The sequence below is a fragment of the Cydia strobilella genome, chromosome 13 (genome assembly GCF_947568885.1).
Source record: "Cydia strobilella chromosome 13, ilCydStro3.1, whole genome shotgun sequence".
Classification (NCBI taxonomy): Eukaryota; Metazoa; Arthropoda; class Insecta; order Lepidoptera; family Tortricidae; genus Cydia; species Cydia strobilella.
Window position 1 is genome coordinate 7,298,469 of NC_086053.1, and position 576,716 is coordinate 7,875,184.

Consider the following 576,716-nt stretch of genomic DNA (forward strand, 5'->3'; position numbering starts at 1 on the left):
CTTTTGCCTACTCTCGTATAGAGGGCGTTAACGGTTTTGTTAGTTATTATTTAACAATTTTAACGCATATCAGTGAAAGAACATTGGTCAAAATAATAAAAATAATTAATGCAAATAAAAAAAAACATTTATCCATATTTAAATACATTTTATCGTATTTTTATAAATCTTCATGTTTAGTTTTAAAGTGTGTCGATAGATGGCAGTGAATTTACTGTGGTTACAAAATTTACTATGACAGTACCGCTCTATAATATTATATCCTCTTTGCTACCACTAAATAAAATTACACTCCAAAATGTTTTTTTTTTGCCCTTATTCAAATATTTGACGTGATTTAAACGGCATAGAGTAGTAGGTGTATATCGAACGATACAGTACCATTTTTGTATTTTTACGTCCTTGACTGTACCTACCTATCCAAATTGGGTACACTACATATTTCCGAAAGATTTTATTCCGAATTTTAGAATGTCGAATTTTATCATTCCGATTTTTAAATGCTCGATCCATCAAAATTCCGACTGTCATAATTACGAATGATGAAAATCACGAAGATTTATATTTCCGAAAACCCAAAAAGCCGAATTTTGTAAATTCCGAACTACATAATTCCGACTATAACAATTCCGATGGTGGCAAACACCGAATTTAACATTTACGATTTTCAAAATCACGAATTCGGAATTGCCCTTATTCTGAATTAACGTGATTCCTATTTTAAATATCCCAATTTTTAAATTTCCACTTTTTTGGCAACAGTTCGTTTTCTTGGGGGTCGCAGTTCTAACCTAACCAAACCCACTTTTGGCAACAGTTCATTTTCTTGGGGGTCGCAGTTCTAACCTAACCTAACCCACTTCTAGCAACAGTTCGGGTTCGCAGTTCTGTCTAATTTATTTATGCCGAATTTTTATGCCAAAAATATTTTATGCCGAATTTAACATGACGCGGCACGACAGGTACCCGTAATAATTACTAAAACGTGAGTCTTCATTTGAATATCACGGACTTCATTTTTCCGATCTTGTAAAAAACCGAATTTCTCAATACCGAATTATTTTATTTCCGATCGGACAATGATTTTTCGGAATTTAGGAATTCGGAAAAAAAATATTTTCGGAAAAGTGTAAAATCGGAACTTTAAGCTTTCTGTCAAGTGATAATTGGATTTAAAGTTTTCGGAAATAGCACATTCGCGAAAGATTCGATTTTTTTCGGGAAGGCATGCTAACGCGTATAAGTCCCAAATCGTTTGACATTTACTGAAAAATGTTTTTTTTTTTAAAGTACCCACCTTCGTGACCATTATTAAGAGGAAAGGGCACGGCCGCTTCTACATGCAAACGCAGTCTCCATTTTTTGGATAAAAACTACCCTATGTTCTTCCACGGGACTCAAACTATCTCTATACCAAATTTTATCTAAATCGGTTTAGCGGTATAAGCGTAAAGAGAAATTAAAAAAAGTTTTTTTCATATATTTTGTGTTTTCACTCGGGAATGGTGTCATTTTGATATCATAAATGAATTCGGCATACCCGATTTATACAAAAACGATACCTAACTTGGCCTAGTAGCTTGAATGATATAGTTATCAAGATAAAGTTTTTAACCCCTTTTTCACCACCATGGGGGATGAATTTTTAAAAACGCTGAATAAAATTTTCGTGCTTTTTAATATAATTAACGTTTTGAGAAGTTTTAAGTTCCTGGCTTAAAATAAAATTTGCACCCCAAGACAAACTTTCATCCCCTTTTCAACCCCCTGAGGGGTTAAATTTCCAAAAACGTCAAAATTAGTTTTTTTGTAATCGTCTATCATACCTTTCTAAGAAGTTTCAAAGCATTTGTAATGGATATAAACTTACAACCTCCTTTTAACCCTGTTAGGGGACGAATTCTTGACGCTAAAATCACTTTTCCTGTATTATAAAGTTTCAAGTAACGCACCCAAAAAAAAATTGAACTCCATACAAATTTTCAACCTCTATTTCACCTCCTTAGGGGATGAATTTTCAAAAACGCTGAAATTAGTGTTCTTGTATTTCAATAATATATCTTCTTACGAAGTTTCAAATTGCTAGCTTAAAATAAATCTTGAACTCCATACAAACTTTCACCCCCTTTTTAACCCCCTTAGGCGTAAAATTTCTCAAATTTTTATAGCCTATAACCTGGCCGTGGATTTTTTCGACAGATTAGTAAAGTTTGCATCAAAATCCGTTCAGCCGTTTTCATTTGTAGCGCGGTCAAATAAACAGACAAACAGATAAACAGACAAAAATTCTAAAAACTGTTGGAATGTGTTCTGTTATCGATTCTAAGTATCCCCAGCCAATTTTTTTTCGAATATCTTCCATGTACAGACTTTCGACCCTCTTCCGCTTTATTATATGTATAGATTATACCTACTCTTGCGTCGCACGGCACGAGTCACAAAGTGTCCTGCTTCACTATTCTGACTCATATAGGACAGCACAGAGACCATTGAGGAAAACATGATACAATATGTACCTTGATTTTTTTTAAACCGAAGTAACGTTATCTTGCGGTCTGGCTGTCGCGCTGTCCTCGTAGATGGCGTTTTAAGCAGAATATTTCGCCTAATTTGAACAAAGTGTTATAACTACAGGGTTCAAGAGAGAAAAACGAAATGTTAGCCAAGTTTTATTAAATAAAACTTAAAAATATTTGAAAAGCGTAATAAATATCCACATAAAAAGTTAGCTCTGCTATTTTATTTTTCTTACATCCATGACAACAAGTCTCACTTAGTCTATAAATTCAACAGTCATCAGTTTGTGCTGGTATTCAGTCACTCTACCTTTAATACACGAATTGATATAGGTACATAATACATGCCACAATTTAGATAAGAATAAAAAATAAGTGCCGCTGCCGATTATTATCACTTAAACATGAATACATAATTTATAATTTTATACCCTTGTTGAGATAGATAGCTGTGATCCTAGTGAAAAGGGGTAGGTACAAATCTCGCGCAGCTCAGGTATAAAAGGGGACAAGTGCTATATGGTACTTACACTCTTTTTACCTGCACTGCCCGAGACTTGTACCCCTTTTCACTAGAGTCATATGATTAGATAATATTGGTAATACAGTATTTTTTATGAACGGCAACACTTAACTGGCAATCAGTGGACCCTATGTCAGGGGGGCTACCGCGAAAACCGAAATTCGCAAATTGCGGGGATCTTTCTCTTTTACTCCAATGAATGATGCGTAATTAGAGTGACAGAGAAAGATGCCCGCAATTTGCGAACTTCGATTTTCACGGTTATAGCCCTGAACTCATGTTTACAAATTGTCAGTTAACTGTGTGGACGGTGAAGCTGATCTTATGGACATAAGAATAAAAACACTCATATTGTAATTATTTTTGATAAAATTGTCAGCAGTGATAGGATATTTGTTCTACCAAGCCAAGGGCATAATTCAGATCAATACAAACAAAGAAGTTAAGATCTACTTTTCCGTGCTTGCAAGTTCACTGCAAAGCCAATCAAAACCCTCAGATACTCCAGTTCCCTGATTTGCAACGGCAGATTGTACATGGATCTGAAAATGAAATGCGATAGTGAGCGAAGCCGGCAACACGTTTTCTTATTAGCTCTTTGAAGTAGAAGAATTGTTAAGTCTAAAAAAGTTTAAACTGCAATTAGGCATTAATTATTATAAAGACTTTATGACTCTTCTATATTCTAGGAATTATTATTCTTTTGTTTTTATACTACTTAAGTTTGATTAATGTGTTTGAAACAACTATAGCAAAATATCTTACTATAGCAGTAGAATTAGTCAAAATAAACCATATCTTATCCTAAAGAAAGGTCAAATTGATTTTGACGAGCATACTACTCGAGCATAGTACTTTATTAGTTTATTTAGTTATTAGTACCATTTTTTGGCTTTGGCTTCTAAAATGATCATCAAAAGTCTAGAATTTATAAATTTTACAATCATCATCATATCAGCCAGAGGATGTCCACTGCTGGACATAGACAAATTTTACAATACAATGTTCATTTTCATTAAGTGGTTGTTAATTATCTGAAGCTGAAGTGTTACCCCTTTATTCATCTAAGAGGCACTGGGGTTACTGGCACCATTCACTAACCCGGGGTTAAACAGTTCAATCTGGAGTTTACCATGGTTACCAGTACGACTTGACACTGGGTTAACGGTTTAACCAGTTAACCCTGGGTTAGTGGGATGGTGCAAGTGGCGCTAAGAAAATTTGGTTAAATTATATTTAAGAAATGTAAACCTGTAATTATTTAAGTGTTGTAGAATAATGGCATGAGTTACTATAAGACTTACAGTCCGGTTTTTCCATTGGTCCAACTTCAATGCCTGCTTCAGCTTTTCTACACTAATGGCATCTGGCAAGTCTTGCTTGTTGGCCAGTACCAAAATTGGACAATGTTCAAGCTCTTTTTCAGTCAGCTGAAAGAAAATAAAAAAGTAAATTTAAAGCCATACAAGATGAAAATGTACCTATAGCGTAGGAAATAAGAGTTCATTTTGCTTTGTTTGAAAACAGAATGTAACAAAACAAAGGCAGCTCTATTTCAATTTAAAATTATTTAAATTTCATCGAACTTAATACCAGTAGTACAGGTTTATTCACACGAGCTGGTTGGAATGAATGAGTGAATGATACAATATCTAAATGTGTATCACATTAACCAATAAAATGGTGGCTCTGACTGTAGTATGATGACACAGGTGTCAGCTTTTGTGAATCAACCTGTACCATGAGACTTACAAGGTTAAAGGTACGGTGCGGTGCGGTACGGTAAGGTTAAAGTACCTTTAAAATAATCACAGCATAAGTTTGGGAACAAATCAAATTATTTTATTAAATATTTTGATTTGTGTTTTTTTTAAGTAGCCACACTACTATACATAAATTAAAAACTGTAATAGATGTCATATATTAAAGAAAAAGTGACGAAGCCCTCGAGTGGTGAAGGCCGGGTTCTTTAATATATGACATCTATTACAGTTTTTAATCACAGCATAGTTTATGCAAAATGGTGAAATACAATTACCAGTCTGTGCAGTTCCTTCTCCACGACGTCCAAACGCTCCTTATCCGTTGAGTCAACTACAAATATTATTGCCTTGGTATTCTGGAAGTACTGATTCCACAAAGGTGTTATTTTGTCACCACCACCAATGTCCCACATTTCATAACTGATGTTGTTATGTTCCACAGTTTCCAAGTTAAATCCAACTGTGTGAACACTGTCAATGGCGGTGCCATCTTTCAGCCTATATAAAACAGTTGTTTTGCCCACACCTGCATTCAGACCCACTGAAAAATAATAGTTTAGTAAATTTTAATTGTATACAATCAGAAGATATGGACAGAGATTTAAATATCACACACTATCGCAACTAGATTGCATTTTGATTATATTTCATTTCAGTGTTACACCTTTTGATATTGTGTTGCAACATGTCCATAACACTACGGCAAACACACGTTTGTCTTGTAGAATAATGTACAAATCTTAATTAAGAGTTTTTAATGATTCACGGTTAGTTTCACTAGAATTATGTTGACCCCCCCATCACCCGTGAACAAGATTCATGTAACTGCGCCGAAATATCGGGAACTCAAAAACAATACAAACGGTAACCACAGTCTATATCTCGGTCAATATAATAACAAACATCTCGGATCCCCGAGAGACCTCCCCAAGGTCCTACTCAACATCAAAGGTTTGATAGGTTTCCTCGAGGAGCTGGGCTGGCAGGACTAGCCCACCCCCATGTCACGCAAAATAGGCGCCAGTCGTCGAGTTGCGGAAAATCGCCCGAACTACAATACAAGTCTAGTAAAATCTTAATTAATTATCTTCAATCACTTTCATCTACTATTTTTTAAATAATAATTTCTCTGTAACCTGCTATTAAATTTGGCCTATCTTTCAAAACTTAACAAGCGTACATGTGTTAGGTATTTATTCACATTCTAAAAAAAGACCCACACAAAAGTTGTTTGTAGACATGCTTTTACAGAGGTCACAGTCGCAGAGACAAAGAAGACAGAATACACAAAAGCAATAACACAATATGGACTTCAGTTCAGGAGTATATGACGTATTAAATATAAGGCTCATTAAAATTGTGTACAGACATTGCGAGAGCAAATTTGTTAGAAGGAAATCCGTTAATATTTACTACTTACAAATTAAAATTCTAATCGGTGATTTGCCGAAACACTTGGCATAAAGATTTGAAAAGAAATTTGCCATCTTTTGTCGTAAACTCAAGCGACCGACACAGATTACTTTGTATTTAAAACTGAGCACTGTCTGAGCCGTACTAGTACGCCACCCACTGAAACTTATTTGTTTTGTTTTCCTGTAACTGCGTTACACCGGCTGACTCATTCAATCCGGTGACATCACCACACGAATGTCACTGTCACTGTAAATAGGGTACGTTCATAATACATAAAACATGAAACCATGCAAAAACTTGCTTTTGAACGTAACGTGCTATAGACTGTTCGCATCTCTTTCCTCACCATGTCATGTCATGATGTCAGACTAAAGTGACACAGCAACGCATTACACAACGCAATAGCAAATCACAACGAAGTGAGTTGGAAGATTCAAGATTCTATGCATGCGTATGCGTGTCCCGCTTGTTTCCATGAAAAAAAAAAAGAAAAACATGGAAATATGGGACACTTGGCAACACTGGCGCACGTGTGCGGCAATCTGTAAGGTAGGATCGCACAGTTTTGACGGTTCGATGCGATAATGTGGAAGCCCACGCCAGTACTACAAAGAGTAGTATAATATATAGGAGTACTACCTATTCCTAGAACTGCTCCAAGGTCGCGGTGCGGTGCGATGGTGTGTTACGCCCTAAGCGACTCACCTGAGGGCCTACCGCGAACCACGTTCGACGTTTTGCCTCCCTCTCACACTTACGTACGAATATACAAGTGCGACAGAGAGGCAACACGACAAACGTGGTTCGCGGTAGGCCCTCAGGTGAGTCTCTTAACTTCAAACTTGGGTAAATCTATCTGTCACATTATGCGATGTTGGTATTAAGAAAAGGTAATACGGTAGATATTTGCTGACAGTCGAATGGATTTACCAGTTTGAAGTTAAGCGACACAGGTGTTCACCCTGTAAGCATAAATTTTAGGTCTGTGATCATACCATACCTAAATCAGTGTCTGATGAAAAATAAAGGCATAGTTGTGGTAGCAGTAGCAAAAGGCACAGTTTTATTTACAGCTATATTTTATTTGCCACTATTATTATAAACTTTAAAATATCTTTAGCATATATTAGCAAACTTCCAATCTTAGGGCTTAAGATACAGCTTTCTCAAACAGTGTAGAAATATTTTTTGCCAATCGAAAGATTACATTATACACATTTCATTACATTGGACATTGGAATTGAAAGCTGGATATCTATTGTGCCATTGGATTACATTGGATAGTGTTAACCTTTTCGACACCATGTCCAACACAAAAGCTGTCATCCAGACGCCACGTCACCGAAGTGTCAAAACTGAAATTGAACTTTATGCATATGCATGTAGGTCTATGTTGCTCTGTGGTCTATGATCGATTAACTGGTCTTTGGCGTTGAACCTACGGTGCGTATATATCGGTCATTCGCGTCCAAAAGGTTAAGGAAATGCCCAGGACTTCACAGTACAAAAGCAGTTATAAATTTTATATAATAATAACTTACACACAATAAATAATAATGTCTAATCAAATTAACCATAGGAATAATAGTTTCCGGACCATTCTAAAACAGTTATTGTCTCTATTTATTATGTATACTTGTTTCATTTTAAACATGTGTATGTTAACACTCCAATTGTACAACCTATAGCTATAGATAAGTATAAATGCATGATCCAATTACGATATACAATACATAATCTTCTGAAATTTCTATTCAAACTGAATAGGATGAACTTCTGGTTGAAACGAAGAATATGATAGTTTAAATATAATATGAAAATCTTAATGATGATTAACAAAATGATAAATATTCACCAACAAATCAAAGTTTTAGCCTTAAAAATATTAAAACGACCTTGTATAATTAGTTACATACAAATTTAAGTCTTTTGGATTCAATATAAATTGAACAACATTCACAATATGGGAAAATTTCAGCCATTTTGGAAATGTACTCGCTGACTCCCGGAGACTGCAAGGAGTGTCGAATCTCACTTTTTCGCCAGTTCATTGGACAGCCAGTCAAGGCCTTCATATAGGCCCTGTCCTTGCGTTGCGCAGGTAGCTTGGATGTACCACTGGAAATCAAACAGTTTCATTTTTATTGTAATATTCACCCTCAACAAAAACACAAGTTGTAAACGTCTATCAATCTTTAAAACATAAGAATCAACTTCACCAGGAAATCTGAATATACAACTCAAGTTTTGTAAGATTTGTGTGTGTTAGGGAATTATAGTATTTTAAAAATATTACTTCATACGTTACATTATTAACTGTCTTATTTTTTACCAAATCAATCATTATTATATACTATGCTTTTTAGATAGCCACTTATTATAAAGCAAATATAAACTTACACGGCGGTTTCTCAGGTTGTTCAAGTTTAGTGCATTGGTTAACTCTGCTGCAGTCATTGCATTAGGCATGTCCTGTTTGTTAGCAAATACTAGGATAACTGCCTCTCTCAATTCATCTTCTTTTAACTGAAACAAAACAATGAAATGGTAAATGTTTCAATAAAATTTAAATTAGCTACTTTATTCTTATCATATTATAACACAGATAGACATGCTTTAATAAACTATAGGTATGTATAAATTATCATAGCGTAATTACCATATTAGCGAGCTCATTCTCGGCTTCAGCTATTCTCTTGGTATCGCTAGAGTCTACTACAAAAATAAGACCCTGAGTGTTCTGGTAGTAATGACGCCACAGGGGCCTGATCTTGTCCTGACCGCCGACGTCCCACACCGTAAAGCTAATGTTTTTGTACTCCACTGTTTCTACATTGAATCCAATAGTCGGTATAGTTGTTACTATTTCACCCAATTTTAGTTTGTAAAGTATAGTGGTCTTCCCGGCGGCGTCGAGGCCCACTGTAAAACAAGGTTAATGTAAGAATTATAAAATCCGTAACATATTGTTACAGTCTTTAATTACAAGGTAATGAATCATATAAGAAACACAATTCAACGCTATCGTCTGCCGATGAGCTGTCAATTCTAACTTACCCATAAGGATACGCATTTGTTTCTTGCCGAAAAGCTTTGTAAAGACACTTGATATCGTCAAACCCATGGTTAAAGTTATTTATTTCTTATTTCCCTTGCTTATTTAACTTTTGTCTGAGTATACAACGACTTCTTACAACACAACAGATCACTTCGAATAAAATGATACACGTCGTTTCTTTATTTCCAATTTTCTTAATTTTTATACTAGTACTAGTGTTGTACAAGTCGATTCTTTAATTTACGGTTATTGACGTTATCCTTATCCGTCATTTTAGACACGTCATCTTTTTTATGTTGGCTAACCTGATTAAGTTTGTGATTTCTATAGCAATTTCAGTGCTTATGTAAAAAATATCAAGTCTTTTTCAATGATAAATTTTGTATAACCAAAAAAATATTCATAATAATCGATAGAATCGGACGAGACAAATTCTTTAAAAAACCTTTTTTTTTTAATGGAACAAAACCTAGTCTTCCAAAACGTATCCATGGTCTAGGCATGAACAATACAAATAATAGACACAATATTTTGCCGTCAAAAATAAACCAATGAGAATCCATAAGTTTTGAAGTTTTGAAGAAAGAAATAGTTTGATTGCTGTCATGCGTCGTCATAGAAACGCTTTATTATTTCACTAGCTTTTCCTTTTTTTTTGGTCGGGAGCGACATGGAGACTAATGAAGGTGAGTGTTTTGAAAAATATTTTCTTTATTGGTGAATTTTGTCGCTTATTAGTGTGTTTTTGAACTTGACCGTTAATATATAAAATAACATTTCTAAGAACAGATTCACCTGACGACTAAATTTCGTTAACGTCAGGTAGGAACATTAGGAATCAAGGATTAGCAATAATTATTATCGTCTTTTTTTGGCAGCATTTAATTGATAGTTATTATAATAATTTAGTTCGTGAATTAACAGCACGGATCTGGATTTTATATGCAATCCTCCCAATTTCTAAATCGCAATGCAGAAGGAAAAATATATATATTTTTGACTCTACAATATTATACTGAGTATATTTTAAAAACACCCAATATACTTAACCCTTAAGTTGTATCCTTGTCTTGGATTTTCCTTATCTTAAGTCCTGTTGATTAGTGATATATCTGCTTGGTTACGTATATTTTTATTATGCCATGGCTACGACACACCTAAGCTCTACCAACTTACACTGAGCAAGTTCAAACTTTTCTGTTGGCAAATATTAATTTATTAGGCATAGGGAGGTGTCCAAGGTCACCAACCAAAACATTGCATAAGTTATTCGAGATGCTTGACATTGCGCCTACTCAATTAAAGTTAGGCGTATGTCCCTCTACTGTACTTACTTCGCGATTTTCCATGGCCATACCTCGTCTACTAGACTAGAGGCTATAATTTCATACTGTAATTGCAAACACATGTACCTAGGTACAATAATGGCAACTAGACATACCAATCAAGATACCTATTCCTAAAGCAGCAGTGAGCAAATACGGCGCACGGCAATGCTTTATCGCGCTTAGTTTCTATGGGCAGTAAAATAAATATGCAATGGTGCGCAATAGGTAACATTACGTCATTGACGCGAAGGCGGCACGCTCGTTGATTTAAGGACTAAATTAAATTGTACAGAAGAAAACTTAGGTCGTTTCGTGTGCGAGGATCTTAGTAAACAATGGCGGTTTAGTCCTAATTGCTTTCATCTGTTCTACCGGCCACTCCTGATTTTGTAGCTTTGGCATTCTGTCAGCGCATGTTCATAACACTTACTGACAACTTGCTGCAGCCGAAACCAAAGCAAATCTGAGCCCCGATTACACTGGTTCAAGTTGGAACCCGACCGCAGACGACAGCAGCAGACGACGTGTCCAGTTGGTTCCGAGTGAGAGTGAGAGAAGCGAAGCACAGCACTACACTACTGATCTTCGGTCGGGCGGGGCGTCAGTGTCGTCTGCCGCTCGCCGACGCGTCGCTATTGTCGCTAACTACTTACGAAAGTTACGAATGGTATTTCATAGAAATATATAGACCAGGTAGTGCTGCAGCGACACGTAGTCTGCTGCTGTCGTCTGCGATTGGTTCCAACTTCAACTTGTACCTCTAGGTTTAATAGTTTCCGAGTAGAGTTATCCTATCTTCGTGAACGATCCTATCTGTTCAGATGTTGACCCCTCGATTGTTTTGTCTTATCTCTTCAGTTTCTTGACGTAACTATTTTAATACATTGTTATGATTGTCTTCTCTGGGGTCGTGCGCTAAGTGATGATATATCTCATGTATCCCCCAACATTGCAATACAAAATACAACCGATGGGAGACCGCAGCCCTTTCCTGCGCGGGATACACGGATGACTAATTATTGAGTTCTAAGCAGAGAAATAAGTACAATCGATAGGTGTTTTAGTGACAAAACGATATTTTAGGTATTGGTCGATAATGCATTGTGATTATTAATTGTGAAGGCAAGTAGGAAAGCAGACCCTGGCAAAGACCGGGATAACGCTAGGTAGAAATAAGAATGCATTTTGATTCTAATTAGGCACAGTCCTCAAATAAAGAACGAATTGGCAGATATCACAATCTTCAGTCACTTTTTTTTTTCAAAAAGACGGATTTGTATAGGCTGTACAGTCACCTGCAATTTGTCTCTATCTTTAACAACAAAGCGCGCAAAAATATATGACACGCTGTTATGGATCTACTATTAAGAATGTGATGTGTCAGATATTTTTGCACGCTCCGTTGTGCAAGATATTATTGCAGGTAACTGAACAAAGCGCATGTACTCGTATCTGTTATCGTGAGTGAGCTTTGCAATTTTGCCGAAACCTTACGAAATTGTAATACCTATTCGTACATGTACGGACTATAAAGCTTGTCATCACGGTCGACAGTCTTATCAATCTTATTCGAAGCCGCGATCATGCGTCTTCTGGTCACGATTGTTTGTTTTCCCTGACACGCTTTGAGTTTAATGTTTGCCTAGGTTGTCGTTAACTGACTAACCTGGAGACTTTATCATTTATCACCGTTATGTTATAACTAGATATCACGCAACCTCGTAATATTTCTATGGAAACTTATTTGAGTTAAATCTGTACAATTTTACAGGCAATTGCAAGGGCGATTTCCACTTTTCCAGGGTTTACAGTTAAAATTCATTATTTTTATCTTATTTAATTTGTTTTGCATTAATTTAAGCAAGATTAACAAATCCTACATTTCTCGGTAAAGCCGGTAACTCACCTGAAGTAAAATAATGGTTATGGCTATGGGTAACCTATGCTTTACAATCCAATTTTTATTCAAATTTGATGTTGTAAAAATTCTTTTTTAGGGTTCCGTACCCAAAGGGTAAAAATGGGACCCTATTACTAAGACTCCGCTGTCCGTCTGTCTGTCTGTCACCAGGCGGTATCTCATGAACCGTGATAGCTAGACAGTTGAAATTTTCACAGATGATGTATTTCTGTTGCCTGCCTCGAAAATCAAGAAATGAATTTACTGTGGCTACAAAATTTACTATGACAGACTGACAGTACCGCTCTATCCTATTATATCCTCTTTAGTACGAGTAAACAAACGCAGAAATTTAGATGTTATCCACCAAATGGTTGTAACTTGTAGTCATTTCACTACAAGATTTCGTCTTAAATGGCTTTTGATCGCCGGTGTAATGCACAGTGCACATTCTCATTTGTCAATTAAACATTACTTGCAGCTTTCTATCGAATAATTAGCATGTTTGAACATTATTTGGACTTTTTACCTCTTAGATTGAAATCGATTGAGACCACTTCGCTTTTCAAACTTTCTTTTTAAGTAAAACATGTTTATCATTGTATCTGACACAATTTTGCTTTAATAAAGTGTAATCAGATATCGTTTTGTGGGTGTTCATTAGATACTATCGCTACCAGCACGTCGGTATACAAAGCTCTGTCTGTCGCTCACGACAGAGATACTAATGACCCGCGAACAACGTTCGTAATCAGCACTTTTGACCAGTCATTGTCAGGTTCGGACTTCGGTAACTAGTTTTATACAACTGTTAATCTTAGGTTCATTAAAACGTCAAAACCCCTTTGCATCTTTTCACTTTTTTTATATGCATTCTAAAGGAACCACTGCTGATCCGCTTGAGAAACTTAAGGACGATTTATTTATTTGGCAATTTTAATAAAACAAACTGTCCTGTTGCCTAATATTTCAAGCTTTGCACTCATTAAACTTTTCTTCATAGAAATTAGTTAAAAAAAACCGGCCAAGTGCGAGTCGGACTCTCGCACGAAGGGTTCCGTACCATTACGCAAAAAACGGTTTTTAGTATTTGTTGTTATAGCGGCAACAGAAATACATCATCTGTGAAAATTTCAGCTGTCTAGCTATCACGGTTCATAAGATACATCCTGGTGACAGATGGACAGACAGCAACGGAGCCTTAGTAATAGGGTCCCGTTTTCACCCTTTGGGTACGGAACCCTAATTACGGTCGGTTTTCATCATAGAAAATCACAAATTCTATCATAAATCAAAATCCATTAAGAATCCGTCGTTGTAAATAATAATGAGTAAAAATCGTGAAAGTTTAAATCAGTGTTCCATTAAGAATTAGTCATTAAACTAATTGATAGTGCATTTTCATAAATCTTTTTAGTTTTTAAAACATCTTTCAAGGGAGGAATAGCATCAAAAACAAGTTAATAGTTAACAGCAGAAATTTAAGTTTTCTTTGATGAAGTTATCGACAAATTCGTGTTTGACTAATATTTTATGTAATTTGCTTCGTCACGGCCCCCCATAATGTTCCGGTAATCTCTCTCCAATCTACATTGCAGCCTATTTGCTTCACTTAACTACGTAATTGCTTTAGAACGTCCGACACAAAACACTATCGCTACGTTAATATTCTTCGCGTCTAATCGTTTATCGGGATTTGTTTGGAAACTTATATTCGGTAATTTTATATTTTCGCCAGTCACGACGCGAATAGACGTTAACTTTCAATTTGAATTGTTTGATACGGTGCCGGAATTTAATATTATGTATATTAAAGCCTACTCTTACAATAAAGTCAATTGCGTCACGATAAGGATCTGCCTTTTGATCTTTTACCGCTTTGTTCAGTGCATATATGTAAAATTACGAGCCTGAGGCCTGAGACTTCATACCACCCGCATACTACTTCCATAACAAATTCCACCCCCCGTTTCACCCGCTTAAGTGATGGTTACTGGGATACAAAATATCCTATGTCCTTTCTCCGGGACTCAAAATATCTGCATTCGAAATGTCCTGTAATGTCGATTCAGCGCTTCAAGCGTGAAGAGGTAACAGAAAGACAGACGGACGGAGTTACTTTCGCATTTATAATATTGTAAGTTTTACTGTATACGATTGACTCGAGCTATGGCTATTAGATACATTGTCTTCGTCTTCGTTCATTTTCTTTTTTTATGGAATTCTGGAAAAGTATTTGGCCAGTTCAAGGTTTTAAAATAGATTTCACGAGTCCGCAGGGAAATGTATTGTTACTAAATTAAAGATAATCTGTGTAAGTATAGAGATCAATTGCAGAATGGATATCACATTAGTAAAGTGAAAGCCAAATCGTGCTACCGATACCGTGAGCCATCCTAATCCGTCATGGAGACGATCATGGACAAATTAATGACTCGTTCGAAGTTCAATAAGCAATTGCGGAGTATTATGTTTGCCGACCGTGGGACCATCCTCCTACTCGACATCGCGTAAGCGTAAATATATTCGATGTCGTTTATACGGTCAACTATTAGAATAAACAGTTTATAACTTCTTGGTAAATATGAGCTAATGGAAATATCTTGTTTATAATTGGAGATATTATTTAGAATACAACAAATGTCCAGAAAACAGAGACATATATGGAGATAATTCATATAAAGTCAGATGATTTTACTCTAATAGTCAACACAACACAAGAACATAGTCACCAAGAACCCTTGAAGTTTGTTAAAACTACCAGTGTGCCCCTTTACGCGATGTATAAACCCCCCTTACAAAAGTGCCAATACGCTATCTTATGAAACCTAGGTACATCTATATTACAAAGAAACAATAACTAGACAATCTAGGGGTCAATGAAAAGCTTAATACGTAGTATTAAAAAACGCGTTAATAGAGTCGTGTCCAGTAAGTAATGTAAGAGACTAAGAGCTGTACTCAGTAACCTGACAATACTTAAAAACAAAATGCCATATAATACACTCCGTCTAATATACATGGCCATGGCTGACTCGGTGATAAACTATGGAATATCTAGCTATGGCAGAACCCACAAAAGTCACCTACAGCGAATATATAGTTTACAGTTAAGAATCTTAAAATCCATTGTACCACTAAAAATCAAATATAAACATAAACATAATTATGATAACTTATTCCAACATTGTAGAATAATGAATGTGTATGATAAAGTGAAACTAGCGATAGTATTAGAATATAGACATAAATTGGAAAGTCTGAATAGGTATGACAGGCCAACTAACCTTAGAGTACTGTTAAACAAAAAATATTTCAATATACCAAGTAGCAACAACTATTATGGGCAAAGAGTCTGGTCGAGTTATTTGCCACACATCTTAAATAGTCTTCCTAGAGATATAATAGATAATTTAGAAGAGGGTAAGCCCCATAAAATTAAAATCATGATAAAAAAGCACTGCCTGAATATTTAAGTTAACCTCATAATTGTTATATATAGCATATTATACCATAGACCATACTTAGCATACAATCTATTAGAATGTAGATTAGGCTAAGTCTGTAAATAGTCTTTGTAATCTTTCTTGAAATAAACAGTTTAAATTTTTTTTTTTTTTTAAGTACAGCGTACACGTACACAGCGTCTCATTAACTACAACATTCTGTCACGTCTTAACTCTTAACACCTGTAATCAGTTTAATCACATCTGTGATTTACACTGATTACACATGGTGTGTCGTTGTAATGTAACAGATCCACGGCCAATTATAGTCATCTGTGAGTCTCCTATTTGATTCAGCAAATAATAACCAGATGTTAGCTTTATTTTGTCACTATTTGCAAGTTAATAGCGTGCGAAGGGGAAACTTTGAAATCGAATGTGGTTGTGGTGGTATTGTATACATCGTGTTTAGGCTCAGTACAGTACAGCTATATTATTCTAACCTCGGGCTTATTCCAAATAAAAAATAACAACATTTCAATGTTTTTCACCGCACTTGATCTTGACTTGTTATTACTTCAGTGGTCTTATACTCAAGGACAAATTTAGAGGAACGCCAAAAAAAGGTTTAATGACTGGATTACAGCTCAATCAATCAATCATTTTTATTTCGTCTAAGTAATTTCAAAATTAGTAATTAAACTTTTTTTTTGCGTTCCTCTAAATTTGTCCATAATTGTATATTATATTCAAACAAATATTTGACAATTATGTAATATTTGGCTAAACATAAAATCGATACCAGTACATAGTGGACATTTGCGGCTTTATCAGATTATAATTAACATCATATGATTCTTGATTCTCTTCAAGTAATGCGGTGTAAAATTTTGAATATTTTATAAAAAGTAACTATCAGTCCTGATTAATTATTTCTACGATGTTGTACAGATTCCCAACAAAAACATCCTGTGTATAAAAATTACTATGTCCTATTATTTTCTATTTGTCTATGCTTTCATTTTATAAAACAGTATGACGACATAAACAAGTCACTTGGTTCTGTTACAGTTGATTAGATCAACGGCCCCTTGTCCAATGAGACGTCAATGATCATTTCGCATATTGTACGCGTAATGTGCCCTCGATTCATAATAGAAAGTGCAATGACTCTACTCGAAATGCTTCTCGTGAGACGTACGATAGCATCTCTGTAGAGTAAATATTGAGTAATCCAGGAACTTTTTATAGACTAGACAACATTTTGTCTATTTAATCTAAATAATTTGTCTTAAATGTTGCGCATAAAATATATCTGTTTTTTTATTGCCAAACAAAATGCTAGTTTAATCAAATGTTACGCAAATAAAAAGCTACGCATGAATGTATATCGGTACCTACTCCTCCAATCAATAGGAAATTGGCATCATCAATCATGTAGCGTAGTCGCTTCCTTTGGCCTATATCGGGCTCCCATTCACTGTATATTTATATCTGTAACCGTATTGGATTACTTTGCAAAATGGTTTTAGTGCTTGTGTTTGACCGTATTTTAAGTTTTATGAAAACATGTCTAAATATTTACGCATATACATGTCTGACCTTTGCCAGTCAATAATATATCTACATCCTCATCGGCTCGTAGCAATGATTTCATGAAATTTAAGTGTTAAATATTTCCATATTTTATGGCTACTTTTACTTCTCGGTACTGCCAAAAAACAGGCATATCGTATTTGACTTAGCGTGGAGACTGATAATAGCACAAACTCTTTTAACAATGAGAGGAGGCCTCTCCTGTGAGTGTGACATGATGATAATGTTGACTGTATACTGATTTTATAGCCTGGACTGGAAAGCCGTTTTTTGTGTTGTTGACGCTTGACGCAAGGTATGTAAATTGCCGCGGCATAACAATTTTCTAGCGCATCGTATGTAAATATGATAGCACTTGGATTTACTGTTTATTTGTACACTGCCTTTGCATCGAGTACTTATTACTTAAGTATGAACAAAAACAGAATTCACATACATATGTGGATATCGCTTTGGTATGAAGAGATGAATACACGCTAAGTCATAATAATATAATAGTAGTAGACATGTAGTAGTAAAACACTTTAGTGTACAAATAATTAATATAAAATAGGAACGCATATCATTAGTACAAAGGTATAGGAGGTACATGTATTTAAAATCCATCTCATAGCTATTTGTAAATCAAATTGAAAATATACTAACCAGACTATAGTTGGAGAAATATTATTTCTGATAGCTTGCCGAAAAGCAAGCTGTAAACCGCCTGGTGTTTTTTGTTTAGGTATCTCAAATAATATCAATGCTCTATTCCGATGAAAAAATGTCGGATATCTCTTACTCTTAAACAATGGATATTTCACCCTTGACCTCCACGACTTCTGATTTCGTGAGTTACAAACTTGTTTGACTTTATCAATGTGTCCCCCTTTAAGTGCATACATTCAGGTACTCTGTTGTATATATGTATACTGTGTACATCTAGAGGCGTGAGTCTGTCACATTACCGTTAATGGTCTATTCACAAGACATAGTTGTCCTTAAGAGCGCGGCTGCTTAGATTGAAGTCACGTCTCGTCCATTATCTGCATCAGAGATTGGCGAAACGCGTTCTGGGGTCCTAATGCACCCCTATCTATCTATGTCTAGGCCAACTGTTTAAAAACTTTAAAATACCGTTAACCAATGTTACGTGGCCTCAATGGGATGAAAGGCACCTATTTCCCATTTCTACATAATTCTTACGAAATATTTGTGCCATTTTCAACCAAAAGGGTACTTATTGTCGCTTGTCAGTAAGGCACTATTTCCATATAGCTTCAATTAGAAATCAATCTTATCGACAAGCGACAATGTGGTACCTTTTGGTTGAAAACGTCACATTTTGGCGCATAAACAATGAAATGGCTAACTTTCCATTACTTTCCTATAAGTGCTCTAATATAAATTCAGATTCGTTAACTTTACACAAAGCTTGTGTTTGATTAAAGTAATATCAACAATTAGTTATAGGTAGTAGACGCTAGATTAACGCTAGTTAGTTTTCAGACGTTACTAATCTATTTATTTTTAAAGCAGTCAGCGCCACCTCTTGCAAACCAATTTGTATTTTTTTTATATACCAGCGAGCAATAGGTTAATATCGGAATTCGTCACATCGGCCAAGGGCCGATATTGGCGATAACTGCCATCAGCCGTGGGCGGCCGCCCCCACACGTCCGAATCGCGTCGGACACCTGTTGATATGACGACACCTATGAAGTTATTTTGATTGAAGGATGTAACTTAGAATAACATTTGAAAAAATTGCCAATGTTTTGTTTCTCTATGACTGGGGATCATCACGGCTCATGGTCGGGGAGCCCAAGAGGGGATTTTTAGAGTCACTCGAGCGCGTCAGATTAAGATATGGGGAATACCTTGCATACTGTTGATTATTATTATTTTATTTAGAAGGGAATAATGCAAGAATAACTAAATAAATAAAAAATGCCGATTTGAGAAAGCAAGTGTCAAAAATCGTTTATGAAGTTTAGTGCACCCAGCTCTTTTTTGTAAATTAAGCTCTTTTATAGATTTTATCTAGGTTAATTATAACTTACGGGTGTACAATTTTATTGTTATTTATATTTTTAGTTGTTGCAATATTTTTTTTGTTTCTTTCTCTCTCACACTGTCCCCATATAGCCCTCCGTTGTCATTATTTTAATAATACGCTTTTAACGAAATAATTAAACAATGTTAATAACAGGGGAGCCCAAGATGTTAAATTTGAAGTAACTCGAGCTTAAAAAAATTCGTTGTTAACCAACATAGAATCTTTAAAATGTGATATCTCTTCAACCCCTTGGTCGATTTTGATCCACTTAGCGGCATTCGGCTCAGTTTTTTAGGCACAAGAAAGTTTATAAATAAAATAAATACATACAAGATTTTTTTAAATTATCTTGAAAAATGTTTTTTTTTTTAAATTGTCAGAATAAGGATACTGCTCCACACTATCGTCAGATTAAGGTTTTACATAACTGGGACATCAATTTGAAACTGTCTGTATAATAATCTGACACGTTCGAGTATTTCAAGATGGCGGTTTTTTTTTGCAACTGTGACTGCCATTTGCTTACGGATCGCTGAAATCGTCAGATTATTGAAGTAGACACTTTTGTGGGATCCATTTAACAACCCCTTTGAATATCTGACGCGCTCGAGTAAATTATTTTTTTTTCAAATTTTCTACCCTTCTGTATGACCACCCTGCCTATATAAACCGGCAGATTAACATTGTTATCAGAGACATGTTGCGCGACTGACATTTTCTTCCTATCATCTAATCTTTCGATTCCAATAGGTCTCTACGACGCTCGAGTAACTACACATTTAGCTTCGTCGCTTCCCCAGCTATTACTGACATATACTTAAAGCTATTTAACGGCGATGTATTCTTTCTCGGTTATCCATTGTAAAGGATGGTCCATTGAAAAGGCGTTTGCCTAGGAAAAATTGGTGTCTGCACCAATAACATTGACAACAAAATACGTGTAAATTAGTGAAATGGCTTGAAGAAAATAATTAGTAAGATTTACTCCAGTCTACTTTGTACCGTCGTTATTTATTACGATCGTTTGTCAAACTCTCTACTTGTTTATCCCCGTCCCGTAAGTTTACAAGATAACGCATAAATTGATTGCTGGGAGTTAAATCAAGTCTTACACCGAGCTAGTTTCACGGCCGTGGGATTACTCTGTATTATATAGTTATTTCATTTAACTGTGTCAAGTCCGTTAATTTTTTAAATTATTAAAAAAATTATGATAGTAAACGTAGTCGTGCATGTGCGCGTGCGCTAAAATGTTGGAGCCGCGCACGCACACGTCACGCAAGCGGTGTGTCGTCTCTCATAAGGATCTGTATATTACAATACAACGCGCACGCATATCGCCCAACAATATTGTCGCACACTGATACAATTTCATAAAAATAATGAGTTGAATGAAATTTTTCGTACGGGTTTCTCTAAGATAATATTGTACGTGTTTTAAGGTCAGTAACGCGCAAGTGACTACTCTGGTGATGCTAGCGTCCATAGGTTACGTTAGCTTAGTATCAACCAGATACATTTTTCTCATTCCCTCCTCCCTCATTCTCATCATTGATGCGAGTTATCAAATGCGTTTATATGAGTATTGATTTCCATTTCTCCTCTATCGAATCTTTATTTTGGTCAGGCGTGTGTCACTCCGCGTCGTCGTGCGGCCGTCACCAGGTCTGGTGTTCCATACAAATATGTATGTCTAAAGCAAGTAACAGTGCATCGCAGCTGGTTGCAGGAACAATGACAAAAATGTTGACTACACAAGTATATATAAAATGTCCAATCGGCAACGTTTAAGCCCGTTTGCTATACCTAAACAGGGGTTTTGTTATACAGTGAGCCTTCTTTACGTAGTACTATTATTTATTGTGTTTTGGTCTCCGTTGCTTAATATTCGATTTTATACGCCACGTGAGCTTGTTTTGGCTGCGACTGGTCCATTGTGAAACCAGAATCCATTGTCCTATTCTGCGGGAATTTTCAGCTTTCGACTTACTCGTTACGTTACGTCAATCTCGTCGGGTTATTCCCACTAGTTACCACCAAGTTGTTACCAGTGGTAACTACGGGGAATTTTTTCCCACCTTTTACCACTCACCCCTTTTAGTGTTTTGGAAAAATAAAAACCCAATAGTTACCACTGGTAAAAGGTGGGATTTTTTCCCCCAGTAATTACCACCAAAATTTGGTAAGAGTTCAATACGAATAAAACAGTTTATATAGTACCTATACTATAAATATAGAGGCTTTAATAAATTACAAAATAACTATAAGTCGAAATAAATGTCATATACGAAGGAAAAAATGACCAAAGCCTCCAGTGTCCAGAGCTGGAATCGAACCAGCGTACCCCAGCGTAGCGTGCGTTAGAAGGTCGAACCATACTGTTCTACCTTAGAGATGGCCAGGGGGCGCCACAAGCCTTCGGGAATTGTCATATACTTGGAAATTTCGACCCATGCCACCGTGGCCGGATAGCCGAGCGGTTCAGGCACCTGTCCGGTAAACGGGGTACGCTGGTTCGATTCCAGCTCTGGACACTGGAGGCTTTGGTCATTTTTTCCTTCGTATATGACATTTATTTCAGTTTATAGTTTAAATAGTAGTGTGTCTACTTGAAAAACCACAAATTAAAATATTTTCATAGAAAATAATTTAATTTGTTCTTAGAGAACTATAAGTCGATTAATGATTCAGTAAACTGCCTTAAAAGTGAACAAAAATGGCTAAACAAAAACTGTTTTGTCTTCGGTTACCGCGATAGTTACTCATGAACTTCAAAAACTGTTTTATTAATAAAATCACTTGAAGGCATTGAAAAAAATCTAAATGGATGATTTTTAAAATTTTAGTTTTTGCACTTGTACCGGTTAAACTGATCTTAGTTATTTGTACAACAAGAGAGCAAGGTTTGATATTTCTTCGAGTGCTTATTTTGAGCCCCGTGCAAGCCAAAGATTCTATAATAAATTCACGAGCGTAGCGAGTGGTTCTAATTTAGAATCTTTAGCGTAGTAAGGGACTCAAAAGTGCACGAGATGTAAATAGCTTTGATCTCGTGTAGTACACAGAACTTTTCACCTCAGCAGTGAGAACATATTAGACAACCTGAAAAATGTAATCCTTCTTCATCACTTATTCACTCATGTTTTCTTAAGATATTCTAACAATTAAGTTTGATTACCGCAATCAAACACAAAACAAACCGGACAAGTGCGAGTCGGACTCGCCCACCGACGGTTCCGTACTTTTTAGTAATAGGGTCCCTTTGGGTTCGGAACCCTAACAAAACGAAATAAATTTTAGTAAAATAATATGGAAATAACGAACATCAACTGACACTTCAATCGACAACTTTTTTTGTAAAAAAAAAAAACTGCAACCACCAACTAAAGTAGATTATTAAAAGTAGAATTATTTATTCTGCGTGATAATCTGTGTATTTTTTTAAGTTCCTTATTTTAATTGTACAATAAAATACGTAAAATATAGTTTTTTTATCAAATTTTCAACATTATGGTACGTGTTTTTGAAACGATGCGTTCTGACGTTTTTCGGGGGTCTATTATAAAACGTCAATATACCGTGGAATGTCGTTTTAACTTTTTTTGTATCTTACTTTTTGCTAACGACGTGAAAGGGACAGAGAGAATATAATAGAATCCAAGTACTTCGAACTTATATTAGGACGCGCATGTTGAAATGGCATTTGAATATAAGGGTCACTTGAATGTCATTTTGTCTCACTCAGTGAGTCTGTTTTTAAGTATATATATTTAGCAAAGTACTCTTGTTCGAGTTGCTGAGGTGAAACATACTTTTGTTCACTTTTAAGGTAGTGTACCCATCAGAATAACCCATCTCGTCTGGTGAATGACAGCATGACATCTGGACCGGTTTTTGGATCTTGTTCTTGCTAACTCGTATAGGTATGTGCGAAATCTATGTTACTTGCCTTATCAGTGTCACATATCAGTAGTATAGTATCCGGTATGCCACTACCTAATGCATATGTACAACAATTAAATTAATAAATGAAATCGATTATCGATGACATTTTGCTTCATGTTGGATTGGAGTTTGAGGGTCGATTAAGATATTGGGATGTTGCATCGTAAAAAAACCGGCCAAGTGCGAGTCACTCGCGCACGAAGGGTTCCGTACCATTACCCAAAAATCGGCAAAAAACACGTTTGTTGTATGGGAGCCTCCCTTAAATATTTATTTTATTCTGTTTTTAGTATTTGTTGTTATAGCGGCAACAGAAATACATCATCTGTGAAAATTTCAACTGTCTAGCTATCACGGTTTATGATATACAGCCTGGTGACAAACGGACAGACAGACAGACAGCGAAGTCTTAGTAATAGGGCCCCGTTTTTACCCTTTGTGTACGGAACCCTAAAAACATAGACTAATAAAAAAAACTCATTTAAAAATAGAAGCATGATCTAGGACTTGCATTCTAGGTGAATCGTGCTAGGTACAGCACAGTTGAACTGGTAACCAACTTTTTTATCTATCTATAGCATAGCACCGTGGCTTGCAGTGCCGTTATAACTAACCGCCGCGACACTCGATTTACCGATCCTCGAGGATGTTAAATCCAGCACACATTGTTAACGTTCTATAAATTTTAATACGTCTGCTTTCCTCTGCGGTGATTTTAGCGGCTTTCTGTCATTGTCTTCCATGTTAACGTCAATCATAACACATCTATCTCTGGTTAGGATAGTGGATAACAACAGTTCTCATAAAAGAGACGTTATTATTAGGCGGGACGGGAATAGATGTGCCAAATGTGGTTGATCATATTACGATCTCGCTGCGTACATACGTATCTCCGCTGCGCCGGGGGATATCGTCGATTAACTTTAACCAACACGTAATTAAACACATGTCATGGATTCCATAAACACCCTCATTCCAAGTGTTGTAAACATCATATTTCCGCAAAATGGGTATTCCGATAAGAGTTTCTGAAAGTAAACAGATGTGCACCCGAGTGTGAGGCAGCGGTACTTCACGCACTATTGCATTCTGCACAAATCACTGATCAAATTTATTAATAACGCCTCCTTTCTCTTTGCAAGATGTGAACTTTAATAATGTTTTAAAGTTGGCTTAAATGTAGTGGAAGCATGGCGGTAGATCTAGCGGTGTGGGCGCAAGTGTTGAATTAACTGAAGTGAACATAAAGTTCTTGACGTTTCGCGACCGTACTTTGCATATGCAATATGTATACTGCGAGTGGGTAGTCGTGACAAAGTTGATGCAATATTTAAAAAAAATAAAAATATGGTACTGTTTACTAACTAAACCTAGCCAACCATCCAACCATTAAACAAAGTAACTGTAAAGCTTGTTTTGCTGTTTCTATGCAAGAGGCCGTGTAAAATTATTTGGTTTTGCATAGGTTACGGACTTACAAGTGTTGGCCAAATTGTCCTTCACACATATAAGTGCCACCATGTCACGACTGTCTACATACACGTTTCGACACCAACCAGAACCAGCAAATTATTTGAAAATCCAAACAATCTAATGGTAAGACTAAACAATAACCAACTACTTAACACTTTGTCTTACACCTCTCACAATATGCCGGTCGTTCACGCTTTTAGGGCATTTTCTTTGTGCTTTTGGTTGCATTGTTCGGTTTATTTGTTATTCTGTCTAGGTTTTCTGATGTATTTAGTAATTGTAAGTCTGGAATCGTGTATATTCAATTGTTAAGTAACTCAACTCAACATCAGTATGCTCCTTAAATTTTCTCTCTATATTTACCTTCAGCTTTCAGCATATAGCTTTTCTTCCTTAGTTACGTACCTATTTCAGAAACAAATCAACTTGTCGCCATGTCCTAATGTAACGTCAAATATTGCGGCCCTTTAGTGCGGATTTAACTATAATTTTTGTGGCCCTAGTGAAAAACGGTACAAGTCTCGGGCAGCGCACAGGTGTAATAGGGTGCAAGTCCACAGATTTGTACCTTCCTTAGCGCACTTTAATACACGTTGGTCCCATTTAAACAATTGTTAAAAAGAGGGTATATCGAGACCATACAACCTGAGTAACGTGACACAAGCCTGGAGCACATATTTAATACACCCCAGGCCAAAAGTATGGAAACAAGCTTGTATTTCAATAGAAAAGTGTGATCTTTTAAGCAATGGATTTTATACTACTCATTGACAATTTGGTAAAAATAATAATAGAACATTTAAAAAGTAAATTACTCTGGCTGTGATAGTTGCCAATTCAACATTTTGTCATGTAATTAAAGGGTAGGTATAATTATGTATCTTTTTCCTACTTTATTTTTTTAGCTTTTTGACAATATTTTAGGATGTTTGGATATTAAGCGTGTATTTTTAATCTTTTGGGTTTGCCTAATGTAAGACTTAGTTTACAAATATATACAACAAAGATATAAACATAACATATTAAAGAAAACAACGTTGTTTTCATACTTTTGGCCTGGGGTGTAAGTAGGTTCTCATTAAGGTGGTTCGATTTTCATACAAAATTCAATCTGCTTTAATTAAGGCACTACACACTATTACTACAGAAATATTTGCTCATTTATCTACTTTCGAATATTCGTTTGCGCTAAATTAATAGAAAAACTTTGTTTCATACAGAAATCATACATAAATCAACGTAATTTTTTCATCAATTTTACGTATGTGTGTGTCACAAATGTCGTGTACAAATACGTTGCGTGCGGCGTTGCCACTCTATGACGTTGGCGACGTTGCCTGGCCGACCTAGCAGGATTTGCAGTGCCGTCATGTTTAGTGCATTTTTTGTTGACAGTGTTGACACTGACACATAGGGTCATGTTTATTGTGAGTTATCAATTTGTTTGTATAAATTCAAAATGATAGCAACGTCTAAATCAAGTTACAAAAATCATCGGTGTTCTGGTCCGCGAAAATCCAGGAAAATTTAGACTCAATTGAAGCGGAATTCATGATGGTGAAGTTTCGTAAGGTAGTTTCACTCCTTCATTGTACATTGTAATTTTCTCGTGCCGATCTTTTTAGAAAATAATTCTCACTTCTTCCGTAATGGTAGGATAATAAGCAGTGAACAATACCTATATAATGTAATTATTACTGTTTTGGTTGCCAAATAGTCAATGTGTCACTAACTCTAGGTTTTTTTTTAGGTATTGTGCAAAATGAAGAGGCATTCTTGGAAATAAAATGTTTTCCTTCATTAGCCAGAAAAAATCAGGACATCCCCACTGCAATAAAGTAAAATAAAACATTTCCTGGGGATGAAAATTATGGAATTTTGTCTATGAATGAAAAACACAATTATTACTAGGTAAGTAAATGATAACTTTATTAGAATCCATATTGTTGCATCATCTTTCTTCCTATAACATTAGAGATTTTGTGCTATCATGATATTATTTTTCTTTCAGGTACAGGGACAACTACGGATAACAAATATGAAAAAATGTTATTTCATTTGTTGTGTGAATCCATCTACACCAACAAGACATCCACTGCTGGACATAGGCCTCCCCAGGGATCTCCACAACGACTGGTGTTGCAAGACCGGCCAAAATATCGAGAAATAAATAATATAAATAAACATGATAAATATCCCGTTTTCTATAATAGTTATAATTAGAAGGCCATGCAATGTTGTTACTCACTGTACCTACTTGAATCCAAAAAAAAAATATAAAAAAAGTTTTAATTTTATTTTACAATTACTACTTTATTATTAGTACATTACGATACAAGTGCGAAAAGTAGGAAATTGGCAACGAGTGGCGATAAATTGAAACACGACCGAAGGAAGTGTTCTAATCGACACGAGTTGCGAATTACCTTTTCGCACGTGTATTGTACAACGTTTTACAGTACATAATTATGGCCCTTTACATTTTCGACATATGCATGTATTGTACCAATTACCGCACTAGGGCGGTAACGTATATGTAGCACCATATGTACTAAAAAGTATTTTACAGTACATATGGTGCAACTTTCTCGCCCTAGTGCGTAAAGAGCACTTTTCATGCATATGTCGAAAGTTTAAAGGGCCACATGTACTGTAAAACGTTGTACGATACACGTGCGAATAGGTAATTCGCAACTCGTGTCGATTTAAAACACTCTCTGCGGTCGTATTTTAATCTGTCACCACTCGTTTCGAATTTTCTCTTTTCCGCACTTGTATCGTAAATAACTATTTCAAACTGCAAGGGTACGATGATAGATCTCAATTCAATATAATTTTGCAACATTTGGCATTATTAGGTTATAAATTGTATGGAGATGAAATCTATCATCGTACCCTTCTAGTTTGAAAAATACTATAGAGGCTGGGTAGTAAGGGATTGCTTTACTTGTAGAACTATATTTAGCGCTTTAAAAAAAAACTGATACCTGACACTTACAAACCTGGACTTCCGGGCTAGTGCTACTAAGAATCGTCAGTATTCTCCATCCTTTCTGAGTTGGAAGAACCCAAAAAGGTGAGATTTGTGAAAGTCAGGTTTTCAATATATGTGGCGTTTTCAACCAAACGGGTACCTACTTATTGTTGTCATATTTCCATAAAGCTTCAAAATGAAACCAACCTAATCGACAACCGACAATGTGGTACCATTTAGTTCAAAACGTCACATATTTTTATAAAACGTTATAAACTAATTTATTAATAATACTGAATATCTGGGAGAAAAAGAAAACATAAGTAAAAACTCAAAAATGCTCGTTTTCCCAGAGATAAGACCTAGCTAGATCGAACCCCTTACAGCAAATTTCATCGAAATCGTTAGAGCCGTTTCCGATATCACTGAAATATATTTCGGTTATATCGGAATCGGACAAGAATTCGAAGAATAAAAGGTTTAAGAAACATAAGATAACACAAAAAGGACAAAAAAAAGTACCCCTGACGTACTAGTCTCGAACCCGAATCCTCTTGCACGTATTTCCACGAACATACCGCAACGCCATTGCAGCATACTTACACTGCATGAAATTGTCTACTACAAGCATCACGGAAACACTGTTTGCATGTGTGAGTAATAGTAGGAAATATCATGACAGAAACACTCTGTCGACTTTAAAAGTGTTTTTTGCACTAATGAAGTATTCAATGTTTATTATAATAGTTCAATATTTATGTAAAGAGTGCGCTAAACATACTTTTAAGTATACAGATACCAACACTATTCCACAAAAAAATAAAACCTGAAAATTTGCGAAAGTGACGCCATCTAGCGGGGTTTAAGCTTTGGGTAACCTAGTCGAACCACCTTAATAAAGTACGTAAGATAACTAACTATATAACAACTGCCCATATGCCAAAATAGTGTTTTAGTTTTTAAGTTTATGAAATTTATATGTATGTTAGTCTATAAGGTATATGTAATGGGTAATGGGCCTTGATCTCTGAATTAAATTTTAAAATAAATAAATAAAATATTTTTATGTTATTGGTTTAGAAGACAGTTAGACAGAGACACCAACAGAATAACAGCCGTCATAAGTCACATCCGAGGAAGCAATTTTCGTCAGGACTAAATTAGAGCTGAACTATAGAGGATGCGTAATATTTCCGTTTGAAGCCCGACGGCTAAAGTGGACATAAATTAGGCGCTGTCTCTAATGAGTTTCTTACGTCCCGTTGTGTGATTTGTTACTATAATAGAAACCGTTTATAATGGTTAGGATAACGACAGCTTAATAGGAAGATGTCTAGAAATTACTTTCAGCAACTCCACTATTATCATAGTAAAAGGTAGTAGAAATTATAATACTTAAAAAAATATATAAGACCTGAGTTGATGAATGATGACTATTGATTATATCTACATATTAAACAACCCAGCTGAAACGCCGGATTTAAAGTAAAAACAATATAATTATATCGCGTAGACCCATTCATATCATTAAATATGTGTTCAAAACGCAAGAGTTTTAAGTGTTTTATCACGTGTATCTATTTCGCTGTACACTGTGCTAGTTGTGCTACAGATTGCACCATTATTATTTTCGGGTGATCGGAATGCCACTTCAGATTTTTTGCTATACGCCGTCCCTTTTCTCCTTGCTTAAACTTTTATATTCTTCTCGCAAGCAACACATCGCATCGCACCCCTGTCATTGTGATTGTGATTTACGTATGGTCCAAACCCGCAGTCTTGATCGAGCCGGCTGCAAGTTCCCCGAAAGTGTCGTTCGTTAAATTCCAATTTTAAAATTTCGGCGGATGTCGCCTCCGGTGTTGACAACGCAGCGCCATTGAAACGGTCCTTATGGAATGCTCCCATTTCACCGCTTGATTGGATTTGGACGGAAGCTGAACTTTGTTAGGAAGGGGTTCGTTCTGTGACCATTTTTGTGTCACACCGTATACCGGTCAGCTCTCTATTATGCTCGCGTGCTGCGCCCGCGCCGCTGCGTGTTTAGTTGCGTTCGCTGCTCGCCCAAGAATAGCCGCTGCGATGGATCCCTTTCCTACTGGACTACTGTCGGATTAATTCGTTGGTCGTAAACGGCCACCGGGTTATGAAACCTTCGCCACACCGACCTTTTGATTTGTGACGTGCGCGTGTATCGGCTTGTTTACTATTCTAATATACCTCAGTATTGAACATAACAGTCCGTCGTAAACTTGTGCGTATTACCGTTTGCTCGGATTTTACATCGTTATCAGTCCGTGCTTACAAATGAAGATAACATGGTGTCTTGATAACATTAAAGCCGCAAATTGAGGCGCCTATGTTAATAAAAAATTTGCAAGCGTAGAGATACAACGTGTTTGTGAATCCCTGGATTTATGGGGCGCGGACAAGTAGTGGATTTTGTTTGCTCGAGTTATTTTAATGTACATTGAGTGGGGTTCCCGTTTGATCAGCGCGCATATGACTGATGCCTGTAGCGTCTGCGCCGGTGCAAGTGTAGCGGCGGGCCTATTTTAGTACCACGGAAATAAGAGCGGCAAAAGGAGCAAAAAGCACCGTCTGACTGAAAAACTTGAGGTCGTGGTGTGGAGAGTATTTCAGTCTGTTGTGATCCGATGTCTATAACAGTTGCTTGTGTAATTAGTGCAGTGTTATAACAACAAATGGGGAAAATGAAGAAAAGGACGATATCGACACTCAAAGCGATATTTGGCTCGAAGAAAGGTAAATTAATACAAAGTTTCTACTCTCTTTAACGTTAAGTAAGTTTATGAAGTTTATTTCGCGTGTGGATTGTTCTGTAAACTCGTGTTGCCGAATTGTCACGTTTTCACCATACAGCTTGTTGATTTAAGTGCAATATTTGTTTCCTGGGGCATTATGCGGATTGGTGAGTTACACCATAATCTTATTTATTCAACAATGTAATCACTAATCACAATAACATGTTAATTTTGAAAAGGTGCGAATTCAATTGTTAGAAGTTAAAAAGTACGCTGAATCCATTAATTCAAATTTTAAAACCTTTTTGGTTAGCTACTTTTTACGTCGATGTATGAAAAGAACGAATAAATCCTTGGTATTTGATGAAACTACAAAGTATCTGTTCTGCGTCGATAATTGCTAGATCGGTGAACATTTCTAGTGTAAAATTGTAATATAGAATTTTAATTCGCGTTGTTAATGCGTTGCTTCACGCGATCAGCCGGCTGGGGCAGCTGTTACACTTACAGGGTTCCTCGCAAGGTTTGAAAAGAAATCTCGACCCTAATGAAAAGAGATCCTAAACCGAACTCTGTACTATTGAAAATCGGCGAACGAGGTTGCTTTTTAAAGTGACGAATGCGGATCTGTTGATGAACAGCTGCTAGTAAATTAACAATAACATGCCGGTCTAGGGGCGCCTTAAAAAGGTGCATTAAATCACTTGGATGGGTGAGATACGCGAGCGTTTCTTGTGTTCGGATACTTAAAAAAACTTATTGTGATCTATCAACTAGGTTTTCTGTTCTGTTCTCAGATATACCTACTTATTTATGTTATTATCTTACTATGGATAAGGACATCATTATAACATTTAAACTTTCGTTTTGAACACATATTATATCACATTTTAACGTCGGTAAATAAAGGTAACAAAATAAATTCGCGATAGACCCGATTTTAAATGTGATTTAATAAGGACATCATTGATGGTATTCATTGGTGGTTTTGCATACACCGTGTCCAATAAGTCCGAATACAGTACAAATATTGAATAAAATAAATGTAGGTACGAATAGTTACTACAATTGAAATTATATTTTATTAATTTCACACTTATATAATATTGTATTTCCAACAAATGTTTCGGAATAACTCCACCTTCACTTCACCGCTTTTACCAGCCTCAAACGCTTCTCGAATAAATCACACGCAGCATGTACCATTTCCAGTAGCATTTCGTCCCAAATACGCTCGATAACCTTTTTGAAATGATCCAGGTTTATGATTTCATAAATTTCATTATCATGTAGTTTTGAAAGCATATACGACCATACAAAATAATCTAATACGTTCAAGTCTGGAGAACTGGGTGGCCACCATTCATGTTTCGGCAAAAAATCTGTCAAATTAGCCTGACACCAAGCTTGAACAGCATTTGCCGTGTGTGAAGGAGCTCCGTCTTGTTGGAACACATAATATTCATTCCCAAACATACATTTTAAATTTGGGGCAACAATCTTTTCCAAAACCTTACGGTTTTATAATAAAGTGCGTTAATTTTAACACGTTTATCTATAAATACTAAAGGTAGTTTACCCCTCTTACATACTGCACCCCACACTATGACCGATGGTGAGCTCTGAAACCTAGGAAATTTTTTCTGGTTTTCCGGAATGTCTTCTATCCGTGGTGCCCACAATCGATCATTTTGGGCATTATGAAGCTGTTCGAACACAGTTTCTCGTCAGAAAAAACAAACTCGTCACTTGCGTGCCAAGATAGTATTATGTTAGATCTTTGCACTCTCTTTTTCTTAGTCGCTTTGGAAATGCCATGTTCTTTGCGTTTTTTTATAAGCATGGGATCCAAGAAAATATTGTGCACCAATATTAAAATAAGAATTTGATGGCCTGTACTGTAATCCGTATGTCTTTAGAGCCAAGGTAAATGAATGAATGAATATATTTATTTCAGACACCAGGTATCCATAATCCATATGTTTGTTTACAATATTATGTTAGTAAACAATAAGATATAAATATATACCTGTTAGTAAAAAGTATAGTGCTCATTGGATCGTACATGCATAATAGACATCCAATGAGTGATAAGAGCATTATTAATAAGTGATTAGGTAAAAAGATGTGTATTCGGACTTATTGGACACTGTGTAGTTACGCATAAATTTAATTTAAATGAGATTTATATTTATGATCGTAATACACGGATGTTATAATATTTTTTTGAAGAAGATCCTGTTTATAACGTAATTAATTATTTATCATCAATCATGTTTTACATCAAAGTCGTACCAGTTTTTTTCTAAAAGCAACAACAACTCAATGCCATCTTTTAGCCCGACAATTGATTCGATTTGGTCGTGTCACACTGTCCGAATTTTAGTGGATTTAGAGTAAAACTCAATTTACTCAAGTACCATTAACTTTAAATTAATCGTTGCTACTTTGTTGTTTAATTGAACTTTGTAAAAAACCCGCTCTAAATAGTAGATTGTGTTACAAGGGAGCAAAATGACATATTTACGGCGAGGGCGTACATTGAATCCTAAACGAAGCGAAGGATTCTATAATAGAATCCCGAGAGTAACGAGGGATTCTAAAGTAGAATCCTGAGCGTAGTCAATCAATCAATCAATCAATATATTTTATTTCAGACTAATGTCCATAGTGAGGGATTCAAGTGTGTTACGCCCAAGATGGAAATAATTTTACTACCATGTGACACATACTGCTTTTCACATCACCTATGAGGTAATTATGATGTTTAAAAATATTATTTAAGCTAAAAAAATAGTATGCAAAAATTGTTTAAAATAGTGTCCTAGAACAGAAAAGTGTTACTTTGATCCCTCCTAGCAGGGAAGAAAAGTGCCACTTTGATCCCTCCTAGCAGGGAAGAAAAACCCCTTTTTCGAATTGGTGATGTGAATGAATATGTTGTGTTTTATCAGATAATTGAACTCATTTCTTATATGACTGATGTTTAGTTTAGTTCGGTACACGCGTTACCTTATTCTTTGCACTTAGTAATATTTGCTTAGGTTACAGTTGAGTTTTACGAACTGATAAGCACGTGGTGTATCGCATGTATATACTTCGCCATATGTATACATATATGACTCGCTAGGTACTAACTCTGCTTACGACAATTGTTTTGTTCAGTGCTAAAGATACTGTAAAGAAGGTTACATGTTCTCGTGAGTTTGTGTTTGTGAAAATGCCGTGTGGACTGAAATTTCGCTGGAGAAAAGGTAATAAATGAAATACAATCTATTTTGATATGCTCAACCATTCATTAAATTATCGCTAAAGATGTTAGTGGCTTTTCTAGGTCAACAGTTACAAATTGAAGCATCAGTAAACATTTAAGAATAGACATTTAACTTGATGATTGTAAATTTAACATAGTCATTCAAACAAATCTGTTATATTATTACTACATTATACATTATAAAAATCGTCGTATACAAATATAATAAAAAGTGGGTGTTCATTTTGATTTAAATAGTACCTACCGATTTCTTACGTAGGTCCTGCCGGTAGATTATAGCATGCCGGTTTGTACAATATGCAAACATAATTTATCTCAATTTACAACATCATATTTTTTCCTACGATAAACCGCGTTAGGGTCACAATAATTGCCTCCTTATCTATTAAGTTTGACCCTGTTTGCTTTCGCCGTAATCACAATGTCAACATAAGTCAAAAACTTCACATGGTTAGAGCGATCATGAAATTTCATTAACTTTAATGATGTTAAATTTCGCGAGGTTCGTGATTGATTCGAGCGAGTATGGCTTAATTAACTTTTGTTTCTGATATTCCTCAGAAACTTACAACATCGATCATTTTGACTCTGACACCTGCCAGTCGGGACGTCTCATTTTGCACAATTTCGACATCTCGCCTTTATCTTTCATTTCCGTGTGTGGTCGTGGGAACATTCTGAGTCGTGTGCTTACACTGCACTGTAGTAAGATTATATCGAGCTCGTGTCTGTTTGTTTGTATTATGGTAGCTGCAATTAGCCAATTGTTAAAGCTTGTTGAACTTTCGACCCTATAAAAACAGCTCTTCGTAACGCCGTTTGGTGATCTTAGACGGCTTTAAAGATAATTATTATCCCCAAATCTGCTTCTTACTCTACGTGATTTTATTGTAGCACAAGAGGGTCACCTACAGTTTTGTCTAAACTGCATGACCCGCAGCTGCATAGATTTAATTTTCATCTTCCATTCCATTAAACCTAGTTTTTTTTCTTTATTAGAATTGTCAGCTGGGCGGTGTAGTGGTGTAGCCAGGGATACCCATTTTCCTTAATTCGAAAAATTTATAACAAATTTAAAATCGGGGGGGTCGCGGGACGATTTGTTCGGCTGAGAATGCTGAGATGTGACTTATTTTTATTATTCGTTTCTATGGTTGCTGTAGTATAGTTTAGCGTAAGAGTAATTTGTGTAACGTTTCATTGTTGTGTTGTATAATAATGTACTGTAATTTTAATAAATAAATAAATTTTGTATTTAAAATGTAGGAGACCAATCTCAATAATGTATACATAAAAAGTAATAATAATATATTGTTTAATGTTGCTCTGTTTGCGAGTTTATTTTATCGTCTGTTTGTTACTTATTTAACTTGAACATTTATTTAATTTAACTTAATCTTAAACCCCATTATCTAGGATCATCGTGCAGACAGTGCAGTTAACCTGTTTATGATCACCTTGCCGTGACTCGTCTGTCATTATCCTTTTTTTGTCTTTGTGAGACGCATGCGGGTCAAATGTCAGTTATGACGTCAATCTATTGTTTTTCATACTTCCGCGAATGTACGAGTATATCAAAATACAGTTAACATTCTAAGTCTAAAAGGTATTACTTGTATACAAACTCTAAATTTGTCGTTAACCGGCCTAACCTGATTATATTGAACTTTGAATGGAGTTCATCAGTTTTATCATTACTCACAAATTTAAATGAGTGCCGTATTGTTAAAAATTGCGCTGCCCACATGTAGTGACACTTGCGCAAAGAATTAACATTCAATGAATAATGATTACTGAAAATGATTTCTCCAAACGGAATGTACACATATACATACACACATATCTTGTGCCCTCGACTTTTATATGTATGTATCGTTAAACGATTTTAAGGATAACTGTGTAGTCTTATCTACGTGCCCTCTTTCCCTTCTAACTGTCATGAACGGGGTAAACATGTTTTAAGTTACAATACTTTTAACTGTGATAAGGTAGGTATTTAAACCTTGAATATCATAACCATTTGTACCGACAGTCAGTATCAATATTGGATGAAACAACGGGCCAAAAGTAAAAGGAAGGTCCCTTTATGAGCAAGTGTGAATTGTGTGATTGAAAAAAAAACTATTCCGTACAGTTTAATTAAACCAAAAATTGAGAAATCGACATACTGTCTATACAATGTATATATAATGTCTATTAATTGATATGATTGTTAACGGTACGGCGGTACAGTAGAAGGTATCATATTACCTAGGCATAAAGATTTCGAACTCTCCACGATACCCGAGCTGCCGATAATATTGGTTTTCACAGGCATCAGAATACGGAAACCGGCGAACGTCGGTGAGCGTGAAGATGTATGAGATTACTATTGATTTAGTGGCGGAACGCTTTGAAATATGACTCAAAATACATTTAAAAACGTGCCTGACTCCATGTCTAAGAAAATGCAGGTTTTATTTAAAAAATATTCGTATCTTCTAATCTGTAACACCAACGATTCAACGAGGTAAGGTGACTAAGGTGAGAGAACGTTGACATTGACGATTGAACGAGTTATTTAAAAATAAGTTTTTGGCAAAAATTTCATTTTTGATACAAGCTTTTATTGCTGGCTGTACTTTTCTGGCAACAGGCAACTAGTACCCATCGAGACAATTCTAAAAACCCCAAACATAATAAGGTTGCTTTGTTTTATTACAGAGTTCCTATGGCCACCTCCTGTCTCCATCATCAGATCAGCTCGATGGTACCATAATATTGCATTGTCACCCGACTTACATATGTATGCAAATTTTCAGCTTCATTGGAAGTCGGGAAGAGGGTCTAATTTAACTTGCAAGAGTTGACCCGAACAAACATATTTACATACATATTACATTGCAATTTATTAAAAAGCTAGTAACAAGGGAGTATCGGTTCGTATCAAAAGTCAAATGATTGAACATTTTAATTGCTGTTAATCAAACCAACAACTCCTTTACTTTTATTTTATTTTTCAAGCGCACGATATCGGTTGCTACACTTGCTACTAGCTACAAAACAATTTTCGAATTTAAAAAAATATTTGAAGTAATTTTGAACATATCACACCAGTGTGTTCTTGTGACACGTCCTTCTCTTTTATTTAGGTACTACATTTTAGGTCTAGTCTGTGCGGAAAGAGAGGAGTCGTGAAATATAAGGGAACCAATACATTCCATGACTTCTCTTTCCGCACAGACTACGTTATTTGTTTGGCTCCATGATATTATTAATGTTGCACTTATTTTAATGCCTTTAGAAATTACACATTATATACCTATAATTTGTAACTTAAATAATTGTCAGTCTAGCGTAAAGTGCAACAGAAAAGTTGAAATGTTGCTCGCTAAGTTGACCTTTATTTACGTAAGAGGCGTGAACGAGCGGGGCAAACTCGCATATCTCGGCACAACATGTTTGCATATGTTAGACTCTAGTTCTCACGTCCAAAAATCACAATAACCATCAAGAACAGTATCCTAACTTCACAGCCAATCAATATCGCTATTATTGACCGAAGCGTCAGCGAAGGTCCCCGTTTTAGCTCTGGCATTTTGCTTTCGTATGTCCAAATATTCTCCTCTACAGGTCGCAATTAATTCTTAACCGATTCTCGTGAAATTTTGTGACCAGGATCTATGATTAAATAGTTTCTTTTTATCGTTCCAGTTTTTGAATTTTTATTAAATGCGGAAATTGGCTTAAAGGACTTAAGCGCCAATAGCGTCAGATGGCGCTTAAGACCATTGTGAGTTCACTGTGATAACGACTCAACGAACTAAGTATTTTTCACTTTTACATTTTATAAGCTTAACGCGAGGTCTACAGCTCACAGAGCCACTAGTCTACTTCAGTAAATTCTTAAAGCATGATGACAACTGTCATATCGGTACAATGATCGCTGTCACTCACACCCAACTCTATAAAGACTTGCTTCAGAGTTTATTAGTCCTATGGCATAGATACGCCCTCAAATCTCCTATTCAGCCAAATTTACTCTTCCTGTAGTTTCGCAGAGCTTGTTCCAGACTGGGCTTGTGATCTCCGAGTCCTATCTTGTCATTACTGGAAGCCGCGGTTGTAGCTTAAGGTAACAGTGCTGCTGGTGTTGTCTTAAATGTTGGCTTGCAGGCCAATACGAACGTATTTATGTGTACATTCTAATTGGCCTCTTAGCGGGATATCGCTCTATACTAAACTAAATATGTATACAAATTATAAATAAGGACGTGGTTCCGCGAATGCGGCTCTTACCACTTGCCACGCAAGTACCTACGTCTAAAGTTGAGATACTGATTACGATAATTCTGCTACGGTCGCGATTCACTTGCAGACGCTAACACCAACCTCCTCGGAAAGTGTTTGACGCTGTTGAATTGTTCAAGAGTTCTAACTTTCCTCGAACACTTTACACGTCCTCGTGTTGCGTCCGGCGTGAGACAAACAGATATCTAGAACAATGAGAGCGAATAGAAACTTAGAATATCAGTACTGTAGATCAAACGAGTTTGTTACAAACATAATCACGTTTTAGAAGATGAGTTGTTTACTAGGTTATTTATATTTATTATTCAAGTTTTTATCCGCGACAATTTTTTTACAGTAGGTAATACTCCTACCCTACACGCCTATACAATGAACCATTCCCATGTTCCATAAGAAATAAAAAAATAATCAATATCATTCAGTGATACAGATTACTTTGCATTCTGTAATACATGGGTTAGTAATTAAATAAAATCATGAGCTGGACTCGGTACCCATATTAATAAATTATGGAAAATATTATATGCAATGCTAGGGCATTTAGCGGGTACTTTAACCCATTAAATGCCTTAGTTTCACAGCTACTAGTGTTTAACTTATAGTATGGTTTCTTATACCTATGTAGTTAGTTAAGATTTGCAAAGATTGATTAGACTCGTGTGTGATCTTTTTTCTGTTCGCGTTTCACACGAACGGCGGCGACCACAAAACACCTCGATACGTCTGACGCGAGCTAAAAAAATGACTCCACCATGCAATCTTCATCGGAAACAACTCAAAGGAAGTAATTATGTGCTTTATTGAGCTCTTCACGCAATAATACATAATTAGTAACTACTTCGCAAATTTGTAGGTAATTATACTTCATCTTGATACGCTTTCTTCGTCGTTCGTCGGCACTGCGTCGGTCAGCACAATCCGTCATCAAATTCGTTACATTATACACTTATTGTTTATGATTATGTAGCGTTATTTCGTATATTTTTCTTAGAAATGCCTTGGAAATATTATGTAATATTAGAATCGCGTTAACCGTTTAAACAAGCTGAGTTTAACTTTTATTATTGCTTTGTATATCGTTGATATACGACTTCCGTTTTTCCTAACCACCAGAATATTAATTTTATTAGAACTCTTTTAATATGCTTTAAAGCGTACCAAAACGGTATGATCCCTTATTGTACAGTCTATTGAATAAGCTTAATTCAATCAATCGGTATTTGTAACTGGTCAATGAACGTAAAAGTGTTTTTACTCCTTGTACCACATAGCCATTTCTGATAGTTGTCTTTCCATTTGCGTCAGTGATATGTGCTTTATAATCTTATGAACAATATTAAATAATATGTTTTCCTCATAGTCGTAGTTATACAAGTCACATAACCTTGAAGTCATCTAGACATGGAATCTATATTTTCCATGGCTGGCGCAAATTGCCTTAAGGAGTTACATTGTTGTCACTATTCCCTTTGCGGATACTAATTTCCATGTTCCTTGTCGGTGCCGGCTGGTACTAGGCACTATCATCCTACGGGTACGGTGTCAGTGTCACCCCTCGACACATTTTACATTGATACCTGTAGGTACTATTCCCCTAATCTTTAATAACGGCAGGTTTCTATCACGAACTTTCAAAATTTGTAAACTTGATCTCGTCATGTTTTTAAACTCAAGCGATTTATCAGCTTAAATATCTGGTTCAATTAACAAACCTTGTTCCTCTTCTGATAGCATCAAAGTGGAAGATATTCAGGGCAGGCTTGGGTGCAATTATAAAAACGCCTTGCGTACCAAGATAACTTAGGCAAGCGGAATCAGTTTTTTTTGCCTTGAAGAGGTCTAGACTCCACCACCTACAACTTAAAAAGTAGTTGTGTTAATGTTTTATTAGCATTTGCATACATATGCGACATGCGAATGATACAATTGTTAGTGCTCAATGTCACTTGTAAGTTAATCTAATATCGGAGATTAGACGAACTCTCTTTCTCTCTAACTCTTCATTCTTGATAATCAGAAACATTAACATAGTACAATTAGACACAGAATATTAGATACATGATAGATAGATGTAGAGAATAGTACAGTTGCATTGATAACATAAAATTTAATAATTCTGAACGCGTCTATTTTATTTTAGTCACTTTTTGCGTCATTTAATAAATCTTATCATATCATCAATACAACTTCCAACTTCGAATTAATGAAAAAATGAACGTCACCCACTTTGGATAAAGAGTTGCAATTTTATATTACTCGTATGTCCGGTACAGCGGGCCCTTTATAAAGTGATAATGATAATTGTTGATCTCCAACTGATTTCGAGACCGGTATCTTACAAAGCGGGTTGAAAAGGTGAAGGAGTTTGTCTCGAAGTAAAAGGACACTGTAAACAGAGCCCGATGAAAATCTCAAGTCAATAAAGTCAAGTCGTGGAGAAGGATCCACGATCACTTGTCACAATTCAAGAGGGATCGATCAAAGAAACAAGACCAGAAAACCGCCAGCGAAGGAATCAAAGATGTATCCGCTTGTAACTTGCGTCGTGCATTTCGATGCGCAGTGATGTCCGAGGCAGACAGCGCCTCGTTTGTTAGCAGCCGGGGTCTTGGATAAAACCTGTAGCAATTTGTGTTCGCGGCACGCGTCTCTCTTGTAACGTCGGACGCATATCAAATCGTGTCTAACACGAATTCGTTCGAAAAGACGAAAAAAAAAGATTCAATGCTTTTGATCATGCACTTGGTTTGCATTTAAGTGAAGGTAAAAAAACAGCAGTCTAAAACTTCGTATATCTACGAAAATAAGTCATAATATATAATGTATATAGAAGTACGTTTCCCGACATTTTATATTTATGCAGATACTCAATTTCTTATTTATTTCACAGAAAAGATTTATGCACATGTTCACTTAGGTCTGGTAAAGTAAAATAATCCTTTATATTCATTGTTATGATGTCCAGGCTAGTGCAACGAACTTTTTTCTTCGAGAAACAACTCGGGCCACAGGCCACGGCCGATTATGGATATTTTTTTCTACCTGCTAATTTCCACAGAACAGTTAACAGAACACACCTTATCGTGCATCTAGAATCTTAATAGAAACCATTCTTCTTAGTATATGAAGGGGACCGTGTTACCGACAAAAATCAATTAGCAACCCGGTCGTGTGCGACCACTCGACCGACATGTGTGTTGCTTCTTACCGTGCCTATGCGCCTGCGTCTGCATACAAGAGTTCACCCACCCGCTTCAGGAGTGGTATTTTACCCAAAAGCAAGCCAGTCGTACGCTGAAGGCAACCAGGTAGTCTACCGCGAAATTGATAAATATACATTGTATAATATCATTATCTCTGTCACTCAAATAGAGGAGAAGCCATAGGGAATTTTGATGTCTTGCGGTAGCCCCCCAGTGCGCACTTTGATTACGATTCGGTCCAAAATAAACACAATAAGAATCCGTAGGGTCTCAGTAACTTGCGTTCGACTTGCCTGCGCTAAGTATAAATTAGTTTAAAACCACGGCCATCTCAGTTTATTGATACCACGTAATCTTACGTCTGGATTCTGTTTAGCATCGAACAAACGATAAATATCATTAAACTGTCAAATTGTTCATAATTTATGCGAATTCAAGGACGCATTTCTGGTTCTACTGCCTTGTGAAGAATTCGCGTTTAAATATTACATAAGCATAAACCAGATGTAGCTGTGTGAGTACCGGAATGAGGTGTCATTTACGAATGCGAGCATGAAAAATAAGCGGTCTCAGCGACACTGGCCACTTAGAATTAATTAACCAAGAGCCCCCGTGGGCCGCGGCGATTCTAATAAGTACTCTGTGCTATTGGCTCAGTCATCGCCTCTCATATTTTAAATAAGAAGAAGTCTTAGACACTGAACTTTCTTGGTAAGTAATTTCGTGGTATGTCCGCCGCTATTTTCCGACTACACCCAGCTTTTGACCACAATCTGAATTGCATCACTCTATAAAAACTTGCTATTACTGCGGCTATATTAGTCTGGTGTTATTATTACAGTAGCTAAGATCGCGTGACCTAGGCTATAATTCACCTAATCAATATGGAGGTTGTGGTTGGCTTGCGTCATGGCATGGTCGCATGTGTTTGCCGTGACAACTTTTTTCGACTAGGCCTTTCGGATAGTGGAATTCAGCATTCATCCATCGCATCGCACCTGTTGGTATTTTGACTGCGGGAACACGAAGGTCACGAAGAAATTAAATGTTAACTTTGCTAGTGATTCAAGATGTTGGTTAGTGTTTGTTACAATCGTCCAGTTTTTTGTACTTGACCTTCGCAGACATACGCTAAAAGTCAATAATGATGTGTGCCGTGTTTAGTATGATTTAGTTTCCGTATTTATCGTGAAACGTTACAAATCGTTATATTAATAAGCATTATAAGCATAACGAGAATTTTTTAACTGCAAGCGAGCGGGGAGAATCGCATGATTGGGAATTGATGTCAAAACGGCAAAACAATAACCAAGAGGATGAAATGCTACCTAGGACATCCTAAGACGCCCAAAACCTCATCTCTTCGAAGCCGCATAAGATATAGCTACGGAGCTCCATCCCGGCATCCCTCTGAGTGGCTAAACATGGCAGACGACAAAGGCGAATTCATCAAAGCAGCAAGAGAAATATATCAACCGGACGAAACCGACAGCGAATCAGACGAAGAAGAACCAACACCTCGAATCGACGAGCAAACGGCATCTCAAAATGATATTGGCCTCGCTTGGCACAAGATGTTACGAAGACCGAAACGAAAACGACGAGAAGCATATCACCAACGCTCTCCCTCGACGACATAACCTACCCCACCTACCTTCCAATATTGGCTTAAGGCTGCATAGCCGGCTGATTATAACTATCCCTTTCCCATCCCAGAGCGTGTCACTCCCCATAAAATTACGTCCCCTGGTATGCCGGCTAGTCCGGAGCAGGCATGTTCCTGGCTGGGTGTGGCGTCTCTTGTCTTGTCTTGTCTTGAATAGGTAGGTTCCTATCAATGAAGACACACACACGTCACACACACACACACACACACACACACACACACACACACACACACACACACACACACACACACACACACACGTGACTCAAATATTTCAAAACTTCGTGCAAATGTGAAAATGGTCTACTAATTGTTCGTATGTTACTCTGTTACTTACTAATTGTTGATTTGACTTCAGATTAAGATATAACTTATAATAAGATAACGTCAAAAGCACAATGGTAATGATAGGTTAATATTCTGCAGTAAAGTTTAAAGATATTGCTTGTTCACAGGCAAGCGGCACCATTCTTCTAAGTCTTCACGTTCGGTGACGCCGGACCCGCCCACGCCAAACACGCCAAGCAGCGTCGAGTCCTTCCGGCCGATCCCGCGCACGCCGCCGCCGCCGACCCGCGTGGGGCCCCCGCCGTCCCCCCCGGTCCCCACTCACCCCATAGCCCCCGTGGCCCCTGAGCCCTCGGGGCCCGTCAGGCTAATCCCCTGCGCGGTATGCGGGAGGACCTTCTTACCGGAGTCGCTCGCCAAACATGTCAAAATATGCGAGAAGACGACTGTCAAGAAACGGAAGACATTCGACTCTTCCCGACAGAGACGAGAAGGTATATAGGCTTTTGTTGTTCATGAAAGTCGAGGTGGAAGGGTTACTAATAACAATATTACTGCTGTATATTATTTGCATCTTTTGGATTCAATTTTCCACTTGGTTTTTAAAATTTTATGTTTTTATATGGATTTTTTTCCATTTAGGCCCTTTAGGAAAATTCCGAAAATCTATTTGTGTAATTTTCTGTAACTTATTCTATTGTTTATCAAAAGTTAAAAGGCGATTCTAATGCGACCAATTGTATATGACAAGGTAGCAAACCTTCCCTTTCGTACCGTCCATCCTGCTTATCCAACCAGCCGGCCTAGCCAAGGTGACAATCGCTATCGCTTCGCCATAGAATCGCTTTGTGTCTCTATCACTCTTCCATATTAGTGTGACAGTGACAGTAGCGTTTCGTTCGCTACGTAGCGTTAGCGATTGGCATGTTGTCTACGGGGCCAGATCGTTGGTATCATAAGTATCATGACATTAACATTGTCATGACATCTGATCGTTAATGGTACATTAAGCTTACAAAATCTGTATTGGTTCCAAATTAAGAACAGACATGTTTTACGAAAGTAATTAGAAACAAAATTGAGAACAACGGGCGCAGCACGGTTCCATTTTTATCGCCTGTCCATGGAGACTATATAAAGGAGCCAGATCTCTATGTATGAAAAGTGACCATCAAAAAACAGTAATTAGGCGGCGCCACCATACACCGAAATACTACCAAATACAACCTACGTAATTTGGTCGGGTTATTTGTTGCCTTATATGGCTTATGTCCCAGAGCCTAACTAGCGCCACCGGAGAGATCAGGAACTATTATTTAAAGCTGAAAGCGGTCACTTTTGCAACAATTCTGCCATAAGAGATGTGCATCCTTTCTATACCATCTATACGCCTGTCACTATGCCCGTCGCTTTCGCACTTACCTACTTGTTAAAACGTGACAGGCATGGTGACAAGCGGGAAAAATGCTACCGTGCTACCGCCGCAGACATGTTTTACGAAACTACTAAGAAACAAAATTTGGAATACGAAAATCAAGGAGTTGCTGTTTAGTTGCGGCGATCATTTTTTTGATTAGCAGATTTTTCGGCATTATTCCCAAGGCACCACTGTCTTATTTATATTTTAAGTAAATACATATACGGGCACGTATATTGACTTATGCCTTATTGTTGTGGGTAAAAGGGCTGCCAGCGGCGAATGGTGTTAATACCGGTGAGTGGGTGGTGCGTTAACCATAAACTGTCAACTGTCATTATCTGTCACATCTAATTTAACTGCAACCTCAATCCTGTGAACATTGTGTATGTCTTACTAACTCACGGGTCCCATTCTAAACCTTATCTTGGCTTTTTTCTCTATTCTTATTTGCATATGTATTACTATTTATTGATCATTTAATTTGGAAATGTATTTGGTAACTGACGCCTACGATCGAGCGTTTTACTAAAACCTACTCGATTATGATATTTAAAATCAAAACTCGTTTGTTTATTGGTGTTTCGTACAGTTCTATATTTAGGTACATCGATTAAATACGACTTTGATAACATCAGTTGAAAGTTTCCACTGAGACCGCACCAATTCGACATGTTTAATATAACCGCCTACTATCGACTCGTGATGACAATAAGGCCGGGTAAAATAAAAAAGTGCCCATGTCCACGGGTCGTTGAATTCTGACAATTAGAAAAAGTTTGTAGTAGGTAGTTTTAAAGGGTGTTATTGTGAATGACGTCGATATGTTATCCTTACCACAAAATCGGTAATGTCAGATGCGTTATTTAATATACGCGACGAATTAAGCTCTTTATACTTTAGAAATTGATATTTGATAAGTATAGATCTCGCTTGAGCAGACCTAGAGGGGTTTATTCTTAGAGTAGGTTTCATCACATCTTGGTTCGGAAGCCAGTTGTAATCTCAGTATAAATTTGACTGTGATAATAGCTGACACTCCCACCGAGCTAAAATGTAAGCAAAATATGTATGTAGTTACAAACCTCGCATTTCGTCATCTCATTTTAGCATAACATAAAATGTTTGTTGCACAAATATGTGAGTTTCAGTAGAACAGCATGCTTTTGTCGAATGTTTACTTGAGACTGATTTGTACCTACGAATGCGAATTAATCTATGTCTAGAGCTTTATATAGGAATGCGTCATCTCTTCTATTAATAAACTGAATGGAACAATAGAATATGAACTGTATTTTCAAAGCAACAAAGCTCTTATTTATCTTGTAATGGTAATTCCAGGTACGGATTTGGAGCAGTACTTGCCAAAGAACTTTGGGTTGCCTGAGAACAGTCCGTTTTTGGAAAAGAGTCCGCCGAACACTGCCAAAGCGACGCCGAAGCCGAAACCGCAGTCCACCAGGACTACTATCATGAAGGTTGATGTTAATTTAATAGTCCGAATTTTAGTTTTGACATTTATGTCATTGTAACCCTTTGAGTCACTAGCGTCGTAATCGTAAGTTAGTAGCGACAAAACAAGGGGACATAATTAACTTATCAGTAGATATGTCAAATCTACTGATACCAGGCGTGTCTCACTCCGCGATTTCGTCGCGTCGCTACAAGTACCTGCGGCCGCTCCAATTTTGGGGTTTTGGCATAGTAATTGCCGCGCACCTTGGTTTCTATTTACAATTTTTTTAATTTCAATGAATGCAATTTTAATGCGATAGTAACAAAAGAGATACTTAAGGAGGTATTCTTGAAAATTTGTAATTTAATAAGTCAAAAATATAATATTTTCCCTCGTATTCTTGGCTAAATCTAAATTTAATAGTAGTTCGTTACGCTGAAACAAATAACACAATATCATATTTTAATGTCAATCTTAAAACAAATAATTCACAAAAAACTGACAGACTAACGGACAGATCAGATGTCAGATTGAATGACGAGCCGAAGTCTAGATTGATTGTCGAGCAAAAAAAAAACACTAAGTATTTCAATAGATATTTCGGCGACGCTACACAAAAAAACTTAGGTACTGTTATACTGACCAAATGTACAGTCACCTATTGCACAATAGACGCATGTTCACTTCACTGAAATTGCGCTTTTTTTTCTGTATCATCAATGAGTCATCGATGATCGATCTTGTAAAGTTCTTAATTGTGGGTCTAAGGAAACCATTAACAATAACTTTCGTACAATATACAGTTTTAGAAATCAATATCTTCATATCGTTTAGTTTCTAAAACTATTTGTCGTTGATTGAAAATACAGGCATAGAGTAACTTATACTAGAGCGGTACTGTCATAGTAAATTTTGTAACCCCAGTAAATTCACTGCCATCTGTCGACACACTTTAAAACTAAAAATGAAGATTTATAAAAATACGATAAAATGTATTTAAATATGGATAAATGATTTTTTTTATTTGCATTAATTATTTTTATGATTTTGACCCATGTTCTTTCACTGATATGCGTTAAAATTGTTAAATAACAAACGAAACCGTCAACGCCATCTATACGACTGTAGGCCAAAGCTAGTAGCGCCCTCTGAACGAGAATCAAATTTTCTTGATTTTCGAGGTACGTTTTTTCCTTAGACTGTATCCATCTATTACGGAGTTATATATCTATCTTTGATACAGGTAAAGCGTAAAAGACGATTTTTGCACGAGATACCCAGAGCTCTCAGATATATTAGAGAGCTACATGTCACATATTGCAGTATTGTTTTAAGCATATGTTGCAAGCAAGTCTTGTAACTTGACACAATGAACTGCGTGCCGACGGTCATATGCTGCTGCCATAGTATGTATCACAGTATGGCAGCCATACTGTGATGTTAATTATAACTCATTACCATTTCTAATGTAGGTAGGTATTGTGTACCAAGTAAAATAAGCTAGTAAAAACAACCTCGAACGAAATTAATATTCCACATAGTGTAACTGCCAGAATTTACATATTTGAATGAACGGCTGCGGCTATTAAAGAGAATCGCTCTTAAATTGTTATGAATAACATTTAAATTTAAAATAACGCGCATTATTATTGAAATTTGCTTAGTAATGTCTGCGTATAGTCGTCAACGTAGTTTATTTATTTTTGGAATCCTATATATCCTAGTTCTATTTTGTTTACGTCTTTTTGACCTTTGCTCAAGATCATATAAACTAAACCACTTAACTCGGGCGCCTCGTGAGATAGTTATGCTGTGGCCTTGTAAAGCATTTATTTTAGGTAACACAAACCTTTAAGCAGACCATGACCGTACTCAACTTAAATAACCTCTCACTAACCGTCTGGGTTAAGTGACAACTTTATTTTTTATTAGTAAGTAAGACAATTTTAGAGAACCTTTTAAGGACTAGGAAATTTAAAATTCCTTTTTCAAAATCTATCGTTATTATTATTTATTAATTTGAATATAAAAAAAACATTTATTTCAGGTCTTAAAAACCCATATTTATTTGAATAGCATTGATATACATTCCTTATACACAATCGGTTAAGAACTCATTAAAAAAACATGTCTGATCTAAGCTAAGTTTCGAGACGTATGAAAAAAACCGGCCAAGTGCTAGTCGGACTCGCGCACGAAGGGTTCCGTACCATTACGGAAAAAAACAGCAAAAAAATCACGTTTGTTGTATGGGAGCCCCATTTAAATATTTATATTAGTCTGTTTTTAGTATTTGTTGTTATAGCGGCAACAGAAATACATCATCTGTGAAAATTTCAACTGTCTAGCTATAACGGTTCATGAGATACAGCCTGGTGACAGACAGACAGACGGACAGACGGACGGACAGCGGAGTCTTAGTAATAGGGTCCCGTTTTTACCCTTTGGGTACGGAACCCTAAAAATAGGCATAACAGTGGCGGGGCGTCCATGGAAATCTATTCCCATCGGCTTGCCTATTTCAGTGCTTTCGAAGAAAAAGCAAGCCACTGGTGATAAGTTGGTTTTTGTTATGCTTAACCTTCTGACTGTAAAAGACGTCAACTGACGCTCGCAGCTACACCCCAATATCAACCTTTGTGCATTTCGTTAAGGTTCACGATTCACGATGACGCGCCGCACACTACAGTGTTTTGTTGGTGATCAACGTAATGTTTTAACGGACCCCGTGATCGTTTCAGCCGGCAGCCGACCTCCAGAAGTGCCCGCACTGCAGCCGCGCGTTCGGCATGCGCGCCTTCGAGCGGCACGTAGAGTGGTGCGCCGACAAAGCTAAGATCCTCCCCGCCGCGCCCGTACAACCGCCGCACGTCACCGACGCGAAGCAGAGGCTTAATGCTCGCACCCAGTACAAAGCGCCGCTTGCGAGAGGCAGACGGTTCGTTGTTTAAGCTTTTGTGCTTTCCTTAACATTTATTACGTGAACTTTGATAACCCTAAGCGTAATAACGCTTGCACTTTACATACCATAAGGCTGCTGTGAACCGCTGCATTTTTTTTTTACAAAAAGCTACAATAGCTAACATCGGTTAATGTTATTTAGTATCTGACATTGTACAGAACATTGGCTGCTTGACAATAGCAATATTTTCTATAGTTGCAAAATGAAAGACTCAAAACAATGTAATCGTATTCCCAGATCGTCTCAAAGCCGCGACAAGTCGTCTCAGAGCCGCTCGGCGTCCGTGGAGTCGTCGCGCGGCGTGTCGCCGCCGCCGCCGAGAGACTGCGGCGACCGGCGACGCCGCGCCAGGGCTTCAGGTCCACATCTTTTACTAACACGATTATTGATTGACCGATTCATCGAATTTCTACAATATAAGCTAATTTATATTCGGTCAAGCAAATCCTGTCAGTAGAAAAAGGCGGCAAATTAAAAAATGTAGGCGCGAAGGGATATCGTCGCATAGAAAATTTTAATTTCGCGCCCTTTTCTACAGACAAGATTTGCTACCAATACCCTTATGAATCATCAAGTAAAGTATCACAACTAGCACTCAGTTTTTTTCCGAGATGTCTATTCAAATAACACCACTTATATTTCAAATCGTATCAAACGACGGATAACTTAGGTATGTTATTATATATTTGTTAATTGCAGAATCCATGTCGAGCAATGATTGTAATGATGAACCGTCCCCGCACGTGCCAGTTATTAGAAACCCTAGAAACTCTCAAAATAAGTCTTCAGGCGATGCCAACGTTAAAGCGCGGCAAGCTAGATTAGCAAGAGATCTTAGCAGCTCCAGGTGAGTCCTATAATTTTAAGGGGCATTTGTTTGTTTTAGTTAGCAAATAAAGGGAAAGGAAGCGGTGGTTATTTTTCTTTCGATTTTTTTTTGCACATTTTCATTCCTGTCTCCTTGTTTGTTCGCTAAGTTAAATCACAATCTATACTACCTTCCTTTCCCCTTCCGTAGAAACTCCAAAGAACCCAATCTTCCTAATATCCAACAAGAAATCGCCGATCCTAATCCAAAAAAGCCACAAGATAAAATTAAACAACCTCGAAATATTAAAAAAGAGCAGCAATTAAAAAAGCTGGAAGAAATTGCAAATAAATATAATGAACGACAAGCAAAAGTTGCCGAGGAAAAAGAAGAAGAGAAGAAGAAACGGAAAGAGAAGAGACAAATACCAGTCCTGAAGAGGGTCGTTAACAAGAATGTAAAACCTAAAGATGAAATAGCTGAACCTATTGAAAAATTAGAGTCTTCCAAAGTAGCGCAAAAAACTGTAAGAAAACCTAACGCTAAAGCTAAACCCACTGTTTTCAAGTCCACGGAAATAACGCAGCAAGACAGAAATAAAGAAAAAAATACTAAAAATAAAACAAGGCGGGATACAGTATCACTACCTAAAGAGAATAGCATGAGCGTTGATAGTTTAGATGACTGTGTTACTATCAATTCTGCGGGAAAAACTAAATTTTGTCAAACAGTCGGTATCAACACAGAACTTTTTTGTGTTCCATGTGTTATCCACGAAAATGTAGATGTAAAACCTCAAAGCTGTCATAATAAAAATAGAATATCGCTTGTTGAAAGTGCGCGGAAAGCAAAAGATAATATAACCGATAACACAGTAGAACTCCTGTATAAAAATTCAACAATTGATAGCTCGTACAACACTCAAGCTACAACAAGTTCTACAACAACAACAATTAATCAATCTGATAATTATACGCCAGAAATTTCAAACGATACATATGAAGTGGAAAAAGATAAGGTTGATGAAAGTGACAATCAGTTCTCAACTAACTTTCTCTCTAAATCAGAACCGATTGATTCATTTAAAGTTTTAGAGGATGATGACAACGGAAAAGGAATGCTTGATCTGTCTGGTGATCATTTTGAAGATAGCTTTGAACATGATACGAGTAGGGATAATTTAGACAATTCTGATGAAACTAAATATGAAGAAGAGAATAGTGCTGAAAATAATCAATCTGGACGCAGGCATGGGAGTGGCGATACTTACACAAAATTCACAGAAAATCCAGAAGATTTAGATGAGTTTATGCATTTAACCGATGAAATGATAAATTCTCAAAATCAGATGGAGCTCGATTTGGCAAAACATGTTGACAATTTACATACGCCAAGAACTGTTTCACTGGAAACACTAAACGATAAAAATTTGGACAATGCTGATGATACAGCCAAAAAGAAACAATTTTCTGACACTTTTGAAGACTTAAAACTTGATTTGAAACAATTGTTACAAAGAGCCGGCGATACCGTTAGAAATTCCGCAAAACAAACTGACCGACAATTTGATAAAACAGAGAACCAAGATGTTTCTGACATGGAACATATCACAGTTTATGGTTTAAAGCACTATGAACAGCAGCAAAATAAAAGAATTAGTAGCGACGATGAGGATTCCACAATAATATTGCCTTCCATAACGGTGACAAATAAACCTGAACCCAAAATAACTTGCACAAGGAAAAGAATGCAAAAGATCTTTAAATCCAATAGAAAACATATCCTACTACGTGAGCAAAGTCGAGGCAACGCAGACAACAGAACCTTCATAGTTGCAGAGAATGTTCGTGATAGCGACGATCAATCTATATCGACTGAGGCGCCACCATTAAAGTTGCCAAGGATAGAAAGCGCAAGGTTAAGTTTTAAATTCCAATTCATATCCTTCCCCATAACGATTCATTATTTATATTTCAGGTTGGCTACAGTTCAAGAGGTACCTGTATTATAAACAATATTTCTAAATTATATTTAATAGTAATTTGCAAATACTTTTTACTAGGAGTGTAATAATTTTATTTCAGACTGGACGATGGTTACGACCCATTTGTATCAGCCGCTAGGCAAATGAAAGAGCTCCTGTCTTCAGATACCGATACTCCTAAAAAGATGCTTAACTCTTCCAAAGACCTCACCCGCACTCTTCCCATCCTCCGTCCTGCCAGGGACAAAGCTCCATTATCACAACTTCGCACTGAAAATTCCAAAATGATAAAAGACACTCTTAACAAAACATACCAAAAAACTCCTACCCTGCAGAGAATGAAATCTTTTGGAAGCACGAACAACGATAATAACACTAACACTAGCAGTTTCGGGGGTAGATGTAGCTCTTTTAGACTTAACAGAAATAATATAAAGCCTAGTCAAAAACTGAACACAACCTTTACTAAATCGAGTAAAGAAAATATTAGCATGACAGACAAAACAAACTTCAACCGCAACAGCAGCCTTAATAGATCATTCTCAAGCTACACCACATCTAATTATAGTACTCCAAAACCAAAAGATAAAATCCCGAAGATTGCAACATCTATGTACCATAGCTTCACGCGAACTACTATAAAACAGCCTGTAAAACTTGACAAAATAAAGAGAGATGAAGAAGAAAAGAAAAATTTCGTAAACCTAGATGCAATCCTTGCAGACGATAATTCGTCCATGACCGACAGTAATTACATCGATCCTAGACTTATTAATGAAAATGATAACTTGCCCATTAATGTAAACACAATTCTAAACAATCCCGACATTATCAGTAGTATGGAGTCCCTTCTTACCACAGAAAACTTGCCTTCTAAATTTGATTCTTTCAGCAAAACACATATTCCTAATTATGAACTAAACGGTAATATTGATTCACAAATCAAAGCGGAAAAAGACAAAGTCAACAACAACACTGATACTAATAAGCTGGTTGCTGCCCCGGTAGACAATTTAAGTGCCCAATACGACAAAATTATGTCTTCTTTGGAAGAAAGCATTGCGTCTAAAACGTTAGCTAGGGATGAGGAGTCTGTCTTCGAGGAATTTGACCTCGAAGAATTCATGACTACTTTTGACGAAGAAATTCATAAAAGGAAATCTGAAAACAAAAGAACTTGTAGTTCTACCACTAGGGTTGTGAAGCAGTCAGAGCTAAACGGTAGCAATAGGACTTCAACTTTTAGTAGTGTTAGCTCCACTCCTAGACACGTAAACCCCAATAGTAACGGTCTCAGTCTTACCCCAGTTACCAACAAGCCTTTTAATTTTAGCAGTAACAATATCGTGAGCGAAAACCTCTTCCCATCCTCCGTCAAACGTTCCACTTCCCTCCTCGACTCCATCCACAAGAAGGTCTCGAAAACGGAAAGCGGGAACACGCGGCATAAATCCGACCAACTCGAACAAGACATTATGCAATCCTTGAAAGAGTTCGACAAGTTATACGAATCCGAGAAGAACCAAATTAACCAATCTAATAGAGGTATCATCAATTACAATGCGCAAGTACACAACGGAACGGAAAAGGAATCGCGGAGTAAAACGCAGCGGAAAAGTGGGAAATCTGATAGCAATTCCAACGGGAACTACACGCCAAATGGGAAATCCAGCAACGACTCAGCTTATAGCAGGTTAGTCAGGTACTGTAGTTTTTTGTGACCAAAAACATCCGCCTGTCGAAGCGAAATTTATCTTTAATTATCTAATAACATGCATTTCCAATTTAAAGAAACAGCTTGAAATACACAGATTTCACCTTATGCTATTTCATTTACGCAGTTTGTCTGTTTTCAGCTTAAATAGAATATCTCCTTCGAAACTAACGGTATGTCAAAAGGAGTTAAACGGTCCTTCGTCGTTGGAGCGAATACCGGCGGGCTCGGACTCCAGCGGGAGTGCTAAAGACGAAATACGGTCCGTCTCCAGCGAGGAGTTCCTAGCGATGGAGCGGTCGGCGGAGCTGGACGAGCCCATACCGCAGCCGGAACACGCGCCGTTCAAACAAGTCGAAAACCAAGTCCATGGTAAGGCATTCATATTGAAAAACCTGAACTTCATATTAGATTAATTGTTAGAGAATTTACAAAGTTCATCAAAGTACAAAATAGATTCAAGAACCTGTAAAAATTGTAAATTGTGGCACTTACAACGCGTTCATGTTGCAGTGTGTCCGTGTGTTCGAAGCAATAGTAAATTCTCAAACAGTTGCATTTCGCAAACCTTCATGAGAAATATATTATGTACCCATAACTAAGTTAGTAAACACTACATGAAGGAAGGAATACTAAATTGAAGTTCCTGCGTGTATTTCAGAGAAGCGTGTAAGCTCCCTGGGGTCGTCGCGGCGCGGGTCGTGGCGGCCGCGCGCCGACCTGAGCTCGAGCAGCTCGGAGGCGTCGCTGCACAAGGCGCCGCAGCGGCTGTCACGCTTCTGCCACGAGTGCGGCAGCCGCTTCCCCGTCGACACCGCCAAGTTCTGCATCGAGTGCGGCGTCAAGCGGCTCGCCGTCTAGGGTGCGGAACATGCGGACTTACGGAGCCGCACGGCACATCGTCGTTCGGTTATGTGAAGTGAAACGCGCGAGCGTTGTCATGTGTTCCGCGCCGGGTGATCTAGTCTTTAGTAGTAGCCGGGTGTGATAAGCTTTGTGTTTTGAGTAGTCTGCCCTGCAAGCGGCTTTTTCGTTTTTAAGACTCTGGTTGTGCTCGTTCTGCTCGGGCTATTGTGTAGCTGACGAAATACTGCCGGTATTGATGTGAAACTGTGCCTCGATGAGCAGAATTTGCTTTATACTGTATGTTTTATTTTGTCGTTTCGCAGACATGTTTTGATGTCTGACGAAATAGATCCTCTATAGACTGCACGTATTGCAATCGTGCAATGCACGAAATCAGCTGTCGATGTTTAGTAAATAAGAACGAACGCATTTTAATTTTTTGTTTGAAGATAAAGAAATAAGCAAAATTTCAGTACACCGCTGTACTTTGATTTAAAATACATAATTCTGCCACTAGTACGTGTTACGCTAGATTCTCGTATTGGCATTCGTTGTAAAACAGGTTGTGAACTCCTTTACTTTATTAATTTCATGCATGTTCAACCTTTATTGACCTTTCTGAGAGCTCTTTGGTTTTTTAAGTATGTTCACGTCTGCTAAAGTCATGTCAGTGTGTAACACAAAATTTTGAGGTAATGATCAAGATGCTAAACAAAGCTGGATCAAGGTAGCAATGAAATCAAATAAGAAGATCTATGAGTGGAAAAACTATACGTTTAAGTAATGAGGTACATAATGTTCATAAAAGCAGTAAAATATGGAAAATAATTTATTATAGAGAACTCAATACAAGATGTTTCAAATGAGAGGAATCTCGGTGGTGAGGTTTATTTAGAAGCTAGTTTTTATCTTTATGGTGATATTATTTTCACGCTGTTCGGATGGATGCATTTAAAGTCTCATAATGAATTGTTCGAAATGTATTTCTACCCCATACCCTATTTCCGTTGAAATATGGCCTGATTGAATATGGTGATACTACCGATGCTGAACTGGTTCATTCACAGCAATGATCTTGTGAGTGTTATTGCAAGAGTTAAATTCATGGCCTTAATTGTTTGCCTGTCAGTATTGACAGTATTCAAAAGTTATAGAAGAACTTACTTTGGTCAGGTAGGCCGAGCAATGAGCTTAGATACCTCAGATTGTTGTATTCTGTACGCAGATGTATGCAGTTATGCATACAATGTCAGGATGCCGTGGTGATGCAGATGAACTGCGTGCTACAGTCTCTTTTGGAAGAAGACGGAATCTGATCTTCGCTCCAGTCTATACCAGTGAAAATACCACCGAGATACTTCTCAAACTGCTTACTTAGCTAGCAATATGCAATATTACATTAACCCATTGAATGATAAGTACGTCAATAAATAAGTGTCCGTTACACATCTATAGTCAGTAGTATCAAATCTAACTGGAATGGATGGACTCATATTTTACATAATTTATCATTATTCTTACGAATCTGGTAGTATTGGAATATCATGAGATCTGAAATAATGTACTATTATGGTCTAATACAATAATTATGTAATACAATGAAATAGAGAAAATATACTTAATTTTTACAATGTAATCCGTTGTTTACAGGACTAAACTGTAAAATGTTTAGCCTTTAATATTTTTTATGAAGGATAACAATTTTGTATTCAGTAGGACATAAAAACTACTAGGTACTACTAAATTTATCTTTTTAAATGTTTGTTACCGAATTCCTAAACTAATTTGTGCCTTCCCATGTAGCTAGATTAAAAATAAATTAATATATTGTTCGATACTGTTACGAAGTTCTGTTGATATTTCCGTTATTTTAGTTGAAGTTTTTTCTATTCCAACAAATGCCAAAACGACCAGTGGAAGCTTTGGAATGCAATATGTCTGTGATATGCGAAATCAAATTGGTAAATCGGTTCTCTTCCTCGCATGGAATAAATCTTAATTTTAAGTACCAATTTCATCCTTGGATTTTGAATGAATTTTTTTGTGTGCATTTTTATGTTTTGCGATTGTTAGCCAACACTATTTTATTTTTTATCATTATTTGTGAATGCCCTTCTAAGGATTTCCACTAATGTCTACAGACTACAGTTGGCCATTTTAACAAGACTGATTTTATTTTCAAAGTTTTCGAACTATGAATAATCCTTAGTTACTGTTGTATATTATGTTTTAATAAAATAACAATTTATCATGTAATAAATTAACATTTCAATAAATCATTTTGTGTTTTATTGCGTCCTCTAACTTAGATCCAGGAGTTATGCTTATTACCAAAGACCTGTGTAACTCCGTATAAGATGAATACAGTCTAAGGAAAAAACGTGCGTCTGAAATCAAGAAAATTAGATTCTCGCACAGATGGCGCTACCACCAATACCAACCTTTGACCTATTCTCGGCTAGATGGCGTTGACGGTTTCGTTTATTATTTAACAATTTTAACACATATCAGTGAAAGAACATGGGTCAAAATAATATAAAAATAATAAATACAAATATAAAAAAAAAAATATCCATATATTTTAATATTTTTAGTTTTAATCGAGTGTCGATAGATGGCAGTAAATTTACTGTGACTACAAAATTTACTATTACAGTACCCCTCTATCCTATATATTCTCTTTGTTATTACTAATATAATATCTCTCAGCTAAACATCAAAGTAAACAATAATTATACTTTTTATCATCTCATTTATTACCAAATTTAAGCACTACTACCTATTTTATATTGTTTTTACTTAGGTACACTTAAAGAATTTAATTTCCGACCCATTTCGTACCTTGTCACAGTGACAATAGTATGAGGTCTCTAGCGACTTTCATATTGATTGTCACTGTGACAAGGTACAGTCACCATCAGATATATCGGAACGGCCAAGGTGTTCACAATATCTGAACACGCACTCTAACGCCTTGACAATAGAGGCGTGTTCAGATATTTGTGAGCGCCTTCGCCGCTCCGATATATCTGATGGCGACTGTACGAAACGGGTCAGAAATTAAATTATTTGACTGTTCTTATATATAGGTAGTATGTACAAAATGTTTATTGCTTTTTTCACATAAGAAAATTGTTAGTATAGCTTTGCTGCAGAAATATACGAATAGGTTACAAAGAATTACTTGTGTATTAAATTAAATTTCAAAATCAATGAAATTAGATTTTTCTTGAGAGGTTAAATTGTATATTTTTTTCTTTTCTCTAACACATGAAACTTACATAAAATTGTACTTGAATAAGTTATAGGGCGTACCCTAGGGTAGGGATCAGTGGCTTGGAAAAAATAGCCGGGTACAGTGACTCACTCAACCTAACCAATATGAGAGAGGCTATTTGCTTGCTAATACAGCGAAACATTCAGTAATCGAACAAATTCAATTGGACGAGCAATGGATATTCTAATAGGTAAGGGTACAGTGTATAGCGATATTTGGGCGACTGAGCCACTGTTTGCGTTGAGCCACTGTTCCCGCCTTGGCCCTACTCGTATCCCTAATGTGCACCACTTAATTAAGTGCCAGTTTCACCATCCGCACTTGACAGACTAATCAACGTACGCCACCCGGCGCGCCGCGGCGGTTTACTATGAAACTTTCCATACAATAAAATTTAGCGAACTCTTTAACGATGACAAACAGTTTGGTGCAACTAGTGATGGGCAGCGGTAACATTCCCGCTACCAGTAAGTTTCCATTTGGGAATGTTACTAGTAAGTTACCAATGTTACCAGTAACATTCCCAAAAGCCGGTAACATACGAAACTGATGATAGTGATGACTTATATGAGATAAAATAAGGTTCAAAACTTATTTTTTTAGTACAACTTACTCAAAAATATGTCCCATAGTTCTTAATTCGCTGACATAAGCTATGGGATCAATTTTATAAATTTGGTATACAGATAGTGAGCACCGGGGAAGGACATAGGATACTTTTTTATCCCAGAACTCACCCCTTAAGGGGATGGAAAGGGGGGTTGACACTTGTATGGGGAATCAATAACCGCTGGACCGATTTAGATGAAGTTTGGTATGGAGATAATTTGGGTCCTGGGGAAGGACATAGGATAGATATTCGCGGGCTTGGTTTCCGCAACTCGACGTCTTACTATTGCGCCTATTTTGCGTGAGGGACACAGGATAGGTTTTACCCTAGAAATCAACCCTAAAGGGGGTGAAAAGGGGAGTGGAAATTTGTATGGAATCCAATAAAACCGATTTAGATGAAATTTGATATGGAGATAGTCTTAATTGTTGGGGAGGGTGTAGAGTAGTTTTTATTCCCGAAGTCATCCTGTTCTCTTCTCCACTCTTCTAACACTCACTCAAAGTGCTGCTGGTAATGTATGGTGGAGGCAGCTCAAGACCTGGAACACCTGGAGTGCTCCTGGGTGCAACGGGTCAGGGGTAACAATCGCTCAACGTGCTGCTGGTAGTATACGATGGATAAAGCTCAAGACAATGTGGAGTGCTACTGGGAGCAAAGGGTCAGGGGTAACACTCGCTCAACGTGACGCTGGTTGTATATGATGAGGAAAGCTCAAGACCTGGAACACCTGGAGTGCTGCTGGGTGCAACGGATCAGGGGTAACACTCGCTCAACGTACCGCTGGTAGTGTATTATGGGAAAAGCTCAAGATCTGGAACACCTGGAGTGCTGCTGGGTACAAAAGGTCAGGGGTAACACTCGCTCAACGTGTCGTTGGTAGTGTATGATGGAGATAGCTCAAGACCTGGAACACCTGCAAGACTTTGGTGACCAAGTTTCTGCTGGAGACGCTGCTGATCTCCCACCAGGAGGCTACCACAAGCTATTCAGCGGGTAAAATTTAGGTAGTAAAAAGGGGTGGAAGTTTGTATGGGGAAACAATAAATCTAGCTGATTGTTTAAAAATAAGCTACCCAAATTACTAATTCCACGCAGACAAAGTCGCGGGCAAAAGCTAGTATTTTGTATAAAACTGTGATCATTATTTATTATCCCTTTACTACTACTAGTTTAATTTCAAATTTGATTAATTAATATAAAATCGAAATTCCAACAACTCAAAAATGACGTTTGTCACTTGAAACGTTATACGAAACTAGCTTTTGCCCGCGGCTTGTTGTCTAATGTACAGGGTGCGGGGGAGGCAGGGGAAGGAGAAAATATGGTTTTATTACTACTTACAAAAGATGGTTTATATGGTATATGGTTCGTAGGTAGAATACATATATATGTACTTACGATGTTTTGCATTTTACTTAGAATGGAAACCTAAACTTATAAGAAGCAAACAGACAACCACCTTCTTGTAGCACCTTGAATGTACTCATTACGGATGCAGGAAGTTTCCCGATGACTTACTCCTTCCGCCCCGTCCGCCCCGCCGCGCCGCCCGCACTCGCCTAGGTACCGATTGACGACGATCGAGATGGCACCAATACAAATTAAAAAATCTATTAGGATAACGCGGGTCTCCATACCTCAAAAGCAAAATTAGAACCCTTATAGGATCACGTGTGGCTGTCTGTCGGTCCGTCTATTACAACCGATTTGCTCCGAAACTACTGGACCGTTTGAATTGCAATTTGTCACAAATACGAGTACTTTCAAGAATTTTCATGAGCACATTATTCAATTTCAAAATCGATGCGATTTTCGTAATTAACGTCCCAAAAAACCATAAAAACGACACCCATATTGATATTTAGACATTTCAACCCCACTGCACCCCAACAGGGGAGATGGTTTTTCACGTCCGTCACGTTGGATTTTAAAATCGTTCTTATTTTCCTAATTAGCAACCCGATAAACCATATAAACAATACCCATGTTGATTTTCAGACTTTGTCACCACATTTCCCCTATTAGGGGGGAATTTGCAAAAAAAACCTGTAACACGTGTTTATTCATTTATCGTTAGGAATACTCCTGTGAAGTTTCGAATATAATAGTCTAACTAATCTTGTTTCCCCATACAAACTTTGAACCCCCATTTAACCCCCTTGGGGGGTGAATTTTGAAAAAATCATTTCTTAGTGCACCCCTAGACCTTATAAGACACCTACGTGCCAAATTTGGAATCTCTAGAACCAGCGGTTTGGGTTGTGTGTTGATATGTCAGTCAGGCAGTCAGTCAGTCAGTTTCTTCTTTTATATATTTAGATGTTGATTGGTTTATTCTAATAATTAAACTGATTTATACACATATTTTCTTTTACTTTATTTCCAGTCTTCACTTTTAATCCTTATTTCCAGATAGTAATGTTCCCAGTAACTTTGGAAAAATACCTGGTAATATTGGGAATGTTACCGGTAACATTGGGAATTTACTCTTTCAGAGATTCCTTGACTGTTTTATGACTGTAAATAGTAGCATTATTATCTTCTTAAGTATTTAACACGAAAAAAGCATATACAATTCTAATATTTTTTTCAAAGTTACTCAATGTTACCGATCTGGGTAATGTTACTGGTAGCATTACCGGGAATATTCCCACTTTTGAGTAAGTTACTGGTAACGACCCATCACTAGGTGCAACCGACCTTACTCCAAATAACTAGAGCTAATTTAATACCTGACAGATCTTGCATTAGATACAACTTGAACTATCTATTATTTTTCTAATTTTGATTTGGAGTATTTGCCATTTTTCTCTAGATATTGTTTAGGAGTGAATATACAAGAATATTACGTTAGGACCTGAACATACTCCGGTGTACCTTCCGTGAGGGAATGGCTCCCCTCATTCGCAGTCGGCGCAGCGCCTCCCGCAGGTGCTTGGGCTGCAGTGGGCCCGCTTCTCCAGACTTCTCCAATACTTCCAGGGCTAAAGAATTAATAAGCTTTATTAATATTAATTAAGTTTGCTCAAATTCGTTTACTTAGCTATATCATGTTAGTAAAACGCCTGAGACTAGAATTCTTAACCTTATTTGAGTTAATTTCAGCTGTAGAGAGAGGTCATTCATTTACGGACTTAATTTAGGCTAGTGCCTGTGTTTGTGAGCCGAGTGACAACCCTAGCACAAAAGTGAATAATCAAGATTGAATGACGGTAGTTTAAAAAAAACCGGCCAAATATAAGTCGGACTCGCGCACGAAGGGTTCCGTACCATTACGCAAAAAAATTACATTTGTTGTATGGGAGCCCTATTTAAATATTTAGTTTGTTTTTAGTATTTGTTGTTATAGCGGCAACAGAAATACATTATCTGTGAAAATTTCAACTGTCTACCTATCACGGTTCATGAGATACAGCTTGGTGACGGACAACGGAGTCTTAGTAATAAGGTCCCGTTTTTACCCTTTGGGTACGGAATCCTAAAAATTGCCAGTACGATTGAAGGGGGCGCTGACAAAGGTAGGTAACCGGAAAAAACATACTTAGCATTAGTTTATTACTGGGTGCGTAGCCAACATGCCAATCGTCCATGATGAACAAAATGCAACTGTCTGCAGAAGAGTGATAGAGACACAAACGTTTTGTTATTGTATTGCAAATGATTCTCACCTTGGCTAGGCACGCAGTACTTGCAAAGATCTGGATCATACCAACCTTCTTCAACCACCTCCCCTACAAATACTTTTGCTATACCAGACATAGCAATGACAACATTCTGGCCAACGGAGCAACCCGTCATGGTCTGCATCAGGCGCTTCACTGCAGCTTTAGGAAAGGCAGCTCTTCTGTACATCTCATATCGGTCCAGTTGCTCTTCAGTAAAGTTTGAGACTAGTACCCTGAAAATAAACATATAGTCAAGGAATTTAACCTTTTGGACGCCAATGACGGATATATTGGCACCGCAGGTCCAACGCCAAAGACTGATTAATCCGTCACAGACCACAGAGCAACATAGACCTATGTGCATGTGCATAAAGTTCAATTTCAGTTTTGTGACGTGGCGTCAGAGTGACAGCCTTTGTGTTTGACACGGCGGTGAAAAGGTTCATTTCAGTAACATTTTATACCTCGTCACAGTGACAATAGTATGAGGTCCCTAGCGACTTTCATATTGATTGTCACTATGACAAGGTATGAAATGGTACTGAAATAATTCTTTGACAGTATCTGTATTTGTAACTCCTTAAAGTTGAAGTAAAGCAGACCGCATCCCATTATTATGTTGCAGTTTATTTTGTTGGACAGTGGAAACTCTGGAAGAGATTGTTCTTTAGCGATAAGACCGCCTCTTGTCTACCATAGTTATTTTACATATTATATTAGTGAGTAATAAAGAATATTTGTATTGTATTGCATGCACGTCTTACTGCATCTTTTCTCTTTCTTCTTCCTCTAACTCCTTCTTACTTTTCTTCTCCCTTTCTCGCTCACTCATAAGCATATCTTCAGCCGTTTGCGAGTCATAATTGCCTTCACTTTGCTGGAAATCATTCATATCTGGCAACACCATGCTATCTTTTAACTCATCTGGTTCACTTGTTTCATTCCTCGCTTCACTTGTTTCCAATGTGGTGTTATCATTTGTTTGATTTTCATTATCAAATCTGTATTCTGACATGTAAGTATCATAGTTTTCAGTGGTATCTGTTATACTATCATCAACCTGTGGGTTTATGAACGTTTCCGAGCTGTCAAGGTAGATGTTACCCAGTTCATCAGCTCTGTGGATTGTTTCCACACTTTGTGAGTTGTCAGAATATGTCTCAACGATTTCATTGTCTGGTTTATGTGTATTTTGTATGCTCTCTTCATAATTCACTAATGTTGTATCTGTAATAGAAATGTTTTGTATAAAAAAAAATTTACTAAATTTTTTTTTAACTACTTTTTTTTATACCACATCGGTGGCAAACAAGCATACGGCCCGCCTGATGGTAAGCAGTCACTGTAGGCTATACACGCCTGCAACTCCAGAGGTGTTGCCGACCTTTATTTTAAGTCAAAATTTCTCAAAAAAATTTAAGGAGTTGCTAGTAATTGTATAGGGTGCACATCAAGACAGCATATAAATATAACAGGTGCCAAATGATTAAGCAAGAGGTTTACACTGTATACAGCAGTCGGGGAAATATTCATTCTAGGAGAGTACTTCTGTGGTATATAAGTATAATTGTGCATAATTCTTAGTCTTACATTCAGGTTCATCTTTAAGTAGCTTCTCCTCTATTTCTAGAGATATTTCTTGAGAATTTTCTTCATCGGTGTCACTGTGCTCCAGCTCTCGAGCTAGCTCGTCCTCTATAACAATAAATACTGATGTTCAGTTTTTTATTATTATTCAGTAAGCAGGCTGGCTTATTAAACATATTAATAACAGGGTCACTCATGGTTGGTATTAACCGGGGGGTTGTTATTAAAAAGCAGGCAGGCAGTTGTGACAACTGATATTGCCTGTATCCAATAATCATTGACAGGTAGATGTAGAGGTATGCTTGTCTAATTTATTTTTAAATTAAACCACATCTTCGGGGAGCTTGTACCAAGCCCTCACTACTCGGTTGCTCAAAAAGTGTTTGTATGGGTTACTGTAGGACCTATGCCTTTCTAACTTTAAGTGATGACCTCAGACGGGTTTTGTTGTTGCGCTTGAACATTTCTTGAAAATCCTTGAGATCATAGTACCCAGACAGTATTTTATTGGTTTCTATTAAGTCTACGTTCTCTGCGGTGTTAAAGAGTAGTGAGCGTGAGAGTTTTATCAACAAAAATAAACCTTGTTAAATAATAAGTGATACATGTGACGAGAATTTTCAAAGATTTACCTTTCAACCTATCAACATCCGACAGTGTATCACTACTAGGATTGTCTGCCATGACAAATGTTCGATTTGAACCAATATACTGCAAGCAGAATCTAGATTTTTGATAAATTTCTCAATTAAAATTGCGAGCTTCGAAAAACTTATTTCCTTTGCTTTGCACTGCAGTTTGCTTGCTTTTGCTAGTTTTGCTTCACTCGATCACTCGCTGACAGAACTCGTAGTTTGACGGATGACATAACTGCGGTGTATTTTACTTTCAAAAATTCAGAACCAACTCAGCACGTCTAGCACATCTTGCCGCAACTTGCGCGACTTCATATATCAAATGTGACAGAATGTGACAACATATGAAGTCACACGAGGTGCGGCAACATGTGCTAGACGTGTAGAACTACTGAAAATATTTTAGTGAATGGCAACTTTTTAAGTTGCTAAATACACTATAGGTACAGGAATCTGCATCAAAATGTAAAAAAAAATGTCAAGGATCGGTAGCTGCGTTTGACACTTTTTTTTGACAGTACAATCTCCACGAAAACTTCGATCGCTAGTGTATTTTTATTAAATTTGATCTCAGGGTGCGAACAGAGAGTTCCATCATGAGTTCAATTATGAAAGCCGCCGTTTCCCGAAGCCCTGCGTCATTGGTAAGTCGCCATAAAAGTATCTTATAAAAGAAAACAAGTTATGTAATACATTCTCAGATGTTTTGATCGGCCACATTAAGTATTTTCTACTTAAAAATTGCGAAACGTATTTAAAATTGCTTTATATTAATATTTGACATCTATTTAAACATCTTATAGGTTTGGTTCGACATCAATATTTTTTCCAGGTTGTCCCATTGTTTCCCGGATTTTTCTGGAATTCTGAATGTTTTAGGAAGACATATTTGTAAACAAACATATAATTGTTTAAATTTCCAGCAGCGGCATTGCTTTTTAATTAAGTAGTCATTATATTCATGAAGATAACTGACTCACTATGTCACATTTGGGTTACATAGCTATAATTTGTGTTGCAGGCATCATATTTATACCGAAGACTCCACTTAACAGTGGGAGGTGCTGCTAAAGATGGTGGCTCATCAAACACAAACATGACCAAGGCCTATACTGTGGTTGACCACAAGCACGATGCCTTGGTCATCGGAGCCGGAGGCGCTGGGTTGCGTGCGGCTTTCGGTCTGGTGCAGGAGGGGTTCAAAACTGCCGTAGTTACCAAGCTGTTCCCTACCAGGTCTCATACTGTTGCAGCTCAGGGTGGGATCAATGCTGCTTTAGGTATGTGTTATTTACCTGTAGTTTAAATCTTTAAAATAATAATTAAAATTAAAAACTACTTTAGAATATCCCTAATAAATTTCCAAAAAAGTGCGATTAACTCAGCTTATAAAATGTTTACTATAGAACCTTAAAATTTTCCCCCCTTTTTGTTCAAGTAATTCTAGAAAGTATCTGGTTAAATGTTTTAGAGTTAGAGGAAGTCTTAATTGCTTATTTTGAAGGTACTAATGATAACTCATTAAATGAAATATAAGTATTGTTTGGAGATTATTGACTCAATATTAAAATCAAAGGTGAGTCTAACTAAATTGCTAAAAATAGCAATTTAGAACTCCCATTTAAAAAGTATATTAAATTGTTGGATCTCTTCACTTTAAATAGGTGTTTTATCATACATTTATTTTTATTTATATGTTTTGGAGGGCTTAGGGTCTTTTGAGACATTTGCATTAAGAAATCTTCTTCTTTTGATAATAATTTTTAAGAATGTTTTTTATTATAATTCAGTAAAGATTGGCCATTTTAAAAATATGCTAAACAGTGTTTTAATAATGATTTAATTTTATTATTTTCAAGGTAATATGGAGGAAGATAACTGGCTATGGCATATGTATGACACAGTGAAAGGCTCTGATTGGCTGGGAGATCAGGTAAATTATATTTAAAGTACCTAATTTAATTAACATTTTATTTTTGACAATGCATTACAGCCTAGTGACAGACAGACAGACGGACAGTGGAGTCTTAGTAATAGGGTCCCGTTTTTACCCTTTGGGTACGGAACCCTAAAAAATACAAAAAAATGTGTATATACAGGGTGGCTAAAGAATGGGAACACCCAATAATTCCGAAATATGGTTTTCCGAATTTCATAAGCACGACATTCATAATCCCGATTTTTATAAGTCCGAAATATCAAAATTAAGATTTTTAAAAACACGATGGAAGAAAATCACGAATGTGCTATTTCCGAAAATTTGAAATCAGATTGTCATTTTACCGAAAGCTTAAAGTTCCGATTTAACACTTCCGAAAAAATGTTTTTTCGAATTCTTAAATTCCGAAAGACCATTGTCCGATCGGAAATAAGATAATTCGGAATTCAGAAATTCGGTCTTTTGTAAGGTCGGAAATATGAAATTCGTGATATTCAAATGAAGACACGTTTCGTTTGAGTAATTCGGTATTCAGAAATTCGGTCTTTTGTAAGGTCGGAAAAATGAAATTCCTGATATTCAAATGAAGACTCACGTTTTAGTAATTATTACGGGTGCCTGTCGTGCCGCATCATGTTAAATTCGGCATTCTTAAATTCGGCATAAAATATTTTTGGCATAAAAATTCGGCATGAATAAATTCGGATTCGGAGATTCGACCTCCAAGAAAACGAACTGTTGCCAGATAAGTGGGTTAGGTTAGGTTATTACTGCGACTCCGGCATTTTTTGGCAATAGGAATGCACTTATTTTTTAGTCTCCATATAGATAAAAGATTTTTTTCTTTGTATTTATTATTTTTATATGATTTTAACCCATGTTCTTTTACTGATATGTGTTAAAAATTGTTAAATAACAAACGAAACCGTCAACGCCATCTAGCCGAGAAAGGTGTGGGCGCAATCTGTCCGAGAATCAATTTTTCTTGATTTGCAAGGCACGTTTTTTCCTTAGATTATATTCATCTTATACGGAGTTATATAGGTCTTTGGCAAAAGGTACCACATGTGTCAGGATAATTTCAAGCTGATCAAGTTCATGTTGCTAACCCCAATTGGTAGCTCATTATTTTTGCTATGAATGACTGTCGTTCGTACTCTAGTAATTTGTTTAGTTTACATGTGTTTCCTTCTATTCTCGCAAACTACGAGTATTGTCATGCAAATAGCTCTCAATTATGAGGGCCCTTGCATACTAAATGCGGTAAACCTACTTTAGTCAATGGCGCAAATATTATACAACTTAAGGCTTTACGTCAATAGCATAAGGAAAAAAAAAATATAGCGGTTCATCACTTATTACCTACGTGACATTCTAGGACAAATACATTGAAATCAAAAAACTGTAAAAAGTTCTAATCCACGTTTCACGTGTATGATTGATTATACTCACAGCTACATATTTTATTGAATTTCACCAATGAGATGGGCCGGTCGAAGTATTCAGCAGATGGCGCCAGCATAGCTTGCCCTGTCAATCCCTAGAATTGCGTTAAATTTTTGATTTTCTAATGCCCTGGATGCCAGCCCTTTAAGCCAAATCTCATAGAAAAAGGGGCAAGCTATGATGGCGCCATCTCTGCAAACCTTTGACAGTTGCCAACCCCATTGTGCCGCACCATGCTTAACGATTTTACGACACATTTAAAAAATATATATTTTCACTGTACGACAGGAGCTAACACGAATTTCTTAATCTACAGTCATTCACGCTTTAAATCGCTTTCATGCATGCACGATTCGTTGTTTTTCATTGGACGATCGTGATGCACATGTAAAGTGGTGTAATTTGCGGAACTAACTAGATATAAGTAGTTTTAGGTTACCAGCCACGGCAACGACATACTGACTTGCTTTTGTATGTTTAGAGCCAAGGTCGTGTTTATACAGCTTTAGTTGTTTAATGTACCTATATCGAGATGCGGTACCTTCTGGGATCATACATGCTTTTAGATTGTGGTTTGTCTTTCCGGTCCATGACAGTTGACTAATCAAGGCCAAGAAGTTGCTTTCTATATGAGTTTCTTTACGAAATAGCGTAGTTTTAGTTTTTATTGGTACATGCGACGTTCACACGTAACAAACTATGGCAAAAGTTTCGATGAAAGTCCTTTTTCTCTTTTGGATTATTTTTAAAATACGTCGCATTGCCTATATCAACAATAAGAGATTAGATATATTTTGTAAACAATGCAGATAGTGACTTAAAGACATCGAAAACAAAACGTGATGTAAATATGGCCGGAGTTACCTACTGTATGTATTTTTAGCTTATACACGAGGACTATTTCAGGGCGTCTCGTCGACTAAGGACCCGTAGTGGAGGGCCGTTAGAAGTAAAATGCAAAAACCTCGGAGCTAGAGTACTTCAAACAGATTTTTGTGAAACTGTTTGGATTGCATTGCTTAATTCAAAGAAATATACGACCCCAAAACCTTATTCCCGAGCCCAGTGTTGGCCGAACGTTACGTAACGGACGGTTACAGTTTAAGGTTCAATTTGTACTAGTTAATGGCCCGAGCCGATCTGTTGAACCATTTTCATTTATCAGGACGCCATCCATTACATGACTCGCGAAGCGCCGCACGCCGTTATCGAGCTGGACAACTATGGCATGCCATTCTCCCGCACACCAGAGGGCCGCATCTACCAGCGCGCGTTCGGCGGCCAGTCGCTCAAGTTCGGCAAGGGCGGCCAGGCGCATCGATGCTGCGCCGTGGCGGACAGGTAATCTATACCTGACCAGGGCTGCTTTGTTGCAATTAGGCGCTACAAGTACTGAGCTGGCAAACTAAAGGATGCCGTTGTCTCAAATACCCTCAAATACATGAGGACCGCATTTACCAGCGCGGGTTCGGTGGCCATTCGCTCATATAAAATTTCACATTTTGTTGTTATAAATTACCTATGCTGATGCTGTAATGATAGCTGTTACAGAACCTTTTAGAAATGAAAACATCTACACAAGTCTGATTACTAAATTATACCTCAAATTTAAAAAAATTCTGACTACAGAACTGGACATTCCCTGCTACATACTCTCTACGGCCAATCCCTCCGCTACGACTGCGAGTACTTCATCGAGTACTTCGCGTTGGACCTTCTGATGGAGGATGGCGTTTGCAAGGGCTGCATTGCCATCAACCTCGAGGACGGCACACTGCACAGGTACAATTCTTCAGAACTGGCCACTCCCTGCTACATACACTACGGCCAATACATCCGCTACTGCGAGTATTTCGCGTTGGCGCCCTGCTGATGGATGGCGTCTGCCAGGGCTGCATTGCCATCAACCTCAAGGACGGGACGGCACAATGCTCAGGTAAAACGCGTCTTCAATTTCGGTGGCTTTTCATTGCGTCAACCAATCACTATCGCACCTTTAGCATAACAGGTGTTTTATGCAAGCAATTAAAAGCAAGTATTGACATAATTCTTAAAATACTTATCAACACTTGCCGACAAGTTAACGGACAAAACATTGGTTGATTGATCCAATATTCGTTTTGATCAGTCAGTGCCATAATTAGGCTGCCGTTGGCATCTGCCTGTCCAACGGGTTTAACTATAATTTTCTTTAAAACTCTTTTTCGGTGTTAGTAAGTAGTAACTTTGAAGCTGTCATAACATGAATTGCCTGGCCAAAGTAGCCAACTATTTCCGTCCCTAAAAAAATAAAGGGCACATTTTGATAAATATTGCTTATAATTTCTAGAATTTACATTTAAAGGTACGAGTTTGAACCCGGTGACGCGTCACGTGGCCGCGTCATGTCGCTGTGTTATAATTTCGACTCCGACTGCAGAACGATAGCTAACGCCATATGCAGGTGGTTCCGAGTGAGAATGAGAGGCAATACTGATCTGCGGTCCGACGACACGTCGCTGACTTCGAATGGTATTTCATAGAAATACCGACGATATACGCGAGGACACGTCGCGACATGTGGCCGGGTTCCAACTGATCATTATTCAAATAGGCCTAAAGCCCAACAAGCACTTGCTAATCGTTAGTTTACTAGTGAGAAAAATGATCTGCCATTCTATAACTGTGTTTGATGAAGGATGTTTTTACTGTGCTTATCAGGTTCCAAGCCAAGAACACGATCCTGGCGACGGGTGGAACTGGCCGCTCATACTTCAGCTGCACGTCCGCGCACACGTGCACCGGCGACGGCACGGCCATGGCCGCTCGCGCCGGCCTGCAGAACGAGGACATGGAGTTCGTGCAGTTCCACCCCACAGGTACCTTCTATTCTAATTCTATCAGAGGGCCTACCGCGAACCACGTTCCACGTGTTGCCTCCCTGTCACAATTACCTACCAATTTACAAAGTGCGACAGAGAGGCAACACGTGCACGTCCTCTGGTGGTTCGCGGTAGGCCCTCAGGACCTCCAATAATTGTTCCATACGTATGGGAATCTTATTATTAGGGTTTTCATTTGTGGCTTTTCTTATACCTTTAACTTGATTACTGATTAGTGTCTGAAAGGTTTTTAGCTGTTGAAAAACACGGACAGACAGACAGACGGACAGTGGAGTCTTAATAATAGGGTCCCGTTTTTACCCTTTAGGTACGGAAACCTAAAAAAAAACAAAAACGTTACATTTTTCAAGACTTCCAAATATTGGTAAATGTACTTATATTTCTTTTCAAAAATAGTAGAATGTTTTATGAGTAAATTAACGAATAAAATTCGCAGGCATCTATGGAGCTGGCTGCTTGATCACTGAGGGCTGCCGCGGTGAAGGTGGTTTCCTCGTGAACGCGAAGGGCGAACGATTCATGGAGCGTTACGCGCCCGTCGCCAAGGACCTGGCCAGCCGTGACGTCGTGTCTCGCGCCATGACTGTTGAGATAATGGAAGGTAAGAGACTGTTCATTTGTGAGGATTGGTGACTGCTGCGGCGAGGATTACTCTTGAACGCAAAGGGCTAGTGCTTTAAGAGCTTAGAATCTTTTACTTATCACTCGGTAGCTCCTTATTGGCGCTAAGTGATGTCTTCAGGAATGTCTTTACTAAGCGTCGCATAACTGCGTGATACCTTGCGCGGTAAATGGTCTGCTATCTTCAACCTGAATCGGTATACTTGACATTATCATTCTCCGCCAGACAGGCGGCACCAGCAGCAGGTGCTGCTGCACGGCAGCATTGGCGTGAAGGGTCCTTAAGTATTCGGTTTACATCACAGCGGCCCATTAAATCTGATGGATGAGCCTGGTGAGAAGGGCACCATTATCTAGAGATGCGTAGGGCATCAAAATGTGTCAATGGTTGCACTGAATGGCGTCCTGAATATTATAGTTATACCATGTGGACATACATACTTGTATTACTTGTCTCCAGGGCGCGGCTGCGGGCCCGAGAAGGACCACGTGCACCTGCAGCTGCACCACCTGCCGCCCGACCAGCTGAAGCAGCGCCTGCCCGGCATCTCCGAGACCGCCATGATCTTCGCCGGCGTCGACGTCACCAAGGAGCCCATCCCCGTGCTCCCCACAGTTCACTACAACATGGGAGGCACGCCCACCAACTACCGCGGAGAGGTCTGTAGTGTGTCTTACACCTCCTGCCCCCGACGCACGCAGTAACTTGTGACAGTAAAATTAAACTTTCCAAACTTCCAACTACTTTCACTCTTTAGTTGCCATTTTATGTGTTTCTTTGTTTCTTAATTGCTTTCGTGCGGCATTTATCGTATTTTATTTTGCTTAGAGACGAGTCAGAACTGAAAATTACCTATAATCTCAGTAATTCATATGGTCCTTTTTCATATCAAATTTTAGGCTATTCATCTTCCGTCTATACTGTATAAAATAATTGTAGTTAGTACGCATACATATTGAGCGACTACGCAAACTAAACAACTGGAGAAGGTAGAACCTTGAATTTCTATATGGACGTAGTCGCAAGCGGAGGCTAGCATTGTCCATAGAGCACGATTCCCACCGACCGGCTGGAGTCGGACCGCGTCGAAGTGCATTTCACTATGTACTATTCATTATGTAATTTATGTATGACAGACGCGATGGAGTCCGTCCGGAGCCGTCCGCGTCCGGGAGGCGCCGACCGGCTTGCGGCCGTACAAATGTGAAATGCGCTCCGACGCCGCCCGGTCGGTGGGAATCGTTCATAAATCCCACGTGTACTTGCTCAGTCAGTGATTTCGGTTCTTGATATTCATTCTACAACATTATTTTTGTTGATCAGGTGATCACCCATTACAACGGGCAGGACAAGGTGGTCCCCGGACTGTTCGCGGCCGGCGAGGCGTCGTGTGCGTCGGTGCACGGCGCCAACCGGCTCGGCGCCAACTCGCTGCTCGACATCGTGGTGTTCGGCCGCGCCTGCGCCATCACCGTCGCCGACACCTCCCGCCCCGGCGACGCCCAGGCGCCGCTCAAGGACGTGAGTTACTACGAGTACAGCCATACACATCGGACAAGACAAACCAGTTCCCGGACTATACGCTCGGCGCCAACTCGCTGCTCGACATCGTGGTGTTCGGCCGCGCCTGCGCCATCACCGTCGCCGACACCTCCCGCCCCGGCGACGCCCAGGCGCCGCTCAAGGACGTGAGTTACTACGAGTACAGCCATACACATCGGACAAGACAAACCAGTTCCCGGACTATACGCTCGGCGCCAACTCGCTGCTCGACATCGTGGTGTTCGGCCGCGCCTGCGCCATCACCGTCGCCGACACCTCCCGCCCCGGCGACGCCCAGGCGCCGCTCAAGGACGTGAGTTACTACGAGTACAGCCATACACATCGGACAAGACAAACCAGTTCCCGGACTATACGCTCGGCGCCAACTCGCTGCTCGACATCGTGGTGTTCGGCCGCGCCTGCGCCATCACCGTCGCCGACACCTCCCGCCCCGGCGACGCCCAGGCGCCGCTCAAGGACGTGAGTTACTACGAGTACAGCCATACACATCGGACAAGACAAACCAGTTCCCGGACTATACGCTCGGCGCCAACTCGCTGCTCGACATCGTGGTGTTCGGCCGCGCCTGCGCCATCACCGTCGCCGACACCTCCCGCCCCGGCGACGCCCAGGCGCCGCTCAAGGACGTGAGTTACTACGAGTACAGCCATACACATCGGACAAGACAAACCAGTTCCCGGACTATACGCTCGGCGCCAACTCGCTGCTCGACATCGTGGTGTTCGGCCGCGCCTGCGCCATCACCGTCGCCGACACCTCCCGCCCCGGCGACGCCCAGGCGCCGCTCAAGGACGTGAGTTACTACGAGTACAGCCATACACATCGGACAAGACAAACCAGTTCCCGGACTATACGCTCGGCGCCAACTCGCTGCTCGACATCGTGGTGTTCGGCCGCGCCTGCGCCATCACCGTCGCCGACACCTCCCGCCCCGGCGACGCCCAGGCGCCGCTCAAGGACGTGAGTTACTACGAGTACAGCCATACACATCGGACAAGACAAACCAGTTCCCGGACTATACGCTCGGCGCCAACTCGCTGCTCGACATCGTGGTGTTCGGCCGCGCCTGCGCCATCACCGTCGCCGACACCTCCCGCCCCGGCGACGCCCAGGCGCCGCTCAAGGACGTGAGTTACTACGAGTACAGCCATACACATCGGACAAGACAAACCAGTTCCCGGACTATACGCTCGGCGCCAACTCGCTGCTCGACATCGTGGTGTTCGGCCGCGCCTGCGCCATCACCGTCGCCGACACCTCCCGCCCCGGCGACGCCCAGGCGCCGCTCAAGGACGTGAGTTACTACGAGTACAGCCATACACATCGGACAAGACAAACCAGTTCCCGGACTATACGCTCGGCGCCAACTCGCTGCTCGACATCGTGGTGTTCGGCCGCGCCTGTGCCATCACCGTGAATCTCACAACAATGTAAGTGTTGTTGTGAGAAACCACAGCCGGCGTGAAACTATTAAGTACAGCATAGCTTCACATTATAAGCACCGAGAACCGACTGGCTACACCGTTACCGCTCCTTGTCGCGTGCGCAAGACAGAGAATGCTGTCGAATCGTGAAACGAGAGGAAGACGCAAGATCTATGCGCGCAGCTTCGTGGTGATGCTGAATTTTAACGATTCGATGAGTAGTTTACGTTTGTTTTGCATATTTTGTTAGTTAATGAAAATACCGGGATCCCGGTATTTCAAAATTAAATACCGGTATTGAAATCTACCATAAAAAAGGTGGGATCCCGAAATACCGGGATCCCGGTATTGGAAGCCCTACACACCACTACGATTTTATCTTAGTTTGAATTAATAATGTACTGTTTAATCGCAGCGACAAAACAATTTGCTATTTTTTCTCTTACACATGTTCGATAAATCGTTGTAATGTGATTTACTACGCGTCACGTGTGTTTTTCCATTTCTGGGAAAATGCCAGTCATCAGTGGTGAATCTGATGGCATAGTTGCCTTTTTGTTAGAGGTTCTCTTTCATTGATGTTATTATTCCTTCATGACATTCATTCATTTATTTTTAATTGACTCGAACCATTCCTTTCATATTAAGGCTCACACAAATGGAATAGATTCAATATATGGATGGCGGTTCATCTTAAAAATATACTTTCAAGTGATTTTCTATAGAAACTCATACATCAACTAAATAATAACAGTGTCTCGAAAGACATGTCCTTGGTTGTCCTTGATACTTAACCCTTTATAAGGCATAGGGGTGTCAGGAATTATGCAAAATTGAACCCTTTTGAAATAAAGTTCATAGTAAGGTGGGAAATATTTTCCCTTTGCCATATAAAGGGTTTAACCTAAAGCGCAAAAATAAAACATCTCACACGTTAAAATATATATTATAAGACACAAATTTTACAGACAACTGGTGAAGCCAGCGTTGCGAACTTGGACAAGATCCGCTACGCAGACGGCGGCATCTCCACCGCGGACCTGCGCCTACGGATGCAGAAGTGCATGCAGAAAAACGCGGCCGTGTTCCGGCAGAAGAGCACGCTCGAGGAGGGTGAGTACACTAACGAGTGCGACAGGGACGGATGCTCTGTCCACAACTGTGACTGTGACATAGCATCTCCACCGCAGACCTGCGCCTCAGAATGCAGAATTTTGTAATAATTACGTGGTATATATAGAATGAAAACAGTTCTAAAAAATTGTGAACATCCCTATTTCAAAAATGGATTTAACAGGTTTACACTCTTAATCTTAACCAACGATAAGTATTAGTTACCCAAGGATAGATATAACTCCGTAATAGATGGATACAGATTACAGTCTAAGGAAAAAACGTGTCTCGAAAATTAAGAAAATTTGATTCTCGATCAGAGGGCGCTACTAGCTTTGGCCTACTGTCGTATAGATGGCGTTGACGGTTTCGTTTGTTATTTAACAATTTTAACGCATATCAGTGAAAGAACATGGGTCAAAATCATAAAAATAATTAATGCAAATAAAAAAAATCATTTATCCATATTTAAATACATTTTATCGTATTTTTATAAATCTTCATTTTTAGTTTAAAAAAAATTAAAAATAAAATAAATAATCATTTATTTTCAGGCATGGCCCATAGAAGTGTTAGTAACAAAAAACTTAAATACTAATGTTAAACAGTGCAATTAATTAAAACCTACCATTGAAATCAATATACTTAGAGCTAGGACTAGGACAATACAATACCGGGTGAGCCGTACACATTTACATTAGGTACATAAAACATTTACTATTACATTAAAATTTAAAATTTGACTAGTATTACAATCATAAATAATCAGTCAATAATCATAATAAAGTGTGTCGATAGATGGCAGTGAACTTACAGTGGTTACAAAATCTACTATGACAGTACCGCTCTATCTTATTATATCCTCTTTGTAGTTAACTAATAAAAGAGTACCGTGCTAAGGTACCAGAGGTAAATCGAAAACTTTTTTTTTTTTTGTGTTTAAACTATTGCACAAGCAAAGAAAAATGTACAAATGGCGGACTTAATGCCAAAAGGCATTCTCTACCAGTCAACCATTAGGTCAAACAGAGACATAAATGTTGGTGCAGGATAGATTCATAAATTATAACGAGAAATAGAACCAAAAAAATTCAAATTTTATGTATATATATATAAACATAATAACGTAAACTAACAAAATTATGATTAAATACTAATACTTATATGATATACCTATACAAAAGATAAACTAATACATATTAGTACATACAAGATGGAGAACATTATTTAAATTCTTCTGACAGAAGATGCTTGCGGAGTAGACGCTTAAAAACAGGCTTGCTTGGGGCTTGTCGAATCGAGAGAGGAAGGGAATTCCAGAGACGGATTGCCTCAATGGAGAAAGAGTTGGACATAAAACCAGTACGGTGAGAAGGGATGGAGAGTTTGAGTGAGCGGGAGGAACGCAGTTCACAGCCTGGACGGGGGGCGACAAAAGTGAATTTACATTTAAGATATCCTGGTGTAGAAGGCTCGAACAAGATGGAAAATAATATACTCAGGATTCTAAGGGACCTACGCCGCTTATTCTACAAAAATCAATTTTTAATTTTATTAATAACGATAACGACCCATGTCCATTGGGGTTTTGTGACCAATGAAGACGGACTAATAATGAACAATTGTCATAAATCAAGAGCACGCACATGTGGAATTGTGAATACACCGAACTGCGTCGCCCAGGACGCCCAGGGATCTTCCTTGTATAGAAATAGAAATACCGCGTGCGCCAAAGATTTATCAAAAATAGACTCTCTGTCCAAAACCTTACAGTCACAAGTTGTATCGCAATAGTCAATGCATTATTCGAACTCGCACTAAATAGAAAGGTTATACCTAAACCATGTGCGTAATAATTAGACGGTCCGTTGGTACCCTTCAAAATTTTTTTGCTACAAAATCTGGTAGTTGTCGACAAAAAAGCTTAGAGAAAAAACGAGTTTTTTGATCGGCAGCGTGTGGCCGGCAAAGACGAACTTAAATGTTTCAATTGTTTCTGACATAAATGGTTTAACCTTTTTTTTATGATGATCCCTCGAATACAATGAGTCCTATTGTGCTAAAGTAAAGCTTTAGAATGCTCTGTTACATGCTTGAACCTGTTGTACAAATACGTGTAAAGATTTTTTGAGACTTGCAACTTACTCATTGGCGGTTCCTGATAAATGTTCTACACGTGTGTATTTTTAATAGGCTTTAATTATTTTAAGACTGACTATTATGCAAATATGCAGTACGTATTTCTTCACTTAATATAGTGGCTATATGGGGTCCCAGCGCGCACAAATTGTTTGCAGAAATCGCGAAGCGTCTGGTTGACGTAACTGGTGACCGAAGAGCTGGCGGCTTCCTCGCACAACGTATCAGCATCGCGAATCACGATACAGCGAGGAAATGCCAACATCCTTGGTACAATGCCTCAAGAGCCTATTTTAGATTAAAGCTAGTTATTAATTTCGTTTACGTAGTACCACTGTATATATCTTGTATGTAAATAAAGAGTTTACACTATTTATATAATGAAATAAAATAAATGTATGTACATAGTTTATGCATGTATGCACTTATTGCACTTACAAAGTACGGTATAGGAATAGGACCATTTTTAAGTCTAAAAAAATAAAAGATTTTTTCCCTCGGTCTTTAGACAAATTCACAATTGCAACATGTGGAAAAATATGAATTCTGTTATCAAATATCGTTCATATCAAAATGCGTATATCAAAGGTCGTGTCCTAAATTAAGGGCATCATTGCTCCGTCTACGTTGTTTAAAAGTTACGAGTAAATATAGCGTTTCACGGTTAAACTAGCTAGCGTTTGTTTTAACAATAATGTTCGTATCGGTGTACAGAGTACAGACTTTCTAAACTGCATATGATGTCGACGCGTCACTGATTTTTAGGGTTCCGTACCCAAAGGGTAAAAACGGGACCCTATTACTAAGACTCCACTGTCCGTCTGTCACCAGGCTGTATCTCATGAACCGTGATAGCTAGACAGTTGAAATTTTCATAGATGATGTATTTCTGTTGCCGCTATAGCAACAAATACTAAAAAGTACGGAACCCTCGGTGGGCGAGTCCCACTCGCACTTGTCCGGTTTTTTTATCACTCGTTGCAGATTACAATGTATCTATTTGATTATGATTGTAGCCATTGTTTGTATTTTTACTTACCCCTTATTCATTTAGTTAAATTATGTTCTATCCCTTTCTTACAAATACATAAGTCTAAATGACAGATAAAGACAAACTATTCATAGCCGTTTATTAATAACGCCATTATACACGGTGTTTTTTTTTAACTCCGTTAACTTCGGGGTGTGGCTAAAGTACACATTTAAGGAAACTGAATGGCATAGTTTTTTTTTCGTTAAAAGTAATTAATAGCTTTGCTGGAACACGGACATTAAATTTAAACCCCTAAACAATTGAAAACTATGATATCAATGTCACATTTCGAATATCGATCTTCCCAAATAGTACTTGCCTTTAGTAGCAAATGTATAAACTCATACTAAACACTAATCAATATGTAAACAGACCCTAAGGCAAGTGTACACGCTCGGAGGGGCCTTATCAGTTAAAAAAAAATCATTGATTATCTCCAAAATGGAGTTAATTAGAATACCGGTTTGAGAAAGTTACTTAATTTAAGCTCAGGAATGCACCCTGAAATAAACGGACTTTTAAACATACACCGTGTATACTTGATTATTTTATCGTAAGTAATTAACTGAATGAAGGGATAAGAACATACACAAATAAACTATGATATGTCTATATTTTCAAAGCACATACATATAGAAAATGTTTTGTGTCCAGTGTGGCTACCACCAGTTAGGCACTGACATAAACGCTATCCAGAACGTAACTTACATTCTATGCATCTCGCTCGTACTCGCATATTAGTGCGAACGAGATGTATAGAAAGTAAATTATGTAGACGTTAACGTATATGTCAGTTTTGACACTGTCAGTGACTCTTGGTACTGATTATGTACTGATACTACTGATAATAAATATAAAACGACAATCGTCATAGATGGAAACGTGTCGCAAGTACCATATTTATGTGAGATTTGTATGTTTTTAACAGGCATTCCAATGTCGGCCGTAAAATATTGCATAAGCTCTGATAGCATTGATTTATGTATGCACGCTATTCAATAAAATTGGTACTTTAACAAAATTAAAATATTTATTATATTAACGTAATATGGGGTTTCGGACAATGTGTTAAGATTTGCCTTTCATTCGCTCTTTAGTTATTCTAATATAATCCTAATATGGTCACGAAAACTCGCAATAATCACAAGACCACTATTTATATTAAATTTAAATACCTAGCATAGTAAAAGACTTCAGACCCTTTTTACTTTGACGGCGGATTTACTTAATGTAACATAGAGAGTTTTAAAACCTCCCATAATAATTGTAGCAAGCGTAATACGATAACCAACTGTTGGAGTAACCGGCCACACCACAGACATTCCACTCAAACCGCACATTGTTTCAGGCCACAAACAAATCCACGAGATCTACAAGCAGATCAAGGACGTAAAAATATCCGACCGCTCGCTGATATGGAACAGCGACCTGATCGAGACCCTGGAGCTTCAGAACCTGCTCCTCAACTCCGTGCAGATCGTGGAAGGCGCGCTGGTGAGGGAGGAGTCGCGCGGGGCGCACGCGCGCGAGGACTTCAAGACCAGGCGCGACGAATACGACTACTCCAAGCCTTTGGAGGGACAGGTCGGTACCGTCGTCCATTCCTAAACCTTATTCTATTGTCCATTCTGATAACCTGTCTGGCCTAGTGGCTAGTGACCTTGCCTATGAAGCCGATTAAGGTTATATTTGTGTGATGGGTGATGGGCATGGATATTTATTCCCGAGTCATGAGTGTTATCTAAGTATTCATATGAATAGTTGGTCAAGCAAATTTTGTCAGTAGAAAAAGGGGCGAAATTCAAATTTTCTATGGGACGATATGTTCGCGCCTACATTTTTCAAATTTGCCGCCTTTTTCTACTGACAGGATTTGCTTGATTCTAATTTTAATCGTAATTTCTTCTTTTCTTTTTGTTAATCTGATTACCATTACTCTATTGATTCCTTATTAAATTAATTACGTACTATTATAAATATTTGCGCAAAATTGTACTTAATCTTGTAATTGTATATAATTCTAACTTTACTAGACTGAGCAATGTATAAATTAAGATCATATGTTACCATATGTTCATTGTGAATAAACGATTTCATTCATTCATTCATTTGACCAACTATAAATATTTTCATCAGCACTAATTTACCTGTAATCTCTTCCGTAACAGACGAAGCTACCATTCGAGCAGCACTGGCGCAAGCACACACTAGCGGAAACAGACGCCGCAACCGGCGCGACCAAACTGTCGTACCGGCCTGTGATAGACCACACGCTCGACCAGGGCGAGTGCAAGACCGTGCCGCCGGTCATTAGGACCTACTAGGTTAAATTTAGGTGAGTTTGAGTGATGTCCCACAGCGATCCAGCAAGTTTGAGTGATGTCCCACAGCGATCCAGCAAGCTTCGAGAACTCTACTAGGTCGCCTCTTAATAGCTGCTGGTCCGATTGTTACGTTGCAACAGGGAAGGAATAGGCCATGCAGTCTGCAAGGCATTTGCAATGACTACAAGTGGAAAAGTTATCATAAATGTCAAACTCCGCAATCTCGTCGATCGATATTTTTTAATAGAAGAATATAAGGTGCGGCTTAACATGTATCAGTTTTATGAATATATATGGTTATATTTATTCGCGTATTTATTTTTGCGGTTAGAGGGTGGGAACATTAATTGCATGTTAAAAAATACGCAAGTAAGTATAACGGGTTAGCACATCAGTGCTAAATCAATCAATCAAATCAATCATGACTAGCACGTTATCTTTTCGCGGATTAGCAAAGTAATATTTTGGTATTAATGTATCAGATTATAGCAGCAATTTTGACTCAATAGTGAAACATATAAAAATGACAATAGAATAATACAATACAAGTTTTCAATGCATTACCGAAACTTAAATTATTCTGATTTTATATGTATTTATTTTAATTCTGTTTTCTCCCAAACCTACCCTATCAAGTTGACAGCGCGACGAGATTGCAGGGTCTAAGTATGACGTTTATACACTCCACACTGTTCTGTCAGAGTGGCTACATAGTTAGATTAGACGGATCTTAGGATGGTATTCCACCTGTGCAATGTTTTTGCGTCTCACTCTCATTAAGCAAAATGTGAGACGCAAATACACATTGGATAGGTGATAGGTGAAATACCATCTTTAGTATTAGTACCAAATCGTTTTAATCATAAAGAGTAAGTAGCTGATTTGATTGATTAGTATTAGTATGTACCTATATTATTTATGACGCTAAATACTCGTATGTTTATTTCCAAATGAACAATGTTTTAATGAAAAACATAAATTCCAAGCAGGGACCGGACAACCCTTTCCGCGATAAAACCTTTTCAATGGGCAACACTTAAACACGGCTAACACATTGAAAGACTTTCCCTTTTGAACTGCAAGCCCATTTATACGCTTACCTTTGACTAACGCTACAACGCTGTCTTAAAATTAATGCCTGAACTCCTAGTGGGAATTGTATTAGGATGCATGCTAAACCTATCATTTTATAATCTTATCTGTGTATTGTCACTGGCCTGTATCTGTTTTTTTCCCCAATAAAGAAAATAAAATAACCCTTACCGAAAAGCTAACCAAAAATAAGGCTAGCCCTTAATAAGGGTTACCCTTATCTTTAAGCGCTTTTATAAAGGTTTCCCTTTGCGTGAAAGAGACAGGATTAGTATATATCTACGGTAGTGTATGAAAAGGAAAGAAAATACGTGCCTAGTCAAAGAACGCCGCCGTCGCCGCCGACGATCGCTCGGATTCGAAGTAATGTGTGCTTTATGAACAAGGTAGACGACTTAAATTAGCACGCTTATATGCTAAAAGGGAAGCCCTTTATAAGGCTAACCCTTATAAGCAATATGCAAGGTGTTGGTGAGCGGATGATAAGGGTTTTGTAAGGGTATTTGGGCTACCGATTACTCAAATGTGGTAGCTTTATATAAGGGTTTTTAAAAGCAAAACAAAGGGTTTTGTCTGGCAAAGGGTATGGTGAGTTAAGCCTTATGCAATACCCTTATAAAACCCCGATAAGGGATAGCGGGCCGGTCCCTGATTCCAAGGAATGTTATGTGTGTCAATTGTACACATGTTTACGAGTTGCATAGACGTTTGTGCCAACAATTCCTACTATTGATATGCGGTAACAAAGATTGTATTATTATCGTATAAAATGAAAATGTTTACATATTTATTAGCAGTAATCTATCTACCCAGACAACGGTAATTGTTGTTATAACAACCAAATTAGCTACTGTAGAGATATTTGATAATAAATTTATTTTAATTGCTGTATTAAAATAATTTTCCTTAACTTTGGTTAGACTGACAATTAACCCTTCTTAAGGCAGAGGGAACACACATAGAGAACATTGATTTATAACTTTATTTCAAAGTGATAGGGTTCCATTTTTTTTTATACTACGTCGGTGGCAAACAAGCATACGGCCCGCCTGATGTTAAGCAGCCAATTCGCCTGTTGTCAATTTTGTGTAATTTCTCATAGCCGATTAAGGAAGTGCAGTTTACAATGCAAACATAGCTTATTCTTATTCTTTAGGCTACTATAGTTACTATATACCTATAGTTAGTTAGGTACTAGTTTCTTATCATTTATTGCTATAGGACCTTGATACTTGAATGTGTATACATTTGTCTTATTTCAATGGAATGTGTAGCAAAAGATCAAAGTTTTTTCTGTTCCCTAAAGTTAAGATTGAAGAAGATGCGCATAATTTCTAGTTTTGACTATCACCTAAAATCGATCCCGGTGTTGTTTTATTATTTTTGGCTGTAAAATTTGTTAGTTTTGGCTTTAAAAAAGAAAATGAGAACCTAAATCTATGTATCACCCTCGTATTTTCATTGTATACTTCCACTAAAAAACGTTTTTTCTAGCAGCGCATTGTGTGTTCGCGACCTAATTTGAATGTTTACGTATTAGGCAAGCCGGGGGATTTATATACGCTTTGCTGTTGTAACGATGCTAATTTGCACTCATTTATTAAAGTTTTTTGTTTGTGTTGCAGGTTATCTCTCCTCACGGGTGCTGACTGCTGACTGAGAAAAACAGTATTCATCGGCCGCCGCGCGTTTAGGCGTTTATTTCAACCATTATTTATGTCGTTATTTTATTTTAGTGTAGACTGTTTAAGTAATAACGTTTCAACAAGAATACTCCGTAAAATAGTACTAACTTCAGCTAATCTTAATGCAGTGTACAAATTCAGTGCCAGATAGTTTGTTACCAAATACGTATTTGCCTCTCTCACGCCAGCAACTTATTGTATATTTTTAATAGTTCAGCATTTATTTTTTCGATGTTTTGATGGACTCAGCAGCACCAGGTACTTAATAATTATGATAAATGTGATAAGCAATATTTTAGTGTTGCTTTTAAGTACCAACGAACGATACTTTTACCCATACCATTTATCAATACCTCATGAAATTCATTATATTGTAATTATTGAAGGTGATGACAATGACACCCAATCAAATGATGATTTTTTTTAGAAGTTAAGTGTACAAATGAAAATATACGTTTATTAATTGATACACCTTGTGGTACTGGTTTCATTTTACTCTATTATTCAATAATTAACCCACTCCTCAAAACCCAAAAACGGTCAACGACGGCCAAAGCCCAAAGGTAACGTGCCTTCTGTGATCCGTTACCAATTATATGATACGATAAGGTCATTAGATGTATACTTATGTTGAAACAATATGGAATTTGCAACATATGCAAAAAGTGCCGATAACGACCACCCGCCGCAAACTGTTATTCTTATTTATATGACTAGTCAAATTGATAGATGTACTAGTTAGACCAAGATACACGCAGTGCAAGTGTTATTTTAACCTTTTCGACGCCGTGTCAAACACAAAAGCTGTCATCCAGACGCCACGTCACCGAGGTGTCGAAACTGAAATTAAACTTTACTTTATGCATATGCATGTAGGTCTATGTGGCTCTGTGGTGTATGACCGATTAATCGGTCTTTGGCGTTGAACCTACGGTGCGTATATATCGGTCATTGGCGTCTAAAAGTATAACGTCAAACTTCTATGAAATTATGACGTATAAATAACACTTGCACGTGGTCTAATTATAACCTTTTCGCCGCCACGTCAATGAAGTAAAAAAATTGCACGTGAACAAACCTGACCAAAACAACGACTTGATATGAAGTCATGGCGTGTGGGGCACGAAATGTACGTAGGTACTGACCTTATATCAAGTCAATAGCGGCGAAAAGGTTAATTCAAATGACGAAGACAACTAAATATTGGCATAGAGTAACTTATACTAGAGCGGTACTGTCATAGTAAATTTTGTAACCCCAGTAAATTCACTGCCATCTGTCGACACACTTTAAAACTAAAAATAAATATTTATAAAAATACGATAAAATGTATTTAAATATGGATAAATGATTTTTTTTTATTTGCATTAATTATTTTTATGATTTTGACCCATGTTCTTACACTGATATGCGTTAAAATTATAAATAACAAACGAAACCGTCAACGCCCTCTATACGAGTGTAGGCCAAAACTAGTGGCGCCCTCTGATCGAGAATCAAATTTTCGTGATTTTCGAGGCACGTTTTTTCCTTAGACTGTATCCATCTATTACGGAGTTATATCTATCTTTGATATTGGAAAACTAGGTACGAAAGTAAAACCAAAGACTACGCGTAACTCCGTAAGTATTAGATGGATACAGTCTAAGGAAAAAACGTGCCTCGAAAATCGAGAAAATTTGATTCTCGAACAGATGGCGCTACCACGTTTTACCACCTTTGGCCTATTCTCGACTAGATGGCGTTGACGGTTTCGTTTGTTATTTAACAATTTTAACACGTATCAGTGAAAGAACATGGGTCAAAATCATATAAAAATAATATATAGGTATACAAATAAAAAAATCATTTATCCATATATACATATACATATTTTTTGATATTTTTAGTTTTAATCGTGTGTCGATAGATGGCATTGAATTTACTGTGGCTACAGAATTTAGTATGACAGCAAGTACTCCTCTAATATCCTATTATATCCTCTAGTAAAACGAAAAGACATAAAACGTTCACGAATAATGTTTATTGCGAACTCGTGATTTTATGTTACGACTATAGATAAAATCCAAGAGGAAAACGAGCACCCGATACAGCTAGGGGCCCCAACACAATACCTATTCTTACTTTCCAAGTATCTACGAATCTGGGGTTAGACGAGTAGTCACCTTAAACTTATCGATCCAGTGAAGCGTTCAGGCCGGCCTTTGCCCTGTGATACTATTATACTCTTTTGAGAAAGACGAACGAGCATGACATTATTATTCGAATGTGTATATTTTACATGCGCGAATACCTCTGTAGTTACTTTGTAATCCGTAACTTACTTTTGAGCGCTAAACTGTTGAACCAATAAAGGTAGACCGAGGATCAAGATAAAAAATTCCGTTAGGAGGTATTTGAAATAATTACCTACATTGGTATGTGCGCACTTAATTTGCACTTTACGTATCTCCTCTAACCCTGCAATGCCAGTGACAATATTTTAAATATCAACAGATTTTTTACTTCGACCCAATAGGCCGATTCGCCTGGGTCTACCCAACGATGATATTAGATATAGCAGACATAACCTACATTATTTTTGGAAATTCACCCCTTCGGAGGAGAAATGAGACAGGCTGATTCCATTCCGAGCGGAACCGCGGGCGCAGTGGTTACTTAGGTAGGTATACATATATTACAACATTATACCTACACGAAAAACTAATTTTGTTGCGCTTCCAAATGAACATGAGCGAGGGCTATCCAATAACTTACTGACGCAAGTAGATAGAAATATAAGATCAGCGTAATTTCTAAAGTAGGTCAAATTGTGACGCTTATTTTGCTCAATTTCACATCATTGACGTCAGGCGATGCAGCCTTACCGTGGAAGAAAACCGAGGTTAATACTAAAGGTTTATTGACGTATCAAATACCTATCGAGTAACCAGACTAATAGGCGAACTTTTGTCTGACTCGTTATCGCACTTTGATTTGAATATACCTGCCTACAAATGCATAATAAAATTTGGACATAGTTACCTACCTACCTATAAATAAATATGGAATTTACTAAAATCTTTATCAATGATTGTGTTTATATATTCATCTTTTGCTAATAAAATATCTACTTATTCATGTAAGAATAGATCCGCAGATGTGGCAGAATCACTTACTAGTTACCTACCTTCCTACTTTCTTCATATCCGCTGAATAGGTATGTCAATATCGGAATTTTAATCTAGGTACAGTCGCCATCAGATATATCGGAGCAGCCGAGGTGTTCACAATATCTGAACACGCACTCTAACGCCCTGACAATAAAGGCGTGTTCAGATATTTGTGAGCGCCTTAGCCGCTCCGATATATCTGATGGCAACTGTACTTTAAGAAATAATAAGTTTTAAAGAGATTATTTGAATTCACTACAAAGGCTTACCTTACCATATCTTAGTCTAAGTCAAGACATTGTCGTGTTGCTAACTCACTTATTATCACTCTTATGAGTCACTTCATGCATTAAAATTTAAACACTTCTTAATTATATTTGGGTTCTATTTTCGAGAACAGGGATCGAATCAGCCAAAGTTCCTTAACCACTGGCCGCGTTATCTGTCTTATTTATTCTTGTCGTGTGTTCCTATTGCATACCAAAACTTCGCGAGCATTCGACTCAGACTAACCAGGAAGAAGCTTCTAGGCTTCTAATAAATCTTGGCCAAACAATAGGCGCCAATAGAGTTCAAGAAGCACTCGATCACTTTTCAGAGACAATGTTTAAAAAAATCATAAAGAAATAATTATTCATTAGACATAGACAAGAATGAAGATAAACGATTGAAGAACCGATAGCCGTCAGTCTTATAATTCTATCTGTAGTGTAAATGTAGGAAATAGGCAGTGGCGTAACTAGGGGGGGGGGGCAAGTGCCCCGGGCGCCATCCAAGGGGGGGCGCCAAAATGGGCAAAAGGCAGCAGCAGGGAAACTTTTGTCAGTCGGGCTACCCGCGGTTTTCATCGATTTTTGACAAGTTTTGAGTCCTATCTCCAGGGGCGTAGCTAGAGGATATGGCGCCCGGGGCAGTCAGGGCGCAAATTTGGTGACTGCCCCGGGCGCCATATCTTCTAGCTACGCCCCTGGAGATAGGACTCAAAACTTGTCAAAAATCGATGAAAACCGCGGGTAGCCCCTTAAAAAGGCTATAGATAAATTATGACGAGTTTTTCTACCGGTCGGAAAACCGGTAGAACAAACCAACTTCGACATTTTACTGGTTTGGTTTAGGCGAGTGATCAACTGATCATTTATTTGCACAAAAACTGCAATTTTCGACATCTGACAGTCAACAATCGACAATATCAACATATCTCCAGCATGGCAATGTATTATTTATTTATCTAACTGAAGTGACGTCACTATGCATGACTACTTACCCCTTTTACAAGCAAGCTATCCTGTAGGTACATACGAGGCGAGGTACAAATATTCGCGGAATGAAGTATTTGCAAATTAAATAAAACAGAAGTGTTTTGTATTTTTTTTTTTTTTCATTATTTTTACCCTCGAGTTTAATGCATTTATCAGATCGACTAATTAATTTATGTAGACCCTTAAAATAATATTTTTTATCTTTGCCTTCAAAATGAGCCGAAATAGGCTCCTTCACTTCTTCATCGTCACAAAAAAAATAATCTCGTAGCTCTTTTTTTAAATTTGGGAACAAATAATAATCGCTGGGGGCCGGATCCGCGGGCTGTAGGGTGGGTGAACCAGCGATTCGAAGCCACACCTGTAGAGCAGCAGTCGCAATTCATGGCTCTTGTGAACCGGTGCATTGTCGTGCAACAGCAACACACCCTTTGACAGTTTTCCCCGCCTTTTTTCTTTAATGGCATGACGTAGTCTTTCTAATAGCATTGCATAATATGTCCCAGTTATGGTAACACCCTTGTTCTTGTAGTCGATCATGAGAATTCCTTTTGAATCCCAAAAAATCGCAGCCATCACCTTTTCGGCCTACTCTGATACCCTGAACTTCCTCGGAGGTGGTGCACCCTTCTTATGCCACTGTCTTATCTCCATCAGCCACAATTCGTTCCACTATCCACATAGTGGCAAGAATTGTAACTGGATACGAGACTTAACCCCACCCACGTAGGATACTATCCTACCCACGTAGGAAAGGATTGTCACCGCACAGAATCAAAAATTGCTTTTATGCTTCAACTCTTTTTTGCATCTGCTGCGGTTTTAGCATTCTCGCGGGTGTAGTAGGTACAATAAGTACAATAACATGTCTGTTCTTGATCGCGGTTAACCTAACACTCCTCCTCGCTTCGCTCGTCGTCGCACCTTTAGTAAGTTCCTAACGCCTTTAAAAATTATCGATTACTATCCCGTCTATCTTCATAATGGTTGATCTTAGAGAAAAACGATACATAACAAAATATACTTATTTTAACATTTCTTCCATAATGAAGTAATAAAAAGTTGTGTTACGTTCGAAAAAAAATGACACTGACATTTTCTAAGGGCCGTTCTTGGGACTTAGAAAATTTGCTATACCCCAACCAAATTGAAAGCTCATTCAAAATTTTCATCTGATTTTGGAAATAAAGATGATCGAAAACTTGCATTCAATAAAAGTAATCGTAATTGAGTAAAGTAATTAATTATAAATTTTAATTTCGAAATGTAATTAACCATTACATTTTGCAATTGCAATTGTTAATTGAATGCGTAATTACTTTTTACATGTAATAAAAAAAAAACATTACTAATTGTAATTGCAATTAGTAATGGAAATTAAATTACTTTTTGCCCAACACTGCTCGGTACCCACCTAGCACTCACTTTCGTCATGCCAAGATGGTCCCCCCCAAACGGCATATTGTGGGAAACGCCGGTGTGGGTTTAGTGGGTAGGCCCCTCCCCCTCTTTTCTCAATGGAAAGAGCCGGGAGGTGGGAGTCCCACATACCCCCCCATAATGGGCCCACCTCAGGTCAGGGGGACGATGCGTGCATTCCCACACCGACAAAAAAGGCTCCTCAAAATTGTAATTATCTGATACACCAACTAATGCAGCTAATTGTTTCTTTTTAAGTCGAGCATCTTCTATTACGAGTTTTTCAACTTTTTGAACAATATCCGACGATATGACTTCAATCGGGCGTCCTGGGCGAGGGTCGTCTTCAATTGACTCTGCCATGTTTGAAAGAGGCCATGCCACTTGTAAATCATGGTTTTAGCAGGGCACTGGTCACCTTAGACGGCTTTCATTTCATTAATTATAAGTTGCGGAGGGTTTCCTTGCTTCGATAGAAATTTTATCACGGTACGATATTCTATTTGCTCCATAGTCGCACGTTTATTACGAAATAATTTGTTTGAATGGCGATATCTTCAAAACAAATGACGGTTTTGAACTGACATTTATATTTATTGTTTCTAAGAGTTCTCATGCCAGATAAGCAAAGAGGTTTTGTACCATTTTACCTCCTTCTACTTCATTCCGCGAATATTTGTACCTCCCCTCGTATTTACAAACACGTTTAAAGGTTAGGAAATGTTCAAGCAGTACTTACATACACGCCACTTTGTTTAGTAAAGCCAGGTAAAGTAAAGTATGCTTTGTTTAGTAGTACTGCCAACCGTTTGTGTCGTGTCGTGTTGAAGATTTTTAACTAAACATTTAGGCTAAATATCAACAACTTTGAACTGTTTGTCAGGAAATGATTACACTAATACCTACCCATACCGATCACGTACAGCCGAAGTCAGATATGTTTACACTTTTATACCTTACTCCTTTGTAATAAGGCGAAAAATATAAACATATCTTTGACGTCGTGTACATATACACTTATTAATAGCTACAGACAGATTGATGAGAATATACCGACATGTTCACGATCTAGTTGAATTCAACTGAAGTCGTTTGGTTTTGAGGATCTTACAAATACAAGATACTTATTTTGCCCATCCGAAACACAAGTACAACGTTGAAACATCGGTCATGTATGTACCTACGCCTTATCGCGGCACTCATACGTTCATTTCATATAAACATTAATGTTGTCCAAAACCTATACCTTGCAGCTACCAGCTTGATCTTTAATTACACAAAATTGCTACTGATCACTAGGTCAAGTTACACTAGACACAAGCCTACAGTTCCGTTAAAATGTTTTGTGAATGATGTAGCTGGTCACTGATAACTCTTGGGGTCAGGCATGTTCGTGCCTTTGTGATCAGTGGCATCTCAGCAGCGACTCTCGGCACATTCTTGTGCATCGTCTATCTTCGAAGCATTTACCCCATTTTACTGTGATTTAATGGTGCATTTATTCAGCACGTTGAGGATCAACGGCGACTGCAGGAGCCTGGACGGGACAGGCTTTAAGATTGAAGCGCTCAACAACTTCGCTTTGCTGTCCAGCGTATTGTTCAATCTGTGTAAAGGTAATTTTATGGTACAAGTTATTTAGGTTTTTCTCTCTCTCATCCAAGTGTTCATGTTTTATCCTTGTCTACGAAGCAGTAGCGAATCCGAATCAGTAAGCATCAGTTAGGCACCTAGTGGTTAGGTAAATGTAAGAATGACACCAATGTTTGGTCCGTTTATATTTCATAAGAAGATATGCTACATTTCACAGATAGCGCAGTAGGTACGTACGCATTGTTATCAAATTAGTGGTCACGTTTATTACCAGTGCTATACAATCTTAAGCTTTTTAGCTACTTATACGTAGGTAAATATTTTGACATTCAAACTGTTGGGTCATGTTATAAGAAGTTATAGTTATAAGAAGTAGTATATATCTGCGATTTCCTTAATCCCTATTCCCTACTGTCTACAGTACCTATCTATAGGTATTAATATTATAAATGCGAAAGTATTAATCCGTGTACCTATTCACGAATTCACAGTTAAACCACCGAACCATTTAAGGTAAAATAGATAGGGTAGGTATGGAGACTGAGTTACGGGGATAGATATACAATTTTTATCACGGAAATCAACATTCTAAACAGAGGAAGTCAAGAACAGAAGCTAGTAGATAGGTACTTAGCTTAATACAAAAGTGTCCATAGTTCATTCTCACACAGGTAAATAGGAAAGCCCCAACCCAACCCTACCCCTTTACCCTTTATTTCTGGAATAAAACAATTTCAATTTCATTTATGCGGATAAGGGTTCAATCAGAAAATTTGGTTTAAAGCCCTTAGCTTGGGTATGGTAAACTATGGGTAAACTAAACACAATGTAATATTGTTATTGAAATGATATTTCCACACTGGGTATTGGGTATCTATAAGTTTTTACTTAATGGATTCTCAACTCGCTAAGTCTTAGAGAATTTAACAACCGGAGTCGCCTTTAAGAGCTTACCCCTCTGTTGAAAACCTCGACCAATGGATCTCGCCAACTCATTGTATGGACTGGCGTTAATCTGACGGTACGCAAATATCCATCCATTTGACGTGCCCCTCCCGCGCAAAAATCGGCAGACTGTTTTGTAACGAAAATTACAGACAAGGTGACTCCGGTTGTTAAATTCTGTAAGCTCTAGGCACTTCGTTAAAATTGAAAGAAATAGCAACTCCCAGAAGTCTACAATAACAAATAAATTCTGTATCTTATATTATGTATTGTATACTCCATTCCAGCCGGGCTAGCATCTGATTGGCGCGCCAAAATCTCGCCTGCCAGATAGACTACCCGTCCCTCTTTAATTAATACAGTTAGAAAAAGACGAACAGGTAGTCTATCTCGAGGGCGAGATACTGTCGCGCCCCTCCTGTGGACAGAAGGAAAAATGGTTCTCTATGGTGCAAATTTTAGGATATTATTCAAAAAGTATCATTTCCCAATTACCTATACGCTCCAAACCTAGTTTTAAATAAAATATCGAGGAAGGCAATAATTATTAGGTATATAATACTTCTACACACTTTATCCACCAATCATTTTAGCGGTTTTTAAATCATGACTAGTAAATAATACAATATTCTAATTATTGTTTATAATAAATAAATAGTTTCCGTGTAAAACACCAAAAGATTAGGTTTCAACTAAAAAAATATGTTGTTCATAAAAACAATTAAAATAATTAGCAAACAACTATATACCTACGTAACTACGATTCCATCCAATCAAACAAAACAAAGAGAACACAAAATCGTGAGCCTGTGATGCGCTGACTAGACCCATAGATTAGTATGTTATTACTACTAGACCGATATTGGCAGCTAGTATAGTCGGGTCTCTGATTACAAATAGTTGATATGGATCTCGAGGTCTCACTTATACTGGTAGACTAATGGGCTCTGTTCGACTGGTGCGGTTAACATTAACATAGCGGTGGGACAAACACGAGCAATTAAGTAATTGTCTGGTGACCTTTCCGACAGGTGATGCGCACCTGCCTAAATATTACGAAGACAAGAATAGCAAAAAATATAAGGTCACATCACCTTTAAACTCACAAGCACAAAAGTGTTAAAGAAAAACAAGAATTTGCTGGATCGACCGGTCCCATTGTTGAAAATGCAACCTTAACTAAAGGCAGTAAGGTTAATGTTTGGTGAATAAGTAAATAAGTTTTACAACTTTACGACCGCTATTTGGAGAACGGCTATTAAAGTACAGTTGTGGCTGTTAAAATACTCATGACGTTCTAAAATCTAAGCCTAAGCTGTGGCTTTCCTAGTGTCATTGAGTGCCATCATCTGCTTTTCCGCCACATATCTTTGTAAGTAATAAAAATAATAATAATAATAAAAATATTTATTTCCAGTTAATGTTACAACAATAGGATAATCTTTTACAGCAAAGGTTTAAAATCTAGATGTTAAAGCCTAAGATTAACGATGGTCTCCACACTAGGCAAAGCCTGTATCGTGGTTACCAGTTTAAAGATATGTACTTAAATACCTATATCAATTTTGACATAAAACTTTTTTTTTTACATATATTGCCAATTACACTATGTAGATATGTAAGTATACTTATGTAGTTAATCTTTAACGAAACTATTTCCGTACGAAACACACGTCAATCAATGCGATCTCACGATCTGTAAAGCTAAAACTATCAACATACTTACCCAATTGTTGGATATTTTCCAGATTGGTAGGTGTAGGTACCTAACAACCTACTTTGTTGTGACGCAGCTTAGGGGAGAGTGATGGGGGAATTGGGAACGGCGGGTAATTAAAAACAGTGAGATATATACTTCTAACTGCACAAGAGCCGGCGAGATGAAGAGATGGCGGGATGACCTCGTCGCTTTTCGCAGCGACTGGCGGGAGCATGCACCAAACCGTGATGAGTGGCGGAAGAAAAGGGAGGGCTTTGACTAGGAGTGAGACACAAGATCGGCTTTTTTTTATTGGCCTAATTTAGTGTCCCACTGCTGGGCAAAGGCCTCCCCTCGTTTCCTCCACTCGACCCTGTCGTTTGTAGTTTCCCGCCAATCCGGATAAAATGCGTCAAAGTCGTCCCGCCACCTCCTTTTCGGCCAGCCTGCACCCCAGCCAGCACCATCTATGGTGATCCGTGATCCCACTCGGTAACCATTTTGGCCCACCTTTTCAAACCTTGAGTTTGGACTTTAACGCCTCAGATAATGACCATGTTTGAGCACCATAGGTTAGGATTTAGGATAGGCAGGGGCAGGATACACATGTCGATGAGTTTGCGCTGGAGACACGGGAAGGTCACCCTTCAATAGCGCCTTCATGGACCAGAAGCTCTTCCAGGCGTTGTCAATACGTCTATTGACCTCTATGGTTTGCCTGTTTTCGAAGGAGGCTATCTGACCTAAGTAAATGTACTCATCAACATACTGTATATCCTGCCCATCTACCGTGACCCTGTGTTTTGCTCCATTGATCAGCGTTTCCATTTCCCCCGCGGACTGTTTCCAATTACCCCATAGGTTTAGAGTAATAAAAAGGAACGGCAAGGTTTTTCTCTTCGCCCAAATTTAGTAGGATAACATTAACTTAAAATTATTATTTTGTTAAAATTAGATAGACAGATAACCAAACTAACGGTTAGCAAGAAAATTAATTTGGCTTATGACATTCTTATATCTTTTTAGAGCGTTCCCGATTCCCGCACTCTCCCCTATTTCGACACGCTTTCTACATGTGAAATTCTATAAACAGCATTATACTGTTTAGTTTTATTTCTTACTACAGAAAATGCAATTACAAATTAATAACTCTATATACAGTACAAAATCACAAATATACTGTTTAAATTCCAGCCTGTCAAGTAAAGGCCATGGCATCGATCCCGCCGTCCGCGTTCTCGGCTGGGCGCATACGGGAGACTCAGCGCGACATGAAGCTGTCCAACGTCAAGTCTGCCAAGGATCCCAATGCCAAGATATTCAACACTAACTGTGAGTCTATATCTCCTATATTCTAAAGTAGGTTCACGTCACCAGCTTCATGCATCTGGTTTTTAGTTTTACTGAAGCGACTGCCATCTGACCTATAGGTACAACACAACACATATCTACGAGAAAAAATGTTATTAGTCTGGTTCCTTTTCTCTCCATCTAAGGGGTCGGCTTATCGACTTTTTAGAAGGCTTAACAAAAACATACTTTACCTTGAAAATATTTGAATAAGGCAAAATTTTAATCTGCTTTTTAACAACAATTTTTATAAATATTGTTCATATATTTTTTTCCATTATCCGACATTTCTTGCGTATCACGCGACAAAGGAATATAAACTTTTTTAAATTTATCTTTAGTCTTATTTATAACCAAAACCAAATTATACTGGTCCCGCGTTTAAGTACCAAGTCTATTCTAAAATGAACGGAGCCTAGCCGGTTGGGCCAGAATCCAGAACCAAACCCTACTCATGCTTACCCTATAATAGCTCATGTCATAGTGATAGTGTCCGCTTCCCACAGATATAGGAATTCACAAATATTATAATCGAATTGATTGTTATATAGTTGAATTCATATCCAGGTGCTAGTCCTAGGTCCTAGAGCTATCATTAACGCAACACGAGCAATATACACAGAAGAGTTTCCGAATTTTTGTACCTTTAACTACGAGTTCACATGCAAAAAAAAAAACTCTAACATATTATTTACCTTTCCAGTCATGGAGCTATCGCCACTGAAGTACAACAGCAAGCTGATGATGAGCATCTGGGGTTTCTACAACCGGTATTCGCCGCACAACGTGAAGAACGTCAACGATGGCAGTGTCTTCAAGGGGGAGTTGCAGCAGTAAGTTCTTCAGCAATACCTACATCCCTGCAGACTTTTTTTTAGTGATTTTTAGGATTCCGTACCCAAAGGGTAAAAACGGGACCCTATTACTAAGACTTATCTGTCCGTCTGTCTGTCCGTCTGTCTGTCACCAGGCCCGTGTATCTCATCAACCGTGATAGCTAGAAAGTTGAAATTTTCACAGATGATGTATTTCTGTTGCCGCTATAACAGCAAATACTAAAAAGTACGGAACCCTCGGTGGGCGAGTCCGACTCGCACTTGTCCGGTTTTTCTTCAGTATTTTATGTCTGATTGCTATACTCAGTGTTTTCAGTTTGAAAATAATGAATATTGTTTATACTTCAGATCGGCTGCAAACTCCTCTAACAAGACCGAGCCCATCATCACGATGCCATCTGCCAAACTGGACAACGTGTGGGCCGCCATCAACGTCTCTCAATCTCACTAGGCGTAATAATGTGTAATGTGCTAATGTGTATAGGTAATATATAAATACATTCTCAACATTATGTGTATCCATTATACAAATGAGATAAACGCACAGAGGCTAACAAACTAGGTACGCATTAACGACAGACAACAGTGTATAATCAACGTCGCACACAAAAAAAAATAACGCACACCTCGTTACGTGTGGTGCGTAAGCGCTGATGCAGCGTGCAAAATCAAGCGGCAAAATCTTTAAATCAATGACGAAGAAAACGTCTGCTAAAATTGTCACAAGAAATTTTACATGGTAAGAACTAAAGTGCAAAATCTTTAAAATTTATTTACAGCCTGTGCTAGATACATCTTTAAATATACGCATTAAAATAAAATTATTCATTTCATTGTATGTCCTGTAACGAATACACTACATATCAATTCAGTAGTTTTCAATCATAATGTATTTTTTTTTTAATAAATAAAGTTTCATATTTAAAGCAGAGTTCTTATTTGATGTTTGATCAACTTTTTAACCCTGTAAACTGCAATCTAACTATCTACAGTACCGGCCAATAATATATCACCTTTGAGTGTTTTTGTATGAGCTTGTATTGTATAGAGTAAACAATATAGGTTGTTTTGTAGGTTGCATATTTTACTAGTCATTTTATACAAATATATGATGAATATTGCAATAAAATACTGTAAATTACAATAGGATACTCAGCATATTACTAAAAAACCTCTAGTATAAAAATTAAGTTAACAATACATTTAAAAAAACCTCTATGAAAAAACCATTACATGTGTCCAATTTTTCTCATCGTCCTTACAAAGGACTACTACGAGTACTAGACTACCTAAAGCACTGAGGTGGAAGTCACTCACAAATATTTAAAAAAAGTTGCAAATAGAGGCAGTGAACGTATAGAGGTGATATATTATTGCCCGGTACTGTATTATTATGATTATTGTGGCAGCCACTATTTAAGAAATATTGAGATGACTTAAAAGGTATTAAGTCTGAAATTTGAATTTTCATCAATTTTTCATTTCAAACATTTTTTTCATACATATATCTATGATAGGTAATATAATCTTCTATGCCTAGAAAGACCTACAATTCCGTTTACAAATTTTCCATTTTTTAAATTGATTAAAATAAATAGGTCACGGTCAGGGGCGTATTTACCCTAGGGCCAAGGAGGCCATGGCCCTGGGTGGCAAAACAGGGTTTTTTTTCCTTATATGAGATACATTATCATCACTTAATGGGGCGGCGAATGTAACTGGCCCAGCCCAGGGCGCCAAATCTTTAAAATATGTCTCTGGCCACGGTGATAATTTCTGAACCTGTTGGTTATAGTGGAGTAATGAATTATAAATTTGCATGCCTAGCCTCTTATTACACGATATAGGAAATTTAGTAACATAGAAAATAATAACTTAAAATTAAAAGTAGACTTGCTTATACTGCTGTAAATTCTTTATTGTTATATCACAGAAGATGTAAATAAATTAAACTAAATGTCTACATATTTTTGAATCAATATAAACTACATATTTACATTTATGTTTCTCTATTTTTTTATTAGCACACATAAAATTTCAGATAATTTTGGATTCATGCTGATTGCATTATTCCTGTTAAAACAGTTGTGTGTGTCCTTTTGTAAAGCAAGACCATTTATTTGAGAGGATTATGTCTTAAGACGATTCTCGCTGATTTGGCCTTGAGCGTCTCAGCGTCTCTGTACCCGCACCCCGCTCACTGCGATCGTACGTGAATTTCGTCTCGGTGCGGCGACTGCGGCGGAATGAGGTTCAAAGAATAACCTACAGCCCAGAGGCGCGCGGCATTTGGCGCTATACCTCGTATTTGTGTATCTTTTGCAGATATTTTGTTGTTTGAGTATGAGTAGATCATGCGTGTAGTGGGAGGTCGTAAATTATAATAAAAATATATTCCCTTATGCATTATACTTTACAAGCCTCAGTTAGTTAATTTGTGTTTTATCTGTTTCTTACAAATAAATACCTAAGTCAAATCGACGGATTAAGATTTATAGCTAAAGCTTGATATGTACTAAATTGAGGCGTACAGTGCGTTTATTTTATACAGTTTTTTTTTATCCGTAATAAATAAATATAAATAATGCCATTAATAGTTAACTTATAAAATTAAAGTACCTACTAGCTTCATATACTACTACAAATTTGTTATTTTTCGAAGTTCGAAGTTTTCTCAATCATTACGTGGGAATATCATCATTATTAGGGTTCCGTACCTCAAAAGGAAAAAACGGAACCCTTATAGGATCACTCGTGCGTCTGTCTGTCTGTCCGTCTGTCACAGCCTATTTTCTCGGAAACGACTGAACCAATTAAGTTGAAATTTGGTGTATATATGTAAGTTTGTGACCCAAAGACGGACATGTAACGTAAACAAATTAATTTTAAACACGGGGGCCACTTTTGGGGGGTAAAAGAGAAAATAAAAAAAAAAGTTTTTCAAACTATATCGTGTTACATATCAAATGAAAGAGCTCATTGTGAGAATCTCAAATGTATATTTTTTATAATTTTAGGATAAACAGTCAATTCAATTCAATTAAATATATTCTTTATTCAAATAGGCCTAGCAACAAGCACTTTTAAATTGTTTAGAAGTTATTCACGAAAATAGGCAAAAAATGAGCATTTTATCTCCCTTTATCTCCGAAACTACTGGGTATAAAATTTTGAAAAAAATCCACATAATAGATCTTTACCTATAGATCACAGGAAAACTTATTAGAAATGAGCAGTCAAGCGTGAGTCGGACTTAATAATTTACTTTTTGGTCCAACCCCTACGGGTTTATTAAAGACATTTCACGCAAGTTTCACATAAAAAATTAATTGTTTAATTTGAGTAATGTACGGAACCCTTGGAACGCGACTCCGACTCGCACTTGGCCGGTTTTTATTACAAGCGCGCCACAACCAAATCAGCGCTTTGCAGTCATTTATTTTTTTAGTGGTTAACATTATAATATGTCGGTTAGAAAACATTTATTTATTTATTTCAAATGAAGTTTTCTCAAACATACGTATATTATAGTATAATATATACGGATATTATCATTACATTCATTGTAATAGACCGCAAAATACCGTGTTGCGCTCGCTAATGCGCGTCGCAACCAAATCAGCGCTCTGCAGTTATTTATTCTTTGGCCACAATAACTCCGATATTATAGCACTTTGCTTGTGCATAAGCGAACATAGTGCAAGGAAGGCACGGAGCGACACAGCCTCCTCGTCTCAAAGCTGGCACACGACTGCCGGCCACGCCATTTTCAGGCTGCATACGCATGAAATGTGGAAAAACGTTCGATTTCTTAAGAAAATATTTTTTGATTAAGAAAAGCTATGTTGCATTTGTAGAACCTGTTAAAACATTTTTGTTAGTTTAAAAATAATTTTAATCGATTAAGCCGTTTAGAAGTTATAAGCAAAGTTAGCCGCAAAACGGCCTGTCGTGTTATTTTTTTTTCGGTGAAACTACAAATTTCAGGAAAAAAGTCAAATGTTGCGATTGTTGTCCATAGAGTGAAGATGCATATATATTTTTTTGATAATTTTTGGTTGACTCATTTAGAAGTTATAAGCTCTAAAAAGTAACAGTTTTTGGCCAAAAACTGCGCGAAGCGCCTTAAATAGAAGAGTGCATGAATTGCATTGCTTCAACAGACTGGAGACAAACAGAGAATAAGAGACATATTGAAGATTCTTTTTGGCATAATTATCCAGGAAAATAACATAGAAAAATACTAGTAAACCAAATTGGGACAATCTTTGAAGACGAATTAAATGTACCAAGTACAAGTAAGGTCAGCCAATGCAGCCAAATCCGTCATAGGGGCATTACATCCACAAAGGAGCGATTGCTTTTATTTTCAGCAATCAAAAGCAGACGGGCTTTTTATCCAGTGGTAAAAAATATATATAAGTATATTTGCTTGTGTACAGAACCTTATGGACATTTGTTGGTTTGAGGACTTGATTCATAGCTTTATTTTTAAGTGTTATTTTCCCCAGTATAGTGGGGTCTTTCAATACAAGGTTCAAGAGCTGTTGACAAGTTTTTTTCTTTCAATGCTTGTTTGATTAATAACAAATTAACATGCTCTTCCATTCATTTTTTTTAGGTTTGCCTGCAAAGATAATTTTGAGTTTAACTATAGGTAAAGAACTGACAATTTGTAAAGTTTATTGTAATTATATAAAGTCTTGTTGGTTATATATGTTGCCCTTTATTTTATACACTACTTTAATAACTTCATTTAAAAACTTAAATTTTATGCCCTGGCCATGGTTAACAAAATGTTAAATGATTTGCCTGCTAATGATGATACCGAAAATAGGTGGCAGGTGGTAATCAAATATTATCAGCAATGGTTAGTGTGATATATCTTTATATACAATAATGGCGCAAAATGAAGGAGGCCTACACCCAAAGGGTAGAAAAAGGCTAAAGAGAGAGAGAGAGAGAGAGAATAGGCTTTTCTAATGGGGCCTGTAGACGGGCCATATTTTCACTGCAATATGTGGCCGGCAACTATTGGTGTCTTTCTTTAACATATGAGTAAAAGAGGGACACCAATAGTTGCCGGCCACATATTGCAGTGAAAATGTGGCCCATCCACAGGCCCCTTAAGCCACTACCACTGTTTATGGTCTATAACAGAATAACAATATCTCTTTGTTATTGTATATGGTGTTTGTTTGTATTGAGCACCTGTATAAAATATTAAATTTACAAATGTCACCTACTTATTCTATCTTTACCACCTTAATTTTTTTATATATTCTAGTTACCTTTAGTCGATTTTGATTGAAAAACTTGCCCCGCATGAGCAGCCCAAATCAGCATTAGGATTCTGAACCACTCTAAATGCTGCTCGAATTAGTTCAGTGTGATAGTCAATTGTGGATCCCTTGATGTATTCAAGTGAAGTATCATCTATTACTACCTTAACTCCATCTTTCTCGAAAACTCTGCAACAATAAAATATATTTTTCATGGTAAAAAAAAAACAAGTAACTTAATATGCTGTAATAAAAATTATCCCCATCCCTTACAAACCCACTTCCAACAATCAAAATAGCCTAACTGCAAGTGGCTGGTCCCGGTCACCCGCTCAAGGCCTTTATTACATATTTTAATTTAATACACGGTGTTTCCTGTAACAGGAGCAATCAATTAAACTGGAGGCTGTACGAATCAAACTGACCAACATTTGTTCACAACTTTTTAAAATTATTAAAGTTTTAGATTATACCTTTTTCATACTAATTAAACATTATTTTCAATGTACGTTGCCATCTGTGTGCTTGACGTTGCTTGTCACCCTTTAAACATAAGAAATTTTGCAATACATTGCATCTTAGAATAAACTTTAAAGTGTAATGAAAATCAAAACACGTTATTTTTAAAAGTTGCTGAACAAATGTTGGTCAGTTTGAGGAGTACAGCCTACAGCTTAATTTAATGCTCCTGTTACAGGAAACACCCCGTATAAGCTTATGTCTAGAAGTCTACCCTCCTAAGGCCCAGCCATACAAATGAAAAATCCAACATTGCCACTGAAATTTTAACCTATAGTGTAGGAAATAGAGTTGATTTTGCGTAGTTTGAAAATTGAACGAAACAAAGAAAAGCTACTGTTCCAATTGAATATGATTTAAATTTATCAAACTGAAGAAGTACTATAGGTAGGACCTTGGGCCTTAGGAGGCTACAATATATGTCAGTGTGTAATATAATGTGTTTGTTTAGCTGACAAACCGGAGAACACAAAATATAGTAACTGCACTAGGTATAGTGCTCGTAATTCGTAAAATTAAACAAACCTGTCATCATCTTGAAGTTTAGTGTCGACCTCAAATTTGTACTGGAATCCCGAGCAACCTCCGCTTTCTACGCACACCCTTAAGAAGCTCTTCTCATCATCACAAAGCTGTTTTAATTTTTGGACGCAGCTCTCACTGATCACAATCCCCTCTTGTGGCGCAGGTGATGTCTGGATATTGCGTAAACAATACACATTATTACGTTGAGCGCGGATCGCACACAGCAATGGCCTCGCTCTCCGAAGCATTTTCCTTATTATTATTTGATATTTATTTGCATAAAAAATTGAATTTTCAGTGGCATAAACAATTTAGTGAATCTTGAGTTACACAGCAAAGGAAAACGGAAATCCAAAATATTCACTTCACCTGAATGTCAAACGTCAAAGTTGTTAGTTGACAGTGACATTGACAACTTTTAACAGGGATCTGTTTTACCTACAGAAAAAAACGCTGTCATAAGTTACCAAAAAAGCTTAATTACAAAAGAAGTCTATTTTTTCCTGAATGACAACATTTAGAAAGGGATAGAGCCGAAAGAGGTCTCCCCCGTTTAGGCCGTTTAGCTTGACACGATTTAAAAACAAGAATCCTCCTCTCCTCCTTCTTAGGGTTCGGTACCCAAAGGATAAAAACGGGACCCTGTTACTAAGACTCCGATGTCCGTCTGTCTGTCTGTCACCAGGCTGTATCTCATGAACCGTGATAGATACTTGAAATTTTCACAGATGATGTATTTCTGTTGTCGCTATAACAACAAATACTAAAAAGTACGGAACCCTCGGTGGTCGAGTCCGACTCGCACTTGTCTGGTTTTTTTTGTTCTTATTTACTGACAATTTAGTTTGACCAACTATATCACAATTAATTGAAAAATTAATAAATATATCGGTAATATTCGTATAATAAAAAAATGCAAGCCCTAAAGTTTCAAAATGTAAGTTTTTTTAAACATCAAAAACGAAAAAAATAATGGCTCCCATTCGATTCCTTACATTTGATTGTGCTAATATTGATACCCGAGCAAGCGAAAAATTTCAAAATTGAAATCTTGAGCGTTGCGAGGGTTTCAAGGCACGAGTGTTAAACAAATTTAGCCACCGAGTGAAACACAAAAATTTTCACGACCCCAACACTTACAAGGAAAATACTACCTAACTGTAAAATATCAAACAAAATCAAAGCAAATCGGTTCAAAATTAATGTTGTTAAATAGGTATTTATCATTCAAAATCATAATTTAAAAGTCAATTCTACCAGCAAACATAAGAAAATACTCAAAATTTGCATTTGATTACTTTGCCTTACATGTGAATAAAATGCAACTTTCTTATCAGTTTAACTAACTTAGCGGTTTCTCACGTATTTTAGTCACTCGCGCGACATATGAGTAGCGCGAGACGGACAGACGGACAGTACAGACACAGACTTACAGACTTAGTAATAGGGTCCCGTTTTTACCCTTTGGGTACGGAAGCCTAAAAAGCAAAAGGTATAGTTTGTCAAGGGACTGTCTCATTTCGGGCGTAGACGGAAAGAGTCATACTGTCTTTGTCTTGCACTTTTGCTGGCGCCCAGAAGAAGGGGATGAGTGTAGTTTTTTTGTTTCCATTTACTGACAAGATTTGCTTGACCTATATATGTTGGAAATTTGGAATATTGTGTAGCCACCAAATGTTGCTTAGGTATCGCGGCAATTTTGGGGACCCCATATTATTTACAAGTCCCAACAACATACAAAAAATGTTGGTGACGGTTACCGCAACTCAACTAGGTATCTCTATGACCGTTTCCGGTAAGACTTAGCGGGCTCAGTCATTAATAATGACTCATATTGGCACAAACTTGTAATACCACCATCAGTTCCCGCGTTTGATATAGCAGGAGCACAATTGATTCTGATGTGTTTTGGTGGGTACTTATTGGGGAAATCGCATTGCGAACAGTATACTACTTATATTTGGTCTAAAAACAGGCCAAGTGCGAGTAGGACTCGCGCACGAAGGTTTCCGTACCATTACGCAAAAAACTGCAAAAAAATCACGTTTGTTGTATGGGAGCCCCACTTAAATATTTGTATTATTCTGTTTTTAGTATATGATGTTATAGCGGCAAAAGAAATATATCATCTGTGAAAATTTCAACTGTCTAGCTATCACGGTTCATGAGATACAGCCTGGTGACAGACGCATAGACAGAGCGGAGTCTTAGTAATAGGGTCCCGTTTTTACCCTTTGGGTACTAGGAATCCTAAAAAAATATAAAAACATGCGATTTTCAATCCCGAGGTCGTGTCGTGGGTTCAAAACCCGGCTTGTACGAATGAGTTTTTCGGAACTTATGTAGGAAACATCATTTGATTTGATATAGTTTGTCAAAGGACTGTCTCATTTCAAACATAGACAGAGAGAATCATACTATCTTTGTCTTACACTAGTACTAGAGCCCTAAGAAAAGGATGAATATAGTTTTTTTTGTTCTTATTTACTGCCAATTTGGTTTGACCAACTATATAAGGAAAACGTCGTGAGGAAACCGAACTAACCTAATAAGGCCTAGTTTCCCCTTTGAGTAGGAAAGTCAGATGGCAGTCGCTTTCGTAAAAACTATGGTGTCTACGTAAATTTTTGGGATTAGTTGCTAAGCCGGCTCGTCGGGGGCGGGCCGCCCGTGGCAAAAACACAGGCAAAAAGCCGGGATGGCGCAAGGAAGATGCTTAATAATAATAGTTATCTGCCTCTTTATAAGCAAGTAAACGAAATTAAAGCATGTTTGTTAAAATGGTATCTTTAAATGGCAAGTGAATAAAATATGGTAGGTATTTGTAAACAAACGATTAAAGATGATATCTATTCTTAAAACACGACATTGTCACTACCCGTGAATTTCCTATTATTTTGGTAAACATTTCTTGAATAGCAACACTCACATAGCTGTTCAACGAGTTAGAGCGAGTCAAAGCGACGTAATGTAGAAAGAGAAAGGAGACACGCTGGGTTAGCTGGCCAGCGATCCTTTGTATTGATACTTTTGATATAGAACATTTTTGAAAGCTCCCCATGAAAGATCCCTAGAATACCATTTTAGTATGTTTCAAAGTATGTTTTACACCCAGGTACGTAAATTTGCTTAAAAACATTCTGTAAAATTTCCAATTTTAGCACTGTACGTTCAATACCATGGAAAATGCATTCAAATACACTTAAATGTGGATATTCTAAAGAAAAAATACCATTTTATCCAAAATAGTGCTAAGATGCTTCAAAATTTTCGTAATTTGTGTAGACTATTTTCAAAAGAATGTGGCGAATTTTGTTGTTTTGTAGTTGGTCACCCCACTCTACTTTGCGCGGCAGCGGTCAGAAGGCGGAGCTTATCGGCAAACTCGCGTCGAGGCTCAGCTCGCTGTCAATTCGAGAGCTGCGACGAGTACGCTCGCGTCTATTACGTGGTGTGTTTACGTGAAGTGGATTCTGTGGTGAGATTATCGAATGTCGTAAAGTGAAAGATAGTGTTGTTTGGTCAAGTGCAACTTATGTGTTCGAAAGATTTTATATGGTGTAGTTAAAGTGAATCAAAATGTGTGAGGCACCGTGGTGTGCGAAATTGATTTTTGCCACGTAGTGACGCGAACGGGTGAATGATTCCTAATGTGGAGTTCGAAGCAAGATGGTTAGAGAGACTCGGCACCTGTGGGTTGGAAATTTACCCGATAACATTCGCGAGGATCGAATAAGGGAGCACTTCAAACGGTAATTAATGTCTTTTTTTATAAATACTGCTGTAATTTGTTTACAGTTGGGTATTTTCTGAATCATACTCGCTTGGTTTTAAGCCTGTATTTCATTATGTGAAGGGTTTAATGGTTAAATGGATTGACAGCATTATTTGTTTACATCTGAACATCTGCCTGAAGGTCTACACATTAACACTCATCTCGTGCAGACGAATCTAAAGAAAAATGTGTGATCAATTTATTGGTTCCATTTTGTGATCTAACGAATTCACTTGGTTGAGCTAAACGTCTGCCGCTGCCCTCATAATAGATTCTCGGGGCCCCTGTTTATACGAACAAAAGGTCAGCGTTAACTAAAGTTTAAATGCATTAACAGGGGGGAAATAGGTACCCATGCCTGCATCCTGCAATTGTAATGATCATGGGTAATTATAATTTTTTGAATAGCTTTTTTTGGAGTTAAATAGGTACAACTGGTACAAGCGAGTGATTTTACGAATCTTTTTAAACGAACCATTGGTGCACAGCAGTGCATTAGCTCGATATTTCAGTCTCAACTCCTGTAATTATTTTTATATTGCTGCTAATTTGCTATTTACAAACAGGTGCTTACCTATTTATCACGTGATATTATTTCAGCTTTACATTCATTTACATCTGTTATTGTTATTGAATATTGTGTTCAACTTCTTATGCTGGCACGACACTTCGTTATGTGTTATTCGTTAAGCGCGTTATTCGTCCGAATACGACGAAGTCCCCTATTTGTTGTTCGTTTCACATAAACATATATTTAGGCAAATACAGCGAAGCCGCATAACGAATAACACATAACGAAGTGTGGTGCCAGCATTATAAAAATATGTGTCATTCTCAATCAAAAGGTACCACTTTGTCGCTTATGGATTCCGAGATATTAACGATTTTGTAAATCAAGTCGAAATTGACGAAATTTTGTTTTGTTCAGAAACAGTCTACTCGTAGACACTTAAAATAATCATGTGTCATCGTCAATTAAAAGGGTATTTATTGTCGGTATTGAGTTATTGCTACCAGCATATAGTCCAAAACATGCTGTTTTAAATGCAAAAAGAATCAGAACTCTAAGTTCCGTACTTATTTTTCTATGATTTTTTGATAATTCATCATGTAGGTAAATGTACAGATTTGAGATATTCGATGTTCAAGTTTGAAAGTTTAAAAGACCAAGTTCTAGTGCGAAGTTATGGAGATTTTTTAAAATATTCCTTAATCATTATACTCCTAAACAAATGACATTTGATCTCTAATTATATACATATAATTGAGGTATTATAAAAAAAAAGCAAGTAGGGTATAGAGACGTAACATAAAAATATAAATAGACGTGTGCGCCGATTAAAAAATGATCGGCGGCGGCGTGATATCGGCGTGACCTTGACTTTCGGGTTTCTTGAGAAAAATCATTAATTTGTTGTTTTTCTTCAAAATTTGATCTTTCCAGGTTGCTGGCCAGTGAACTAAGTATAGTTTTGAATAGGCTGTGAGCAAAATAGGATTTGTAAATGAATAATATAGGATAGGTATAATAACTTGATTTCCCTAGTAACCTGCAGTAAGGGGTTACCGATCCGATCTGTAACTCTCATGATTTCCATGGCTTATCGTATTAAAAATGACGGACATTAACGAAACAGAACTCCAAAATTCTTGAAATTTGCTATACTTAGTGGACTGCTATGGCTTCCATTTAACGGTTTTCTTACTGAGACGTATCTTTTTTCTTGTTTTCTCATTGCTGAGGATCGCGACCACATGCACTTTAGTTGCATGTCGAATACCTCTGTTCTTCTAGATCTTGTCGAGGTTAGACATAGCACTCTTAGCCATGCGAGCTCTGCGGCGTATCTCGGTGGTGCAACCACCGGCACTAGTTATCAACGCAAGATATACAAATTAGCTCGCTTTTTCGTAATCGCCGAGTGCGTCGGTAACTGGGTGAATATTTGCCCTTTCTACTACCATTACTTTTTTCTTAGAATGCTTGATCTGAAGACTTCTCTAGAACTTTTATCTTCAATTTTCTTTAGAAGAGCCATTTCTTGTTGTTTTTCCCGTCAGGCAGTTACAAGAACTATGTACCAAGTCATATTACTCAAATTTTCATTCATTCTTGTTAGATGGGCCATTATGGAAAGGGCTTATATTATAAGTTTATAACTACTACAAAAATGTTTGGCTAATTGAAAGCCCCAGTGACCTAGGTGACAATAACCATAGCAACGAGTGACAAGAAAATGTTGCTTCACCCATTTACAGCATACACATTTCCGTAGGGCAAGCGTTTGCGCGGTTCGCCAGATTGACAGTGAATTTAGTGTTGTCACTCTGTCTCTTTCTTTCTTTCTTTTTCTCGAGAGTATTCGCACATCAATATTTTCAGTTTCAGATTTTTCTGAACTTAAATACAGTTTAAGACGCAAGCAAATAAGCAAGGATGATGATGATGGTCGCAACATTAGCCAGTTAGTTTTCCTTTTCTATTCCACTTTGAGGTCCCATGTTACATGAGCCCTGTGTTTTCGTTGCTCGTAAGTCTTGGCATGACTGAGAATTCTGCCTTCGTATGTGATGCAATGTGAATTCACAATTAACAAGAAAAAATCCTTCTTCATATACCTATCTCTCTCTCATATTTCTTGACGCCGAATACTGAGGATTACCCAGTTACTTAAATCGGTGTGTCAAACAGTTTGTGCAACTGCCTATTCTGTTTCATTTAATTAATAATTGATGCATATTTGACAACTGTAACATATATAATACAAAAAATCCATATTGTAATACAAATACCAACTTGGAATAGCTAATTAACAACACACAAGGTCACGCCGATATCACGCCGATCATTTATCGGCGGCGGCGGCATGGCGAAAAAGCCCGGCGGCGGCGGCGCGCCGGCGCGGCGCACACGTCTTAATCAATAGGTTCTCGGCTATCTTATATTGTTTTTGTACGACTATAGGTAGGGCTAGGGATAATAGTAAAAGTCATGAAACAGCTATAATGTCAAAAGCTTTTTTTTAAATCAAAAATCAACATTAGTTGTTGAAATCTTACATATTAATCAAAATAATTAGTAGTTAACAAGCATTGTATGTTAAATTATGCATAAATTTAACCAAAAAATGTAAAAACAATACAAAAGAACTTAGTTTTCTATAAAAAAGTGGCTTCGAAGTTTAGTACTTTGGATATAATTCTTGTATGAAAAGTGATTAAGGGTACCACATTGTCGCTTTTCATAACTTTAGAGAAAATAAAATTCTGCATGCATTTTTTACTTAAAATTGAAGCTATAATTGGTTATATATAATAAAAATATTGTCATATAACTGAACCATTACAAATTGGATAAAAAAACTATTCTCTTAGTCAGTTTTTAACTAATAATTTTGGTAGAAGTTTAACTACATCTTAGGCACAGAATAGCTAATAGTACTACCGTACAGAAAATTCACTCCTTTACAATAGCCAGATTTAGGTACAAAATTATACCTACATTCGCCGCCTGCAAGCAAAATTGAAACTTATAACCGCGCACGAACCGTGAATCTTCTTTGCGCGCCGCAGTTTTATGACCGAGCTGCGAGTGTCGGCACGGGGTTGTCACTTGACAAGTTTTTGTACCTCTATACCTACTGATTTATTATTTTTAAGATAAATATGTAGGAATTACAAACGTAAACATAAAATTTTTAGCCGGAGATAGTATGTCTGATTCTCACGGAAGTAGGTATGCCACAGAAGTACTTATTCCTTTGAAAATATGTCGGTCAATGTAGTCCGGAATTTAAAAAAAATGTTTTTTCTGCTTCCTTGTTCTTCCGTTTATTCAGACATCCGTAAATCAGAACATTATTTCTTATACATATTAGATCGCAATTTAGGTTTCGAAGCCATTGCGTATTTTCAATTTTGCGCGAGCGGTAGCCCACTGCCATACACCTGCCCGGGCGGTGCGCCGGCCAAATATACCTAAACTGCGCAGTGACACCCCCCTGATAATAGGTGGTTTTTAGAGCGGTGTAGGTATCTGCTTGTTATTATTATGAATAAGAATAAGAATGATTTATTGCAGTACTGTGTACATTTGTAGGTGGTAATCATGATACAATTACAATTTGTTTCAACAGTTACCCATTTCGGGTATGCAATACTTAAGTAACTTATGAACTAAACTTAAAATAACATGCAAAGATATTTACAAATTAATTACATTCCAATTAATATTCAAAATATTCTTTCAAACTATAAAATGTTTTTTCTAGTAGCCAGTTTTTCAACCTTACCCTAAATCGGTTACCTTCAAGTGCCTTGATATCAGCTGGAAGGTTATTGAATACTCGAATAGCTGTTACAAAAGTGGTCTTTTTGTATATGGATGTGTTTGTTTTTGGTAGTACAATGTTATATTTATATTGAGTCCTAGCATTGCACTTTGTTGAAGAGTGAGCTGTAAAGTAATAAGGCTGCTTTTTTACAAATAAGCTTACTTCTAAAATGTAGATTCCTGTCAATGTAAGGAAGCGTTTCTCTCGGAAAACGTCCCGAAGTGAGTCTCTAAAATTCATGCGATAAATTATTTTTAAGCATCTTTTTTGTAGTATGAATGTTTTATTCACATCCACAGAATTACCCCAGAAAATGTACAGTAGAGTTAATAAATATGTATGTATATACATTTCTTCACCTTAATCCATTGCAATAAGGTGACAAAATGTATTCATATTTATGAACTGGACTGTAATTAGTGCTAATATCGACCTACGCGGTGACTGGGCGAAGTCAGTGAGTCGATATTGGAGCGAAGGTCGAACGTAAGAGAAATGAAGGGAGTTCAAGTAATCTTGAATTGTGGTGTCGACCGAAAATCAAAGTTCGTCAATTGCGGGCATTTTTCTGTCACTAATTACGTCTTAATGAGAGTAAAAGAGAAAGATCCGCGAAAATGGACCTTACAGACTACGTAGGGCCCGCCGCCGAGTATTCACACTGCGATGCGGAACCGCACGCACGTGCGTTCCCGCCGTGTGTGTGCATTGAGCTTGAAAGTACGAGTTGGAACCCGGCGACGTGTCGCCGTGACACGTCGCCTCTTCATGTCGCTGTGTTATACATAATTTCGACCCCGACTGCAAAACGGTGGCGCCATATGCAGTTGGTTCCGAGAGAGAGTGAGAGAGGCAATACTGATCTGCGGTCGGGCAACACGTCTCTCGGCGACGCGTCGCTGGCTTCGTGTTGCCGACTTCGAATGGTATGTCTTCACTCTTCACGCTAACCACCCCATCCTTAGGGGTGGGTGATTGACTATTTTAGCTTCAACGAAACGATGTTTAGTTTATATTATAAATTATAATATATATTTTGTAATTTTCTCTTTCGTACCATGACATAAAATGTATATGGAAACGAATCGATCAATGCGATATGTGATTCCATACTGATACATTACTACCGGCATGTGCACGGCGTATTTATCTTCGTTTTGAACACGAAAACTGGAGGGTGTTCGCTATGGCAGGATAACTGGTTACATGGAACTGTGGGGTAAGCGGGGGTTTAATCGCGGCTACTGCATTCGTGTGCGATGTAGGTAATACCTACGCAGGAAGCTGAAACATTCCTTTGTATGTATCTTGTGTATTAGGCCTTTAAACTTTGTTCTTAGTAAAACGTGTATAATGAAATACTAAACATTTTAGTGTTGTGTTCGTAACTACTTGGTAAGTATAACAATTCTTATATCTTCTCTTATCCTTATCTTTCTATGCTCAAGATATGTATTTACTAAACTAGATAATGGTACCCTTCGAAAGTGTTGCAAAATAAGAATCTTTGTTAACTTTCAGTAGGTACCTTCATAAGCGATTGCTATTTTTTTTTGTAAAAAACACGTTCTTCTCAGAACTAACTTCTTGTCGTTTTCTTAACTAACCCAACAACAACATCAAAAACTGAACCAAGGTCAAACCACACCGAATGCATAATGATGAATACACAGTGGCGTGCACAGAGTTTTGAGACTGGGTAGACAAAAAGTAAATAAGAGCTACTAACTAAACAAATATATTGCTTCCTGATAATCATGATTTTATTTTCGCTGTCAAGTCTGTTAGTAATGACATAATGACATGTTTATACTAAAAGAAGTAAAATAAAACTTAACACACACACACCCACCGTACAACTTTCACAGTATAAATATCAATTTTTCACTAATTATAACTTGTTTCTATTTGCCGGTAGTCGTTATCAACTTATCACACCAAAACAAACAAACAATGGCGGCCGAATATTTTTTTTAGTTAATTTGCCCAAATACAGTAAATAAACGAATAAAAAAAATGGTCTCGTTTTTGCATTTATTCCCATAAATAAAGCTACTATTAAATAATTTCACGGTTTAGACTCACTTGTTTTAGTCACTCGCGCGACATGTTTTTAATGTTAGTATGTCTCACAGCAGTTTAAATTCGAATAAAGCTACTTTTTAAAATATTCACGTAATCTTCGGAAACTTTCGGCCGTCATTTTAGCATCGGCAGGGATTAGACAGTGCCTATAATCTCTGTTTGTGCGCGTGACGTGTATCATTGTGTGCACGTATTTATAGGAAGCCTCACTTCGATGCTTCCGTGTAATTACGACGCACGGAGGCGCACACATAGAAAAGGTTTAGACTGAAATGTTTTCTGTCTTTGCCGTAAAGCCACGCAGCGGCGCTAGTGCCGCGTGGTGCGAACGTCGTCGCTATTTTACAGATAACGACAATCATTAACCGATAGATGGAGCGGTTTTACGTTTTTAGATTTTTTTGTTTAAGTTTATGGAAAGTACGAGTATGATCAAGTATAATTTTGAAAGGATGGATATCGGAATTATAGTAGGGTAGGCAGTGTCTTTTTGTCTTTATGAAGTGCACGCCCCTGTGAATACAGCATGACTCCGGCTCCCTGCGTAGACACACTGGTTGAAATGTATGGCGAACACGCTATACATCAAAAATCACTTGCGTTTTTATGTGTGAATGTGAACGGCACGTCTGTACACGCGTCAATGCGTCATAGTGTGAGTAAGTTGCTTAAAAATAGTACTGAGCGGCCGGCAAACGGTCGTCAATCTGCTGTCTTGGGGCGAGGTAATTCCAGTCGGGGCGGGGCGGTGCGTGGCCGTTCTGTATGATAATACTATTACTTATTCTGTGGTATGGCGTTAGCAGATGTCACATCCGTTGCATTGGGTGCGTTGCGTGCCCTGCTCGCAAAACAAGCAATAAACGATGAGATATCTGCCATATAATTTCATAGAATACAACATGCAAAACATAACTGATACACGACAACATGAATTTGGTCTTGGCCTTTATTATAAACATGTTATTTAATATTAATCCTACATTACATCAATTATAACGGTATATAACATCAATAATACCAGTGAGGCTGTGGATATAATGCAATGTTCCGTTTGAATGGCGGAGTTTGCTAGTGCCTTCTAATGGCAAGCTGGCAACTCAAGCAAACGCCCCACCACTGTTTTGCAATGTCGCGCTCCAAAAGCAGAATGGGCGCGCGGGCGGGGAAAGGTCGACGAACTCGCCACGAGCGAAAATATACTGACGCGAGCTATCGCTTAATTCTGATCTAAACATTCTAAACTCTTTCTCGTCTACGCGAAGCTACGGTTGTGGCGGCCACGTTGAATAACTCTGATTTCACGGTCATCAAAATCTTCAACGATAAAGAGGTAGCTTTTATATTTGAACCTCTTTTACGCTACTTGTTGTAAACAAAGGTACTTGTTACTATAGCTAGACAAGTTGCTACCAACAGCTTACATTAATTGTTTGTCAGTATATTAAAAGCCACCAAAAACATTTTCATGTAAAATGTTGCCAAGACGAAACCATAAGGCTCGCACTGTCAAAAAGTTATCAGATCTCTTGTAGAGCCAAGCTTCTAACTACAAGCGCTAACTTCACAAACTCTACACCTTAGTCAAATTATGTGGCTTGGCCGTTTCGCTACCGTCACATGGACGTAAGGTGAAAAATTGACTATTCATTATTTTTTATTATACAATAGTTCTTGTAGTAACGAAACGGCCAAGCTACATAATTTGACTAGGTGTAGAGTTTGTGAAGTTAGGGCTTGTAGAGTTCAAAGCGCTCTACAAGAGATCTGATAACTTTTGACAGTGGGAGCCTTAAGGTTTCGTCTTGGCAACATTTTACATAAAAATGTTTTTGGTGGGATTTCACTCCTTTTTGTAAGTTGCTTCTGACAATCTTCCATCCCCTAATTTAAAGGGTTGGGGGTAATTTGCTATTAAAATCCTGAAATACATATCTTTAGGCATTTTTTACACAATCTGCTTTTTACTGATTCCCCATACAAACTTCAACCCCCTTCTACGGGGTGGTTTTGGTGTTGAAAACGATTCTATATCCTTCCCTATAACAAAAACTATCTACATACCAAATTTAAACTAAATCGGTTCAGCGGTTATTAATTAATAATGTGTAATTCTATGGATGTAATATGTAATACGAAATAAAAGCTTTTTAAATTTTTTTTTAATTCCCCATACAAAATTCCACCCCCCTTTTCACCCCTTAGGGGCAATTTTTTTTTAAGTTTTTGAATTTTTCTGTTGTTTGTGTACTAAGACGATCTTACATACCAAATTTCAGCTTCCTAGGATTTCAGGAAGTACCCTAACGGTTTTGATGATCATCAGTGAGTGAGTGTGACGAAATCGGGGTTTTTTTTTCGATATACATAAACATGTACATAAAATCTAAAGTCTAAGAGGTATGTCATTGAAAATTTGTATGTTAATAATAATAAGTCCACTGATGACATCATATCCCTAGAATTTTGTTTATCTGGTATAATCCAAACCTAAGTTATTATGAGGGTTCGAAAAAACGACGAAGCGCTTCGAGAAAAGGTAGGTAATGCCCTTGCGCTTCGCTTCGCTTTAACCGAATCCCACAAGATTTTTTTAAATTTCGAAATCCAGTAAACGATATCCATATTCCATAATCACTTTTATCAGAAAATTCATGTCCGCCTTAAGTACTTGGTACGAGAGATCACGACATTATTAAATAAATTTTGTATCAAGCAGAAACGCCTGCTAACGATGATATTAAGCTTAGAAATAAATTAAAAGTGGAAAAATTCACTGTCTTGGGTGGCACTTCAACCCACGACCACTGGATCACTAGTACAGTGCTCTACCATCTGAGCCACCAAGACATTATTAGCGGTTAAAGTCAGAAAAACGCTTAGGTGGCTGATATTAGGGCACCATACCCTATATATTACAGCTTCGTGTGTGGACTCTGTCAAATAGTACGTAAAAGATATCATAAGATGCCGTATCTTTCGGTATCTGCCGATATATTATCGCTCCGTCTGTGACGGGCATTATGATGGTAAAAATATCTATATATTTTGGTATCTTTATCGTGTGTGGTGCTTAACTACAATATAATACTTAAATATTATATTAATATGTACCTAATGTGGACTCTGTCAAATAGTATTTAAAAGATATCGTAAGATGCCGTATCTTACGATACAGATACCGACAGGTATCTTAGAGTATCGCTAAGCACCACATACGCCAACGATACCAAAATATATATCGCTCTCTGTCTACCACCTACATTGTGAGAGAGACGAAATATACCAAAATATATCGTAATATACCGAGCTATTACATCTGAAGGTATCTTAAGAGGCCGGTGTCGATTTTAGTCGCAAAAATGTAAAATTTATAGATTTAGTCTGTGAAATTGTACACCTTTTTTACCTAATTGAAATACCAAGTACTGGTTTCTATTAGCACGTCCTGTCTTGCCTTTTATCAGATCAATTTTTTGAAAACAGACTAAATTAGTAATGATTTTTTTCTGATGGACGTTTAGGTAAACGCGCACGCACTGATTTTAGCTATAGCGGTTAGCAAAATGAAACTGCACTTTATGCAGAAAGCAAGCCGCTTTGCCCAGTGATACTAGGGACCAATCTGAATGATTTCATCCGAGGAAACACAAATTTTATCCACTAGAATTCAAGATGGCGGACCTTTTCCAAAATGGCGGCTGCAAAATTTCAAAAAATTGTAGACACAAAACGGGTGCACCGATTTTAGTGACTGATATATCAATTAATTCGTATTGACACCTGTAATCGGAAAAAATATATACTATTTAAGAAATTGAAGATGGCGGCCGAATATTAAGAAAATTGGTTTTTTTTCTTCAGTTTTTTCCTTTCACTGAAAATAACAACTTAATGTTAGAACATTAAGTTGTTATTGTTGCTATAGATAGTATGGTCACCTATTCTTTCATTTTAATGAAACCTGATAATATTAGCTTCAAAATAAAATAAAAAACTTGACAATCCGTTGAGTAGTTTTGTAACTATACGCATTACAAAAAGCGCGTAACTCCCGTCCGAAACGGCCCCCTCGCGTCAAAACTGACAACTTTGATGATATTTCTTTATATTTAAAGGTAAAAAAAGAAAATAATACATATTTACTTTACTTATTGAGCTATAAAAAAACCGCCGAATACTATCGCGGTGCTATGCGACGTAAGCGCCAGCCTCCATAAGGTTCCTTTTTCCGTGGAACGTCACAAATAATAAGCGGCAATACAATTTTTTTATAGCTCAATAAATAAAGTAAATATGTATTATTTTCTTTTTTTACCTTTAAATATAAAGAAATATCATCAAAGTTGTCAGTTTTGATGCGAGGGGGCCCTTTCGGACGAGTGTTACGCGCTTTTTGTAATGCGTATAGTTAAAAAACTACTCAACGGATTGTCAAGTTTTTTATTTTATTTTGTAGCTAATATTATCAGGTTTCATTTAAATGATTTCCCGCGACCTTCACCAGGTCGTCGCTCCATCTCGTTGGAGGCCTACCTAGGCATCTGGTGGGTTCTCGTTGGTGGTTCGTCTTCCGGTACGCGGACGCCACTCCAGAACCTTCCGGCCCCACCGGCCATCAGTTCTGCGAGCAATGTGCCCCGCCCACTGCCACTTAAGGTTTGCAATTCTGCGAGCTATGTCGGTGACCCTAGTTCTATTGCGGACATCATCATTTCTGACTCTATCACGCAGAGAAACCCCGAGCATAGCCCTCTCCATTGCCCTTTGCGTGACCTTGAGCCTTCTTATGAGGCCCATCGTTAGCGCCAACGCCTCAGATCCGTATGTCATCACTGGCAACACACACTGGTCAAAGACTTTTGACTTAAGACACTGCGGCAATTTGGACGAAAAGATACTGTGGAGCTTCCCGAACGCTGCCCAACCGAGTCGGATTCGACGAGTGACCTTTTTCTCGAAGTTGAACCTACCTAACTGGACTGTTTGTCCTAGGTATACATAATCGTCAACAACTTCGAGGTGAAGGTCGCGGGAATTCGGTGGTTGCGAGCGGCACAGGATCGGTCGGAGTGGCGAGCCTTGGGGGAGGCCTATGTCCAGCAGTGGCCGTCTATCGGCTGGCATGATGATGATGATGATTTAAATGAAAGAATATGTGACCATACCACAGAATGACTAATAGTACTACCGTACAGAAAATTCACTCCTTCACAAAAGCCAGATTTAGGTATAAAATTGTACCTACACTCGCCGCCTGCAAGCAAAATTGAAACTTATAACCGCGCACGAACCGTGAATCTTCTTTGCGCGCCGCAGTTTTATGACCGAGCTGCGAGTGTCGGCACGGGGTTGTCACTTGACAAGTTTTTGTACCTATACCTACTGATTTATTATTTTTAAGATAAATATGTAGGAATTACAAACGTTGATTCTGTAAACATAAAATTTTTAGCCGGAAATAGTATGTCTGATTCTCACGGAAGTAGGTATGCCACAGAAGTATGTATGTATGTAAACACTTTATTGTACATATTAAGACAGATTACAAACACAATAAAAGAACAAAAATATATACAATGTACAATGTACTTATTCCTTGTTCTTCCGTTTATTCAGACATCCGTAAACAGAACATTATCTTTTATACAGATTAGATCGCGATTTAGGTTTCGAAGCCATTGCGTATTTACAATTTTGCGCGAGCGCCACGTGACACGACTATCGTGCGAGCCGAGCGGCAGCCCACTGCCATACACCGTCCCGGGCGGTGCGCCGGCCAAATATACCTAACCTGCGCAGTGACACCCCCCTGACCATACACACACATTTAGTTGTTATTTTCAGTAGAAGGAAAAAAATAAAAAACATAATTTTCTTAATATTCGGCCGCCATCTTTAATTTCTTAAATGGTATATTTTTTTCCGATTACAGATGTCAATACGAATTGATTGATATATCAATCACTAAAATCGGTGCACCCGTTTTGTGTCTACAATTTTTTTAAATTTTGCAGCCGCCATTTTGGAAAAGGTCCGCTATCTTGAATTCTAGTGGATGAAATTTGTTTTTCCTCGGATGAAATCATTCAGATTGGTCCCTAGTATCACTGGGCAAAGCGGCTTGCTTTCTGCATCAAGTGCAGCTTTCGATGCGAATATCGCCGTAACCGCTAGTACTATTTTGTCGCTCTTATTTGTAAAAGTTTGGACTGCTAAAAATGGTGAATTTGTATTACACATATTCTGTACTTGAACTTTATCAGATTACATTTTTGTTATATGACTTAGAGTTCGAGGAAATAAAAGTTAAACGAATTCAATTTTCACCAGAAATTGCTCCAAAACAGGTGACAATTTCTCTGAAAATCGACTTAATTTCAACGTAATGTTGATACTTAAATAATCTACAACATTTGCTTAAACTATTCTTTTATTTTTTTATTTTCTTTATTGGGGAAAAAAACAGATACAGGCCAATAAGATTTACAGGCAAAGTTAAAGCAGTACATATAGCCTACATCCTAAGACAATTCCCACTAGGAGATCAGACAGTAGTTTTAGGATAGCATTGTGATCGGAACTAAATACACAGACATACACTATATACTTAAACTTAACAATAACGACATTTAACACTCTAAAGTACATAAGCACAAGCATAGGTTTATCATAAAAATAAATTATGGCTAATGAACACTACAAGATATACAAAAGAAACAAAATTACACAATATATATAGGCTTAAAATTAAAGTTGTAATATCGAGCTGACTTTGCGCTTAAATTCAACTCGAGTATTATTAAATATGTCAACCTGTTCTTAGGCCAGGATTACACTTGTAAGTTTTACTTACGTAAGTAGGGACAAAGCTATATGCTAGAATGAGATAACGATATTCATATCTCATTCTGTAGTATAGCTGTGTCCGTACTTACGTAAGTAAAACTTACAAGTGTAATCCTGGCCTTATACATCAATTTGTATAATTTACCACCATAATTTTTTGATGAATTTTTAAAAACTGCCCCTTCTCTTCATATATTACCGGTGACGCACGCTCTCGACCTCATTATTAAAAGGCAAGAAGAGAAGACGTGCTAATAGAAACCAATACTTATTTAGATATTACGTAACAAAACGTGTATAATTTCAACGACTAAATCTATCAATTTTACCTTTTTGCTCCAAAATCGACACCGGCCTCTTAAGATGCCTTGCGATAACATATCGTAAGATACCAAAATATAATTATAATACAGCTTCGTGTGTGGACTCTGTGAAATAGTACGTAAAAGAACGAAATTCAACCTCTGAGAAAAGGATATATCACAGCTGAGGAAAAATTATTCCTTACCCCGTGAGTTTATTGAGTCAAGTCATTTTTAATGTGTTTTGTGTTTCAATAGACGTGAAGAATAATATTTCTTTACTTTTTTTTTGTGAAAGTACATAGTTTTTGAAATAAACGCATAACCATAGTTTGGCGTAACCACTGTTTCATACATTTGGTGGTTGAGCAGCGCTGCCATACTGCTATGGGAGCGGCTCAGCCGCCTGCGTCGGACGGTGTGTCATACAAATCCCTATAAAGCAGTGCGGCCAGTGTAATCCTGGCCTTACGGTATCCGCCGATATAATATTATCCCTCCGTCTACTACGTCGGACTGGCTTTAGAGCAAGATCTAAAAGGCCATCTGTCTCGAAATACTTGGCGTCAAAGTGTTATTTTAAGCATATCAGGTAGGTATGGCTATTTCAACAAGCGAAACCTTGGTTGGTTGAGTGCCGGCCGTCCGTGCGCCCGTCCCGTTCAACTGCCTTCTATGCCAGGCCAACCAGTCAACCGATAATCAACTCGCTCACAAACAAACTCGCATCAGCTATAACGTGTTGGCTGCCGTTGGGTAAATGTAGTTGTGTGGCGCCCGGCGCGAGCTGGCAACGTTGCATTGCTCATGGCTCTACGTCTGTAGGTACTTGTTTTTGTTCGAGGAATCCGTACGTAATCTTGATATTATTATTGAGGAGACGCTGTTTAAACGAGCCGTTGTTAAAATGAAACAATAGTGTTGTTAAAACAGAACGTTTTTGGTGTTGTACTTTTATCATTAAATATTTAACTAGCGTCCGATCGCGACTTCATTCGCTTAGACTTTAGAGGTCTTTTTAAAGTTTTACCCCCATTTTGAAAAAAATATACGCATATTTTAAATATCAAGGTCCTGAAATATGTTAACAAGCCGTTATTGAAAGTTAGGACTTGTAGCGCCGCTACTACTGCCGGTATGTCATACTCATACCTGTCACCACTACCATCCCAACGTTTCAAGGACAAATAAAAATCTAATTGTGGCGTGCCATACAGCTATTACAATGTACATATTACATACCTAACCATAGCTAATTTTGTCATTTTAAGTATAAGAAATATAAAATTACATAACTTGCTTTATGTTGTCATAAGTAGGTATTTTCTTTGTCTTTCTATATTCTTAGTATTGTTACCTTAAGACGATAGTCGCTGAGGTTCAAAGAATAAGCTACAGCCCAGAGGCGCGCGGTTGGCGCTATACTCGTATTTGTGTATCTTTCGCAGATATTTTATCGTTTGAGTATGAGTAGATCATGATGCGTTTAGTGGAGGTCGTAAATTATAATGAAAATATATTCCCTTATGCATTATACTTTACAAGCCTCAATTAGTTAATTTGTGTTTTATCTGATTCTTACAAATAAATACCTAAGTCAATTCAACAGATTAAGATATATAGCTAGAGCTTGGTATGTACTAAATTGAGGCGTACAGTGTGTTTATTTTAGTCATTTTTTTATCCGTAATAAATAAATATAAATAATGCCATTTAATAGTTAACTTATAAAATTAAGTACCTACTACCTAGTCTACCTACATATAAAATTTTGGGAATTGACCTACCTATTAGTGTTAAACTAGTATTGTTTTTCGAAGTTCGAAGTTTTCTCAAACATTATGTGGGAATATATATCATCATTATATTACAAGCGCGCCACAACCAAATCAGCGCTCTGCAGTTTTTTTAATTTTTTGGCCACAATAACTCCGATATAGTGGTTAACGGCTATGTATGATGAACCCCCGTGGACGACAGCTGCCGCTCCGTTGGTGGGTTGAGGAATGGCAGCCAGCGAAACACGCAAAAAAAAATATTGTCATCGCCTCCCGCTTGATACTTTGTCGGATGATAGTTTAGATGCTAAATGTGAATTTAAAAAATGGTCAGCCGGTTGTATGATGTTGTATCTCGGTAGACCGTCAGCTGGTCACATGAACATCTAAAAAATCTTTTCAGTCATCGCATCCCATTTCATTATACTTTGTCAGATGGTAGTTTAGAATTTAGATGATATTGATAATAAAACAAATCGTCGCTCGGTTGTAGCGCGGTGGAAAGACCGTCAGCTGTTAAAACATTATCGTTAGTTTAAAAATAATATTAATTTATTTGGCCGTTAATTTTACCCATTTAGAAGAAATACGCTCTAGACCGTAACAGTAAGTAAGTATATAGTTTCTGAATTAAAGAGGTATTATTTACCATTAAATATAATAATTTACCACCCCCACGAAATGCAAGGTCTATTCGTATCTGAACAAGAAAACATTTGTAAAATACGAACTAACTATTGCGTTATAGCATAGGTACTCGTATTCTCGTTGCGGTGGTAAGTAGTACGTTTGATTTTTTCCTTTCGCCTTAATTTATAGTTTCGCCAAAAAAAAATACGACAGGCCGTTTTGGTCTTTTTACTAAACGGCTTAATTTAATTGTAAGGGTCATTATTTATAAATAGTTTATATTTGGATTATGCCTACTTTCATTTATGAATTTTATATTTCAAATCAAGCTTTCTCAAACATAAGTGGAAATATTGTCATTATTTTCGTAATAATAGGCTGCGAAACACCGTGTAAGCGCGCTAAAGTGCGTCAGAACCAAATAAACTTTCTGCAGTTATTTAGTCTTTGGCCACAATAACTCCAATTTTATTGCACTTGGGCTCGGCACAAGCATACAGACTACAAGGAAGGCACGGAGCGACGAGCGACACAGCCTCCTCGTCTCAAAGCTAGCACACGACTGCCGGCCACGCTTTTTTCGAGCTACATACGCACGAAATGTTGAATAATTTTCGATTTATTTAAAAAAAATATTATTTTTTAACATTATGAAACGGTACATTTGTAGTGCCTGTTAAAACATTTATTTTAGTTTAAAAATAACTTTAATCGAATAAACCGTTTAAGAGATATAATATAAGCAAAGTTAGTCTCAAAACGGCCTGTCGTAATGTTCCTTTTATGGAGAAACTATAAGTCATAGGGAAAAAGTCAAACGTTAGGAATGTTATACATAAAATGTAGATTAATATATATTTTTTCCATAATTTTTTGTTGAACCGTTAAGCAGATATATACTTTAGAAAGTAAGAGTACGGCCAACAATAGCGACTAGCGCCTAATAATAACAAGTGCTTAATTCATGTTATTGTATGGTCTATGGTATTAAGACGAAAGGGGACGACTGCCCCGAAGCAGCTTTTTTATGCAAACGTAGTCCCCATTTTCCTCTTTGGATGTTAACATTATTTGAAATATTTTTACACAATTTGATGTATTTTAATCATATGCCAGACCGTTTGATTTTTATGGATTTTTTCATTATTATAAGTATTAGGAGCATTTAAGAATTTGTATGAAACCTGTTTTTTGCTCCTAGTTTTTATAATAATTAAAAAAAAACTAATAAAAAAACAAACGGTCGGGCATAGCTATGACTAAAATACATAAAATTCTATAAAAATATTTTCCATAATGTCAATATCCAGGGAGGAAAATGAGGACTACGGTTGTATTATAGTTCCACTAGGTATTGCCAGGGTTCAGCATCAGCTCTATCATGGGTACTGCTCTCCTAAGTGCTCATCAAGACGAGTCGGATGACTAAAACAGCGTGTGCCTATGTTGCACCAAACCTTAGATCCACTAGGTACTGCCAGGGTACAGCATCAGCTCTATCATGGGTACTGCTCTCCTAAGTGCTCATTAAGACGAGTCGGATGACTAAAACAGCGTGTGCCTATGTTGCACCAATCCTAAGTTCCACTAGGTACTGCCAGGGTTCAACATCAGCTCTATCATGAGTACTGCTCTCCCAAGTTGCTCATCAAGACGAGTCGAATGACCAAAACAGTGTGCGCCTATGTTGCACCAAACCTAAGTTCCACTAGGTACTGCCAGGGTTCATAAAGAGGATGAGTAATACATAATTAAAAACTTATACAAGTTCAGTCTTAGTTATATCGGAGCATCGTTTATAATGGCGTAAGCGCCATCGACAAAAAGGGACCTTTTTATAGGAAATGCCACATTTTATTCTGTTTTTAGTATTTGTTGTTATAGCGGCAACAGAAATACATTATCTGTGAAAATTTCAACTAGCTATCACGGTTCATGAGATACAGCCTGGTGACAGACGGACAGACAGACAGACAGCGGAGTCCTAGTAATAGGGTCCCGTTTTTACCCTTTGGGTACGGAACCCTAAAAACAGAATAAAATAAATATTTAAGTGGGGCTCCCATACAACAAACGTGATTTATTTACCGTTTTGTGCGTAATAGTACGGAACCCTTTGTGCGCGAGTTCAACTCGCACTTGGCTGTTTTTTTTTTTAAATTTACTACCTATAAAATGTCAGGTCATTTCAAATATTTTTAATGTTGTTTGGAAGTTTGTTATGTTACTATACTATATTATAATACTATAAAAACAAATACAGTACTCGGATCAAAGTTTCTCAGTCGCAATTTACACGCACACAGTATAGCGTTTTACACGGCGCCTGCCGCACACAACGATAAAAAACCTCGTTGTCGCCGTCGAAAACGTGCGGAGCCGACCGACACAGGTCCGACCTCTTCAAGCTCTGCTGCGGTACTGAGATCGCCAGCGCGCGTCATCGGCAATATAGAGTAGTTTTCAAAAAATTGCCAAAAAATTAAAGTAGAATTTGATAAACACAAATGTATACCAACAGTATAAGCAAACGTTGTAGATTGCTCGTGTATAAAAATGACTTCGATACTAAGTAGATTTTCGTAGGAATTTACACTTGTTTCGAAGAGAAAATTCAATTCGTTTAACATTGATTTTCTCTTTCTTAAAAGCATGTAGGAAGAATATCATTCGATATTCCTAAAGTACAGGATATTAGTAATACAAAATATCCAACATTAGCAGAGTAAACTTCTCAAAATTTACAAATAAGGGCTCACAATTCAGTGCTTGACGCGGTTTTTCGTAAACGACCATCAGAAAAACAATCATTACTAATTTAATTAGTCCTTTTTCTAAAATGTACAACGATATTCCTAAGGATAAGAAGACGCTCTTACTGGAACAAGTACTCTTTATTTCTAATAATGAGCGTAAAATCTTAAATGTTTTCGGGAATATCATCAATTTTACATTATTTCGACTTTTCTTGTAAGAACGCTCTTAAGTGTCCCGCGTTTTGTGAGGTTAATCATTTTGTAGTAACTTAATTACAGATGCTTGAAAAAAAATTGAAAAAAAAAACAAGGTGATGTACATAATAAAACGTTTGCAATTGTAACCAACTACATAATATTGTACGGACTGCGACAACATACATACTTTTTAGATACTTCGACAATACTTGGGTTTAATACATTGTTCATTTATTTATTAATATTTTTCTTTTAAATTTTTACTTTATAAATTGTTGGTTTTGCTGTTTTATTTAATGAAAGCATTTTGTTTTATCCTTTTGTGTAAAGTACTACTCGTATGTCTGTTTCTTTGAAACAAATTAATCTATCTATCTACTCCCTACAGACAAATTTAATATAACAATATGAACAAAAATATTCGTATGCATAATATAAAGTATAATTTTATTAATTTGAATAAACTGGGTATTAAACATTTGATCAATATTTGCTGTTTATTTCATTTATGTGCTATTTTTCTGTACTGTAAGTGGCCGACTAATCGGCCATTTTTGCCGACTAATCGCCGACTACAAATGTGGCCGGATAGTCGGCTTTTCCGACTAGTCGGTACATACCTACTTATAACTAATGAGTAATTACAGTTATTAACTACATAATAATGTAATGTTTGACGATCATGATAAGAAGATAAGCATAATTTTGACATTGATGCAAATTTATAGTGAAATTTTTATCCTGAATTAAATAAATCTAAATCTAATCATATGTACCTACATGTTTTTTGCAATTAATCGATAATTTAGGCATCACTAATCTTCATTATATCTACAATCATCTTGTACATTATAATATTAATTTGACACCCTAACGACGAATAATATAAAAAAATAGAATAATAGTACATTTTACAACTAGTGTGAAAAGACATTTCACACGTGTTGTAAACGACGTTTTTTAATACAATTGCGAAAAAATAATAAATTAATATATCATTAGTAGAATCATACCACCAAACCAAACCAAAACCAAAAGTACCTATACAGCTAAGATACGCGAGCTGCCGCAGCCCGCGATACCTTCATACTCGTGCGCGCCCCGGCCGCGGCCGCCGCGGGCCCGGCGCGGGTTGGTCAACGACACCTCCTCATAACTCATGAGGCCCTGGTACCTGCTCCGCGCTAAATTCAATTTTAACTGCGTTTCGAAAGTATAGTTTGGAACTAAAAAGTAAAAAGCACTAGTTCAAGAAATTGAGCTTCTCGCACGCTACGCAGCCACAAAAAGTACCACTTTTTGAGCAACTGTATTAAAAAATCTTTTTTAATACAGTTGCTCAAAAAGTGCTACTATACGTAGCTGTTTAGCGTGCGGAAAGTTGGTATTCGCGAACTAGTGCTCTTTACTTTTCCATTTTTTTTAAATTTATACTTGTTCCAATTCATGACTACTTATTGATGTTGATGAGGGTTAATATTAGTTTCCTTTAAACGCCGTAATCAACATAAAAACCTATTGTTAATGTAAGAATACGAAAAATATACATATTTCATATTTTATTACTTATCTCTTCATCATTATAACACGTTTATTGTTTAATATTGAAGATTGAAAAACCGTTCTTCATAAGTTGTCTGAATGGAACGGAATAGCTATGGAAGGTAGAGGTAGGAATAGCTGCCGAAACGCCTGTCAAAGAAAAGGCGTTTTTAGGGTTCCGTAGCCAAATGGCAAAAAACGGAACCCTTATAGATTCGTCATGTCTGTCTGTCTGTTCGTCCGTATGTCACAGCCACTTTTCTCTGAAACGATAAGAACTATACTGTTGAAACTTGGTAATTAGATGTATTCCGTGAACCGCATTAAGATTTTCATACAAAAATTAAAAAAAAAAACAATAAATTTTGGGGCTCCCCATACTTGGAACTGAAACTCAAAAAATTTTTTTTCATCAAACCCATACATGTGGGGTATATAGATACCCCACACGTCTGGGTTTGATGAAAAAAAAATTGGTCTTCAAAAATGATATTGAGGTTTCTAAAATGTATGCTTCTAAACTAACTTCTAAAATAAGAGAATGATAAAACTGAAAAAAATATATGATGTACATTACCATGCAAACTTCCACCGAAAATTGGTTTGAACGAGATCTGGTAAGTAGTTTTTTTTTAAAGGCTTGGCCAAACACAAAGCACGACGCAGCTAACAGGTTAGCGACGTCAAACAGACTGCGCCCCGCTTCTGTCGCGCCCCGTCGCGCGCGTCCACGGCACGGCACGGGGCCGCGTTGGGTCACATCAGTCTGACGTTAGGCAGCGTGCGGTGCGTGCTGCGAGCGTAGCAATATATTAGTTATTTTGTGATTGTAATTATGGATTATCTATGGCGTCGGAAGGAATGAGAAACCCTCCGCGCGCGCATGCTGTATCGGGCGCGGGTCACTCTCGCATCGCGCCGCGTTCGCGCGCGTGATGAGGGCGTGTTGAGAGCGCGAGGCCGGCGCGATCCGCGCGCGACCTGTTTGAACAGGCATCACGCGGCGCGGACGCGGCGCTGCGTTCGGCCGTGTGTTTGGCCAAGCCTTAATACGTCATAAATCGTAAACCGCAATTTACCTTTATTTGTTTATTAGGATCACCAACAGAAGATACAATTTACATACTAGTACCTTTCACGTTTCGCATAAAAAAATACATTGTTAAAATTATGTAATGTACGCGAGTCTGACTCGCACTTGGCCGGTTTTTTTCTTACTGCAAGCTAAGTTTCCAAAGGCAACATTCGATATTGTTTTTATTCCTTACTTGTTGTTTTTCTTGTTTTTTCGCAACTGTATTAAAAAACGTCGTTCGATACACGTGCGGAAATGTCATTCTTCACTCGTCCCATACTCGGTACATACTTTCCGCACTAGCATCGAAATGTACTATTTTAATAGGGTTTTTTACCCTTTGGGTACGGAACCCTATTACTTAGACTCCACTGTCCGTCTGTCTGTCACCAGGCTGTATCTCATGAACCGTGATAGCTGGACAGTTGAAATTTTTACAGATGATGTATTTCTGTTGCCGCTAGAGGCCGGTGTCGATTTTAGTCGCAAAAATGTAACATTCATAGGTTTAGTCGGTGAAATTGTACACCTTTTGTTACCTAATTGAAATAAAAAGTACTGGTTTCTATTAGCACGTCTTCTTATCTTGCCTTTTATCAGATCAATTTTTTGAAAACAGACTCACTAAATTAGTAATGATTTTTTTTCTGATGGACGTTTAGGTAAACGCGCGTAAAGCACTGATTTTGTCGCTCTTATTTGTAAATTTCGTAAAGTTTGGACTGCTAAAAGTGGTAAATTTGTATTACACATATTCTTTACTTGACCTTTATCAGATTACATTTTTGTTATATGACTTAGATTTCGAGGAAATGAAAGTTAAACAAATTCAATTTTCTCCAGACATTACTTCAAAACAAGTGACAATTTCTGTGAAAATCGACTTCATTCCAACGTAATTTTGATACTTAAACAATCTACAACATTTGCTGAAACTATTCTTATACATCAATTTGTATAATTTACCAACATAATTTTTTGATGAATTTTAAAAACTGCCCCTTTTCGTATATTTTACCGGTGACGCACGCTCGCGACCTCATTATTAAAAGGCAAGATGAGAAGACGTGCTAATAGAAACAAACACTTGTTATTTAGATATTACGTAACAAAACGTGTATTATTTCAACGACTAAATCTATCAATTTTACATTTTTGTTCCAAAATCGACCACGGCCTCTTAACAACAAATACTGAAAAACTCGCACTTGTCCGGTTTTTCTGAGACTTACTGAAAATAAAGTATTTATTTATTTTATGACTACCAATTGCTCCGTTTTCGAGTTATATTTTGTTACGTTGAATGATATCTAAATTAGAACCAATAATTATAATTAGATTATGCAATTCGCTGCTGCCAGTTTATAACTATCCTGTTGAGTGGCAACTACTGATAATTACTAAGGCACCTACGCCTGCCTACGCGTCATAAGTTGATGTCAAAAATGTAGTTTTAAACTACCTAGCGTGTTGTTTCAGTGTTGTATGACAACATCACTATTTTATGATTTCGAGTACACAGTTCCACCTTCAATATATTACGCAACATTTGCCCGATATTGTTTAACTTTACTACATACGGTATAGACACTTACAGTGAGTTGTTGATTCTCATTACCATTACCAACGCAAAGTCCAGCAAGCGCGGAGTGACGCTCGGCTCGGTCCTTGCCAGTCGCCACCGATCGATGCCAGCCGGTCGCCGCGGGGTGCGGGGTGATGCGCACAACTCCACTGCGCCTTACTTTGATATTGTATGATTCCGCATTTTATTTGCGTGCTGCTCAAAGCATGTACGGCTTACACGTTGCAACAGCTATTCTATCGAATCACATCGGTTCTAAGTACATATATTTATACGTAGGTACTAGTTGCTACTACTACTCAGATGATTTTAATGTAATGTCTTTTTTAATCGCCATTTGAACTTGGTACCTATTCGTTACAACAGTGGACGAATATATCCCATGCGTTTGCATTCGATTTTAGGGCGGTTGCTTATAATTGAAATTTGTGTCGTGGTGTGACGAAAGTATTTCGTTACAATATTTCATCACAGCATAACAATCCAATCACAGCATCCATATGCTGGTTTTATGCACTTCAGAAAATGTATGCGTTGGTCTTTTAATCCAGTGTGGGTTTTAAACTTTTATCTTACAAACTATTTATCCGTCGTTGGATATCGTACTTTTGCATTACATTCAGATATTAATTCAACTTCGAAACAAATCGCACAATTTTAGTTTATGAAGATTAGGTACTTAGGGGCTTTTATTTACCTATCTATTTACAATTTACCATCATTGAATGGGAACATTTTGACATTTTGCGGATTGAACTTTAAAATGCCGCTATATTGTAGAGTTTGATATTTCGAAAGCAGGTTTCGTGCACGTTTCGAACATTTAAATGCGAACTTAAGTGTGTTTGTTAGTTATACATTTATCGGTTTAACTTTGCCTTATCTTGTATATATAACGACACGACCGACCCCTCGACATTGACTGGTTAAAAAGATCGACATATTATGACTATTTATTACGCTAATAATCATAGTGTCAAATTATTTTCTTAGAATTATTAATTAATTAAGCTCCACAACCACAAGTCCACAGTTACCCAACAGTCAACACGAAATACCGCGGAACATTTGTTTTTGCACATATAATATAAAACCCATATCAATTGAGAACATTTTAAATTTTGTAGTGGGCTAAATCTAAAACCATTTCGGTATGATTTCCTGACCTGACCTTCCTGTATCTATGTAAAAAGTGTTTTTTTTTTCCATTAATTTCTTAGAAAATCGCGGAAAAGTGTAAACTGGAAATGTGTCGTCATTAGGTACTATGACTGTATTAGATAAAATATTTTATAAACTGAAATAAATCGATACTAATATTATAAATGCGAAAGTCTGTCTGTCTGTCTGTCTGTCTGTGTGTTCCCTCTTCACGCTTAAACCGCTGAATCGATTTAGATGAAATTTGGCATACAGATAGGTTGAGTCCCTGAGAAGGACATAGGATAGTTTTTATCCCGAAAATCATCCCTTAAGAAAGTAAAATGCGGGGTGGAATTGAGATAATTAATGAAGTGTCTGCTAATTTGTGTGCATAATATGCTCAAATTGAATAATTGCTATAAGACTTTCTCCCGGCGCTATTCTTACTCTAGCTGGGGTTACTAAGTCCACGCAGACGAAGTCGCGGGCAAAAGCTAGTATAAATATATAAATGAAATTTATATAGTAGTGTTTCTACTTAAAATAAAAACAAATTAAAGTATTTTCTGTAAATAATTTAATTTGTTCTAATACTTCTTACAGTATAAATTATTTCCTTGTGAAGCGAAATAAGATCAACTGTATCAAAGACAGTAAAATAATACCAGGAGAACACCTTACTTCACAGCATAGGCTGCTTGTAATCGATGTAAACATTAAAATCCAGTTTTGTATCAGAACCGAACGGCCCCCTGCAAAGATAAGATGGCATATGCTAGAGAAGAATGAATGTGCTATAAAGTTTAAAGAACGTGTGATAGATAAAATGATAGAAATGAATGGAATGGAAGGATTGAATGCAAACGAATGTTGGAACGAGATGGCAAATTATATACGAAGAGTAGCAAAAGATGTCTTGGGAGAGTCGAAAGGGAAAGGTGTGATAGATAAGGAAACGTGGTGGTGGAATGAGGAGGTACAGGGAGTATTAAAGAAAAAGAAGCAGGCATTTAAAGAATGGCAAAGTGTTGAAACTGGGCAGGAAGTTGAGAAGGAAATAAAGAGGACAGAGTATATAGAATGTAAGAAGAAAGCAAAGCGTGCAGTTGCTATAGCCAGAACCGCAGCACAGGACAATTTGTACGAGTCTTTAAATAGCCCTAAAGGCGAAAAGCAGCTGTACCGCCTAGCGAAAGCGAGAGAAAGAAGTTCTCGGGATATGGCTCATATAAAATGTGTGAAAGATGATGCAGGTAAGGTGATTACGAAAGATGAAGCGATAAAAGAACGTTGGAAAGTCTACTTCGAAAGGTTGATGAATGAAGAAAATGAATGGGGCAGGGTGCTAGAGCACAGGCTGATAAATATGGGTGCAGTGAAAGAAATATGTATGGATGAAGTAAGAACGGCTGTGAGAAGTATGAAAAATGGAAAATCTGTAGGACCAGATGATATACCAGGAGAGGTATGGAAGTTATTGCGTGAGGATGGATGTATGTGGCTGACTTTATTCTTCAATAAGTTGTTGCATGAAGAAACAATCCCCGACGAATGGTGTGACAGTTTGCTGGTGCCCATTTTTAAAAACAAAGGGGATGTACAGGAATGCAACAACTATAGAGGAATAAAGCTCATGTCACATAGCATGAAAATATGGGAAAAAGTGATAGAGAGACGCCTGAGAGATGAGAGTGATATAACACAAAACCAGTTCGGGTTTATGCCGGGGAGAGGTACAACAGACGCCATTTTTGCACTTCGCCAAATGTGCGAAAAATACAGACATGCTAAAAAGAACCTGCATATGGTGTTTGTTGACCTCGAAAAAGCATACGATCGAGTACCCCGAGAGGTTTTGTGGTGGGCTCTGAAAGAGAAATGCGTGCCTGGGAAGTATGTGGAGCTAATCCGGTCAATGTACAACCGATGTTGTACACGCGTCCGGTCAGCAGCTGGCACCACCGACAGGTTCAGTGTCACAGTAGGCTTGCACCAGGGATCGGCTTTAAGCCCTTACCTCTTCCTGCTAGTTATGGACGCACTGTCATCGGACATACAGGAGGAGGCACCTTGGTGTATGCTGTTTGCTGATGACATTGTGCTTGTAGGTGAAAACGAACTAGAGGTGCAGAGCAGACTTGAGAAATGGCGGCAAAAATTGGAGAATGTTGGCCTAAAGATCAGCAGATCTAAAACAGAACACATGTTCTGCGATTTTGGCGGTCTCTCCAGTTTTGCTGCCATAGAACTCGATAGCGTTACATTGCCGGTCTGCTCCGACTTCAAGTACCTCGGTTCGCTCGTACAGTGCGATGGCGATATTGACCGCGACGTGAAAAACCGGATTAGCACAGGATGGATGAAATGGCGACAGGTTACGGGAACCATTTGTGACGCCCGTATGCCCCTTCGGTTGAAGGGTAAAATTTATAAAACGATCATAAGACCTGTCGTCATGTATGGATCAGAGTGTTGGGCCCTAAAGGTGAAGGATGAAAAGAGATTGCATGTAGCGGAGATGAGAATGTTAAGGTGGATGTGTGGCGTGACGAGAATGGATAGGATAAGGAATGAGTATATAAGAGGAAGCCTGAAAGTTGCACCCATAACAGAAAAAGTAAGGGCAAATCGCCTAGCATGGTACGGGCATGTGATGCGGAGGGATGAAAGTCATGTGACGAGAAAGGTATTAAGAATGAATGTGGAGGGAAGTACGAGGAGAGGAAAACCGAGGAAAAGGTGGATGGACTGTGTGAAAGATGATATGAAACTAACGCAAGTGAATGATGAGATGACGGGTGACAGAGATGTATGGAAGAAAAAGACATGCTGCGCCGACCCCAAGTGAATGGGACAAGGGCAAGCGAATGATGACTTCTTACAGTATAAAATATTTTATGTTTGAATTGTGTCCAATTGTCATAGACTGTCATAAATTTCTTATGTCATTGTCAATTGTCACGTTTCTGTGTGTTCTTCGCGGGCTCTTACTTTCAGTAAAATATAATTTTAGCTTTTCATCCGTAGTAATGACGACGTCATACTACACTTACGACCCCTTGGAATTCGCAACATTTAGATTTGATATTTTTAAATGCAAAGTTGGTTTTCAGGTGAAATAAAAAAAAACATTTATACCTTAGAATTGTCTATTACTTAAAATAGCCCATAATTTTAAAACAAAATCGGGACTTAATCGCGTACATTTACTTTTATTATTTAAAATAGAATTTTTTTTTTATTGTCGATAAAATGTGACGTTTTCAATCAAAAGGTACCACATTGTCGGTTGTCGATGAGGTTGATTTCTAATTGAAGCTGTATGGAAATAGCGCCTTACTAACAAGCGACAATAAGTACCCTTTGGTTGAAAATGGCACAAATATTTTACTACGTCACTTTAGTATAAGTGCCCCGAGTTATCCCAGGTTTGTTTATAACTTACCAGCCGAAATTGCCCCGCTGCACCTAAACTGCATTACACATGAACTCTTTATGTTTAATAGGGCAGAAATTAAAAAAAAAAACATAATGATTGGGTGAAATTCTATTATTATTCCTTTATTTATTTTTAGTCTTAAAAATATATAAATATTATTATTATTATTAAGTAGAAGATTGGTATGGTACATTTCCGCACGTGTATCGAACGACGTTTTTTAATACAGTTGCGAAAAAATAACAAAAGCAACAAGTAAGGAACGGAATTCGAAACATTTATATTATTAATTCTGTGACGACATTGACATTATGAAGAAGTGTTTTTCTAGCTTTTATTCGACTAGAATTGATTTTATTAGTATTATTGAACCCACTTCAATGAAAGTTTTTTTTTTTTCAAATGCATGTTCTATAAGACAGAAACAATTGTAAATATTAAAAAATTGTACTATTATTACCTAAATATCGTTTTTTATGATTATTTGTGTATCGTATATTTATAAAAACAATATTGAATGTTGCCTTTGGAAACTTAAAACATTCTTGCAGTAAGAAAATACGCCTCTTCTTTGACAGGCGTTCCGTTCCATTCAGACAACTTATGAAGAACGGTTTTTCAACATTAAAAAATAAACGTGTTATAATACTTATAATGATGAAGGGGTAAGTAATAAAATATGAAATATGTATATTTTTCGTATTCTTACATTAACAGTAGGTTTTTATGTTGATTACGACGTTTAAAGGAAACTAATATTAACACTCATCAATAAGTAGTCATGAATTGGAATTGGAACAAGTAAAAATTTAAAAAAATTGGAAAAGTACAAAGCACTAGTTCGCTAAAACCAACTTTCCGCACGCTAAACAGCCACGAAAAGTAGCACTTTTTGAGCAACTGTATTAAAAAATCTATTTTAGTATTATCGGATAAGTTGTAATCAATTTATTTTTCTATTTGGTAGGTAGGACTCTTATAGTATAGCTAAGCACCATACACGCCAACAATACGAAAATATATATCGCTCTCTGTCTAGCACCTACATTGTGAGAGAGACGAAATATACCAAAATATATTGTAATATACCGAGCTATAACATCTTAAGGGACTTAAGATATAGTTTGAACGTGGCCGTTGTGTCTCAGCGCGTGGCACGCGCTCAGGCACAATGGCCACGCGCTCGTAGAAAAGAAACAATGGCTTTTGTTAAACAGGGCATAAAAATCATTGGAGAAGATACAAACTATATCTTAAGATGCCTTGCGATAGTTGCGATAAGATATCGTAAGATACTAAAATATATATTACAGCTTCGTGTGTGCTGACTCTGCCGTATATTACGGTATCTGCCGATATATTATCGCTCCGTCTGTGATGGCTTTTATAACCAGATAAGATGGATCTGGCACCTCAAATCGAGCAGGAGACGTTCAGCCTTAAAGGGGTGGGGGTGGGTCGGGTAACGTGGACACAGGGTGTTTGTAACATTATTATGCAACGTGAAAGTTGCCGCTTGGGACCTCGGGGTGAGAGCGAGGGCACCACCCTGTGCAGTATCGCGCGGCCCCACCCACGCCGCCTCGCTCTATCGACCGCCACTGGCAATCCGGGCCGCCACGGGCTCTCCGAACTCAGTTGTTGTTACCATCGCTTATCAAGCGCATCGATTCAGCCTAGCGTTGGCCTTTTACGCATAGTTACCACTTACCTAAAGCTCAACTCTATACTGATTTAACTAAAGCCGCATTCACATTTGACTGTCGTGTTGTGTCGTCTCGTGTCGTGTCGACACAACAGACAAATGTGAATGCGGCTTAAGACGAAACGCTCAGCAAGCGATGATAATAGCCTTGTACCGACCGAATTGAACTACCTAGTCCCTCCTCCCAAATGCCGCGGCGACCCGTTGTGTCCTATTCTACTCTAGGCGCACCACACCACCCTCGAGCCGGAAATAAAAATCCGCCCCACACGATTTACGTTCTTTAACGTATCTTTAAAGAATCATTTGCGTCTTAGATAAAAAACTTGTTCTTTGTATTGAAATTATTGAAAAACGGTTGGAACCCGGCGACGTATCGTCACTGCAGACGACACGACTGGTTTCTATGTATTTCTATGAAATATACCACTCAAAGGCAGCTCCACGAAGCCAGCGACGTGTCGCCTGACCGCAGATCAGTATTGCCTCTGTTACTCTCACTCGGAACCAACTGCATATGGCACTACCGTTTTGCAGTCGGGGTCAAAATTATAACACAGCGGCATGATTAGGTCCTCAACGCGGACGCCTGCGTTTTGCGTACTCACCATAGATCTAGTATATTTCTATAGATGCGGCCTACCGCGTGCGCCCGTAAGGGATAGACATAGATGACGTCATAAACGTGGGGATACCATATTGGTAAAAATTACCCCAATATTTGATATCACGTTGGGGCGATTACCCTGGAGGCAAAGTTAGCTTGTTTGACGGTATTAAAAAATTGTTAAATAAAATGTCAATGGGCCGTTCTCTCAAGCAAATCGATAGTAACCAATTTAGCAATAAGATTACAAAATGGCTGTCTGAAAATTGCTTTTATAGTGTGAGGGAATTTTTAGAGCACAATAATAATTTAAAGCAGTTAGAATGATAATTTAAGTTGCATAAATTATGTATATATTTTGACATCTTATTATTAAATTATTTTCCCAATGACTTTTAAATAAATTATACACGACATCCATTTTGTAATTTGACTTTTTATATAAAAATTTTAACTTATCGATATTAGTTTTATTTATTCATGGACATTTTATTATTTAATATTCAAATTGTTACCAACTTATTATTAGTTTTTTAACAGGAAAAATTACCCACTGTTTTCATTTCTGTCGTAATATTTTCTATATTGTACTTTATTTTATGTTAAAATTATTAAATTGTCAATTATTTGCATGTCGTGTCCTCGACTGAATACTGATACATGTAAACCTTTTCTGTTGTCATCTTATACACGTATTCTGGCAAATAAAGAAATTCTATTCTATTCTATTCTATTCTTTTTAGGCGTATGAACAATCCTATAATTCGCGCAGGTGGTACAAAACTAAACATGTTTAGTAAATTAAACGTAAAATAAAATGTATTATGGGTTTTAATTTAAAGAAATCACAAATCGCAATCACACCAATTAATGTACACCACATTTACATCTTCACACCATTTTTTTTTTTAATTAGGTGTACGAAAAAACTTCCGAGGTCAAAATTACCCATAAAATTATGATATTTTCATCTGGTATCCTTAACATGATTGTTATGCAGCTAAATTAAGAAGTTTAACCTTTTGAACGCCAAGCATTGACGTAACTCGACGTGACACCGCAATGAAGCAAAATAAAACCTTAGAGAACAATAGTGATTACAAAACAGGATATCGATATTTTCACTGATTTCGTTTTTGACATACTTAGATTAGAAGAACCACTACACAGGTGTTTTACAATATAATATTAGATAATTCTGGCTTTTAGCTCTACTAAAAACCTTTAAATAACGTATTTAAATATCAAAATGTACTTGTAACTTCCACTCAAATCTCTCAATAATGCCACATCACTACTTGGTGGTGACGTCAGGCATCGGACGTGAAGTGCCGTCATGGGCGCACGGAACACTGATAAGCGCGCGTTACTCAGAGATGTGCAAACCCGTTGTCGATTATTATTACCTACTAATTAGCAAACTGCAGTATCGTTACAATAAAATAAATGCATAAGGGGTTACATTATCACAAAAGGTCAGTACCGTCTTTCAAACCAAGTTGTTTAAATTAAGCACGAAAACAAGTACCGTAACAGCACAAATAGCAGTTATTTTAGCAAAAACAACTCCTATTACAAAATGTATGGGATTAAGCCATATCTATTATTGATGGCGCTAGCGTGTTTGTCGGAACTGCGCGAAACGTTTCTATTAGATGATTGTTACTTTCATATAATAATATTATTCCTCCATGACTCGGTCACATCACTAGGCGACGTCAAGTGCCGTTTTTGGCGTGGCTAGCTATGCTATTTACTGGGTAAGTCGTATTATAACATAATGTTGTTTTTTTTTAACCTTCTATTCATAGTTGAATTGTAATAAAGTTATACAATAAAGTAGAAGGGCAAAATAAAATAATGCAAATACAAACAAAGAAATATAGTTATTTATTAAAGAGTCTTTGATAAATTAAGTTTGGACGGCAAATGACGTCGGCGGCGTGAGTGGCACAAAATGTCGACGACGTGATTTACCGTCTTTGGCGGTCAAAAGGTTAAAAATGGCTAACCTCAGACTCCTACCTACCTACGTAATTTGTGCGGATAATTTTACAAATAATGTTTTGTTAATTTGCGTAAATAATTGTGATATTTTTATTAAAATCGTTTGATTCTATATTGCTTTGAGTGTAACATAATTTTACGATGTTATTCTCACATATTGCGTTAAGAGGAAGGTGTAAAATACCGTACTTGCGTGTGAAAGGTTATGATCTCATATTTTTGCTCAGAGCGGCTATTACAGCCGATTACAGAACAATTCATCATTATTTTATCAAAGTTCAAGCATTCAAAACGCTAACCATCACTGTATTTCATAAGAGAAAGCACAATTTCATACGAAACAACAATAATTAAACAAGCAACGAACAACCATGACATGTCACGGACTTATTTGTTTGCCACAACCTCGGTTGTGGCAGCGGTGGAAAAGTGAAACTATGACAACGACAAACAATAACAGCGCTTTCTCTGCTACTCCTACTGAAAGATACATAAGACTATCCCGTTCGGTCATTTTCCCCCACCCCTCATGACCGATCCAGTTATACTAGATTCATGGTACTCACTGATTGTGACTTCTGTGGAGCATGATAGACGCGATGCTGACGGCGCGTCGGTGTGGCGTCGCTAACCTGTTACCACAGATATTCCTTCTCGCGACTTTCATCCCGGATGCCTCTTATTTTTCGCCGTGATCCAATGAATTGTGTGTTAGGTTAGGGTAGGCATTTCTCAGTCAAGTTTCATAGTGTTCATAAATGAATGATACGTAGCGCTGTTGTGTTGGCTCACGGCCACGTGGATCATACGTAATTGCACCAGTCGGCATTAGCTATTTATTAGCGTTCGCTTTATCAAATCGCCGAGTTCTTGCACGCATGCATTGGTTCGTATTATGACTGTTAATTTACCCGAAGCAGACGACATAAGGCGACATGAGTTCAGGTTCTCTCTCTCACTGAGCGTGAGCGAGACCGCTGTGCGGTCCGGGATCGCAGATATCATTGTTTTTGAATTGTTATTCATTTTACAAAAATCAAAAAAAAATATCAAGTTCGATCAAAAATAAACTTGTGCATTTTTAGAAGCCATTTTTGCATATTTTTAGCTTTTGTGCAAAAGTTTTACTCAAAACTGTTACTCAAACCTTTACCGTTACGCAAAAGGCACTATCCCATAAAAAGGTATAGTTTTATGGGATAGTGGCCCATTTTATTTAAAATTGTACACGTTCACTTTGTAGGTACGTCTGAATGCTGGTCACCGTCCGCGGCGGGGTGACCTTGGTCCACCACAAGTACTTAAACATCGCGGGAGACGGGTCAACAAGACGACGCACATAATATTTACGGACATAGCATTCGTCCGTCACGTCATCGGTCACGGGCGGCAGTCGTCCGCCCCCGCCGCGGACAGCGGTGGTCAAGCAGACCGTATCTACCCGGTGTACCCCGTCTTGTGTCCCCTACCTGACTTCAAAATTAATTCATACCCCGTAGCTATTGTTATTGAGAGAAAATGTTTATCCACTTCTTAATATTTTCCATTCCTTATGATTTTTTAGTATGTTATTGACACAATGAAAAACTGGGTTTATCTTTATAGGTTTTCCTTTTTTTTATTATATATTATGCTGAAGCGATCGACATCAAAATCAAATAGTGGAAGCCGCTCGATCCCAATTACAAAGAAAAACCGCAAATCGATGCAAAAAAAAATCCTGGCCGAAATGTAATGATGTGATATATTTTTAGAATCGTCTCAAAAAGCCCTTTCGTATGATACCACACACGATAGGTTTTGGAATTATTATTTTTTCCATATAAAAAAAAGTTTTACCACTCCCCCCTCAGGGAATTGTTTTTAGGAACTGCGGGTCAAAAAATTTGTTTTGACCTCTAGTATGCGTGTGCCAAACGGCCAACCTGTACATCGATTTGCGTTTTTTTTTATGCGAAGTGCTTACACTAAAAGTGATTTGTGGAGATATGGTTAGTGGAAACCGTTTTCTCCCGAAATGGAAATTGTATGAAAAAGTGCCAATTGTCAGTAGCTATTCTTCCGTCTTAACCTCGAAAGCAGCGCTTCGTCTTTTCCAAACTCAACAATACTCGAACGGTAAGACTTTCTGTTCACAAAGCGTGTCGTTTCTCGAGAAGCGAACAATACATAACGACGCGGTACGAATCGTTCGAGGGAAGAAACAGCCTCTCTTGCATGAATAAAATGCAGCGGCGCGTAGGCGGTTTCAGGTTTCTAGCGAGGTTGTCATAACCAAAGATAGATATAACTCCGTAATAGATGGATACAGTCTAAGGAAAAAACGTGCCTCGAAAGTCACGAAAATTTGATTCTCGATCAGATGGCGCCACTACCTTTGGCCTACTCTCGTATAGAGGGTGTTGACGGTTTCGTTTGTTATTTAACAATTTAACGCATATCAGTGCAAGAACATGGGCCAAAATCATATAAAAATAATTAATGCAAATAAAAAAAATCATTGATCCATATTTAAATTAAATACATTTTATCGTATTTTTAAAATCTTCATTTTTTAGTTTTAAAGTGTGTCGATTAGATATGAGCGCCGCGCCGGCGCGCCGCCGCCGCCGACGAAATTTCCACGCCGCCGCCGCCGATGCGGCGCCATCGGCGTGGCATCGGCGTGACCTTGTTAGATACTACTACTTTCAGAATCGCAAATTAGATATTTTGTGGAGTCAAGGAAGTTAACAGTCCACTCCAATTAACTTATGTAAATTAAAAAAGTGTTTTACGCCCGTATAATTTAAAAATATCAATGATAAATGACAAGTATTATTTTAAGATAATAATTGCTAACAATAATATAATAATAATAGATAATAGTTGCCTAAGCACTACGTTCCCTCTGCTTCAAGCATCAAGGCAACGTGGTGTAGCCAATGATATGGGAGCACCTAGAGAGTAATATTCTCAGAGCGACCAACAAAGTACTGGGAAGAACATCAGGGGGGAAGAGAATACCTAAAGAAACGTGGTGGTGGACTCGGCCAGTGCAAACTGCTCTAGAAGAGAAGAATATAGCTTTTAAGAAATAGCAAGTCACTAAAACGGATGAAGATAGGGAAGAATATATAAATCTCAAGAAAGCAGCCAGGAAAGTAGTCGCTCAAGAAAGCCTAAAGCCCTGAAAGGTATTTATGAGAGCTTGGAGAGTAAAGAAGGCCAGAAAAACATATATAAACTTGGAAGGAGACGTAATCAGGCAGCTAAAGACATCACAAAAACGAAACTGCTAAAAGGCTCGAGTGGACAGATACTGTAAAGCGATCGGGATATTATACAGCGTTGGTACGAGTACTAAGACGCACTTCTTGGCTTGGAGCTTGGAACTTGGAACCAATGTGATCTCTCGACCTTTGGCGTTCGCTTAAAAGCGAAGGCCCGACTTGCTGGAAATGCTGGAGTGCTTCGGGTCTTCTGGAAGGCGCGACTATTAAGCTTTTCAGGGCTCGCAACCTGACCTATTTATGGATGGATGTACATCCACAATGTCGACATGCGGGGTGGCTTCCCGTCGGCGGGGGAGGGCTGCAGCGGTCACGCAATCTAGTATTTTACTTGATATAACAAAAATCGTCTAATTCCTTAAGAGTTTGAGGCAAAAAACACGTTTTTTCGGCAAATTTTGAGTTTGAGTTTTGTTCCCATGAAAAACCGTTTTTCAAGGCCACGCCGCCGATACGCCGCCGCCGCCTAAATGTCTATCGGCGCTCATATCTAGTGTCGATATCGATAGATGCCAGTGAATTTACTGTTGTTACAAAATTTACTATGACAGTACCGCTCTATCTTATTATATCCTCTTTGTCATAACTGTCCGTCTCGGTGCTCTCGGTGAAGCCTGCTAATAGGATTGATTGTACCCTGTGTACCTATGATATCAAAAACCATAGAAAATAAAAATGTTTAATTAAACATTCTATTTTACGTGGTGCCTAGGGCTTCCAAATACCGGATCGTTAGCAATACCGGTATTGGCAACTCCAATACCGGGATCCCGGGATTTTTGGAAAAAATAAGAACTAAGTAACCTTGAAATAAAAATACAAATTTTTAATCAAATTCTTTTTTATTTTGCATGCGTTACAATATATAGTATTTTTAACAATGATATCACTTAATAATAAGACTTTTTTTCTCTCTATTGACTAGTTTCTGCACTTGCAGCTCAATCGAACATTTTTAGTATAAAAGGTACAATGATTTTCTAACATAAATAAAGTAGCACTTACAGTTAGGGTTTGCAATATCCGTCAATTTTTCAGATCCGGATATTTCGGATATTAAAATTTGTCGGATCCGGATATTTCGGATAATACGAATATGTATAAAAAAAGTTACGTTCTACAAGGATTCGGTATAAAAAGGCTATTTTCATGGATAGTAGGATTTATTTGAAATTAACGTACTGAAATCGGTGTAGAAAAGTATGACAAAAATTAAACATTTATTCGCAAATTAACAATTAAATAATAACAATCAGTCTTTATAGAAAAAATAATTTTACAATGCTATTATGTAGCACATCAAGCACGTGTTATTTATTTTAACAGAAGATGGGGAACCGACACGATAACACAAAAAAGTCAATGATAACAACACGACACGCACAAGCACTAATGACGTTCCAGGTAGACGACCCACCATATGCGACTGGGCGAAAGCCTGATAACAATAGGGTATTTTACTACCTAGTCAAATCAGTTTCTTTTTTAGAACTGTCAAAACGATTTGCTAATATGGAATTTATATGAAAAATTACATCGTGACGTCATGGTCAACTAACCTACTTTTTATACTTCAATCCAATTGATTAAATAGATATTGTGTTTACAAAATAACTGCTATCTATGTTTTTCTAATAATTATCTGGTGCTTTATTTCATGCATGGTGTTACAGTGCATTGTATAAAAGACAACATCTTAACTTCTAAACATTGGCTAAACTTTAAAAGTCACTGCGCCTACTTAATCTTTCTGGTTTAATCCATTGGTTGACTGGTAGTGAATTTGTACCTTCATGTATTGTGCAATAAAGTTTAAATAAATAAATCGTTGTACTTAAAATATAATATTTTTTAAGGTAATTGTACAATTGAAATGCAAAATAAAATTAAAAATTAATAAATATTCAGCAATTTCCCCACTTGTAATGTAATAAAAATCGGTCTACAACACGAAACACGCGCACATTTAAACAAAAATTCTAGTTCCAAGACCCATAACGGTTATAAGTGTTTCTTTTATATACCTATTCAAACATTAAACAGTCTTACAATACAATTTAAAATCACTTTTACAGTATATATGGTGCTACTTTCTCGCACTAGTGCGTCAAATAGCACTTTTCGTGCATATGTCGAAAGTTTAAAGGGCCATATGTACTGTAAAACGTTGTACGATACACGTGCGAATAGGTAATTCGCAACTCGTGTCGATTTAAAACACCCTGCGGCCGTGTTTTAATTTATCGCCACTCGTTTCGAATTTCCTCTTTTCCGCACTTGTATCGTAAATAACTATTTTATGCGTCAATGTCAATGAATATTAATTTTGTTTAAATAAAATTATCTATTGTACTTCAGTATTTATTATTTAAATAAATAAACCCACGTGGTAGTCTGGCTAATGAAAGTTGAACCTGAAAAAAGCGGCAATTTCAAAATAGCTATTTATGCAACAAGTGCGGAAATCATCTTTACGCACCTTTATTATGATAATGTTTTAGTATGCATTGTGCGAGTAAATAAAAAAACATATCATGGCAAATAAGTTTAATTATTAAAAGGAGTGTTTTAAATCGACACGAGTTGCGAATTACCTATTCGCACGTGTATCGTACAACGTTTTTACAGTACATATGGCCCTTTAAACTTTCGACATATGCACGAAAAGTGCTCTTTATGCACTAGTGCGAGAAAGAAGCACCATATGTACTATAAAAAAAATGAAACCAAAAAGCACTAGTGCGGAAAAGTAGTACTTTCCGCATGATATGGCTCCGTAGGAAACGCACTTTTCGAGCACATGCATTGTAAAATCTGTCGCAGGTGGCTCTTTGATTACAATGATTGCAAAACTACTTGATTCTTATCGAGTATATCTAATAAATAAATAATATATGCATACTTATATTGTTGTGAGATTCACATAAACCACATTCGGCGCGAAACTATAACTACAGCAGCATAGCTAGCATAACGTACACATCACTTCATGTTATAAGCACCAAAAAACGACTGGCTACCTGTCTACACCGTTACCGCTCCATGTCGCGTAAGCAAGATAGAGAATGCTGTCGAATCCTAAAACGAGAGGAAGACGCAAGATCTATGCGCGCAAAGCTTCTTGGTGATGCCGAATTTTAACGTTTCGATGGGTAGTTTACGTTTGTTTTGCATATTTTGTTAGTTAATATAAATACCGGGATCCCGGTATTTGAAAATTAAATACCGGTTTTGAAATCTACCATAAAAAAGGCGGGATCCCGGTATTGGAAGCCCTAGTGGTGCCTGTGTGTTTGACGCATTTGCACAAATACTTAAGACTTTTTTAAACATAATTGTACTGTTTTGCCACAGCCAGTTACAATATGCCGGGTGAGGGGTGAGCCAAGTAGAAGGAAGGAAAAGGAGCACATTTTTTGGCCCTAATAAGCATAGCACCGCACTCAAGGAGGCATTTTGCGGGCACGTCACCGTCAGTTAGTAACGTAACGTATACAAAATCAATAAATAAATTTTCGAGCTGTCAGTAAGGTATTTGTACTTAGTATTTGTGGTTCGTATTTGTACCTATAACCTGGTATTTAATCATAATGACGCATGATTTTATTTTATTATATCTCTCGCGTCGAATGATGGTCCCTATGACAGTTAATAATAAGTAAATACGGAGTAGCTGTTACGTAAACGTATGTATTCGTTTGTGGATTCGTCTTCTTTGTCGGACGACGCGAAGCGGAGTCCGCAAACTCATCCTCGAATTAATGTACTATTAGGGAAAATTCGTGAATACTAAATTATCCAGTTCGTAGGGTAAACTCGCATTATTTGGTAACACGCCTAATTCGGTGCTACAAGTTTTGAAGCATGACACCCAGGAAAGCTAGTGAATTAGGGCCTTTTAAATGGCACCTCGTTATTAGGCGTGTCACCAAATAATGCAAGTTTACCCTAGGAACTGGATAATTTAGTATTCACGAATTTCACGATTTACTCGAAGAGTTGAGTTTAGTGACTAATCCAAGCGCTGGAGCCGGAACAGGCCAAACAATAACTTCCATCCTCTTTTGTCCGTCAGCAACAGCATGACTACTTGATTATTTATTTCTGCGAAGTCGTAATAACAAACTAGTGTAGGTATGTTTAGGCAACAACGCGACTACTGATGCGGTTAATTCAAGTCACGCTTATTGGTACGACTCATTCGACAAACTATCGATTTACGAAAGAAATTATGATAACATTGGTGAAAGTTGAAATACTTCATACTCGATATGCCCGAGTTTACGATCTGCCGCCGACATGTACATGTTCAAGGGTTTCAAGTGGAAAGATAAATATCAATTATAAATTAGAATTATATTGTATTAAGCGGCTATATTTTACGGTTTTACAACAAAACAAAATGGAAAAAATAGCTAAATCACGTATGATGCCGTAGATAACTAACAGTTAAACTCGATCAGCTGATGCTTTTCCGCCATCTTGCCGCAAACGAAATTGCGAAATCGCCGCGAAGGGGTGATATCGCTGGCCCAGAAGTGCCGTGCAGCGATAGGCTTGTATAGCCATTAGCGAAAATGCATTGGCCGTCTCAACCGCTCTTGACACGGCGTTGCAACAATCATCCGTCAGGGATGCAGTGGCCATTGATGATGATGATGAATACGTAGCCGGCTTCAAACTTGGAATCTTGATTCCCATTCTGTAGCTGGTTACGCAATTTTGGTTACCAAACGATACTATAGGAAAAAACGCCCCATTCATTATTTTTAACTATGAAAAAATTCAAAGAAAAAAATATAGCACCAAGCACCATCCATGCCTGGGATAATTATCCGATATTTATATAATTATGAAAGACTATCTGGTAATTTTGAACACTGGGAAATCATCCCTTATAGCAAAGATAGATATAACTCCGTAATAGATGGATACAGTCTAAGGAAAAAACGTGCCTCGAAAATCACGAAAATTTGATTCTCGATCAGATGGCGCCACTAGTTTTAGCCTACTCTCGTATAGAGGGCGTTGACGGTTTCATTTGTTATTTATAATTTTATCGCATATCAGTGAAAGAACATGGATCAAAATCATATAAAAATAATTAATGCAAATAAAAAAATCATTTATCCATATTTAAATACATTTTATCGTATTTTTATAAATCTTTATTTTTAGTTTTAAAGTGTGTCGACAGATGGCAGTGAATTTACTGGGGTTACAAAATTTACTATGACAGTACCGCTCTAGTATAAGTTACTCTATGCTTATAGAAATGGAATTTACTATTGTAAGTACTAATGTAGACGAGGTCCCAGCCAGGCAGAAGTTAGTACTATAATAATATATTTACTATATAGGTAATTAACACTGGTTCTAAAATGGCTTAAAAATGTGAGTCTGTATGATTAATCATACAATCAATCATAATGTAGCGAATATAGCGCACGTTAAATAAAATGGCTGATCTTGAGACTCGTATTTACAAATCGTCAGTTACGAGTAAAATGTAAATTTAAAATGAACAGCGCAGCGCCAAAGAGTGATTAAATCGGTCGATGTCTGGTGGTGCGCGTAGTGCGGCGTTGCCATACTTACTCTTACAACATGGCCGCGCGCTAGTCGTACCCGTTTCCGTGTGAAACTCGATTCAACTGCGTTGACTGTGTTGCGTTGCGAGCTTGCAAGGTGGCACCGAGCAGAAGTGCGGGGAGCGGGAGCGAGGGTAGCTAGGCGCACGGCCGGCGGCAGCGGCGTGCGGTGCGACGAAGCGAGGCCAATCAGGCAGGATGTGAGGAAGGGGGAGGGAGATACCGGCTTGTTGGGTGACGTCAGTCTGCTTTCTGAATAGCAAACTTGCCATCATTGCAACTTGCTTGATATAAAACGTAGCCATCTTCAAGATACATAGATAAATAAATAGGTACGTTGATGTCAAGTGTATTATTTTTACTGACGATGATTACCGGGTCCGCTATTTATATTGGGTACGAATCAAGCGGCATGAACTTTACCCATTAATATTCACTTAATTTGATTTGAAACAAATGCATACTTCTACATTTTGTGTTGTATCTAGTCTTATTTAATTATGGGTAGGTAGATATTTACCGTTAAAGGTCAATGACACGTAATTGAAATGAACAAAAGAATAAGTATATGTATATTTGTTATACTCGGAAAAATATATACTTCATTTTATCAGAAGTGATTTTATGAGCAGGGACCGGCCCGCTATCCCTTATCGGGGTTTTATAAGGGTATTGCATAAGGCTTAACTCACCATACCCTTTGCCAGACGAAACCCTTTGTTTTGCTTTTAAAAACCCTTATATAAAGCTACCACATTTGAGTAATCGGTAGCCCAAATACCCTTACAAAACCCTTATCATCCGCTCACCAACACCTTGCATATTGCTTATAAGGGTTAGCCTTATAAAGGGCTTCCCTTTTAGCATATAAGCGTGCTAATTTAAGTCGTCTACCTTGTTCATAAAGCACACATTACTTCGAATCCGAGCGATCGTCGGCGGCGACGGCGGCGTTCTTTGACTAGACACGTATTTTCTTTCCTTTTCATACACTACCGTAGATATATACTAATCCTGTCTCTTTCACGCAAAGGGAAACCTTTATAAAAAGCGCTTAAAGATAAGGGTAACCCTTATTAAGAGCTAGCCTTATTTTTGGTTAGCTTTTCGGTAAGGGTTAGTCAAAGGTAAGGGTATGAATGGGCTTGCAGTTCAATAGGGAAAGTCTTTCAATGTGTTAGCCGTGTTTAAGTGTCGCCCATTGAAAGGGTTTTATCGCGGAAAGGGTTGTCCGGTCCCTGTTTATGAGTCATACGTGTGCTGTGTTACTGGTTAATGGTAGGCGTGAAAGCATTGGTGACGTGTTTGAACTAGGTAGATATGTCATTGTTGTCATACAGTAAACAGGAAACAAGAATTACCCGGCGGTTAAACGGTTAAACCGTTAACCCACTGTCAAATTGTACTGGTAACCATGCTAACTCCAGGTTTAACCGGTTAACTCCGAGTTAGTGGCGCTTAGTGGTTCTGGTTACCACTTGTAAAAGGTGATCAATACTATTAAAACACCTAAATAAGTAAGGAGAAAATCGACTTTGTTTTTATGTGTGGAACATATATTTATGAAGATTTTTTAAAATCTACATACTTTTCATACAGTAAACACCCTATATGAGCGTAAGATAAACTGTTTTGAAATAAATCTATGAAAACGGATTATATCGCGTATATTGAATTTATAATACATCCCGACGTTTCGAACTCTTTACAGCGTTCGTGGTCAACGGGTGACACGAACGCTGTAAAGAGTTCGAAACGTCGGGATGTATTATAAATTCAATATACGCGATATAATCCGTTTTCATAGTTTTATTTCATGAGTAACTATCGCGGTAACCGAAGACAATATTATAAACTGTTTTGTTAAAACCAATTTCTTATCTGTGAAAATGTTATTACCTAGTCTAGCCATAAATTCCGTTATAACGTAAATTACACATAACTAAATTAAAAGTTATCAAATAGACAAACTAATGACGAAATTAAAAAACATACTATTTACGTGCTTTTTAGGGTTCCGTACCCAAAGGGTAAAAACGGGAACCTATTACTAAGACTCCGCTGTCCGTCTGTCTGTCTGTCTGTCACCAGGCTGTATCTCATGAACCGTGATAGCTAGACAGTTGAAATTTTCACAGATGATGTAATGTATCTCTGTTGCCGCTATAACAACAAATACTAAAAACATAATATAAATATTTAAATGGGGCTCCCATACAACAAACGTGATTTTTTTGCTATTTTTTTTTTCCTAATGGTACGGAACCCTTCGTGCGCGAGTCCGACTAGCACTTGGCCGGTTTTTAATGCAACAGCGAAGAGCCTCAAAAATACGCACGTCTTTTTCAGCACCTCCGTCGGGAATTTCGACCCCATAGCTTGAAATTTTTTCTGTAACAAACTATTTTTTATGTATCGCGTAGAGCAGGCAGAAATTTTCCAGTGGATCAAACATTGACTTGCCGAGAGTCAGTAAGTTGCCTCAATAACCTTAGTAAATGAATCCATATTTAGGTTTGGGAAGTAGGAGTTACGTCTTTTAGGCATGAGCTTTAACAAAATGTCAATCTTTTATCATGGAATACAGTGTTGCAAATTACGGTATTTTGTTACACTCGTATTCACTAAAATGGATAAATTTTTCGCAAAAATTGGGCTTAGTGACCCTTTTATGTGTGCCTGCTCATAAAACCATATAATACACGAGATCATAGTCTCCCAGCACTGTTAACTACATGTGCCGCTTCCTTAGATCTGTATTCAGACAAGGAAGCCATTGAAAATTGTAAAAAATTTGGTCACCTAAATATTTTTTCAGAACAAGAATGTCATATTTCCGCAAAAAATTGTGCGTACATTAGGTCTTCTTCGTTCGCTCCTTAAAAGGCATGGCAACATGGAATAATTATTAGGCATTTTTTATTCGTTATTAGTCATTAGGTATAATTTATAAAGTTTTATACAGGCTGACCTTAGCCATTGGACAAACCCTGAAATCCCACTTAGGGTTACTCCTCAGAAATGCTCTAACGTTAATATTTTTTTAATAAGAGCTAAGATAAAATAAGATAAGATAAAAATAATCGACAACAAAAAGAAATATACTGTATTAATCATTGGCAGTGCTTTTGACAATCTGTTCGAAAATATGCGGCAATGATGACATTTGTCAAAAGTCAGAATCTTATTAGTATCATAAATAAATAAATATAATCAAAAAGGTCGAATAAGGTTTCATACAATTTATTACCTCAGAAGCTACTAACACATACAGGCTGCTCCAAAGTAAAAAAAATCGTAAATTGGTAATTTCTTCGTAACCGCTACACCGGTTGTTATGATACTTTGTATACTGGTTCTAAATACCCTAAAGGCTTGGCCAAACACAAGGGGCGACGCAGCGCCGCGGTCGCGCGGCGCGATCGCCGCCCATACTAACAGGTTAGCGACGTCAAACAGACTGCGTCCCGCCGGCCCCTTGCGTCCACGCGGCGCTGCGTCCTGCGTCACGCCGTGTGATGCCTGTTCAAACAGGTCGCGCGCGGATCGCGCCGGCCTCTCGCTCTCAACCAGGGGTCGGAAACCGGTATTTGCTCCATACAAAAATACCGGTATTATTACGTTCTTTTTCGTTCTTTTGTTTATAATTTCATTTTTAATGGGACGTTTTAATAATGCAAAATTGTTTCCTAAATACATGATTCAGTCCTACGTAATGAGCATAAAAAATTCAAAATATTGGGCTATTTCGGGGTTTTTAAAAAATACCGGTTCCGAGCCCTGCTCTCAACACGCCCTCATCGCGCGCGCGAACGCGGTGCGGACGCGGCGCGATGTGGGCGTGACTCGCGCCCGATACAGCATGCGCGCGCGGAGGGTTTCTCATTACTTCCGACGCCATAGATAATCTATAATCACAATCACAAAATAACTAATATATTGCTACGCTCGCACCACGCACCGCGCGCTGCCTAACGTCCGACTGATGTGACCCAGCGCGGCGCCGCGTGCCGCCGCGTCCGCGCCGCGTGGACGCAAGGGGCCGCGCGACGCGGAGCGCGACAGAAGCGGGGCGCGATGCCGGCGGGACGCAGTCTGTTTGACGTCGCTAACCTGTTAGCATGGACCGCGGCGCTGCGTCGTGCCTTGTATTTTGCCAAGCCTTAATGCATATGTACATTTCAGCTTTGTCCAATGGCTGTATAAAACTTTATAAATTATATGTACTTAGTCTCTAGAGACAATTAACTTTGTAACAGAATGTATGGCTGGACTAGGTATTGATAATAATAATGACATCAAATTCGATCCTAAAATTAGAAATATTCAGACATAGAAGTTTTTGTGGCAAAATAAAGTGATCGACAAAATAAAATATCAACATCTGTCTGTTATCGATGTTATCTTAAGAGCCCGTTATCGATTTTAGTCGCAAAAATGTAAAATTGATAGATTTAGTCGCTAAAATTGTACACCTTTTGATACGTAATAGAAATAACAAGTACTGGTTTCTATTAGCACGTCTTCTCATCTTGCCGTTTTACATATAATTTTTTTGAAAACAGACTCACTAAATCAGTAATGGATTTTTTTTCTGATGGACGTTTGGGTAAACGCGCGTAAAGCACTGATTTTGTGTCCTATTAGTAAATTTCTTATTTGGACGGCTAAAAATGGTAATTTTGTATTTCACATATCCTGTAACCTTTTACAGACTACATTTTTATTATTATGACTGAAGTAGTGTAAATGAAAGTAAGACGAAATCAATTTTCTCCAGAAATTACTTCAAAACAAGTGACAATTTCTCTGAAAATCGACTTAATTTCAGCGTAATTTTGATACTTACACAATCTACAACATTTGCTGAAACTGTTCTTATACATCAATTTGTATAACTTACTACCATATTTTTTTGATCATTTAAAAAAAATGCCCCTTCATATATTACCGGTGAGCCGGTGACGCACGCTCACGACCTCATTATTAAAAGGCAAGATGAGAAGACGTGCATAAAGAGTTGGTGTAGACTTAAATATATCTTCAGATGTTAAAAGAGTCTAACTTAAAGGCTAAAGCTATAGCGCCATTTTTTGGTGTCTAAGTGCAGAATAGAAATTAAAAATTAGGACGAAACCATTACCTAAAATTCATATTTTAATCACTTTTGTTTTTACACTATTAGTACTGTACTAAAATCATGGAATAACCTAAATTGTATTTTTTTTTTCATAAAATAAATACGACGAAACACATATTATAGAATAATTGACTTAGGTAAATACGCATCGGATAACAGGCAATTCAATTATTTGTTAATAATATATATAGTAATTCACAGTGTAATTATTTTCGCAAACATATATCCACGCATGTACAAGTTATATCAATAGTCCCAAATTCACTTATGGGCTTAGATATTTCATTCTATGTTGTTGTTCAGACAGTTTGTAGTCATATGCAACCCATTTAGCTCCTAAAGAATTAATTATCACTATTGTAGCTCCACTATACCGCTCATATGTCTCTTTTTTTATCTGCTAACCCTACTGTAGCACTGTTATAAATCTTTAGGTGATAAAATTTGTGCCCAATCCGGGGTTAAAACGAGGTTATAGCCGGCTATTAACTCCTATTTTTAGAGCACTAAAAACACCTAAAGAGTAAAAAGGCGCTTATATAAATCTCTTCTATCCCTTAAAATTTGCTCTTAATGTTACTTGGGATATGGTCGACCTTCACCGATACGTCTGACGGATGAAACTTATATTTTATGAAAGAAAATATGTTCCTGAACATAAATAAATAGAGTTGCCTAAAGAAATATGGTCAAGGCTATTTTTAATAAATTTTTGAAAATATTTTTTTCCTTCAAATTTCACCGATTTGTCTGACGAACGAAATAAGTTCCAATGGAAAGTATACAACTTGTACAACATGAATAAATTAGGTTGCCTATGTTTTTCCGGTCACTATTTTTTTTTATATATTTTTTTTTTTTATTCATTAAATATATACAACAAACTTTTTACTATTTCTAATTATACATTTTAATTTAAGCCAGCATTTAAAGACATAGTGTGCATTATGAGGTTACTGTGTTTAAACAGGTGTTAAAATCGATAATTGCACCCATCTGTCTAACGCTTGAATTATATATCAAAATAATGATAATTTTATTGCGAATACAATGGTATAGGGTTGCCTACAAAAATCCGGTCACAAATAAGGGTTGCCAGGCTTTTAAAGAGAATAAGAAGGAAAGACTTTTATCGATAATTTTAAAACGGCTTAACTGATCATGATTGTTTTAACTATTTTCGAATGTGCTTAATTAAGCACTATTTTTTTTTATAATTTTTGGATGGATGGTTCAAAAGTTAGAAGGAAAAACATTTTTTTTTCTTTTTAAATAATTATTTCCAAAATGATTCACTTTATCAAAAAATATTGTTTATAGACCCCTATTTATTTTGAAACACCTATCCATCGTTTCAACCCTATAGTGTGGGGTGTACACTATAGGGTTGAAACGATAACAAAATTGTTACACGCATTTTGTTTCTTTCGAAGCGATTATTTCCTAAAATATTCACTTTATCCCTATGGCGCCGGATATTGTTGGATAGGTCTTTTAAAACGAATAGGGGTCTTCAATAATCAATTTTAGATAAAGTGAATATTTTCGAAAGAAACAAAATGTATGTGAGGATTTTTTTTTTTTCATTTCAAACCTATAGTACCGGATATTGTTGGATAGGTCTTTTAAAATGAATAGGGGTTTTCAAAAATCTGTTGTTGATAAAGTGAATATTTTCTGAAATAATCGCCTCGAAAGAAACAAAATGTATGTAAGGATTTTTTGTTTCGTTTCAACCCTATGATGTGTGATGTCGTTGGATTGGTCTTTTAAAATAAATCGGGATTTTAGAAAAACATTTTTTGATAAAGTGAATATTTTCGGAAATAATCGCTTTGAAAGAAACAAAATGTGTGTTACAATTTTTTTATCGTTTCAACCCTATAGTGTGGGGTGTCGTTGGATAGGTATTTTAAAATAAATTGGGGTCTTTAAACAATTTTTTTTGATAAAGTGAATCATTTCGGAAATAATTATTTAGAAAGAAAAAAAAAAAGGGCTTTTCCTTTTAACTTTTGAACCTTCCATCCAAAAATTATGAAAAAAAATCACAAAAATAGTGATTAATAAACACATTCGAAAATAGTTAAAACGATCGTGATTAGTTAAGCCGTTTTTGAGTTATCGCTTAAAGTCTTTCCTTCTTATTTTCTTTAAAAGCCTGGCAACCCTATATCATTGTATTCGCAATAAAATTACCATTATTTTGATATATAATTCAAGCGTCAGACAGATGGGTGCAATTATCGATTTTAACTCACCTGTTTAAACACGGCAACCTCATAATAGTGACCGGAAAAACATAGGCAATATAATTTATTCATGTTGTAGAAGTTGTATACTTTCCATTGGAACTTATTTCGTTCGTCAGACAAATCGGTGAAATTTGAAAAAAAAAAAATTCTATTTATTTATGTTCAGGAACATATTTTCTTTCATAAAAATAAGTTTCATCCGTCAGACGTAACGGTGAAGGTCGACCATATATAACGTATCTCACATCTAACAGCCTTTTCGGGTTGTCCCATACTTTTGATATATTATAACATTTAAAACTTTCGCGGTTTGAACACATATTAAATCACATGTATTATGATATATTGTTTTGCATATTTATATAGAGCTTAATTTAATGTAGTTTTTTTTAAATCAAATACAAATTTCTTTTCCGCAGCTATGGCCGAGTCCAAAATGTCAAGTTGCTGGGTCGAACGGAGAACGCAAGCGCGCTGGCGGGCGGGAGCGCGATTACTGGGTGCGGTATTTGTGCCACAGTGGCCTTTATGGACATTAAGTCCGCATCGAAGGCCCACAACGCGGAGCACGTGCTCGACGACCGCACCCTTACCACCGAGTACTACGAGCCGGCCGCGATACCGACGGCGGCCGGAGCGCCCTCGGCCGGCTCGTCACCCGCCGGCTCCGGATACTCAGGTTCTTCGTCCTCCGTGAATTCAGCGCCCAACCCACCCTCCACTTCGCGGTACCATCTATCGTAAGTGCAATCGTCATTATTAAACGTTTTATAGCCTGATTTAAGGTCGAACCACATCAGAAGTGTTCTGCTGCACGTCATTGGCTTCCTGCACATAGACGTGCTTGCAAACGCCAGTTGTAATGTATAAAAATATTATGATATGACAGATATCTTTGCACACACTGCGGTGGTTCGGTCTTTAGTTAGACGATGCTAGTCTCTCTGAAATGCCAACACACTATAACAGTACAGTCAACATTAAACTTAACTAGCATCGTCAAAATCAGCGTTATTGGTCTCTCCGTTCATGCCGTACTTTACATACAACGTTCCTATAGATATGTTGTTCTATTACCATACAATGGGACATATGCAACGTACGGCTTCAACTGTAGGTTGAGATCAAAGCCCAGTTTTATAAAGCTCCGTGATTTCTTATTTCTCATAAATAAAGTCAAAAATAATTGGAATGACATCTCGGATCAACGGATCTTTGTAAAACCGAACTTGAGCGTCAAATGCACGTATGTATTTAGATGAAAAGGTCATCTGTTTTATCTTTATCAAAGCGAAACATTTTATTTTGTGGTTTTGTTCCATTTTAAACCTGGGGCTCTATTGGACTATTTATGTAATTTTAGTGACACCTCGTTACATGGCAACAGGCCAAATATTATTTTTCGAATTAAAATGATAGATACATAAACAGACATCATTATCGCGGTTGAAATAGTATTTTGTGCAACAGGAGGTACGTAATAAGGGTATTTAAAATTCAAAGGCCGAAGAAACGACACGAAGTTGAGTTTTGTAAAGACAGGCCCGAGAATTATAAGCTAATTATGTACTAAAATGTACTGTGTCGAAACGTCGGTAAATAAAGGTAACAAAATAAATTCGCGATAGACCCGATTGAAAATGTGATTTAATAAATGTACTAATCCAGTAACTTTATACATTTTTGCAAATTTGTTTCGAGCGCTGAACGCAACTTTGTCAAAAATCGAATGTAGCGCGAACATTTCGGTTTTTTTTAGGTTTGGGCGATTATAACCCTAAAGGACTAGTTTTTGATAGTACCTCCTCAGGACGTTTTTAAAGTAGACTAAATTTGCTACAATACAAGACTTGGGCCAACATCATAAACAAGTCTGCAAAAAATCAAAACTACCGGATTTGACGTAAGCGAACCCCGTATTATTTTCAGGCGATTACTGTATTATACCTTTGCAGACAATATTTTTTCTAAGACAACAGCAAACGCCTAAAATTATACATAAAATCAAAGTAATTTATTATTGCTTAGTTTACGAATCTTTGAGTACTGTTTAGTCATTTTTGCAACCGAGATAATGATGTGTTCACGTGTGAAGTCTACCTGTTTTCTACGAAGTAGACATACTTCGTGATATTATCACCATGTTGCTAGAAAACTGGTGCTGTCAAAAAAACTATCATCGTATTCCTTCCTGAACAGGCGAAATTGACCGGGGTCACTAACCTTCCAAAAACAAAAATGTCACGATAGTAAAAGTCAATACACACCAGATGCGTATGCAGCACGGCTCTGATTCCCTGTGATTTTCCGATTCGTGTCGTGTGGCCTACACCACAACACCACGAGCTGTACGAATACATATCCGGTGTGAACGTTCTTATTTAAAAACATGGGAAACATGATGTAAATAAATTAGTATACATGGAAGCTTTACGTAATTTAATTACATACGTGCAGATGACCTAAAATCTTCTTAGTGACCTGCCTTTTGACGGTGTCGGTCACCTGTTTTTCGTGTTCTGAACCCTGGCATCATAGTATCCACAATGGGCCTCACTCAAGACGCTTATATTGCAATGTTGTGGTAATTTGAGCTTAAACAGTGGCATGTTCTTTATGTCCTCGCACAATCGGTGCCGCCGCCGTTTAGACAGTGAGCGCAACGTCGGAGCTCAAGGATTTGCAAGGATTGCAGTGATTACCTTGGATTGCAGTGCGTGAATTTCCAAATGAAAGTGACTCAGTGAAGTGATAATAAAAATGTGACAGTGTGCGTGTCTACATTATCGGATTTGTGGATTGCAGTGAAACATGGATTATTTCATTGTCACTGTCCCTGGCGGCGGCCCCAAATGGTTTTATTATGCACCTTGTTATTAACTGTGTGTCATTATGATATAAGATCTGGGCTTCGTAATATTAATCATGTGTTTTGTTTTAACATACTAAGTTTGCCAAGCGGATTTTAGTCACGTATTCTATACAATTCGCCTACTCACCCGGCTTTGGCCACTATCTTAATCGCAAATTGTTAATATTGCATTTACATTGCAATATAAGATATCTAATTTATATCAATTTTCGTAAAACACTCAAAACAGAACTACATGTATCCGTTTTCGGTCGGACGAAGATATTGATATTTTAACTAAGGCGGTTGGTAAGCAGTTAACGCAATGGTCAACTACTGACAGGAAGTAGAAATGTAATAATAAAAAAATAGTTTTAGTCCCAAAAGTATAATTACTTTCTACTAGAAAATTATCGCGCAACTACTTTATCAACCGCCTGAGATAAATGGTAGAACTGGTAGGCCTATAGTAGTTCCTATAATCTACACTACCACTGTGTTTTGCTGAATACGGAAGATGCAATCATGATACTTATGTATATTTTGTTGCTTAAAAATACTAAACAAAAAGTATTATTTTTGTATTTATTAAACTATACAAAGAATAATTTATTACCCTAATAAAAAAATAAAAAATCTTGAGTGAAGTTAAAAAAATTCTATGAAATTCATATTCAGAGGGCTTACAGCGAAAAACAATCTAAATTTCATTGTCTGCCTCTATACGATCGCTCTCAAGCGATAGAGAGGCAGATAAAGAAATTTTGATTTTCGTTTTTCACGGTACACAGTGTGTTAAAACCCTCATTTTGTCTCATTCAGTTTTTATTTGAAAAATGCATAGTTCTAATCGCTTTAAGAAGCTCACAAGAACTCCGGCTTGCCAAAACGTTCTAGTTTTTATGTTATCAGATGTCAAAGTTGACCCGGGTGTAGGTGAAGAAAACTGAAATAGAATTAATTGTCATACAACTAAGCGGCCTATTTTATTTTTGTTAATACACAAGTATTGTAAATGATATGCTTAATTTTTATACAAATTTTCGTTACTATACTGTGAATAGTTTAGAAGGTAAGGTGCAGAGAGACAATTTCGACTGCGAGAAATTTTAACTAAACGAAATATCCTCCATGTTTTACATTATTAACTAGAGTGCCATTGATGTCCAGATAGCGAAAAATATTGTTCATAATTTCACCACAGACGGTGTTAATACACCGAATGCTTTCTGAATTACGTGGCCATTTTGTTTTCGACGAAATTCGTTGTGGGCACGTGCGATTTGGCTCTTCAAATATTCTATAAAAAAATAGTGGTTTTTAACGGGTCTACAGGTTTTTAAAGGTGAGTCCCATATTTATATCCGATTCTATGTTTGCATGTCACTGAATCTAATGTAGTTTATGAAATAAAACTATGAAAACGGATTATATCGCGTATACTGAATTAATAATACATCCCGACGTTTCGAACCCTTTACAGCGTTCGTGGTCAACGGATACGGAGGGATATGGATAGCGTTGGTGGTACTTACTTAATAGCTGAATCCAGATTTAGCGCTTATACCCTTTCAGGGGATATTCTCTTAATAGGAAACTTGTAGGAATATGAATTCCACTTTTGTCTATACATTTGTACACGTTATACCCCAATATCAAAATTTTACTCGACTGCGACCTAAATAGAAAGTAGGGTTATGGTGTTATGGGTTTAAATGCTGATAATCAGTACACCCTGTAGCTCAGGATACAGGACGGATTTTTTAAAATGAGGTATCGGTAGATTCCTCTTGCCTTTCACAACCTGTTTACACTTGTTTTATTAAAGAACAATCCGCCGCCTTGAGAGGATGCCGAATATTAAATCATATTTTTACTTCTAGCGCCTAAACTATCGAGTGGATTTCAATGAAATATACATCAGTAGATCCATAATTGGTACACGATTGCTATGCAATACAAATTTACTAAAATAAATGTAGGAAAAATATTAAGGACTTAAAAATGTGACTGCAAAAACAGATTTTAAGTCTTAAATGGGTTTAAACAATAGTGACAGTAATGAAATTTGACACCTACAATTTCAGGGATCCCTGTTTGCGTGTCATAAAATTAGAGCTTCGGGGACCACGGGGATCAAACGCCATCTTGAAAAGTATGTCTTTTTTTGGGTTTTCTGTTTTTCTCGGAAAATCTGTGTTTAATGTGAATACTGTGTATAGCGAAACAAAGGCTTAAGTTCTACACAAAAAAGGTATAAAACACCATGTCCCAAAAACGGAGCTTTCTTCTAAAATATTCTAAATGAATTCAGCACCCCTGATTTATACGAAAACGATAACAAACCCGGCCTAGCAGCTTCACTAATGTAGATAATCAAGGTAAAAGTAAGAGCCCTAAATAAACCTTCAAGAGCGGATATCTCAAAAACTATACAAGATATCGAAAAACTTGACTGAAAACTTGTAACAAATTAAATCACTTTTCATTTTGTATAAGTGGCCATGTCGCTCAGACACATAGTGTCCGAGATATAATCGAAAAACCGAAAAATGGAACCTTCAAACCCCCCTCTCCTCCCGGGCACCAGGGTTATGGGCGGGGACTTTTGATATGTTCACCTCCTAACTAGTCCAAACGAAGCTATGAAGTCAAAAATTGTGTTCCAAGCATTTCCCTCTATAACTTTTTTAGAGCATTCGTTTCCTGGCATACTCCTAACAGTTTTTTGACAAGTTTTCAGACATAATAAAATATGACATTGATGCATCAAGGCGGTTTGTTTACAGAGTACCTACCGGGAAACGCGAATCCGAAATTTCGCTATCTGCCTCTTTATCGCTCAAATATGCAAGAGTGACAGAGATGTTAGATAATGAAATTTCGATTTTCTTGTTTCGCGATAGACCCTCAGATTGTGGTAGTGGCGCCGGTTTACTAATGTATTGCCAAAAATCGTTTCCCAAAGTATTACTTCCCAAACTATTTTACGCAAATTATCATTTGGCAAAATTTCATTGCGCAAATTTTCATAATCCAACCTAACCTAACCCAACCTAGTACGTCATTTTCATTTCGCAATATGGGGTTGGGAAATGAAATGGTTGCGAAGTAAAAAACTTGCTAAAATTTCATTTGGGAAATGAAACTGATGCCATAAGTTTGTTGGGAAGTGAAATTTGGCGAAAAATATTTTGGCTAAACGGCGGTATCCCAGTGGCGCCCTCTGCGCAGAGTTTCGCGTAATATTCCCTATTGCTCAAAAAGTGCTACTTAAAGCAGTTTAGCGTGCGGAAAGTTGGTTTTCGCGAACTAGTGCTTTTCACTTTCCAATTTTTTTTTAATTTATACTTGTTCCAATTCATGACTAACTTATTGATGAGTGTTAATATTAGTTTCCTTTAAACGTCGTAATCAATAAAAACCTACTGTTAATGTAAGAATAGAAAAAATATACATCTATATTACATATATAAACGTACAAGTCCTGACTGACTAACTCACTTAAATCAACGCCCAGCCCAAACCGTTGGACCTAGAGAGCTGAATTTTTCACTATAGGTAGTTTTCATAACGTTAGTATCCACTAAGAAGGGATTTTTCAAAATTCATCCCCTAAGGGGATGACATGAGGGTCCAACGTTTGTATGGGGTTCAAGTTTTATTTTAAGCTAGCAACTTCTTTAAAATATATATTATTAAAATACAAGAACACTTATTTCAGCGTTTTTAAAAATTCATCCCCCAAGGTGGTAAAAAAGAGGTTGAAAGTTTGTATGGAGATCAAACCTTTTTTTGAGTACAGGACTTCAGTCTTTGTATAAAGGCATGTTATTAGAATACAAGAAAAGTAATTTAAGCGTTTTTAAATATTATTTAAAATCCGATTGTCATTTTACCGAAAGCTTAAAGTTCCGATTTAACACTTTTCCGAAAAAATGTTTTTCCGAATTCTTAAATTCCGAAAAACCATTGTCCGATCGGAAACAAAATAATTCGGAATTCAGAAATTCGGTCTTTTGTAAGGTCGGAAATATGAAATTCGTGTTATTCAAACGAAGACACGTTTCGTTTGTGTAATTCGGTATTCAGAAATTCGGTCTTTTGTAAGGTCGGAAAAATGAAATTCGTGATATTCAAATGAAGACACGTTTCGTTTGAGTAATTCGGTATTCAGAAACGAACTCTTGCCAGAAGTGGGTTAGGTTAGGTTGGAACTGCGACCCTCAAGAAAACGAACTTTAACAATATATTCGGAATATCGTTATTCGGAAATTTAAAAATTGGGATATTTAAAATAGGAATAACGTCAATTCGGAATGGATGAATTTTTAAAAACGATGAAATTACTTTTCCTGTGTTCTAATAATATGCCTGTTACCGACGCGCGGTAACAATACTTATTTTCAGCGTATTTTATTTATTTATAATATACTAGCTGTTACCCGCGACTTCGTACGCGTGGATTTGTATGTTGGTGGTTATATATTTTAAATTAACATAGAACATTATGCAGCAAAAGATATCAGTAGGGACGGTAAATCATTTGTTAATAATGGGTACACTACATAATTCCGAAATTTTAAATTCCGAACCACATAATTCCGATTATAACAATTCCGACAGTGAAAAACGCCGAATTTTACATTTACGCAAGTAGCAGAAGCCCTCCTAAACTGTGACCTCGTCATTACATTAATACTTTCATTCATTTCCTTTAATTCATCGCTATTTATACAAATACGAGACAATGCATCGGCCGGTGCGTTATCTGATCCTTTTACATACTCGATTTTGAAATCGTACTCCTCTAGCGCTAGCCTGAACTTCAGTAATCGACTTGAGGGATCGCGCATGCTAAATAAATAAACTAATGGTTTATGATCCGTTCTAATTATGAACTTACGCCCATATAAATAAGGCCTAAAATGGTTTATGCTCCATACTATGGCAAGTAGCTCTTTATCTACGGTCGGATCGTGTTTTTCGGCTTTATTTACTGTTCTACTGGCAAATGCTACTGGCATATTATCAAAATTACTTAAAGTAGATCCAAGTGCGTATGCTGACGCATCAGTTTGTAAAATAAATGTGTTGTTTTCTGATAAATCTGGGTATTGCATAGACCTAGGATTACATAGATCAGCTATACGTGTGCGCCCGTGAGGGACAGAAACAGAACATACGCAATGCGACAATATGATTGGTCGAGTAGATTTGTAGCCCACCATAAACCATACAAATTTACGGTGGGGAATAAAAAAAAAGTGAGACTGCGACAAGGACAAACAAGTAAAGCGAGGTTTAGACTAGCAAGAACTTGCATGCAATTTACGTGACATTGCTGACTACTAAGGTAAACTGCATTCAAAAGTTTGATCAGATACCGCAATGTAATGAGAATTGCATGCAAGTTCTTGCTAGTCTAAACTCTAAACCTCGCTAAACAATAACAGCTGTTTAAGAGGCCGGTGTCGATTTTAGTCGCAAAAATGTAAAATTGATAGATTTAGTCCGTGAAATTTTACACCTTTTGTTACCTAATTGAAATAACAAGTACTGGTTTCTATTAGCACGTCTTCTTATCTTACCTTTTATCAGATCAGTTTTTTGAAAACAGACTCACTAAATTAGTAATGTTTGCTTTTCTGATGGACGTTTAGGTAAACGCGCGTAAAGCACTGATTTTGTCGCTCTTATTTGTAAATTTCGTAAAGTTTGGACTGCTAAACATGGTAATTTTGTATTACACATATCCTGTACTTGACGTTTATCAGACTACGAGTACATTTTTATTATTATGACTTTGAAGTAGTGTAAATGAAAGTTAGACGAAATCAATTTTCTCCAGAAATTACTTCAAAACAAGTGACAATTTCTCTGAAAATCGACTTAATTTCAACGTAATTTTGATACTTAAGCAATCTACAACATTTGCTGAAATTATACTTATACATCAATTTGTATAATTTACCACCATGATTTTTTGATGAATTTTTAAAAACTGCCCCTTCTCTTCATGCATTACCGGTGACGCACGCTCGCGACCTCATTATTAAAAGGCAAGATGAGAAGACGTGCTAATAGAAATCAATACTTGTTATTTAGATATTACGTAACGAAACGTGTATAATTTCAACGACTAAATCTATCAATTTTACATTTTTGCTCCAAAATCGACTACGGCCTCTTAAGTTTTTCAAGAGAATTCTGACAGTTATTATCCCAATTAAATGTTGCTTTTTTAACCGACTTCAAGCTTTCAAAAGGAGGTTCTCAATTCGGTTGTTTTTTTTTATGTTTGTTACTCCATAACTCCGTCATTTCTGGACCCATTTCATAATTCATAATTTATTTATTGCATCCATGGTTTACATTTGGTGGTACATACATAGTGGGTTTCACATGGACCCTGGTAGGGCACAGCAATAGTCTTAAATCTAAAGTATGCTAGGTATTAGTATTAATGTAATCATTACATAGACTAGGTCTTATGACAATGGTTAAGAGATTGTAATTTAAAATTATATTGCAACAAATTTATTAATGTCTTGGAGATATTATTAACAATTAAATTTAACATTGAAAATGTAGGGTACTACATATACCCTACATTTATATATATTATTTTGGGTATATTAGTTTATTTAATAGTTATGTCAAGAATGTCAAGATTAAGAATTTGTATGTCACGCAATGTTTAATAAGAATTGGTAAAAAATAAATGGAATAAAAATAATAATGTGAGTAATAATTAAAACTAATCATTAACATTAAATTCGATTAAAAATAATACCATTCGTGATCATTAACCTTAACATTAAAATCAATTAAAACTAATAACATACGTGATAATAACATACGTAACGTACGTGATCATTTTTATCTTCCAAGAAATCATTCAATTTATAGTAGCATTTATTAACTAATAAGTTCTTCAACAGTTTGTTAAAATGTTTATCTGATGTCTGAAGTTTAATATCGTCGCTGAGTTTGTTATATATTTTAATGGCCATCATTTTTGGGCTTGTTTTGTGTAGGTGTAGTTCTAAACGTTCGGGTGGTGCCAGGTTGTGCTTGTATCTACTTTCGTATCGTCGAGGACGGTCGGCAAATTTTGGAAAAAAATGAGGATATTTCCTAACGAACTTAAAATCTCGAATATGTAGATTGATGTTAATGTCAGGATTTTATATTGAACAAAATAGGGTCTACAACTGTCTGGTACCGTAATATTAGCTAGTGTTCGTATGCATTTTTTTGTAATATGAATATTTCTTCTATATCTGTACTGTTTCCCCAAAGGATTATCCCGTAATTAAGCCACGAAAAGGCGTATGCGTAGTAAGCCGCTAGAGCGCATTCGAAGTTCGTTGATCGTTTTAATTCTCTTAGAGCATATAAGAATGTCGAAAGTTTACTGGCAAATTTTTGGATATGTGATTTCCAATGAATGTGCGTATCAATATTTAAACCAAGGAGGGTGAATGTATCTACACATTCTATTGTTTGTCCGTTAAATGAGTAATTTATATCCAACGCGTCTTTTTGGTATGGTCTAAATTGCATAATTTTGGTTTTTGAAAAATTTATATCCAAATTATGGTCAGTCAACCAGTATGTCAGTTTTGTCAGTGTATTAGTTATGTTATTTTGTAAATTTTCGTCGTTCTGACAAGACGATCGAAATATCGTCCGCGAAGAGTACACATAGGTCATTCAGATTACTAGGAAGATTGTTTATATATATTAAAAATAATAAGCATCCGATACACGATCCTTGGGGAATGGAATGCTTGACTGATTGGAAGTCCGATTTAATATTGTCGATCATTCCAGTTTTGTGGTCTAGGTATTGTATCTCGACGTATTAGTCTAACCCGTTCGTATAAAAATACCGCAAATCGATGTACAGGTTAACCGTTTGGCACACACATACTAGAGGCCAAAACAAAATTTTGACCCGCAGTTCCTAAAAAATATGGATATGTGATTTCCAATGAATGTGCGTATCAATATTTAAACCAAGGAGGGTGAATGTATCTACACATTCTATTGTTTGTCCGTTAAATGAGTAATTTATATCCAACGCGTCTTTTTGGTATGGTCTAAATTGCATAATTTTGGTTTTTGAAAAATTTATATCCAAATTATGGTCAGTCAACCAGTATGTCAGTTTTGTCAGTGTATTAGTTATGTTATTTTGTAAATTTTCGTCGTTCTGACAAGACGATCGAAATATCGTCCGCGAAGAGTACACATAGGTCATTCAGATTACTAGGAAGATTGTTTATATATATTAAAAATAATAAGCATCCGATACACGATCCTTGGGGAATGGAATGCTTGACTGATTGGAAGTCCGATTTAATATTGTCGATCATTCCAGTTTTGTGGTCTAGGTATTGTATCTCGACGTATTAGTCTAACCCGTTCGTATAAAAATACCGCAAATCGATGTACAGGTTAACCGTTTGGCACACACATACTAGAGGCCAAAACAAAATTTTGACCCGCAGTTCCTAAAAAAATTTCGCTGCGGTGGTAAAACATTTTTTTGTATGGAAAAAAAACATTTTTTTCCAAAACCTATGGTATGTGGTATCATACGGAAGGGTTTTTTGAGGCGATTCTAAAAATATATCACATCATTGCATTTCGGGCATTTTTTTTAAATTAAAACAAAAAGAATTTTCGAAACATACCAAGTTTGGGCTCCTCCAGACACGATATGGCTGTTTTTTTTTGTACAATATACCACAAATGATACGTGATATCCTCATGTCTAACTCCAAGAAAGCAATTTTGAAAATAATATCATTAACAATTTTTTTTTTTTCAATTTTACAAAGTGACACAGTCCTACTTCAATAGGGTTAGATATCAAGATATTACGTATTATTTATGGTATATTGTACAAAAAAAAATCAGCAAGGTACATATATCGTATCTGCAGGATACAATCTTGATATTTTGTGTCAAAAACAAAACAAACTATACTAACCGATGAAAAGGCGCAGTTAAAGGGTTAAAGAGGTATTTCCCGTTCGATATATGGATATTACTTATCATTTTATGATTAATATGTACCGTATCTGCAGTACAGTTCCATAAGTCTAGTGAAATAGGTATTGAAGTAGAACTGTGTCACATGTAAAATTGAAAAATTAAAAAAAAGTTGTTAATCTCTCAGATAACCGCGAGCATTCCTAATGTCTAGTTATTATTTTTATTAAAATGTCATGTTGTTTCCTTATGTTATAAGTTTCCATTTTGTAATTTAACTTGTTATTATTATCTTCAATTGTTTCTATTTTAATGACCATAGCGTCAATTGTACTTAATAACGAGCACAGATGTTATCATTGTAATTGATATAGTTAATAATTATGCTACCCTCCGGCCGTCCTAGTCTAGGACCGGTCCGAAAACCAGCGCCGGGCATCTCGGCCCGGCACACGCTGAGACTGGAAACCCTTTGCCCAATTGATTGTACTTACTTATAAATTAATAATTGTTTTTTCTTATTCTTGTTTTATTTAATTTTATTTTATTTTCTTTTGTACTTTTATTTCATTTTCTTTTGTACTTGATAATGTGGCAATAAACAATTCTTATTGATATCATTTTCAAAATTGCTTTCTTGGGGTTCGATATCAAGATATTACGTATCATTTGTGGTATATTGTACAAAAAAAATCAGTAAGGTATATCGTAGCTGGAGGATACAACCTTTTGATATTTTGTGTCAATAACTAAACAAATTATACCAACTGATGAAAAGGCGCAGTTAAAGGGTTAAAGAGGTATTTCCCGTTGGATATATATATATATTACGTATCATTTTATGATTAATATGTACCGTATCTGCAGTATAGTTCCATAAGTCTCGTGAAATAGGTATTGAAGTAAAACTGTGTCACTTTGTAAAATTGAAAAATTAAAAAAAAGTTGCTAATGATATTATTTTCAAAATTGCTTTCTTGGGGTTCGATATCAAGATATTACGTATCATTTGTGGTATATTGTACAAAAAAAATCATTAAGGTATATCGTAGCTGGAGGATACAACCTTGATATTTTGTGTCAATAACTAAACAAATTATACCAACTGATGAAAAGGCGCAGTTAAAGGATTAAAGAGGTATTTCCCGTTGAATATATGGATATTACGTATCATTTTATGATTAATATGTTACCGTATCTGCAGTATAGTTCCATAAGTCTCGTGAAATAGGTATTGAAGTAAAACTGTCACTTTGTAAAATTGAAAAATTAAAAAAAAATTGCTAATGATATTATTTTCAAAATTGCTTTCTTGGGGTTAGACATGAGGATATCACGTATCATTTGTGGTATATTGTACAAAAAAAATAATCAGCCATATCGTGTCTGGAGGAGCCCAAACTTGGTATGTTTCGAAAATTATTTTTGTTTTAATTTAAAAAAAATGGCCGAAATGTAATGATGTGATATATTTTTAGAATCGCCTCAAAAAGCCCTTTCGGTTGATACCACACTCGATAGGTTTAAAAAAAAAAATTTCCATACAAAAAAAAATGTTTTACCACTCCTCCCGCAGCGAAATTTTTTTAGGAACTGCGGGTCAAAAATTTTGTTTTGGCCTCTAGTATGTGTGTGCCAAACGGCTAACCTGTACATCGATTTGCGGTATTCCTTTGAAATTGGGGTCGAGCGGCTTCCGCTATATTGTTTACGGTTCTCTAAGTACGAAGTGAACCATTTATGCGCTGTACCTCTTATACCTATTTCGTGTAGCTTGTCTAGGAGAATTTTATATTGTACTCGATCGTAGTCTTTCGTCATATCAAATAAAATACCGACCGCGTATTTTCTATCATTTATAATATTCAGCGCTTCTTGTATATATTTATAGGTGAGCAGTACAGTTGAGCGGTTTTGTCGGAAACCGTTCTGGCTTTCATTAAAAATGGAGTATTTTTCGCAGAATGAGTTCAGGCGTGTGCACATAGCTAGTTCGAAGATCTTTGACGAAGTCGGTAGTAGGGCAATAGGCCTGTAATTGTTGGGATCTGACTTAGCACTTTTTTATGAATCGGCTTAATAATAGAAGTTTTTAGTTGATCTGGGAATATTCCATCAGAAAACGACTGATTTACAAGCAAATAATACGGTAAGGTTAATTCATCAGCACAGCTTTTAATTAATTTAGGCGGTAATTCGTCAATGCCGTAACTACCTTTATTTTTCAAGTTTCGTATGATCGCCTTTATTTCGTGCGGCTCGACCGGTCGCAAGTACTGGTACATGGTGTTGAGTCAGGGGGGTGTCACTGCGCAGTTTAGGTATATTTGGCCGGCGCACCGCCCGGGCAGGTGTATGGCAGTGGGCTGCCGCTCGCGCAAAATTGAAAATACGCAATGGCTTCGAAACCTAAATTGCGATCTAATATGTATAAGAAATAATGTTCTGATTTACGGATGTCTGAATAAACGGAAGAACAAGGAAGCAGAAAAAACATTTTTTTTAAATTCCGGACTACATTGACCGACATATTTTCAAAGGAATAAGTACTTCTGTGGCATACCTACTTCCGTGAGAATCAGACATACTATCTCCGGCTAAAAATTTTATGTTTACGTTTGTAATTTCTACATATTTATCTTAAAAATAATAAATCAGTAGGTATAGAGGTACAAAAACTTGTCAAGTGACAACCCCGTGCCGACACTCGCAGCTCGGTCATAAAACTGCGGCGCGCAAAGAAGATTCACGGTTCGTGCGCGGTTATAAGTTTCAATTTTGCTTGCAGGCGGCGAATGTAGGTATAATTTTGTACCTAAATCTGGCTATTGTAAAGGAGTGAATTTTCTGTACGGTAGTACTATTAGTTATTCTGTGGTTGAGTGTGCGTGGACCCGGCCGCCCGCGCGGCTCCTCCCCTCCGGTGACTCGCTCGACGGATGCAAAAAATGCATTGAACGCGTGCATTGCATTTGCATTGAATTTTGAAAAAAATTTTTTTGATTGTAAGTATATACATACAGATTGGTCCCGTTTTTGTTAAAACGCTGTTCTGATGATGGGATCCATGAGGAATCGAGGGAACTCCTCAAATGTTAAAGCCATATATATAGTGATTTTAGTATTTTCATCAACAAATCAAGCATTTACATTTAAAAAAGTGACATTTGATGAAGTGGAACTGCTGATGATGATCAGAACGGAACTCTTCAATAACGCATAGTTCACCAAAAAAACCGCAAATCGATGTACAGATTAGCCGTTTGGCTCAAGAGGTCAAAACAAAATGTTTGTCCCGCAGTTCCTAAAAAAAATTCCCTTCCAAAACCTATCGTGTGTGGTATCATACGAAAGGGCTTTTTGAGGCGATTCTAAAAATATATCACATCATTACATTTCGGCCCTTTTTTTTAAATTAAAACAAAAATAATTTTCGAAACATACAAAGTTTGGGCTCTTCCAGATACGATATGGCTGATTTTTTTGCAATTTTGAAAATAATATCATTAACACTTTTTTTTTCAATTTTACAAACTGACACAGTTCTACTTCAATACCTATTTTACGAGACTTATGGAACTGTACTGCAGATACGGTACATATTAATCATAAAAATATATTAATATTAAAAATAAACTAAATTAAAAACTAAAATTGTTCCAGTGAGTGCCCGGAGCAAAGGTCCCTAGTATACTGGCGGAGTTACCACGTTGTATGGCTAGGGAAATTCTTTGCGTCAGGTACTCACCAGAACGGGGATCGGCTCCGCGGTCCCTTAGGCGTCGGGCTAGGGCTGCAACGAACACTTTGGCCTCGGCACACCAGGTCCCACCCGTCTCTACGGCTATCGGGACGAACTCATACACTAACTCCAAGTTGCTATACTTGGCGTGCTTGAGTTTGGCGGCGGCTTCAGCAGCGCCGCCTGCTGCACGCGTCGTGTTGGTTAAGTGAGAGGGAGCAAAAGTGCTAACGCAAGTTGCGTCCCAGAGTAGGCTGCGACCTCTCACCCATGGAACTAGTGTAAGTCCGTCTGGCCTCCATAAGTGCGGCTTAGGCCCTGGGGTTCCAATATACAAGGTATATTGGCCGAGACTAAGGCGTGCCGTATGAGGTCATTGATGGCGTGATGTCGCGGGAATCTTCCCGCGGCGCGTTGGCAGCTCAAGCCATGGTGGCCGTTGGCCTCTACTGATGCTTCGCAAATACACGGGTGAGGCTCACAGACTTGGCACCCGAGTCTAAGGGAGTCATTGTCAAGAAGGGTGCCAAGATGTGGAAAGGGGAGGGCATGCAGCCAGGCAGCTGACTCAGGGGTCATAACGGCTTTGAGGCGGGCTATGTCTGCACCTGATGCGTTATTAATTAAGATTTCCTTTTTTTTTTACAAAGAATTTCGTCCCATTGGCGTTGGCTTTTCGGGTTTTTCGGCAAACCGCCGCTTAGGCATCGGACTGACCACTCTGTGAGGGCCTCGTCTAGGGATGGAATAACAGCATTGTCACCATTAAATTGGAGGATCTGAGTGACAAGTTGCTTGGTAGCGTGAGCAGAGGCGATGAAAGCGATCAGTCCGATGTCTTCAGCTCGCCGGATGCCATGGCGGACGGGGAGGGTAGCCTGGGTCCACTGAGTGTCATTGCAGCTTATGTTTAGGATATTCTCTAGCCCCTTTTTAAGTCCAATCGAAGTTGTGGATTTCTTGTTGGAAGATCCATGTGGGGGATGTTCTTAGGGTGTAGGTTAGACGGGGCATAGAAAAACAGTTTCGCAGCAACAAAAGGGATGTGTGTGCTGACAGTTGCTCGGTGATCGGGAAGTGATGCTGCTAATTTAGAAGTTTTTCCACTCAAGGCTGTGCTAATTTAAAAAAATGAAAAATGAAAAATGAAAAATTATTTATTATTAATTATTATTAATTTATTTATTAATTATTATTATTTGTATCTCCTTGGATATCACGGGCCTATGCATCCCGGTCTTTTGATAGGCTTGCGTGGGGATATAGATCCAACACGTAGAGGCCCCTTGGAGAGCTTTAATGTCATGTAGAATTGTCATGTTATTATTATTATTATTATTTATTATTAATTTCTACCTTCATGAAAAATTGGAGCGCCTAAGAGAGTGAAGGATGTTTTGTCTATTATTTTTAAATTTGGAAGAAGGTATGTGAAATTGGGGATGGATTCCCGAGCGAACGGGTCCGCATGTAAAAAGTTCGCATTTGCCGGTGTTAAGTTCTATACCGATGAACGATAGAGTTGAAATGAGTTTTTGCAGGTCACTTAATACGACGTTAGGTTTCCTCCTAGGGTGCCGTCGTCCAGATACCATATGTTTAATGAAGAGTCTAGAGTATTGATAACATTCTGGATGGCTAAGGAGAAGATCAGCGGTCCGAGCGGGTCATCCTGTTGGGCACCGACTTGTGACGATATCGTAGAGTCGTTGTAGAGTAAATGGCTGGGTGATGAGTAACACTGGAAAAGGAATGGATACAGAGACGGAATTTGATTCTTAATGTTCTTCAGCATCGTGTCTCTCTCGACGCTGTTGAACGCGTTCTTTAAATCCACTTTTACGATGACGGTATCCGTGTCTTCGTGCGCTTTCGTATAGGATCGGCATGCATGGGTAGCTGCCTCGCAGCCTAAGGGGAGTGCCAACTCCTACTTGATGAGGTTGGAGGAAGCCTGCCGTTTCTTCTTTTACTGCTCGGCACCCGATTTTCGCAACGAGTCGGCGAAAGGTATTCCCTATTGCGATGGGTCGCACACCCCCGTCTTTTTTGGTTAAAGCGCATAAGGAGGCCCCATAAAATGATACGTAATATCCATATATCCAACGGGAAATACCTCTTAAACCCTTTAACTGCGCTTTTTCATCAGTTACCAACTACTAGTTTGTTTAGTTTTTGACACAAAATATCAAGGTTGTATCCTTCTTTGGGGGGGCCCCTGGAATTTTTTTTTAGGAACTGCGGGTCAAAAATTTTGTTTTCGCATCACCTATTCCAAAAGGGAACTTTTCTTCCCTGCTAGGAGGGACCAAAGTGGCACTTTTCTGTTCAGGGACATTTTGTTGCCAGTATGAAATATTGACACAAAGACATATGAAATTAGTATGCAGATAATCGATTACAATTTCTTTATAATCGATTACGTGCATACAATTTTTCTAACTTAAATAATATTTTGTTGTAATTGTAAACAATAAATGTAATTAACGTATTTTAAATTAATTAATATCATATTTAAATTAAGTAAATTAATTAATTAGCGTAATATTTACAAAGAAACGTAAAAAAACTTTAGTTTAATAATTTAACTTTTATTTTGACATTTTAGGTCTCCGTAAACGCAGCCATACTTGTCTATGCAATTTAAAAAGTTTATATTTAAAAAAATGTACAAATATTTCACAAAGCATTATGCGGTTCTGTATTCTGTATAAATTTGTAAATACTTAGTTTAAATCAACAATAATAGGCCTTTTCATCTGTGTCAGATGTTTTAAGCAGCATCCCGGTAACGACACTAACAATAATAAATATAAGTGATATCAGTCTTCATAGTGTTCTTCCGAAAATTTGGTTCAAAGGGGTAAGAGCTAATTTGTTATCAGAAAAATCTACAAAAATAATGTACTTGATTTTCATTGTATCATTTTAGTTGTTTGCTGCTGTTTTTGAAAAGATATTAGGTACATAATTATGAGCTGTAGGTACTTTTAATTTGTCACTACAGTCACGTCTGAAAATATCGATACTCGATTACAATTTCTTTATAATCGATTACGTGCATACAATTTTTCTAACTTAAATAATATTTTGTTGTAATTGTAAACAATAAATGTTATTAACGTATTTTAAATTAATTAATATCATATTTAAATTAAGTAAATTAATTAATTAGCGTAATATTTACAAAGAAACGTAAAAAAACTTTAGTTTAATAATTTAACTTTTATTTTGACATTTTAGGTCTCCTTAAACGCAGCCATACTTGTCTTTGCAATTTAAAAAGTTTATATTTAAAAAAAATTGTACAAATATTTCACAAAGCATTATGCGGTTCTGTATTCTGTATAAATTTGTAAATACTTAGTTTAAATCAATAATAATAGGCCTTTTCATCTGTGTCAGATGTTTTAAGCAGCATCCCGGTAACGACACTAATAATAATAAATATAAGTAAGTGATATCAGTCTTCATAGTGTTCTTCCGAAAATTTGGTTCAAAGGGGTAAGAGCTAATTTGTTATCAGAAAAATCTACAAAAATAATGTACTTGATTTTCATTGTATCATTTTGATTGTTTGCTGCTGTTTTTGAAAAGATATTAGGTACATAATTATGAGCTGTAGGTACTTTAAATTTGTCACTACAGTCACGTCTGAAAATATCGATACGGACAAAGTGCCAGAAGTATGTACCTATACTAAGGTCGTGTACACATATTTTTGGCACTTTGTCCGTATCGATCTTTGCTTAAAATGATAATGTTTTAAAACCTAATATATGTTAGTATGTAATTTCCTCATAGGTGATGTGAAAAGCAGTATGTGTCACATGGTAGCAAAATTATTTTCACCTTGGGCGTTAACACTTGAATCCCTCACTACGCTCAGGATTCTATGTTAGAATCCCTCGCTACGCTCAGGATTCTATTATAGAATCCTTCGCTTCGTTTAGGATTCAATTGTACGCCCTCGCCGTAAATATGTCATTTTCCTCCCTTGTGACACAATCTACAATTTGACCTCTAGTATGCGTGTGCCAAACGGCTAACCCGTACATCGATTTGCGGTTTTTCTTTGTAATTGGGGTCGAGCGGCTTCCACTATTTATGTTTGTTAAGCAAGTTAAGTTTTAAAGACACATTTTTGTCAAGCTCGAGTTCTGATGATCGGGCTCCATGAGGAACCGTGGGAACTCCTCAAATGTGAAAGGCATACGTATAGTGATTTTGTATTTTCGTCAGCAAATCCAGCATCTACATTAAAGTGACATTTGATGCAGTGGAACTGCTGATGATGATCAGAATGGAACTCTTTAACGACTAACGACACACAGTTTACGTTTGGCGATTTGTTCTCTTCGTTATGGACCCAGACCCAAACTTGGACCCGGGCTCGGATCTGGACTTGGACCCCGACTCGGACCCGGACCCGGACCCGGACCGAACTCGGACCCGTACTTGAACCCGGACCCCGACTGACCCGGAACCAGACCGAACTCGGACCCAAACTTGGACCCGGACACCCGAACACAGACTCGGACCCGGAAATGCTACTAGAAAAGTGAGTTAGGTTAGGTTTGAACTGCGATCCTCACAGAACCGAACTGCTATCAGAAAAGTGGGTTAGGTTAGGTTAGAACTGCGACCCTTACAGAAAAGAAATGCTACTAGAAAAGTGGGTGGTTTTACCTTCTTTTCTACATAATTGGCAAAAAATGCTTTTTCATTTCATTGTCTGGAATCTAAGAGTCATTTCAGATTAAATCAACAATAATCTTTCAACGGCATCCCCCATTGAAGTCGGTTTTTTTTCTTAAATTTTTATACGTGATAAGTGATTCAAAAGCTATTTCTGCGAAATTTCAAATAATTTTTCGGTAATAATAAGAGAATGCAACGAACCTTTTTACTTGGTCTGAACTAGTCGGTGTTGGATAATTTTTTAATGCACTTATTTTTTCTGGATCACTACGTGGCCTAAATCCAATATTTCTTTTTTTTAAGAGCTCGCACTTGGATGTCACTACGTTGACTTTCCGCAATCTTTTAAAAACGTCCAATGAATTAGAATTGTGATTATCTACATTTTTCCGAAAACGATCAAATCGTCCAAATAAATTAGACGCTTGTCATATGTTAAACCAGACATAGCTAAATTAATCATAGTACTATGCCTTATGGGGTTATGGGAAACGGTCGAAGAGATAGTTCAGATCCGGAAACCGCTACCAAATTTTAGTATGCTGTTGGGCATGGCACTGGGTCTCCAAAACTGCCGGGAGACAGCGGCGCCGGCCATCTACTTCAGCGGAATGACGTCATCAAAATGACTCCCGCCTCGTTGCGAATATTGCATTTTGCACCCAAACTATGCATTGCACATACACGTGTGGGGTATTAAACGAAAGCCAATAAAATATTATATATTTTACTAATACACTATGTACCAAAATATACAATAGTTTAAGAGAAATTTATAAATAAATCAAAATGATGAAAAAAAAAAATTCTATTATTTGGGTTTTTCAACCAAACCAAAAGTCGGACGTTAAAGCAATGTACTACAAAATTAAAGATGATGTCTCAAGCCATATACTGATATCAAAATAATCAAAATCAGAGCAAAAATGTGAAAATTATGCATCAAAATGTAGGTATTTGCTAGAACAAATGCATGAAAGTTAAAAAAATCGAAATTGGTCATTTTCAGGATAATCCGTATAAGCTTCTAGTATGTTATTACCAATATAAAAAGGATCATAAAACTGCTGGGCGACAATCTCTATAGTGCCTGAGTGACAAATAATGGCGTCCACCAGAAAAGGCGGGAAACGTAAAAACAAGCGAGTAATGTCTATGGTTATGTTTTTTTTAAGGGCGCTCCAGACTACGCGGCGCGAAGCCGCGAACGCGAGTGTGGAGTCGATTTCGCTGATTAGCGAACTAGCCTCCACACTCACGTTCGCGGCTTCGCGCCGTAATTCGCGCATGAGTGTGGAGGGCCCTTAATACGTCCACCTTCCATTCCAATAGCGATGATACCAAAAAACGGTATTTTTTATTATGTTGGTAGCAATGAACTTGGTACAAATTTGTTTTTTAAATAAAAACCGTACTTATGCATTCAATCGTTTGTCAAGTTGGTAGCAATGTATCGGCATGTGGCACCTGCTGCTCTGCACAATCGTACCGTGTCATAATGTCTCTAAAACGACACAAGTGCTTTTTTGGGCAATAGACTATAGACTTTTATAAGGAGTAAATAATGTATGTCCTTATGTACGTTCGCGACTATGTAAATGACAGATAAAAGTACACGAGTAGAAAAACGTTATAACAATGTTGCGTCTAGTATAAAAGAAACCAGTATTTCACTATAATAATAATAATAAATAAAATTCGTTTATTTTCAGACAACTCATAGGTCCATAGCATTGTTAGTAAGTTCTTAACTAAAAATTAAAACTAAAATTATTAATACTAAATACTAAAAAACTAAGATACTACAACTAAAATGAGTTAGTATTACTTAATAACATTTTAATTTGGACAATTCTAAAATTCAAACTTAAAATTAGCATTGCAAAATTAGGTACGTCAGACATAGGTAAAAATAAAATCAATTAATAGGATCATGGATTAAACTAATAAAAATAGAAGTAAAAAACGATAATAATAAAACATGTCAATCCCAAATTAAATTTAAAGTTTACCAATTAAAATTAAAATTTACAAACGTCGAGTGAAGACCGATCCATCGTTTTTGCATGGGTGAATCCCACCTATCGGCAAACACCTTTAGAAGGCCGCTAGGGCTCCCGCGCATCCTTTCTAACAATGAGGCGCAGCGCTTCCTCATGATCGCATGAAAGCCATCAATTCCCGCCTCCGTAAACATGCCCGAAGCACTGCACCTCGGATGCAGCCCCAGCAACGCTCTAAACGCGTTATTATATTGCACACGGAGTGCGCTGTACGTCCTCTGGGCATAATTGACCCAGAGATTGCAGGTGTAAAAGCACTGGCAGTATGCCCTAAATAGCGTTAGCTTTACTTCTCTAGTACACTTTGCAAATCTCCGAGCCAACATGTTGCAGCGAACGGACAACGCCCTCCTCTCCCTCTCTATGTCCATATTGTCCGAGAGGTCCTCAGTGACCCAGTGGCCCAGATACTTAAAATGCTTCACTCGGTTCAAATGAGTGCCACATAGAGCAATTGGTGGCACAACCTCGTACGTCTTAGCACCTGCCTTAAAGATTAGGAATTCACTCTTCTTAGCATTGTATCTGAGCCCATGGTCCACTGCATACCTCTCACAGACACCGAGCAAGTTTTGCAATGCGCCGAGAGATGGCGTGAGCAGCACCATGTCGTCTGCATAGCTGATGTTGTTAAAACAAACTCCATCAACCGAACAGCCGACATTGGTGCCGCCCAACTCCTCTATCAGACCATTGATGTACAGGTTGAAAAGCCGGGGAGACGTAAGCCCCCCCTGTCTCACCCCGCATTCCAACCTATACTCTCCCAAAAGAACACCCGCCCATCTCACACAGTTTCTCTGGTTATGGTACCAATATTTAAGAAGAGAAGTTACCTCTGTCGGTAGCCCTGCTACTTCCTCAACCTTGCGCCATAGGACCTTATACGAGACGAGGTCGAAGGCTTTAGATAAGTCTAGGAAACATGCAAAGACTGGCGTTTTTCTAGACGTATAATACTGGACGGTCCGCTTGAGACAGAGGATAGCACTCTCAGTTGAGAGGCCAGGCCTGAAGCCGAATTGTGCATCATGTATACTTAAGTGCTTTTCCAACTGCTGATCAAGCAGAGCGTCCAGTATTTTAGCAATAATGTTAGCCAGGGAGATGGGTCTGTAATTATTAATGTCAGATGGATCTCCGGTTTTGTTTTTGACTATCGGGACAACTATTGTGTACATTAACTCATCCGGCAGGTAACTATGGCTAATACACAGACTATAGAACATAGCCAACACCCTCGGCAGATGACTTCCCGCATGCTTAAGGTGCTCTACACTTAAGCCGTCACAACCAGGGGACTTGCCTCTTACCATATTTCTAATCACAGAGGACACTTCATTGGCAGAGAAATTTATGGAACTCCCCTCGTTTTGACTCCCAGCTAAGAACACGGGCGTTGTAGGCCCAAGAGGCGACTCCACTCTAAAATTACGTTTGAAGGCGTTGGCTATGTCACACGGGTCATGTAGGCCCCCGACACTCACAGGTTGGCCGGATTTCGGATTTAAATTATTTGTTGCTTTCCAAAATTTACTAAAATCTTTTTTTGTATGATGTTCCGCAATTATGTCTAATTTAATTTGTTGTGCATTATCTTGACAGAATTTTAATTTGGATTTAAGAGGCCGGTGTCGATTTTAGTCGCAAAAATGTAAAATTGATAGATATAGTCGATGAAATTGTACACCTTTTGTTACCAAATTGAAATAACAAGTACTGGTTTCTATTAGCACGTCTTCTTATCTTGCCTTTTATCAGATGAATTTTTTGAAAACGGACTCACTAAATTAGTAATGTTTTTTTTTTCTGAAGGACGTTTAGGCAAACGCGCGTAAAGCACTGATTTTGTCGCTCTTATTTGTAAATTTCGTAAAGTTTGGACTGCTAAAAGTGGTAAATTTGTACTATGCATATTCTGTACTTGACCTTTATCAGATTACATTTTTGTTATATGACAGAGTTCGAGGAAATGAAAGTTAAACGAATTCAATTTTCTCCAGAAATTACTTCAAAACAAGTGACAATTTCTCTGAAAATCGACTTAATTTCAACGTAATTTTGATACTTAAACAATCTACAACATTTGCTGAAACTATTCTTATACATCAATTTGTATAATATACCACCATAATTTTTTGATGAATTTTTAAAAACTAACCCTTCTCTTCATATATTACTGGTGACGCACGCTCGCGACCTTATTATTAAAAGCCAAGATGAGAAAACGTGCTAATAGCAACCAATACTTGTTATTTAGATATTACGTAACAAAACGTGTATAATTTTAACGACTAAATCTATCAATTTAAAATTTTGGCTCCAAAATCGACTACGGCCTCTTAAAGAGTCGGCGAGATGAACACATACCTAGTCGGCTCATAAGTTCTGTCACTGGCCTTTAAAATTTAAATTTGGAACTCCTAAAACAAAAACCGTTCTGCATTTGAATTTCGAATCTTTATTAAATATTTGAGTAGTATAATTTTGCAATTTTCTGTTTTCTTCAACATGGAGTGGACGCTTAAAGATAGCCGTACCGCAATAATTGCACTATATCGTTGTGGTCACTCGCCGACTAAAATTTTTAAGCTACTTGAAAATTTAAAATTCTCTCTAAGATTTGTGTATCGTACCATAGAAAGATACAGTGAGGTCTCTAGTTTAAATGACAAGAAAAGAAGCGGTCGTCCGCGTACAGCTAGGACTCCAGCGGTTGTACAAGCAATTAGGGCACGCATTGCCAGAAATCCCGCTAGGAAACAAAAAGTTATGGCCCTCCAGATGGGTTTGAGCAAAAACACGGTGAAAAGAGTGCTTAATCAAGACCTGAGACTTCGTGCTTATAAACGAAAAACGCCATCTTCTCAATGGTCGGCTTAAAGCTTTAAGGCTTAAAAGATCTAAAGCTTTATTGAAGAAGTACGCTAAAAATAAGCACCGTTGTATACTGTTTTCGGACGAGAAAATTTTTGACATAGAAGAAAACTGTAATAAACAAAATGATAGAGTGTACGCTCGCAATAGTAAAGAAGCGTCTAATAGCATTCCCCGTATTCAAAGAGGTCATCACCCTTCATCTGTGATGGTTTGGCTGGGAGTTTCTTATGCATTTTTGTGAGAAAGGAGTAAAAACTAGTGCCAAAGTGTACCAAGACACGGTGTTGACTAATATTGTGAAACCACTACGATGTTTCTAAACCAGCATTAGGTTTTCCAGCAGGACTCTGCTCCAGCCCATAAGGCAAAGTCTACACAAGCCTGGCTCGCCTCCAATAAAATCGACTTTATACGGCATGAAGATTGGCCCTCCTCTAGCCCAGATCTTAATCCTTTAGACTATAAAATATGGCAGTATTTAGAGGAAAAGGTGTGCTCAAAACCTCATGCAAATCTAGACTCGCTGAAAAAATCTCTTGCTACGGCAGTGGCCAATATCGACATGAAAGTGGTGCGTGAATCCATTGACGACTGGCCACGAAGACTTCAAGCCTGTGTAGATAATTATGGCGGTCATTTTGAATAAATGTTATACATTTAGATCCTCTAGTTTATAAGCTTTCAAACGCTGTACAAATTATACGGAATAAACTTAAACTTTTGATTTTATTTGATACTATGTATATGACAGAACTTATGAGCCGACTAGGTACTGTTATAAATAGGTCCCCCAGTAGGTTTCCCGCAAGCGATCCAGTACAAAAAACAATCCCTAGCCTTCCTGTGAGCCTCCCCCACATGCCTGTTCCAACCCGTTACATAATTGCGTTTCCTACGTTTGGGTTCAACATAGCTAATCCTGGCACCCGTGCTCAATACGTTTACAATATCATTATACATCTTACTATACGTCACAGCTTTAATTTTTAATTTCCGATAAAAACTGTGGAAGTTGTACCAAAAAAACTAAAGCGCGCCAACAATTCTACCTTAATGCGCTCATATTATGCAAAGAATAGTCCTAACTATGGGGTATTAAATGAAAAAACATTACATAAAATACATGAAAACGACATTTTGGAGTGGAATCATAATTTATAAAATGAATTTGAAAAAATAAATAAATATATATATATTGACAGAAGCAAGTACAAAATAGGTGTTGAAGTCCCTGACTTCTAAGCTAGGTAAAAAAGCCTGTTACAGAAGTCAGTGTCGTCTCCCAGACAATCTATTGTCCTATTTCTAAATAGGCAGAATTTGCTGTCTACGTGTGATGTATTGTTTACATGGAACTACTGAACTGATTTTGATAAATGAGGCGTCAAATTCATAGCCCAGGTTCACAAAACTTAAATTTTAACCGACTTTCAAAGGAGGAGATTAGGTACGAAAAGAAACCGTTGTTTTGCTTATTTATCAAACAAATTCAATTTATAAATTATAATTCCACTCCAAAGTATACTTTTCATGTGTTTTATGGGGCATTTCACGTCAAGCGGGCAGCAAAAAAATTGCCAGGTTCTGGATTTTGTTCATAGTTGGATTAATTGGACCTATATTTTAACTAAAAAATTTGGTATCATTACTTTTGTAATATATTGCTTCGCTAAAAATTTATACGCATTTGAAAAAACTACAAAATTTGAGTAACGGATTTAAAAAAAAATATTATTTCAATTCTTTCAATAGATTTAATAATGGCCAATTACGGGTTTTTTTACTTTTGCGTAACGGAATTAAAGCAATAAACAATATTTCATCGGTTAAGATGTATAAAAGCAAATCATGTATTATTCAATCCTGCCTTGTAGCTCTATCTCTGATCAACCATATCTTGGAACTGAAAACAAAACGTTTATGTTTTAACAAAACGCTAGAGGTAACTTAATAACTAACCATAGCTAGGTTTAGGCGGAGTATGTCACATGCTTAAGAGGTCACTTTCGAGTTAGGTCACGTTCTGAGAACGTCACTTTTTGTACGTCACATTCTGATTTTGTCCCATTCTGAGTTCGTCACATTCTGAGTACGCCACTTTCTGAGGACGTCATTTTCTGAGAACGCCACTTTCTGAGGCCCTCGCTTTCTGTGTTCGTCACTGTCTGAATACGTCACTTTTATAGCATAGTGAGATTTAAGCGTATACCTGCACGAACAATGGATACCAGCAATCATAACAGCTGTACGGCATACGGCCGTTTTTATGTATGACATACAGGTTATTTTTTTAGTGGCCATTGAAGGGGAATACGAATCTATATACAATAACGGGAAACTGTCTTAAGGTACCGTTCGGATCCAGACTGCACCAGCATTACTGCAGCAGTATTGCAGCGCGACATAAGGGCAGACTGCATTGCTGCCGCACATATCCGAACGTCACCTTAAGACGGTTTTCCGTTATCGTCTATATAATAGATTAGTATTACCCTTCAATGGCCACTAAAAAAACAACCTGTATGTCATACATAAAAGCGGCCGTATGCCGTACAGCTGTTATGATTGCTGGTATCCATTGTTCATGCAGGTATACGCTTAAATCTCACTATGCTATAAAAGTGACGTACTCAGACAGTGACGAACTCAGAAAGCGAGGGCCTCAGAAAGTGGCGTTCTCAGAAAATGACGTCCTCAGAAAGTGGCGTTCTCAGAAAGTGACGTACTCAGAATGTGACGAACTCAGAATGGGACAAAATCAGAATGTGACGTACAGAAAGTGTCGTCCTTAGAACGTGACCTAACTCGAAAGTGACCTCTTAAGCATGTGACATACCCCGCCTAAACCTAGCTATAGTTATTAAGTTACCTCTAGCGTTTTATTAAAACATAAACGTTTTGTTTTCAGTTCCAAGATATGGTTGATCAGTGATAGCGCTACAAGGCACGATTGAATAATACATGATTTGCTTTTATACATCTTAAGCGATGAAATATTGTTTATTGCTTTAATTCCGTTACGCAAAAGTAAAAAAACCCGTAATTGGCCATTAAAGACTGCCACATAGAACTACCGCTCAGTACGGAGCGTCGCGCAGTACTTTCGAATGACTTCATGAATCTTCAAAACCAATTGAGAAGCCATTATAAAAAAAATTATAGGACATTAGTACACCATAAGCTACATTATTGTGTAAAAATAAAAAATATAAAAAAATGCGATGTTGGAAAAAAAAAGATATTTAATACTAACTTCCGGTTTGTTATATGAAAAAAGATAAAAAAACTTTTTTTATAAAATTTCAAGGAAATCAACTAATATTCTTAAATAATCACTATTTAGTTATTATTAAATCCATTGAAAGAATTGCAATAATAATTTTTAAAAAATCCGTTCCTCAAATTTTGTAGTTTTTTCAAATGCGTATAAATTTTTAACGAAGCAATATATTAAAAAAGTAATGATGCCAAATTTTTTTGTTCACATATAGGTCCAATTAATCCAACTATGAACAGAATCCAGAACCTGACAATTTTTTTGCTGCCCGCTTGACGTGAAATGCCCCTTATGTAATGTTCTCTTTCATTTAATACCCGATAATTAAGACTATTCTTTGCATAATATGAGCGCATTAAGGTAGAATTGTTGGCGCGCTTAAGTTTTGTTTTGTACAACTTCCACAGTTTTTGTCGGAAATTAAAAATTTAAGCTGTGACGTATAGTTGAATAATTGGTTTCTTTTATATTAGACGCAACATTGTTATAACATTTTTAGTTGAGCTATAAAATATATATACACGAACTTTTCTCAAAAAAAAAAAAATTGGTTTTTCTTTGTTTGTAGCTCCTAAAATATACATTGTTTTTATAAATAATGTATTAACGAATCATAATGTATTTAATAACCCTTCGTTTGATATAGCACACGTGTATGTATGACTCATGGTATAGTTATAATTTAGATTTTGCAAATTTCGGCAGCGGTCACATGTATGACGCCATTATTTGTCACTCAGGCACTATAGAGATTGTCGCCCAGCAGTTTTATGTTCCTTTTTATATTGCTAATAACATACTAGAAGCTTATGCGGATTATCCTGAAAATTACCAATTTCGGTTTTTTTTTACTTTCATGCATTTGTTCTAGCAAATACCTACATTTTGATGCATAATTTTCACATTTTTGGTCTGATTTTGATTATTTTTGGTCTGATTTCCCTTCCTTCATTCCTGCTTATTTTAATTTTATCTAAACATTTGGTCCTTTTCAGTCGCACATCATGCTTTTCCATCAAAGTTTTTCGATTATCCCTTGTTTTACAGTACCGAAATCCCATTTTTCGTAGAATTTTTCGTAGCGTGACTGTAGAACCCTTGAAATTAATAGCTTCTATTAGCTTCAACCGCATTTTTTTCAAATTGGGGAGTTCTTTGAATCTATTGTGGGAATCATATACCATCCTCCTTGATTACATCGTAATCAAAACTATCCAGATTTAACACAAAGTCCTTTCTCGGTCTCTTTTTCTTTGGCGTTTCAAAGGGCATGGATGGAGGTTTTTGGTCGGCTTCGCTTAATATTTTTCTTAATGTATGTTTTGAAATTCCTGTTGCTTCTATCACCCGGTCTTGAAATTTATTAAAATATTTACAAGTATCACTATTCTTAAAAGTTTCCGCTTCTTTTGAAAAATATTTGTATACATTATATATGATTTCCCGTGATTGACCATTTACAGAAATACCCTTTTTGAGACGAGTCCCCAATCCCCATTTAGTTGCCAAAAAATATGAAATTAAATACCTACTAGTTATGGTGGTTTTAACTACTCTATATATTTTAAGGCTGAAAAGACGACTGCACTCTTTGGGTGTTGGATTGCAACTAAATCAGTTAGAAACTGTCACTTTCTATTACGCGATTACGTCCGATTTTACCCGAAAAACGAATGTCATTTTAACGGACTGTATTATAATTGTTTCTAAATAACCGTAGTCATCACTTTAGTCGTTTACAAAATATTTGAACAAATATCGTTTTTTTTTTACCGTAGACGTTTGCATAAGTACTGATAAAACATGCTTATAACTCAATAGGTTTTCCCGAGGGGCTACAGTATGGGGTTCTTCAAAAAAGGAGTGTACAGGTTTTTAAAGGGTCGGCAACGCGCGTGTAATATCTCCGGTGTTGCAGGCGTCCATAAGCTACGGTAACTGCTTACCATCAGGCGGGCCGTATGCTTGATTGCCACCGACGTGGTATAAAAAATAAATAACTACTGCAATGAATGTTATTACAAAATATACGGTAAATTTTATGAGCCTTCCAAAAACATAAGTTTTATTTGTATATAATACATATAATACGTTCTCTATATAACCAAGTAATGATGAATTTTGTTCAGCATGGGTCACTGCGCATAGTCATATGAATGGCGGCTGACCGTCGTCGTATTTTTATTATTTCTCGGATTCTATTTTACGGATGAAATCGTGATAGGTATGATTTGAAAGCATTTTAAATGTACTGTAATCGGTTCTTTGAAGTCTGAGATGAAAAATTAAGTTTGATTTTTTTTAAAGAAAATTTAACATTTTACCCAAAAGGTTCCGTAACCAAAATAATTTGAGAAACAGATTATTTAACGTGAATAATACCTAATAAAAATCAGTTTTTTTTATTAGCTTTCTAAAAATATATATTTAGTTACCAAATAACTAATAATATATATATATATCAATGCCCATTTTGTCAAGCAAGTACAAACGGCGCGGCGGCGGTAGACCAGCAGCATACTATTGTTAGGTATTGTTTGAAAGTACATTTATTTATAATGTTCCTAAATGAGAGGCTATCGTTTTTATCATCTCGAATAATAAATCTTAGGTAAGTTATGTTTCCACAGATAGTCAAGTCAAGCGACATAGATATTCACTACTTCATGTGCAGTCGTCATGCAATCATGAAGCTACGAACTTAACGAAGTTATGTACTTAGAACTCTACACTACACTACACTACACTACACTAGTATGCTGCTGGTCTACCGCCGCCGCGCCGTTTGTACTTGCTTGACAAAATGGGCATTGACATATATATTATTAGTTATATGGTAACTCAATCTATACTTTTAGAAAGATAATAAAAATTTTGCTGATTTTTATTAGGTATTAATATTATTCACGTTAAATAATCTCTTTCTCAAATTATTTTATTCATTAAGTTTTTTTATTTACCTTTTGGGTAAAAATGTGAAATTTTCTTTAAAAAAATCAAACTGTTAATTTTGCATCTCAGACTTCAAAGAACCGATTATAGTACATTTAAAATGCTTTCAAATCATACCTATTATATTTGATCCGTAAATAGACCTGTACCGCTGGCTATATTTTGACCCCTAGGTTATAAAAATATCAAAGTAAATTCTGTTTTCGCTTATGAATACTTTGTTAAGATGTAAATCTTACATTTTGTTTTGTGTTATATATATAATTTGCTTTTCTAGTAATTTGTTAATTTGTGGTAATTATTTTTTATTTTGAATTATTTTGGAGAAAAAAATATTCGAGAGAAAACATGTAACTGTGTTGCATTTAGGATAGTGTTTTTAGTGTGAAAACATAGTAATCTGATACTATGTCATAATATTCTAAATGACACAAAAAATAATTAGAGTTAAAAAAAATACTTAGGTCGAATTTAATCGTTTAAATAGGTCCATTAAATGATTTTCTGTCTTATTAAGGCATAGCTTCATAAGATATTTGATGATTTTGTTGTAACAGGCTGTCACCGTTACAAAAGAATATTAAAGATATTAGAGTTTACATCTTATTAATTTGAAATGCGGGATAAATAAAATATATGAATTTGTGTCACTTGCATCCACTGCATAAACAAATATTACAAAAATATTTTTGCGTTCAAACTAAGCTAGCGGGCGGTCTGAATGGGCAACGGAGGCCGTGCAGGTGAGGCCGCGGCGTGACCTTGCCGTACGCAACGCATGTTTACTTCGCCTGTGCGCCAAATTAACGCAACTTATTCAAAGAAGTTATACTACTACAAGCAAAGAATGCGTCGAATTATCTTTTACCTGTTTAAAACTTATGGGATATTGTACAATGTCACCATTTTGCAAAAGAACTGTAAGTACATGTTTGATTTGCGAGCGAGCTGGCAACATTGCGCAGGGAAAGCTTAAAAATATCGCGTTTACGTGAACGCCACATACATTTGTGACAGTGATAGGGAAAAGGTACCACTAAAGTAAAATTTGGTTATTAATACCGTGACTTTCTTTCATTCTTTGATAAAATTCTACTTTGATAAAAAAATAGCTATTTATGCAACAAGTGCGGAAATCATCTTTACGCACGTCTATCTACAATGTTTTACTATGCATTGTGAGAGTAAATAAAAAAACATATCATGGCAAATAAGTTTAATTATTAAGAGGAGTGTTTTAAATGACGTGGCGTGGTGGAGTGGCGTGTATGAGGCATGTTATGAAAGTGAAGGAAGCGAAAGAGGTATGTCAGGATCGTAGCAAGTGGAAATCCGTGGTCTCTGCCGACCCCTCCGGGAAATAGGCGTGATTATATGTATGTGTATGTATGTATGTGTTTTAAATCGACACGAGTTGCGAATTACCTATTCGCACGTGTATCGTACGTTTTACAGTACATATGGCCCTTTAAACTTTCGACATATGCACGAAAAGTGCTCTTTTCAGCACTAGTGCGAGAAAGTAGCACCATATGTACTGTAAAAAAAAATTTAAAACAAAAAGCACTAGTGCGGAAAAGTAGTTCTTTCCGCATAATATGGCTCCGTAGGAAACGCACTTTTCGAGCACATGCATTGTAAAAAAAAAATTATATAACCATTAATTTATATTTAAAAAAAAAACGCAAAAAAAAATCTTTATAGGGCTGCATCTCCTAAACCGTGCATCGTAGCGCAAAAATAATAAATTTTTCGTTCCCCTTTAAAAAACCCTTAATTAATACTTAAGACATTAACAAAAAAAAAAACAGGAAAAAAATCTTTATCTAAATAATAAAATTTCCGTTCCCCTCTTTGAAGCCCCTAAGTAATATACAAAAAACACAATGGAAAAAAAAAGAAAAAAAAAATAACAAAAAAACTTTGTAGGGCTGTATCTCCTAAACCGTGCATCGTAGCGCAAAAATAATCAATATCCGTTCCCCTTAAGAAGCCCTTAACTAAGATTTAAAAACGCAAAAAAGAAAAAGAACAAAATCTATATAGGGCTGTATCTCCTAAACCGTGCGTCGTAGCGCAATAATAATCTACTTTTCGGTCCCCTTTATGTAACTATAAATTTATACAAAAAAAAACGCAAAAAAAACAAAACAAAACAGTTTTTTTTATAGGGCTGGATCTCCTTTTTTTTTACCCAGGGAAAATCCGTTAGGGATCCCACCCGGCCCGGGAGAGGCCGAGTGGGTATGTCCGACTCGCACGGACTAAAACCCCTGGGGTGTTCCGACGTTCGCTTTTGGGCGGGGTTACGGGAACAACTTTGCAGACCTCCGAGACAGGGCTGGATCTCCTAAACCAGGGGTCGGCAACCTTTTAGCAGCCAAGGGCCACATAGCGGTTAGTAAAATTGCAGCGGGCCGCGCACTGTTAATATTTCGTGAATTTATTAGACAAAAGGTACTACATTGTCGTTTGTTACGTGTCAAGTGCCGAAATTCAGAGCGCGCTTCGCTCGCTCTTACATGCATGCCTTCACACTTAAAGGTCGGGCTAAGCCCGACATTCAGCGTGCTTCGCGCGCTCTTACATACAGGGCGCCCCTCACAGTTATCCATCTTACATGCAGGGCTCCTGCGGCGTCCCTCACAGTTATTTAGCGCGCTTGGAGCGCTCTTACATGCAGGGCGCCTGCGGCGTCCCTCACAGTTATTCAGCGAATCAGCGCCCTTCGCGCGCTCTTACATACAGGGCGCCTGCGGCGCCCCTCACACTTATAGGTCGGGCGGAGCCCGACATTCAGCGCCCTTCGCGCACTCTTACATGCAGGGTGCCTGCGGCGTCTCTCACAGTTATTCAGCGCGCAAAAGCGCGCTCTTACATGCAGGGTTCCTGCGGCGCCCCTTACAGTTATTCAGCGCCCTTCGCGCTCTTACATGCAGGGCGCCTGCGGCGTCCCTCACAGTTATTCAGCGCGCGAAAGCGCGCTCTTACATGCAGTGTTCCTGCGGCGCCCCTTACAGTTATTCAACGCCCTTCGCGCGCTTTGTACATGCAGGGCGCCTGCGGCGCCCCTCACACTTAAAGGTCGGGCAAAACCCGACATTCAGCGCGAAGCGCGCTCTTACATTGCGATAGGCAGACACTCATATTGGCACACGTCTGTGCATATTGAGTGATCAGTACATTTAATGTAGATCTTGTGATAATGGGTCCCAACGTCCCAACTCCAAAAAAAATTAATTGAAATGAAAGACTTTTCTTTTTCACTTGATCACTCTAGTGACATAGGACTGATGTAACCCGGAGGCTCGCGGGCCGCCGGTTGCCGACCCCTGTCCTAAACCATGCGTCGTAGCGCAAAAATAATAAAATTTTCGTTCCCCTTTACGAAACCCCAAAGTAATATACAAAAAACACAATGATAAAAAAGAAAAAAAAACAATAAAAAAGCTTTATAGGGCTGTATCTCCTAAACCGTGCATCGTAGTGCAAAAATAATCAACTTTTCGGTCCCCTTTATGTAACAACCATTAATAAAATAAAAAAATAAAAATAAAATAAAATCTTTATAGGGCTATATCTCCTAAACCGTGCGTCGTAGCGCAAAAATAATCAAATTTTCTTTCCTCTGTATTCAACCCTTAATTTATAATCTATAAATTGTATATACAGATGTCAATCCTTAATTGATCCTTTGGTGTCCTTAATTTATATTAAAAAAAAAAACGCAAAAAAACATTACATATAAATTATTACAAGGGGCAATTCCTGTTGTTTAATGAGAATTAACAATACTAGGTGTACCGTTTACCTGAGGTGGTTGAAAGGTGATTAATGCGTTTGCGTAAGTGTCATTTTGTATGGGATTTTGAGTTTCCAATTGAAATTTTCACTAGGTTTCCTGTTTTAAATTAATACTAAATGTTGTATCAGTTTTTGTCCAAAATGGATTTTAGGTAAATTTTGCGAGCTTTCACTAAACTGCTGTAACTCGGAAACTTAGAATCCACAAAGGGGACTACTAAATTTTGACACATATTACTTAGATTTTTTTATATTGATAAAAATACTCCTCAGTCTTCTGTATAACCTGCCGCAACGCATGTATGTGGTCTACGGTACTATAGCCTTTACTTTACGGAAACCTGCTTGTTCGGGAGGCTGGAAGTCGTCAAACCTGCGTGCGAGACGGTTCGTGATGACTCTCGAAAACAGCTTGTAAACATGGCTCAGAAGTGAGATGGGTCTATAATTCTTCAGCAAGGTGTTATCACCTTTTTTGCAGAAGAGCACCACCACACTTCTGTTCCACGCTTGCGGCGTTTTTCCTTCGCGCATGACGGAACTAAACAGCGTCTGAAGGGCCTTAAGGACTGGTTTACCACCCGCCTTCAGGAGTTCGGCCGTAATTCCGTCATCACCTGGGGCTTTGCCATTCTTAAGCTGTTTGAGAGCCATACTAATCTCGTACAGGCTGATGTCCGGGATATCTTCGGTATAGTGTCGAGTTAGTCTAGCTCTAGGGTCTCTAGCTAGATCCATGACGGGTGCTCGGGTTGTTGTGTATAACTGTCCATAGAACTTCTCGACTACTCCCAAGAGCTCAGGTTTGGATGAAATGAAACCTGACGCACCTTTGGAGAGACTGCAGCACAGCCCAAGTCTCGACCGAATCGAAGGCTTTGGCCTACTGTCCACGACGCGTAGCTGCATAGACGCTGCATGAATACGCAGTGCAGCTGCCATGCAGCCCGGCGTACAGACGTTGTCCACGAATCGTAGCGTAAACGTATCGTAGCCTACATTTCCTTTCAAACGTCCCTGAAAACTCAAAACTCAACGTGCTATTCCTTGCGATGTAGCCCGGCGTATGACATGCAGTACGCCCAGCGGCGTGAAGCTTGCATGCAGCGTCGCTGACGCGACGTTGCCGCTCCGTCGACAGAGTTGTGCGGTTTTGTATGTAGGCTGCAAGCAAGCGTACAGCAAGCGTACAATGACGAGTACGTGTCTATGCAGCTACGCTTCCGTGGACAGTAGGCCTTTCTCGTAGTCCACAAATGCAAGGCAAAGGCACAGGATCGGTCGGAGTGGCGAGCCTTGGGGGAGGCCTATGTCCAGCAGTGGACGTCTATCGGCTGACATGATGATGATGATAATGATAAAAATAATGTTATCCGTTGGAGACGTCCTAAAACGAAAGCGTTCAATTCATGTTATGTTGTGGGGGCTTGGCTAACGATAATCGCAAGCCATAATTTTGTAACATACTAATATACCAGGTGGGGCCTGTAACACGACCAAAATAATTAAAACATAATATTCTACTCATCAAACGATGGCACTTTTTTTAAATAACTGAAATATGTAGGTATTATAAAGTCTTGTATTTAATGTACATCATCATCATTGTAATTTATGTTGCTTGCCACGTTTAAACATACCAAAAATCACAATAAATTGCGTCTTAAAATAAACTTTAAAAGTCTACTAAAAATCGAAACAAAAGTAATTTTTTAAAGTCGCTGATGTGACATTCTCAACACAACATTCTCAAGGTAGGTACCACTTTGTCGTTTACCATAAAGACGAAATTTGATTATATCTTTACAGAAATCCTGTCAGAGTCCTCGACAAAGTGGTACCTTTTGATTAGGAACGTCACAAATGTTGGTCAGTATGAGGAGTGCAGCCTACAGTTTATTTTTAATTATATTTACATACCTACTCCCACACTAAAGGTTGATAAGACAATGTAATTATGCTTCCGAATGAAATAAATACACTGTATCGCAAAACTAAGTGGCGAGACAGCTCATAATGCCATCTCTTTCACTCTTGGTTGGTCTTAACAAGGGTAAAGGAGATAGTATTAAGATCTCAGTCGCCAGCTGATATTGCGGCAAGTATAATAAGCACCTCTTCTTGCTCAATTGAGTTTTATTTTGCCAGATAGTAAAAAACCGTGGATCAAAATGACCCAAATTATGAAGGATGTCTCAATGTGGTATTATAATATTGTAGACGTAAACTTAATAATATGAATTTTTTTGTGGCAGATACAGGTTGTTATTAGAAAAATTTTTTTTTTAAATAAAAGCGGTGGATGAATTTGACACAGATTTGTTTGAATAACATATAACAATGTTCTGTAAAGTACAACACTTCACTTACCGACCATAACCCGTGGATGAAAATGACACAAAATGCGTGTGTACGTCGGAAGCCACTTTGCCTTTACAGGGAAACAAAGAATTTCGTCTCTAATATTTTTTTTACAGAATGCTGATTGAAAAAAGAAATACCTAAATTTCTACCTAAGCAAATACCTAGGAGGACACAAAATATTATTTTTAGGTTTAGTATATGGTCTGGAAACTATATATAAAAAATAAGCAACATGAATATTCTTATAACCTCAGAAGTTATTGGTACAGTACAGGTCTAAAAATAGAATGCGAGAAATAATGAAAATACGAAGACGGTCAGCCGCCATTCATATGACGATGCGCAGTGACCCATGCTGAACAAAATTTATCATTACTTGGTTATATAGTATTATATACAAATAAAACTTATGCTTTTGGAAAGCTCTTAATATTTCCCGTATATTTTGTAATAACATTCATTGCGGTAAAGTTATAATTTATTGAGTTATAAGCATGCTTTATCAGTACTTATGCAAACGTCCACGGTAAAAAAACCATATTTTTTTCAAATATTTTGTAAACGACTAAAGTGATGACAACGGTTATTTACAAACAATTATAATACGTTTAATTGTCTTTCAAATGACATCTCACACGACCCGATCGGTCTCATAGGGCTCGAGATGTGAACAAATTTCGATGACAGTCGGCCGCCATCTTTGCCCCCCTTTTGTAGCACCCGTCCCCCCCTATGCTTGTTTGCCACCGACGTAGTATAAAATAAAAAATTATGAAAAAAAAATATATGCATCTTCACTCTATGCACAACAATTGTAACATTTGACTTTCTTCCTGAAATTTGTAGTTTCAAAAAAATATAACACGACAGGCCGTTTTGCGGCTAACATTGCTTATAGCTACTAAACGGCTTAATCGATTAAAATTATTTTTAAACTAACAAAAATGTTTTAACAGGTTCTACAAATGCAACATAGCTTTTGTTAATCAAAAAATATTTTCTTAAGAAATCGAACGTTTTTCCACATTTCATGCGTATTCAGCCTGAAAATGGCGTGGCCGGCAGTCGTGTGCCAGCTTTGAGACGAGGAGGCTGTGTCGCTCGTCGGTCCGTGCCTTCCTTGCACTATGTTCGCTTATGCACAAGCAAAGTGCTATAATATCGGAGTTATTGTGGCCAAAGAATAAATAACTGCAGAGCGCTGATTTGGTTGCGACGCGCATTAGCGAGCGCAACACGGTATTTTGCGGTCTATTACAATGAATGTAATGATAATATCCGTATATATTATACTATAATATACGTATGTTTGAGAAAACTTCATTTGAAATAAATAAATAAATGTTTTCTAAACCAACATATTATAATGTCATTCAAGTTTTACGTTTTGAATAATGTTCCATTCCATCTCGAAACAATAAATAATTGATTTAACATGAGCTACCTATTACCTATTACGTTGTATGTATGTATAGTACCTGTTAAAAAAATGTTTTTGTAGTTTAAAAATAATTTTAATCGATTAAGAACTAGCAAAACGGCCTATCGTATTTTTATTTACGGAAAAACTTACTACACAGACGTCACAGACGGAGCGATAATCTGTCGCGCGTGTAAAGCGTCGCCAAGTCGAGCTAAAACAAAGAGGCACGGCCGTACCACCCTTTTCTCAAAGCCACTCAGGCCATTTTCAACGTCCTGTAATTTTGTGTTGGCTAAAGCTAGAACCCTAAATTTAGTGACACATATGGCATAATATGGCTTAGATATATCCCCAAGAACATTCAATTCAAACTTGTAGTATAAGAATTATTGCACGTCAAAGTTGCTTACTTTGGTCACTGACATACTCACTCACCAATCATCATAATTCTAAGGTACTTCTAGCAGACCCACAAGCTGTAAATTTTAATCATAGTAAGTAGTTTTTAGCTTCTCAAGCCATAAAAAACCTAAAAATATTGCAAGATCAGTCACGTTTTAAAGATTTGAGAAATGCATAAGTTACTTTGTAATCCCATATAAATATATGCTACTACAAAGTTACTTTTGCAGTTCCTACAAATAGTAGGTGAAGGTCTACGATGTACGATGTGAGTTTTGAGAATGAAGATGTGTATAGTTATAAAATGTGTATAGTATGAGTAATATCGTATGGCTATGAGTATGGTAAGGATATGAATATGGTATAGGTATGAGGTGCGGGTATGGTGTGGGATGGGTAAGGGTATGAGTATTGTACGAGTTATAGTTTGGTATGGCCATGAGTATTGTATAGGTATGAGTACGAGTACCTCTATAGTGTGGGATGGGTATGAGCTTTGAGAAAAGTCGTAGCTGGCGTACAAGAAGTAGTACCCGAAAACAAGGACTGCCTACAAAAAGAGATGAGATCCCATCAAAAACATTACATGTAAAAGATGCAAGTCTCGCAACGCAATTCTTCAACTACAAAAAAGTTTTGATGTAATGTGAAACCAAGTCGGTATTTTAGTCAGAGCCAGGGGGTGTTAAAACTGTATCAATATTAGATATTTGTAGTAGAAGAATTGCGTTGCGAGACTTGCATCTTTTTACATTTAATGTTTTTGATGGGATATACTCGTATATTAATATACTGTAAGATATCTAGTATAGCTAAGCACCACACACGTCAACGATACCAAAATATATATATCGCTCTGTCTAGCACCTACATTGTAAGAGGACTGAGAGGGACGAAATTATTTTATTAAAAAATATTTTATTAAAGAGATAAAAATACTATAAACGCACTATTAATTAATATATTTTTCTTATAATTTTCGACCTCCACTAAATGCCATAATCTACTCATACTCAAAGGACAAAATAGCTGCAAAGCAGTCTTTGCAGTCAAAAGATACACAAATACGAGTATAGCGCCATCGGCGCCTCTGACCCGTCTTATTATATTCTTTGAACCTCGTTGCCGTGCCGCGAGTCAAAATTCACGTACGATCGCAGTGAGCAGAGTGCGGGGTGAAGCGAGTACATTTTGCCCAGACGCTCAAGGCCAAATCGGGAATGAAGGATTATTATATATTTCCTCCCACATTCTTGTTTTTATTATTCTATCTGCGTATTCACGGCAACTTTTGTCCTAAATCGGCGGTCTATTCTGAACTTCATTAATTACTTGTTCAATATTTAAGGCGCTAGTCGCTATTGTTGGCCGTAAACTCTTACTTTCTAGAGTATATATCTGCTTAACGGTTCGACAAAAAATTATGAAAAAAATATATATTAATCTACATTTTATGTACAACATTCCTAACGTTTGACTTTTACCCTGTGACTTATAGTTTCTCCATAAAAGGAACATTACGACAGGCCGTTTTGCGACTAACTGCTTATATCTCCTAAACGGTTTATTCGATTAAAGTTATTTTTAAACTAGATTAAATGTTTGAACAGGCACTACAAATTCAACGTTTCATAATGTTAAAAAATAATATTTTTTTAAAGTAATCGAATATTATTCAACATTTCGTGCGACGTAGCTCGAAAAAAGCGTGGCCGGCAGTCGTGTGCTAGCTTTAAGACGAGGAGGCTGTGTCGCTCGTCGCTCCGTGCCATCCTTGTACTCTGTATGCTTGTGCTGAGCCCAAGTGCAACAAAATTGGAGTTATTGTGGCCAAAGACTAAATAACTGCAGAAAGTTGATTTGGTTCTGACGCTGGTGTTTCGCGCCTAATATTATGAAAATAATGACAATATTTCCACTTATGTTTGAGAAAGCTTCATTTGAAATATAAAAATAAAAGTTTTCTAACATTTCATTTCATTTATTTATTGCAATCATGTTCATTTCATACAGGTGGTAAATAAAAAATAGTCGGTACATGATACCCTGTTAGGGCACAGCAAAATTGTCTTAAAAACTAAATTAACAAAACAATTTTATTTTATTTTATAAGTTACATATTACATTCTGATAGAAAATGACATAATTAGTAAGATATTAATTATTCATTCTATATTATTTCGTTATTCGTTTATATTATTATCATTTAAATATTCGTTCAATGTGTAATAACATTTTTTTAATAAAAGAGATTTAATTAATTTAAACATTTTTTTATCATTTCCTACATTTTTTATAGCCTCTGGCAGTTTGTTAAATATTTTTATTGCCATTACATAGGTACTATTAGAGTGCTTTTTAATTTTAGAGGCCGGTAGTAGTAATTTGTTTTTCACATCACCTATTCGAAAAGGGAACTTTTCTTCCCTGCTAGGAGAGATCAGTGGCACTTTTCTGTTCAAGGACATTTTGTTGCCAGTATGAAATATTGACACAAAGACATATGAAATTAGTATGCAGATAATCGATTACAATTTCTTTATAATCGATTACGTGCATACAATTTTTCTAACTTAAATAATATTTTGTTATAATTGTAAACAAAAAATGTAATTATGTAATTAACGTATTAATTAATATCATATTTAAATTAAGTAAATTAATTAATTAGCGTAATATTTACAAAGAAACGTTAGAAAGAAATTTTGACATTTTAGGTCTCCTTAAACGCAGCCATACTTGTCTATGCAATTTAAAAAGTTTATATTTAAAAAAAAAATTGTACAAATATTTCACAAAGCATTATGCGGTTCTGTATTCTGTATAAATTTGTAAATACTTAGTTTAAATCAATAATAATAGGCCTTTTCATCTGTGTCAGATGTTTTAAGCAGCATCCCGGTAACGACACTAATAATAATAAATATAAGTGATATCAGTCTTCATAGTGTTCTTCCGAAGATTTGGTTCAAAGGGGTAAGAGCTAATTTGTTATCAGAAAAATCTACAAAAATAATGTACTTGATTTTCATTGTATCATTTCAGTTGTTTGCTGCTGTTTTTGAAAAGATATTAGGTACATAATTATGAGCTGTAGGTACTTTTAATTTGTCACTACAGTCACGTCTGAAAATATCGATACGGACAAAGTGCCAGAAGTATGTACCTATACTAAGGTCGTGTACACATAATTTTGGCACTTTGTACGTATCGATCTTTGCTTAAAATAATAATGTTTTGAAACCTAATGTTAGTATGTAATTTCCTCATAGGTGATGTGAAAAGCAGTATGTGTCACATGGTAGCAAAATTATTTTCACCTTGGGCGTTAACACTTGAATCCCTCACTACGCTCAGGATTCTATGTTAGAATCCCTCGCTACGCTCAAGATTCTATTATAGAATCCTTCGCTTCGTTTAGGATTCAATTGTACGCCCTCGCCGTAAATATGTCATTTTGCTCCCTTGTGACACAATCTACTATTGATGTCTCAGTAGGTGGGTTGTGGGTAATTCGTATCTTACATGCGTGGACATATTGCCATTTTTACGTTTTTAATAAAGTTCGATTCCTAACAAAACAATAATTAATTGATTTATATAGGCTATCAATTTACTTATTTATTTATTTTTATGTTTAAATTTTTTTAATTGTGTTGGGAGATTGGGTAATCTCCCATTGATTGGTGGTGGTTGATGATGAAAACGAACAGTGACAAGTAAGAGTCAATTGATATTCTTTTATAAGCTAATCATAAATGAAGTAGGTATAATCCAAATATAAACTACTTATTTATAAATAATGACCCTTACAATTGATTAAGCCGTTTAGTAAAAAAACCAAAACAGCCTGTCGTATTTTTTTTAGGCGAAACTATAAATTAATGCGAAAGGAAAAAATCAAACGTACTACTTACCACCGCAACGATAATATGAGTACCTATGCTATAACTATAACGCAATAATTAGTTCGTATTTTACAAATGTTTTCTTGTTCAGATACGAATAGACCTTGCATTTCGTGGAGGTGATAAATAATTATAATGGTAAATAACACCTCTTTAACTCAGAAACTATATACTTACTTACTGTTACGGTCTAGTCTAGAGCGTATTCCTTCTAAATGGGTAAACAAAAAAGTAGAAAAAAATCTATATGAATCTTTATTTATTGTTCAACAATTATAACATTTAATTTTTTTCTTGAAATTTATAGTTTCACCGTAATAAAAATAGTAGAACGGGCCATTTTGCGGCTAACTTTGGTTATTTCTACTTAACGGCTAGTTAAATTAAGTAAATCAATTAATATTATTTTTAAATTAACAATAATGTTTTAACAGCTGACGGTCTTTCTATCGCGATACAACCGGGCGACGATTTGATTTATTAACAATTTTATCTAAATTCCAAACTACCATCTGACAACGTATAATGAAATGGGATGCGATGACTTATAAGATTTCTTTTTACATGTTCATGTGACCAGCTGACGGTCCACCGAGATACAACGGGCTGACCATTTTTTTATTCACATTAGCATCTAAACTATCATCTGACAAAGTATCAAGCGGGAGGCGATGACAATATTTTTTTTTGCGTGTTTCGCTGGCTGCCATTCCTCAACCCACAAACGGAGCGGCAGCTGACGTCCACGGGGGTTCATCATACATAGCCGTTAACCACTATATCGGAGTTATTGTGGCCAAAAAATAACAAAACTGCAGAGCGCTGATTTGGTTGTGACTTGTGGCGCGCTTGTAATATAATAATGATATTCCCACGTAATGTTTGAGAAAACTTCGAACTTCGAAAAATAATACTAGTTTAACACTAATAGGTAGGTCAATTCCCAAAATTTTATATGTAGGTAGACTAGGTAGTAGGTACTTAATTTTATAAGTTAACTATTAAATGGCACTATTTATATTTATTCATCACGGATTTAAAAAAAAAACTATAAAATAAACACACTGTACGCCTAGATTTAGTACATACCAAGCTCTAGCTATAAATCTTAATCTGTCGAATTGACTTAGGTATTTATTTGTAAGAAACAGATAAAACACAAATTAACTAATTGAGGCTTGTAAAGTATAATGCATATGGGAATATATTTTTATTATAATTTACGACCTACACTAAATGCATGATCCACTCATATTCAAACGACAAAATATCTGCAAAAGATACACAAATACGAGTATAGCGCCAACCGCGCGCCTCTGGGCTGTAGGTTATTCTTTGAACCTCGTTGTGGTAAATTCACGTACGATCGCAGTGAGCGGGGTGCGGGTACAGAGACGCTGAGACGCTCAAGGACACATCAGCGACTATCGTCTTAAAGTTGCGATCGCCGCTTGCGCCGCGTTCGGAGACGTGCTAGTGCTAGGCGACGACATGACCGCGCAGCACCGTGTCGCGAGAACAACTGCGTCTCTGGATAGTGGATGGCTGCCGGCCGGTGTCCGCACGGATTTTATTCCGCAGTGCGCGGATTTATTCAATGGTCCATAGGATGCAGAAAATTCGTGCGGCGCCGCACCGCAACCAATCTGCAGCAAACCACAGATTTTAATCCGCATACAGTTTATTTTCCGCAGTGCGCGCACTTCAAGGAGGTTGCATACTTCACAAATTTTGCGGGAAAAAAACGCACGGCAGAAATCCGCAGTGCGCGCGTAGCCTAAATTGCACTGATAATATCAGTTTGCCAACTCTAAAGGCTTGGCCAAACACAGCGCGACCGCCGCCCATGCTAACAGGTTAGCGACGTCAAACAGACTGCGTCCCGCCGGCATCGCGCCTCGCTTCTGTCGCGCCCCGTCGCGCGCGTCCACGCGGCGGCCCGCGGCGGCACGCTGGGTCACATCAGTCGGACGTGAATAAGAAACCTTCCGCGCGCGCATGCAGCTGTATCGGGCGCGAGTCACGCCCGCATCGCGCCGCGTCCGCGCGCGCGATGAGGGCGTGACTTGCGCCCGATACAGCAGCATGCGCGCGCGACCTGTTTGAACAGGCATCACGCGGCGCGAACCACCACAGTAAATCATACTATGTAATGTATTTCCAACGGCTCGCCAACCCAAACATCACGTGACACGACTGCACTGCTCGCGGTCTGTCATCGACTGACTCCTAACTGTCAGTGGCGTCACTATGACGTAAGCGCTCGAGACGCCAATACACTACATCCTTTCCTTTGTTTATTTTTTGAGAACTAAGTTAATCATAACAATAAATACCCAACTTCCTATAACGCTTGTACCATTGCCTTGGACGAGCATTTCCAAGATTCCGAGATCTATGACTCTCCACTTGGAACTCTTGTAATCTTCAACTTCTCTACTGTAATGTCGATAGCTCCTGTAAGTCTGATACCTGAATCCCTTTTCCTTTTGCTCCTTTTTCCGTATAGTCTATGCGCGTATACTTATTCCCTCTTTTTTAGGGTTCCGTAGCCAAATGGCAAAAAACGCAACCCTTATAGATTCGTCATGTCTGTCTGTCTGTCTGTCCGTCCGTATGTCACAGCCACTTTTCTCTGAAACTATAAGAACTATACTGTTTCAACAGCTTGGTAAGTAGATTCTGAAAACCGCATTAAGATTTTCACACAAAAATATATAAAAAAAAACAATAAATTTTGGGGTTTCCCCATACTTGGAACTGAAACTCAAAAAAATTTTTTCGTCAAACCCAGCAATAAGAAGGTATAGAGGAAAATGCAAGGAACACAATTTTTAACTTCGTAGCTTTGTTTGGACTAGTTAGGAGATGAACATATCAAAAGTCCCCGGCCGTAACCCTGGTGGGGGGAGGGGGGTTTGAAGGTTCCATTTTCCGGTTTTTCGAATATATCGGAAACTATGCGTCTGAGCGACTTGGCCACTTATACAAAATGAAAAGAGATTTAATTTGTTACAAGTTTTATTCAGTAAAGTTTTTCGATATCTTGTATAGTTTTTGAGATATCCGCTCAATATATATCTAGGTTTATTTAGGGCTCTCATTTTTATCTTGATTATCTACACCAGTAAAGCTGCTAGGCCGGGTTTGGTAACGTTTTCGTATAAATCGGGGGTGCTGAATTCATTTATGGTATCAAAAATACACCTTTCCGAAGTAAAAACATATAAACTTTAAATAAATAACTTTTTTTAAACTCCTCTTCACGCTTAAACCGCTGAACCGATTTAGTTGGAATTTGTTAAATAGGTGTTTTAAGTCCCGAGACAGGATATAATATAGTTTTTATCTCAAAAATCATAGTTTGAAGGTGTGAAATTTGGTGTGAGGGGAATTCAGCTTCTTCGCCGAAGTTGAATTCCTGAGGTTAATACTGTTTAAATTTAGGTTTGAAGTCATGTGTGTTATCATTATCAACTAAATCAAACATGTAGACCATCCCAAATATTATTTAAATAGGTTCAGCGGTTATTGATTCCCCATAAAAATTTCCACCCCACTTTTCACACCCTTAAAAGATGATTTTGGTTATAAAAACTATCCTATGTACTGACCCGGGACTCAAACCATCTCTATACCAAATTTCAACGAAATCGGGTCGGCGGTTTAAGCGTAATGAGTTTTATAAAAAATATTTTTTTTAAAATTTTGTTTTTACTTAGGAATGGTGTCAATGTTGATACCATACATGAATTCAGCACCCCCGATTTATACGAAAACGATCCCAAACCCAGCCTAGCAGCTTCACCGATGTAGATAGTAGGAGATACGTTATATATGGTCGACCTTCACCCATACGTCTGACGGATGAAACTTATATTTTATGAAATGTTTGCCTAGCAACGGTCAAACACGGTCCGAAAGATTTCTCCGAGAAATTTTTATTTTTATAGCAATTTTTCTGTAATACCCTGCTTAGCTAAAGCTACATATTTAGCAGAAGAAAACGAGCATCAAAACCTCCGTGCTGAAACCAGTGAGTCCGCAGACCGAGCACTCATGATACGGCCTTGCGAAATTTAGCTGTTGTGACTGTCAAATGGTTGTTTCTGTTTGTACAAATATAAAACATACCATTCATATAAGTTACTCTATGATACCATTGTTCGAGCTATTGAGGTGATATTTTCGCTGTCATTTCGAGATATTTTCGCTGTCAAAGGAAAAGATAATTTAAACGATTCGATATGAACATACCTACAAAGCAGAGATGGGCATTAATCGATTAATCTTTTAGTTAACTAATCAATCGATTAAAAATATCAATCGTCATTTTTTAATCGCGATTAATTTAGTTGCGATTAAATTAGTTGTGAGAATGTTCGACTAACAACTAAATTAGTTTTAGTTTCAATCGACTAAATTTCACGATTAAATCTATATTAAAACTACGTAGTCGCCCGTTTTGGCGTTTTTTATCTTGCAATATGTAACTACAAGTACGTATGTATGTAACATACGGAGGTACTCGTATGTTGTAACTATGTTAGTTTGGGTAGAATTTTGCGACTTATTTTGAAGCAGATATCTTCATCCGATTGAGCTAAAATTATGTATACACGTTTAATTTGATATGCTTGAACGACAATGCAAATAATGCCATAATATTATTATAACGATATATTGGTAATAACGACAAATAGCGAAAAACTGCATTGTTTACAAATCGCAAACAATAAAGTAGGTTGGTGCATTATTAATACTTTGAATTATACGATACTATTATTAAACTATCAATATTTTGCTGTCTCTGACAATAGTAAAACTCTTTTTAGTGTCACGCGGTGAACAAAACAATGGGATAATCCTACTTACCTGGAACTGGAAGTTGTTTCTTGCATTTTGGTGCAAGTGCCGACGCATCTTCTAAAAATAGCACGTTCTATTGAATGACACATCTGCATGTTGTTTATTATCTACGCGGTCTATTTTGTTTTCAACGTGTGGTCATTAAACTTACTTACTTTAGTAGCAAAATAATAGTGAGAACAAATCTCACTCCTTAGAAACGGTCAAAATATCGTAAGTAATACATGACTATTTTATTTTTAAACATCCGTTAAGATGTCCTAATCAGTCTGTCAACATAGCCATACCGAGGTATTTTATTCAATTTGCTTCTAACATTAGTCGCGAGAAAATAGTCTAACTAATTAGTCGATTACAAAATTTAGTTGTCCGAAATCAATCGGCAACTAATTTAGTTGCAACTAAATTAGTTGCACTCTATACAACTAAGATTGATCAATCGTCGTTTTCAATCGTCAGTCGCAATTAATTCTTGCAATCTTAATCGTTAATCGTTAGTCGATTACATTTTGCCCATCTCTGCTACAAAGTACGTAAACCGATCATCATGAACGTGCAAACAAAGAGCATATTATCTTTACGTTCTACGTGCAAATAACACAGCGTCGAGAAAGAAGGTCTACATGCGCGCAGGGGCTGTGCCCCCCAACTGACAACGGCTGTTATTGTGACAAGTTTTGACTTTGTGTGTTTATTTTCTCTGTACTTATATTTTTAAATAGTATTTAAATAGTGATCTAAAGCTCACGTAAGTTATTATTTTGTAGTACATATTTAATGGATTGCTGTGTTTGTAATAGGAGTTTCCAAACTACAAAGGGTCTACATATACATCAGTCCCGCATCCATCATGTTCGCGTGTGCCCGGCCCCTTCCGTTCCCAGTCCCCTGAACACCCACTGTCCGTCAACATCATTCTCTCACCCGGATATCCCACTACAGACTCATCTCGGCCAGCTTAAACATTCTACGCCCTTAATAAAGCGCATACCGCGCGGCGCCAGGGCTGCAGTGGCTGAAGCTCTAACTTCCACAATAAACAATTGTCTAATAGAAAACAATATAACTTCCTGGCGTGACTTTTTAACTTTTTCTTTTTACACTTTCCATGTTTCCGACAGTGACGATAGAACTAGCCTCACTCAAAAAATTAAAAATAATATACGGACACCTAACTTGTCTTCAGTCACTAAGCCCACCCGAAGTCGGGGCATAATATATAATTTATGTAAAAAGGTCGAGGAAAAAGTGCACGACCGGGACCTTAAAGGGGCTGCGCGGCTCCTGTTTTCTAATGACTCTCTCGCACCCGATACTCCAGAAACAGCAGCTGCGTTACAATCCAAGCACCCCCCAGGCCCTTCCAGTCCTATCTTTGTTGACCCTCCGTCGGATCCTCTAGCTTACCTTCACGCCACAGGAGAGGACATAGTATCAGCCCTCGCATCCTTCCCAAAAGGGTCGGCGTCCGGCCTGGATGGCATCTCCGCCCAGCACCTTATAGATCTCACGAGTCACGGTACTGGATTAGCCGGTGAGCAGCTGCTTAAAAGTATTACAAAACTAATCAATCTTATGCTTCAAGGAGATGTCTGCCAGGACGTGACGCCCATAATATATGGAGCTAACCTAATTGCTCTAACGAAGAAGGATGCTGGCGTGCGCCCCATTGCTGTCGGCTCCACTCTCCGGCGGGTAGCAGCCAAAGTGTGCGTGCGACATACCCGTGCTAAGCTGCAAAAACTCTTTGAGCCCGTGCAGGTCGGTTTCGGATCCATGCCGTACGCACCTTTGTCCAAACCGACTCATGTCAAGTTCTTTTGAAAATAGATGTCAAAAACGCTTTTAACTCCGTTAACCGAGATACCTTGCTTAATGAAATCAAAATTAATGTGCCTGAAATTTACAACTTCCTACTCCAGTGTTATCATTCTCCGTCAAAACTAGTATACAAGGATAACGAAATTCTCTCTGCCGTTGGTTGCCAGCAGGGCGATCCTCTGGGCCCCGCCATTTTTAGTCTTGCTATTAACTCTATTATTCACTGTCTTACGTCCAAGCTTAACGTGTGGTACCTGGACGACGGCACTATAGGCGGAGACTCACAATCGGTTCTGGCAGATCTATCCCTAGTAATACAGAAATTTAGCGACATTGGCCTAAAACTCAACTTTGATAAATGTGAATTATACATTTCCGAAAATTTAGAACCCTCTTTAGCATCCCAGACACTTCAAAGTTTTTCGAATTTAGCCCCCAATATTAAAATCCTATCAAAGGACAATCTTCACCTTCTCGGCTCCCCTATTTTCGAAGAAGCCGTTCCGTCCATTTTGGCTAAATCTATTTCTAAATTCCGTGTTAATTCAGATCGCTTAATTAAAATTAGTAGCCATTCGGCCTTATTTATTTTAAAATTTTGATTGATGGTTCCCAAATTTACCTACTTGCTCCGCTGCTATAGGGATCTGGAAATTCGCAGATTTAATCCAATCTATTGATAGTCTCCTAAAGTCGCAGCTTGAATCAATTCTGAATGTCCATTTCTGTGAACAGGCATGGACCCAAGCTTCTTTGCCTATTAGGTTTGGTGGTTTAGGAACCCGCAAAATTTCGAGTGTTGCTCTGCCGGCATTCTTGTCCTCAATCCATAGCACGTCTGATCTCGCAGGTAAAATCCTTAAAGCCCTACCGGCATCAAACTGCGAGATCGCGTGCATGGAGGAGGCCAGGAGTGCCTGGATAGCTGGGCTCAACCTACCTATACCACCTAGACCTACGGGGCAGAGAGCTTGGGACAACATAGCTTCCGACGCCGTCCTGAAGGCTCTAATACACACGTCCTCGAGTAAGGACCGCGCAAGGCTCCTTGCTGTCTCCCGATCTGAGTCTGGACACTGGCTTCATGCATACCCATCACCAAACACGGGTACATTCATCGATCCAGGGACCCTCCGTATAGCCATCGGTCTCCGAGTTGGGGCTGATGTTTGTGTGGACCACAGCTGCGTCTCTTGTGGGGCTAACGTTGATCGCCTAGGCCACCATGGACTTGCCTGCTCTTCGGGCGCCGGCCATCTCGTCATGCGGCACTCAACGACATCATAAGAAGGGCGCTCGTCAGCGCCGGCGTCCCCGCTGCTCTGGAGCCCCAGATCGCGCGGGACGATGGCAAGCGCCCCGACGGGATGTCGTTGATCCCATGGAGGATGGGCCGTGCACTGGTGTGGGACGCTACCTGCGCCGATACGCTGGCAGCGTCCTACATTTCATCAACCAGCAGAAATGCCGCGGCGGCGGCCGACGCCCGAGAGCGCTTTAAAGCAAATAAATATGGCTGTCTCGGCGCCAACTACGAATTCGTAGCTTTTGGTGTCGAGACACTCGGTCCATGGGGCAGGGGTGCACGCGGGCTCCACAAGGAGCTCGGAAAGCGGTTGAGGGAGGCAACGGGGGACCCTCGCGCGGGCAGCTTTCTCGCGCAAAGGCTTGCTATCGCGATACAGCGCGGGAATGCTGCCTGCGTGATGGGCACTTTGCCAAGAGGTCAGGGTTTGTTATAGCGATTTTTATTTTTTTTAGGTAGGTTTAGTTTTAATCGTTTTATTTTATAAGTAGTCTTAATTTTGTTTTATACAATTAATGTAAATTTTATTTATCATCTTTTCACATGTTAATGTACCATCTTATGTAAATATACAATTTATCATTATGGTAGTTCACCTAACCAAAAGTCGATTTTATGAAAGAAAATATGTTCCTGAACATAAATAAATAGGGTTGCCTAAAGAAATATGGTCAAGGCTATTTTATATAAATTTTTGAAAATATTTTTTTTTCTTCAAATTTCACTGATTTGTCTGACGAACGAAATAAGTTCCAATGGAAAGTATAGAACTTGTACAACATGAATAAATTAGGTTGCCTATGTTTTTCCGGTCACTATTATGAGGTTGCCGTGTTTAAACGGTGTGAGTTAAAATCGATAATTGCACCCATCTGTCTGATCTGACGCTTGAATTATATATCAAAATAATGGTAATTATATATCAAAATAATGGTAATCCAACGACATCCCACATTATAGGGTTGAAACGAAACAAAAAACCCTTACATACATTTTGTTTCTTTCGAGGCGATTATTTCCGAAAATATTCACTTTATCAACAATTGATTTTTGAAAACCCCTATTCATTTTAAAATACCTATCCAACGACATCCCACGCCATAGGGATAAAGTGAATATTCTAGGAGACAATCGCTTCGAAAGAAACAAAATGTGTGTAACAATTTTTTTTATCGTTTCAACCCTACAGTGCTGGATATTATTGAATAGGTCTTTTAAAATGAATAGGGATTTTAGAAAAACATTTTGTGATAAAGTGAATAATTTCGGAAGTAATCGCTTTGAAAGAAACAAATGTGTGTGACAATTTTTTTTATTGTTTCAACCCTATAGTGTGGGATGTCGTTAGATATGTATTTCAAAATAAATAGGGGTCTTTAAACAACATTTTTTGATAAAGTGAATCATTTCGGAAATAATTATTTAGAAAGGAAAAAAAGGGTTTTTCCTTCTAACTTTTGAACCATGCATCCAAAAATTATGAAAAAAATCACAAAAATAGTAATTAATAAACACATTCGAAAAAAGTTAAAACAATCGTGATCAGTTAAGCAGTTTTTGAGTTATCGCTAAAAGTCTTTCCTTCTTATTTTCTTTTAAAGCCTGGCAACCCTTATTTGTGACCGAAATTTTGCAGGCAACCCTATACCATTGTATTCGTAATAAAATTACCATTATTTTGATATATAATTCAAGCGTCAGACAGATGGGTGCAATTATCGATTTTAACTCACCCGTTTGAACACGGCAACCTCATAATAGTGACCGGAAAAACATAGGCAACCTAATTTATTCATGTTGTACAAGTTGTATACTTTCCATTGGAACTTATTTCGTTCGTCAGACAAATCGGTGAAATTTAAAGAAAAAAAATATTTTCATTTTTTTTTAAAATAGCCGACCATATTTCTTTAGGCAACCTTATTTATGTTCAGGAACATATTTTCTTTCATAAAATGTAAGTTTCATCCGTCAGACGTACGGAAGGTCGACTATATATGCCGTATCTTAGACTAAGATAATCAAGATAAAAATGAGAGCCCTAAATAAACTTTGAAGAGCGGATATCTCAAAACTATACAAGATATCAAAAAACTTGACTGAATAAAACTTGTAGCAAATTAAATCTCTTTTCATTTTGTATAAGTGGCCAAGTCGCTCAGACGCATAGTTTCCGAGATATAAATGAATGGAATAAAATGGAACCTTCAAACCCCCCTCTCCCCCCCAGCACCAGGGTTATGGCCGGGGACTTTTGATATGTTCATCTCCTAACTAGTCCAAACAAAGCTGCGAAGTTAAAAATTGTGTTCCGTGCATTTCAGGGCTATACCTTTTTTGGGCATTTATTTCCTGGCCTAATACGTGTGTGGTATCTATTGGATAGGTCTTCAAAAATTATATTGAGGTTTATAATATCATTTTATTCTAAACTGAATAGTTTGCGCGAGAGACACTTCCAAAGTGGTAAAATGTGTGTGTGACCCCCCCCCCCCCCCCTGTAACTTCTAAAATAAGAGAATGATAAAACTGAAAAAAATATATATGATGCAAACTTCCACCGAAAATTGGTTTGGTAAGTAGTTTTTTTTAATACGTCATAAATTTTAAACCGTAAATTGCGGTTTTACTCACGTTTCACATAAAAAGGCGCTAGTCGCTATTTTTGGCCGTAAACTCTTACTTTCTAGAGTATATATCTGCGTAACGGTTAAACAAAAAATTATGAAAAAATATATATATTAATCTCCATTTAATGTACAACATTCCTAACGTTTGACTTCTTCCCTGTGACTTATAGTTTCTCCATAAAAGGAACATTACGACAGGTCGTTTTGCGACTAACTTTGCTTATATCTCCTAAACGGTTTATTCGATTAAAGTTATTTTTAACCTAAAATAAATGTTTTAACAGGCACTACAAATGCAACGTTTCATAATGTTAAAAAATAATATATTTTTTAAAGTTATCGAATATTATTCAACATTTCGTGCGTATGCAGCTCGAAAAAGCGTGGCCGGCAGTCGTGTGCTAGCTTTGAGACGAGGAGGCTGTGTCGCTCGTCGCTCCGTGCCTTCCTTGTACTCTGTATGCTTGTTCTGAGCCCAAGTGCAATAAAATTGGAGTTATTGTGGCCAAAGACTAAATAACTGCAGAAAGTTGATTTGGTTCTGACGCGCTTTAGCGCGCCTAACGCGGTGTTTCGCAGCCTATTCTAACGAAAAAAAATGACAATATTTCCCCTTATGTTTGAGAAAGCTTCATTTAAAATATAAAAATAAAAGTTTTCTAACATGCGCGGACATATTATTGCCATTTTTACGTTTTGAATAAAGTTCGATTCCTGAAAATGAAAAAATGTTTATTGGTTCCTTACAAGTAGTTTACAGCATGGGATGGGATCTTCTTTTAAGCATTAGATATGCTTGTGACAGAAAACCCCGCTCTTCCGAAATCGCTAGGGTATAAACCATTATGTTTGTGTCTAAATCTAAAAACTTATTTTATACTAAAAAGTAGTACTAGCATGATGGTTACAATTTTTTTTTTTTTTAACTATTTAATACTTATTGTGCGTGCGTGCGTGCGTGCGTGCGTGTGTGTGTGTGTGTGTGTGCGTGCGTGCGTGCGTGTGTGTGTGTAAGTAAAAGTCTAAATGCAATTTGTTAATTAAATAGGTTGTCATAATTATTATTTAGTTGTGGACAACTATGTAATATAGGTAAGTAACGCCTCAGTATTTTCATAGGTTTGTGTTTTTAGCCAGTCCATGGTTGCAGATTTGCAGTCAAATAGTTGTAACGGATATATATCGATGATTTTATTAATTTTGTTGCAGCGAATTGTCTCTGAGCAAATTTGGATTTAGTTGGAGGTCTGGGGGCCACACTGCTTCGTCTCCTACGTCTCGCAATGGCTTGGTTATAATTTAGAATCTTATGCACTTTTACAATAGCGCTGACTATATACAGTTGGCGCATTGAAAGAAGACCGCATTCTTTGTATAATACAGTAATAGGATGCCAGTACGGCTTAGAAAGCATGACTTTAATGAGACATTTTTGTGCTCTTTCGACTTCTATAAATTTAGTTTTAATGCTGCCCCCCAGACTGGGATACAATAGCTCATTATGGATTGGGCCAATGCAGTGTAAATTTGCTTTAAAAGAGTAGTTGAGGCTATGTGCTTTAAGGTTTTAAAAATCCAGATGAGCTTCCGTATTCTACCATTTAGATACTCTATGTGAGAGTTCCAAGAGAGCCTTTGGTCCAGGATTATACCAAGGTATTTAACAGTGGGTACCTTTTCAATTGTGGTGCAATTACAATTTGTAGTTGTAGCTAGGTCACACTTGCACTTGTGTATAATCAATTTGAGGTGAGATGGGGCTGTGTGTTCTCATACTTCGAAAAACACATGTAATTGGTCTTGGTAGTATTTAGAGTAAGGAGGTTAAGTTGTAGCCATTGGTTAACCTTGATTAGACCCTGTTGTGCCTTCTGGTATACAGCCTCCCATGAGCGAACTTTAAAGACAATTGCAGTATCGTCCGCATATGAGAACACACTGCCTCCCTCGATGGGGAGATTAGTTAGGTCGTTGATATAGGTTAGGAATAGTGTGGGCCCCAGAACGCTTCCATGGGGGACCCCATATGATATGGATCTTAAGGGGCCCACTGACTATCAGTCCGCCGGACGATATCGGCCTGTCAGTTAGAACAAAAATTTGACAGTTCCGAACAACTGACAGGCCGATATCGTCCGGCGGACTGATAGTCAGTGGGCCCCTTTACACTGCTTATTTCGTTACCTATCCTAACGGATTGAGTGCGACCAGTGAGGTAGCTTGTCATTAACTCAAGAGGTTTTCCCCGGATGCCCATGTGCTCAACATTCCTAACAAAACAATAATTAATTGATTAATATAGGCTATCAATTTAAGTTGTATATAGATATTTATTTATTCATTTTTAAGTTATTTTTTTAATTGTGTTGGGAGATTGGGTAATCTCCAATTGATTGGTGGGTGGTTGATGATGAAAACGAACAGTGACAAGTAAGAGTCAATTGATATTCTTTTATAAGCTAATCATAAATGAAAGTAGGCATAACCCAAATATAAACTATTTATAAATCATGACCCTTACAATTGATTAAGCCGTTTAGTAAAAAGACCAAAACGGCCTGTCGTATTTTTTTTTGGCGAAACTATAAATTAAGGCGAAAGGAAAAAATCAAACGTACTACTTACCACCGCAACGATAATACGAGTACCTATGCTATAATGTAATAGTTAGTTCGTATTTTACAAATGTTTTCTTGTTCAGATACGAATAGACCTTGCGTTTCGTGGAGGTGGTAAATTATTATAATGGTAAATAATACCTCTTTAATTCAGAAACTATATACTTACTTACTGTTACGGTCTAGAGCGTATTTCTTCTAAATGGGTAAAAAAAAATATGAAAAAAATATATAGGTATGAATCTTTATTTATTGTTCAACAATTGTAACATTTAATATTTTTCTTGAAATTTATAGTTTGACCGTAATATAAATAATACAACGGGCCATTTTGCGGCTAACTTTGGTTATTTCTACTTAACGGCTAAATCAATTAAAATTATTATTCTCTTTATTTATTCTTCTTCTTATGTTAAGTTTTTTTATAATATGTATATAAAAGTAAAATATAAAAACACTTACAAAACAATTAAAATTATTTTTAAACTAACAATAATGTTTTAAGAGCTGACGGTCTTTCCACCGCGATAGAACCGGCCGACGATTTGTTTTATTAACAATATAATCTAAATTCTAAACTACCATCTGACAAAGTATAATGGAATGGGATGCGATGACTGAAAAGATTTTTTTTACATGTTCATGTGACCAGCTGACCTTCCACCGAGATACAACCGGCTGACGATTTTTTAATTCACATTAGCATCTAAACTATCATCTGACAAAGTATCATGCGGGAGGCGATGACAATTTTATTATTTATTTCTACTTAACTTAATTATACTATTACTTAATTATATTATTTCTACTTAACGGCTAGTTAAATTAAGTAAATCAATTAATATTATTTTTAAATTAACAATAATGTTTTAACAGCTGACGGTCTTTCTATCGCGATACAACCGGGCGACGATTTGATTTATTAACAATTTTATCTAAATTCCAAACTACCATCTGACAACGTATAATGAAATGGGATGCGATGACTGATAAGATTTCTTTTTACATGTTCATGTGACCAGCTGACGGTCCACCGAGATACAACGGGCTGACCATTTTTTTATTCACATTAGCATCTAAACTATCATCTGACAAAGTATCAAGCGGGAGGCGATGACAATATTTTTTTTGCGTGTTTCGCTGGCTGCCATTCCTCAACCCACCAACGGAGCGGCAGCTGACGTCTACGGGGGTTCATCATACATAGCCGTTAACCACTATATCGAAGTTATTGTGTCCAAAAAATAAAAAACTGCAGAGCGCTGATTTGGTTGTGGCGCGCTTGTAATATAAATTTCCCACGAATAATATTCCCACGTAATGTTTGAGAAAACTACGAACTTCGAAAAATAATACTAGTTTAAGACTAGTTCCCAAAATTTTATATGTAGGTAGACTAGGTAGTAGGTACTTAATTTTATAAGTTAACTATTAATGGCATTATTTATATTTATTTATTACGGATAAAAAATGACTATAAAATAAACACACTGTACGCTTGAGTACATACCAAGCTCTAGCTATAAATTCTAATCAGTCGAATTGACTTAGGTATTTATTTGTAAGAAACAGATAAAACACAAATTAACTAATTGAGGCTTGCAAAGTATAATGCATAAGGGAATATATTTTCATTATAATTTACGACCTCCACTAAACGAATGATCTACTCATACTCAAACGACAAAATATCTGCAAAAGATACACAAATACGAGTATAGCGCCAACCGCGCGCCTCTGGGCTGTAGCTTATTCTTTGAACCTCGTGGTAAATTCACGTACGATCGCAGTGAGCGGGGTGCGGGTACAGAGACGCTGAGACGCTCAAGGACACATCAGCGACTATCGTCTTAAAATTATGTAATGTACGGAACCCTCGGTGCGCGAGTCCGACTCGCACTTGGGCGGTTTTTTTATAATAGTCAAATCAGTTCCTAAACACTACTAAAATGTTCGTGATCATCGCCTAACAAAACAATCCGTAGCCAAATCACTCGTGATAATTAACCTATTTAGATACGGAATTAGTTATGAAATGATTTCAAGAAGCTTCGAGAGTTAGTAGTTCATCTAACCTATGAAATTATTTAGATATTGTGCCACGCACTGACATTGTACATATTTACAATAAGATTGAACTAATAAGTTTTTTGTAAGTTCCTACATAATAAATTTTTGATATTTGTCATTGCGCACGTTTCCTCGTTAGCTTTATTACTCCAACTTTATTTTTATTGTGTAAAGACAAAAAAGAAGTATTGAAACACCTATGAAACCTCTCATCTAAGTCGCTGCATGAGTTTATCATTTGGGGGTTCTTTATGGGGAAATACTGTGATGAAAGGCCTTTAATTTTTCTTGGCCTAGCTGTCCGCAACAGTTCTAATAAATAACAACTGTGATCTGTGTTTACATCATTTTAATCGTCAATGACCCATGTAATATGTAATATAATAGTATTAGTTAGTATTCGTATTAATATATATTATGTTATGTATTTTATTCAGCGCATGTTTTTCATCCCTTATAAGTATTCAAAATACTTTAGAGGATACCCTAAACATGTATGTAATTAATGTAATAACTATAGAGAGCAGTCGCCACGATATAGGCCTGGCCTAGTGTGGGACCACTGAGCTAGTTATGTAATTCTATCTTCATTCTTTTAATAAACGATGTTTTTATGATGATCATATTTTGGTTTAAGTCTCTCTGATTCGTTTGTTAATTTTATTACATTTCCTATTGTTACATGAACTTTTTCTACCCCTTTTGTACTACGATCTACACTACCGCTCATAACTATTTAGGCACTCGGTAATTTTTCCATACAATTGTATAGAAAATCGACTTTCAGTATACCGCTAAGTCGCAGTTGGGTAACAGTTTTTCGTGCAGTTTACTTTTTAAATTTAACAGACATATCGAGCTTCGAAATGATGTGCAGAATATTCGTGTGTGTACATTGCTTATTTACCAAATGGCAAGCGTAAAAAATCCATATATCGTTTTCCAGTACAAAATCGTTTTATTTTGTATGAACTAGTACATAAGGGTTTTTTAAATCGTTGCATAAAGTAAACTCGACATTTTAAAGGATGTCTGGCGACAATTTGAGGCTCAATATATTTACCTAAATAAAAATTCAATCCAACATGTAAGAGAGTCATTTGCCTGCGATCGAACAGTATGATTTTGAAAATAATTTTTGTATACAATTGTATGGTGAAAATTGCGGGTGCCTAAATACTTTTGAACGGTAGTGTAAGTGATCTAACGAATTCTATTTGAGTAAATGACTCATTAATATCTTATTCTTTTGTTTATTTTCAAATTTCAATCCTGTGAGTGTATGTACATGTTACAATTTACAATGCCACCTAAGCCATAAGCTATACTGCCAACCAATACCAAGTTATTCTCATAAATAATGCATACAGAACTCCAACCAACTTTGACAGGGTAGGGTTGTGATCTAAACAGTATAATTCCAAAACTTCTAGTTTATTTTTACAAGTAGGCCTCGAGACGAGACTTGCAAGTTTTTATAAGAAAGGCAAGCAGGCAAGGTCACTCTTTTTACATCTGTGTGAGTAGGAAAAGGTCTCACAGGAGTTCATGAACGCTCACGCTATTCACTTCTAGTTGTTAAATTCACTATAAAGTATTTCTGACGGCTCGCCAACCCAAACATCAAGTGACACGACTGCACTGCTCGCGGTCTGTCATCGACTGACTCCTAACTGTCAGTGGCGTCACTATGACGTAAGCGCTCGAGACGCCAATACACTACAAGGTGTATTTTTTAAAACCTGGAAACTATGATGCCACTGATAAAACCTTAAGGCTCAGGGTTAGCGACGCCGACGTCAAACAGACTGCGTCCCGCCGGCATTATTATTATTATTATTTATTCTATATTAAAATCTTACATTACATCAGACAGAAAAGTGCCGTGAAACCCTATCGGATTTGTATCGACACTGCATTCGTGGATACATTTTACATTTAAACATTGTTGTGATACATAGGAAAAATAAAAATTATATAAAGTTAAAAGTGAGATTACCTAATTACAATAAGAGTTATCGGCGGGTAAAACAAAATATCTCCCACTCAAGTACACAACCGGCCGTGCCGTGAATTCCTTATCGCTGGGCGATTTACGTGTCCAGAAAGTCGTAAGCGGCTCAGGTTTTCCTAAGCGTATGACATAGACATCGCGCCCCGCTTCTGTCGCGCCCCGTCGCGCGCGTCCACGCGGCGCGGACGCAGCGGCCCGCGGCGGCACGCTGGGTCACATCAGTCGGACGTGAATGAGAAACCCTCCGCGCGCGCATGCTGCTGTATCGGGCGCGAGTCACGCCCGCATCGCGCCGCGTCCACGCCGCGTTCGTGCGCGCGATGAGGGCGTGTTGAGAGCGCGAGGCCGGCGCGATCCGCGCGCGACCTGTTTGAACAGGCATCGTGCGGCGCGAACGCGGCGCGGACGCGGCGCTGCGTCGTGCCTTGTGTTTGGCCAAGCCTTTAATGCACAGCCACGGTAGGAGCGGGTGTGCGCGGGCGTGAGCGTGACCAACGGGCCCGCGGCGCAGTGTGAATGCTCGGAGGCGGGTCCTACGTAGTCTGTATTAAGGTTCATTTTAGGGCGCAGGACCGGTCGTGCACGGGCCTGAACGGGCGTGCGCGGGTCGGGCGAGTTGTATTTTATTACAACTAAAAATTGGACCTTATACAGACTACGTAGGACCCGCCGCCGAGCATGACTCAACTGCGCCGCGGGCCCGCTTGGTCATGCTCACGCCCGCGCACGCCGACTCCCGCCGTGTGTGCATTAAGCTAAAATGAAGTTTTCTCAATATAATATACTGCCGTATTTGAGTACTTATACCATTAATGCCATCGCATTCTGTATCGTTAGACAATCACTAGAATGTGTTACTGTTTCTATTCCAGGGGTGGCGAAGATAGCACTAGCAACCCGTGTGCGATTGTGGCGACGGCGGCTGCCCCGGCGAACTGGCGGGGCACCAACGACAGCGCCACCGACTATTGCCGGCGCGGCAACACGCCAGTCACATACGGCAGGTACCAGCGGAAAAATTCTACCGCGCCCTACAACACGCCTCCTTCTAACGTTGAAAGGTAACGTCGGTTCTTTAAGAAACACACTATACTATCATGGCTGAGCCATAAACTATTCGATGCTTATCGGTAGCTCGGCGCATTTACAAATTTTATATTTAGCATTTCCCATCAGCTCGACGCGCGGGTAGTTAGTTTACCGTGCATGCACGTGTAGTTTTCTTATAAGCTTATTTCTATAACGATATTAACGATATGCTGGAATGGAATGATTTTACCTGAATACAAGTACGATTTCGTATCTACACGAGATACGATTCAAAGGAGAGTTACTCCCATTAAAAATTGAAGTCTTCATTCACGCAGTCATATTCAGAAAAAATTAAAATGCTCTTTCTAAAGCCTGACCAGGAATATATGATCATTGTCAAGAGGGCGCTGTTATTTTCATGTATAGGGTGACAGTTCAGTATAGTCTGAAAATATTAGTTCCAGTGAAATTCCGCAACATGGCGCGTGATCATAAATTCCTGGTCAGGCTTTACAATACTGCCTTGTACAATTCTAACTAAAGTCAAAGAAACAGTAAAAACAATAGTTATTTGTTTTACAAGGGGAAAAAGTTGTTGTTTAACCTCTCTTGCTAATATTGATTCGAAAAATGGAATCTTGAGCGTTGTGAGGGTTTCAAGGCACGAGGGTTAAACATTTTGCTACCGAGTGAAACACGAAATTTTTCACCATACCAACACAAGGGAAATACTAACTGTAAAATATGAAACAAATTTAACGCAAATAGATTCAAAATGAATGTTATTAAATATTTATTACCTATTCAAAATCATCATTTAAAAGTCAATTTACCAGCAAACATAAGAAAACAACTCAAAAATTGCATTAGATTACTTTGCCTCACATTTAAATAAAATGAAACTTTCTTATCAGTTTTTGAACAAAAACAAAGACAGCCTTTACCAGCTGGTGTGGTGTGGTGACAGTCAATGCCCGTAATTAGCAAAAACGCATCACATTTTCAATAGAATCTCATCAGCTCATGAAAACTAGCTAGAGAAAATTATAACTTACCGTCTGTTTCACTAGAATCTGAAGAATATAGAATTCTTGATCGGCCACGTGTCTGTCGTAGCAATTTGGTTTCTAGCTTCTTAATTTTTCTCCTAATCTCATCCTCTTCATTCTTCCGTTTCCCCATGTTTAAAGTGGAAGGTACGCGTGCGAAGGCTTGAGCACGGGAATGAATGAATGAAGTAAAAATGGCGGTTCCAACCGTCGCCAGGTGGGAGTAGTGGAAGGGGTAACTTTTTTCTTTTTAAATGTTGCCAGTACAAAACTTTAAAAAACCGTGCAAGGCTGATGCTTGGGGGTGCTACTACACTATGTTAACTTTAAATCGCGTCGAATGAAGCTGTTCACATAATTTCGATCGAACTTCACTTGGTAAGTTCGTTTGATCTTCAAAAATACATTTTAACCCTTAACCACCCACCAGACTGAGAAGTCAAGTATCAATCATCATGCCAAAAACAAAAATTTCACCAATGAAAAAACACACTTTGCCCCGTCTTGACCTGAGTGCAGCACTGCTACTGAGCCAACTACTGAAACACGTCGCTACAGCTATGAGAATCGAGCACAAACATACGTACGCTTATTCAGATTCAAAGGGGGACAACATTTGTGAAAAACCGAGTCATTGCAATCAACAACAACATAAATACATTGGGCGTACGTGAACACTAAAGAAAACTCCGCAGATCCAGCATCGAGAGGAGTCACACCCGAGAAATTAAAACAACATACACTATGATTTCAAGGCCCAACATTTTTACATCAAAGAGAATGGAGAAGAGAACCCTGTAGTGCACTGCCTTATGGGAATATAGTTCAGATCCGGAAACCGCTACCAAATTTTAGTATGTTGTTGGACATGGTACTAGGTCTCCAAAACTGCCGGGAAACAGCGATGCCGGCCATCTACTTCAGCGAAATGACGTCATCAAAATGACTCCCGCCTCGTTGCGAATATTGCATTTTGCACCCAAACTATGCATTGCACATACCTAGTCGGCTCATAAGTTCTGTCATATACATAGTATCAAATAAAATCAAAAGTTTAAGTTTATTCCGTATAATTTGTACAGCGTTTGAAAGCTTATAAACTAGAGAATCTAAATGTATAACATTTATTCAAAATGACCGCCATAATTATCTACACAGGCTTGAAGTCTTCGTGGCCAGTCGTCAATGGATTCACGCACCACTTTCATGTCGATATTGGCCACTGCCGTAGCAAGAGATTTTTTCAGCGAGTCTAGATTTGCATGAGGTTTTGAGCACACCTTTTCCTCTAAATACTGCCATATTTTATAGTCTAAAGGATTAAGATCTGGGCTAGAGGAGGGCCAATATGGGATATGGTATGGGATAGTGGTTTCACAATATTAGTCAACACCGTGTCTTGGTACACTTTGGCACTAGTTTTTACTCCTTTCTCACAAAAATGCATACTAGTGACGCCCGCATAAGAAACTCCCAGCCAAACCATCACAGATGAAGGGTGATGACCTCTTTGAATACGGGGAATGCTATTAGACGCTTCTTTACTATTGCGAGCGTACACTATCATTTTGTTTATTACAGTTTTCTTCTATGTCAAAAATGTTCTCGTCCGAAAACAGTATACAACGGTGCTTATTTTTAGCGTACTTCTTCAATAAAGCTTTAGATCTTTTAAGCCTTAAAGCTTTAAGCCGACCATTGAGAAGATGGCCAGTTTTTCGTTTATAAGCACGAAGTCTCAGGTCTTGATTAAGCACTCTTTTCACCGTGTTTTTGCTCAAACCCATCTGGAGGGCCATAACTTTTTGTTTCCTAGCGGGATTTCTGGCAATGCGTGCCCTAATTGCTTGTACAACCGCTGGAGTCCTAGTTGTACGCGGACGACCGCTTCTTTTCTTGTCATTTAAACTAGAGACCTCACTGTATCTTTCTATGGTACGATACACAAATCTTAGAGAGAATTTTAAATTTTCAAGTAGCTTAAAAATTTTAGTCGGCGAGTGACCACAACGATATAGTGCAATTATTGCGGTACGGCTATCTTTAAGCGTCCACTCCATGTTGAAGAAAACAGAAAATTGCAAAATTATACTACTCAAATATTTAATAAAGATTCGAAATTCAAATGCAGAACGGTTTTTGTTTTAGGAGTTCCAAATTTAAATTTTAAAGGCCAGTGACAGAACTTATGAGCCGACTAGGTACACGTGTGGGGTGTTAAACGAAAGCCAATTAAATATTATATATTTCACTAATACACTATGGACCAAAATATACAATAGTTTAAGAGTAATTTACAAAGAAATCAAAATGATGTAAAAAAATATTTCATTATTTGGGTTTTTCAACCAAACCAAAAGTCGGACGTTAAAGCAATGTACTACAAAATGAAAGCTGATGCTCTCAAGCCATACAATGATATCAAAATAATCAAAATCAGACCAAAAGTGTGAAAATTATGCATCAAAATGTAGGTATTTGCTAGAACAAATGCATTAAAGTTAAAAAAATCGAAATTGGTCATTTTCAGGATAATCCGCATAAGCTTCTAATATGTTATTAGCAACATAAAAAGGATAATAAAACTGCTGGGAGACAATCTCTATACTGCCTGAGTGACAAATAATGGCGTCATGCATTTGACCGCCTCCGAAATTTGCAAAATCTAAATTATAACTGTATAGTTATAATTACTCGGGTTTCACGACCACTACTTTCTACCCTACGCGGTTGGCAGGGCCAAGCGTTTTGGGTAGTATTACACAATGTTCCTACTTCCTCACCTGGTCGCGTGGTCTCAAGCCCAACCTGAGGCTGTCGGCAGCTGAGAGCGGACTTGGGGGAAGCAGATCCGGGCTTTTCCCTGGTGCTGGTTCAAGGTCTGGCGTCGGCGCAGGAGTGCGGTCTTGCAGTTGAGGTTGGAGTGTTCCCTTTTATTTTTATTAAGGCGCCCAATAGTTCATCTTTAATTATTATTCTTTTACCTGAAGTTTAACGGTCTTCCAGTTCCTTGAAACACCAACTCACCCCCTGTGCTCTATGGTTCATACGTACATAGTTTATTTAAGACTGAGCTAGCTACTAAATATATTATTACCCCAAGATTTCTTGTAGATGAATTCAATATACTGTTTAATTTAGTATCTCTTTATTTTATTTCAAAACCACTTTAGGGCTCCCCATAGAACGGAAAAAAAGGGTTACAGTGGCCCATGAGTCATATATACACGTGTGCTACATCAGATGAAAGGTTATTAAATATATTATAATTCGTTAATACATTATTTATAAATACAATGTATATTTTAAGAGTTACAAACAAATAAAAACACTTTTTATGAAAAAAGTTCATGTATATATATTTTATAACTCAACTAAAAACGTTTTAACAATGTTGCGTATAATATAAAAGAAACCAGTTATTCAACTATACGTCACAGATTAAATTTTAAATTTCCGATAAAAACTGTGGAAGTTGTACTGTACAACAAAAACTAAAGCGCGCCAAAAATTCTACCTTAATGCGCTCATATTATGTAAAGAATAGTCCTAATTATGGGGTATTAAATGAAAGAACATTACATAAAATACGTGAAAACGACATTTTGGAGTGAAATCATAATTTATAAAATAAATTTGAAAAAAAATATTTAAAAAAAATTAACAGAAACAAGTACAAAGTCAGTGTCCTCTCCCAGACAATAGAAATAGGCAGAATTTGTTGTCTACGTGTGATGTATTGTTTATATGGAACTACTGAACTGATTTTGATAAATAAGGCATCAATTCATTCGCCTTTGTAGCCCAGGTGCACAAAACTTAAATTTTAACCGACTTTCAAAGGAGAAGATAAGGTACAAAAAGAAAACGTTGTTTTGCTTATTTATCAAACAAAATCAATTTATAAATTATAATTCCACTCCAAAATATCGTTTTCATGTGTTTTATGTAATGTTCTTTCATTTAATACCCGATAATTAGGACTATTCTTTGCATAATATGAGCATGAGCGCATTAAGGTAGAATTGTTGGCGCGCTTTAGTTTTGTTTGTACAACTTTGACAGTTTTTATCGGAAATTAAAAATTTAAGCTGAGACGTATAGTTGAATAACTGGTTTCTTTTATATTAGACGCAACATTATTATAACGTTTTTAGTTGAGCTATAAAATATATACACGAACTTTTCTCATAAAAAGTGGTTTTTCTTCGTTTGTTTCTCCTAACATATACATTGTTTTTATAAATAATGTATCAACGAATCATAACATATTTAATAACCTTTCGTTTAATATAGCACACGTGTATGTATGACTCATGGTATAGTTATAATTTAGATTTTGCAAATTTCGGCAGTGGTCACATGTATGACGCCATTATTTGTCACTCAGGCACTATAGAGATTGTCTCCCAGCAGTTTTATGATACTTTTTATATTGCTAATAACATACTAGAAGCTTATACAGATTATCCTGAAAATGACCAATTACGATTTTTTTAACTTTAATGCATTTGTTCTAGCAAATACGTAGGTATTTTGATGCATAATTTTCACATTTGATTTTGTTGGTATCAGTGTCTGGCTTGAGCATCATCTTTAATGTTGTAGTACATTGCTTTAACGTCCGACTTTTGGTTTGGTTATAAAACCCAAATAATGAAATATTATTTTACATCATTTTGATTTCTTTGTAAATTACTCTTAAGCTATTGTATATTTTGGTCCATAGTGTATTAGTGAAATATATAATATATAATTGGCTTTTATTTAATACCCCACACGTGTATTTGCAATGCACAGTTTCGGTGCAATATGCAATATTCGCACCGAGGCGGGAGTCATTTTGATGACGTCATTCCGCTGAAGTAGGTGAACGGCGCCGCTGTCTCCCGGCAGTTTTGGAGACCCAGTACCATGCCCAACAACATACTAAAAATTGAAAGCGGTTTCCGGATCTGAACTATATTCCCATAAGGCAGTGCACTGAAACAGAAATAAACAGTTTTTTTTTATCTAATTATCCTGTCCAAGAACAACGTACCATTGTACCACTTTTACTTAAAGACGCACACAAGAAGACGTTGCATGGAGGCCCTCAACTGAGGAAGATACTGGCTGATTGACGCAGGAAACACTATAAAAACATACGCGAGAAATTGCTTTCCTTGCGCTAAACAAATAGCGAAGACAGTAACTCAACTGATGGGCGACTTACCTGAGACACGAGTAAAGCCGTCAAGAGCGTTCCTTACAACTGGTGTAGATTTCGCAGTAAACGTGCGCATGAGGACGAGGAACAAAGACTTTCAAAGCATATATAAGCATTTTCATCTGCATGCTAACTAAAGCAATATATATTGAATGTGGGAGCAACATGTCTATGGAAGCGTTCATGGCTGCATTTCGCACGCGAAACACCACGAAGAAACGTTTTACATCACAAGAGGATTCTTACATTCACAAAGAGGAACTTCATTTCCTCGAGCAGAGAGATGCTATAAGTCAATTTTTTAAGTCCGTAGACTAAAATGACAACCACAAATGTCAAACGTAGAAACAATGATACCAGATTAAATCAAACAGTGCTGATCTTTGATTTCGGTTTGTAAATAACCGATAAATATTAAATTAATTTTAGATTCAAAATCCATACTATCCATACTAATATTATAAATGCGAAAGTCTGTCTGTCTGTCTGTCTTTCTGTCTGTGTGTTCCCTCTTCACGCTTAAACCGCTGAATCGATTTAGATGAAATTTGGTATATAGATAGGTTGAGTCCCTGAGAAGGACATAGGATAGTTTTTATCCCGAAAATCATCCCTTAAGAAAGTAAAAATCGGGGTGGAATTGAGATAATTAATGAAGTGCCTGCTAATTTGTGTGCATAATATGCTCAAATTGAATTGCTATGAGAATTTTTCCAGGCGCTATACTTACTTTAGCTGCTGTTACTAAGTCCACGCAGACGAAGTCGCGGGCAAAAGCTAGTAAACAATAAATGAAATCTACTCGCTACATGATAGGAAATCCATACTTAATATTATAAATGCGAAAGTGTGTCCGTCTGTTTGTTACCTCTTTACGCTTAAACAGCTGAACTGATTTAGTTGAAATTTGGTATAGGGGTAGTTTCAGTCCCGGGGAAGGACATAGGATACTTTTCATTCCAGAACTCACCCCTTAAGGGGGTGAAAAGGGGGGTGGAAATTTGTATGGGGAATTAATAACCGCTGAACCGATTAAGACGAAATAAGGTATGGACACTATGGACATAGTTTGAGTCCTAGGGAAGGACACAGAAGGTTTTATCCCCGAAATCAATCATAAAGGGGATGAAAAGGGGGGTGAAATTTGTATGGGACAATATAACCGATTTAAATGAAATTTAATAAAGAGATAGTCGTAATTGTTGGGAAGGGTGTAGAATAGTTTTTATTCCCGAAGTCATTACTCTTCTCTTCTTTACAAATTAAGGTTCTCATTTAATAATGAAACTTAGTAAACGTAAGAGAAATAGGATAAGTAACTTGGTGCATTATGAGCTGTATGATATGTAGCTTCGTGGTGACTTATCTTACAATAAAATCGCTTTTAAATATTAGAAATATTGTGTAGAGACCTGGATACAAAATTTCTTGATGCCTCAAAATGATGGCATTTTTACCTTCACTATTTCACCCTTTTTACTACCTCTCTCTTTTTCCCTTTTTAGCACGTCACGGATTATCTATTCATTGTGTTACGTTACAGACACTTCATCAACAAATATAAGCAACAAATATGGGTTTATTTTCGGTTAGTACCGGTTGTAGTACATGACTATTTATAAGACGTAAAAAACTAGCAACACATGAAATGTCATTTTAGTCTACGGTATGTCTACGGAATTAAAAATTACTTTATATTTTTCGTATTCTTACATTAACAGTAGGTTTTTATGTTGATTACGACGTTTAAAGGAAACTAATATTAACACTCATCAACAAGTAGTCATGAAATGGAACAAGTATAAATTAAAGAAAGATGGAAAAGTAAAAAGCACTAGTTCGCGAAAACCAACTTTCCGCACGCTAAACAGCTAGCACTTTTTGAGCAACTGTATTAAAAATATTGTTGTATGTCGAGAATAAAAAAGACAGAAATATGTTATCTGGCTAGCGACCTGAATTGCATTGGATGCAAAGTAGTTTCTCTCTGCATTATTTTATGGTCCTGAATTTTATAGCTTTCTTGTAATATCTTAGAAACGTTAGTTATATTAATTTAGAGCCCAAAATATAACAAATTCAGCTATAAAGGTAAGCAGAAAATAATAATTCGTTTCGCAGCTTGTACTTTTCTCATATGTAGAAAGAATAAAACTACGATATAGGCCTTAGTGCACTCTTATTGAGACACCCTTTACAAATGGGGGACCTCAGAACATGCCCTCTGACTAGACGTGAAAACTGAACAGATGCATCGGGGCTAGATACATTCAATTTTAACGTTTCTAACCTTCCTTTATAATGAAATGTTTAATAAATCGATCTAGCATATCGTTACATTATTTTTAAACTGATGTTTTATTGAAACTGGGAACTTGTGCTTACTGGTGATTTTTTTATTTAGTTAGAATACAAAGATTCATTGATTGTATGCAATGTGTAAAGTCTAAAAGATAGTCTGACTTCGAATGTGACATCTAATCTAGATGGTAATTGGTAATTATACTTTATTTAGAAATATTAACATAAGTACAAAAACACAACTCCAATAGATAGAACTATAAAACTTAAGAGCCAACAGGAGCTCAGCGAATTCTCAATTTTGAGATTTCAAAGTGATTATCTCCGTCGCGCTGACGGGGGCGGCGCCGCCATATCCCCGTGTGTGTGGTGCACGCACACAGACGCGCACGTCATTTGCGCTCGCGGACCTTATGCTTGCAAGTCGCGTCGCGGCCCGCTATATAGGCATATCATAGGCTATAGGTACCTAGTTCTTACAAACTTTTTCTTCGGTTAATAACTCGTTAGCTTAGCTCGCTACCACCACTGAGCGTTTACTTGTTTCCTGTTATTGTGATTTAACTCCTTGATTTTAGGTAGCTGAATTCAATATCCTTCTACAACCTGCAATCCAAATAACATTTTCACTTTTACAGGAGAGTAAAAAAACAATCATTTCTTTTCTGATTTCCGTGCGGAAAGTATCAACTTTCGGCACGCTGTGCTATTAGTACCTACATTGTGCAACGAGGGGGGTAAGTGAGATTTTGTAAAGGAGGAGTTTACAATATTCTTACCCCCGGAGTTACACACAATGGTTTTCGTTACACTTGTGATAAAAAACTAAATTTTCAGGGAAATAATTATAAAATACGGTGACATTTCAAATATTCGTCCGCCATATTGTCATTTCTTGACAGGTTAGGCATCTAAGGCACAGACCTTCGGCATTCAGCCGCGATTGAAAATTTTGTGTAAAAATATTTTAAACGGCTATTAAATTAATCCAATTAAATATTATAAACAAAAATACTAAATTATAATTGTCAGTATTTTAGAAGTAAAACTCCCTTACACACCCTTATACTTTAAACAAAGTATTATACTTATAACTTACTTGGTTCGTACTTCGTATGAATTAGTGACATATCTAATTAAAAAAAGAAAGCTATAACTCCCGCGGGAACAATATAGGCCTTTTCCCTTCAGTACACCTGCATGAAATAAGATCTTTTCGAGCAAGTGTGATGAAATAGTTATTTGTGCAATAGGAGAGGAAAGTTGGTTTTTCTTGCGAGGGACTCAAAAACACGAGATGTAAAATAACTTTGCTCTGTTGCACACATAATTTTTCACCTCAGTAGTAAGAACATATTAAAGGTTAAAATGTATTTCGAATTACACAGAATAAACAGAAAAAAAAGTATTATAATATGTACGATACGATAAGATACGATACGATACGATACGATACGAGACGAGACCGGACCGGACCGGACCGGACCGGACCGGACCGGACCGGACCGGACCGGACCGTACCGTACCGTACCGTACCGTACCGTACCGTACCGTACCGTAACCGTACCTGGCTAAAATGTAATGATTTGGTATACTTTTAGAATCGCCTCAAAAACACACGATAGGTTTTTGAAAAAAAAAAATGTTTTTTTTTTCATACAAAAAAAAATGTTGTAGCACATCCCTCCTAAGGGATTTTTTAAGGAACTGCGGGTCAAAAATTTTGTTTTGACCTCTTAGTATGCGTGTGCCAAGTGATTTGCGGTTTTTCTTTGAAATTGGGCTTGTACGGCTGCCACTAATAGAGATACTAACTCCTAAAAATACGTATAATACCTCATTATAGGTAGATTCGGAATGATGTCTAGAAAAATGTATTCGAAGCGTTTATTCCCACACAAAAAAAGCTATTAACAAAAAAACGGCCTAGCGCGAGTCGGACTCGCGCACGAAGGGTCCCGTACCATTAGGCAAAAAACGGCAAAAAAATCACGTTTGTTGTTTGGGAGCCCCACTTAAATATTTATTTTATTCTGTTCTTAGTATTTGTTGTTATAGCGGCAACAAAAATACATCGTCTGTAAAAAATGTAAAAATAAACATCGTCTAGCTATCACGGTTCATGAGATACAGCCTGGTGACAGATAGATTGACAGACAGACAGACAGACAGATATTATTTTAAAGGTATTAAATATTCTTTTAAAAATTAGAGAAAAATATGGTGTATTTAAAACATATCATGGAATATACTACGGTTATAAGTTGATATTATGTAAAGTTATTTTTTCAACAAGTTAGGCAATTATTAAGTACCTAACCACATTTTTCTCGAACTTTCGTCTTTGTTGTAAATAATAAAAAAAAAGAAAATAATTAGCGTAAAAAGTATTTCGCCTCGTGGAGCCCTTTTCATATACATACTTAATAAGATCACGTCATAAACGTTTTAATAAAATTAATACTTTGTTTAAAATAAATTTTAGAATAATAGTGAAAATTGTAAAATATAAAAGAATATTTTAACCAAAGTATTACTAATTTTTTTTACAATCAAATGTATGAATACGTACTTAGAACTGATACTTTTCTAAATAAAGAATAACTGGACTAAATTGTGTAATTAATTTTTAGTGCAAATCACCACAATTTGCTTCTAAAGAGCAAATCAGTGACCAAAAATTATGTATAATTTTAATGTTTCGTTCATATATTCAGATTTTTGTGTATGAAAATGTGAAACTATTATTTCTAAAATAAATTATTCGTCCCTAATTTACACAAAAATTATACCAAATTTGATCTCATAGCAACAGATATGTAGAAATAGAGGCAAACTGGACCGCAGAAGCCGACTTTTCCCCTCCCTTTTTGGGGGGTAGCCAGGACTTAATCTCGTAGCTAGTGCGTCAGCTCAGCTTTGTATGAACCAAGGAATAATAAATAGTGTTAAACGATATCCCCTGAGGCCAAAGTCACTCACTTTACTTACTTCGCCTACTAAGAGGCAAATCGCGACTTTGTTATGGTTTATCGATCATATCACATCACTAGATTATTGACATTCAATGTCGACTATTGCCCATCACTTTTCTGTCTGTGTACGTATTTAGAAACTTGACCCCGCCCCTAAAATTAGTGCGATAAGGACAACTGCAGCTTAGGCGAAAAATCCTGCGTAAAAATCTCAAAAATCGAGGTTTTGTACTCGACTGTTTCCTCCTCCAAAACTTAACCAATCGTAACCAAATTTGGAAATCTAAATGATTATGAAATTGTCTGTGTCGGACTGTTTTGATTTTTTGGCTAATTGATATCAGTTTTGAATACCACGCCTCTCATTGCGGCATAGTCAGTGAGGCCATTTTTGGCCATGTTTGAAGGGCTCTAGCGCCTTAAAAAACAAAAATATCAAAAAAAGCAAAACACACCGACACAGATATTGACAATATTAATCTGTGTTGAAAAAATCATTGCTCTAGCTTCAAAAACCACGGAGGAAACAGTCGAGTACGTTTGTATGGAGAAATGACCACTCCTGTTGGCTCTTAAAACCTAAATCTAAAAATAAATAATACCAAAGACCTATGTAACTCCGTATAAGGTGAATACAGTCTAAGGAAAAAACGTGCCTCGGAAATCAAGAAAATTTGATTCTCGCACAGATGGCGCTACCACCAATACCAACCTTTGCCCTATTTGCGGCTAGATGGCGTTGACGGTTTCGTTTGTTATGTAACAATTTTAACGCATATCAGTGAAAGAACATGGGTTAAAATCATATATAAAAATAAAAAATAATAATAATAAAAACATAAAAAAAAAAAAAACAATATCTACCTATGGAAAGGGATGCAATCGACTTTACCATACCCTAACACGCTTGATCCCAAATATGTGACTAACCTGATCGCTCCAGTTACCGCTTTTAGTGTCGGCTATCAATAGGCCATCCGAGCGGATAATTATAGACGCAGGGTTGGGTCTGTTGCAGGACGACACCTCACCACCGATGGTACGCGAGCGGGGAGCGCACCAGCGGCGGCGGCGGCGGCGGCGGCGAGAGCACGCCCAGCACGCCCGGCGGCGCCGACAGCGGGCGGCGGCGGCGCGCGTCCGGCTCCGGCTCGTCGCGCTCCGAATCCAGCTCGCCCGAGCCCTCCGACACCTCGCGCGCCTCCACGCCCGCGCAGCCGCCGCCGCACACGCAGCACCATAACGCGCACCGCACGCCGCCCGGCTTACAACACCAGGTCTCTATCTCACTCTACTGAACTACCTCAAGCCGAAAGTAGAACCTCGATTATCCGAACTAATCGACATGTGGGTTTTATTCTGACGAGGTCAAACAAAAACGACCTTTTTACATGAAAACAGTACAGTATATAAGTCAGGATACATCCAAAATGCACTAATTAGTTACTACTACAACTTCAGAGCCACAGTGAACCGTAGTGGTATCAAAACAGGGTTGATTTTTGTTGACTTTTTTTGTAATTTCTGATTTTGGCTGTCATCTGACCTACCATATTAAAATATGATGTATATATTAACGTTGAATTGAAAACTAAAACACCTGAAAAAAGTCTAATGCTTTTTTATTATGCATATTTTTTTTTATAATATGCTAAATTTTTATCTGACAAACTGCTGCAGCGTTTGGGTTATTGAGCGTTCGGATATTCGAGGCTCTACTCTACAGTCGACGTCAAAGATATGTTATATGCTTACATTTTTCGCCTTATTACAACGAAAAGTGCAAAAGTGTAAACATATCTTTGACGTCTGTACTTCGAACGGTTGGAGAACATACTTCACTACGTGATTCATTTTTTTTACATGTTTTCCCCCTCCCTCTGGGTTTCACGTAGTTATTCATAATTATGATTTTTTTAAACAGAAAGTTAAAAAATAATTTGCTAGCGTAAATGTTGCCACCTGTGAGTCCTGTGACTTTAAAAAGCGCTCAACATTGCGCGCCTTATCTGAATATAGCTCGAAAAAGCGCGAGATTATCCTAGACTCCCTTGAGGATATTGACTACGCGACGAAAACCAACTTAGATAACATATTTATTAAATCCTACGAACGCGACCTCCTGACGCGACGACCTGCGCAATTACGGAAACGGCTTATACTTTTTTTGGGATTGCTTATTAATTTTTGTTGTTTTATTTTTCTTCAGTGGGCGTCGACTGCAAGCGGGAGACCTCTGGCCATTTGTGTCCGAAATCTTCCGACAAGGTCGACGGATAGTTCCCTTAAAGATGGTCTCTACCACGAGTACAAGAAACACGGGAAGGTTGTGTGGGTGAAGGTGGTCGGTCAGAACGCCGACCGATACGCAGTGGTCCGTTTTAAGAAACCGTCCGACGTAGAGAAGGCACTCGAAGTGTCTCAAGATAAGCTTTTTTTTGGGTGTAAGATCTCAGTGGCACCTCACCAAAGTTGCGATGAAGATGCGGATTCGGCCAAACCTTACGAGACTGATATTGATGAATACCATCCGAAGGTCAGTATTTTTTATCGTTTTGACAAACTGTAGTATAAACTGGGTTCACGATACCTTTTAATTAGTAGGATCATGATTGTTAAAAAGTTCTATTACTTGTTTCAGGCGACTAGGACGTTATTTATTGGTAATTTAGAAAAAGATGTAACGCAACAACAATTGAGAGACAAATTCAAACACTTCGGACGAATAATAGAAATCGATATAAAGAAAGGGAGCGGCGGAGGCGCGGGTTACGCGTTCTGTCAATACGCATCAATATCGAGCGTGGTGGAGGCCATCCGTGCCATGGACGGCGAGTATGTGGGCGGCTCGCGGGTCAAGCTGGGCTTCGGCAAGCCCGTCGCCACCACGTGCGTGTGGGTCGACGGGCTCACCGAGCACACGGAGAAACAGGTGCGTTACACATACATACACATACTACCTACTCATTAGCATTGTGTAGGCCTCTCAAACAGAAAAGATATCACCTTTTTATACAATATGTACTGTATAATAATAAATACAAACAGATTAACACCCGGTTTTTAATTCTATTGACTGGTTATAAAAAAAACATATTAAATCATATTAAAATGTAAAGGCTTCGTCACACGGGCGCGTTTTGAGGGCGGGGCGTAGGGTTTCTGATTACTCGACCCATTTTAATTCTCGAGTTTCGAGAGATCTCGAGCTCAAATTCTCGAGTCTAGTCTTTTTGTATTAACCGTAAAATTTTGGAAAAATAGGTAGAGAACACAAAAAATATTGCACCATTATGAATAGAAATACGTACTCGTAATTAAAATTAATATCTTTCAAACACCAAAAATTAAAAAATTTCAATCAAACAACAATTAAAATGGGAAGGACAAATTGGGGCTCCAAGTAAACAAAAAGAGTCAGTGCTAAGTTCCGAAAGGCCGGGAAGTAAAGCCAAGAAGAACTAGAAAAGAGAGCTTGACTAGGGTCCACAGTGGAAAATCTCACACTAGAAGGTATTAAATTCCAGTCCCAAATTTTTAAGGCCTTATTTATAGTTGACTTATGAAAACAAACAATATTTAAAACGTTACATTAAGAATCAAAACGTTAAAAACTTACTAAAATCATGTATTTTCATTAATAATTAGATTTGTATTTTTCATTTAGATCATTCCTCACAAGTTCCTTATTTCTAATCAGTTACAGGTATCGCTAGCCTTGACTTAATGTCTTAAAACAATTTAAATGGGTTAAATTTAAATACGACTAGGAACTAGGATTAAATTACAATAAACGAAATTAAACGAAAAAACGTTTTGATGACAAAGGCACTAAAAAGCATTGCAATATTATAGTAATAGTTATTGGAAATTGGAAAGAGGCAGAGCGCGGCGGAGTGGTTGATTGAGAGAAAGACAGATGAGACAGACATGGAGCACACATTTTTATTATATTATAATTAAGCTACATACACGTGTTAACCGGTGGACGGCAAGAGACGGAGAGCGAGTCAGAAAAGAACGGTATAGTTTGACAGTGACAGATAATGTATCATCGAGTTCATAGATTAACAGACTAAACAACTGTATTTTAGAAAAAGGGTGTACATACATTCCAACAATAGTATCAATGATTTAATTTCCCCATATTTAATCGTGCATAAAGAGGTGTTTACTAACATCGATTGTTATTTTTTTTTAGAAATCGAAACCAGTAAAAGATATTATCAGAAGCAAGACATTTTAAAAAGTTATATTTGTACTTAAAATAGGCCTTTACGGCGTAAATTATACTCAAGCGAGCATAAGGGGCGGCGAAGGCGGCACGGACGCGATTTAAAACTTACACAAGAGGCGAAGAGACGGTACGGCGCGCCATTATACAGGCTGACTGACTTTGTTGCGATAGAACTGGCTTTGCCTGATGCTTGGTACAGTCAACGTCGAAGTACTTTAAATAAACTGACGCAGGTGTGATGAATTTCCATACATATTTTACCCTATATGTTTCTATTAGGTACTGTATTCCGGCTTTGTAAAGTCTTGAAGAAATGGATATTGATCAACTATCTCGCTAAACTGTATATTATATGTATTTAATATCGTCGCGCATTTTTAATGCTGATAAATATTGTTTATACTGTACTAGCGACCCGCCCCGGCTTCGCACGCATATTATACATATAAACCTACCTCTTGAATCACTCCTATTAAAAAAACCGCATCAAAATCCGTTGCGTAGTTATAAAGATCTAAGCATGCATAGGGACAGACAGACAGCAGGAAGCGACTTTGTTTTATACTATGCATTATACATGCTTTTCAACGTCCATGATGATGCTTTCCGACGTCCAACGTTCACTAATCGAGTGACCGCTCGCAACGCGCGCTGTGTTGTGTGACTGCTCGGGCGCGATCAAAGCGGCTCAAGCGCGCGGCGCGCCGGCGAGGGCTGCGTCCAAGCGCAGATCGCGCTTGCGAAGTGCGCCCCGCCCGCAAAACGCGCCTGTGTGACGGAGCCTTAATAGTTATCCTCTCTGGGTATTCAGGTTATTTGGGAAATATTTTTACAAATATTCGTTTGACTTTTCTTCGATGTTTATGATTTTTATAAGAATCAGGAGCCTAAAATGGGGACTACGTTTGTATGCAAAAGCGGTCATCCACTATCCTCTTAACTTCTTTCCTTTACTCCTTATACAAAGTAACAATCGCGTGATGTTCATTTAAATACATTCCTTTCTAAAAGCCGGTAATCAATAATTCATGGTCCGTTTGAGTGGTCTCATGCACCTGAGCTTTGTTACATTATTTTATTTTATTTATTTAATACAATTCTGGTTAAACGGCATTACAGCAAACACCAATGCGCCGAGAAACTTAACCTAACAGAAAATTACATTTCCAGAAAAATATAGTACAAAAGTAGGTACAAGATACAAAATACACAGGAAGAAACAGAAATAACACCTCACATAACATAGTAAAAATATATTATATTATACGCCAACGGGATTTATTGAATTTTGACTACAAGGCCGGACCGTTTGTCCCTCGACGAGGTGATTTCAAGGTTAAAACTTAGTATGCCGGATCTGGTTATCTAGACTTAATTAATAGTTGGTTAGTTAAACGGTTTGATAAGGAAAACCAATCATTATTTACTTAGGTACAATACACAGTGTCCAATAAGTCCGAATACAGTACAAATATTGAATAAAATAAATGTATGAATAGTTACTACAATTAAAATTTTATTTTATTAATGGCACACTTAAATAATATATTTGCAACAAATGTTTCGGAACAACTCTACCTTTAACTCTTTTTACCAGCCTCAAACGCTTCTCGAATGAATCACACGCAGCACGCACCATTTCCATTGGCATTTCGACCCAAATACGCTCGATAACCTTTTTGAAATGATTCAGGTTTATGATTTTATAATCATGTAGTTTCGAAAGCATGTACGACCATACAAAATAATCTAATACTTTCAAGTCTGGAGAACTGGGTGGCCATTCATGTTTCGGCAAAAAATAAAACAAATTAGCCTGACACCAAGCTTGAATATCATTTGCCGTATGTGAAGGAGCTCTGTCGAGCGTTAGAACATAATATTCATTCCCAAACATACATTTTTAAATTTGGGGCAACAATCTTCTCCAAAAACCTCGGTATTATAAAGTAAAGTGCGTTAATTTTAACGCCTTTATCTATAAATACTAAAGGTAGTTTACCCCTCTTACATACTGCACCCCACACTATGATCGATGGTGAGCTCTGGAACCTAGGAACCTTTTTCTGGTTGTCCGGAATGTCTTCTATCCGTGGTGCCCACGATCGATAATTTTGGGCATTATGAGGCTGTTCTAACACAAACATTTTCTCGTTAGAATAAACAAACTCGTCACCTGCGTGCCAAGAAAGTATTATGTTAGATCTATGCACTCTCTTTTTCTTGGTCGCTTCGGAAATGCCATGTACTTTGCGTTTTTTAGTTTCAAGTTTCAAGTAGTTTATTTGCTTTCATGTTGTTGTACATAGGTTCTTATAAGGTAAAAGTATCAAACATGAGCCCCGTTAGGGCACGGCAATAAGCATGGCATCCAAGATCCACCCTCAACGTCAACATACTTTTTTACTTAAAATAAGAATTTGATGGCCTGTAATCCGTATGTCTTTAGAGCCAACGTACTTATTGGACACGGTTTTTTTTTAAATACCACGACGGTGTCAAACAAGCATACGGCCCGCCTGATGGTAAGCAGTCACCGTAGCCTATGGACGCCTGCAACACCAGAGATATTACATGCGCGTTGCCGACCCTTTAATAACATGTACACTCCTTTTTTGAAGAACCCCTTACTGTGGCCCCTCGGGAAAACCTCGACAGGGAGCAGAGTGGGGTTTGAAGGTTAAATTTTTCGGTTTTTCGATTATATCTCGGAAACTATGCGACTGAGCGACATGGCCACTTATAGAAAATGAATAGTGATTTAATTTGTTACAAGTTTTATTAAGTCAAGTTTTTCAATATCTTGTATAGTTTTTGAGATATCCGCTCTTGAAGGTTTATTTAGGGCTCACATTTTTATCTTAATTGTCTACATCAGTGAAGCTGCTATAGGCTGGGTTTGGTATCGTTTTCGTATAAATCGGGGGTGGTGAATTATTTTATGGTATCAACATTGACACCATTCCTAAGTAAAAACATATAAAATTTAAACAAATAACTTTTTTTTAACTCCTCTTCACGCTTAAACCAGGGACCGGACAACCCTTTCCGCGATAAAACCCTTTCAATGGGCAACACTTAAACACGGCTAACACATTGAAAGACTTTCCCTTTTGAACTGCAAGCCCATTCATACCCCTACCTTTGACTAACCCTTACCGAAAAGCTAACCAAAAATAAGGCTAGCCCTTAATAAGGGTTACCCTTATCTTTAAGCGCTTTTTATAAAGGTTTCCCTTTGCGTGAAAGAGACAGGATTAGTATATATCTACGGTAGTGTATGAAAAGGAAAGAAAATACGTGCCTAGTCAAAGAACGCCGCCGTCGCCGCCGACGATCGCTCGGATTCGAAGTAATGTGTGCTTTATGAACAAGGTAGACGACTTAAATTAGCACGCTTATATGCTAAAAGTGAAGCCCTTTATAAGGCTAACCCTTATAAGCAATATGCAAGGTGTTGGTGAGAGGATGATAAGGGTTTTGTAAGGGTATTTGGGCTACCGATTACTCAAATGTGGTAAATAAGGGTTTTTAAAAGCAAAACAAAGTGTTTCGTCTGGCAAAGGGTATGGTGAGTTAAGCCTTATGCAATACCCTTATAAAACCCCGATAAGGGATAGCGGGCCGGTCCCTGGCTTAAACCGCTGAACAGATTTAGTTGAAATTTGGTAAATAGATGTTTTAAGTCCTGAGACAGGATATAAGATAGTTTTTATCTCAAAAATCATACTTTGAAGGGGTGAAATTTGGTGTGAGGGGAATTCAGCTTCTATTTACCAAATTTCAACTAAATCTGTTCAGCGGTTTAAGCGTGAAGAGGAGTTAAAAAAAAAGTTATTTGTTTAAATTTTATATGTTTTTACTTCGGAAAGATGTCAACGTTGATACCATAAATGAATTCAGCACCCCCGATTTATACGAAAACGTTACCAAACCCGGCCTAGCAGCTTCTCTGATGTAGATAATCAAGATAAAAATGAGAGCCCTAAATAAACCTTCAAGAGCGGATATCTCAAAAACTATACAAGATATCGAAAATCTTGACTTAATAAACCTTATAACAAATTAAATCACTTTTCATTTTGTATAAGTGGCCATGTCGTTCAGACGCATAGTTTCCGAGATATAAACGAAAAACCGATAAATGGAACCTTCAAACCCCACTCTCCCCCCCAGCACCAGGGTTACGGCCGGGGACTTATGTTCACCTCCTAACTAGTCCAAACAAAGCCACGAAGTCAAAAGTTGTGTTCCTAGCATTTCCCTCTATCCCTTTTTATTGCTTGGCCTAATTACGAACTTGACCGTTTAGACAGCGCACGGTATGAATTATTTCAACTATTTTACATTTTACGAGCGCCTTTCACTCGGCTTAACATTATCTTAACGTGTTATAATTTGTCTAATCATCAAACCTCACAAATTTTCAGTTGTTATTAAAATTTACGGTAAAAGCTTCTCTCGATCCTATAACGTCAACCAAAGCCGAAACGTTAACCGAATCCAAAGGTTCGCCGAGAGCGACCGTCGTTACGCACACGCACTCGCGCTGCGTTAGGCCCTCATCACACGGAGCGTTAGGCCCTCAGCACACGTGGCGTAGGCGTTAGCGTAAGTGTCGCGTAAGCATGGTTTAAACTGTTTAAAGGCTCGGCCAAACACAAGGCGCGACGCAGCGCCGCGGTCGCGCGGCGCGACCGCCGCCCATGCTAACGGGTTAGCGACGTCAAACAGACTGCGTCCCGCCGGCATCGCGCCCCGCTTCTGTCGCGGCCGCGGCGGCACGCTGGGTCACATCAGTCGGACGTGAATGAGAAACCCTCCGCGCGCGCACGCTGCTGTATCGGGCGCGTTGAGGGCGTGTTGAGAGCGCGAGGCCGGCGCGATCCGCGCGCGACCTGTTTGAACAGCGCGGAACGGCGCGGACGCGGCGCTGCGTCACGCCTTGTGTTTGGCCGAGCCTTAAGCGTATCGTAAAAACGATACGAGTACGAGAGGCGTAGACTTCTGGGCACCAAGCGTCGCGTAAGCGTGATCGTTCTGTTTGCATACAATACAAGTACTTCACGTTTACGCCTGTCGTAATGACGACAGAGATCTAATACGCTACGCTACGACTACGCTTTGTGTGCGGACTTGTTTGAGATTGTACGGGTTATTCCCACTATTTACCACCAAGTAGTTACCACTATTACTTTTATATGCTGACGATGCAAAGATATTTAGAGTCATTCGTAATGTGGATGATTGTAAAGCCTTACAAGATGACTTGGATCTTTTTGAGACTTATTGCATTGATAATAAGTTGTCCATAAATCCGGACAAATGTTTCGTTGTAAGTTTTAGCAGAAAAAGGAGTAGTATTAATTTTGACTATAATCTTTGTAATAAAAATTTAAGTCGTTTTCACCAGATTCGAGACCTCGGTGTCATAATGGACTCAAAACTCACTTTTGTCCCTCACATTGATGACATGTTAAGTAAAGCATTTAAGCAGTTACAATTTATATTACGCGTAGGTAAATCATTTAAGAGACTTTTAACTTATAAGGTACTGTTCAAGTGTGGAGCCCACAGTATAAAATACATAGTGATAGGATAGAGAGAGTTCAAAAAAAGTTTGCTAAGACAATAGAATACAGGATTAGGAAAAAAAACTCAGATTACGTCACCGCAATGAGAGCACACAATATAACATCCCTTAGTTATCGCCGAGAACGTACCGATATCTTAACCCTTTATAAAATTATTAATAATATTATTGATTCTCCGTTTTTAATAACATTCACTTTCCTTCAGAGTTCCTCGACGTTGTGAACGCGCTTGCAGGAAAAAACCCCTCTTTTACATCCCCCGTAGTCGGACTGCTTACGCGAAAATAGTTATTTGTTATACAAGGGTGCAAAGTTGTATTTTACCCGCGAGTGTGGAATTGAAACACGAGGAAGCGAAAGGATTCTATACTTGAACCACGAGCGAAGCGAGTGGTTCTAAAAGAGAATCCTGAGCGTAGCGAGTGTTTTAACACACGAGAAGTAAAATACATTTGCACCCGTGTGTAACACAAAACTTTTCCCCTCACTATAGCGAGGAAAGTGCAACATCCACAGGCGTTAGATCATCTTCATCAACGGGAATCACTAATTTTTTTACGATATTATAACAAAAAACTCTCGAAATTCTGTACTTTTACGTGAGAAGTTTTAAAGCAAAATTTTTGTTGTCAATGTTGACATTTCTGACGTATGAAATGTCAATGATGCGTTTTGAAATTACATCGACTTAACTTGTGCGTTCAGAATTATATTTAACATAATTATTAAAAAACAAACATTTATTATGGAATTTTAAGGTTTATGACTAAATAAGATCATTAAATAAAGCTAAATCTGGTATTTTTTATTAAATTTTCAAATCATTTATCTAATGATAATTAATATCGAACGAACCATTATTATGAGCGTTTTACGTTTTGTTATCTGTCAAGCTACTTAAACACGCTCTATCCAAGGTCAAATTACTTTCCCCACTAGTGGATAAAATGCGTTTTTCCCCGCTTGTTTTAAAGGATAAAAGACGGCTTTCCGAGCTAGTGAGGGGAAAATAGTTTTTCCCCTCACTAGCTCGGAAAGTTGTCGTTTATTCTTCAATACAAGCGGGGAAAAACGCGTTTTATCCACTAGTGGGGAAAGTAATTTGACCTTGGATGGAGCGTGTTTAAGTAGCTTGACAGATAACAAAACGTAAAACGCTCATGATAATGGTTCGTTCGATATTAATTATCATTAAATAAATGGTTTGAGAAGCTAATAAAAAATACCAAATTTAGCTTTATTTAATGATTTTAAGTCATAAACCTTAAAATTCCTTAAGAAACGTTTGTTTTTTTATAATGATTTTGAACGCACAAGTTGAGTCGATGCAATTTCAAAACGCATCGTTGACATTTCATACATCAGAAATGTCAACAAATTATTTACTTAAAACCTTTTCTCACCGACTCGCGTAAAAATACACAACTTCCAGAGTTTTCTGTTATAATATTGTAAAGAAATGAGTGATTCCAGTGATGAAGATGATCTAACGCTTGTGGATGTTGCACTTTCCTCGCTATAGTGAGGTGAAAAGTTTTGTGTTACACACGGGCGCAAATGTATTTTACTTCTCGTGTGTTGAAACACTCGCTACGCTCAGGATTCTATTTTAGAACCACTCGCTTCGCTCGTGGTTCACCTATAGAATCCTTTCGCTTGCTCGTGTTTCAATTCTACACTCGCGGGTAAAATACAACTTTGCACCCTTGTATAACAAATAACTATTGTTAGAAGGGCATGCAGGTTGTATAACGAAAAATTTCTGAATCTCGATATTTTCTGCGAGAAACTTAATAGATTTAAAACACTATCTATGCAGTGTAATAACCCAAATCATTAGTTTGGCGCTATTATGAAAAAAACTCAGTATTGAACGTTAATAAGTGAACAAGGTCCAAAAATGAGCACCACACTGTATAAAACCACCACTTTATTTACTACTATTTACACTACTACACTGTATATAATAACACTCACTGCTTGATTTGATTTTGAACTGACGACCTAATTGTTCCTCGGACCCTATATGAAACCCAGAAAAATCTTAACACCGCGTTGTAGAAAATACACGTTGGGAACAAAGTGCCATCTTTTGACTTATTTGGTAATTAATTTTATTTAACAACAAATTGCAAAATTATGACTTTAGATGCAAAATAATACATAACCGTTATTCAAAATAATTTTACAAATATTTTAGTGTTAATTGCTAACAAAAATAACCATATTAAATTTCCAAAATCGCTACTACTAACGCCATCTATCGGTGAATTAAGTCAAACTGTGAAGTACTAGAGAAAATCAAAGGTTAAAATATACGGCTTCAACATTCCGCCCACCAAGAACAAAAAGCAGTTTGTTCTTAACTCCGCCCACCATGGCATAACATAACAAATAAAAGCAAAGGCAAGTGATAACTTGAACCCAAAAATAACGTGCCCTTTGCATTTACATAAAACAATAAGATTGAGATTAAATAACAAAAGAAAACAATTTCAATAACAATACTTAATAAGAAGGAAACAGCTATTTTTTATGTGTTTATTCAAACTGACTACCCGTGTGATATTGTTTTCGCACCTGAATCTTTTTAAAATTGAATGAATGCCGCACAACCATCTAGATGCAAGAAGACCGTATTTTTTAAACCAAGTCCACGTCACCAACAGCTGGCCCAAGAGTGTCATGTCATGAAACTTGTATCGACGACATTCGACATACGTCACTAATAATCTTGCACTTGTTTCTGAGTCAACCGCTACCTTCTGAGATTATTGACATTTCAAGTTTAGTCCAGCACTGTGGTGTTAGAGGCACTAGATGTACTGTTTACAGATAGTCTTCGAATTCATGCAGCTAGAATGGTTGACATCACATGGAGTTTATTTTTATTTTATGGAATTAATATCTTGGCCAGATAATAACTTGCGCTAGCCAACCAAACGGGTTGACAAACCAGGATATTTCCATCATCCGTCTTTTCATTACACAAAACTTGAGATGTGATAATTGAACCGCAAGAGAATATTCGAACATGTCTTCTTTTTGATGCCAAATTCGATCCAAATTCTTCATAGTTGTCTTCAGCTTGGTCTCCGCATTTTCATTTCTAGAATCATGATTCATTGTCTTCAACAGTTGTTTGTTATAAGTGTTCCATTTTGCTAGTTCGAATCCTGCTTTGCCCAGTAATCCGTTGAAATTCTTGCACAGTTGTTCTTTGTCAGCCACTGTCTCACAAACAGATAAGAGGTCGTTCACATAAAAGTTCCAGCCCTTGTCTGCTGCCAAAGAGTAGGCTTCTGCGTAGACACGTGCAACTTGCTGCTGTGCTTTGACAGCCAGATAAGGTGCCGCTGCTATTCCGAGTTCGTCTTGACCATCTCGCCATAAGCTTTGTTGGAAGTCAGCATCTTCTTCGATTACCTGTGCCTGACTATTAATTCCTGAACATAATACATCTAAGACTATCGGTACCTTTTTGTCTTCTGGAGTAACAGCATTTTGGGGAAAGCACACAACTTCTGGTTTGGTTTGCACTTCATTCGAAACCATTCTCACGTTGCTAAGCTCTTCGTACTCCTTGACGTTATTCACGTACCTCTCCTTCAACTGGGGTTCTTGCTCGATTTTTGTCTCGAGTAAACTGAATCGTTCACCTGCGAGATAAAGTTGCCCTTCAGTGCACCGTGTATTTTCTTCGCGGAAGGGTGACTTGAGTGAATACCTACCACTACAACCCCGGTTAGTAGTGGCAGCAAAAGATTCTTCTTGCTTCTCTTCTTCCTTAGTGTGTTTTTGCTTCGGATCTGGCGCAATAGGATCAGCCTCAAGCTCTGAAGACTTCTTCAGAAGCTCGTTGTCAATGACATGAATGTAGTTAACTCTGATCTTATTGTGTAATTCCGACTCACCTGAGTGAACCGGCCCGGAAATGATCCAGCCTAAGGAAGTTTGCTGAGCGATGGGTCCTCCCTGTGGAGTCTTGAGAACACCGCCCATGAGTATTTGACTATAGACTTCTCCACCAAGTAGCAAGTCGATTTGTCCCGGTTCATTGAATGTTGCATCCGCTAAATCTAAACTAGACAGCTCGGACCAAGACTCAACATTGACTCGTTTTTCTGGAAGATTCAATGTGAGTTTGCTTAACACAAAAGCATTTACATTTACCTTGAAATCAGGATCTACGCGAGATGTAATTGTTATCTTCACCGACGAGTTAGAGTTCAGGGAACTCTCCTCTTCATCTTCACATAGTCTCGTGATTGTGCTTTTGTGAGGAATCCTAGAAAGCCCGAGCAAATGAACCGCAGACTCTTTAATAAACGACTCTTCTGATCCTTGGTCGATAAAGCACCTGAGTGTTATGAGTTGACCAGATTTCGACATGGCATTGACCAATGCTGTTGGTAATAAAACCAACCTATGAGCTGTCGAAAAGTGGTTTTTAATGTTGGTAGTGGTGGACTCATCATCAGATGACGAGTGAGATGCAGTTGCAGGTGCAACCACATTTGATACAACTGAGTGATTTGTTTCTTGAGACTCCTGAGACTCAGTTGTTGGTGTGCTATTTTTGGAATGCAATAAGGAATGATGTTTTCTTTGGCAAATTCGGCATCTAGACGATTGACGGCATGCATAGACTGAGTGATGAGGTCCTAGACAGTTAAAACAAAGGCTATGTGACTGGACAAAACCACGACGAGCATCAGTATCAAGTTTAGCAAACTCTTTACAATTACTTATTTTATGGGCTTCAGAACAGAATGCACAAGATGGGGTTGTTACAACTGACACATGATGGACCTTTACAGAATTATTGGAACTCTTGTAAGTGTTAGTGCTGGGTCGAGAAAGCTTCGGTTCAATGAACTCCAATGCGCGAAACCGTGTCTCCAAAAATGTTTCAAATTGTTCGTAAGTTGGTAGCTCACTGTTGTATTCAGTTGACTTGATTTCCCATTGCTTTCGCGACTCAGCATCTAGCTTTAAACACATTAGATGCACAATAATAACGTCCCAATTCTTAACATCTATGCCTAAGTTCTTCAGCGCATGTAGACACTCGTTGGTTGTATCTAACAACTCCTTGAGGGCACTTGCAGATTCAGTAGCCAAATTACGCTGACTCAACAATCGTTTCAGGATGCAATTTGACAAATATTTCTTATTGTTATATCGCTTCTCAAGTTGCTCCCAACTGGTACCGTAGTTATCTTTGGTGATTGGAATGTGTCTCAACAATTGTTCAGCTTCGCCAGTTAACTGCCCTTTTAAATAATGCATCTTCTGGACATCATCTAGATCTTTGTTGCTATGGATCAATGAAACAAACATGTCACGGAAACTCACCCATTCAATATACTGACCAGAGAAGGTTGGTATTGACATCTTGGGCAGTTTGAAGCGTTCCTCAGCCTTGTTGGTTGACTTACTGGGCTCGGTGACATTCATGCTTGACGTCTCAGATGTAGAAGCTGGCTTGAGACTGCTAAGCATAGATTTAACAAGGCATTTATAAGTTACATATGCTTCTTCAGTATCATCATACACATTGTTTACAACATATGCGCTTTGGGTCAAGGCTTCTGACTCGTTGTTCTGAATAATATGCGTATGCGTGCGTGCAAATTGAGTCCATAATTCCTCTAACAATTCCAATCTAGTGTTGAGATAATCAACAGAATTACGACATTCTTTGGGAGATTTTTTGAAGTTTTCAAAACCGCGACCAATTCTAGACTGCAAATCATCCTGTACGTTCAGAAGTTTCTCCATCGTGATTTATTTCTAAGTGTTTGACAGCTAACTTAAATCGGGCATAGGTTCCCCGTGATAAAATATTCTAACTTAGAATCACTTTACTTAGAATTTCTAAGTCCTGGCTACTGATCTGAATTTTCTAAGTCCCAACTCAATCGGATTGAATTTTTTCAAAGTCCCAGATTATCCAATTGAATTCTCCTAAGTCCAGTTACACGTGAAATTTTCTAAGTCCTCACTCAGTAATGAATAATAAAGTACTCACAATTCACCACCGGCACTCACACTTGACCACTACTGACGTCACACTGTACTCGCCGCTGCCGTGACGTCACGCGATGTCGCCGCTGCCGACGACGTCAGGCCGTGGTTGACGTCGGCAGTGCACTCGGCTGCACCCGTACCGTGCCGGACGGCGCCCTCTGCCGTCGAATCCTAGAACCGAATAGCCACCTATCCGGCTCGAAGGACCATGAACAAGGTCCAAAAATGAGCACCACACTGTATAAAACCACCACTTTATTTACTACTATTTACACTACTACACTGTATATAATAACACTCACTGCTTGATTTGATTTTGAACTGACGACCTAATTGTTCCTCGGACCCTATATGAAACCCAGAAAAATCTTAACACCGCGTTGTAGAAAATACACGTTGGGAACAAAGTGCCATCTTTTGACTTATTTGGTAATTAATTTTATTTAACAACAAATTGCAAAATTATGACTTTAGATGCAAAATAATACATAACCGTTATTCAAAATAATTTTACAAATATTTTAGTGTTAATTGCTAACAAAAATAACCATATTAAATTTCCAAAATCGCTACTACTAACGCCATCTATCGGTGAATTAAGTCAAACTGTGAAGTACTAGAGAAAATCAAAGGTTAAAATATACGGCTTCAACAATAAGTAAGTAATAAGAATAACAAAACCTTCTTAGTATTCAGTTTATATACAATTTAATTGTTAACACCCTGATACTCTTGCATTTTTTTTTTCATTATTGTTGTTATTGTTTTTGTTCTTGTTTGCACAAATAGCTCTGTTTTACTCTGTAGAAATTTTATTAAACATGATGTTAAAAATGAAATAAAACTATGAAAACGGATTATATCGCGTATATTGAATTTATAATACATCCCGACGTTTCGAACGCTGTAAAGAGTTCGAAACGTCGGGATGTATTATAAATTCAATATACGCGATATAATCCGTTTTCATAGTTTTATTTCATGAGTAACTATCGCGGTAACCGAAGACAATATTATGATGTTAAAATATTTTCATTAAGGAAACTGTAAGTCTAGCTTTAAGAAAATTTCCAGTGTTATGTATAACTATAAAAGACTGTTTGTTTCTTAAATAAATAAATAAATAAGTATAAGTATTGAATTCCGAACAGGTAGAAATTACAAAAGTTACGCCACCTCCTTAGCCAAATACAATCTTGAATCTCTTTCCTTAAGACGCTCCTGTACCGATATAATTTACTTATTCAAAATTTTCAATAATTTAGTAGATGCCCCTGAACTTTTGCAAAATATACATTTACGCGTACCCGTACAGAACGTAGTTGTCGCAATAGAATGTTGTTTAGCATCAAAAGCAGCAGAACTAAACATGCGCAGCACTCATACATTAAACGCACATGTAGGTTGTACAATGAAAAGTGCCAAAACATGGACATATTTAGCAGCTCATTGAGATTGTTTAAGAAATTAGCTTATTAGTTAGTTAGTTTTGCTGGGCATTTTCCGCAACTCGACATCCAATGTGCCTATTTTGCGTGAAACGAGGTAGCGCTACTCTAACCACCCCAGCTCCTCCATGAAGCCTAGCAAAGTCTTCAGGTTGCTAGTTGCCTCCTTTAGTGTGCATGGATTCCCTAGGTATTTGCTCCTATATAGCTTAATTAGCTTATTCTTCTTTGAGATAAAAATACCCGATTCTACAGTTAAGATTTCGTCATACATGTGGTGCGGCATGAAATAGTAGAAATTAAATAAAATCGAACTAAAAAAATATATACAAAAAAAAAAAAAAAAAAACCGTACTAAATTGTTGCCATCTTCTTCTTAATAATTTTCTACAATTTCTTGTCGGACTATATGTACAATATGCATGTCATTTGTACTTAGTAATAAGTTTTTAATAATATTCGTTTACATATCGGGTTAAAGATATTTTTATTTGTCTCAAAAGAAATATTACATTTCACTTAATGAGATAGGTCAATACATGCAAAAATTATGTTGGCTACTGAGCGTTAACAGCAATGCAAAATACATATTATGTTTTTTAGAGGGACAGTAAACATGAGACAGATAACAAAATGAGCAAAACAATAAAAACTGACATAAGCTAATTAACAGATAATAACTTCTTGTGGTGTTTTTATATTCCCAAGTGTGCGATTCTAAAACATGTGGCGGGTAGGCATAGATTCCTTTGTTACCGGCTTAAGGCGATAACGTGTTGCCGTTTGTCAGGGCCAGATTTAGATGGCTGAAATATTATCTAAAATATATGTTTTAAGTTTGTTTTTGAAAATGTTGAAAGTCGGTGCATTCTTAATATTTGATGGTAAATCATTGTACATGCGCGCTCCCTAATATGTTACGTTTTTTGTGCCAAAATTTTTTGTTCGTATAAATGGTAGGGATAACTTATTTGCGCTACGCAGGTTTCTCTTGCCGCTCTCCTCATTTGTTTTGAAAGCAGTTTGACAGTGCATAGTTTTATTAAGGATTTTTTTAATTAGTAATATAGTATTATAAGTGTATAGTTGTTTCAGGCTCATTAGTTTAGATTTGAAATAAACTGTATTAGTCGGGGTTAAGTAGTCGTAATTCAACAATAGTTTTATTATTTTGTTTTGGGCAATTTGGAGAGAATGAAGATTTGTTTTCGCGGCACTGCCCTATATCTCAATCAGGTAATTAAGGTGCGATTTGACTAGTGAGTTATATTTATTAAATTTAACAGTAGGGGGAATGAATTTGACTATGTTTCTTATTGAACCCATGATGCTAGACAATTTTGATTTTATTTTATCTATATGTGCCTTCCACGTTAGACCGCTATAGGAAACTATAGGCCTATTACTAGAAAAATTTTACCTTATAAACTCATAAGTCTGTTTGTTTCTTAATAAATAATAAAAAGAATAAAAAAATAAAGTATAAATATCAATATCAGACCAGTCAAACTGTATGACGCTGGTATTTTTTTTAAATAAATGTTTCATTTCAGTAAACTGCCTTGAAAATGATAAAAAATACTAAAACGAACTGTTTAATTACCTATAAATCACTTTAAAATCTTTTCACTGGTAACAACTTGGTGGTAACTAGTGAGAATAACGCGCGAATTACGATACGCTTACGCTTCTCTTACGCTTAGGCCCTCAGCACACGAGGCGCAGGCGTAAACGTGGCGTAATACGCGCTTATAACAAGAGCGCTACGAGCACGTACAAGTTCAAACAACTCCGCGCACGAAACTTAATCGTAGCGTAGCGTATGAGATTTCTGTCGTAATTACGACAGTCGTAGCGTAATGCTGGCGTAAAAAACAATTAAAGCGTAAAGAACTTTTTATGCATACAGTTTCTTCGTAAGTAATTAACATGGGTGATAAAATGTAAAAGTAAGATCGTCGATACATCCGCCGAAGACATCTGACGCCAGTGACGATGACGCCATGATTTCAACTAATGAGATTTCACTTATACAACTACGCCTACGCGACGATTACGCGTGCAGAACTCTACGCGCCTCGTACTCGTAACGTTTTTACGATACGCTTACGCGTCTCTTACGTTACGATGCCGTGTGCTGTGACCGGGCGTTACTCCCCCCCAGGTGCTAGGCGCGGTGTCGCGGTGCGGCGCGGCGACGTCGGTGTGCGTGGACCGTGCGGCGGGCGCGGCGCTGGTGCACTTCGAGCAGGCCGCGGCCGCCGGCGCCGCCGTGCGCGAGCTGCGCCGCGTCGCCGCGCAGGCCTCCGCTGCCGAGCCTGATCACCCGCGTCTTTGCGTCGACTACGCGTCCCGAGAGTGCCAGGTCAGACTTACGTACAGAACAGATCGCAGATAGCGCTGTACGGCTTCGCACATTATGTGGTAACTCTTGGTGGTTAAAAGTTGACGTTGCACCGCAATACATATTAGGGTGGTCCTTATTTCGTCGAAGTTATATTTTTCTACGCGGCACCCGCTTAATGTAAAATCTACCACTAAAAAACCAATGTAATTTTTTTTCAGAAATGTATACATTGGCGCCCCGTAGGAAACATAACTTCGACAAATAAGGAACATCCTAACACATATGTTGTATGTAATATTTTAGGTGGCACGATTTTTATCTTAGACTACACATGTTATACGTACCTGTTTCTTATCTGGCCGATGTATGAACATACATTTTTGTCAGTATACAATCTACTTGTTAATGCTAATTTCATTTTAATTTTGTATTTTCCTTATCAGGATGCGTTTTACGAGCAGTTAGAGAAACATGGCGGTTCAGCGGCGCTGTCTGGCACAGAGAGACTGAGTGGCGATGTAACCACGCGATACACGTCGACACGTCACGATCCGCTACGGTTGGTTTCTACTACCTACCACCATGGAACTTATATCACCACAAAGAACGTACCTTAACGTTTAAACTTGACATATAACGTAGGTTTGCGGAGTAAAATTTGGAATAAATTCAATGTTCAAACAAAAAAATCACGGTTGTCGTAAAAACTATTTTATTAAACTCCAATTATATCTTCTGAATAACTTGGTATATTGTTTTGGGCGAAAATTATTGCTTTGCCCAGCAGTGGGACACAATATAGGCTATTAAAAAAAAAGTCAATATCCAGAATTTATACAGTCTGTAGTAACCGGGCGCAACGGAAACGCGCTTTTAACTCAAATATGCTGGCGGCGTCTAATATGTCACAGAGTTCTCGCATCCGACATCCGACCTTCTATGTGACGCGCGCTGTCTGCGTTTGCATCTTAACACGACCCTAAGAAACAATAACTAACGTGGATGACTACGTGGACCCATGGATTACCACTAGACCACAAATTCTTTATTTCTTGGACTAATGTCAAGTGACTATTGATAAAGTTCCTAGTAAAACTTAAAGAGAACGAACCACTAACTGAACGGCTGGGAATAACCTTTATAATAAATTTAAACTACGCTGATACGTAACTATGACTATCTGTCAATGCATTCCATAATCTGTGTGGAAGGTGGGCTTCCCATCAGGCGGCTCGTCTGCTCGTTTGCTATCACATAAAAAAAAAGTGTATGTTAACCTCGTAAGTCCCATGTCAATATTCGCGCTTTTGAATTTGGAACTCTTTTATTTCTATACAGGGACCGGACAACCCTTTCCGCGATAAAACCCTTTCAATGGGCGACACTTAAACACGGCTAACACATTGAAAGACTTTCCCTTTTGAACTGCAAGCCCATTCATACCCTTACCTTTGACTAACCCTTACCGAAAAGCTAACCAAAAATAAGGCTAACTCTTAATAAGGGTTACCCTTATCTTTAAGCGCTTTTTATAAAGGTTTCCCTTTGCGTGAAAGAGACAGGATTAGTATAGTACTACGGTAGTGTATGAAAAGGAAAGAAAATACGTGCCTAGTCAAAGAACGCTGCCGCCGCCGCCGACGATCGCTCGGATTTGAAGTAATGTGTGCTTTATGAACAAGGTAGACGACTTAAATTAGCACGCTTATATGCTAAAAGGGAAGCCCTTTATAAGGCTAACCCTTATAAGCAATATGCAAGGTGTTGGTGAGCGGATGATAAGGGTTTTGTAAGGGTATTTGGGCTACCGATTACTCAAATGTGGTAGCTTTATATAAGGGTTTTTAAAACCAAAACAAAGGGTTTCGTCTGGCAAAGGGTATGGTGAGTTAAGCCTTATGCAATACCCTTATAAAACCCCGATAAGGGATAGCGGGCCGGTCCCTGTTTCTATATGAGTTCAAAACTCGAATTTAATTTGTACTTGTACAAGTACACGGGGACTTACGAGGTTAAAGGCTCGTGACTATTTTATTTCCAGTATGCATGTTAATGACCCACGTTTACCATAGATACGAGAGCTGCGGCTCGCGGTCGCGGGCATCGAGTTACGGGCGCGGCTCGTCGCGGACGCCGCGCTACTCCACGCTGGAGCACTATGATTCGTCGGAGTACGCGACGGATCGACGATACAGGTTAGCTATTCATGTTGACTACTATATATCAACTCATATCTTCTTGTCCCTTTCTAATCTAGGCGACGCCAATTAAAGAATAGTTTGCACCCCATTCCGAACAGTATTAATTTTGTTACACGCAGTGACTGCCTTCTGCTCATGTTGCTTAGCCTGTGTTGTTTACGCGAATCTGCATTCACCGGAAGACTGTCAGTTTTCTTGTACGACAATGACTAATCGATCTTCATGTTATATATCGTCTGACATATCTCTTGTGTCGTTGCAGGGTATATGATGAAGTCGGTTCCAGTCCTCAGACGGAAGATGCACCTTACGAAGACAGACTACAGTCGGTAGTCGTCTCGCCGCATCGAGCGCGGAAACACCGCCGGGACTCGAGCCCAGAGGATCGAAAACATTCTAAGGTAAATTGTTCAACATTTCAATCGTCCCCCCGAGGCGATCTTATTTTGTATGGTTTATTTGTCTGAAGTGATCATTTAATACCGTCGACAACCATATCACTCGCCTCTCAATTTTAGGAACGGCATCGAAGCGCAAGCGGAACGACACGGCGGTCAAGATCGGGGTCACGCAGCGGGGTCGGGCTCCCGGGCACCGAGCGACACTTGACGCGGCGGCGCCACCGGCGGCGGCACGATGGCTCCTCGTCGCGCGGCTCCCGCGCCGGTACGCCGCTGCGCGACGAGCTCGACGCCGCGCCCGCCGAGCCGCGCCGGCCGCCGCGCGAGCGCCCGCCGCTGCCCATGTCCCTGCCGCTTCCCAAGTTCGCCGCGCAGCTGCTGCGCTCCGCCGCGCCCGCGCCGCGGCCCTCGCCCTTACCCGCGCCCCAGCCCGCCTCGCCGCCGCGCCCTCCCTCCGCCTCCTCCTCCAGCGGCGGCGAGGCGCCGTTGGAGCCCTCGCTCGAGGAGCGCATCCGCAGCCTCGACGAGAAGTACGAGAAGTGGAGCGGCTCCCGCGCGGGAGCCGACGCGCCCGACCGCTCCCGGCTGCGACACCGCCTGCTCGACGTCGACATTAACGAAGTGAAACCGTCGGACGTGGTGCGCTCGCTGCTGGCCAAGCGCTCCGTGTTCGACGAGGACTCCGAGAGGCTCGAGGGCGCAGTGCGCGCGCCCAGCCCCGCCTCCAGCCCGCGAGCGCGAGCGCCGCCGGTGGTGCCGCGCGCGCTACGCTATCCGTTTCCGGTGCACCCGCCGCCGGCGCCCACCACTCCGCCCACCCCCGGGCCGACGGCGGCGCCCGAGCCCGACTTGGACACGTCCGACCGCCCCGCGGACCCCCGGCTGAACAGGCCCGAGAGGACCTATCAGCCGGAAAGGTTAGGAAAGTTCAACGAGAGTGATTACAAGCTCGAGTCGAGGATCCGACTCAGGACACCCTCGACAGATAAGCCTCAATCCGATCCAAACGATAAGAAACCTTCACCGAAGGCGGACCCGGACCGAACCGATCTCGATGGAGAATCCTGGAAAGACGTTGACCGAAGAAAACGAGATTTCCTCTTCTCTACGAGGGAAATAGAAAGAAAACTATCCATTGATCTAGATCAAGATGTCAAAAAAGGCTTAGAAAAAATAGTACACGACTATGAAAGTAAAACGGAGAAGAGTGTAATATCTGATACACAAATAACTGAAAACTCAGAAATGAGCGGGGACAAACCGTTGATCAATAGGAAACTCGACCATGTTGATGATATCAAGGCCAAACGATCTGATAGTTCCAATCTTGGCGAGGTTTCTAATTCATCAAACGCATCAGATAAAAATACTGTTTCATTAGATGAGCTATCTGACAAGAAACCAAAGCTAGTTGATATAATCACAGAGAAATTGGAATTTAAAATAAAGACGGAATCAACGATAGAAAAAGAAATTCGAACAAGTTTAGAAAACGAAAGTAAAGTTGCTGATATACTTTTCCCACTTAAGACAGAGAGTGAAGTTAAAAAGGAAACGCCTGTATCTAATCATATTAAAATAGAAGTTTTAGAAGTTGAAGTTCCACAAAGTAACCATTTAAACAATTTAAATCATTCTATGAAATCCTCAAAGGACTTCTCAGATCTAAGTCAAGAACTGATCAAAGCAACTGAAAAGAATGGAAAAGAAAGATATAATCAAAACATCATCTTTGAAGCTATGCAAAATAACAAAAAATTTGAAAAAGAAAATATTGAATTTGACAAAAGCTTTGAAAAGGAAAAATACGGCGTTAATTCGTTTTTTTCTGAAGTAACTAAAGTTGCGGATATTGAAAAAACTATTGAAGATCGCGTAAAAACTGAACGTGACAAAACACGTCATAAAGATCGGTCAGAAAAAGAAAAACACGAACACGTCCGAGATAAAATAAAAAATAATAGAAATGAGAGAGGATTGGAGAAACATGATAAGGATAAAAAAACAAAAGATGACAGTTGCATCGATAAACAACATGCTGATAAAGTGAAAGTAGAGAAAGACGGAGAAAAAATTGCCAGAGATAAAAATGATAAAGAATCGGATAAATTAAAGCATCATGAAGAAAAATCCTCTCGGCATGACCATCATAAAAAAGATAAACATGAAAGGGAAAGGAAAAAAGAGTGCGTGGAGATAGATGTTTTTGCTAAATCAAAAAAAGACGACAAGAGTAAATACGATAGACCCAAGAAAGACGGTGATTTAAAACGAGACATTAAAAAAGAAACTGACACTAAAACGCGAAAGTCGTCCAGGGATGAGTCTTCCCGAGATTTATGTCGCAAGGATTCAACTGACTCGTCAACGTCAAGAGCTTCACAAGAGTCAACGAAACTCAAAGAGTCTGATAGCAATGATAATAAAGATGAAACAAAAACCAAATCAAAACTTCATAATGATTTGACATCAAAACATAAGTCTGACAAAGAGATGACACTAAAGTTTATTGATCCTTTAAAGCTTAATCCAACTGTTAAACTAAAAGCTACTGATATAAAGGAAGAAAAAATTACTATTTTAGAGCAATCGGTAAAAACTGAAAATTCCATGGAAACCACGTTTAAGAGCAAGCCAGAAATAACTGAAAAGCAGCGACATTATTCTCTCGATTCACCTGGTTTTGATGCAAAACGAAAGGAGCGTCTGAATTCCTGTTCTAGTTTACCCTCTCAACTTGGACATAAACGCCGGATGTCATCACAAGATACATTTGATTTTCTTAACGAAGATAATAAAAAAAGTAAAAACGAGAATAAAGGTCCCGAACGAAGGGACTCTAAGGATTCATCTCGAAGTACGGATCGACATAAAACGACTAAATTTAACAAAGGCTATTTTGCCAAGATTATTGAAAGTAAAACAAAAGATGACAAGAAAACTCAAGTAAAACCGCCTGATGAAGAATGGAAAGACAACAGTGATATAAGAGATCAAAAACCACAAGAGAAACCAAAACCACAACGAAAGAGTCCGAAGCGAGATAGTGAAGAAACACTCAATAACAACTCCGATACTCAACCTGAAGGTTTACACAATGACCTGGATTTTCTTGCTACATTAGAACTTAGATCAAGTGAAGAAGATGAGAAACAAAAAGCTCTTCGAAAAGAAATGAAAGAAAAAAAACGCATACAACAATTACAACAAATACAGGAACTCGAAAAGATGAAACAACAAGATGGATTACAACTTGGGGATAAAAACAAAGATGACAAAAAGCAAAAATATGACGAAAAGAAAAAGGAAGCTGCTCGTGAAAAACGAATGTCTACTGATCGTAAAAGCAGAGACGACAAAACTGATAATCAAAAGCGGAAAAATCGTAAACTAACACAGAGCACAGATACTTCGGATTCTGATGAACCCAAGAAACATTCAATTTTTGACATTGTTGACGAAGGACCGACCTACATATCGATGTACGATAAAGTCAAAGCACGCTCGTGCAAAAATATGCAAAAACAAGAAGAAGAAAAGCGACAAGAAAAGATCAAAGCCAAGTTTAGCCAATTAAAGCAAAGTCGCGCTAAACGAGAGGAGAAGAAGAGATCAAGTTGGGATGAAGACAGTGACTCTGAACACGATGGTGGTAGGAGAAGACAAAAACTTTCTATGGAAAGTTCCTCTGAAGAAGAACAGGTCGCTTTTCAATGTAAGAAGCGCGAGAAATCACGATCTTTTGATTATGATCGTAAACAAGTTAGTGAATTTTTAAATATCCCTAGTACTGAAGAAGACACACAAAACAAACTGTCCCGTAAAAACTCGAGATCACGTATTATGTCAGATACATCAGATGACGAAATGTCTAAGAGGAGAAGTGTTAGTAAAAGTCCAAATTTCCACAACGAAGTTAAAAAAGAGCGCCTATCTGACTCAGAGTTACTTAATAGTCGGAAAGACGATAGTGTAACTGTAGTCGAATCGAACTATGATAAAATAAAGAAAACCTCATTAGTTCAACTATTTGGCAAGAGTGATAGTGACGACAGCAAATTGAAATCTAGTTTAGGGACTGAAAACGAGTATAAACCGTTTTTTGCTCCCAATTGTAATGATCTCTCTTCGGAAAGCGAGTCGATGGCATTGCACAGGCATTCTGGAGAAGTCCGAAAAAAACATAAAAAACGTCAAAAGAAGCACAAATTCTCTTTTTCCGACGATGAAACAAAAGATGAAAATAATGACGGTAGTTCTAAACACAGATATTCGGATAAAGTTCGACGTCATAGCAATAAAAAGGAGAAAAGGAAAGACAAAATTCGCGACAGCATTGAAGGTGATGAAAGTCGCGACGACAAAAATAAATCTAAAAAGAATAAAACTTCGCTCAATAACTTCTCCGATATAATCTCGGATGGTACATCCAATAATACTAAGAAAGAAGGCAAAATGGAAGATATTTTTGGTCCATTGTCTGATGAATCGGATAAAGAGTCTCAAGGAAATATACATAAACAGAACTCTTTACTACATGACTATGACACCACCATGTCCGTGTCCAATGACAATATGAACAAGCTAACATCTGATGAGACAAGACAAAGAGAAAAGGATGAACTGAAACGCAAGCGAGACAAAAAACGAAAGGAAAAACGATATTTTTCGAAAGATGATGAGAACAGTTTGGATGTGGATGCTGTCAGTAAAGCTATTGAAGCGAGGCTGTTTGCAGATGCAGTGAATGATGAAGATACTTGCATCCGAGCAGCGTCGCCCTTGGAAAGCGTATCTAAGAATGAACGAAATGACGTAAACTACATGGATGAAGACTTAGTAATGGAAACGGGCATTAGTGAAGGTACTGATAATATGAAACGAGATTGTAGAGAAAAGAAAAAGAAAAAGAAGAGAAGCAAAGAAGAACGTCAAATTAGAAAAGAACATCATTTGTTTCACAATCATAACAAAATTGACAAGTCAGATCAAATTATGTGCGTTAATTCAACCATAACATTATCACCGAAAACGTTATCTGAGATTCCTATGCCAAGCGACCCAGAATCAACATCAGCTACCAACAAATCTGATGACTGTATTCTGTCTGAAACACATAGTTTGCCGAGGTTGTCAGACAGTCCAGTAATTGTAATTCAACCAGATGATAATGCTGATACAAAAAGCAGTAGCTCTACTTGCGACGAAATAAAACTAATGTCTAATGATTTCCCCACCATAGAAATTGATAAAATTCCAATGCCAGCGTCTATTGAACCAATGGTTCAAGATATTGGCGAAATACCTTTACCTGAAGATCCGGAACCCGTTAAAAATACAAATAAATCCGATAACGTAAGCCCTTCCTTAACACCCATAGAAACCAACGTCAGTGAAGATGCTGTGCGAAGTATTTCCAATTTAGAAAAAGAACCTGATAAGAACAACGACAAGACGGATGCGCTTGCTTGTCCAGTTGAAGAGAAAGTTACGGAGAAGCCCAGGGCTATTATTTCTCAAGAAGAAACTGCCGATGCTGTTGCAGCACTATTAGGGGAGAGCTTTGGAGAAAAAGAAAATTCATTTACTTATGAAGAAAACGAAAATAACTCTACACATCAAATTGAAATTGAAAGTTCTAATATGGAAAGTGAAAATATACCCGAAGAAGATGCAGAAGAAATGAGACAAGCTGTCCAAAACTTAAATGCCAGCGAAATGGAGAAACCTGGCACACCTGTTTCTGACAATGATCTTAACGACCTTTTAATCGACACTGACACGGAGGAAGCCGAGGAAACTGCACAAGACGCTATCGAGAGGTTACCAGTGAATATAATTGCAACTAATCAATCCCTAAATGCCAAAACCGCTCAGGCAACAGTTTCTACTGGTGTTACTTCCGCGACTTCTAATGTCATAATTTCTAAACCAATGCAGACTATGCCTGTTTCGGAAGCAAACGAAACTAAGGCCAAAGCTAGCGAAGCAGATAATAAATTTCCACAAGTAAAAAAAGAACCTACCCATCAAATGACGTCTACGGCCACTCCTGTGATAACATCTTGGACACTGGCAAATAATAAGCTGATTGAACCACATCTTTTAAATATACAGCCAAATAAAATCGTGGGAAGAGATGTTAATGAAAACAAACCTCGCCATATAACAGCTAACATAGTGCAAATAAAAGCTCCACATAGCCAGAATTTACAAATCAACAACACCAGACCAATCATTTCTACTAACAGAATGAGTGCTCCATATCAAGTAATTAATCATGTGATTCGTCCTCAGACAAATATGCAACCACCTACAATAAAAATACCAGAACCTCACATATTATATCAAAAGCCGCAAGGGATAGTCATATCACCTCGACTATCAAATGATCCTCGTCTGCAAAGTCCGAAGGCGAGTCCACAAGGCCGAGATGGCATGACATCGCCACGACTCGCAAATATGACAATTTTGAGTACTTCTCCCCAGAACTTAAATGTTGGAATGGCATCTCCTAATACAATACAGCAAAGATCTCCAGGTCAAGTCACTGTAGTACGAATGCAACAACCACCTTTAAGTCCCATTCAGGGAGTGCACATACAACATGGTGCTCGCACAATGGTCTCGCCTAACCGACCTAACTCTGTGTTAGTACAAGCTCAAGGAGCCCCAATACATTTCAATCGATTACCTGTCACGCCAGTGTTAGCACCAATTTCCAAACAAATAAATGTAAACAACATTATTGGCCATAACAAAGCAATTGGAGTTAACACATCTACGTTGCTTCATCAACATAAAATTATTGCAGAAGATGGAAAAGGCGATCAAAGAACTGGACCCGATCATAGCAATACGAAAATTATTTTATCTCCTACAAGTTTACCACCGAGCACTAATCCTACAGTAATGGCCCAGAATCGTCTTATATCGATGCAAAATATGCATGGTGCAACTATGAATTCCCCTTTAAATATTTCTAACAATAAAGGAATTATCAGCAATGTGAATCATATGTCTGAAAAGCGAGAAAATTCAACGCAGAAAGCCGATCAACATAATCATGTGTCATTTGGAACAACTCCGATTTTACATGTCAGTGGAATAAATTATACATCAGCGTCTATAATTCAGAATCCGTCAAAGTCAGTTATGTGTACAATTCAAGAAACCACTGTAAGTAGAGGGCTCGGCTCAAATGTAATTCACACGATTAACACGCCCAGAGTGTCAACGTCAGCACCCATTACAAATGTTATTCAAATAGACGCAAACAAACCACCTGCTTCAGTATTATCAATGGCCACTATTCGACCACCGACTGTGCTTACAAAATTAGAATCTGCCAATACCGGTATTACAACTAGCACCCTTACTAATGTCGTGATGACGCCATTGTTACTAAAAACAAGTAATGCTCCTAGTATTCCCCGAATAAACATAAAAAGCGATATGAGTACCGATGTTAATTCCTCAATGATAATGCAAAATCATTTGACTCGTGACAAAGCAGAAAAATTAAACGATAAAGAAATAAACCGCAAACTTGTAACGACCACAAGCGATGTGCAGGAGAAACAAAAAGATATAATATCAGCTAAACCACCAAGCACGCCTATAGAACTCAACGCTAAATGCGAAACTGATTTTGAAGAGTTATTAAAAGACACTACTAATGAGATTAAAGTAACCAATGACCCAGAAAACAAGTTAGAAATCAATGTAGGGAAAACTGTTACTTTATTCACTCAAACTCGCGAGAGACGTGACAGTATTGATTGTATCAAGGACATGCAAAGACCTGACGTCCTTACTCCTGAATCAACTGCTTCTGAGGGTTCTGTGACCTCCCAAAAAGAGACAAAGCTCTTCAATGATATTATTGACAAAGAACAGACAAAAATTGGTATCCAGGAATCGCCCAACGATAAGAGTTTAAATGAAATAAAGAAAGAACCATGTGAAGACACAAGTGAGATGACCAAAAAAGTCAATCCAATAAATGACATCTTTAGAGCATCGGATAATTTATCTACATTTACTAATACTAATAAAATACCAGAAGTAAATAAACTTTCATCCCTCCTTTTGCAAGAACCTATCGATAACCAGATAAAAAGTATTGATGAGAATGATTCATGGAGTGCCAAAGACGTGAATATTGAATCGGTTATCAAGAAAGTTGATTCTTTGTGCAACGAACTATTTGAAGAAAAGAAAGATGAAGTTAAATCTGAGACAGACATGCAATCAAAAACTGGTCCAAATACTTCCAATTCTTCAATTGAATCTATGCTTCTGCCGATTCTAGAAACCGTTAAACCTATGGATACTGAAATAGTGACAGATATGACAGATGGCTTAATAAATACAGAAAAAACTACTCCCAGTAAAAGAGGCGGCCGTAATATCAGGGGCAAACGATACGAAAAGAACTTGGACAGAGTGCAGACTCGGCAGATCTCTAAGCCGGCTCGGGGAGGAGCGGCAGCCAAGCGAGGAGGTAGAGGTAGAACGAAGGTCGACAAGAAAATCAAAAATGCACTCAACACTATATCTAATAATATGCCCGGAGATGTATATGACTTTCATGAGGACTCTGGAGATGAATCTGCAACATCGCCTAATAAAGCCGAAGCTCGTCCAAGACTAATATTAACAATCAAAAGTCCTTTGGGGCATTCAAATGCAATAGCTACGTCAACTCTTAGTATTGGACAAAAAGACGCGTTGAAAAATACCGAAAAGACCGCTAATAAAGATGAAAAACAGGAAGACTTTGTTTCACCATCTCCGAATACACGGAAATCTAGACGGTTACAGGAGAAAGACGTTCAACGCAGTACAGTCGACGACGTGATAGACGACGTCATAAAGGGTGGAACTACATCGACAAAAGCTGCCAAAGAGCCTAACAAAAAGAGAGCCACAAGGCAAACGGGTGCCAAAACGAATCAGCAGGATAAAACAACCACAGCTGAAACCAGAAAATCTCCTCGAGGTACGAAACGATCTCGAGATAGAAGTCTTTCTTTCTCTGATGCGTCTATGGATAGCAGTGATGAAAAGGTGACCAAGAAAGAAGACAACGTGAAAGATCCCAAAATACCGAAACTGGCCGAAACTTCGGCTACAACAAAGCCTGAAGTGGAGACTGAGGTCTCTAAACCTGCTATCTTGCCGGTTCACAACCCACCGGCCACCTCGATTTCGCCCGGCGCATGTCACCCTGTCGTCGCCAGCGCGTCAGTCCCGAACCACCTTCCGGTCGTCAACAACGCTCCCATTGTCCAGGGGTCATCGACCGCTAGCAAAGCTCCAAGCAACCCACCCGTCATCAACACTCCAGCGGCTAGTGGCTCGCTCGTCATAAACCCGGCCACGGTCAAGCCGAACCCTCATCCCGCGCCCATCCCCATCATGAAGCCACCGAAGAAGATGATATCGGAAAAGCTGGCCATCGAATCCGCCGCCACGGCTACCGCAGCCTCCAGCATGGAGATCCAAGCGGACAAGGCGCCCGCGGGGGCGGACAAGCACGTCCTGCCGCTGCGCGAGGTCCGCCAGGAAGCGGAGATGGCGGCCGCCACGGGCGAGGGCGACGCGTTCGGCCGCCGGCCGGACGGCGTGCCCGGCGTGCCCGGCGTGCCGGCCGCGCAGATGATGCCTGTGGGCGCAACCGAGGCTACGGACGACCGCGTGCAGTCGCCCGCGCTGCCGCACCGCCTGCCCGGCTCGCACCGCCCGGCCGACCGAGCCACACCTGTACTCATGAGGTGAGCATTTCATATTTACTCATATAATCAGCTCATATTGTCAGACAACACACAGAATTATTTCCATTAAAAGTCGATACGTGTAAAACTAGAAGTCAATATAGAAATAAGCTGCTACTACCTAGACCTAACTTAGCAATGTATAAGAATGGACCACAGTATAAATGTATCCAAATTTTTAATAAAATCCGTAATGCTATCAAATACGAACTAAATGAGAAAACTTTTAACTCTAAACTGAAAAGCCTATTAATAGAAAATTGTTATTACACAGTCGAATCATTCCTGGAAGATAATACGTTAGATAAATATGACACCGAATTAGTGTAAGACTGTTAACTTGACATATTGCTGCCATCACTTTAATATTAATTGACATTCATTAAATAAATAATAATTATAATAATTTGACAAGTTAATTCAATCAGAAATTATTGTATCGGTGCATTGTTGACGTTGCTATTGTTGAAATTACTAAATTAATTTATGAGACTAACTAATAGGTTACTAAACCACTGATGTTATATGTTAATTTTATTATGTTACCTTAATTACAATGTGTAAATTAGAATTAATAGAGTAGAAAAACTGTACTATTGTGTGCCCTTACAGGGTGTCATGAACTGGCTATATAAAATGTAACACCTTATTATGTACATGACAATGCAATATGGAATAAATGACTAAATGACTAATCCGTTTAAGATAACATAAACCGGATACCCGGTAATGGGGTGGACATGTTGATTTTGAAAGATTAATAGTGATGCAGTTTGTGTAACATATGCGCTAAATTGCAGGGCCGGCGAGGGCGAGGGCGCGGGGCTGCGGGCCCGCTACGGCAACGTGGCGAGCCTGCCGCGCGGCGCGCACCTGCCGCAGGCGGCGCCGCACCTGCCCGCCAAGCCGCCGCAGGCCGCGCCGCCTTTACACCACCCTGGTAAGTGGTCAACTGTTAACCGTAGTGGTAGCACCAGCTACTTCCTTCATGCTTCCTCGTGGGGAAGTATGAGATGCCTTCCCATCCCTTTGGGGATTTTTGGCGGTCTCTAATCGCCACCTGTGACTACAGGTGGGTCTCTTCTGTGCCCTTTACATTGGGCTGTGACTTCTTGAAATGTCAGGCTGGCCATGGGTACTGGCCTTCCATGGCATTTTTTTCTTCTTGTTCGTTGGCCTGTCTGCTGCTGCGTGGTATATGGGGCCTTCAGCTGCAGTCGGGCTTAGGTTCTCGCACCAGTGCCCTGGGGAGCTGGCGCGGACGGCAGTTGTCCGGTGGGCGTGCATGCAGCGGCGCAATGCCCTGTAGGTGGGGGTGTCGAAAATGGTCGGCGCGTTCGAACATTCTGGTCGTTAGGTGGCTGATGAAGTCGTCCAGGTGCTGCCATTTCAGGCCTCTTTGTAAGTCGTCGTTTCTCACGGGCTAGAGACGGCTCAGCAAGAGCCGTTCGAACACTTTGGAGAGGGTGCTGCGCAGGGTGATCGGACGATAACTCTCCGGTCTCCCTCTGTCTTTTCCTGGTTTTGACAGCATTATCACCCGACCAAGTTTCCACGTTGACCGAGCGCATGATCCCGTTAAACAGGCGGGTCACCTCCAGGGTCCGGACAACCCTTTCCGCGATAAAACCCTTTCAATGGGCGACACTTAAACACGGCTAACACATTGAAAGACTTTCCCTTTTGAACTGCAAGCCCATTCATACCCTTACCTTTGACTAACCCTTACCGAAAAGCTAACCAAAAATAAGGCTAGCCCTTAATAAGGGTTACCCTTATCTTTAAGCGCTTTTTATAAAGGTTTCCCTTTGCGTGAAAGAGACAGGATTGGTATATATCTACTGTAGTGTAAGAAAAGGAAATAAAATACGTGCCTAGTCAAAGAACGCCGCCGTCGCCGCCGACGATCGCTCGGATTCGAAGTAATGTGTGCTTTATGAACAAGGTAGACGACTTAAATTAGGACGCTTATACGCTAAAAGGGAAGCCCTTTACAAGGCTAACCCTTATAAGCAATATAAATATGCAAGGTGTTGGTGAGCGGATGATAAGGGGTTTGTAAGGGTATTTGGGATGGGCTACCGATTACTCAAATGTGGTAGCTTTATATAAGGGTTTTTAAAAGCAAAACAAAGGGTTTCGTCTGGCAAAGGGTATGGTGAGTTAAGCCTTATGCAATACCCTTATAAAACCGATAAGGGATAGCAGGCCGGTCCCTGGTCACCTCCACGATGGAGCGCTGTGGCAGGTGACTTAGTGCCGTGTTCGGGATCTGGTCGGGGCCCGGGGCTTTCCTGGGTTTGCAGCGACGGAGAGTTCGATGCACTTGGCCGGGTGAAAAGAAGACCGGGTCCTCCTCCGTTCCCAGCGGCTGCTCGAGGAACCTCTCCAGATGAAGTGTGACTTCGAGGTGGTGTGCGTGGTCCTGGACTGGATTCGGCTGGAACTGCCTGCTCAGACACTCGGCGAAGATCTCCGCCCTGTCTTCCGCCTTGTATCTGGGTTAGCCGTTGGAGTCCTTGAGCGGGCGAGTCGAGTCCCGCGTCGTGCCGAGTTGCCGGTGAATTGAGGGGACGTCACCGTCTAAGGACGCGATGTGACTCTCCCAACTCGTTGCTGCGTGGTCGCTGAGCTCTTTCTGGACCTTCTTCACGAGTGCGTTGAGCTGGTGGTAGCACATTCGTCTAATAAATACCCTCCCCCTCTTTTTGGGGGGTAGCCACGGCACTAACTAACACATTATCAAGTCAAGGTCAAGATAATTCGAACGAGTCCGAACTCTATGGGGTAGCGTTAATTTTTTTTACAGTTCCGATCATCTCTATGGTTAAAAATATTGCATTGTCATCAGACTTACATAATTATGCCAAATTTTAGCACAACCGGATACCAAAAAGTCATTGAGAAATAAATAGATAGTAGTGCTAGTAGTAGTAGTAGCAGATCTTGAAGACTACTTACATAGTTAAAACTTTGCAAGTTAATTAATAGCATATACTCGTAAAACCATCTGTCAATCACAAACATATGATTAATCAGCGATTAATAGTAATCAGACATCTGTTCAGAAGTTTTAAAGTTTCTTAACCATTTCATGAAAATTTGTAATAATTTGTTAATTTTTTGAAGGAGCCGCTTCCCGAGGCACCATCACCTGCGTGCCGACCATCAGTCCACAGGGACAAATAGCTTTGGTGAGTTCCCCTACCTATAGGAATGTCCCGCCTTATTAGTTGTTAGTTAGGTATTATATGATATATGATAATTATTGGTTTTTCATTATATGTGACGTTTTCAACCAAAAGGAAATAGCGCCTTACTGACAAGCGACAATAAGTACCCTTTTGGTTGAAAATGGCACATATTTGTAACTCTTATCCAGAAAGTACAATCATAGTAAATCAATTTATTTACATACGAGATATTTACAGTGGAACTACTAAACGAAATTAATAACTAGCTTAAATCTAAAATAGGCCGTTGAGGCATTGTATGTACCAAGGATGCTGGCGGCATTTCCTCGCGGTATCGCAATGCTGATACGTTGCGCGAGGAAGCCGCCAGCTCTTCGGTCACCAGTTACGTCAACCAGACGCTTCGCGATTTCTGCAAACAACCTGTGCGCGCTGGTATGTAGTAACTACACATCTAACCTGATTAAAAAACAACCCAAATTTCGAAATCTAAACAATCGAAATTTCGTTACCGGCCTCTATCGCTATTGCATATTCGAGCGATAGAGGCAAAAGAACGAATTGAAATGGTTCGCCCTCTGGTTTCGTATGGCCGGTAGCGGTGAATTCCTGGTCGTTGCCGTTCCTTATTGTATTTCTGGTTAAGTTTTATGAATATTGTTTTATGATGATGATGATCACTTTAGAGCAATTATGTATAATAATTAGGTGGCTTATAACTGTAATTTTGTTCATGCTGCTCGGGATAGTCCGCCGATTTAGTTAGAAGCCCTCCGCCTGCTCACCAACATACTTCTCCAGTTACCCCGGTATACCCTAATGTAACTAATTTATGCGCTTTTACACCTACTTACACTTGTTGATAAACATAATATATTTGTTTGACTATATTTATCATTATTTATACTAAACACAGACACGTTTCTAAGTAAAACTCATAAAGTAGGTGCCAAAGACATAATGGAGCACATATATTTGTAGTAGTTTAATATTGAACTTTTACGAAGTTGGATGTTGACTAAACTTGTTTTAGCTTTTAATTCAAATGTTTGTTCTTATTTTCGTTTGAATCCTTAGATTGAAATTATAATCGATATCTGGAAAATAAATAAAATTAAATATTGTTTTATCAAAGCATACTTGCTAGTTTGTTCTGTATCTTTAAATACGTGAGTGACGTTATATGTCACTCGGGTAGTATTAATTGTTGTTTTTTTTTATATTGTTCGATGTACATGCGATGGTTATTTGCATTAATGTCTGCGTAATAACGTGTGGTTCTAAAGTTATGGTTGGTTATTTGCAGAGCGACGGAATGTATCCGCACTTCTCGCCCCAACATTACCAGATGTACCAACAACACTTCAGAGTTGCGCAGGCACAAGACACTCGGCCCACGCCCTCTCAGTATCCAAGGTAACGCTTACTCGAATTACTGTGTATTTTTATAGGCTTGAATTTTGGAACACGAAACTCCAAATTATATGGTACAAATAAAACTAGAAAATTGAAATAATAAATTAATGCTAATCCTAAGATTAGATTTTAATCCTAAGATTACGTTTTTACTGTACAGCTTAGTAGGCTTAAGTTCAGAGTGTAGACATCCGTTCAATACGGGCGTGGCGTGTGGGCGGTGTGGGGTGTGGGGTTGCACTCGAGCGCGCTGTAATCTGTGTGTGGGTGCAGGGTGCTGGAGGCGGACGTGTCGGAGGCGCCGACGCCGCCGCTGGAGCTGCGGCGACCGCCATCCGCGCGCGTGCCGCGCCCCGCGCACTCGCCGTCGCCCGCCGACCGACATATCAGTGAGTATTTTACGTCTATTGTGCACTGTTTCACTGGGCTTTTAATATACAACCAATGTAGGTTTGTATTGATGTGATCCATCTGCTCGTTTGCCTCCTATGAAAAAAAAATGTTTCTTCACGAAATGAAGTAGGTAGAACATTTTTGGAAAGTCATATGTGACAGTAATTATATGATATAATTTATATTAAATTAAACGGCAAAACCTAAAATAATAGTATAGCCACTATAGCCTATGTCATATGATCGAGTCAAGTGGTTTGTTGTGTACATTATGTAGAACAATCTTATAGGTCCTCCATATGTATAGATCACAAAACTATATCAAGATAGAAGGAAAGAGCTCGGCAATTTGTAGGGAGACCGAGCGTGTAACATTTTGCGTAGGTACTTTGACGTCAGGAGCGTAATTTAGTGATGAGAAACATAAGCCGCGCGAAACGATTCAAAAGCATCGATTCACAGATCGATTAGAACACGGCATCGATTCTAAAATATCGATAAGAACCGACAGAAGAAATGATAATTATTTTCAACAGAGGAAATGATAATTCACGTTGACGATTCAACGGAGCCACGACGTTCTATTGCTAAAATAGTAATATTAATAAGACAAGATATACCACACACACGCACGCACGCACATTTTTTAAAATAATAAATGTAAATGTGTACCTTTTCATCATTTGACATCATCACTACATCAATAGTCCGTATACATTAGTAGTATATCTCCGGTGTTGCAGGCGTTCATAGGCTACGGTAACTGCTTACCATCAGGCGGGCCGTATGCTTCATTGCCACCGACGTGGTATAAAATAAAAAAAAATAGTCGGATAAGCTGTACTGATTACTCGTCGGTACTTTGATGGGCCAGTAAAGGTGTATTCGTGGAAATGTATAGAACACATCCGGCTGCTCTTTGTAGGAAACAAACAAAATTGCAATATAGAAGTAACCATAACCTGTTTGTCAATAATATTTACTTTGCACTACGTACATTATATAGCTGCATAATAATATAAGAACGTAATTATCATTTCGTCTGTTTTCAAAATCGATTTTAATAATCGAGTAAGAAAATCGCAGTGTACAGCACTAGTCTTACTTTTGACAGAAAAAATGAGAAATCGGCCATGAGCGTGTACGCGACAGTTTGAATAGCTTATTTTTACATCGCTGGTTTTGAACGCACGCCAAGTCTGGCTCGTCAAATTAAAGCCGCAATGGAAAGCTAGCGTAGGCACACAATCGCCCGCTACTGTTTTGATGAAAATAATGAAATAAATAGTTTTTTAATTAATAACAGATATTTAAGGACAAATTGTACTCACCTATGAAAGGAAATACCTCCATTAACCCTAGAGTGCTCGCGCTATGAGCATTTTGCCGTCCGCGGCGAAAAAACTGTGATTACTTGAAAACTGTTCGTTTGTCAAGGCCATGCGTCCTAGTAGCTGCCCTCCCGTTCTCTGCCTCACTATTTTCCAAATTTGGAGAAATTTCGTGCATGGGTCACTGCAGGAAGCAAATGTTGTTGCCGCTGTGTCGCGTTTGGCGGCAAATTGCTCACGGCGCGACTACCTACTCACGTAAGTAAAATTGGGGTCGGTTTTTTTTTCTTAAGTCTAAATATTTAGTTATTATTAAGTTTAGGTAATATTGTTTCGATATAAACAAAGTAAAAATAATAGATAACGATGTTTAATTTATTCTCATTTATATTTTTTTCTTGAAAATACTAAGCACATATTATTGCGAATTTGTGACGAACCTTTTTGAAAGAAATTCCTCTAGCTATGTTCAATAATGTGCATACCATTATATGGCATATATATAATCAAACGATCTAACGTGAATACATTACAGTAACAATTGAGAAACCAAATCCCCTGTTTTGTGTCATTATGTGCACTATGCCTCTCCCAAGAAAAGTAGGAAATCCGAAAAGAGCAAAATATATGTGCAAAGTTACTGTGCAACGTAAATTGTATCCCCATGTACCAGGACTGTTTTGCTAAAATGTACATAGAAGATAATCAAAACGTTTAATTTTGTTAAAAATAACAATTTTTCTTTTTTTTATGTAAGTAAAATCAAAGGCCGTGTTAAAATTCGAAAATTTTGATATAAGATTTCCAAAAATTTTTTTATGTACTATTAAGCATTAAACTATACCAAAAGTTACTTTTTCTAACAGTATTTGATTTATTTTATCCCATAAAAATAATTACAAAGCAATTTGTTTATTATATTAAACAAAAAATCATGTAATTTATGGGCGGAAAAATGCTCCCTACGCGAGCACTCGCGTTACACGGAGACGCGACTGCTCCAACTTTATTGGTAGTGTTTGAACAATTAATTATTGCACAACAAACAATTTTGTTTTTAAAACCTGACGTCGCAAGCAGACATCGATCGGAAGCAGACTGAAGTTCGCGGCGAGCAACTGAGACACCGTGTCTTAGTTTCGCCACGCGAGGTACATACACTCTGTCCTTCTATCTTGATATAGTTCTGTGGTATAGATAGACTGTAAATAATTGGGCATCACAGACGATTTCCATAGTGGCCACCTTTTTGAAAGATGTAAATTAGAAGTCAACTCGTCTTATCGATCAAAACCCCTATCACCGGTTACAGTAATATCCTATAACGAAAACATTCTCGGTGCCAGTAACTAGGACCAATCTCGGTCTGCAGTCTCCCATGGTACGAGTTTGCGCCGCTTACAATGCCTTTATAATGGAAAGGGATTACATCGACATTTTTCATGACCGCTTACCAGCATTCAAAAATAAAATAATAGGTAGAAAATAATATTAAATCATTTTACGGTTTAGACTCACTTGTTTTAGTCACTCGCGCGACATGTTTCGGAGAGCCTAGGTCTCCTTTCTCAAGCACTAATAGTGCGAGCAGCGTTCACGACGACCGTGTGTTGCGCGAGTGACTAAAACAAGTGAGTCTAAACCGTAAAATGATTTAATATTAGTATGTCTCACAACAGTTTAAATTCGATTAGAAAATAATAATAAAATTAAATATAATAAAATTAAATATAATTAATTAGTATAATTTTAGATTTTCGATTTAATTGTAAAGTTATAGGTTAAGTTTGATCTCACTGCGATGCTTTTAGTCAATGTTATGTACTCCATAATTGTCATATATATCAGTATTTATTACCTTTTAAAATGTTGTTAGTGTATGTTATAATATGTATGATGTGGATGTTTTTTAATAAATAAAAATAAAATAAAATACAGTAAAACGGCTCAGCGTCGGTTGCACCACATCGTCTGAAATCGTTAAACGGTCGTTTTTTATCGCATCAGCCGGGCTAGCACATAATTGGCGCGAGAGTATCTCGCTGCGACATAGACTACCCGTCCCCCTTTAATTCATACAGTTAGTAAAAGACCGGTAGTCTATCTCGCGGCGAGATACCTACTGTCGCGCCAATCATGTGCTCGGCCTACTGGAGTTTCGTAGTTCACCGAGTGCCGCTCATCTTTATACATGGATTAGTAAAACAGTAGTAGTTCTTTGACATGTAAAACTATGTTTTATAAAGGAATGAATGAGTGATTAGCGCGAGTTCATACATTTGCTACTAAACACAAGTAGCAAAAGAAAGAATGAATGTGTCGCACAGGCGGTCAGGAAAGTGTCGTGCTGTGCTCGTTTGTGTACAATGTGTCTGTGGCTATGTTTGCAGTGTACGCCGTGGGCTGCGGGCGCTCGCCGCCGCCGGCGCACGGCGGGGGCGGCGGGGGAGTCGGCGGGGGCGCGGCGCGACGCGCTGGCGCGCTGCCGCCGCCGCCCGGCCCGCCCATCGCCAGCCAGGTGCCGCGCGAGGCCGACTCGCTGCAGATGCTGCTCAGGGTATGTACGCTGGACTACACCCCGCAACACACGTCCCTGCCTCTACCTACACTACACACCCTACACTACACGCTGCATCCGATTGTATACCTCTGAAGCGTAATCTATGGTCGAGTCCGCGGCGGAGCGGGACTGGATCGTATAAAAGTGAATTGTTGAAATTTGGTATAGAGATCGAGTCCCGGGGAAGGACAGGAGAGCTTTTATCCCGAAACTCATCCCTTAAGAGGGTCAAAAGCGGGGTGGAATTGAAATAATTAACACTCTCAGCGCCACGTGGGCCGCCGGCGGCCCACAAATTTTCGAGTACAGTTGGCCACTATGATTTTTGAGTAACTTTATCAGCGGGTCACGTCGTCCGCCGGCGGCCCACAAGCATACGAGTGCAGCACGCCACTATATTTTTTTAAAGATTTTATGGGCAGGCCACATGGTACGCCGGCGGCCCACAAAAGTTCCAGTGCCACAGGCCACTATGATTTTTCATCAGTTTTAATTGGCTTTATCAGCAGGCCATGTGGGCGGCCAGCGGGCCAAAGTGTAAACTTTACCGGCAGGCCACGTGGTACGCAATGATCCCACAAAAATTGAATTACCATATTTTCATCTTGCGACTCCTCATCTCATATAATGCAGATGCAGAATAGGCTTACGCGTACGGCGTTAAAAATAGGTAACTTTCCTTCTGTTTTGAAATAATGTAATTTTGTGTGCTTTAAAGCTCAACCAGACATTTCTTTTGTTTTCGACGGTCTCTTATGGCGTTGCCCTAAGTTATGTGTTATCGCGGTGCCAATATATTACCAATTTACAATACCCAGATTAGACGTGAAGGTAAACTTACCTACTAGAAACAACTTTGAGTTCATAGAAATAAAACTAAGAAACTGCTAAGACAACATTTGTATTTTTTCTAAAAAATTAAATTATTGACAACTAATCAATTAATGAATAGATAAATTCTGAAGGTCTTAAAAGTTTTTCAATACTGAAAATAATTAAGAAAATTTAGTTTAAAAACAAAAGGGGGTGATCAACCCTCCCCAGTTTCCTCTATGTGTGTGTGTGTGTGTTTTTGTTTCTGCGCACTGGCTTTATATGCTACGAGCCAGTGTTGGCCGAAACGTTAATGCAATTGACAATTAAATACTGCGGATATACTGCGGATTTAGTAGAAGGATCCCTTCCATTCGTTACTCCCACACTGACTTGTTGTTTATTCCCGGCAGCGCTACCCGGTGATGTGGCAGGGCCTGCTGGCGCTGAAGAACGACTCTGCGGCGGTGCAGATGCACTTCGTGGGCGGCTGCATGGACGTGGCGGGCGACACGCTGCCGCGCCACACGGACGGCTCCACGCCGCCGCTGCGCATCGCCCAGCGCATGCGCCTCGAGCCCGCGCAGCTCGACCAGGTGCATCGCAAGATGAAGGTGCGTCACTAACCTAACCTAACCTCACTACACTACCACAGTATTACAATTATTATTCCCTACAGTAGCGCCACGTTGATGTCGCGCGATGCCGCCGCCAGTGTGGCGTGTGCGTGTGTGCGTGAGATTTGACAGTCGTGTTTATCACCAGTGTATTCAATTTAATTATAAAATAATGTTTAAGCTCCTAATAATTGTTCTATTTTATGTGCAAAACTTACGAGAATATACGAGCATCATAATGAAGAAACCTCAGGCGTTATGGTGAGCTGTATTTGTGAATTTGGATCAAAACACAATTTAGTATAATAACGGCACTTTTGAAAACCGCACTCACACATTGAAACATTTTTAAAACAACAGAAATTGTCCATTAACATAAAATAGAAACAGCGGTAATCGCCAGCTGAGTTTGACATTGAGAGTTGAGACTGACATCTGAAGTGACATTGACACATGATCAGGGTACGTTCCCAAACGACTATAAAATACTATTAAGAACGGAATCACACGCTCTCGACAAATTGAGTGTTTTAAAACGCCTCACAAAATTTAAACTACAGATGAATTGTTGTAATTATTTTAGTTGATAACAATAATAAAAATGACGACTAGAAGGATGTATCTCCAACAAAATCTATGTAAGACCCAAGAGGAGTTGAAAAGTAAACAAGCTCAATATGATAGACTATTAGCTGAACAAGAGGAAAATGAGGCAGAAATTAAGTCTGTTGTGTCACGAAACTCTTTATTAAAGCGCCAACTAAACGAGCTGTCTGATCACCTAGTATAATGTGATGAGATCGGTAAAAACATTGGCATACTTCTACACAGATATTCTGGGGAACAAAGTGTTACTAGTAATTGCTTTCCTGGAAATAGCTGCGAGAATATTTTAAATTTTATGACGAAAGACAAAAACATTCACAGTAATACAACATTACTTATTTTTATAGGTAATATAGGGACACTGAATTAACTTGACTTGTTAAAAATATTATCTGGTTTTCATTTCCTTACTGCCACCAGTTGTCACCGACCGAGAATAAATCAAGGTATAAGTTAAATTTACAAATGTATAATCTATGTGCGTATAATAAAAACATACATATTATTGACACTAGCAAATATGTTAGCATTTTTTGCACCCTGAACAGAGGTAAATTTTACCTCAATGATTTTTGTAGGAGACAAATAGCTATGACGCTATCATATTATTTTGATGTATCAAGAAAAAACTCGGCTGGCAATTCTATTAATTTCCAGCAGAGAAGCACAAACCTGGTAATGGTTCCAATTACTTTAAATTGAAACACGTGACAACAGTGGACTCCAGTGCTGGCATCATACATAATAATAATAATAAGTTAAATGATACTAATATTGTAGGGATTAATAACAAAAAAAAAGGGTTCCAATCATGTAAGTCGCATCAACTTGGTCCATCAAAATATACAAAGCATTAGAGGTAAAGATTTACAAATTGAGTTATTTTTAAATTGTAATAATGTAGATATATTGTGCATTACCGAACACTGGCTAAGTTCTAATGAAATAATGTTGAATTTCAGCAACCATCAACTTGGTAGTATATTTAGTAGAGTTAAATCCATACATGGCGGGTCTATAATTATTATAAACAATCAGTTAAAATACAAAGAACGTAAAGATATTGTGTCCTTGTCTGTCGAAAGAATTGTCGAAATAGCCGCTGTAGAATTGGAGCAGTTTGTTGTCGTTTGTGTTTATAGGCCACCTTTGGGCAGTTTTGAAATATTCCAAAAGAAAATGGAAATAGCTTTGGAAAAACTATCACACGTTAAAAAGCAAATAATTGTATGTGGAGACTTCAACATCAATGTTTTGGAAACCTCTTCCTTAAGTGTTGGCTTGATAAATCTCTTCAAATCTTTCAGATTAAATCATACCTTTATGGAGCCTACAAGGGTCTTTTTTTTTGAAATAGGAGGCAAACGAGCAGACGGATCACCTGATGGTAAGCGATTACCGCCGCCCATGGACACCCGCAACACCAGAGGGGTTGTAAGTGCGTTGCCGGCCTTTAAGATGGGAATACGCTCTTTTCTTGAAGGTTTGAAGGTCATATCGGTCCGGAAATACCGCAGGCGACAGTTCATTCCACAGTTTAGCTGTGCGAGGCAGGAAGTTTCTAGAGAAACGCACAGTTGAGGACTGCCAACCATCTAAGTGGTGAGGATGGTAATGTTGTCGCGTAGGGCGATGGCGGAAAGAAGCGGCAGGGATTAATCCGAACAATTCCTCGGAGCACTCCCCGTTATACACGCGATAGAAAATGCAGAGCGAGGCCACATCTCTACGCAGCGCCAAGGAGTCAAGCCTTTCCGAAATACGCTGGCAGTCGACAATTCGAGTCGCTCTTCGCTAGATGCGGTCCAGAGGGAGAAGCTGGTATTGGGGTGCCCCTGCCCATAGATGAGAACAGTATTCCATGACTCCTACCAGCGCAACCTGTATTGATAATATTTTTACTGATATTGTTCCCATTAGTAAGAATGTGATCAGTGCACTGGAATCAGATCACTTGGGTCAATTAATTACATTTGATTGAACGCGGGGGTTAAGTATTTTAAGTGAGAGAATTACCTTTGTACCAGTAACTTCGGAACGTTTGGAGAGAATGAGGAAAAGCCTTGCTCTTCAGTTACCATTTTTGCCTGCTGAATTAGGTCCCAATGACATGTACAATACATTTTTCAAGATGTTCATAAAAGAGTACGAGGGTTGTTTGATAAGTACCCGTTTATGAAAAAAAAGTCAGTCGTTTTTGTAAATATGCATTTATTTTTCTACGTAGTCACCTTTTAGGTCTTTACATTTGTTCCACCTATATTCAAGCTTCAATAAACCATCCAAAAAGTATGATTTCGGAAAGTCATTAAATCTCTTACCACCGAGCCATTTTTTCAGGTTGGGAAACAAAAAGAAATCGCATGGGGCCAAATCTGGAGAATACGGGGGGTGAGGCAATAGTTCGTAGCGTAATTGTGTAATTTTAGCCATCACGACTGGATGAATGAGCTGGGGCGTTATCGTGATGAAACAGTACTTTTTTCTTCTTTAAATGGGGTCGTTTTTCCTTTAACACAGCGTCAAATTCATCCAATAAATTGGCATAGTACTGCCCTGTTATCGTTCTCCCCTTTTCTAAGTAGTCGATATGTATAATACCCTGCGAATCCCAGAAAACGGTGGCCATGACCTTTCCAGCCGACGGGATGGTTTTTGCCTTCTTTGGGGCAGGTTCACCCGGTAAAATCCACTGCTTTGACTACTCCTTCATTTCCGGGGTATAGTGGTGAACCCACGTTTCGTCTACGGTCACAAAACGACGCAGAAACTCCTTCGGGTTACGTTGGAACACTGCTAAACACTGCTCCGAAGTAGTCACTCGGTTCCGTTTTTGCTCCTCCGTGAGTAAACGCGGCACCCACCTCGCCGATACTTTCTTCATGCCCAATTTACCTTCTAATATGTTTTGTACTCGCTCGATTGAAACGTTTACAGCATCAACGATTTCTCGAAGTTTAATTCGGCGGTCGGCTAATACGATATTTTCAATTTTTTTAACCATATCGTCTGTAGTCACCTCAATTGGGCGGCCTGGGCGATCCTCGTCAAAGACGGTTGTTCTCCCCCGCTTAAACCCATTATTGTACCAATATCTAACGGTTGTCATAGAAGGAGCACATTCATGGTAAACCGCCTTCATTCTTACTTTTATCTCATCACGGGTTTTCCCTTCCAAAAACAGAAACCTTATTACAGACCGATACTGTTATTTCTCCATTTTAACAATTTCACGTTCACGCTTCCACTATAGCTGTCAAATGAAAAAAAAAAAACAAAAGTGCTGTTTTTTTTTTAATTTTCCCGCCTCTGAAGAATGGCTTAAAACGGTGGTATACATATTTTTGGCCAGTGATATTAGTACATTTAGAAAACGGCTACTTATCAAACAGCCCTTGTATAATCAAATATTCACTTGTAAATCTGTTGTGGTTGGCGCCGTTGGCGGTGCTAACCGTTTCAGTGAGTAGGCTACTGCAGACTTGCATAATCAAAGAAAAAAATTGTACCTATATGAACTTTACGAGGAACGGCGCTATAGAACGGGTGATGAATTTAAAGAATATGTAAAGCAGTTTTCTAAAAGGTTCAAATTAAATTGTCGTACAGCTAAATGTAATTATTTGAGCAATAAGATAAAATCAGTTCCGACGTTATTAAAACGACAATGGAAAATAATAAATGAGGAGACTGGTCCTAAAAAAAGGACAAATACCAAATATCGGTTAAATGTCAACAGGAAACTGATATAATCTACCTAGTCGGCTCATAAGTTCTGTCACTGGCCTTTAAAATTTAAATTTGGAACTCCTAAAACAAAAACCGTTCTGCATTTGAATTTCGAATCTTTATTAAATATTTGAGTAGTATAATTTTGCAATTTTCTGTTTTCTTCAACATGGAGTGGACGCTTAAAGATAGCCGTACCGCAATAATTGCACTATATCGTTGTGGTCACTCGCCGACTAAAATTTTTAAGCTACTTGAAAATTTAAAATTCTCTCTAAGATTTGTGTATCGTACCATAGAAAGATACAGTGAGGTCTCTAGTTTAAATGACAAGAAAAGAAGCGGTCGTCCGCGTACAGCTAGGACTCCAGCGGTTGTACAAGCAATTAGGGCACGCATTGCCAGAAATCCCGCTAGGAAACAAAAAGTTATGGCCCTCCAGATGGGTTTAAGCAAAAACACGGTGAAAAGAGTGCTTAATCAAGACCTGAGACTTCGTGCTTATAAACGAAAAACTGGCCATCTTCTCAATGGTCGGCTTAAAGCTTTAAGGCTTAAAAGATCTAAAGCTTTATTGAAGAAGTACGCTAAAAATAAGCACCGTTGTATACTGTTTTCGGACGAGAAAATTTTTGACATAGAAGAAAACTGTAATAAACAAAATGATAGAGTGTACGCTCGCAATAGTAAAGAAGCGTCTAATAGCATTCCCCGTATTCAAAGAGGGCATCACCCTTCATCTGTGATGGTTTGGCTGGGAGTTTCTTATGCGGGCGTCACTAGTATGCATTTTTGTGAGAAAGGAGTAAAAACTAGTGCCAAAGTGTACCAAGACACGGTGTTGACTAATATTGTGAAACCACTATCCCATACGATGTTTCTAAACCAGCATTGGGTTTTCCAGCAGGACTCTGCTCCAGCCCATAAGGCAAAGTCTACACAAGCCTGGCTCGCCTCCAATAAAATCGACTTTATACGGCATGAAGATTGGCCCTCCTCTAGCCCAGATCTTAATCCTTTAGACTATAAAATATGGCAGAATTTAGAGGAAAAGGTGTGCTCAAAACCTCATGCAAATCTAGACTCGCTGAAAAAATCTCTTGCTACGGCAGTGGCCAATATCGACATGAAAGTGGTGCGTGAATCCATTGACGACTAGCCACGAAGACTTCAAGCCTGTGTAGATAATTATGGCGGTCATTTTGAATAAATGTTATACATTTAGATTCTCTAGTTTATAAGCTTTCAAACGCTGTACAAATTATACGGAATAAACTTAAACTTTTGATTTTATTTGATACTATGTATATGACAGAACTTATGAGCCGACTAGGTAGTACAGATGTCGCAACTGAATTTGAAACTTTCTTTCTTTCACCTTAACTCATCAAGTTTGTCTGCCGCTGAATAGTTAGAAAAAAAATTGCCGAAATGTTTAATAGAATTTAAATTTGAACATGTTACTAACTACTTAAGGCATTTCGATCTATTAATGTCAAAAAAGCTGGTGATCTTTGGGGGGTTTCTGTTCACGTTGTTAAGTCCCTAATTGAATCGTTAGTGCCTCACTTAGCAGTCATATTCAACAATTGCGTCGACTGTGGCGAGTTTCCAGACCTGATGAAGCAGAGTAAAATCACTTCTATATTTAAGACGGGTATTACCACTGATCCCACTAACTACAGACCCATTTCAGTTCTGCCTACACTAAGCAAAATTTTTGAGAAATTAATATTGTCACAGTTACTAAGTCATTTTAACCATAACAATTTGATGCACAATAAGCAATTTGGGTTCACTCGCGGTCGATCGACGATTGACGCCGGGATAGAATTAGTTAAAAATATTTTCGCCTGGGAAGAGTCACATGATGCCATTGGCATTTTTTGTGACTTATCTAAGGCGTTCGACTGCGTTAGTCACGAAACACTCGTTAGATAACTTTATTTCTATGGCGTAAGAGGACAAGCGCTGAATTTGTTAAAATCTTATTTGGATGGGAGAATCCAAAGAGTGGACGTGAATGGAAAATGGTCCCCTGGGTCACTGGTTTCGATGGCCGTACCTCAGGGTTCCATATTAGGGCCCTTCCTGTTTCTCATTTATATAAATGATTTACCGTATTTAGTTAAGGATCATCATGATATAGTACTGTTTGCTGACGATACTTCTCTCATCTTTAAGGTCAAACGACACGAAGATGCCACCGTTCATGTAAACAGTGCTATATCAAATATAGTTCAATGGTTCAGTGTCAATAACCTATTGTTGAATGGGAAGAAAACTAAATATATAAGGTTCGTAACTACCAATGTCAAAACTACACAAACGACTGTCACCATCAAAGATGAGGAATTAGAACCAACCAGCAGTACAGTATTCCTAGGTTTAACATTGGATGCCAAGCTGCAATGGGGTTCCCACATAAATGTTCTCGCAAACAAGCTCAGTTCTGCAGCGTTTGCAGTATGTAAAATACGTCACCTAACAGATGAAAAGACAGCTAGATTGGTATACTTTGCCTACTTTCATAGCATCATGTCATACGGCATCTTGCTTTGGGGTAGTGCTGCTGATGTCAATGCCATTTTTGTACTGCAAAAGCGCGCCATACGTTTTATTTATAAAATGAGTGCTAGAGAGTCGCTTAGAAATAAGTTCATGGAGATTAATATATTGACTGTATACTCCCAATATATTTATGAAAATATAATTAATCATTTATTATATACAACACATAGTTCATGATTAGCAACGCAGGCTTCGTCAAGTGCTTACAACAATAAATCAGCTACAGGCTTCGTCACCTACTAACAAATGATATAATCCGCAACAGGCTTTGTCAATCTTAAACACTAAATTAAACTAGGCCAAGTCCCCACTTCGGACCGTAGCCGGTCCAAAAGTCCCCATGACACTGGCAGCGTTGCCCCGTTGAATTGCCAAGGAGATCTGTTGGACCAGATACGATCCGGAGCGAGGATCGCCACCCCTTTCTCTTAGTCGCCGACCCAATTGCCACACAAACTCCTTAGCCTCCGCACCCCAAGATCCTGCAGTCTCCACCGCCACCGGTATGAACTCATACGTCGGTTCCAAGGCAGAGTACTTTATATGCTTCTGTTTGGCCGCATACTCCGCAGCCGAACCAGCAGTACTGATGGTGTGATTCAGATGGGACGGGGTAAAGGTGCTAACACACGTTGCGTCCCATAAGAGGCACCGGCCCTTCTGCCAAGGAACCAACGTAAGACCATCTGGCCTTTTGCCGTCCGAACGGACAAACCCGGAGGCTCCAGGACGCAGGGAACGTTGGCTGAGACCAAAGCCCTGCGAACTATCTCATTTATCGCGTGGTGACGCGAAAAACGACCAGCGCACCTCTGGCAACTAAGCCCATGGTGTCCGTCCTCCTGAACTATGGCTCCACGTATACATCTATGCACCTCGCAAACCTTCGAACCCAACCGTAAGGCAGCAGCAATCCTTAAAGAATCATTATCCAGCAGCGTGCCTAACTGGGGGGAAGGTAATACATGATGCCATGCTCCTGACTCACACCTAGATGCGGTCTTGAGGCGCGCTAAATCAGAGCCGACTGCCTCGCTCAGCAAATCCGTAACCACCTTCTTACACAATATGTCATCCCAACCTCTTTGAGTGGCAGGATTGCTTGGCGGCTCAGTACCATGACAAATAGAGGACCACTTGAGATATGCTTCAGCAGCAGAAGGTATTTGGGGATTGCCACCATTGCAAGACAATATACGAGTGACTAGCCCCAAAGTCCCATGCGCTGAGGCAAGGAAAGCCACCACGCCTACCTCACGACACCGACGGATCCCAAGCCCACCATGACGCACCGGAACAGCAGCCTGCGTCCACTGCGTCCCATTCAGATGCACATTTAAAATAGACTCTAACGCTAACTTCAGTGTGTCATCCAACTTCGCAACATCATCCTCAAACATCCAGGTGGGAGACGTTCTCAAAATGTACGTAATCCTAGGCATCGCGAAACAGTTCCGCAGAAGAACTAGCGAGACGTGCGCCGATAGATTGCTGAGGTGCGCCTGGGCTTTAAAGCCAACCTCTTCTCCTCCAGAGCAGAACCGACTCCTTCCGGAAATATAGGCGCGCCCAATAGAGAAAATTCTGACCTCTGTAGGCAACGCACCCCTGGCAATATTGCCTCAAATCCTGACAGGGTATCAAAATTGGCGGAATCGCAACAGTAGAGCTCGCATTTGCCCGGATTTATCTCCAAACCGATCCTTTTCAACGCTGGCACAAGCTGGTTTACATCATCTAGAACTGTTTTTGGATCACCCCCAATCGTCCCATCATCCAAATACCACACGTTCAGGGGTGAGTCCAAAGATGTGATTACTTTTAGCATGGCCAAGCAAAATATCAATGGACCTAAAGGGTCCCCCTGCTGGGCCCCAACACGCGAAGATATCAGGCTGTTGTTATATAGTAAATGGCTGTCAGAATGGTAGCACTGATAAAGGAACGGGTAAATTGACGGTACTTTGCTCATGACTTCATCAAGAATAGAAAATATTGTATATGTTCATAAACATATAGATAACTTTAAAAGAAATTGTGACATTCATAACATTAATTCCAGGAACAAGGACAAACTAGCAGTGCCAACTACACGGCTGCAAAAGATCAAAAACTCTTTTAAGGGTAACTCTGTACGGTTCTACAATAAACTGCCAAGTAGTGTAACTGAACTTCCATTGCATAGATTCAAAAAATATATTAAGAGTAGATTAATTAGTAAAGCTTCAAGGATTATATTAATGACAAAAATGCCTGGGACTGAGTTGACTTATGTCCAACTTTGCACTTTTAATATTTATATTTTATTATACTCTGCTGACTCCTATTCCTTTTATGTATGTTTGACATTATCTTTTAATTTGTTGTTAATTGTTGCCAATTGTTTTGTTTTTTATTATTTTTCTTTTTTTATTATTATTAATGATTGTAATATTTACTTATATTTTGTCATGTCAAAAGTGCTTATTAATTTACTATTAAGCCTACTTGAATAAACGATTTTTGAAGTTTGAAGTGTAGGTACTTACGCTGTCACATGCAAATATGCTAGGGTTGTCACAAAATGGGAAATAAAACAATTGTACAGTTGTAATTGTATTTGTAGGGAACAATCCCCCCCCTCCCATTTTTCATTAGCGGGCACCATTTTCGAAATTTATATGGGGTTGTTTTTTTTTCTTACTATAGCAATATGGGTACCAAATGAGTTAGTGAAAATACCATTTCAAAAATATATGTAAACAGTCTGGTTTTTTGTTTGTTTTAATAATAGTTGCAGTTTAATGTAACAGAAAATTATACTTTTTTTCAACTTGTACTTTGTACTTTTCTTATTTTTGGTTATCTGGTTAATTATTTTTTAATGGTATATAGAGGATATTCACAGTCACTTGGTATGTATTTTGGAATGATCCATTCAGTCATTTTCAACTTAGAGCAGTTCAAAGTCAACTGTGGATTGTGAAATTTTTGAACGTTTTCTAATAATTTGTTATACGAAGTAGTGAAAATGTTACAGTATGTTATAGGTATATTTGTAATCATGCGACATGATTTAAAAAAAAGTAAAAAACTATACTGCCGACTTTTTGACGTCACAGCAACTACCCCTACCACTTTCGCCCGGCAAAATTCCCCGGCGCCCGGCGACAGATCAGGTCGCTAAACCACAACTGGGCTGCAGAGGACAGGGAACGGCACATCGTAACACCGACACTCCTCTTCCTCTGCAGCCCCACCAACGCCCCTACAGCGAAACGGCTCCGCCAAGGTCGCAGGGGATAGGGAGAGTGGTGCACCGTAATACCATCACGCCTCTTCCCCTGCGATCCCACCTCGGCCGCCGAAGATAGGGAGAACGGCTCACCGCAATACCGACACCTCTTCCTCGACGGTCCACCTCCAACGCGTCATAAGCGGGCTTGACAAGCCCACTTGGAGCGTCCTCCTCGGGCCAGCCCGTACCTCAAACAGGCCGGCCCTGGTTGCATTACCGTGGGTGACCAAGCCACGGCTACTAAGCCCCTCCACCACGACAAGGTGGGCAACCCGCTGGGGGGCCGTGTGTACCTAGCCTAACCTAATCTAATCTTTACCGACCGTCTGATTTTTCTGCTGACCAAAATATACTGCTTTGGCTGACCATTTAATTACTTTCCTAATTACAATGTTTACAACGATAACCTAATTTTATCGTATAGATTTTCCTTCTGTGACAAAAGTATGTATTACCTACAGATGGAAAACGAGCATTGCATTCTACTTGCGCTACCGTGCGGGCGCGACCACATGGACGTGCTGCAGCAGTCCACCAACCTCAGCGCCGGCTTCATCACCTACCTGCAGCGCAAGCAAGCCGCCGGCATCGTCAACGTCGCGCCGCCCGGACACCATCAGGTACAGGCGCACCCACGGGCACAGGCCCATACTACACTGTACGGCCTGCACTTGACGCAAATATTGTAATCAATAAAATACACTCGTGGACAAATTTAGAGGAACGCAAAACAAAAAGTTTAATTACTAATTTTGAAATTACTTTAGATGCTAGTCCAGCAATTAAACTTTTTTTTTGCGTTCCCCTAAATTTGTCCATGAGTATATAATATTATCTCACCTTAGTGTAATCTCGTAACACGCAAACATTTATCGGTGCATTTTTTTACGCGTAGCTATTAAAACTTGCGTTAAAATAGCGTTAAATAGTTATCTGTTTTACTAGGGGGCAAAGTAGTTAACCCCTCGTACTAATACTGATATCCGAGTAAGAGAAAAATTCGCGAGCGTTGCGAGGGTTTCAAGGCACGAGCGCTAAAGAAACTTTGCTAACGAGTAATACACAACTTTTTTCAGCGGTTAAACCATTAACTCAGTGTCAAATTGTACTGGTAACCATGGCAACTCCAGGTTTAACCGGTTATCCCCGGGTTAGTGGAATGGTGCAAGTGGGCCTAATAGTATTAGCTTGTATTTTATTAGCGTCAATATTTCATTGCATGTTTGAGAAAAATAATTTTCGAATCGCCGTTTGATGGGTCTTCTGAGGCAATATAGTCGGTTCGTGCACGATAAACCAAAACGTCTTTCTACGGAGGGGAAATAAATAATGCATCGTTTGTGACAGGCTATGTACACGGTGCACATCTTCCCGTCGTGCGACTTCGCCAACGAGAACCTTAACCGCATCGCGCCCGACCTCATGCACCGCGTGGCCGACATCGCGCACCTGCTCATCGTCATCGCCACGGCGCCGTGAGTGTCCCGTGCCGCGCCCGCACTGCCCGTGCCCATGCCCGTGAGCACAGCCGAGCCGCGAGCCGCCCGAGCAGGCTAGCGAGCGGCTCGACGCCCCGACGCCCCGACGCCCCGACCACAGTGACCGAGGTCGCGGTCGCGGACTGGCCGCAGCCGCACCTTCCGGTCGACGAGTGCCTTCTCCCTCCGCCTCCGCGTCTAAGGCCAGGGCGATCCCCGGATTGACGTAGCACCCCGAATATGATGATTGCCGTTTACGAAAACGGAATCCTATAATCAGAAATGAGACTCTAACGCGCCGATTAGATGATTAATAATAACGCATTGTAAATACGGCCAGGTTGTGAAACTTTCTTAACTTTATTTTTTATCTTAGTTAGCGACTGACCTGGTAGAGACCGTTAAGAGACCGACGTGGAAGTTTTTTAATAGTGGACGGAATGATAAATGTTCGTAGGAATTGACTCTTAATACCTCTATGAAGCTGAACTCTCGTTGTAGTGATGTAACGTTAGTTTATTTATTGTTACGGCGGGGCCGCTGCGATGGCTTCGCCCTGTATAAACGAACTCTCACATAAATAGGTAAGCCGCCGTCACTTATTTAAGTGCTAGATTTAAGAATTAGCTTATTTGTAAAATACTTTTGTTATGGTCGACTGGGTTCGACGTTATTCGGAGTTTAAATTTATATAAAAAATAAGATAAATAAATGGCAAAAGTCGGTTGATAAAAATATATTTTAGTTTTGGGTTCTGTTAGATGAGTGGCAATCTATCGAGCATTTTTTTATTGTTAGTGTATATTGTTATTTTGTTTTAAGCGACTAGGTCTAACGTAACTTAAATTCTGTAAATACCGAATCTATTCGTACTAAAATTCGATTTATTCGCTTAGATAACGGTAGGTAAAGGAAAACTCATCATTCGAGTGAATACTGTTTATTTGTAAAAATATTAGTCGAAAAGTATATTAAAAAGTAAGGGATATAAAATACACATGGAAAATAAACTGTGATTCTGACTTTTTAATGTAGACTTTAGGTAGTCTTATGGAAAATGAAGAGCAGTGAAACATCACGGCGTGCGTGTCGTGCGGTCACATGGCACGCCCTCACCGTGTCCATCCTCACCCGTGTCCCTACACCCCCACGTGTGCGTTACGAGGGGCGCCTGACAAAAGACCGGTTACTACTTAACCCAAAACCCGAATGCCACGCCAGCCACTGCGAGCGGGGTGAGGGTGATCCGCGGTGACAGTGACAGGAGAGTGGAAGGCGGAGCGTCTTCACTCCCTTTGCCGCTCTGTGGATTATGTTGTTGAGGCGGCGGCGTGACGAGGATTATTTCCGCTGGTTGTGGTCGCCTGAAGCGCACGCCGCCGCTGGCCGCTCTAGCAAGCGCCCCCATTCCCCGTTCTCGGAGGCGCAAGTGTGGCATTCGCCGAACGGTTTGGTAATCTGATTGTAATTATATGTTTAGTCCGTTTTGATGTGACAAATGATATATTAAATCAAGAATATATTATTTCTTACATCGAAGTATAACATGATTTAAATTAAATTAAATTTCTGATGTTTATTTTTATTTTTGGATATGTATTTTTCTATGTGAACTGTTATTGAGACTAGATGTTTTAGTACGTGACTTTATAGTGATCTTGTTGACTATCATGTATTTGTACTATTAACTGCTCTTTTGTCGGTGCCCCTCTACCCTCTAACCTCTACCCTCTACCCTCTACCCTCTGCCCTCTACATTACGGTCGTCGTCTTGCTGCCACTGTAACATGTGTCGCGCTCGCGAGCCATTCCCATCACATCACCGCAATTCCAAAGCATCACGTTCATAACCGCCGCGCCGCGGTTACTGTAGTGCTTCTTAGCCGATTCTTTTCTGTTTCCCTTGTAACGTGCTGACTGCTAAAACTAACAATATTGTACTTCTCATACGTTTCGTCTGCATTGTGTATGTATACTAGCGAATTGAATTGCACGCATTAAGTACGCCTCCTGCCCCCTTGGTTCATGGTAACAAACTCATCGGCATCTCGCATAAATTGTATAGTTAGATAATGGTTCGACTGAGCAGTCGTACGTCAAAAGTACAAAATATTTTATGTATGGTAATTTTGTATGTGTAATAAAAATAGAAAGTAATAGCACAGGTAATACTATTATGTATATTATTTTTAAGATATGAAACTGTAGAATGTATGAACGACATTTGTTTGTCATGTTTCCGTCGCAAACAGTTCTCGAATTAGCTAGGAGGAACACTAACGAACTCATCACTTCGTCCATTAATTTTAAAAATATAATTTTATTAGCATACAGACACCCAATGATGTACACTCTATATTTATTCCAACTTGAAGTCCTTATAAAGGAAATCAATGTAAATAAGTCTTCATAAAACTTAGATATCTACAGTATTTAGACTTCATATTGAAAATTATGATATAGGTAACAAATGAGAATTATAAAAGAAATATTTATTGATTATCGTAAAATTGGTATTTACTCATTTTCCTTGTTTAACAAGGATGTAGTTATCCTAATATCGGTCGCAGATGATGAGTATAATATATATATATATCCACACACAACCCTAGATTTCAGTTTGCCCAATATATAACTGCATCCTTAATTTATGCTACTGAAAAATGTCAATTATTAATATTTAATACTTTCTTAAATTCAGTACGCTCCACTGATCGACCGTTTTCATATTTCGGTTTAACAGTGTCATTCAGTAAGCTAATGCAGACTTAAATAATGTATGTGTATATTATGTATGGTAATGTGAGAAGTATAATATGGTTTCGTTAGTCGGCGATTCCCTCGTTGCCCGAGCCGAGCGGCCGGCGCAGCCGACGGCGGCGGCGGCGCTGGCGGCGGCCGCTCGCGCGGGCGTCGGTGGACCTGTGGCCTGTGGCGGCGGCTGCCGCCCTTGTGTGAGATATATAGAGTTTAAATATTTGTAAAATTAACATTTGATCTCAAGCGTGCAGCAAAAGTGAAAGTGAGAGAGTAAGATTGTTGTATCGCAGCAGCCGCATCCAGACGCCTCCGCTCCCGCCCCGTATCGGTTTTCATTATAGCAGAGCTAAGGATATAAAAATATTGTGATCATAATTATATTATAGTTTTAAAATGCTAGGAATTAGGAGTAATTGTATATTTTGTACATATTGAAAATAGTATTGTATCTTACTTCCCTTTATCCAAACAACCCAGACTCCTGCGTGTTATGTACCTCCTACCTACCAATACTATTAAAAAAATATTACATAAATGAAGTGTTTTTATTTTATAAACGAAGTTATGTTGGACTTTTTTAAGGAACACCTTAATCATAGATTAGTATATGTTATTACTGTAATAGATAAGAAACTCTCAGACATTTCACGTTCACGTCTCTATTAGTGCTGCCTCTAGCGGTCCTGCTCTCAACTAACCTAAAACTAGACTGTATATGCAGTAAACACGCACACATGTACACACACACACACACACACATACTTATGGGTTATTTACCTACAAGTAACAATTTTAATATTGGAAACTGATTTATGTAGTTTTCTTTGTCGTACCAAATTCCATTTGTATATGCTTAGAAAACTACATAAATCAGTTTTCCAGAATAAATAAATGAAAACTTATGTTGAATCAAGTACAATATATTATTTATAAGTACCTACTTATTTACATACGTTCCATTCCAAGTAACTAAGACAAATGCAAATACAGCGTGAAAATATCTTAACAGCTAGTAGGTATATAAATATAGTATGTAACAATTTATTTCCTGACTATGTTTTAAATAATAATCAGAGACAACCTATTTCATTTCTTCTTCTTGAAGTTCTTGATCCCAAAATAACTTGGAAAGCTTCATTGATCCAACATTTTATTGATTTAATTTAGATCCATTTTTGGTCGGATATTTCATAGTTTTTAGAACATTCCAGCTTTTTATCCACAATTTGTGGTGCGGTCATCTGGGTGTTACAGCGCATAGGTAGATTTTTCCTTTTTTAGGTTCACTGAAATTGCCATTGACAAAATCGAAAAACTTATCTAAGAAAAGCACGATACCTGCCGTGTCGCAACTTTATTCTGGAAGCTTTTTAATACCTGAAAATATATTTACGGTTAAGATGTTATCAAAATTATAAAAAGATTATTTTATAGCGAGTGTTGAGCATGCATTTTAAGGGTGTGCTATTGTCACATTTAATGTTAGGTAACAAGAAATCAGTGAATCAGGATATAATTCATGTAAAATGTCGACAAAGGTAAACATATTGTGGATGGATTTTGTCATTAGATGTAGGTCTTTCCAATTTTGGCAGGTTGTAGTTGATTTATCAGATTAAGACCTAGCCACGGAAAACAGTATCTTAGTTATGATAATCAGAGCAACGGGTACCTAAAGACAGGCCTTACGGGCACTAAGAATGGTGCTAGTTCAACGGTTGTTATTTGAAATGTTACAATGTTCCATGTTCCATCGCCAACATTTCATAAATATGCTTTGCCCGAAGCCTCTATCAAAGCTTTTGATAAAGATGAAATAATAAATAAATGTTCCGGGGCACTATATATATATATATATATATTTATATATAAAATTTACTTACCTTGTCCTTGTACCGATGTACATACAAGAAGGTACACATATTCGGTGCGGCCCGGCCGCCATTGCTTTTCTTCTTGCCTGCGTTGGTTTGGTTGAATGAGTAAGAGCACAACTCAACACAACTCACAAGGTTGGTTGTGATATAAAGAAACGCTGTTAGTTAATATCTTAACATAAATCTGATCAAAAATATGTTTAAACGGAATTTATATTAAAAACCAACTTAGAAATAATTTTAAAATTTCCCGTCAAACCAAACGTCATTTGGTTTTTTTATTCGTCATAATACGTCAATCTGTCATTGTACGGTGTTTGCGCTAGATATTAAAAAAACTACTTTTAAGTTTCAAATTTAATTTGTTTCCTAGTTCATTTGCAACGTAAGGTTAGTAACACTATCAAAACATTTTTTATTAAAATAATATTCTTCTAGATTTAATTAAATACGATTAAATTACCTGCTTAGATATTTGTTTGGTATATTTAGTTTTCTACCATACACACACAAGAATGACATCTAGCCACACTCAGCCCTCCTTATGCTAAAAGGCGGTATCTCAAAAACGAGTGAACTGGAAATGGAACGTTATGATTAAAATTTAAGGTACTTATTTGCATTCAATCTTCAATTGAGATACCGCTTCTAGCTCAGCAGGGCACCACGGCTGAGGAATAGATGTCCAGCATAACCCAGAGATGGCATTATTATCAGCATTACATTACTCCTCTTCAGAGATACTATACCATGACCTTAATGTCATTAATCTTCTATTTGGTCATCTTAAACAGTTCAACCAATCTTAAACAGGTACAGTTAAAGCCTGACCAGGAATATATGATCACGCGCAGTGTTGGGCAAAATGTAACCTAACTACTGATTACTAACTACGACTACATTTTGTAATTAGTAATCGTGATTACAAGAAGTAATCGTAAAAATAGTTAAAAAATTTGATTACTACAAAATTACAAATTGTAGTTGCAATCACGGTTACGTGATTACTTTTTCTAACTAATTATCTATCAGAGGGGCATTTCGTAATTGATTCCTGATAGGTTTAAGGGAACGCAAATTTCGAAACTGATGACTATTTTGGAAACCAAGATGGCGGCCATACTCTTTTTCATAAAAGTCATCATGCATAATATTATTTTATAGTTATATTATTTTTGCTTTAATATAATATTTGGATTATTTTATAGGTTTTAGAGAAAGCAGATTTCAAAAATGAAGACGAAACTGATGACTATTTTGGAAACCAAGATGGCGGCCATACTCTTTTTCATAAAAGTCATCATGCATAATATTATTTTATAGTTATATTATTTTTCCTTTTTTTTATAGTTATATTTGGATTATTTTATAGGTTTTAGAGAAAGCAGATTTCAAAAATGAAGACTATTTTGGAATCCAAGATGGCGGCCGCGCGCTTAGTCATAAAATTCGTCATGGATGTCGTTATATGGGTTTTAGGGTTTTAGGGAGAGCCTATGTCGAAAATGATGACGATTTTGGAATCCAAGATGGTGGCTACGCATTTTGTCATAAAAGTCGTCATGTATGTCGTTTTATAGGTTTTACGGAGTACCGGTTTCGAAAACGTTCACCATTTTGGAATCAAGGATGGCGGCTACGCATTTTGTCATAAAAGTCGTCATGGATGTCGTTGGAGAAAGTGGTTTTATGTCAAGGACAAGAAAGATCAAAGTATTTTTTCATGCAGTAATGTAATTTAGGAATATTAGCACTGTTACATATTTAGCCACAAAACAAAATATTCTTAGAACTAAAGTAGTCAGTAACTACTCGATTACAGTAATCAGATTAACGACTACTTTATGTAACCTGATTATTGTAGGTTACAACTACTGTAGTTATGACTACATGTAGTTATGATCACTTGTAGTTAGCTACTTTTAGTCGTAATCAGTAGTTAGATTACAAAATGTAGTTAACTGCGCCCAACATTGATCACGCGCCATGTTGCGGAATTTCACTGGAACTAATATTTTCATACTATACTGAACTGTCACCCTATACATGAAAATAACAGCGCCCTCTTGACAATGGTCATATATTCCTTTTGTTTAATCTGCCTCTAGACTATACCTAGTGATATTTTCATACAACCAAAGCTCGAAAACAGGCGAAATAATCCTGTTTTAACCGTGATCCTACTACTTTGACCCACAGTGGGTCCACGGGTTACATACTTACGTAAACATTTTCCGTCACAGTTGAAAATAGTAAATAACAATAATCGCGATTCTTTAGAATGCGTTTGTAGGCAGAATATGAACAGTTGTGATAACAGTTTCGCCTCTGGGTAGCTGCGCTTATTCTATAGCTTAGTGACAGACTCAAACGCAGAAAGTGGCGGACAAAATTCGTTAGTACGTAGGTAGTACATACAGGGTGACCTTAGCCATTGGACAAACCCTGAAATCCCACGTAGGGTTACTTCTCAGGAATGCTCTAACGTTAATATTTTTTTAATTAGAACAAAATATATAACATTTTTTTTCAAACAAAACTTATTTCCAATCAGGGACCGGCCCGCTATCCCTTATCGGGGTTTTATAAGGGTATTGCATAAGGCTTAACTCACCATACCCTTTGCTAGACGAAACCCTTTGTTTTGCTTTTAAAAACCCTTATATAAAGCTACCACACTTGAGTAATCGGTAGCCCAAATACCCTTACAAAACCCTTATCATCCGCTCACCAACACCTTGCATATTGCTTATAAGGGTTAGCCTTATAAAGGGCTTCCCTTTTAGCATATAAGCGTGCTAATTTAAGTCGTCTACCTTGTTCATAAAGCACACATTACTTCGAATCGGAGCGCTCGTTGGCGGCGACGGCGGCGTTCTTTGACTAGGCACGTATTTTCTTTTCTTTTCATACACTACCGTAGATATATACTAATCCTGTCTCTTTCACGCAAAGGGAAACCTTTATAAAAAGCGCTTAAAGATAAGGGTAACCCTTATTAAGAGCTAGCCTTATTTTTGGTTAGCTTTTCGGTAAGGGTTAGTCAAAGGTAAGGGTATGAATGGGCTTGCAGTTTAAAAGGGAAAGTCTTTCAATGTGTTAGCCGTGTTTAAGTGTCGCCCATTGAAAGGGTTTTATCGCGGAAAGGGTTGTCCGGTCCCTGTTTCCAATAATCGACAACAAAAATAAACACACTGTATTAATCATTAGCAGTGCTTTTGACAATTTGTTAGAAAATGTGTGCGGCTTGCGGCAATGATGACATTTGTCAAAAGTCAGAATTTTATTAGTATCATCATAGTATCATGAATAAAAAAAATAATCAAAAAGGTCGAAGAAGGTTTCATACTATTTATGACCTCAGGAGCTACTAACACATGCAGGCTGCTCCAAAGTAAAAAATTGTAATTTGTTCATATGCATATGTACATTTTGGCTTTGTCCAATGGCTAGGGGCTAATGCCTTTATACAGGCGACGGTTTTTGGTCTAGAAATTTCTTGAAATCGATTTTCGCTCATGTCGTCGCAGACTTGGATATAATTGGTATCAGTGCATTCAGTGTTGTGTCCTGAACACAAATATATGAGATGACAAGCGCGTAAGTGGTTGGGGTAATTGCTGTGACGTCAAAAAGTCGGCAGTACAAAGTTTTTTACTTTTTTTAAATCATTCCATGTGGGATACCAAATGAAAGCACTTTGTGAGTTGATCACAAATATATAACATACTGTAACATTTTCACTACTTTGTCTAACAAATTATTAGAAAACGTTCAAAAATTTCACAATCCACAGTTGACTTTGAACTGCTCTAAATTGAAAATGACCGAATAGATAATTCCAAAATACATACAAAGTGACTGAATATTCTCTATATAATGTTAAAAAATAATCAACTAGATATAACCAAAATAAAAAAATGTACATCAAGTTAAAAAAAAGAATTATTTTCTGTTACATTAAACTGCAACGATTATTAAAACAAACAAAAAACCACTTATACTTTTGAAATGGTCTTTTCCCCTCACTAGCTCGGAAAGCCGTCTTTTACCTTTAAAACAAGCGGGGAAAAACGCATTTTATCCACTAGTGGGGAAAGTAATTTGACCTTAGATGGAGCGTGTTTAAGTAGCTTGACAGATAACAAAACGTAAAACGCTCATAATAATGGTTCGTTCGATATTAATTATCATTAAATAAATGGTTTGAGAATTTAATAAAAAATACCAGATTTAGCTTTATTTAATGATTTTAAGTCATAAACCTTAAAATTCCATAACAAACGTTTGTTTTTTTAATAATTATGTTATTTTATATAATTCTGAACGCACAAGTTAAGTCGATGCAATTTCAAAACGCATCATTGACATTTCATACGTCAGAAATGTCAACATTGTCAACAAAAATTTTACTTAAAAACTTCTCACGTAAAAGTACAGAATTTCCAGTTTTTTTTGTTATAATATCGTAAAAAAATGAGTGATTCCAGTTGATGAAGATGATCTAACGCCTGTGGATGTTGCACTTTCCTCGCTATAGTGAGGGGAAAAGTTTTGTGTTACACACGGGTGCAAATGTATTTTACTTCTCGTGTTTCAATTCCACACTCGCGGGTAAAATACAACTTTGCACCCTTGTATAACAAATAACTATTTCACTAGCTTTCAGTTGGTACGCATATTGCTATAGTAAAAAAAAAACAACCCCCCCCCACCCTTTTTTCATTAGTATTTTTGTATTTTTCGCGCCTTAGGGACGGCTGTTATCTGTTATCTACATAGGTAGGTGGCATGGTGGGACGTGGGAGAGAGTGGAAGAAAGAACAAGCAACTTTGAGTAATTTATTTAGAACAATCTTTAACGATTCTAATGTAAACAATTGATTTCGTAACATGTTTCAGTGGTATAATAATGACAGTATAAATAAATGTATAAATATTAATTTAATTAACAAACACAGGGACTTACTGCTAGTCAGTCCAAGCTAACTCTGCACTGGTTTGGCAAGCGACAGATGTGGAAGCGCCACAACAGACATCAAATTCCTATGAAAATATGACGTTCATAATGGCATTTTTACTTCCACAGTTTTGTCACTTAAGTCTGTGCAGAGGTAGCTTAAACAGACTCTTTAATCCTTTCTTTCTATTAGGTACACTAATATAATGTCTATAATACATACATATAAATGAATAGTAATTAAGTATGAACAACAGAAACACAATCAAAAGTTAAAAACCAAAGAGTAGGTATGTTATTAATTTTGATGTGCCATATGTACCTATACCCACGAGGTTAAAATTAGCGTCTAACATAAAAGCTAACATTAATAGGTAAGTAATTCGAGAATTTTGAAAGAATAAGTTTCACATTCTTAAAAACTATTATTCCGTTTACGCTACATAATTGCGCGATGAACCTATATATCTAAAAGGACTAGCCACATCATATGAAACAAAAAAGTCCTTGTATTTAAAACACATCCATTAATGTACCTAGGTATAATTATAATTGCGTGCGGTCTGCGTACCTACCCAAGGAAGTAACGATACCTATTTAATTATTCATTAACAAAGATGCTGAAATTATTATGGAAGCTGAGAAACCTCTTCGTGCTAATGATATACCTACTTCCTACATTTATTGCTATTTAATTGATAGGTAGTTAGGTGATATACTGACCTGGTAGCCTAATCCCGAATCCGTAGGTAGGTACTATTTTGATACACTGGAATGAATTGATGCATCATATTGAATTATTCTCCCCGATGATAAGTTAGAAAGGAAAGAAACTACAGTAAAGTATTGTCTAGCAGCCCTGTTTCATCATAAGGTCTGCCAGTTTAAAGATTCGCAGCCAGCTGAAGGGCTCGGCCGGTGGTGGCGCGGCGGAGGTGGAAGCCGACTCGGCGCGCGACGCCGGCCGCTCGGCGGCAGCGGCCCCCGCGGAGTGCGTCGGGGATTTGGTTCCCTTCTGGTTGTCAGGCGACTTTGTGATGGCCGGCGACGTCATTCTGGAAAGTAAAATGTAATTTTTAACAAGTTACAGTTACAGAAACTTTCAAAATAACTTACACTCACGTTAACGTAATAAGTTACTACTCATACTTACATGAATGCGTCAAATTATATAATATTAATAAACTTTTCAACGTAGATATAGATATATTTCTACATAGGTATTACCGTAAAATGGGGTGAGTAGGTTTCGCGGGAGGTTTGAAAGGGGGGTGAGATGGGGTTTTAGGGCTACTGCTACAAAAATAATGTATTCCAATTTAAAATGGAGCTATAGTAATACTCATAATAAATAAAAAAACGATCGAACAATCTTCATAATTCATAATTTATTTATTGCATCCATGGTTTACATTTGGTGGTACATACATAGTGGGTTTCACATGGACCCTGGTAGGGCACAGCAATAGTCTTAAATCTAAAGTATGCTAGGTATTAGTATTAATGTAATCATTATATAAACTAGGTCTTATGACAATGGTTAAGACATTGTAACTTCCAAAATCACCTTTGTATGAAAACCCATCTCACCCCAATTACGAGGGACTACGGGGTAAGGTGGTTTTTCCTGTTTATGGTCAAAGTTATGAAATGGAACTACCCAAAATAAAATAAAAACTAAAATACAAACGTCCGGAACACTTGTTACATACACCATTCAGTTTGCATATGTAAAAATAAAATGTTATCGAGTTTGGAAGTCAGTTTTGCTCCTACTCACCCCATTTTACGGTACTGCAATGTCCCCTTCTCTCAGTACACTTAGTTATACCTCATTTTTTTAGCGTATCTTGTCATGTCTTTTTGTTAAAAAACGCTTTAAATAATTTTTAAGAAACAAAAAACGATTTCAATGGGGGATGCCGCTGAAAGTTTACTTATTGTTGATGGTGCACTCTTCGATTCCAGACAAAGAAATGAAAAAGACAGCATCTTTTGCCTAATTATGTCGAAAAGGAGGTAAAACCACCCACTTTTCTAGTAGCATTTCGTTTTTGTAAGGGTCGCAGTTCTAACCTAACCTAACCCACTTTTCTGATAGCAGTTCTGTTCTGTGAGAATCGCAGTTCAAAATGACCCACCCACCTAACCCACTTTTCTAGTAGCATTTCCGGGTCCGGGTCCAAGTTTGGGTCAGAGTTCGGTCTGGGTCCGGGTCCGAATCGGGGTCGGGGTTCAAGTCCGGGTCCGAGTTCGGTCCGGGTCCGATTTGGTGTCCATGTCCAGACCCGGGTCCGGGTCCCAGTCCGGGTCCAAGTTTGGGTCTGAGTCCATATGGAAGAGAACAAATCGCCAAACGTGAACTATGTGTCATTGAGGAGTTCGATTCTGATCATCATCAGCAGTTCCACTTCATCAAATGTCACTTTTTTAAATGGAAATGCTGGATTTGTTGATAAAAATACAAAAAATCACTATATGGATGCCTTTCACATTTGAGGAGTTCCCTCGATTCCTCATGGATCCCATCATCAGAACTCGAGCTTGACAAAAATGTTTCTTGAAAACCTAACATGCTTAACAAACATAACGAAGAGGACAAATCGCCAAACGTGAACTATGCGTCATTGAAGAGTTCCGTTCTGATCATCATCAGCAGTTCCACTTCATCAAATGTCACTTTTTTAAATGTAAGTACTTGATTTGTTGATGAAAATACTTAAATCACTATATGTATGCCTTTAACATTTGAGGAGTTCCCTCGATTCCTCATGGATCCCATCATCAGAACTGCTTTTTGCCAAAAACGGGACCAATCTGTATGTATATACTTACAATCAAAAAAAGAATTTTCAAAATCGGTCCAGAAATGACGGAGTTATGGAGTAACAAACATAAAAAAAAAACAACCGAATTGAGAACCTCCTCCTTTGAAAAAAACATTTACTCATACCCTATAACCCCCAGGTCTTATCTGGCATAAGCGACGTGCTTACATCGTTTGCACCATAGAGTAACTTATACTAGAGCGGTACTGTCATAGTAAATTTTGTAACCCCAGTAAATTCACTGCCATCTGTCGACACACTTTAAAACTAAAAATAAATATTTATAAAAATACGATAAAATGTATTTAAATATGGATAAATGATTTTTTTTATTTGCATTAATTATTTTTATGATTTTGACCCATGTTCTTTCACTGATATGCGTTAAAATTATAAATAACAAACGAAACCGTCAACGCCCTCTATACGAGTGTAGGCCAAAACTAGTGGCGCCCTCTGATCGAGAATCAAATTTTCGTGATTTTCGAGGCACGTTTTTTCCTTAGACTGTATCCATCTATTACGGAGTTATATTATATCTATCTTTGGTTTGCACCAAAGATTCATTCCGCTCCGCAAACACACGTAAGTTTATGTTTCCTTTACAATAAATTCAATCTGTTTTTAGGGTTCCGTATCCAAAGGGTAAAAACGGGACCCTATTACTAAGACTCCGCTGTCCGTCTGTCCGTCTGTCCGTCCGTCTGTCTGTCTGTCACCAGACTGTATCTCGTGAACCTTGATACCTAGGCAGTTGAAATTTTCACAGATGATGTATTTCTGTTGCCGCTATAACAACAAATACTAAAAACAGAATAATATAAATATTTAAATGGGGCTCCCATACAACAAACGTGATTTTTTTGCTGTTTTTTTCCGTAATGGTACGGAACCCTTCGTGCGCGAGACCGACTCGCACTTGACCGGTTTTTTTTTAAATTAAATATCTGTTATTGAATATTTACCCAATGCCCAGTAAAGTCTGCACAAAAGCTGTACAAACATTGCTCATCGGCAAGACGTACGAGGACACAGAAATGTTACTAGAAGTACATAGTTACATAGAAGTTATGAAAAGTAGGAGATTTATATACTGTGCAAACAAATTGTTTAGTTATGTCACCAAATAACGTTCTAGAGAGTAGAAGATATAGTCATAGTCATTTAATTTATTGTTATTATTAATAATCATTTTGTCCGGTAAGCATTTTTATTTACCCACTGATACATTGACCTACAAAAAGTGCATACCTAAGATACATGTAAATGTTTACTTAGTTTAGGTATTGTTATCAAATTTCCTTTAGCGACTGAAAATATACGTATAGTATTCACACATCGAGCAGTTAATGGTAACACTACGTGGTTGTGGCAATGCCATACAAAAGTCGAAATTGGATCGATGGGTCAATCGATTCGTCTTTATTTATGGCACCATGGGACAAGGCTTACATTACAAATATTATGGGGCACTCATGGTAGTACAGTTAGCATCAAAAGTAGCGGATAAAACAACGCTCAATGTATAACAGCTCATTCTGTAACAGCTTAACAAAAAGTGATTTCTACAATCAACTGTAAAATATTATATTTTTGAATTTTAGAGATTTATCTATATTTGGAAAAGTTATTCGGGATAGCATACACTTTTGGCGCGTTGTGTCATCCACTGTTATTGTTGCTGTTGCTGGCTGTACCTGCACTGTACAAACAATATTGCATTGAACGTAACGCTTTTTCGCTAAATGCCACGTTCTATACCATACAACATAGTTATGTTGTATGGTCACTGACCAGTGTTGTGTTGTGATGTGACCAACAGACGGTTTCCAGTTTCGTTTCCGCGGCGAGCGTGACTTGAACAATGGAGTCGTCGCGTAGGTTTGTACAAACACAGATTGTTTTAATATTTCATTTATGAAATAATTAAAACACTACACTAAGGTACCTACAGTAAACTACAGAGTTAAGTGACCCCCCCCTGAAGGTGGAAACGAAACATGTCGGTAGGTGTCAGTACTGTCAGCCAATCGTGAACCGGCTCGTCACTGACAAACTGCATCGCTCTCTCTCAAATATTAAAATATAGGCTTCAAATAACGGTACAGAAGCTTAATGTGTCGTTTTTTTGGGTACGTAATTTTTAGTACAGATAATTTGGCTAATATGTACCTGTTGGAAAGTTTTTCGCTAGGTAAAAACGAAATCCGCTGAAACAATTATCAGAATTTCACCATCTTAGTTAAATGGACTTCTACTTACCGGCTAACTTTTAAAAATAGGTACCCATACGAAGCGGGCCATTTGCTGACCATAATATAATTACCTTCATTGAATACCTGTATTGTATACCTACCTTCTTATAATTTTGCCACCCCCGTTAACTTAATACCTAATAGCATAGAGTAACTTATACTAGAGCGGTACTGTCATAGTAAATTTTGTAACCCCAGTAAATTCACTGCCATCTGTCGACACACTTTATAACTAAAAATGAAGATTTATAAAAATGCAATAGAATGTATTTAAATATAGATAAATGATTTTTTTTATTTGCATTAATTATTTTTATGATTTTGACCCATGTTCTTTCACTGATATGGGTTAAAATTGTTAAATAACAAACGACACCGTCAACGCCATCTATACGACTGTAGGCCAAAACTAGTAGCGCCCTCTGAACGAGAATCAAATTTTCTTGATTTTCGAGGCACATTTTTTCCTTAGACTGTATCCATCTATTACGGAGTTATATATATCTTTGCTAATAGGCATGATGACAAATTTTGAAATCCCTTTTAATATTGTCAGTACACTTGTATTGTATTGGTTCCGAAAAACACGATATTTCAGCCATACTCATAATAGGTATATTACACAACTCTCACGTCTCACATATCCTGTGCTGTCTGCAATCAAAGCAGCGTCGCGTCGGGTGACCCAAATCCAAACAAGGGCGATGCCGCAGTTTGCTATAACTACGTTTAGCTCCATTTTTATGTTTTGAAATTATTTTAATTTTACTTTGCGTCTTTCTTTACCGTGTGTCAGCTTGTATTGACAATGACATGCAATATCAAGTTTGTCTAATACGCATACAGATTATTGATATATATGTATAGTTGTTTATCTAGAACAACATCGTTGGGGCTTAGCCACATAAAAACTAGCAATTAGCCTCATGCATGAAGTTTATATTTGAACGTAATATTTTTTATTCGGATGTTTGTTAAGAGGTTATATCATGTTACAAATTGCAGTAAAGCAGCTGATGGAGAAGAGTCACGAGTACAACCGGCCCCTGTGCATGGCCTTCGTAGATTACGAGAAGGCCTTCGACAGTGTCGAACATTAGGCCGTGTTTGACTCTCTCCATCGCTGTTCAGTTGATACTCGCTATGTGGATGTGCTCCGGGAACTATATAGCTCGGCAACAATGCAAGTTCGGCTTCACAAACTAAGTAACCCAATATCCATTCAAAGGGGAGTGCGTCAAGGGGATACCATTTCACCCAAGCTTTTTACGGCGGTACTTGAAGACGTCATAAAAACGCTTGCATGGGACAAAACTGGTATAAATATCCATGGTGTCTTCTTGTCGCACCTGAGATTTGCCGACGACATTGTTTTGTTTGCCGAGACCCTGGAAGATCTTCAAAGCATGATTGAAAGCCTATACCATGCCAGGGACCGGACAACCCTTTCCGCGATAAAACCCTTTCAATGGGCGACACTTAAACACGGCTAACACACTGAAAGACTTTCCCTTTTGAACTGCAAGCCCATTCATACCCTTACCTTTGACTAACCCTTACCGAAAAGCTAATCAAAAATAAGGCTAGCCCTTAATAAGGGTTACCCTTATCTTTAAGCGCTTTTTATAAAGGTTTCCCTTTGCGTGAAAGAGACAGGATTAGTATATATCTACGGTAGTGTATGAAAAGGAAAGAAAATACGTGCCTAGTCAAAGAACGCCGCCGTCGCCGCCGACGATCGCTCGGATTCGAAGTAATGTGTGCTTTATGAACAAGGTAGACGACTTAAATTAGCACGCTTATATACTAAAATGGAAGCCCTTTATAAGGCTAACCCTTATAAGCAATATGCAAGGTGTTGGTGAGCGGATGATAAGGGTTTTGTAAGGGTATTGGGCTACCGATTACTCAAATGTGGTAGTGTTATATAAGGGTTTTTAAAAGCAAAACAAAGGGTTTCGTCTGGAAAAGGGTATGGTGAGTTAAGCCTTATGCAATACCCTTATAAAACCCCGATAAGGGATAGCGGGCCGGTCCCTGTACCATGCTTCTTTGAAGGTCTTAAGATGAATATGTCCAAGACTAAGGTTATGACGAACATCCCCGGTAATTTGATTCCAATCATTAAGGTTGGGAACGAAATGCTAGAGATGGTCGAGCAATACTTGTATCTTGGACATATTCTATCATTTGACAAAGCACAGCAGCAGAAGGAGATCTCCAGGAGAATCCAGCTGGGTTGGGCGGCATTTAATAAATTAGCGGACATCCTGAAACCTGTTAACATTCCACAATGCCTGAAAACTCGCCTCTTTAACCAATGTGTCCTGCCCACCATGACATACGGTGCCGAGACATGGACGCTCACTAAGGAGGCTGTGCATAAAATCCGCGTAGCACAGAGAGCCATGGAGCGCGCCATGCTCGGTATCAAGCTTCAAGATCGAGTAAGGAATGTCGAGATCCGTCGACGCACCAAGGTGCAAGACGTTGGTTTCTCCATTACCAAACTAAAATGGAGTTGGGCGGGACATGTTGCTAGGCAGAGTGATGGCAGGTGGACTAAAATGTTAACGGAATGGTGGCCGCTTTCGAATGAAAGAAGCCCCTGGCGTCCATCGGCTCGTTGGGTGGACGACATCCGGAAGGTTGCGGGTCACTTCTGGATGAGATTAGCTCAGGACCGGGACAAGTGGCGTACTGGAAGAGAGGCCTATGCTCAGCAGTGGGCGATAAAGGGCTGATATGATGATGATCATGTTACAAATGCATTTCCGTTATTAAATTATCATTTAATTGCTTAAAATAATAAATAAAAAGTACAAAAATTAACGCGCGAAACGTCATGTGACGTCACGCGTTCGGCATAATAGTTCACATGTGTCTTTAGTAGCAAACGTCAGTTGAACCGTCCAACGTGTGACGTCATCACGCTCTGTCGAATTCACGCCAAAAAAATATGAGCGTGTCAACAGCTCAAAATTATACATTTTATATATTTTTTAATAAAATAATTTTATTTGAAGGTTTACAAAAGTATTTTTATTTTTTACTGTGTTCAAACGATATAAATTATAATTACAAAAAAAAACGCATGGAACTAATTACGTTTTGATCCAACCTCAATAACGTCTTTTTTATCGTCATGACGAAAGGAGACAAAGTGACGTGACTGCTTCTCCATAAAAACAGTCCCCATTTTCCTTTTTAGGGTTCCGTACCTCAGAAGGAAAAAACGGAACCCTTATAGGATCACTCGTGCGTCTGTCTGTCTGTCTGTCCGTCTGTCTGTCTGTCCGTCTGTCACAGCCTATTTTCTCCGAAACTACTGGACCAATTAAGTTGAAATTTGGTACACATATGTAAGTTTGTGACCCAAAGATGGACATGTAACGTAAACATATTAATTTTAAACACGGGGGCCACTTGGGGGGTAAATGAGAAAATTAAAAAATAAAGTTTGTCAAACTATATCGTGTTGCATATTAAATGAAAGAGCTCTTTGTGAGAATCTCAAATATATATTTTTTATTATTTTAAAGTAAATAGTTTAGAAGTTATTCAAGAAAATAGGCAAAAAATGACCATTCCCCCCTTTATCTCCGAAACTACTGGGTCAAAAAATTTGAAAAAAATACACAAAATAGATCTTTACCTATAGATCACCGGAAAACCTATTAGAAATGTGAAGTCAAGCGTGAGTCGGACTTAATTACTTAGTTTTTGATCCGACCCTTACGGGATTTTTAAAGACATTTCACATAAAAGATACATTGTTTAAATTGTGTAATGTACGAAACCCTCGGAACGCGAGTCCGACTCGCACTTGGCCGGTTTTTTTATATGAACCACAGTCAAAGGTTATTTTAATTGACAATAAAGTCAAACGAAGTGTTAAAGAGAAGGTTAATGTACAATCCATTGTGTAAAAATATTTTCCTTATTGTCAATATCTAGGGACGAAAATGGAGACGTTCGCTATCCTAGATATCTTTAGGATGGAGTGGCCATCATCCATCCGTCACCATCTGGATGGGAGTGGAAAAATTCGGTATAGCTAAACGTTACCGATGCGTAGCTTGCTTTAAAGGCCCAGCAGAGCGAGTGAGCACTGAGCAGGGCGCGCCGGCGCGGTAATTTCATACAGTTGACACGCACGTCAACTCACCGCGTCGGCATTATTGTCTTAGATATACAGGGTGTCCCTACCCATTGAACACATCCGAAATGTACATATGCATTAGGGTATTTAGAACCAGTATACAAAGTATCATAACAACCGGTGTAGCGGTTACGAAGAAATTAACAAATTACGATTTTTTACTCTGGAGCATATGTTAGTATATACTTAGCTGCTGAGGTGCTAAATAGTATGAAACCTTCTTCGACCTTTTTGATTATCCTTTTTTTTTTTTATTTTTTTTTTTTATCCTATCTGGTTTTTACTCCCCGCAATTTTGCACGGGGTGAATTTGCTAATGTCGGTTTTTGACTCACACGTGAGGAGAATGTTCGGTAGTCTGGGAGGTGTGGTTGGGAAAACCTTTTTTATTTATGACACTAATAAGATTCTGACTTTTGACAAATGTCATCATTGCCGCACATTTTCGAACAAATTGTCAAAAGCACTGCCAATGATTAATACAGAATGTTTCTTTTTGTTGTCGATTATTGGAAATAACTTTTGTTTCAAAAAATATTTTTTTATCTTTGTTGTAATAAAAAAAAACATTATTAACGTTAGAGCATTGCTGAAAAGTAACCCTACGTGGGATTTCAGGGTTTGTCCAATGGCTAAAGAAACCCTGTATATGTATAATAGACCAATAAGCTAACGACAACTTTAAAAATAGAACATCAAATGTACTTTCAATCCGGAGGTCGCGGGTTCAAACCCCGGCTCGTACCAATGAGTTTTTCGGAACTTATGTACGAAATATCATTTGATATTTACCAGTCGCTTTTCGATGAAGGAAAACATCGTGAGGAAACCGGACTGATCCTAACAAGGCCTAGTTCCCCCTCTGGGTTGTAAGGTCAGATGGCAGTCGCTTTCGTAAAAACTAGTGCCTACGTCAATTCTTAGGATTAGTTGTCAAGCGGACCCCAGGCTCCCAGGAGCCGTGGCAAAATACCGGGATAACGCGAGGAAGAAGGAAGGATGTTTTATTAAATTAATCTGATTCTGCAATTTTTGGACCGAAATAGGATGAAGTTGTAATACGGCTCTTTGGTCCTAAGGTTTGACTAGTCCTCTAGATTGGAAGAAATTAAAAGAATATATAAGTAGGTATATAGGTATGTATGGACTAGCTATGTAAGTCCGATCAAACATGGATAAAACTCTTCTTGTTTGGTCTGGTTGGGTTTTATGTTAAATTAAGGATCTACGAAATATCGGAAAGATTTTGGAGATTAAATTAAAATGCATAATACTTGTGTTGACTTCAATTTCTTTGATATAAATAAGTTTTAATTCTCAATAATCATATTTTATACGCTTTTAATTTATTGTGCCACACATGTAATTATTGCAGTAGTTTGCGTTAAATACGGCTAATAGAAGGGAAAACTAGATTTTTTGCAAGTAAGTTTTGAAGATTGTATGTAAATATGTAGGTATTTATTGTAGGTGGTTAGTACCTATACCAGGACAAAAAGAGTTAATATATTTACTTTAAATAAACGCAGTTTATGTTCATGACCTGTAATCAGCAGTGCACTTAGATCCAGCTCGGCCTTTACGCCATCTAACCACTAGTTTCCTGTCAGCTGATTCGCTCCCCGTGACGAGATAAGCAACTATGCCGATAACAAACATTTAATAACATTTTTGTTCAACTACATTCCAATAACCTAAGGACCTACGTACATGAAATAAGTAACATTTAGCATAACATGCAATAAGTTAAGTAGCATAGCAAGTAGAATAATTTAGTTAACTATCTTACATGCAGGCAAACTGTGAAAACAGTTTTGCAGGAAATTGTATAAATTGTATGTATAATTTTTTGAATAATAAATCTCTATCTATTTATCTATGCGAATTAACAACTCCTTCAGCTGTTAGCCGTTAGGAGTAAACCCTAGAGTTTTACATTTTTATGTACAGTAAGCTGGAGAGTTAATTGACCCCCCCCCCCTGAAAATTAAGTTTATTTAAATCATAGTCACCTATTGAATAGAATAGGTACCAGCTGAGATCGAGATTGGATCGCCGCCAAGATTTCTCCGGCAATTTAATCAGAAGACGGGTCTTTGTCGCTGCAGCGCGCTGGCGACGTAATCTATGATCGAATACGGAAAGGCCAAGGAAATCAAGAGCCAAGCATTGTCGGCCGTGACCTAATCTAAGCTCCAACGTGAAAACAAACTCTAATATTTTGTGCTTGTAGTTTAATTATTTAATCAAACTCAACAACTGTGTAATATCGATTATAAATAAGCAATATGAATTAATTGCACCGGTTAGTAAATTCCGTGAAATTAGCAGTAAATTGATGAAACTGCGAAATACTAGTTGCAATGTTTGTCTTCCGTTGATTTTCGTCACCACTCAGCAGTTACCTTGTCACGCTAGTACCCATATCTGCGTACCTATGCACGTACTTACTTGCTTCTTTCTGATGGACTACAAATAAATTGCATCTATATAAATTGTTATGTATAGGTAATCGTATGTATAGGTAGGTACCACTTATGTATTAAATTATTTTAAACCGGGTCACACGTATTATTAGGTCGAATAGTGGTTTTATAGTTAAAACCACTTATGTAGTTTCCTCTTTATTGGAATTTTTTTTATGGTTATAATTTCTAAATTTAATCCAGCACGATGCTTTAGAGGTAGGTACCCATATGATCGCCTCAACGGTTACGAAGACTCGTTTAAATAATTTATTTTTATTACAGTTTGAGAGCGTCATTCGTAATGCCCGTGCATTGTGGAAGGTGTGAGATAAAGTGATGTAATGTTGTATTCGTAAACAGTTTAGGCTTGCTCGAAATCTGCTATTCGATTTTAAGCTTTATTAAGATTATGCAAAGTAGTTATCGATGTGCAATTAGGTTAGGTATAATAACATGATATTATTGGTCTCTGTGATGTATATGTACCTATATTATATCTATATGTTACTCGGATATACGTCTAGCGAGATATTGTGCAACGATGTTTGTTACAGTACTTAGGCAGTGAGGCAATCGAAGATGCATAATACATTAGATCGGAAGGTAAAGGGCTGTTTGAACAGCGGGTGGGAAAGGGTAAAAAGAGAATTGAATAGCGGATATTGCGACTAAATCAACTCGTAGACCACAACATAGGTTACCCGAGCTCATAAAAGGCTCATAGGTTTATATGTTAATATGAATAGTTTGTACTGGTACATATTCGTCACTAAATCTGTAAAAAGCGTGAGACATACATAATCATTTTAGACTTAACTTTTAGATGGGTAGGAGACAAGATCATTGTATTCATCATTAATTGGAAAGATCTTCAACGTATTCCATAAAAATCCGGTTTCATGCGTTAGGAAACATTTATATAGTATGATTTAGGAAACATTTGATAAGAAAGTAGGTCTTGTTTGACAACGAAGTAAGGTTTGGAGGGCCGATGTTATCGGCGGTGTGGCGTGGCGCGTGGGGCAACTCGCCTGAACCGTGGGAGCTCCGTAGTTAGTGACACTGTTAATATCTAGTCTTAATTAAAATAAAACACCTGATCTTTGTGTTTTTGAGCAAAGAAATATTTTAAATGCTGGTTTATTATGATTACTGTAGAAATTCTGTCTGACCTACCTACCTTTAAAAATCATAAGTGCCGCAAATAATTGTTTGTTTCTTTTGTCGTATCTTTATGATAGTTAGATTGATTAATAAAAAAAAACATATACATATGCGAAAAAAATAATTAATTAATTACTTAGAAATATTTCTTATCTACTTCTGTTACAGTATCGGATAAGTATATTTCAGAAGTGAATTAATTACCAATATCAAATACCTATTATTATATGGCCATTACTCCTCACATTTAAATTTTCAAAGAGAGCTAATGTAAAACAATTTGGCTAGCTGCCTATTTCGAAAACGTAACAAATCAGTGGCCTTATTTCCAATCATGTCTAATTTGTGGTATCAGTACAAGGCCGACCAGCCGGTGCGGTGGTACCTAATCAGTTGGGTCGGTGACACACTTGTTATGGACGTTATGGTGGACACATTGTTTCTAACAGTATTGTATCTATTTTTTATTTTATTTAATAAGGTCGCTTTTTAACAACAAAGGTCATTGGCGACCACAGAGGAATTACAATTTTTTATATATATCAATCAATTTTATAAATCTAAGTACATGTAAATATCTCATTTAAACAATCATTTAAGGTGTTAGGCAACTTACAGATTTCTTTTCCTTTCTTATATGCTTAACACTCAATTAAAATATGGCTCACAGCTAACTCCAAACCGCATTCATCACATTTATTTTTCAGTCTTAGTGATAAGATATAGCCCCCCCCCCTTGTTTCCGAAGTTTACCAACGAAAAATTATAAAATGTTTACATAATAATAGCAGCAATTATCATAAATATTACAGGAAGAATATAATCACACTTCTACCTAGAAAACTTTTTTTATTATCATAAAACATTTATTAATTTAATTTGCAATTTAAGCCCCTTTGCGGGTACTTATTAATATTGAAATTGCCGCACATTTTCCAATAAATTGTCAAAAGCACTGCCAATGATTAATACAGCATGTTTCTTTTTGTTGTCGATTATTAGAAATAACTAGTTTGTTTTTTTTATTTTATTATCTTTTGTTCTAATCAAAAAAATATTAACGTTAGAGCATTCCTGAGAAGTAACCCTACGTGGGATTTCAGGGTTTGTCCAATGGCTAAGGACACCCTGTATACTATTTACAGATCTATGTACGTTCTTTCTAAGTATGTTTTCCTGTTGGCAAAAAGTCGAATTTTAAGTTAATATTATTAGGACACATCATAATAACTATGAAACGGTAAAAATAAATAAGCAATATTAAATATTCCGAGAAACATATTGACATCTACGAAAAATCAAATTTTGACTCAAGGTTGATGCTGATATTATTCAAAACAAAATGTTATAAGTACCACAAGTTTGATGACCGGTCTGGCTTAGTGGGTAGTGACCCTGCCTATGACGCCAATGGTCCTACGTTCGAATCCCAGTAGGGCATTTATTTGTGTGGAGAGTATAGATATATATCGTTGTCTGAGTACCCACAACACAAGCCTTCTTGAGCTTACTGAACTTTCTTAGCTTATGAGACTTAGTCAATCTGCGTAAGAATGTCGTATATATTTATTTATTATTTAATTTGAACGTAATTAAAATAATTGTAAACTAAGCTATTTATTACTTACGTGATTTTATATACACAGCAAAACAAAAAAATGTCAAACACTAATCAATTTTTTTAAATCACGGCGACTAAAATCGTGCACTATGGTTAGTTGGGGAATGTTTCAGCGCGTCCGTATCGAACGACTGTGCGACTGTGCGTCTCTCCTAGCGACCACCAACTGCAGTATCCATCTCTATGAAGCGTGGTCGGAATCCTATTTGGAGTGACATTTATTCGAGCGCTGAGCAGTTGAGCACGTATTACGTGGTGCATTTGCGGGGCAGATAACGACACTAGGTACTTTTTATAGCTTTTTTCGGTAGGTAATTATTGTAATTAAGAACAAAAAAAAACAAAGAAATAGGTTGGATATTCTTTGGACCAGATTGAATGTCAACGTAACGTCAACGTCATTATTCTACTAGTGATAAATTACTATTAGTGTTTGTGTAAAAATATTATTATAATAACAAGAAAACTAGTCTCGAATATAAACCAAGCTCATGAAAAACAAGAATAAGCAATTGTAATAAAGGTAAAAACCTATTGTTTATAAATGGTTGTGTATGTGTATTCTTAAGGGATCTAACAATTACCTATCACGTAGGCTCATAGTAGGCACCTATCTATTTATGGCAAAAAAATTACAACGTTAAAATTCGATATCCTCACGGATATCTCTAAATCAAAACTTCTGATCTGTATAATCTGGAAATTCCTAAAATAAACACGGAGCTCCTAAAAAGTGATGGACGCCAAACTGAAAAGCCTTTCAAGGATATCGCGAAGTTCGTGCTGTATTGTATTGGCTAAGCGCGGCCATTGACCCCGTTACGATCCTCCGAAACGGGTCTCATTCATCCTGCAGCGAACCTATCGACTTTTCAAAATTATGTAACCGGGCGTTTTCCCGAGCAATCTTTTGAACCTTTTCACCTTTAACCTTCAGAGACTCGAAACAATGTTTAACCCTTAACAGATACCTTTAAATTCACTGTTACCTGTTATGCTGGTGAAAAATAAACACATTATGTGTTCAAAACGCGAGAATTTAAAATGTTATAAAACTAAAAAAAACATGAACAATACATGTCATTAGTCATTATGTAGGTACAATAAACACAGACCCACTCCAGCCACTTCATATCAATAGGTAGATAGGGTACTGGGTATTTAGGTAGGATACCGACGTATGACCTACATAACGCTAATAAAACTTTGATACATTTTATGTTATGGTAGTAGTTAAAACACTTTATTGTACAAAAAGAAACAAAACAGGAAAAAACACACATCATTTGTACACCTACAAAGGCGAACTTACGTTGCACCTACTTACTTGTTACTTGCATTGCCTTACATTGGAAATAAAGTAATATTTAAAAGCATATGCCTATTATATGTTGTGGTTATTAATGAAATTATTATCCAAAATATATTGTTTATAAAAATAAACCATCGACATGGGTAATAAATTTACTAGCTACTCTTAAACTTTTGACCCAAAAACAAATTTAAGTGACTCAATTTTATATTAAATAAAATAACATACAAATAAATAATGTAGACATTTCCAAGGAATCGGTAATGATTACCTATTAGGGTTCCGTAGCCAAATGGCAAAAACGGAACCCTTATGGATTCGTCATGTCTGTCTGTCCGTCCGTATGTCAGAGCCACTTTTTTCGAAACTATAAGAACTATACTGTTGAAACTTGGAAAGTAGATGTATTCTGTGAACCACATTAAGATTTTCACACAAACAGAAAAAAAACAATACATTTTGGGGGTTCCCCATACTTAGAACAAAAACTAAAAAATGTTTTTCATCAAACCCATATTACGTGTGGGGTATTATGGATAGGTCTTCAAAAATGATATTGAGGTTTCTAACATCATTTTTAGTGTTCCGTGCAAAACTTTGTTTTGACAAACGGAACACTTATGGGATCACTTCGGTCTTGCAAATCAGTTATTTCTAAACTGAGTAGTTTGCGCGAGAGACACTTCCAAAGTGGTAAAATGTGTCCCCCCCCACTGTAACTTCTAAAATAGGAGAATGATAAATCTAAAAAAAAAATATGATGTACATAACCATGCAAACTTCCAACGAAAATTGGTTTGAACGAGATCTAGTAAGTAGTTTTTTTTAATACGTCATTAATCGTAAACCGCAATTTACCTTTCACTCACGTTTCACATAAAAATACATTGTTTAAATTGTGTAATGTACGGAACCCTCGGTGCGCGAGTCCGACTCGCACTTGGCCGGTTTTTTTATAGTTATTTTATCACCCAACAATTTGTACATAACACGAAACAAAAAAAAAACATCTCTGAATGTTACTTTAAAATAGTTAAGTAAAAGCTACATAAAGATAAAGATAAAAAACAATATGTAAACAATCAATGATAGTTATTGCGGATATAAACGATATAGATTAATCTTTATATCAACTGTTAATCGCAGCACTTGCTCGATGGCAGTTAGTCGGTTAATGCCACTTTATGATGGAGTTTTGATCGATAGTTAATAATACTAGACTCACTTGGTGTGTTTGGGTTTTGGGTGAACACGGGCGCGCGGCGAGGCTTGGGCGGCGGAGTGTTGGCGGCGGCGGCGCCCGCCCGCCCTACTGCGCAGCCTCGACGCTTGTATTAACGTAACGAGTCACAATATACAGTCACGCTATACATAAAAGTGTATACCTACGTAACCCTGTAGGTTTATTTACGAAACCTTTTGTTTCGACTGTAAGCTTGTATCTAGATTTTAAGACTATATCTATTCGGAGGAACGAGTTATACTGTTTTCATATGGTAATTTGTATAAGCGTTGTGAATAGCTATGAAGTCGCTAAACGACTAAACGTCTTATTCAGTGGTGCTAATATGTAAACGTGATACTATGTTATAATATAACGTTTGATAGAACGTATCTTCGTAAACCTTTTCGATTTAGGTACATTAGTGTCGAGAAAAATCACGGATTTGATTTATTTTAATTATAGGACAGTAATAATGACACGCACACGGCGTTTATTTCATAAAACCGTTGCGATAATTGTTATTTTTAATTATTACTCTAAAATAATTTCCTAATCCGAGGGGTTGTTCTTGAGATTACCTGAAATAAGTATTTATTATTCACGGTTTCATTTGTAAGGGAAGCTGTGCACGCGGGCCCTAACTCTATATTCCCATAACCAAGTCTTGAGTCGTTATGGAATGGCAGGAGACAATCTCTTTTATCTTTATGTGCCGCTGCGGAAGCCGACGAGAAGATTTCTTTCCTCCCTGAACGTTAATAGTGCTTGAGGGTGGCTTGAGTCTTAGTTATATTATTGAATATAAATGAAAAAATGTGTAAGACAATTTTTTTTAATATACCTATCTGTATTTTATCTACTATATCTAAAAGAAACTAAGCTACAATTAAATCTAATAAATAATAAAATAAAATTTAAACAATAGTCGGCAGATATATTAAACGGATACGTATTTGGCCAAATATACGTGTAGTTAATTAGAATTAAATTCCTAATTAATAAAGTCTTAAGTATTATTAAGAGGAAAACCCAGACGCAGCTTTTTATATCAAGTGAAAGAAAAAGTAGGGGTCGTGTCGTATTAAAAAGCCAAAGAGCTGGCGCGGGATAGGGAAAGCTGGAAGATACTCCACCGACAAGAGAATAACTCTTAAGTTAATGATGATGAAGTATTATCTAAGTTTTTCAATTTAGGCATCATTACACAGTATAAAACAAAGTCGCTTCCTGCTGTCTGTCTCTGTCCCTATGTATGCTTAGATCTTTAAAACTACGCCACGGATTTTCATGCGGTTTTTATTAATAGATAGTGATTCAAGAGGAAGGTTAATGTTTATAATACATCAGCATTGCACCCGTGCGAAGCCGGGGCGGGATGCTAGTAAGTTATAAATGATTTCGTAAATGCAGCAATTTCCTACTACTATTACATTTTTTTCTTCTACACTTAGAACTTACTTACTTGACTTATTTAGATAGATAGATAATAGTTTATTCATCAACACATGGTAATAGATACATTTAAAATATACATCATGTACACAATATCTGCACTACTAACAAGTGCGACTAGTCAGGAAATTATTGGACTAAGGTGCATGCATGACATAATTTGTAACATTTACATTTAATTGAATACACTTATCTTATACAAAGTCTTTTTTAATAATAGGTCTTTCACTTGAGCACGAAACACTGTCAATCTTGATTCCTTTTTGAGATGTTCAGGTAATTTATTATATAGTTTACGACCAATAGCTCCGGGCATTTTCTTCGACATTCCGAGTTTGTGGGGGCTTAAACAAAGGTCATTTGGATAACGATTCGGGCGCTCAGATTCTCCTTTCCTTCGGAACGTGTGTATATTCTCCCGAACAAGCATAATAGTTTCATATATGTATTGAGCCACTGACGTCATGATTTTCAGGGTTTTGAAAAATTCTCGGCATGTGTCTTTGTATCCAGCATTCATGATCACTCTTAAAGCCTGCTTTTGCATTTTCAGTACTCTCTCATGGTCCGATGAGTTTCCCCACAGTATTATACCATATGACATAATAGAGTGTACATACGCGTAATATGATTGAATAAGACACTCACGTGAAATAATTGCACGTAGTTGTTTAAGGGCGTAAACGCCAGTTGCCATTTTAGCACATACATTGTCTACATGAGTCTTCCATGTCATAGCAGGATCAATGGTAAAGCCTAACATTTTAACCATAGTAGAACTTTTAAGCAGGACCCATTTGAGAGATCTATTTTTACTTCATCAGTGATAGCAGTCTTTCCATTAAGGAACATAACATGAGTTGTCTGCGTTTAAAGTAAGGCCATTATCGTTAAACCACGTATGCACGGTTTCTATTATGGATTTTATTTTTTCTAAAATTATTTCATTGGAATTTCCTTTTACGACTATAGTAGACTATAGTTTACAATGGCCCATTTTATTATACAAAGGGGTCCAAACTTTCTCATGTGTACCCTGATATAATAAAAAAACTTACCTTCACTGATCTGAGCCCTTAATAATCTGGACAAAGACTCATTTTCTAAAGCTCAGGTTTTTAGGGAGATTTCTTATGTTCGCAGAGATAAGAGAATAATGTGCGTATTTTAGGGCGCGTGCGCGATTTTACAAGGCCATGGGTACTTTGTTTTCGTTTAAACCCAATTTTTATGCACATTGCCTTTAAGGTTGCTATATACTAGTAGATACAACGAGGTTACACAATACAATCGTTTTTTTTTTGTTAATGTTTCCTACGTTAGTTATTAAAAAAATCGGCCAAGAGCATGTCGGTCCATGCTCAGTGTAGTTACCATTCTGTCAGAATAGGCTAAACGGGGGCTATTACTTATACATTACAACCATAAGGGAGTACCTTCGCACCGCTTTGTACGTCTTTATACTAAGAAGAGGACTTTTTGCATTAACTCAAACACAGTTGGACCGATCACGTTCGCTATTGCTTTCATTGAAAGTATTTATTAAGCTTTTCTTTTACGATTTTGTCATATTTTTTGGACCCATCTTTAAAAAGTAAGAGGGGGGGGGACACATTTTATTTTCTTTCAGTGATTATTTCAAAAAAATTCACTGTCATTATTCGTTTTGATACCCCACATTGGGTTAAGAGGCCTTATTCCTACAAACGAGCGTATTTTGCAAAATGCTTCCTTTTTCATTCAACATTACGACGTAACTATTAGTATTTATTCAAAAACTGTTAACGTTCTTAAATAATCATTTCCTAAACTAGCGGCTGAAATAGTTAAAGTTTTCATTTTCTCTTTTTAAACCTAAAATAAATGAGTTTTCCTTTGAGTATTTTTCAAAATTTGCAGTGAGAAGTGTCGTTTCGGTTGCCAATTTTGCAGTAAACAAGAATCATTTGGTACATGAATGATTACAATTCAATTCACCATATCTTGTACGAGGGGCTGAAATGATTGAAAATCAAAGATTCATTTAAAAAAATTGATAAAATACCTTCCGAGTTTTCTTCATTTTTTCGGTGAAAACAGAGTCGCATTATATTTTTTTATCGCAAATTGTACTTATATTTTGCCCTCAAAATAATATTAAAGCAAACTAACTTTATGTGAATCCATAAAAAAAAATCATAACTATAGGACCTATTTTCCCGTGAATTTAAATATTTTTAAAAGACGTATAAATCACGCTGCACCGACACTGCGCGCTCAGTCTCCGCCGAGCGCGCTTAGGGGACGGACCTGTGCTCGATCGTCAGGCGTTTGTTTCGTTCGTAACCAACGAGCTAGTTCCGAGAAGTGGTGTATACTGCGATTAGAAAATCTTGATCCTTACGTGATCAATGTGTTCGTAGGTACATTTTATAGCACAAATATTAATTTTTTTCGCCTAGGTGATCGGGTCTGTTCAGGGTGCCTAGCCAAGATGCCAACCGTTTAGGTACCTATAGTTTACATTAAAGCCACATCTGTAGTTGGCCTCTGAATGGGTAGTAGAAACGGGTTCCGTATGTCTTTCCCTTTCCAGATGACCAAGGTGCCTAGCGAAGATGCCAACCGTTTAGGTACCTAGAATATAATTTACATTAAAACCAAATCTGTAGCTGGCCTCTAAAATGGGTCGTAGAAACGCGTTCCTTGTGTCTTTCGCTTTCTAGATGACCAGGGTGCCTAGCCAAGATGCCAACCGTTTAAGTACCTATAGTTTACATTAAAACCAAATCTGTAGCTGGCCTCTGGATGAGTAGTAGAAACGGGTTCCGTATGTCTTTCCCTTTCCAGATGACCAAGGTGCCTAGCGAAGATGCCAACCGTTTAGGTATCTATAATATAATTTACATTAAAACCAAATCTGTAGCTGGCCTCTAAAATGGGTAGAAGAAACGCGTTCCTTATGTCTTACGCTTTCCAGATGACCAGGGTGCCTAGCCAAAATGCCAACCGTTTAGGTACCTATAGTCTTCATTAAAACCAAATCTGTAGCTGGCCTCTGAATGGGTAGTAGAAACGCGTTCCGTATGTCTTTCCCTTTCCAGATGGCCAGGGTGTCCAGCCAAGATGCCAACCGTTTACGCTCCGTAGCGAACGAAACGCAACTGTCTCTGTCGCATTAATATGAAAGAGTGATAGAGAGAGACCCTAAAAGTTCTTTTTATAACAACAATGAGTAAATTTACTTAAATATTATCGCGTATCTCGTGTGACGAACACAGCCGACTTTTTTTGTGTTATGTCTTATCAAAAGCTACTGAGATATTATTTATTTAAGCACTTATCCGTCAGATGAGACGAGGGAGCCCGCATCATTAACCTTACCTCACCTCACTTTAGGTATTTTACCTACTATGTTTCGTATCTCGGGGATTAAAATAGACGACTTTATAAATTATGTAATTAATTATAAAGGTTTTATTATTTTAACGGTTATTATTTTAACGACTCAGTGTTAATAATTGCTTTTGCAAAAGCCTTAAACAAAGTATTAGTATATTCATTTAATGGAGATCCATTTTGTTATAATAATTAATATGAAGCAGTCTCAGTTGTAGAGGTTTTTGTGATTTAAATGCTTGAACAAAAATATGAGAGAGTAGCGCACCTAAACCAATCATAACAAACATACGATGTCTGAAATACCTAAAATATAAATAAAACAGGTTACGTAACTTTATCTTTTCTACGCTATAGTCAAGCACGAAATCAATTTTCATTACTGAAATTTCCGTTGAAAACCGCAAATGAAAATAGCTGTGTCGAGCGCGGCGGCGTGACGACGGTTGTCAACTTGTCAGTCCGTTCGTCCGCTATATAGTCATTAAACTCTCCTAAATTTATCACACGTCATTAGAAGAAAGCCAACTGAATAAATAAAGAAAAACAGATTAAAATAAACATTGCCATACTTAAATAAAATAAATAGGAAATGTAGGTCATAGTGTCAGTTACCTTTTGTAGGCGGCGGAATGGTAGGTGAAGGTGAATAGAAAACTTTTTTATTTTTATTTTAACTACAACCCTTTATATAAAGTGCGAATACAGTAAATCTCAGAATTTAATCTCAGTACCATTTCGTACCTTGTGATATTAAGGTCAAAACCCGTGCGATCGCCAAGCATAAATATTTTCAATCTGAGTCAAGTCAATTGGCGATGCAGTGGATGAAACTGTGCAACATCGACATTCAACTATGTATGTACTTAAGCAGTAATTGCAATCTATTAAATTACGAGCATGTTAATAAGTAAAAGTATGTCACAAAGTTCTGGATCATAAACTAGAGTTAAACAGCCATTTAGCCTAATCATTGGGACAGAACATCGTTGATTCAATCGGATCTTTTATTTTCTAAACGGCCTATGTCTCTGCATTACCTATTATACGCCACGGTCTTAAGATCGTTTTGAGGTTGTTGCCGCTTCAATTGAAAACACAATCTTTGCACTATATGAGACATAAATAATAAATTGCACTGGTTATTGTCATTGTAGGTTACATAACGGCTGACATTTAGGCACGTATCGCAGTGACAAAGATAGACTGCAATACAACAATAGTACCTATATTAATGTCACTACCCACAGCTCGTCATACGGAGACCAAATGTTGTCACTTGTTATAAGAGGGTCGAAGCCGTCGAACTCACTCAGGCCAATTCGTATGTACAGTCGAAGGCAAAAATATCGATCCAGACAAATGGCTGAAAAATATGTGAACACGACTTTATTGTCGAAGGTGTAAGAGCGTAGACATATTTTTGAAACTTTGGGAATGTATATATATTTATGCCCTTAACTGTACACTGATATCAAAATGACATCTAACTAATGTCATTCAGATTGGTGCGACCGAGACGCACGATAACTAAATAAAATGATTCAAATATCACTCTGATGTCAGTGTACGTTTGAATTGGCTTGACTGTCTAATTCACAAAAATACTTAGGCAAAATGGATAATTAAGAAAAGATAAATGAGGGGCGTGTAATTCTGATCTGATCATAATTATCACACTAGCTACTATGATGACGCACTAAAAAAGGATAATCATATCATAACTGTCCCATTTTAGTGACTTTCCGTAGGTACATCCTTGTTTAGTTATATTCCTATGAAATTATCACAAATATATGAGCTGTACGCATGCTGTACGTAACACGGCAGTAATGTTATAATGTGCTACTACGCATAACCACAGTAAGTGCTATTAGAAAACTACAGATGTAGTGCATAATTATTTTTTACATCACCAATTCGAAAAAGGGCTTTTTCTTCCCTGCTATTATGGATCAAAGTGGCACTTTTCTTCCCTGCTAACACTTTTCTGACGCGAATATATTGTGTTACCTTTATTTACCGACGTTTCGACACAGGTTTCACTTGTCGTGGTCGCGGCTAACTGACGTCTCAGCTAATTGTCAAAACAGAGATTTCTGTGACTACCCGACGAAAAAAAATAAAGGTAACAAAATAAATAATTCGCGTTAGATCCGATTGTAAATGTGATTTAATATGTGTTCAAAACGCGAAAGTTTTAAATGTTATAACACTTTTCTGTTCTAGGGCAGTTTTTACATTTTTTTAGCTTAAATAACATTTTTAAACATTATAACTACATCATGGGTATGTGAAAAGCAGTATGTGTCACATGGTAGCAAAAATATTTCTATCTTGGGCGTAACACACTTGAATCCCTCTCTACGCTCTGGATTCTACTTTAGAATCCCTCGTTCCTCTCGGGATTCTATTATAGAATCATTCGCTTCGTTTAGGATTCAAAGTACGCCCTCGCCGTAAATATGTCATTTTGCTCCCTTGTGACACAATCTAATATTTCACATCACCAATTCGAAAGGGCTTTTTCTTCGCTGGTAGGAGGGATCAAAGTGGCACTTTTCTTCCCTGCTAAGAGGAATCAAAGTAACACTTTTCTGTTGTAGGACACTATTTTAAAATTTTATGCACATTATTTTTTTAGCTTAAATAATATTTTTAAACATCATAATTAAATCATAAGTAAAAAGCAGTATGTGTCACATGGTAGCAAAATTATTTCCATCTTGGGCGTAGCACACTTGAATCGCTCACTACGCTCAGTATTCTACTTTAGAATCCCTCGTTCCTCTCGGGATTCTATTATATAATCCTGCGCTTCGTTTAGGATTCAATGTACGCCCTCGCCGTAAATATGTCATTTTGCTCCCTTGTGACACAATATACTATTCCATCGTATTTTCACGGAAACTTACGAACGTGTCTTGCTATTTTAGTCAGTCTCGGTCCAAAAAATACTGACATTGACTGAACTAGCAAGACAAAAACGAACGTTTCCGAGAAAATACAATGGAAAACAATTATGCACTACTACATCTGTAGTTTCAGTTTGTTTACAATGTCGGTGAACAATTGAACAAGTTTTCCAATGCCACTTACGTTTGTTATGCGATTCTTATATAAATGTAATTTATATTTCCAATGTCATACACTGTAGACAAGTTAGATTAAACATAAAAACGGAATATAAGGTTAACCTTAACCATGATTTGAATAACCTGAAAAATATTTCTCAGAAAAGGTGCCCTCTGGCGATTAACACAAACTCTACCACGTATACTTTCTTGTACATTGTGTGGGTCGTAGCCGACTCAGCGCAGCTCCGTAGTTAGTGTGTCGTGTGCCTGATTTCGTATTTACTCACTAGATGACGCCCTCGACTCTTTTGGGTAAATTTTGAACACATGTTAGAGAAAAACTAAATAACTAAAAATGAACATCCCTCCAATGTGCTTTTTCTCACATCTCACATGTATGTAAATAGTAAATGTCGAATAATGAGAAGCGTTCATTTTAAATAAGATTGGTTTCACTACGTTTACTCTACTCTTTGTTGCCTATAGATTATGATAATGGTTCTGATCTGAATCCATAAGTTTTAGTTTAGTGTCACCTTGCTCCTCTCAATTAACGGTGTTCTACTTGGAAATTTACTACGTTTTAATGCTACATGAATTGGCCTTTATTCCGACATTGTAGGATATTTTGTAGGTTTTATAAGAGAAACTAGAAACCGCCCTTTGAGAATGGATAAATTAACGTTGAGATGAAAATGAACTTTTATGGTGTACTTTGTGCATCTTGCTTGGTTTTAGAAATGTATTGCAGTAAAATGTAGGATAGGTATTTTGAATGATCCAAGTTAGTTTTGATGATACATCGATTGCTACGACAATACTTAGTTATTTGTTTTACAATGGGGCAAAGTTGTTGTTTCAGAATCCAAAATTGATTGGCGTTGCGAGGGTTAAACAAACTTTGCTACTGAGTGAAACACAATATATTTCACCACACCGACCGAGTAAATGTTTTTTTTAATATTCATCATTCATAACCATGATTTTCAACTCAATACATTCACAGTATTGGCTAGTAAGCAACATGTGGAAACAACTTAAAATTAACATTAACTTTGCCGCTCTTGAGGAAAAATAGTAAATTGTTAACCAAGGAATGAAATGGTGCCTTTCATCCGAGTTAAGCACTCTCCTTTTCATTTCGAATACGAGGAAAGTAAATTACAGGTGCATTTAAAAAAACACGGCTAAGTATAAACTTAGTAGTATTTCTTGAGGGTACTTGCAATTGACAATTTAGGTAAAAATATCGTTTTTTATGGAATGGGGAGATAATTATCAGAATGGAAATTGTACAACAAATCCATTTAAAACCAAAATTTTAATTGCTCATCGTAAAAAACAGAATAAAACGTATGTACCTACTGAGAAAGTACAATGCTCTAGAGCAGAAACGTATCATTTTCTGCACAATTTTTAGAAAAACAACGGCACACTTTCAGCGCATGAGATGAAATAGTTATTTGTTATGCAAGGCTGCAAAGTGGTTATTTGGCGTAAGTGTTGAAATTGAAAGCTGAGCGAGCGAAGGAATATAAGATTGAACCATGAGCGAAGCGAATGAAAATGAATCAATGAATGAAAGAATGAATGATGAATGAGTCGGCGTAAAAATGTAATTTTCACCTCACTCGCTCGGAAGAATAAAGAGGGCCTTTATGTACTGGTGTTGTGTAAAACTCTAAAAACCATAAATTGTACAATGTTCATTTTCATTACCTTAATGTGATTTGCGCTAAAAGCATATGAATTTCGGTAGCTAAAGATACCTTGTAAATGGAATTTTATCGTAATAACCTACATGTTGGTTAAATACCGGTTAAATAACACTTGTAAGGAAAAACGAACGTAGATAGGAGAACAAACACCCCACAAATTGTACAAAGAGGTAATTTGCGTAAGTAAGTACGCGGAATTACGATACTTATATCTTCTCGAACACAGTCGCCCGTCTAATGATCATGCCGTGAAGGGCATAGGTACATCTACATATCTAGCGCCGGAATTGTAATTTAAATTTTAAAGTGTTAGGAACGCGATCTGGGAGAGCTTAGGGCGACTTTACACTTGATTTATAGGCGCAGGTAACGGTGGAAAAATTTAAATTTCGCGGCGCGCCGCCTGTCCGCCGCCATAACGCGGGTTACTTCGGAACTTACTGCACCACGCCGCAATTATGACCACTTCTGCATAAAGAGTCAGGTAATTAAATAAATTATTTTATTTTATTTCAGATCTTGAAGTCCAGTTTGCCGAATAGGAGCTTATATGAGTTTTGAGTTAGACCAATCTAAGTTGTAAGCGATTTTCTTAGCCCACACTGTGCAAGTGTTATTTTAAACGTCATACTTGTAAGAGGTATGTCAGGATCGTAGCAAGTGGAAATCCGTGGTCTCTGTCTACCCCTCCGGGAAATAGGCGTGATTATATGTATGTATTTATGTATACTTGTATAAAACTATGACGTTTAAATAACACTTGCACAGTCTGGGCTATCAATTTCGCTGCCAACTTAGCTTGGTCTAACTCTAGCTGTGAGCATGTACCTGCTACTGTTAATGTTTCTATTGATAGTTGCTCCATATTATCTGATCGTACTTCTTTCTCATTTTTAGGGTTCCGTACCTCAAAAGGAAAAAAACGGAACCCTTACAGGATCACTCGTGCGTCTGTCTGTCTGTCCGTCTGTCACAGCCTATTTTCTCCGAAACTACTGGACTAATTAAGTTAAAATTTGGTACACATATGTAAGTTTGTGACCCAAAGATAGACATGTAACGTAAACAAATTAATTTTAAACACGGGGGCCACTTTTGGGGGGTAAATGAGAAAATTAAAAAATAAAGTTTGGCAAACTATATCGTGTTACATATCAAATGAAAGAGCTCATTGTGAGAATCTCAAGTATATTTTTTTTATAATTTTAAGATAAATAGTTTAGAAGTTATTCAAGAAAATAGGCAAGAAATGACCATTCCCCCCCCTTTATCTCCGAAAATCGATCTTTACTTATACATCACCGGAAAACCTATTAGAAATGTGCAGTTAAGCGTGAGTCGGACTTAATTACTTAGTTTTTGTTCCGACCCCTACGGGTTTTTTTAAAGACATTTCACATAAGAATTACATTGTTTAAATTGTGTAATACAAAACGGAACCCTTGGAACGCGAGTCCGACTCGCACTTGGCCGGTTTTTTGTAATTTACTCATTCCTTTTTAGTGTATGGATGTTTATCCTATAAATTATGTACCTATGTTTATATATTCTTTGTCATTCTGGTACAGTCACCTTTAATAATATGTTACACGATGAACGCCGCAAAAATATGTGACACGCTCTTAAAATGGCTCTACTAATAAGATCGTGTCAGATATTTTTGCGGCCTTCGTCGTGTAACATATTATTGCAGGTGACTGTACCTTGTTGTACATGTTGCTGCATTTGTCACCATGTCACCCTTTTCTCGCTTTCATCTCTCATATAGTGTCTAAGGTTAACTTCAAAGGTTCTAACTCAAAGGTTAACTTCAAGAGATCCCTCAAAGGGATAAATTCGCCTCTGTACCTAGCTTTCCCTAATTGTACCTATAAGTTACCTACTTTTATTATTGGTATTTGATCCCTGGTTGATAACGAACTTCAAAAAAATTAAGTTTCATTATTAGTACAGCTCCAACTCTCGTATTTAAAAAATGGTGAGATTCACCTTTAGAAATAAATTACAATTGATAGTTTATTTACTCACGACAACAGATTATAGCAGTATCAAAATCTCAATTATTTGACGTAATATGAAGGTCAGTTACACTTGCCTCGTAGCTACACTTATCCGTACTGACCTTATCCTTTTATCCCAATTTATTAATTTTAATGTTCTTTATTTTCAGGACATCACGACAAATGTAACATCGCGTTTGGTAAGTGGGATTGTTTACGCTCTTTTTATATACTGATGTCATGAAATAAATTCAAACATTATTTCAAAATCAAGTAGACTAACAAAATCACACAAGTATGTTATATCGAGAAGTTTGAGATGTAATGCGATGATTAAATATAAGATGATAGTTTAGGTAGGCGCAGATTGTGGGCATGTAGGTATTTAATTTATGTGCGGCTAACATCTGCTGTCTGCATATTCAAGCAGAGCTTGTATCCGAACTTTGCTGAAGACATGCGCTGCCACTGATGTAGAAGCCTCGGAAAGCGCCCCAGTTTAGTCAACATCAACATGGAATTAGATTCAATTGTTCTTTGGTTGTTATGTTTATTGATATTTCATAAAATCTAACATTCTTTCCCAATTATTTATAAAGCTGATGGAAGAAGATATTACACTTCTGTTTTTATGCTCCTTGATGGTTAGGTACCTATATAATGTAAGGGAAATAGGAAATCTCAAGCTTTCGAAATCGAGTATTACTTATGAATTATTACTCGACCCAGTAGTTTCTCTACAGACATTAATAAAATTACCACCTCTTAAAAAACTTAATGTCTGCAAACTTTAAAGTATAAATTCCTATAGGTTATCATCAACATCTCACAGGCGTCCTACTTATCGAGAGGGAATGAGGCTTGTAAGTAGTTTAAAAACGCACGCTCGCACCACACGACAACCATGGATTTTTATAACTTTACTAGCTGTTGCCCGCGACTTCGTACGCGTGGATTTGTATGTTGGTGGGTATATATTCTACATGAGCATAATATAGAACATTATGCAGCAAAAGATATCAGTAGGGACGGTTAATCATTTGTTAATAATTATACAACACATGAAATTTGTCTTTCACAAACTTTCAAGACACTAACTGAAAAAAATTGTTCCCGATATAATCCCTCTCGACCCTCTTAGAAGATTTACACGTACACTATTTAAAAAAAAAATTCGCTCCCGAAACTATTAATACAAACTTTTCAACAACGGTGTCAAGTTCCTAGCTTAAAAGAAAATTTGTACCACATATAAACTTACATCCTCTTTTTAACCCCTTTAGGGGTTAAATTTTTAAGAACGTTGAAATAACTTTTTTGGAATCCTATACAATGCCTTTCTAAAAAGTTTCAAAGCATTTATAATAGATTCACTTTCAACCCCTTTTTAACCCTTTTAGGGGATGAATATTTAAAAACGCTTAAATTTCTTTTCTTGTATTCTAATATTATGCCTTTATACAAAGATTCAAGTACCGCACTCAAATAATTTTTGATCTCCATACAAACTTTCAACCCCATTTTTACCACCTTGGGGGATGAATTTTCAATAATGCTGAAATAAGTTTTTTTCTCTTTTAATTATATATCTCTCTATGAAGTTACAAGTACCTAGCTTAAAATAAAATTAGGACCACGACAAACTTTCAACCCCTTTTTAACCACTTTAGGGGATGCATTTTTAAAAACGCTGAAATCACTTTTCTTGTATTCTAATAATATGCCTTTATACAAAGATTCAAGTCCCACACTCACAAAAATATTTGATCTCCATACAAACTTTCAACCCCTTTTTCACCACCTTGGGGGATGAATTTTTAAAAACGCTGTAATGTGTTTTCTTGTTTTTTATTATTATTAATAAACATATATATTATAAAATTTGAACCCCAAGACAAATTTTCATCCCATTTTTAACACCCTTAGGGGTGGAATTTCCAAAAAAGTCATTACTTTTTTTTGTAATCGGCTTTTATGCCTTTCTAGGAAGTTTCAAAGTATTTGTAATGGATTCAAACTTTCAACCCTTTTTTAACCCATTTAGGGGATGAATTTTTAAAAACGCTGAAATCACTTTACTTGTATTCTAATAACATGCCTTTATGCAAAGATTCAAGTCGCGCACTTAAAAAAATGTTTGACCTCCATACAAACTTTCTACCACTTTTTCACCACCTTAAGGGATGAATTTTCAAAAACGCTGAAATTACTTTTATAGTATTTTAATAATATGCCTTTATACGAAGTTTCAAGTTCCGCACTCAAACAAAATTATGATCTGCATACAAACTTTCAACCCCTTTTTCACCACCTTAGGGGATGAATTTTGAAAAACCCCTTCTTAGTGGATACTAACGTCATAAAAGTTATCTATTGTGAAAAATTCAGCTCTCTAGGTCCAACGGTTTGGGCTGGGCGTTGATTTAAGTGAGTCAGTCAGTCAGTTAGTCAGGACTTTTACGTTTATATATATAGATTTCGAATTAAAACAAATGCTTTTCTAAATCCGGAATTTTCTAAATGCTTTTTTGCCAATGTAGCCAGCATTATGGGCACCCTTCCGCAGGGTTCAGATCGGGGGGACTATTTTAGTTAGTTTTAATTTAGTTTTAATTTATTCTATGAGGTTATAGTTTTAGGTTGTCGCGTAATTAATGTAATGTTTTTATGTAATTAATCTAATAATTCTCACTCGTAATAATAATATTATCATAATCCGGAAATACTTATAATAACGAGCTACCCAATCAGTGCTAACCCGTTACTTACTTGCATATTTTATTGCATGCAATTAATAATAATACCCTCCCACCGCGACAACAAATAGGTTCGCAAGTGCCTATATAAGTATAACGGGTTAGCTTAGCACTGATTGACTAGCACGTTATTATTTCGCAGATTTAGCATAGCAATATTTTTGTTTTAATTAATATGGATTTTCGCTAAGTAACGCCTGTGTTTACTTCGTTCACTATATCTTTGTACCTTCTACGGGTCGAAGGTTACCGTGGAACGACGCGCGGGCTCCTTTTAGAGTTATTACCTAACATAGCCAAGGTATAACGTACAGGTGTCCGGAAACTGTTTAAGCACTTTCTTAAAAATGTTGCATCAGAAGTTTTTCAACCTTGTATGCAGCAACATGAGTAGCATGAGGCAATTAGCTATTTAGACAAAATTGTTAATAATACATTGTGCAGCGAGGGGGGTAAGTAAAATTTTGCAAAAGAGGTCTATAGATTATATTATGATGATATTAGAATTAAAGACTCGAGTTTGCAATTTTTTAACCCTCGGAATTAGACACAATGTTTTTCACATCACCAATTCGAAAACGGGCTTTTTCTTCCCTGCTAGGAGGGATCAAAGTGGTTCTTTTCTTCCCTGCTAGGAGGAATCAAAGTAACACTTTTCTGTTCTAGGACACTATTTTTATATTTTTTTGCATATTATTTTTTTAAATTAAATAATATTTAGGTATCCTTGCCTCCCGCTTGAACCACATATGAGATAACACCCTTGTAACTCAGCCCTAATTAAGGAAATTTATCAACTTGCAAAAACTTGCGCCAAAGTTCACATAAAATTGCGACTTCGATTATTGGAAGTCCGAAAATGTTTGTTATATAATTTTATATCATAATGATCATTACTTATAACTTGTCTTTGCGCATAACTATCGTAACACCAAATCATTCATGTTAATAATGTCAATCGTAATAAATATCTGTAATACTAATGTTAATTTTCATATATTCTTTGAATATAACGATTTTAAATAATAAAATTTTATATCATATTTATTTTTTAACATAACGATTTTAAGTAATAAAATTTTATATAATATTTATTTTAAACTTTACCTGGTTTTATTTATAAACTGTCAGGTATCTTGCATCCACACCACATTCAACTTGCTATCAAAAAAGAAATACAGTCCCAGAGTCGGGATAGGTACGACGACGAGCGAAGCGAGGAGGAGTGTTAGGTTTCTTGTGTTCCTCAGAGCGGAAAAAGGAGCCCCGCAAAGCGGGGCTTCGTCGACTCCTTGGCGGGCCGAAATAGCTTAATAGGCTAGGTACATGAAAAATAAAAAAGTTGCGGGGACATGACTAATAAAAATTAATAAAAATGTACGTTCCAATACACCCATACTTTATATGTTATGCTTTCAAATACTTATACAATTTAAGTTTATAATTAATAAGTTTATTATAAAAACCATTATGAGTCGTGACGAATAGTTGGAATTGACATTATGTTGTTAAAAAAATCTGCCTATAGATAATTATGAGCAATGATTTTGGTAATACAAATTAATATACAACAAATTTGTACGCAAAAAAATTATGAGAAATGATTATTATGATCAAAAAGCGTTATTATGAAAAATAATATGACAAGTAATGTTATGTGAGCGAATATGGACCCGTCACAAGGTAGCAAAATTATTTCCATCATGGGCGTAACACACTTGAATCCCTCACTATGCTCAGGATTCTACTTTAGAATCCCTCGGTACTCTCGGGATTCTATTATAGAATCCTTCGCTTCGTTTATGATTCAATGTACGCCCTCGCCGTAAATATGTCATTTTGCTCCCTTGTGAGACATCTACTATTTCATCACACTTGCAAAGAAATTGCAAAGATTTTTTTTAATAAGGTGACATTTCAGACCACTTTCATATATTCGTCCGCCTTTGTCATTTTTTGACTGGTTAGGTATCGAAGGCACGGTTCCGTCCGAATAGCCACGATTGAAAATTGTGTAAAAATATATAAACGGCTATTAAATTAAACAAATATTTTTAAACATGAACAAAACAATTAAATTATGAGCGTTACTAGTTTGAAAGTAGAACTCATTTTATACCTTGAATTTAACAAGTATTTTACTTAGAACCTACTTGGTTCGTATGAGTTCATGAAATAATAAAAAAAAACCCGTGGGAGTAAACTGGACTTTAGCTCCCGCTGCACTTGCATGAAATATCACGCTTACTGCGCAATTGTGATGAAAACATACTAAAGTTGGTTACCAAAAATACCCCTACTTAATACTCGTAATCCTAAGGGGGCGTCTATTAATGCTTGAGTGGTTTCTGAGGATTTTTTGACCCCCCTTCCCTGTTTGGAGAGATATTGTAAGATTTATATCAACCCCCCCCCCACCCCCCCTCCCTAATCTCACGTGAGATCTTTTTTAAATTTAGTATTTTGAGTATAAAAGAGTTGGATTTAATAAACAGAACACAATTTTCGATTTATTATTTTTGTTAAAAATAAAAATACTGTTAAAAAGTCCCTAGTAAAGACTAGTTTTGAGATCGTAATCTAAAACCACAGTAATAATATAAATCAATACTCAAATTACTAAAATTAGGTAATAGAGAACATTTATTCTAATTCAGTCCATGGAGACTGCACGGTCTGATTATTGGTACCAACAAATCCATGTGATTTTCAGTAAAATCATATGATCCTTCAACTTCGCTATAAATATTACTAGAAATTTAAACAGCTTGCCATAAATTTTTAACTGCTAAAGAATCGGGGGCCGAATTTTTAATATATCTTTACTAAATAAATTTACATCTATTCATGGTAATATAGTGTCTGATATTGGCACATTTTAGTCTCGACACATGTTTTACTTTTCGGCTTGGCCAAAGCTCTCGCGTAATTAATAGACGCCCCCTAAGATTGTAACAATTGAAAAAATTGTCTGCTTTGCAAGTAATAGAAGATATTTTAGAATATGTTTACTGTTTATTTTAAAATTATTATTATTATAAAAGTTCCTTAACAATAAAAATATGTAAGACGTCGCCCCCCGGACCTGCCCCAAAGGGATCGCTTCGCAAACAAGACAGTCACCACGAGCCCTATAAGAAAATGTCTTCATCTGTCATTCTTCATTTTGATTTACATAAACTTTCGTCGCCTACGACACGAAATCTCTTAATAATGCATGTACCTCTGTGTAATTCGCTCGGTAAATTCCATTCACAAAATAATGTTTATGCATACTGGTCTACTGGCCCTTACTTACAAACAGCGGGCCTGAATATGTTCTTTCAGGCCGATTCGGATAACAAAGCTTCGCTAAAACTGGTACTTAAGCGAGACAATCTGTGCTCACCCTCCGAATTACGGAAAAAATGCAAGAAGTTAAAGTTTCGTTGCAATATTACTCTCTGAATCAGTGCAAGGGCCTTAATTGAGGTTCGTCCAATCCCGCCCGAGGCCTATCCTATCCGCCTTACAGCTCGGCACAGTAATAAAATAAGCAGTTTTTCCGATTCGACGTTTTATCTTGTCGCTTCGTATTCTTCAGGCAACTTCGTTCGGAGGGTCTGCGTAGGTCTCTAGCGGGTTTCCGAGGAATTAGCTTACGAAGCAAATCGAACATTACCCACGAGTACATAAAAAAATATTTTCACTGGTGCAAAGACTAGATTTCATTTGGATGAATAGATCAACTCTGAGATTAACAATACACTAAGTGCAAACACTAAAAATACCAATGAACATTTTATAGCTCAAGAAGCACTTCCTTCCTAAGACAAATAATGACTAATTAAGTTAGATCCCAGACGTTTCATTAGAACCTAAAAATCAAACATAAGTCATCGATAATTGTTTGATGTTTATTTGTTGCCGTCGGCATTTCTCATTTTGAATTATGAAAGACGAAGTTGTAAGTACCTACTACCTACAATGTAAATACAAAACTTCTTGCAAATCAAATAAGTCGCCGCGGTTTTCATTTTACATTTAAATTAGTTAGTACCTAAGTTTTCATTCCGGAGCATTTCGTCGATCTTACATTGTTTGCTGAAAACACACAAACAAATACTGTTTCGCAAGTAAGCAGCTACTATTTTTATGCTTTTATGTGATATCTACACCTACAGATTTGTTTCTCTAGAGACGCGTGTAGCGGTCGCGCGCCGCTTGTTCCACTGCCTATTGCATCAATATTATATCTGATTGGATAGCTACATTGACTATTTATTTTTCTCTATTGGCAATTTTTCGTTAGATTAAGATAAGATTAGATTAGATAGATTAGATATTTATTCTCATAATATGAAATTACATTATAAATCCAGAAAAATTCCAATACTAGTCTGGAAGTAAAAGTTTGCCAAAAGACACCTTTCAAAAGTGAAAGGTGAGAAGATTTTCCGGTTGCTAAGACCGACAAATGGAATGTCCGTTGCAGCGCCGCGCGCCGCGTTTCGCCGCCGACGAAATGGATTTTATGAAAATTCACCTTCAGCTATCCGCGCGTATCAACTAAGTGGCAAATTTCATTACCCGAGTACCTCAATAATAAATATTGGAGCGACTGTTACTGTATTTCCGGCACACGTACGAAATTGGGTTTAATTAAGTGCGCTCTACCTGGATAATTAAAAAGGGAAATTGAGTTTTCGATTGGAATGGTATTTGCCGTTTTTACCTTAAAAACACAGAGTACCCTCATCTAATCCTAATTTGTTGACGGATTCCGCCCAGCGTGAATTCATTAAGGGCGCGAAAGGCGAGCCTGAGAGCCTCTCCACTGAACTCTATGCAAATTATAAGCTATTCAATAAACCCACTATTTTCCCAAAATTTTGGGCAAACCACTTAAAATTCGGGTTGAATGGTAGGCTGACTGCGATAAGCTGCTGCTGAAGGGGTGAGCGATCCTGCTTAACTGTTTCCAACTTCAATGATGCACAACAAAGGGATAATAAAATTAATAAGGCGATATTTTTTTTAATAGAACTATAAAATAAGTCTCCACGAACGCCACCAGCGTAACACCCACATATTATGTGTTTATTAAAACGTTAATGTAATTTTCTCAAAATATATAAGTTTTCAGGACGTATTAGTACTTTTGATACCCAGATTAGTCGGATTTGTAGAGGCTACCCCCACCGCTAGCATAATTTAACAAATGACCTCTCAAACTCGTTGCATTATTTTAGGCAAGTTAACAACTTCTCCAGAATTTCTTTCCGTTTGTTATTGTTGAGGTAATTTGGTACAGTTTGCAAGCTCAGTATATCGACAATACGAAGAATATGGAACAGTATGCTTTAAACGAGTAAAAAAAAGGAAAATACTTAATTCTCAAACTGAAATAAATGTCATATACGAAGGAAAAAATCACCAAAGCCTCCAGTGTCCAGAGCTGGAATCGAACCAGCGTCCCCCGTTTACCGGACAGGTGCCTGAACCGCTCGGCTATCCGGTCACGGTGGCATAAGTCGAAATTTCCAAGTGTATGACAATTTCCCGAAGGCTTGTGGCGCCCCCTGACTCCCTGACCATCTCTAAGGTAGAACAGTATGGTTCGACCTTCTAACTGAATCAACTCGGGTGATAACGGACTAGCGAAGAGAGATGGCGCTGCCATTAATACTCTAAGAACAAATTAAAATATTTTCATAGAAAATAATTTAATTTGTTCTTAGAGCATTTTATTAATGTTTATTACTTTTACGCTGTGTTTCATATTGAATATTTATTATTTGAGAAAATTTAAATATTTCTATGAACGTTTCCATCCAACCCTTTTTCAATGCTCTTGATTTTAGTTGACCGTAGTAATTTTTATCTAACTATCGCGCTTTTGTTAAGCATAATACGCTCACACAGTCTTCGTTTGAAAAGCGTAAGCAGTACCTATACCTAATATTATCTAAGATGCTGTTTCATATCCACAACACTGCCACGCCACACAATCTGTGTGCTGCGCCGAAGGTAGAGAGGCTAGGTGTCGTAAACACGCCTCTGGGAAATTCTTGACGTTCACAACCGATCCCTGCGGCGCGCGCGCTGTGCCAGCGACTCTGCCTGTTCCACCCACACACCTTCGCAACCTAGTGTTACCTTAAACCTTATCTGTATAAAACCTGCCTAAATGCGCTTGAAGTAAAGACGATTTTACAAATTACGAAAACGTGAAATACGCGGTTCGCAAATTAACCAGCCGATTTGCCGTTTTAGCTTTTTAAGTAGTAAGTATTCTTTCGTTCCATGCATACAAAAGTAAATAAACGCACGGCTGTGATAATAAGAATGGGAGTTGGGTCTTTTGTCAGTTGAGTAAAGGTTGTTGTGTTGCTCGAGAGGATTGCTCGTTTTGCTTTTCACTTAATTCTTTTGCTTTGTTACCTATGTGTTATCTAAAGCCAAAACTGGAGCACGGAAACGAAGAATCTGTTTACTTGGAATGCTCTCCATGTTACTTATCTTTACACTTTTTGTAAACATCTGTTCTACATACAATCAACCAAAATTATATGATTTTATTCCATGCATGTAGGTATTAACCGACTTAAATATTTTCAGTTAAATATATTGTATTAATCGATCGACGATATACCTATATTATGAAAGACGATAAAGGGGTGTTTCTGAGTTAATCGCCTATTTCGATCAAGTATTTAGTTGTTCCGATTCTAAAGCTTGAGGGGTGTCTCCGTACCTGGGTTAGTATATATTACTTTATATTTTACATAACCTAATTAAATATTTATTTCTAGCATTTGAGATGTTTATAATTCAGCCACCTATTGCAGGTTGTCTTTGAAAATTATAAAAATTTCAAATATCGGAATCTACATTACAAACGGTAATGTAAATAGATTCCGATATTTGAATTACAAACAGTATTTTACAAAATGACGACTTTTTACAATTTGCCTTCGGCATTTTACAAACGACGGATTCTTGCAATTTGTCTGCCACATATCTCGTTACAAACTCGATTCGTTACCGTACAAAGTTTTAGAAAGGAACTATAAAAAAATATGTATAAAACGGTGTAACAGTGGCCAAAAACTTAGAGGATATAACCAAACGGAGACGCCTTGTCTGTAATTTTCTGTACAAAAAGTATTCGATTTTTGCGGGGGAGGGGAACGTCAAATGTACATATACGTAACGTAAAAATAGCCATGTCAGATAAACGTCAGTCCATACATTGTGTATGACCATTGGCCGACTATTTTCGACACAGGGACGACGACACCTGTTAATGGCTACTCCGTTTGGTTATGTTATGTCCTCTAAGGCCAAAAACGGTACTTCTGCCTTACGTAATGTAAAGTAGGTAAAATAGCCTGTCTTTGCAATAATGCCAGTAAAAGATAAAGTTTGCATCATAAAGGGGCCCACTGTCTATCAGTCCGCCGGACGATATCGGCCTGTCAGTTAGAACAAAAATTTGACAGTTCCGAACAACTGACAGGCCGATATCGTGCGGCGGACTGATAGTCAGTGGGCCCCTTAAGAGTGCACGTCCGTATAAATATCATGTTGAGATTTAGTGGCCCCTTCACTGGGCGGCCCACCGTGGGAAATATGAAAATTGGAAACGCTCCGCCGCAACGAATAAATTCAACCCTATTTGTACGCCAACCTCAATATTCCGATGTAAGTAGGTACCTTATAAGCATCATTGCGCTATCTACCGCGCCTGGAATGGGATAATTGTATTGCACGTGTAAATGTACTGGAGCGCACTCACCAAAGCGGCTTGATTAGGATTTAGAATTAAATGGGCATTCGAGTGTCACTCGTGTCAAATAGGTACATGTAGTATCCGTACTCAGTCGTAGATGTTGCTTACTTAGCTATATCTAATTGTATATCTACATACATGTGAGTAAAATGTGATCTTTGTTACAAAAATAAGTTTGTTCGTTGGTTGTAACTGTTTTTTTAGGGTTCCGTACCCAAAGGGTAAAAACGGGACCCTATTACTAAGACTCCGCTATCCGTTTGTCCGTCTGTCCGTCTGTCTGTCTGTCACCAGGCTACATCTCATGAACCGTGATAGCTAGACAGTTGAAATTTTCACAGATGATGTATTTCTGTTGCCGCTATAACAACAAATACTAAACAGTACGGAACCCTCGGTGCGCGAGTCCGACTCGCACTTGGCCGGTATTTTTGTATTACCAAAGATAGATATAACTCCGTAATAGATGGATACAGTCTAAGGAAAAAACGTGCCTCGAAAATCAAGAAAATTTGATTCTCGTTCAGAGGGTGCTACTAGCTTTGGCCTACTGTCGTATAGATGGCGTTGACGGTTTCGTTTGTTATTTAACAATTTTAACGCATGTAAAATGGTCCTGCTTTGCTCTCTGGTGGGTAACTATGCTCCAGCTCAACAAAAGAACTTAACGTCTAATATTTTTAATTATAATATTTCTATGTTATTATTTATATACTCAGATAAACTAAATTGTATTTATATTTTCAATTGCTATATTAGTCATAAAATTAATCTATCTGTTTTGGTGGGGCCTATTAATTTGGCGCGCAATGGGGTAACTTTGCACCCCTAAGTAAACTATTGGTAGGAGCAAAAACACCCCAAACATAGTTTCGTTTTATATAAAACAACATTTCATAAGTTGATTTACCGATAAAATATGTTACATAAGATAAAAATAATAATATTCAATTCGTCTAAATATTTAATAATGAACAGTTTAAAAAGTTATTTAAAATTTCCTTAAAATGGAGCAAAAATTGGTTCAAAAGTAGGACCGTTTTACTCAGTGAAAGAACATGGGTCAAAATCATAAAAATAATTAATGAAAATAAAAAAAATCATTTATCCATATTTAAATACATTTTATGGTATTTTTATAAATCTTCATTTTTAGTTTTAAAGTGTGTCGATAGATGGCAGTGAATTTACTGGGGTTACAAAATTTACTATGACAGTACCGCTCTAGTATAAGTTACTCTATGGTATTACTTAAGCATCTACTGGTAGCTTAAAACGGTATAGGTACCTATTTTAGTCTGTAGCATGGTTTTCAGTTATGTAAGAAAAATGCTTCGTAAAAACGTAACGACGTGTCATTTTTAGCGCTGAATGTGTTGATAATTTTATGTTACAGAATGCACACAGTCCAATTGGTAATTTAGGTACAGGTTGCACTATTTAAGGACAGGCTATAACTAATGACAGCCTCCCGTGCTATATAGTTTTTAGTTTTATTATTTTATAATTTTTAAAAACAGAAGTGAAAATATGCTAAAGTAACCCGTGTTTCTTCATTATTATGTAAATAGACGGGTCCTTGTCCTAGCAATTAGAACAAAAACTTGAATTGTATATTTAAAAGGCCAGGGTTCTGCTTAGAGAGCTCTTGTGTGGTAAACCGGTTAGGGTCGAGTGGGGTACAGAGGCCTCAACCCGTCAAGTTTAATGTGTTTCCAACTCACCCCGCCTTCCTCGTGCCCAACTAATTAGTGGAAGGGTAATAAGTTAATCTTTCATTATTTTAACGTTGTTTACTATTTCAATAGCAATAACGCCAATAACTATTGAGTGCACTTATTAGTGGAGGAAGTCTAAGCAATCTTAACAACTGCCAATATTGTAAGTATGTATTTTATTATCGAATTTGTTTCAGATATAGGTATAGTATAGGTAGTGTGAGCTGTTAGCAGTATCATGCTCATTGTGTACACACACTACACACAGTAAGTTCTTATTATTTGTATTAGCTCGTGCGACAACTATAACGAGACATTATCGTGATTACTTGATCGAGCATTTTTTCTACATCATGGAAATTATTTGCTACAAGCTACGGCGCACGGCGTAGCGCTACGGGATGAGCTTAGGAGGGAATGCTTTAAAGCCGAGAAAATATGGAATACTTTGTATGGTGAACGAATTGGTATGTAGTTACCCAAATATTTAATATATATTAACAGCTCAAATAATCGCAAACTTTGCTTTGACATAGTTATGATAAGTCCAGTACACATTTCAAATAGTACCTAGTAAAAATTCACTGGAGGAGAGTTTACATTTTAAGAATCTATGAACATCAATATCGTGGTGTTATTATAATCTGTGCGTTAAGGAGTTCGAATTAGCCCCTTGCTGACTTTGCAACAGATGTAGAGTAGGTATAGCGTGAGCGTCGTGACAGGCGCTGTTGAAGCTCATGAGCTAATACTGAACAAAAAAACTTAGTGATATTTGTGATGTCAGCAGCCGAACTTTTAGTATTTCTGGGAATAATGCTGTGTTCCAACATGGCTGAAGGCTGCTTAGTATTCCGGCGGCTCTACCCGATTTAGAACAGACGGCCTGGCCCCGGCCCGTCTTCATACGTCACTCCAACGTGATTTTTATTGCTTCACCGTGTGATTGGAAATATTTTATGCCTCGTGGCGTTTTCTGACGTAACTTAAAGCCAGGGCACACGGCAATTTTTTACACGGAAATAGGGTAAATTCTAGTGACGTCGGCCGCTATCCAATGATTTTAAGGCGGAAGTTCCTGTATTTTAAACGGTCAGTCATTGGGCAGTTATATAGCAGGCACAATAAAGTACGTTTTTTTCAATCGGCCGGCATAGAGAAATAGACACTTGCAGCTTTTACAACTGCATTGAAACATTCTGTACATATTTGTGACGTTTTCAACCTAAAGTTACCACATTGTCGGTGGTGGATAAGGTTGATTCCTAAATTGAAGCTATATGGAAATAGCATCTTATTGACAACCGACAATAAGTACCCTTTTGGTTGAGAATGGCACATTTATTGTTGAACGCACAGGATAGTGAATGCTCGTAATGTTCATGTTACCTGTATAATTACCTTTAACGTTCTGCAATATGTGCTTTACCTATCTGAATAAACCATTCCATATCTATCTTGAACCTATATATGTACATAAGATCCTCAAAACTTTTCAATTGAAACTGCAATGTAAATTCAAAATGAATTATAGTTTCATTCCTTTGTGAAAAACTAAATCATCTTGTTTTTAACATTTTTTTCCTATAAGAATCCGCTTTCTGTTCCCTGGTAATGAAGTCTCTTCCACTAGGAGGTTCCTAAGTAAACTTCTAGTAATGGAGTACGTATACTTAATCTAACTACATTTTGATAGGTACTGGTAATTTAATACTGCAGTAGAGTATTCAGTAGGGTAGGAATTTAACCAGTGAGCGCGCCCCCGAGGAAGTTTGACATGAATACTTTAGTCAAACTTGTAAAAAAATTGCATAAGTGTTTTAAGGCACTATGGGCTGTCCCTGTCAGAAGTACCTACTTATTTGTCGTTTAGCCTCTTAAAATTTTACTTTATTACCAAAGACGTTGGATGTAACACGACATATTTCGATAAATTAAAAAGTATCTATGCAGTAATTTTTTAGGATTCCGTACCTCAACATCGGCAAAAACGAATACTTATAGAATCACTTTGTTGTCCATCTGTTTCAATCGCTAAGCGAACACGGGTGACTCGAAAAGTGTATACATTAGGCGCACTCATAGTTGCTACATTTCGAACTCAATTCGCTGTTTGCCAGATACACCGACTTGGCGTCGTGAGAGCAATGGGAATATAATGCTACGACACGCCACGAGTACGAGTATGACTTACACCGTTCGTGGCACGACATCGCACGCCAGTTCTTGAATCGTCTAAATGGGGCTTTATTTTAGATCATCCAGTGGCTAATGTTTTAGCATAGGAACTTGAGTGACAAAACAATATTAGGTATTAAAAAAGAAGAAGTGCGTTTACAAAATGAAAACAAGTAGAATCAAAAATATTACGTGGCAAAATGGATGAGAATCGCGACGACAGCGAGACCGCTGGTTTTTAATTTCCAACGCAAAAACTTAAGCTAATTTTTAACTCAGTTATTAAATAACCAAACTAACTAGCCAAATAGTTAATATTTACGTTACACGGATGATGGAAGGAATCTGTAACAATACAGCGCATCCGTCTTGAGGCGAAGGGTTACAATTTTAGCACCATTTAAGACTATCATGAAAACGTCTTTTCATGACTAAACTTCCGTGACTTCATATGAAATCGTAAGTTGTAAAAGGGTTTTCCAAACATTCGCTTCGTTCAATGTTTAAGGGAATCAAATAAAGCAGACAGAAATTGTCAGTCAGCTGCCTGCAGAATAAGAATACGAGTCCTACGATAAACCGAATCGAACGATTGATTGCTTTCATTCCGTGAAACATGTTTTTTTTACCAAAACACGAACTGTGCGAACATGGCATTCTTTGTGCGTTGTGTAAGTCTTGGTTTGTTTATGTCATAGACCTAGCATTACATAGACCAGCTATACGCGTGCGCCCGTAAGGGATAGACATAGATGACGTCATAAACGTGGGGATACCATATTGGTAAAAATTACCCCAATATTTGATATCACGTTGGGGCGATTACCCTGGAGGCAAAGTTAGCTTGTTTGACGGTATTAAAGAATTGTTAAATAAAATGTCAATAGGCCGTTCTTTTTAGGCGTATAAAAAATGAAATACCTCCTATAATTCGCGCAGGTGGTACAAAACTAAACATGTTTAGTAAATAAAACGTAAAATAAAATGTATTATGGGTTTTAATTTAAAGAAATCACAAATCGCAATGACACCAATTAATGTACACCACATTTAATCTTCACAACATTTGTTTATTTATTTTTTGGAATTAGAAGTACGAAAAAACTTCGAGGTCAAAATTACCCATAAAATTATGATATTTTCATCTGGTATCCCTAACATGATTGTTATGCAGCTAAATTAAGAAGAAGTTTAAAAATGGCTGACCTCAGACTCCTACCTACCTACGTAATTTGGGCGGATAATTTTACAAATAATGTTTTGTTAATTTGCGTAAATAATTGTGATATTTTTATTGAAATCGTTTGATTCTACATTGCTTTGAGTGTAACGTAATTTTACGATGTTATTCTCACATATTGTGTTAAGAGGAAGGTGTAAAATACCGTACTTACGTGTGAAAGGTTATGATCTCATATTTTTGCTCAGAGCGGCTATTACAGCCGATTACAGAACAATTCACCAGTATTTTATCAAAGTTCAAGCATTCAAAACGCTAACCATCACTATATTTCATAAGAGAAAGCACAATTTCATACAAAACAACGATAATTAAACAAGCAACGAACAAACATGACATGTCACGTACTTATTTGTTTGCCACAACCTCGGTTGTGGCAGCGGTGGAAAAGTGAAACTATGACAAGGACAAACAATAACAGCGCTTTCTCTGCTACTCCTACTGAAAGATACATAAGACTATCCCGTTCGGTCATTTTCCCCCACTCCTCATGACCGATCCAGTTATACTAGATTCATGGTTTATGTGCATGGATTTGATTTTGAAATCCAAGAACATTTACTTTGTATTGTCTAGTTATTTATAGGTAGACAAGTATTTAGCTTTAATTTTGCACGGGGTCTCAATATTCTCTAAATATACTTAGTTTTGGAAGGGTTTTCTGATTTTATGAATTGTTAAGGTTTTGTTTTTGTTATGTTACGATCTTGACACGAGTTCCAGCATTTGCACCAATCAGCGTGCGTGAGCGATCGTCAAGGTCGTATCTTAACAATATCAAAATAATTACTGATTGTACAATCTAAATTACGCTCCTGGTTTGAATCAAATCGTTATTCGTCATTTGGTATAAAATGAATATTATTTATAATTTTTTTGCACCTTTTGTTTAAGCCTAATTTTTGATATTTAACATGCCAGTTGTAGCAAAATGTGGTTTCGTTTGTTTTATGACGTTTAGTTTATTTATCTCATTTATGTATGCAATTTTCAGAAGAAATGTCAATACAAAAAATTCAATGGCTGCTAATGACTGTCTCCATTAATTGTTAACGTAGCCGTAGCGTAGCGTAGCGTAGTAGCACAAGTGAGTGCGCGCAGCCTCCGTCGATACAAGTGTCCAATTAACTGCGACTGCCGACACGTGTGTTGCTCATTTGTCCGCTAAATTACTTGATAATGATGTCGTATATGCCGGATACTATTCCTTATCGGCATGTTTCCCTGAGGCGCAAATTATATAAGACATAATTATGTAGGTATCTACTATAGGAAATAGGTACATAACTATGCTACTAGCAAATAAAAATGACATAATCATGGTTATCGTTAATTATAAGTTATAACCCCACCAAAAACATTTTCATGTAAAATGTTGCCAAGACGAAACCATAAGGCTCGCACTGTCAAAAAGTTATCAGATCTCTTGTAGAGCCAAGCTTCTAACTCTACAAGCCCTAACTTAAAATATGTTGCTTGGCCGTTTCGCTACCCTCACATGGGCGTAAGGTAAAAAATTGATTCACTATTTATTATTTTTTATTATACAATAGTTCTTGTAGGGTAGGGGTAGAGTTGTAGGGTTCAAGAAGGCACTTAAGTCATTTCACTGCGGTATTATAAATGTACGTGGGTTGGTATCATAAACAGAAATTATATTATTCAAATCTTTATTTACATTCCCAACCCAACACAAACCCAACCTAACTAAATTGGTCGATGCGACCTGCATGTAACTGTTATTGCGACAATTTATACAGCTTTAGTTCGGCGCTATTCGATATGCTTACATCGGTCGACAATTATAATAATCGGCTCACAACTTGCGACTTAAATGGAAATGTTAGAAGCGAGTTCAAAATATGGAAATCCCGTATCGAGGAGATTAAGTTGGCTATAATGGAAGTGGGAATACTAGCAGCAGTGCAAGCGGCGTGATCGCGTCCCTTGCGCTCGAATTCACAACTTGCTGATGGTACATAAGCTAAGCGAGATGCAGCCGCTGCGCCGCGCCGCCGGCATCGCCGCGATGCGGCCCTGTACGTCGCGCGTTATGAAATGGGAATTAAATTGTCTGTGAAGAATACAACAGGATTACCGTTTATTCCTACTTTCACGCGAAACGATATCGAATACTGCGCTGCGTACATTGCCCCTTTACACACTGAGCGTTGCAACAATCTCCTGATGTTTGCAGCAATAGTCAGGATGCAGTTTATGAAAACTGGCAAGCTCGGTTGCAGGACGGAGCGTACTGCGCGGGTATCCACCGCACTGCAGCCGGACTTGGCATGCTGCTCCTAGTTTGTTTATAGTAAACACTCGCTGGATTACTACAGCGAGCACACTCTGTTTGAGAATTGGTTTTATTATTGGAAGTAAATACTTAGAAAGTTCTATTGTTTTTTGTTTTCTAAAAACATTTTTTCTACGTGCTAATCCATAGCCCAATTTTCGAACTGATAATCGGTGTTGGTGCCACTGTCAAAGAAATATTTCTTCGACCTTACAAAAGTGGATGCCTGAAACACATGAGGTTTATTATTAATCTCATTGAAATAATCAATTTTATCGTTGTCGTGATCCTTTTTTACTTGTACCACTGCGTCTTTAGTACTTTTTTTACGTGAAGTTAAAAACATTGGTTTTAGCGTGGAAACAACACTACGCAGAACATGAATGTTTGTGTTAAGGTGAATGGATCCGGGTACTTTATTTACTAAAGTGATGTTTCTTCCATTTTTAGATTGTTTCTCAAGTTCTTCTGCTTTATCTTTAAACCCTTTTTTTGATAACTTTTGATGTTGATTAGATCCGGTTAATTTGCCATCGTCGAATTCTGAGAAAAGCATGTAATCTTTAGTTCTTATTTTCGGTTTCTGCGATTCGACATTTTTTGCACTAAACCGCGGCAGCAGGCTAACATTAAGGCTGGCGTTGGACAACTTATCGTAATTGTTCTTTAACGTTCTGACATGTATCTGATTTCGTATTGCCCCCATTGTATTGATAACATTTTCAAGTTCTAACCAACTCAAAACCGGCGCGTACGTTGCTTCCTGGACCTGGTTTTCAAGTTCAAACAAATTTTCATTGCTGGCTATTAAATCTTCGTATTTTGTAAAATTTTTCAGTCTCAAACTCAGAGGAGATCGTACAAATCTTTCCCAGTAAGTGCGCGCCGCGTAACTACTCTCACTGAAAAATGGATGTGCAGTTTTAGGATCCTCAGTTGGTTCAATTTTGATGTCTGCTCTAAGGACATCTGCAGAATCCAATTCTCTAATAAGTTTTGCTATTTGTTTTCCTAATGTACTGTAATAAGAGTCGTCTTCTTTGTTTGTTTTCGAGTCGAATCGACGTCGTGTGGAATAGTCAAGGCGACCTGGCGTGATAGGATGTCTTCTCTTAGGTATAGGAGGCTTCATGCCCTGAAATTGTTCATGTTTCTGAGGATTTTGCATATTGGGCGGTTTTGATGTGCTTTTGTTGCTTTCATTGGTGTTCCTATGAATTAGTTCGCTTATATATTTGAAGTCAGGGCCGGCGTCCATTTTGTCACCTTGTTCGAAGAGGAAATTATTGTCTCCCATAAACATGTCATCGTAATAGTTGTCTTCCTGGACGTATTGCTTCATAGGATAGTCCATGGGTGGCATAGGTGGTAGCGGTGATGGTTTGAATACTTGTCTCGCTTGTGGTTTGTTTCGATTTTTGATAGGAGGAGGCCGCTGTGGATAAAAAATAAACAAAAGATAGTAAAAAAATATGCAAGTTAAATGATAATTCATCCACATTTTTATGGTAATTTAAGGTTTACGCATATCAAAAAGCTCGGCACCAGACCTTCGCCGCCGTAACTCATGCGCTTGCCATCAACTAGTCGTCAATCATACTCATTACGTAAGCACGTAACGAAAGCGACTCAACACCTCAGGGGGCACAGCCAAGATGCTAATCGTTTGCGCCGTAGCGAACGAAACGCTAATGTCTCTTTGTCGCACTTATACGGAAGAGTGATAGATTTCCTACAAATAATACTGAGCGGGTCAAGTTCAGACGGTCCGGATCCGTTGCCGAGCTTTTAGTTGTGCTTCAACTCCTATACACCTACTTGCAGTGTTTTTTTTAAATTCCGTTTAATATTCAGAAATGCACGTCTACTAAATAGATCTAGTGTTATAAATAGCTAATGTTTCCGTTAAATTAAAGGAAACATTTCTGAAGTTAAACAAAGCTGAATTCTCACAGCTGTATGGCCAGCACAGCAGCGCGGGCGAGACACTGTCGTGCTAATCCTGTGCTGACGGGCTGCTGATAGTTTTATCAGAACTATTAATAGATAAGGCCTTAGCGAAAGTGTAAACTTGCATGGGATTACTTAAGATACAACAATCAAGTTCTGCACGTGAACGTCAGGATGAAGGGGTCCACCCGTCAGCTAATTTAAACGAAATATTTATAAAAATATTGTATCTTCTGTGTACCTGAGTGTAATTTCTATCAAATGTGTGTTTTATCTTATAAGTAGGTCTTAGTAGGTATCACTTACGAATCTATTAAGCAATTTGTGAGTTCGCAAGACATTCTTGCCGTCGGGCGGCGCGTCGGCCGGCACGGTGGTCGGCGTTGTAGTCGGCGTGTCCGCTGTCGGCACTGGTGACGGCGTGGGCGCACCCATCGTCGTGGTCGAGGCAGACGTTGTTGGTTGCTGCGTTGATGCCGCTACAGTAGTTTGATCATTTTCACTATGATCCGGTGGACCTGAGACAATGTGATTTGCGTATTAGAGTAATACTTGTAGTTGCATGATATGTTAACATTCATTTGTGCATGCCATCCATCCATTTTACCGCTTCAGGTAAGTATAAAAAACTAATAATTCTTAAAAAAAAAAAACTATTCTCGTCCTGGTGGCCAGTAGGGCTAGTTTGATATCATTTTCGTATAAACCGAAGACGTAGAATTCATTGCTGATATTAGTTTATTTCAGTTACAGTTTTAGTAGAGTGATTCTTAAGGAAGTTTTAGGTGTATAATTTGTTAAGGGTACCCATGCGAAGCCGGGGCAGGTCGCTAGTTAAAATAAGTAATTCATTAGAAAACGTACCCTGAGGGATTGGAGGGATAGGCACCATAGGGTACATCGGTATAGGCGGAGCGGGTAGTCCTAAAGGCGGGAAAAATGCCGTTCCCATATTTGGTAAGAAAATAAATGAAGGTAGCGGTGGTTTAGGCTTTTTGCTGTACATGACTATCTGCCTGTGGGCGCCATCCTTGTTGGCATCGGGTGGCCCTTTAGGGGATCCGTTTGGGTGCGGGCCCCACTCGAAACGCTCCCAGCTGCCCAGGTCACCTTTCGATTCATCGGAGTCCGATTCTGACGAGTCGGAACCGGAGCTGGAATCTTCCTCGCTATCCTCGTCATCGTCCCTAATTATCTTTTTACGCGAACTACGTTTTTTAGACTTTCTTCTTCTGTTACTATGTGTTCGTGTGAGGAATGGTTCTATCGGTGCACCGCTCCTCCTCGTCCCCGTCTTCAAGGGCTCTTCGTCTGTTTTGTTGACGACTTGGCTTTCTATAGTTTTAAAGAACTGGTTGTAGAGCCAGTCGCTGAGGTCGCTGTTGTCACTGTTTTGAGCGGGCTCGTCGATGTTAGCAGTTACCACTGTCGGGGAGGACGGTGCTACTGGATATGGAGGTACTAGCGCGCTACTGTGTCCGTACGTGTATCCAGTAGGTGTCATATGGCGCCTGTAGTCTTGTGTCAGTTTAGTGCTGAAAATTAAATCCATATTAGCATAATATTCCTATCCTTTCTATTTTAATTGAATTACGAAAAATATGCAAAAATTACTTGGGCTCGCATATTTTAGACTCTGTGTCGAAGTAATAGCCCGGGTAGCAGTGGCAGCCGATGACGCAGCCCGGGAAATCATCAAGGCAATACTCAAACCTTCCGTGCACACCGCACTCTACAACAAAAAACCACAAATAAAGCAATGATATTATAACTATAGATAGTAATACGAGTATACTCATACATAAGGAGCACAAAATACTTTCATATTTATTTCATTACCTACGAATGAATCTGTTTTAGTTGATTAATTTTCGCATACCATTCATCTTTGTCTTATATGTATACTACTCGTTGTTAAACATAAGCTTGTCTCTTTCTCTTTCGGTGTGCGGGAGCTCCTTAGCACGTGCACATTTCTCACCTGCCCGGCGCGACTAAAAGGCAGCTTGTACAATTTGTACAAGGTAAGCGCTTCAATTCCTATACCTAACCTTTCTAGAGTTTTTATATAATGGAAATCAAAACAGAAATTAAAATACTGTATATATTTTATATTAAACAGATCCGCTACCTATTTATTAGCTACCATTGAAGGTAAGACTTTGAAACGCATAATTTTAGTCTTTAAATATGCTTCAAATTTTATAGAAAACCCCTAAGAATGGTTTTTGAAATTCAATCTGTAACTAATTAAACCCTAAGGGCTTTGAAAGTTTTTAAGAAAATGGACATAATTTAATTTTTTACATTATATTATTCTTTATTAAATTTGACCCTTAATTATTATTATTGATATTGTGTTGTGACGATCTTTTTGTGAATGCATTTTATTTTGACATGTAAAATATAATGTACATTTTCAAGGAAAAATAAATGAATCTAATCTAATTTAGTCTAAGAACGTTCACGTGAACAATGACGCGGGCGGAGGCTAATAGTTAATATACGTATGATAATATTTACCATAATGTCCAGGAGCGGCGTCACATATTGCGTTTAGTAAAAAAAGTATTAAAAAAAACATTTGGATGAGATACAAAAGGTTAAAATTAATAACTTTAGCATAATGTTACATATATACTACATATTCTACTGTAGTTGTAAATTGTTCACTCAAATTGCCATTTTATTAGAATTATATGTATTTTACACTACGATTTTTACTTCACTAGGTGTCACTATACCCGATGTTTGATGATAACTACTAAACCTTCTCAAACTAAATTCAAAAATGAATTTCTGGAAATAGTTAATACAATGGAGAGTTTCTTAGTTTCCTTTTGGGGCGGCACAATGGACGCATTGAAATGATAATAGCGTAGGATAATGGAATTTGTTTATTTATCTGAGGATTTCGGCTGGTCAACCAGTAACTTCGTGCAAATAAGGTAATGTTCGCCAACAAATTAACAGGTTTTCACCCAGTGACTTCAATTTAATGTCGAATTCATAAATTTAATGTCATTGTTTGTGCTGTTGCGTATTTATATACCAACTAGCGACCCGCTCCGGCTTCGCTCGGATTACACAAAATCTTAAATTATACATCTAAATTATTGAACCCCCTCCCCGTTGACCGTGGGTATTGTAACTACCCCCTTAACTATGATATTGAATTGTAATTGAATTATTAAATTTCACTTTATATACGACGAGCACTATACGATAAGTAATTGCTTATGTATTCTTTTACATTAACTGTGAACAATATTGAGAGATGAATAAACTAAAACTAAACTATATAAAACAAAGTCCCCCGCCGTGTCTGCCTGTTTGTATGTATGTTCGCGATAAACTCAAAAACTGCTAAGCGGATTTTCATGCAGTTTTCACCTATACATACAGGGTGAAATTTTAACCACCGTTCATACTTTACGTAGTGAATTTACATGCCATACTGAACAACTTTTATTGTAGGACCAATGCCAAAATCGCGGAAAAAAATTTGTCTGTTTCATACATTCCGGCTGATGTGCCGCTGATTTCTATGGGAGTGCCAAATTTTTTTTCGCTATTTCGGTATTGGTCCCATTATAAAAGTTGTTTCGTATGACCTATAGTCTCTACGCAGAGTATGAACGATGGTTAAAATTTCAACCTGTAACTGTACTACTTATACTACTAATAAAACATTAACTTTGGTTTTATTAATCTACTACAACATCTATTAAGATAAGTTCTCTATTGCTACAATTCTCTTAGCTGCTGCATCAGGGGCTGTAGTGCATCAGGGATGTTTGCTGAGGCGCGGGTGGGCTATTTCTAGGCGACTTTGCACAAGGGATGTATCTCCGGGTGCGTAGCCAACATGCCACAATCGTTTACGCTCTGTAGCGAACGAAACGCAACTTTCACTGTCACATAAGGAAGGGTAATATAGAGACACAAAGCGTTTCGTTTTCGTAGCGCAAGCGATTGTCACCTTGGCTACGTACCCTGGTGCACGAATCTATGCTAGTACCAACAACATTCTGAAAATTACTTAACTCTGAACGAACTGAGATAACTTTTTTCAGACTGTGTATACCTCTACCGTTGTTGTATTATAGAGTCTGCCATCTTGTGACCTGAATCGAGAGCGAAAATAATTCACGCTTCTAAGCAGGTGCTGCCCCCTTTACTGCACACTGGCTCTATTTCGCATAGTAGGGTCTGCCATCTAGTTGCTTAAATCTAGGAATGTATCTTGACATAATGCTCTGTGCTGCCGTCTACAGTTCATGCACGCTCCCTATTGTACTTGCATTAAAGAAATTTTCATAAAATCAAATCGTTTCAATTATATTTAATTTTGATTAAACTTCACTTCTTTTCAATTTCAAGTAATTAATTTATTCTTAAGTAATTATTAATTAAAATGACATTTAATTTTTTATGTGTAATACTATAACCATATATTTAAGTTGTATTAAGTACTAAGTACCTAACTAAGTACATTGATCTCAGTTGGTCTCATAATAAAGGAAATTGAAAATGTCAGTTTGACGTGATATTGGTCGTGGACGCATATTTTTTTCTTTTGGAACGATTATTTCCCGAAATATTTACTTTATCAAAAGATCGTTCTATTGGAGATCCCTATTCATTTTGAAAGACCTGTCCAAAGACATCCCACACCATAGAGGTAAAGCTAAAAAAAATCATCTCCACCCTACGTTTTTTTTGTGGCTTATATTTGTTTGTAGCTTTGTCATGATGAATTTTGTATCCATGTCAACTTGCAGCTTTCTAGCACAAACGATCACTGAGCAAAGCCGCCGACGGACAGACAGACGGACCTGGCGAAAATATAAGGGTTCCTAGTTGACTACGGAACCCTAAAATTGGTAGTAATCAATCTGGTAGAGTCTGTGCGGAAAGAGAAGAGTCGTGGAATGTATGGGGCACAGTACTTATTGGGCACTATTATTGGTTGACTAAAAAGGGTCTCAAACAAATCAAAATTACTCGTAATCATAATCTTCGTAGTTATTTTATTTATAGTAATTTATTTAAAATAACGTAACTCAGGTATGATAGTTACAATTTCTTATATATGTTATATCTTACACCTCGTCTCCAATATCTGGAACTCCTTTTAGGCCCCTGTAACAAAGACATTTGTTTTATTTCTTTCTTTTCCAATACGAGAATATAACTCAACCTCCTAAACTGACAAAACATACAAGTCTGGTTTTAGCCCCGAACGGTAACACCATTACTTGGAATACTTGATGCACTCCTCCGGGGCTACGCACCTAGTTAGGGCTGCTGCTGCGATCGTCGCGCATGTAGGGCGTCACACACACGCACACGGGCTCGAAGAACAGGTAGCACGACATAGCCGCCCACTACGAGCAGTACTTAAGACCACAAAAAACTATACTTACTTGGTGCACTCCTCCGGCAGTACGCACTTGTGCGTGCGGTCGTCGCGCACGTAGGGCGGCACGCACACGCACCCGGGCTCGCAGAACGGGTAGCACGGCCGCAGCCGGTCGCGCGGGTTGTCGCACGACACGGACGCGCAGCCTGAGAAGCACGGCTCGTACCTGTTAAGGAGGACGTGGTATAGGAAATGGTACTACCTACTTAACAAATATCAATCGCCGGCTCCGGCTGACATTAAATATAATCAAAATTTATTAATCATCTATTTTAGTAACTCACTGCGAAGTTGATAATTAATAAGTACCTATTATACGGCAATCGCGAAGTCTCAGTTCAAGACAAAAGTATTCTGAATTGTATTTCAAGTTGTATAACGGTAAACAGTGTAGCATTACTTGCAATTTACCTTTCACGCGGTCGATCACAATTCATTGCTGCAGACGTTTTTTGCTCTTTTTCTCTGAAAAGAAACACTTGTCATTATTTATCATACCTATTTTTTTGATGTATGTATGTATTTATATAGTGCAACCTAGCTGAAACGTCGGAAAAGAGGTAAAATAATAAAATTGAATCGCGTTAGACCTAGTGACATTAATTACTTGACAGATAATATCCATAATTCATAATCGTTTAATAGGACTTTCGAATGATCCACGGAACATGGCAGATCGTGCTCCAGATATTTTTATTTATCTTTTGCATTCTGCTGTTTAACTGCTGCTGTAATTAAAATATATAATTTTGATAGGATATTATGCAGCGAATGGCTAGCGCTATGGGTGCAGTTAATGAAGAATTCTTCTGGAAATACGAATAACTAATTCTTTGGACATCATTCGGCGGTTCGTGGTCTCGGCCGCCTATATGCTTTGTACTGCTGCTCCAGCTATCCTCCAGTGTATCGTAAAGGCCTCGACGGATGACTAAATATCGACGGCTTACTGCTATATAAATAATACACTTGACGTTGGCAAAGTGCCCTGGTAGCAGAGAAGCCTAATACTTACGAATAAAAAAGTCGTTTGGTAACAAGAAATAACTACCTGGATAGGCCTCCATGTCTTACGTCTTGGGCTACGAGCAGCGTCGTTTTCTATAAAAATAATATTGTAAGTACCTATTCCTAATGTATATCCGTTGGCTCGGTTGGTGGACGACATTCGGAATATTGCGGGTCACTACTGGATGAGATTAGCTAAGGACAGTCAGGACTAGGAGAAGTAGCGTACTAATTAAGAGAGGCCTACGCGCTCAGCAGTGGACGATAACGAGCTGATATGATGAATGTATGCAATGTATGCAATGTGCAGCGTCAACCGGAGACCAAAGCATTCAGTCCCATGTGCAAAGCGTGCAGGGAAGAAGAGGAAACTGCAAAACATATTCTCCTAGACTGCAAACAGGTAGAAGTACCTATACGGGGACTAACAAATACCTAGGGACTGCGTGCATACTAAAGGAGGCAGTTAGCGACCTGAAAACATTGCTAGGTTTCGTGGAGCTGAGTTTGATAGAGTAGGAATAGCGGTACCTCGTTTTATTACAATAGTGGTCGATTTGCGGAAAATGCCCAGCAAAACTAACAAACTAACTAATTACTTATGTAAAGACGAGTAGGCCAGTATTTACTCGTATATCTCCGCGCTCTTCCCGCCGCCGTCGTAGCGGCGCTGGCCCCTAATCAAGTTCTCGACGTCGCTGCCCTGGTCCAGCACCTTCTTCCTCCAGTTTCGCCTGTCGTCGTTGAGCGCGTGCTTGCCCTCCAGCTCCTCGTAGTCGTAACTGGACGATGCGTGAGCCACGATGTCATCTGGCAAGCGGATTCATTTTGATCATTAAGAATAATGGACATTAATTACTAATTGATAAACATAAAAGTACTTAACCTATAAACCCATAACTTTTAATATTGGTTGGAGTTATATTTACGTTTGTAATCAAAACATGATAAACAATCCGCTTTAATAAAATTAACGCGTACAAGAAAACAAATATTTCTGGTACGTACCTATATATTTTTAAGTCAGCGAATACTACTTTACTTGAAATAATATATTTGAAAAGTTGAGTTGAGGTATGCCAAAACATTTATTGAGTAAAATATGTGTTAAAAATAACTTATTTATATGCCAAGTTAAACCAAAATTATTGTCTCTGCATGCATTCAACTTTCACTACTACAAATTAAAATAAAAACAACACTCACATAAAATAAAGGCTAATAACAAGAAAGAACGCATGTCCGATAGTTTAGTTTTAGTAGGCAGTAACTCGTGTATAATGTGTCTAAGCAGTAATGGCCACCGTTTGCTCCGCACCATACTAGTTTACTGTAACTCGTGGAAAACACGCTAAACTTTGTTTAGAAAAAGATACGCCTGATTTTTTTTATACTACTGTAAGAGTGCGAGTACAAATCCCGGAAGGGATCTTTGTTCGTTTTCTTGAAACGAAATAGGAAAACATAGGCACGTATGTAGAGTTAGACCAAGAAAAGTCTGCAACGATTTTGATAGCACACGCAGTGCAAGTGTTATTTTAAACGACAACCTATGAAATTATGACAATACATATACTCGTAAATAACATTTGCACTGCGTATGCTATCAAAATCGTTGCAGACTGGTCTTGGTCTAACTAGGTATCATCTAAGTAACATGTTATGGGCACAATCAATTTCTTGTGTTACTTTTGCTGTTACTTTACTCCAATCAATAAGGATTTTTTCCCCTTTATAATGTATCTCTATCTCTACTAATTCCTACTATCCCTACCAAATTATATGAAATTTGGTATGGAGATATTTTGAATCTCGAAACAGGATAGTTTTTAACTCGAAAATCATTCATTAAGAGGATGAAAAGGGGGCTGAAATTTACTATGGAAGTGGGATACTAAGTAGGTACTTATTCCAAGCATACGAAGTTAGTCTCGGGCAGAAGCTAGTAGATTATAAATACAGCATAGGTAGTGTAGGTTTCAACACCATTAAGGCATTCTGTCGCCTTTCAGCTTGGGAAAGAATGTTTTGGTATGTTCGGCTGTTCTCCTCCACAGGTCGCCTTTATTATTCGATCCTAATGAAATTTTGTGAGAATGTCCTATTTTTTTTTTCGATGGATTTTTTAAAATATCGAAGACGTGAGGGTTCGCGAAGTCTACAGCTCACAAAGCCTCTAGTAATATAATCATATTAACTACTGCCCGTACTGGTATCCAGGCATTCCTGCCGGTGCTGCCGAGCCATTATTGTGGGATGCTAGACGATATAATAGACTTAAGCGCGCGGTTGTTTTATGCGATAAACGCAACGTTAAATGCGATGCGTTTGCTGCACATCCATTTTTGATAAGATAATCTAATGACACTACATTGTTTTACGCGGTAAACGCAGCAGTAAGCGCATTGTCATTTTTCCTACCCTCCGTTTCGCTTGCGTAGAACGCTGCGTTTATCGCATAATACAACCGCGCGCTTTAATATCTATGACTTAATTTCATTTTGGCTTATATTTAATGATAATTAATTTGTTCCAATTTAATAAAACTACTTAACATAATATTATAACTTTTATTTAACTTATTAAACACTTAACAAGTTAGATCTACGTTTATTATTCCTCTATAATATCCTGTGAAATAATTGTCCTCTGTTAAAACGATTTATAATAGGTTGCTCCATCAGAACTCCTGGCAAGACTACCTAATAATAAATTGTTAATCCGTATTTCTTGTCGTGTTCTTAGCTTCGTCAGGAAAGTATCAGTATTAAAAGTAGGTACTTACATATTAATTTCACTAAAAAAAAGCTACCAAAAATATTCATGCATGTAGAATAATAAAACTGATCTTAAACTAATAAATAATAATTCAGCCTATACAGGGTGGCTAAAAATTACGATCGGACGACCTCATATCCACTTGGCCACGATACGATTTAAGAGTCACACTAACCTAGTCGCCGCCATACAATCGAAGTTTCACTCTCATTTTAAAACGATTAGTTTTACACAAGAAACTTACTCACAATTTGTATATATAACAATTTTTAGCTGAAAACTGGTACCAGACATAGTTAAATGTTAAGGTTGTCATGTAAGAATGAGAGCATAGCTTCGGTTGTATGGGAGTGGCTTTTTGGCGGCGGGTTCGTGTTCTTAAAGCAAAAAGTAACGTCCCGTACCTAAGTCCCACCAGTCGCAGATATTTCACAGTACATTGGTGGGTAAATAATTGTTCTTGCCTTCCTAATAACTATAACATTCGTTTAGGCGCTCTGTGAGCTTCGCTCTGCATTATCTTCCTAGGCTGCAGCGCCCTAATAGGCGGAGGGGCTATCACTATATTGAAGTAGTTCCCCATCCTCGAAACATCTGATGAGAACTTCGAGTGTGGATTCGCCTGACTAATCGAAACTGCTTCGTTTTCTCTTACTTCTGGAACCTCTTCTTCTTTTTTCGCGTAGTGTCGTTTTATATTGTAGTTGGTGTTTGTGTTGTATGTCTCAGAACGTCTTGTTGGCACCGGGATGCCCATTTGAGTCCTGTAAGTCAATTATTCAATGAATTACCTTCGAATGATACTTTATTCTAACCTCAGTAGTGTCTGTAATGCTTTATAGACACTCGTGCCTGCATCCAAAATATGTCTATGTTTTTTATGATCCTTAACCACTTGGGCGGAAGATGAGAAGGTATATATAGTTTCGAAGGGAGCTAATTTACTCGTTATAAGGGTGTCAGCGAGTTATCTGAGGGCCTACAGCGAACACCAAAGTTCGCAAATTGCGGGCAGAATTTCTCTTTTACTCCAATTAAGGCGTAATTATTAGAGTGACAGAGACTGTACTCACGGCGAGCAGTCCTGCGGCAGCACGCACTGGTGCGTGCGGTCGTCGCGCACGTAGGGCTCCTGGCACACGCAGCCGGGCTCGCAGTACGGGTAGCATGGCCGCAGGTGATTGCGTGGGTTGTCGCACGACACCTCCGCGCAGCCACCGAAGCAAGGCTCGTATATCTCATAAGGCCAAAAGCATGCTGTAATATTCAAATTATATTAAGTTTGGCAATGTAGTTCGGTGAATGGCGACGCTGAGACAAAATACTAATACGGGCAAATAAGGTTTGCCTTGGTGCAAGACACATTAAAATTAGGTAAGTAGGTAATAAGTATATTATAGATTATAAGTATTATCTGAAACCATATTTTTGAGCGTCTTACATTAGCTCTACTTGATAACTCATTAGAAATAAAGTTTAAGGAGATATAGATCAATATGTTTTTTTCCCTACTTACAGTACATAGACCGGCTAAAAACAACTGGTTTTTTTTTACTTTGGTTCAGAGGGATATGGAATTAATTTTCGGGATTTTTTAAATTTCTCCAATCTTTTTACGCGACAGACATTATTAGTACGATGATTTGTTTTTGTAATTATTAAATTAGTATTAGGTAATAAATATTTAGTATCTTCACGGACAACAGTTTGGTTGCTACAGAGAATCTGGTGTTGCAGGCGTCCATGGGCGGCGGTTATCGCTTACCATCAGGCGTTTCGTCTGCTCATTTGCCTCCTATATCATAAAAAAAATTATGATTACCTTTATACATAACTAAAAAGTTCGAGAAGCAAACTTTACTCAAAAGCCACTAAATGACATAACACTAAGTTTACTCCGAGGGTTCTTTACCGAAACTTAAATCTTAAAGCTAAGGGTTAACTTACGTACGATTTCTCCAATCTTTTTACGCGACAGACATTATTAGGTGTCCAAGGCCACTAAATCAAGTTGCGGACACTAGACTCATTGTTCTTTCCCCGGCCGTTTCCGCAGGTCCATTACTGCTCCCCAGAGTGCCGCGATAGCCTAGACTTACAGTAATAGTCCCGACTTGGACATTGTTCGAGATAAACTCAACATTTTGTCAGAGATTTAGCGGCGGTATTGCTTCGGTTAAAAAAGGGGTAAAATCACCTTTCATGATCCTATCTTCGTCTCGGCAGGAGCCGGGGCGCAGGAGGGTGACGGCCACGAAACAAATGAGCGTTTTTATCCCTGACGCCATCGCACAACCAGTCGATACGAGCGGCTCAACGGAACTATATAGGATTTGTTCTGTTTTTCAACACAAGTGATATGGCTCGCTAGCGCGGAAAAGGGCCATTTTCTTTCTTTATTTCAATATCTTTATTTTTTAGATAAACTTTCGCTGACGAAACCTCTTATTATTCCATTAAGTAAATTAACAATGTACTTAGTAATAATACGTTTCACCAACATCGTAACCTCAATCTTTTGTTTATAACTAAGTCGCACGTCTAATTACACCGCTAGTAATTAATTACAATTAAATATCTAATTTATCAGTTTTAATTTAGTTTCATTTTATAGATGTTAGTTTTAATATCACTTATTGTAAATTATGTTTATTAAAGAAAAAATATCAAGGTATTTATTTAGGTGATACGTCTTGCTAAGACTTGCTAGTTATTAAGCTTACGTATGCGTAAGGAACGTCAATATAACTCAGTTGAGTAATTGAGTAATTACAATGTCGTGCATGGATTTCTATTATTTACCTTATTGACATCCATGAATCTCAATTAATATGATACAATGATAGCACGGGATAATGTCGCAGGAGAAGGGCGCTGGGTAAACATGGAGAGAGCCGGTTAAGCCTGACCTGATTGAATTATTGCTTGCGTTGTAATTTCGAAGGTGCTGGGTCACGTTTCGTTATATTATTATGATAAATTTCACCAGGATATTTACCTACGGTGTTTAGGCTTTGCTGTTTATTGCACAGACCAGCTTAGCGGTTTTTGTTTCAGTATAGATTGTACTGTTTTGTTTATATCTGCTTGCTCGTCTTAGGATAACTAAATTACAACGACTAAATTTTTTCATGAATAAAAGATGTTCAACTACACTGCATATTTAACTATTGACGGCTCCTTTTTATTTTAAAGTGCATTAAAAAGAAGACACTATTCAAAAAAATCTTCAATGTATCGTCCAAAAAATCATCATGGCATCATGTGACTATCGTCATTGCTGATAGGTATACGTTTATAGATTGATTACAGCGTATTTAATTGCATAGGTAGTACTGGGGTAAGTAAATAAGTGCAAAAAGTATGCATTTTTTTCTCAGGCGATGCCGCTTGGCTTGATTGTTCCTTAGGTCGAAAAACCTGTTTTGGCCCGGTAGTCACGAGATCGTACCGTGCAAACCCCCCCAAAAAAGGGGGAAAGGGTCGGCTTCCCAGGTCCAATCTATGCTATATTTCTGTCTGCTCTTAGCAACTAGGGCAAGTTATATATCATTTTCGTCTAATTTAGGGACGAGGAATTCATTTTTGAAATAATCGTTTTACCTTTTCATACAAAAAAAAAAAGATTTTCGAACAAAAAATGATTAGATTAGATGTATTTATTTCACAACATATGATTACAGTACAAATTACATTAATGTCAATTTAAAAATAACATTAAATGAAAATAACATTTAATTTTCTGAGACAATTTTGGCCTATACAGACACAGTGTGGCGACTTTCACTTTATAAAAAATTTGACAATTTAGCCCATTTATTCTTTATTTTGGAAAGTAATCACATTAAAATAGGCATTCATAATTTTTTTTTGTCAAAGACAAAAGTGCATACCTTCCCATACATTTTTGCACTTACTCCAGTATAGAAAGATATAACAAAATATTAGTAGTTACAATTATCTAGAAAGAAATATACGAGTATAACGAAAGAAATTATACACAAGCCGTGGGTTTCTCGAATAGTAATAAGTCTCATGTTCATTTGATGAAACGCAAAACGATATTTAATATGTGATAGAAGATTGATGGTAAACAATTTTGTTCTGCCAGGCGTACAGCCGGTCTGTTACCAACGAAATGCGTGATATTGACACCTACTTAGAACAAGATCGAACAACTGGAATAAGTTCCGAAAGGTTCCTACTTATAATGTATCAAAAAATGAGACTGACATAAAACGTAGTAGTAGCCTGCTGGGTTTATCTGATACTCTATGAAAATCTAAATTTGTTTTAACATTATACCTACAATGTCCCACTGCGCACTGCTGAGAAAATCGTCTACCTTTCTTTTATCTGCACGTCCCTGTCCTAAACCCATTAAAAAAGGCCAAGTTGTAGAAAGCCATCTGCCTTGCCAGTGGAACGATCATGATGTTTATAAAGACAATACATGTCTCAGATTGTCCCATAATCTAGTCTAGTAGTAATAGGTGGAATCAGCATCCTGCCGAGGTTTTCTCGAGAGACTGTATAAGGGGACTGTACTTTAAAAAACCGGCCAAGAGCGAGTCGGACTCGCGCACCGAGGGTTCCGTACTTCTTAGTATTTGTTGTTATAGCGGCAACAGAAATACATCATCTGTGAAAATTTCAACTGTCTAGCTATCACGGTTCATGAGATACAGCCTGGTGACAGACGGACAGACGGACAGCGGAGTCTTAGTAATAGGGTCCCGTTTTTACCCTTTGGGTACGGAACCCTAAAAACAGTGTACAGGGTTAGTGTAGTTATATAGGTTTTTAATGTCGGCATTACACATGTGCTGATCCATGCGTGGTCAGCAGGATATCTAAAAACCGGCCAAGTGTGAGTCGGACTCGCGCACGAAGAGTTCCATACCATTGTCTATTGTTTTTAGTATTTGTTGTTAGGTAGCGGCAACAGAAACACATCATCTGTGAAAATTTCTACTGTCTAGCCTAACACGGTTCATGAGATACAGCCTGGTGACAGACAGACGGACAGTGGAGTCTTAGTAATAGGGTCCCGCTTTTACCCTTTGGGTGCGGAACCCTAAAAATCGATAGTACCATGCTGGTTTTCTTACTAATTAAGTTTAGTTGAAACTAATATTTTGTTGGCTAATTCATCAGTGTTATTCAGTTATTGTTTTAATCAGCCCTTTGTCGGTGGTAGTTTGCAGCAAGTGCGCGGGTCACGTCCGTAAATCGGCAGCGGGCGCCCCGCGCCGCCGATATATCGTCTCTGTTTATGAACTGTTAACGTTTCGTGACCAGCCGCGCTGCGCTCTATGACGCCCTACACGTTTTCTTTGTTTTTACACGACTACCCAAAAAGAGTAGGTATATTAGTGTGAGTTACCATTCCATTGTTGTTGGCACTATATGGAATGAGGGAATTCGCATTCCGGCATCCAGTTTCTTCAGACTATTTCACGCTGTTAATATTAGATGGGTTTTTCTGCTCTACGATGTCGGAAATACTAATTTTATATAAAAGAAATAAAAATACCAATACCTTTGAAACATAAGATAAACACAGTGTGTGTGTGTACTTTTTGATTTTGGAGCGCATCTACGCTAGCGATTTTTTTTTGGGATGCTTACTTCCGTTAACAGACTTCTATTAAATGCGAATTACAAGCCTAATAGTAGAATTTTTTCAACTATTAGGCTACAGAGCGCTGTCTGCTTTTGACTACTGAAATGTAAATGTTATCGCTGCTATTTATATCCACTCTCGTTTTTATTTTTTATTCTGAATGAATTATATCTGGATTTGTTATCTGTCAGTGTCAAAAGTGGTATTTCTGGTCCTGCGTGTACGAAGTTATCCTAAGTTAAGAAAGGACAATTTCTTCTGCAGGGTAACTTCGCATAACCTTAATAAATTTCGTTTAATACCAAAAAAACAAAAACAAAAACTGACGAGGTAAGTAGGCTTATTGTTAACAAGCCGTTTCGTGTAGCCGGGACTCCGGGAGCAAATTGAGGCATGCACATAAACGCCCGTCCGGATCCACCTGCGAAAAATAGCTTTCCCGATAAAATATGATTGCGTGCGATCTTTTTTATTACTTACCCCGTTTCCTCTGGGACGCCTCGAGGTTCGGCAACGCTTGGATTTGTAAATAAGGGTAACAACGTGAGATACTCCAAATTCCGTGAGAAAATCTTGTTACTTAGAGATATACATTTATTGGGTCGTATATTCTTATATATACTAAGGTGTGTAGTATATTAGTTAAGGGTATTTGTAAAATACTGTACCTACCTACATTAATATAATAAAACAGTGTTGAACTAGCTCGCGTGTTTTACTACATGGTGACAGCGGTGGTCACTAATTAATTTAAAGTTTGCTATTATTTGGTGCGTTAGTGGCTTATTTCAGCGAGTTTTAAGTTTATTAGTGGTTGTGAAATTAAAAACACAATGGAACACGCGCGTCCTCCGGCGGAATTGCTTTTAGAAGGCGGGCCGGCTGCGCGGGCCGAGGCGTGGCGCAAGTGGAAAAAGCAATTTATGGTGTTTTTGAAAGCCTCCGGAGTGAGCAAAGAGTCTGCCGATGTCCAGGCAGGTCTGCTAGTCAACCTCATTGGATCAGCCGGCTACGAAGTATACACTGCGTTATCATTGACAGATACAGAGAGTGAGAACATCACCACGGTATTGAAAAAATTTGATGACCACTTCGGAACGAAGCCAAATATCACGGTGGCTCGGTATAAGTTTTTTGTAAGGAACCAAGAGGAAGGTGAAAGCATCGATCAATGGGTTACAGCGCTGCGAGTGTTAACTCAGACTTGCAAGTTTGGCAAGTTGACAGACGAATTAATTCGCGACAGAATCGTGTGCGGGATTAATAATAATGTTATTCGTGATAGATTATTTCGCACGGAAGATTTAACGCTCGCAAAAGCGGTGCAAATTTGTCAGGCGGCGGAGATGTCGCACGAGGAGAGTCGTTGTGTCGGTGGAGGTGCGTCAGGTGCAGCGGACGTTCGAGTAGATGCCGTGTGGGGATCTGGTGCGAGAGGAGGTGGCGGAGCGCGCGCGAGCGCCGGCGGACGGCGGCGCGCGACCACCCGGCGCGGAGCGCGGCGCGGCGGGCGGCCGCCGGCCGGCGCGGGCGCGCCGGGATCATCGCGCCGACCCTGCGCGACGTGCGGTGGAGGGTGGTGCGCTCAGGATGAGCACTGCCCAGCGTACAGTGCCTTGTGTTATGTGTGTGAGCAAAGAGGGCATTTCGCTAAAATGTGTCGTCAACGTAAAGTGATACGTGACCAGGTATGTCATTTGGCGGAGGACGATTCGGACGAGGAGGACGGTATGTTTTACGTTGATGTTGTTAACCAGGACTCTAAGTCTAAACCACCGAAAGAATGGCTCGAGTTTATGACATGTAATAACAAACGTATAACATTTAAGCTAGATACGGGGTCTATGTTAAATGTAATATCAAGGGCCGAGTACTTAAATTTGGGATTAAAATTAAGCGAATTGAAACCGGTTCTTAAGCGCGCGTACTCATATACCAAACACAATATACCTATTATAGGTAAGTGCACATTGTTGATATCTTGTAGAAATAAACAATATGAGTTAAAGTGTATCGTGACTGATTTAAATTGTCGAAATATACTGGGACTGAGAGGCTGTGTGACGTTAGGTTTGGTGCGCCGGATTGATGCTATTCAATTAGAGAATTACTGTGATCTTTTTGAGGGCCTAGGAAAATTACCCGGTAAGTATAAAATAATAGTTGACGTTAATGTTCAACCGGTAGTGTGCCCAACGAGAAAAATTCCATTAGGTTTGCGTGATAAGTTACATACTGAATTACAGCGCATGGAAAAAATAGGCGTAATAAGAAAGGTATCACACCCTACCGAATGGGTTAATGCTATTGTTTTGGTAGCGAAAAAAAACGGTGACCTTAGAGTTTGCTTGGATCCCCGACCGTTAAACCGCGCGGTGCGGCGCGCGCAGTACTCTCTGCCCACAGTGAGCGAGCTGGCCGTGCGTTTACGCGGCGCGCGCTACTTCAGCGTGCTCGACGCGCGCTCAGGGTTCTGGATGGTGCAGCTGGACGACGCCAGTGCCGACCTCTGCACATTCGCGACTCCCTTCGGTAGGTACCAATTTCTTCGTTTACCTTATGGGGTAAATTGTGCCCCTGAGGTATTTCATGCCAAGTTAAGACAATACCTAGAGGATTTAGATGGTGTAGAAAGTTTCATCGATGACGTCATTGTTTGGGGTAGTACACGAGAGGAACATGACGCTCGATTAGAGCGTTTGTTGCAAAGGTCAAAGGAAATTGGCATTAGGTTCAACAAAGAAAAATGTAAGTTTTGTGTAACGGAAATTATTTACTTAGGCCACAAATTTGATAAACAAGGAATGCGCCCAGATGATTCGAAGGTTCGTGCCATCATGGAAATGCCCTATCCTGAGGACCGGAAGGGTTTAGAAAGATTTCTTGGGGTAGTAAACTATTTATCAAAGTTTATTCAGAACTATTCCGATTCGGTGGCTATACTGCGAGGGTTGCTAAAAAAAGATTCGGAATGGATATGGGATCATAATCATTCAAATGCTGTTGACCTATTAAAAGCTAAAATAGCATCAGCACCAGTGCTGTCATTATACTCGACAGAGCTGCCGGTAGTAATTTCGGTAGATGCGAGTAGTGTGGCGGTGGGCGCGGTACTACTTCAGGGCGGGCGGCCCGTGGAGTTCGCCTCGCTCACACTCACGGACACGCAGACACGGTATGCTCAGATAGAAAAGGAAATGTTGGCCATTTGTTTTGCGGTGGAGAGGTTCAAGCAGTATATATATGGCCGTCGCGATGTGACAGTTCAGACTGATCATAAGCCCTTAGAACCTCTATTTACTAAACCTCTATCGGCGGTACCCGCGCGACTACAGCGCATGATGATGCGAATCCAGGGCTTTGAGTTCAGGGTCGAGTATACGCCCGGTAAGTACATGTACATAGCCGACACATTGTCGCGCGCGCCGCTGCCAGAGCTGATGCATGATCGCATCACTGACGAGGTCGAGTTGCAAACGTGTTTCTTAATTGAAAACGTGCAGGTTAGTAATAATAAACTAAACATAATTAAACAACAGACAGCAAAAGACGAGGAATGTAAAACGATAATACAATATATTTGCAACGGATGGCCCAAATACAGGTGGGATGTTAGCGAATGCGTTAATATGTTTTGGCCATATCGTGAGTCGTTGCAATTCATAGACGGCTTAATATTTAAAAATGATTGTGTTTACATTCCTCGCAGCTTACGCGACGAGATGCTATGTAAAATACACGAAGGGCACCTAGGTATAGATAGATGCAAGCGTCGGGCTCGAGAGGTAATGTTTTGGCCGGGCATGTCAGCCGACGTTGAACGCCGCGCGTACGTGCTTGCAACGCATGCGCACTGCATGCGCCTGCCCCGCGCCGTGAGCCCCTACTGCAGCATACGCTGCCGGATTTGCCTTGGTCGAAACTGGCTTCTGATATCTTTGAGTACAGGAAGAAGTACTACATAGTCTTAGTAGATTATTTTTCCAACTACGTTGAGGTAGGCATGCTCAACAATATGACTAGCAAAGTAGTTATAAATTTTATGAAGGATCAGTTTTCGCGGCACGGTATTCCTTCGGAGTTGGTGACCGATAACGGCCCCGCTTACAGCTCGTGCGAATTTAAAAAGTTTTTGCTTGATTGGGAAATAGAACATGTGACATCATCTCCGCGATATGCTCAATCTAACGGTAAAAGCGAACGAACGGTACAAACAATTAAAACCATGATAAAAAAGTGCCAAGACTCGGGGGAAGATTTTTATTTGAGCTTACTCAATTATAGATCAACTCCGAGATACAATTTAGATTCACCGGCGCAAATGTTAATGGGTAGGCGTTTACATACAAAACTACCAATTAAAACTACATTATTGCATGAACGCGTCGATAATAAACTAAATTATGAAAGATTATTGCACCAGAGGGATAACATAAAGAAAAATTACGATCGATCTGCTAAACTATTGTCACCTCTATGGCCAGGGCAAAGGGCGACACTGATTGACGGGAGCGACAAAAAACCGGTTACAGTGGTAGGCAGCGCACCGGAACCGCGGTCATTTGTAGTAGCGGATAGCCAGGGTCGGAGATACAGGCGCAACCGGCGGCAGCTGGTGGCTCGCCAGGCGGCGCCGGAGACCCAGGGGCCTGAGGGCGGCCCGAGTTCGGAACCGGTGGTAGTTAAGGCGGAAGTAGGTCAGTCAAACTCAGCTCCCGGTCCCAGCACAACGACAGTACAAAAAGAGGATAATAAATGTCAATTACCTCATATTGTTCCACCTCTAACGCGTTCTAAAACTAAGGCGTTAAAAGAAGCTGCAAAGATCGATGACCTCTTTTAATAGGTATAATAGTAGCATTCAGTCAGAGATGCACAGATGTTACAAATAAGTAGGTTAGTAAGGATCTTGCTAAATGTGTTTCATTTAATGTAATAATTGTTTTGTCCGAGATGAACCTAGTATATACCCACTATAGTAATTGATTTATTAGCGTCCTTATTTTCTATGCAATAAGACTCAAATTACATTGGTGGCTTTGCCGGTTATTTATGTTCATTTCGGACATTAAGAGTAGAGATATATATAGAAATAGATACCCATTATGGTATTTCTGTTTTGTCATGCATGGAAATATAAATTGCACAATTGCTTTTAGTATTAGGTTATTGTAGCACCGTATTAATGAAACTTAGCTAGTGCCCTGTTAATTTGATTATATTTGTGTTTATTGTAAAATAAGATGTAACTGCAGGCTAATCTTTTGACGCCATGTATAAAATAAAATAAAACACTTTCTTTTATATAATACATATACACACATATATATATATTTACGTTTTTGTTTGCCAAAAGGGATGAGATGTAGTATATTAGTTAAGGGTATTTGTAAAATACTGTACCTACCTACATTAATATAATAAAACAGTGTTGAACTAGCTCGCGTGTTTTACTACAAGGTGGAAATCCGATATATTTAAATGTCGCTCAAAGAAGCTCTGTTAAATGTAAATTGGAAATAGTAATAACCTATTTCTTTTTTATTACTGACTTGTTTTTTTTCTGCATCTTAAGTAAGCAATTAATCCCTGGAATAAAGTTATAATTACAGTACCGTACCTAAATACCTACTTGCTATACATATAAATGTTCTAATCTAAAAATGATTAAAAATTTCACTGATATTTGAAGGATGCAATTAACTTTCTGGTGGACAAGTAGTTAAGAAGTTGGTGCAATATTATTTGGTTTGATTTTCAGTTTCAAAATCTCTTCTCTCTCGTCTTCGATTACCGCGATAGTTACTCATGAAATAAAATTATTTATCGGATTATGCCTCCCATTGTGCCCACGAACGCTGGAAAGGGTTCGAAACGTCGGGATGTATTTTAAATTCATTATACGCCATATAAATAATAAATAAATAAATAATAATAATAATCTGATAAATAGTGCTCATCATTATGCCAGTGGAACTTGTAAAATTTCTTTTAGAATGTATCTTAGCAAGTAGTGCGGGTATTTGCTGAATAAGTTTCATACACCAATCACGTTCAATACAAATTACAAATAAAGCTATCTGTTGAACCCTTGAAAAGCGGCTACCTTTCGATCGCTGGTCCTTTCCCATAAGTGAAGTCGACTAAATTATTTGCAATTCAAGCTTTATTCTATCGGGGTACACTTGATTTTCGCTTGTATAGTGTGCAACAAAGCAAAAAGTGTTCGTTGAGACTTGAGAGCCACACAGTCGGTCTCTTGGGTCCGAGACCCAACACATTCGCTGGCGAGTCTTCAAGATTACTGTCAGCAAACACAACGAGGCTACGTGCCTCGAAATAGAGATGCCCGTTAATAAGACTTAGCTTACTGCCTACTGTGGGTGCCCAATTCCCTATTCGCTCTGATCGTTTGATCAATTGATTAATCCAGTTCTTATGTTACTTATTTGTAAAAACAAACACTGGCATGGAATCTTAACAGTAACTATTGATGATTAAAATAATGATTTAAACTTTCACGATTTTTACTCATTATTATTTATCTCCACGGGACTTAATCGCGTAAAATAGTTTTAAAATGTACCTCCGACGTTTCGAGGACGGCGTTGTCCCCGTGGTCTCGGAGAAGACTGGCTAAAGTTGACATCAACATCTTCTAGGCGCGCGAGTTTTTCGAACTACCCGCACTTGGTCTTGTTTATTAACTTGAACGTTTTGCTCACTAGGGATGCTACCGGGTCGACACACAACACTCACAATATTCGATTTTTCAACTTTCGATATTTGGTTTCGCTTACACTTACTAATGACTGGGTTCCATGTGGATGAGATCTTAAAACCTTCGTCTCGATTGAAATTTCTATGTTTCTTGATTTCAATGGCTTCACGGATTTTTCTACTATAAAACCCACGATCTGTAGAAAGTATTCTAGGGTTGTGAAGCTCAATCCAGTGGTTTGGCCCTGACTCGCGCGCCTAGAAGATGTTGATGTCAACTTTAGCCAGTCTTCTCCGAGACCACGGGGACAACGCCGTCCTCGAAACGTCGGAGGTACATTTTAAAACTATTTTACGCGATTAAGTCCCGTGGAGATAAATAATGATTAAAATAATGATATACTGATTTAAACTAACACGATTTTCACTCATAATTTTAAAACTAACACGGGACTTAATCGCGTACAAACTTACGTTTATTTATGGCCTGACGTTTCGAACGTGACGTTACGTTCGTGGTCACAGGCAGGCGTGGTCTGCCTAAAAATAATGATTTTGAAAGTAGAGTTTTCCAACATCACGTGTTCTTAGACAAAATGTATGCAGTGAATAAGATCGTTTATATACAATAACATAGTTTTTCTAATACTCCCAAGAACTATCTACTTGGAGGCAGATATTTGCATAAAATCATTCTTGATGTATCAATTTGAACATCTCTAGATACTTGTAGAACTACGATAAACTTAGCTTCATATTTCAGTCGTAGGGCATGCACTTAGCGCATGCATTTGTATATCGTGAGGTTCCACTCCGTACTAAGCAAGTAAGCATGCCCTATTAAATATAGTCGCAGTAAAAGCTAACTGCCGGCGTAAATACGAGTTGAGCATTGTATGCTCTAAATCCATGCATGATCGTAGATGCGAATAATGCAATAACACGTGCCCTCGTTACTTGCCAAATATACATATACTACCAACTTGTCGTGTTAATTTCTACTTGAATGGAGTTTCGATGTCTTAAATTTTGAACATGTTAAGTACTGTCGTTGTTATGAGTTGAGAAACGTCTAAATTATACTCATACTTAAATAATATTCAAAATTTAACTGTTTTGCGGTAAATGTTTGAATTTGTAGCATTAACTGTGTTTTGTGTACCTATAAATTGGGAGTAGCCATTTTGTGAGTTGTTTTCAAGTAGGTAGGTAGTAGGTAGGTAGGTAGACAACTGAGTTTAGATATAATGCGATTTAAGAAGATTCATGATTGACGAAATGACGCTGGTGCTTTGGAATATGGGTCGGCCACTTGTGTGGGACGCTACCTGCGTAGATACCCTGGCGTCGTCCCGTAGTCCAGGCACCAAAGTTGGCGCTGGTGCGGCCGCGTCCTCGGCCGAAAGCCTCAAACGTCGCAAATATGCCACACTAAGTAGTAGCTACATATTTGCGGCCTTTGGGGTGGAAACCCTGGGGCCGTGAGGACCTAGCGCGCGTCGCCTCTATGAGGAGCTGTCAAAGCGCCTCATAGAGGCTTCTAGTGACCAGAGGGCTGGCTAATATATTGCCCAGCGGATCAGCATTGCCATCCAGCTGGGCAATGCGGCCAGCCTTCTGGGCACCCTACCGAGCGACTACGACTTAGGCCAAATTTTTTATTTATAACTTATTAATTTTTAAATCTTATTTTGAATACAATGAATTAAGAAGATTCATCAGCTAATTGCCGACCGTCGCCGTGCAGAGAGTCGCAAAACTATATTTGACCCAATAAACACTATGGTAGTAAAAGCAAATATTAAATTCACGTTAAAAGTTAAAACAAACCAGCAAACCGACAGCCCGGATATCGCACAGTCAAAAAAAGTTTAAACTTTATTCTGTCTCTTAGTTTTCAAACGCCAATTAAAACTCATAAAACTTAGTGGTACCTCAATGTCTTTTTTATTCCTTAGTAATATTTTATTTGATACTGAATAATCGCAAAACCCACGCTCGTTAACCAAGTTACAAAGCAATAGGAGGTGCGTACATACAAGTACACTTAATTAAATTAAAGAAGGTCGTAAGTATGTATGAGGTTGGAGAACTGTTACTGTTTTCTTTAATTGAACGCCAGTACATTTATCTGGCTTGGCTGTGTAATTGAAAGGCGCGGTTGTACCCGATAACAATGGAACGCGCTGAGTTTGTCGCGTATAAATTAGGGAATTATATTAATCCGCGGATAACGTGCCTGCGGAGCGCACTTAACGGCGCTTACTCTTGCTGTCATGGCTACGCGGAACGTAACATCAAGTTAGTGTCGACTGGAAACTAACCAGACCATATTTAAGACCCCAGTACATTTTCAAACACAAGTACAAGCGCCCAGTACAAGCATCAAGTACATTCCTTATTTGGACAAATTCCTTTTATTTCATTGTGAAACGTTATCATTTCAGCTTCATCATAATCCCTATACGTACATTACATACCTACTCCAGCACTTGTTGAGCGGCAGGTTATTTGACCCAACTGGACAAAAGCTGACATATTAAAGTCACCAGTCAGCGATTTTACGTTATTCCAAAAGTTTCCTTCGTAATCTGTGCGTTATTACGACGCGCTCGTGAAAAATGATGCGAGCACTTTTTCATGCCCATTAGCGGTAGAACGAAACATTTTTAATTTAATTTCGTGAACGCGGGCAGTACAATCAATTTGCGAGACGATTATGCGAGAGAAATTAACGGAAGATAACAGGGAATTAGCGACGCACCTGGGGAAGGATTACCGCTCGAGATAAGTGAATATATTACGGCAATTACGCTCGAAAAGTACTAGCAACAACTGAAAACCGCTCGAAGGGAATCGTGCAATCTTCACCAGAATAACGGGTCTAGGAGGAAACATCTTAGTGAGTTTATCTGTCGCGCCTTTGTCTGTCACATAGCTTGATACAGATCAGTAGGTAGAGTAGGTGGTTTAATCTGCGTCCTTTGTTAGCAATGCCGAGTTGACGGGAATAACTTGTGTGTTCAAGAAACTTATCGGGGTACTAATAACATTTCGAGAGGCTAAACAAGGGAGAACAATGACGGGCTTTCGGCTGAAATATACCTATATAAATACATTTTCTGAAACTGATTATAGCTTAGGTTTCCTGCAATTTGCCAGAAATGGGATATGTCTTAACGTGAATTTGATTTGCTGATGATGGTGCTCGAGCCGAGAATAATTCGTGGAGCGAGATCTCGTGCGGTTCTAACCGGCTGTTTGCTCGCTTCCGCTGTGATTTGATACATCAGCCGAGGTAACGTAGCAGAAATACGAGCATTTATGTACTAAACTAAACTACGTAAGTATAAACGAGCAACCTTAATTTTCACTGGCAAATATATCGTTATATAGGTAGAATAATGTTTAGTAGAAAAAACCGGCCAAGTGCGAGTCGGACTTTCGTTCCAAGGGTTCCGTACATTACACAATTTAAACAATGTATTTTTAGGGTTCCGTACCTCAAAAGGAAAAAAACGGAACCCTTATAGGATCACTCGTGCGTCTGTCTGTCTGTCTGTCCGTCTGTCACAGCCCATTTTCTCCAAAACTACTGGACCAATTAAGTTGAAATTCGGTACACATATTTGAGATTCTCACAATGAGCTCTTTCATTTGATATGTAACTCGATATAGTTTGAAAAACTTTATTTTTTAATTTTCACATTTACCCCCCAAAAGTGGCCCCCATGTTTAAAATTCATTTGTTTACGTTACATGTTCGTCTTTGGGTCAAAAACTTACATATGTATACCAAATTTCAACTTTATTGGTCCAGTAGTTTCGGAGAAAATAGGCTGTGACAGACGGACAGACAGACAGACAGACAGACGCACGAGTGATCCTAAAAGGGTTCCGTTTTTTCCTTTTGTACGGAACCCTAAAAACCGAATTCACAAGTTTGAAATGTCATTACAATTATTTACGATCGTAGTCCATCTCATAATAACTACAATAAACTCCAAGACGTAAAATCCTTGTTATGGAGGCATCCCATTCTGGTCGTCATCAGCAGTTCCTTTTACCAGATGGCAAACGCTTTCGTAATAAACTGTTGCTTGCGTCAACTTGGAATTAGTTTTCCAAAAGCTAACCCTCCCTTAGTATAGAATGTAACCGGAAAAACAAATTAATGTAATGTAATGCTTAATGCACATGTGGTCTAGCTAGGCTGTCAAATAGTCATATCAATCATTTATTATCGAATAAAATAAACATTTCACCTGATCAACTTTTCAGCATATTGAGTCATCGTGCTGGAGTATAACATATTCAGTTTTAGTTGAATTTTTAATGTTCGGTTTGTTTGCGTTGGCATTGTTTCTGAAATTGGTTCGATTCGTTACAGCGTATGATCAATTCGATTTATTTTCATAGGTTGTCTGTCAGTTCATCCAGTGGGTTCACCGTTATACGCCGTATTGGCTAAAGTGCGTGGTGGGCTGGTGGGGGACTAAACGTTATAAAAGGAGGGGTACAATAAAAACGTTCCTGTTTCGTACAATTTATTCAATCATTTCGATACTTTTACGAAACACATACAACATGAATGAAGCGAATATTTACAATATATCTTAACTACGAGTACTTACACATCGTTAGATAATTAATTAATTGAAACTTACAGTAAAAGCTCCCTAATTGTCTTTGGCACTTGCTTTCAGTAACAATTATAATTCAATAATAAGGTAATTAAAATTAAGTAGATACGTGTCGTTTGAGGATAGAATTGAGCAAAGACTTATAAATTAGTTAGACTGCTTGTATGAATTACCGCGTGGCGTTTCATGGCCAGATGGCCTACTTCCACTGTGTGCTAATGGGATACTTAAAAAAAATCATCATAAAAGATAAAAGCTGGCAACTTGTAAAACGTATAATACTTACTGCTGGAAACAAGTAGTTGTTTTTATTTACCCATGTGGATAAAAGTTCTACGTATATTGCACAATGCACACATCTAAATAGATCATTAAAAGTTCAAAAGTCGACTTGACATAGTATATTACTCTACATTACGTATTGTAAGAACGTTCACTTTAAACAGACATGTCATAATATTCTCTGTCACATCATAAACAACTGAGCTATATCCCGTTACAAGCAAAAGTAGTTGACTGAACATACTATTTTTATTTAAGTAATTGTAAAGTTGATAAACATTGGTCAAGACGGCCGTGTTTGAATTTTCCTTGTAATTAAAGGGAGTTGTTTGGATTCATTGATATTCATTAGCAATTACAGCAAAGGGCTGCTTTACCAAGTAGATGTTTTTGAGTAATTGGGTCACCCCTAAGAAATGTCGTAAATTGCTAGTCTTTAATACAAGGAAGATTACTCTTATCATTCTAGCATTTATTTAATTAGTTAATCGTTATGTTCACCCTACTTGACTTTACACATTAGTAGACTGCGAAAGGACTCTTAAATATCCTAGTGAATATGCAATATATAATCAAATAGTAGCCAATAAAATACTCGCAACTTTGTACAAAAATGATGTGTGTAAACACTGGAGGGAGTGCGATATTGGACGTTTGTGTTATTCGACCCTTATACATAACCCCTATCATATAACCTATTAATAGTCGATACAAAATACTATTCCAAATTGGATCACGAAATATTAAAACCTAGTGTTTTCTACACTTTTAAATAGTACAAGGGGGTCTAGAATAGTATCGTTGAATGTAAAAAAGCAGGTTGTCTTGAGATCATTTGGAATTAACGAGATCCTTCCTTATAAATATATTTTACAGTACATATAGTGCTAATTAGCACATTACGTAACTATGTATGTTAAAAACTTAAAGGGCCAATTATGTACTGTAAAACGTTGTACGATTCGAAACTCGTGTCGATTTGAAACACTCCCTTCGGTCGTGTTTTAATTTATCGCCACTCGTTGCGAATTTCCTATTTTTCGCACTTGTTTCGTAATGTACTGTTATATCATGGCCGTCATATAGTTCTAACGGGTGTTAAATAAACTTGTGATTTCATCAAAAATAAACTGGCTTTCTATCTAAGTCAAATCATTCAAGAAAGGTTATGACTGCGATACTAAACCGCAAGATCTCGTCTACAATGGAAGATATCTTTAATTAAAAACTTGGAATTTAAACTGCTAACGATTGCATAATCAATTAATAACGTACTAATTAAGCAGCATTTTTGCTTCTAACTGGAATCTAGCTTTGATTATAAATAAATAAATAAAGTAAATATATGATTATGTTCATAAAAGTATAACTAGGTAAACTAGGAACATATTTATTCGAGTAAAGTACTCGTACGAGTACCTGTAAGTTGCATTGCACCTACTAGTGAGGCTAGATTTAGTTTGCTGCGCATTTGTCTGACTCTAACTTGATAAACCCTGGATAGGTAGGTAAAATACATATTACAATATATTTTTGAGTGGAAATAGTATTTAATAGCCCTATGTATTTTGCTTCGAGTCAGTCGAATAATAAAAATAAATAAGTTTCAAACAACATTTAGTTTTTTGTGGATTGAGTGTGAGTTGTAGAGGATCTTTGTTTATGTTTATTAATACAACAGGTACTCTGACTCTGCACTTATTATTTAAACTGGACACATGACAACGGCCCCAAATATTTAATTAATGGATCGTTTATTCTATTTTTATTCACATGAAAAAACTCTGACTGATGAAGATTATGGATGTTACAAGAATATCTACAATTTCAGGAAAAACGACGACGAGAATATTAAAAATCTACACGAGAAAAGCTAAAAACTTAGATAAAAATAAATACAAAGAAGGTTCTACTTGACACGTTACCATAATTATTTATTATCGATTTTTACAAAAATAATCTCGTAATAATATCTACGACTATTATTTATACAGTTATTTATCCTTATATTTACATCTACAATAGCTGCAAATATTAAAACAATTCACAAATAAATAGCACATTTTAATACATTAGCCAAAATGCTGTAAATATTAGCTTTAATCAAATGGTTGAAATTCGAGATCACAATATTGCTTGGCATTATGAATATGTAATCCTAAAACTATATGCACTAACTTAAGAACTATTAGGATAATATCCTTCGAGATCATGAGTTACAACAACTAGGTTTTTATGTCAGTTTTGATTAAGTATTTAAAAATATTACTATAATGTACCATATCTTTAAAATTTAATAATTTTGCATGATTCACACAAATTCAACCCTGGGCAGTTACGATCAATAATTAAAAGTACAGACTTCATCCATTATCATTATCGAGCTGGCTGCCAGCTATTGGATTCGAATTATTCATTTTGTTTCCAATGGACAAATGCTGTTAGCTCTAATAGCTACCGAAGAGAGGGGAGAGTGGGGCGCAGAGTGTTGCAACGGGTTACGCTACCCTCAGGTAAAGTGCCGGACAGGGTCCGGGCGAATATGCCCGCCTAATCAGGCAGAACGAACGCACGCATGTTCGACCTTTCCAAGTGCGCAATATTATCGGCGCTCTGGGTTCGACAAAACTGCCAAACTAAATGTAGTAGTTAAGGCAAACAAATTTTGTTAGTTTTCGTAACTAAAGTTAGACAGTTCGGTAGACTTGATACTTTGTCAAAAATACTTTATCTATTAAGATAAAATTAATATCATCACATCAGGCCGGCAGACGAATATTTGTAGCCATTAGGAAAATCTAGATTCGTTTTGTCGACAAAGTGACGATAAAAATAAGTTGCCTGACTTATGGGGAAACGGTTACAATTGCGGTAGGCTTATTTGATTGACTCTATATCTGAGATTCTTGCAGAGCTGTATCGGTAAAGTGCGGTATAATTTTGCGATTTTCCTAGTAAATGTTGTGTTATCGTTTATGAGTTCTTGAGATGATGGCCGTCTTGGTCGCACCGCCGCAGCACGGCGAAGTGCGTCACCTGGAAGGTGCTTGGTGATGCGGCAGCCGTGCTCCAGCGTCCTTGTCATGGTGTAGCCCATGTTGTGTCGTCGTTTATGAGTTCTTGAGATGATGGCCGTCGTGGTCGTACCGCCGCAGCACGGCGAAGTGCGTCATCTGGAAGGTGTTGGTGGAGCGGCAGCCGCGCTCCAGCGTCCCTGTCATGGTGTAGCCCATGTTGAAGTCCGCCTGCGTCACATTCGTCGTTAAGTATAACTGTTAACAAAATCAACACGTTAATCAGTTGTATAATTATTTTGAGATAATTACCGCGTTTTTAATGTTAAGACGAAAGGGGACGGCTACTTCTCCATACACACGACGCAGTCCCCATTTTCCTCTCTGGATAGGTAATGACATTATAAAAATATACTTTTATATAATTTGATATAAGTATATATGTTAACCATAGCTATGCCCTTGCGTTTGACATTTTTTAGATTATTGTAAAAATTAGGAGCGAAAAACAGAATTCATACAAATGTGTAAATGCTTCTAACTCTTATAATAATTAAAAATCCGAAAACAAACAAACGTAGGGGCATAGCTGTGGTTGATATACAACCAATTGTGTCAAAATATTTTCAATAATATCCAGAGAGGAAAATGAGGACTACGTCTGTGTATGAAAAGACGATTTCACTTTCGTCTTAACGCGTGATACAGTATCCCATTGTCGTTTTATCGGGATCATTAAAGGGGAATACTTTTTAATTTACACTTTGACTGAGTATCTCCTGCCTTTGACTTAACGGACCCAATCTACCGATCATAATCAAATCCTAAACTAAATTCTCAGTTGCTAAGGCTAATCGTACCTCAAACAGTAGGTAAATAAACATAGTCAATAGGTAATAAACATATAACGTTCCTAATGACATCTCATCAGCTACGATTAGCCAGTAATTAACGGCAATATTTACCTTGAAGTCGGCGTCGGTACCGAGGTGTTTGAAGGTGCCGACGACGTGCACGGCGTTCCCACCGCTCACCACCATCCGCGCGTGTGTGCTGTGCCTGTAAACAAACAGGACACGTTACATGCAATGTGTTCTTTACGAAAAAAATGGTTGCAACCCGTACAATATGCGATAGCCATGATTGTTCAAGAAGAAAGTTGAAGGAAAAAAAGTGTTGCCATAACAATTTTGCCATAGACAACATGAAAATATAAATTAACTTTTTGTTCTTGAACATAGTTGGGGCGGCCAGAATATGCCCCAAAAAATCAAAACATACAAAATTGCATAACATATGCCTTAAAAATAACTTAATTAATGATCATTAATGGGTAAAATAAAAAAATTATAAATAATAAATAAATAAATATTTATTATAGGACATTCTTACACAGATTGACTAAGTCCCACGGTAAGCCCAAGGAGGCTTGTGTTATGGGTACTCAGACAACGATATATATAATATATAAATACTTAAATACATAGAAAACACCCATGACGTAAAGGACATAGTTTTCTATAAGAGCGCAGAAATATTTTTCCAGAGCCAGCCATCTTTACCTCTGCCACTCTTACTCTACCATCAGGTCCTGGTATGACCTTTACAATTCTAGCCATCGACCAAATGGAGCAGTATTATCTGCCCTAACAATGACTAAATCGCCCTCCTTTAAATTGGGCTGAAAATGCCTCCATTTAGGGCGGTTTTGAAGTTGGGTAAGGTAATCCTTTGACCATAACTTCCAAAAGTCTTGTTTTAATTTCTCTACAATTTTCCAAAATTTTAATCTATTTAATTTGCATTGGTATGATCAACTTCTGGAAGGCTGGTCAACGGTGCACCTATAAGGAAATGCCTAGGCGTTAAATATCTGTAATCGCTGGTCTCCGCACTTATTGGCAACAAAGGCCACTTACACTGCAACACAATTTAACACTGCTTCGACCTGAGTGATCACCGTGTAAAATTCTTGAAAGGTAAGTATTACATTTCCAACTACCCTTTTTAGGTCATTTTTAAGGCTTTTGGCACTTGTCTCCCACAGAACTGATATAGTTGTTGCATCAAAAACGGTCAACTACAATTTTGTCAGAGGGGTACTGACCTGTGGTGAGTGTGGCCGTACATTCACTGCAAAAATAGGCTACGTCAGCCACCTGAGAGCTCACGATCGTCGCTCTCACTAGCCAGTACAAACCCAGTCGCCGTGGCCAGGATAGGATGATGATCTTCCAAGTTTTGAATGATTCACGGTTAGTTTCACTAGGCTTATATTGACCGGGATATAGACCGTGATTACCTTTTGTATTGTGTGCGAGTGTGAATGCGACCGGTGGTAACGTTGAAAGCGAACGCAGCCGACGCGCACGAATGAGGGTAGACCGAGCGCGGTCTACACAATTTTGACACCCACCCACCATCTTCAGTTACCCGTGAAAAAGATGCATGTAACTGTGTCGAAATATCGGGAGCTCGAAAACAATACAAAACGTAATCACGGTCCATATCCCGGTCAATATAAGTCTAGTGATATCTTCCCATAGAATATGGGGCTGTAAGAATTAAGCGTGCGTCAACCGTAGGCCAAGCTCTTAAGCGAAGTTTAGACTAGCAAGAACTTGCATGCAATTTATGTTACATTGCCGACTTATAAGGTAAACTGCATTCAAAATGTTTATCAGATACCGCAATGTAATGAAAATTGCATGCAAGTTCTTGCTAGTCTAAACCTCGCATTACGGCTTGGCCGAGCGTGATCGACAGCCTTCTTGGTCCCTAATTGGAGATTTCGTTTGCTTTTGTAGGGAACTCCGGATTTAAAGATATCTATGTACTGGTAATTAAAATTTAACACGGATGGAAGGAGCATATAATCTTAAGTCATCATTCTTAATAAATTTGGGAGAGACTTAAGCCTTTAAAGTGGGGGTGTTGCCTCGGCCGTTTGTCTCGGAGCGAGAATTAGTGCGGAAGCGGTTACCTGCGGCCGCGGCGACACGCGCTGATTTATCTCACCTGGCCTTGTGTTCCAAGAACGCCAGCGAGCATTCACTTCAAGGCAAATGTGACCCCGAGGTCCGTAACAACTCTTTATACTCGAAGGAAACACTTATTCTGCTCCATCTAAGGCGAACGCTTGCTTGCGCTATGTAGGCTTTGGGAATACATGGCATGTAATGTTCCTAAATCAAAAAGGCATATAACATGTTGGCACCTATTAAGATAGGACGTTTTGACTTGGCTCCGCAGTGCCTTGCCTTGCAGGCTGTTTCAAGTCGACGTTTATTTTCTACAGAGATTTACGTGTGATAGCAATGTATGATGAATGTCTTAAATACTAAACTGGGTGTTAGCGTTTTAAACCGTGAAAAACAACTCCATTGAAGAAGTCAATAACTTAAGGTAAGGCGCGTAAGTAGGGTAGGGATACCTATTACTAAATATTCTGCTGGGCCTGCACAAAATGTCACTCATAATTTAGTCCTCCAATCCTTTAATTTTAGATGTAAAGGTATCTTAACATATTTTAAAAATAATAAAAAATAAGGATAATTACTGCATTTTCCTGCGCCAACACAAATTTATGGGGACGCAACGTACCAGATTATATTCATCGTAATTAGTTCACTGCGACGCAACAGCTGCTGGGATGCACATTACTATATACTGAGTTTATTTAATTTAAACTCAGATCTAGTCTTTAATAATTTGGCAGTGAGGTTTGGTATACGTACTTAGGTGTTGGGACAACATTTGTAACAACAAATAAACGTTTAGACGCGATAAAAATAATTAATTTATATTAAAACAACTCAAAAACGAAACTAACAAAAAATTACAATATTTAACAAGTAGGGAGCGGGAGCGATATAAAATCAAGCTCGACCTGTGATAAAGGTACAAGACAACTTGTTGATTTGACGTCAGAACTGATGCTATCCTGATGGCCGTCACTTCCCAGCTATGGATCAGGCACATCGGGATAATGGTACACCGAACCCATAACGGTTTGGCATATGGCGAATCCTAGCGCTTCCCACGATGGATACAAATTAGTTTATTGCTAAAAGTTAACAATAGGTATTCGGACACTGACAAAGATGGATACACACAAAGGGCCGGTCCGATAAAGGAAAGGAGTAAATGGTATCATAAATAGTTGCTTGTAATATTCTAAACAATATCCTCATTGGTGTCTTGAAATTAATAAATTTAGTAGCGTAGAAATAAATAAAAAAAACTTTTTATATAATACCTTAAATAAACCGAACATGTTTATGTTTCTTTGCTCCGTTTGTTATGGACAAAAACCATTTTCCTTACAACTATTCACCCCAAAAATAACCAAGGTCCCGTCAGTTTCTGTCTCGGATAAATTTCTTTTGTCTATACAGCATCGGTACCCGTGGCACGTATCCCAGTTAGTAGGGCGCCACGTAGCCTGCCCTAACGCATAACAGCCTACGTAATGGCGGGCCACTGTTATACTCCTGCCCGACCACCTCCCCAAACTTCGCCAGAACAAATTCAAAACCTTTATGCGCCCTTTTGGCACTACTTTCTTGTGTGTTATGGCCAACAATGTGCCGGAATTTCGGGAATTTAAGTCGTGTTTTATTTCAGTTTAAAACACTATCAATTACTTAGGTACTGAGTTTGGTCGTGTTGGCTTTTGTTCTAGAAATAAATGTCGTTTTTGGAAAACTCCCGCTCTATCATGAAATACGAGTCATTTAGCTAAAAAAGGAGGGCGGGCAGCAATAATCGTTAACGCTAACGGGCCAGTTTAGTCCCCGTGTCGAGGCTGGCTATTCTGAAAATTCTTTTAACGCCTCTATTACAGCTCGAGGACAGGTTTAATCGCTAACTAAAAATAGTTTCATGACACCTTGTTTGTGTTGCTAAGTAAATTTTTAAGGGTTTGTCTGTTTATTACTGCCGAGGAAACCTCGTGAAAAATTAAAAATAATAACCTGGTTGTTTGCCTCATTAATCTTTATGTTACGCGAGACTGAAATGCTCTGGGCAAACTTAGCGGCGCATTTCTTGGTTAATAACAAGAAAATCAAAGGGTGTAAAAGGTATTATATCGGGTTTACGATAAATGGGCCAATGCATCCTTCGATGAAAGGATTTTGTTAAAAAATCTGGCTACTGAGCTTAAACAAATTAATTTGAAAATTGCAACTTTTAAGGGTATTAGGGATTTTAAAGATAACCTAATCTGAATAATATAATACTTACGTTGTATGGATGGACCGTAATAAATTTGACTTGCACGAAACTAAACCCTGTTGTTATTTCCATCGCTTAGTAAGCACATTATTTCTGGTGAATCAGTACGAGTAAGCACATAAGTACAAGTATAATAAATAAATAAATATTATAGGACATTCTTACACAGATTGACTAAGTCCCACGGTAAGCCCAAGGAGGCTTGTGTTATGGGTACTCAGACAACGATATATACAATAAATATATAAATACTTAAATACATAGAAAACACCCATGACTCAGGAACAAATATCTGTGCTCATCACACAAATAAATGCGCTTACCGGGATTCGAACCCTTCACAGGCAGGGTCACTACCCACTAGGCCAGACCGGTCGTCAAAAAAGTCAAAAAGTATGTAAGTATTTATATCACTGTTATTATTATTACACATAAACAAGTGTGATCTATAGTTACACATGGTTGTTACGTAGCCCAGTAAAGATACGGATGGAGGTCTGTTCAGATAGTAATTTCTTGTTATCAATTTTTAATCATCAAAAGAGACATTTCTTTAACCAGAAAAGTGTAATTTCTTTAACTTTGCAACGATGAAATTATTGACGGTTTTCGAAATTACCCAACATTCAGTAGATTCGGAATTACCTGATTACCCCCCTTATGGCTCCAAATATGTGCTCCAAGGTCTCACTATGTAGTTACGTACGCGTATGGATATTCTATTGACGTGTTGGTATATAAGTAGGATTGAAAAGTATGAGGTGTATTCTGATTGAAAAAATGATTTGATGATAGATTAGGTACTATCATCAAATCATTAATCATTTGATGATACATAATCTCAATGCATTTCATTCGCCTTTTAGAACGACAAGGATGCATCCCTAAAGACATATTAATATCGTAGAAAACAATATCATCTTTTAAAAACCGGCCAAGTGCGAATCGGACTGGTTCCGTTCCATTACGCAAAAAACGGCAAAAAAATCACGTTTGTTGCATGAGAACCCCACATAAATATGTGTATTATTCTGTTTTTAGTATTTGTTGTTATAGCGGCAACAGAAATACATGATCTGTGAAAATTTCAACTGTCTAGCTATCACGGTTCGTGAGATACGGCCTGGTGAAGGACAGACGGACAGCGGAGTCTTAGTAATAGGGTCCCGTTTTTACCCTTTGGGTACGGAACCCTAAAAAATCAGAATGGTCCTCCTGTTGCAAAATGTAGGTAGTAACGGGTCATCTTTATACTGTATTTACGGCACGTCCACACCACTCCTCAGCGCGGGCGCTACGAACGCGCGATAGTGGCGCCCTCGCTTCCGCCCGTTTGTCAAACATGGCGGCATAACCCACCTGAGGCCGTTAATTGCAAAAATACGGTTAATGTTGCACCATGATAAACTGTTTCCGTTTAAACAAGATATATTACTGCATTTTAATGCTGCGTTTTCAGGGAAATTACATTAATATAATATACGGCACTTTTTGTGCATGTTTTCTGTCCAGGGGAAATTATGGAAATTAAATTAAATTATAAATTGTCACAGTATTATGCTGTGGTATCCTTCTTAGCATCCGTCTGTTTCTTTTTCTATGTATTTGTAATTTTAGAAGTTAATGAATGTATTTTATATTTTAAAATTGACTTACCTTCTCGTGCCGGCGACCTCGACGACCTTGCACCGGCTCTTGCGCCACCAGCAGGGCTGCAGCGTCCAGTACGACGAGGAGGCGCTGCGCGCCCAACCCTCCTCTGGGAACAGTAACACCTGCAACAAAGAGAAAGTGCTTAGAAAAATATGCCTTATCAAAAGAAAAAATATACATATATACTTATCGTGCTTGAATAACTGTGCCTGCGGCGCCATATGAATGGGCTTCCATCATTTCCTCTAGCTAGGGAGTGGATTGCTAAAAATAAGTATGCTCTGTCCATTCTCAGAGGTTAAGCTGTCAAATTTTATTAAAATGGGTTCATCAGTTTACCTACCCCGTGAAAAATCAGGTACCTAAAAACAGACAAACAGATCGAACAAAGTCAATTCGGCATATACAATTCGCATAACATAATGATTGGTTTAGTTAAAAAAGCGCTTGAATCTGCCCGCACGCTAAATTCGATTTAAAGACCAAGGCTTTAAGTTGAAAATCCAACAACGCTTGACAAAAAGCGCTACCGCCATGTGAATACACATGTTTCTATTTGTGTCATTCAAACGCTTTTTTAACGCGCGTTGAAAAAGCGCTCGTGATGGGGCCTTAGAAACAAAGAAAAAAAAACAGTCAAGTGTTGATAAAGGTTTTATTCCATTTTAGAAGAAATACCGAGGTTAAACACATGGACTAGTTTATTTACCTATACACATAAACACCACCTTTACTCGCACACACACGCACACACACACCTGCATTCGCTACATTTTAGTAAATTCAAACAACAGTATATAAAATATTAATTTTATTTCTTAGCATGATAGGTTAGATTAATTTATTTGTAAATTAATTGATTAATTTTGGTTCTAACAATTTTTACCCGCAATGTCTGATTGTGTTAACTTTCGCGCTACATGTCGTTAGAATACTCGTAACTGTGTCGGCTACCTACAGGACAGGCTCCGCCTAGTGTAGGATCCATTAATAATTATTCCTGATTTATATTATTCGAGTACCTGCTTAATTATGTTTTACGATAATTATGTATGCTCAACATCATATATGTACTGAAATAAAGATTTACTTTACTTTACTTATGAGTTTAGGTCTCAACCATGATTTTAAGAAAGGACTTTAATGTGAGTAGCGATCATTGATCCTTGCTCGAAAGCACCTGCACCAAGTACTCAAGTAAATGCTTCACTTTAAAGCTTGGACTTGGATCCTCAATTCTTTACGCGTCTTCTAACGCGCCAAATATTTTTTTTAACAAACTATATTAGGATTGAAACAAATTTTGTTTAAAGTAGGGTTTTGTGTATATACCTACACGCAAATGTACTAATTGTCGTTATTTAAAAATGTCACATAAAGAAGTAGGTAGGTATCAAAGTTGATTTAAGTAATCTTAGATCTATTTAAATTTACGACACTTAGAAACAATTGGTTAAAATTAATTTTTAACAAGCAGAAACGTCTGCGATCGATGCTATTAAGCTTATAATTAATTTTATTATTATTTTTCCACTTAAATTTATTATAAGCTTAATTGGTTAAAATAGCGATAAATAATCTAAGCCAGTAGGTAATCTTAGTAGGTGAACAATATGCGTGGGTGTGGGTATAAAAAAGTGAAATTACTTTCAACGGCAATGTAGTGAATGTACTGAATACAAAATATCTCACGCAGCCATAAAGTGGAAAACAAAGGATTTTCATAACGACGTTCATCTTCGCTATCGCCTTATCCGGCCATTATAAACCTCCTATGATCTTCCTCTTGGGTACTAATAAGGCTATTAGTTGCTATTAGTAACCTAACACGGGATATACGAAAATTAGTATTGTGAAAAGAGAATGAAATAAGAATGAATGTAATAAGGTATAATTTGGTTTATGTAATTAAAATGATAAATCTGGGGGCACGGCAGTGCCCCCGCCAAGTCGAGCAATATGTTTTAATGGAAAATTTGGTATAGGCTCTCAAAAGACCTTGGGCAAAAAAATATAGGTACTTTGGAATATATAACGCTCAGTCACAGACAATCTAACTTTATATTATGTTTCTATTTTATTATGTAGTTTGATAACCATAAATTATTAAAGGAAAAGTGCTGCTTGAAAATGTACATTCATTTAAAAGATTTCACATCGTGCGTGGCCGGGTTTCATCGTGTACAGTCTTTACTTGAAGTTTTCCCTGAAAATTATGTACCCTACTACATAGAGACAGTCGTACAAAATTGCAGGGGACGCAAATGATCTTTGTACTTATTTGGCCGGTTTTTTAAATAAATTAAATTCTTTTATTCTTATTTGAAATCTAAAGAGCAGCCTTTTGAAGGTCTTTAAAAAGGTATTCTTATTCAACGCTCCATTTAACAAAGGGGATAATTTAGTCGCTGCTCTTTCAGGCTTAAGGCACTCTAGGCAGTCTTTTGAAATCATGTTATCTCAGCAATCGAAGGCAAATTACCAAGCAATATTTTATAAAAACAATCTGTCTTCAATCTAGAAGGAACCGGGGCGTGAGCTTCCCGAACCGTTGAATACGATTTAACTAAATTAGAAAACTTTACAAGCCTTTCGACGGTGAGTTGAAAAATAGCTTTTTGAGGAAAACTAATATTGCAGGGCAGAACAAAACAGTGCAGAGTTGTAACGAAGTTGTTTCAGGCGCTCGACTTTGCGTCCTCGGGCGATGGAAGCCAAGCGCTGGTTTGCGCGGCGCGGCGTGCAGCGCCGGGCCGCTTCCTGCCGCGCCTGCCGATAGCTAAAAGCCATATGTATCGGCAGACTTGCTCGCTCGATTGGCTCCCAACATTCCGGTCTCATTTCTTCACCGCGACTTGGGCAATATTTTTTTTTGTAGAAAGTTTTCCTGCTTTCGACAATATTGCGCCAGTTTCAAAGGGGCGGGGACTCCGGGGCTGAAATCTCTTTCACATTGAGTGAGCACACTAATGATTGAGTTCCGCACACGACGTCGTGTACGGCAGCGGCTCCCTGTCCCTTTGACGAGTGTCCCCGGCGACTATTTAATGGTTTTAAAAGGGTTTCATTGTTCAATTTACATGGATACTCGGTTGTAGCTAGGTAATTGATGCAATGGGACGGATTTATTGAAAGACACGATATTTGATGTGATGAGTGTGGTCGATGCGTTTCTGCTGCGAAATATTCGTAACTACAACAACTACGATACTTTATTCAGCGCTTTAGTATTGTATTTTATGTAAGTACCCAACAGTCTTATTTTGTAGCAGAAATTTGATTATGTTAATTTTCCTTATGTAACAATTCAACCAAGCAGTCGAGGATTCTAAATCATGTTCAAAGATATATAGACCCATAAATCGTCCCAATAACAATCGACAACGTTAAGATGTCGTTAGACTAAAAACGGTGGTACTTATACATAAATCGTGCAGGTACGGTTGCAGACAAAAACTCTCGACTCTAGGACGATTAATATTCAATGGTGCTTGCTGTCGGTCGAGTTGTCGGGGTTGTCGGAATTGTCGGCGTTGTCGCGCGGCAGTGGCGCGGCAAGAGTCGTCCAATTACGGCGCAATCTGTTCGATTAATAACTTCGTTAAACGGACACGAATCGGCGACATGCGTCGTTGTTCTCGCATGCTCAGCGTGGTTGTGACGTTGTACCGCTATTCACACCGTTTAGTTCTGCTTGATAAGTTAGTACGTTATACGCACATATCTTCGATATTTCCATTAGGAATATTTAAAAAGAATGGCCAAGAGCATTGCGGGCCATGCTCAGTATAGGGTTCCGTAGTTACCATTCTGTCAAAATAGGCTAAACGGGGGCTATTAGTAAGTATCATGTACATTACAAGCAAAAGGGAGTACGTTCGCAGCGCTTCGTTCGTACTTCTTTTTGCTAAAAAAAAAGTTTTTGTAATAACTCAAAAACGGCTGGACTGATTATGTTCGATATAGTTTTCATTAAAAGTATTTATTAAGTTTTTGCTTTATGTTATTTTTTTTTCATATTCAAAAGTTAAAGGGAGGGGGGGACATATTTTTTTCTTTCGGAGCGTTTATTTCCGAAATTATTCTATTTTGTATGGTAGTACCCTGAAAAAATGTTTGTTGTACTTTATATTTTACCGTTCTCTTGCCATGCATGTCATGTATCCATGCCAAATTGCAGCTTTCTACCACTAACGATCACGGAGCAAAGCTGCGGACGGACAGACGGACATGGCGAAACTATAAGGGTTCCTAGTGAACTACGGAACCCTAAAAAATGTATTAAGTTAAGACAGTAAGTCGATTTGACAAAAGACTAGAGTATACGCGAATTAGTCGCGTAAAAATCGTAATGTTGATTTCTAAGGTATATAAATATTCTGGCCACAGCCACCAAAAAAAAGGTCATCCATTTAATCCTAGTTAAGCAGATATGTTTGTGCCTAACATTCGAGCAAAAGCCACGCCGGGCACATAATTGCATTTCCCGGCTTTAACAAGGGGCTCACTCGAAACTGCTAACTACTTTAACTCCACATATTCGTAATGTATTTGAAGAGTTATGATATTTAATGATCGCAGTAAATTATAAACTTGATAAACAAGGGATACAATAGTTATTTACGATACAAGTGCGGAAAAGAGAAAATTCGAAAGGAGTGGCGATAAATTAAAACACGACCGCAGGGAGTGTTTTAAGATCGACACGAGTTGCGAATTACCTATTCGCACGTGTATCGTACAACGTTTCAGAGTACATATGGCCCTTTAAACTTTCGACATATGCACGAAAAGTGCTCTTTACGCACTAGTGCGAGAAAGTAGCACCATATGTACTGTAATAGTAGATTGTTAACCAAGGGATGAAAGGCACTCATTTCTGCCGAGGTATTTTGGCGCTCGAACGCAGTGAGAGCGCCAATAGTCCGAGGCTGAAATGGTGCCTTTCACCCGAGTTAAACACTCTACTTTTCATTTCGAATACGAGAAAAGTAAAATGAATGTGTTTTTTAAACATGACTAAGTATACATTTTTATAGTATTTCTTGAGGGTACTTTCAATTAACAATTTAGGCAAAAGTATCGTTATTTATGGAACGGAGTCAAATATCATAATGGAAATTGTATAAAAAATCCATTTAAATTCAAATTTCAATTGCTTATCGTAAAAAAAGTAAAAAAATCGTACTTCGAACGTAAAATGCTCTAGTGCAGACACGTATCATTTTCTGCACACCTTTTAGAACAACAATGACCCTCTTTCAGAGCGTGAGAAATGAAAAATTGTTTTTAGTTGATTAACCCATGTTGGGTTTCTAGTATCTAGTTACTGTGGATCTGGATGGCTGCGATATTGACTTGTAACTGGTTTTCAAAAGTACATCAAGTAACAACGGAGCTAATTTTTATTCTGTGTGATTCTATATCTCGATCATCATTTTCAAGGTTTTCTTAACTATTACAGTTTTTGCGCATTTGATTTTTCCTTGAGTTTCAGGCGTCCATAGGATCGGTAACTGCACACTATCAGGCGGGCAGTATGCTTTTTACTTATTATTAATATTATTATATAGCCCTTTGTTCTGAACGTGTTTGGTTTTGTGGTTGTAGTTTTGAATATTTATATGGTCTCTTAGTTCAGTGTGCCTGTCGGCAAAGGCCTCCTCCAACTCCTTCCAGTATTTCCTCTCTCTTGCCACCCTTGTCCAGAGTGGTCCCACCTGTACGTATAACTTCGTCTTCCCATCGTGTTAATTGAGGGCCTTGCGCTCTTGATCCCTTAATAATAATTTAAAAAAAACAATATGTTTGTTCAAGATAGTTCAATAAAACAATTTAGGCAATTCGTTCCAGTCAGATTATTCTAGTTTCAGTGACATCTATCATAAATTCAGTTCAAATATGCAGCAGTAATTTTCAGTATATTTTATCTGGAATAGTAGATTCGATTCATTCTGCCAATCCGATAAAAACTTACACCGTTCATTTTTTTTATTAAAGAATTGCATCCAAATCCAATTTGGTTGTTTCTCCCGATTGCACTGCATGCAGATCGCAGCTCGAGTCGATAGTCACGTCCCGGCCCTCGACTCTCGACGGCACTCGACCGTCGTGCCTCGTGCCAGTCGCTGCGTTTAGTACTCGCCTCTTGCCACTCGCCCACTGGCCTTGCGCTGCAGGAAGCGGCCGGCTGTTCCAAATGCTTATTGAGCCTGAAGATATTTCTTGAGACGATTGATTTATATTAAAAGACTAACTGACATGGATTTTATCACGTTTTCCGTTTACAAATAGGCATGAATAGAATTTACCGATTTCTCTTGTTTAGGTTTCAGATATTCTTCTTTTTGTTCTCTCTCTAAGATAAGAGCTGAAGAACGTTAAAATCAAGGTGAATACATAATGTTCTTACTTATTGCCCTCGATATGGAATGAAAACGGTATATACCTAATACGCATTACGCATAGCTTAGGTACAAATACCCTAATTTTTATATTTTTGTTCACACAAATGAATGATCCAAATTTTATCTAAAACAGACTCATTGTTTTAGCTAATTATTTTCTGAGGAAAATTTTTGGTACGCCAACAATGGCTCGTATTTTAATTTTACTGACGATGACGCTATCATAATTTTCATGTCGGTTTTTGTTTTGTTTAGGATGATACGCTAATTATTTGTATGTTGTTGATAAGGTTAAGTTACTACGTAAACGTAACACTGCTGTGATTGTTCTTAGATAGGTTTTTAATAATACAGACATGGTACAGAACTTACCTTGTATCTAAGCACAAGCGTTAACGGTTTATGAACAAATGTTAAGATGTAGTAGCTAGAAGAGTGGAAAATACAGTTTCTTATTTTATATTTAAAATATGTTTCATTAGTGCCTAACATATTTTTGGTCACAAATTTTTTGAATTAAGATCGAACTTTTTTTATGTCCAAACCAACAAAAAAGTACTATTTTATAAATTCACAAATGTTGTCATTTCCAGGCGCCACAGACCAGGTTGCTTGAGGGGCCCTGGAGGCAGCGGTATAATTGGCTCCGCGTAAGCACGTGACGATTATCGCGATTTGATTAACGCCGCCATTTCTACTGCCAATGGTAACTTAGTGACATCGTGAAGGCTATTCAAATGGTTTTGCCATATAAATAGATATGCAATTTGGAGTTTATCATATCTTGGCGATATATGAGATACTAGCGACCCGCCCAGGCTTCGCACGGGTAGTCCAACTAATTTACATAAAACCTTTACAAATTATACATATAAACCTTTCTCTTGAATCACTATATCTATTAAAAAAAACCTTATCAAAATCCGTTGCCTAGTTTTAAAGTTTGAAGCATACATAGGGACAGACATACATACAGAGCGGAAAGCAACTTTGCTTTATACTATGTAGTGTGTGTTTGTAGTATAGTTTAAGTGCTTAATTTGTATGTCATGTCCTTTTTATATTGGTGAGCAATAAAGAAGATTTGTGTTTGTATTGGTAGTGATTAAGGCATCCTGGTTTGTTAGTCAACGATTTGTCAAGTAAATGGAATCCCATCAAAACCATTACATGTAAAAAGATACCCGTCTCGCAACGCAATACTTCTACTACAAAACAGTTTAGAGATGTAGGTAATATGATACCAAGTCGGTTATTTTAGTCAGTGCCAGGGGGTGTTAAAACCGCATCAATATTAGATATCTTTAATTTTTAATACGTATAATGACTTGGCCATCGCACGGCTACATAATGACATAAGGATAATCGTCAACTATTAAAAATAATTCTAATTGAACATAACGCTAGCGCTAATCACATGCAGCTTGAGCATTAAACATATTTAGGAGTACGGTACGAGTAAAGCATTGTGCGATTGCCAAGTCATTATATGTATTAAAAATTAAAGATATCTAATATTGATGCGGTTTTAACACCCTCCTGGCACTGGCTAAAATAACCGACTTGGTATCATATTACACCTCTAAACTTTTTTGTAGCCTGTCTCCCAATTTGTGCCGCTGTGGCTAAGCTCTGCTGTTAAGGTACAATTGTCAACTTAAATAATAAACAATAACACTGGATTATTTTTACTTTTAATAAACCTTTGTATCAATTGATATTGATGATGTGTTAATTTTGCCTCGATTAATAAAGATAAAATTTCATCCTCGTTCACCTCACTCCGAATTGCGTATACTGTCGGTTGAAATATAAACTAAAGAGTTTACTGCAGATTTATCCATTTGTAAAAGTTCAGCTAATCTCCTGCGCTTGGTTCGGTTACTGCACGAACCAAAGTCCTTCTTGGGTCGCTCTAATTTTAAATTATTGTCACATTTTATTATCTAACCCTTGCTGTTGACGAGGTCGTACCTATATGTAAGTCTAACGGCTTCTACACTATTTAACCACTTATTATATTTAGCAATAACTGTAACCCTAGTTCCACTCTCTTTCTTCCAATACATTTCTACTTAAACTATTAAGGCGACTATGTAGATTGCTAACATTATCGTTTTTAGCCTCTTCTGGTATTAGGAGTATTTGGAGAATATTGCATGCCCTATCAATAGATGAACCATTGTTAGTGCACCACAATTCAAATGTGTGCATCCTCGAAAACGTGCAGTGAAAAAAAAGTACCAGAAAAATAAATAACCTTAGAAAGTATAATTCAAGATTGGTAAAAACAGAACTAAATTTCGTAGCGGGTGATACGAAATACTACGACAGCGGGTACTACGACAGAGCAAACAAAATACAATGATCCCATAACTACGCTTTATGGTTTATGGGCAATACGAAAAGCTACCGTGAATACTCGTAATAGTTAATAACTTGGTAACATTAAGAGGTCACTTACACCCCAAGCTTATTGATATTATTTAATAAATACCAAGCTATTAATACCAATTAATAATAATACATATATATCTTTGTTTACAACTTCCATAATGATGCTATTGATAACAATTAAAGGATTTCGAAATATGTGCCGTAAAGAAACTTTCACTTGACCGTGTAACTGATAACAGCGTGGTTGATGTGCTCACTTCGAGGGTCCGACTTATATAATTTAGAAACTATATATAGTCTTAGGTGGTATAGCTATTACTTGATAATTTGCCATAGATAATCTTTACCAAAGTCACTCTGGATTTCCTAGACGTATGGCCTACTACAGGGCCACGTGTAGCGCGTCGATTGATGATTTGCTTGCTTTGATTGGATTATAATATATGGTAACAAAATTTGTTTTAATTTAGGTACAAATTTCAACTAACTGAAATACTATTACCCCGAAAACGTATGTCTGTTTTGCTTCAATCTCGCGGGCACATATGGCACAGACAGGCCTACGGCGTATAGTCGGCGTAGCATCTGGCGCAGCCGTGCGTAGCTAAAAAATGGAACACAAATTTAATACTTGACTCCTTATACAAGTTTTAACGTTTGCCTCGACACACCCTAGGTAAAAAGCAATTTTAAGCTTAGATCTCTTCCCTGTGGTATAAACTAAAGTACAAAATTAAACTGAATTTACTGAAGACGGTCGTCGTCGGTTGGTCGGGGTTCCAATTTATACATAATGTTCACATACTTCTATTTGCTAACTAAGAGCTTTGATAAACACACCTTTATAGCTATGTATAGCTAACATCAGTAATAACAGGTTAGTAGTTCGCTGTCATCATATACGTGATGTATTAAGCCTGCAGACCCATACGTATAACTAGCTTGTGTGTAAGCTGTCACTGTCCACTTTAATCTTGCTCCGTCCGAGGGACAAAGTTTGTTCTGACATTATCATCTTTTATATTGAAGTTTGTGCTGACATTATGTTTTATATTACGGCATCCATGTATGCTCGATTAAAGACATTTACTTAGGCCTTGCGCTTGTATAAAATTGATTTATGGTATAGCCGAAGAATTTTTCATATGCGACATGGGAAATTTCGCAACATTTATGTGGGTTGCGATATGGTATATGTATATGAAGTATCCACAAGTCGTATTTTGCATGAGATTTGGCTCGGACTTCAATTCTTTCTACGAAATGTTATGTAGTATCATGATATTTACGGAATTTAGAAGCTTCGGCTGAAAATAAAGATATACTTATTTTGAGAACCTAATGATAACGTGTAAGAAAGAATTGTGTAAGCAATCTGACCCATCGACCATGGTTTAACCCAGCGCGTCGTCATTTTGTTTGACTACGATTTTTTTAAATAAAGCTAGATTAAATTATACAATCCAGCTAGCTAAAATTCTTCTGTACTAAAGACTTTAACAAAACCAATTTTTTAGATTACCGGGACTGTCTTAATTATACAAAAAGTATTATAACGTGACAGACTACGTAACGTGGTTCTTGTTTATCACATATAAAATTAGCCTAAGTAGTAAATGTAAGTGTAGGTAAATATTTAGGGATTCGCCAATTTACAAAAGTTAGCATGTCCTGTTTGTAATGCACTCACACGATTTTTGACATTATATTCTTTCATTTATTTATTCAGAGTATTCGTGGCAGCTTTGATAAATTAACTGTATTCAAAAGCTGCTTTCATCTAATAATTTAGTATCTACTAGTAACTTTCATGCACGACGTTTTACCTGCTAGATACAGCAGAAACTGTGATTGGCAATTGTTTAGCGTGCAAAATACTAGGCGTTACTAGATTTAGCCGTAGCGATGTGAGAATTTAATTAACCTAGCTTGGGCGGCCGAGGTGTTGCTTTCATTACGTTTTATTAGGCTCTCTCTCCACTCCGCGAGCTGTGAACTGTTCGTTACAAAATGCCTGGAACACTATTTGTTACACGTTAACAGGGTTTCGAGGCACGAACCTGAAATAGTTCTAAGAGTGTGTAATTGCTCTTTGTAAAGGTGTGAACCTATTTTTATTTTATTTAAATATTAGCCATTATTACTCGTTTGAGAAATGGCCAAAACTATCAAACGAACTTAAATTTGTATATCAGTACGTTCTTCTTGTATTTATAAATTTCAGACAAAAGTATAGTTGTGTTGTTTTATTGTATGTTGTGTGCTATTGTTATGTTGATTAGTAAACTTACACTAACGGCAAAAAAATCTTTTAACGCATTCACTGACAGGGGGCGTGGCCTAGGAACAAACTTGTATGACGGTGAACGCACATGTGCGTTGGGGGCAGTGAATGTGTTAAATGAAACTTTCCTTCTCAAACTTTACATAGGATAAGGTAACAACTTAATCAGGCAACAATGTTGTCTAAAATTTGTTATGTTACTTGTACCAAGCGGAATTAGTAGCTCTTCAAATAAAGCAACATAAATATCACAGCTCGTGTCTCGTATATTGTATACTAGCTGTGCCCGCGGCTTCGCCTGCGTGGAATTCGGTCTGTGTCAGTAAGCGGCTAATTCACCCCTAATTTATCTCCCTGTCCCATGGAGGCGGAACTTAAAGTAAAGTTGACAGATGGATACGCTAGAGGACTGTAGTCCAGATAAAATATTTTACAATTAGGTACCTACCAACAAAGATAGATATAACTCCGTAATAGATGGATACAGTCTAAGTAAAAAACGTGCTTCGAAAATCACGAAAATTTATGTCTCGATTAGATGTCGCTACTACCTTTTGCCTACTCTCGTATATAGTAACGGCACCAGTCATGGGACTTGTAAGAGGAAATTTGGAGTATTTGTGATATTTCCCTGATACATGTAAAATGTTACCGCCTTGCGTGTTAGAAGTTGAATGTCCCATCCGTCTTTTATGTTTCAGGCGTGTTGTATCAAAAATTCAGCAATTAGTTTCCACATAATTAACAAATTAAAACTATGTGTTTTTTCTCCAGTCATGGTCGGCAAAGCTCCAGTAATGGTACCCCGGTAATGGGCGTGGATCCAGTAATGGTGCCCCTATAATGGGCATCCCTATGAGTATAAAATATTGGAATAGGAAATAAGATTTGGCAAATTCAGCTTCCAAAATTTGACCCACACTAATAGACCGGGAGCCAGGAACGGATTTCCATGACCAATCGCCTCCCGAGCGAAAACTCGTATGTACATCGAATAATTTTGTCTCGATTAATTTTAGGAATAATTATGATCATGGTTGTTTTATAGGTTTTAGGGACTGGATTTCGAAACTGATAACCATCTTGGAATATAAGATGGCGGACATGCACTATGTCATAAAAGTCGTCATGGATGGCGTTTTATGGGTTTTAGGGAGTGCTAGTTTCGAAAATGATGACCATTAGGGAATCCAAGATGGCGGACATGCACTATGTCATAAAAGTCGTCATGGATGTCGTTTTATAGGTTTAAGCGAGTGCAGATTTCAAAAATTATGACCATTTTGGAATCCAAGATGGCGGACATGCACTATGTCATAAAAGTCGTCATGGATGGCGTTTTATGGGTTTTAGGGAGTGCTAGTTTCGAAAATGATGACCGTTTTGGAATCCTAGATGGCGGACATGCACTATGTCATAAAAGTCGTCATGGATGTCGTTTTATAGGTTTAAGGGAGTGCAGATTTCAAAAATGATGACCATTTTGGAATCCAAGATGGCAGACATGCACTATGTCATAAGTCGTCATGGATGTCATTTTGTAGGTTTAAGGGAGTGCAGATTTCAAAAATGATGACCATTTTGGAATCCAAGATGGCGGACATGTACTATGTCATAAAAGTCGTCATGGATGGCGTTTTATGGGTTTTAGGGAGTGCTAGTTTCGAAAATGATGACCGTTTTGGAATCCTAGATGGCGGACATGCACTATGTCATAAAAGTCGTCATGGATGTCGTTTTATAGGTTTAAGGGAGTGCAGATTTCAAAAATGATGACCATTTTGGAATCCAAGATGGCAGACATGCACTATGTCATAAGTCGTCATGGATGTCATTTTGTAGGTTTAAGGGAGTGCAGATTTCAAAAATGATGACCATTTTGGAATCCAAGATGGCGGACATGTACTATGTCATAAAAGTCGTCATGGATGGCGTTTTATGGGTTTTAGGGAGTGCTAGTTTCGAAAATGATGACCATTTTGGAATCCAAGATGGCGGACATGCACTATGTCATAAAAGTCGTCATGGATGTCGTTTTATAGGTTTAAGGGAGTGCAGATTTCAAAAATTATGACCATTTTGGAATCCAAGATGGCGGACATGCACTATGTCATAAAAGTCGTCATGGATGTCGTTTTATGGGTTTTAGGGAGTGCTAGTTTCGAAAATGATGACCATTTTGGAATCCAAGATGGCGGACATGCACTATGTCATAAAAGTCGTCATGGATGTCGTTTTATGGGTTTTAGGGAGTGCTAGTTTCGAAAATGATGACCATTTTGGAATCCAAGATGGCGGACATGCACTATGTCGTAAAAGTCGTCATGGATGTCGTTTTATAGGTTTAAGGGAGTGCAGATTTCAAAAATGATGACCATTCTGGAATCCAAGATGGCGGACATGCACTATGTCATAAGTCGTCATGGATGTCGTTATATGGGTTTTGGGGAGTGTCGATTTCGAAAATGATGACTAGTATTGGCGTCTCGAGCACTTACGTCATAGTGACGTCACTGACAGGTGTTAGTCGATGATAGACCGCGAGCAGAGCAGTCGTATCACGTGATGTTTGGGTTGACGAGCCGTTGGAAATACATTACATCGTATGATTTACTGTGGTAAATACAGGACATTACAATGACCATTTTGGAATCCAAGATGGCAAATTTACGACGGCTCAGCCATACGGTCAAAATTAGGTGGGGCTTGCTCGACCAAATGTCATAGAGGGACCCTGGCAGTTTCTGACGCCGCCATTTTTATTTCAAAATGGCTGATTCTAAATGGCGCCCGTATTTCAAGTTTGTCCTAGCGCGCTAAATGTTGGTCACGGAAACTCGGGGTCCATGGATTGCTATAAAAAATTTTTTTTGAAAAAATCCAAGATGGAAAAAATTACCACTTATTTTGTACAGCAACTTCTTAACGGTGCGAGATGGGTGAACGGTGCTCGACCAAATGTCATAGAGGGCCCCGCGACAAATTGGTCTGATATTGCTTAATCCGTTTTTTACATACACATAGCTTCTTTTTATAGGTACTGTAAAGGTTTTGTAACCTTTACAGCCTTTTTTATCAGTAACTGGTGACAGCCACGTTTTGAATTTAGAATCGTATCGCCCTGTCAAATGGAACGGGGGTGCGTGATCGCCATTCCTGAAGAGGCAGTCATTCTGTATAGATGATTTGTCAATTAGCTAACCTGTGAGAAAAAAATAATACATTGAAGATCAATCCTCTATGTTTAAATATCTACCACATCTTCCCCAATAGGCGTATCCACTTTACAGTACTGGCCGCTTATTGCACTCCCTAAAACCCATATAACAACATCCATGACGACTTTTATGACATAGTGCATGTCCGCCATCTTGGATTCCAAAATGGTCATCATTTTCGAAACTAGCACTCCCTAAAACCCATAAAACGACATCCATGACGACTTTTATGACATAGTGCATGTCCGCCATCTTGGATTCCAAAATGGTCATAATTTTTGAAATCTGCACTCCCTTAAACCTATAAAACGACAAACGACTTTTATGACATAGTGCATGTCCGCCATCTTGGATTCCAAAATGGACATAATTTTTGAAATCTACACTCCCTTAAAACTATAAAACGACATCCATGACGACTTTTATGACATAGTGCATGTCCGCCATCTTGGATTCCAAAATGGCCATCATTTTCGAAACTAGCACTCTCTAAAACCCATAAAACGACATCCATGACGACTTTTATGACATAGTGCATGTCCGCCATCTTGGATTCCAAAATGGTCATAATTTTTGAAATCTGCACTCCCTTAAACCTATAAAACGACATCCATGACGACTTTTATGACATAGTGCATGTCCGCCATCTTGGATTCCAAAATGGACATAATTTTTGAAATCTACACTCCCTTAAACCTATAAAACGACATCCATGACGACTTTTATGACATAGTGCATGTCCACCATCTTGGATTCCAAAATGGACATAATTTTTGAAATCTACACTCCCTTAAACCTATAAAACGACATCCATGACGACTTTTATGACATAGTGCATATCCGCCATCTTGGATTCCAAAATGGCCATCATTTTCGAAACTAGCACTCCCTAAAACCCATAAAACGACATCCATGACGACTTTTATGACATAGTGCATGTCCGCCATCTTGGATTCCAAAATGGTCATAATTTTTGAAATATGCACTCCCTTAAACCTATAAAACGACATCCATGACGACTTTTATGACATAGTGCATGTCCGCCATCTTGGATTCCAAAATGGACATAATTTTTGAAATCTACACTCCCTTAAACCTATAAAACGACATCCATGACGACTTTTATGACATAGATCATGTCCGCCATCTTGGATTCCAAAATGGCCATCATTTTCGAAACTAGCACTCCCTAAAACCCATAAAACGACATCCATGACGACTTTCATGACATAGTGCATGTCCGCCATCTTGGATTCCAAAATGGTCATAATTTTTGAAATCTGCTCTCCCTTAAACCTATAAAACGACATCCATGACGACTTTTATGACATAGTGCATGTCCGCCATCTTGGATTCCAAAATGGACATAATTTTTGAAATCTACACTCCCTTAAACCTATAAAACGACATCCATGACGACTTTTATGACATAGTGCATGTCCGCCATCTTGGATTCCAAAATGGTCATCATTTTCGAAACTAGCACTTCTACTATACGAGTTTTCGCCCGGGAGGCGATGACTGACGAAATTTGCGTCTGGCTCGCGGTCTATAACTAATAGGGCAAGTTAATAATAGTTTGTAAAAACTATATTAATTTTATCTGAAGTCCGAGCATACCTCCTGACAAATTTCAATACTACATTTTATTGTTTAAACATGAAATGACGGCATGGGAAGCATCATTATGTAAATTGTCCCATCATAGGAGGCATGTAGTTTTACAGCTCCTATGATGGGATTGGGCAAAATACTACTATTTTTTTACATCTCTGGAGTCAGAAAATAGTGTGTTGTATACCTTATCTCATGGTGAATGCAATTAACAAAACACATTCTAGTTTACACCAACTAATAATTCATTAATATGAACTCACCTCTCTTAGCAAAGTTGTTAAGAATTCTCACTCGTTACTTTTTTCAGTAACACGACAACTTTTGGGTTGGCGCCAATTCCTTAAATAATAACCGAATTTCATAAAAAGTCAAACTTAAGCAGCTCTATGACTCTTGTTTATGGTCAAATATTACCAGTGTTTATAAACTAGTTTAAGATACTTATTTTACAAGATTTGTAGTTTTATGACCCATTACCGGTTCCACGCCCATTACCGGGTCCACTACCCTAGAGGGTGTTGACGGTTTCGTTTGTTATTTAACAATTTTAACGCATATCAGTGAAAGAACATGGGTCAAAATAATAAAAATAATTAATGCAAATAAAAAAAAAACATTTATCCATATTTAAATACATTTTATCGTACTTTTATAAATCTTCATTTTTAGTTTTAAAGTGTGTCGATAGATGGCAGTGAATTTACTGTGGTTACAAAATTTACTATGACAGAACCGCTCTATAATATTATATCCTCTTTGCTACCACCAAATAAAACTACACTCCAAAATCAATATTTTTTTTGCCCTTATTCAAATTTTTGACGTGATTTAAACGTAGTAGGAGTAGTAGGTATATATAGAACGATACAGTACCATTTTTGTATTTTTACGTCCTTGACTGTACCTATCCAAATCGGGTACACTACATAATTCCGAAAATTTATATTCCGAATTTTAGAATGTCGAATTTTATTATTCCGATTTTTAAATGCGCGACCCCTCAAAATTCCGACTGTCATAATTACGAATGATGAAAATCACGAAGATTTATATTTCCGAAAACCCAAAAAGCCGAATTTTGTAAATTCCGAACTTCATAATTCCGACTAACAATTCCGATGGTAGCAAACACCGAATTTAACAATTACGATTTTTGAAATCACGAATTCCGAATTGCCATTATTCCGAAATTTTTAATTACCAACCACATAATTCCGATTATAACAATTCCGACAGTGACAAACGCCGGATTTAACATTTACGATTTTCAAAATCACGAATTCGGAATTGCCCTTATTCCGAATTAACGTGATTCCTATTTTAAATATCCCAATTTTTAAATTTCCACTTTTCTGGCAACAGTTCGTTTTCTTGGGGGTCACAGTTCTAACCTAACCTAACCCACTTTTCCGGCAACAGTTCGTTTTCTTGGGGGTCGCAATTCTAACCTAACCTAACCCACTTCTGGCAACAGTTCGTTTTCTTGGGGGTCGCAGTTCTAACCTAACCTAACCCACTTCTAGCAACAGTTCGGTTTCGCAGGTTCGCATTTCTGTCTAATTTATTTATGCCGAATTTTTATGCCGAATTTAACATGACGCGGCACGACAGGTACCCGTAATAATTACTAAAACGTGAGTCTTCATTTGAATATCACGGATTTCATTTTTCTGATCTTGTAAAAAACCGAATTTCTGAATGCCGAATTATTTTATTTCCGATCGGACAATGATTTTTCGGAATTTAGGAATTCGGAAAAAAAATATTTTCGGAAAAGTGTAAAATCGGAACTTTAAGCTTTCTCTCAAGTGACAATCGGATTTTAAGTTTAAGGAAATAGCACATTCGTGATTTTATTCCATCGTGTTTTTTTAAATCGTAATTTTGATATTTCGGACTTTTCTCCATGCAAACACAATCTCCATTTTTTGGATAAAAACTACCCTATTTTCTTCAACGGGACTCAAACTATCTCTATGCCAAATTTTATCTAAATCGGTTTAGCGGTTTAAGCGTGAAGAGAAATTAAAAAAAGTTTTTTTTTTTCATATTTTTTGTGTTTTCACTCGGGAATGGTGTCATTTTGATATCATAAATGAATTCGGCATACCCGATTTATACAAAAACGATACCTAACTTGGCCTAGTAGCTATCAAGATAAAGTTTTTAACCCCTTTTTCACCATCATGGGGGATGAATTATTAAAAACGCTGAAAGTAATTTTCTTGCTTTTTAATATAATAACGTTTTGCAAAGTTTCAAATAGCTAGCTTAAAATAAAATTTGCACACCAAGACAAACTTTCATCCCCTTTTCAACCCCCTGAGGGGTTAAATTTCCAAAAACGTCAAAATTAGTTTTTTTTGTAATCGTCTATCGTACCTTTCTAAGAATTTTCAAAGCATTTGTAATGGATTCAAACTTTCAACCCCCTTTTAACCCCGTTAGGGGACGAATTCTTGAAAACGCTTAAATCACTTTTCCTGTATTATAATAATATGCCCATTATACAAAGTTTCAAGTAACGCACTCGAAAAAAAAATTGATCTCCATACAAACTTTCAACCTCTATTTCACCTCCTTAGGGGATGAATTTTCAAAAAACGCTGAAATCAGTTTTCTTGTATTTCAATAATATATCTTTTTACGAAGTTTCAAATTGCTAGCTTAAAATAAATCTTGAACCCCATACAAACTTTCATCCCCTTTTTAACCCCCTTAGGGGTAAAATTTCTCAAATTTTTATAGCCTATAACCTGGCCGTGGATTTTTTCGACAGATTAGTAAAGTTTGCATCAAAATCCGTTCAGCCGTTTTCATTTTATGCGCGGTCAAATAAACAGACAAACAGATAAACAGACAAACAGACAAACAGATAAACAGACAAATATTCTAAAAACCGTTGGAATGTATTCTGTTATTGATTCTAAGTATACCCAGCCAATTTTTTTTCGAATATCTTCCATGTACAGACTTTCGACCCTCTTCCGCTTTATTATATGTATAGATAGATTTCGTTTTTCCTTGCCAGTTCGGCGCTGATAGAAAAAACGGAGCCCATTTCAGATCAAGATCAAGCCTACTTGAGCTTTAAAATTATTAACTTGATTTGACATTAGTAGCAATTCTTCGCGTGAGCACCAATTAGCACAAGCGAGATGCACTCATTCAATAAAGTTAAGATTGTTAAATTTCGAATAGGCATCCAGAGCTTGTGTACAATACAAACGCCCGCACCTCGTCCGGTGGCATCAGGCTACAACCTAAACTGCCAATTTGTAGGATGAGTCGGCAAAGGGTTGTTCCGGTTGGTCGTCGTGTTGATGTGTTCGTGTTCGTGGCTAATAGCCCGAGTGCACCAGTGAAATGCAGCTTGCAGATTTGGTGATATGATATGTTTGCTGTAAATTATAATAGAACAATATCAACAACGATGGCGAAGATCAGTCTTTCATAAAATATAATGAGAGCATGTGTCAAAAAAACGAGTTAATAGAGGTGTATTCAGCACTCATTTCATTGGTGCGAAAGGGCTCAAAATATTCAAATTAGTATGCACTGCATACAAATTCACAAATATACCTATGAAACAAAATGTGTGTGAACGCGGTACACCAGATAAATGTATCTAATATGGATTCATATTTTACAATTCTAAAACAGGCTACAGGGTTAAGTGAAAAAATATCGTTTGATAATAGACTCGATATTTCGCGCATTTGATACTTATTCAAATTTCTTGTAGGTACAGTACGCGTAACACCGTCCTCCAAATTATAATTGCAACTTACAAACCCAATACGGATTCAGTCAGTTTCCACTAAATACATCAAACACGTACCTTTGTGCAAGAGACCTTGTGTCGCTGACCCTTAGCTGAATCCCGATTGTCCAGCGGACACAAAGGTACCTGCGGTGCGGGCCTTTGATACTGCATACAGGTTTACAGCGATATACCGCGTCAATCAATGGGATTTTGTTTCAATAGCAATTGCTAATCTTAATTGAATTGTACAGTGGCTGGTTTTAGTACAAAAACCGGTTAAGTGCGAGTTGGACTCGCGTTCCAAGGGTTCCGTACATTACACAATTTAAACAATGTATTTTTTATGTGAAATTTCTTTAAAAACCCGTAGGGTTCAGATCAAAAACTAAGTAATTAAGTCCGACTCACGCTTGATTGCACATTTCTAATAGGTTTTCCGGTGATCTATACGTAAAGATCTATTTTGTATATTTTTTTCAAAATTTTTGACCCAGTAGTTTCGGAGATAAAGGGGGGAATGGTCATTTTTTGCCTATTTTCTTGAATAACTTCTAAACTATTTATCTTAAAATTATAAAAAAAATATATTTGAGATTCTCACAGAGAGCTCTTTCATTTGATATGTAACCAATATAGTTTGACAAACTTTATTTTTTAATTTTCTCATTTACCCCCAAAAGTGGCCCCCGTGGGTAAAATTAATTTGTTTACGTTACATGTCCATCTTTGGGTCACAAACTTACATATTATGTGTACTAAATTTCCACTTAATTGGTCCAGTAGTTTCGGAGAAAATAGGCTGTGACTGACGGACAGACAGACGGACAGACAGACAGACAGGCAGACAGACAGACAGACGCACGAGTGATCCTATAAGGGTTCCGTTTTTTCCTTTTGAGGTACGGAACCCTAAAAAACGAAATTCTTGTGTGCTTTTTCTTCTTTTGAGAGTAGTTATAAATACCTATACGACTTTGTAATTAAGACTAAGTAACAAGCTTAATATAGGTAACAAATAAAAAAAATTGAGGTTTATTCGTTTTTAACTAATTAGCGAAAAGCAAGCTTTATTTTTCAACTACATATAGGTATTATGAAAAGACTAGAAAGTTTCATAACAAAAATTAAATTTAGGACATAAATCTATTTGAAGATCTCTTTGAAGTTTAAGTTATAGATACATACAGTATATATATATTGTAACTCCTTTGTATAATAAAATAAAGAAGACACTTGTAACGTAACACTATCTACCTACTGATGAAAAAGACCAGAAAGTTTTTAACACAAAACAGATAAACAAGTAACTAAGTCTACTTGTTGTTTTTACCTGCCTTGCCTATTCCTATAACAAAATAAAGAAGTCTTTCGTTTGTTCTCCAATTCGTAAGAAACAATTTTGAAACTAGGCAAAAGAAGTTGAAACTGGTACCCCGTAGTAAATAAATACGTACAAGAGAATTCTTGGACTCGGGAGTTTCATAAGTTCTCGAGCCGCCGCCGTGGCGTGGCAGGGAATAAAACTAACAAGACGTTCGCTGCCCAGACAATTGCGTTACCTACAAACGAGAAGATAACAAATCAATTTTAAACAACCGAGGCTTTTAATTGAGGGTAGAGACCCAAATAAATTGGAAGAAATAATAACATTTGGCGGTTTTAGAAGGGCTGGAGGAAAACTGAGGGTTAATAAAACATATACCGGCCGCTTTGACCAACACTGTATAAACTAACTTGAATGTTATTTTACCAAAATTACCAACACAATTAGGAAAATTGATTAGTGAGCGTAGATTGAATATTTGAATGGGTTACATACATGCATGAATTTTATTATGTTTGCTCATGAAACACGTTCAACAACACTAAGTGTAAACATATTCAAGTTTAAAAGCGTGAAATTTTAACATACATATTTTTTATTACTTAAATGTATGTTATTAGTTCCTTATTCCTAAGGAGAAAAAAAATGTGTAGCAAATATACATACAGATGATGATGATGATAGTCTTGCTGTATTTTGATAACTACATCTGCCGCTTCTTTAGATCTGTGTGCATGCAAAAACGCATATTACAACTAACCAAAATGAAAAAAAAAAAAAAAAAAATTAGTTTGTCACATTTATTTACGCAAAATATGAACGATTCGTTTGCTCATATGTTAAGGCAAGGGACGATAGCATGTTAGCATTATTATTTATTTATTAGTCCCTTTATCAAGTATATAAAACCCAATTGACAGATGACAGATGACTTTTTTGACAGATTGTATGGTCGCATTCATAATTATTGATTGTCTATGGATTTGTTTGTTTCTTGAATGTTTTTCTTTTTTTCTTAATAAATATATAAATATATTATCTTTTGGACTTGTTTTTATTTTTATTTGTGCTCTTAATGTACTTCTTTTTGGTTTGGTTAATATGTTTGTAATTATTCTTTGTGTGTATTTTTGTAATGTTTTAATATGTATCTGTGTGTTATCTGTCGTGGCATCACCGAATGGGCCCTACGGAAGACCAGCGCTGGCTTTATAGCTAGCATTATGCTGAGTTGGGTCCATTTCGTGATGCACACTTGATGATTTCTTCTTTTCTTGCTGTTGTTGTCTGTACATGTTCGTATTTGTGTTGTGATCGTCACGAATAAATATCTTTATCTTTATCTTTATCTTTATCTTTATCTTTATCTTTATCTTTATCTTTATCTTTATCTTTATCTTTATCTTTATCTTTATCTTTATCTTTATCTTTATCTTTATCTTTATCTTTATCTTTATCTTTATCTTTATCTTTATCTTTATCTTTATCTTTATCTTTATCTTTATCTTTATCTTTATCTTTATCTTTATCTTTATCTTTATCTTTATCTTTATCTTTATCTTTATCTTTTCTTTATCTTTATCTTTATCTTTATCTTTATCTTTATCTTTATCTTTATCTTTATCTTTATCGTTATCTTTATCTTTATCTTTATCTTTATCTTTATCTTTATCTTTATCTTTATCTTTATATTTATCTTTATATTTATCTTTATCTTTATCTTTATCTTTTATCAATTTAACAACTTAAAAATTATAGCCTTTAGGGAAACTTAACTTTGTGATAGATTTTATGACTAGAATATGTGTCTGTCAAAACACAAGCGGAATTGCGCCGCTGGTTGCCATGGTGATGGGTTACCAGTATGTAGAGCTTTGCCAGTCGGAAGCTTTACCGGAAGGGTGAAGTGGCTTATCAGATAATTGGCCGCGGCTAGTGGTGACACAAGAGAAATTGCGTAGTCCCTCTAACCCTCTGCGCTTTTCGGAGCTGTATATTGATTTCTGCTGGAGTGCTATTAGTGTATAACGATAACACATTACTTTTTATTGTGTACCTCCTTAGCCATCATAACCAAAAATATTAATAAACTATCTTTTGGACCGCAACTATCATACCTTACTATCTACTCTACCTATAAGCAAGTTTTTTTAATCCTACACTTATTAGTGTCTATAGAGTATAGTTTATTTATTTTTCACATTTTTTTACAATAAATATATTATCAATCAATATCTTTATTGCTTACTTTTACATAGGAGCATAACTTAGGTACATAAATCGGTTTGGTACATTGCTATACATATAGATATATTTATACTAATATGAATGTGCAAGGTATAGCGAAAGCGGGTAGCTTGCTTTTGCTATACCTATCCGTACTAGTTTACACTGTATTACGGCAAGGTACCACCCCCTATAGCTATTTTCTAAATAAGAGGGACTCCAATATATTTCCCTATTTGTTTATAGCATCTTCCAAAAGAGTATATTTAAGGCCCTTGATACACGGCTGGCCCAATAAATATTAAGCGGCAGGGGAACATTGATTCCCGCTGGCATCCGTTAAAGTTGGCCACATCAGCATATCACAGATATTGTAATGCCACTACAAAGCTATGTTAACAAGCAGTTGCCAACTAATAACGGTTTATAACGCATGCATAAACTTCGCGATTGCACTGAGACTACCGACGCTTTTCCTAATCTAATAACAGAATTGCTCCTTGTAAGCCGTAATTTTCAACGAAACACAAATTGAGTAGCTACGTCGAAAAGCGGATATTGGATATTGAAATTTGAAAGTAACTTTCAAAGATAAGTTAGTCATCTAATATATTGAAACGTTAACAGGCGGTTTTTTTTTAGGATTAAATGAAACCATTTAAGAAGTGCATGACTGTTTTCTACATGTATGCATGACGAATTTTTTCCATAGAGGAAAAGAAAACAAAATGCATGACAAAAAAATGTCACGACCTCTTTTCACCGAATCCCGGGAGTCCAATCAAAAACTGAAAAAAGATGTGCATGATATTGCGTAGAGTTAAGTTTCAATATTTTTTATCCGGATTTTTGCAATTTAAAAATGTTTTTTACGATGGAAAACTGATCTCTGCTTGTATGCATAAAAAATGTTCTATTAAAGCGCGCGTGTTTTTTTATATAAGTATTTTTTATAAAAGCTTATTCTGTTGATTACACCTCATATGGCTGTGGGAATATTTATAGGGTTCTCTGGGAATAGATCGAGGGTCACTTGCCGCGGGGCATCGTACAAGGCGATGAGCCACGGAACCCTTGCAATATTAGGGAGCGGACTTAACAATTTTTTCAATGTAAGCTAGAATATTTAACTGAAATATAACGAATATTTAACTAGCTTTTACTTTCAAAGGTAGGAAATAAAAAAGTTAAGAAAAAATTGTTGCCTATTTTTTGCGTTATACCACAGATTTTATGAAATCATGTTGATTCCTACAACATGAAGCCTGGTCAAATGTATTTTATATGTACATATTACATTAGGGTAAACCTGCTCGTCGTGTCTATGATTGGTAACGTCAACCTTAATGAGGAAACAATAGCGGTGAAAATCTTGAAAAAAATGAGTGCCAATGATTGTATGTTTTATTTTAATCAAGTTTTACTAGGTATGGCTAGAAAACGCTTGGTTAATTTTCACTACTTAGGTACATTTAAAGCATCTTCTTGAGTTCCATTATTAATGGAAAGTACACATTGGCTCAAATTCAAATGAAATGAAAGCCAATATTATTAGTAATAGAAGCGTAGTACTCTTAGTTGATGTGTTACAAAATGAACCGCTTGTTTTATCAACTGGGTATTTCAATTAAATAGATCACCGATAATTCCTAGGCGGCTTTACTCATTCCAAATTAGGTAGCATTAGTAGTTACAGTCACCAACATCCCTGTAGGAATGTGCCTTGAGCTCGAAACAGTGTCAAACGATAACACTAAGTAGGTACACATACACACAACCGGCAATTGTACAGTTCGCCACCGAGGGTTGGTGTCGACGCCGCGGGCGGGAGTAATGCACAAAGGGTGCTAAGTGCCGATGGAACAAAGGACCGCGCCACACGGAAAAATTTAGATATCTCACACATCCCGAATGCGCTTTTGTATATTCAATATTTTGTTGTTTCACCTACAACTTTCCGATTTAAAATTGCGGAGCGCCAGCAGGAAGTGGAATCGAGTTTCTTTGACGATGGTTGAGGGAAAATCAGAAAGTCGCATATTTAAAATATCTTGGAAATCAGGGTGATCCTTTGATGATACCTACTGGTAGTAATATTATGCAGAGAAATTCACGAGAAGAGATCAGAACCAAAACAATGTTACAAAAAATATTAGGGAAAACTTTGACCAATATTACCTTACATTTTTACTTGATATGAAAGTTTTTATCTCGGTTATTTATAAGTATTATAACCCAGTCAAATAACTTTTCGACTTAAGGTAACTGAGCTATTATTCAAATTATAAAGAAAAAATATTTACATTTGGTCACCCTGCAGTAGCGTAGGTATCTACAGTGTTAGTTTATTATTTTTTTATTTCAAATTTCTCAAAGTAAAATCGCGTTTCATATTTCGTTATGTTTCACGTTTCTTTTTGCAGAAAAAACTAATTATGATGTTTTTGAATCAACATGTAGTTGTAGGTAAGTACATTGTGTTCACATTTAAATAATTAGTTATTTCAAGGGTTACCCCGATCAATTTAGCTCAGATAGAATTTATTAAAGTAGGTTTGTAAAAATACTTCGATATGATATTCCTGTTAACAACTTGTTGACCTCAAATTAAGAATGCCACGGGCGTATACCACCAATGTAAAGGGAAAATAAAACAAGTAGACCCAAGTTGTGGCTTGTTTTTGTGTATTTTACTACCCTGACACAACGCTATATCCTTTGTCAAATTACTGACTCATAATACATAATGTACTTACTTAGTTACCTACATACTTATTCTTCGTCAAGCTCATTTATCTCCAACTAGCCTTTGCCGTGTTCACTTCATTAAATTATTAATACTTATTTCCATACTAAAATGTTAACAATATTTGGGAACACACCTCGAACCTCAACAAAGGAACAACATGAAACGTAGCCATAGGTGTATAGGAGTTGGGAGTTTGCTATATTGGATACTTTAAGTATTTAGTCGTAGACATTTCTTTCTTTAACGATGTTGATAGTTAAAGTATTTCTAAAATCCGAATTACTCTTTAACAGCTCATCGAATACGTTTTAGTGTGATGAGCACGGATATTTGTTCCTGAGTCATGGGTGTTTTCTATGTATTTAAGTTGTTATATATTACATATATCGTCGTCTAAGTACCCAGAACACATTTCATTTTACACACTTTATTCAGCTTACCGTGGGACTTAGTCAATTTGCGTAATATTAATGTCCTATAATATTTATTTATTTATAGGAAATTCATGATGCAGAAACGCGAAAGATTGCGATAGGCTAGCTACATAGGCTTGGCACCTGTCATGATAAATTACGATCGGTGAAATGTGGCTGCGTTGGATGCTTCGTTTATCAAAACCGTCGGCTCTTGCACGTTAGTATTGTGACACTGACAATGGCAAAACGCAAAATATTAAGATTTATCTACTCATATTAACATGAAGTGTATCCGTTCAGGGCCGAGGTTTAATAGCTGAATATAATTCAATCGTTCCCAGCCGGCAGCGGGCTGTGAAACTGCGTTCCTTTTGCATTGTGAACCCATTCATTCATTTATTCGTTCAGTCGTTCATTCGTTCAAATGGGCCACCTCATACGTGCTAAATCTGATATTTTTGTATTTTTTTGCGGGCACAATGCGAAGCACCAGCTTGCATCGTTTATAGATCACTTTTTAAATTCTATATTTTTCATTACCTACTCTTAATTAGAAAATTTGTGCGGTTGGATGATAAATCAATGGCTTAGTAGTATTAATTTTGTTGTTGTAGGTCACGACTGCCATATTTTTTAGAATCTCGGGGTTTGAAAACTGCAACAATGTGTCTTTTAGAGAAATAGCGTAGGTACTAAAGTGCATCATCATCAAAACACACAGTATATAGGTATGTAACATACATACCTACAGGATTCTATAGAAACAAACAACACGCATCAATCTCAATGCGACTTGGCCAGCAATATGTCGGGCGTCGGCACCAAAGATTTTTGGCTCCATGTACTTTCTTCCCAACTTTGCGCACATAATACTGAGCAACAGTTTATTCTTTATCATTTTTGGCAACACTTGAAGTGTGCTAAGTAAGGCTACATAATGCGCATTTCGAAAATATTCAAATAAGCATGCGTTAACGCTAATCTTGGTGCTTCGTAACTTATATAATAGGTATAACGTTCTAACATTACTAGCTAATACATATGTTAAAGTGCATGTTGGGATGATATCAGCTAAAAGAAAAATATATATTTATAAAGCATTTAATATTTTTCAGATTTGCCGAACGATATTCCCGTAGTCGCACGGCCAAATGCATCACAATACGAATCAAAATGAGCCAAATATTAGCAGGCGTCCCTATGTTGTTATAGCACTCATCAAAACTAAATTGGAAATGAATGAGTGTGATGCGGCAATACGGGCGGATGCGGCTCGATATCAACTATATTGGCGGCACATGCCCGCTTCTCGAGGAAATGAAACAAACGACGCTCGTTCCGCAATATTACCAACGATTTTAGTAAATAAGTTTGCTCCGACGACAGACCGGATTTTATGGGCGTAGATACATATAATGAATGCTGAACGATTCAAATGTTTTATTTAAAGATACGTTGTTAAGATACGTTCAATATGTTAAAATGTTTTTTAACATATTGAACGTTTTTGTGACACTTACTAGTAGGTACTTACGGACCATCGACCTGGTATCATTTGACTGAAAACGTCACAATTTAGTGATTTAATGAACATATTCATGTTTAATGATTAATTTCAAATTTTTGTACAGTTATGTGGTACCTATTAAAAAAAATGCCCATTACGCGAATACACAACGCGTTATGAAAACCATTGTGGTACTACTTATAATTAAGGTGCAGTAGGCAGGTTCAGCCAGCAGTTTTTGAAAAATCGTAGCGCTTTTTTAGATCATAATACTGTTGCCGCGGATCAACCTGTAATTATAAAAAAAAATTTATATCATCATCATTTATACCAGGGTCCTCAGGCATAATGGGATCAAAGAGAAAAGAAATATAACCTACACCTAATATCTCAATCTATATAACGTCATAGTAACGTCAACCTACACTATATGCATAAAAGTAGATTGGATATTAATAAGAGTTATGTGCGATACCAACGACCCAAATCGAGGGCGGTAAAAAGAGGAACAAACGAATAGGAATCAAGTGTAGCACAACGCCACTTACGCAGTTGCGTAGTTTTATCTCAAACTTGTGTTCTTTTCAAACAGCAAAAGCTGCATTAGAACTTTACTATTTGATATCAATTTGTAAAATAAAACGCGTATAATTAATTTAAAATACACCTCGAATTATCGAGCCCGTTGCCAGCGCTCGCATTATAAATAATTCAAACAGCCTGGTTAGGTAGGTTAAAAGTAACCTCACATTTACAAGAAAACGTATGAAATTAATTCGCTATACCATTACATAGAGATCAAAATGAGTTTTCTGCAAAAACCACACAATATCAATATATCGAAAGAAACATGATTTAGACAACATTACCCCGCCCCGTAACCATTTGCTGTATATTTACAGCATTATTTTTATCACCCCATCCCTGCTTAATAGAGGGCGGGCAGTATTTGTAGCATCAGCGAACAATCTCTCTCGTTAGGTCCCCGCTGGGCGCCAATTACTGATCGGTATTGGGCTGATTGCAGGAAAATAACTGACAGTCTACCGACTGTTTATACCCTGTAGCCGCAAACACTTATTATTTCACCACTCGCATTTTACGTTTCATTGAAATGTTTCGGGCACTCAAATAGTAATTTACGTACCAATTGTTTAATTTGGGTTCGAATTCGAATAAAATTATTCATTATTGTGTCGATAATTTTTGTATTAAACAGTGTTTGTGCATATTACATGCGTAATTACTATATGGGTTTGTGCTTATTATTCTGTGATTATTATTTAATTTGAAGTATGTTATAAGCGACCACTCGCCTAAATGTTCTTAGCAGCAATTCAATTTTGTTTCTATATTGCCACAGAATAACTAATAGTACTACCGTACAGAAATATACTCCTTCACAAAAGCCAGATTTAGGTATAAAATTATACCTACACTCGCCGCCTGCAAGCAAAATTGAAACTTATAACCGCGCACGAACCGTGAATCTTCTTTGCGCGCCGCAGTTTTATGACCGAGCTGTGAGTGTGGGCACGGGGTTGTCACTTGACAAGTTTTTGTACCTATACCTACTGATTTATTATTTTTAAGATAAATATGTAGGAATTATAATCGTTGATTCTGTAAACATTTTTAGCCGGAGATAGTATGTCTGATTCTCACGAAAGTAGGTATGCCATAGCCGTATTCCTTTGAAAATATGTCGGTCAGTTCCTAATATTGTTTCTGGGCGACCAATATTCAATAAATTAAGGATGTTTATTTTAACTAACTATTACAAGTAAAGACTTAGGGAACTGAAGATTTTCAATTTTGCGTGAGCGCCACGTGACACGATTTTGAATGTGTGTAAAGGATTTCACACGCAATTTTTTTAGACTTAAGAATAATATAACACTCTCCTTTTTGGGCAGTCGTGTAAAAATAGTAAATATCAAATGTAATTTTCTACATAAGCTCAAGAAACTCATTTGATTGAATCGGCTTCGAACTCACGACTACACATATGGGATATGTAGAAGCCCCCACGCATCATGCATGCCTTTGTATCGGCTAATATTAATAAAGGATGTGAGCATCACATTCCTGGCGATGTTTGGGCAGTCGCATTGCGCTCCTTAACACAATGTAAGTGAAACACAGATGCTCTACAAATATATTGCCAACTATGCATATGAGCGTTCTGCATTAATAAACCGCGCAATGTATAAAATATAACTGTAAAGTCTTTACTAATTCATTTTGATGTTATTCTGAAATGTTAACAAATAGGACAACTTACATCTAACAAAATACATAATTATTAGTCAATCGCAATAATAATGTATATGATATTGACATTTTGCGGTGAAATAGGGATTAAACCACAGCACAAAATGTAGGCAGCAACCCAATGTAAGTGGCACCCTTTTGATCATCTGCGCATTGCTGGTAATTTGAGGTTGCTTAACTAAACGCGCCTATCAATTTACAAGCCAAATTGCATAAAGAGCCTCGTTGATATTGATGATTCATTAGCTATAGCGCATTGCTCTATTTGTATTCATTTACATCTGCTTTGCACTGCACCCGCAGGAATTGCAACCGTTAAATCGAAATCGTAAAAATTCCGTACGGATAGTTGAGTTTCCCTTCGGATCCCTCGACCGCTGGAGGCTGGAGGTGTAACAACTAATGTTCAATTTACAATTCACGCGTCCGTAATGTGATTTATCCAACCCTTTGTGTCGGGTCGGATACAATGCAATGGAGCATTCACGTTAGACAAATTGTCGGGACGAAGTAGGTATCAAGATCGAAAATTCATGCGCGAGTCCTTGTCCTGTTCGGTTCTGGTGATAAATCTTTGGGTTGCAGTGATTCCAGAACAGCCTTAAGATGTATGGGAGAAACTATAACTCCGAAATAAAACAATAAAACTTAGCATGCCTGTAATTTAAAAACGGAAATGCATTTGTAACATGATATAACGGTAACAAACATCCGATTAAAACATATTTCGTTAAAATATAAACTTCATGCATGAGGCTAATTGAGTGCTTGTTACATATGGCGCTTTTTCTTTGCCTTAGTAGACCTAATAAATAAAGTGAAATGGAGTTCAATAGAAATAGCAAATAATGTAAAAATATATTACTGATTGTGTTAGTAGGTTTTTATTTTTATTTCCATTAATACAAAAAAATACCAAAAAATAAATAAATCCTTAAAGTAAAAATATAAACTAAACTTAAAAACTACATAAAACTATAACTAAAACTATAAACTGTAGGTATTTCACATACTACCTAATGTATCTACGAAGGTTGTTTTCACGGAAATAATTATGATTAACATATATTTTGACAAGAAACTGATATAAAAAATTATAAGTACCGCCAAGTGGGATAATTGGGCACAGATGGGACAACTTTAGATAATATTTTTTTACTATGAACTAATCTAGCTAGTAGAGTAATTTACCCTATGATCGGTAAATCCTGATTCAAAGATTGTAAAAAGTACACTATTAGTTACTGTCAGACTGTCGTACATGTATTTGAAGAATATTTCCTGTCTATTGTTATCCCTCCTGTTCCTAGTTACCCCACTTGACGGTATATAAAGTTGATAAGATCAGTTTCCATAAAAGGTGCGAGATTACGATGTACCTAATTAAGGTAAATTTGTTTGTTTACAATATACGCAATTTCTATTGAAATCCGCTTTACGTATTTACTGCTCCAAAAACAAAACAGAACTCGGCAAAAATTGATTGAAAAAATACTACGCGAAAATTGTTATTCATTTCGTTGAGGTGGAATCCAGATGGTAGGTATCGGGAGTTTTACGGAAAAACTTGTTGTAAGTATTTCACCCGCATCAGAAAATATTATTTTCGTTCCCGTTCTTCACTCTACTTTTTTCCATTGGCAAATATCGAAAATTGTCTTTAAAATTTTTGTTATGAGACAATTTGGTCAAGGAACAAAATCATGGCAATAAAATTGACATTTATTTTCTAATAAAATTCTCATATGGAAATTTCACACAGAACAATTTGTTTAATGTAGATTTTTGGCCGGACTACTGTGCCTGAGAATGGATAGGAATTCAATTTGGTCCCTTCGAGCCCAGCATCCTTCCTGAATGTAAATCGGGGTAAATTCGCGTTTCCCAGAAAATTTCCCCTAACATTTTTAAATGATAGCCATGATGGGCACTGTATTATTGTGAGTTGGACGAGGAAATAATGTTATTGGTATATGTAGCATGTACACGCCACGTCATGCCACAAATTTAATAGTGCGTTTTGGCCAGTATTACTGACTGGTAGACCGATCACCTTAATCCAAGTGATCACGACCTATATAATGACTAGCGACCCGCCCCGGCTTTGCACGGGTTACAGAAAACCGTAACCAACTATATTTACACCGAAACCAAGTATCACTCTATTGATAGGTGAAAACCTCATGAAAATCCGTTCAGTCGTTTTTGAGTTTATCGCGAACATACATACACACAGACAGCCGCGACATTGTTTTATAAGGTGTACTGATGTAGAGGTATAAATCACCGTGTTGTTAGTCATTGCTCCATGATGATCCGGGCTCTTAATTTAATTAATTTGTTGTTGTGTAATTGCACCATAATTTCTGGCTTGTAGTTCTCAACCACCAACAACGATGGTTTGATTGGAGATTCACTGCCTACATTGTGATTATTTTGTCAACATCCGATCGCAAAGCAGAAAATTCGTATTCCATTCAGTTTCTTAATAATACGAACACAAACATGTTTACTTCGTGATTGTTTTCGTCCTCACTGGAATCCAATTGATATATTATGCGAATGCTGTATTATTGTTGAGCTCCGCGGTCGGTGTATTGAGGGAGAGACTCATATTTCGAGGCAATTTAAAAGTTGCGCGGATAGCTTGCGGACTTGTCTACGGCGCCTGTCGCTACGACTTAGCTCGCGGCTACGAGAGGTTTCTGAGGTTACTTTGTAACGATTAATGTAACAGGCTGATCCATTCCATTTCTGTAAGTTTTGTAAGAGGTATTGGGATTATTCCGATAGGTTTTGGGCCAGTTAAGAGCAGTTTTCCTGATTTGACTTGAAATAGATTGATACCGTTATTGTTTAAGGCGGCCCTTTTACTGACGCTGCATTCGGCGGTTGCGGCACCAGTGTGACGTATACGTGACGTTAAGGTGCACATGGGGCAAAAAAAAAAAAACATACATACATACATCAGAAATATGATCAGTTGTTCACAGCTCACATACCTACACCTACTGCTAGCGATATTGTATAACAAAGCTTTCGTGCGATTAAAGTTAATCTCTAATAAAAGTTATGCACTAGTCGACTAGGTGTATTGGGATGGTTCACAAATGGTCTGGCCGCAATCCTTTAGTGAAACTGCCCCTGGCTGAAGTGTATACCTTTCTACTGTGCGTTATTTGTCTTATTATAAGATATCATTTTACCAAATTCCAAACCTAGAATCCCCATGGTTTGGCTAAAAAAAAATTAAAAAAAAGTTTTTTTTTGTAGCTAAACTACGAGTAGTTTTTTTTCCTTTCTTTTAATTGTGGGACGTACCACATTATTACAATCTATAAATTGTATACATATACAGATGTCAATCACAATGAAAAAATCAACGATGATCAACTCTGGTCTGGTCTGGTCTGGTCTGGAGGTCTGGTCTGGTGGTTGGCAATCCAAGGATGTGGGTTCGAGTCCCACGTTGACCAGAGTTGATCATCGTTGATTTTTTCACTGTGATTGACATCTGTATATGTATACAATTTATAGATTGTAATAATGTGGTACGTCCCACAATTAAAAGAAAGGAAAAAATATATTGACATCTACGAGTAGGTAGTTCGATTTCTTAAAATTTGGATGGTGCATGCACCTAATAGTAAATTATTTTCCAAAAAAAAGACAAGGTTCTAACTTATTCATAAAGGCTTAAAAAAATAAAAATTCTTTTTAATACTTGAGAGATAGCGACAACCTCAATTTTTTGTTATTTAATGTAGAATATAATATTGCATAAAATATATTTTTTTGTAAAAAAAAACAATTTGGGGCAACAAGGTAGAAATGTCTTACTAATGCATAATATGCATTAGTAAGACATTTTAAGGACAGCCTGCATGCATTGCATACAGGCCGTCCTTCTTAGACTATAAGTATGTATTAGTGCTAGCGGTACGCCAAAACAAAAAAAACCGGCCAAGTGAGCGTCGGACTGGCGCACCGGTTCCGTACTTTTTAGTATTTTTTATAGCGGCAACAGAAATACATCATCTGTGAAAATTTCAACTGTCTAGCTATCACGGTTCATGAGATACAGCCTGGTGACAGACAGACGGACAGACGGACAGCGGAGTCTTAGTAATAGGGTCCCGTTTTTACCCTTTGGGTACGGAACCCTAAAAATGCTGCAAATTGTGTTAAAAGCATGAAAATCGGTACGATTGATCTCTAGGCCATTTGAATCAATTTAACCCGTAGCACCAAAAATAAATAAAAAAAATTTTTATCCGAAATTTTTTTGTTCAGAAACCTATAGTTTGTGGTATCAGAATATGAAAGGGCTTTTAAGCCGATTTTGGCGTACCGCTAGCACTAATACGTACTTATAGTCGTAAGAAGGACGGCCTATAAGCATTAGTAAGACATTTTTACCTTGTTGCCCCAAATGGATTTTTTTACAAAAAAATATATTTTATGCAATATTATATTCTGCATTAAATAACTAAAAATTGAGGTTGTCGCTATCTCTCAAATATATATTTTTTTATTAGGTACATGTACAATCCAAATTTTAAGGAAATCAAACTAATTGTTTAGCTACAAAAAAATTAAAACTATTTTTTGAATTATTTTTAGTCAAATCAAGATTATTCTAAGCTTGGAATTTGGTAAAACGATATCTTATAACAAGACAAATAAGCGCACCTGAGAAAGGTGTATACGGGCAGTTTCACTATAGGATTGCGGCCAGACCCTTTAATGTCTCCTAAAATAAGCGATATTTATATATAAATACATATAAATGTATGTGTCTATATTATTGACATTATTGTACCTATTAATATAATACCTACAATCATGCTTTGGTTTACGTTTTAAATATTTCTGAAGCTTAAACTCTTTGTTATTAACGTTGACCTATATTCATTGTACTTTTTAAATATTCAGTGTTCTTAAAATAATTAAAAACCTTTTCAAGCCGGTTATTAACCTCGCTCTAAACTCGTTTACGCCTTTCAGGGGATGTCCACTTATTAGGCAGCACTAATACGAATATTATTTAAAGAACATCGTAACAGCATTATTTCCCATATTTTCTACTGAAAAATTGTAAGGCCTAATGTCACATGCTTAAGTCATTGTCAATAGAGGTGACTCAGGGTGTAATCTGTTTGGGCAATAGTATGCCGAGCACTACGACATTTGCCTTATTGTCATTCTTATCAAATAATCTATTTAAACTTGTAGCCCGGCGCTAATGCTAACCCGAATGGCCAGAGGGACATTTGTTTAACATCTTAGCCTACAATCCGTATCTGCCAGTGCGACTTAGCTACAAATTAAAACATTGATCTGCATTTCATTATTAACAAAGAGCAGTAACGAAGACAAATCTGTCAGCCAATAGACCGATTATCTTACAGATATTTACGTTCATTGTGTCTTCGTAGCATCTATTACCTACTTAACGTCAAAGAGGGCAAAGGTTTAAAAAAATTCTAACAACGACCTACTTTTAAATCTAGCACAGCATAAAATTGGTTAAAGAAAAAGAATGCTGATTAGTGTTGACGAATAGTATCCGAGATTTTTTCATTGGTGGCTGGCCGCAGGCGAGTACCTAATGGCGTTCTTTGTCGTGAAATTAGCAATCAGGCGGCGCGGGCGGACTCGGCGGCGTGGCGCGGCTGCAGGCGCGGGCGCGGGTGCGGCACCGCACCGAGCTGAATATATAACACCGAGTTTTTCGTAATTGCCGCGCAGATGAGCTTTACAGCCGGCCTTGTTACACAAATTACTATTATTTATTTAACGACGAAAATGAAAACATGAAGTATTGTGCCGCACCGTGACTTTATTTATAGCCCTCTCCAGTTTTTTTTATTTAAACACGATTTCGCTTTGCGTCAAATTTCTTGATATTTTTTTACTCTCATTAAAAAACCTTTTATCGAGATCACCTTTCGAATGCCGGTAATAAAAAAACGTATCAACGGAACGCATTTATTAAAGCGGTCGTAAAACGGCAAGCTACCATACTAGTTGAATTAAAACACGCCTTTTCCAAATCGGCTCAAAGGAAGCTTCGGCTAAATCCTTTTAGCCACTACACCTCACCGTAAAAGACGTAAAAACTTTACATTCATGCCCTTAAAAAAGGAAGACGGGCAAACTTTTCCACTTTACCGCCGTCAAAATGAACTTCGTTTAAGGACTAAATTGTATTTCGAACTTGTTAATTCCAGTCTCCGGCGCAGTTACTTAAGTAAGTCTTTCATTAGCGGTCGCCACGTGGCCTGAATTATAACGAGTTTTAAGGTTCGAAAAAAATTCAAAGACAATGTAGCCGTGTCGCGATTGCCAAACCCTTCAGGCCGCCGCCGCATACAAATGGCCTTCTCTTATTAACATCGGCCCGGGCGGGAAATTATGCCCATACTTAACATTACGCTACTTTCATTCGAATCATATTATAATAGACTATCAAAAGGAATTGTCACTTACGATGTAGTGCATAATTATTTTCCATCGTATTTTCACGGAAATGTACGAACGTTACTTGTGTCGGTACAAAAAGTACTGAGGTTGGCTGAAGTAGCATAACAAATACGAACGTTTTCGAGAAAATACGATGGAGAACAATTATGCACTACCTCTGTACTAGTAAGCCGTAGAAAAGTTTCCGATATCTGACGTAGTATTTTGAATTTCGTGTTTCCTTTCAAAACAACGGGTATTCTTGGATACTTTGTGGATACTTTACTTTTGTTAGTATTCTATTCTGTCGATTGAAGTTTGAATTCTACTTCGATTTTATCTTTCATATATGATATGTCTAAAACTGCATACAAATGTTCAAATAACCGAGCAGGTGGAGAAAATGCAGCTTGAAAAATATTTACGAATAATAAACAAATGTGTTTTTTCGACATCTACAGCAAGTTAATGTTGAAAATACACTATCTCACCAAAGATAAATTTAGGTAACCTACCTACATAGCCGGCAAGATGCACAAACATTAGCGAACATTGCACTCAGTATTAACCCTATGTAAGCCAGTATACTTAAACTTGACCATTTCGTAGTAAACAAATCACATTAGTTATTAATGTTTTGACTGCTATACATTAAGAAAGACAAGGACGTGTCGTTCGTTTGAAGACAGATTTAAACAAGAAATAGGACTTTGACTATACCTTACGTAAAAAAGTCCTTACTTTTATACCCACTTCCTAGTTTGGCCCAAAAACTCGATTCAAAATCAATCAACAATAATGATCGATCACAAAAGAACAACTGTACTTGCTTTATTTCCCAAATTTGAAAGTCGCGCTATACCCACTTTTCGCAGCGCGGCCTTTGCGATAGTTTCCCGTAAAAAACGACGAAGGCGCAAATCCTGTAAAGACATGGTGAATAGTTATGTACGAGTACCTACAAACAGTGAGTGGCAGGAACAGTGGTTACAAAAAGGAGCCGTCTGTCTGCCGCGACGGGAGATCCGAGGACAATGAAAAACACTTTTGCGCCGCGCGGGAATGCAAAATAGGGTATCGCCGCGAACCGCGTATAAATTTTTATTACACATGTAAAGATTTTATCGAGGGCCGCACTTGTTTATTAAATGAAGGAAGTTTGTTCACAGGAAGTGCTTTGCGACCGGTACGAACTCATACATTACAATAGGATATTATTGACCGAACGCATCGGCAAAAGAGACTGTAACTTTAACGCAGCCCTAACTTTCGCGAGCAGGCGAGCACGCAACTTTATATATTTCGAATGCTTAGCCAGAATGTTACTGCGAAGTTCTCTGCGATTGTTTCAGGTACACGTTATGTCGGACGTTTTCTTTTATATTTCAGCTTGTAATATGCAATCTAACCATTTGAGAACATACTTAATTTACAACTCCTCTTCGTATAATATGTATATAGCGAAAAGGCTTTCGCCCGACAAAAGGCGTTTATTCTTTGGTTAATTAATTGATCAATATTGTGTACCAATACTATTTAGTAAATTAGCAACTAACATGTAGGCATTTTGTTTAGTTTTACTGGGAAAGAAAAAGTAAAACAGTAATTCTGGCTGGAGACGTTTCTTTAATAAATTGCAACGTAATAAACTTATATTTGCTCAACATGACTATGTACCCTAATTAAATAAAAATTATGTACAAAGTAACGGTTAGAACCACGATTCACGTAATAGAAGCTTAGTGGCACGGTGGCAGTCATCTATCGGAGTGGCTCATCTGCAATTCTGATCGCTCTGGCTTTCAATCAAATTAATTACTGCTCCTCCGTTTCTATAACCATGATAGTATAAAAGAAATTCGATGAAAAAACGTGACTGATCAAGCTAATTACATTCTGGACAGGCCCGCTTGCTTTAATAAAATTTGGTAACTTTTCTTGAGCCCTTCTGTTCGACGTTATTTTATAATAGGACAAGGAAAACGTTATATTAGTTTTTTTAAAGATAATAAAGTTGAAGTTCGAAGTTGAAACAGCTAAAAATATATAATACAGCGAACCCACTCATGGTACGTTTCAGAGTAATACGCATTAAAATTCACGAGTATACTTATCAAAGGGATGTAATTTAATCGATCTGCAAAATATTCCTATTTTGATGAACAAAAATATATATTTGGTCAGCCAAAATGAATACTTGGTCAGCAACAGAACTTAAGGTTAGCAAGTATTTCTAAACCAGTTAGCAATTAATATCATACTGAGCTGCTCTAAATTGATTTAGTTGGCAAATTAATTAAATGGGCGGCAGTAAGCGATCCACCATTAATAAAATTTTGTAAAGCAATCAGTGGGTAAGCTTCATTTACAGAAAAATCAGTTGATCAGAAAATGTCTAACTATCCTAACCTACCCTTTGCTGGAAATCAGCTGAATTTTTTAAACAAAAAAATATTAGCCATTATTTAATTAAGTAAGTCCCTTTCATTTTATCCTTCAGAATCAGAATGCATTTATTCGTTATAACATAGGTACATTGTATTGGTCTTATAGTTAGAGCATATTGCGAACGCTATGTTTTGCCGCTAGGCGTACGAATTTGTTTACCTATATACACTAAGTTAAACATGCGCTAGTCTAAGGTATTCATGCTTCAATAATCAAATCAATTACAAAAATAATAAATAAGAACAGAAAGATAATTCACAATAATAATAAAATTTAAAACAATAAATATTAAAGAATGTCAACAATGAAAATTTCAAAGAAAACTACAAAAGAATTACAAAAATAGAAAAACGAGCTATAAATTATTATCATTCAAGAACTGCTGTACGCTATAGTAACATTTCTTGATTAGCAGTGACTTCAACTTCAACTTCAAAAATCGTTTATTCAAGTAAGCTTAATAATAAATTAATAAGCACTTTTGACATGTCATACAAAATATAAGTAAAAATTACAATCATTAATAATAATAAAAAAAGAATAATAATAATAAACAATACAATTGGCAACAATTAACAACAAATTAAAAGATAATGTCAAACATACATAAAAGGAATAGGAGTCAGCAGAGTACAATAAAATATAAATATTAAAAGTGCAAAAAAAGGCACAAGTCAACTCAGTCCCAGGCATTTTTGTCATTAATATAATCCTTGATATTATAATAAGCTTTACCAATTAATTTACTCTTAATATGTTTTTTGAATCTATGCAATGGAAGTTCAGTTACACTACTTGGCAGTTTATTGTAGAACCGTACACAGTTACCCTTATGAGAGTTTTTGATCTTTTGCAGCCGTGTAGTTGGCACTGCTAGTTTGTCCTTGTTTCTGGTATTAATGTTATGAATGTCACAATTTCTTTTAAAGTTATCTATATGTTTATGAACATATACAATATTTTCATAAATATATTGGGAGTATACAGTCAATATATTAATCTCCATGAACTTATTTCTAAGCGATTCTCTAGCACTCATTTTATAAATAAAACGTATGGCGCGCTTTTGCAGTACAAAAATGGCATTGACATCAGCAGCACTACCCCAAAGCAAGATGCCGTATGACATGATGCTATGAAAGTAGGCAAAGTATACCAATCTAGCTGTCTTTTCATCTGTTAGGTGACGTATTTTACATACTGCAAACGCTGCAGAACTGAGCTTGTTTGCGAGAACATTTATGTGGGAACCCCATTGCAGCTTGGCATCCAATGTTAAACCTAGGAATACTGTACTGCTGGTTGGTTCTAATTCCTCATCTTTGATGGTGACAGTCGTTTGTGTAGTTTTGACATTGGTAGTTACGAACCTTATATATTTAGTTTTCTTCCCATTCAACAATAGGTTATTGACACTAAACCATTGAACTATATTTGATATAGCACTGTTTACATGAACGGTGGCATCTTCGTGTCGTTTGACCTTAAAGACGAGAGAAGTATCGTCAGCAAACAGTACTATATCATGGTGATCCTTAACTAAATACGGTAAATCATTTATATAAATGAGAAACAGGAAGGGCCCTAATATGGAACCCTGGGGTACGCCCATCGAAACCAGTGACTTTAAACAGACAGTGATTTTAAAGTCTTCTTAAAATGTACAATATTTAATTCTTTTATAGTGTTCGGAATTTTATTATATATTTGAGGTGCCATTCCTAGCACACTTTTGCGCATCATGGCTGTTTTACATACTTTGTGGCATAAATCATTTTTATATTGAGATCGTACAGGGTACAGCTTTCGTGTGTCAGAAATTTTATCAAAAAGGTTTGGATTACATTTTACAAAGACAGAAATTTCCAGGATATATAGGCAGGGCAGAGTTAGGATATTTAGTGATTTAAAGTACGGAATAACACTATCCATCATTCTTAAACCACACATAGATCGTATACACCTTTTTTGGGCTTTAAGTACTGCGTCTTTATCAGCTGCATTGCCCCAAAAGATGACTCCATATCGTAGTACCGATGCAACAAGTCCATGATAAGCAACAAGTAAAGCTTCATTATTTACCACCTTGGAAAGCTTATGAAGAGCGAATGCTGACTTACTTAATTTTTTACACACATCATTTATATGGTATTTCCAAGTAAGTTGGCTGTCAATGAATAATCCTAGAAATTTGGTCACTCCTATAGTATCTATTATATTTCCATTATAATTAATATTAATATCCTCTGGTTCAATTCGCTGGTAAAAATGCATAATATTCGTTTTTGTCAAATTAATTACTAAATTATTATTACTAAGCCAAATTATTATGTCAGTTATTACATTATTAATGTCATTTTCATAGTTAGTCTGGTTACTGCATTTTATAATAGAGGTACTATCATCGGCAAACAAGATCATAGGATAGGGAATGGCCTTGGGCATGTCATTTATATAAATTAAAAAAAGCAAGGGGCCAAGAACACTTCCCTGAGGCACGCCATGTCCCATACAATAGTTATTTGTTATACAAGGGTGCAAAGTTGTATTTTACCCGCGAGTGTTTCAACACACGAGAAGTAAAATACATTTGCACCCGTGTGTAACACAAAACTTTTCCCCTCACTATAGCGAGGAAAGTGCAACATCCACAGGCGTTAGATCATCTTCGTCACTGGAATCACTATTTTTTTTACGATAATACGATATTATAACAGAAAACTCTGGAAGTTGTGCATTTTTACGTGTCGGAGCCGGTGAGAAAAATTTTGTTGACAATGTTGACATTTCTGACGATGCGTTTTGAAATTGCATCGACTCAACTTGTGCGTTCAGAATTACATTCAACATCATTTAAAAAAAACAAATGTTTCTTATGGAATTTAAGGTTTATGACTTAAAATCATTAAATAAAGCCAAATTTGGTATTTTTTATTAAATTCTCAAACCATTTATTTAATGATAATTAATATCGAACGAACCATTATTATGAGCGTTTTACGTTTTGTTATCTGTCAAAAGCTACTCAAACCACAGAACAGGATGACATAAGCATAAATTTTAGGACTGTGACTTAAACACGCTCCATGCAAGGTCAAATTACTTTCCCCACTAGTGGATAAAATGCGTTTTTCCCGTTTGTTTTAAAGGATAAAAGACGGCTTTCCGAGCTAGTGAAGGGAAAAAAAATACTGCCCACTAACTTTGTTTTCTAGTCGCAGTTGGTTTCTGTGAAGGTCGCAGTTCTAACCTTTTTTTTTTGCCCGGGAAAAATCTTCGAAAGGTTCCCCAGCGCCAGGGTGAGACACTGAGGATATGCGAGATTCCTACTCACTAAAAAACCTGGGGTGTTCGTCTCTCTGCCTTTGGGGTAGAGTCACGGGCACGCGGCCTCACTCATCCGCAACCCCACCAGCAGTCGCAGTTCTAACCAAACCTAACCCACTTTTCTAGTAGGTAGCAGTTGGTTTCTGTGAAGGTCGCAGTTCTAACCTAACCTACTTTTCTAGTAGCAGTTGTTTTCTGTGAAGATCGCAGTTTTAACTTAACACTTAACCTAACCCTAATCACTGAATGAAATGCACGCACGCGATTGTCTGCTCGTACTCGTGTCACGTGGACTGATTTCGCCCCGCCTGCTACTTTGCCGATTTTAACCCACCTTATTAATATCAGATTTCCATTCCTTTAATATGCATACTTCATTAAACTGCTTAAAGACATATTTTTTCTAGCAACCAATTCTTAAATCTTGCTGACTAAGCAATCATTTTGTAGCTCGACTTTATCAAGCAGATAAATTATAACAGAAGCAGATCGATGTTGGTAATTTTTTTTGTATGCAGTCCAAATGATAAAAAAAAATAAAAAAAAATAAAAGAAATATCTTTATTTCAGAACATTTAAGATTCCATACAATATTGTTAGTACCATCGTTATAGCTATGTGTTAGTAAATACATTAAAAATAAAAACAAAACTTTCAACAATAAAATCAAAAACCAATCAATGGCTATTTTTTTGCAAATCAGTTTTAAAAACAGCTGAACATTTAATTACTTCCCTTATCAAAGTAAACGGGGGCGCGTCGAGAGACACTTTGACAGCTGACTAGTTGAACTAAATTGCGTAGCCATTAAATCTCTATGAATAGTTTGCGGCTCGTATGATATGAGTGACGTGTTGTAATGAAATCACAGCTCGCCGCGAACTGCATGGGTTGAATGGGGTTATTCGACAATAACTTGTCTTTACTCTTTCCTCTTCTCGCGGTTATTAATTAAATACAAATTACATAATAGTTCACGCTGAGCCGACCTTTTGTAATTACAGTCTGCGAAAGAAATGCATCCTGTATACATTATTGTCTAGTTGTTTCAATTTATTGTCCAAATGTCCACCGAGCGATAAAATAATCTTCGCTACTTTTGAAGTATTTATTCATTGAAAAATATATTATATATGTACCTAATTAATAAGTGCTATCGCATAATACCTACTTCTAGTTTCTGAAAAGGTTGTAAAATACAGGCGAATGTGACAAACATTTAAGGGTCTCGTTTTTGCCATTTTGGCTACGCAACCTTAGAAAGCTGTACTGCCTGGAATTGCGTAAGCCATTTTTACTACGACATACTGTACACAGAATTTACTCTGTAACTTAAGACGAAACGAGCGTAGCCGCAAATAAAGCGCTTTGCTAAGTACGTACTTACCAATTAATTTATTACGTAACCTCGACTCCAATACCTACTTGCGAAAATACGAACGACTAAGCCACATTCCATTTCGACATTTACATTGCCTAATAGCGTCGTCTATAGGATAGGACGGGGACGTTTGAAACACTAGGTATGTTTAACCGCCTGTAACTATTTTATTTTTACAGTTAGAAAGGTATGTGCCTGTATTATTAAAGGTTATTTATTTAGTTTTTAAATAAAATGTGTTTGAAAAGCCTATCGCCCATGGTTACGTAATGATAGAGAATGAATGAGTTTGAAACACCTTAATATATTCGGCAAAATGAAAAATTCTTATTTCCAATCTTTTTTAAATCTTTCAAGCATTCTACCCTGTCTCACGTATGGTAGTCAAACATGGTCACTCACAGGAGATATCATCAAACGAATTCAAGTATGTCAACGGTCAATAGAGAGAAGTGTCCTTAATATAAAGTTATCAAACAGTTAGAAACACAGATTAGAAGATAACAAAATTGGCGATACATATACTGAAACAAAAATACAATTGGGCAGGGCACATAGCCAAGATGAAAAATAACAGATGGACAAAAATAGCAACAAATTGGAATCCAAAGATTGGTAAGAGAAAAAAAGGCAAACAAGATGGGAAAAAGACCTAATAGAAACAATAGGAAAAGACTGGAAAGAAATGGCAACAGACAGAAAAAAATGGAAGAAAATGTTGGACAAATACTTAAATATAATAGAAAAAGGCGATTCGGAAGAGGCTTAGGTCAAAAAGACCTTACGAACATGCATATGGAAGATACACATATAATAAATAATTATTTCATAAAATGTCAACAGTTCGTATAATAAAAGCTTTAATAATCATAGCCGTTCCTAACACACACAATTTACAGAGTACCATAGCCGAAAAACTTACCAAATACAAACTAAACGATGAAATAACCCGTATATGGCATCTCCAAAAAGTTGTAATAGTACCTATAGTCTTATCCACTACAGACGTAATACCTACACAGCTGCATCAATCCTTAAAGACCTTAAAATTGCCACCCAAGACATTCCACCTACTTCAAAAAACCGCTATCCCGAATAGTAAGAAAATTCCTACAAACTGACCATGAAGCCCCTGCTGTCGCGAGACCAACCGCACAATCGACCACTCATGCAACCTTAAATCCTACCATATCACAAACTATAGAACCACTAACAACGAACATAGAAACGCACACCACTCCTCGAGACATGACTGCTCAACCTGATTCACATTCAACTAATGAATATGTAAGAATACTTACCTGACATGCACTTGGCCAAGCCCGTGCATGGCAGTATTAATCCGGTGAAAGCCGAGGAAAAATAAAATAATAATAATAATATTTTTTAAATAACTAATATACCGTGTGAGGTATTCAATGAGATCAACTAAAATTCGCAAAAAATTACAAACATTTCACAACTTATCTGCGTCTGAAGATCTTGATCAAAGAAAGGGATGCAAAAAAAAATTGTAAGACATCTGGACTTCTTTGTTGTGATTACCTATATATACATATATATAGCTTTATCAAACGAAACGTGTTTTGATACAATAACAAGATATGCCGATGAGGATTTTTTGTAGAAATACATAATTGTGTTTCATACAAAAGTCAAAAGTTTCAATTATAACAATATTTCAATCATGACCATAATAAAGTCACTGTCACTCCCTGTTTCACAAAGCATGTATTATTCAAAAAAAGAAGTCTACATCAATAATCAACTATTTGTAGGACTTGTGAAAAACGCGGGGACCTTTGAAACGTTTCAATCGTCCCCAAGTACGTTGTTTCAACCGTCCTCACGTCACATGTTTTACTTCAAGGACTAATCTTCTTTACAAACGACACTCCATCGCTGTTTAATGGCAGTTAAAATATTACATAATTCCCATCCAAAACACCATAAGAATTCAAGTAGTCGAAATACAAGTAAAACAAATCAAACGAAAAAGTATGCGAGCAAAGGTCCTTCACTTTATACTGCGAAATTTTTGAACGGCTCCTCAAAACTACTGCGTTGCTTGCGCGCTCGAGTGCTTGATTTATGAATCTCGCTCGAGGATTTAAGAATGACTGACCGCATAGCCAAGTATTGCGTCACAGGTATTGCAATTTTCAAGAAATTTGACTTGTGACGTGTTTCAATTGTCCCCGTTCTACTCTACCCCCTTAATATGCTATGTATTCCCATTGTGTCGATGGCAGGGACGCTGAACGCTTAGGCGAACCAGTGTTTTGTTCTCGAGATTCAACAGATATTTACCACGGTTATGACGACTGGCATTTCAGGCGTTTTGAAGTTTTCCTTTGGATACCTAATAAGTATAGGACTGGCCATATTAGACTGGGGCATTCCGAAGGAAAGGTGACTGGCAAATCCAGAATAAATCACTCTTATATTGATAAAACTCTCACCATACTGGCTTAAGAGTTTGGTTATTAACCTTTTGGACGCCAATGACGGATATATCGGCACCGCAGGTCCAACGCCAAAGACGGATTAATCGGTCAAAGACCTCAGAGCAACATAGACCTACGTGCATGTGCATAAAGTTCAATTTCAGTTTTGACACTTCGGTGACGTGGCGTCCGAGTGACAGCTGTTGTATTTGACATGGCGTCGAAAAGGTGGAAAAAACTATTCAAGAGGCATCACGTAGCTCTACACTACATACATAATACTTATACAGGACATGTAATTGCACATATTTCAACTATTTTCTGCCATTTAAATCGTTCCTACAGTTTTATTTTTTTGAACTTTATTGCACAAACAAATAAAAATGTACAAATGGCGGACTTAATTCTAAAAGGCATTCTCTACCAGTCAAACTTTGGATCAAACAGTTTTGTATGGTAATATTTTAGAATTAAACCTATCTATGCCTATGAAATAAATAAATAAATAAGCGCAATACTGGTTAGTCTAGTCGTTCGACTCGCCTGGGCTCGTTAAGCGACAGGAACGACGTCTAGGTTGGTGCCGGCTAGCAGCTTGAGTGAGGGTTGACAGTAGTGAGTGTTTGCTTTGCACCCATCAACGTCCGATGGGATAATGGCAGCGCGCAATACCCTCCGAACAGTCGAGATTTCGTTTCGATTTAGCTTAATGAATTTCCTAGATAAGTATTGCGGATTAAATTCTGCAGGAATACCGATAGGATTACCTATTGAAAGATATCAGAGCTTAATGAGTTGGCTCGTAATAGACTAGGAAAAGCGGCAGACAAAGAGTACAAAGTGAGTATTAACGTTGCAAAATCACTTTTTCGGTTTTCGAGGCATGGCGTGAAGCACCAGGGAAATAAAATACCAATTTTCACCTTAAAGAGCGTGTGTGAAGTGCAGAGCCAATTCGAAAGCTATCTCGGGGAAATATTATTTTGATATTTCTTAAACACTAGACAGGTGGGTTTAGCATCACGTAGACGACGGGACGATTTCAATTTTGAACCAACCTTCCACCATATTGATGACGGTCCCGAGGGACTGGATGAAAGATACACGACTGGAATGCCTGCCAACTATTTAACTTCGGAGTGGAATACTTGCGCAAGTGATGATTTTTCTGGGAATATGTGGTCATGAGCTAGAAACATAAAGATGTATGTATCTAGAATTAATAAGATTTAGCGTAGTAATATAACTCCGAACGCTCTCATTGAAACGGTGTCCGTCGACTTTAGAAACCGAATAATGAAGGTTTGTTTTGTACGGCTACTTCTTTTAACGGCGTTCTCTTTAAATTCACGACTTTGAATTTTCCTCATTACAGTTGAAAGCTATAGTATTCTGTATTGCAATCGTATAAAACTATCAAGGTGCTTTTTTCGGTTTGCACCCATGACACTCATATTCTTAAAATCCGAGCATTTTGTACCACGGTAGTAGAAAAGCTTGAATAGCTAACTACGTATAATACGTTTTTTTAGTTCCACTGATATCTTACACACTCACATATCACAATCAAGCAACTCAAATTCCTATTTAAGTAAATCAATTCCTATAAAAGCGTTCACGGAAAATTTAAAAAGTTCAAGCTCATGAGAGAGGCAGAATGGTCGCAAATAGTGATTTAAAGTGTCCTCTTCATGTAAGCCGGCTTATTTCAGAAGCATCTAAATGCAAGGGCAGGGCGTCAATCGCGAGGGGAGTTGCGCATTTATTCCAACGTTCTCATTTTTATGTTGTACAGGCAAAATAGGTGTTTTGGTCGCTTTTGTCTTAAATTGTTTACGTATACGTATTACTTAGTTGTAAATGAAAAAGTGACTTTTACATTTAAGCCGTGTTTCCTATAGATGCAAACAGTAATTCATTAGCAAAGAGGCCACAAAGCAGTATTGAGGATTCAAAGCGAATATTCTGATTAAGAAACGATAGGTATCAGATGAACTTGTATTATAACAAATAGATTCATTATTGTTTGTTAAGACCTGCTGAAAATTATCACATAAAAACATTTTAAACGAAATCGTCATCCATTGACATAACATAAAAAACCCGACAGCGATTCTAGAAGCTCATCCCAGTTGTAGAAAATACATGTCGTGCGGGAATGCCGCTTATTGGTTCACGCCATCGACTCGCGTCAAGCACCGATACGGATATTGCTATGCAAACGAATCTCCACAAACGTTTAGGTAGCATTCGATACAAAAAGGGAAAACAATAGGTGTTATCGGGGTGCGATGTAGATCTACCGTTTGCTACTATTTGGGTTTAAGGTGACTGTCCAATTGTAACTGCCGCTGCACTGCAGTTGCGACGTTACGCGGTGCCGCACTACTGTAGCAGCACGACTGCGGCTGTTGCGGCGTGCAGTCGCGACAGCGTTCGTTGATGGCTTGTCAATGTCAAGTCATATAATGTCATACGTACAAATAAAATACTAATTTACTTTTGTATTTTTTACGTGAAGAAGCGAGTGACGATAATGCTACATGCTACATGAAAAAGAAGACCAGTTTGCCTTTCTACAATAGTCAGAGTCCGACGAAGGCAGCTACGCAATATTAATAAAAAATCTGATATTTAATGGTGATCCTTTATTCAGATAATATTGCCGATTAAATGAAAAGCAATTCAACATTGAATGAGACTTAATAATTGACGAAATACAATCAAATTACTCAAATAAAATTAATGCAGAGGAAAAATTATTCTTAACATTAAGGTAAGTTCACAATGTGAAATTTTCTTCCCCATCCTCTTGCCTAAATGCGTGACCACCGCACACAGCAATCCGACGGAAACGGGACTCATGGAGTTCGTGATATATACGGGGGGAGTGCGCACTTGATCCACCTGCATCACGTATAGGTACTCGGCCGTCAGAAACGTGCGGCTGGATTTAGAAGTCTGTAATAAACGTCCCCTCAAAACCATGCCAGGTAGGCTCTTTTAGCAGGCCTTTTATTGATTTCTGCAAAGTGATTCGTGGGTTCTGGAGATGACGATGCGACACGTAAGAATAAAATTATCCAATGGTGGGCAGGCAGTCGTTCGGTGTTAGCAAAATATTACAGATTTATCTTTCTAAGTATCAATATTAAGCCAATTTTATTTTCCTTAGGTACCAAACAGTGAAGTATGATGAATAAAATAATTTGTAATTTACACTTCATATTGTCCAGTTGCAGGTGTGAATGGGCGACGGCACTCTATGATATGACCGCACCATCCATATAAAACTTGACGGGCGAGACAAGAAATCCTTTATGAAGAAAGATATTTCCCTCGCCTTGGCCGATAGAAAGAACTTTTAATAAATTAATTTGAATAATAAATGGTTTCCTCGTGTTGGTGTGAAGAATTACGTGTTGCACTGTAACACAGTTTGTTTAACCTTCATGCCTTGAGACCTCCGCAACTGTCAATATTCTAAATTTTAAACCATTCGCTTCTCTCGTGGTTCAATTTTGTATCGTTTCGTATGTTTGGATATCAATATGTTACCATGAGGTATTAAATAACATCTTTGCCCCTTGTAATAAAAATAAATGATTGCTTCTTTTATTTAGCTCAGGAATGGCTTTGCAATGACAAAATGAGAAATTGTCACCATAAACGACATTATATAATATGATATATTACAATACAATTACAGTTGCCGGGAATATTCGGCAACTATTCGGTATTTGGCCACTTTGCCGGATATTCGGTATTCTATTTGCCTCTCTATCGCTCGTGCCCTGTCGAGCTTATAGCTATCCTCGCAAAACTACGAAAAAATAAAAGAACAGTTTATTTAATAAATCTATAAATAATATCGTCGTATTATTTGAATCCCTAAATCAATAATCTCAAAATACGCTAAATTTGTGAAAGCTGATTCCACAAATCTGCCTTAAGTTATATACCTTAGTTTTATTGGATGTATATAATGTACAAATTTCTAGAGAAGGCGGAGAATGTAAAGTTATAGCAAGAATAGTGCCTGGGCGTGGGCATAGATTTAATAATAAACTATACAATTATTTTCTGGATCAACAAGAGTAGAACCTAAATCAACTTCAACTGAATGCTACTAAACAAAGCCCTCAATGTCAACCTTACGTGCAGAACATGTTGAACATATAATGTATACACTTTTTTGGGAAACAGGTTTTTCGTAAATTAATAAAAAAGTAAAAAATAAGACATGTTTTATTTTTCACAACTCTTTATTAACTTTAGTTTTGTCCGCCATGATCGTGATATCAGCAGCTTGAGCCTTGAACTGCAACTTGTAGGTACCTGGAAATTAGAAATTATCTTTTCAGTTTCATGTTGTATTTTGAATATAACTATGTATTTTTGTATGTATATGATTTATTGCTTGCAAGTTACATATATGTATGTCTGTTTGTTGAATTTAACTTCAAATCAGTAAAACGGAGCTAGTAGCGGACAAGCTGTGTTAAACGGTTTGTCTTTAGATATTCTGGCCACATCATCACAGAAAATAAATAGGTAATAGTGACCCGACCACCAAAATGGACTTTTAAATATTCGTAGTAAAATAATATTAATTTTATACTTACATCGACGTGATCCTCACAGCAATATTGTGTGTAACACTTGAAGTATTCCATTCCACATTTACTTCACGACAACACCGTCTTTCACGTAGGTCTTCGCGGACTATAATTTTTGTAAATCATTCCCACAAGTGGAAACAAGGTTTTTGATATATTAAGCAATCAAAATCTACTGTTTAGGTATTAAAAATTATAAATCAAATCGTAAGAAACTAGCGGTTTAACTAAAAATTTTTATTATGACAATTGATGACAATGACATCTTTGACAATTACGTGAGTGACGGATTTATTTACTATGGTTCGATAACTTTTACTATACGATGACATTATTATATTCAGCCTCGCGAGAAGGTCAAAGGTTTGTTGAAATATCTTGAATCCTCGATTATTATATCGCAGCAAATGTCGGAAACTGTTTAAAAACCTAATATCTCGAAATGGTTTTCGAAATAGAACATTAAAAAAAAATTAACAATCCTAATTAGAGATTGGATTTTGCAAGTAGTTAATGAGAAGTGCGACTGTGTGCACGTTTTCCCCCGCAAAAAATGGCAGAACGATTTGTACGGTAAGATATCGCTTGGGCTCCTCCCTTCCGACGTGTCGGAAGCCGGTGTTGCTCGAAGGGTTTGCCAGACTATAGTTAACTTCCGAATTTGACACTCTCTTTTTCGGACCTATCATTCTAGTTTCCTAACTGGCTCTGTGATACTCGTATGGCTCAATATAGATTAGCAAAAAAGTTTACAGTAGTACTACAGTCGCCATCAGATATGTCGGAGCGACCGAGGTGCTAAATATATCTGAACATGCACTCTAGCGCCTTGACAATAAAGGCGTGTTCAGATATCTGTGAGCTCCTTGGCCGCCCCGATATATCTGCGATATATGGCGACGGTACCATCGGGGTTGTTTATCCGTGGGTGTAATAACTCCTTAGAACGTAGTGGTTATATCCTCTTTGCTTAAAACTACTAATATCTGTGATCAAAGACAATTCAGTGCAGGTGACAGATTTGACGTGCGGTCTGCAGCCGCAGTTGCAGTAATACACCAAATACGCAAAAATGGCCATGCTACGTGCAGTCGGTCTCGTCATTCATTTTACTATGGAAATTGACAATAACACCGACGTGTCGGAGCAGTAGTGCAGCTGCGGTCGGGAAAACGTTAAAATCACCATATTACGTGCAGTCGATATCGTCATTCATTTTACTATGGAAATTGACAATAACACCGACGCGTTTGGGCCGCCGCAGTAGTGTCGGAGCAGCAGTGCAGCTGCGGTTGGAAACGGACAGTCACCTTTAGCGTTGATCCTACACAGTGATGGACGGGGATAGCTGAATAATAAGCCGAGTGCCATAGATAATACTAGTTCGCAGTGCATTTGTGCGCATGATACTGTGCTTGAGTTTTCAATTAGATTGTCATATGTTTCAGCATCAGTCTCGATTATATACTTCAGTTTGAATATGCAAATATCTAATTTATCTGTTCCATTTATCCATCAATACTAGTTAGCGTAAGTGCAAAAAGAAGGCGAAGTTTTCCTTAAAATCAATCTTCTTTATCCCATTCAATATCCCGACGAAAGCTTGTATAAGATGTATAAAAAGTAGTGGAACAGCTGGGTGCTCCGGATCGCTCTCTGAAAGAACTGTCAAAGTAGTTAGCGTAAGATGCCGAACAAGTTGGATGTTTGAACTTGCATCAAGGCTAACTTGCGAGTGATGCATTTTAACATGTGCGCTAGCGCTGAAATTGCAGGAATATCGCGGGAATTCAATATTTTTGTAGACAGCTTTTGATGTGCACCGACGAGACGCCCGTCGTCTGCGTCATGCTTTCTTTTGTGCTCAACGATGCGTGGATTATTTACGACGGGCACGTCATGATTTTCTATTGTTATTATACACTTGATATAATTCAGGTTTCCCCATAAGTATGCTATATTGCCAGCTCAATTGTCAATTAGCTGCTGATGACATGAGTACATGACAGTGATGACGTGTGTTCTAGTTTCGCGCTGTCAATTAGGATCCGAATTGAAGTCATTCAATAGCGCGGGCGCTAGGTAAATATTAAAAAGGAAAACTTCAACAAGTGCGGGTATCGTGATTTGGCAAGCGAGTAAAAAGGGTTTTATATCCCGCGAGTTGCCGGGCCGCGAAGAATTAGCTCTTAAGGACGGATAAACTGCGAACGGATCGCTTAAACGCCGCTCGGAGCTGAATTATTGCTCTCAGCGCGGCTGTTCGCCGCGCCATTTATAACGGAGCTCTGCCCAAACCAAATATTATTCCTTAACTACTTTTTTACCGCAAACAGTTCGAGGAAATCCACCGAGGTTCGGTTGGAGGAAGTTTCATATTTTCATAGAGAACGTATATTTAGAGTAAAACGCAAATTTCTCCAGGATGGTATACACATTTTCCAAGATGGCTGCGATTCCTCGTGGTCCCCAAATGTCAAATAGTGGACACGAAAAAGAGATCTTTAATTAAAATATGTACAAAATTTCGTAACTGTCCAAGAGATTTCGAGGTTATTCCTAATCCGATTGTGCTACTACTACAGTAATGTTATGTATTTCAACAGGAGCATAACTGTGATTATACATAAATGAACGATTTTCTACCTAATTATATAACAACAATAGTCTTCTGTCTAACCTTGTCTATTTATATTATACTCTGTTACGGCTTTGTATCTAAAATCGTTGTCGCTTTTAAAGCTTTTTCTACCTCGCTCGCTGCAATATAGCTCGAAAAGTACGCTCCTCTCTTACACGATCCCAAGTATCCTTCCTTCGACTTTAAAATGATCAGTGGAAGTAACGAGGTAACTGAACAAGGAAAGGAGTTTAATCCTCTAACTTTGTACTTAAATAAGGGACTGAAGAAACTACTTCGAGAATATACTACTACAGGCAATATACAGGATGGATTTTCTTTTTGGGTCAGTGAGGGCAGCTACCAGATCTCGTGCTGCTACGCGAAAATGGTCTTAGAAGACCTTCCCTTAATTTCAAATTAATGAAGATTGGCGTAATTATAGATTTTGGAAAAACATACAGGTTGCGAGAAAAAGGACATTTTTAACAAAAAAATTGTTGGTGCCAATCGTTCCCATTCCTATCCAGGATCAAAAGCTTGTATGGGGTCAAAAAAACTGCCTAGAAAAGCCACAAATCGAGGAAATTTTTCCCCATACAATTTGTATGAAAATGAAAGCTTATTTTTCACATGGTATTTTTTATGCCAATCGATTCCATTCCTATTCAATATCAATAGTTTCTTAGGGGTCAACTTACGATAATTTACTAAAAAGCCACAAATTAAAGAAAACTTTTTCTATGCATGGATTATGGAGATGAAATTTTATTCACATTTTTGTATCTAGCCAATGGAATCGATTGGCATCAAAAAAAAGTTTGTCAAAAATGACGTTCACTCACCCTGCATGTTTTTTCAAAATCTGTAAACGCTAATCTTCATTAATTTGAAATTGAGGGAAGGTCTTCTTAGACCATTTTCGCGTAGCGGCACGGGATCTGGTAGCAGCTGACCTCACTGACCCAAAAAGAAAATCCACCCTGTATATCAACAAGCTGGATAATCTTCCGATTATGTAAATGAATAGTAGATTGTTAACCAAGGATTGAATGGCACCCATTTCTGTCGCCAATAGTCCGAGACGGAAATGGTGCCTTTCACTCGAGTTAAACACTCTACTTTTCATATCGAACGCGAAGAAACAAAACAAGACAAGGCAATTTTGCAAAATCAGTAATTAAAGTACCTAATAGACCTACGGCCATGATTTTTTTCCTTAGGACTTACTTGCAATCGGAGACTTCATGTGTTAAGATAAATAATCCCTAGCGAAAAACATTTAGATTGCAATATTTACGAAAACACACATATTTTAACAAACTGCAGTAATTTAAAATTATTTGTTCATTATAACACGAAAATCAGCGGGATTGCCTCTTACTTTTTAATTTTTTACTTTTTCGTTCTAAAACTCTTAAATGGCATCCCAGTCATTTAGCCAACATAATAATATAAGCAATATATGTTATATTTTATTTTATTATTATGAATATAGTGCTAAATAACTTTAAAACCCATTTAATATCGTACAAACTGTGGCTGTATAAGATTCTGTCTGCTCATTTACGCAAGTGTAAGGTTTAAAAAAAATATATTTGGTGTATTCCTTTTGGTTCCCTCCTTATGAAATCGAGTAAATACAGTTCAACAAAAGAAATCAAGAATAATTTATTTTAACAATTTACTTACATCATTTTTGATAAAAAACGATTCAATGCGGGGTTAGTAAAATTAGAACTATTAGCCTCATGCATGAAGTTTATATTTGAACGAAATATGTTTTATTCGGATGTTTGTTACCGTTATATCATGTTACAAATGCATTTCCGTTTTTAAATTACCATTTAATTACTTAAAATTATAAATAAAAAGTACAAAAATTTGCCCGCGAAAAGCTAGTGAGCGAAACGCTCGAAACGCCACGTGACGTCACGCGTTAGACAGATTAGTGTCATTAGTAGCAAACGTTAGTTGGGCCGCCCAACGTGTGACGTCATCACGCTCTGTCGAATTCGCGCCAAAAATTATGAGCCTTTCAACCGCTCAAAAATTTTCAACATTTTAAATATTTTTTAATAAAATAATGTTAAGGTTTACAAAAGTATTTTTATCATTTCCGGTGTTCCAACGATATAAATTATGAATCCAAAAATAAAAATAAATTCATGCATGGAGCTAATTACCAATTGTTCCAGGCTGGAAAATAAAGACACTATTCTGTTAGAAGTATTAGAACAAATTAAATTATTTACAGAAAATACTTTAATTTGTTTTTATTTTAAGTAGAAACACTACTATATAAATTATAAACTGAAATAAATGTACTAAGAAAAAATGACCAAGGCCTCCAGTGCCCCAGGCTGGAATCGAACCAGCGTCCTCTGCTATCGCGGCAGGTGCCTGTGCCATTCGGCCATTGGGCCACAGCGGCATAGGTCGAAAATTTCCAAGTATATGCACTTGTTACTGAAGGCTAAGGCGCCCCCTGGCCATCTGGCTGGCAGTCTGGGGTACTGGAGGCCTTGGTCATTTTTTCTTAGTATATGACATTTATTTCAGTTTATAATTTATATAGTAGTGTTTCTACTTCAGCGCCATCTCTCTCGCTAGCTCGAAATCACATGGTTGATTCAGTTAGAAGGTCGAACCATACTGTTCTACCTTAAGGTGACTGTCCAATTGTAACTGCCGCTGCACTGCAGTTGCGACGTTACGCGGTGCCGCACTACTGTAGCAGCACGACTGCGGCTGTTGCGGCGTGCAGTCGCGACAGCGTTCGTTGATGGCTTGTCAATGTCAAGTCATATAATGTCATACGTACAAATAAAATACTAATTTACTTTTGTATTTTTTACGTGAAGAAGCGAGTGACGATAATGCTACATGCTACATGAAAAAGAAGACCAGTTTGCCTTTCTACAATAGTCAGAGTCCGACGAAGGCAGCTACGCAATATTAATAAAAAATCTGATATTTAATGGTGATCCTTTATTCAGATAATATTGCCGATTAAATGAAAAGCAATTCAACATTGAATGAGACTTAATAATTGACGAAATACAATCAAATTACTCAAATAAAATTAATGCAGAGGAAAAATTATTCTTAACATTAAGGTAAGTTCACAATGTGAAATTTTCTTCCCCATCCTCTTGCCTAAATGCGTGACCACCGCACACAGCAATCCGACGGAAACGGGACTCATGGAGTTCGTGATATATACGGGGGGAGTGCGCACTTGATCCACCTGCATCACGTATAGGTACTCGGCCGTCAGAAACGTGCGGCTGGATTTAGAAGTCTGTAATAAACGTCCCCTCAAAACCATGCCAGGTAGGCTCTTTTAGCAGGCCTTTTATTGATTTCTGCAAAGTGATTCGTGGGTTCTGGAGATGACGATGCGACACGTAAGAATAAAATTATCCAATGGTGGGCAGGCAGTCGTTCGGTGTTAGCAAAATATTACAGATTTATCTTTCTAAGTATCAATATTAAGCCAATTTTATTTTCCTTAGGTACCAAACAGTGAAGTATGATGAATAAAATAATTTGTAATTTACACTTCATATTGTCCAGTTGCAGGTGTGAATGGGCGACGGCACTCTATGATATGACCGCACCATCCATATAAAACTTGACGGGCGAGACAAGAAATCCTTTATGAAGAAAGATATTTCCCTCGCCTTGGCCGATAGAAAGAACTTTTAATAAATTAATTTGAATAATAAATGGTTTCCTCGTGTTGGTGTGAAGAATTACGTGTTGCACTGTAACACAGTTTGTTTAACCTTCATGCCTTGAGACCTCCGCAACTGTCAATATTCTAAATTTTAAACCATTCGCTTCTCTCGTGGTTCAATTTTGTATCGTTTCGTATGTTTGGATATCAATATGTTACCATGAGGTATTAAATAACATCTTTGCCCCTTGTAATAAAAATAAATGATTGCTTCTTTTATTTAGCTCAGGAATGGCTTTGCAATGACAAAATGAGAAATTGTCACCATAAACGACATTATATAATATGATATATTACAATACAATTACAGTTGCCGGGAATATTCGGCAACTATTCGGTATTTGGCCACTTTGCCGGATATTCGGTATTCTATTTGCCTCTCTATCGCTCGTGCCCTGTCGAGCTTATAGCTATCCTCGCAAAACTACGAAAAAATAAAAGAACAGTTTATTTAATAAATCTATAAATAATATCGTCGTATTATTTGAATCCCTAAATCAATAATCTCAAAATACGCTAAATTTGTGAAAGCTGATTCCACAAATCTGCCTTAAGTTATATACCTTAGTTTTATTGGATGTATATAATGTACAAATTTCTAGAGAAGGCGGAGAATGTAAAGTTATAGCAAGAATAGTGCCTGGGCGTGGGCATAGATTTAATAATAAACTATACAATTATTTTCTGGATCAACAAGAGTAGAACCTAAATCAACTTCAACTGAATGCTACTAAACAAAGCCCTCAATGTCAACCTTACGTGCAGAACATGTTGAACATATAATGTATACACTTTTTTGGGAAACAGGTTTTTCGTAAATTAATAAAAAAGTAAAAAATAAGACATGTTTTATTTTTCACAACTCTTTATTAACTTTAGTTTTGTCCGCCATGATCGTGATATCAGCAGCTTGAGCCTTGAACTGCAACTTGTAGGTACCTGGAAATTAGAAATTATCTTTTCAGTTTCATGTTGTATTTTGAATATAACTATGTATTTTTGTATGTATATGATTTATTGCTTGCAAGTTACATATATGTATGTCTGTTTGTTGAATTTAACTTCAAATCAGTAAAACGGAGCTAGTAGCGGACAAGCTGTGTTAAACGGTTTGTCTTTAGATATTCTGGCCACATCATCACAGAAAATAAATAGGTAATAGTGACCCGACCACCAAAATGGACTTTTAAATATTCGTAGTAAAATAATATTAATTTTATACTTACATCGACGTGATCCTCACAGCAATATTGTGTGTAACACTTGAAGTATTCCATTCCACATTTACTTCACGACAACACCGTCTTTCACGTAGGTCTTCGCGGACTATAATTTTTGTAAATCATTCCCACAAGTGGAAACAAGGTTTTTGATATATTAAGCAATCAAAATCTACTGTTTAGGTATTAAAAATTATAAATCAAATCGTAAGAAACTAGCGGTTTAACTAAATTTTTTTATTATGACAATTGATGACAATGACATCTTTGACAATTACGTGAGTGACGGATTTATTTACTATGGTTCGATAACTTTTACTATACGATGACATTATTATATTCAGCCTCGCGAGAAGGTCAAAGGTTTGTTGAAATATCTTGAATCCTCGATTATTATATCGCAGCAAATGTCGGAAACTGTTTAAAAACCTAATATCTCGAAATGGTTTTCGAAATAGAACATTAAAAAAAAATTAACAATCCTAATTAGAGATTGGATTTTGCAAGTAGTTAATGAGAAGTGCGACTGTGTGCACGTTTTCCCCCGCAAAAAATGGCAGAACGATTTGTACGGTAAGATATCGCTTGGGCTCCTCCCTTCCGACGTGTCGGAAGCCGGTGTTGCTCGAAGGGTTTGCCAGACTATAGTTAACTTCCGAATTTGACACTCTCTTTTTCGGACCTATCATTCTAGTTTCCTAACTGGCTCTGTGATACTCGTATGGCTCAATATAGATTAGCAAAAAAGTTTACAGTAGTACTACAGTCGCCATCAGATATGTCGGAGCGACCGAGGTGCTAAATATATCTGAACATGCACTCTAGCGCCTTGACAATAAAGGCGTGTTCAGATATCTGTGAGCTCCTTGGCCGCCCCGATATATCTGCGATATATGGCGACGGTACCATCGGGGTTGTTTATCCGTGGGTGTAATAACTCCTTAGAACGTAGTGGTTATATCCTCTTTGCTTAAAACTACTAATATCTGTGATCAAAGACAATTCAGTGCAGGTGACAGATTTGACGTGCGGTCTGCAGCCGCAGTTGCAGTAATACACCAAATACGCAAAAATGGCCATGCTACGTGCAGTCGGTCTCGTCATTCATTTTACTATGGAAATTGACAATAACACCGACGTGTCGGAGCAGTAGTGCAGCTGCGGTCGGGAAAACGTTAAAATCACCATATTACGTGCAGTCGATATCGTCATTCATTTTACTATGGAAATTGACAATAACACCGACGCGTTTGGGCCGCCGCAGTAGTGTCGGAGCAGCAGTGCAGCTGCGGTTGGAAACGGACAGTCACCTTTAGGGATGGCCAGGGGGCGCCTTAGCCTTCAGTAACTAGTGCATATACTTGGAAAATTTCGACCTATGCCGCTGTGGCACAGTGGCCGAATGGCACAGGCACCTGCCGCGATAGCAGAGGACGCTGGTTCGATTCCAGCCTGGGGCACTGGAGGCCTTGGTCATTTTGAGGGTTCCGTACCTCAAAAGGAAAAAACGGAACTCTTAAGTTATAGGATCACTCGTGCGTCTGTCTGTCTATCCGTCTGTCACAGCCTATTTTCTCGGAAACTACTAGACCAATTAAGTTGAAATTTGGTATTCATATGTAAGTTTGTGACCCAAAAACGGATATGTAACATAAACAAATGAATTTTAAACATGGGGGCCACTTTTGGGGGGTAAATGAAAAAATTAAAAAATAAAGTTTTTCAAACCATATCGTGTTATATATCAAATGAAAGAGGTCATTGTGAGAATCTCAAATATATATTTTTTTATAATTTTAGGATAAACAATTTAGAAGTTATTCAAGAAAATAGGCAAAAATTTACCATCCCCACCCCTTTATCTCCGAAACTACTGGGTCTAAAATTTTGAAAAAAATACACAAAATAGATCTTTACCTATAGATTACAGGAAAACCTATTAGAAATTGCAGTCAAACGTGAGTCAGACTTAAAAACTTAGTTTTTGATCCGACCCCTACGGGTTTTTTAAAGACATTTCACTCACGTTTCACATAAAAAATACATTGTCTAAATTGTGTAATGTACGGAACCCTTGGAACGCGATTCCGACTCGCACTTGGCCGGTTTATTTCTTAGTAAATGACATTTATTTCAGTTTAAAGACACTATTTTTCAATTTTGTTTCCACCCAGTTGCTCGTGGGACGGGGACGCAGAGGAGTTACACCACTTTTCTGCACTAGAGCAGAAACGTATCACTTTCTGCGCACTTTTTAGAACAACAACGACCCACCCACACATAGAAATGAGAGAATAGATATGAAAATTCCGATTTCCGGGTAGGTCCGGGTCATCATACTTATTATTTTAAGCTTTAGTAAATTCCCAGAACAAATGAAATATGTATTATAGGAATTCATAATGTGGTCTAACAATACATATTGGTACCTACGTAATTTAAGTACTACTACTTATCATGACTAGGTTTTTAGAAAGGTTTCTCTTTCAAAATTTTATTTGTAATAGTTTAATTTTCCGGAATGAAATTATTGTAAGTATATTTTTTTCTAGGTATATATAATTATTTGTACTGTGTAATCATTGTTTAATTTGTCTGTTACCCTGATTAATTCCCGAGTATGTTTTAGTATTCATTTTTTACCTCAGCAGCTCGAACAAGCCTACTTTCGTCACTCCCTGAAGTGAGGAAAGTGCAACTTTCGTCACTCCAGGGAGTGAAACAAAGTAGCTTTTTAATTTAGTGAAGGCCATGAACTGCCACTTCATACTTCGGGGTCTATTACAAATTCGAAATACATTTTAATCTTTAATATGTTCTCACTACTGAGGTGAAAAATTATATTTGTCTCGTGTTTTTGAATCCCTCAAAAACACACTCGCAAGAAAAAACAACTTTCCTCTCTTGTTGCAGAAATAACTATTGTACAACTTTTAAAGATCACCAATATTAAAGGTAGTTAATAGGAGGAATACTCGTGGAATGACTGCAAGGCTTACATTGTACATTATGCTTATGTACATTTTTTTTTCTTCATGGACGTAAGTGGGAAAGCGTATTTCATCCTAACTTTTTCTAATTTATAACTTATTCATCAGCGTTGAGTTGACAAAGGATTTTACCGCCTGTAAAATTAAGTTCAGCGTTTTTAAAACAGCCCAATCAGTTTTTGTATAAATTATTATGCAAAGCTTAATGAAGTGGGCGAATTCGGTGGCCAAGCGTAAACTAATTACTGCGTCAGTTTTTTCGTTAAATACTTTTCCCCGCGATTTTCATGTAATTTCCCATCTAAAAAAGGTTTTGTGGGTCGCATTTTTACTGGTTTACTGGTAAAATACTGTGAAAAAATATGCTCCGTCACGGCAAAAGTTCATTCAAAGATAAAAGCAAATAGTTTGACTCATTAAAACGGAGCGAGGCAAACTGCTGAGTCGCTATTGTCATTCTCTACCCTGAAGAGCAGTTTGATATTTCGGGCGGTAACGATGACGTTCGACTCTGCAGACACGTTGCCCTGGCCCCATTCTTTGTCGTTTATTGTACCTATTCTGGAAAATCGAACTCCTGACGAACGAACATTACATACATAAAAACATGGGCAGGAGCGGCAGGAGCGTGTTCTAGAAAGTTGATAATCTAAGTTAGGTAGGTACGCTTAGTACGAGGTCCTATATTATAACGTTCCGGATGAGACGTTTACTATCGAATATGGTTTGTTATTAATCACTTGGGCGCGGTTTGATGCGAGCGAAGGTTCACATTTTATTTTTCAGTTAATTTTTCACCCTGTCTCATCGCTGACGCATTTTTGTCATAACATTTTTCAAGTCTTAATGATTACGGCACTGTTTCGATTGAAAAAAAAAAAACAAACAAACAAAGGGCTGCATTTATTAAAGCACACTCCCTATTTTCCATTTACTGAGTTCTTTGTTGATCAAATAAATACTACCAATAATGTATTTGATGTGGGCTGAGGTTTGTAGCTTTCTGTTTTAAATCGATGAAATAGAAGGTTCTTAGCAAACATTGCTGCCCTGCTGCGCAGCGTCTCAGCACGCTAACATACAAGTACGTATGATGGGTAAGATATGAACGGGGACTCTGTAGTGTAGCTGTATATGTACAGATACATATATGTAGACACATTAGTAGGATTGAAACCTCTCTGCCAAACTTAGAATTGCAAATAGTGCCTGCAACCTCTCTCCGATGCCGTTTGGTTCAAAGAAAAACAGTATTTCGGGGTTCTTTTAAGAATAAATTGAATTTAAAATCGCTGTGGCAGTGTTTTAAAGTTAGAAAGAAATGACGTCGTGCTCATAGTTTTAATACATTTTACATAAATTGTCTAGAACATTATTTTTAAAGGGAAAGACTTTATGACTTAAATTTCTATGCAGTAAAATCACTTGACGACATTCAAATGATAGTTAAGTACCTAACCGAACCAAAACTCGGCTGTCTCTACATTGACCAAGTATATAAGTATCGATGTGTCTATCATCGGTTGATATATACTAAATTGAGTAAAGATTAATACAGCTAACTTCTTCTTACAAACAGTGCAGCATCGACAAGATAATTGCAAAGTCCATGTTAATGTAAGTTGACGCGTTCCCGAGGGGGTTAATCAAACTCTGAGCGTCAGCGGGAACTAATTTGATCTAAAGTTTCGGTTTCCGCGGCCAACTTATTTGCCTTCCTAGTTATGATACTTAACGGTGTTCATACCGAGAGTTCATATATTGTCCGCATTGTCTGAACTCGTAATAAGTCGATGCGGTTGTCAAATAACTTTGCGAGAACCCGCAGCCGTGTGCATTTCTCTTAATGAAGTTGGCGGTGAGACTTCATTTGAGTGCTAAAAATTATTGTATAGTTAGACGTGCTACTACGTATAACTCGTTCAAAGGATATATTTTGCCAAGTTTATGAATACATAAAATGTGCAAGAATTGTGTTAAATAAAATAATTTAAGACGCGATACGTATTGTATGCATTTATGGTAGGTTAGGTACCTATTTATGAACTGTTTGATTTTTGACGAGCGAATCTTATCGTGTTTATTCAGTACTTATTCAATTCAATTCAATTATTTATTTCGAATCATTTTTAAATACCCTATACACAATTACACATTTTGCATTTCACGCCATCTTCCGAACAGGTTACGCAAAACATTAAGACAAACAAGTTTGGCGTTAGTAAGGCGGCTTTACCGCCACGTCTTAAATTTACGGTCGCCTTCAAACTTCGATTATATTAGGCTGGAACCGTTCTACCTTGAAATATTATGGATACCTGACTAACTGAACTCACCGAAGCTTAGCGTTAATGTCTGCCTGTAATTGCCTCGGCGGGATCGGGTTTGATTCCCAAAAGTGGAACAGAAGATGATGAGCTGAGAGAATTACGTGTAATTTCTTTGAAAATCTACTGTATCCATCAGTCAACTATAAATATATGATTTTACTATCTGTTGCCCGCGACTTCGTACGCGTGGAATTGTATGTTGGTCTACATGAGCATAATATAGAACATTATGCAGCAAAAGATATCAGTAGGGACGGTTAATCATTTGTTAATAATTATACAACGCATGAAATTTGTCTTTCACAAACTACGAAGTTTCAAGACCCTAACTGAAAAAAATTGTTCCCGATATAATCCCTCTCGACCCTCTTAGAAGATTTACAAGTCCACTATTTAAAAAAAATCGCTCCCGAAACTTAATACAAACTTTTCAAAAACGGTGTAAGTAATCAATTTTCGTCTATTTTAATATAATGCCCTTTTTACCAAGTTTCAAGTTCCTAGCTTAAAAGAAAATTTGTACCACATATAAACTACATCCCCTTTTTAACCCCTTTAGGGGTTGAATTTTTAAGAACGTTGAAATAACTTTTTTGGAATCTTATACAATGCCTTTCTGAGAAGTTTCAAAGCATTTGTAATATATTCACTTTGAACCCCTTTTTAACCCTTTTAGGGGAAGAATATTTAAAAAGATTCAATTCCCGCACTCAAAAAAATATTTGATCTCCATACAAACTTTCAATCCCATTTTTACCACCTTGGGGGATGAATATTCAATAATGCTGAAATAAGTTCTTTTCTCTTTTAATTATATATATTTCTATGAAGTTTCAAGTACCTAGCTTAAAATAAAATTAGGACCATGACAAAATTTCAACCCCTTTTTAACCACTTTAGGGGATGAATTTTTAAACACGCTGAAATCACTTTTCTTGCATTCTAATAACATGCCTTTATGCAAAGATTCAAGTCGCGCACTTAAAAAAATGTTTGACCTCCATACAAACTTTCTACCCCTTTTTCACCACCTTAAGGGATGAATTTTCAAAAACGCTGAAATTACTTTTCTAGTATTTTAATAATATGCCTTTATACAGTTTCAACTCCCGCACTAAAAAAAAATTATGATCTCCATACAAACTTTCAACCCCTTTTTCACCACCTTAGGGGATGAATTTTGAAAAACCCCTTCTTAGTGGATACTAACGTCATAAAAGCTATCTATTGTGAAAAATTCAGCTCTCTAGGTCCAACGGTTTGGGCTGGGCGTTGATTTAAGTGAGTCAGTCAGTCAGGACTTTTACGTTTATATATATAGATAAAGTTCTAACTAAGACTAGACTTTAGGACGGATATTACTTTCTTACTTAGGTACCTCTACCTACTCATTGACACAACTCCTATACTTAATTACTTACATAAAATAAGAAAACGATAACATGCTTGTAACTTGTAAAAACTATTAAGTAAGTAACAAAAAGGATCAATTTTAAGTAAAAGTTCGTAAGATAAAATAAAGCACTGTAACTTTTTTGTAAGTAGGAAAAGATAAAACTGAGGGCTGAAGCAAATGGGGGAAGTGGGAAGATTTTGATTAACTTCAAGTTAAACATTAATTTGAACCCACTAGGCTCTAAGAAGTACGTACTCAAGTAATGAATATTGTTACTCAACAGTTTATTTAAGTCGCCTGATCGGGTATCGGACCACATCGGCACCGATATTGCGTTCCGCGTTCAAACTTAGCTTAACTTTAAAAGACAAACAAAGGAGGTACATATTGTGGTTTTACCGTAACCTTAGGGAAACAACTCTGCAAACTAGATAGATAGGTTTAGGTAACTGTTATACATAGCTAATATTTTGGCTAGCAGTTCAATAAATTAAGATATATATGCCATTATCCTAATTGAAATGGGAAGGACGATTCCTTTTCTATCAAGGAAAAAAGCTGGATTGGTCTTGAAGTTTAAAAATGTATGCATAATTTTATCATTAACATACTCTTAAAGTTCGAATGAAGCTCCTGGCTATGTGGACCCCCCACATGAAATTGAGAAAACTCATTAAATACCATGATCAATCAAATCAATTAATACGTAGTTACAAATAAATTCTATGTATAGAAGCAGGGTTAGTCTGCGATATCCATCAAGGTCTCCAAAGTGTTTAAGTGCCTAAGCCTAGCTTTAACATTACGTGTAAGAAGTGAATGTTTTATTTAAAGATGGCCACATCAAAGTGTAACTGGCTGGCGGCGTCTGTCGGATGTCAGCTTTTCACGAACACGACCGCAAAGTGACTAAAAACATAGACGCGACAACTCTTATTTTTTTACGATAAGTTACGGCCAGATCCGCCAGATGCTGCCATTGCTCAAGAAAGCTGAAATAATAAGGAAGGTCTTCACCCCGAATTAGGACACAAAAGCTACATAACAATAGTAATATACTTATTATTTAAGTTCATAGCACAATACAATTACAAATACCGCCGTGACCTTCGTGGCTGAGTTCGGTGCACGGTAGGTGACGGGCTGAAATGTGACACATTGTGTTAGTCCGGGTCTGAATCCATCCGTGAATTCCGGGTCGCAATCCCGTGGACCCTAATTGATAGTGGGGACTTAATTGCCAACCCGGACTGTTATCCTACTAAGTAATTTCTGATATGATAGAACGTTGCTCCAACCCTTTTTAGGGTTCCGTAGTCAACAAGGAATCCTTATAGTTTCGCCATGTCCGTCCGTCTCTCTGTCTGTCTCTCTGTCCGAGGGTTTGCTTCGTGTTTGGTAGTGCTAGAAAGCTGAAATTTGGCATGGATATATAAATCAATAAATCTGACAAAGTAATACAATAAAATCTAGAAAAAAATGTTTAATACCTCCTCTACACGTAAAGTGGGAGTGTAATTTTTTTTTTCGCTTCAATCCTACAATGTGGGGTATCGTTGGATAGTTCTTTCAAAACGAATAGGGGTCTTTAACAAAAAATTTTTGGTAAAGAGAATATTTTTCCTAAATAATCGCTCCGAATTAAAAAAAAATGTGCCCCCCCCCCCCCTCCTCTACTTACTTACTTTTGAACCATGGGTCCAAAAAATATGAAAAAAATCGTATAAACAGAGCTTATGAATAACATTAAATAAAATCTATAGCGAACATAATCAGTTTAGCCGTTTTTGAGTAATCGCAAAAAGTCTCCCCTTCATAGTGAAAAGACGTACAGCCACAGTTATTACGACATTAAATGGGATTTTAAAGTTATTTGACATTATTGATGTAAATAAAGTAAAATGTAAAATTAAAAATTATTATTTTACTCATTAAATTATTATTTAATAGTCAATATGCCGTTGACTATTGGCAGTTATAGAAAGAAAAAGTAAAAAAAAAGTAAGAGGCAATCCCGCTGATTTTCATACGTTAATTACTAATTCATTTTAAAATTAAGTACTGCAGTTTTCTAAAATATGTGTGTTTTGGTAAATATTGCATTTTATTAAAATTACTGCAGTTTACTAAAATATGTGTGTTTGCATAAATATTGCAATTTAATGTTTTGGCTGTGGATTATTATGACCAGACAGCAGTCTCCGATTGAAAGTAAGTTCTAAGGAAAAAATAATGGCCATACGAGTACGTCTATTACTTTAACTAATTACTGATTATTATGCAAATTTGCCTTGCCTTTTTGGTTTCCTCGTAGGTATTCGATATGAAAAGTAGATTGTTTAACTCGGGAGAAAGGCACCAAGCATCATTTCATCAATTTGTTAACAATCTTCTATAGGTACTACTAGCTCCAGTTTAGCCTATTGTGAGTATTGTGACGGAATGATAACTACGGAAGTTACGGAACCCTACACTGAGCATGGCCCGACATGCTCTTGGCCGGTTTTTTTTATGAAATCGTGTTTTTTTGGTACCATTTAGCCCGTTAACAAAACGTATTAAACCTAACGAAACCTAACCTAACGTATGGAAACCTAACGATAAGTAAGAATGGAAGAAAGATCTTAAAAAACTTTATAATTCATTTAAAACAATTATAATCCCCTCCAATAAGGTCAGACAACAGGAATTAAAATAAGTACATTAAAAAAACAAATCGTGTTGACTTACCTTCTTCGGCTTGCCGTTCTTGCGAAGCAGCTTGGCGCAGCAGAGGCCGCGCGTGTCCGGCAGCGGCTGCGGCGGGCGACGCTGCCAGCACAAGCGCCGCGGGCTGGCCGCGCGCGCCGCTTCGCTCCGCATCTCCTCCTTATCTTCACACATTATGACTATGCCCGCCTACGCTACCCACCAAAAATCACAACCACCCAGATATCGATGCTTTATGAGAACCCCTGGCATTGTTTTCGTCTATAAAACTACGGACTTTCTTCGATAAACACTATCTTGTAATATATTACGGAAAATAGAGGCGATTTGGCAAACCGTTTTACCTATGTTAAGCGTTTGAAAATAAGTTATCGCGAGGCGCTAAGTTCGATAGCTTTGTACTATACTTTATTTAAGACTAGGTTAGATCGAAATACTGCGTCTAGTCTACGAACATCTATAGAAGCGTAACGTCCGACTTAGCATCTGAAACAAGCACAATTTTGAACATTACAATAAGTCTTTAACTTATTTACAAAGTGACATTACGGACGTCGAGAACTTAAGAAACATTCAAATCTTGTTAAACCTTAGTTAGTATAGTCAAGTCCTAGCCGCGAAGTACTCTCGAACTTGGTCTAATTTACATGTAATTTGTACCCGCGGGTACTTGGGATTTGTCTCTAAGTAAAAATGTTACTTGTGGCGTCCTGATGAATATTAACAACAAGACTAATGAATGCGCAAACTTACTTCACATTATTACGGCAAGCTCATTGAATTCTTCGCCAAACTCTGCGTCACTCATTAAAATTCTTGGCGGGTGTTTAAATAAGGGTGAATTACTGTATAACGGCGAGGTAACATCGAAGTATTGTTTCACCCGTATCTGGAAAATCCTTAAATATTAATGTTCCACGACTTCCACCCAGTTATTTTTGTCTATCAGTGCGGGACCTAGTCCTTAAAAGATTGGTTTTTGATTTGTACCTACACAGGGTGACCCCTAGAGACTAGGTGTAGAGTGGGTCGATAAAGATGACGTTAATGGATTAAAGGTTGCGTTTTAGGGTGATTAATTATTACCAACTGCGTAAACAATAAATAATGAAATGTAGGTACTTACAGTAACGGCAAATAATCTACCTATCATATTTTTTCAGATACATTTGCATATTTTTTGTTTATTTCTTAAAAACGGCTTTAGCGATTTCGATGAAATTTACAATACTTATATAGAGACGCATGAAAACGACAATTCGATCGGCCTAGTGTACATTTTTTAAATAATTAGTTTGCCCAAGTTTTCGCGATAGCCCGGTGGGTATTCAATTGTAATGATTCGATTTAATTTTCAAACCAGAGGCTAACGAGGGTGAAACATCGATCGACCTAGGTTTTATTGTTGGTATTCGCTTTAGTGTTTTCAAATAAGAAATTCAATATTTATAACATACATTAATTGGTGTGTGTGTGAAGTCCCCAATCGGCATTGTGCTAACGTGGCTGCCTGTGGCCACGTACAGTGAGACGTAAGTATATAGATACGTGGTCGTGATGATGATATAATCATTGTTTATATGATATAAAGTCTAATTTCACGAATTTTCGAATGAATACCTGCAAGAAAATAGCAATATGATAGATTGTTTGCCGCTACTGTAGCAAGATTGCATTTTATAAGCCAAAATAATGTATATTTTATCCAACGTAGAACAATTAGCCACTGATAACCTGAAAACAGTTTGTTTAGAATCGAGAGTACAATACTTACACGAGTATTCAGATAATTATGATGCGGGTGTTTTTAGGGTTCCGTAGCCAAATAGCAAAAAACGGAACCCTTATGGATTCGTCATGTCTGTCTGTCTGTCTGTCTGTCTGTCCGTCCGTATGTCACAGCCATTTTTTTCCGAAACTATATGAACTATACTGTTGAAACTTGGTAAGTAGATGTATTCTGTGAACCGCATTAAGATTTTCACACAAGAATAGAAAAAAAACAATAAATTTTGGGGGTTCCCCATATACTTAAGAACTGAAGCTCAAAACATTTTTTTATCAAACCCATACGTGTGGGGTATCTATGGATAGGTCTTCAAAAATGATATTGAGGTTTCTAATATCATTTTTTTCTAAACTGAATAGTTTGCGCGAGAGACACTTCCAAAGTGGTAAAATGTGTCCCCCCCACCCCCCCACCTGTAACTTCTAAAATAAGAGATGGTAAAACTAAAAAAAATATAGGATGTACATTACCATGCAAACTTCCACCGAAAATTGGTTTGAACGAGATCTAATAAGTAGTTTTTTTTTATACGTCATAAATCGTAAACCGCAATTTACCTTTCATTCAATCAACTCAAATATAGAAGTGGGGCTCCCATACAACAGACGTGATTTTTTTGCCTTTTTTGCGTAATGGTACGGAACCCTTAGCGCGCGAGTCCGACTCGCACTTGGCCGGTTTTTTTTTAACATAAGTAATTGTCATTTTGGTGATAGATAGTTGACAAAATATGGAGAATTTATAACTTTGAATCAAGAAAAATTATGAAGGGAGTAATTACGTTTCACAAACGGATTTTAGAATTATTAACGGGTTTTACACTAATCAATTATAACAAATTCGTAGAAGTACCCCAACAATATTTGACTAATTGCAGTACCGTTAAAAAGATGCGGTTATTGAGTTTAGTATACCTACTTTATAACATAAAAACCCTGATATAACAGTTTCGTAATGGAGTGTTTTTGATGCGGTGAGGGCTGTGTGCGGATATCTTGCCCTCCAACTTTGCCGCAGAGCTGGATTCATTTCAACCGCCAATATCCCATTCTGTTTGTCTTCCGAGGCAATAAAATGACTTTTATGCTAATCATACGAATTCTATACATTTTTGATGAGACATCCCCGACGCATTTGCAGCGTTTAATTATTATAATTTCCATCAAAACTTTTAGATTTTCATTCACCGTTTGTTTTAGGTTTATTCCCATTATTTACCGAACACCCGTTTCAAGCAGACCATTATAAGAGTGATCTAGAAATATGCAATATTATTACAGGTTTCGAGGTTACATCCTTAATACTGGATCATCTTAGACGTGTGCTGGTCACGGGAATAATAGTTAACTCGAAAATTATCTATGAAGTCTACTCAGATGATTGAAAATTAAAAATGTGAAGGGAATGAGCAAACACACTACCTACTTTCTCGCCTCGCAGGCCTTCAAAAATATCCTATCAAATAATTTCGCGAGTTTTAAGTCAGCCAAGCGTAAAAAAGAAGCTTTCCCAATTAATTGAAAGATCCCTTAATAAACATAGTACTTAAAGCCTGCTCATTTAAAAATAAGGTCATTGAAGTATAACTTGGCATCATACAGATCAAAGGTCACAAGGAATGTTGTTTAAAAACTCGATTGATGTATATAACGGAGTATTTTATTTACAAGAGGCTTTGCCGTCAGGGTGCTCAAGATGGGAATTTAAAGCAACAATTTTATTTTCCGTGTTCATAAATAGAATCAGGCACTAAAGGACGTAGAATACATATTCAGTTATATCGTTATACGATATCGATGTCATAAAACTCTCAGCGCGTCCTGTTTACGCTCATTTACTCGATTGGTGCATGAAAAGTGGTATTGGTATCGTATTTTGTAAATCTAAATAGTTAGCTACACATCTATTGCTAGCGTATGTTGACATGAAAGGCGAACGCGGTAGTGCTTCTTTTTTCCTGAGCGTCGCGACACAAACAGGGAATAAACAGGCTTTTATTATAAAATCAAGTGCGTTTCAAGCTAAGCGATGAAGTACTCTCGTCTGGCGTGTCGTGAGGAAAAGCGGAGGAAATTAAGCGGGTTTTGTTTTGGAAAACCAGACTCTATTCAAATCAAAATTTATTCTCTTCACGTGCGATAGGTTTTGTTTACGGTACCTACAACCGTCTGAGTGGGTAGGTACTTAGCAAAAACAGGATTACTTTTGAATTTGCCTCTCACCTTATAAACGCTTTTGATAACAACAAAACCAGTTTAAAAAATTCTGTCAATTGCGCCATTCGTAAGTTTACAGCTACAAAAGTTATAGCAAAGATATATGTAACTTCGTACAAGATAAGTATAAAGACTACGAAAAAAACGTACCTACCTCGGAAAATCAAGAAAAAATTATGCTCGAATAGATGGCGCCGTACCTTTGGCCTATACTCGTGTAGATGGCGACACCGTTTGATATTTCACAATTTTAACACATAACAGTAAAAGAACATGGGTCAAAGTCATATATAAATATTGTAGAACGCCATACCTATGACTTTGACCCATGTTCTTTCACTGGTATGTGTTAAAATTGCTAAATATCAAACGGTGTCGCCATCTACTCAAGTGTATATTTTTTGATATTATTATTCATTTTAATTTTTAGTTTTAATCCTGCATGTGTTAAAAGATAAATTTACTATGACAATAAGCCTCAGTACACTATATTATCTTTGGTTATAGTTACCAACATGGATACTAATATCTAAAAGATGTCATTTAGTTATCGCGCATTTCACTTGTACTTGTCCGTACACATCACTTATTGGCGCGAGCGAAACGCGCTATAACTAAATGACGTTATTTAGATATCATTCTAACGTCAGTGTATGTACGTTCGAATAGGCCAGTAACTTTCGTTACGTATACGAAGCATTTTCACCATTTACCTACTGCTACGACGTAGCGCTACGGTCGTAGCTTAACAATGAATGAGTAATTTAAATTTCAGGGTTGATATGTAACTATGTTTCCTAAGATACGATTTCGTTATGTAGGTTGTGCTACGAAAAAGTAAATATAAATTTGTTGCGAAAAGTTTGGCGTAACTTTAGAAGTCAAGCATAGCGTAACTGGGACGAGTTACTGCTGGTAAGAAGCCTCACATTGCACAAAAGTGTATATATATGTATAGATACATGTATGACATGATATCAAAGTCTGCAACACTAGAGATATATACCGGTATATTATTCACTATTTACATCCTAATCCATTATTTGTAGTTAGGTTCCTACCTAACAACAACAACATTTTCATTTTAGCAACATGTTCTTACTCCAAGTGAACATGTTTCATTGTTTATGTGTATAATTAAGTACCTACAAAGTAGCGATCTGCAAAAAATCGCGCTACAGATGTCTTAAATTTAGATTGGTATTAAAAAGGTAGGGAATAAAAAAATATCAAACACAAAAAAAGTAACACAATTTTTAATTAAACAGAAACACGTGCATTTTCTACATCGATATCTTACCAAAACAGGCAAACTGGTACGAGTAACTCTTCTTAACTGTAATCCACGCGCGGAAATGAACGGAAAAGCCCGGGAAAAGTTTACAAAGTTCCGAGACGCCACGGCGGCGAGTATAGTCCGACAGATGAGACGGCGGTAGGAGCGCCGCGAACGGTCTGCCGCTCCGGCCGCCCGGCGCGGCCTTATAACCAAGCTCCGAGCCACGCAACCTCCTAAGCTCACCCTTCCGTCAAGGACCCCTATAAAGTACCACGTCGCACCGTAAAGCTATCGACGGATATGCTATAAAGATCTTATGCAAGATTACGGCAGACATCCGTGGAAATGCAGTTTAAATCCTGGCGAAATTAATGGTTTCGCTAATCTCTTCCCCGCTTAGCGTTGCAGTTTGGGAGTTAACATATCGTTATAAGAAAACCGTGATATACCAGGATGGAGAAAATATATCTCTTTATACTTGTGTACCCGCGCGTATTCTCCTTTCGACATCTAAATTGTCCTACCTAATAAGCAAGGAAACATTGGCTGTGAGTTATTTAGTACGTACGGAAAACTTATTATCTTGAATAAGGATAAAGATAAAAGGAAAATACGTATATTTTTCGCGGAAACGCTCGTGTTCTCGGCTTGTAGAGCATCTCCGGGTAACCAGGTTGACACTTGACTAATTAGTCCTCTCTAGCGGCGCCTGGCGAAACCAAAATGTTAGACGTTAATCAAATTTTGCCGTATGTAAAACATCAGGAGCCGATGTTATACGTGTATTTGTAGGTACAACAACTTTCGGATAAGAGACGACAAATACTGTTATTCTGTATTCTCTGTGAACTCGGTTTACTTGTATTCTTTATCAAATTTAATGAACAAACAAACAGTTTCTGTACATATACGAGTATCATAAATTGTGTTCAATAAAAAGCATTGTATTTTATTGTAATGTATTATTATAACATAAAAACGTATATTTTTGACAAAAAGAACAGAAAGTGATTAAATAATGTATCATTTAAATTATTGCTAATGTTGCATGGTCCACTGTATTATAAGCTGGTATTCTTATTCTATCTCCTCCGAAACTTTGTTTGATAGAAATTTAATTAATTTAAATGCTTGTGCTTAAATTAGCCTGGTGTAGGTAAATGCGAATATGTGTTTATCTGTATTTCCTCATCAGCATTGTGACAAGGTCTTTCTATTTTAAAATATTGCGTAGGTATGTACTGTCCGCGCGCGAATTCCGTGCACGGCTGAGGAATGTTAGGAATGGTGTAGTGTCATTTTTTACGTAAGGGCGCGGCGCACACCTCCCACTTCCTCGACCTCCGAGCACGGAATTGGCGGGCGGACAGTACTATACTTTACCAAACTTTCTAAAATATCCGAATAAACAAAATAAAAACATTACTACGCCTATTAGTACGCCTTTATTTATGTTGCCTTTAAAATTAAAAAAAAATCGAATAGGCCACGGAACTACGAACTCTACGAAGCATTTTTGTTAATGGAAAATGTTGCTACGCGCTACGCCGTAGCACACGCACGGTCGCACACACACAGCGTTTATATGGGTGTCAAATGGATTACATAACTAATAGGCCAATTCGAGTTTTACTTATTGGATCTGTTACCGATACGTTACTGATCTGTCAGTGTCAAAAATGACGTTTTTGGTTGAAGAAATGTCACTTTAGATCAGTATCTATCAGTATCTGAATAGGTACTTACAGGCCAATTCAATTCATATTTAAATAAATATAAAAAAAAACAAATGAATTCAATGATTTCAAGTTTTAAGCCTAAACATCTTGTGTAGGGATGCACAGACTAGTCATGAAAGCCGACTATCCGGCCATATTTATAGCAAGCGATTTGTGGGCAAAAAAAGCAGATTAGTTGCCCTTTTATAAGTTACCTACAGAACAGAACATAAACGAAATTAAATAACAGTCAATAGATATTTATCATATTTTACTCAATTATCTAAAGGATGCATAAGAAAAAAATCATTCATATTATCATATGAAATTCATGTGTAGGTAGTTAATGATGCCGTCGTAATCTGTAAGTAATATTTTGTAGTTGGTTACAATTACAATATTAATATTACAGCAGATACTTGACTTTTATTTGTATTATTTAAGGCATCTTTAATTAAGCCGCTAGGACCTACTAAGATGGCAACCTCATAAATCACGGGTCTGTCAAGAAAAGTATGTTGCTTCATACGAATAATAAATAAAGAGATAATCCGGGAAATACTTCTGTTAAATTGGCTCTTTTGCACAATGCTCTGAGAGCCTACTGCTGGGGATGGACTTTTGACTGATCAGTACGTACCTAAGGACGCCAACCGGGTGTACTGCTGATCTGGTCAAGATCACAGAAAATTGTTTGATTGGGACTCCATATATACGACCAGTCGTTAGGTATTTGAGCCAGAAGCGAACATTTTGTAGTTAATATGATAAAAAGCGGGTCGTTAGAAGCATGATCATTGAGCTTCGACAAAGCAGCGGTCGCCATGTAAAGCCTGACGAGATTCTATTGTCTAACTGTCACTAATATAACTGGCAAGGAGTACCTACTCTTTCACAACAGATGTTGAAAGTATTAGTCGGCTTGTCGGCCAAATCGGTACACCACTAATTCTGTGATATACATAGGTACGTAGGTTTATGTATATAAGAACATTTTATTAGCAAGAAAGATTTAAGAAAATGTAGCTGTAAATGGTAGATAAAATAAGTACTTACATCAATAGGAAAGTACAGAATGATAGTAATCGCTTGTTTCTTAATCATAAATCATAATACACCTATCTATAGGTATTATATTTGTGAAGTTTGTGTTTAAGTATTTACTATTGACATTTTTAGAACTAGCAATAGGTAGGTAAATAAAATTTTAAAAAACATAAATGTACCTAGGTATGTTTTCATTCAATACAGATAGAACCGAAGGTACTTAATGTTGTTGATAAAGAAAATTCACATCAACAACGTGGAGCACCTGCGTTCAACGATGTCAAAGTACAAAATAAGAGTCATACTAACTAGTGTCACTTACCTTCACTCCTCACTCTCTCTCACGTCACTCACACGCCAACTGGCCCGTGTCAACACAAAACACAATCAGTCAGAATTTTAAATCACAGTTTTGTTTGTTTACATGAATTTGTACTGAATAAGATATAATAACAGCATGTTGTGCTAGGGCGGGCTCGTAGCGCCGACTAGCGGAGGGCGCGCGGAACCTCCAGGGCCGGGCGGGGGTGCTCCGTCTCACTCGCACGCACTACCCGATTGACACGACAGTCGGTCCCGTTACGCAAAAACGGTGCTTTTATCAATGACATAGAAGATATAATATTAATAGTAGGCGCGCCGTCGCCGGGGCGACGAGGCTTGTGCTCGTAGTAGGGTAGGATATGACTGCAAATTTCTGTACCTATAGGTTCTTTTGCTACAATACGATACAAGAATGTTTATAGCTACGCGTAGAACTTATAAGTTGGCCTAAGTTTCCAGTGCTCTTATTGCTATATATAGTGCAATTATAATTCTACCCTATTGGATTGGATGTGACTTTCGTAAAATTTCGAAACAAAATCTAGCTGTACCTGTACCTAGGTACCACTCAATAAGGGATTCTACTACTATTTATATCGTAAATATTAAATTCTTGATTATTCTTGGAAGTTTTGTTTTTTTTAAAGTGTAATCTAAGTAATAACCTCCTAAGGCCCAGTATTAAATTAACTATACATACATATATACACAATGGAGCGCTAAACATGATTCCCCAAGCAACCCGAACTTGCAACTGATGAGAAAATATAACTTGTTTACACCGTCTTTTAGACAGGATTCTGTCCGATGAAATTTGCATAATCGAAATAACACATAATATATTATTTGCAGTCATATCCAAGTCTATAGTGGCCTTGAGCGCCTGATGTTTTCATCCCGAGAGCGTAATAAACCGTTTAGAGAGGGGACAAGTGACTTTCGCTGAAGGATTTATGGAGGAATCTCCAGAATTAATTCGGCCCGATTGTGGCCCCGTGCTCGTCAAGGGGTGACGCCGGCAGATTTGAAAGATTATTTACATAATTACAACTAACATTCGACAAGATTTGCTTGCGAAATATAGATGTAAAAGGGGGCTGGTGCTTCCCTTCGATTTTTTTGGTCATTTGTATCGTTAGATGCGCAATACGGGCGTCCGATTAGCTTAACCCTTTAAAAGCAGCTTCGCTATCGCCAGCCAAATATATACAGTTAGCTGCAGAGAACAGCACTTTGGGGCAAAGACCAATATAACTCCTTATAAGATGAATAAAGTCTAAGGAAATAAGGAAAAAACGTGCCTCGGAAATCAAGAAAAATTGATTCTCGGACAGAAGGCGCCTACACCTTTGGCCTATTCTCGGCTAGATGGCGTTGCCGGTTTCGTTTGTTATTTAACAATTTTAACACATATCAGTGAAAGAACATGGATCAAAATCATATAAAAATAATAAAAACAATAGTTATTTGTTATACAAGGGTGCAAAGTTGTATTTTACCCGCGAGTGTAGAATTGAAACACGAGCAAGCGATAGGATTCTATAGGTGAACCACGAGCGAAGCGAGTGGTTCTAAAATAGAATCCTGAGCGTAGCGAGTGTTTCAACACACGAGAAGTAAAATACATTTGCGCCCGTGTGTAACACAAAACTTTTCACCTCACTATAGCGAGGAAAGTGCAACATCCACAGGCGTTAGATCATCTTCATCACTGTAATCACCTATTTCTTTACGATATTATAACAGAAAACTCTGGAAGTTGTGTATTTTTACGCGAGTCGGTGAGAAAAGGTTTTAAGTAAAAAAATTGTTGACAATGTTGACATTTCTGATGTATGAAATGTCAACGATGCGTTTTGAAATTGCATCGACTCAACTTGTGCGTTCAGAATTATATTTAACATCATTATAAAAAAACAAACGTTTCTTATGGAATTTTAAGGTTTATGACTTAAAATCATTAAATAAAGCTAAATTTGGTATTTTTTATTAGATTCTCAAACCATTTATTTAATGATAAATAATATCTAACGAACCATTATCATGAGCGTTTTACGTTTTGTTATCTGTCAAGCTACTTAAACACGCTCCATCCAAGGTCAAATTACTTTCCCCACTAGTGGATAAAACGCGTTTTTCCCCGCTTGTATTGAAGGATAAACGACAACTTTCCGAGCTAGTGAGGGGAAAATAAATAAATCATCAATCCATATGTATGTACATTTTATGATATTTTTATAGATTTTAATTTTTAGTTTTAATAGTGTGTCGATAGATGGCAGTAAATTTACTGTGACTACAAAATTTACTATGACAGTACCCCTGTATTATATATATTATATATATAGCCCAAAGCACGGTATCCCGAGGTACATATGAAAATGCTTAAAACAGGCGTAACGACAATGTGTCGTGATAAGCACTGAATGGCTCGCCGCTTCCGTGGAGAGGGAGCGAGGGAGCACCCGACGTGACCCCAACATACTAGGGATTTTTTCTTAAAAAGAAAAATAAAATAATTTAAAAAGAAAAGGACAAACTACACACATCAGTGCGGGAAAGTTTTAAAACCCTAAGGTGGATCAACGAGTGCTAGTGGATTACGCAAGCATTTAAAAAAAGGTTCATTTAATTGTCCTTGACGTGCAGCCAGACCCACAACCAGGACCCAGTACAAGAGATGATTCTTTGCACACAGACGTTTTCCCAACGACAACTACTCAAGAACGTAAAGCTTATAGTCTACTTAATGAATTTGATTGTAAACCCAAAAATAACAAAAACGATAGAATTTGTCGCATGGTTCCATGGTTGCACTCGACGGAGTTCCTTTTAAACAGTTTACCATATCGATTTGACACCGCTGTTTGAAGGAGCTGGTCAACCGCTGCCTAATAAATCTCCCAGCACAATCAGGGAAATTCCACTCAAGGAATATGACACAAAAAGAGAACGCCTTCGTGAAGGTCTACGAAAGTTAATGAGTGAAGAAAGAAAATATACTATTTCTCTTGATTAGTGAAAGGTTATGAAACTGTCGATTGTTCTTATGAGTCATTAAATTGTTTTTCATTTATTGATCATTAAAATAATAGTTTATGACATATTTCTTTATAAATCTTGTGCGTAAAATGCCGCATTTTACGAAAATTATTGAATAAAGTAAGAAAACTTAAGTACATATATAATTGTGATTTTTGCTAGTGTCGATTTTCATCATTTTGTTTTTTTCTAGGTTGTGTTTGTACTGAATTACACAAAATTTTCAGTTTCATATAAGTAATTCATCATTTAACAAAAATACAACAGTAAATACTCAGTACCGAAAAGTACCGAAGAACCGGTAAAATCCCGGTTCTTTCCCAGTACCGGAAATGTCAGTCCCGGTTCTGGGAACAGTACCGGTTCCGCATTCCCTACAACATACGCACATTCATCATGTTATGCATCAGGTAGGCCGTATGCTTGTTTGCCACCCGAGCACCCGACGTAGTATAAAAAAACCGGCCAAGTGCGAGTCAGACTCGCGCACCGCGGGTTCCGTACTTTTTAGTATATACATCATCTGTGAAAATTTCCACTGTCTAGCTATCACGGTTCATGAGATGCAGTCTGGTGACAGACAGACGGACAGCGGAGTCTTAGTAATAGGGTCCCGTTTTTACCCTTTGGGTACGGAACCCTATAAAACTTTCCATTGTACAGACGTTATTTCGTTTGGAACCAAGCCTTGGGGTTCTTAGAAAAATAAACGTATCTACCTACAATAATCTACACACCTCAATCAGTCACTAGATAATTATAATTACTAATTAATTCATTTTATGCCTTTTATCAACGGAATGAATAGATATGGTAGCGGTAGCGGTTGTTATTTTTATCAGAACCTTTAACCGCAATCTAACATGCTTATTATTACCAAATAGGATATAATAAGATAGAGCGGTACTGTCATAGTAAATTTTGTAACCACTGTAAATTCACTGCCAGGTATCGACATACTTTAAAACTAAAAATGAAGATTTATAAAAATACGTTAACCCTTTAATGCTCAAATTTTTTTTTCTATTATTTTCTGGTTTTAAGCACTTAAATGAGTTCTTAGGGGTAATATAAACTACAGAAAAATAAAAATAAAAATATTTTGTATATGTTCTTCTAGAAAACATATGCTAAGAATACTTGACGTTGCCCGACTTTCACCATATGACCATTTGCCACCAATGTCCAGTATTCTTGACATTGCGCATGGTTTAGAGATAATAAATAAATAACAGATTTATAGTTTTTTATATAAAAAGCTATTATTGAGCAGCATGAAAAGAGTAGAAACAATTTCTTTTTGCTACTGCATAATCTCAATTTGCATTTTAAGCCATGTTCGTGTATCCTTTTTGCAATACCTACATCTTCCGTATGAGGTGTACACTGGCAAGTGTCGTGTATTATTACATATACTGAACTACAGGTAGAGGTCTTGGAACTACTGTTGCTTTTCTGACAGGTACAATCGCATTGGACGGCCCAGCCCTGTTTTTGTAGCAGCTCCAATGGTAGTTGTACTTTAGTGGCATAGTCTTTTCAGTAGCTCCTACTTGTCGCCGATACAACAACCAGACATTATTTACATATAGGTACAGGACCTGAGAAAACATAGCCGTATACTAGCGCTTGGTTTGTGTTTGTGACCGATATAGGGCCACCAACATTTCAGCTAAATCAACACCTACTCCCATATAAGCGTTGTATACTGTTTTACGGTCTGGGGGTAGTCTACGTTGACTCGGGCTTTTTCGACTTTTGAGTATCGTCGTATGTAGTCCCACTCGCAGCCTTATGGCTTGTTCTACGAAAATCTGGAAATCCAAAACTGGAAACCTCATTCGCCAATTCCACGATGGTATGAATGCACAGGTTCAACATGAAAACGAACTGTGTAAGGAGATCCAGGTTACAGGCGAAGTGACGCAGGGATGTGTCATGGGACCTAAATACACTCTTTGCCATATACTTCTCAGTGGTGATGAGAGACGCTTTAAAGTGTTGTAGCAACCAAATGTGAGGACTGAGAAAGGTGTCTTTGACATATCAAGGTTCAGGGCGAAGTCTAAAGTGCGATGAGTCTCCATATTAGAGATACTATACGCTGACGACGTATGCCTTATGTCTGACAGTATGGCGCATCTCCAAAGCTACGTGGACGCATTAAACCGCTCTTGGCAACAATTCGGCCTGGTAATAAGTGCTTCCTAGACGCAAATCCTAAAACAACTACCCCGGGGAGTTGAATCTGATTCAACACCGCTGAATCTAGATGGGAAACCACTAGATGACGACACTGGCTTCAGAAATACGGCGCTGCCAATTTCGGGCGACTAACTGATCGTGTGTATATCCCATGATATCAAACTCCCACCTAACCCTAATAATCCCAGTCCTCCTGTATGGTACAGAGACATTATGGTGCCTGTAAAAGCCAGATATCAAAAGACTAGACACGTACCACCTAAGATGCCTAAGATCTATACTTAGGATTTAATGGCAGGTGCCATACTACGAGGTCCTGCATCGTTCCCGGGATGTACGGCATGGAGACACTATTCATGCAGCGTCAGGTCAGGTGGTATGGGCATGTTCTCCGAATGGACGATCGCCGCTTGCCTAAACCTATATTCTACTCAGAATTAGCAGAGGGTAAGCGGAAGCACGGTGGTCAGTACCTCCGATTATAAGGATGTGCAATTGTGCAAACGTCACCTAAACGCGTGTGCTATCGATCCTGCACGTTGGGTTGGGAGGAGCTCGCTGCGAAACGGCCATTTTGGCGGCCTACCACCTTTGGATCCATCAAGCCGTGTATGTTGCTTCTTCTCTCATATTAACCTTATCTTCGCAATGTTAAAATTACTTAACAGCCCAACAAGAATGTACTTTATTAATAGCGGCGCAGTGCTAAGAATGCTTAACATGCGTTACACTAAGTACATTTCTAAGAATCTCGCGAAGCTAAGCATTCTTAACACGCATAATGGTAACCCAGTTCTGTCTTAGTTAAGTTTCCATTTCGTTAGAAAAACATGAAAACATAAAGCACATACCCTCAATAACACGTTGTAATAGTATTTCAATAGACATTATAGGTATAAATATTTTTAAATATTTTATAATTATCTTACGTCCCACGGTCGATTGCTGTCGCAGCACAATCTTGCCACTAACTGTCAAAATACGTATGCATTGGTAATGACTTCAGTCGTCAAAGATGCGTTAGGTTTCAAACTATCATTTTATTAAAAAAAGTACTGGGTTTAAGTGAAAATTACCTTGCAATATTTTTTTTCTTCTGGTGTAAAGTATTCTTATCATTGCGAATTAAAGGGTTAAAAATGTTAAAATGTATTTAAATATGGATAAATGATTATTTTATTCGCATTAATTATTTTAATATCATTTTGACCCATGTTCTTTCACTGATATGCGTTCAAATTATAAATAACAAACAAAACCGTCAATGCCCTCTATACGAGAGTAGGCCGAAACTAGTGGTGCCATCTGATCGAGAATCAAATTTTCGTGATTTTCGAGGCACGTTTTTTCCTTAGACTGTATCCATCTATTACGCAGTTATATCTATCTTTGTTATTACTATAACTATTATATTGCTAGTAACCAAAGTGCGAACATAAACCATAACAGTTTCTTTCATAGCGTCATCCTGACAATTATAGTCACTCAAAAATGGTAAGAAATTATCAAACAAATTGTTGAGGTTTAGAAAAACTTCGCCTCCGAAACTACGAAATAATTTTTCAATAATACTCTAAATAACTTGTAGCTTGTTTATTTAAATTATGCATATAAAATTTTATACAAAACAACTAAAAAAAATTAAAGGCAACTCAAACAATTGCATAAGTAGGCAAGTACAATATCGTCAGGTGACAACCAAAACTCACAAGCTAATTACTGTCACAAGTTAAGAGCCATAGTGAACCGTGCTAGTAACAAAATAAGGTTCATTTTTTTTGTGCAATTAGTGAGTTTTGGTTGTCACCTGACGATATTTAAGTTGATATTAAAAACTCGTTTCACAACAGATGTCTTGTACTTAGAAGCTAATGCAGATTATACAAATAATTTATTAAATTATGAATCACATTGACAATAGTGACTATAAATTGGTTTTATCTAAAAACTGAGCTTCCTAAGATTTATGCAAAAATAAAATTGTAAAGAAAGACATAATAAGCAGTTTTTTTGGCAAAAGTACTTTTTTAATCAGTATTTTTTAAATATACCTATGGTATTGTTTTGAACTCTGGTTTAATGATGTTGAGGTAACAATTTCTTCTGTTTATAATAGTTAATTAACCAATGAGCATGGATTCTAGCTTCCCGGACTCATGCAGGGACTTGACGTCAGAGCCACCGCCGACACAGTTGCCATTGATGAACACTTGCGGCACCTGAAACAATAGACATTAGCGTTTGAACTATTTGTAGCAGCGAACATGGAAATACTATCAAGTTTACTATGATTAGGAAATTAGGTAGTACCTTAGGTGTTGTATTTTATTATAATTTTCTTTACAGAGTAGCCATTAACCATTAAGGTTCTTCCATTTTAGCATATTATAATGTACATGTGTATAAAGCTATGAAAACAAGTGCAGTAATATACACGCATCAGCTTTCAGCTGCTAGTGTATTAAACAATATAATATAATATAATATGACGAGTTTTCAAACATAATTATTTATTATTATTGTGGCTCCTCTATCTGTAAAAAACCAAGAGAAGTGCGTATCAATTTTCTCAAAACAATACTGACACATCCTTAGTTTTTAAAATTCTTAAGAAATTTACCCAAATTATATTCTCTTATGTTGAGATATTGAGAGTGCAAGCTAGCTTAAGCTTGAGCAGTACATATATGAAGTATTTTCTATAATAGTATAGAAAGAACAAAAAATTATCCAAAGCACCTAATTTTATAGCTTCTGAGACAATCTCAAAATAAAAATGTGTTGTTATCTTTGCCATAGGTTTAAAACGCAGTACTTATTAATCACTGCTGTGCTGCTGTCTTTGTCTACATTATAAAACAAAAAGTTATAACCAACTTTGTTCTAACAGTTGCAACCTCGCAAGATTAAAAGTAGACAAGCAACATATACAAGTCATCTTTGCACAAGACAAACATAACAGTCAAACATGATGTCATAGTTAGGTCATTAATGTCATAACAAGGAAAAACATACATTTCTTGTGTACACAAAGTTGCATTTGTATTTAACACAAGCACTAAGAGAATATCTTGAAGCTTGTCTATTGGCAGATCAGTGCGCTGTGGTTCGCGTACGCCGAGGATATGAAAGGAAGGTTACTTACATGTGTCTTCAATAAAATGCCGAAATCCAGCCAATGTTGTTTTATTATTGAATAAATAATAAACTTACAACATTGTGAGTCCAAGTTTGATAAAAGACTTAAAAGATTCCTTAAGATTAGTATTTAAAGTATATATCATAATTACGGAGCCATGTTCGCGTTGTAGAGATGTTTGACAGAAAGTGCCATAGATAGAGTAACGCACATAGATGCAGCAAACTTCAATTAGCTGTCATAGATTAAGTATATTAATAGAAGATCCAATGTGGGGTGTATACATGATATTCAATACTCCTCCTTACGCCTCACATTGGATTATATCAATCCTGAGATTGCAAACTGCAAATATGGCTCTACATAAACATACAAAACATGGGCAAGCAAGTATGGTAGAGCTTAAAATTAACATGATGCACAATGTCTCATAATAGCATGCTAGACATAAGTAGAACAAGAGATGATGCATAACTTAACATAACATTAAAAACATATTTTATCACAAGCTTAACACGGTTTAAGATTCAATGCCTTCACAAAGTTGTTATGTTTCTGACTACATAATGGCTTAGTTAGTACGTCTGCCACCATACGGTCAGTTTGCAAATACTTTACACTTAGGTATTTCCTTTGAACTAAATCTTTGACAAAATGGTATCTTAGGTCTATGTGTTTAGTTCTCTTATGGGAGTGATCTTTTATAAGAAGCAACTTTTGTGCACTTTGACTGTCGTTAAATACAATTACATTACAAGTTTTGTTTATAATTTCACAAATGAAATTTTTAACAAAGCAAATATCTTTGCAAACGTCAGCAATAGCGATATACTCTGATTCACAACTTGATAGAGCTATACAACGTTGCTTTCGGGCCTCCCAATTGATGACATTTTCGCCTAATTTTATGACAAACCCAGTGTAAGATCTACGGTCCGATATATCGTTTGCCCAGTCTGCGTCTGTGTAAGCATTAATATCAAAACTATTGCTTTTGGTAAAGCACAGTCCATAATTAACTGTACCAGCTAAATAACGCAGAACACGTTTTGCGGCGCGCCAGTGATTTTCATTAAAACAATTACTAAACATACCTAACTGGCTGCATGCAAATGATATATCAGGTCTTGTACAAACACTTAAATACATCAAACTGCCCAATAATTGCCTATATTTATATGCATCATCATTTAAACATGCTTTATCTGGCTTTTCAAATTTATTATTTACAGGCAGTGGTGTGGATACAGCCTTACAATTTATCATATTGTACTTAACTAATAAACGTCTTATGTATGCTGACTGATCTAATGTAGTTACGCCATTTTGCCTGTGAACATTCATTCCCAAACAATTCTGTAGTTTACCTAAATGGCGAACTTCGAAATTGTCTTGCAAGAGTTTTAAAACATTTTTAATACAATTGCTATGAAAGATGTAAAAATCATCAACATACAGAGCTATTATTACATATTCAGTCTCAGTTTTCTTAATGTAGATGCATGGCTCACATTTACTTTGAACATATCCATTGTGTGATAAAACTGAGTGTATTTTAGTATTCCACACTCTGCTAGCCTGCTTTAGCCCGTAAATACTCTTATTTAATAAACAAACTTTGTCATTTTGTTTAAAACCTGATGGTTGCTCCATGAAAATTTGTTCATTAAGTTCTCCGTTTAAAAATGCAGTAGTAACGTCTATATGATCAATTTCTAGTTCTAATTCAGTTGCAAGAGAAAATAAGATTCTCAAAGTGCTGTGCCTTACAACAGGTGAAAAAGTGTCAGTGTAGTCTATCCCCTCTTTCTGACTAAAGCCACGAGCAACCAGTCTTGCTTTAAATTTAGAATCTTTACCTGAATCATCTAGTTTCTTTTTAAATACCCATTTACATTTTACGATATTTTCATTTTTGGGCCGATCGACTAGCGTCCAAACATTATTCTTGATCATAGAGTTATACTCACATTGCATCGCCTCGAACCAACTATCCTTTTCTGGCGAGTTCACAGCTTCTTCATATGACGAGGGTTCATCTAATGAACCATCAGCCATCGTTGATAACATGGATAAATCGTAGTCGTCAAATCTGCCAGGAACAGTACCTCTCGTACTACGTACGGGGCGTGAGCTAAATGTGTCGGTAACAGCCGACGACATCGACTCCTTACCAGGTGAAGCAGACTCCGGCACAGAAGACACAGCGCCCAGCGGGTCACAAGCTCCATTACCTTTGTCATTACTATCAAGTGATGACGCAGGAAGCGAAGACTCAGAGCCCACCGGCACATAGTCTTCATCACGCGCGTCATCATCACCTTCATCGCCAGTACAATATCTTTCAGACAGCGGCGACCACGCAGGTGGCGTCGGTGACTCCGCATCTGAAATGTGACGAGGGCTAATTGAGCAAGATTTGTCAGATTTATCACGTTCATTATTAAAATTGGCTTCATTATTTAAATTCAATTCATTATTTAAAATTAATTCATCATTTAAAATACATTGACTAGATTCATTTGAATTTAAATTATTAACATTATTAAAATTGCCAATATCCATGTCAACATTATAAAAATAAAATTCATCTCCACAACTTGGCTTGCAACTGTCATATTTTCCAGGAAATTTATCCTCTAAAAAGTTTACTGTCCTTGCAAGAATTACGTTACGAGGATTGGCAGGATCACTCAAACGATAACCTTTGCAGTTTTCACCATAACCCACAAATATGTAAGCTTTCGCTTTCGGATCAAGCTTACGACGTTTTTGACTAGGAATCAAAGAATAAGCAAGGCATCCAAAGACGCGTAAATGGCTAACATCTACATCAGACTCAGACCATAAGCGTTCAGGAATGTCACCCGACAAAGCTCTGGTAGGAGACCTATTTTTTAAATAAATCGCGCACATTACGCTCTCTCCCCAGTAGCGATTACAAAGGCCGGATTCATGTAACATTGCTCTTGCTTTGTCAAAAATCGTTTTACCTGCACGTTCCGCAACACCATTCTGTTGGGGCGAATAAGGTACAGTGGTCTGGTGAATAATACCGTGCTGCTGAAGATAACTACTGAGTCTATGATTAACATACTCTGTACCATTATCTGTGCGAAGCACTTTAATTGGCAAATCCTTCTGTTTCTCAACTAGGCTTTTGAAATTAATAAAATGGGAACTCACCTCAGATTTATTTTTCATCAGGTAGCCCCATGTTTTTCGGGTATAGTCGTCAGTGAAGGTCAGCAAGTAGCGTGCGTTGCCCCATGAGCGTACTTGCATCGGGCCAATGACGTCGGAGTGTATAAGCTGGTTTGGGACAGTAGCACGACTAGTGCTGACTGGAAAAGGTGCCTTAGGCATTTTTCCAGACAAGCACGACACGCAGCTACCACTCATGTCTTTTTCCTGAAAACGAAAATTCATGCAGTGTTTCCCATCACCCAGCGTACGCATACCTTCTTCCGACAAATGTCCAAAACGGGAATGCCATCTGCCCATAGACACATCTGACGCAGCATGAGCCTTCTCTGTCCCTTGCCTGTGCATGGGCTTGAGAGACTCCTCCTCGAAGACAGGCCGCCCTTGCACCTTCACTTTATACAACCCTTTCTCTTTCCTAGCAGTCAAAACTTGGTTGCCTGTGATTTTACAATCTTTATATATTCGACAGTTATCCTTAGTAAAAATGACAGTATATCCCCTATCGGCAATACGTCCCACTGACAATAAATTATTGGTAAGGTCTGGCACATGGAGAACATTATTTAGGCTTATGTTAGAACATATAGGAACCCTACCGGTATCATTACTACACAGTTTATGACCATTAGCAATAAAAACAACAGAATTTTTACCTTGGGTTTCACTAAAAAGGTCCTTATTAGAACACATATGGGATGTCGAGCCTGAATCCACTATAAAATCTTGAGCATCTTCACTGCAGGCCGCATTCGCTGATGCATACATGGAGTGAGTATGCGGATCCTTCTGCTCCTCCCTTTTCTTTTTGAAACACCGTTTTACTGTATGTCCATTCCTCTTACAAAAGCTGCAGTATAAGGGACTCTTCTTCTTAACATGTAAAGCTGTAGCGTTCTCCTCTCCATTGCGCCTATGCTCCTCCTGAAGCAGGCGCGTCCGGACCACTTCACTACTTAATTTGCTTGTCAAGCAGGCAGTCTCCAGACCAGAAACAAGATTGTCAAATTCCTGGGGCAGGCCGGAAAGCAATATCTCAGCTACTTCATCGTCCTCGATAGTTTTGTCGATGTCTGCCAGTTGCTGCACCAACCGCATAACCGCCTCGATATAATCCGACATCCCACTATATTGCTTGTATTCAATCTTGTGTAATTGCCGGAGAAGTAGTACTTTCCTGTAAAGACCCTTCGGCTCGAATGTATCCGCTAGCTTCTTCCAAGCGTCCTTTGCGGTCTTCGCTTCACGCACATATTGGTATAAATTAGGCTTAATCGCTAGACAGATACGGGCCAAGGCACGGGCTTCATTGGTTGCATCGGTGTTGGTACCTTCGACACAAGTCCACAATCCGTCAAGGGTCAGCACCATTTGCATGGCAAACCTCCAATTTACGTATGTATTGATGCCATCCAACTTCTCGATGGGGATTTCCGTATGCTTTGAAGACATCTTTTAAGTTATGGCTGGATTCGGATGAAGATGTAACAGATTGCACGAGGGGATAAGTGCAAATCTGTCTGATCCACATGTAACCTCAAAACGTATGTATCTTGCACCTTCTTGGTGTATATTTTTGCAGATACAATCTCACGGCGTTATATCTGGGCCCATAACCTATTGGCAGATCAGTGCGCTGTGGTTCGCGTACGCCGAGGATATGAAAGGAAGGTTACTTACATGTGTCTTCAATAAAATGCCGAAATCCAGCCAATGTTGTTTTATTATTGAATAAATAATAAACTTACAACATTGTGAGTCCAAGTTTGATAAAAGACTTAAAAGATTCCTTAAGATTAGTATTTAAAGTATATATCATAATTACGGAGCCATGTTCGCGTTGTAGAGATGTTTGACAGAAAGTGCCATAGATAGAGTAACGCACATAGATGCAGCAAACTTCAATTAGCTGTCATAGATTAAGTATATTAATAGAAGATCCAATGTGGGGTGTATACATGATATTCAATATTGTCAAGCTTGAGCCTGGCGGCAGCCTTTGAGGGTGGCGAGCAGGAATTTGCCTCACGCAACAACTCTAGATATTTTTTTACTTAATACATAACCTGCCTGAGCCTAATTTTTTTTTTTTACATATGCAACTTGCACTTAAACAAATCTGTCATTTCAACTGTGTTGGACAAAGATTGATTGGGACAAAGAAATCTATACAAGTATATAACTATACATACATACACTCATAAACTTTACCTTCCATTCTTTGGCAGTTAAAAAGTCTGCTGTTGCCACTGAAACTGCTGTGCCATAATACTTTCAGTGCCAAGCGCTCCATTTTCAATACAAGATAAACCCACCTAGCTGTTATTTGGCAGTGAATGTGTTAAAGCATCAACCTATTTGTAACCTTCCAAGTAATTCAACATTCTTCTTCACAAGTTATATATCTTTATTAAATCATATATAGCATCAGTAAGCCGGAATAACACTGATTTCTTACCGTTCGGATTCCTGTGATTGAAGCAAGGTTGCCCTGAATATCAGCACCGTCATCTCGCTGGTCCAGCTCTATCACTTGGAAGGGCTGCTTTACTTTATTGAAGACCTGAAACGGTAATTAGGAAAATTAAGATTGCTTAAATATTTTTGTTCTGTATAGCTCCAAGGTTAGGTACCTGAGTAATTTCAAAAAGCAGTGAGAAATGATTTGTAACCAAAGGGAATTAGGTTAGTTTCGGTAGAAGACAATACATTTTTATACAAATTAAATTGTTGTGAAATGCACACTGACTCATATACTTAGTAATTATTTATTTCGTAATGGCAAAGCGAACACTTACTTCTTTAGCCATAGTGCAGTACGGGCAATATGACTTTGAAAACACAACAACTTTTTCCTTAGAAATAGTGTCTTTGATGTATTGTTGAATTTCCGCTGAGTTCGCCATTTTCGTGGTGGTGGTGGGCCGGATAATTTTGCTAACTTGAGTTCCCATCAAATCAAACCTGTTTTTTTGAACTGCCAGTGTCAAGTGTCAATTTTTGCACACTTCACTAGTGTCACTTGTCTAAACAAATTTGAAGTTCCGAATGAGGGCTAACGCGGTGTGCAGTGAATGGAGAATTAATTTTGAAGCGCGTTTAACCACCATCTTGGAGTCAACGGCCGGTAGTCCACGTGCTTCTTGTAAAGTCTAGCTATCGATTTACAAGAGCTAACGAATCACCGTACACTGTCTTGTACAACCGTACAATTTTTGTAGTTTTTAAACCTCTTAATACCTTGATACTGGCGAAATAGACCCACTGGGCTGAAGCCATAATTTTAAAAGAAGAAGAAGAGGGCTAACGCGTATGAATTCGCCGCTAGGGGCGCTAGTGTAGATGGTGGACTTTTCCATAGTTCGAAATGTCAAATGTCACTTGTCACTTCAATGACTGACAGCTGTTCTTTAGTCTTGGACCACCATCAACAGAGGCGCCAACTGGTGAGCAAAAAAACGATAGCCCTCATTGGTTCCGAATTGAACCCCATCTAGTGATAGTGTTAAGGGCCCTCCACACACATGCGCGAATCACGGCGCGAAGCCGCGAACGCGAGTGTGGAGCCTAGTTGGCTAATCCTATAGCGGTTCGCCAAAAACGCTGCAAACCATCTGCAAATGGTGTTAACCTTTTGGACGCTAATGACCGATATATACGCACCGGAGGTTCAACGCCAAAGACCGATTTATCGGTCATAGACCACAGAGCAACATAGGCCTACGTGCATATGCCACGCATATGCCTAAAGTTGTGCCTAAAGTTCAATTTCAGTTTTGACACCTCGGTGACGTGGCGTCTGGATGACAGCCACTGACAGCTTTTGTGTTTGACACGGCGTCGAAAAGGTTAAAGCTATGAAAAAAGGCACGATTGATCTTGAGTCCATATAAATCAATTTGACCCGAAGCACCAAAAAATTAAATAAAAAAAGGAAAGGAGTTATGATGTCATCTTTCTTTCTACGACATCAGACATTTTTTTAACCTACCCAACAGTTTATAAATTGAATTTAATAATGTGTGTAATTTTATAATGGAATTTAATTGAATAATTAGACGTTTAGTTTATTATTAGTTTAATTATTGTTATTTATTATTAATACCTTTTGTATTATATTTTATAGTGATTATGTTATAAATAAATATTCGATAAATTGAGTAATGAGGGCTATCGTTTTTTAGCTCACCAGTTAGCGCCTCTGTTGATGGTGGTCCAAAAGACTAAAGAACAGCTGTCAGTCATTGAAGTGACAAGTGACATTTCGAACTATGGAAAAGACCACCATCTACACTAGCGCCCCTAGCGGCGAATTCATACGCGTTAGCCCTCATTGTGTTTAATTGTATAATTTAATCCTCATATTTTATTGAATTTTAATGTTATACAGGGTGTTTCTGAAGATGGACTTTAAATTCAGGGCTCGATTCTACACGCTAAACTGAGCTACTTTTATTCTGGGACCAACCCCGAAATCGCGAAAATAAACTTGGTTTTTTCATACATTTTGGCTGAATTGGTAGATCAAGTTCAAGTTCTTTATTTGCATTCATGTTGTACGTACATATGGGTATCAAATAACAATGAGTGGTTTCAAACATGAGCCCTGCAAGGGCATAGCAATATTACTTAACCTAACTTATACCTAATACAAATAAAAATGTTAAATTGTAATCTTATTACATCTTAAAACTTATCATTTAAATATTCGTCGACAGTGTAATAGCTCTTGTTAATAAGGGTTTCTTTTAATTTTCTTACAAATAGATGTTCTGTCTTTTCTTCCTCTATATTGTGTGGTAGTTTATTATATATCTTTATGGACATTGATAATGGGCCAGACGAATGGAGTTTTAATCGGGAGGTTGGTGGCATTAACTTTGATTTGTTTCTTAGTGTATAGGTTAGCTGTACATCTTCACGTTTGATATATAATTCTGAATGTTTGCGGACAAATTTGCATACTTCTAAAATATATAGGCTAGGTACGGTAAGAATTTTGTGTTCTTTAAAATGAGGTTTACAACTATCAGTTTGTTTAATGTTTACGAGTATGCGGATAAGTTTTTTTTGTAAAGTTGTAGATGTTGGCGTTTTCTATGGAAAAGCAAAAAAAATCGCGATTTTAGGGTTGGTCCCATAATAAAAGTAGCTCAGTTTTGCGAGTAGAATCGAGCCCCGAATTTAAAACCCCATTGTCATAGACACAGACACACTATACGTAGTATCTTCTTAGTAGTTTGTGGACACACTGTACACGAACTAAATAATGCTTATAACAGTGCCCGCTGATATAGTGAATTTGCCACATAACAAATTTAAGTCACATGTTATTCGCGCGACCGCGACGTCGACGAAAATGACGAATGACTCCACACTCGCGCAACTTCACGGCGATTTCGCAGTTTGGCTTGCGGCAAGATGGCCGAAAAGCACCAGCTGATCGAGTTTAACTGTTATTTATGGCATCATACGTGATTTAGCTATTTTTCCATTTTGTTCAGTTGTAAAACCGTAAAATATAGCCGCTTTATATAATATAATTAATATTTATGTTGCCACAGATGAGCCATAATAGTGTGCAATGTAGTCTTGCCAGTTCGCGCTTCGCGCCTCCTTTGACGCGGGCCGATAAACCGACAAGGCGACAAATACGGGGAACTAGGCGCGAAGGCGTGGACAATCGACGCCAGCGCCACACTACGTTCGCGGCTTCACGTCGTGATTCGCGCATGAGTGTGGAGGGCCCTTGTGGGTAAAACTATTATATAATCTGTGATATAATCATCATCATTTGTTCCGTAGGTACTTCAACGGGGTCTACTTTCCTGGTAAGTATGATAGTTTTAAAGTAAAAAGTTTTACTAACTGGACATTACGTGCGTAACTAAACTACCTTTTCAACACACTTGCTCAAAACGACGTTTTTATTCCAGCGATTTTTGGCTCATAAACTCATAATCCTAGATATTAACCCTTTACCTACCTACGGGGACTTTGAACACCCAGTCACCGCTCAATACGGGCATGTATTGGCGAGAGTCAGCGGTTTGACATAATTTCACTTACTTGTAACTTTTGAAGTACTACAGCTACGTGCTTGAAATTTCACACATACATTAAGTATAATATGTTTAGTTAATAACTAATCACTTGGTGTGTTTATATTCACTAATAATTCTTATTTCACGCTTAAAAATAATCACTAAGAAACTGAAGAATTTTAAGTTACTATTAGCGAATTTCTCAAGATTTAGTTTTAAAGTATTAGTTTATTATTTATGTAACACAACTAAATACTTAAATGATGATAATTATTGAAATATTGCAAAAAATCAGTTACTTAAATTGTTGCATAGAAACAAATCTCTGCTACTGACGAAAAATAGTGATTTGCGCATATCGATACAACTGTCGATATTTCTGTAAGTATGGGATAGAAGCTCAGCAAGTTATGTTTTTAGTTAAAAAAAAATTATATTCCAATTGTTCTAACTATTTGGATAAAGAAAAGTAAAAAAACTAAAAAGAACATTCAAAACACCCACACGTCTCACTCCTTCTACAAGTCGATGAAATATAAAACAACACTAGGACCGCTATATTGAGTTCAATTATTTGCGCTTCTGCAGTACGGGTGTCATCCCCAGTTGACAGCAAAAAAGCGGTAATTTTAAAAATATGTTTATGTCAGAGCCATCTACCGAAACATTATGATATTTTTTTCTTTGCACCTATATTAATCCCAATGCATAATGTGACCGCTATTACCAAGCCACAAGGTCTCGTTTTGATCAAAAAAAAATATTGAACATGAACATATCTTCGATCAACTATAGTTGACACCCGTACTGCAGCGGTGTTGCCTTACTGGCAACTCTGGTTGACACCCGTAGGTAAAGGGTTAAACACGCGTGCTTTTTCAGTATGTTATAACACTCGTGCTTTTTCATTATATTATCCGAGAAGGTAACAGATTGCTAATAATGCCTAGGTATGCATGGAAACGGAGCCTCTTTAATTGGTCGGACTGGCGGGCACCGGTGCCCCGCGACCGCCTGCCGCGGCCGGGCGAGGGGCGGCCGGCAGTATGTCAGATTTTAGACTTTTACTAACTGTTAAACAGTTAAAATTTGATTAATATGAAAGTTTCTTTTTTTGTGTGCAAGTGTGTACGTCGTATGAAACGCGTGTGCATTGGTTATTTCACACATCGGCTTTCTTATTGCGCGCTCGCTTACAGCTCGCGCGCACAATATCGCCTCGTGTGTCACCAACTTAGCACACTTGTATCACAATGTACTAAATGATGTCATTTTGCAGGGCTGTTGTTTAAAACGGGAAATGAGATCCCTGATAGTATCACCAGTTACTCGTACGTCAAATATTTGTAACAAATAACAATAGGGCATTTAGCCATAAAAATAATGTCCTCATGTAAATTAACTAAAGCCCTTATTGTTCTATAGGTTTTTATGGTGTAAATGGGCATGTGGATGGCGTACCTAACTCTACCAAATTAACCCATTACGCACGTCGTACGTAACTACTTATATGACTTCCATGTCCTTTTATTGTTTTGTAAAAGAATAGTTTGAATGTACCTACTCGTATGTATTAACATACAATAACAAATAAAACACATGATTATCATACCGACATTCAGTCCAATAGTAGTATATGTCATCGTTTCAGTTCAGAGTAAATGGCATGAATGAAGGAGAACAAATTAAAGAATAAGGGTAAGGGTTATATGTATAGGTACATAATGTTACAGAGTTGAAGTGACAAATTATAGTACATATTCACACACTAAATTAAAATAAAAAAATTGCAGTGTTCATAGAATGGTTCTGATAGGACAATACAATTTGTAGGTATGGAGTATTTTATTTTACCAAAATTACTAAAGCAGCCATGTCAACTATACGAGTAAGTCATTTTTAAGCAAAGTAAAGATTTTAAAAATCCCACAACGTTACTTCTTTTATATAATGCATATGTAAGGTCATATTTGGAATATGCATCTACAGTTTGGAGTCCCAACTATTTAGTGCACATTAATTCATTAGAAAGTGTTCAAAAAAAGTTTCTTAATCGTATGAAGTATAAATTCAAATCTTTTAAGCCCGAGAATTTTGAGTCCTTGCAAGTGAGAAGAGAAAAGCGGGATGTAATTTTCTTGTACAAAATATTAAATAATTTAATTGATTCGGAAGATCTTCTCAGCAAGGTGTCATTTAGATGTCCTACGTATCGTACACGGTCCACCGCTTTACTATCAGTTCCATTCACTCGCAAAAAAAAAATGTAAACAACAAATTTTTAGCAAGAGCATGCAATATATACAATAAGAAATATTCACACATTGATTCGTTCCAGCATAGGTGTAATAAATTTGTTTCTGTCATCAAACAAAATAAAAACATAAAAAATGTCAAATTTCGTTAACACGTAGCTAGTAATAAAATTGTAAAAAAAAAAAATGTAATCTTGTGTTGTCTTGTTATGATTGTTATTGTAATTGTACCTATTTGATTTCAAATTCTAAATTGAAAAATTGTGCTTGTTATTTTCCAAATTCTAAATTTTGCTTGTTATATTTTTAATCGTGCTCGTGGAATATTACTGGATGTTATTGTTAAATTCAACTTACTACTTATTCAAAATACCTAATAATTGTACTTTTTTTTCGGAGCAAAGGAATTTTGTATTAACTATAAGTGGAAACTCTTTTGGCCTATGTTCTAACTATATCTTTTACCCTATTGTATTATTATGTGCTGTATGTTTCCCAAATAAATAAATTAAATTAAATTAAATTAAATTAAATGTCAACACGAACAGATTATAGATATAGACGCGACGAACATCTCCTATGTACGACCATCTCTGTCTGCGATCAATTGGCATGACGACAGTAATAAAGAAGGACAAGGAAAAAATTAAGACTGCTAAAACAAAGACAGGTATGCTCCTAATGATGAATGATATTATGATTGATATCTGGAAGCAATTTACCGCGAAAATTGAATAAGAATAAGAATTCGTTTATTGTTTACGTGTCAAACAAGATGTTATTAAAATTATACATAGGTATAGTCACAACGGCTACCCTTTTCGGGTAATACAGTATTACACAATTACAATTGAAAAACAAAATTTCGTTATGTGCCTTTCTATCGCTCTATTATGCAAGTGATAGAGAGGATTTTCTCGGTAGTCCCTCATTTAGCGACAAATATCGTGCATAAATGTTGCTCTAGTAAAAACCAATACATGTAGGCGTTTTATTGGCTTTATGTAAGTGCATGAAAACTCAGGCAATTTCCTAGGAATCATTAATCTATTTTGGTCTCCGTTTACCCCTATATATAGTTAATTTCATCTAAATCGTTCTTAATAATTGATTTATGGACTAATACCTCATCTAAGAATAATGATTGGCTGTTTTTATTAGTACCTTGTCTGTGATACGTGCGATATCAATGTGGTATAGTTATAATGTAACATTATCATAAGATGCGTATGGACATCGGCATTAAGGGGCAGGTTTGTTTCCAAATCTGGCTACAGCTTGGTACCCAATACCTTATTTGGAGGACTATAGTAAGTTTAAAATGCCGTACGAGCCTCCACCAGGGACCACAAGATTACCTAGCCGAAAGTTTGAGTCATTTTGTAAAACTGGTTAAAACCACAATGCTCGTTGATGTTTATGGGTTTACTACCCTATGAATACCCTACTACTATGAATAAATGTGTCTGTACATTATAAAGCAGAGGGACCACTATAATTTATGTGACATCCGTTTACTCAGTTGGATTAATATAAAAAAAAAATGAAGGAAGTTTTGACTTCCGTTAAGTAGATGTGCTTGCCGAATTGCGGATGAAAAAGTAGTACTTATTGCTCGTTATAGTAACGTACTTGTATTACAATTACATAGGTACATATACACAGTGTGGAAAAAACTTATGGGCACTGGAGGGAAAGTGCCTAAAAACCCTAAGTTAGCTCATTTTACTTAAAGGAAACATTCTTTTTAGGGTTCCGTACCTCAAAAGGAAAAAAACGGAACCCTTATAGGATCACTCGTGTGTCTGTCTGTCTCTCTGTCCGTCTGTCACAGCCTATTTTCTTCGAAATTACTGGACCAATAAAGTTGAAATTTGGTATACATATGTAAGTTTGTGACCCAAAGACGGATATGTAACGTAAACAAATTAATTTTAAACATGGGGGCCACGTAAATGAGAAAATTAAAAAATAAAGTTTTTCAAACTATATATCTTTACCTATAGATCACAGAAAAACCTATTAGAAATGTGCAGTCAAGCGTGAGTCGGGCTTAATTATTTAGTTTTTGATCCAACCCGTTTTACCCGCCGATAACACTTATTGTAATTAGGTAATCTCATTTCTAACAATTATAATTTTTGTTTTTCCTATGTACCAAACCATGTTTAAATGTAAAATGTATCTACGAATGCAGTGTCGATGCAAACCCGATAGGGTTTCACGGCACTTTTCTGTCTGATGTAATGTAAGATTTTAATACAGAATAAATAAAAAAAACCCTACGGGTTTATTAAAGACATTTCACGCACGTTCCACACAAAAAATACATTGTTTAAATTGTGTAATGTACGGAACCCTTGGAACGCGAGTCCGACTCACACTTGGCCGGTTTATTTTTTAAAATATAGTACGGTGGTTTTTGGTCTAGAAGTCTTCTGGAAATCGATTTCCGCTCATGTCGTCGCAAATATGGACATATTTGGTATCAGTGCATTCAGTGTGATGTCCTAAACACAAATTTATGAGATGACAAGCGCGAAAGTGGTGGGTGTAGTTGCTGTGACGTCAAAAAGTCGGCAGTACAAAGTTTTTTACTTTTTTTTATCATACCATGTGGGGTATCAAATGAAAGGGCTTTGTTAGTAGATCACAAATATATAACATACTGTAACATTTTCACTACTTCGTCTAACAAATTATTAGAAAACGTTCAAAAATTTCACAATCCACAGTTGAATTTGAACTGCTCTAAATTGAAAATGACTGAATGGATCATTCCAAAATACATACCAAGTGACTGTAAATATCCTCTTTATAACGTTAAAAAATAATTAACCAGATATAACCAAAAATAAGATAAGTACATCAAGTTATTGCAATTAACTTTCAATCAACGATTTTCCCATTAAGTCTGCCAGTCTTATGTCACCCAGCGCAGTCTTACATTTGTATCTAATAGAACGTAACATATTTGCGCGAAATGGCAGAATGAATTCATTATGTGCGAGCAAAATAGTGGGGTAAAGGAAACCGGGTAAACACTTGCAGCGTGAGCCTTGGCAGAAATGTAAAAGTGACTGTCACTGTCAATGCTTATCCAAATAGCCGTTCATCATTATTGGATGGAATTGGAATGGAATGGAATGTAATGGAATGGAATGTAATTGAATGGAATGGAATGTAATGGAATGGAATGGAATGTAATGGAATGGAATGGAATGGAATACATTTATTAACGTCACATAATGGTTGGTTAGGTACATAGGAGACGGTATAAAAGGACCCACTCAGCGTAATGCCACGGCAAGCCGTAGCGCTGATTTTCGGTAGGGACCTAACTTATAAGTTATAACTAACTTAAGACTAACATTAATGAGAACACAAAAAGAAGAAAAATCAAAACAACAAACAAACAATGAGAGAAAAACAACAATATTCTGCCGTTACTAAGTTTAAACAAGTTCAATGTCTAGTGGTCTAGATTTTGCCTAGTGCGTGAAGAAGATGAAGGAAGTAAGTAATTCAGAAAAATAAAAAGGTATAGGTGCTGCCGTTAGGTATTCTGTTGAGCCTTGAAAAACGTCATTCGACATTTTGCCGTTAAGGCCGTTCCATCGGTTTGCCGCTGTCACTGTCACATTTCGCAAGAAAGAACGGGAAAGATTATGCGCGCCAAGTGTCAATTTTGATCGAATTTTGTCGATTTTTATTTATTTTAAAAACGTTACCTTACAATATTGAAATTCGAAAGCTATGAAATTACTATTTAAAGTAAGATTGTTTTTTCTTCTTTTTTTGTTTATAGTATCACATAATAAATAACCGAGTAAAGTTGGATTAAAAGTCCGAGTTAGAGGTTACTTTGGGAATTAATTGTATCGAGCGAAGTGTCATAATTCGTGTATCGGAAGCTATGTTGTTAAAGATAATATAGTCAAGAACTACATATATTTTTTCCACGTCTACGAATATCAACGCCTCTTAGAAAAACATGATCATATAAATAGAATATAGATTTTTCGCCTTCTGGCTCAGGGAACCGCCTTAATTGTTTTTAGCATCCGCGTAGGGCCGAAGGCCCGAAGCGTTCAGGAGGTCAGTGCTCAAACACAGGTCAAGACGATCAAGAGGAATTTACTTAGATCAAGTGTAATGCGATGGCTGAGCTCTCCGGCCTTCGGCTCTACGCGGAGCTCGGACTACGGCATTAACAAATTAATATTCCATATTATATTTCATATTTTATCTTATGTTTTGTTTTGTTTTGTTTTTATTTTTAATGTATTTACTAACACATAACACACACATTACACACATAACGATGGTATTAACAATATTGTATGGAATTTTGAACGTTCCGAAATAAAGTTTTTTTTTTATCCTTTACAACTTACAGATAGCATAATGTAACAGGTCAGACCACAATTCTGTTGGTGGTAAACGTTAGTGTTAGACACACATGCCTTGAACGGTACAATCAAGTATTCACCGTTAGCTAATTACAGGGATCTCCATACACGCCGGATTCACTCTGTCAAGTAAGTCTTAAACAACGTTATAATTGCAAACTATTTGCATACCTAATAAGATTAGACGGCAGGCGTAAATGAAATAAGATGAAACTACACTAACACTACTAATAAAATTTATGGATTCTTCGACCATGCACCGGGAAATCCATCCATCTATGGCACAGAACTCAAGATGGTTAGTTTAGATACGTTTCTGCATAATAAATTAGGTATAGTGGCAAATAATGAGGTTCACAATCTTATTGGTTTTTACAATTCTTTTAGTTTTTTTACAATTCCAAACATGAAGGTTCTTGAGCGACGCCCCTGAGGGATGTTATGGCTTATTCTGTATTGCACTTTGAATTTCGCAAGCTTCTAAGTTACCTACTCTGGTGTCGTTGTGTATGTGCAAGTTATATTTAACTCACTTCCCGTTTTCCGATTGAGCTGACCAAGTACCAAGGCACGTAATTTTATTAAGCAGATCCGACGGTGGCAGTCGAAGAAAGGTAGAATAAGAACCAGTAAACGCAGGCTATAAGAACCAGTTAAACTACATATCATCATTGAGTTTGGATGTTTTCGGATTGTTAAGAATCATGAAATCATCTTGATCTATTGAAAATAATTGTCAAAACAATACAGTCGGCGATAAAAACTTGTCTAATTATTTCAAAAACTTCGTTTAGATATCGAGTCGAATTAATTTCGTGTCACATATTTTATTTTACTTAACAAACCAGGTACTTAATGTATTAAAATTCACTCATTTAATCTAGTTTTCGACACGTTGTGTTAAAGCCTATTATACTTACATCCTTATAGAAAAGCATTTATTCGGCCAGCGTTTAAACTGCCCTTCGAAATTTAAAAAAAATTAAGTCGATGACCCGAGGAGGATAAAGCAATACAGCCCTGTAATTCCCGACGCTTACGGAGCTTCTACGTCTCTAGCGAACCAATACATGCGCGATCTCCGATTATGATAGTTCTTACGGGTCATAAGAAATCACTTATATTATATCGGTTCTTGGGAACCGATGTGCTATGTAACTAAAGGTAATAACAACGCAGGCCTCAAGGGCGCTTGGCATTGTAACGCCACTTGCAAGTTAAGCTAAGGAATAATTGTTATTAATGTGACAACTGCGGTTACCCACATGTGCATGTGACTCAAGCAAAGGACATACAAAAGTGTCGGTTGGTGGTAAGACACAAATATTTATTAATTTTTATTGACCGAGTGATAGCAGGTCTTCGTTTCAGCTTGGGCAAAAATGTGCGGATATTCGAGGAGAATGGTGAAATTTTGTGAGCAGGTTCGATCACTAAATAATTTTTTTTGCTTATTATTTATTTGCTTAAAGAAATATCCGTTTCGATACTATTGCAAAAAACCCTAATAATTTCATAAAAGTCACCAGATACCTAGTAGCCAAATCACTAGCAAAGATATAACCACTAGCTATCATTGGAAACGCATGTCAACCCCAATGGTAATGGCACAGTGTAAAAAGTATACAGTGGACCGACAACTAAGACGTGTACCGAGCTACTAACAATGGCGAATGTATGCAGTTAGGGCGCACGCGGTACACCCCTCGCCCCTCGCACCCCGCACAATTGCCCTGTCTAGACGGCTTCATCGAATGACTGTATTGTTTTATAGACTGTGGTAATGGGGATTTGGTTGTTTTACAGCTCTCAGTCATTTAGTGGCCGATGACTTGATTGATGACTTCTGTCATCAGCTGCTAAACCTCATGCAGATTCTTGCTTTATATGACGGCTTTACTAAGATCTTAAGTGGGAAACTAAGTACCTATTATTTATAAACAGTTTACTATACTATACATATTATTTTGACATACAACCTTACAAAAATTATTATTAAGTTCCAAAGTAGTCTAAATAAGGCTAGTGATGGGCTAGGTACGATTATTAAGTATACCCCAGGACTTCCAGTTTCGCTATTAAGCTAGAACTAGGCTAAAGCGACCGTTGATATATTTTTGACTATTGTTGTAGCAGCAAAATCTCTAGGGAAGGTCTAGAGAAGCTCAAGAATTTCAAGACAGATCCAGATGGCGATGGCGGCCCATCTAATTTGTTGTCATAAGGACATAGAAACAGGTAAGCCAAATTTCCAGTAAAGGAAAAAAATGAATAACTAAGGTAAGAGATTTCATAATATAATTGTACATTGACGTGACTGTATTATGTTTTCCTCAGCATGGCATGTGGTTAAAGTCACGCCACTACGTGCACTTCAACTCTTTTGTAGTGCGCGTGCCGCGACCGCTGCAGGGGACCATCGAGTGCGCCGACTTCTGGCAGAAGGGTGTCGTGTTTCAGAGGTTCCGGGGCAAACTGCCGAACCCGACACAAGAGCAGACGATTTAACAGAGGCACGCCGTGCACGTGGAGTAATGCATTTAGGCATTCCGCCTAGCCGGGAAACTAGGACGGATATGTCGGACTCGTGGCCAAGGGGCCAAATACCGACTAAACCCTCCACGGTATGCCCGTCTCGCAGCAATGGGGGCGGTGAACACGGGATCGCAGAGCATTCCACCGCGATCACCGTTTAGCTGTCCCCTCCTTGGACTCGAAGGCCATGGAGCCGAAGCTCCCCTCTCGAAGGTAGTGTGCGACACCACACACTGGTCCCTCATGACAACCTCCACGCCGGGAGGAGATGGAAAAACCCCGGGTTCCCCCCCTCAGGTTGCCTTAGCGATTTTTTTATAGAGGTGGTCATTCTCGTGGCCACCACGCCGGCGCCGGCCAGCAGTGGCAACCCCCCCGGCCGTCATCATAGGCCCTCTGCCTAGACAGTTACGGGGACCGTAGTTGTATACAGGTCAGCGGCATTCCTGTGCCCTCACGCGCCCGAAGGCGCCCGACCTGAAGGCCCCACCCGCGACCGCAGTCGCCCGGCCCAAAGGCCCCCCTCCAGCACGCACTCAGGTGAACTCTCCCTCATTGTGAGGACACCCTGTGCGGAACCCCCCTATCCCCCCGTGACAGGATATTGGCAGCACCGGTAAGCAATTACCGTTGCCCCCGGGGCGCACCGTCCGAGAGCCCTTCCCTTTCTCCCGGATCAGCTGATCAAGAGGAATCAGAAGGGACTCGGCACTCTAGGAGTTTTCCTGTCCGTAGCACCCCGCCCCACTCCACCTCCCATAACTCGGATCTATCTGTATCTGTAACATAGATCTATCAAGAGGATGCGTTAACCAACGTAAATTGATCACCGTAAGATCAAATTTGTATGGCGGAATGGCATCATAACCTTGTTTTAAAAATTACCCAACCAAAAATTTTAAGAATTAACAAATTAAACAATATGTGACGCAAGCTGTCTAGATATGCTATGACAATTATTGTATTCTGTTTCATTTTATAAAGAAATACCTACATGCAACCAATGCAACCATAGCTGGTAAATAACATAGGTAGGTACACGTATTGCATATGACATTTGTATTACGGTGGTCGGTGACACAATGAAAAGACAGCTGCCACCATTTAAACACAACCTGCAGTAAACTAAAGCGAAGTTGCTAAGACTTACCTACTTACTCGTAATAAGAATCAAAATCCAATTGAATTCATGCATTTGTTACGTTGCAAGAAATTCAAGTCAACCGTCGCCCGCGCGGTACAATTATTTTTATAGCTTACCGAACACTCAAGTAGCAATATCCAACATACACTCTCTTCAAGTTCCTTACTAAACTATGCGTGAAAAGAGATCACACATATACTGGTTTGTTTTCGGCAAGCGCTGACCTTTGCTTTAAAATCTGTTCGAATACAAGGCCTGAGCTAGCGCTTCCGTGTTGCGCCCGTACGCACACTGGAGGTTGTTTTGAAATTCGACTCTGCCACCTGCGAGGAATGCTGTTGAGAGTCCATGCCTAATAGACAATGTAGACATTATGTAGACATATATCGTTCACGAGTGAATGATTTAAATATATAGACTATACCACCTCCATGAAAAGACAAAATACTACTTTATTAAGTTCTCGTCGCGAACGTATTGATGTCCTGATACTGTACAAAATTATTAATAACATCATCGACATTAATCGATGCCCCTTCGTTAATACACTCGCTTTCTTTTAGGGTACCCCGGCGTTGTGAGCGTGCTTGTAGAAAAAACCCCTCTTTCATATCCCCCGTAGTCGTACTTCATATGCAAAAAATGGTTTCATTTATAGGAGCGTGCAAGCTCTATGACGAAAAATTTCAAAATATAGATATTTTCCATGAAACACTATGTAACTTCAAACGATTATCCTTAAAATGTATTCAACAGCCATAATATCGCTTTTACATATTATTTTACATATTGTTTTTAATACTGTTTTTACATAACTGCAAGTTTTTTGGCACTATTTATTAATTATTATTTAACTTATGTGTGTTTTGTAAATTGTAATTGTATGTCACTAACCTTAATTAATTTTATGTTTTGTTGTACTTACTAACACTATATGGATCAAAATGATTCGAAATAAATAATTGAATTGAATTGAAGTTCGCATGATTATTAATTAATTTTATTTTATAATGTTTAGCCTAGATTACGGTCTAATATATTGTTGTATGTCCTCACAGGACGTCATGGACTGACTTTCAGAATTGATGTAACACCTAAATTATAAAATGTATGTACATGACTTTACAATCAATAAATGATATAAATGAAAAAAAAATGAATTAACACACCGTTAATGCTATTAACGATTCAAATTGATAATTAGTATAAATACTTTCAAATTTAATGTTTTAATGTTTAGGTTTACATAAATTTAATTAAGGAAACTGTAAGTCTACAATATCAGTAACTACAATTGTACCTAATGTTACATATACGAGACAGTTTGTTTCTTAATAAATAAAATAAAAAATAAATGAACTATATTTTGATTATACTCACTCACTCTTCAACTCACTGATCATTCAACTCGCTCAGTAACTCATCTATTTCAATAGGGTTCGGACTTCGGAGCGGTTTGGAAGAATTCGGAGGGTGTCGGGAAAACATGGCGGGATCGTATCGCGCGATTCGCCATCTTGGTCGAACTTATGGATGTGTAAATCTGATTGATTGACATCTCTCTAGAGATGTGTGTAGGTGAGAGAGTAGAGAGCTAATCACTCGTGAACTATATAGTCTACAGATCCACTGAGCGAAATGAGTGATATGATATATCAGCGCGAGAAAAAGATATGAATCAATCTTTTCAATTCAGTGAAGCGTCTTACGATGGTCTTGCGCATCTCTAATGCCTAGCGAATTGACAATTGGACAAGTCCTTGTAAATTGCATCAACTAATAACACCTTATGGGTATGAGTAAGCCCGTTCCAAAGATAATTGACTGCATTAGGACCGCTTTAAGTCTGCCAAGGCAAGTATTACGGGTGAATCATGGTAAATGATTGAGAATATTTCTCGTATTCTCTGTACATTATGGTTAATGTGTCAGATATTTTGCAAATTTTTATTTAGATTCCTCTACGTGAGTATAATCACAGCAGAAGGACAATGACAGTAAACGATTCATCATAATAATATATTACCTAATAGTTAATTATTAATTAAAATAATCGCCTTATAGAGAAAGGTAAGTACCTACCTACTTAACAATTTAGTGTACTACTTCTTAGGATAAAACTGGTATGTTCTGACTTATGCAGTATGTTCTACACACAATAGTTTCAGCAATTGTTCAAATCTCGGACGTAACAACTTCTAGTCCGTATCCAAGCTTGCTGAGTATATCTCGTAGGTATTTCGTCACTTTTTGCGCGCGCGCTGCGCATGACTTTTGTTTGGAAATGGACTAAATACTGATAGATTTCTCTAATCTCTAGATAGTTCTACTCAGGTACAATTTTGCGTACTTAGCAACAATTACATCCAGAATGACAAAGAACCTGCAAGGATCAATTCTCGCGTACCTATAGCACTTTTTGTAGAGCACGAAGCACAAAGAGCACAGGAGTCACGTATAAAGAACGGCCTTGTGAGTTTGTTTGTCTACCTACAGTCTCTGCTCCAGTTAACACTTCTGAGAACTAAAATCTGAGATTAGCGATGTCTGTTCGTTTCGGAGATAAGTTCAAGGAAGTCTCATATAAAATGTACGTGTTGTTGATTGATAATTTGTAGCCGAATATTTCAGAACTTTGTTTGTTTTCCGTGGTTGTACTCGTAAATCAGTGCTGGAAGCGTATTTAGATTTAGTAGGTATGTATTTTATTGATTTCATATTAACTATTTCTACTTTTGTACAAGCAAACGTTTTAAGTGCTAATCTTCGATATAGTGGAGTCAATATAAAGTTTAAGTTACATTAAATGCACACTCAAATTTTTCTACATGGGTGAATTCTATATCATATTGAATACCCGTCTGTAAAGTAACAACTTGATATCAGTTCCCGTTTTTGAGAAATAAAACTTTTTTTTAAATCTTTTATACTACTTAAACAATAATTCCCACATAAGATATTTTTCGTAGAATGGGTTATGAAGCTTATACGACTACACGGTCAGAATATCTCTCGACAATAATGTAAATTATAGATTTATTGAAACAAATTATTATTTTGTAAGTTTTTCATGACCGAGGAACTCCCACACCGAGAGAAAAGTTTACTATGGTGGTTATGAAGTAGTTGTATCGATCATGTTTAAAAATCTTCCGAGTCACTACTATATTTGTAGAATAGCAGCAAGATTTTGGAAACAAACAGCAAATAATGTTCTGCACAATTAATGGACATTTCTAGTTTTTTGCCAGTAACTGCACAAGTTATGGAAGAATAACGTATTCATTTTTCTCTCGATAATTAAATCAATTTCCAGCATAAAAAAATTAAAAAGTATGCGGTATTTCCAGGCATTCACAGAGGCCAATTCGAACTTTATTTAAGATGTCAATAATATATCATTTTGTTATCATTCGCCCGACCGTCTCGCTCGCTCCAAAACATATTTTAACTAGTACGAGCGAAACGCACACGCAAATTAAAAAAATGATATCTTTAATAACAAAGTTCGAATTAGCCTCAAGGTATATTAGGAAAGTATACCTTATGGCTTATGGCATTGCGTTAAGGTTCAATAGTTCAATGCATTAAGTGTCTGTCTTTATATGAAAAACGATAGCTGTCAAATTTTTATATCTATTCACAAAACGTTTAGAATACTGGATGCTGTGTCAGATATAAATAGACCCTTGAAGTCTTACAACTATCTATTATGCTTGATCTGAATCTTACTGGTTAGTAAGGACCGTCCACTTAGTTATACTTCGAATAGCCGCCCGGACAAATTATAAAGCTAATTTCGAATTTTAAATTTTGACAATTCACGAGAAGAGTAACGTAACGTCAAACGATATGTTTGTCCCTTTTCAACGATCCTGTCATCCGATGCTTTTAGTAGCGGGAGCTGTGAGAGTGAAAAGACGCAAATGTCAGCAATTCTTACCGCTTGGTATTTGTCAGCGAGCGCATCGCGACATGAAACCAGTATGAACCTGGCCCTCGATTACGTATAATTGTAAGGAAACTTGGGATCAAGTTATATTAGTCTAAGGTTGAGAATAAGACGTGCTCTGAATATACAGTGTGGAATTTTTTTATGGGCCCTGAAGGGAAAGTGCCTTAAAACCTTAAGTTAGCTCATTTTATTTTTAAAAAGAAACAAAACTGCATTCAAAGGTTTTTTGAAATTCGCTTGTCTCGCCTGGGAATCGAACCGACTAAAAATTCCAAACAATAAACACTCCCTATTTTATTCTACTAGTCGATACCACGTCGATACAGTTAATGTTAATGATAACATTTCTTCAAGAAACATTAGGTCTTACACTCGTCTGTCGTACAAAATTTCCATAAAATCGAATATTTAGTACTCAAGAATATTTTTAGACAAGCAAAATTGAAAAAAAAAATTAAAAACCTTTGAATGCAATTTAGTTTCTTTTTAAAAATAAAAGAATGTCTCCTTTAAGTAAAATGAGCTAACTTAAGGTTTTCAGAGAATTTCCCTCCAGGGCCCATTAATTTGATTATTAAATTATAGTGGTAAGTAAGCGCATTGAGTATGCACTTTTGTCTCAGGCGATGCCGCTTGGCACGATTGATTGTTCCTCAGGGCAAATAAAACTGATTCAGCCCGGTAGCCACGAGATCGTAACGCCCCCCAAAAGGGGGGTGAAAGGGTCGGCTCCCCAAGTCCAATCTATGCTATATTTCTTCCTGTTCTTAGCAACTAGGGCAACTTATATATCATTTTCGTATAATTTAGGAACGAGGAATTCATTTTTGAAAAAATTCTTAGACCTTTCCATACAAAAAAAATGAGTTGTTTACTAAAAATTTAAATGTTATGTAATTTTTTGTGACAATTTTCCCTGTTACAATTACAGTGTGGCGATTTGCACTAAATAAAAAAATGGACAATGTAGCCCATTTATTGTTCATTCTGGAAAATATCACTTTAAAGGAATAGCTGCCGAAACGCCTGTCAAAAAAGAGGCGTTTTTTCTTACTAAGCGGCGTTTTAAGTTTCCAAGTTTTTATTCCTTACTTGTTGTTTTTATTCCTCACTAGTTTGTTTTTATTATTTTTTCGCAACTGTTAAAAAACGTCGTTCGATACACGTGCGGAAATGTCATTCTTCACTCGTCCCGAGTCTTGCCAAGATACCTATCTCGGTACTCGTGAAGTAATGACATACTTTCCGCACTAGCATCGAAATGTACTATTTATTTCATTTGGGCACCAAGAAGTATGTTGGTAGTAAACCTTTTTGCGAGTAAAATAGTATGTAATAATGATTTAATATAATATTGTTAATTAACTAGTTTCATTATTGCGTCATTTCATCTCATAACCCATTGAATTGAATGACCTTTTTCACGTTTTCTGCAGCAATGCAGTCGACTGCAGCAATATTGAAGAGCGACATTGCTGTCGACTGCTATGGCAGTAGCCGTAAATGTCATAATCAAATTTCCTGTCTGGATTTTGACGTTCATTTAAAATTATTTAATCAAAGGGGATCATCGATTTTGGGCCCGGAGGACAAACCATCGCGTATATTATGGTACACTACACAGATGGTTACAGTAATTATAAACGCATTTGATTACGGAAAAAGATATAATATTGGGTGTAAATGAAACGGGAATGTATTATACAATAAAATAAATTATATCTATTATTAATTTCCGTAAATCACACCATCATCTTTATTAGCATAGCATAGCTTAACGCTCAATTTCGTACAAACCGTGAGGTTTTCACTAAGGAGTTTAAAATTCTCTTTGCACTAAACTTTATGGTTGGTAAAAAAGTCTGTATTCTAATTTGGCACTAACTGCCACTGTCTGTCATTGCTATGTCATAGCCTCATAGCTGACATACGTGAGATATATGCCGCAATGTATGCATTGCGCGTTTTATCGGAGCTTTGCCTGAGGTGTGTTAAGTAAGCGCGCAATCAAAATTAAACATGCGTAAACAATCGTTACGCGTACCGATGAAACTGGGTAAGTTAGTCATGGGAGAATTAACGGTCGACCGCATCGCGAACTCTCGGCAGTTCAAGCGGACCGATCGTCTACCGCGAACATTGAAGTGAGACGGAGATATGGAAGTCGATCAAACGTTCTCCACAGTGAATCAGTACCCGTCAGTTAGTGCCTGCGTGGGTAATTTAAATAGCTTGGACGTCGTAATAATTATGGTTGTATTCCATACAATATTACATATACGTGAGATTTTTTTTTGTTATTACACTAACATGAGTAAGAGATTTATGAAGGTGAAACAAAAGTCGAGTGTCCATTTTCTATAAGCAACAAAAAAAAAATCGAAACAAAAATGGTTAATAGTAATTAAACGGATTCATTTACGTTAGAGATTTTTTTGTAGAATATAGTAAATATAAAGAGCTTAATTAACATGTAATTTTTATGTACACATTAGTTGTTATTTTTATGTAAAAAAAAAATTTTAATAAAGAAAGTTATTGGGGGCAGGTTTCTGTGCCAAGCTGGAAGAAAATATAAATACTTAATGAGTATATGCCTGAGAACAGCATATTAGAAAATCTCTAGTGTGGGGATTGATGTTTTGGTTTATTTCTCTATTTTAGTAATAATTTGGATTTATAAAAACAAATTGACATATTTTGTGGAGATTTTTTTCAAAATATATTATTTGTAACATAGGTAATCACATCTCAAAAAATCTCTAATGTGAGAATTAATGTAGATTTCTCATACATTTTGAACTGTGCGGACCGGCCTATATTTAGTAGGTAGTTTTTCTAGGAACATATACGAAATATCATTCGATTTTTACCATACCTATCATACATATCATTTTTACAGCTCTATTATTAATGAAAACTAAGAAGGTTTATATTGTTGCAGACAAATTGTAATAATCCGTCGTTTGTAAAATAGCCGAAGGCATATTGTAAAAAGTCGGCATTTTGTAAAATACCTTATGACATTTACAGCGCCGTTTGCAATTTGCCGCGGCAGTTTGGTCGAATTAGTTCTTTAATTTACCACGCGTGGCGCTGCTCATCAAAACTGAAAAACGCTGGGGTGTCCATCAAATCTGGAGCTCGTCGGACTTATTAGGGGCGCGTGGGACGGGGGAGGCTTTCCGCCCTCGCGTGACGAAGCACGGTCACTACACTCGGCTCCGCAGCTCCGTCACAGCCGGTGAGGGCTTCTCTTCCTCTGCGCCTCCGATTTCGTGATTGCTCTCTAGGTGAAGGACAGACAAGACCACGTGGACAAGTGAGGTGCTCTGATTTGGTTTTGGGTGACCTTGAGATTTTGGTGGCCGTGAGGATGGTGGCGTGGTACAAAAGTTAATATAAATTGATATAACAGCAAACCATGGTCACCCTCAGATCAGATAACCATCACGTTGACGTTGACAGTTGGCACTATTGATACGACTACGATATTTGTTGTTTTTGGTTTTGTTGTTTGTTTAGCTGACCTTAGTTTAAAGTCTAACGTACCAAACCATAGTCCCACCGCACTGTTTCTTTTCAAAAAACATTTCCTTCACATCTTAACTAGACGGAGCCCCGCTCCGAGGGGCTCCTATTTCTGGGCAGTTTGCCCACCGCGTCTAGTTGTGAAGAAAATGTTTTTTGAAAAGAAACAGTGCGGTGGGACTATGGTTTCGTACGTTAGACTTTAAATTAAGGTCAGCTAAACGTAGGACAAATGTTGTTAGAAATTTGACGAATCAAGGATTTGACGAATGTCTAATTTGACGAATCAAGGATTTGACGAATGTCTAAATTGACAAATCAAGGATTTGACGAATGTCTAACTTGATGAATCAAGGATTTGACCAATGTCTAACTTGACGAATCAACGATTTGACGAATGTCTAGCTTGACGAATCAAGGATTTGACGAATGGCTAACTTGACGAATTAAGGATTTGACACCTCAGTTTTTATAGCCTGTCATAGAAAAAAAGTGCCGAGCGCCCCGGCCCAGGCCAGGACCGTTCTAGCGTGAGTCACCCGTTAATATAATGGAATGGATCGATCGTCTGTGGTAAAGTTCCTGTTGTCAGATATATCCTGTAAGCCAATCCGCTTCTTGCATTGACCGACCACCGGTCGACCGCAACTTGCGTTCGCGCAGTACACTACTAACTGGACATGCGCGGTATACCTACATTACAATAATTTTTTGCAGTCTTAGAAATAATATTTACAATTATTGTTTTGATGAGCTACGTGCGTCTGACGTTATTTTTGTGTTAAATATGTTTTCGCAAATGGTAGTCGTTGACCTTTGTACTGTGTAGTGTCAACGATTCTGAACATTTGGCCTTATATTTTGTACTACATAATGACTTTTTTTTACTACATATTGTTTTTCTTTTCAGCAGTTAGTTGTAAATACCAAATTCTACACTTATTTTGTTCTACACTTATAGTATTGCACGCTTAAATAATACACACCGTATCTATCAACACCCTGTGCTCAAAACGCAATCCTAAATCCATAGAGAAATTTATATTACCTATTAGGGACTAGGGACCCAATTATAATATTTATTTATGTTTTTGTTTTTTGTCCAATGTTATACCTAAGTATTTAGCATCTGATTTCCGAAGAATGGGTTGTCCGCATAGAGTAATATTAGGGATTTTTTCCATCAACTTGGTATAAGTGGAGGTACAGGAGAAAACTATCCCCACGCTCTTTTCAGGATTAATTTCCACCCTCCACAGTTTACACCAATGCCCTAGAGCATCGGAAGCATCCTGCAGAAGGCGGTATAGTTATTTGTTATACAAGGGTGCAAAGTTGTATTTTACCCGCGAGTGTAGAATTGAAACACGAGCAAGCGAAAGGATTCTATAGGTGAACCACGAGCGAAGCGAGTGGTTCAAAAATAGAATCCTGAGTGTAGCGAGTGTTTCAACACACGAGAAGTAAAATACATTTGCGCCCGTGTGTAACACAAAACTTTTCACCTCACTATAGCGAGGAAAGTGCAACATCCACAGGCGTTAGATCATCTTCATCACTGGAATCACACATTTCTTTACGATATTATAACAGAAAACTCTGGAAGTTGTGTATTTTTACGCGAGTCGGTGAGAAAAGGTTTTAAGTAAAAAAATTGTTGACAATGTTGACATTTCTGATTTATGAAATGTCAACGATGCGTTTTGAAATTGCATCGACTCAACTTGTACGTTCAGAATTATATTTAACATCATTATAGAAAAACAAACGTTTCTTATGGAATTTTAAGGTTTATGACTTAAAATCATTAAATAAAGCTAAATTTGGTATTTTTTATTAGATTCTCAAACGATTTATTTAATGATAATTAATATCGAACGAACCATTATCATGGGCGTTTTACGTTTTGTTATCTGTCAAGCTACTTAAACACGCTCCATCCAAGGTCAAATTACTTTCCCCACTAGTGGATAAAACGCGTTTTTCCCCGCTTGTATTGAAGGATAAACGACAACTTTCCGAGCTAGTGAGGGGAAAAATACTTTCGGGGCGCGGGGAGTTTGCAAATATGGCGGAATCATCCGCAAATAGGGCATAATTAGTTTGAGGGAGTTTGGGAATGTCGTTAATAAATATTGAGAAGAGAGTAGGAGAGAGACAGGAGCCTTGCGGAACTCCTGCTCTTATTTTTCGTGACAAAGATTTAGAATTTTCGATTTTATAGCTAAATTTTCTGTTACTAAGGAAGTTTTCAATTAGTCTTGTCAGTCGGTTGTTGAGTCCTATTTTATAAAGTTTGTATACTAGTCCCTGATGCCATTAACAGGACTCCAATATTTAAAATACTTATTTAACGTGCGGTATCCTTCCGGCCGCGCGGGCGCACGGCGACGGCGGAAGCCACGTGACGGCGCCGGTTCGATGAGCTCCCATTGTTTTCCACACACTACGTACGCTCAATTTAATATGCGACTGCGTCACGTTTAGTCCAGGTACAGTCAAGGGCATAAATATATATACATTCCCAAAGTTTCAAAAATATGTGTACGCTCTTACACAATAAACCTTACACACATAGGTACACAATACCTTAGACAATAAAGTCGTGTTCTCATAATTTTGGCCATTTGTCTGGATCGATATTTTTGCCTTCGACTGTACCAATACGTACGTTTCTAGATTTGGGAGGTTACTAATATTGGTTAGATATTAAGTTTGGTGGTTCTACCTACATTATCCCATACCATGTACCGCCTGTGGTTCCCAAAACTTCGACGACAGGAGGACTGTATCAATTTCCGCTTTACAGTTTCCTTGCTTCATATACCTTGCTCGCCAACTGAGAAGAAATCTAACAAAAACTAGTCCCCCTCTTGGCTGAAATGTCAACAGTCCTAGCACTCCTAGCGGTACACCCCGAAATTCAGTAAATTGCTGCAAATGGTGTTAAAAGTATGAAAATTGGTACGATTGATCTTTAGGCCATTTGAATCAATTTGACCCGTAGAACCAAAAAAGGAGAGGAGTTATGACTTCATCTTTTTTTTGTATGGGAAAAAATATTTGTTCAGAAACTTATCGTGTGTGGTATCAAATGAAAGGGCTTTTTAAGGCGATTCTAAAAATTATTCACATCATTACATTTCAGTATATGATGTTCGCAGCTTTCCCGCTTTATTAGCCCATATGTTGTGAGTAGGCGATTTTGAAATTCTTTCTTTATTTCCTATGTAGTCCTAATTTACTACATGTTACTACAGATTATACCTACTTGTTTATTTCAAACATTTCCAACAAGGTGTTGTTCTGAATGGGGCAGCTATAACAATATTATTTTGTATTAATTTGTATGTGTGACGCATTGAGGATGCATGCCACCTTTCTCTTTGTTATGAAGGTTGCCATGTGATATGAGACCGTATTTCTAAAAGTGCTTGCTTTTAAAATATTAACACGGAAGCTGATTCTGATTTAAGCCTTTATAAAGCAGAGGGAATATAAATTACCCACCTGAACTTTATTTCAAAGAGATAGGGCTCAATTTTGCATAATTTCAAATGCCTTATATATGCTTAACCGGTCGGGTCAAAACGTAACAAATTGTTACATCAGAATCGGTATTACTGAGCGTAATATTTTCTATTTAGTGTAGGTACAACGGGATCGAATGAAATCCGAAGGATTTTAATTGTGAATATATTTCGACTAATTTAGAGATTAAAATGTCGTATAAACCTTTCTAGATTCGTCCGAATTACAGACCTATAGGTAAGTATTGTCATCGATAATATTTTTTGATCATGGCTAAAGTGCCTTTTTGCCACTACAGTAGGGTCTCGATAATCCGTTTTAAAAAACCAACCCCTGTTCGGACTTACGGAACGTTCGGATTACAGTATCTTAGATATGAAACATAAGTATATTCTGAGAAAAATATATTTAATGAAACTCCAAAATTACAAAAACAAAGAAACTTATTAACAGAGTAACTTAACATTACATAATTGTGATGTGAAATGCGAAATCATTATAAGAACTTAAACTTTGACGAGCGGTCTGGCCTAGTGGGTAGTGACAGTAGTGACCCTGCCTGTGAAGCCGATGGTCCTGGGTTCGAATCCCGGTAAGGGCATTTATTTGTGTGATAAGCACAGATATTTGTTCCTGAGTCATGGGTGTTTTCTATGTATTTAAGTATTTATATATGATATATATCGTTGTCTGAGTACCCATAACACAAGCCTCCTTGGGACTTAGTCAGTCTGTGTAAGAATGTCCTATAATATTTATGTTAAGTAAGTAATAATTAATTAAAGTAAGTAAGTAATAATTTAAGTTAAGTAATAATTAATTAAATAAATAATTAATTAATTGTATATTGTATATTGTGTTATGGATTTCTGTGGTCCGAAATAAATGATTTTTATTTTTATTTTTATTTATTTATTTTTTAAACTTATGAAGTTTAGTTTGCCGGGTTCTATTTTACTGGCCAAGCAAAGGCTTTGTCCCTCAAAGAAAGGGGTCTTCGGCAGTTTGGATTACTCGAGTTTCGCATTAGCCTGTGTACGGATTATCGAGGCCCTACTGTATGTGGTTTAGTCAAGAAGTCTTATTATTTCACAAAAAAATATTATTACTATTATGCTTAGGTACACTCATTAAATCATTTTAAGGTTTAGACTCACTTGTTTTAGTCACTCGCGCGACATGTTAATGTTAGAATGTCTCACAACAGTTTAAATTCGATTAGGTACACTCAGCATCAAATACTCTGTAGCAGTCAAAGCGGCCAAATAGTTCAGGACACCATACTAAATATGTGGTGTACCGAACTATTTGACTACTTTGGTTGTTACAAAGTATTTGACGCTGAGTGTATATAAAAATATTTTTTTGTGAAATAATAAGACAGAGAAACACACAGAAAAAAATGGTACGATCCTTAACATTGGGTCCATAGGTAATATAAATTATGCAGGTACAGTCAGCAATACTATTCGCTTAGCACCTTTGCATACAAACTTCTATGCAGGGGGGTTCCTTTCCTCTGCAGCTGACTGTACATATATTATTTATCAATGAATTTTCCTTTATATTTATTGAAGCTTACCTTCTTAACATACTTATAAAGATATACCCATGTATGCTTTTAAGTCGATTTAATAAAACACTTCAAACAATACTTAAAACGTTATATAGTAACACTTGAAAGCTGTATTACTAAACTTGTTTAAATAAATACGTACTTTAATATTTGTATGGTTTTCAATGGTATTGCCAAGTTTCACTAGCTTTCAGTTCAGTTCAGTTCATTTATTTTGTTATTTATTTATTTTTGTTAATAAATTGAATTATTTGTACTGTGTAAGCATTGTTTAATTTGTCTGTTACCCTGATTAATTTCCGAGTATGTTTTAGTATTCATTTTTCACCTCAGCAGCTCGAACAAGCCTTCTTTCGTTACTCCCTGGAGTGAGGAAATTGCGACTTTCCTCACTCCAGGGAGTGAAACAAAGTAGCTTTTTAATTTAGTGAATTCCATGAACTGCCACTTTATACTTCTATTACATTTTTTTGTTTTTGTATTATTCTGTGTAATTTGAAATACATTTTAACCTTTGATATGTTCTCACTACTGAGGTGAAAACTTATATGTGCAACACGAGAGCAAAGTTATTTTACATCTCGTGTTTTTGAGTCCCTCGCTACGCTCAAGATTCTAACTTAGAATCTTTCGCTTTCACGCTCTCAAAATAATCACTCGCAAGAAAAACCAACTTTCCTCTTTTGTTGCACAAATAACTATTACACACGCCTTAATTTCCTAATTCATTTTGCCAACTTGCATTTTGACAAACGTTACCTATAATTAAACTGCACTTGCACTGACATCAGACCGATATTAAATAGAATCATAATAATATCAGTTAACTGTCATTCGCGCGGGCGTCTCGCTCGCACCAATGTGCGCACAAGTCAAGTCTAACCGAAATAAACGCGCGACTGACAACTAACTAATTTGATTCCAATATCATTTTAATATCGATTTGATGTCAGTACACGTTCGAATTGGCCTGAATGATTGTTTAGTTTTTTTAACAAATGTTGCAGATGATGTAGATTGTATGCAGTAGGTATTGCATGTAGAGTTAGAACAAGACATATCTGCAACGATTTTGATAGCACACGCAGTGCAAGTGTTACTTTAAACGTCAAATTTCTATGAAATTATGACATATAAATAACACTTGCACTGCGTGTGCTATCAAAATCGTTGCAGACTTATCTTGGTCTAACTCTAATAACTATTACATCATTTTCTCTAAAGGTTTTCCTTAACGTAAAAGATTTGAATATTGTGTAATACATTTATTTCACTTGATACCATATTTAAAGCAACTGTCTCAGCTGAGTGGGTATTTACAGTCATGTCAGACACAAGCGGCTTAGGCTATTGTTAAAGACGCGTAATACCTTACAAATGCCAAAAGGCATAGATATTCATCCTTTCAACACTCATAAGTCTTTTCGGCTTAATAAAAGCAGTGTAGCGCTCTGGAAAACACTTCTAGCGACGCTACACATTGTTTTATATACAATTGTTTCAGTAAGAGGCTAGGTAAGAGAGCTTGTTTTGAAATATTCGAGAGGTAGCCATAATTTCTACATGTATGATGGATCCGTTACCGGAATTAAAGAGAATAAAGGATGACTCACGCTAGACCGGGCCGGGCCCGGGCCGAGGCGTCCGACATGTCATTTTCTATGACGACTGATCCGTGGTCACGTGGTGCTTTCCATAGAAAACGAAGCGCCGGAAGCTCCGGCCCGGTTTAGCGTGAGTCATCCTTAAGTAGGTGTATTAAATTAATACTGTCTCGAAAGTTATCAGTGTTATCACATCAAAACTTCCGTGAGACACAGACATATTAAATATATTAAAAACGGGTCACTCACGTGTGTGAGTGACCCGTTATTAATATATTTAATATGTTATCACATCACATTTTTACCTCGCAGACTTCGCCTCGCATACCATACGCTATACTTACACATATATAGGTAAATGTACCTACTATAACTTAAAACATAATAGTAAATGCGCAATAAGCCTCACATGACCAAAGCGTGGATAAATATCTAGAATCGTACATATTTCTAAAATGCGTGTTCTTAACTAGACAGAAAATTAAATATTAACATAATGAGATATCTGACATTACGAAGTACTGATTAGTCGAATAAATAAAATGTTAAACTACAGTGAAACCTGCAAAAAATATTCGAAGCGAGGAATTCAGCGCCAAAGCCAAATGGCAGCGGATGCGTCAAAACGAGAGCTCGGCACCGTTATATGCCGCCTGCGCTGTGCCTGACGCGCACCACGCAAGCGCAGCGCGGGGTAAGTAACACTGCCCGCGCCCGCCGCCGCCGCCTTGCATCCGCCGCACCGGCTTGCCAATTCAATTAACACGAACCGAAACTATCGATTCCAATTAAATATCACGATCAAAAACAAGGTGTGAATGAATCATCGCTCCGGCCTTCCAGCACATGTACATACATCATTAACGTAAATGCACCTTAATTATATTCGAACTTTCTAATGAGGCGTTTTACTCTGGACTGTTCTTAGTAATCTCTAGACAATAAATTAGCATTAATACAATCGATATCACAATTGCATGCTCGCGAGCGCATCGGCGCTCACGGCGTGCGCAGACAGCTGTCCATTGTTAACGACGCGACCGTTGCACGCCAAACGGTCAGTCCTTATCACGCAACAATTCTGACTTAGCACTTTTTTCATTGCCATTAAGTGATTTTGGATTGTCCTTTTGCTTATACGCTTTGTCGAGTTTCGCAGAGGGTGGGTCGTCCTCAGGAGGTGCTGCAGTCTTTATCGACAGGGGAACAGGTGGCGCGTCGGGGTTGTCTTTACTTTCGGCACGATAAAACTCGTTCAGCCATCGCTCGGAGTTGTACGAGGGTCCTTCTCCGCCCAGCTCAGCGGGCAGTATGTCGAGCGGCAGTGCGTCGTGCAACGTCGATAAATTATTGCCGTGTAACACGATGCGCTCGCGCGTTTTCGCCCTCAGATAGGGTTTTATGACAGCGAGCGCCGTCTCAACGTACCAAGGTTGACCGATGAAATGTATGCTCTTGAACCTCACTGGCATACAATCTTGAAGACAGTCGATCATAAGTTTCATCACTTTGGCTTGTAAACTACACGATTGCTTAAACGTAAATTCGGTCCAATCCACAATTATTACGTATCCGTTGGTTTGATTTTGCACGTCTTGAAGGGTACGTTCGAGGGTGAGGAGGAGCGCTCGGTAGACGGCCATGAGAGGGCAGGCTTGCGGGGTCCAGTTGGAGGCGAACATGAGAAGCACGGCGCGGCCGCGCCGGTCGCGCTGGGCCAGCACGCCGGGCAGCCCGTCGGCGAGGGCACGCAACACGCCGCCGTCCGCCGGCGCCCACAGCTCGGGGTGCTCGCGTCTGTATTGGTGATACCGCACAAGCAACTCGAAACTTTGTTGCACATCGTGTTTCCGCGCGTACAGAAACCGGCGCAGGAAGGCGTCGTCCTGGCAGCGGCTCTTGTCACGTAGGGCTAAGTTGAGACTTGAATCTACGGCTTCTTTCAGGCCGTCGAGGGCCCGCTGTTTGTCACCATCGGTGAGCCGCTTGCGGGACACGTCACACAGCAGCTCGTTTTGCACCTGGTGGAGCCTCCAGTCGTACTCGACGTACTCGTTCATGGTGAGTCATGCGCTCGCGTGGCGTGGTCGCGCGCCGCCAGGGGCTCGGGGCCGACTGCTCTGCGCCCGCGCCGCGCGCCGCGCCGCCGCACTCCGTTCATTAAACCGTATAGTGCTGCCTTCACACTCGACCGCTACTAAACTAGCTGACTCGCTTTAGGATATCGTAAGTAAGTGTCATGTGTAATGATTTGATACTGGTTCTAAACGATAACCGGTTTGAAATGTTATGACAAATAAATCTAACTTGTCGATCTAATTGGACTATTATTGGTTTGGGTTCATTTTAAAGGCAAGATATACTAAAATTAACACCTAATAGAAAATAACTTATCTTTAATGGCTTAATTTTATAAATAAATATTACCAATAATTTAATCTGTTAATAAAAAGTCCGTATTTTGCATTACTTAATTACTAAATCCAAATATGTTTGCAGTGTTGGCGCGGCTTAAACAGAGCATAACTTGCCCATGCAGAGCGAGTTATAAATAAAAGAAAAACTGAAGGTTGGCGGTATACCGGTCAATTGGCTGGCTGGTTTCTGCGATGACGTAGCCCGGTGTGTGAAAGAGATGCACGTCTACAAGCAAGCGAGATAGATAACAACTTTGTAACCTTTATATGTATGAAACCTTATACGTTACGCACAAACGATGGCCCAAAATCGTTTAACGCCCGTGCTTTGTTCGCGATATCGAACGCCTCACTAATAACTGCTCGGTAACATTTTATATTTTGGGGCTTCTGCTATCTATGGGCGAATTACTCACCGATTGGTCACCTACTTGTCCAGCGCTTGGTTTTTTAGAACTCTACCAAGCATTATCGGTTACTCACCATGATATACTGATACCTCATACATAACATAACACATCATCATTTCTGCTTTGGCAACATAACAATAGATAGTTACTGAACTCATTGAATGTGTTCATACTTGTCATTGTGATTGAGTTATCTATAGGTAGGTAATACTTTATTACTTGTGGAAAAGACATCAACGCCCTGCTTTAAAGTGTTTTTTAAACAACTACGTTACGTAACGTAACCGTTACTTTTCTTTTGATGTGTAATACATCAAACATTTATTCAGCAAATAGGCCACACGGCGGGGCACTTTTACATGACAAGTTTTTCCTAGCAATAAAAATAACCAAAATTACAAAATACAATTACAAATATGGAATCAATGAAATATTAGATAATTTATTAGAGATGTAGGTATACTATACAGTCTCTAAATGTCTAAAACACAAAAAAAATTTTAAACAAATCAAAACAACATACAAATACTATAGTTTGTCAAAGGACTCTCTCATTTCAAGCATAGACAGAGAGAATCATACTATTATCTTAGTCTTACACTAGTACTAGCACCCAAAAGAAAAGGATGAGTATAGTTTTTTTTTTTTGTTCTTATTTACTAACAATTTGGTTTGACCAACTATAAAATTCTTTACGTAAACGTAAACACCTCTAAGTGTCAGAGATAAAATATATATGATAAAAAAATTGTTATTGCACAATAAAAGTACCTACATGTAAATGGCGAACTTATAATGACTATGCATTAGGTATCTGTCCGCCAATTATTGGTCTGAAGTTTAATTATCTTAATAAGACATGGATCATGAAAATAAAGTTATCAATAAAATTCCCAATAAAATACCTACTTAAAAAAAACTAATATTTCTATTATTCTTAACAAAGGTAACAATTAAAATATAATCGTGATATTCGTGATGCTGGATGGACGGCTATAATTTTTGATAAGTTCAACGACATTAAAAACCGTGTTGTTGCATTGCATGGTCATTGCCCCGCTAGGCTATGCGCTTAGTGCGGTAAAAATAGACTGTCTCCCGAGATGAGGTACGCGATAGCCGTCCTGTACTCATACCCAGCCTGGTCTTGATTACTAAGCTTATCGTCTCCAAAGGTTTTACGATTCTAAACCAAAATGAAGTCTGCCTTCATCGAGTCCCGCCCGACTAACGCATAAAATAAGACCTTTACAATCGTGTTCTTGAAACCTCTGATTTGGTCCGATCGAAGCGTGGGATGCAAAGATCAGACAAAGAGATTTTGACCAAGCGCCCCAAGCGGATAGCCCTGTGTCATACATACCTATTTATGTATGTTTAAGAGTGTGATGGTCAACGCAACAGTCGATGTATTGTATTATTCACTAATTCCAAGACACAAGGACACCGTTTTGGCTGATAAGGGTGATTTTAGAAATAACAAGTTGCAACCTGCAGGGACTACCTACCTATACGCTTTACTTGCGTCAAAAAAAGACTTACAGAGTAGAGCTTATACTTACATATCAAGGTAACCTTTTCGGCTTGGGCCTTGGGCTAGTGGAATGAAAAAAGTTCACCTGATTTTACCTTTTCAATTAGAATGTTATTTCGATGATATAATCATATAATGAGACGTATACTAACTTTGCAGATAAAGAGGTAATTGCACATATAAAGAGAAAATACTTCGGCACTAGATTTTTGTAGCTGGACACTACAATAGGGTATTCTACAATTTTTTATTAAGGTATCAGTCGATCAGGTTTGTTTTGAGGATCAAATGTCTGTATGGGACCTATTGTCTTAAAGCAATACAAAAGTCACAAACGATGGTCAAAATCTGGCACCCGCACTTTACTAACGTCGCTATTGCTTAGAAGCCGTGGAAAACAAGGAAATTACGATTATGGCGGTGAAACATTTGCGTTTATGTATTTTGGTGCTATACAATATATTTTTTAATAAAATGTAAGGAATAGAATGGTACCATTATTTTTTTCCTATTTGGAAGTAAAAAAAATCTTGTATTTGGAAATGTGGAAACAACCCTATTTATAAACTTACGAACCTATAAGTTTTGTTAGAACAAAATCAATTTATAAGTTTAGTGACTTCCAAAAGACTTGACGGAATGGGAGCACTAGATGTAATGGATGTCGCTCGTGGGAACCAAGTTTCGTACATCGCATCGTGAGAAGCGCGTCTACACTTTATGGATTAGTTCCGGTAAATGCCGATAAAATTTAACGTGCCGTAAAATAAAAATCTTTATTTTGCGATACATCTTTATATCCTTGTTCGGTATTTAAATCTTCAGGTTTTTGTAGATTTGAATAGAATGACACGTAAAATTAGTGCCATATTTTTATTGAATCTTGTGCTAAAAACCCGTTTAGTGCGGCTTCTTAGCCTCAACTATGGTCCCATCCGGCAGAAAGTACGAAACTTGGCATGCATATAGGTTTTAGGTGTATAAGAATGAACAGAAGTAGAAACATGCCGAGGTTATTGTTTTTCTTCCTTCCCCGCACTTTTATGTATCAATTTTTAGTTGTTATGAATGTTCATGAAAACTGTGAAAGCAACAATAAAAATGTCTAGGAGAAGTATATTCTTTATAGAATTCTCTACAGTCTACAATATTGTCTTTGGAAGTATATTGTTAAGACGTATAGTTTTCAAATTGTGCTGAATTTCTCCTTATAATATTTTCGTCCGACTGGTGGGGCAAGTTAGTGCAGTGAGTATGCACTTTTGTCTCAGGACCGCTTGGTACGACTATATCGTAATAAATATCGATTATAAATAGATACATCGTTGTATAGCTACCTATTCAAAATAGTAACTGAACCAATCATGTCAATTTATAAACATTTGCGGAGGTTGCGGGTTCAGTTCAGGTCCTGCCGGAAGCGTAACTTTTTCCATTTTTTCCTTTAATATATTTTTTTTTTATTGAGTTGAATTGCATGCCTTGGTCGCCTGACAAGCAATGGTCAACCGTTTAGGGTATATATTCATAAAAACCAGCTCTGGCAAGGCTCTTACAAATATTCGTGAAGGTCGCGTGAACTTGTTTAGTAAATAGACACTGTAGACAGTGCAGCAGACAGGTTTTATTTAAGTACATTATTTAAGTACACTATTTTTAAATAGATTTAATTTAAAAATATTTAAAATATAGACCCATTATTAGGAAAATGTAAAGGTATCTACGTGTAAATAAGACACTAGATTATTAAGATTATTCAGGTCGAACCCCTGTGTACTCTGAGATTTCTACATTTATCCAATTCGTGCTTGCTTTACCTAGGTACGTACTCTAGATAGGATAAGATAAGATAAGATAATCTTTATTGGTACTGATACACGTCATATGCAATTTTGTACAATAAACATACAAATTCCACAATACAGAGTACATAGCTACGAAATATACACAACATAGTTATCCATCGTTTCTACTGCATGTCAATATTTAACCCAGTAAGCTAAATACCCATCAAGCACTTAAACATATGAATACCGACACGTAATACATTCACAGGTGCACATTTCAGTGAACAGAAGAAGAAAATAGGAACCCATTGTTAGTTATAGGTACAATAAAGGCAGAAAAATCGTTCTATAAAGTGTCAGATTATTTAGATAAAAAATATGTATGGGATAATTGTATTAGTCAAGTAATTAAAAATGTTATAGTTTTAAGGAAAGAATGTTCAAATTGACGGACATAAGTGTATCTAAGATACACGTAGGTATAATACCTACATGGCAAAATAAAATTGAAATAAACTAAATTAATCTAATTAATACATTTTGATAAATCATAAGTTAGCAGTAAACAGATTGTTATTATATCATCTCGTGTAGAGTTGTAATTTAAAACGACTAAATAATTAGTAAAACCTTGATAAGATTTCACTTCCGTTAATCGAGTCAGAAGATCAATGTTTAATCATTTCAGTAAGTAGATGTTTTCTTATTCTTTAATCTTTATACATAAACAGGTACCTGTTAATGTTACTGGCTTGGATTTATTTAAGTTATGCATTAAGTGTAGTTTTATACCTAAAGCTCTCCTTCTTTTTCGTAATCTCTTCACCAATGCTCTCCCGCCAGGCTTTTTATTCTGTCCGCCCAACCAAAGGTCCATTATTCCTACGCTTCCTTATGATGCGGCCAGTGATTATGACCTTCTCCAGACTATCTGGTCCTGTTCTGCTCAGATGGCCGAAGAATCTAAGTACGCGTTGGGTACCAACAGTGGAGAGACTCATTTTAATGTTAATAATTTTACCATAATAAGTATACTTAGGTATACTACCTAACGTTAACCGAACTATTTACTGCTTTTTTATTTCTAGTATTGGTTTATTCACGGTAGCTTAACAAAATATTAGAGTAGGTACCTAAATATCAAGTACTACTTATATACATATTATACATACATATATGTAGATTGTTAAATTTACAACATATTTTACCTTACAGTTATTATCTCTTATCTCACCGAAATAGCAAGATAAAAGATAAACAATCGATCGCATAGATATCTCCGATAAACTGACACTATCAGGTGTTCAGATGACTACAATGTGCCCATCATTTCATGGCAATGAAACGTATCGCCTCGTTGAGAGTGTTGAGACGTACGTTCATCTGTGCAACTAAACACAGGCAGGTCGGCAGGTGTCTACATTCTCAAAGTTAAGTATCTACTTTAAAGATATGGTTAAAATCATGTAAACCCTGAAATTTGATTTTGTGTAATTATGAATCATAGAGTCACTAATACTCTAAATTATTAATTTATTTTACTTATTACTACTCTGATTTATCTGTAGGTTTCATTTAAATAGTTCAAAAATATATATGTATTACTAGGGTTCCGTACCTCAAAAGGAAAAAACGGAACCCTTATAGGTTTATAGGATCGATCGTGCGTCTGTCTGTCCGTCTGTCACAGACTATTTTCTCCGAAACTACTGGACCAATTAAGTTGCAATTTGGTACACATACGTAAGTTTGTGACCCAAAGACGGACATGTAACGTAAACAAATGAATTCTAAACATGGGGGCCACTTTTTGGGGGTAAATGAGAAAATTTAAAATAAAGTTTTTTAAACTATATTGTGTTACATATCAAATGAAAGAGCTCATTATGAGAATCTCAAATATATATTTTTTGTAAGTTATATCCAAAAAATTACCATCCCCCCCCCTCCTTAATCTTCGAAACTACTGGGTCAACATTATTGAAAAAATTGTACAAAATAACTCTTTACCTATAGATCACAGCAAAATCTATTAGAAAAGTGCAGTCAAGCGTGAGTCGGACTTACTTACTTTTTAAAGACATACGGATTTTTTAAAGACATCTCACGTTTCACATAAAAAATAGGTACATTGTTAAAAATTGTGTAATGTACGGAACCCTTGGAACGCGAGTCGGACTATATTTCATTTAAATTTCATGGTCAGTTTAAGATGTAGGTTTACACTTTACACTTAACAAACGCTTGCCAACTTTTTCTTATTTTACTGAGCAATGATTCATAAAAACAGTCGAAACTTAGCTTGCAACACGAAATACTCACTGATAAGTAAAAATATTGCTTGATGTTACAAATAGGAAATGTCCTCGACTATTTTCCCACTTCATGTAAACCGATCGTGAGTTGTTACTTGTTAATAGCCGTGTCTAAAGGCACTAAAAAGGCGTTCACAAATGCTGTAGTAAATATTACGTGAAACGTGAAACAATGACAAGTAGAAACGTTAATAGGTCGCCAAGGTCATTGTCAGATAAGTTCAGATAACACCGTCAGCGTCAGATGAAGACGTTACTCCCACTCCCAACGCCGGGCCTGTCGAACGATAACATGAAACCAGTATAAATGATTATCTAATAATATAGTTTTTTGTGTGGTGTCAATCTATTTTAATCTTATGACGCTCCATAATCTGAGTGAAATCAATAGAACATCAAATTAATACGATAACCAGAAATTAGAGACAAATATGGTCTCAATCTAACGTTTCTAAAGTACTCAAGTCGCCCCATACTAAATGATGGCCACATATCAGACCATAGATTCTCATCAGACTGAATGTATCGCAAATGCATTTTAAAGGGGGATAACGCAAAATTGTTTTTATATTGAATTTGACACTTGACTTGAGAAAATTAATTATTATAGTTCTGAAAACTGACTTCTTTAATATTTTATCAGTTTTTTACTTCAATTATGATATGCTCTTTTTTCATTTATTTAACTAGAATAATGTATTTATTTCGTCATACAAGGCAACTTTCCTTATACGTATTTCGTGGTCCCAGTTAAGCTGGATATACGAAACGAGCCTCGCCTGCGCTCTGTAAACTGCAGTAACAAGCCTGTGACTCACGCATGCATATATTAACCTCCCTGAGTCACATACTGTTCTAACTTACTGAGCAAGAATAAGACAGATATATTTCTACTGGTCTGTGAGATGTCAGTAACTCGTTTGTGGAATTTGTGGATAACGATTAAGAAAATTGGTATCAAATCATAAATAACTATTTGGTTATACTCCAAATCATCTAAATGCAAAGTTTAAATGTAGATTTAAGTTAATTTCTAGTAACTAAATAAAATAAATAATGTTGTAAAAATTTAAAGTAGGTAGGTTAGGTACCTTTGCTACTGTTAATTTGAGATAGCTAAGAAAAGTAGTACTTTATAGTAGTATTTATTTTATACATACATATATCATGTGTTTTATTTACGATCTCACTCCACCAGAAATAATAGATAATGTTATACCTAATTTACGTCTATGTTCAATAATACATGTGGCTATAAAATATTACACATTTTTTTCCAAACAACAACACCATTTACGACCATGTGAAGAATGGGAAAAAGTATGCCATTACAGTCAAATTAACTTTTTGCCTAGGCGCATTTATTATAAGGTGTAATCGAGACGAGAATGTACGTGAATCTATGTTAGCCATTTATAAATTCAATTAAATTATATTTCAAAAAAATTGCCCAAAACGGCATAAACAAGGCATATCTGTGTACCGGAACAAATTACTGGATCCTAACAAAGAGCAGACAGATATATTAGGTAGGTAAGTTAATATGTGTGGGAGTATAATGATTAATGTTAATCCTAAGATCTTATTTGAATAAATAAACCAGCGCCAAATCCGCTTATTTATCAAGCAGGACTATTGCAGCACAAGAATTATAAACCGAAATAAACCGGCCGAAATAATCTGACCGGCAAACAAATGCTGGTTCGTTTCCAGCTCTGGACACTGGAGGCCTCGGGCACTATTTCCTTCGTATATGACATATCGGTTTAGTGTAAATAGTAGTCTACTTGAAACAACACAAATTAAAATATTTTACAAAATTATTGTCATTACCGGGTCTAACGCGATTAAATTTCATTATTTTACCTTTTTTCCGACGTTTCAGCTAGGTTGCACTAGGTGTGGTCAATTGACATTTTGATAGGACGTCAGTCTTCCGTGACCAAAGCTAGTGCATCCTAGCTAAAACGTCGAAAAAAAGGCAAAATAATGAAATTTCATCGCGTTAGACCCGGTAATGACATTAATTATGTGTACAAAACGCGAAAGTTTAAAGTGTTAAAATATTTTTATAGAAAGCAATTTAATTTGTTCTTAGATCACAAGAACTCTCTAACCTCTTATCGAATTTTCCTATATGTATTAATACATTAATGGGTAAGTACATTTATATATCGTCATCTGCATAAGTCTTATTAGCGACCTATTAACAATAAATTTAATAATTATCTAGCCAGTTTAATAGAGATAAGGGTTGGGCGTGGAGCGAGAGTATAAGCTGCAATTTACTTTCTAAATAGTAGTATCCTAGATTGCTGATTGGATGGGTCATCTCTTAAGGCACTATTTAACTTGTTTTAGTGATGGCGCGTCACATGACGATCATTGACAAATGCACATGAGCACAACCAAGCTGTCTGGTATTGCATTACGTAGGTGTGCAATCATCTCATTAGATTTGCGATATGACGAATTGTTGACAGACACACGAACCTAGCCGCTGCAATATACATAATCGAAGTTCCACTCATTTTCAAACAGTAAAAATAAATATACACTTTATTGAATAAATAAAATAGCGTACCTTCAGATCCACAGCGCAGGTTTCGTCATCTTATAGAAAGCTCATCCACCTTAGGTTTCGTCAAAATAAAACGTGCATTTACACATCAACACGCATCGTAAAATTAAAAGCAAATAAATGATTACAAAAAAATATGAACATTCAAGTAACATGGGTCAATGTGTCTGCTGGTACTAGTTTTCGTTACTATTGTAATACAAAACTAATTGTATAATACAAAAAATTGAAGTCAGTAAAAAATTAGAGCGAGTAGAAGTTTTACATACAAAAGTTACGTAAATTCTCATGCCAAGTTTCATGTAATTTAAGGATATCGTTTTAGAATAAGATCGTAACTTCTATTGTATGCGAGCCCTTTTTTGCGGCGGATTCGTGCAACTCTTAAAAAAACCGACCAAGTGCGAGTCGGACTCGCGTTCCAAGGGTGTTTTATGTGAAACGTGAGTGAAATGTCTTTAAAAAAACCCGTAGGGGTCGGATCAAAAACTACAATAAGTCCGATTCATGCTTGACTGCACATTTCTAATAGGTTTTCCTGTCATCTATAGGTAAAAAACCATTTTATGTATTTTGTTCAAAATTTTAGACCCAGTAGTTTCGGAGATAAAGGGGGAATGGCCATTTTTTGCCTATTTTCTTGAATAACTTTTAAACTATTTATCCTAAAATTATAAAAAGATATATATTTGAGATTCTCACAATGAGCTCTTTCATTTGATATGTAACACAGTATAGTTTGAAAATCTTTATTTTTTTAATTTTCTCATTTACCCCCCAAAAGAGGCCCCCATATTTAAAATTAATTCGTTTACGTTACATGTCCGTCTTTGGGACACAAACTTACATATGTATACCAAATTTCAACTTAATTGGACCAGTAGATTCGGAAAAAATAGGCTGTGACAGACGGACAGACAGACAGACAAACGGACAGACAGACAGACGCACGAGTGATCCTATAAGGGTTCCGTTTTTTTCCTTTTGAGGTACGGAACCCTAAAAATGTGGAATGGTGTCCCTATAAACCCGTCGTGTGACATCTTCCATAAGCGATTGACTTACAAACCGAACAACATAATGATCTAGGTACCCATAGGTACTAAAGAAGTAAAACATATGTCTTGAAACGTACTCGTGCAATATTGCGAAGTAACCGCAATCTATGTAATTGGAGTAATTTCAAACTCGTCTCACATGTTCACTGATCTGAATGATGACGCTCTACGATCTTAATACTTTTAAGTTTAGATTCTACAAATTCTACTTTAGAAGGTTGGCCGAGAATGCAGAGTAGGTACAGTCACGCCTAAAAATATCGGCACAGACAAAGTGTCAAAACTATGTACATACGTATACTCTACCTATATTTATATGGGCAATAAGGTCGTGTATTTTTGGCATTTTTTCCGAATCGATATTTTAAGACGTCTCTACGTTGTTCAACGCGTGCATTATGCCAAATACCCAGCAGGGCAAGCAAGCTAGCGATTGAAAGTCACAATACAAAGTCCCCTTCTTTCCTCCTTCTTCTCTTTCTCAAGCGCGCAACGATGCTTAGAAAGTTTCATTGTATCCCGTTCTCATTTTTGCAAACGAATGAAATATTTACGAAGGACATACTTTGAAACATTTTTCAGTTAGCTGAATTTATTTAGTAGTTGTTGAATTTATTTTGTTTCAGGATACAAAATGGTACAAGTGGAGGACTACCTACCTTACGCCCATAACTAATATACTTAAAGCTCAAACTAGTATACGTACACAACGTTCATTTCCGTTTTTATTTTAATAATTAAGTACATTGACCGCGAATTATTAGGTATAATTTCATAATTCCCGTGCATAACGTATAATAACCAGTTAATCACTTTATCCTTGACATGCATCATTATCCTTATCTGATATACGGTACACCGTATTAAATGTACACATTTAATTATAATTGGCGTGGTGCCGCATGCAAATATCCATACGTACCGTGAAATCGGGAGAGAGCGCTCAGTCGAGCGGTAAAAGGTAAAAGCGATGCTCTCCGAAGTCTCCGACAAAGGTGAGTACTATGAAAATGAGATACACGGTATATTTATTGTTTAATTCTGCAACATGACGCGCAACAACAGCCATTAACGGAAAATCCAGTTTGAATGCAAAATTTGTAGCCAGAGATTAGGGTAGATAATTGAATGAGGTTTCAAATGGTCGTTACGAACGTCGTCGCCAAGACGTTAGAGATAAACCATTTTTAAAATGCACGCAATGCACACAGACATAGCAAAAGTTGGTGGAGTTAGACCAAGAGAAGTCTGCAACGGTTATTTTATTAAAACCGTTGCAGACAGACGTTGAAGAAATTTCTAAGAAATTATGACGTATATTTATAAATAACACTTACACTGCGTGTCCTATCAAAATCGTCGCAGACATGTCTTGGTCTAACTCTATTATATACCTATTTATATACCTATATACTCGTAAGATTAATTTAGAAGAAAGCCGGAAATTCCGGAAGGAAGCGCATTTTAACAAAAAATAACCTACTTCACAAAACAGAATATCATCATTTGATGTTCTTTCGTGAGAAAATACACGGGTGACTATAAAAATACACAAATCTCCCTCCGAAATTATTTTCTTTCTTTCCCCATTTCATCGATTTCTCCAGGATCCAATCATCAAATCCTGACGTCATGAAAATGGGAGCAATTGTTAACATACACTACGAAAATACCCTTGGAAACAAAGAAAGAATTAACTAAAATATCCCAGTCTTTTTCGAGAAATCGGTAAATATAGGTACCTAAAAAACTAAGATCCCGACGCATTGAGAACCTCCTCTTTCGAAGTTGATTGAAAATGATTAGAATGTGTTAAAATTTTTACCCACCAAACGCACCAAAGTAAATGGGTAGGTAGTAGGTACCCGTTTAGACAATTTCCCCAGCAAAAAATACACTTCACTTATAGTTGTTACGGATCTGGAAGTTAGTCATACTGGTTAATTTATTGCGATGCGCTTGTGCGATTGATGAAACGTTGTAGTATTGGATTGGTCTATTAGCCGGTATAATCAATGTGCTCGTGCGTACACTGCTGACTGGAGCGCTCTCTTATTAGAGCTCCACAGTCTCCTCTTATGTTCATCTCAGTCTGTGCAGATACTAGAAAAACTAAAAGGCGGAGCTAGAGATGGGTACTTTAGGATTAAAAGAGGAAAGGAAAGGCAGGGTGCCATTCATTTATTACGTAAGACGATTTGGGGGGGGGGAGGGACTGGGTCGAAGATATCTTATTTTTTCTTACAAGGATTTTTTTAATTTCTGTGAAATTATGACGTCTAAAATAACACTGCCCCACACTCTATGCTATCAAACACAGTGCAGAGTTAGCTTAAACGGGATCCAGTAACTTTGATAGTACAAATAAACGTTCCAAAAATTATTTTTTTGAAAAATAATCAAAAAACCAACCAAACGTATTCATTTTTTCCTGTCTTACGTAATATTAGCCAATATGAGGGGGAGGGGGTCAGTCTGTTCTTATTTTTTCTTACATAGGGTTGGGAGGGGGTCAAAACTGGCAAAAATCGTCCTACGTAATAAATAAGTGGCACCAAGGGGTAAGAAGATCGTAATTTCTCCAAGCAAATTTTATTAAGACATAACCCCTAAGTAAAATAAGATAGGTAAATTGTTTTTTATAATTTGTTTTGGTTTCTGAGATTTATCAGTCAGATCATAGGTATGTTTTGTTTATAAATTTATTGTTTCTTCTTTTACAAAGATAATTTAATGTGAAACCTTTACCTATGACATCCCTAGGTAAATACTCTTGAGATATTAATAATGGGATTGGAGAATTTGTGTCATAATATTTTTCAAGTTTCAACTAAGTACCTACAGCAAGTAGTTGTCTCAAGATACGCTATACTTATACGACATACTTACCAGTACGCCCCACAGGAGGTACCTATATAATGATATACAATTAACTTGCCACCGGTTGCTACTTAAATGCCAACCCATTTGTTGCTTTGTAACTTAGTCCGGATTTTTTGCCTTTCTTTGATCGATGAGGTTGTTTAGCTATAGAAAAAGACGGTTCGAATAATTCAATCTAAAATCGTACTTAGAAACCATTTAGAACATTTTGCGCTTGAAGTTGTTATTGATCGGGTCGTTTCATGCCTTCAGCCATAACCACCCTTTTTTCGAACGGCCATATCTGATCCGAATTATTCAATTAAAATAAATTACTGCCTACATAACATAGGCTTCTGCCTACACCGCTAGACTATTTGTGTACCAGTAGCTAACTGATGAACGGCCGACCCTACTTTTATTGTATGTTTGATGTAATTGTGCACGTAAAACATAGCTAAGTTAAAAAAGTTACAGGTATACCTACATGTTGTTGCAAAATAATTTCTATCCCATTAAAATGAGGAAAGATTGTCTGACCAACTATCAGCTGGGCCGTAAAGCACACTTCCAGGCAAACTTCATACAACATTCATTAGCAAAAAATAGGTACACAAAAAGCGGAAACCGCACTAATTGACTCAGTGTTCCGTACATCGATCCAGTACTTTTAATGTCGCACGGCTTTTTCTTGCCTGCCTGATTCGCATCTCATTTTTCGGGTCAACGTTCGAATACAGCTGGGGCACGTTTTGCCATCCATCTACTTTCCATAAAAAACTCAACTTCAACAGACACGAAGCTATTCCTTTTTTGCCCAATAGATTGCGGAACGTCAAAAAACTAAATTACATTAGTTATTCCAGTGAATGCTCCAAGGCGATGTGTTTATCAGTAAGTACATCGGAAGCACATTTAACTGCCTAATATTGAACCTTGCTGCAACGACGTAAGATCTATTGATGGATAGTAAAATTTGTTACTGTTTAGCACATAAGCCACCGGATATACACGGGTAGTTAACTTAGATAGAACTTGGCAAAACAACAAGTCAGCACTTCAGCAGCAAGAAGGTAGGTAAGTGCCTCCGACCTGTTTTTGCTTATTTGTTTTTTTTATGTTTGTATTTAATTAAACAGTTTAAAAGTTGTTTTCATCATTCTGTATCATTAAGAAATCGTTAAGTAATTGCCAATCCGTGGATAGGTAGTACGTGTAGGTACATTTTCATACATAGTACTTTCATACATACTTTTAGTAGCTTCAACTGCTCTTAGTCGGCCGTGGGTTAACTTGGCAATTTTGTGCAAATTGCAAAAAAGTGGTACTAAAATTCATCAAAAAAAACCTCATCGAAAAATAAAACTTGTATGGCAGGAAGGACAGTAAAAAAAAAGTGGTCGGCCAAATCCTGTGTTGGCAGGTTCCTGTGTCCGACCGAATTTGTGGTACCACGTGGCAGCTACATTTTACCTCATCGAATAATAGAAAAAACGCATTATAATAGCTAAATTAAACCTGTTAACGTGTCTTGGTTGGCCTCACCTTAGGGTGGCAGTTTTTGCAGATCTACCACATTTCATGCAGCCGGCCATTAATTAATTAATTCATTCTGTTTAACAAATAATATATCTTAGCAAACGTTGTGCTTTATTGACGAACAGTTTTCATAATAATCATACCGAATATACAGTCGCCGAATATTCGGCGCGGAGAGGGGCCGAGTATTCGGTATTCGGCTAAAACCTCTACTCGAGGCATCTCTAGCTAAAACGCAATACTTTTCCATACAATAATAGAAAATGATCCGCACACATGCCTCAAATGGCTGTAGAGTACACCAATTCTAAATTGATTTTTAAGTTTTAACATTGAAAGTACTATTGTAAGATCGTCGCCCCTTATTACAACATTGACCTTATCTCCTAATGTCAAGAGCTGTCATCGAAACAAGTCGAAATTGCCTTATCTTCTATTACTCGAAAACCATTAAATTACAGTGGCATTAGGTAGGTAGGTATATGCAGGAATTGCATCACCTCAGACGATTAACCGATTGGCCGCTAACGGCAAACAGCCCAGGTTTCCATCAATTAAAAGAAAACAAATTAGAAAACTGAATGCGTTTACACGTGTAACATGTTTCCACAGTTATATAGACTACGTCGCAAGTAATTGTGGCGAAATAACAAAAAAAAAACGCGCACACTTCTATCCGCATAGCGCATAGCAATCGACTATTTTATATCGGCAGATTATGAACAGCGCCGAATGAATGTGCGATTATACATTCCTCTTTTTATTCTTTCCGTAAACATCCAAAGCATTGCAAGCGTAAGACAAATTCTGAGAAAAATGAAATGAAGTCAGCATACAATATTGTTCTAGCCTTTATCAGAACCTCACCAATCTATACCACTACCTATTTTAATTTTTAACTAGACAAAGGATCGGCTTACAAATTCGGTTTATTTTATTAGATAATGCCTTTGCGACTAGTACAGGAAAATTGCACCAGATGGCGCGGCTCTACAAGGCTCTACCTAAAACGCAATGCAGTCAGTTCTGGCCTGCACTGCAATCCATATAACCAATATGACGCGTTTGCCATTGTTATACAATCTCGCAAAGGTCCGGATTTAAAAGTGCAGTTAGTTGTATCAAAGTTGTAGATATAGTTTCCACGGAATTGGTTGCGCGGCGCGGCCGCGGGGGGCGCTGCAGCGGCGGCGGCGGCGGCGGCAAGCACCGTGAACAAACATTGACCAAGCACGACGACTTGCCGCAACATTCTTAGTGTAAAAGTTAACGTGGATGGTTTACTCTATGCAATTTGCGATGTTTAAGTTGATACCAATAAAGTTTACAAACGAAAAGTGTGCGAACGAAAACGATTTTACTTTTTTTACCGAACTACGACTGGCACCATCAAGTAAAATGTGTTAGTGATTATGAATGTTTCTACCACAGCGATGGATGGAAGTTTCGGGCAATATATTATTAGTAAGTTTTATTATTTCACTTTCGATAGACACTAGAGACGCGTTTTCATTTTAGTTTACGCACTACTGAAGCATTCTTATGTAACGCTACAAGATAGGTAATTTTTTCTGACACTTCTAAAATATACAATAACGATTTCACAACCAATTTCCTGATACTCAAGCGCGTACGTACGTAATACAGAAAACCTACTACCTATTTGAAGAAATAAGTATTATTATGGGTCTATTGGTTTGATTTCACTACCTATGAAATTTACCATTGTTTATTTCAAAACAAGTAACAAACAATGTAATTATGATTACAATCGGGTTGGATAAAGTGCAAATAACATACTTTGTCTGCGCTTTTAACAATTGACCTTATAAGAACTACTAATTATTGAATTATTTCGGGGCTAATAGGTGTTATTTGTACCTAAGTTATGTATTGTAAAGGTCTCCCACATAACAGAGGAGTCTAAACCGTAAAATGATTTAATAACAGAGGAGGTTGGTAAAAAGTTAATTTGGTCAATACGGATTAGTTGAAGGCTTGTCATCGTGCGCCTGATTAGTATTCTAATAAGTACCTACTTACCTATACAAAAGTTAAACACTAAAACTAGATTAAGTCCCAATACATCTACTACTTCTACCAGAAAATCATCGTGCAACTACTTTATTAATCCCATAAATATGTATACCTATACCTAAAGCATACCTACTTAGATTAAATGCCTAAATACAAAAGTACATTTTGCGAGCACAATTTTTTTGCGCTGTTTTGATTTGGCCTCCAACCGGCCGGCCACGTCGGGCAACGCGTAGATACCTATCGAATTTAGTTAATAACTGCATATAGTGAAGTTGCTCGTTGAGCTCGCACACCGAAGGTTCCATGTCATTTGATTTGATGTAAAAAAAATTTTTTTCTTCGCGTTAGCTGGTAGGATGGAAAAAATAATTTAGGCGTTGTTTTTGAATAATTCTAAATATTTAAATATCTAACTATTTAAATATATTTTATTCAATGACTACTACCTACATACACTAATAGTACATTATGATACAAGTGTGCTAAGTTGGTCATTACACACGAGGCGATATTGTGCGGGCGAGCTGTAAGCGAGCGCGCAATAAGAAAGCCGATGTGTGTAATGACCAATGCACACGCGTTTCATACGACGTTTTTCAACACACTTGCGAGAAAAAAAAGAAACTCATATTAATCAAATTTTAATAGTTAAAACAGTTAGTATTGTGTGTTGCATCTGTCATACTGCCGGCCGCCCCTCGCCCTGGCCGCGGGCGGCGCGGCGGGCGGGCCGGCCGGGCTGCGCACCGCGCAGGCGGTCAAGCGCGCCGGTGCCCGCCAGTCCGACCAATTAAATAAGGCTCCCTTTCCATGCATATTATTAGCAATCAGTTACCTTCTTAACTCAGTCGGATAATATAATGAAAAAGCACGAGTGGAATAATACACTGAAAGAGCACGCGTGTTTAATATCTAGGATTATGAGCCAAAAATCGGTGGAATAAAAACGTCGCTTTGAGCAAGTGTGTTGAAAAATATACTTACCTACAAAAACAAAAGCAATTACAAAAATAATACCCCTTTTAACAAGTCGGCATCTGCAGCATGGACCCCATGACACTGGCGGCGTTACCTCTCTGTATCACAAGGGAAGTAAGTTGAAAGAGGTACGGGCCAGTTCGGGGCCCCCTAAGGTGTCGACTAGCCACGCCGGCAGTGCTCCCATGAATATTTTCACTATTTAATTAGATTTGTAATGTTTTGTGATTAGTGTTAGTAGCGGTGGTGAGGTGATAATTGCATTTTTCACTCCGCTGCAAAGTTTGTTCACCTCTCATGCCTTGAACCCTCGCAACTCGCAACGCACACACACTGTAAAAAATTAAATTGCCTGCCTATTAGGTAGATTTCATTAGACAGACCGCCAACAGAGAGACGAACGTACCAACAGTGAAGGCTCAATAGGTATGTATCAAAATGCGGGGTCTCAGGGTCTATTGGCACCTTAGGGAACCCTGCAGAATGGACTCAGTAAACAGCTCGTCATTAATCATCATCATCATCATCATCATGTCAGCCGATAGATGTCCACTGCTGGACATAGGCCTCCCCCAAGGCTCGCCACTCCGACCGATCCTGTGCCGCTCGCATCCACCGAATTCCCGCGACCTTCACCAGGTCGTCGCTCCACCTCGTTGGAGGCCTACCGGCTAGTCATTAATATCAGTATGTATACCTACGAGTATATGGTACTTATGGTTGCGTGGACTATTAACTATAGGATGTGGGTACTTCGCTCTGATTACAGGGGACAATGTTACGAGAGTTTAAAGCGATCATTACGTACTACGTACGTACCTATTACTTAGATCATTAACGTAGCATGTCTAAAGTATGTACTTACCTACCTAACTACCTAAGCATTTAGTTTAAGAGTGGGCGTAAAGCCAAGAAATTAGAAGAAAACAAAACAAAAGGCGCGCATGCGAAACTTGCGTCTCAAGATATGGCCATCGCGCGGATTTTTAGCTTTTATTTCAATAACTCAGAAAATATATTTATGTTTAAGTTTTCTCCTCAGATCCCTCGGATATCACTAGCTATTTTATACTAAAATTAACCTTCTATGCCCTTGCAAGTATTCATGGCATTTGCCTTTGATTAAGACGTGTACAAATTCAATATAAAACCTACAATTTTAACCCCTCTTAATTTCGTCAAATCGCGCTTAACCCTATTGAAATCATCGGATCACATTGATCTTTTTTTCTAGTGACGTTACGGTATTTATTATTTTGAAACCAATGTTCCATAAAAATCTAGTTAGACTCATTCTTATTAGCAGTGCAACTCGTTCACAATTGTATGGTTTCGCTCAGTGGCGTAGCTAGGCGTGGGCGAATGGGGCCTTCGCCCACGGGTCACGGCCTCAGACTTAGGGGGGCCTCGCAAAGCCCACCTTAATATTACCCTGGGTCCTTGGGAAAACACATTGAAAAGGGCCTCGCAGATTTCGCCCACGGCTAGATTGGTTCACGCTACGCCGCTGGTTTCGCTTTAGCAAAAAATAGTGCACAGGGACCCATGATTAATATAGTTACAATCTAGAGGCTTATTTCGTTCATCGGGTACATCGCAATCGCATGCAATTAATTGCTTGCGAGCTCGACGCACTGATCTAATTGCTATTAAGATGACCTAAATAAAACTCTACCACCTCCAACACCTAGTGGTGTTGACGGTAGTCCGTGGAACCATAAGAAAACCTTAAAATATAATTTGAGAATTAATCTGCAGTTTTAGATAGATTGAAATGTAGATAAAGCGGAGAACTAAACTGGTAACTAAGTTTTAATAAATGTGAAAATTAATCACTAAAAAATGCTGTGTTTAGATACTTTAGATTTACGATTTCAAATTGTAGGTAATTAAACTTTGCGAAATAGTTAATTATAAATGAAAAACTAAATATAAAGTATGTCCGTTCAAGGTAATTGCAGAGAGCCCAAATGATTTCATGCAATAAAACCGTCAAGGCAAGAGGCAACGGAAGTAGCACGTGCAGCTAGCGTAGTATTTTTTATCATTTAACTGATTTATTTTAAACAAGTTGCACATTTATATAGGTTTTTTTAAAATATTTAATACATATTATGTAATTAAAATAAAATAAATAAATTGTCATTTATTTCAGGCCTAATGCACCCATATGTGTTAGTAACTTACATAGCTAATAAAAATAATGTTAGTGCAATTACAAAACAAATTAACATGCAAATTAACTAATGACTGGGAGTCGTGGAAATCAAGGGGAGATGCCTTTGCCCAACAGACAACAGTGGGCACTATAACGGGCTATTAAAAAATAGTTATTTGTTATACAAGGGTGCAAAGTTGTATTTTACCCGCGAGTGTGGAATTGAAACATGAGCGTAGCGAGTGTTTCAACACACGAGAAGAAAAATACATTTGCACCCGTGTGTAACACAAAACTTTTCCCCTCACTATAGCGAGGAAAGTGCAACATCCACAGACGTTAGATCATCTTCATCACTGGAATCACTAATTTTTTTACGATATTATAACAGAAGATACTAGAAATTCTGATTTTTACGTGAGTCGGTCAGAAGAACAGTAAAAATTTTGTTGACAATGTTGACATTTCTGTTCTGACGTATGAAATGTCAACGATTCGTTTTGAAATTGCATCGACTCAACTTGTGCGTTCCGACATTGGCAAATTCACCCCGTGCAAAATTGCGGGGAGTAAAAGCCAGATAGGAAAAAAAAAAAAAAAAAAAACTTGTGCGTTCAGAATTATATTTAACATCATTACAAAAAATCTAACGTTTCTTATGGAATTTTAAGGTTTATGACTTAAAATTATTAAATAAAGCTAAATTTGGTATTTTTTATTAGATTCTCAAACCATTTATTTAATGATAATTAATATCGAACGAACCATTATCATGAGCGTTTTACGTTTTGTTATCTGTCAAGCTACTTAAACACGCTCCATCCAAGGTCAAATTACTTTCCCCACTAGTGGATAAAATGCGTTTTTCCCCGCTTGTTTTAAAGGATAATAGACGGCTTTCCGAGCTAGTGAGGGGAAAATTACATTTATTACAAGTGCCTAGTCAGACTTTGGAGTTGATTTTGTTCATTTAGGAGTTCTGCGTTAGGTAAGCTAAATACAATTTTACCGGTGAAAATTTACCAAATCGAAAATAATTTTCTTTTTTTTTTCCTAATAAAGAATATACCTACTCAATGGTTTTTCCAAAGTTAAGATTGGTTGATTCTCTTTAACTGTTCGTCGAATTTATTTACAGATAAAATAAAATAATATGTACATCGTTTTGTTTAACAGCTTCCCAGTAAGTAATTAATTACTAATTTAAAGTTAACAACATCGATATTCAGAGTTGTCACCATGGTATTAATTTGCTTGATTATAAGTTTCTAGCTGAAATTGTTCAATAATTATGTACAGTGCGAAACGCGCTGCATATTATTTAAATCAGATGACACGCGAGCTATGCTTTATGATTTTTATCAATCTGCATGCACAGTATTCTTTATCGATTTTTTTTGCCTTTTCATTGGAAACTAACCAGAGAAGAGTAGGTATCTAAATAAACAAAGATTTTCATATAGAGAAAGTCGTGCAGAATCTGCATCTTTCGTTCAGTAGCCCATCAAGTTTTTTTTGTTGAATGGGTAAGGTAGCTATTGCTATAAAATGTTACTCCCTGCACTTCTTCACAAGCCCAAACATACAGCAGGGATATTTAACTGCCGGTCCTTTCATCGCACTTAAACTATCGTGAGACATATTTCAAAATATTTATCAGTACGGTTTTTACTCACTATTATTTTTAGTCGCTTTTGGCGACATGATTCCCAAAGAATCCGAAACATGTCGCCAAAAGCGACTAAAAATAATAGTGAGTAAAAACCGTACTGATAAATATGCCGGTCCTTTCTTTCAAAATAAAACGAAATAATATGATAATGTGCCTCTTTTTAAGCCTAATAGTTATAATTTAGACATACTTATTTGGTTTTTAGACGGTTTTTTTTTGCTAAAAATATTTAGTAAATTTTGGTAGGCAAGTTTTCGGTCGCCCCTACTAATTGCATAGTTGTATTTCTATTACAAATAATTCTTCTTCTCAGGTTAAATTTCATTAATCTAACTTACTTTTACTTATTAAGCCACAAAAACCACCGCCCTAATTTAACCACAGTTTAATTGTACTGCATACCTACTTACTATATACCTTATACTGTGGTTAATAGACCTGTACCGCTGGCTATATTTTGACCCCTAGGTTATAAAAATATTAAAGTCAATTCTGTTTTCGCTTATGAATACTTTGTTAAGATGTAAATCTTACATTTTGTTTTGTGTCATATATATAATTTGCTTTTCTAGTAATTTGTTATTTTGTGGTAATTATTTATTATTTTGAATTATTTTGGAGAAAAAAATATTCGAGAGAAAACATGTAACTGTGTTGCATTTAGGATAGTGTTTTTAGTGTGAAAACATAGTTTGTGTCAATTACGTCCACTGCAATCTGATACTATGTCATAATATTCTAAATGACACAAAAAAAAATTAGAGTTAAAAAAAATTACTTAGGTCGAATTTAATCGTTTAAATAGGTCCATTAAATGATTTTGTGTCTTATTAAGGCATAGCTTCATAAGATATTTGATGATTTTGTTGTAACAGGCTGTCACCGTTACAAAAGAATATTAAAGATATTAGAGTTTACATCTTATTAATTTGAAATGCGGGATAAATAAGATGTATGAATTTGTGTCACTTGCATCCACTGCATAAACAAATATTACAAAAATATTATTTGCGTTCATACGAAGCTAGCGGGCGGTCTGAATGGGCAACGGAGGCCGTGCAGGGTGGGGCCGCGGCGTGACCTTGCCGTACGCAACGCATGTTTACTTCGCCTGTGCGCCAAATTAACGCAACTTATTCAAAGAAGTTACGCAAACAACACAACAACAAGCAACAAGCAAGCAAAGAATGCGTCGAATTATGTTTTACCTATTTAAAACTTATAGATATTGTACAATGTCACCATTATGCAAAAGAACTGTAAGTACATGTTTGATTTGCGAGCGAGCTGGCAACATTGCGCAGGGAAATCTTAAAAACATCGCGTTTACGTGAACGCCACATACATTTGTGACAGTGATAGGGAAAAGGTACTACTAAAGTAAAATTTGGTTATTAATACCGTGACTTTCTTTCATTCTTTGATTAAAAAAAATTGCTATTTATGCAACAAGTGCGGAAATCATCTTTACGCACGTGTATCATACAATGTTTTACTATGCATTGTGCGAGTAAATAAAAAAACATATCATGGCAAATAAGTTTAATTATTAAAAGGAGTGTTTTAAATCGACACGAGTTGCGAATTACCTATTCGCACGTGTATCGTACGTTTTACAGTACATATGGCCCTTTAAACTTTCGACATATGCACGGTAAGTGCTCTTTTCCGCACTAGTGCGAGAAAGTAGCACCATATGTACTGTAAAAAAAATTGAAAACAAAAAGCACTAGTGCGGAAAAGTAGTACTTTCCGCACGATATGGCTCCGTAGGAAACGCACTTTTCGAGCACATGCATTGTAAAAAAAAATATAGGACTGTATCTCCTAAACCATGCGTCGTAGCGCAAAAATAATCAATATCCGTTCCCCTTTAAGAAGCCCCTAATTAAGATATTTAAAAACGCAAAAAAGAAAAAGAGAAAAAAATCATTTTAGGGCTGTATCTCCTAAATCGTGCGTCGTAGCGCAAAAATAATAAAATTTTCGTTCCCTTTTATGAAACCCCAAAGTAATAACAAAAAACGCAATGACAAAAAAAAGAAAAAAAAAACAACAAAAAAAACTTAGGGATGTATCTCCTAAACCGTGCATGGTAGCGAAAAATAATCAAATTTTCGTTCCACTTAAGAAGCCCTTAATTAAGATTTAAAAACGTAAAAAAGAAAAAGAAAAAAATCTATATAGGGCTGTATTTCCTAAACCGTGCGTCGTAGCGCAAAAATAATCAACTTTTCGGTCCCCTTTATGTAACCATTAATTTATACAAAAAAAACGCAAAAAAGAAGAGATTTTTTTTATAGGGCTTGATCTCCTAAACCATGCGTCGTAGCGCAAAAATAATTAAATTTTCATTCCCCTTTATCAAACCCCAAAGTAATATACAAAAACACAATGTAAAAAAGAAAAAAAGAAAAAACACAATAAAAATAACTTTATAGGGCTGTATCTCCTAAACCGTGCGTCGTAGCGCAAAAATAATCAAATTTTCTTTCCTCTTTATTCAACCCTTAATTTATATTTAAAAAAAAACGCTTTCACTAAACTGCTGTAACTCGGAAACTTAGAATCCACAAAGGGGACTTTACTAAATTATGACACATATTAAAGCCTGACCAGTAATATATGATCATTGTCAAGAGGGCGCTGTTCATTCTCATGTAGGGTGACAATTCAGTATAGTATGAAAAAATATTGTATTTAATGAACATCATCATCAATGTAATTAATGTTGCTTGCCACGCTTAAACATAACAAAAATCACAATAAATTGCGTCTTAAAATAAACTTAAAAAGTCTACTAAAAATCGAAACAAAAGTAATTTTTAAGTCGCTGATGTGACATTCTCAATCAAAAGGTAGGTACCACTTTGTCGTTTACCATAAAGACGAAATTTGATTATATCTTTATACAAATAACCTGTCAGAGAAAGTGGTACCTTTTGATTAGGAACGTCACAAATGTTGGTCAGTATGAGGAGTGCAGCCTACAGTTTATTTTTAATTATATTTATATACCTACTACGGTAAGATTGATAAGACAATGTAATTATGCCTCCGAATAAAATAGATACACTGTATCGCAAAACTAAGTGGCGAGACAGCTCATAATGCCATCTCTTTCACTCTTGGTTGGTCTTAACAAGGGTAAAGGAGATAGTATTAAGATCTCAGTCGCCAGCTGATATTGCGGCAAGTATAATAAGCACCCCACCCGCGTAGGTACCCTTCCCCGCGCACGCCCTTCTTGCTCAATTGAGTTTTATTTTGCCAGATAGTAAAAAAACCGTGGATCAAAATGACCCAAATTATGAATGATGTCTCAATGTGGTATTATAATATTGTAGACGTAAACTTAATAATATGAATTTTTTTTTGTGGCAGATACAGGGTATTAATTAGAAAAAAATTTTTTTTAAATAAAAGCGGTGGATGAATTTGACACAGATTTGTTTGAATAACATATAACAATGTTCTGTAAAGTACAACACTTCACTTACCGACTTTAATATTTTTTTAGGCGTTTTATGATCAATATTAGGTATTTATTAAATGCCATTATACCCGTGGATGAAAATGACACAAAATGCGTGTGTACGTCGGAAGCCACTTTGCCTTTACAGGGAAACAAAGAATTTCGTCTCTAATATTTTTTTTACAGAATGCTGATTGAAAAAAGAAATACCTAAATTTCTACCTTAGCAAATACCTAGGATGACACAAAATATTATTTTTAGGTTTAGTATATGGTCCGGAAACTATATATAAAAAATAAGCAACATTAATATTCTTATAACCTCAGAAGTTATTGGTACAGGTCTATAAAAACAAGTAGTAAAAAAGATTAGATTAACTACTTACAGTTAATTCACATACATAACTGCAGGTACTGTCATTTATTTATTTAAAGGCTTGAGGCATTCTCTACCAGTCAACCATTGGGCTAAAGAGAAAGTTAGTTTGGTGCAGGATTGTAAATAAAGAGTGGGTATGAAAAAGATCCAAGTCGAGTCGATCTTTGCTATTACCTAATTATATGTAATGACGGCAAATCCATTCAGGTTTTATATATTTTTGGTATTATGATATGAAAAATGCAATCTTGCTATGGTCTATGAAAGCAAAAATTCATTCAATTTAATTTGAAAATTTGTTTTCCTGTGGTTCCGCAAAGAGAGCAAGAAAAGTTTTTTCATCACACTCGCTCAGTAAACGTGGAATTGCACGCAGGCTTAGCGGGAACTATCGAAAAAGCGTTTTCCCTGGGGAGTTATGAAGTTTCTAGTATTATAATTAACAGTTTTTTATCTTTATATTTCATTTTTGTATCGCAAGTGTGATGAAAAACATTGTGTGTAACTCGTGGCGTAATAATATTGCAAACTCGAGTCTATAAATCGCTTCGGAAAGCCGTCGCGATTTAACTATACTCTCGTTTACATATTACAATATTTTACTTACGCCCCATGTTGCACAATGTACTATAAAATCTCATACGAGCAGTTGTTACACTTGGATCAGCGCACACGGTGCCATTGCATCACTCACGTACATAGGTATATTATTCATTACAAAATGATGAATTCCCCAATTAGCAACAAGATTTTTTACCTGTACCTACTACATATAACAGCTACTCGTATCTATGTACTTAATGCAATTATATATGCTGAATTGCGTGTTTATGGTACATTATCGTTTACTCTAAACCAAAGATAGATATAACTCCGTAATAGATGGATACAGTCTAAGGAAGTAATAGATGGATACAGTAAGGAAAAATTTGACTTTCGATCAGATGGCGCCAGTACCTTTGGCCTACTCTCGTATAGAGGGCGTTGACGGTTTCGTTTGTTATTTAACAATTTTAACGCATATCAGTGAAAGAACATGGGTCAAAATCATAAAAATAATTAATGCAAATAAAAAAAAACCTCCTCCTTGCTCTAAACTATTCAACTACGCAACTTTTTGCATAACAAACATTGTCACAATGGAATTGTTCGCTTAACCCGGTAATTATAAAAACTCGAGCCTAAAGTGAGTTTTGCAATATTCCGCAAGCGGCCATTTCTTGCAGGGTTGCACAACGCCGGCAATAAATCTAACCGGGTATTCAGTCGGCTGCGCGAGCGCAAGTGATTTCAGTTCTCGGGAAAGCTAGTGTAATGTCGCCCTGGAAACCCTAAGACATGTACCACCAGAAAATAACCCTAGTTCTCCCTCGGTGGCAGCATGGTTCCATTTTTATCGCCTGTCACCATGCCTGTCACGTTCTAACAAGTATGTACCTAAGTGCGAAAGTGACGGGCATAGGTGAGTAGTGACAGGGGATAAAAATGGAACCATGCTGCCACCGGTCACGCCGACGCCTGACATAATTTCTCGAGTGATCTAGAAAGGTCAGGCTCTTTTGGCCATACTCTGAGATATTAATTTGATATTAATCGTAGTGCATATCTCTCTTACGATATTGGTGTAAGGTCCACCGGGGCAAATGCGTTACTGTTTTTTAGGGTTCCGTACCCAAAGGGTAAAAACGGGACCCTATTACTAAGACTTCGCTGTCCGTCTGTCTGTCTGTCACCAGGCTGTATCTAATGAACCGTGATAGCTAGACAGTTGAAATTTTCACAGATGATGTATTTCTGTTGCCGCTATAACAACAAATACTAAAAACAGAATAAAATTAATATTTAAGGGGGGCTCCCATACATCAAACGTGATTTTTTTGCGTAATGTTACGGAACCCTTCGTGCGCGAGTCCGACTCGTACTTGGCCGGTTTTTTTTATTCAAAAGGCATTTTAATACGTAATCGAAAAGCGTACCTATTTATACATTTTATAGTCCTTCTGACGGGGTCCTCTGACCGCCTGCGCTATAAAGCAGTTGAAATGCAGTTTCCGGCGCGGCGTTGCCGCTCAAATGGGACCAAATGCGGACATTGTTCTCCTTTTTAATTTAGGTACTGCTTACTACACACGACTTACTCGAAACAATTGTTCTTGTACTTTTTGTTTGGGATCGCCTTTTACTTTGAACGTTGAGTGCGTTTGTGCCGTACGTTTTTTAAAATCGCACGGTCTATATGAGCCCACAACAGTGGCCCAAGCGGGTACAGAGGATCATAGAACCGTGGCCTGGAATAATTGCGGCAGCCTTGGTTATTAAGATTCTGATGTTTACATAACATCCAAAGGCTGCCTTAAAAGCAATGAACTTTATCCATCAATAGTGATAATCTACCAATAAAAGAAAAATAACTTAATACGTATATAATATTAAGTATCTATTGTAAGACGCAATATAAAAATTACTTGTGTTAGATCATATTCTGAACATAAAATCTTTACATAAACTTAGACTTCGCTATACCTCTAATTTTAGAACAATTTTGTTTATTGTGTTCGTGATTCAACCTATAATCAAATTATGCCTCATCTTGTATTGCGTAAGTAGAGTACGTACCTACTCACAAACAAATATTACGGCTTAGCGGTTTCGCAACAGCCGGCGAAGCCGATCAAAATCGCTAAGTCAATAAGCAGGTATGTTAGTTACTTAATTTTATAAAAACCTTTTTTTTTTGCCTTATAAATTAGTTCAAAGCCGAAATTGAGATGGAGAAACTGGTACGAGTACGACGTCACTGTCCATTTTTTACTCCACAAGTTAACCGAAAACTAGTTACCTATAGGTACCTATCTAATTCTAATAAAGATATAAGTCCCGTAGAACAGAGGTGAATACCTTTTTAGGGTTCCGTAGCTAAAGGGTAAAAACGGGACCCTATTAATAAGACTTCTCTGTCCGTCTGTCTGTGTGTCTTTTACCAGACTGTATCTCATAAACCGTGATAGCTAGAGTTGAAATTTTCACAGATGATGTATTTCTGTTGCCGCTATAACAACAAATACTAAAAAGTACGGAACCCTCGGTGGGTGAGTCCGACTCGCACTTGTCCAGTTTTTAACCACGGGGCCCTTTTATTTACAATAGTTGACAAGCTCAATAGCCCTGAAAAGTGAAGGTCTATTGGCCCAAAGACTCGTTGATGTCTTTTGTTCTATTGTTTCGGCGTAGGTCAGAAGCGATATTTGATTGGTCAAATTCATTAGTTCACTCAGTAAAATTTGATCTACGAAGTCTTAATTTAGGTAATCATGTAAGTCAACGAGTATAAAAGATATTTTTTAATAGTACATTACTGATTACGGTACAAATGCGAAAAGTAGGAAATTTGCAAAGTGGCGATTTGCACGTGTTTTGTATATACCATCACGCTCCGCGATTGTTGTCCTAGCTAAATTGGTTGTTCAATACTTATGCTATAGAATTTCCAATTTAGCAAGAACCCTAAATGGCATAACAATCCCGTGTGGTGACATGTACAACGTTTAACAGTGCCTTGCCTACATATAAAAGTAAAGTAGCAACATTTGTATGTACTGTGTATTTATATACAGTACGTAATATGGTGCTACTTTACTACACTAGTGCGATAATTAGAACATTACGTGTCTATGTATAAAATTTAAAGGGCCATATTGTTTTTACTGTAAAACGTTGTACGATACACGTGCGAATAGATAATTCGCCACTAGTGTCGATTTAAAACACTCCCTTCGGACGTGTTTTAATTTATCACCACTCGTTGCGATTTTTTTTAATTTTCGCACTTGTATCGTAGTGTACTATTACAGTACTATAATGCTACTTTACCGCAGTGTGGTAAATAATTAGCACTTTACGTGCCTATGTCGAAAATTTAAACAGCAATATGTACTGTAAAACGTTGCACGATAGGTACATTAGGTACACGTGCGAATAACTAATACGCAACTCGTGTTGATTTGACACTCGCTTCGGTCATGTTTTAATTTATCGCCACGTTGTGGTGATTTCCTTAGTTTTCAAACTTGTATCGTAGTGTACTAAGCACCTCAATGTAAGTATATTTAGTGTAGGTAATTATGTATGTATGTAAACACTTTATTGCACATAAGACAGGTTAAGATATACAATTAAACAGAAAGTATACAATGTACAAAGGCGAACTTATCCCTGTAAGGGATATCTTCCAGTCAACCTTTGAGCGACTGAGAGTAGACAATTAAAAATGTCTGAATTATAATAGTTAAAGTGGGTCAAACCAAATTGGCAGTAAATAAGAACCAAAAAAACTATAGTCATCCTTTTTCTTTGGGTGCTAGTACTAGTGTAAGGCAAAGATAGTATGATTATCTCTGTCTATGTTTGAAATGAGACAGTCATTTGACAAACTAGTACAGTCACCTGCAATTACTGTACCTCTTTTTTTAATAATAAATAAATTGAAAAAAAAAATATGTTACACAACGAAGGCCGCAAAAATATCTGACACGACCTTATTTGTAGAGTCATAAGAGCGTGTCACAATGGTGTCACATATTTTTGCGGCGTTCAAAGATTAACGTTTTATTGCACGAATAAAACGATAAAAAAAATGTTAAAATAAAATTAAGTAGTATATACGTATAAGCATCGTATAAGTATAAAAACTGAAACAGTATTTATTCGAATTCACGACTCAAGATACAATAGGTATTAGGTATTACTTAAGTACTAAGTACCTATGCCACAAAATATTCGATGTTGTTGCGATGAGTGCCGGATTAAGCCAGCGCGAGGCATGTAGCATATTCTATCATGGGGCCCATGGATTGTTGTAATTTTGTCGGACGAAGTGAAATAAGTGAAACTTAGGTTTTTTACGGCCACAATGCGAAAGTGCGCGAGGCCCGCCCGTGGCATTTGCTACTTTGCCACGTGGCTAATCCGCCACTGGTTGCGATAGATATTATCCCTAATAATAACAAAATACACTTTGCCTCTTTTCACAGCTCTCATTTCCATTTATGCCTGAAAACACTAACTATACTCTGGCACAGCGACTTTGTCAGTAGAAAAGGCGGCCAATTTAAAAAAAAATTAGGCGCGAAGACCAAGAATATATGATCACGCGCCATGTTGCGGAATTTTACTGGAACTATTTTTTTCATACTATACTGAACTGTCACCCTATACATGAGAATGAACAGCGCCCTCTTGACAATGATCATATATTACTGGTCAGGCTTTACCATAGAAAATTTTAATTTCGCGCCTTTTTCTACTGACAAGTTAGGTGTGTTTCAGTGTATTATCCTATAAATGGAGGTTGGAATATTACTCGGATTCTGGGCTATGGGCGAGAAAATCGAAGTCGCGAATTTCTAGCAACTGTCACTCTAATTACGCCTTAATTGGAGTAAAAGAGAAAGATGTCCGAAATTTGCGAACTTAGGTGTTCGCGGTAAGCCCTCTGTTATGCTTTCCCGCATTTTTTTAAGTCCAGTTTGCGTTTTGTAAGTTGCAAACTTGCTTTAATTTGATGCAATCAATTTACATTTGCAGCGCTTGTGCACCTGCAGCTCGTTGCCACTTCCTAAACTGAGATTTAATCAATGTAAATAATTTAAGGCAATGCATCTGAGTCACTACACCCGCTGCCCAAGTGATAAATAAATTTACGTATTGTACAGCGCCAGATTTGAATCTCTTAATTTAAGAAACAAAAGACGGCTTAACTTCCTTTTTGTTTTGTATTTCCGTTGCGACCATCTACAAAATTTTCAGCGGATAATGTCTTCGTTCCTAATCTGTGGTCGTGCCGATTTGTCAAATTTTTGACACGTGAATTATTTATTTTTCAGCACATCCCATATGTGAATAATTGAAGAAAATGAGCAGAAATCTCATTAGAAGAATACCAGAATTTCACGATGAGCATTGCTGCGCGGGAAATGTGTCAGGCAATTTCCGCCGCACCTCGTCACTGCGCGTGCGCGGTGAAAAAATGGTGCAACGCTCGCCTCTTTCTACCAGGAAATTAATTTCAATTCCTATAATCACGGAACACCAGAAAAATCACAGCGATGGGGCCCGAATTGTCGAGCCTAATCATCGCCCTCGGAGCCAAGTAAGTAAAAAAAACAGCATATGTTAGTATGCACGGCGCCAACATATTGCCATGACTACTTAGGCCAAACCAAACTTGGCTTATGGCACGATATTAAGGGATGCTTGTTTTGATATTACCAAGCCGAACAAGTATAATTTTACCGAAAAAGCGCTGCTAGTGAGTGTAATCTTTGAGTATTTAAAGTTAGGTTAAACCTAAAACTATGGGACACGATAACCCACTAAAATCTAAATTAGGTCATCTTGTGTACTTGCCTATGTTAAATTTATGTTTTGTCTATTGAGAAAGGTTTTCATATTAAAATAAAATTAGATGCATTTGTTTATGTTAGTAGGTAACCAGTATAATTATAATAAAAGTACTTTTTTGTTAGAATGTGTTAATGTGTACAGTTGTAATTGTACTCATAATAGTTACATTTATTTTACAGTCATTCAGCTCTAATATTCAAAAGCCAGCCAAATCCTGCCTGAAAATACAAGAGCACTGCATGGACAACAGGAAACTGAGCATCTCGGACCCTGCCCACACGCCCCCAGGGTCCCCTGAAGAGCTGCCTGATGATGAGTCTCTCCACAGCTATGGCAGTGCTGCCACAGCTGCCTCCATGGATGCCGGGTATGCCCCGTTCAATGGCACTACATTTAGTGGGCGCTCCATGCGATATGTCCTCCACTGCTCATCACATGCAGGCCTTGCAGGAGAGGAGTACCTTACTCCCACTCAACGTGCCCAAAAACAAATCCGTAGACTGAAAAACCTTCTCAGCCAAGCCAAAAAAGACTTAGACAAGAAAGATAGTGAAATTTTCCACCTCACCAAAGAGGTTGTTGAGTTACGCCTCTATAAAGCATCAGTCTGTTCTCCAGATGAAAAATCTAACTCAAGTGAGATTGTAACAATAAGAGAGAATGATGAAGCTTCAATTGAACAGGAAAGCCCAAAGACTGAAGATGCAGCAAGGTCCTTTGATGTTACGGACAGCCCACTCTTCAAGGTTCAGACTCCAACCAGAGGCCGTAATAGTGACATGCAAGGCTCCTTCACTGACTCTGGACATTTTGATGATCTCACTAACTCCTCACTACATTCCAAAGATTCTGTTCACATGTTGACTCATGATGCCTCCTGTATGGTAGAACTAGATGGTGATGAAGATCGCCGAAGTCTGATTTCATATTATGAGAAGAAAGTGGAAGATGTTATGAGAGCACATGTGGGTGAAACTCAAGAGTTAAAAAAAGCTCACAATGACAAAGTAGAGGCTTTGCTTCAGAAGCTGGCAGATGTGAATACACGGTATTGTGAAATGCTGCCAAACTATGAACAGGCAAAAGAAAGGATTCACGTTTTAGAAAAGCAGTTGGAGGAAGCAAGCAAGCAGCTACAAGAAGAGGACAGCAGGCACCGGGCCGTGTATCTGCAGATGTACAACAAGGGAGTTGAGGCTGCCAAATTTGACTTAGACAGGGTAAGAGATATTACTACACTGATCTTAATTTAACACCAGGTGTATAGAGCCTTGTAAAATGCATAAAATTATCAATCAGATATTTTTTTCTGATTTTGTAGACAGGTAAAGTTGATATTTTTGCCCGATAATTACTGTTTCTTGCAAAAATAACTATCAGACCAACAATATGACATAATAATGTTGCATCTTTATCCAAATTACATCAGGAGATAAGTCAATAGAGTTATTTGAAGGAGAAACAATTATTTTTAGGATGGTGTCGCTGGTGGGTCACAGAGTCCAATGAGCCGGGTGTCGGTGGAGGAGTTGCTGGAACAGCTGCAGATCACGCAGACCGAGCTTGAAAACGTCCGAGTAAGTAGTGTTGGACACCCTGTTTGTCTGCAATAACCACTCCCATGATGAACTATCTTTGGTTACTTCACATCTCAAAACACATTTTGTGTTATTTTCCCTTGTGTTCAATAGTCGGATTTAAAATGTGTGTTAATTTACTCACTTTTGGAGACAATTTTCAGCTGCTTTTTCTCAATCTCACATTCAACAATTTCATACTCTCACAGCGTCTGCAATGCTATGATTGACACTGTTCTCTTTTTTCATTCTTGTTGCAACCACAGATAATCATTCATCTCATATTCTCATAATAATTGTAATGCTGTAACCAAAGATGTTTGTCAGAATTATTTATAATTATCTTGTTATCACTAAAGGTCCTTATTTCTAAAACCTAATAGGTAATGAATGCTAACATAACTTATTTGAATTTTGGTCTGGAACCAGTATAGTTAGAATTAATGAGTCAGTTTGAAAATTTAATAATGTTTAGTTCTTTCATAACTAAAAATAATGATTTATAATAAACCAGAATACTGATTCTTCATAATGTAAACTTAGTGTTTTTAGATGTTGCATATTTGTTACTCACAAAGTAATTTAAAGAATCGTTCGACTAATAATCGTAGTTTTAAAAGTAGAGGTTCCAGACATTGCTGAAACGTTCTATTAACCACAGTAATGTACCAGTCTTCACTAGAATGTGCATGTAGTGCCGATTAACAGATCCCGCTTTAACGAGTAGTGCATTACAGGACACGGCATTCACTGAAGACAGAACGGCCAAATCCCAAGTACTGCTAAGTGCAAAGGAGGCTGTTTCTTTATGGGTCCTAGGAGCTCGAAAGGTTGGATTTTCAATATTGGATAGAGCAGCATTCACCATTCAACACCATTTTTTTTTTATATAATATTTCATTGTAATTTACACTGCTTGACCGCGCACACACCCAAACAATTGTTATATAATAACTTAAAATCATGATGGTGACAAGATACGTACATAATTTTTGTAAATTTTTATGGTAACCCCAGAAATAGATATAGATCTCTCAGAAATCTGTAATAGCTTTATCTTAGTATTGGGGAACAAGTTAAGATTCAATTAAACAAATCATGTTGGTCCTTATGGGACCTCTAAATTAATGCTGCATTAAAATATGTATGTCCAGATGGAGGAGGTTTAGATTTGATTTTTGGATTATATTTTGTTCAAATATTACTCTTAGTTACTAACTGGATCAATAATAGCGCTTTAGCAAAATAACAGCTGCATTTACTAACTTCAAACAATGTCAAAGATGATTTACCTGTCTATTGTTTTATATTATTATTAAAGATTATGTTTTTCAACAGTAATATACTAATAGTCCATGATAGTTTTTGTAAAATATTTTAACTACTTATATCTTGTTCATTGGCATTTCTTCAAATGTCTGAACTTAGTAAATTAACCTTTAACAGCATTAAACTTGAATCCTTAGTTGACTTATTTTCTCGCCTGATTTAGCTTTGCATGATATAATTTATTTGAAACAGCCTCTTTTGGTTTCGGGATTATAATATGGTACTTGGTAAACGTTTAAACCTTAACTTTGGTTTTATATTTTACGGTTTCAGTTACTATTATTTTTAATTTGTGAGGTAAGATTATTAGTGTAACATTTTTGCTGATGTCAGTTTTTATAATGTATTTAATCCAATATATGTGTTGTATCAGTTATTCGCATTATGGAACCGTTATGAATTCTTCGTCTCAATGTAATTTTATTTTGTTACTTAAGTACTACAACTAAATTAAGTTCAGATTAATGCATATCAATAGCATGTCAGTAGATCGTATTGTAAAATAAAAATAAATATACATAAAATGAAGTTGTTGGTATACCTAGCTAGATAGTAGCAATACTAGCAATGATTCATTGTTTGTATCAAATGTGTAAAGAATATGACAAATTCGTGCTTTGAATTTAACAGCACTCACTAATTACTGAAAAATAATTAAACAAAAATCAACCTTATTCGGATAATAATATGGTTCACTATGGCTATGACCTTGTGGTGGTACTTAGTGACTTTTGCTTGTCACCGGACGATATGGCGCTGTTACAACGCCATCTTTTTCAGCTGTCAAATTCTGGGGTACGATTTTTCTTAGCCTTTACATATACAATTAATTAATCTTTGATAGTAGTGTTTTATAAATGCATGCATGCATGCTGTTATTCAAGTGTTTCTAAAACAGGTCTAAACTTATATTAAATCTGTTCCAGGCCATGTATCGTCGCATTGTTGGGTCGCAGAAAGGCAACAAGACCAATGTAGACCCTGAAGTGACTTTGCAGTTCCTTAAGTCAGCAATCTACTACTTCCTCACTGACCCCGAGAACCACCAGGGCCACCTCAACGCGATAGAGAATATTCTCGGCTTCACCGAGGCTGAGAAGAAGAACATTCGCAAGGCTAGAGCTACTTAAAGACTGCTGTGAACGTGTGATAAGCCCTTACTGTAGATTAGGGGTTATTTCTAATAGTTACACCTCCAGCCGGTACTGAACCTTATGTCAACGTTATAGAGTTACTGGCGGTCATAATATGGGTAGTAATTGTTGGGACTAACCCAGACTAGCTGTGTTGCTACACATACAGTCGCCATCAGATATATCGGAGCAGCCAAGGGGCTCACAATACCTGAACACGCCTCTATTGTAAAGGAATTAGAATGCGTGCTCAGATATTTTTGAGCACCTCGGCCGCTCCGATATATCTGATGGCGACTACATAGATAGGTTTTAAATGTTGCATGTCGTCTGAGACGATACAGATTATTTTAAGCATATTTTAGATTGTGTGCACTTGCAATTGTAATTGTCTTTACGAAGCATAATAGTTAAAAGCACATAATTATTTACTTGTGGTGATTGTTTTACTCTCAGCCCATTTATGATAAGTTTTAAAATCGATTTTATTTTAGATACTGAATTTGTGATTTCCTTTTAGTTTTAAGGCCAAAGATTGAGTTTGTGCTCTCATAAAAATAGTGCAATTTGACTTTTAAGTTAAGAGTACAGTGATTTCTACTCCTTCGTTCCTAATAAGTTCTTAAATAGGTAATGTTGTTAAGTTTTTTATAGTTTTGCTCACTTTTTGGCGTTGTTTTCCTATTTTTATGTAATCTTTTTCTTTCATATTTACTATTTTGCATGCTGGACAGCATTTTATTATTTTATTTTAATAAGGGAAATGATTGTACTTATTGTATTTTTTGTTTTGTTTTAAGTAAATTGGATGACCAATCATGTGTTTGACCATTGTAACTAACAAATTAAAGTTTGTTGAATAACTTTAAAGATAAATTTTATGAATGGACTTTACCTTAGAATGACATTATAAAACAGGCCATGTGGCTTGTTTTACGCGTAATATTTGTCTTTACATGTTATTCCAGCAACTAAATAAAGACTTCACTAATTCCGTCAAATACTTGCTACCGCAATGTTGCATCTGTGATTAAAGTACCTTAGTTAGTATTGCATAATAATGATTTATGTATATGTAGTCGATATCTCAGCACTTCTCAATTTGGAATGTGCGGAAGTTACCTTGGTTCTGTTTTTACCTACTTCTGCACTTGGCAAATTGAATAGGTGTTCGATTATGAAAGTATTCAGTAATTAGTTAAATTATGCAATTATGCATAGGTAAAACACAGTAGGTATGGGGAGATTTTAGATATCAAGTGATTTTGCATCCATAGTAAATAATGATAAAGCAGCTATTAAAACGTCCAGTAGAGGTAAAATCGGGTACCTAAAATGCAATACCTAGGTATTATAGATTTTAATAATTTATTCACTGATTGTGTATTTCATGACATTGATCGTATTTTTCCTGTGACATAATTTGCTTGCTTTCGTTATTATTAAACTGAAAATTAAGTATTTAGTAGTTTTATTTCTAGGTAAGGTAATTTCTATTCTAGATTCTAGGAAGGTTTGTAAGTAAAAGGAATATTTATTTCAAACGCAACATTTATTGCCAATACCAAAAATATTGTGAAATGTATCAAATAAATGTAAACTGGTAATATATTATGAGTCGTAAAAACATTAAAGCTGTAGTAGCGATTACGCATTGGAGCTTCTAACGTTGAGATATTAGGTTAAAAAGCATTTCAAGTACAGGGTTTTGTAATTCAAAATACTTAATAAAAGTTTGTCTAATATCGATACTGACAGCATTGTAAGAAACGGCAATATTATATCAACAATAAAAAGTATTTAACTCTTCTGTGGTCAACTGCAATATGCTGTCGTAGATGAGCCAAGACAATGAGAAATAAGTGAAATAACGCGCAAAGATTAACGCAGATGGCGCTAAAGGTCATTAGTTAATCCTTTGAACGCTTTACGTTATAAACAAAAACATCACTAACATGCCAACATCCCGGGCGCAATGCGGGGGCTTGTGTCGCTTAACCCTTAAATGCATGATTTTTTGTATAACTTTTTAATAAATTGAAATAGATGTGTCATGCTGTATAAAAGTAATAAATGTGATTTTGGATAGCTGCATATTGAGCCACGGACCATCAAATATACGATGCATATATATGTTAACCCTTAAATGCATAATGATGTATATACATCATTATGCATTTAAGGGTTAACTTCTAACTCGGGTAAATCCATTCGACTCTCTCAGCAAATATCTACCCTATTACCTTTTCTTAAAGCTAGGTTTAGACGAAGCCAGTGCTGGCAGCCAGCGCTGGCTTGTTATTGGCCTCGTAGAAACAGTTTTTCAAGACAAGCCAGCACTGGCGGGAATAGAGCGCTTGTCTATTCGCGCCAGTGCTGGCTTGTCTGAGGACTGGCGCCAGCATTACTGGCTTCGTCTAAACCTAGCTCAATACCAAAATCGCAAAATCTGACATGGTTTTACCCGAGTTTGAAGTTAAGCGACTTACTTGAAAGTGTGAAGGTTACTTTGACAGCGTATGTCAATAACACCTATAGTAAAGTTGTCCATGACGCGGTGGGCACGACTAGTGACGACTCGACGTTCTTGGCGTTAAAAAGTTTAAAATACCAAAATCCAAAGAATCAAACTACTGGGCTTCTGACGGAGTATTCTGTGGGTTTTTAATTTCATTCTGTTTTGAATAAAATAAGTCCAGTTTGATTTAAGAATACAAAATTAATTCTAGCGTAACATTTACTGCGCTGTTGAATTCTGCGTAGCTCCGACATTCAGGAGTATTATTATTAAAGCCTCGTTAAACACTGTCTCACAACCGCTCGTGTGCGTTTCAAATCAGTTTGATATTTCAATGTAGATTTTACTACAATTAATCATAAAAAAGCGTAACTTATCCTCTAATTACGTTGAAAAGTTTTATCTAAAATTATCTCTTATAATTATAATTTAAACTACTAATAAAAAATAATCAGTCGATCTCTATCTGATCAAAACTACACACAAATAAAATATTTATGGCACATACTTGCATGCCTGTCTTGTGATTGGTTCATATAATAAATATCGGCCCTACTTTGAAAAAATCTCGCATCTCACACTGCTACTCAAAGTTGAAAGGCAGTAACTGTATGCGTCCCATACACAGATACCACGTTTTTATTTTGATTGACAGAACAAGAAGTTTTTTTTTTTCAAAGTAGTGCCGATAAGCATGATAATAAAATGAACTTGAAAATATAAAGTATAATGTCATGGTTTTGTCAGTTCAGAATTAATATTAGTAGAGATTCTGATCAGTCTTAAGATTTTTATAAAAATATATCAACCATAACGAAATATTAAAAGCTGCCTCAGTCAATAAGGAATCTAAAATGTATAATGCGGGCAGTGAATATGACAATGATGTTTATTTCATTTCGCATAATAACGAAGTTAGGGGTTAACTATTTGCAGATGTATGATTTTAATATAAGTATTTTGCAAATAACTTGCAAAATATTCTATTTTTAACACTGGTAATTTTACCATTAGTACTTAATTCGTATATCACGATATGGTAGGATCACAGAGCATTAAGCATATTGAAATTATTCATTTATAATATCCAGTTAACTTACAAAAATACTGCAACAATTAATGATGCTTCTCCTTCTGTGGAGCAATATGTGGCTGAATAATAGGTTTGTATATATTGTCAACAAATAAATAGTCATTTGTCTTATCATTTATCATACAAATTCAAACTTCATCTAGCAGCCCCAGTGGAAAAGCACTTCAACATCATCGGTCAGGACGTAACATTACTCTTAAACTAGACGGGCTGAAAACAAACCCGTTTATGACCCCTAAACTCGTAACTGATCTCATGTAAATACACTATTACTAACATTGACTGCAGCGAAATCTGACGCTACTGTCAAATTAACATCGTTTTAGCGCTGCAGTCGAATGAGTACCAGGGAATAAGTTTATGGAACAACAGATCTTTGAAGTCAGGTACTTAACCCATTAGCGCCCACCATTGGGAACCCGCCATTTTTCTAACGCTGTTAGATAGTTACAGTAGAACATCGAATCAAACGCCGTAACCCAGGTGTACCCAAGTAGGTACAACGGACGTTAATGGGTAAAAATATCATTTTTATGTGACACCTTTTCAAACAACGATCAGTGTTTTGTATGAAAAGGTGCCTTATAATAATAAACGCACTAAAAATAAAATAGATCATCGCTTTGGTATGTCGGGTCAATCGAAGCTAAACTTGACCTCTTCGCGGGCCGGGTCGTTGTTGGCCGCCACCGCCTGCAGCCAGTAGCGGCTGATCTGGCTCTCTATAGACGGCGTGCTTTCTTTCCTTACAGACCGTGCCTGGAACAAAAACGAAACGCTTTAACCTCTGCAGGTTAGACGAGCATACATTAAGGAAAACTTCATTTGCTTGCTTGGGATTTAACTTCAGCATTTGCAGCAAGTCTTCTCTTCTCTTGTTGTACAAATAATTGTTATTTGTGCGAATAGTAAACAACAATTGGAAAAAGACGAATTGAAAATTGGAGAAAGTACGGCGATGTCAACATTTAACCATATCGGTGTTTCAACCCAAGCCCACCAGCTTCGTCGGTAGCGCCACCCCAGGTAACAGCTACCGGGCATAAATCAATGTTTGAATGAAAAAATTAGTAAATGAATAAAGGCGAGATTCGAACTCGCGCACACCGGCCACCGTTCCAACAACTGAGCTACCGATAGTCTGACTTCCGACAGGAACTTGATAACATAAGGGAAAATAAAAATGACCTTGCGTTTAGTCTTGCCATGCTTGGTGCGCCGGCGGCCGACCTTGGTCTTCATCTCGGCGATCTTGACGGACAGCTGGCTGTCGAGCGAGTTGCGGCGCGACTCCACGGACACGTGGCGCAGGCTGATGCTGATCTGCGAGTCCTGCGAGTGGCGCCGGTCGGGTGTGGAGCTCAGCGACGCGTGCGCGGGCGCGGGCGGCAGCACCAGGGCGTCGCGGCGGCGCACGAAGCGCGGCAGGTTCGCCGCCCAAGATGAAGACAGCTCGCAACTACACGGAACGCAACGGAAGTATAAATTACACGTCCAAACCGCTGCTAATTTTATAAGTTAAGCGAACAATAATTAGTTGTCAGTTAGATAGACTCTTTCGTAAGACAGTCCATTTTTCGTAAATTGTCTATAGTGATTAAATTACTATGTGTCGTGTCCTAGTAGGTAGGTTCCTCCTGGCTAGAGGTATATCGTTGGCCCAATATTACAGGGTTCTATATTTCACTTTTATCGAACTGAAATTTGGACATTATCATAGCGACATTAAGTCAATTTTCAACTATCTCGAAAATGTTACATAGAATCTTGTAATATTGAGCCAGCGATATGTCATCGTCATCGCAAAAAAAACGTAACAAATATTAGGAAGTAGCTCAGCTTCTCTCATAGTCTTCTCTTCATACTCTTCTCAGTTATTGGCGGTTTAAAACTGAAACCTATCTAGGTTTCAGTTCCAGCTAATTAATTTTGACCGAGCTCAATCGCGGGACAATATCGTTTTCCGGCAAAAATAGATGTATTATTGAGGAACCTCTCGTGCTTGTTGTCGGGGTAGTCGATGGGCTCGGTGTGGTCGAGGCCCAGCGCCACGGGGTCCTGCCTGGAGCCGCCGAGGCTGATGGACAGCCGGCCGCGCGCCGCGAACTCCCCGCGGCGACGGTAGGCGCGCGCGATCAGCTCGTGCTTGCGCGCGCGCCGCGTCGTCTCCGCCTCCACCGAGCAGCCGCACTTTCTGTAAACGTAACATGATACTTTAAACATCTAAACCGGTCATCCTTCGTTGAACGCGGCGAGCTCCGGGGGCGGAGCGTTCGAGGCCGGAGCCGGGGCCGAGATGACGACCGCGAAACGAAAGTTTAAATGTATCGGGGGATGGGAACAAAAGGTCGCTAAATCATTTCAATACATCATTTAAATTTCGCCAGCCGTTTTCTATAAACGATCGTCCCTCGCCTGGGCTCCTTAAATAGGCTGAGCATTAGTTGAGAAGGTTTCCGATGCGACTCGACCGACGTGGGTGGACGGTGAGTCGAAAGTGTCGGCTCGTTCCTTGTGGTACCTGGCGAGGTAGCGGCGCAAGGCGGCGGCGGCGGGCGTCCAGGTCCAGGAGGCCATGAGCGCGCCGGCCGCGAAGCAGCACAGCAGCCGCAGCTGCAGCACCGACAGCGACGGTAACGTACCTGGCGAGGTAGCGGCGCCAGGCGGCGGCGGCGGCGGGCGTCCAGGTCCAGGAGGCCATGAGCGCGCCGGCCGCGAAGCAGCACAGCAGCCGCAGCTGCAGCACCGACAGCGACGGCCGCACGCCCGCCGAGCACAAGCGAGCGAAGCTCGACGCTTCCAAACGGCAGCTGCAACAAATCAATTCACTAAACTTATAAGAGGAAAATAAAATTACAATACACAGCTTACAGTTTACCCGTGTCTAGCCTAATGTGGTACGATCGTTCCCTGTAGCGGCCGCGGCGGCGATCGACTTCAAATACGAGTGACCAATCTCTGTACTTTTTATTTATTTATTTATTTTATTTTATTTATTTAGAAACAAACAGTCTCTTATATTAATAATCTAATTAATTTAATTAATTAATTATTTTAATTTAGGTTCTGAATTTTTTTGGAACGTTTCGAACGATTCGTCAAATGTAACTAGTACGATTAGCGCAAAATCCAATAAATCCTAACGTCCCTTTCGAATTCTAGACTGCGTCCAGATCGCGTTTTAAAGAATACCTTCAACGATTAAGAAGGTAACTAAGTCTAATTCAACACATATCAGTTATAAAATACAAATAAATAAACCCATCCTCCGTATTTAGATAAGATTCTAAAATTATTCGTAAGAATCGATCAAGTCTCCTATATCGTGTGATGGTCTGCCGGATTTTGTTGCCGCCATCTGTGCTTATCAAATCATGAGGAAACCAGACTAATAACAATGAAGTCTAATTTTCTCTGGATTAGATGGTCAGATAGCAGTCAAGCCAACTGCCATTTGTCATCAAGATTCAATTTTATCGCGCGTATAGTTAGATTGTGTCAGATATATGTTAATGTCACGGCTTTTGGATCTCCAAAAAAATAAAATAAAAAGATTGCATCGAGTTCTTGGTAGCACCAAGTGATTTAAGTATCTCGTGATGTTGTTCTTAAAAGATTCCTTCCCCAATTTGGCGTAGCGGAACTCGTAAAGGTGGCAGGCGAAGGTGACGCTGATGAACACGGCCACGAGCACCGCCGTAAGCAAGCAAGCGGGTGACGATCTGCCGGATCTTATTGGCTGCGTCTTTGCTTGGCAAGTCGAGTTAAGGTTAAGGAAAACATCGCGAGAAAACCGGAATAGTCCCAATAAAGCCTAGGGTTGGAAGATCAGATAGCAGTCAAGCCCTGAAAACATGATTACTAAAGCCTGTAACTAAAGTCGATTGGTAGTAGAAGAGTAATAAAAATATGTGCTTACATGATGTTGTTCTTAAAGGAGTCCTTCCACAGGTCCGCGTTCCGGAACTCGTAGAGATGGCAGGCGAAGGTGACGCAGATGAAGACGGCCACGAGCGCCGCCGTGAGCGAGCAGCGCGTGATGGTCTGCCGGATCTTGTTGGCGGCCCGAGCGGAGATCACGTCTTTGCTCGACACGCGGACCGCTATGAGGGAGAATACGCCTGCAAAAAGAATAATGATTAAAGGGGCCCTCTGATTACCAGTCCGCCGGACGATATCGGCCTGTCAGTTGTTCGGAACTTTCAATTTTTTGTTCTGCTACATAAAATCGTTACAGACATAGATATACCTTATCCTATTGTAAGTACAAAGTTCCAGAGCAAACTAGCTACTCGTTTTAAAACGAGAGCGTAATTCAAATTTCGCTCTCTAGTTCTAATGCCTAGAACGCCGACGGTCAGCTCACCCACTACACTGACCTCTCAGCAGGAAGTACCCGCCGAGCAGCAGCACCAGCAGTAGCGGCGCCAGCAGTAAGCCAGCCCGCATGGGGTGGTTGACGTAACCCACGAAGCAGATGCCCGTTACGCTGCTGCCATCCACCTCCCCGAAGGCCATGGTAGTGATGGTCAGTACGAGTGGTAGAGACCATGCTACTAGGTGGAAGTACGCCGCCTTTTTGTCTATTCGGTCTTGGATTTTACCTGGAAAACAAAAAAATAATGATGCAAAATTAGTTATAGAGAATAATGTTTATTCCACAATTCAATAAAAAATACAACTTTCAGAAACAAAACAATAGATTAGAGATAGAGACAAACAACAGGCGGTCTTACCGCTAAAGAGCAATCTCTTTCAGACAACCGTCATTCCACTCATTATTTAATTTCCGTTTAAACTCAATGAAAGAATAAATTAACATGTTTTTATAAAGTGGTGTTAATAATTACCTAAAGCTCGAAAACTCATATGCCACGCGTACGTGAATATCACGAACCAAACGCAAGCTGCCATCATGAAGTAATACACCTGTAAAATAAATAAATAATCTTGATGATAGAGTTTATAAATACATATTTATAATTTATATTTTCGAATGAAGTGACTCATATAATTTCGATCGAACTTCACTTCAAGAAGTTCGTTTGATCATCAATTATTACTGTATGGTCTACATACCGTACTTACAATCGCATAAAACAATTAAATACGCGTCAGGTCAGCACACGTTCATAATTAGCGCACATCACGCGTATCCTCATTCGCATTGTTATAGTTAAGGATTTTCGTATTCTCATTTAGTGTTTAATTTCGGGACTTCACAATAGTTTACGTTAAATTAGGCAAAGAACATTTTTATAATTGGTGTTTGTGGTACACTCAAATAATTTAATTTCAGACTCATTTCGTACCTTGTCACAGTGACAATCAATATGAAAGTTATGGAGTGTAGAAGTAAAAGCAAGAAAATCTCTATATATAAAAAGTGTCCATCAAAAAACAGTACATAGGCGGCGCCACCATACACCGAAGTACCTACTATCCGCGCGCCAATTACGTGCATTCGGAGGTCGAGGAAGTGGGGGGGTGTGCGCCGCGCCCGTACGTACAAAATGACACCGCTCTGTCATGACGCCCAACATTCCTAACATTCCTCAGCCGTGCACGGAATTCGCGCGCGGACAGTAGACCATACACCTAGCATTTTAAATAGATGTGCGACCGTGAGGGACAGAACATACGCAATGCGGCAAAATTAAAAACACGTTTTAACAATCCTGACAACATACCAAAAACAACCTACGTAATTTGGTCGGGTTATTTGTTGCCCCTTCCCCATTTCATCTCTACATAAATTATACCTCTATGGTTCAAGTCATGTCATGGAGTCTCCTATATATTACAATACTCTTTGGTCCCAGAGCCTACCTAGCGCCACCGGACAGATTAGGAACTATTATTTACAGCTGAAAGCTGGTCACTTTTGCAACAGTTCTACCATAATCCATAAGAGATTGTCGTCCTTTCTATACCGTCCATAATGTAAGTCGCTAGAAACCTCATACTATTCTCACTGTGAGAAGGTACGAAATGGGTCCAGCCCAGGTAGCAGATACAATCACATTTGGCCCAAGCTAATTTAAGGAGGTTTTTGGTATTACATTTATAAAAATTATGTTGTCTGTTTAGAAATACAAATACAACTAGGACTTACAAGGACGAAGACAACAACGCACGACAAATTCTCCTCCGCGGACGGTTCTCCCTGCCGCCTGGTGCCGTCTTTAGAACACACTATGTCATCCCTGGACCCGATGCCGAACTGCACAAGCCATCTATTGAACAAGAAAACAATCATATAAATCTTATGCAAACATATATGAATTTAATAAATAGGTTTTAGGGATCCGAGAAAAAACAAGATGCCGAACTGCACAAGCCATCTATTGAACAAGAAAACAATCATATAAATCTTATGCAAACATATATGAATTTAATAAATAGGTTTTAGGGATCCGAGAAAAAACAAAAAAACCGGAGTTGCACTCGCGCACGAAGGGTTCCGTACCATTACGCAAGAAAACGGCAAAAAAATCACGATTGTTGTATGGGAGCCCCGCTTAAATATTTATTTTATTCTGTTTTTAGTATTTGTTGTTTTAGCGGCAACAGAAATACATCTGTGAAAATTTCGATGGTCTAGCTTTCACGGTTCAGCCTGGTGACAGACAGAAAGACAGACGGACAGTGGAGTCTTAGTAATAGGGTCCCGTTTTTACCCTTTGTGTACGGAACCCTAAAAAAACATATATTATCACTATCAATTTTCAATTCAATTCGTTCATTAATTTGTAAGACAACAGTGATCTCATTTTGTTAGTAGTGTATATAAAATAAAACTTATATCAGTGACATCACATCACTATGTCTATAGAGGACGTTAATAAATTGTAAAGGTCACGCGACACGTGTCAAAAAAAACCGGCCAAGTGCGAGTCGGACTCGCGCACCGAGGGTTCCGTACTTTTTAGTATTTGTTGTTATAGCGGCAAAGGAAATACATCATCTGTGAAAATTTCAACTATCTAGCTATCACGGTTCATGAGATACAGCCTGATGACAGACAGACAGACGGACAGCGGAGTTTTAGTAATAGGGTCCTGTTTTTACCCTTTGGGTACGGAACCCTAAAAAAACAAAATTATATATTATCGTATTGTAAGCCAAATATCACAGTAGCAGTATGTATCTGATTTCACATGGGCAAGTTAGCGTAACGGTTTTGGCAAGGTCTGTCTATATTGTTCCTCTGGTCTGTATACCTGATCATAATAAGAGTCTGATATAAAATATGACCCATATAGTTTACGTGCTAGCTCGGAGGATTTGTACGCTGATTGTTTACCCTAACATCCGATTACGATCAGATCAAATTTTTCGAGCCACGTAGACATGAATCTCCATGAAATTGTGACCCTATATTGACAACAGCAAAGCACACACAGCAACAGATTGCACCAGTCGATTAAAAAATGCGTCAGTGTGTATTGAAAAAGATGAGCACAAATCAGCCGCTGGCGCTGCACACCACCAGTCGTCGATTCTACAGTTTTCTTACGTATCCTATACAGATTAGTTATTGACTCACCCCATGTTAGCTACAGCGAAACACACATTGATGTAAAAGATAACTAGCGCAGGATATTTGTTCGCGCTGCGCCAGTCAATAAGGAATGTGGCGACGGTGAGTAAGTTGAGCGCGAGACAGCCGCCCGCGCCCCAGGCTATCAGTCGCCGGATCTGCTGGTGTTCGTCTTCAGTGTACAGGGGATCCTGGCACGGCAGGCCGCAGTTTGGTATGCCTGCACAAACAGTTATCAATATCAGTCATTATCTCTCGCAATATAAGTAGCTATTGACCAAATTATATACTGCTCCAAATTGAAGAGAATGAAGGGCCTTGAAATAGGAAACCACAATGTCGATAGATGTGGGGCCAGATATTAAAACTACAAAAGATACTTTAAAGTCTAACAGCAGGTTTAAGCTGTATATAGTGTATATTTTACAGATTTTTTTTGTTTGGGCCTAACATAGCCCTGTTGGGCGCATCAGTTGTATCATGAGACCCGCGAAATAGGTCAACTGTCAACAAACAAGTCCTCCAAAAAATTACAAATAAACACATATTATATACATGTATACCTACATATCATCTGGTTTAATTACCGAAATATAAACAAGCTCAAAATTTGATACATATAGCTTAATCAATGAAAAACAAAAAAAAAACGTTAAAAAATAACAAAAAATACCGACGAGGATGGGATTCGAACCCACGCGTGCAGAGCACATTGGATTAGCAGTCCAACGCCTTAACCACTCGGCCACCTCGTCATATGACAAGGTGGTGAAATTAAAGGCTGCTAGAGATATGAACGTGACTTAGAACAAGAAAGATTTATATCAATCAATGCGCGATAACGCCGTATAGGTATTTTTAATTAGTCACGTATTTTTGTAACGAATAGATTATCGCAGAAAAATGTAGTTTTACACATTACTTGGCAGTTTTTAATTGGGCTTATTAGTGTATTATAACAAAAAAAAGTCAAAATGATTGAGGCGGCAATAGAGCTACTATCTATAGCGTAATGGTCAGTGAAACGCGAGCTGCACTTGATCAGAAGCCCGATTTAAGATTAGGCGGTTCCACACAGAACGAGCCGCCTCACGAGGATATTGCCGCGCGAAGCAGCTTGGTCTGTGTAGACATGCCTCGGCCGCATTGCCTCGGGCGAGGCACGTCTCCATAGACCTAGCTGCTCCGCGAGGCAATTTTCTTGCCACAGGCGGCTCGCTCTGTATGGACCCGCCTATTTAAGAATGATGACTTCTGCACCAGCTCTTTTGTAAACTGAACTGACCTTTATAAAAATGCAAGGGTTTCTCCGTGTGTATGAGCGGCGTCAAGCACTTGCCGGTCGTGTTGAACTTCATCTTCTCCTTTGCCGGGTTCTCGCACTTCGCCGGGAACAACGTCTCGTTGCACTTCAAATAGGACGGAAAGTATGAGGTATTGTAGAGGATCGCGCAATGCTCCATCGTCACGTTGCACATCTCGAACGACGGTAAATACACCATGTCTTTGCCTAATACATTCTCGCATTTAGGCATGAACGTAGAGCACAGGAAGGGCTGTATAACGGCCCAGCATTTTGGCACATTTATTAAATGTGTATATAGTTGCAATTGATTTTGGATCTCTTGCTGCGTGTGGAAGAATGTTAGATGGACGCTAGTTTGGTCATAGGGCAGTTCGACGCCCAGACAAGTTCTGTTGATTAGCTGCTCGCATTTGGCTTGTCTCACGCAGTAGTCGATCTTGATTTCCCCCGTAGAAGGGTACCACTGCGTGTTTCTGTCTGGCTTTATCAGTCTGTAGTTTGGAGTGCCGTTTATGGCCTCGAGGTGGTCTGTGAGGTTAGCGTCGAACTCTCTCCCTATGGAGTTGCGGTCGCCGCCGCCGCCGCCGCTGTGCATGGCCGCGCAAACCGACACGGCTATGACCCAGCACAGGCTCCTCGCGACGCTCATCTGTAACAACGGAAACATCCTTTATTGCCACCCGCTATGCTCTCCCAGAGAAACATTACTATAAAAAAATTAAACTGCATTTCAATTTCTCAAGTATTCTTTATTTATGTAGGTGCAGGGCGATGTCAAATAAAACCCTTTAAAATTTCAGATATTTATTGTTTTCTACAGTCTTGTCGAAAAATAATGCTCTTAGTAGTAAAACTTTATTTAAATGATACGTGTAATTCGTCCAAGGAGCGAGGATATCCGATGGGTATAGGTGTACCTAACACGCTTTGCCAACACATATTTGACTCTTTTCCGATATAGCTGTATATCGGAAAAGAGTTCAGAAACCTTTAGTTTAAACACCTAAACACTGCTCAACCTAGATTTGAAGAGTACTGAATGGATTTATAACTATTTTTTGCCGTATTTTTTTGCTAATAATTTTTAATAAAAAATATATGTGATCTACGTAACAGTGCAAATTTTGTAAATAAAAGCCAATAATCTATCAAATATTTAAATAAAGCTGCTAGGTAAATCTGACAGATTGAAAAATAATGTACCAATAGCAAGTGTTTTTATTAATTCTAATTCATAATTTCAAAATTCTAAAAATCTTAAAATTTATATTATAATAATAGAATATATAAATCATTCCATTCATACTCTATATGAGTCTACAACGGCAACAAAATGAATAAGAATGTGCTTTTTAATTATAGGTTAACTTGTGAAAGAAGTAGAAAACATGTTTATTACACAAGAAAATACTTATTAGGTAACTAGGTACGCTAGGTAGATCATGCACATAAAATAATATCAACTTCAATGTGTTGGCTGCGCTTCAGTCGAGGACGGGGTACGCCTTGGACATGGTGTTATCTTTATTTTCTTTTATTAAATATTTATTTCTTTTTATTTATTCAATCAACAATCAGTCCTACATAAACAAATATTTTTACATAAGAAGGAATGGGTGTATCTTTTTATTTTTTATTAACAAAACAAATCAAAAAATACCGGGATCTTACTATAAGATGTTGCGATTTGATGACGCCTCGAGGGATTGCCGTAGCGTAGCCTTGTGGCGAGACTTGTGGGGTCCAGCGCCGCGGGCGACAAGTGGGCTGACTCATCCTCGGATAAATTACCTGGGAGCATACAAACATGTTATGTGCAAGAGTTCACAGTTCGAATTAATTAACAAATAGGACAGTTCAACTCACCTAGATCCGGCCATCAACAATGAAATGGAACACCTGTGTAAAACATTGTTTTTTTTTTTTTCAATATAAATTTTATTATTTTCAGAACTTTCAGCTTAAAAAATAAAATACAAGCTGGAAACAAACTTATATACAATCATTCGCAACTTCATTACTTAATAATCGTCTTTACTTTACACTTACACTCAATGTCTCAACTTAAAGTTGCTTAGTCGGGGCGCGACCAATGGTAGAGGTCTGAATACTAGTTGGGCACAGACTTGCCGCCGCGTCGGAAAGCGCGGTTGGAGCCGCCGCCGCGGCCGCGCCACGGCGCCCCGCGCTGGCCGCGCCTGTTGCCGCGCCCACCGTGCCCGTTCATGCCGCGACCTCTGCCTCTATCCTGCCCTCTCCCTCTATCCTGGTTCCTACCTCTATACCCTCCGTTGCCCCATCTCTGATTGCGCGAATAGTCGTCGCCATCATCATTGTTATACGATTCGTCCTCATAATTATTTTGATCTTGGTATGACTGATCTTCATCGTTATTATACTCTTCATTGTCTTGTTGGTACTGGTTGTCGAAACCGGACTCAAAATGTCCTTTATTGTTGAATCCGTTGTCGGTGAAAGGCGGTCTAGGAGGAGGCATATTCATATTCATAGGAGGCATGTTGCCCATAGGTGGCGGCCCCATCAGTGGCATGTTGCCCATAGGCGGTATGGTGCCCATGGGAGGCATGTTACCCATTGGTGGCATATTACCCATAGGTGGCATATTGCCCATCGGTGGTGGCATTCCTGCCATGTGAGGCGGCATATTATTCATAGGTGGACCACCCATTGGGCCCATATTACCCATTGGCATTGGTGGTCCCATCACATTACCCATCGGAGGCATATTACTCATTGGTCTCATATTATTCATGTTAGGCTGGTTGAAGTCTTGATCCTGTTGCTCCCCCATGTCATCCATGTTGCTATCATCATAATGCTCATGTGCAAATGGATCTTCCATTTCCTCATCATCATTTTCAGGTCCGTCATGGTTGCGATTAGCAGCAGGATATTCAAAGGGTTGATTATAGGTATCTTCATCTACATCTTCTTCTAGATGTGGCATGACATCATGCAGTTCTTCTATCTCTCCTGTGGCTATATACTTTTTAAGAGCTACAGGGCCTTCTGAAATAGCTTTTTCTAGTTTTGAGCCAGGATCTACAGTAATAAGTTTTCCATAAATGAATATTGCTGTTGGAGTAATTTGTGTCAGTGGTACTGCCCCAGGAACCGATTCCACTAACGCTTGTGTTAAGGCTTCTGTTGTTGCATCATCAGCAGTGGGACCATGATTCCACTGGGCTTGGAAGTTTCTGGGAATCGGTTTACTGTAAGGAACTTTCTTTACTTTCTTCTCAAAGTCCATTGGTATCAATGTTGTATCTAAATCAAGACCAGGTATAACTTTGTCTGCATCTTTATCTGTAGAAAATATTTCTACTTTATCTTCTGGACCCATCCCAGGGATGATTGCTGGCTCTTCTAAGTCATGGTCATCTTGGACACCAGGCGGCAATGTGTTGAGGTTGTACTTGTCTCTCATTAAATCTCCTGGCCGGTTTCTTGTCCAAAATTTACATGTGTGATCATTAGATCCTGAACACAGAATATGGCCTAATGGATGCCATGCCATTGTCCATACTATAGATTCATGAGCACCTTCAATGCATCCAACTTCCTTATCAGTTCCAACATTCCAGAACAAAATAGCACCATCAGAGCCGCCAGAGCAAAATAAGCCCTCATGAGTTGGGTGCCACGCTACACTTGAGGCTTCTTTCTTGTGGCCCCTAAATATTTGTAATTCAGATCCTAGTTTACGAATGTCAAATAATTTGAGCAAATGGTCTCTAGATGCTGTTATTAACCAATTTCCATTGTCATTCCATTTCAGATCCATGACCGTTGACTTATGAGCATGCAGTGTTGATAGAGCAGTCCCCGATTTAGGATCCCATAACTTTATTGGTTGCTGGTTATCTTTGCTGCCTGACACTATAAGTGCCTTAGTAGGATGCCACTGTACACACTTGACATCTGCACCATGTCCTCTCAATATTCTCTCTTCTTGACATCTATAGAAGTCAAATATACGCAAAGTTCCATCATCGGAACATGTAACAATTTTAGAGTCACTGGGACTAAAGCTAATACCCCTAACGGCTTCTTTGTGGGCTTGATACATTTTTACATTGTTCATGTTACTCTGCCAGTATTTTATAAACCCAGAATGATCACCAGTAACCATCCAGCCTTCCCCATGTGACCACACCATTGACCGGACTGGTGAATCATGTGCCTGTAGAATGGTTTCAAAGTTAAATGTTAAACCATTCCACAACGTAAATTCTCCAGACGACGCCCCTGTTATTAACCTTCGACCTTCCGGTGTCCAAGCGACGGCGAAAATGGGACATCTCATTTTATTAGTGGCAGTTTTGACGAAACGTGTGGTGACGGCGTTAATAGGGTTATCAGGGTAAGAGGGAGGCGGCAACAGATCGGGAGTGTACATAGCGTCGGGCTGCAGAGCGTGCCTGTCCCGCCAATCCCTCTGCCAAACGCGACACTCTAAAGCTTTAATAATGGCAGCGTTATAGTCTACGGTTTTCCGCATAACAGATTTACGCAAACGTTTACCATCGAAATCATCTTGAGTCATGTTCAGGGGACCTTGAGGCGGGAAGCGCATCTGGTAGTTGAAAGGTCTAAAGTTATGACGCATGTTGTTGCGCACAGGTGGACCCATTGGCGGACCCATTGGAGGACCCATTTGACCACCCATGCCGGGTGGTGGCATCCCCATATTCGGTGGCGGGTGTCCGAATTCCATAGCTAATGACTTCGATACCTAGTTGGAGAAACATTTTGTTATAGTTACAGCTATATCAATCTTGATTTGACCGAAGCCAACACAATTTGTGGCCATTTATTTTACACTCGTTAATCCTTACCTTGTCAACGTGAGTCGCTATAACATTCTACGCGGCTTTAATCACAACAACACAACACACATTTTAGCACAAAATATTTACATTTAAGTGAATTAAAGGATATGCTGCAAAATAACACGAATGTTAACCTATTTCCTAGTATATAGAGAAAAAGATACGCTACGCTACGCTATAAGCGTAACCGTAGACAAAGTATTTTGCATTTTGTTTTGTTGTTTTAATACTTTATCCATAGACAAGAAATGAAAAGCACACTGGCTATTCGTTATCAAACGTATCAGTGACTTACGATTGCCAAGTGCCAAGTTGTTGAAGTTGTTACAACGTGTATCAAAATTGTTTGCGATTTGTTAAATGGTTTATAAGCATTTTGATGATGATGATGATGATCCTTCCGGCCGATTTCGACCATGGCGACCACTTCGACTCCTAGTAACTAGGAGCTAACTGTTACAGTTAGCACGGCGCTCGTGCGCCCGAATATGGCTGACGTAGCCGATCTTCGAGGCGTACCCCCGTGCACATTGAGAGCACGTGAGACCACCAGCCACATAATGGTAATGAATGGAAGCAGGCTGGCGTGCTTTCAGCTCGTCGCGTTTAGCATCTAGGTCAACTATGCGTTGCTCCTCGAAATCGCGGACTTTGTCCTGCACCAGCCTGCGCCACTTAGGACGCTGTGCTGCCAAACCTTCCCACTGAGAGGGCTCGATGTTGCATCTTTTCATGTTTCGTTTCTGAACATCTTTGTATCGGAGGAGTTGTCCGCCAGGTTTCCGCTTACCCTCCTCTAGTTCAGAAAAAAGATGCGCTTCGCCACTCTCTCCTCCGCCATACGTGATACGTGACCGCACCACCGAAGCTGTCGACGCATTAGGATAAGCATTTTATAAAGCCCTTAATGAGGGCTATCGTTTTTTTGCTCACCAGTTGGCGCCTCTGTTGATGGTGGTCCAAAAGACTAAAGAACAGCTGTCAGTCATTGAAGTGACAAGCAACATTTGACATTTCGAACTATGGAAAAGACCACCATCTACACTAGCGCCCCTAGCGGCGAATTCATACGCGTTAGCCCTCATTCAATGTTCATAGCCGTAACACACTACCGCAGCGCACCGCACCAAGGTCGCGGTGCGGTGTAGTGTGTTACGACTATCACAGTTGGTTTGCAGTAGGCCCCATTCGCACGAGTGCTTAAAGGGCGTTGCGTGTGTGACGTACCCATAAGTAAGAGCGAGAAAGCGATATCTCTTTCTCGTTTCTGCGTCACTGCGCGGTAGGCGTGAGCAAAGAGTAAAGTAAGTAAGTATACAGGTAAAGAGAGCCCTCTTGAAGCATTTTATGGAAACTTATTTGAAAGCGCCATCTCTGACTTCATCATAAAACTAAGTATGCATGTGTGCATGCACACCTACATATGCATCCATCCATACGTGTACTTTCGTTCTACATAATATTAGGTCTACTTGGTCGGTTTACAAGTAAATTTTTGGTTTCTTGTAACAAAAATCTTATTGGTTACAAGAAATCAAACAAAAAATTATTTGTAAACCTTCCAAGTAGACCTAATATATATTATGTAGAAAAGGTTTAAAAAGAATGAAATAAAAATAAAAAACCTAACAATAAAATAAGTATGTTTATTGCTTCCAATTTGGTATGCAAGATAGAAACCGGTGTAAGTACTTGCAGTATCTGATTTTCTTTGAAATTGTTTTTCTGTTCAGCCTCGTCTTCTGTGACTTGTATCTCAGCTGACCTAGAACTCTTTCGCGTTCGCATAACTGACTTGCCAGGTTCTCAACTCCTTTGACATTAAGAGCTTGAATTGAAGATATTCCGGAGGTAAAGTGTCCAGGATCGTACATTAGGAGAATTTCGGTTTGGTCCAGATATTCTTTAACACATGAGTAATAAACTAATGATCACTCAATAAACTAATGATGTGATTTGGGTCTTTCTTGTAGCTTATGAATTTCAGGCATAGGTTGTATGCACGAATTAATAAACTAGTGGATGTGAAATGACTCCTATTTAGTATGAAAACCAGTGTCGCTAAACTCACACATTCATAGCCACGTTAAAATACGTCACACACTTACAAAATTGCTCTGATTCGTAGCAACTTTCCATACCAAAAAGTTATTACCGGTGGACATTTCTCGAACGAATATCAACTGTAGGCTACATGAGTGACGGTTTAAAATATAATGTCAAAGCTATATGACATACGACTCTTTTATTATCTCATTCATCTCACAAAAGCTCGCTCAACGTTCACCTAATACAACTACTCAACACCAGATGGCGTTATTTTATATAATTTTAAAATCACTACTTATTACAGGCGAGAAAAGGGCTAAAAAACCAGTATAAGTAAGGTCTAATTACGCATGGTTTGTTACGTATCTCACGGTCACGTTACACTGGTGTTTTCGAGACCTCTACACGCCTGCGAGTAGCTAACCGTTGGAACTTCTTTCCATTCGACGATATAGGGAGGGGACAGTGTAATCGGAGTGTTTTATCGATATTTGTGTGTTTAGTTAGGTATTGATATTTCATTACCGTATGTTTTAACACATTTAGATGATACTTTATTTATGATTATAATATAGGTAGTGATAATCGTGATTGTATGAAAAATAATATGTAGTACAGTACAACAAATATCTAACTAGAAATTTGTTTCTTATTAATTGACCAACTAGGTTGTTAATGTGAACATTAAATATATCTTAAAGTCAAACAGATAAAATCATAGTTCTTTAAAGGTCTATTAACTCGGTATTGCTGTTATTTTGTGATCACAAATCTGCAATTACTTACATAGGTAAGTATTCGTCTTTAACAATATATTTACTTGTAGCAGCATTTAAGGCCAATCTAGACGGGACAACCTGATTAAATTGTCAAATTAATTGTATGGTGTGAAAGCATACATGAAACTGGCTCATCAATCCCACTTGATTTGATTGTAAGATTGTGACCTATCAAATCAGGAAGGGGGGCGGCAAAATTCCAATATTTGACGCTAGTTTGCGTGGTACGGAACACTTTTTATTAATTAAGTGAGCCCGAATGTCACTAATAATTACTAAATTAGTAACTAAGTTTTAGGCGTGTGGACGCTAGATGAGATGTATGGCAATTTTATCCCCAGAAATCTTTCTCTAAGAAATGCTCCTAGCAAATCGTGCTATATTTTTGCGGAAACTAATTTTCTTGCCCAGTAGCATTGATCCATTTATTTTTAATATCGGCATCTTGTGGTAACCTACAATAATTAATAATAAAGAAATAGAAAATATAAAACGTTTATTCATGGCACATTGCATGCATTGTACGCATAAGTGCATTAAGTACCTAGTCTAATTATATTAACGATGAAAATATGATGGGTGTAAAAAACAAAAACGTATGTAAAGGATAAAATGACCCCGACTTAACTTAGTGCTTGATGACCAGTGCTGCCATATTTACTAAGACATTGATTATCCCAAATAATAATTAGAAACGTGTCTAAAATAATAATTTATTACCGAACTACCAAACATCAAACTTGAAATATCGTAACTTTAACATTATCGATATAAATATCGACATTGCGCAGCTTTTGAGTAGCGAAGTTATTTGACATTTAGGATAGCGAATATTCCAGATAAACGTAAAGAATAGTGACAAAGGATTGTGAACTCTAAGTTCTAACTGATAAAATATAGATTTACTTAACGAACATTCGTAAATAATGCAAAAGAAACAGATTTTTCATATTTATCGGATTATATTTAAATAAATAACCACCGGTGATAGGAAATACCTCCACGTGAAAGATTTTTTAAACCGCTGTGATTTCTGCAGCTTAATACTGCACAATACGGCATTTTAAATTTAATTATCAATTTTTGTTAGACGAGCGTACGTACGACGTGAATGTCATTCGAGCATGAAGTTTACACAACAACTGAGCATAGTCTGTGCATAAAGTGAGTCGGTCGCTACTAACTGTCGGATAGACGGGAACGCCTACTTGCCATCTCCATCCTACTCCGTGGTTGTATGTCTTGTCTACGGCCTACGCACGTACCTCCAAATATGCGCTCTAATTCGTCTCAGATGCCTTTGGCGGGGTCTATATAATCGCACGAATTTTTGCAGTGACACCGAACATGTTTTTCGTAAACAAAATTAAAATTACCAATATATTTTCAAAATTTGAAAGGTGTTTTTTATAGGTAGGCTTGCTTCATTTCTAATCAGCTACCACTTCAGAATTAATAGAGAATAAATATGCTCATATATCTGTTTACGACATTTATTTTTGTCTGACAGTAAACAACCGTTGTTAAGGTAACAACATTGTCAACATTATAAATAAAGAAAAGTCTTGACAAAGAGGTGTATGCAACCTTCTTAATGTTGTATCCATGCCTTAAAATTATATCCCTTTGTAGTGACATCTAGTGATGTAGTTTGCATAATCGGAAGTCAACTTTACGCAAAAGTAGGTTGTCTAGAATGAATTAACAGAAATCGCTACCATCTTTACTAACTTAAACTATATTTCTAGTGCCCCCCCCTCCCCCCCCGCGGAGCCGCGAACGCTAGTGTGGAGTCGATTTCGCTGATTAGTGAACTAGACTCCACACTCGAGTTCGCGGCTTCGCGCCGCGATTCGCGCACAAGTGTGGGACGCCCTTACAATTCGACCACATTAGGATGGTATTCCACCTGTTCAATTTCTTTGTCCAATGTGCATTGCGTCTAACTCCCTCATTAAGCAAAATGTGAGATGCATAAAAACTGAGGTGGTCGCTATCTTTCAAGTATTAAAAAAAAAAATTATAGCTGGTCAAGCAAATCTTGTCAGTACAAAAAGGCGGCAACCTACTCACAAATAAAAACACTTTGAACTTTGAGCTGTTGGGGAGTGACGACCCCACGGACCCGAGTGCTCCAGGGAGTCGGTCAGGGTCTCCGTCTCCTGCGTGTCTTCGTCGGTCGGAGTGGACCCCAAGGGGACCCGCAGGACTCTCAGCTCTGGCTTGCCTTCATTGGCCGTCCAGAGGGGAGTCGTAAGAGCTGTATGCTCCAGGGGTGGAAGTGTTAAAGGGCATAACGCCGCGAGTAACTTCGGAGAAAGCGCAGCACACCTCTCGACACCCCTGAGCCGCTCACGCCGGTGTTGCACCTGGCCGTCTTTATGATGGCGCATCAGGTGCCCATCTAACGAGTGGCGAGTCACCGCCTGCCTCGATAACTTGTGCAAGCAATGTTATGGCAGGTGTCCGGAACTCTTAGCAATAGCCCAGTCTTATATTCCACCCAAATTTAAGCCATAGACCAGGACTCTTTCCACTTTTCTATAATAGCTCCCAATGCCTGCTGAAACCGATTTACGGGTGGGTATCTATTTATGTACCCGTGAATGGGTTCCAGCAGGCGTGTTGGATCTATATCCCCACGCACGCCTTATAAATGACCAGGCCTGAAAACCCGAGAGTTTGTAACGGAGATACAAATAATAAATGTGTATGCCTTATGAAATTTATAAATAATGCTACATCGAAATGGTGTGAAAAACTAGGTAAGTAGGTCAATAATTGAAACTGAATAGGTATTCTCGTAAATATTTTATTTTTTATCACCGATTCTTTAAAGTTATCATGTGCCCCGATACGGGAATGAGCAAGATCTCTATTTTCAAAGTACCACATGGTTTAGCTGAAACTTCATACGTTCGAAGGATGCTTGCAAGCAGACTCTTCATGGCAAGCATTCCGAAATAGCGGCCTGAAAGTAAAGTAAAATAATTAAAATTTATTTACAATGTTATTTAATGTTTATAAAGTTGAACATTCTATCTATGTAAGATTTTCATGACACGCCAGGTTAATTGTAAGTATTACGAAGATCTTTCAATCAAAGTATTTAAAAAAAAACTTGAATGAATTGTATATATCCTTCCTTACCAATGCAATTTCTGCCTCCATAGCTGAAAGGAATGAAGGCGCAGGGATGGCGGTCGACAGAGTTTTCTGGCAAGAAACGGTCCGGGCGAAAGTCGTCGGCGTCGGGGCCCCAGAGCCTCTTGGAGCGGTGTAGCACGAACGGCACTATGGCGCAGCCCACGCCGGCGGGCAGTGTGCAGGTCGCTGAAAATGTAAGATAAGCGGTAAGTAAATTTTAAAATGTTTAAAGTAGTTTGTTGTGAACGCAACGGAGATAGCCTAAGATACGTTATATATGGTCGTCCTTCACCGATACGTCTGACCGGATGAAACTTTGTATTTTATGGAAGAAAATATGTTCCTGAACATAAATAAATAGGTTTGCCTAAAGAAATATTGCCAAGGCCATTTTGAATAAATTTTTGAAAAAAAAATTTTTTCTTTAAATTTCACTGACTTGTCTGACGAACGAAATAAGTTCCAATGGAAAGTATACAACTTGTACAACATGAATCAATTAGGTTGCCTATCTTTTTCCGGTCACTATTATGTGGTTGCCGTGTTATCAATGTTCCGATCCCATTCGTGTCACAAGCCGCTCTATATATACTCTAGCAAACCCACTTTGTCAGTAGAAAAAGACCTGAAATACAAATTTTCTATAGGAGGACAACCCTTCGCGCCTACATTTTTTTTTGCTTAGAAATTTGCTAATTTAGGACCCCGTAGTTCTTAGTAACGGGAGTGCTGAAAGTGATTTTAGAGATCCTAATATGCTGTGCCAATAAGTATCTATAGTTAGCTGCAGAATTATATATGTGGCTTTCTACAGAGAAGGATTCTTATGCACATGGAGCATAAGGACCCTTTAGGCATGGAACGCCACATATACGCTGCTGATGCTGTAAATACTACAGAGTAAATTTTAGGACAATTTTTCAGCTATAGTCGTAGATACGTACACAATTTTAATTCAGTCTGTGTTTCTCTCGCGATTACCGGAACCACTGTATACAGACGCATTGTCTCTTTTATGACTCGTTCCAAGTATTCCATTTTCTTTAAATCCTCCTTAGTAGGTATCCTTTGAGATTCGCCGAATATTTGTTTTAATCTGAAATAAAAACAATGATGCAATACATATATAGACTAGGTACATACTCAATGTATAATAAAATAATCCATTATTTAACCTACTGAATACCTACTGAAAATAATGTACATAAACATAAATATAGGTACCTAAGTTTTTCTTATAACTATATGGCCTCCTTGCCTTGCTCTTTGCTGAGCACAGGCGAAATCGTTAGCCTTAAACTTAATTAGCTTAAATTACCTAATTTCAATTAGCATAACGAAAGGAGCAAGATTTTTTTCAGGATATTTGCTGGTTTTACGTTGACATTGAATTTAGCGTGCGGGCAGATTCAAGCGCTTTTTTAACGCGCGTTGAAAAAGCGCTCGTGTGTAGGGTCACTTAGTAAATAATGAAGGTAGTTACTTGTACTTATCACCTACTTGAACCTCTTCTAATATTTTAAATTCATTGTTATTTCCATTAATTAAATAATTAAGAAACTGACTCACTCTTTATAAACTTTATCCTGCTCTCCCATATGGTTCCCAAGCAGGACGAGCGCGTAGGCCACAACCAGCGAGGTAGTGTCATTTCCAGCTATAGTTATGGAGTCGATGTGCTCTCGTAGCTGTTCGTCGCTGAATTGAAAGTCTCGGCTCAGCAGCATGTCTAATGTGTCACGTCTGCCGTCTGCAAGTTAGAAGGAAACAATTATTATAAAAAATATCAAGCAGCAAATCGCCTTTTCATACAAACATAGTCCTCATTTTCCTCTCTGGATATTTACATTTTTGAAAATATTTTGACACAATTTGTTGTATATAAACCACAGCTATGCCCCTACGTTTGTTTTTTTTCGAACTTTTAATTATTATAAGAGATAGAAGCATTTGAAAATTTGTATACCTACTGTTTTTCGCTCCTAATTTTTACAATAATCTAAAAATTAAAAAAAAGTCAAACGTAGGGGTATAGCTATGGTTAATATACATCCAATTATGTAAAAATATATTATTTTCCATAATGTCAATATCCAGAGAGGAAAATGAGGACTACGTTTGTATGGAGAAACGCCCGTTGTGTTCAGATGTCTTTTGACACCACGCCTGCATTTAGCTATTTACTTACTTCTGTAACTGACTGCACCTTAGAATCCTGTAAAGTCAATATCGATACGAGGTGAGCGCTCTTTGTCCTATTCAGTGATATAGAGATAGTTGTATTTTGGCTCCATTTTGATTCCATTTCGTCTGCAAGTGAGCCATACCTGCCACTCATACCTTACTTAAATCCAGCTTCCATAATAACATCCCAATCTCTTTATGTTTACCTTCATATTCCGTGGGACTCGCACTAAAATTTTCCTTCAAAAGCTTTTTCTTTCTAATTATCTGAAACAATCATGGATTTCAGACTTGAAAACCCTATCTCTTATATTACATTTATTCGAAAGTCGATGAGTGTTATAAAAAGTTTATAGTGGTCTAAATTAAAGGATTTCGTTTTCTACTTTCTAACCCTGCATGCCCATGCCCCACATATTGTGCGCAGGCATAAGCTTAGTTTGAGAGAGCCTATGTTGCAGCTAGGTTTTTAACAGGCGTATGCTGATGTACGATAAATTAAATATGTGTCCTTAGAGTCACGGAGGAACTGCCTGAAAAGTGGGGTAACTTTATCCGTAAGATAATGTGTCATTGTTTAATGTTCACATTGTTCGGCGATAATATTCGTGGGCAGGGATTGCAGTAGCGTACAGCAGTGGACTTCGGCTGATAAGCAAGACTCTAAGAATACTTTAAACTGTGGACGTATTTAAATGATAAATTACTTCATCAGTAAACTGGTGAGTCAGCTGGATGTTTTCTTTCTGCACGCTGGCGTACGGCGTCAGATTGAAGACGGCGTCGAGTTGCAGCCACGCCTTGAACAGGCGCATGTTGATGATGGACATGACCGCGTTGCGCGCGCTCACGTACCCGTTCTCTGGTTTACGTTGGAGATCCATTCGCTCCCCCATTGCGGTTTCTGAAATAAGGTAGTGTTTTAAAATCACAATTTAAATCAGTTTTGATTTTGGCTTACAAGAAGGACATGGCCAAAAATACCTAGAGTTGGCTTACGAGGTTACCGCCGTGCGTGCGTAATTCCCACGTATCAATTAAAACTAACTATAAGTCGTATTTAACCAACTTGCCTCTGTGGCCTAGTGAACACCGCCGGGTAAATGACCGAACTTTAAAAAAATGTTATTTATCGGGTACCTAAAAAAGCAGTCTTATGATGGAGTTTAAATTCTATTGTCTGCCCGCGTTCTGCGAAGATTCAAATATAAATAGGTACTCAATAAAGCTGATGGAATATGTGTGCATAAAGTCAAGGGTAAGCCAAATAAGCCAATGGACTCTACAGACAGTTATATATGATATGATCGATATAGGTACATATAAAATAATGCATCATAATACATTGACTGAGGTGCAACGAATTCAATCGATCGATTAAATGCCGCAATGGAGAAAGAAAGAAGAAAATACGTTTATTTAACGCCACAACATAGTAATTTATAAGTTAATGTAATATGTAACTAACAAGTATGGATTTATGTCCGAAATAAAATTCTTTTATTATTTTATAGTACATAATATATAGAAAAAAAAACATGAAGGAACGCGTGAAGAGTAAGATTTCCACTCAACGGCATTACGGCAACGGCAACGGCAATCCGTGGCGCTGTTTTCCGAGGGAACGTCACATACACGTCAACGATACCGACACAGTAAAAACAAACTTAAACAAAAAATTAACAAAAAAAAACCGGCCAATTGCGAGTCGGACACGTGCACGAAGGGTTCTACGCAAAAAAAACACGTTTGTTGTATGGGATGGGAGCCCTATTTAAATATTCATTATATTCTGTTTTTAGTATTTGTTATTATAGCGGCAACAGAAATATATCATCTGTGAAAATTTCAACTGTACCTATCACGGTTCATGAGATACAGCCCGGTGACAGACAGATGGACAGCGGAGTCTTAGTAATAGGGTCCCGTTTTTACCCTTTTGGTACGTTACGGAACCCTAAAAAAGTCATAGAAAGGATGAATCAAATAACGGAGTGGTATATAGACCCTTACTCGTAAGTTAAGAGACACGAAGAGAAGAGACACTAACCGAACACAATGTCCAATGAGCAGCGAGTGACGTACTTGAACACGTCGAATTCGGGTCCATCCACGGTCTCCTGCAACCTCTGGACCAGCACCTCGCTGTGTTTCCCGAACACCTCTGTGTAGCTCTCCACCACTCGGTTGTGGAACATGGGCAGAAGGAGACGTCTGTGAATTTTCCAGAGGTCCACTGAAATTAAAATTTGTTTTAAAAGTTGAAGTGGCTATATCAAATGAAGGCATAGGTTCATTAAACAGCCAAACAGTTGATACTTATTATTATAATGTTGGAGCGCGACTGTTTAGGTAGGTGACACAAATAGGTTGGCGCTTTTTCAGCAGAAAAATACACTTCTATATATTTAATTTAAAAAAATAAAAAGGCGGCAAAGCAAATCTTTTCAATGTTTTTACTTTTTTCTGTGAAAATATATACTTACATTAGAACTTTGCTTACCTATGTAAAATATTTCTAAGTATTATATTTATATTTCTTGCACCATTTGTGAGAAAACCACTACATATACACATATATATATATATGACTCGGCTGGAAGGCTACTTGCTGGCTTCGGATTCAATTAAACGGACTCCCAAGGTCGTTCGTTTAAAACGAATCCTCAGCCAGCATTGCCAGCAAGTAGCTACTTCCGAGCCTCGACAATAATGTACTATTTATGCGCTCCAGCAATGTACAAAGCTGTGTTAAAAAAAAAACTTCCAGTGTCAAAAACCAATAAGGAAAGAATCGAGTAGGTACCTTTGTTTTTGGAGAAAATGACCACTTTGCCTCTTAAGGAGATCCCATGCTCCAATGACCTTCGATCTGAATCCTTTAGTTTTCTAATGTTTTTTGTAGCTTATCATATTAACAACAAGGGCTTTAAGAAATATAGTATCCCATATTCAAAGTTCATTGTCTTCGAGATATTTGGCATCAAAAAACGAATTTTCTGGCCAGAACTTTTGTGTTAATTAATTTAAAATTAAAACCTCTGACCAGTTTTTAGAGACGTCAAAGAAGAGAAAAATGGATGTAGATAAAAGATTGAAGAACCCGTTTGTCTTAAATATAGTAGGAGATAGATTCAAAACTTTTCAAAAATCGATGAAAACCTCCGGTAGCCTCTTAAGGCGATATCATTTGATACGTACCCGGAGCCACAAAAAGCCCGTCTCCTAACCAAGTTCGAAGGAACTTGTAAGATGCATCCTTTTGTAAACACTTCTCTAACACTGTTTGTACATCCTCCGGATTCATGATAACTGAAAATACAAAATATTTGCAGTCATGTTTGTAAACTATGTATGTGTGTATGTTTGTTTATAACTGAAGGTTATTTGAGGTGAGCTTGAGGGCTGAGAATAAGTGATGTGAGTCCGTCAACCGGGGTGAATAGTGATGGCTGGGGTGAATAGGGACAAAACTTAAAATGTTATTTACCTGACAATTTCTTAATAACTATCCACACAAAATTTACTATTATTTTCAATCGAATGATATGATTTGTGTGAGTATAGTTTACGAAATTGTCAGATAAAATCACATATTATGTTTTGTCCCTATTCACCCCAGCCATCCCTATTCACCCCAGTTCTACTATGACGACCGCCGTAATGACTTTTTCTAATTGTCTGCGACAATTTTGAATCCACTCATTTTCAGAGTTACAGTAGAAAATCTAATTGAACGCCATAACCCAGGTGTACCTGAGTAGGTGCAATAAATCCTCATTAAGTATTTTCGAGTCCTCAAAAGTATTAAAATAGAATAATTAAGTTCGATATTGTTGTTGTTCTGTTTAAGATGTCCCCTAATATTTATTATTTATATATAAATAGGCGTCAGTTTTTCTCAATACGTACCAGCGTAGATAGTAGGTCCAATCCATACATGACCTAATCCTCCGGATGCTTCTATTTTATTAGCGAGTGTTTCTATATTATTTAATATTCCTGTAAATATTTTAAGGCATTGAATATAGATAGTGGGTAATTGAAGAGAAAAGAATAGCTTTGGCTTGGTGACTATCTCATCAACCCTATATACAGTATATACGTTTCACTGATGGGCACAGGCTTCTCCTCGATCACATTAAGTTATACATCACCACACGCTGGCCCAAAGCGGGTTGGGACTTGACATACACCAATTTTATCACCGATGAAACATGGTTTCCTCAAGATGTTTTCCATCACCGAAATGCCAGTGGTAAATATCAAATGATATTCCGTACAATAAGTTCAGGAAAACTCATTGGTGTAAAAATCCTTATCTTATCCGGCAAGATTGTTTTACATACATTTTGAGGATACAGTTTTTAGGGTTCCGTACCCAAAGGGTAAAAAGGCAAGGGTAAGGGCTATTACTAAGACTCCGCTGTCCGTCTGTCTGTCACCAAGCTGTATCTCATGAACCGTGATAGCTAGACAGTTGAAATTTTCACAGATGATGTATTTCTGTTGCCGCTATAACAACAAATACTAGAAAGTACGGAACCCTCGGTGCGCGAGTCCGACTCGCACTTAGCCGGTTTTTTTTTAAATTGTTATATCCCGAGTATAGTATAGGTATACTATAGGTTACCCATCACCGGGAGCTGACCCACCGAAGGCAGACTACCATCACCATAGAGAATATTTGTATCGCCTTGTGATACAATCTATTTACATTCCATAATAATGGTGTTCGATCTTACTTTCCGGCCCGCCAATAAACCAGTGCGTGTGCCCCAGCACCGGGAGCTGACCCACCGAAGGCAGTCTCCGGGACAACTCGTACAAATGCCCCCGTGTGCTTCTGAAATACGCATAATAACTAACACTTAACGCAAACACTATTAGCAATATCAACAATATCAACATTGTCTTGGTGGAAAACTAAACAACAACTTTTACGAGCTTCCCTTTACACAGATTTCTTATACTGACAATTGATGCGAGGTGGCCAGGAGTTTTATGTTTTTCATAGTTTATAAGGCTTTGCCAAACACGGCGTGACGCAGCGCCGCGTGATGCCGACGCGATGCCTGTTCAAACAGCGCGCGCGGATCGCGCCGGCCCACGCTCTCAACACGCCCTCGACGCGCGCGCGAACGCGTCGCGATGCGGGCGTGACTCGCGCCCGATACCGCATGCGCGCGCGGAGGGTTTCTCATTCCTTCCGAAGCCATAGATAGTCCATAATCACAATCACAGAATAACTAATATATTGCTACGATCGCACTACGCACCGCGCGCTGCCTAACGTCCGACTGATAAGAGTGAAAAGACCCAGCGCGGCGCCGCGTGCCGCCGCGTCCGCGCCGCGTGGCAGAAGCGGGGCGCGATGCCGGCGGGACGCAGTCTGTTTGACGTCGCTAACCTGTTAGCATGGGCGACGGTCACGCCGCGCGACCGCGGCGCTGCGTCGCGCCATGTGTGACCAAGCCTTTATTGTAATTTATCATAAATATTCCGAATGACCGGCCTACTTCGAGAGACAAGTAAATAATAAAAACAGTTTACCTTTATAATAAGTAAGAACGCAAATAACTAAACAGTAGGTATTATTGTATAAAGTGTATGACGCTTCGACCGAACTATTTATTTGTCTAACAATTTATAACATGAAATAAATAAAACTATAAAAAACGGATTATATCGCGCATATGAATTTATAATACATCCCGACGTTTCGAACCCTTTACAGCGTTCGTGGTCAACGGGTGACTGAGGAAAAGCTACAATGCAAAAATACCCACATACAAAAAAAAAATATGAACCATAAACTTTAAGGCTGGTTGTACATACAACCACAACAACAATACAACAACGCAAACACACAAAACAATATTTATAACTTCTCTAGCATTTTATAACTTTGGTATGGGTTATAAAATGCAGTAGTTATTTTCAATACACAGCTTGATTCGGACCTATAGCTACAGTTAAGTGACCCTCTCAGCAAACAAATTTTTATGCAGGGGGGGGGGGGTGACTTAACTCTACAGCTTACTGTACCTACACAATTAGCTCCATGCATGTTTTTTTTTTTTTGGATTCATAATTTATATCGTTGGAACACCGGAAATGATAAAAATACTTTTGTAAACCTTAACATTATTTTATTAAAAAATATTTAATATGTTGAAAATTTTTGAGCGGTTGAAACGCTCATAATTTTTGGCGCGATTTCGACAGAGCGTGATGACGTCACACGTTGGGCGGTCCAACTGACGTTTGCTACTAATGACACTAATCTGTCGAACGCGTGACGTCACGTGGCGTTTCGAGTGTTTCGCTCACTAGCTTTTCGCGGGCAAATTTTTGTACTTTTTATTTATAATTTTAAGTAATTAAATGGTAATTTAAAAACGGAAATGCATTTGTAACATGATATAACGGTAACAAACATCCGAATAAAACATATTTCGTTCAAATATAAACTTCATGCATGGGGCTAATTGTGTAAAGCCAAAATTACGACTTAAAAAAAGATTCGATAAAAATAAAAATTTCGACTGATTTGCGACTCGAATTGGTTTGTTACTGCCAAAAATTGTAAATTTCACATTGCTGTCCATTGCGCGTAAATTTCGTAAACACCCAAGAAGAAAGTACTTAAAAAATTGGCCAAGAGCATGTTGGGCCATACTCATTGTAGGGTTCCGTAGTTATTTCTTCCGGGACTATTAGTACATTACAAGCATTAGGGAGTACCTTCGCAGCGCTTTTTTACTAAGAAGAGAAGACTTTTTGCAATAATTCAAAAACGCGCGGCTAACGCAGCATACTACGTAGGCGAAAAACACGCGAACGCGAAGCGGCGCGGCGCGGCGCCGGCGCGGGGTGAATCAATCCTTTAATACCCATAGAAGTGTCCCACGTGGGCGATCTCGTTGCGAACGCGAACGCCGTGGGCTCGCCGCGCCGCTTCGCTTTGCGTTCGCGAGTTGTTCGCTTACGTAAGACGCTGCGTGACTGACTTCAGCATGCCCAATTGAGTGTCGGAAATAAACGATGACGGACCAAGTACAAACAGCAGCACTCTTAACTGTACATATATCGGTGGACCTTATTACAAAAGGCATAGGTAATGGCCACCGATGGGCAGTTAAATAGTGTGGGCGATGGTACAAGCAGTACCCGTTGATGGGCTCAGTTAAAACTTTTGTAGCCGAGAAGGACATAGGGTATTTTTTATCAATCATCATCATCATTCCACGCAGACGAAGTCGCCGGCAGAAGCTAGTAATATTATAAATGCGAAAATAACTGCTTGTCTGTCTGTCTGTTAGGTACCTTTTCACGCTTACACTGCTGAACCGATTCAGATAAAATTTGGTATGGAGATCGTTTGAGACTCGGGGACCGAGTCAGGATAGTTCACACGCAGACAAAAGTCGCGGGCAAAAGGCAAAAGCTAGTACAAAATGTATGATTCTGACTCTATTAGTATACTTACTATACTATAACTATTAAATATTTTAAAACCCCCTACGCTATATGCCAGCCAACAAAATCCATTTTATGCCAAAAATACATCATTTTGGAAAAGGGCTGATACTCTTCAAAGTAAAGAGCTGATTTCTATGAAACATAGCTACTATAAGAACCACAAGACTCGCTTTCACGTAAAAAAAAAGGCATCGAAATCGGCTGCCCATCCGTTGGAGAGCTACGATGCCACAGACAGACAGACAGACACCCCTCTTTTTGCGTCGGCGTTGGGGGTTAAAAATGCAATTAATAATCTATTGATAGTTTTTATCATTTACTTGTCTTTGCTTCTAGAGATGAAAATGTTTGTTTTTTCTTGTATTCAAATTATTTTACCAAACGAGTTTGACTACAAAACTGATATTAATTCCTTGTGGCCAAACGAGTAAAAATGTGCCCTTAATAATGTTATGCTAAATCACAAGTGCCTCGACACGAGAATGTCCATGTGCACTTAATTACAGTTACGTCTAAAAATATCGATACGGACAAAATGCCAAAAAATCACATATACATAATACACTAGTTACCCTAATTAATGGACAATATAAGGTCGTGTATACATATTTTTGGCACGCTGCCCGTATCGATATTTTTAGACGTGACTGTAAAGTAAGTAAAGTAAATACACTTTATTGCACCACAAAAGAAAAGTCAGTTTGCTGCCTTTATTTACAAAGTAAATAAAGGCAGCAACAGGCGGTCTTATCGCTGTAAGCGATCTCTTCCAGACAACCTTAGGGTAGCAGGATATAAAGAACAGAAAACTAAAGGAATAATAAGATTACACATACAAATACAATTAAATACCGATAGTTTAGAAACTAGAGGAGCCATTAGAGTCCAATTCGTAGTGGCAGCTACAGAACCATCACTCAACATATTATTGGCATGTTTTAAAGCTCGCTCCAGACTACGCGGCGCGAAGCCGCGAACGCAAGTGTGGAATCGATTTCGCTGATTAGCGAACTACTTTTTTTTTTTTCCGCAGGACATTTGCCTTTACGCATCTCCCCGGGCCAGGGAAGCCCATAAGGGGGGGTGGTATGTGGGACTCGCTCCTCCTGCTCCCTCTTTTATTCAGAGGGAGGGGAGGAGAATACCCACTAACATCCCCTGGGGCGATTCTCCGCACAGCCGTTTATGGGGGCGCCATGGGGTCGCAACCTTACAATCTCAATTGCTTCCAAAATCGCGTAAAGTTAGATTGAAAGTCCTATTTAGAGGTTACTTTGGGAATTAATTGCATCGAGCGAAGTGTCATAATTCGTGTATAAATTAAAGATAATATAATCAAGAACTACATATATTTTTTCCACGTCTACGAATATCAACGTCTCTTAGAAAAATATGATCATATAAGATTTTTCGCCTTCTGGCTCAGGGAACCAGGCTGCATCTTAACAAATTGAATCTAAAAAACAATCACGATCATAATCATAATCGAAGTTGTTGCTTATAATTTAAAAATTAACACGTAACAACACATCCAACGTATTATTTGTTTATAGCAAAATACGCCAGCGCACGTGTACTATAAACGAAGTTACTCCGAAATAAAACTCTTTTCGAACTTAGAAATAAGTCCGCGCGAACGTTACGCGAACGCGCGACAACTTATGTTCAAAACAGTTTTTCATGCGCTTGAGCGTATTATAAATATTTTAATGTATTTTAATTTAAATTTTGAATAACTTTAAACAAGGTAACATTATTCCCCAAGATTCACGGTTCGCCTTACACTTCAGTAGGTAGTATGGCTGACCATTGCGGCCTGTGCGTTGTTCGAGCTCTATCATAAAAACGGTTATGCATTATGAAAATATGCCTAAAAACTAACTTTTCGCAAATATCATGTTCTACAATTTGGTCAAAGAAACCGTGATATAGTTATGCGAAAAACCGGTTATTACCTTTAATAATTTCCAGTCCAGATCTGATCTTCTATGATTTTTGAGACAACTTAATGCCATAATGAAGGTCTACGAGATTCCGGCTATTTATCTATTTCTTAAAGAGTATAAACATATTTTAAATCCAGCTACGTCTATGGTGCACTCTTATTGTTGCAACAGTCCATAGACTACATTAAACATTCACTATGAATTTAAAATACCTACTGGAATATTAAAAAAAAAACAGACAGAATCAACTTCACGACGAGATACAATAATTAGCTGGGGTCAATGTCTAATAAATAAATTTTCATAGTGGAAGCTTCCTGAAACTTCCCTAATTTTTGAAGCATACGTAATGTATAAATTATGCAATGAACGGACATTCTGACCTTTGTAGAGTCATAGTGAATCGACATAGTTATAACACACATTCCGGTTTCGGCTATAGCACTCACATTTAGAGATACTTCGTCGTACTGAAAAAACTTATATTTATTTATTTAAACTTTATTGCACATAAAATTATAAGTACAAATGGCGGACTTAATGCCATAAGGCATTCTCTCCCAGTCAACTACTAGGCTAAAAAGAGATGGTTGTTAGGTGCAGGATTAATACTAGAAAAATTAAAACGATAATCGCTACCTACTATTTACAAAATAAGTATTTACAAAATAAATACTAATTAATATACTATGAAATCATAAACATTATATGATATACTTACATGCTTATATATAAGTGCTTAAAATGTGTGTCTGTTTACTACCGCTACCGGAGTGTGTACTGTATTTTTCGAAAATCGATTTTTCCAGATTGCGATCTTACCATTCGCAATTTTTGCCATTTTATTTTTTCTCAATAGCTCCTATCCCGAAAGCATTTCTAACTATTCGCATATTTTTCCATTGATTTTATTTTCCAATAGCTTATTTTCCTGTTAGGCTTTCTAACCACTCGCATAATTTGGACATGTATTCTTATTATAATATACGAGACCCTAACTAAAAAGTAACTTCTTTTTGTAATGCTTACAGGAAATTAAACTACTGAGAAAGAATAAAATGGTAAAAATTGCGTATGGTAAAAATCGCAATCTGCAAAAAACGATTTCCGGAAAATACAGTAAGTACAAACTCCGCTACGGAATATAGGTAATCTAGGTATGTGCCTTCGTAGTAATAGTTATTTGTTATACAAGGGTGCAAAGTTATATTTTACCCGCGAGTGTGGAATTGAAACACGAGCTAGCGAAAGGGTTCTATAGTTGAACCACGAGCGAAGCGAGTGGTTCTAAAATAGAATAGTGAGTCTTTCAACACACGAGAAGTAAAATACATTTGCACCCGTGTGTAACACAAAACTTTTCCCCTCACTATAGCGAGGAAAGTGCAACATCCACAGGCGTTAAATCATCTTCATCACTGGAATCACTTATTTTTTTGGAGCTTTTTTACTAATTAAAGTATTTAAGTGCTCATTTCTCAATAAACCTGTTCGTTAAAAAGAATCTCATTATAAATTGATGGAAGGCAAAAAATACGTCTGGCAAATAACGCCACGAGAAAACAATATTTGATATGATACCACTCGATATACGAGTATGATACCTATTTACATCGATGAGATTTTGAAATTATATACGGAACTCGCCGCACCAACTAAAAGCGTCCTTGACTGGTTAGAATTGCTATGTTTCGCAAGTGTAATCTGGATATCATTTTCTCTATAAGTTCTTGAGAAGACGCAGCCTATAGGTATTGACTCTTGAATAGATTTAACGTGGATCGTAACTTAAAGGTCTCGGTTAAGCAAATTTCGTGTTTAGTGGAAGGCTTTGTGTGTTTAGGCAAATATTTATTTAATAAAGTCAACACAGCATTACCCGATCTTGGAAAATCTTGGATTAATATCGAACTGAGTCGGATTCTGCCCGTCCGTACTGTAGCCCGGTTTTAGCATTCAGTGTTAGTGCTTTTTTTTATGGATTTTTAATTAAATTAATTTTGGTAAGTAAAGTTGATATTTTATACATAATTATTAAAATTAATGATTAAAAATGAAATTATACTTCATAAATCCAAATTTATTAGACAGTGTCAACTTTACATATACCCCGTTTTTTTAGATTTGAATTTTTCTAACCTCAAAAGTTACTTTTTCTTCTGAAATGCTAGGGTTCCTATGATATCTAATATTGCGGTGCACTCAGATTTCATTTTGGAGGAAAAACGTTACCACTACTTTTCAGGTACAGGAGCAGGCATCGTAAACTGCGAGCGAAATCCATTGAAATGACGTACTTTAACTTGACAACAACCCTAGTACTTCAATGGATTTCGCTCGCAGTTTACGATGCCTGATTATAAGATTTCTAATCTGAATAAAAAACGGACTAGGTATAGTGTAAGTGTTTTTCAGCTTTATTAAGCCTTTAAAAAAATCGGCTACAGTTTACATTTAAAAAAATCTATCTGCAAAAGGCATCTGGAGGCCTAGTCAAAATGACAATCCTTGATAGAAAACGTCAACCAAAACTCAAATAATGTATGGAAATAATCATGTGACTTTTAGTAGCATCAGTCATCCTGATACATTTTTTTTTCGTCTGGCGTATATCGATGTACGATTGTCACTTGGCTAGGCCCCTAGGTCTTATTGTAAAAAAAAATATGTTTTTTAAAAACGTATCACATTCTCTATGATTGCCATCCTTAGACTTCCAGAAAGATTAAATTTTTGTATAATAAAATTCCACAAAAAACGGTTTTTAAGGACAACCATTCTTTTTGAGAAATATAAGTTGCTGCGCTGCCGCGAACAATCAGACATGGCGTAGCTATAAAAAGTTACCCACGAAACTTTAAAAAGGGTCCCCGACGCTAATAAATAACTCACGCTTATCTAAATAAGGATGTTAAACAATAAATCAAGGGGCCAGCGTATTTTCGAAATATAGAATTCATATTGAAATGTTGTAGTAAATCTTCTGTATCAGTAAAAGCTCTTGTCGCGTTACATAAAAAATCATTACATGGCCTGCACAAACGGACAATTATCAAAATTTTGGTTACATTTTCAGTTTCAGGCTGAAAAATGAGGTGTAAATTTCACATTCAGTTTCAGTTAAAGCCCCCAATCTCGAGTTATTATAATCTCAGAGTTCACGTTTACTATCTGCACGCGCATGAAATCAGTCGACCCATAATTTAATTTCATACCCACCATAAAGAAATACTATATTTTAATTTTAATTGACTTTTACGGGTCACTAGACTCACTAGTAGTAATAGTTATGCAAACGACACTGTTCTAGAGAGTCTCTAGAATAGTGTCGTTTGCAAAACTATTACTACTAGAGACCTTAGGGTGGGGTGGTGCTAGCACCACTTGCATAATTATTACTATTAATCAAAGAAGATACAAAAGGATAGAGCGGTACTGTCATAGTAAATTTTGTAACCGCAGTAAATTCACTGCCATCTATCGACACACGATCAAAACTAAAAACGAAAATATCAAAATATGTATTTATATACGGATAAATGATTTTTTTTATTAGCATTTGTTATATTAATTATTTTAAATGATTTTGACCCATGTTCTTTCACTGATATGCGTTAAAATTGTTAAATAACAAACGAAACCGTCATCGTCAACGCCATTTATCTATACGAGAGTAGGCCAAAGGTAGTGGCGCCATCTGATCGAGAATCAAGTTTTCTTGATTTTCGAGGCACGTTTTTTCCTTAGACTGTATCCATCTATTACGGAGTTATATCTATCTTTGCTATTAATAGACCGCAGTTTGACTTCTAAATCGTTTGATCCTTGTAGTAGGGCTCCCATTCTTCATGAAACCTGGTGTTGCCAGTTGCCAGTGTCTGAAAATTGTGCCGTTTCCCCCACCAGCTTCTTGAATTTCCCCCTTACAATTCTCATACAAAACAATCACACCTTTTTCACAAATCTTAAGGGGCTACCCGAGGTTTTAATCGATTTTTGACAAGTTTTGAATCGCATCTCCTACTTTTGAACTACAGATAGATATAAGACAAACGGCTATAGGTTCTTCAATCTTTTATCTCCATTTTTGTCTACCGAATGTTGAATGAAATGAATACTTATTTTTTTATGACTTTTTTATACATTGTCTAAAAAAACAGTTTTTTCGTATCTCGATTGCTGTGAAAGATCTTACATAATATACGAAAACTACGTATTTGGGTTCGTCTTTGATGTTTCTAAAAACTAGTCAGAGGTTTTAATTTTAAACTAATTAACACAAAAGTTATGGGCAGAAAACCGGTTTTTTGTGTCTAAAATTGTTCAACTTTGATGCCAAATATCTCGAAGACAACGAACTTTGAAGTAAATATGGGATACTAATTGCTTAAAGCCGTTGCTGTTAAAATAATAAGCTACAAAAAAACATTAGAAAACTAAGAGATTCAGACAGATCGAAGGTTATTGGGGCATGGGATCCCCTTAAGTGATTATAGCTCTTTACGTATTTATTTGCTCTATCTAATTGATACTAGTATCAATTTATATATTAGTAAGTTACCTATACCAAAGAAGGTCTACCGTTATTTTTATTTTTTTCTTATATCTTATACTAGCGAGCATGGACGCAAAATTTGAACCCATTCACATTCACACCTATAAAATATTAAAGTTCGAAAGTAGGCAAGTTTAAGAACCGGGCTTTCTTTTTTGCAGGTACAGTCGCCATCAGATATTTCGGAGGGGCCACAAGGTGCTCAAAAATATCTGAACACGCACTTCTTCAGAACAGAGGGGGGTTCAGATATTTGAGAGCACCTTGGCCGTTCCGAAGTATGTGATGGCGACTACACTCGTTTAATTTCCTTTTAAAAATACGTTAGATACCGTTTTATACTTTTGATATTATTACTATGACAACTATTTAAAATAAAATAATGTTTGCTTACGTAGATAGTTTTGCGTAACAGATCGAATAAAATATAATCTATGCCAATACAAAAAAATAAAATGGGTATTTTTATTACAATAAATTTTTGATGGCACATATCATCATGGGGAAAACCTAATTGTGTTGCCTTTTCCGCCATAGTTGGTTATCTATGCAAGTCACCATTATAGTAATATAGTGTAAAAGGGTTCTTTATTAACGGTACCTAATGATGAGCCCGTAGTGATTATTATGCTCTTTGGATGAGCCCTTAAAGAGGTGTTTTTCACGACAAAATATCTTTTTTTTTTGTTCTCTTATGATATATGACAGAATAAATATTATGGTCAATGCCAAATGTCTAATCGTAATACATCTCTGACGGCTTTTCTGTCCATAGTCCTAACAACTTAGGAATTAATGACCATTATACTTCACGATTTTTTTCTTACAGGTTTAAATATGATTATACTATTGCTGCTATTTCTATCGGCATGTGCCTCGTGGGTGTTATGGGTTGTCCACACTCAACGATTCGAGAAAGCAACAGCTTCGCTGCCTTCGCTGCCTGGCGTGCCGCTGCTGGGGAACGCGATGCTCTTTATTGGGAACACAGAAAGTAAGTTGCATTAAAATAATACGATTAATTGCCCTTATATATTGTCAGGCTCTATACCCTTATAGAACACCACTGGGAGAGGTACGGTGCGACAGTGCACTTACACTGACCTACGGTATTGAGCTGCGCGCCCACGACACTGATTGGAATCGCCTCTTTGCCTTGCAAAAGCTTGCCATCCGCACTATGCCCACGGCTGGTAAATTAGTGGCACCGGCACGAAATCTAATGCGGTATCTCGGAATCAGAATCGGGGTTCTACCTCTGCCCGGTCTTCCTATATTTTATACTTAATATCAGACTCCAGTTAATGAACAGTGTAGGAAGGCCTCGAGATTACCATTACCACACATATAGTTTGTCAAAGGACTGATTCATTTCAAAAAAGTTTTCAAAATAGAGGCGTGATTATATTTTTCCTGTAATATTAATGAAAATATGTTAATGCTATGTAAAAATTTCATGATCTTTCATTGGTAAACTTACATTTTCATTCATAAATCATTTTTTTTTCACTATGAAACTAGACTTTGAAATTTTCGACGGGGGCATCTTTCATATTTAATAAACGGACAGTCTCACCATAAGGGTTCCTTTTGTACCTTTTTGGTACGAAACCCTAAAAAGACGAATGCGTAACTAATGTAACTATATTATGTCACGAGATTCAAAAAGGCCATACTATGCAGATTATGCCGTCTACTATATACATATATATTAATTTCATTTGTTACAGAAATTTTACAAAACTTGCAAAACATCGCTAACCTGGCTTTCAAGCATAAGGGTACAGTCAAAATTTGGTTGGGGCCTAAATTGTATGTCGGTAAGATTTTTTTAAACTTAGGTAACTCTTGTATTATTGTTTATAAATTCGTAAGTTCGTTAACTTTTTCTAGAACGTTAATTTTATATTTTTCTTTATTGGTAACTTATTTTTGTTGCAGCTCTTGCGAATCCCGAAGACGTTCAAGTAGTTTTGGACAACTGCTTAGACAAGGACGTAGTGTACCGCTTCCTCAGACCATGGCTGGGATATGGTTTATTTGTTGCACCTTGTAAGTACTAGTACCTACCCGTACCACGAGTCACTGACAGTAGTGACAGTTACAAAACTGACATTTATACGCTAACGTCTACAGATGTAGTATGTAGTGCATAATTGTTTTCCATCGTACTTTTTCGGAAACCTTCGCATTCGTCATGATACTTCAGTTTCCGTGAAAATATGTACGATGGAAAATAATTATGCACTACAACTGTACGTAATTTACTTTCTATACATCTCGCTCGCACTAATATGCCAGTACAAGCGAGATGCATAGAATAGTACATTTCGATGCTAGTGCGGAAAGTATGTCATTACTCCAGGAGTACTGAGATATCTTGCCACGAGCCGTGCCGTACCGAGTGGCAAGACTCGGGACGAGTGAAGAATGACATATCCGCACGTGTATCGAACGACGTTTTTTAATACAGTTGCGAAAAAATAAGAAAAGCAACAAGTAAGGAATGGAGTTCGAAACTTTTATATTATTAATTCTGTGACATCATTGACATTGACATTATGAAGAGGTGTTTTATTCGACTAGAGTCTAGAATAGATTTTGTTATTATTATTGAACCCACTTCAATGAAAGTTTTTTTTCAAATGCATATTCTATAATACAGAAACAATTGTAAATATTAAAACATTGTACTATTATTACCTAAATTCCTAAATATCGTTATTTACGATTATTTGTGTATCGTATATTTATAAAAACAGTATCGAATGTTGCCTTTGGAAACTTAAAACATTCTTGCAGTAAGAAAATACGCCTCTTCTTTGACAGGCGTTCCGTTCCATTCAGACAACTTATTAAGAACGGTTTTTCAACATTAAAAAATAAACGTGTTATAATACTTATAATGATGAAGTGGTAAGTAATAAAATATGAAATATGCATATTTTTCGTATTCTTACATTAACAGTAGGTTTTAATGTTGATTACGACGTTTAAAGGAAACTAATATTAACACTCATCAATAAGTAGTCATGAATTGGAACAAGTAAAAATTTTAAAAAATTGGAAAAGTAAAAAGCCCTAGTTCGCGAATAGTACATTATGATACAAGTGTACTAAGTTGGTCATTACACACGAGGCGATATTGTGCGCGCGAGCTGTAAGCGAGCGCGCAATAAGAAAGCCGATGTGTGTAATGACCAATGCACACGCGTTTCATACGACGTTTTTCAACACACTTGCGAGAAAAAAAGAAACTTTCATATTAATCAAATTTTAATAGGTAAAACAGTTAGTATTGTGTGTTTCATCTGTCATACTCGTACTGCCGGCCGGCCCTCGCTCGCCCCGGCCGCAGGCGGCGCGGCGGCGGTCGGGCCGGCCGGGCCACGCACTGCGCAGGCGGTCGGGCGCGCCCGTGCCCGCCAGTACGACCAATTAAAGAAGGCTCCCTTTCCATGCATATTATTAGCAATCAGTTAGCTTCTTAACTCAGTCGGATAATATAATGAAAAAGCACGAGTGGAATAATACACTGAAAGAGCACGCGTGTTTAATATCTAGGATTATGAGCCAAAAATCGGTGAAATAAAAACGTCGTTTTGAGCAAGTGTGTTGAAAAACCAACTTTCCGCACGCTAAACAGCCACGAAAAGTAGCACTTTTTAAGCCACTGTATTAAAAAGTAAGTTACGTTCACGCTAGCGATATCAGTGCCAAACTAATGGTAGCTGATAGGTCATCACAGTAGTTGATTAGATAAACGCGGCTGTGCATCCCTTTTGGTTTTCCTATACTAATTGTAGGAAAAGAAATCTAACAACGTATCTCCATGACGAAATATCGGAAACTGCTAAAAAGTAATTTAAACGTGTGGGTACCTACCTAGGTACACGATTGTTTATCGTAGTATTCGTAGTTATAATGTCAATGACCATGTTGGAATGATATCATAGTTATAAATAATTCAGAAGAATCCAGAAATCGAAAACATACCTACTTCGCATTATATTGTCACACCACGTTAGTACCTACATAGTATGTGCTAATTAAGTATAGCGCATTATGCTGAGATGAGGTCATTTCGTGGCACTTTAATCTTATTTTATGGTTTGTCTTATATTATGTAATGTTTGTTTGTGCTTACGAATAAAATCTTTTTCTATTCTATTCTATATAGGCTAAAAAATATATCTTTGTAAAGTTTCGCCTAGCACAACGTCAACACAACGTCAATGTTAACACCTACGTAAGTGCGAAAATTAAGCAATTACAAATACTAGACTCACGGATATGGGTAAATCTATGACTTTTATTAATTTTACCCTATTATATATACTTCAAAAGACCCTGTTTTTGAGCATTTGTTGATTACAAATAATTTTATTTTTAGAGTTAGACCAAGAAAAGTCTGCAACGATTTTGATAGCGTACGCAGTGCTAGTGTTATTTATATGTTTTAATTTCATAGAAGTTTGACGTTTAAAATAACACTTGCACTGCGTATCCTATAAAAATCGTTGCAGACTTGTCTTGGTTTAACTCTATCATGGGTCTGGTTTGATTGACTCTAACTATGTAAATTCATTCAGAGCAATAAAAGTTAAATCTTAGCAAACGTGTTTGTTGGCGAACAGTTTTCACAATTAACGTGACTCAAAATGTTCACATCTTATGCCGAATATTCGGCGCTTCAGCATTAATCCCAACCCCATTTTTTCAGTGGAACTATGGAAATCTCACAGGAAAGTGATGAGATCAGTGTTCAACAACAAAGTGGTGGAAGAGTACCTGGCAGTGTTTGCGGCTCAGGCCGATGTTTTGGTCGAAAAACTGGACTCGATGGTCGGGAAGGGAGATTTTGATGTCCTGAAATTTATTACCGCCTGCACACTGGACATCGTGTTTGGTAAGGAATAATAAAATATGATTTGTTGCGTAACAACGCTAGTAAAGTTAAAATCGTTTAACAAGTTCTGAATCGTGTCAAATGGTAAAAT

General features: G+C 37.6%; 18 protein-coding genes, 2 long non-coding RNA genes, 1 other non-coding gene and 1 pseudogene across 39 annotated transcripts in view; 7 read left to right on the forward strand and 15 right to left on the reverse strand.

Moving 5' to 3' along the window:
- Nucleotides 1–2,656: 2,656 nt before the first annotated feature.
- On the reverse strand, nucleotides 2,657–9,513 carry LOC134746904 (uncharacterized; annotated as a pseudogene).
- A 315-nt stretch (nucleotides 9,514–9,828) lies between these two features.
- Nucleotides 9,829–56,925, forward strand: LOC134746634 (uncharacterized). Of its 8 annotated transcripts, none has more exons than XM_063681082.1 (10): nucleotides 9,829–9,962; nucleotides 43,630–43,956; nucleotides 45,147–45,176; nucleotides 46,221–46,357; nucleotides 49,077–49,273; nucleotides 49,535–49,656; nucleotides 49,997–50,144; nucleotides 52,190–53,791; nucleotides 53,946–54,175; nucleotides 54,465–56,925. In XM_063681082.1, the coding sequence occupies exons 1-10, from the start codon at nucleotides 9,947–9,949 to the stop codon at nucleotides 54,662–54,664; spliced, it is 3,009 nt and encodes a 1,002-aa protein (XP_063537152.1). In that variant the 5' UTR covers nucleotides 9,829–9,946; the 3' UTR covers nucleotides 54,665–56,925. The 8 variants fall into 8 exon arrangements, with proteins under 8 accessions (XP_063537152.1, XP_063537155.1, XP_063537147.1 ...); XM_063681085.1 differs by lacking the exon at nucleotides 9,829–9,962 and adding an exon at nucleotides 29,876–30,742 and having other exon boundaries at nucleotides 53,423–53,791; XM_063681077.1 differs by lacking the exon at nucleotides 9,829–9,962 and adding an exon at nucleotides 30,225–30,742.
- A 4,344-nt stretch (nucleotides 56,926–61,269) lies between these two features.
- LOC134746681 (transcription initiation factor TFIID subunit 11) lies at nucleotides 61,270–259,946 on the reverse strand. Of its 2 annotated transcripts, XM_063681194.1 has the most exons (6): nucleotides 259,942–259,946; nucleotides 64,424–64,515; nucleotides 63,795–63,899; nucleotides 62,969–63,431; nucleotides 62,253–62,437; nucleotides 61,270–61,523 (listed from the first exon to the last, which is right to left on the reverse strand). In XM_063681194.1, exons 2-6 carry the CDS (start codon nucleotides 64,473–64,475, stop codon nucleotides 61,390–61,392), a joined length of 939 nt encoding a protein of 312 aa, XP_063537264.1. In that variant the 5' UTR covers nucleotides 64,476–64,515; nucleotides 259,942–259,946; the 3' UTR covers nucleotides 61,270–61,389. The 2 variants fall into 2 exon arrangements, with proteins under 2 accessions (XP_063537264.1, XP_063537263.1); XM_063681193.1 differs by lacking the exon at nucleotides 259,942–259,946 and having other exon boundaries at nucleotides 64,424–64,564.
- Nucleotides 64,911–84,165, forward strand: LOC134746582 (succinate dehydrogenase [ubiquinone] flavoprotein subunit, mitochondrial). Its single transcript, XM_063681002.1, has 13 exons — nucleotides 64,911–65,070; nucleotides 65,448–65,706; nucleotides 66,286–66,359; nucleotides 68,977–69,152; nucleotides 69,441–69,593; nucleotides 70,512–70,669; nucleotides 71,130–71,294; nucleotides 71,775–71,974; nucleotides 72,639–72,836; nucleotides 75,271–75,415; nucleotides 79,936–80,171; nucleotides 80,756–80,922; nucleotides 83,629–84,165. The coding sequence occupies exons 1-12, from the start codon at nucleotides 65,023–65,025 to the stop codon at nucleotides 80,909–80,911; spliced, it is 1,968 nt and encodes a 655-aa protein (XP_063537072.1). The 5' UTR covers nucleotides 64,911–65,022; the 3' UTR covers nucleotides 80,912–80,922; nucleotides 83,629–84,165.
- On the forward strand, nucleotides 90,908–96,872 carry LOC134746583 (uncharacterized). The gene is made up of 4 exons (XM_063681003.1): nucleotides 90,908–91,134; nucleotides 94,950–95,087; nucleotides 95,809–95,938; nucleotides 96,290–96,872. Exons 1-4 carry the CDS (start codon nucleotides 91,008–91,010, stop codon nucleotides 96,390–96,392), a joined length of 498 nt encoding a protein of 165 aa, XP_063537073.1. The 5' UTR covers nucleotides 90,908–91,007; the 3' UTR covers nucleotides 96,393–96,872.
- On the reverse strand, nucleotides 98,102–102,611 carry LOC134746584 (iron-sulfur cluster assembly 2 homolog, mitochondrial). Of its 2 annotated transcripts, XM_063681005.1 has the most exons (3): nucleotides 102,268–102,611; nucleotides 101,233–101,412; nucleotides 98,102–100,568 (listed from the first exon to the last, which is right to left on the reverse strand). In XM_063681005.1, the coding sequence occupies exons 1-2, from the start codon at nucleotides 102,513–102,515 to the stop codon at nucleotides 101,235–101,237; spliced, it is 426 nt and encodes a 141-aa protein (XP_063537075.1). In that variant the 5' UTR covers nucleotides 102,516–102,611; the 3' UTR covers nucleotides 98,102–100,568; nucleotides 101,233–101,234. The 2 variants fall into 2 exon arrangements, with proteins under 2 accessions (XP_063537075.1, XP_063537074.1); XM_063681004.1 differs by lacking the exon at nucleotides 98,102–100,568 and having other exon boundaries at nucleotides 101,073–101,412.
- LOC134746624 (protein split ends) lies at nucleotides 105,671–284,922 on the forward strand. 6 transcript variants are annotated; one of them, XM_063681052.1, is made up of 20 exons: nucleotides 105,671–106,019; nucleotides 154,755–155,075; nucleotides 215,909–216,097; nucleotides 228,621–228,879; nucleotides 229,812–230,138; nucleotides 230,244–230,534; nucleotides 247,079–247,279; nucleotides 247,705–247,820; nucleotides 249,334–249,456; nucleotides 249,725–249,863; nucleotides 249,981–259,642; nucleotides 260,443–260,582; nucleotides 262,772–262,836; nucleotides 263,586–263,657; nucleotides 264,143–264,252; nucleotides 264,526–264,641; nucleotides 268,367–268,533; nucleotides 269,763–269,963; nucleotides 280,611–280,769; nucleotides 281,497–284,922. In XM_063681052.1, exons 1-20 carry the CDS (start codon nucleotides 105,937–105,939, stop codon nucleotides 281,626–281,628), a joined length of 12,873 nt encoding a protein of 4,290 aa, XP_063537122.1. In that variant the 5' UTR covers nucleotides 105,671–105,936; the 3' UTR covers nucleotides 281,629–284,922. The 6 variants fall into 6 exon arrangements, with proteins under 6 accessions (XP_063537122.1, XP_063537123.1, XP_063537124.1 ...); XM_063681053.1 differs by having other exon boundaries at nucleotides 263,586–263,645; XM_063681054.1 differs by having other exon boundaries at nucleotides 215,909–216,040.
- A 2,706-nt stretch (nucleotides 284,923–287,628) lies between these two features.
- On the forward strand, nucleotides 287,629–389,746 carry LOC134746709 (uncharacterized). 3 transcript variants are annotated; one of them, XR_010128261.1, is made up of 3 exons: nucleotides 287,629–287,724; nucleotides 388,457–389,189; nucleotides 389,689–389,746. It is a non-coding gene; the product is annotated as an uncharacterized LOC134746709 (long non-coding RNA). The 3 variants fall into 3 exon arrangements; XR_010128262.1 differs by lacking the exon at nucleotides 287,629–287,724 and adding an exon at nucleotides 287,744–287,832; XR_010128263.1 differs by lacking the exon at nucleotides 287,629–287,724 and adding an exon at nucleotides 287,835–287,932.
- LOC134746705 (uncharacterized) lies at nucleotides 291,093–305,888 on the reverse strand. The gene is made up of 2 exons (XR_010128256.1): nucleotides 305,730–305,888; nucleotides 291,093–292,279 (listed from the first exon to the last, which is right to left on the reverse strand). It is a non-coding gene; the product is annotated as an uncharacterized LOC134746705 (long non-coding RNA).
- Nucleotides 337,204–342,582, reverse strand: LOC134746586 (uncharacterized). The gene is made up of 5 exons (XM_063681006.1): nucleotides 342,320–342,582; nucleotides 341,411–341,528; nucleotides 340,661–341,331; nucleotides 340,103–340,314; nucleotides 337,204–339,281 (listed from the first exon to the last, which is right to left on the reverse strand). The coding sequence occupies exons 1-5, from the start codon at nucleotides 342,378–342,380 to the stop codon at nucleotides 337,986–337,988; spliced, it is 2,358 nt and encodes a 785-aa protein (XP_063537076.1). The 5' UTR covers nucleotides 342,381–342,582; the 3' UTR covers nucleotides 337,204–337,985.
- Nucleotides 344,819–347,589, reverse strand: LOC134746371 (uncharacterized). The gene is made up of 5 exons (XM_063680741.1): nucleotides 347,436–347,589; nucleotides 346,859–347,039; nucleotides 345,633–345,686; nucleotides 345,226–345,387; nucleotides 344,819–344,941 (listed from the first exon to the last, which is right to left on the reverse strand). The coding sequence occupies exons 1-5, from the start codon at nucleotides 347,548–347,550 to the stop codon at nucleotides 344,902–344,904; spliced, it is 552 nt and encodes a 183-aa protein (XP_063536811.1). The 5' UTR covers nucleotides 347,551–347,589; the 3' UTR covers nucleotides 344,819–344,901.
- On the reverse strand, nucleotides 349,419–351,441 carry LOC134746587 (uncharacterized). The gene is made up of 3 exons (XM_063681007.1): nucleotides 351,205–351,441; nucleotides 350,081–350,264; nucleotides 349,419–349,771 (listed from the first exon to the last, which is right to left on the reverse strand). Exons 1-3 carry the CDS (start codon nucleotides 351,293–351,295, stop codon nucleotides 349,483–349,485), a joined length of 564 nt encoding a protein of 187 aa, XP_063537077.1. The 5' UTR covers nucleotides 351,296–351,441; the 3' UTR covers nucleotides 349,419–349,482.
- On the reverse strand, nucleotides 369,229–444,975 carry LOC134746692 (uncharacterized). Its single transcript, XM_063681215.1, has 4 exons — nucleotides 444,084–444,975; nucleotides 376,187–376,305; nucleotides 370,258–370,351; nucleotides 369,229–369,550 (listed from the first exon to the last, which is right to left on the reverse strand). The coding sequence occupies exons 1-4, from the start codon at nucleotides 444,234–444,236 to the stop codon at nucleotides 369,389–369,391; spliced, it is 528 nt and encodes a 175-aa protein (XP_063537285.1). The 5' UTR covers nucleotides 444,237–444,975; the 3' UTR covers nucleotides 369,229–369,388.
- Nucleotides 444,976–459,260: 14,285 nt separating this feature from the next.
- Nucleotides 459,261–467,014, reverse strand: LOC134746698 (uncharacterized). Its single transcript, XM_063681221.1, has 3 exons — nucleotides 466,824–467,014; nucleotides 466,484–466,588; nucleotides 459,261–459,901 (listed from the first exon to the last, which is right to left on the reverse strand). Exons 1-3 carry the CDS (start codon nucleotides 466,977–466,979, stop codon nucleotides 459,803–459,805), a joined length of 360 nt encoding a protein of 119 aa, XP_063537291.1. The 5' UTR covers nucleotides 466,980–467,014; the 3' UTR covers nucleotides 459,261–459,802.
- Nucleotides 460,853–465,184, reverse strand: LOC134746695 (uncharacterized). The gene is made up of 2 exons (XM_063681218.1): nucleotides 464,682–465,184; nucleotides 460,853–464,232 (listed from the first exon to the last, which is right to left on the reverse strand). The coding sequence occupies exons 1-2, from the start codon at nucleotides 465,145–465,147 to the stop codon at nucleotides 464,213–464,215; spliced, it is 486 nt and encodes a 161-aa protein (XP_063537288.1). The 5' UTR covers nucleotides 465,148–465,184; the 3' UTR covers nucleotides 460,853–464,212.
- Nucleotides 467,015–494,258: 27,244 nt separating the features above from the next.
- LOC134746588 (clavesin-2-like) lies at nucleotides 494,259–496,741 on the reverse strand. Its single transcript, XM_063681009.1, has one exon. It carries the CDS (start codon nucleotides 496,670–496,672, stop codon nucleotides 495,671–495,673), a length of 1,002 nt encoding a protein of 333 aa, XP_063537079.1. The 5' UTR covers nucleotides 496,673–496,741; the 3' UTR covers nucleotides 494,259–495,670.
- Nucleotides 496,742–512,338: 15,597 nt separating this feature from the next.
- On the forward strand, nucleotides 512,339–532,440 carry LOC134746589 (protein quick-to-court). 2 transcript variants are annotated; one of them, XM_063681010.1, is made up of 6 exons: nucleotides 512,339–512,579; nucleotides 527,700–527,965; nucleotides 528,399–529,439; nucleotides 529,695–529,796; nucleotides 530,534–530,626; nucleotides 532,052–532,440. In XM_063681010.1, the coding sequence occupies exons 2-6, from the start codon at nucleotides 527,729–527,731 to the stop codon at nucleotides 532,253–532,255; spliced, it is 1,677 nt and encodes a 558-aa protein (XP_063537080.1). In that variant the 5' UTR covers nucleotides 512,339–512,579; nucleotides 527,700–527,728; the 3' UTR covers nucleotides 532,256–532,440. The 2 variants fall into 2 exon arrangements, with proteins under 2 accessions (XP_063537080.1, XP_063537081.1); XM_063681011.1 differs by lacking the exon at nucleotides 530,534–530,626.
- Nucleotides 532,441–533,823: 1,383 nt separating this feature from the next.
- On the reverse strand, nucleotides 533,824–549,397 carry LOC134746591 (protein smoothened). 2 transcript variants are annotated; one of them, XM_063681014.1, is made up of 11 exons: nucleotides 546,390–546,527; nucleotides 544,698–545,367; nucleotides 543,419–543,632; nucleotides 541,985–542,105; nucleotides 540,720–540,798; nucleotides 540,249–540,473; nucleotides 539,789–539,990; nucleotides 538,512–538,679; nucleotides 537,863–538,063; nucleotides 537,058–537,328; nucleotides 533,824–536,628 (listed from the first exon to the last, which is right to left on the reverse strand). In XM_063681014.1, exons 1-11 carry the CDS (start codon nucleotides 546,525–546,527, stop codon nucleotides 536,506–536,508), a joined length of 2,412 nt encoding a protein of 803 aa, XP_063537084.1. In that variant the 3' UTR covers nucleotides 533,824–536,505. The 2 variants fall into 2 exon arrangements, with proteins under 2 accessions (XP_063537084.1, XP_063537085.1); XM_063681015.1 differs by lacking the exon at nucleotides 546,390–546,527 and adding an exon at nucleotides 549,264–549,397 and having other exon boundaries at nucleotides 533,825–536,628.
- Trnas-gcu (transfer RNA serine (anticodon GCU)) lies at nucleotides 544,086–544,167 on the reverse strand. Its single transcript has one exon. It is a non-coding gene; the product is annotated as a tRNA-Ser (tRNA).
- Nucleotides 546,630–549,776, reverse strand: LOC134746590 (pre-mRNA 3' end processing protein WDR33). The gene is made up of 2 exons (XM_063681012.1): nucleotides 549,578–549,776; nucleotides 546,630–549,474 (listed from the first exon to the last, which is right to left on the reverse strand). Exon 2 carries the CDS (start codon nucleotides 549,454–549,456, stop codon nucleotides 546,829–546,831), a length of 2,628 nt encoding a protein of 875 aa, XP_063537082.1. The 5' UTR covers nucleotides 549,457–549,474; nucleotides 549,578–549,776; the 3' UTR covers nucleotides 546,630–546,828.
- Nucleotides 549,777–555,187: 5,411 nt separating this feature from the next.
- On the reverse strand, nucleotides 555,188–562,705 carry LOC134746704 (cytochrome P450 4g15-like). The gene is made up of 10 exons (XM_063681227.1): nucleotides 562,476–562,705; nucleotides 561,643–561,732; nucleotides 560,932–561,042; nucleotides 559,781–559,966; nucleotides 558,438–558,634; nucleotides 557,955–557,997; nucleotides 557,116–557,296; nucleotides 556,491–556,642; nucleotides 555,550–555,732; nucleotides 555,188–555,370 (listed from the first exon to the last, which is right to left on the reverse strand). Exons 1-10 carry the CDS (start codon nucleotides 562,639–562,641, stop codon nucleotides 555,222–555,224), a joined length of 1,458 nt encoding a protein of 485 aa, XP_063537297.1. The 5' UTR covers nucleotides 562,642–562,705; the 3' UTR covers nucleotides 555,188–555,221.
- A 6,441-nt stretch (nucleotides 562,706–569,146) lies between these two features.
- LOC134746668 (cytochrome P450 4c3-like) overlaps nucleotides 569,147–576,716 on the forward strand; it is a 15,318-nt gene continuing 7,748 nt past the window's right edge. Inside the window, exons 1-5 of the mRNA XM_063681175.1 lie at nucleotides 569,147–569,164; nucleotides 572,546–572,710; nucleotides 573,447–573,536; nucleotides 573,658–573,768; nucleotides 576,440–576,625. Coding sequence (XP_063537245.1) covers nucleotides 572,554–572,710; nucleotides 573,447–573,536; nucleotides 573,658–573,768; nucleotides 576,440–576,625 — 544 coding nt within the window. The 5' untranslated portion in view covers nucleotides 569,147–569,164; nucleotides 572,546–572,553. The remainder of the gene's footprint in view (nucleotides 569,165–572,545; nucleotides 572,711–573,446; nucleotides 573,537–573,657; nucleotides 573,769–576,439; nucleotides 576,626–576,716) is intronic.

Coding starts and splice junctions, on each gene's coding strand:
- LOC134746590 (XM_063681012.1), bottom strand. CDS start 549,456: ATGGAATTCGGACACCCGCCACCGAATATGGGGATGCCACCACCCGGC.
- LOC134746704 (XM_063681227.1), bottom strand. CDS start 562,641: ATGTTGATATTGTTGATATTGCTAATAGTGTTTGCGTTAAGTGTTAGT. Junction 557,998..558,437: donor CTCACCAGTTTACTGATGAA/GTAATTTATCAT, acceptor TGATTGTTTCAG/ATAATTAGAAAGAAAAAGCT. Junction 555,733..556,490: donor ACAGACTGAATTAAAATTGT/GTACGTATCTAC, acceptor TTACATTTTCAG/CGACCTGCACACTGCCCGCC.
- LOC134746681 (XM_063681194.1), bottom strand. CDS start 64,475: ATGGCAGACAATCCTAGTAGTGATACACTGTCGGATGTTGATAGGTTG. Junction 63,900..64,423: donor GGATGTTGATAGGTTGAAAG/GTAAATCTTTGA, acceptor TTATTGTTATAG/AGGACGAGCTAGCTCGAGAG. Junction 62,438..62,968: donor GAAGAAAGAGAAAAGATGCA/GTAAGACGTGCA, acceptor GTTTATTTTCAG/GGTACTAGTCTCAAACTTTA.
- LOC134746371 (XM_063680741.1), bottom strand. CDS start 347,550: ATGGTGCGGAGCAAACGGTGGCCATTACTGCTTAGACACATTATACAC. Junction 345,388..345,632: donor TGTGATCGACCGCGTGAAAG/GTAAATTGCAAG, acceptor CCTCCTTAACAG/GTACGAGCCGTGCTTCTCAG. Junction 344,942..345,225: donor CTGCCGGAGGAGTGCACCAA/GTAAGTATAGTT, acceptor TCTTTGTTACAG/GGGCCTAAAAGGAGTTCCAG.
- LOC134746584 (XM_063681005.1), bottom strand. CDS start 102,515: ATGCTTCGGAGAGCGAGGCCATTGCTGTGTGCGATCCGCGCTCAACGT. Junction 101,413..102,267: donor AAACTTCAAGATGATGACAG/GTTTGTTTAATT, acceptor TTATTGTTGCAG/AGTTTTCGAGAAAGATGGAG.
- LOC134746587 (XM_063681007.1), bottom strand. CDS start 351,295: ATGGCGTCAGGGATAAAAACGCTCATTTGTTTCGTGGCCGTCACCCTC. Junction 350,265..351,204: donor CGAAGATAGGATCATGAAAG/GTGATTTTACCC, acceptor TGAATATTACAG/CATGCTTTTGGCCTTATGAG. Junction 349,772..350,080: donor CTGCCGCAGGACTGCTCGCC/GTGAGTACAGTC, acceptor ATTGACTTACAG/GACTCAAATGGGCATCCCGG.
- LOC134746582 (XM_063681002.1), top strand. CDS start 65,023: ATGAGTTCAATTATGAAAGCCGCCGTTTCCCGAAGCCCTGCGTCATTG. Junction 69,594..70,511: donor GAGGACGGCACACTGCACAG/GTACAATTCTTC, acceptor TGTGCTTATCAG/GTTCCAAGCCAAGAACACGA. Junction 71,975..72,638: donor CCACCAACTACCGCGGAGAG/GTCTGTAGTGTG, acceptor TTTGTTGATCAG/GTGATCACCCATTACAACGG.
- LOC134746698 (XM_063681221.1), bottom strand. CDS start 466,979: ATGGGAACTCAAGTTAGCAAAATTATCCGGCCCACCACCACCACGAAA. Junction 466,589..466,823: donor ACTGCACTATGGCTAAAGAA/GTAAGTGTTCGC, acceptor TTACCGTTTCAG/GTCTTCAATAAAGTAAAGCA. Junction 459,902..466,483: donor CAATCACAGGAATCCGAACG/GTAAGAAATCAG, acceptor CTATTGTTTCAG/GTGCCGCAAGTGTTCATCAA.
- LOC134746634 (XM_063681077.1), top strand. CDS start 30,682: ATGGGGAAAATGAAGAAAAGGACGATATCGACACTCAAAGCGATATTT. Junction 30,743..43,629: donor GATATTTGGCTCGAAGAAAG/GTAAATTAATAC, acceptor GCTTGTTCACAG/GCAAGCGGCACCATTCTTCT. Junction 45,177..46,220: donor GGCGAATGGTGTTAATACCG/GTGAGTGGGTGG, acceptor TGGTAATTCCAG/GTACGGATTTGGAGCAGTAC.
- LOC134746589 (XM_063681010.1), top strand. CDS start 527,729: ATGAGCAGAAATCTCATTAGAAGAATACCAGAATTTCACGATGAGCAT. Junction 529,440..529,694: donor CCAAATTTGACTTAGACAGG/GTAAGAGATATT, acceptor AATTATTTTTAG/GATGGTGTCGCTGGTGGGTC. Junction 529,797..530,533: donor CCGAGCTTGAAAACGTCCGA/GTAAGTAGTGTT, acceptor AGTGCATTACAG/GACACGGCATTCACTGAAGA.
- LOC134746591 (XM_063681014.1), bottom strand. CDS start 546,527: ATGTTTGTATGCTCCCAGGTAATTTATCCGAGGATGAGTCAGCCCACT. Junction 540,474..540,719: donor TATGAGTTTTCGAGCTTTAG/GTAATTATTAAC, acceptor TTTGTTTTCCAG/GTAAAATCCAAGACCGAATA. Junction 537,329..537,862: donor CCCGACAACAAGCACGAGAG/GTTCCTCAATAA, acceptor CGTTCCGTGTAG/TTGCGAGCTGTCTTCATCTT.
- LOC134746692 (XM_063681215.1), bottom strand. CDS start 444,236: ATGTGTGAAGATAAGGAGGAGATGCGGAGCGAAGCGGCGCGCGCGGCC. Junction 376,306..444,083: donor AGAACGGCAAGCCGAAGAAG/GTAAGTCAACAC, acceptor TCTTTGTTGCAG/GTGTTACTGTTCCCAGAGGA. Junction 370,352..376,186: donor GAGGTCGCCGGCACGAGAAG/GTAAGTCAATTT, acceptor GTTTGTTTACAG/GCACAGCACACACGCGCGGA.
- LOC134746695 (XM_063681218.1), bottom strand. CDS start 465,147: ATGTCGGATTATATCGAGGCGGTTATGCGGTTGGTGCAGCAACTGGCA. Junction 464,233..464,681: donor CCTTTTTAGTGAAACCCAAG/GTAAAAATTCTG, acceptor TTTCGTTTTCAG/GAAAAAGACATGAGTGGTAG.
- LOC134746583 (XM_063681003.1), top strand. CDS start 91,008: ATGGTGCATTTATTCAGCACGTTGAGGATCAACGGCGACTGCAGGAGC. Junction 91,135..94,949: donor ATTGTTCAATCTGTGTAAAG/GTAATTTTATGG, acceptor TTTAAATTCCAG/CCTGTCAAGTAAAGGCCATG. Junction 95,939..96,289: donor TTCAAGGGGGAGTTGCAGCA/GTAAGTTCTTCA, acceptor TTTATACTTCAG/ATCGGCTGCAAACTCCTCTA.
- LOC134746586 (XM_063681006.1), bottom strand. CDS start 342,380: ATGTTTTTTTTAATACTTTTTTTACTAAACGCAATATGTGACGCCGCT. Junction 341,332..341,410: donor TCTAAAATATGCGAGCCCAA/GTAATTTTTGCA, acceptor TTTAATTTTCAG/CACTAAACTGACACAAGACT. Junction 340,315..340,660: donor TATCCCTCCAATCCCTCAGG/GTACGTTTTCTA, acceptor ACATTGTCTCAG/GTCCACCGGATCATAGTGAA.
- LOC134746588 (XM_063681009.1), bottom strand. CDS start 496,672: ATGAACGAGTACGTCGAGTACGACTGGAGGCTCCACCAGGTGCAAAAC.
- LOC134746624 (XM_063681052.1), top strand. CDS start 105,937: ATGGTTAGAGAGACTCGGCACCTGTGGGTTGGAAATTTACCCGATAAC. Junction 106,020..154,754: donor ATAAGGGAGCACTTCAAACG/GTAATTAATGTC, acceptor TCTTTTCCGCAG/CTATGGCCGAGTCCAAAATG. Junction 259,643..260,442: donor GCCACACCTGTACTCATGAG/GTGAGCATTTCA, acceptor GCTAAATTGCAG/GGCCGGCGAGGGCGAGGGCG.